The sequence below is a fragment of the Pinus tabuliformis genome, chromosome 6 (assembly GCF_031772625.1).
Source record: "Pinus tabuliformis cultivar Carrire ecotype Pingquan chromosome 6, CPIR1, whole genome shotgun sequence".
Taxonomy (NCBI): domain Eukaryota; kingdom Viridiplantae; phylum Streptophyta; class Pinopsida; order Pinales; family Pinaceae; genus Pinus; species Pinus tabuliformis.
In genome coordinates, this window is record NC_142292.1 from 501,822,759 (window position 1) to 502,399,474 (window position 576,716).

At 39.3% G+C, this 576,716-nt stretch overlaps 1 protein-coding gene across 1 annotated transcript; it reads left to right on the forward strand.

The window, feature by feature from the left end:
- Positions 1-66,149: 66,149 nt before the first annotated feature.
- LOC149259516 (Plastid-lipid associated protein PAP / fibrillin family protein) lies at positions 66,150-394,294 on the forward strand. The gene is made up of 3 exons (XM_089376013.1): positions 66,150-66,754; positions 257,132-257,197; positions 393,952-394,294. The coding sequence occupies exons 1-3, from the start codon at positions 66,246-66,248 to the stop codon at positions 394,052-394,054; spliced, it is 678 nt and encodes a 225-aa protein (XP_089232139.1). The 5' UTR covers positions 66,150-66,245; the 3' UTR covers positions 394,055-394,294.
- Positions 394,295-576,716: the final 182,422 nt, after the last annotated feature.

The window sequence follows — 576,716 nt, forward strand, 5'->3', positions numbered from 1 at the left end:
CACTTGCATGGATCCCCAGGAATATCCTATCTCGTCTGCAGCAACTGTGCAATCGATATCTTTGGAATGGGAATCAAGACAAAAAAAAAAAATCCTGGATTAGTTGGAAAAAGATTGCACTGCCAAAGAAGTGGGGTGGATGGGGTTTAAAAGATCTCCCTCTTTTTGCGCAAGCCCTCACTGCAAAAATGGGATGGACCCTGCTGACCGGTCAGAATCTATGGACCTATATTACATATCATAAATACATCTGGCCACAGAATATTATGGATTGGGTTCGACTGCCTAGCTGGCCGACGACAGGCATCTCATCAGTGTGGAAGGCACTGCTTCACTCCCTTCCACATATTAGAGACAATCTGGTGTGGAGAATTAACGATGGATCCCTGGCTCGGATTGGCATAGACCCATGGATTGGAGGTGGAGGAAGACATCTGCTTTCTAGAGACCTCATACAGTATCTCCACTCTCATGAGATCAGGGTTATTTCACACATTGCAGATCCACAAAACACAGGTATTTTTTCACAAGCATGGAAATCTGCTCGTCTTCTTGATCTACCCCCTCGTTGGCATCAGGAATGGCAGGATTACATATCAGCGCTTACTGAATCTCACATCAGGATAAAAGAGGGTCCAGACGAACTAATATGGTGTCAGGCGGAGAATGGCATATACTCTCCAAAGTCTGGATATATTTCCTTGATCCAACACAAAAGACCTGAACAGGTTTCAAGCTGGTGGAGAAACATTTGGAAACTCACAGCACCGCCGCGCATCAGATTATTCTTCTGGTGTATTCTCAGAGATAAAGTACCCACGGGGGATCACCTCCTTCACAGATCTTTTTTTGGCCCAACCTGGTGTATATTATGCAAATGTGCATCTGAATCGACCGAGCACCTTTTCCTGCATTGCATCACCATTCACTCTCTTTGGCAAGATTTATCCTCCTCTATTCGATTTACTGGGCAGTGGGCAGGCATCAACCTTGGCAGTGCTTGGGACGACTGGTCTAATAGACATAAGGGATCAAAATTACAGTCCCTTCCTTTGATTGTCAGTTGGTATATCTGGCTGGCCCGTAATCGTTACATATTTGATAACAGACCAGCGAACTGGCCTCACATCGTGGCGGGAATAATCTCTGCATATAACGAACTGCCTGACCCTCCGCCACCCAGAGAACGCAGAACACATGCCCCTCCAAACATTGACAAAAGCACTCCTTGGGCTTTCTTTGATGGCACTGCAAATCAGCGGGGCTGTGGGGGAGGTTTCATTCTATACATCAGTGAACAACATTTCTTCAAGGTCAAGATGGGATTAGGAGTGGGAACAAATAATTTTGCGGAACTCATTACCCTCCGTCATTTACTTCATTTCTCTCTGGGGCACCATTGCATCAATTTAAATATTTTTGGGGACTCAAAGATCATCATAGACTGGTTCAATGGCATTACTGCATGTCACATTCACACACTCAATAATATATTGAATGAAGTTAATATATTCAAGGCTGAATTTAACAATATCTCTTGCAAACATATCTACAGGGAGCATAACTGCAGTGTTGACCAACTATCCAAGGAGGCCTCGGCATTACCTAGAGGAGAGTGGTTGATACAAGAGAAAAGGGGGACAAATGAATACCACTATTTTCATCGACCATATATAGACCAGCATTACCAGAGGGACATCAGTCCCTGATCTTTAGCTGTTTTTTGTCAATACTGTAAAAACATCAAAATTTTTGCAATGTACATAGGCTTATATATACAGTTTTATTTTCTGAATGGGCCCTGCATGGTTTTTATACATGCCTATATAGCCATAAAAAAGATAATCACAACTGATATTATGACAGACCGCACTGCGTGGTGTATCTGGACAACTAATAGTACTAAATTTTGTGTCAGTCCGTGGTGACTTAGTTACAGCATATGCAACAGCATCTACAATATGTAATTTTTCTATAAATTAATGAAAAATTACGGATTTTTCCAGTGGAAAAAATAACAAGTATAAATACTCATGAAATATAAGGGGAAAAGAGCTCTTATTAACATATGAAAAATCCAACCAAGTTAGGCACTTCCACGTACCACCTGACCATAGATTCGGTTGAACCAAATATTTCTTTCAACCAACCACCCCCATTCCATATTCGAAGCATGAATGTGGAATCTCATGGGATAAACCAATGCATAAACAACCAACGGAATTTCGATATTAAACCACCTCCACCCTCACACTATTTTTATCTCACCTAAACCAGTCCCGAGATCACAAAAACAAACCAAGCTTGTATGCTTCAATATTCCTTCACCATCCCTTGAGGAATTTTCCTGTCTCCACCCACCTATTGAGGGCTTCCTAGAGAAAACCATCTCAACCCCCAAACCTTGAGATTTTCCTAATACCACCTCACCTAGATCCAAAACCTTTCGGCAATCCAAATCTCAACCAAGAATGGATCCCATCACACCATGGCTATCTGGAAATGGCAAGGCCAAGCTGAAACCACTATCAAAACCCAGTAAAACCCATGCCACTGACAACATATGAACAAAATACACACATGCATATACCATGCATGCCATAAAAAGCTAGGAAATCATACATGCAAGTTGTTACCTACAAGCATTCCCGTTGAATCTGCTTGATCCAACTCTTCCTTGATTGACTCTTGTTTTTCCTTGTCCTTCATTTTCCTTCCTTTACTTTCTTTCTTGCTTTCTCCTCTTGATGCTCTTCTCTATCTGGGAGTAATTCCAAAGCCATACTTACAAAAGGTTGTGAACTGATCCTTAGAATCCTTTTTATTAATGAGGTCTCTATTTTTTGTATTTTCCTCTATTTTCCTTCAATTTCCTCCTCACATGCAACCTATGACCTTTCATCTCCCTTTTCTCCTATTTTCCTTTATTTTCATAAATAAGTGCTAATAAATGCCTCTTTGCCTTTCCAAATCCTTTTCCAGTGCCTTTGCCAATTTCCCCCTAGCCATAATAAACCAAATGAACACCTGCTAGGATGTTTTGCCCAACATTCAACTTAGAATACATGTCCCATGACCTTGGTCTTATTTTTTCCTTTATTAACTTTATTACATGGGATTTTAACCAAGGTTGTTAGATACCCCTCCCCCTTAAGGGAATACCATCCTCAGTGTTCTATGACACCTATAACTAATAAATCATTGAAAATAAAACATACTACCCATGGAGCTTTATAACCCAGCTCGTTGCAGTATTTATAATGACCACTACTGAAAACATGACAATCATATCGTTTACTGGAGCTTTATGACAGAACTCATTACAATATTTACAATAACAACCACGTATACTTATGCACATTTTATTCAACTAGCAAATAATCATACTATTTATGGAGCCTTATAAATCCATCTCGATACAATATTTATAATAATATACACATATATACATATGCACATTTGCTTTAACCAGCAAACAAAAGGATACGATGTCTTCATATGTAATAAGGGAGTCCAGAGACTCACACCTCCACCCTTGAAGTAATACCAGGATTCACCTCCTTCCCAGGAAGTCTAGAATCCACTGCCAAGTCAATGTTTGCATCCAATCTCTAGTGTTACAATCCTTACGCTACAAGTTCCCTCAGTGAACATTGACCAACTCATTGTTCCAGGGCACACTCCCAATGTGCATCTGATTTCATCTAGCAATGGTAATGAACAAAACAAATCCATCCCTCGCCCTTCCCTTCTCTGCTACACAGTCAACCAGGAAATTCGATAACACCCTTCCGTGCAGTCCCTCACCTTCAAAGTCCCCGGCATTCCCTTTTTCGGGTGATCCATCCCTTGGCAAGGATTCCTCGCATCGAAAGGTCCAAAAACCAAGGCATATCCTTGCCTCAAGACCATCATACCGGTCATAGCATGCTCATGGATGGACATTTTTGGGTACTAGTGTCCTGCAATGGCCTTGCTCCCGAAGTGTTTTACTAGCATACTACTGCCTATTCCAATTCCTTTGTCATTGATAATTCTTGTAGTCAATTACAACCACCCACACTAGGCATTTTCAACCACCCAAACCAAGCATTTTCATGTTGCCGTATACCAAGCACATAATTTCCATTAGATTCAAAATAATTCAAATACATTCAAATTATACCTCATTGGAGGCTTGTCAATAAGGTACACTTGAAATTTCTTTTACTTCATGTCACAACAAGTCAAACTAGTTGTTTGATTGAATCATCATGTATAAACATATCACATCTGGTTAGCTCAAAATGCAACCATCATAAATCAAAATCATAAATAGCATGTAACCATCACAAACCAAAATCATAGATCACATGTACAATTAAACTAAAATAAAATACTTATCTTTCAAATGGTTATTTGCTTCTTCCTTTGTTCTTTATCCTTTCTGTGCACACACTTAATCAGTTGCCAAGCCTGGAAAGCACCTTGTGCCTTCTCTTCTCTTGAAGCAACAAGGGAATCCATAGACTAAACCACCTCCTCCCTTAATATCAGCAACAAGGGTATCCAAAGACTAAATAGCCTCATCCCTCAATATAAACAAGGGCATCCAGAGACTTAACCACCTCAACCCTTAATAGCAACAAGGGTATCCCAAGACTAAACCGCCTCATTCCTCAATACCAACAAGAGAATCTAGAGACTTAACTGCCTCAACCCTCAATAGCAACAAGGGTATTCTAAGACTAAACCACCTCAACCCTCAATAGCAACAAGGGTATCCTGAGACTAAGTTGCCTCAACCCTCAATATCAACAATAAGGGCCCATACAGTCTTGTACTTGTCTGTCCCATCACATTGTACAACACATGCACATACACAGTGTACAACAAAAAACATACACCTGCACCCAGTGTCCAACGCAACACATACACCTACACCCAAAGTACAACACAACACATACACATGCACCCGATGTGCAACATGACATATACCTACACCCAGTGTACAACACAACACATACACCTACATCCGGTGTACAACGCGACACATACACCTACACCTGGTGTACAACACAACCCATACACCTACACCCGGTGTAAAACACAACACATACACGTACACACCATACAATACAACGAATACACATGTCGCGACACAATTACTACACAATACCTGTAACACAGTACCATATATACACAACACAACTTATACGATGTGTACACAATACCACATGTACACAACACCACTTGCACAGTGTGTACACAGCGCCACATGTACACAACATCACCTACATAATGTGTACACAACACCACCTGTACAATGTGTACACAACACCACATACACAACATCTACACAACACCACATGCATGACATGTACACAACACCAGCTGCACATAGCACCACATGTACAACATGTACACAACACTACATGCACATAACACCACATGTACAATCATGCACACATCACCATATGTACATAGCACCACATGTACAACATGCACACAACACAATATGTACATAGAAATGCATATAAAACATGTACATAGCACCACATATACACAACACCGCATATACAACATGTACATAGCACCATATATACACAACACCGCATATCCAACATGTGCACAACACCATATGTACACAACACCGCATGTCCAACATGTGCACAACCCCATATGTACATAACACTGCATATACAACATGTGCATCGTACCACATGTACGCAACACCATAGGTACAACATGTACACAATAGTAGTATTGCACATCCTACGACCACACTATCCTTACCAAGCAACCTTACCTCTAGTGTCTTTCCACTATCCATGCTTGTCCCAACATGCCGCAAATTACACTGCTTTCATTCAGCTGATGTATCACTCAGCATAGCCTCATAGATCTGTTAGGGTTACTCTTCCCACTTGATTCCTCATTAAACCTGGAAACAATCATGATCTCTGATGACCCTGTCAGACAACGTAAAACATACATACATGTATACATATATAAACATCGATAATAATCATGATAACAACATAATAACCAAATACCATAAGGTCAAGGTTAAGAGAACTCCCTTTATCTGTGCAAAACATGAACAACATTGAGAACAACAGTTCCCAACATAACTAAGGCACCTGAAGCCTCAAGTCCATTTACTTTACCTTTCTTTTGTAGCGGCTACAACCACCCTCAAAAATTTTGCTCATGCTTCGTTTTGGAGCCTCCCTTCTAAATCTCAGTGGCTCATCTTACACTGATCCAGATAATCGTGCTCTGACTGAGCCTCATCCTTTGCATAATGGCTTGTGTTTGCTTACTTGGTTTACTCTCTAACCCACAAGTCAACCTCTTGACTTGGTTTCCACCCAGTTACAGGCTTGCCTTAGAGAACTGTGCAATCCTTGAGGGCAACCAACCTTGCTCTCGGGAATTGTGCAGTCCAAGCTGATAGTGAACCTTTATCTCCAAAATTGCGTAGAGCTAGTTGACAGCCAGCCTTCAACTAGGAAATTGCATAGAGCATGAGAGGCATCCCAGAGCCACTCAACCCAGAAATTGTGCAGAATCCTTTTGCTCAGAAACTACTCAGTGCATGAGCCAGTGAGTTGCCCATTCCTTCCCAGAACTGTGCAATCTCTCTGGGAAATGCATGGCAGCTTTTCCCGAAAAAGAAAAAAATCAAAAACGAAAAAGAATCCCTAGAAAATAGGGATCTATTTTTAGCAATCTGAAGGATCCACTTGAGTTATTTTAGAAACTATCGTCAACTGTTACTTTTTTCGTTGATTTTTGGCCTTCACATCACAAACCCTAAATTGACCAAATCTATTTAATCAATGTTACCAGAGCTCATTTTCACATTCGATCCTGGATCTTTGGCATTCCTGAGGAGATCAAGGAACCTTCGGTGCGATTGTCGTCGCTTTTCCGGGTAAGTTTCATTTTTCTAGCCTTTTGCCACTTTTTATGTCACTTTTGCTTGTTTAGCTTGTGAGAGTGTTGTTTCACTTGTTTTGTTGAATGACTACTAGAGTTTTAACTTGTTTTAGCTTGTATAAGTTTTGTTTTAAGTTTTTCATTTCCTTTCCCAAGGGTTGCATGCATTTTTGCAGTAAGGGTAGGTGTAGCGGCGACTCTCTCCACATTCTTCGTTTTCTTTCATATTCATTGATTCCTGAACTTGTTTCACTTGCATGCATCATCACTTAGTCAGATTTGCACTCACCATTACACCATCCTTCATATCTTCTCGATTTCACACTCCCCTTGGGCAGATCTAGGCTTCCCTTGCCCGTATCTCGCTCTCACGTACATGCACTGTGCATTCTGGGAGCTCAAGGCCTCTGCCTTGGCTTCTGAAACTACGTAGAGGATGCCCTGGCCTAGCTCCAACTGCACACTGCGCAATTCTAGGAGCTAGTCTCCTAGTCCTAGCCATTGAGAGTGCTCAATGTACAGTCTCTCCTCGCATGTTCCTAGATGAAATATGCATTGTGTAGTTCCATTCAAAAATCCCCCCCCCCACCACTGACTGTTGGGACTACACAGTGCGCAGTTCCAGCAGGAACCCAGTCACCTCTGTGAACCAGGATTGCACAATCTCTCCCAACATTAGCCCGATTTGTTTCTTGATCTTGTCTTGAAGTGCTTTTGGTTTTAAGATAACATTTTCATGCCATGAGTGTCCTCTCTATCTCCAGGTACAACAATTTTTGAGCATCTCTCTAGCAATTACAGTTAACATGGCCTCCAAGAGAGATGCATCAAAGGAAACTATCGAGAGTAGTACTGGGGAAGCAGTTGAGTAGATGTCAGTTAATCTACCATTTTATGCAGACACTCAATTGTTCATTGAGAAGGGCACAAAGTTGACATGGAAGCAAATCAAGGATACTTTTGCAGAGGACTTCAAGGAAGACTTAGAGGATTAGCAGGTTTATATCAGTATCCAGTGGTCAGGCTTATACAAGGTTGCATGCAGGTACCCCGCCTTCCCATGTGCAAACATTATCAACTAGATTGTCTCACACACAGATCTAGAGACTATGACATTGAGCAGTGCCAGCGGGATAGAGCTTTCCACCTTTAGGGCGGAGAAATTTCATCAAATGTATCATTTACCTCAGTCAGCGAGGCACATGGACACACTTTTCTATGCCACCCACAACCAAGTGAACATGAGAGATATAGTCAAGCGCTGGGTGAAAGAGTCGTCAAAGTTTAGACAAACACCCAATCATGTTTACAAGACAAAGTATCTCAGGAAGGCCTACCAGTTCTTGATCATCTTTGCATGTCGAATATATGGTCAAGAGAGCATAGAGACCTTTCTTGAAGGTTGGGTAGTTGTATTGGACCAATTGGTGAGTGATGGAAGGCCATTCAATTGGTCAGACTTGTTGTCTCATCAGTTGAAAATCCATGTGACTAATGCTCAGAATCCGCCCAAGGATGAGCAAGTGATATTCTACATGTCTGCATACTTACTAGATGCAATCTATGCCCAACAACAGTTTCCTGGCATGAGCTAGACATGGACACCGAAAGAGACTGTCATCAATATTTATTGCAATTTTCTTTCCAATTATAGCTACCGAGGAGTAATGGCAAGGTTGAATGACCATTTCATCATCTCATCATATAAGCTTATCTTTGAGCAGAATCCACCTTGCATGTCCCAAGAAGTGATGGTGGTGATACTTAACATTGTAGATTGGTATGCCTAACCCGGTGGCACCTTCATCAGAGTGTTTGGTGGAGAGAAGCCTTTGCATGTTCTACCAAGGTATGCCACAGACAATTTGGTCATGCAAGAGGTCTCATACCACCTCTCCACAGGGTTATCAATAATACTGCACAGGAAGAAGAAAGCACTATGGCCTGCTCTTCCTTGGCGGATCGGGTTATATGAGATTAAGAGCTTGAAAGATGTAGATGTTGAAGCCAAGGAGATATTGAAGTTTGAGTTTGTCACCAAAGACTTGAACTCATATGATCCCCACTGTATTTGCAAGAACCACTGTGTGAAGGTGTACTATCCATGGATCCCAGGACATTTCAATGGACAAGGAGGACCCTTGGAGGTATTGTTACAATGAATCCAAGCTCCACGACTCGATCAGTATAGACACATCTTGGAAGGCTACTCTACAGGTGGAAAAAATGCAAGAAGCAACAACAAAAACAACAATCCAACGCAAGACAAGGGTAAGAGGAAGATTTTCGAGAACTCAGAGGCAGAGCAAAGCTACAAGATGAGAGCAGATCTTATCATTGAGAAAGCAGCTTTTGCGGTGGAGGGAAAGAGGGAGTAGCAGATAAAGAGAGAAGAGCAAAAGAAGAAAGAAAATAAAAGGCTACAGGAAGTAGAATTAAATTTGCAGGAAACGAAGAAGAATTTGAAGGAAGAGAAAGATTTGAGAAGGAGAGAAAGGGAGGAGAAGCAAAAACAAGTGGAAGAAGAAAGGCAAGGCGCGATGACAGAGCAAACAATGCCCATATAGGTTGAGGAGTCGAAACATCCGGTAGCTGAAGAAGAGGGTGAATAGATGTAGGATCGGGAGCTTGCTCAACAGATTGAACAACTAATTGAAGTGACGAACATGGATTTGGGGTAGGAGCCACAGAATGAAGACACTGACCTTATGCCGAGAGCACCTGAGGTCACCTCTCATTCTCCACCACCTCTAGTGTCAGAACTAGTCTCGAGCGAGCAAGGAGAGGTTGTTCTCCTTGATGATGATCTGGTTATGGATGTGTACAATCTTTCATTTGACGAGTTGTAGAAGAAGATTGTACAGGCATGAAGGAAGCACTTTTCGGATGATCACGCGTCACCTGCATTCATGAAGGAAAGGGTGATAGTGCCAGATGTCAGAAAGCATCTAACTACCCTTGTCGATGCCACCTTGGCCTATGCAAGAGCCACAAGCTCAAATGTTAACTTCTTGTTAGCTGAGAATGAACAAATGGAAAAGAACCTGCAGGCATTCAAGCAAGAGGCAAAACAACTCAAAGAGAAGAGCGCAGTTTCCATAATGGCAGAAATGGGGAAAGCGATACTTGTTGAAGTATCAACACTTAAGACCACCATGTTGAAGCTCTATGACGGATTTGTGACCATGCATAAAGCAATTGTCCATGTGCATGGCTTGAAGCAGCGGAGCAAAGAGTTTGTTCAAACTCTCAAGAACATACATGCTGCCATCGCCCATGTGAAAGAGTAGACAATGTGGTACAAAGGGGCCCCGCTTCACTTGCCAAATATGATGAAGCCTCAAGAATAGCTGGAGAAAGCAAAGGCATGGATGTTGATCTAGAAATATGAGAAGCTCGCCCCATTCATCAGTAGCATACAGGCCTCATATGCACGGTTGTACAAGAGTTTGGATGTCATGGTGAGAACGCACAAGATCTCGTCAATCGGTTCCCTCACTGAAGCTAAACACAAGAACCAAGTCCAACTAGAGATCGACAGGTACATGGAGTAGCTAAGGCAAGAGGCCACCAGGGATGACTTGGAGCTGAGCACACAAAACATGCAGAAGTACATTGGTGGTCTCGTCATGGTCAACACCATGTTGCACATGCTTCAAGATGAGTTGGATACAGGTTCCAAGACCATATACCCAGATGCTATGGAGGTAAGAGTCTTCTATTAGAAAGAAACCATCAAGCAATTTGGGGACATCATCACATAGTACCAAGCTTGGCATGAGTATGTGATTGAGAAGCACCAAGTGGAGGTTGTTGAATTGGTATTTCCTCAAACTTCAAAGTCATAGTGTTTTGTCTTGTTAGGATGTATCTAGCCTATTTTTTATCACATGGGTACATGTGGAAAATGTAATATTCTTCGTAAATATGTTGTAAGTGAAATTCCAAGTGTCATTAGTGGAATGTGAAAGGTCATCATGTTATGTAATGAGTTATTTTTAAAGAAGTTGAAGAGTCATGAGGGTAGTCAAAGAGTCACAAAGGGGAATGTCAAGGGTCACCCCACCCTTTGTTATAAATAGAACCTCATAACTCATAGAACTCACTTTTGGGAGACAAGCTTTTGGCTAGGCTTAGGCTTAGAAAAGGCTTGAGAGTATTATGACGAGCCTTGGCTTCTCCACAATGTAGAGAAAGTATATTTCTTTGGAGGAGAAGGTGTTCTTGACTGTAATGTTCCACTATTGGGGCTAGTGGTCGTCAATGGTGTATGTATGGATGAAACTTTCACTTATAATAATAATAACAGAGCCAACACACTTTCATGCATATGTTGTTATTGTAGTTGGACTATTCTGGTTGCTTTAGAAATATATGTTGTTTAACTTACACATTTTCTTATGAACTACTTTGTATGCAATTGTATGAATCTTGTTGAATGTGTGTTGTTGGATTAACCCATCACTTTAATTTGTGGACTATTCCACATTTTAGCCTATGATGTCATTTCGCTCGTGTGTTCCTTTCAAGATGTGTACTATTACAGGCTTCTAAGGGGCACACTTCCTTTTCCCCTCCATGTGTTAGAACCCCCATGCATCACACTTGATTTGTTGCAAGGTCACACACTTGCTTCAACCCAAAGTTATCATACTTATCTCTGTGCACTACCGTGGTCAAGGAATTACATTACCACCCATTGTTGGGACTCCTACTCCAAATGGTCTAAGGTCTAGTTGGGACTTCTTATCGAGGAGATCCCCTAAATGTTGGTGGATCCAGGACCGTCAACACTTTCTCATGATTGTCCTACCACTGTCCATTTACTCTAATGGACCCAATCAATCCAACCAGTCATCATAATCTCGCTTCTAGTTGCCCTTTACTTATGCACCAAGCTTCATCCGGGTTTTACATTACCTGCTAGGTTTCATTTAACTCCCCTCAAGCTCCATTAACTTTCCTCTTTCCCCAACCAATTCCCAAGACTCAAAACATAAAAGGAAAAAATGAGAAGCAAACAAGAATAAACCATGAAAAACCAACAACACGACACCACAAACAAAGTGGCATGATCATGCACCAGACATACACAAAATTGAAAATCAGACACAAACAAATCATAAAAGACTGAAAGCACATAACTCCCAACAAACACCATGAATCAATCCCCATGGGTTCCCAATGCTTCCAAGGGAAAGCTCAACCCAAGACTTCTTCAATATTTCATCGCAGTGTTTTTTTCCATGCAATCCCTTGCATCATACTGCCATAAACACATAATTGTCAGTGTGTAAATAAATATAACAATATACGAGTTACCTTACCTTTTTGTGCTAAGCACATTGACTTATAGTTGAACACATCCATGTCACCTCTCAAGGCACTCCAATTCCCTTGACGGATTCAGCTATAACTAGAAACTAGCTAATATACCTATCAAATACATGTTCACGAATATAACACATATCCACATAATGTCAAATGAAATCAGGGTTAAGAAGACTTCATGTATTGATGCAAAGCATTCATTCATTTGGAATTGTGGTTTCCAAACATAAGCAAAGGAATTCTCAACCAATTCCTTTCCTTTACCTTACTATAATTGAATCTTATTATGTGCTATCACATCGCCCAACTGTTAGTTAAATAAACAAATCAAGTGTTAGCTTGTCAGGCTAATACCAAGCATGTTACCTTGCAACTATTCACACATGTCAGTCACATGTTCCAAAGATCAAGACATAATGTATATTAATTTGAAATCAACCTTTACCAAGATTGATAGTCATGCCATAATCAACTCACAGTCATTAATCATAATACTACAACTAGCACCGACTTACACTCAAGTGCATATCAGTTATATGAGCATATAATGTGTTAATACAACCATCTTAAAAAAAGATAATTTCTTCATGATATCTCATAGATACATACTCATATCATGTAATTAATAAATCATTTAGACAACCTATAAACATACCATGCTAGATAAACCAAATAGACGACATAACCAAACTCATACCTCAATGTATCTCAGGGGAGGCTATCACATCTGCACAAGTCAGTCAAGATTAGCATGACACAATATCACAAGTATATCGACTCATACCTAAATATCATAACCATAACCATCTGCACAGGCCAATCCAGGTGAGGATGATACATATACATCAATATCTTGAATGAAATGACCATAATCATCGTGTGTATAACCGCAATGCATATAGCAACAAGTTAACTACCATACCTGACTATCTGATGCATGTGCATATGACTGCACTAATTAGCTAACACCTATCATGCATGTAACCACAACAACAATAGAATGATCGGCATGTCCATAGCCATAATGTATATAACAACCATTAACCAACATATATGCATGCCAAACATACAATAACGGTATGCCGATCTTCTCTTACCCTGTGCTCTATTGTTGCAACCTTGCTTTGATTATTTGCATATCCTGCTCCATCTCATCCCACACATCAGCATCATATCATACCAATAGCATCATGATGACATAAATTTCATACGATGACCACCATGATGCATGTCTAACCTACTATGCATGCATAACCATATATATGACAATGCATTTATAACCACATGCATGTAACCCATCTAGTTTAAGGGTTGAACCATGCTCTGATGCCACTTTGTGGTATCAGATATTACCAAAAAAGAACGGAAACCCACTCTAATACCACTCTGTAACATCCTCCTCCCACATTTAACCAAGTTAACCGACCTACCAGGGTAAACAAGTGATGAAGACTTACTATGATATGATTCAACCTCCTAGATCACCTTAAGGAAGTGGAATCAACCAAACCAAAACATTACTGACCTTCCTCAGTTGCTGCAGGAACCCCAAGGGCTAAACCACCCTTCCAGGTGGCCAGACCCTGAGTTAAACCTCTATTTTTGTGTCCTGGACTCCTAGACGCTGGAACAACACTACTGGAATTTGATTGTAACCCTTCATTCACATGCACAAGCCTGTAAGGGAGAGACTGCAATCTTTTTCACACAGTTCTATGCTAGCGACCGTGAGATATGAGGCACTTTTTCAGGGCTAGTCTCCAAACCACTACCCAAAACTTAATGAAACTCTCAGGAATGATAAATGACACAGGGCCAAGGCCTTCTATACAAAACTTAGTCAAGAACCTGACCTAACAAGGCCTAGCCATGATAGTCATTCCGTCAAACACATCATGAATAGATAATGTACAAGTCATAAATACAGTTCAACATAGGGAGCTCATACTTATCTGAGAATCATCAAGAAGGTCTAATGTTCTATCATAATATATGCATTATCATCTATTAGTTCATGCATTCATTAACCATTCATTTACTAATCAAAACATGATGAGAGCCATAACTAAAGTCTGTCATAAAACCATGCTTATAACTAGCATATAACCAGAATAATAACAATGATAGAACAACTATCAAAGCCACATAATAACAAGTATAAATACTCATGAAATACAAGGGGAAAAGAGATATTACTAACATATGTAAAATATAATCAAGTCAAGGACTTCCACGTACCACCTGACCATAGATTGGGCTGAATGAAATCTTTCTTTCAGCCAATCAACCCCATGTGATATTCCAAGCATGAATGTGGGATCTCATGGGATAAAGAAATGCATAAACAACCGAATCTAGAGGTTAAACCACCTCCACCCTCACACTACCGTGATCTCATTTAAACTAGTCCTAGATCACAAAACCAAACCGAGCTTGGATGTCTCAATATTCCTTCACCATCCCTTGATGAATTTTTTTGTCTCCACCCATCTGTTGAGGGCTTCTCGGAAAAAAACCATCTCCTCCCCCAACCCTTGGGATTTCCTGAGGTCACCTCACCCAGATCCAAAAACTTCTGGCAATCGAATGCTTAACCAAGAATGAATCTCATCACACCATGGCTATCTAGAAATGGCAAGGCAAGGCTGAAACCACTGTCAAAACCTAGCAAAACCCATGCCACTAACAACATATGAACCAAATACATACATGCATATACCATGCATGAAAAAACCAACTAGGAAATCATACATGCAACCTGTTATCTGCAAGCATTCCCACTGAAGCTTCTTGATCCAAGTCTTGCTTACTTGATCCTTGCTTTTCCTTGTCCTTCCATTACCTTCCTTTACTTGCTTGCTTGCTTTCTCTTCTTGATTATATTTTCTCTCTGAGAGTAATTCCAAAGCCACACTGACAAAATGCTGTGAACTAATCCTCAGAAGCCTTTTTATTAATGAGGCTTCTATTTTCTTCATTTTCCACTATTTTCCTTCAATTTCCTCCTCACAAGCAACTTGTGACCTTTCATCTCCCTTTTCTCCTATTTTCCTTTATTTTCATAAATAAATGTTAATAACTGCCTCTTTGCCTTTCCAAAGCATTTTCCAATGTTTTTGCCAATTTCCCCTTAGCCATAATAAACCAAATGAACACCCGCTAGGATGTTTTGCCCAACACCTAGCTTGGAATATGTGCCTTGGTCTTATTTTTGTCTTTATTAACTTTATTGCATAAATTTTTAACAAAGATCGTTACAAAGTTATGAGAAGATGAAAAACATTGTAAAGATAACTAAATGTAATGTTATCAATTATAGACAAGGATTAAAGCACAGTACAAACATTACCATTTCATTTTTCTTTAGAACAATTACTCTCTCTAGAAAAATTTTAAGGCTAAAGCAAGCGAATCAATCAAATGAAAAACAAGAATAATTTATGAAAATATTAAACATCATAAGAACAAACCAAGTCATTTATTAATATATCATGAAACCTCAAAAATGAAATATCAATATGCAAATCCCATATCATACCAAGCAAACTATATCAATTAGCATGAAACATTGGAATTCAACCAAAACAAAACTTTAATAGACCACAAGTCAAAACAAAAAAGCATTTATAAATCTCCACTTAGAAATTCTTTTATTCAATAATTGAACGAGTTGGAATGTAACGACCATTCACTATGGATTAATACTCTTAGAGTAAACTAACATTATTTTTACATTTAATGTGGACTAATACTCTTAGAGTAAACTAACATTATTTTTTCATTTGTTCAGGAAAATATATGGAAGAAGGAGATATAAGATCAATATGTTCTAAATTTGCAGTTAAAATCAAAAAATGAATGCACAATGTTGAAGTGTAGGATTTTATATATTTATCACATCCAACAGAAGAATTATTAAGTCAATTTCTAGTCTCAAACCAAAATTGCAATTTAAGGAAGTTTTCTTACATCAAGATGCTTGTTTTCTAACTCAAGAAGTATTAAAAAGCGATCGTAGAAACAAAACATCCTTGCTACAAAAGCTTATTAAAACAAGAAGGGCTGCATCGCAGCAAGTCCCTGCCGTCAAGAAAACACATCCATACGTGTAACATTCCGTCATGTGACTGTGTATGTGAATCAAATCAGTGACCTGCAAAAAAATCAGTAAGTCATAGCAGTGACCTGCAAAAAAATCAGTCAGTCATAGCAGTGACTTAGAACAATATGTAGCTAGCAAAAGTCTTTTTATCTGTTTTGTGTAAAGTAAAACATTCAAGTTCTTCGTTTTTTTCACTGTTAATCTGCAATCAATCAGATTAGCCTTTATTTGTTTGAAATCCCACAAAACTGTAAGAGCCAAATTGGTAATGTTTTGCAAGAAACGATGCTAAGAAACAAAAGTTTAGATCATAAGATAAAAGCATGCCCCATTTGGAACGCAAACAAGCTCTGAAACAGATAACTATTCATGGAGCTAAGATTGTATATTTCAGGGTAAAGAGAAATATGAGAAGAAATAAGCCAAAAAAGGTAGGCGCCACCCTCTTAACTAGTATTGGAGTTCTAAATACTCTTTTCTGGAAAGCATTGAGTTTAATAGCATCGTCTAGAATTCAGAAACACATGGGCAGGCGATGACAAGCACAGAGATCCCAAATTGCAAAGCAAGGACTTTATTGAGCAAGCCATAAAAATCCAAGAGTAGTTGTAACATCTTTCTGATGCACCAAGCATTGAGTACTTTATCATGCACGTAAAGTAATACAGATTTTATAAGCTTTCAGAAATCATAAAGCTGAGAAGTTCTGAATACAATATACATTGCCACAGAATTCATAAAGCCCAGCTATTCTGAATACAATATACAATGACACAAAAATCATAAAGTTGAGATGTTCTCAATACAATATACAATGCCAAAGCTTGTTTCTGTTGACATTGCTAAGTGACTAGCATGGATCTCTTCGAGTATTGTTGATAATTCAGACTCAAAACTTAGCCCTAGACTGCAAGTAGGGAGAATCCCATTGAAAAGCTTGCAAAATGAAAGTTAGATTTCTAAAACCTTGACATTATTCAGAGGAGGGATAATACTGTTTTCTTCATTATGACATTATTTGGAATTTCCTCCCAGAATTAGCTGTGGCTCTACATAAATATATCCCTACCCCTTTTTATTAAGAGGCATAGAATTCAACCAATTCCTCCAAACATTTGCTCTTAATGGCTTCTGGATCTGCATTTTTCAGCATCCACAACAAATGCTCAAAAAGAACGACCTCACAGGAAATTGTTTCCCCACTAAGGTCAGCTCCACATGAACCCTCATGAGATTTCTCAATGAGCACCTTCAGCAATGGATGATTGAGATGATTTTCACTTACAACATAGCGTCTCCTGGACTTACCAACGTACACTGTTCTATGCCCTGTAGGCACCTCGAAATTTTGCTCTGTTCTATGCCCTGCAGGCACCTCGAAATTTTGCTCATCTTGGTCTCCAAAATCGCAGAAATCGTCTGTATGGTTGGAGCTGCCAAGCTTTCAATTTTGCCACGATTAGTCATGTTTAAAAATAGATTTGCTAATACACAGTTCACTCCAGAAAACTATCTACTTTGAGATTAGCTAATACACAGTTCACTCCAGAAAACTATCAACGCCTCAATGAAATTAGTTAATACACCCAGTTCACCCGATTAGCTAATATATACAGTTCACTCCAGACTTATATCTAATGCAAGCAGACAGTAGGATTCAGATTTATGCAAATACTAGCGTTGGCGAACTCACCAGGGTTGCTTACCAACGGCTTGTGCTTTTCTATTACAGGGACTGAGCGATTGCACCATTTGTGCTAAACTTACCAGCTTTGCTTCCCAAGAAATTTTGTTTACGAACAATTAAGCTATGAGAATTTCCACAAACAGCAATTTCTGCTACAACCATTTTTATGATTTCGCATGGTCGTGAGAATTTCTATGAACAAAAATTTCCGTTACTAACATTTTTTATGATTTCGCGGGCCATAAAGAGGGTTGGATTTTCAGTTACCAAAATTTCGGTGAGAACTGCACACACATTACAAGAGTACGAAGAAGCAATCTCGGTTGGCTCTTCAATATCATCTTAACTGTAAAAATACAAGAAAACCCCAATCAATAAACAAGAAAACCCCAAAGGCTTTCTAATAAGCTGTCACTTAAAGATGAAAATGAAAAGTGACTCTTACTGAGAGGAAGAATTGCAACATAGATGAAAGCTGCCAAATCTTTAAAACTGGCTTCCTTAGCTGCCTCTTCAACTGCTCTCTGCATTACAAATCAACCTCAAAAACCTTCAATATTAGAGGAAAACCCTGATTGATGTTCTGAAAAAATTAAATGGAATTGAAAAGATTCCAGTAAGAATGAAAAATACCCACCCTAAATGAATAAACCAAATTGGGAAACCCCTGCTACTTCTAGGCCAACTGGGTCAAGATCAACTGAGTCCATTGGGTATGAATCGAATCAGCAACCACTTGCTAAATAGGTTATGGATATCGATATAATAATAAAGGGTGTTGGACGAAGTGCTGGTGCGCGCTATGATTCTTCAACCGCCTCTGTATATGCGTAGACTCGGTCAAATGCTACTGCTTAAAGCCTGTTTTCTAATCATGCTGTGAAATCCTGATTAGCTGGGGCTTGGATATCTAAGAATGTCAAGCACAAAAACAATGAGGGAAGATGGTAGTGCATACAGAATTCTCAAATTCCAAATCGATTTTCTTGCATCAGCGGTATCTTTTCTTGGGGCAACAACACTTGAAGGGATTGAAGCATTTTGATTCCCTTCAAACCTTCATCTTGAATCATCACCAGAGCCATTGACAAGTACAATTAAGCACAGACACATCAGAGCCACCAGAAGCCCATTCAAGCCCAACAGATAAAAGCGTTCAATTTGTAAACGCTGACCTCGATTCCTGGTTTTGCAGAAATATGTATTCCAAAAAGAAAGAAGAGAACAATACTGGACGTGGTAATAAACAGGCTAGTAATAAAAAGAAAAAATGAATAATTAAAAGTTATATAAAAAAATAAAATAATATGACAATTAGAATATATAAATATATAAAAGTCGCTGCAGCTGGACTGCTGGACTTCATGCTACCGCATGAATACCAAGTGTCACCTTACATGCGCCCTAAGATCTAAGCTCACTTAAACCATCATGTAAACCATCTTTCAAACCATCTTTCAGATTCATTTAATCGACTCATCTGCGCCATGATCGATCTGCCTCGTCGCTTGCTCACCATTTTCTCTTATTATTACTGTGCATCCGTTCATCTAAATCCCAATGGCACAATTCCCATCTGCTGATATATCTTCCTCTTCTTCCTGTTCTGGGTTCATCCAAATCCCAATGGAAAATCCCAATGGCACAATTCCAAGGTGTAAGCAATCTGGCTCTCAAATTTGAAGATTTCACAATTGAAGAAATTGCCCACAATGAGATGACGATGAAATTGATTTTTATTTCTTATTCTGAGCGAATTGATTTCCTCGACAGAGAGATTTAGACCCTGGCTTAGTGGTTGTGATAGAGTGTCACCGTGCAAAGAGTGGAGGCTCAAGCCTAAGCAGGTGTACATAATGCTTTCAAAGAACATCAGCGAGATCCGGGACAACAAATTCTATGCCTTCAGAGAAGAGCAGAGAGATCCAAGACTCTCTAATGGCAACCGTTTAAGATTAAACATCCTATTGACATGAGGTAAGATTGATATTGACAACTTGACATTTGACCGCATAAAATATGGTGTTATTGTGCAGGGATTTATTAACTACATGAAGATCTTATCGTCAAAGAGAAGGGATTTCTTAACTACATGAAGATCTTGCTGTCAAAGAGGATGACTCTAACAATCCTCCATGATATTAGTGTCATCATCAAGCCTTCTAGGTAAGTTTTTCATATGCCCTTTATTCCTAGACAGCTCAGTCGTTTCAGAGACAATCTCCATTCTCATGAAACGTCATTGAACCGTTCAGAATGGCACTTCTTCTTGGTCCACCTGGTGCTGGAAAAACTACATTGCTAACAACTCTAGCTGGGAATCCTGATCGTGATCTCACAGTAAGTTTAGGATCTATTCTAGTAAAATAATATTGTAAGAAATGCCATCCAAGTTATAAATATATGGCTTAAGAAATTCAACATTGTTTCTTACTCTCAAATGTGCCCAATTTTTTCGCTGTCTATATTTTAGCACATCAACATTTAACAAGTTTTCATATGTGACTCTACTTCTTACAGAAAAATTATATATTTTTCCTTTTACAGGTCACTGGAGCTGTAACCTACAATGGGCACTCCCTCAAAGAACATCTACTTATATTAGCCAGCATGACATGCACCTCGGTGAAATGACAGTAAGGGAAACATTGGATTTCTCAGCGCGTTGTCAAGATACGGTGAGTGCTTTATTTTTTTTCCCAAAGTTACAGCGTTTTCCCATTGAATATTGAACTCATGTTTAATTCAAGTTAAACGAAATGCAAAATACCTGATAGAAATCCTTGAAGAGACTGTTTTCGGACTGGAAATCGCAGATGCTATAGATGGCGTCCCCTCAGAGATTTTCCATCCAGAAAATAAGGGAAGCTTGCCCAAGATTAATGGAAAGGAGCAGAGGGAGGACTCAGCAGAACTCAGGCCGAGCAGTTGGAGGACTTCAACAGAACTCAGGCCGAGCAGTTGGCTCAGAATATTGATCGTTTTGTAGGAATTGGAAGCTCAGACAGATCCTGGAGGCTCATCAGGTGATGCAGATCCTGTGAACCTGGAAATGTGGAGCAACAGTAACATGCAACAACACCACAATAGACACAATAGCAACACACAGTAGCAACAGGTGGCAACTTCAGAGAATAAGCAGCAACATGTGGCAACAGGTGGCAAGAGAGCAAGAAAGCCCATTAGTCACAGCAAGAAGGATGTACTGGAATAAGGATGTACCCGGGAGCTAGCTAGCATTTTATACTGGGAGACTAATGTTAGCATTAGTCTAACAGGTCCAAAAAAATGAACAACAAATGAATAACACAAAGCCAAGATAATATATGCTTTCCGCCTCTGGCCTCTTCCCGAGGCCAAATAAGATAGTAAATGACTATTTATCCAAAAACTTTAATTATACTAAATAACTTTCATTATACTTGATCAAATGGCAGTAGCAAACAGCTCGCAACCAGCTCAATTAATTTTAACTTTATTCATTCTGTGCCTGGCCATTGCCAGATGGCAGGGACTAATAAAAATTAAAAATTTAGAATAATTTATTAAACTAAGAATCAAATGCGATTAAGATGATCATAAATCATATAACAATATCGTGCAAGCTTCTTTGAGGAACATATATATGATATTTTTCTTATTAATAAAACCCAAAGTCTATGACGAGGAATCTCAAAAAAATATGAAACCTTGTTATTTTAATTCAAAAGGTATTCATTCAAGCAACCAAGAAATATGATTCTTCATTAAATAGGATGCGTCAATTTTGCATCTTTGTCAAACAACCATTCTTAAAAGAATTGAACACCAAAATATGATTTAAATGGATTTCAGAGCTAATGAAGATGGGACATAAATAGTGAAAACGTATCATATTCCAAACTGAGAAAAGGTAACCCCACCTTCGAATCATAGTAGCATTTATGGAAAACATATTCCCTTATTAAAAGAAATGTAAATAAGTAAAATGAAAAATGAAACTAAAATATAAAAATAAAAATAAAATCAACAAATAAATAAATTCGACTAAACTATTATTCCTAGGTTAGATTGGTTTAATGAATATTAAGTATAATGTTAACATCATCGAAGTAGCTTTAATTTTATAAGCAGGAAAATATCAAAAATTAAAATTTGAGAATGAAACGCTTCATAATCAAAGATTGAAAGAACCAATATTAATTTTCTATTTGCAAAAAACATATTATGATTTCTTATATGTCATGTAAATTTTTTCAAATAGGATTTTTCTGATCAAATTTCAATTAGAACATAGAAAATCGGAAGTCATTAAAAATTTAGAATCACGTTTTGCATAAAAAGTTTTTATTTACGAAACATTATCAGTTTTTTATTTATTAAGTAATATGGATACTTTTTTGGACAATTTGTTACAACATATTTACTCAAATATATTTGAAAATCTGAAATGTACACTATGAGCATTAATTTATCCTTATATTTTTGGATTTTTTGTTGTGCTTATGCTTGCATTTTTATATAATATATAATAGATAACAACAAAACAAAACTCACAAATCACAATGAACAAGATATAATCTTGGAAACCCTTATGGGCAAACACCCAACTAGGAAGTGAGGTTGCTCTACTCTCTCTTTATGTGAATGGAAATGGATGCAAGTACAAATGATTGAGACTTATGGCATGTAGATTACTACACTGCACCAACCCTATTTGGTTTCTCTCTCTATCCCCTCTCATCTACTCTACTCATTTATGGAACAAAATGTACTCGAATCGAATGGAACCCCTCTTCCTCCTAGTGGCTTGATTATAACAAAGCCTAATAGCCTACTAGTGGTTAAGTTTGAATCTCTCACCTCTTAAATAAAGTTACAATATCAACTATTATAAAGTCTTCTTCATCATGATCACGTGGTTAGCCCCTTTTCCATAATAATGGGGTCTGATGTGGCACCCTCTCAAATCATGGTGGTCAAAATAGGAAGGTTTACTTCTGGGTGGCATAAATTTTGCATATGGACTCCATTTGAGGTTTTTCTTATGTTATTGGAAATGTATCAAAGTGTATAATAGTGCTAGCAAGTGCAATGCTTAGGTGTCAATTTTTACCCCCAAAAATAATGTTTAATGCCTCAATCTACTTCCAAAAGGTTTTAAACGCTAATTTGCCAAACTGGGACCCACTGGTAAAAGGGGTCCTATGAGCCAATTCCTCTCATTTTTCCACTTTGAAAGCATCAAGATTTTTGAACAATAATATAATAATATAATTGGAATCATTCCTCTTCATTTTGGGAGTATTTTTGTTTCAAAACTATTTTATTTAATGAGGTGAAGAAAGTTTTGCTTTAATTTCTCCCTAAAGTATCATTTACCCTTGCTTGGAACTTGTCCTTTCAACCCAATTTTCCAAAGGTCGCTACCCTTGTATTACAATTCTATACCTCTTATGCAAAACTTATCCTCTATCAACTTTGCTTGAGCATCTGGTGTCAAATACCTTATAGAAGATATGACTTATTCCTCTTTCTGATTCAAAATGGAAGGCTCATAGAGTTTTATATTCTCTATATTCACCATTGAGTAAAAGCACATGTATGGGGGTAGATTGAGTCTATAGGCATTATCTCCCACCTTTTCCAGTATCTCAAAAGGATCATATCGCAAATCCTTGATTTTATTACCAGGACCCTGTAGTCTCTCCTTGTTCAATTGTAGCCATATTCTCTATCCCACTCTGAATGAATTCTTTGTTATGTGTTGATCATTCATGACCTTGTATTATTCCTTTCAATTCTGCAATGACTCATCTACTTGTAGATGGATTTTCCATATCTTCTCAATAATAATAAAATTCCCTTAATACATCCCTTCTAAGACTCTCTCTCACTCCTCCTTGTTATCCATGTGCAATATCTGAAGGTGAAGGTGGAAAATATCCAGAACAAGTTTCAAATGGGGACTTTCCAATAGAAGTGTGGACTACTTTGTTATAAGAGTGTTGTATAAATATCATGTTTCCATCCCAAGTCTTTGGATGCTTCTGATTGTAACCCCATAAAAGTTGCACCAAAGTCTTATTGACTACTTTTGTTTGCCCATATGATTATGGATGGAATATTGTCGACCTATTCAAGTTCATGCCCATGTTCTCCCAAAACGTAGTACAAAATGCACTAAGAAACCTCGTGTCCCTATTAATAATGATGCTCCTTGGCATCTCAAAGTGCACCTAGACCTATACAAAGAACAACTTCACTACTTCTTACCCATTTATGGTCTTTCGACAAGGCATTAGAACACACATATCGCTAAATCTATCAACTACCATAAACAAATAGCTATGTCCCTTCTTGGTTGTTGGTAAACCCCCTATAAATTCCATGGAAATGCATTCCCAAGGATAAGTGGATATAGGTAAGAGATGGTATATACCATGTTTCTAGTTACAAGGCTTGCTAGTACAAAAAATCATGCATCTTCTTATGAACCTAGCTAGTTATTCTTACATCTTGGGCTAGTACACATACCTCTACAATTTGGTCATTCTCTTACCTAAACCAAAATCCTTGCAAGCTTGGAGGTGTGAGACTTTCTGATCAGTTGTATTTGCTCACCTTTAGGTACATATAATTTATCCATCCCATAGAGTTACTAATTTCGAAGATCGTAGTCAATTGTGTTGTCAACACTATGCATGTGAATCTATCTTTGCAACAATTGAAACACTCCATTTAAGTCCTCATCCTTTGTATATGCCTCTTTGTATGTATCATAAGTGAAAGGCTCCATGCCTATCAAAGTTCCTGAAGCTTTGATCTTTGATGAGGGTGCCTTGAAAGCATTGAGAAATCTAGGGGAAACCAAAAGATGATTTATCTTACTTTGATAACTACTTGTGATCAGTATTTTTACTTAACTTGATTAGATTCTTCTTTCACTTGATTATTATTAGTGTTATTTATCATCAAACAAATACCAAACAATGAAGATCAATGAGACAAGGAGAGATGAAATGTAGGTTGTCAGCCAAGGCCAAAACCTCTCCACTTAAGAGGAAAACCCACAATAATTATTCTATTCTTATCAAATCTTCAAATGATGAATTCCAAGACTTAAGACTCTTGAAAAATACCCCTAGAAGACCAAATCAACCTTCCTTCTTGATGAGCTTTCCTTACACAACTTACAACAACAAACTTTGACCTTTTAGCAACAACTTTGAACCAACAACTTCAACCCCGACAACATTTCCAGCAACTTCAAACCCCAACAAATTTCCAACAACATTGACTTCCAACAACTTTCCAGTAATTTTGTTGTCTAACAGCTTTCCATCAACTTCAAATTTTGTTGCACTTGAGAGAGAGAGAGAGAGAGAGAGCGCCAAAAACTTCAACTCTAGCTTCGTTCTTTAACTTCACTTGCCTTAGGACTTCTTCCTTTTATGGTCAAACTCTTTTTATTGATTATTCATATGTGTTGAATGTGTGCTTCAAATGAGGCTGAATGCCTCTTATATATAGGCTTTCCAGGGGGTGCAAATTGCCTCCATGAGGTGGACTTGATCTTTCATGTAGGCTGACTTGTTGCAGCTCATTGACAAGGTCTTGGAGGGTCTTTTATGACTCAAATATTTTTTTTTACACAATCTTACATGTATGACAATGACTCTTTTGAATTCATAATTCTATGACAAGCCTAGAAGCACTCAATGTGTGTTTGACCTAAAAATAAATTTACCTTGAGCATGAAAAACATGCATCAAGAATGAAAATAATAAATTCATTTTTCTCTTTTCATCAAATATATAAAATCATGATCACAATAGACATTATGAATACCAAACCTAGTTACATATTTCAACACTCCCTCTTAACTAAGAGGGTATTCATAATCCATACATGGTACTTGGACATTCTCAAACTGAAGAATTCTCATAAGAAGAGTCAGATTTGTAAGCCATGTTATAAGTTATTTTCTTACCTTATATCAGTGCATCTCATCATACCAAATTGCATTGTCACATAGAAAGGTCTTGAATAACAACTCTATCTCTCCACAAGCTCAAAGCACAATGGTGGTGAGACAATAACTAATAGACAACATCATCATTGTCTCTAAAGGCATGTACATACCCCACCTAGATGTTCAAAGGTATGTCCTTCTAGGACAATTCTTGTCTTGTAATAAAACATCCTCAAGGAATTTCCTCTTTGAGTACTCTTACCTATTGGATGCCCTACCACATCCTCAAAGAGTATCAGAAACCAGATTCTTACCTAATCCAACATTATTTCTTCACAACATGAAGACAAGAATGATGTTTCTATATCTCCCTCTCAACTAAGGAGGATTTACTCATTCCTATAAAAGGAATATACCCATGCTCCCTCTTACCTAGGGACTTGTTTCCTGTTAACACCCAGGTTGTTCCCTATGACTCCCAAGGGAATACGGCCGGGGTAACCACTAACCAATCTTTGGATCACGGCTTCTAGCCAAACTGTGATCAGAGAGGGCTCTCTCTTTATAATTTGTCTCTGTTATGATGGTGTTTTAGGCTAGCTATTGTGCTCAGGTTTTGGTTTATGTTTTTTGGTTGAAGGATTTCCTTTAGGTCTTATGATATAGTGTTTAGATAGTATAATACCATTGGGCAATGGAGTCTGGAGTTGTGAAATGATCTGATACGCTGGATAGGTGGTGTTCAAACAGCAGGGCCTATTGTGTATTTAGACAGACAAAATTTGAATCCAATGGTGATGTATGTCAACCAACAGAAAGCAATTAAGGATTTTCTATTAAGTTGGTGGGATGAAAGTGAGCGCACTGCACAGGAGCAAAAGTCGAATTCCTGAGACAAAGGCCACTGTGAAAGATGTATTCTGTAAGTGCAGCAATTAAGAATTACACTTATCTAGATTACAACTGAAGAAAACATTCATAAACAACACAGATTGAACTCAGGGTACTCAGTGAATAAATCCTGAAAGCTATTCTTTTTCCTTGTTGCTTAGTATTGAAACTAGATAACGTATATGGATTTTAACAAAACAACTGATTAACAGAGAGAGATACAGATACTTATTGTATGATGAAATACACAGGGATCCAGTAGTTATCAACAGACACCAGAACGCATCCAACACCTCAGAAATCCGAGAAATTCCATTGCTTTGCTCTATTAACTTCTGAAAAGAATTACAGCATAAGAACTTCTTCAGAAGAAATCAACAACAACCTTCATCTCTAGTGCGAGGGCTCTATAAATACAAAACATTTTTACAAAATATCAAGGCGTTGAGTCATCTGAGAAATAACTCCTTCACCAACTTTGTCATTACAGCGGAGTAAAAATTAATGCTTCCTTTAATACAACATAAATGCTTTTGCATTTGTCAGAAGATATTTTAGCTTTGGGAATCCAACGAGTCGGTTGGAGCGATCCGCATCAATGCTGAAGAAGGCGTTGTGGAGCTGTTCCGCTGTCTTTCTCGGCTTGGACACCTGTAGCTTTCCCTTTTCTGTGCTGGCTATGGGCTCTGCTGAGTTGGCTCAGCTTTCGTCTTAAATGCCTGCTGACCGAAATAAACTGTCCTGTGCATGACAATTCAGTTTTTTCTGTAACCGAAATTTAGTGGATGGCCTGTTGTTCATAAAATCATTTGAATTGCCTTGACCCACCAGTCTTGTGGAGGCAATTGATGCCTGAGAATGGCCTCCATTGTTTCCTCTGCCTCTGTATATTTGAAAAAATTTGGGGCCACATCAAACAAGTGATTAATTTCATTCATTATAAAAAATAGATTTTCTATCTTACTATAGAAATCCTGCCCTGTAATAGGTCCTATGTCTTCTGAAGTGCTGGCCTTCTCATTGATCTGTGCTGAGGCAAAAACATTTACTCTTTTAGCGTACTGTTCATGGGTGAATAATTTCCCTCCGCTGTTCAGTAAGCTAGGGAGTCCTCTGTTCTGCAATACCTGAAATCTCTCCATGAACCTGTTTACCTCAGTGTGCATATCCTGAGTTCTTCTGTCCAGTGTTTGCACCAAATTTCTCAAAGTAAGCACCCTCTTGATCATTTGAATAGTCTCAGTTCTGTTTGTGATTCCAATGGTAGCTAACTGAGAGCTTGTCCTATTATTGAGTACATTGATCATTCTGGTGGCCACTTCAGGCATATTGCTCAATGCCGCTCTTGCTCTATGGACCTCCTTTTGTGTTTTTGGGATGAGCTCTAATTGCTCATGGATTGTCTCAATGTATTGCCATTGATTTGTAACAGATTGGCCAATATTGGCCCATATCATTGCTCTGACTTCAGATACAATCTTATCCAATCTGAGCTACTTTTCCAGCTCTTTGATCCTATCATTAAGGGCCTTGATCTCCCTGCCCTTTTCTGCCACTTCTCTTTTTGATTTATCATATTTATCATCGATCTTGGCCAGCTTTTCCCTGGTCTCATGCAGCTCGGTCATTTGAGCTTCCAGGATTTGTATCTCATTCCTCAGTTTCTGCATGTCTAGGCTATGTGCCTGTTCTGTACTTGTAGGTGCTACTGAAGTGGATGTAGCTGTTTGCTCAGTTTGTTGAGGTGGAGGCACAGTGGTAGGAGCAGTGTTCTCAAGATTGATGACCGGGGGAGGCTGAGAGGTCTGGCCCTCTTCCCTTTGCTTTAGTGCTGCTTGCAGTGCCACCTGTGCGGCCTCAGACTCTCCTAATTTCTCTTGTGTCTGCAGGAGCTGCTTATATATAGATATTAGTAGATCTGTGGCATCCTTTTCCATCCTTTGTTGGGCTACCTCATCTGTTTGGGGGTGAATGGTAGCTGGGAGTTTGACTTTCTTCCTTAATGCAGCCATGTCAGCATCCCTTAGTTTCAAGATCTCCTGTATCCCTTTGATGTCCTTAGGGTTATGCCCAATTTCCACAATGATGTCCTCTAGGGATCTTATCCTGTTGTCTTTGGCCTGAGATGAAGCCCTCTCCAATTCTAGTTGGGAGGCTGTAGCATTGAGGCTGCTTGTTAATTTGTAATTCTCCAACGTTTTGTCTGCCAAGGAGGCGTACACCATTTCACCAGTTTGCTTGTGCAGCTCAATTTTATCCATTGGGTGGATGTCCTTGGCCAGGACATCTAGATTAGTCCTGAGATAATCTGCAGTAGATTGTGGCTGGAGTGCGGTGGGTATGAAGTGACTCATAGTCAACTTGCCTTCGTCCACATCAAAGGCAGCCATTAATCTTTGTTGGTTGGAGGGAGCCATTTTCAACAAATGGTTATATAATTTGACTTTCATGGGTTCACTCCTTCTTTTGATGTCTATAAACTGCTGTTTGATGCCTACCTCTCCTTCCCTCTGCTGGCTGGAGGAAGTGACCTCCCCTCCCATGGTTCTGTCTTGTTCTTGGTGGAAGGAACTCACCGAGGCTTCCCTGCTGGGTGGGCCCATACCCATTGCTTGTCTAATTGCTGCATCATCCTCTGAGAAGTCATTTAACCTCTGTCTCTTCTCCTCTTGGTTGATGGATGAAGTCATGGGTGTTTCTCTGTCCCTTTTTCTACTTAGGTCCTCCTTCTGTGGAGTTTGAAGGACCGAGGCATCAGTAATGTTTTCAGGCCTTGAGTGTTCTACATTTTGGGCCTGCTGCTCAGTGGTAGTTGGGGTATCTACCACTCTTTCTTGGTGTAAGGGCTGCTGTGTTTCAGGTTGCCCTTCTCCTTGCTGCTGTTGCTGTTTTTGTTGTTGCTGCTGCTGCTGCTCTGCCTGTTCTTTCTCTTGCTGCTCTGGCTCTATCTCCATCACCTTTTCTTTTCCCTTCTCTGATATATTTCCAGCAACTCTCGTGGCTTGCTGTTGGGCGGTTGAAGAGGATGCTGCTGCTCCAATTTGTATGCTTGGTAGTGAGCTGACCTGTGAATAAAACTCAAGGTCAGCCATTTTCTTTATGTTTCTTTGAGCTCTTTGATTAAGCTCTTCTTGAGTAACAGCTTCCTCTAAAGTCCCTCTCCTCCATTTACTTTGATTGGCATGTTTTTCTATGTGAGGAAGGCTGCAATGATCATAAGCAGACAACTTGTATTTAAGCCTCCTCATGGTAATGAAGTTGTTAGGGTCATAAGGTTTCCATAGGAAGCTGTATTTGAGACCAAGGCCCCCAAGTATTCTATCTGCTTCCTTCCACCCTTCCTCCCTTTCGTTATAGAGGAAATGGCCAAGTTGACTTTTGACCTTTAGCTGTGCCTTCTTACCTTTGCCTGAAAAGTGGAACATATCCACAAAGCCAAACTGCCTGAAGTATTCTAAGGCAAATAGTCTCATAGGCACAAACCTGGGTAGTCTAAATGGGGGCAACTCACACCCATATATTCTAATAACGGTGTGGTGTTGGTAGAAGTACCAATCCCCAATGCTGTATGCTTTTGATAAATGCAGGAGTCTTTGCATCTCATCTGTCAATCTGGGAGGAGGTGAGCCCAAAAGTAGAGTCATGGCTGGATGAATGAAGTGATCAATGAACTCACAGTAGGTGTATGGAGAATAGAAATTGAGGTGGAAAGCAGATGTCCAATACACCACCGATCTCAAATTTCCCTGTGCATCTTCTCTTTTCATTGGGAAGGAGAACTTCTCATGCTGGAAGTATAAAAGCAAATGATATATGTAAGAAGTATATTTAAATACCCTATCTCTTGATAGGTTCATCAACTGCTCATGCATCTTGTCTGAGATGTATGTGGCATAGTCATAGCAGACTGGTTTTCTTCCTGGAGAAAACATGAGCATTATGTGCATAACTGTTTCATCCACATACTCCACTGAATCATATCCCAGGATGGGACTGATCATGTCAACAAGGTCCAGGCCCAATTGGTTGAGGTAGACATAGTTGATGGGAGGGACTTGCACAGTGTCAGCTTTGATGAATAACTGGTTAAGTTTTGTAATCTGGGCCTCTGTCATTCTGGCTCCCTCCATAATCAAATCAGCTAGTGATAGGGGGACCAACTTCTTATCTGTTTTGAACTGCAGCATCTCCCTGATGGCTTCAGGGGTAATGAAAAACAAAATTGCGCCTGAAGAATCAAGCACTGCCCTCTGGGATGCATCATAATACTCAGCACACAAGTGGATGAGTTCTGGGAATTGGTTGACCTGTGGTAGCTTGAAGATTGGGAGAGAGGAATCCCAAATTCCCAAGATGTCTGTCCCATTCTGATGTTGGACTTTGATTTCATTTAGTATTTGGAGATGAAACCTGCTCCTGCTTAGCATTTCTTCTGATATCTTATAGTCTAAGTCAGCTAATGCTTTCCAGTCCAATGCTCTGTGAGGGGCATTCAGAGGGGCTACATTGAGGGCTATAGGAGCCACAGGGGGATCCATAGTTTTTCTTAGGATTCTGGTTCTCTTTGAAGACTGCTGTTGCTATGCAGAGTAACACCGACAAAGTTTCTTTACAGAGAATGATGGTTTTATGAGTGAAGGGTGAAGGTGAAAGGCTGCAGCAGTTGAAATACTGCCTTTGAGTGATTAGGTAGGTGGCAGAAATGCTCAGAGTATGCTTTTTGTGGTGGATTTGTTTCCTGCAGGTGAAGGGTTCACGATTGCGTGAACCAGCGACAGTTTTCTTTCAAATTACCCACAGTGGTTTGACAGAAGTGTAGTGACGGCTCTGGTTCAGTCTAAATGTCAATTCAGTGGCATTTAACGGTGAATTTCGGGTCTTAAGGTCTGTTACTTATTGATACGCGAAATGCAGTGAAAATGGAGTTTCAGAGCTCAAATGAGGAATACCTGTAGAGTTGGACTGGTTAGAGCTTGCTGGCGCTGAAGAGATGAACGTTCTGGCGGTCAGGAAACACTTTTCCGCGGCTGGTGCAGGTTTGGTCGTAATTATGCATGCAGGATAAACGACGATGAATGCGCTCAAAATGGCAAAAAACACGAATTTTCGGCCAAAATAGACTTTTTGGTGATTTTGGCGCGAATTCGTGCTGACGTCATTATGACGTCATGAGTGGGGTCGGGGCCGGATGACGTCAGCAGGACGTCATCGGGCCAGGTGGCGGGGTCTGGTTGGTCCACTGGGGCAGTGAGATGGCAGGGCAGGTGGACCAATGGCTGGGCAAGGGAATGACAAGACGGCGTACCTGGGTGACGGAGCGATGACGGGTTGCTGAGGTCACATAGGCGGGAACGGCAAAACCAGAAACCGCGGCGGTTTGATATCGCACCGCCTACGGTACGATGGCGGTTTGCAGCAGTAGTACCTCCGACGGATTGTGGAGCCGACGCGTGGATACAGCGTGACGTAACCTTTATACGGCCGTCGGGAGGTAACCTTCGGGCATCGGATGAGCTCCGACGCTATGGTGGCCGTCAGATCTGGAGGAGCCAAATCGGACGGTGATCGGAATACTGATGTGACAGGGAGATAGCGTACTTAATTTTCAGACGTCGGAAGGACTCCGATGCGATCAGGGCCGTTGGAACGGGAGGTATTTGATCGGACGGTTGTCGGGACAAGTAAAGTGACAACCAAGTACGGGGAAGGGGAGGATTAAAATAATGTTTTTTCTGGGAATTTGCGCGATGGCGGAGACTGTGTAAAAGTGGGTTTTCACGTTTTGTTTGAAAATAGCTCCGCCCTTTAGACTTAGCATAAAGATAACATGTCGGTTTTTCATGATTTTTGGCCATTTGAAGCGGGTGATGGTAGAAATTAGGCTTTTTAGGGGTTTTTATGTGCAAAAAGGGGTCAAAATGAAGGAATTAGCTCATGAAGGGGTAGAGGTACTTGGCCTAGGTTCATCAACATGACCAGGTGTCATTCGATCCCTGACTCAAGACTTATTGGCTATAATACCAAGGGGTGGGTATTTATATAATGCTTGGGGTTTATACACCATGGTGTTAGTAGTAATAGGGGAAAAGGTAATATAGGGGATTTACATAGTAGAATTAGAGTTAATATGGATGAGGGGGTAAGTGGAGGGGAAACCATTTAAGTTTATGTGAAACAAACTTGGTTTTGAGAGTAGATCAAAATGAAAAGATTTTTAGACAAGAAATGTGGCTTCTAAAGATTAAGAACCACCATGAAACCTTAGTCTTTTCCATGAATCTTAGCTGATGGGGGAATGTTAGAAATGAAATTGGAGGGGAATGAGGGAAATTAGTCATGGTCCTTGCTGCAACTTGATGAATATGCACACCTTGTCACTAGATAGACTCTGCCTTGGTAATCATAGTCACCATGCCTGCAATGGTGAAGGTAGCCTTTTCTGCAACCACCACTACCTACCCAACTATTTTGCCTAGCATTTTTTATTTCTTCTTGGAGGGTGCACTTGAACTTGCAGACCCTTACTTGCCTTTTCTTTTCTTTGGCTTTTTCTTTGTTATTTCTATCTACTTCTACCCTTATTTCCTCCAAGGTCCCAGATTAAGCTGTTGGGAGCCTTTTCTTCTCTACCTGAACTGCTTGTCTGCCAAGATTAAACAGTTTGGACAGACTCCTTTCTCTATTCTATAACTGAAAATTGAAAACATGGCATGATCCAGATTAAACCGTTGAATCATCCATCAAAATTGAACCAAGGTGATCAACATTGAAACACTTTACACACCTTTTGTTGTCTAGGAAATATGGGATCTTTGTGACATCAAAGCAGAGCATATTTGGACTTTCCCTTGTCAATCATGAAATATGAAACCTATTGGTATAGGTATCTAACATTTCCAACAACAACTATATGTTTTTTGGTGAAGATCATGGTATTAACAGTTACTTGTAGGGCTCCTTTTTCTGCATCATGCCATGGACTTCATCTTCTTCATCGTTACTTTATCATAGGGCATCAACCATCTTCTCCATCACTTTCCCTTCAACAAACCATATTATTGAACCAATAGTCATGTCATCCTTCTCTTTATCGAAAAGTGATTTTCTAGTCCACATCTGGCTTTTATTCATACAACTACCTCTTCCAAGTCATGTTTCTTTTAAATCTCATGAGTACTAGTTGTAGGTGACTTCTAAGCCTTGTTACAACCCAACTAGATGCTTTCTCAAAAATAAAAAAATCGATCATCAAATCATTACCTTTTTAGGATGGCCTTTCATCATGGCATCAACTTCTTACAACATCAACATCTTGCACATGTATGAACCCATCTCCAATATATTCATTACCAATATTTTTGTTTTGCAGTATCCATGTCAAGGTATTCGTACCTTCTTCCTCCATGGAGATGTCATAGCTAATTCTTCTAGTTATCGGATGTTGATTAATTATCTTATCTTGCATGACTATAATTGCATCTTTCACGAACTCTTCTTCCTTTCTTCACATATTTCTTCCCCAAGAACTTCTATACATAGTCCCTTCATTATAGGAACCATAATTTTCAACCACCTCATCTTCCATATGAGGTCATATTATGTTGATTTCACCTTTATCAATATGTAGAATACTTCAAGGCACATTGCCTACATGCCTTTATGCATCATTCTAATGGAAGAGATCCTTCTCCTTTGATCATTCTCATGAGATAGATAATTCAACCATGTTATCTACAACTATATGATGTCATGACTTTATCTATCAAATATATACATACCTCTTCCTCATTTTGGTCATTTAGACTTCCTTCTATCAACTTCCTTTCCTTGCTTGAAGATCAAAGTACTTCAACCAACTTGATATGTTGCACTCCTTTGTCACCATACCATAATAATCCTAAAAAATGGATCCCACACAAGGTGGAATGTAGAAAATCATCAAGACACTTGCTTCTTCCAAGTAGAGGTGAACCTTCTTATAAGGATTCTAGTGGAGGATCTCGATGATCCTCATTCTGCAAATGCTCCTTTCTAATAATGATGATGTATGATGACCTTTATTTATCTTCTATTTTTCTAGATGAATTTCCTGCAACCATATATACTTTCACTAGATTGTCCTTATATGTTTTCAATGGAGATGCCATTTCTATCATGATGACTGTTATAACCATGTAGACTTTCTACTTCAACTATCCTTCCATTCTTCTATGATGATGTCATCTATATCTTGCTATAATGCATCCTATAATACATGTGATTCTTTATATTATTTTCTATAACTGAAAAGAACTAAGTGAAGGAGATTATCTCAGACATAGTAGGGATCTTTCACTTCCTCCTTTGATTTCTTCTTTTCCGATTCTTCCACTTCTTCGGTAACACGGGCTTCAATTTTTTTTCTTTTATCTTCTTGTTTTCCAGTTTTAGTTTGGGAAAATTCCTTTGAAAGTTCCCATATTCATTACACTCATAGCATTGTATCTTTGACATATAATATTTGTCTTTTTCCAAGGACCAAACTTTCCTTTCTCCTAGCCATGGCAACATATGCTTGAACTTGTTCATTTGATCCAACATCACCCTTTGCCTTCAACCTAGTTTTTTTAATCTTACATAATGACCAAAGTTCACTTAATGGAGTGGCTTTCTTCTTTCCATAGTCACTCAATACAAAGTTTTCCCATTTATCGGGTAGTGCATTGAGCATAATGATGGTCATTTCTTTATCGGGCATTATTTCTCCTAATTCTTGTAGTTGATCTCTTATTTGTGACACCCTCATAAGGTATGAGGCTATCCATTCTTCCTTTGATACATTCATTTTGTATAAATTGGTTCTAAATGATGCGACTTCTCCTGCAGTGCTTACATAAAACAATTCTACCAACTTCTCATAGATATCCTTTGATCTCCCCAACTTTACTACATAAGGGATGAGAGGATCCTTGATTGATTCTATGAAGATTCTTTGAGCCCTTATTTTCCCTTTAATATACTTCAATAATTCTTGAGCTTTCTCTTGATATGGTTTGGAGATTCAACCATTTACATATTCAATAACTTCATTCTCTATGAGGATCAAATCTATCATCTTTTTCCATGCAAGGAAATTTGATGACCCAACTAGTTTGTTGCTTTCGTTGCAAAATGAAGACATTTTTATAGTAGATTTAGACAAAATATAAAATACTTACTTGTCAATTGAAGATGCTTCTAGATGATGATATCTTCAAATTGATGCCTTCTTGATGATGTTGTTTCCTTGATGATCTTCTTCAAAGATGTTTGAGATGTGATGTTTTCTTCAATGGGAGATAACCTTAATTTATTTGATGATGATGGAAATGCTTCTTGCTCCCTTTGGATGTAGAAATGTAGAATATGGAGACTTCAAGATGCTTCAAATATGTAGTCCTCCTTTCTTTGAGTGGAGGTAGGGACCTTGAGGTCTTCTTCTCCTAGTGATGATGTGATTCTTGAGATAAGTACTTATCCGTGGTGCTTCTTAGCCCTCCTTAATGATTTCCTCGTGCTCTACCCTTATGTATCCTTCTTCAATGATGTGATCTTCAAGCTGCCTCTTCTTTACTTGTCATCTTAGCTCGGATACCATGTTGAGAAATCTAGGGGCAACTAAATAGATGATTTCTCTTACTTTGATAACTGCTTGTAATGTATTTTTACTTAACTTGATTATTATTAGTGTTCTCTATCATCAAACAACTACCAAATAATGAAGATCAATGAGACAAGGAGACACAAAATGTAGGATGTCAACCAGGGCCAAAACCTCTCCTCTTCAGAGGAAAACCCACAATAATTATTCCATTCTTATAGAATATTCAAATGACGAATTCTAAGACCTAAGATCCTAGACAAATACCCCTCCAAGACCAATTCAAGATTCCTTCTTGACGAGGTTTCCTTACACAACTTACAACAACAAAAATTGACCTTTCAGTAACAATTTCGACCCCAACAACTTCTAACCCTAACAATTTTCAGCAACTTCAACTTCCAAAAACTTTCCAGTAATTTTGTCCTCCAACAACTTTCTAGTAACTTCAAATTTAGTTGCACTTAAGAGAGAGAAAGAGACCCAAAAACTTTGACTCTAGCTTCCTTCTTGAGCTTCGCTTTCCCTAAGACTTCTTCCTTTTAAGATCAAACTTTTTTTCTTTCTTCTTCATATGTTTTTGATGTGTTTTTCAAATGAGGTTGAATGTCTCTTATATATAGGCTTTTCATGGGTATGAATTGCCTCAATGAGGCCCAATTGGTCTTTCATGTAGGCTGACTTGTTGCAGGCCGTTGACAAGGTCTTGGAGGGTCTTTTATAACACAAATACATTTCTTTTACATAATATAAGATGCCCAAAAGGGGTCTTACATGCATGGAAATGACTCTTTTGACTTCATAATTCTATGACAAGCCTAAAAACACTCAATGAGTTCTTTACCTACAAATAAATTTACCTTGAGAATGAAACCCATGCATAAAGAATGAAATAATAAATTCCTTTTTCTCTTTTCATCAAATACATAAAATCGTGATTACAATAAGCATTATGAAGATCGAACCTAGTTACATATTTCAATAGAAATCATGTCGACCAACTTATTTGTGTTTTCCTTCTTGTACTTGATCACTAAATGAAACTACTACAAAAACCCCATCTTTGTTTTTATAGTTTACTCTGAGCTTATAGGTACTGTAGTGGTCGGTTATTTGTGTGGGTTATTGTCTCCTTTCCCATAAGATAATGTTTCCACTTCTTCACAGCCTACACTAGAACATTGAGCTCATTGTCGTAGGTAGGGTAGTTAAGAACTACCCATGAAATACTTCAAAATAATATCACACATGCCTTCCTCCATGCATTAAGATTGCTCCCATAGAATATCCACTGACATATGTCTTCACTTTGAAGCATTGTTGCAAGTTCGGTAATGCAAGAACTAATTCTTGACTAAGCTTGTTTTCTAACTCCTCAAAGGCCCTTTATCGGCCCTTCCCCCATTACAAACTCTTGCACTCGCTGTTATGGCGTGGAGTGGTGCTGCCACTACTAAAGATGAGGCTATGAATTTTCTTAGGTATTGTTCTAACCCAGTGAAACTCCTGAAATTAGAAAAAATTCTAGGCACCAACCACTTTATGATGGCATACATTTTGGCAGGATATAGCTTCAATGCTCCCCCACTTATCACATATCCAAAATACACCAAGGATTGTTGTGCAAACTCATATTTTTTGAGATTTTCTAGTAATTGGTGTTTCTTTAATGTCTGTAGCACCTGCATCGAATATGAGATGTGCTCCTCCCGTGTAGCACTATTTACCAATATATTATCCAAATAAACAATAACAAATGTGTCTATAAAAGGGTTCAATATATCATTCATTAACCTCATGAACTTATCTAGTGCATTGCATAGGCCAAACGAGATAACTAACCACTCATACAAACCTTGTATGCTTTTGAAGGTGGTCTTCCAGGTTTCCTCTTGTTTGACTTGAACTTGGTGATACCTTGACTTTAAGTCTAGCTTGGTGAAATATTTGGGTTTTTGCAACTAATACAATGGATCATTTATCTTTGGTAGGGGGTACTTGTTCTTGAGCACAATTTTTTTTATCACCTTGTAATTAATACGCATCCGCCAAGTCTCATCCTTCTTTGGAACAATGATGATGATTGATCACATGGTGAGGTACTTGGTTGAATGACACCATGTTCTACTACTGCAATTGCTTCTTCACCTCATTTACCTCTATAATGGAATGCCTGTACAACCCAATGTTTTGCAATGGAGAGTCTGGCAATATCTAGATCTCATGCTCCAATTCCCTCTTAGGTGGTTGCCCTTTAGGCTCATGGAACACACCCCTGTATGCCTATGACAACTCTTCTAGTTGTTGATTATGTTCCTTAGTGCACCCTGCCAAGGATGACTTAACTCTCATGGACCCTTTTACAGACTAATTTTCTCTTAGAAACAACAAGACATACTTCTTGCTATAACTAATCAACTTTTTGGCTTTATTGACACTTACCAAAGAGATCTTTGACTTGCCCCTGTGTGCATTGATGATGAAGGATTTTTGTCCTTAATGAGGTGGTATTGGTTGTATCTCTACAAGAAGATCACATCTTGTATGTACATATAGGGACTCCCAAACAAAACTCCATATACATTAAGTGGAACCACATCCAACTCTACTTTATTAATAAAATAAACACTAATACAAATTTGATCCTGCATTATTTTTTTACCCTTATCTTTGCCTCTTTGTTGACAAAACCCAATGGATATGGGCTAGGATGGCCATGAGTCTCCAACCCTAGTTTCTTGACCAGATTTGTTACTATGAGATTCACTTGTGATCCTAAGTCGAATAGAGCATCAATTTTTGTCTTCTTGACCTACATCATTATATGGAAGAGTCTAGTCATTTCCTTGTATTCCTATTGGTGAAGGATATTCAAATTCACCCCATTCTGCACTCATGTATAGAAAATATTCTCATCCATGTCTAAGTTGCTTTCCACCTAGTTACTCGAATTAGTGGCCATGCGATTTTTCTTCTTAGAATATATATATATATATATATATATATATATATATATATATATATATATATATATATATATATATATATATTTATATATTTATATATATATATATTTTTTTTTCTTTAGGTTGGTCTCAAGATGAAACTTACAACGCTTCTCCTTTGTATAACCATCAATGTTATAGTGGTTTTAGTGGTTGATAGGATCTTTGTATTGGTGTGTTGTGGTTGTTGTATTTTTCTTTTGCCCCATATCATTTCATCTTCCCCTTCTACTTTGATCCACTTGATACCTTTCTTTAGGGCTATATTCTCTAGGTACTATGCCTATACACAACCCTCTTCCATTATTTTCGATTTGAACATTATCACATGCTTCCACAGATGGTTGTGTATAAGACAACCCAAAAAATTAAGGAGTATGTCTTAGTTCTTTGGTGAAACTCCCAACATTATTTACATCTTTCTAAATTCCATGGTGCACTCCTATATACTTTTCTCCTATCTCTGCCTAAAATAATGCCACTGGATCCACTGGTCCTCGATATACCCAATAGGGTGGTACAGGGACTTTAAGAGAGTTTTGAAATCCTCCCACTTAGCCACTGTAGGATCTCCCTCTAGTCTCAAGGTTTCCATGCGACTTTCACACTAGGAGATGGCATGGCCCTCTAATTTCATATGTGCAAAATAATTTTTCTGTTCTTCCTCTATGTTGTGAACACTAAAATAAACCTCTAACTATTGCAACCTATGATTTAACTTCAAAGCATCAATCTCACCTTGATATGGCTTGATGTCAATGTTTTCTTCCATCTTGAACAAGGACTATGAGTGGTTCACGACACTCAAATTGGGTTGTTCCTATTCAAGTTACTTTTTAGGCTCCCTCTTTAGTTCTTCTCGATACCTAATACCCCTTCTAATCTAACCTCTACATTATAACCTCCATCTTCTCTAAATGGTCCATGCTTATTAGTTAGGGATTCCATGAGGAGGCTCACACTATGGTTTATATATGCAACTTGTCCTTCCACCTATGCAAATATCTCCTCTACAAAATCTTGGGGTTACTAATAAATTCATTGACCATGGTTGGGGTTTTATGACTTTCAACTTAATCGATATGGAACCCTACAACTCCCCACAATATACCCAAAGAAATGTACTCTAATACCAATATGATCTGTAAAATTTTGTGGATATTCCATTGGACAATTCATCACAATATATCTACTAAAATATATTTGAAAATCTAAAACTTACACTATGAGGGTTGATTTCTCCTTAGATTTATGGATTTGTTAATTATTGTGTTATGCCCATGCATGAAATAGATAAAATATGGGAAATAGGGAGCATAAAAATAAAACTCACAAACCATAATGAACATAAGATGTGATCTCGGAAATCCTCAGGGAGAAAATCATACAGGAACGTGGGACATCTCTTCTCTCTCTTTCTCTAAATGAAAATGGATGAAATTTAACCTATGAGTTAACCTATGTTTATGTTCAATTATTTTCCCAACTACTTTGCTTTTATGAGACAGGTTGTTTCGATTTGTAATTTATTTTGTAGTTCTTAATTAACTAGTGTTAGCATGTCCTCTACTTTCTTCTCTTTCAAATAAAAAATTATGAGGTTCAAGATTCTTTTGTTACCCTCTTGGTCTAACTCTATAAACTTATTCTTTTCCTATTCAACAGGTTTGATATCTAATTTACCTTCTAAGTTATTTACAACCAAGTTGTTATTTAGTTTCTTTTTTCTAGTTAATTAATCTTGTTTCTTTGGTTAAGATTTTCTAGATAGTTGACCTCTTCTTCTTTAATTGAAGGTGTCTTTTCTTTGCTTTGCTTTTCTTATTATTATGATATAATCTCTATTTTGTGCAACTTATTCTCCAACCCTATTATTCATTGTCTATTTGAATATTATCTTCAAAAGATCCATATTCATTGCTAAGAATTATCTTAAGCTCTATTTGAAGTTTAGTTTCTCTTTCATTTATGCATTTTTCTAGTGATTTTATATATTTGAAAGGTTATATAGGGTTACATTTCTAGGTCCCACCTTGAGAGGCTTTGGTAAATGTGGTGAATTACTTATATTGGAATGAAGAAACAAAGGTGAAATAAATTACAATGAAGACTAAAATGTAGAAAATGAACATAACCATTAAGGTACATAGTAATATGACATAAGTTAAAATGGTCAACTGTAATCAATCATTGTCAAACCTAATCAAATATGGTAAATCATGTCCAACCATGGTCATCCATGATCCCACATTGTCAACCATAGTCAACCATATATGATCAATCATTATGAAACATGGTCAATCATCATCTGTCATGGTCAACTATTGTTAAACGACAACCCTTATCCCGATTGCAAATTCACTTAACATACTTACATGGTTGTTTGGACCCACCTTTCCATCTCCATTTATAGAGATGGATGATGATATTCATTATCAGAATTGTTTATCTCAGAAAACTTTTGCAACGAGAAACTTGTGTTACATCTGACATCTGTCATTGACTTCGCATCGTCTAGCAGAGAGCTCAAGGCATGGAATTAAATTCAAGGTACACGATTACAACACCCTGCAGATGCCACCCTGTGCAATGGAATAAATGCACAATGAAATGGTTAACGCATTGTAATTACTTAAAAAGTTATTTATCATATACGACTTAAAAAGTTATTTATCATATACGATTAAGTTGTTAGCTCATTCACCACATTGAGGGCAAGGCAAGTCAATTAATTTGTTTTTAATTATTAAAATTTTTGTTGAAATTTAAATAACCATTAATATTGAATATTGATTTATGGAAAAGTGGTATTTAAAAATAAAATTATAAATATTAGTATTACTTACCAATGTAATTGTAATTAAGATCTAATTATTATTAATATTATAAAAATTATATTTATATATATATATATATATATATATATATATATATATATATATATATATATAATTTTATTTAAATTTATTAAATAATATTATTTTGAATATTATTTTTTATAAAATTTATATTTTCTTTTCTTAATTTTCTCTAAGTTAGTGTTGCAAGACATTTTACATTTAGGGAAATGTGTCCTTTTATAATAAAAATAAAAATAAAATATTTTCTAAATAAAAAGTAGTGTCAACCATAATGAAAAACAAAAATAAATATATTTATTTGGTTAGTGGTTAGTTTTAATTAAACACATTACAAAATATAAATAATCTCACTCTCTCTGTGCTTGCTTACTCTCTGTGCTTGTTCAGTTTTTGTTGATATTACAACTCAGAAGATGTGGTAAGAATATTTCACTCTCTCTCAACTATAATTAAAATATTCCGATGTTCATGTGAAATACTATAATTTTATATCAACTTACAAAAAAATGATAAAAATAATTAAAAGTGAAAAAAATATAATATAAATAAAAATGAAATATTTTCTAAATAAAAAAACAATGTCAACTATAATTAAAAACAAAAATGAATGTACCTGTTTGGTTACCTTAAATTACATTGCAACTTAGAAGATGTAAAAATGTTTCACTCTCACACTCAACTATAAATAAAATATTTAGATGTTAATGTGAAATAACAAAATTTATATCAATTTTAAAAAATAAACTAATTATAAGTATAGAAAATAAATATATTTTTCAAGTGTGGAAGATGTATAATTTTTATACTTGTTAAAAATATTTTAATATAAGATTTAGATAAACTATTTAAATATCCACACACACACACATATACACCAATTATTTCTTAACAAAAAAAATCTTAATAAAAATAATAAAAGGGAAGTGTGCAATTCTTTCAATTCTTAATATAAAATTAATATGTTTCATTTAAAAAATATTAATAAAAAATTAGATTATAAATAAAATATTTCAATCATTTTTTTTATTATTTCAAAAATGTGATATACTTAAGATATATATTTAGATTTATGATCATAATGTAATAAATAAGTATTATGTAACAATGGTCATATGACAATTATTATGTAATTATGTCTTCTTGTAGCTTTTTCAGTTAAAAAATGCTTATTATATGCCTTCTATTAAGCTTTTATCCTTAAATTTGAATGAGTTCTTAGATTTTCAAAAGTTTATCCACATAAAATTTGAGGAACCTTAAATTTGATTTGAGGAGGTTGCTCAAAATTAGTTCTATACAACCTACCTTCATTAGTTTAACAAGGCTATTTAAAATAGATTTTGTGCCACCTCCTATTCTTAAATATGGAGAGGGTTCCTAGATTTCCAAGAGTTTATCCACATCAAATTTGAGGAACTTTAAATTATAGTAAACCTCTTTTGATTTGAGGAGGTTGCTCAAAATTGATTGAATACAACCTCCTTTAATTTAAGATGGTTGTTGTCAAGTAATTTAATTGCTTAAATTCCGTTACATTCAATTGCCAATCATAAATTTATAGACACCAACATTGTATGTGAAAAACTAGTACATAAATGATTCTCAGCCTGTTTATGAACTTCTACAATATGATGCTCTAAGACATGCAGTGGCAATAAAATTCTATCAGAATGAAAATTAAAGGGCTACAAAAGTTTTTTGGATCATTAAGCTTATGTTTTCAAGAGAACTTTGTGAACTCTAATCATAGTCCTTTGTTTAGCATCAGAGGCATTAAATGGTTCTATGATTCCTTAAGAATCACTTTCGTTCTTCAACCTTCAATGCCTAACTTCTGTAGGGGGCATCCACACTTTACACTCAAAAGATAAAATTCAATCAGGAAGAAAGTAAAATGCTACAAGTTTGTTGGATCACTAGGATTATGTTTACAAGAGCATTTTATGAGCTTTGATCACAATATTTTGTTTTTCATTAAAGGCATCAAATAGTTTTTCAATTCCTTAAAAATCACTTTCGTTCTTCAATCTTCAGTGCCTAACCTTTGTAGGGAATCCACACTTTTGCAATAAAGGATATATGAAATTTTCAAGAACTAAATTGACATTGATTTAAAATATTAATCTATAGAATAAAAATAAAAATAAAAATATATCTAATTAACTAATCTAACTAAGAAATAAATGAATTTGCAACACAAACCAGGTAAGGGGGGCTACCTACTAACTTGCACTACAAAGGAAAACTATAGTATAAGTACTTTGCTTGAAATAAAACTTAGAATAACATCATTTATATTAAAAGAGGAATACACAAGTTCACATTACAATTATAAAGAAAATCTGCATATAATCAACATGGATCACATATACTTTTTCATCAAACTACGATATACACCAACATATGGCCTTCAGATTGGACCATTTGAACAACTTTGCAATACACAGATATAATGTTTTCTTGATCAATCCTTTAATATTACAAGCATGGACCTTCAACCTTTACTTTCTATAAATGTTATATAATATAAGGGAGGGTGTATTGAACCATGAATAACTATAACACCCCTATGTCTTACTTTTTCATACATGACTATTTTTAAACTTTCAAATTATTGTTGGACTCAATGGCTATGGAATCTAGAATTGAAACTATGTGAGGATGTAATTATATATTATTTTATTTATTTAATAAATAAGTTGTTTGGGATATTTAGGAAAGAGCACTAGAGTTTTATACGACTTCTTTCCAGCTTATGAAAAGCTATTGGTGGTTAGGCCCACATGATGGGTCTTTCCTAAAAGTCTCCTAAAAATCCCTAGGAGAAAATAATTAAAAATATTAACATAATGGGAGAGAGAGATTATATTAATCACTTAGTTGGAGATAAATATTAAGTGGGGTGGAATAAAGAATTGCGGGAGAGAAAGACGTACTTTAAAGAAAAATAAAATAATCCTTTTTGAAAAAAAAATAAAACAAAAAGACCTAGGCAAAAGGTTGGCAGACTTTAAAGTAGGACGCTGCTAAAAAAAAATCTAGGAAGAAATCTATAAAATAAATCACACATGAACCAAAGAGGTTGTTGATTCCTGAAGGAAAGAAGGTCATAGTTCGGGGGGAACTATTGTAGACAGTTCATGGTCGGGTGGAATGTGCTCAACTCCTGAATATTTTCCAAGTAGTGATTATGGTTAGACAATTTATGTTCCTATGTTAATGTGAAATTTGACTAGTTAATGACATGTATGGATAGAATATAAAATATTTTATATATTTCCACACTCTACTAAAATTATTTCAATATTTCAATAATTAAATTTGCATGCATAATTCAACTGTTTATGAGTTTATTATTTTTCTCGAGCATGGATAGAAGAATGAAAGTAGCATTATTATTGATGAGAAATTGTGATGAATGAATATATGCATGTTGGATCTGATTGAGAATTAGATATGAGTTAGAATAGAAGAAAATATGTCTACTAGTGTTTAGGATAGGTATTTAAGTTTTACATGCAGGATTAAGTATGTTGTTATAAGTTAATACTGTCGAGACTGTGATTGAGCTCTGGAGCAGCCATGAAACCCTAGCTACGCCTCGGCGCCTTTGTGCCCTTGCTGCTCTACGGCCCATGGCTTTGGGCCCTCTGCCCTCCTTCTCTGCGTTCCTTTTTGAGTTTCTGCGGTTCAGAGCGCACATCTTCTGCTGAGAGGGACGATTAAGCCGGGCTCGCCCTCATGGAGGTCCCGAGCTCGCCCCAGGCAGGCCCGCCTTCATCTGCCGAAGCTTTCTCTCGGCTCTTGGCCGGCTTGCCGCAAAAGAAGAAAAGCGAAGCATCCAAGTTTGTCAAGAGGCTGGAAGACATTCCTAAAATCTCCCTGCCGCCAGAGACCCCGATTCAAGTCGCCCTCTCCTTAGCTGAGCGGGCTCTCGTTGGCTAGTTCACCAGTCTATGGCCTTCTCCTAAGACCACTAAGTCCTGGGTAAACAGGAACTGGGCTCCCCTGATCAAGGGCAGCGTCACCTCTTACTTCTTAGGATGAGGGTTTTTCCTCTTCGAATTCACCTCAAAGGATGACAAGGATCTGATCTTTCAGAATGGCCCCTATTTCATGGGCCCCCAGGGCTTGTACCTCAACATATGGATGTCGGATTTCGACCTTGCAGTCGATGTCCCCTCGGCTGTTCCTGTATGGGTCAGACTTCCTAATCTCCCAGTCCATTGCTGGAACTGGGACTCGCTGAAACACATCAGAAATGCCCTTGGGAAATTCATTGATAGGGCAAACAACAAAGATCAATATGACTGTGCTCGTATCTGCGTAGAAGTAGATCTAGAGGTGGGTCTCCCGGAAGCCATCAAAATCAAAGTAGGAAACTGGACCCATTTGCAAAAGCTAGACTATGAGCAGCTGCCTTTCAAATGTCGAAAATGCCATGTCTACGACCACTTCACTAGAGGTTGCCCAACCAATGTGGAATCAGATAAGGGTAAAGAAGAAGGTTGGAATCAGGTCAAGCACACCAAGAAAACCCAAAAGTAGGTTGGTCCAAACGGAAGAGGTCCTCAGGCCCCCCCTCCACAACTTCCCCCCAGAATGGATCAAGAAAATAAATTCGCCCCTCTAAGCTCGCAAATAGAGGAAACTCAGGAACCAGAAAATCAAAAATCAACCCCACCCTCTAAAGGTACCCCCAAAGGTTTTGGAAATGGAGTTGAGCAAGCTGGAAGTGGTGTTCCAACAATAGATATGGCAATGGCTGAGAGCTCCAAAGGAAACATTGCCGAAGCAGAGGAAGAGGAGCATGAATCAGAGTGTTCGGAGGAAGAAGGGGAAATAGGAGAATCCCAAGCTTTGATAAGGAGATCCACAAGAGGCCGCAAATCAGATCGGGAAAAAAGAGAGCAGGAAACTTTCAAGGATAAACTTCAAGGCAGCCAACCAACCCTTGAGAAGCTACTAGCATCAAAAGTAAAGATGGCGAGAAACCAGCCCCAAGGCTCCAAGGGAGCCAACCAGAAATATAAATGATGAAGATAGTCTCCTGGAACTATAGAGGTATGGGGAGCAGAATCAAAGAAGAAGCCATTAGAAGTTTAATAAGAACAGAAACTCCTGACATACTTCTCATCCAGGAGACCAAACTGGAAGACTCTGTCTTCCTTCAGGCAAGCAAGAAACTCTGGAACAAATGTGAGGCGAAAGCTATCTCAGCCCGAGGGGCTTCTAGAGGGCTGGGCACTCTTTGGAACGCTAGCAAATTCTCATTTGTCTCTGAGACCCTCAATACTCACCGGCTTCTCTTAAAATTGCAGCACTTAGACTCAAAAGATATTATCAGTCTCTTCAACGTGTACATCCCCGTGAATGCTGTGGAAAAAAAGGCCTGCTAGGACTCCATAAGAACCCAAGCAGATCTAGTTAATCTTGAGAATATCATCATAGCAGGAGATCTCAATCTCACTCTCTTATCAGCAGACAAGAGAGGAGGCAACATTGTTTGAGATCCGGCTAGGGAATGGGTAGAGGACCTTATGCAGGACTAGGACCTGCTGGACATCAAGCTAATCTCTGGTAAGTTCACTTGGACTAATAAAAGAATTGGTCCTAGCCACATTGCTGATAGATTGGATAGATTCTTAATTCAAAGCTCTTTTCTTCTGCTTGGATTAGAGGCTAGAGTTCATATCCTCCCATGTAGCACTTTGGATCATAAACCCATCAAGCTGGAACTGGTGTTTCAACTTGACCTAGGTCCAATTCCCTTCAGATTTAGTCTGCTCTAGGCTAAGGAATCGAACTTCATGCATTTAGTTAAGGGCATCTGGATGCAACCAGTCAAAGGCTCCCCCTTTTTTGTCTGGGAGGAGAAGCTCAAAAGAGTGAAAAGGGCTTTAAAAAGCTAGGCTAAATCTCTGCCCAATCCAGAAAATGAAAGAAAAAATCTTCAACGCAGACTGGAAAATCACCACCTCCAAGCTGAAACAGCTGACATAACTAAAGAGTTTCTAGACAAAGAAGCCCAGCTACAGCAAAACTACCACAAGGCTTGTCTAGCAAAAGAATAATATTGGAGACTTAAGTCACGCAGTCTTTGGCTTAAAGTAAGGGACATGAACTCTTCCTTCTTCCATAAACAAGCCCAGGCAAGGAAATGTACCAATTTCATTTCCAAAATCAAAGATGGCACTATTACTCATAAAGATTATGCAAGCATAAAAAAAGCAGCCTCCCTTCATTTTAAAAGCCTGTATAGTGAAGATAATAATCTGGACCAAAGCTCTGATATGATTGACGTGGTTCCCTCCTTGATTACAGTTGAAATGAACCACCTTTTTAAAGCTAAAGTCACTAAGAATGAAGTCAAGGATGCCCTCTTCGCCATGGACCCAGACAAAGTCCCTGGACCGAATGGATTTACAGCCAGATTCCTCCAATCTTGCTGGCAGATTGTGGAAAAAGATCTATACAAAATGGTTATTAAGTCTCGAGCTTACCAGAAAATCGGAGGCAGCACAAATTCTGCTTTTCTTGCTTTCATCCCCAAAGAGAAAGGAGCCAACACATTCAACAGGTTTCGTCCGATATTGTTATGTAATATTGGTTACAAACTGATTACTAAAGTCATTGCTAATAGACTTAAGCTCATCCTCCCCAAAGTCATTTCGGAAAACCAAGGAGGATTCATTCAAGGGAGACAGATAGTGGACAACTACATGCTGGTTCAAGAGGCAATCCACTCAAGTATGAGTTGCAAGGAAAAAGGTATGGTTGTCAAGCTTGATTTAGCAAATGCTTTTGATAGAGTCAAGCATAGTTTTCTATTGAAAGTCTTACACAAACTTGGATTTGGGGAGAAGTTTATAAATTGGATTCAGGCCTGCATTTTGGAGCCTTGGATCGCCCCATTAGTAAACAGCAGAGCTGCTGACTTTTTCAAAGCCACGAGAGGGCTCAGGTAGGGGTGCCCTCTTTCACCCCTTCTTTTTGTTCTTCAAGCCTCTGTCCTCAGCTTCTATTTAGACAAAAAAATGATGGACCAGGAAATTGCTGGGCTTTGTATAGCAAGAGGTGTTAAAAACATCAATCATGCCCTCTTTGCGGATGACACTTTGTTATTGGGAGCTACCTCTGTGCTTATAGCCTCCAGATTTAAAGGTGTCCTGGATGAGTTTTGTTTGATTTCGGGAAGCAGTTTAAACAATGGCAAATGTCATATCTATTGCTGGAACACCACTTCCAGCATGCTCAATTCCATTTCTAGAACCTTTGGTTTCGCAGCCTCCTCAAACTGGACTTCCTTCAAGTATCTGGGCCTTCCTGTATTTCTTAAAAGAGCCTTCAGCAGAGATTGGCTTCCCCAACTGGAGAAATTCAAGAACAAGCTGCTTGCCTGGGGCTTTTCCTGGCTCAACATAGCTGGTAAGTCTGTTCTTATTAAATCAGTCCTTAACAGTCTTCCCTTATTTCAGTTTTCTGTTCTTCTTGCTCCCTCTGGGATTCTCAGAAAAATGGAGGAGATCATTCGGAAATTTTTTTGGAAAGGGGGCAAGCAAAATGAGAAAAAGATTCCGCTAGTCAGCTGGGATTCCATCTCCAAACCGCTCTTGGAAGGAGGCTTGAATTTCAAAAACCTTGAATTTCAAAATATCGCCATGGGAGCTAAGCTCATTTGGAGAATTATTGCTCCTAACCCTGGCTGGGCTCATCTAGCTCTTTGGAAAAAATACTTTAAGGGCAAGCGCTCCCGCTGTCTAGACCATCCTCAGCCGCTCCTGAATACACCCTTCCAGAAGCTCTGTTCAAAAGCCTGTCTGCTTATAAATACTCATGCCTACTGGGTCCCCGACAATGGAAAAAGGATCAACCTTTGGACAGACAGAATTATGAACAATGAGCCGCTGGGAGACTGTCCCTCTCTCCAAGTGTTGCGCAGTTGGATGAACGATGCTGGAATGCATTCCCTGTGGGATATCTCAGCCTGGCAGGATTCACGCTGGGCTGGCTGGAAATTGGAAATGCCCCTAGATTTGTCTATAAAACGCGAGGAACTGCTCTCCAAGCTTCACGGATTGGCTCCATTGCGGATGCGAAGCAGGGATTCTAAAGGTTTGGGTGTGTAGGCTAGTGGTTATTCTGTTGCTCAGGGATACGCCAAGCTGTGCGAGCGCCCCCATGTGGCCACGAATCCAGAGCCATGGAAAGGGATATGGCATTACCCCTCTCTGCCAAAAATCGACTTCTTCAGTTGGCTGTTATGCCATTCCAAAATCTTAACTGACGATAATCTGCAAAAGCGTGGCTTCCACGACCCTTCAAGGTGCAGAATTTGTAAGGTAAATCAGGAAAGTGTCTCACATTTGATGCTAGAATGCTCCTTTACTTTGCAGATCTGGTCCGCGCTGCTGGAAACTTTGAGTTCCAACTTCGAGTTGCCTTCCTCCACTGCTGATTTTTTTGTCAAATGGCTGCAAAGGTATCCTGGCCCTCCTCCAAAAAACAAAATTATTAGAGCTGCTTGGATTATTCTCCCTAAAATTACCTGCTGGCAGATCTGGCTTAAGCAAAACAAGAGGATTTTCAGAAACTGCAAGCAGGATGTCAAGCTAATGAAAATTAAAATTAAATGCCAGTTAAAAGAGTGCCTGAGAGACCACAAAGATGATCTAAATCTCACCCAGCAAGATAAAAATTGGGGATCTTCTCTCGACTTACAGTTCCAAAAATTGGTAAAGAGTATCTCCCTCCCAAAAGCTTGGCAAATAAGGGCTACAGCAAAAGAGCTCCAGGGATGGATTGCAAAACATCAGAGGCACTCTCTTTTTTTTGATGGGGCTGCTAAGGGAAATCCTGGAAGAGCTGGTGCTGGAGGAGTTATATTAAACCCAATTGGTTTTAGGATTCACAGTTTCACCTGGGGTTTGGGCATCGCTTCCAGCATCCAAGCAGAGGCTTTGGCTCTTTTTCAAGGACTCAAGATTCTGAAAGTGCTGAACATCAGGGAGGTTAACGTTATTGGAGACTCACAGGTTATCATTAACACTATGGTGACTCATTCTAAGCCAATGGACCTAAGGCTAGCAAGGCTGATTCACAGAATTGCAGACCTTGGTGACTCTTTCCAGAATTTAAATTTCTATCATGTGTTGAGAGCCAATAATAAGGAGGCGGACACTGAAGCTAACAAAGCAGCCCTTCTTACAGCTGGTGCTCTGCTTAGAGGCGGACAGGAAATATGGGAACCAATTCCTTAATTTAGAACATTGTCATGTTTTATTGCTTTCTGTTAAATCAGTTTGTTTGTACCCACAAGCTTGGGAAAATCTCTGAAATTGACCACATAGTTGCAGCTAAGAAGAGATGTGAGCTAAACATAATTGTCACGGTCTTGCAAGACTATTCGGCATTTATCGTTTTAGACTCACCTTTTGTAATCCGCTCTTTGGCATTAAGGCCAAGTTTCTAATATATCCACTACCCCTTTCTATTAAAAAAAAAGTATGTTGTTATAAGTTATAGTCATTAAGATATAAATTTAAGATGCTTGTGGTGAATATAAATTTGATGAAGAAAAGCGTTCTTAGTAAGATTAGAAAATTGAAGTTAGAATTGACATGAGAATAGGAGAAATTGATATACATAGGACTGGAAATTATGGTTTGGCATTTTCTTACACCTCATCGGAACCGTACTAAAATATAGATAATCTAAAATTACTGTGTGTGAGTTAAATATAAGGCTGCAGGACCATGAATAGTGTCTTATGTGGAAAAAGAAACCAGATAACGATTGAAACTTCTATATTATATTTAGGTCTACTATAATATTAATTGCTATGAAAACATATTACCAGCGAGCAAGGACAAAGATTGTATCTCTATAATAATGGTAGTATTAAACCCTAATGATATACCTAATTCATGTGGTCCTAGAAACCATATATGTATGAAAATGAATGTAATTATATTAGTTTAGATAAAGAAACATATACTACTTATGTTATCCCTAATTAGTAATGAAATGTGAAGTATGTTGTTAGTCTAACTATCAAGGAAGTATAATACTTTGCATGATCACTATTAATTAATGTTTGTATATAGGTAAGTGATTGCATGCCATCCCTTGTATTAAAGGTGATTGTTTACCAATATATAGAAACATGGAATGTGATGTTCTTATGGTTGTTATACTTTAAGAGTAAATTTAAATAATAGTGTAACCTAAGCAGTTAGAGACACTAAACAACGAGCTTAAAGGAAAATTTACAAATTGTAGATACATAAGTAGTATTTTAAATAAAACTCATGAGGTGCATGGAATGAATTATAAAGTCTACATTATGAGGTAATCATGTATATTATACTATTATTAAATGGATAAAGCTTACATACAAATGGAGAGTAATATAAATCACGAAACAAAAGCAAATAGGATAATCAACTTCATAAAGATATCAATGTAAATTAGAGGAATTTTTAACACATGTTGATTATATCAATATTGTAGAATATTTATTGGTAAGAGCCATACGATGGATCGAAACTGACATTTCAGAGGTTAGTACAAGGAACCTTATATATGTTTATGTATATACATCAACCTTCGAAGTGAAATAACTATATCAATAAAGTCTTATTAACCTGAGAATAATTACATACATGCATTTGATTCTTACATAAGCAACTCATAAAAGAACTCAATAGCTTCCTAAGTCAAACACCCTGAGAGCGAAACTTTCACATATTTTAGCATAGAAAAATGAAAAGTTAGTGATGGTATATTGTGTATTAATAAAAAAATTAATTACAATTGTCAACCATTATAGTTGCAATATGGTCATACATATGGACAAAGAATTGACATGTCCATAGCCATGAGATAGTATTGATCTCTAGTGGAATTGTGAAATAAGACAAATAAGAAAATCCAACGAAATTTTGATGTGGTTAATGAAACCTTGATGAGCACATGTGCTCAATGTCCCTATGTTTGCACACAAAACAGGAAGATCGCTAATAAATCCAACCTGTGGTACCATGGAACAAAGAAGTTAATTAATGGAAACCAAATTGAGCTTTGAATCCAAGGTGAACTCCACACATAAGTATAAACCCACCTACAAACACAAGCCATAAGAGGATTACCATAATGTCAGAAAAAAAGGAAAGCATGGACCTATAGTCATAAAAGTAATGGGTAAAAGAAAAATAAAAAGAAAATCTTTTACTTAAATAAGGGTGTGCCTCTTGCATCCTTGGAGCTATAAACCAAATCATATCTGACTTGGCTAGTGAGGATATAACTATAACTCTTGAGTGAGTACTAATAGGGTACGAGAGTAGTTTACCCCAATTCTTTGTTGAACGTAGTGCCAGAGGAAGCTCAACGTCCATTCTAGCTAAGAGTGGTAGAAAGTGATAACCAAACTTAAGGGTTTAACCTTGGGGGAGAAGAAATTAAAAGAGTCACAATATGTAAATCAAAAAATTATAAAACAACCAAAGAAATTCCATGCAAGGATAAAAGGAACTCGAGGTACTTGGGCATAGTGTTTTAAGGCCCAAGGGTTCAACAAACCCAACAACGTCGAGTCATAGGTATGGAATACCCTAGCAAAAAGGGAAAAAAAACAGTCGACAGATAATTGAAGCCCAAGTTAGTTAGTAAAAACGCCTCAAGAAAATAAAGTTGCATTGAACCAATATGCATAAAGAAAGTGTTAAAATTTTACTTTGTAAAAGAAAAAAAACCCCTTATTCAACTGCAACCGGGGATACCTTTGTTCTTGTTATTGCATCGTCATGGAATAGTTGGACGGATGTAACCAAATGCATTACTCCCTTATTGAAAAAAAATCCAAAATTGACATAAATGGTTCCGGTTCACTAGAAACAAAAATAAAGGTAATTAGAACTACCTCTTGTAGTTGTGAAATGACTGAGATAGAGGGTGAAATTTTATCCAACAATGCATGTTTAGTCACTAAATTTGGAAAGTGCACTCTCACTAAGGAATAAAGGTCCACTTTCTTTCTTTTGTGTGGTGTGCATGTTAAGTGAAGTGAGTTTGGCTAAGTCAAAGAAAAGTTAGTGTTTTTTTCTATATTTAGAAAGGCAACATGACAAATTCTAAAAGATAAGAAAGTGACGCTTACAAAACTTTGACCTAGGAGGAAAAGAAACACTTAGATACATTGAAAGGATAATCAACACTTACGAAAACATGAACAGATTACAAGACGACACAAGAAAGCTAAGAGCGACCACTCATGAAAACATAAGTAAGCTCCAAAATTGAATGAGACAAAAATTTTGGAGTGTCGTTGTCACATCGACAACACCATCCCATGGCCATCAGCTTATATTGGGGGGAATATCCAATAATATTTCACCATCTTTCTTCTAACCAAAGTATAAGAGAGTCTTCTTTTACTAATTTTCTAATAATCTTGTTGGTCAAACTCTTTCATCCCACGGTGGTTTGAGAATTCACCAATGCCTAATTTCAATATGAAGCTCATGAGAATTAGTTATAATCTTGGAAATGTTCATTTTCATCTTAACACTAGTCAAGATAGAGAGATAATTTTGGTTTTCCAGATTGGGGTTGATCACCTCCTTATAATATTTCACTTTCCTTTTTTCCCTCCAACTCTTTATTTTCCCACAATTTCTCTTTAAATTTGGAAGCAATATTATTTTTGATATTATCTGAATTCTGCAAGATGATCTCCTCTTTATTCCCCAATGGTCTAGCCAAGACTGGTCATCCTTATGCCACCCTCACTTCAGTTGAAGGGGGAGGTTTTGGCTAAAGTTAAAAGCAATTTTAGGAAACCTCGCTGCATCCATATTGTATAACTTCTTCTTATACATAAGATACCTAGTGATTAAATAAAATATTGAAACAAAATTATTTAAAGAGGAAAAGAAATTATTTATAAGGTGAACTAATACCTTTTTATTGATCTCTTGTGATACCTTTTCACTTGGTAATGTTCTTTTAAGATTTTCCATATTATGATTTATATTTTTTCATGATACATTTGGTAAAGTATAATTGGTAATGTTTTTGTGTTTTATTTTTCATTTAACTAATAATATTTTTTAATGATATTTAACTTTATTTCTATTTTTATTTAATTGGTAATGTCTTTATATGATATTTGTTAAGATATAATTTAGTGTAGTGGTTTTAACAAAATTTTAAAATTAGAGAATTGCATGTTCCACAATTTGGAAGAATGATTAAAATGAATTCAAATATTCTATAACAAGTTCAAAAAAGTAAGACATGTAATAAGTTAATATGTAAGAAGTTAATGTTTTCATATGAAATTTTTGGGAAACACTTTTACATTAATATTTATTGTGATTTATATTTTTGTATAAATATTAATTTTACTTTTGTGGACTAAGTTATGAGGAGGATAATTTGGTTAATATTGATAAATGTGTATAACCATTCAAAAAACAAAAGTAAATTGAAATGATATGACTTCATGAATATGAGTAACTTTATGTGTGTATAAAAGTTTATTATTACATTTTAGACACAATGAGTTTATATAGTTAATTAAGCGAGGATAAAGGAATTTCGAACCTTATTTAGTGCTACAAGGGAAATGGAATATAGATACGACCCATAAATAGTTATAATGTGTGGGAAAATAAATTGTTATGAAACCAGCTTACAAAAAGATAGAAAATATAGATCAACGCCTTAGAATTCAGCGTCTTCAAGGGGGAAACCTCCTTTACATTACATAAATGAACAATTCTTCGATGATACAAATGAAAAGACCTCCTTTCTATATATAGGAGTCTAAGGGGTCATAACATTATCAGAGCCGACATAACAATAATAATGTAAGGGCACAATAATAACAATAGTGGGCTTCTATGTGGCACAATAGTAACAATATGGGCACTACATGGGTACATCAATATAATAAGTGGGTTGTACTAATAAAAATAAGGGGTTACACTAGTAGTATAGGGACCTAACATGCCCCTCTCTTTCAAAAAGCATTGTCCTCAACGCTTGAGTAGTTCTTGATGCTTCTGTATAAAATTCTTGTCCTCCCATGTGGAATCTTCAACAGGTAAGTTCTTCCACTTGATGAGATACTCTAAAATTGATCGATTTCGTAGTTGTCGGGTTCTTGTTTCTGTGACTGCTCCAGGTTCCAATATGATTTTTCCTTCCTCTTCAATTTCTGGAAATATTGTTTGAATTGGGATCTTTTGCAACTTTTGAATAAGTGGCCATACTTCTTCATCCTTCTTCCATTCATCCCTTGCTTCGTTTATCCAATCTGGTTGGATAATAGAAATAGCACAAAACAATGCTTCCACATCCTCATCTTTGAAGAGTCTTCCCATTCGGTAAGGTCTCCATTTTTTAAGTGCATTTAGTATTGCCAACATTTCCTTCTCATAAATAGCTTGCTTGAGATGTAGCAATAAAAATACCCAATCACCTACATAAAAACAATTTTCACTACGATGTTGATCTACCTGTTGTTTCATTTGATTTTTCACTGAAGTGGCGTTATCCTTTAAAAGTTGGAGAACTTGTTGTTGATGCTCGATGTGATCTTTCTCTGCTTGAACCATTTTCTTCTTGATATGTTCTTCTATCTCTAGAGTTTGAGGAGTGGTAATTTCTTCCAATCCTTTACAAGATATGGTCGGATTCATTTCTTGATGCTCGATGTGATCTTTCACTTCTTGAACATTTTTCTTCTTGATATGTCCTTCTATCTTGATAGTTTGAGGAGTGGTAATTTCAACCAATGAATTACAAGATATGGTTGGCTTCATTTCTTCTTTCTCGATGTGATCTTTCACTTCTTGCACCTTTTTCTTCTTGATATGTCCTTCTATCTTGAGAGTTTGAGGAGTGGTAATTCTTGCCAATGCTTTACAAGATATGGTCTGATTCATTTCTTCTTTCTCTGAGGTGGGGTCCTGGCGTATATCCTCTTCTTTTGATGTTTCTTGATCCTTTTCTTCCTCCTCTTCATAATCTATGTAAAATAATTTCTTCTCAGAACACTTATGACCTTTAGTGCATTTGCTATCACAATTGTAACAAAGCCCTTTTTCTCTCTTTTCTTCCAATTGTTGTGGTGTAACCCTTGTAGGTTGTGGAAGGCTGGGAGAAACAACACTTCCATCTTTATAGTTGTGAGGGGTATGCTTCCTGGTTTCCATAATTTTTCTTTCCACTATGTCACAAAGCCCTTTTACTCCTTCCAATTGTTGTGGTGTTGCTCTAAAGAAGGTGTTGCTCTTTGTATCCTCATAATGTGCTATCATTTCCTCTGTGAAAATTGACCAAGTAACAAGTTGTTTACGAGAAAAAAGCCCTTCATACCATAAAAATTGATCCGGTTCTAAATATGAAGATGCAATGCATACCTTTTGTAACAGTGGTACACCATGTAGATCAAAATATTGCTCCATCTGAAGTATCCAATTTACTGGATCCTTGCCATCAAACTTCCTCATCTTGCTTTTTCTTGATTTTAGGAGCTCGATCTTGAAACGACTGTAACTCTATACTTTCGGCTCTTTAAGTTCTGAAATTGTGATCTGTAGTAGCCCTCTGCTTCCTCTTTCCAATGCCACTAGTCAGATCCAAATTGGATTCTCCAAGGAAAAGTTATGCAAAATCTCCCACAGTGACCTAATTATAGACTAGTTCAGTAGAGCGAACTTGTACGACGTGCCACGAGTTACTGTTTCGACCTTTGGCACTAAAAAATATATACAAGAAACTACAGTCCATCCTCTTTCCGTACCTTCTTACGAAATTTCAATCTGATGCTCAGAGAGGAAGTTATGATGATTTTCCATAGGTCACTTGTTTGGAATGTAATTCAGGAGTCTGCAAAAAGACTAACTTCCTCAGATCATATCTCCGCAAATATAGCGCGAAAAGCTCTGAAATTTGGACCTGAGATTCAGCGCAATTTATTCTAAAATGGGTTTTTTTTTTAGCTTCTGAAACATCGCAGAAAACAAGTTATAGCAAAAATGCCACGATGACCTGTTTGGAGCAGCGAAACCCTAGAATCCAAAGCTCTGATACCAAATGTTATGAAACCAACTTACAAAAAGATAGAAAATATAGATCAACGCCTTAGAATTCAGCCTCTTCGAGGGGGCAACCTCCTTTACATTACATAAATGAACAATTCTTCGATGATACAAATGAAAAGACCTCCTTTCTATATATAGGAGTCTAAGGGGTCATAACATAATCAGAGCCGACATAACAATAATAATGTAAGGGCACAATAATAACAATAGTGGGCTTCTATGTGGCACAATAGTAATAATATGGGCACTACATGGGTACATCAATATAATAAGTGGGTTGTACTAATAAAAATAAGGGGTTACACTTGTAGTATAGGGGCCTAACATAAATTTTAGTAATTATTTTATGTATTATTTGTCTTTTATAATTATCCTTATAATAGAATCTTCTCATATGATTAATGAGAGTAACAGCCTCACAATCATGGTAATATTAATAACTATATTCTAACAATCATTTCCTTATATTAAAATATTATTTATTTAATCAAATCTATATGTTATATTATAACGGTTAATTTTTTTCTCTCCATCTATTTAACTTGATGCCAAGATCCGGTTCTTCATCTTGTCTTGATGATGAACCACACTAGATGGTTCGAAACAAATCAACAAAACTCTGATGATGTGATTTTTACCGAAAATTTTCTTACTTTTCATGATCATGGCATAGTTTGAAAATGCAATTCCAATTGATATGAATGATGGGTTCAAATATAAAATGAATTCAAGATGGTTGTTGAGCCTAACTGGATTTTCTTGCTTTGAGGATGTTGCATTTTGAAGATGGTAAGAATGGAGATAAAAGCCTAAACATGGACATTAAGAAAAGAATATCAAAGATGAAGTAACATACAATCACATAATATGTTAAACTGATCGATGTAACATGTGGTAGTAAAAAGACGCTAGTCATTCTGGCAAGATGTGGAGATTATCAATAAATTATCGTGGATATTCCTTTAGAACAATTCATCATAATAGATCTCATAAATATTGATTTTTTTACTATGAATATTAATTCTTTGTAGATCTCATATTGTTATTTATTGTTTGTATGTTTAAGTATAAATTAGTCGAAATGCAAGCAATATAGAGTGAAAAGAAATACACACACTAACCAAAATAAGCACAAATTTTCCCTTGGGAAACCCTTATGGGTGAAACCTAGCTAGAAGGTGAGGTTGCTTTGATCTCTATTCTCTAGTATGGAAAAATGTGTAGATACAAAGAAAGAGGTACTCTTTATAGAGTTACCTAAGACCTATAGCTTATAAAGTTGCTACAAAATCTTAAGCCCTTTTTTTTCTCTCTAATATCCCAATCCCAATTGCTTTGCTTAAATATGGAAGATAATATAATAACATGAAATGTAACTCCTACTCCTCCTAGTGGCCTAGTATTTAACATAACCCAATAGCTAACTATATGAAATGTTTGACTCCCTCAACCCTCAACTAGAGTTACGATTTTGGAACTTCTAGTGTCTTTTTGAAATTTTGCACATGGCTAGCCCCATATGCATGAGTAATGAGGATTAACGCGACATTGACTTGTACCATGGTGGTCAGTATGGTAGATCAACTTACGAGAGGCATAAATTTTGCATACAAACTTTGAGTACCATATGATCTTGCACAAACAGAATTTTTTTACCCCAAAAAAATCGTTTAATGCCTCAAAATGGCTCTGGAAGAATTCATACCCAAATTTTCCAAATTGGGACCCACTGATAAAAAAGACCGTACAAGTTGATTCATTTAATTCTTCCACTCTGAAAGCATTGAGATGATTAAGAACAATATAATAATTCAATCTAAAACAAGAGAAATTATAAATGACAAATAGTATCACAATTCCCTAAATTACATATGAATGAAGTCAAAATTGGAAGAAGCTTACTCCTCAAAGAATACAAATTCTATGAGATGATAGAAAAATAAGTATAAAGAAATGGGGGTTTTAAGAAATGAATGATGATAACCTATTGCAGTTCTCATAACCATGGCCAATCTACAATTATGTGATGAACATAAAAGAGTAATATATAGATACATAAAGTTAAATATGTGGAAGTTTCTCAAACAAGTGTAAGAAATCAACCAGAACATGATGGAGGCTTTTGTAATTAGGGAATAGTCATGATGAAATAACTTAGCACTCTATTGGTATATTGTAAATAAGCATGTGGCAAGTGGTTGTGGAATCACATATGTGTGGAAATGACTTCATATGTGGTAAAAGAAAGAAACTATGTAGACTAATGAGAAAACACCTAGCATGAAGTGTATGAAGCAATGTTGTGAGAAATTCTAAAATGAGACCTTGAGAAGGATTATGCATAATTGACAAAACTAGTGAGAATAAACTAAGGGAACTTGCACAAGAATGATGACCCCAGAAGTGGAAATGGGGCTATCATGAGGAACACATGCCCACAAGAATGTGTGCTTGTTCTTAGGAATTCACACGTGTTCCTAGTTGTCTAGGCTTTGTAAGGCCCAAGCTACCAACTAGGACCCCAACGAGGCTACCTTCTTAGCATGGATCAAAAGTGTGTGTGCATTATTAGGAAATATAATTATGAAATTTGAAAACCTTAGTTTTATGCACTATGAAAACCCTAGCTTTGTGGAATTTGAAAACCCTAGCAACGTGGAAAGTGGAAACTCTAACTTAGTGAGTTTAAATCTGAGTCCATAATTAGACAATGTGAGTAAACACACCATATTGACCATGCACCACAAGTTGGCATTTTTGTCAATGTATATTGAAGTGAAATTTGAAGACCTTAGTTTTGTGAAATTTGAAAACACTAAGAAAGGCTTGCTTTAAAGAAAAAGAAAATAATCCTTTTCGAAAAAAACTCAAACAAAAATACCTAAGAAAAATGCTGACAAGGTAATTTAAATATGAAATGTGATGAGGCGGTTTGTTTGAGTTTCAAATTTAAATTCAAAATCTAAAAGTTGCAGTATACCACCTCTCATTTGTCTCAGAGACTATTTCAAAAACAATTTGTTTAGTTTGAATTGATGCAAGGAAATGGAAGAAAGTGGAGTTGGGACATAAGCAAGAGGCTCCATAATGGAAATTTCATTGTAGTATATGTTCTGTGCCTTTTTATCACTGTTGGAAGAAGTCTTGAAATAATATCTTGAACATTCTATGGTCTCTGCATTTTCTACTCATGATCTTCTCTAACAACAATTTTACATGGGGTATTTCAGACAATGAGTCTTTCATTGGAAGTTTGGACTAATCTTTGTGTACTCTCCAGTTATCAAGCAACCTCAAGTTTGGATAACTAATTATGGAATCTAATTACCTATTTTCTCATTCTTTTCCAAGTTCCAGCAAATAAGTGTATTCAAATGTTCCACATTGCAATTAGTAGGTCGATTGTTGAGTTACTACTTCCAAAAAGCATCCATTTGAAGTAAATTTAGCCAACTTGCAGAACTATAATGATGAAATTTTCTAATGAAGAAAGGCAAATGTTTGCAGCACAATTGCACATGAAGCAAATGAAATCTTTGTGTACACAACTAGAATCTCCATTGTCGCCACACCACTGGTGATATAGACAGATGCTTCGTCAATTCCTTTGAGACACAATTATTTGATAAGGGAAAGAATGTGTGTACCAAAGAGACCCTCAGTGAGGAACCAACATGGAAATCCAAAGTAGACGAAATCTACATCCTATCATATGGGTCATTAGTATAATATAATCTATGGAATCCATCTCCATGACTAGGGCCCCACACATAGAGAAATATAGAATAGTAGGTAAAAACCAAAAGGAAAATCTTATATCCTTATTAAGTACTTAATTGATAAGTTATCTTTATTTTGTAAGACATTTATTAAATTATTTAAATTTATATGTTTTTTTCTTTCTTTCTTAATTAGTTTACCTCTAATCATATATTTTCAACAAGAAAGTATGATGGTATCTAAGTTTTATACTATTTTGAATTACTATAAAATTTCTTACAAATTTGAAACCCATCAATTAAAACAATTATAGTTCACAATCTTTTCTTTTTAAATAATATGGTAGACATGATTTAAATACTTCACTATTTTAAATACCAATCAGGTTGAAGAGTTTGTAATTACCAAACAAGAGCTTTACATTCCATCACCACATAGAACCTTGCAATACAATAATATATTAACAATTTTTTTTTTTGTTCTTTTGAATTTATGTCTTCTTTCTTAAATCAAACTAACAAAAATAATTTGAGTATTATAGAATGGCTTGGCATATTACAATTAAAAATCCATAAATATTTTATCCTCCTTTAATAGTTGAACTATTTTTCCATTTATCTTTTTTATTGAAAAACCTTGTCTAAAATATTCTTAGGACTACGTATGATACAAATCTTATAACTAAGCACATTGGGAGTCTAAACAAATTTAACTAAGCATATTCTTATGACTACATATAATGGAATATGATCCTTAAAAAACAATTTAATTTCAAACGAAAATTTCAAAATAATATATTTGACAACATATTCTTTGTCTCATTAATATATAGGAAAACTATCCGATACAAATTAACACTGATTTCAAATAAGCAATAAATAAATTATTTGATATAGGAAATATTCCATCTTGTTTTCATCCATTTCATTATTAAAAAGAACTCTTGTTTTATTTAGGCACCCAAAAGTCTTACAATTTTCATAAAAGAGAGAACTTTTGCATTTGGGAATCCTCTAACTTCAAGCCTTTACGACTATTATTAAAAGTTAAGTTAGTTTTGGTAGTCAATGAATAATTTTTTTAATGCCCATTTAATTTGTCAAAAATATTACTTTGAAGTTCTGGAATCAAGGAGGTTAGGTTCTTACTCACATGAGGTCAATTTTGATCGAAATCACTACAAAATCTAGCATATTAAAGTAGTCTTTCTTGAAGAAAATAATTAACATAGGATTTAAACAACAATTTCAAAAAAATGTTGCCAACCCATTTATATCCAAGGATTTGTAGAAATTTAAAATATAATTAAAATTGTTTTTATACTCGAGATGTGGGTAGCTGTTTTTATTATCAAAATTTTTCTTTCAACAACTGAATAGAGAAAGTCCTACAACCAACATAAGAATATGATGTGAATAGAATCATATAGTGTCAAGTTGATCTTGAGAGTGATTTAGTAAATTTTCAATGGATTGTGAATAATTTACACATTTGTACTGGGCTCGAGAATTTATCAATGTCCTGCTTGTATTCAGGACTAGCTCTTGTTTTTAGGATTAGAGTAGTCAACTAGCCTAATTGGAAACTTATTGGGAAACCAACATGGACTTATTTTTAATATCGTCACACACAAAGCAGTTTATCTCAAACAACAACTTCAAACTCAGAAATTCGATAGCACTTCCTTGATTGATAGTTAATAAAATGATACAATGATACAAATGATATGTAAATGCATCCAGAGTACATCTTTTCCTACCAAGACGTTTGCTGGACTTGCACATCATGAAAGCTTTATATTTGAAATTGAATCGAGCAACCTTAATTTGGTACTCGGTTGGAATTAGTTGAATCGACCCTGAGAATATTTTCTCTAGTCCACTACATCGACCTCACCAAGGTGATCTTCCGGGATATAGTAATTCATTACAGGATTCGACATCCAAAACCTCTTTTAATAACTGTGTCAACGACTTGTTTTGGTTCTGCTCGAATTAATCCTCTACTTTCTACCTTCAACGCTACTGCTGTGTATCCTTGCCTGCAAAGTAACATCACATAATCAAGTAAATTAGTATTTTATTCCCAATATAAACTTTGATTTTAAAAGTGTTGAGATCATAATATGGTATTGGAGGGGATTTTAGTGGCATTGTGAAGGGAGCTTACATAGCTTGAATGCCTACATTTGATTCCAAATCATATCCACACCCCCAACTCGAGAAAGAGCACCCGCAACTGCAACCTTCAGATGGAGAAGAGATCTCACCATGAGGAGCCTCTTGCTTATGTCCATTATGGAGTTGCCTTGGATGTTGTTGCAGTGGGGGACGGTGTCGACGCGGGTGCGCGAGAGGCTCAAAATGAAGTAGAGAGCCATCTATTCCCTATTCAACAACCTGTTGCAGAAATTCCACGCGTAATTTTTCAATTTGAAATCCCAAGCAGGAAAGCATTTGAATTTTGAAATCCTTTGGTGCGGAGTAGCATTGAATGCATTTAAGTTCATGTCTTATCTACCACTTGTATCCGTTGTATTTGCTTCTGGGAGTCAGCTGTCGAGGTGCCGAAAATCAGGAGAGTCGTGGAGTGGTCAGAATATTGAAAGTATTAACGGAATTGGCAATTGAGTCGGATGGGACCCGCTGACCACGTCAATGAGCTTGAGCAATATGCAATCGAGATAAGCTCGACATTGTTTAACATTGTCAATCATGATTAACCATAATCAACCATGGTCAAACCTTAGTCATAAATAGTAAAGTATGGTTAACCATAGTTACCCACGATTAACTATATTCAATAAAGGTTAACCATGGCTAACCAAAATCAACCATGACCAACCAAAGTTAGCCATAACGAACTATAATCAAACATAATCAACCATGGTAAAACCACAGTCAAGCATGGTCAAACCTATTCAAATGCAGTCAAACATGATCAGCCATAAGTAACCATGTTCAACAAAAGTCAAACATAGTCAACCATAGTAAAAATATTAGATCAAATTCAATCATTTTCAAACATAATAATCAAACCATATACAACCAAAGTCAATTATGGTCAACCATAATCAAACTGTGGTTAGCCATGGTCAAACATGGTTGGTAAACCATGGACACCATAGTAAACCAAAGTGAATGATGTCAACCAAAATTAACTATAATAAATTATGGTCAACCACAGTCAATGCAAAGTCAACAACAGTTGACAATTGTCAACCATGATCAACCATTGTCAACAATGGCTAACTAGTCAACTATAATCAGACATGGTTAGTCATAGTCAAACATAGTTAACACTAGTCAAACAAAATCAATAATGATTAATCATAGTAAAAGATAGTAAACCATAGTCAAATATAATATATACTTTAATGTTATTGATATTGATATTTTAATTTAAAAAAGTATTGGAAAGACAAATTTGAGTTATGAAATCTATATAAATTGAATATTGATAATATTTTTCATAACTCTAAATCTATTTATACATTCAAATATACATTTTAATCCATTTATACACTCAAAAATATATTTTAAATAAAAAATAACAATTTCACAAAATAAATTCATTTTATACACTCTCAAATATATTTTAAATAAGAAAAAACATTCTCACACAAAAAATAATATCAATAAGTTCTAAAAAAATAAAAAATAAATTAAGAGTCTACTCTGTTTTATTTATATATATATATTTAATTGTACATTATAATTATGTAATTATATTAATATAAAATACACTTATATAAATTATTATATAAATTATTTTTTCCATATAGTCATGTTTAACGAGCCCCCAAATCAAGATGAATCCATATCTTTCAAGCATATGTAGTAGATTTGCTAAAGCGTACGAACGCATAATAGAAAATGGAAGTAAAGATTATTCGGAGGCTCGGTGTTTTTTTTTTCACTTTTCTGTTGAGAAAGGACCACGTGACATTTGTAAACAATATCCAGCAAATCCAGAAGGAACCATAATCACATAATGTAATTCTAACGGTGATAAAAAACACATAATTCATTCATTTATGGAAACGATGGCATTGGCTATGGCTGTTACAATCGATGCTTCATTTGGACATAGCAGAATCCCAAGTGGGATTCTTCATGCCAATGGGAAGAAGAAGTCGAGACTAAAGTGCGCAGCGCGAACGACTAGCAGCGAAGCGCTTCTTGCGAGGGACGATTTGCTGAATTTGATTGCCGACGAGGAACGTGGCCTGAAAACGCAGGGTAACTCATCAAAATGCTCTCAAATAACCAGGGCAATCGATGCTCTCGCTGTGTTTGGAGAGGACTCCGTTACTACGGATGCTTCATCTTTATCTGCTACTTGGAGAATGCTATGGACTACAGAGAAAGAACAGCTGTTCATTGTAGAGAAAGCCCATGTTTTTGGCACCAAAGTTGGAGACATTCTGCAGGCCATAGACGTTGAGAAGGGCAGCTTAAACAATGTAATTACATTCCCTCCCTCCGGAGCATTCGTTGTTTCCTCAACCATCCAAGTTGCTTCACCGAAGCGGATCAATTTCAGGTCAGCATTTATCAATGGTTCCTTCAATTTTTTTGGGAGTCGGGAAGTTGAGGAATTGCGGACTGTCAAAAGTTGTAATTTGGGTAAACAAAAAAACCAAAAAAAACTTGTAAAAAATATATGAATTTTTGATGATGGAAATAGATTCAGCATCATTAAACGTCTAAAAAACACTTTAAAAATTTAAAATTTAACTATAATTTGGATTTACAAAAAATTTTGCCAATTTTTTTTAATTTTAATTTTTTAGATTTGTTAAATGCTCGACTGACACAAACTCATCTAAACCTGGGTCATCCAACAAGAGATTGCAAAGTTCGAGGTTACATAATATTTAATACGTTGAGATGCATGTTTGAAGGTCTCTGCCGATGTCATGTTGCATTGAATTTAGATGGTGTGCATTCAGTGCATTGAATAAAGATATTATCACAGACCCTATCTAAACCCAGGTATCATATCCATTCAAGGTACATAGACTCAGATTTAGGTGGGTCGTGCTGGTGTTTATATTCAATGCACCATCTAAATTCAATGTATGAATCTAAATTCAATATATGAATCCAGATATGAAATTCCACTTCAAGGTACATATTAGAGCCAGGTTTAAGTCTATCCTACTATCCGTATTCAATGCATCCAATGCACCATCTAAATGCAATACGCAGTAAGATGGACACTAACAATGCACCATCTACTTTCAATACACAGTAAGATGGACACAAACACATAAAAACTTGATGGATCGCTCCTACCAGGCCTGAAATTTTCAGTTCTAGTATTTCCATTTTACAGTATGTTATAGAGTTGAAAAAATAAAACCGTCGTTCTTGACATATCGTCCATTTGTGAAACCGTAGAACTGACATCCATATTTATGAGAGAACCCCATTTTAATTAGATTTTAGTTCCGGGCTTGCTTTGGTATTTTGTACTGGAATTTTATACTTATATGTATCGTTTTCTGCACAAACATAAGAAAATAGGTTTGTATCATTCATAGCGAGGGGCCAGAGTATGGTGTTACTGTGACATACATGTGATAAATTGTACTGGACATTTGATTAAATCAGGCAGTGTGTGGGATAGTGGCAGACGGATCCGTTAATCATCTATATCTTTTTATCAGATTTTTAAATAGGAACCAAAGAGTATTCCTCCTCTTCTGACAAAGAGCCGGGGATCCTTTTGTAACTACTATTTTTTTAGCCTTTTTATCCCTCCTTTTATTATCATATTCTTAGCATCCAGGTTTCCATTCTGTTATTGCATTCTTAGCTTCTGAGTTGATAATTGGAAAAATGAAGAGTACCATCTTAGATTGAGGAGAAAGGGTGAAGCCAAATTTCAACCCTGACCTCTGTAACAACCACACCCACACCTCAGTCACCTTGAGGAGATGGGGTCATAACATTTTTTCCTTTATCCCTCAACTCAAATCTCATTTCTAAGGCCACCATCATCTTCTGTTTGTTGAGAGCTTCTTGACAATATACTTTTTCTCAAATTCCATGTTACAAGGACAAGTTATGGCCCTCCAAAACTGAGTTCCTTCTCTCTTTTGCCATTTCAGCACAAGACAGCTTAGAATGCCCATGTGGCATTTGTATTGTGCCATGTCAGCATCCCCGTTGGAGATTTATCTTTTCTTGCATCACTGATGTGACAATTGGCCATTGGCGCAATCCTATGACATTGCGCCAAACTTCATGTAAATCATTGATTCGACTAGGAGCCATTGGCGCAATCCTTTGACATTGCGTCAACCTTCAAGTGAATCATTGATACAACCATGAGTGATTAGCTCAAAACATCAAAGCATTCTCATGCCAAACCACTAATATACCTTTCTTAGAAGTACCAATGGCCTGCCAAGTGTCTAGTGGACATCACCATGGTGGTCTAGCCATGTGGCTATGCCACATCACTATCATATTGCCATGTCATTTTCATTTGTATGGGCAAATGGACTTTGCAACATCCTTGTCTGTACGACCACGTGTGATCTGGGGTGTACAAGGAATGAAATAAAATGCAAGAAAGTAAATGGAACACACATAGAGAAATATACCAAAGATTACAAGAATATGGTGGAAACCAAACTTTTATTAATAAATGAAATAACAAAATGCTGCAGAACACAAACTAGCTAGAATGGTGGTAGCTATCTCTCAATAGAGAGAGATGGCGGCTATGTACATTTCTAAAATCTATTACAGTGAGGGCGAAAGACCCTTTTTAGCATAAAACAACAATGAGAAAACCCGAAACATCCAAGAACCTAACCCTAGGAGATGAAATGCCAAAAGGTTTGTAGCCCCAATGGGGTTAGTTGGTACATCAACTCTCGGGGTCATAGCTTTTGCATATGATCTCCGTTTGGGGCGCTCGATAGCCCATCAGAAATGTCTAGCTGACAAATACACATATGGGGATGCTTGGAGTTGTACATTCACAAGATATGCACAATCAACCTATTGACCATTTTTGTTTGTCCATCTGATCGGGGATGAGAGGCAGTCGATTGGGTCAACTTGGTATCCATGAGAGACCACTGGCTGGACCAAAAGGTGTTGAGGAAACTATTGTCCCTATCTGAGATAATGGTCTGAGGTAGCCCAAAATGAACCCAAACACACGCAAAGAAGAATTTAGCAGCTTCAACTGTAATACTCTTCTTGCATGGTGCCAAAATGGCCATTTTGGAGAACTGATCAATAACCACAAGCACACAATCATTACCATGTTTGGTGAATGGCAAACTTGACATGTAATCCATGGAGATTGACTCCTAGGGCTTGTTTGGGGTAGGTAGAGGAGCACAACCCTTGCGTCTTGATGGTTGGTTTAGAAGTGACACATGTAGTGCAGTCAGAGTCATTGTTGTTTAACTGTGGCCACCCAAAGGTTTTATGCACACAAGAGTTAAGAACCATGGTTAGCGCCACAATTGGGGTTCGATTGAGACATTCTATGGCATGATTGGTGCTACCCATATTGTATTTGATGTTCAAATGGAATTGTTGCAGGTATGTGGAACATTTTTGATGGCGATCATTCTGTAACTTTCCTTGTGTTTTCATAAATTGTAGAGGTCTGTGATCAATGTGGATGATTGTCTCCTTCCCCATAATATAATGCTTCCATTGTCAACAGACTCAAGAAGCTACAAAACTCTATTAGAGTTATCGGGGTTGTCCAATCTCAAATGAATTGGATCTTGGCTGGGTTGTTGAATGTGTTTTCATTGATGTCAAGTTCAGGGGGAGATTGTTGAGTGTGTTAGCAGGTTGCTAAGTTTATGTTGTCATTGATGTCCTTGATGTTATTATTGCTCTAAATGTTGGTTGTCTAGTTTGATTACTAAGTAGCTTGATTAGCCTATCTTTGTAGGCATTTTGTCTATAGGTGCTTAGTCCAATTGAGTCTGAAAGATGTTTGGTTAGCTACTTGTTCAAAGACCTTTCCAATGGTATATGGCACTTTGCCTAACTTGCAAGGAATAAGGAGAAAAATAAGTTTGAAGTAACTTACGTCAAGAAAGGTTCTAGCATGCTCATGGTTCTAAACCAGTGTGTGTGTGGATTGCGGGCCCTATTACCGCTCAAACTAGCAGGGGGCATAAAAGGGACTCCTAAAGGGCAATTGCTACATCAAAGGGCAACGATGGAGGCTTAGCCCACTGTCACCTCAGCTAAGACTCCCTACTCTTTATGGATTTTCACCGATGGGAGGAGACCCAGTATATAGAAGGTCGCTTGTGAAGGATGAATCAACCAATGGATGTGAAGTAACCTTTATAATCTTTTTCTTAGAAAGGGTTTAAGAATAGATCTTTCTTGCTTGTTAAGCAAGGTACATGTTGAAGTTTCTACGTTTGCTTAGTTAGAAACCCTCTATGCACTTTATCTGATTTATTCCAACTTACTTGTTATTTTACTTAACAAGTTATTTTCAATTGTAAATACTGAAAATAAACACTAGTGCATGCTCAACATATTACAGATCAACAACTAAAGGGAATAGAAACAATCACACCATATGACACCATTATTTTTGGACCAATGTCCCCGGAAAAACCCAATGTGGGAAAATTGGTGCAGCTATCTGAGGGTTTTCTTATTAAGCAATATCAGAGTACAATCTGGGTGCCGAAACTGGCCTACCCAACAGAGAATTTCCTTGGCAGTAATACCTCTCAGTTTCTGACAAATCTCCTAGTTGAAACCCTGGATAATCCTTCCAGCAGCTACTCAACACCAATCTGCCCCAGAAAACCTAACATCAGGCTCTCTCTGGATTGTGTCAGCCCCTCTCTGCCAAGCGCTGGCCCTGCGTCAACCCGAATGGGTCTGCGTCAGCCCTCTAGTCCTCTACGTCAGCAACGCTGACCTCTTTGAGGCTTTGCGTAGCTCCCGGCTGCCTCTACGTGGCCCTGCGTGAGCCTTGGCTAACTTTGCGTCACTCTCCCCGACGATTGCACTACTCTCCCAACACTGTCTCTTCCTCTCTGTATTCAATGCCCCTCAGCTGCAACTCTCGATCACTAATTATATCTCTCTTAGCAAACCCTGCTCTAGAGAATAGAATGACTGATCACTCTGGTGTGTTCTCCAAGTGACCCTCAAGCCTCCTCTTATACTTTTTTCGTTGACAAATCAACGACCGAGATTAAGTCCCTAATCAACGGCTAAGATTTATCTAGCTTAATCCATGACTTTTGGACCATTCTAACACAGTTTTATATTAATTCACATTAATATTTTAATTTCCCTAAGTTTAGACTGGGACTCCATTAAAAATATTAATTATTTTAATATCTCCCAAACTGTTTAGAATCTGCGAAAACCCTTTTTGAGTATTGGAGATCTCATGTGCCGTAGCCTCTCCACCAATTTTCATGGCTATAGGACATCTGATGCTACCCCAAATCAACACTCCCTCTTAGCGAGGACTGTGCTCTAGTAATACTCCTCACTGAGCATCACTTTGATCATCCAGCATCGGTCCCTGTGCTGATGTTAGGCCTATTGCTCAACATCCTCTGCACTGCTGCATCCTGTACTGCTACCCATGGCCCTGCCACTGCCACTGCTGCATCTGTACTGCAACTCCCTCTGCATCTGTGCTGCTTCCCATGGCCCTGCCACTGCCACTGCTGCATCTGCACTGCAACCCCTCTCATCATGCTGCCCATAGCACTACCACTGCTAATTGTTGCACTGCAATTTAGTTACTGAGAAGTAAGTAACTTATCTCCCAACTCTGACACCTCCGTCAGGCTAGAAACACTCCTGATGTTGAAGCTCCCTCTGTCACTGACAAGTGCTGCCTCTCTGACCTCTGCGCTACTGCAACAACTCCATGCATCTCGCACCGTTTCACACCTCTTTGTGCCATCCTGCACTGGTGCAACACTCTCGTGCCTCTCGCACTGTTGCAGCCTGCTAGCCTCGCGCTGTCCTGCAAATCTTGCACTGTAGCTCCCTTTGTTGCTCCATCTGCATCCGTCTCTACTGACATCGCTAGAAATGCTACTCCTCTTCGGGGCTCCCGTAGCAAGGTCTAATCCAAGAGGGTGGGTACCTCGAGGATCCTGCCCCTCATCACTTGTAGTCCCCCTGACTACAGCTTGATGTCTCCCCACTTCCTCTAAAGTGGCACATGAGCACTCATGGCACAATCATCGTCTGTCTCCACTTCCTTCTCTGCCCTTGCTAGCGCTGCCTTAGTCTTGGAAGACTCTCCCTTACTCTTCTTCCTTGGACACTAGGTTGCATAATGACTCAGCTCCCCACAGTGGAAGCACTTGATCTTGGAGAGATCTTTCTTCTTCCGCTTTTCCTGCTTTCCCTCAGATGCTAGGGCAACATCTTCCTCCTCCTACTTGACTTTGATCCCCTTGTTGCTGCTACCCGTCTTTGATTGCCGGCTGATCTCTTCCTGGCGAAGAGCCGCCCACATTGCGTCCCAAGGTGGGAGAGTCCCTCTGCCCAGTATACTCAGGACAAATACCTCCCAGTTTTCTGAGACAGCATTCAGGGCTGTCCCCACCATCAATTCCTGATCTGGCGTGGCTTCTATAGTAGTCAAATGATCTCGGATCTCATTCAGTCCTCGAGGAAGGTGTCAATCGGTTCTCCCTTCTTCATCTATACGACCTCAACTGATTCTCAAGTAGCATTCTTCTTTGCACAAAAGTATGCTGGTATAATTTCTTGAGAGCCTTCCACATCTCATATGCCGTTTCCTTCTCGGCAATGTGTGGTACTACATGATCCTTGACTTCGTCAAGGATGATGCTCTTGGCCCTCGCCATTGCCTCCTCGTACTTGTCGTTATCATTGGGGTCAACTGGGATAGCTATTACCTTCAAGGCGAAGTTCTTGACACGATTTCTGTCAAGTACGGATAAGATTTTGGGCTTCCAGACTGCGAAGTTCGATGCTCTGTCTAGTCTATCCTGGTCTCTTACTCTGTGTAGTGCCATGATGCTCCTCTACTTCCCTCCTGGAACTTCTCTGTTCGACTCCTCTGAGTCTCTACTTCCCGTCTGGAAGTTCTCTTCTGGACTCCCTCTGAGTCCCGATTTCCCTCCTGGAAATCCTTCTGTTGCTGTCGAGATGCCCTCTACTCTGATCATCTTGTGCAACCGCACCACTGATCCGGGTTCCTCGGCTAGAAACCCTCGGTAGTAGCTCCTCTTGGCCTTGCTTTGTCAGGTACTGTTCTGACTATAGTACCTCACCAGCTCCACTCTGCAATATTCCCATAGCCTTCTAAACCCCAGCAACCTGAAGGTGAGAGCTCCTAGGCTCTGCGCAATCCCGACACCAGCAACCTGGCCTCCTCAGCCAACTGCGTTAGCCCTCCCAGCTACTGCGTGGCTCTGCGTGAGGCTCCCTTTGCCTTCCTTAGCCTCTGTGCTGCCTCTTCCCGGCTCACCCTTGATGATGCAGGCACTGCGTCACCCTTCCCTTGTTGCTGCTCTGCTAGAAACAACTTCTGTCACCTCGGGACAACTGTTTTCTGTTGCTATTGCTCCACTTGGCTGATGTCCTTAGTCCTCCTGTGATCTGCAATCACGCTCCGATACCATGTTGAAGTTTCTATGTTTACTTAGTTAGAAACCCTCCATGCACTTTATTTGATTTATTCCTACCTACTTGTTATTTTACTTAACAAGTTATTTACAATGTAAATACTGAAAATAAACACTAGTGCATGCTCAACATATTACAGATCAACAACTAAAGGAAACAGAAACAATCACACCATATGACACCATTATTTTTGGACCAATGTCCCCGGAAAAACCCAATGTGGGAAAACCGGTGCAGCTATTTGAGGGTTTTATTATTAAGCAATATCAGAGTACAATCTGGGTGCCGAAATTGGCCTATCCAACAGAGAATTTCCTTGGCAGTGATACCTCTCAGTTTCTGACAAATCTTCTAGCTGAAACCCAGGATAATCCTTCCGGTAGCTACTTAGCACCAATCTGCCCCAGAAACCCCAGCGTCAGCCTCTCTCTGGACTATGTCAGCCCCTCTCTGCCCAGCGCTGGCCCTGTGTCACCCTGGATGGGTCTGCGTCAGCCTTAGGAGGCCCTGCGTCAGCCCTTTGGCCCTCTGCGTCAGCAACGCTGGCCTCTTTGAGGCTTTGCGCAGCTCCCGGCTGCCTCTGTGTGGCCCTGCGTGAGCCCTGGCTGGCTCTGCGTCACTCTCCTCGGCTACTGCGCTGCTCTCCCGACACTATCTCTGCCTCTCTGTCTCTCTGTACTCAATGCCCCTCAGCTGCAACTCCCGATCACTAATTCTATTTCTCTTAGCAAACCCCGCTCTAGAGAAAAGAATGACTGATCACTCTAGTGTGTTCTTTAAGCGAACCTCAAGCCTCTTCTTATACTTTTTTCGTTGACAAATCAACGACCGAGATTAAGTCCCTAATCAATGACTAAGATTAGATCTGGCTTGATCCATGACTTTTGGACCATTTTCGTGGCTAGAGCACATTTGATGCTACCCCAAATCAATAGTAAAAGATCTCTAGGATAAGGAGGTGAGTATTTGAGGGTCAAGTTTAGAGGAATATGCCTTATGAAGGAGTTTCCCAATCTTGAAATCCTTATTGAATTTGACTTCTCGAATGGTCCTTGAAGATTTGACTTTTCAAAGGTGTGGGACCACACGGGACTAAGTGGACCTAGCCTAGGTTAAGGGGGAAGAATCTAGCAACCAATGATGTTCTTAACCCAGACAAGGAAGGGGAAAGGATCAAAGCAATAATTTCCACTTAAAGGTGTCAAATTGATCCTATGAGGCACTAGCCTTGGGAACACTAGGGAAAAGTTTGATCTCAGAGCTAGGGCTTGGGTTATCTCACAACTCCATCGTCGGAATGGCTTCAAAATTGGAGGAGGCCTTGAGGACACACTAGCGCAGGAGAGGCTAGGAGATCGAACTTTTTCTTGGGCTATTTTGTCGGGAAAATGATGCCCTAGGTGACCCAACTTGGCTAGACCTAGAAGAGAGAGGGAAAGGTGAAGAAAAGTATTCTTTGAGTGATCACCTATTGGAGGACCAGTGCCTTAATCCCTTGGGGAGAATGGAGTCTAGGAGAATGATGAGAAAGGAACTTGTATTTCAGTCAAGGAGGCCTTAAGGACTTCTTCGCTTAGCTTTTAGGGCAAGAGAAGAGACCTCAAAGATTTTATACTTCGCTTGGCAAAAGAGATGGCTTATCAAGATAAATTCCCTGGTGGAATTATCCCTAGGAGATTTCATTCACATACATGGCCCAAACATTGAGAGATGCTATATAGAAACAATAATTCCACAAATTTGCAATTATGCAATGCAACAATTAGCCATATTATAGCAAAAAATCCCATTCAATGCATATGAGAAAAGTAAAACAAGAATAGCATTAAAGTTTGTACTTACATGTAATAGAACATATCCAACCATCCACAATTTGACAATAAAGAATCTCCAAGCTAAAAATACTCCAATTCAAACATCAAAATTCATCCATGGTCCAATTCTTCATCCAAGAAAAATCATGAAATTCTCTAAAGAGAAGAGAGATCCAATCCAAAGTGATGTTGAGAAAATGAACTCATCTTACTTGTATTTATACACTAATGAAGAGTTCGAATTAGTCTCTTAGGCTACATAAGCCCTAAAAATAAAATAATGTGCTAATAATCTAACTTTTGGTGACAAGCCCACCAAACTAGCTCACATATGAAATAATAAGTCTCTTAAGAGGTCAAATGATAAATAATACATAGGGCCCTCCAAAAGGCTTGATGAGGTCCATAGGTGCCATAATTAAGAATAGGACCCTCAAAAGTGATGGACAAGGGGTTGGCCCTTTGTTCTCCAAACAATAAATCTGTGGTTCTCCCTGAGAGTGTGGGGGCACAATAATAACCTCATGAGTCTTCAAATCAGTCAAAGATGCCTGTAGATCATTTGTAAGGGCTTTGATGATGGTGTAGGTGATGCCACATCATCCTATAAGTCCTGGGTCAGCTGCGAAGTGCATGGTGCATATGTGGGGCTGACTGGGCAAAGGTGAACCAGGTGCATCTTTCTCGTCCAATAGGTGAATCTTGAGCAATCTCTGAACATCCTCAGGGATCCATGGAGTGTTGTCTACTATTGTGGAGGCCCATGGCTCTCAACGCACACCCTACATGTGCCAATGTAGCCCTCTGGAGGGTTAGGACCCCGTATAGGGAGACCAAACCCAAGATGGAGACCATTTGCAATCCCACATAAGATTCAATGCGTCCCCTAGCCTTCCAGTACAACAAGTCATCAAATAAATCGAGTAAAAGAGCTTACAAACCATGGACGATAGGTGGGGACTTCATAATGACTTGCCCTTCCATAATGGGCTTCGGGATGTGTTAATGTCTCCAAACTCCAAATGGGGTTAACCAATTATCCTATTAGGTAGTTTCTACTTCTAAAGGGGGTAATGTGTCCAAGGTACATCCTTTAACATGTGGTGGTATGTGATAAAAAGGTGAATGGAGTAGGGATGAGAAGGGGCAGCCCTGGGCCACATGCGGGGGTACAAGGGTAGCTAATAAAAAGGAAGCCGACACTTGGGCATATAATGTATAGGAGGGAGCAATCGTGGTACATGAGGTGCCTCGACCTTGATTTTTCCACCCTTATTTATATGCCTTTTGCTTTTTATGATTTTTCTTTAGTTAACTGCTCGGGGCTCAAGGGGTAAGAGCATGATGTGTGAGATGTAGCAGTGGATACCCCCTTTTAAGGTAGGGTGGTTCATTGCCCACCAAGGGTTGGGACAATCATGGGTTCCTATATGATGAAGGAGGCTCATAGAACCTGTAGGAACCAGGGTGATGACCATGATGATGGAGTAGAGCTCATGTATTGGGTTTTGCCCATGTGCTAAATGTGTTTGTCTCGACCATCTTTTGCATTTTGTGGTACATTTTCCTGTTGAATGTGGCCAATTATGCTTTTACCTTTCTTTTTAGCTGCATCAACCTCCGAGGCATCATTCTAGGCCTAACCTAAGGTGTGGGCAAGGGGAAGGGGAGAGCTAACCCTATGTGGACCCAGTGGAGGAATGTGGACCTAGGTGGGAGAAATGATGAATGGGGTAATAATGAGTGGAAATGGGGTAATATATGCAGATGAGGGAGCGGGACCACGCAACCAAAATCAGGGTTTCCCGTGAAATACCATCCCTAAAGCCAAATGGTCAGTAAAAGAGATCCCACGGGACTAGAATCCAAGGTTAACATCCAAAAGGGGTTTAAGGGACAAGATCACAGACCTAGCCCACTCTTTTTGTCGAATCCCCCCATTAATCCATGCCCAGAAGTGTCCATGATAAGCAAACTACAATACTCAATTACCAAATGACAAGGCATACCTTTAGGTTCGGGAGGCCCACCTTCAAACATACGATCATGGCAGATGGGTGAGGGACCACATGGCTGGCTCAGGTGGCGGAGAAATGGCACAATGAGCTAGTTTGTGGCTGCAAGGGGCTGCTAGCTGCCGGCTGAGAACCATCTTGGGAAAAAAATTCGCCTAGGGATATCACCCACAAAATGGTGGGTAATAGGCCCCTCACTAGATCAGAGTCATTGCCGGCCAAATGGAGAAAGCCGAAATGGGCGATAAAAGGAAGAGGTCGTGAGAGATGAAGGTTGGTAAGCTAGGCCCTAAGTCACAGCCCCAAGTCATAGTGGGCCAACTGACAAGTGCTCGAGAACTAAGAGCTCAAGAGCGATTTTACTATTGGTTGAAACTACTGAGAAGGCTGAGCACTGAGGAGGTAAGGCGGCCGGTCATTGTCCTTGGTCACAAAGGGCCACAAGCTAGAGCCTGCGGGTTGAAAGCCCACGGGCCATCGACCTTTCTTCACAAGGCAATCAAACTAGCCTGAACACCCCAACAACCCAAGACCCGAGGCCCGAGACACATGCAGGACGACAACATGATTAACATGGATGCCAGTTGGCTGACACAGTGGAGTATACATGGAAAATAAATGATGTGGAATCATGTGGGGGTGACACATATCCGGTGAATTTAACACTTTTGATGGGCCAAATACACTGTTGGTGAGAGACATGTGGTAGGCACATGTGAGCAAGTGGACACGTGGCAAGTTCTTATTGGCAGCAATAAATGAGGTGTCAGACGCGATGGCAAGTGATGTGACAGTGGATCCCACCTCGAGGCACCAAACCATTGAAATTTTAGAATGTAGTTATCATTCGAAGGTGTTAGCAATACTTAGGATCTGAGAAGCTTTAGACCATATTCACAACTCCTGGTTGCGAAGGGCTTGGTAGTAAGTGCCCATGGGTCTCCAAGTGGATCGAAAATGCCTGTAGACCATCTGTAAGGGCTAGGATAGTGATGTAAGCCCTCCCTCTGCAGTGGGGGACATCCTCTAGATCCTGGAACATCTACCAAGTGTATGGTGCAAGTGTGGAGACGAATGAGCATGGTGAACCAGGTGCATCATCCTCATCCAAAAGGTGGAACACAAGCAATCAATAATCGGTGTTGGGGATCCACGAAATAATCTTTGCTATGGTGGAGGCCCATGGCTCTCAATGCTCACCCTACAAGTGCTAATGTGGCCCTCTGGAGGGCTAGGACCCCGTATAGGGAGACCAAGCCCCAAATGAATACCCACCTATAATCCTGCATAAGATCCAATGCGTCCCCTTGCCCTCCAATACAACAAATAATTAGTATAACCAAGTGAAAGTGCTTACAAATCATGGGATCAATGGGGCATTTCATGGTGGCATGCTCTTCCATAGTGGGCTTTGGCATGTACAAGTGTCTCCAAGCTCAATAGGGGGTTAACCAAGGACCCTATTAGGTGGTTTCAACCTCTAAAGGGGGGACATGTCCATGGTACATCCCTCAAGTGGTAGGTGGCAAGTGATATAATAACAGAATGGAGTGGGGATCAAGGGAATCATCTAGACCACATGTCAAGGAGCAAGGGTAGCTATAATAGGGAAGCCCATACCTGGGTATATGAGTGTAGGAGGGAGAAAATCGTGGTACATGAGTTACCTCGACCTTTGTTTTTCCACCCTTCTTCATATGCCTTTTGCCTTTGATTGATTTTTCTTCATAACTGCTTGGAGTTCCAGGGGATGGAGAGCATGATGTGTAATATGTAGCAATGGATACCCCCTTGAGGTGGGGTAGTTCATCGCCCACAAGGGTTGGGATAGTCGTGAGTTCCTTAATGATGGAGGGGGCTCATCTAGGGCCCATAGGAACCAGGGTGATGGCGATGGATAAGGGATAGAGTGAGATGTTTGGCTTTTGCCCATGTGCTAAATTTGTGTGTCCCGACCATCTTTTGCATTTTGTGGTACGTTTCCTATTGAGAGTGGCCAAATTATGCTTTTTATTTTCTTTTTAGCTGCATCAACCTCCGAGGCATCGTTCCAGGCCCGACCCAAGGTGTGGCCAAGGGGATGGGGGGGTTAACCCTGTGTGGACCCAGTGGACACATGTGGACCAAGATGGGAAAAGAGATGAATGGGGCTAAAATGAGTGGAAGGGGAGTAATGTAGGTGGTATTGGGAAGCGGGACCACGCAACCAAATTGGGATTCCCCATGTGGTGCTATCCCTAGAGCTAATGGCCAGTAAAGTAGATCCCACGGGACTAGGATATAAGGGTAACCACGAAATTGAGTAGTGGAGACAAGAATACAAACCTAACCCACTCTTTTCACCAAATCCCCCCACCAATCCATGCCCAAAAGTGCCCATGAAAAGTAAACAAGATTACTCAACCAAACCAATGAAAAGTCATACCTTTGGGGTTGGGAGGTCCACCTTCAAACATACATTCATAACAGATGGGCGAGGGACCACATGGCTAGCTTAGGTGGTAGAGAAAATGGCACATCGAGCTATCTTGGGGTTGCAAGGGGCTGCCGGCTGCCGACTAAGGACCATCTAGGAGTTTTTTTTCCTCCTATGCATGTTACCCACAGGTGGTGGGTAACACGGACAACAGGTCCTTACGTCCTGTTGAGAACTCGTAGTTCTAGTGCCTTTGTTGGGTTATGGAGTCTTCTTAAGACCGGCTCCTTTCCCTTCCTTGTAACTTTTATTGAAAACTGGAAAAATTACAATATTCAAAGGAAAATTCTTGGAAATGAAAATCTTGAAGCAAAATCATTTATTTTTCTTTTTTTGTTTCTCTATTATTTTTAATTAATTAAGCTATTTTTTAATTGAGAAGTGCTTAAGTGAGGAATTTCTTTAGGAACTTGCCATTGATAGGATTCCCAAGGAAATCTCTATTGAGGGTCTCAAGCTGATAAATGTTGTTGTCTTGAACTCCTTGCACTTGAAATGGACCAATCCAGAGGTTGTCGAATTTCCCATGTTTTCCTTTGTCAGCTCGGATTAAGTCCCATTTCAACACCCAATCTCCATTTGTAGATCTTGTCCCTTTGCTATTTTGTCAAAAACAACTTTCATTTTCTGTTGATAAGCTTCGGTCTTGCTTAGGGATTCATATCTTTGTTGTTAAACCTCTATCAATTGATAGATCCTTTTTTGCACGGGATTAGTGTCTAGTTCCTCTTCTTGTAGTAGTTTCATCACTGGTAAGGTGAGATTCATGGGAAAAATGACATCTATACCATACACCGGTTGATAAGGAGAAGCGACGATAGCTCTCTTAGTGTTGATTTTGTCTGCCCAAAGTTCGTATCTGAGGTTGGCAACCCAAATACTTTTATTTCTATCTAACATCCTTTTGATTATTCTTGCAAGATTCTTATTGGAGGATTTTGCTAGTCCATTTCCTTGAGGGTTGTAAGTTGTGACATGTACCAATTCTATGCTGTAATCTCGATGGAATTGTATCGTCTTGGAGTATTTGAAAGCTTGGGAATTATTTGTGACCAACCTCCTAGGACACCCGAATCTCGAAAGAATGCAGTCTTCGAGGATTGTGATAATCACTTTCTCATTATCCTTCCGAGTCGGAATGGCTTCCACCCACTTAGAGAAATAATCAGTGGTCGTGAGGATATACTTGGGTTGACCAATTGAGTTAGGGTGTTTCTCTCTAATGAAGTCTAACCCCCACCGTTGAAATGGGTCTTGAACTTTAATAGGCTTTGTTACCCACCAAAGTGGGTGACCCCATAGGAGAATTTTTCTCCTAGACATCTTTTCAGCCGACAGCCCTTGACAGCCACCAAAGTAGCCAATGTGTTGTGCCATTTGATCTCCGCTCCTTGAACCAGTCATATGTTCCCTCACCCATCTGTCAAGAGCATATGTTTGAAGGTGGGCAATCCAAATCCTAAAGGTATGTTTTTTATTGTGCAATCGGGTGCTTATGCTTGTTTTCCCTCGGGCATATTTGGCATGAATTATTGGGTGACTTGGAAGGAGGAAGGGTTTTGACTGTAGTTTTTTTCCCTCACTTTAAATGGGGGGTTAATCCTCAATCCTAGTCCCATTGGATCTCCTTTTTGGCCTATGGCTTTACGAAGGGCACTACTTGGGAAACCCTGATTTTGGTAGCACGATCCCATTTTCCCATTTCACATTTTTCACTCGTCTCCGCACATTACAAGCCCTATTTTATCATATTCCCTCTCTGGGTCCACAGGGCATTGGTATGCCCCCTCCCCTTGTCCACATGTCTGGATCGGGCCTGGAATTGTTGCCCAGGAGGTTGATGCAGCTAAAAGAACATTGAAAGCATATCATGGCCACAAGCAAGAAACAGAAGAAAAGAATATCATAAAATGCAAAAGATGGTCGGGACATTTAATATTAGTGTTGTACCCTCCATTTTGTTTCTCTTGAGATTCATATAAAAAAGGGGTTGAAGTGCATAGCATATAAGAGTTTGGAGCCTTTTTTTAGAGCAACATATGTGCTCAGAGATTATATCAGACCTATTCAATCAGAAGCTACTTTGGATAAACTTTCCAACGATATAAAGAAGTCTGAAATTGGCTTCTTGAATCAAAAGATAGGGACAATCAAAGTTGGGCCTATGAAATTCAAAACCTCGGAAAACCCTGCGAACCCGGAATCCCACAATTCACTGCAAAAACTATTATAAAAGATCTGAAGACCAGAATACCAGGGATCTGTTAACTGTCGGAGCCGGGGCCGTCTACTGACAGAACCCCATAATGGAGATTGGAAGCCTAGATCCCGTGACCCTGGAACCCCTGTAACTTTAGTTAAATCAAATTTTGAGGCCATCGAGGTTGAATCATTCACCAAAAGAATTGCTCGTGCAACAAAGGACTGGGGACCTTTCTCTCCCCCCCCGACCAGATAGGTGACAACACATAATTGGGCCAAGGTGATGTCAACAACCACCCACTGAGAGGTGGACATGTGGCAGCCAACTTTGAACTTTTCAGGTATCCAAAGGACCCAGATATGGATGACACATCGATCAATCACAGGGTGACACGTTGATTGGTTGATGTCAGCATGACGTCATCCCGGAGGTTTACTCCAGAAGGTCAGAAGACCCACTACAGTGTCTTATTGCACTTTAAAAGGAGTTGGGTTTCTGGGGACCAGGTCACCAAAGCATCGAGGTAGACGGGTTCTAGTGCAACGGTAAATTGTGCTATTCTCAGTGTGGAGTCGCCAAGTGGCAGTGGGCCTTCCACATTTCTCAAATACACATGATTAAGGAGTGAGCACATGTGGAAAGGATCACCGCCGATCTAAATGTAGTTTCACTCCAGGGGAGTTTCGACGGATAAATAAGCAAGGCGATTAAGCCAGTGCTTGCCCCCGAAAATTTAGAGTCAATAAAGAAACAATTGCAAATCAACGATTGAGATTGATTCTGGGGGGCTAAGCCTTACCTCTAATTCTTCCTAGGAACCCCACCGAGAACGATAAAACTAGCCCTCCACCTAGCAGGCCAGTGCAGTGACCACATTTTCCACTAGGACCGCTATCAAGCGAGTGTGGCAAGCGAGCATCAAATTAAATTGGTATATCATCCTCCTCTATTTTCCTTTGCCCAATCCAAATCTTCCACATGTTCCTCCCTCGTGCCATCTCCTAAATTCTCCCACCTAGTAAATTCCCGTGATTGGCCATTGTACCCCGCGCCCCAACCATTGTACTATAAATTGCTTATTTAAACCCATTCTATATCAAGCCCTTCCATTTGTTTACAAGCTACCTCAGATCAATTGCTCACCATAGTGAAATCCTCTGTGCACTCACAACATTCTATTCTTCTAGCTCACCAAGCTTAACCACCCTCATCAAGAATATATGAAGAAAGCTAATGGGAAGTCGAAGACGCCTGTGCAACAACCCACCGACCCTTTTAGAGAAACTATAGATGAAAATTTTCCCGAGATGAGACTATTCTCAGACACAAATCAAGCCTCATTCCCCACCTGAGTTGGCGATACTCCTCAATCTTCAGAAATCATGGCAGAGATGGATAATTGAGCATGGGTCCACTTTGAAAGATCAAGCGAGCCGACATTGAGGATCTCTTTTGATTTGAAATCATATCATATGATTGCCATTTTGGCAATTTTGTATATTTTTTATTTTCAAGAAAGAATCAAGTTGTTATGTAATGATCAAAACAATTAGGCATTCGGCACGCTGGCACAACTGATTAGTTTAGACAACTGTCGCATTAGAAGATATTTTGTAGCTATTTTTGTTATGACTCTCCCTATAAGAGAGAGCAGGAACTCATTTGTAAGGGTTCGATTTTCATGCTAAGACGCTGCAATATTCCGTAAGTTTTTGCAAGTTCTGATAGTTAATGACATGTATGCTGTTTTGAAAGACTAATGAAGAGGCTTTTGGTGATTCCAAGCATTGATATGTGAAGTATGTGTTCTTGTTTATGTTTATCATTTTTCATATGTGTTTCTTTCTTCTTATAAATCATGTAATTGTAGATGTTGGAATTAATCTTTTATGTCAGATTTATCTATGTCATGTTATGGCAAACGATACCTGTAAATGTGAGATTGAAAGCCTTAAAATTCGCTTTGTGGTTTCTAATTTCATCTTCTTTGTCTACATATTATTTTGCTGAAATTTAATGCACAAGATTCTACTTCTAGCCCTTTGCACCAAATTTCTTTCTCTATCTCTTCCCTCACCTATACTACAACTGCTAAAGAAGCTTCAATATTTGTGTGCAGACCACCATATTTGAACTTTACTTCTTAGGAACAATATGTTGCCAATGTGTGTAATGTGTATGGTTTCTGTGTACGATAATTGTACCAGCTTCAAATCCTTTATATTCTTAACTCTGGAGCTAAAGTGATTCATCCACAAGAGACCCTTCTCCTCAATCTGGGGGTTGTCTCTGGGAGCAACAACATCTTTTGGCACCATTGCTGGGCAACGCATTAGAATATATTTCCCTAGGTATGATTTTTGAACATTCCTTTTGTATGGTGAACAAAGGAAGTGTGGGTTGAGGTCTCTCACCAAGCAAATCCCTCAGACAATAATCCTTGCTTTTAGGAGGCCTCATACCTGCTTAGATACCTCGCAGCAAAAAACTCCTCTTGTCTTTGACCCAAAAATAACCGTCTCCAAAAGAATTTGGAGGTAAAGAACCCCAATAAATCCATATCCTATTGTGCTTACCTTAGAGGCCTTGACTTCTAGCTCTCGGAAAGCTGAGATAAGGTATATTGAAACTTCATCCAGAGTCTTAGAGTTTTCAGAAGAACGTTTTCCTCCACCTAGTTCTTACTTCTTGAGACCTAAGTCTGAAGAAACCTCTATTAGCTCTGATCCTTTTGCACATCATACCTTCCCAGAAGTTGAAGAAGTCAAAGATATTCTCATTACTACTTCGTCTCAAATCTCCACTACTTCCTCGCACCAAATCTTATCCAGTGCGGCTCACCCAACTTCTCAACCACGCCCCGCGACAAATCTTTTTCAACCTCTGTTGCAAAATATGGTTGTCCCTCTTTTTTTACTTAACAAATATGCCCTACTAAATCTACAACAACTTGTGAATGGAATGACCCAAGACTATCTTAAGCTCCTGCCCAAATTCACTGGGAAGATGATATGACAACCCAAAAACACATTGAAGTCTTCTGTGCATTTGCTAAAAACTTGAACGTAGAGCACTTGGATATAGTCCTAAGATTATTTGTGCAATCCTTAGATAGGGAAGTTAGAAAATGATTTAAGACCTTACCAAATAACTCAATCAACACTTGGGAGGAATTCGAGAACATTTTTATGCAAAAATGGGGAGAAAAGAAAAACCATGGGTATTTCCTGGCTGAGTTTAATGCAATAAATAAAAGACACAATGAGGATGTCACAAAGTTCATAAAAAGATTTAATAAGCTATATAACAACTTGCATGCTGAGATTAAACCTCCACAGGCAGTAGCTAATGTGGTGTTTACTAGAGCTTTTGACTCAGATTTCAGATTTATTGTTAGAGAAAGGAAATTACTGGACTAGATCCAAGCCAATGCTCTGGAGGTCGAAGCGAATTTTGCACTTGCAGGTAAGTGGAAAGCAAAGGGAGAACATGGCAATAGGAGAAGGGGAAAAGGATAAGCCAACTCCTCAGGACAAACAAGGGATTCCCAAGAGTAGAAGCTAGATGAAATGAATAAGTTGATCAGGAACCTTTCAAACAAACTAGTGAAGCTAGAGTTGGAGAACAAGAATCCTCCTCGACAGATCCAACAAGGTCCAAACAGAAACTTCAATCTCCAAAACAGGATACCTCCTTTGCAATTATTGCAAAGAGAAAGAAAGGACCAACAAGACCAAATACAACCTCCCTTGTATTTAGAAGATGACCCTGAAGAAAATATTGAAGATGCTATTGAAGTTTAGGAGAACCAGTTCTCTACTCTCTTAGAAGAAGAAGATGGAATAGAAGCACAAGAAGGAGAGGAGGATGATCATAACATCTCTTTGGATGAACAAGAAATATATGCTTATTGTAAGCAGTTTGTTGATTTCATGCAAGCCTAGTTGCATAGGAAGTATGATTTGAGATCCAGAAAAAGATCTTGGACACATGATCAAAGTGAGGGAACTATCCAACCTTCGCCCCCAAAACCAACTGATAAAGGGAAGAAACCTATCAACCTTGATCCACCAACCAAAGGAGAAACCTTCCATCCTATCAATTCCAAGTCTGAATTTGCCATTGCAGACCAACTACCCATTCAAACAAAGCCCATATATCAAGAAAAAAAGAACTCATTGAGCCACTGAAGGTCGATAGGAATCCTTCTGTTTTCAGTCTACAAAAGGAGTTAGAGAAGGTCAAGATATCCATTCCCTTGACTGAATTATTGAAGCAGCCTAGTTATAAAAATCAAGTCTTTGAGTTCATGGATGTATCTCATATTTATTCATCACAAGACAATCTAAATCTATAGGAAGAAAGACCTGTAGTCATGTTTGGCCCCCATGTGGAGGAGAAAGACCCTTCCACTCCTCCATTCTATGTTACCTTAGTGGTCCATGATTTATTGTTGCATAATTGCATGCTTGATTCAGGAGCCTCTCATAATCTTATGCCTTTATTTGTTATGGAACAATTGGGCCTGCAAATAACAAAACCCTATAAGGATTTGTATTCCTTTGATTCCAAAAGAGTCAAATGCCTTGGGATGATCAAGGATCTGGTAGTCAATTTGGCCCAGATTCCTATAAAGAGCTTGGTGATGGATATTGTGGTTGTAAACATTCTCACAAGATTTGGTATGATCCTTTCCTGATCCTGGGGAATGAAGCTTGGAGGGTGTATCAAACTAGGCCTTACATATGCTACTATTCCAATATTCGGTGGAGAAGAGCATATGCTGTACAAAGAATCTAGGCTTGTAAAAATCGTCACCAGAGCAGATAATTCAAACAATTCTCCAGTATATGGCCAAGAAAAAGACCTTTCATGCTTTCTATTAGAAATAGATGATCAAATTTTGGAGGATACCTAAGTAGAAAGTCCCTCACAGGCAAATCAGCAGCAAGTAAAAGTTGACTGCATGTGGAATTTGTTCTTTGATGGAGCCTACTCCAAGGAAGGAAATGGAGCGGGAGTATTGCTGAAATCCCCTGATGGTAACCTCATTCGTATTTCATATAAATTGGAATTTGATGCTACAAATAACATTGCTGAATATGAGGCAATGGTACTGGGCATACAAGTTGCTATAGATTTGAAGATTGCATGTTTGACAATTTTTGGAGATTTTGAACGATTATGAATCAGATTAAAAATTAGTGCCAAACCAAGCATCCAAGGCTAAAACCTTAAAGAATTGAGGTGTGGGATCTAGTTGAAAATTTCTTCCTGGCATTTAATATCCGTTTTTTGCCTAGGGAGCATAACAGGGTGATAGATTCCTTGGAAACAACAGCCAACACTTTTAAACCCCCACAAAATCCCCTATTGAGGTATGAAGCGGAAGCTAGGCACAGACCCTCGGTGCCTGACAATGTAAAATACTAGCAAGTATTTGAAGATGAAGATCAAATTAAAAGGTTTATGGACGTGATCGGGGAGTTTTCTAATGCTGTAATAGACTAGGAGTGTCAAGATATTGAGCAAATTGAAGTAGTTGAACAACAAGGTCATTGGGAAGAATCTGTGGTTGGGCAGAAGATTCTACAGTTAAAGGGAAACATAATCTCAAAGGGCTGGTTGCATTGGAAAGGTTGCTTGATGTTAATGATGTAGCTGTCAAACTAGCCAACAAGGAATTCAAAAAAGATACTGACGACTGTAATATTGGCACTGAACAACAACCAAAATTTATTAAGTTGGCCATGTGAAAATTCCTAGATCTAACAATCTCTGGAATCCTACTGCAACCAGCTGAATCTACTTCCCCTAGATTGTAAACTACATTAAAACTTATTTCAGATTTTTTCTTGAAATATTGAAGTAAATTACTGAAGCAGCCTACACCAAATTAAATATGATTCTGAAACATAGAAACTGAGCAAGGAAATACAAACACATAGGACACCGTTATTTGTGGACAAAAGTCCCCAAAAAAACCTAATGCAGGAAAACCAGTGAAACAACTCTGAGGGTTTTATATTCTTAAGCAGTAGTTCTGAATACAACTCTGGATGCCCTTCTGGCAATCCAGTGACAGAGAAAAAGACACTGGCAGAAAACTTAGTGAGATTACCTCACTCCGCCTAGCAAATTCGACTGATCCGACAGCTGAACTGACTGTCCCCGACTACAACTGTGCTGCCCCTTTGTAGTAAATGCGTGGGCCTGCGTGGAGCTCTCTGAGGCTCTGTGTCAGCTCTGCGCTGGGTCTTCTTGCCTCTTGGAGCTCTAGTGTCAACCCTTCCCAGCTGATTCGATAGCTCCCTGGCAATTTCGAACTTGTGCTGGAAGACAATTCTGCCTTTGTGCTGGCCCTTCTAGCTCTACGTAAAGAACTGCATGGGCCCTCCTGGCCCAACGTCAGTCCTTCCTGGGTCTGTGTTGCCTCCACTGGTGCTTCTCTGCCTCTCTGCTGAGTATTTGGGGTTCCGGAGAAGATCCTCCAACCTCAACTATCTTTGCCCCTCAATTGCAAGAAATCTCCTCAATCAAATTTCCTCCTGAGAACTTCTCACTTCAGAAAATCGATTTCTTGATCTCTCTTGGTGTATCTTCCAAATGACCCTCAAGCCCCTTTTTATATCTTCCTGTTGGACAACCAACGACCTAGATGAACTCCTAACCAAAGGCTCAGATCGTATTGACTTGATCTCTGTCTTTTTTAGAAGATTCACCCACAATTAGATTAATACCCCTTAATATTTTAATTTTCCTAAGTTTAGACTTAGGAATCCCATTAAAAATATTAATTATTTTAATATAATCGTCTTTGGGTGGAACTTCCTAAAACGGTTTTTGGGTTCTTTGGAATGCATGTGCCCAAGCTTCCCTACAAAATTTGAGCATGTGCCCAAGCTTCCCTCTTAGTGAGGAATGTGCTCTAGCAATATACTATTGCTGCATACTGCTCTGACTCTGAAGCATCATCCTTTGCACTGCTGATGTCTGACATGTTGTCCACCAACTACTGCATTGCTGCTGTAACTATACTACTGCCTTTGACACTTCCACTGCCAATGCTACATCTGTACTACAACTCCCTTTCAAATGCTGCATCTGCTATGCTACTAGCATTGCCATTGCTAACACTGCATCCATACTCCAACTCAGTTGCTGAGAGAAGCAACTGAAAAACATCCAAAATTACTGAACTAACTGTGTTCAGCATGATACCACGTGAATGTTGGAACTGACTGCTGCTAGTTTATGCGCTGGCCCTCTAAATCTATTGTGCTGCTGCTAACCTCTGCTCTGTGCCATCTGCACTGCTGCCAACTCTGCTTTGTGTTGTTAAGTTCTGGTGCTCATACCCACTGCAATTGTCTCCTTAACATTCATCAGCACCATATGGCACTAGTCTATTCGGCTACTGCAAAATTGGGCTTGTTAGGATATTCCGACACATAGGATATAGTTAAGTTCAACTTGGTCTAGTGTAGAGTTAGGTATAGAGTTAGGTAAAGTGTGTTTCTTTACCGTTGTACATTTTGTAACTTACAATCCGACGGTCACGATATGTAGTGATCCGACGGTTCATTCTCTCCTCGGTATTACCGACACTTGATCCGTGGCTTGACACCCGATTGGTCCATGAGTTCTATTTAAAGCGCATGGAGGGTCATTGTTCGGGTAATCCGTGCATGAGAGAAGCTTATGTAAATTTTCATTCTTTGATTAATAAATTGCCTGTAGTACCCACGTTGGGACAGGCCGTGGACTGTTTCCCTCATTGAGGGTTTTAACCACGTCAAAAATACTGGTGTATTGATCTGTGATCTGGTTGTGAGCGGTGTCCTTTTGGTATTCTTTCTGAGGAACTTACCCTGTAAATTCTTACATGGTATCAGAGCTATTTGAGGGCCGCGTCCGTTGGTGATCCAAATCTGAAGCCGGTAGAACTGCATGCGGCTGTCGTTTCCTAGATCTGCTGTTTCTGACTGCTTTCGGGCCGAGAGGACTGCTCTGTTGCGTTCGAAGCATCTGTTCCAGTGAGGAACCCCTTTCGTTTCACGCGAAAAGGTTTCCGGTAGCCCTAGCTGCGTCATTTTTCAGATCGGGAGGTATACAGTGTTTTTTTGCAGTTTACTGTTATTTTCTCTCTGCTTATTTCGGTTTCGGTTTATTTAGCCTTTTTTTTTAACCGGATCTATACCTTTCATTTCTGCGTATGCTCTTTGCCCTGCGACTCTGTGCGATCTGGGCAAATCAGAAACAGAAAGGAAGGATTTTTCTCATGCGTATGCTCTTTTCCCTGCACCTTAGTGTGATCTCGGAAAATCAGAAACATTGAGAAAAATATTTAGTTTTTCGGCTAAAGCTAACTTTGAGATTTTTTTTTTTAAATTTTTAGTTTTTTGGCTAAAGCTAACTTCGAGCCGCAAGGTTCGTTTTTCTTTGCATATTCGTGTTGGGTTTTGTGTTTTGTGTTTTGTAGGGAAAAAGAGCTTTCTCAAGGCAAGCACGCAAACCAAGGCCCCCCCCCCTCTCTCTCTCTCTCTCTCTCAAATTTTTTTTATAGATCAATTGGTTCAAAGCTATTTTAAGAGAGTAGAGGTCTTGGGTTCAAGTCTCCATTTTGTGGGGGCGGATTTTTTTCATTCCCGCACATTCGCGCACTTTGCCGGCAACGTCAACAATTTTTTTTCAAAAAGCCATAACTTCTTCATCCGGAAGCCTTTTTCAGAGCCGTTTTTTTTAAACCGCCTATTTTTTCGAGATCTATCCATTGGAACACTTACTTTCAGCATCTTCAGCTTCAGTTTTTAAAAAAAATGGAAAGTCCATGCCAAGTCATTCTTGACAGCACTAACTACTTCCAATGGGTAGCCTACATGGAAGATTTACTTAGAAGTAAAGGTCTCTTCAGAATAGCCACAGACCAAGAGAAGAAACCAAAAGATGAAGACAAGGCTGCAAAATGGGAAAATAGACAAGATCAAGCACGTGGTTTGATAGGGATGTCTATTTCTCCTGATCTTAGATTCCACATTGCAGAACTTGAGACTCCTCATGAAGCATTAGAAAAACTCGCTAAAGTTTTTGGGATTAAAAATGAAATTAGAGCCCATCAACTTGAAAATGAGTTGCTTACTTTGGATCCTAATAATTTTTCTTGCATTGAAGATTTCTTGTCCAAATTCAAGACCCTTAGATATCTCTTGGAAGGTGTTAAAGTTAAGAAAGAAGATGGTAACCTTATTTATTCCATCCTTACTAAGTTGGGACCAGCCTACTCTGTATTTGTTTCCACTTTCCATTCTACAAGGGAAGCTTTCATTTGTCAAGGAAAAGACTACAAGGCCCCTTCCTTTGACTCCTTTTGTGATTCCTTAATAAGAGAACAAGAAAAACTCTTACACCTTGGTCTTCTTAATCTTGGAAACTCTTCCACGAAAGCGTTAGCCGCCCAGCAGCAACCAAATTCAAAGAATCCTAAGAAGTCATATCCTCAAAAGAATGGTCCTAAACCAACTCAGCCTCAAAATGAAAGATCATTTCAGCAAAATGATAAGACCAATAAAAACAAATGGAAGAAGACTGATAGACATTGTAACTTTTGTAATCGAGATGGCCACTTAGAATCTAAATGCTTTAAGAAGATGGAAGCCTTGGAAGCCGCAATGAAGAAACATAACATCCATGTGGAGCCTACTTCAACTTCAACTTCCGGAATGGCACTTTCTGCATGTCGTTGTCAATCATCTCAGTCTGGTTATGCATTAAATGTATCTTCTTCTTCTTCTCATTCTCATGAGTGGCTCATTGATTCTGGAGCCTCTTATCACATGGCCAAAAACCAAGCCATGTTTTCTTCTTTAAATGATTGTAACACCAAAAATATATATGTTGGTGATGATAGATCTCTTAATGTTGTAGGGACTGGAACTGTTCATCTAGACAATGGTCAGTTTAATGATGTATTATGTGTTCCAACCTTATCCTGCAACCTTCTATCTGTCTATCAGATAACTCATTCAGGTGAAGGTAAAATTGTTGAATTTTCACCTCATGATGTTGTAATCAAGGATCTAAAAGATCCTAAACAGATTCTAGCTACTGGTCTTGCTGATGATTCCACAAGGTTGTATAAGTTTCACAACTTTGGGTCATCAAATCTTCCCTCAGTATTTGTTGCTCATAATGATGAAGTGAGCAAACTTTGGCATGAGCGATTTGGTCACTTAAACTATCGCTCCCTTCAGCATCTATGTAAAGAAAATATGGTGACAGGTCTTCCTATGGTATCTTGCAGAGATGGTGTTTGTTCCGGATGTGTACTCGGAAAACATCATCGGGACAGTTTTGACAAACGTGCCTCTTGGCACGCCTCAGCCCCTTTACAGCTTGTGCACAGTGATTTATGTGGTCCTCTTCCTGTTGCTTCATTCTCTGGCTGCAAGTACTTCTTAACTTTCATTGATGATTTCTCCAGACGCACTTGGGTATACTTCTTAAAACTCAAGAGCGAAGTATTTAACACATTTTTGGCCTTCAAAGCCTTTGTTGAAAAACAATCTGGACATCAAATTCTTAAGCTAAGAACTGATAATGGTGGAGAATATGTTAAAAACACATTCATCAACTTTTGCACCGAAAATGGAATTCAAATGCAACATACTGTTCCATACACTCCACAACAAAATGGTGTAGCTGAAAGGAAAAATCGCACCTTAAAGGAAATGGCTAATTGTATGCTGCAATCTAAAGGACTCAGTCTTAGTTTTTGGGCCGAAGCAATTAATTGTGCAAATTATATAATCAATCGCACTCCTACTAAGGTTCTAGAGAATATCACTCCAGAAGAAGCTTGGAGTTCCATTAAACCAGATGTAAGTCACTTTCGTGTGTTTGGAAGTGAAGCATGGGCCCATATTCCAGATGAAAAGCATAAAGCTTTAGAACCTAAGAGTGAGAAATGTACTTTTGTTGGATATTCTGAAGATGTAAAAGGTTATAGACTTATTCCATTTAAGTCCAAAAATGTTATCATTAGAAGAGATGTAAAATTTGATGAAAATAAATCGGCCTGCGAGCCTAGTCCGGCGGATGTGCCACCTCTTCCTATCTCTTCTACTTTTGAAAACATTTCTTCTTCAGATGATGAAAGCGAGGATGATAATCCTCCCCCACCTTCTCAGGATCCTCAACTTCCAAGATGGGTCCGTGCTACTCGGGATGCAGCAGGTGATCTTGCCGGTGATCCTACAGATCAGCGACGTACACGTTCTCAGTTTGAAAGAGCCTCTTCTTTACTGGCTCAAGCTCCAGTAAATCATGATCCTGACACTTTTGCAGAAGCTTCAGGCCATCCACATTGGGAAGCAGCTATGAATGAAGAATATCATTCATTGATGACAAATGATACATGGGATCTTGTTCCTCTACCAAAGGGACGCAAACTTGTTAGATGTAAATGGGTTTACAGAACCAAGTATGGACCAGATGGGAAAGTTGATAAACATAAAGCTCGTCTCGTTGCTAAGGGCTTTTCACAGGTTGAAGGCATTGACTACACTGAAACCTTCTCCCCTGTTGCCAAAATGAACTCTATCCGCCTTGTTCTTTCCCTTGCTGCCTCTTTAAAATGGGAAGTCCATCAGATGGATGTTAAATCTGCCTTCTTGCATGGGGACTTGCAGGAAGAAATCTATATGGAACAACCCATTGGCTTCATACAAACAGACTCCAGCCTTGTTTGTCGACTTAAGAAATCCCTTTATGGCCTCAAGCAAGCTCCTCGGGCTTGGTATGCCAAAATGGATAGCTTTCTTTTAGAATCTGGCTTTTCTAGGTGTCATTCTGACAATACTGTCTACACCAAGAAAGTGGGCAACTCTCTTATCATCCTTGTTCTTTATGTTGATGATCTTATTCTTACTGGTAGTGATCCCAACCTTATAAACCATGTGAAGTCCAGCCTTAAAAAGAAATTTGAAATGACAGACTTAGGACACTTACACTATTTTCTCGGTCTTCAAGTCTTGCAATCCAAGGAGGGTATTTTCCTTTCCCAGTCCAAGTATGCTTGTGATATTCTTCGTCATTTTCACATGGAAGACTGTAAGCCAGCCCCTTCTCCCTTTCAGTCTGGAGTCAAACTTTCAGTCTCTTGTACTTCTCCTGAAGTTGATGCTACCTTATACCGTCAACTTGTAGGAAAACTCTTGTATTTAACCCATACTCGTCCTGATCTTTCCTTTGCTGTTGGCCTTGTTGCTCGTTTTATGCAAAACCCCCGTGAAAGTCATTGGAAAGCAGCTAAAAGAATACTTCGTTATGTTCGAGGTACAGTACAGTTTGGGATTCATTACAGTGCCAAAGCAGCTCCTCTGTTAGTTGGTTTCACTGATTCTGATTGGGCTGGTGACCCTGATGATCGGAAGTCTACTGCCGGTTATGTCTTCACTCTTGGTTCAGGACCTATTACATGGGCTTGTAAGAAACAGGCTGCCATTTCTCTTTCGTCAGCAGAAGCAGAGTATCGTGGTGCCGTGGAAGCTAGTAAGGAAGCCTTGTGGCTTCGTCAGATCCTATCAGAGTTTGGCTTTGAGCAGCAGCATCCAACCACACTTTGGTGTGATAATCAAAGTGCCATTCAGCTATGCAAAGATCCAGTCCAGCATCAGCGCAGCAAACACATTGAACTACACATGCACTTCATCAGAAAGCTCATTCATGACCATGTTCTTGAAGTGCAATATTGTCCAACAGATGATCAGGTTGCAGACATCTTCACAAAGGCTCTCACAGAGGCGAAGTTCACTAAACTTCGATATATGCTTGGAGTTCAGGAAGTTGTCACTAAGGGGGGATAGGCTCTAGTGCCTCCTTCCTTCTCCTATTGTGTCATATTTGTAAATCCTTCAATCCTATCCCAAGTTGTTCTTAAGGGGGGATGTTAGGATATTCCGACACATAGGATATAGTTAAGTTCAACTTGGTCTAGTGTAGAGTTAGGTATAGAGTTAGGTAAAGTGTGTTTCTTTACCGTTGTACATTTTGTAACTTACAATCCGACGGTCACGATATGTAGTGATCCGACGGTTCATTCTCTCCTCGGTATTACCGACACTTGATCCGTGGCTTGACACCCGATTGGTCCATGAGTTCTATTTAAAGCGCATGGAGGGTCATTGTTCGGGTAATCCGTGCATGAGAGAAGCTTATGTAAATTTTCATTCTTTGATTAATAAATTGCCTGTAGTACCCACGTTGGGACAGGCCGTGGACTGTTTCCCTCTTTGAGGGTTTTAACCACGTCAAAAATACTGGTGTATTGATCTGTGATCTGGTTGTGAGCGGTGTCCTTTTGGTATTCTTTCTGAGGAACTTACCCTGTAAATTCTTACAGGGCTCCCATAGCAAGGTATTGATCCAAGAGGTGGACTTCTCAAGGATCCTCCCCAACGTAGTTCTTTCGAACTACAACTCCAAATCAGCCCACCTCCCTCCTAGAGGTATCTTGGCTGTCATGGCGAACTCTTCCCGTTCGATCTTTGTGGCTACAACCTTAGGATTGTGCTTCTCATCCTTGCCCTTTTTCTTCAAAGGACACTGGGATGCATAGTGGCCCATCTTTCCACATCTGAAACACTTCACCTTGGAGACATCCTTCTTTCGTCTCTGTTGCCCCTGCTGTCCCTTCGATGTAATGGCTGCATTCTCCTCCTCCTCCTTGGGCTTTGATCCACTGTTGCTGCTACTTCCGTCAAGTTTGACCTTGACCAGGTCTCTCCTCAGCTCCTCTTGTTTTAGAGCTGCCCACATCTCATCCCAATTTGGCAATGCTGATCTGCCCAGGATACTTTGGACAAAGACTTGCCACTCATCTGAGACAAAATTGAGGGCTAGTCTAACTAACTCTAAATCCTGAGATGTATGCCCTGCAATAGATAACTCATCACGGGTTTCCTTAAGCTTCGTGAGGAATGGATCCACACGCTCCCACTTCTGCATCTGAGCAGATCTCAGATTCTGCTCGAAGTACATCGTTCGCTGCTCGGAAGATCCCTGATATAGTGTTGCCAAGGCATCCCACATCTCCTTAGCAGTTCCTCTGCTAGCGATGTGACACACCACGTGATCCTTGACTCCATCCAAGATCATCCTCTTGGCCTTCACCATTTATGATCTGTACTTCTTCAGTGGATCTGCATCTGCAGGGACAACCACCACGCTATCGACATAAGTCTTGAGGGCATGCTCATCTAGAAGGAAAGACATTATGGCCTTCCAGATGACGTAGTTGGATGCTTCATCCAACCTATCCCGATCCCTCAAGTCACTGATTGCCATCTCCTCCGAAAACTGTCGAACAATTCCCTCTTTCTCCCTACTGCGTAGCTTCTAGGCTGGCTTACGTACTCCCTGATGGAGTTGGTAAGTCGGCTGCTCCTCTGCTGCCCAACAAATGAGAAATATTGATTTCCTCGGTAAGAAACCACTGAGGAAGTGTTCCCTCACTATGTGATTTGCTTCCTTCTTCTGATGGTTTTTCTGCCCAACACTCAGCTTGCAGAAAACTGCGTCCCTTTAGCTTTGCGCTGAGGCTCTGCGTGGCTCCCTTTGCCTTGGCAAATTCTCGATCTGGCAGTCTTACCTCTCTGTCGACTCATTCAAAGAGACAACCTTGAAAATATAGCCCTCCTAATCCCTCAGGGGATTCGAACTGCTGCTTGCTGCAGAAAGTTGGCCCTTGCTTCAGTGCTAGATCTTCTCTTCCTGTTTCACATCAAATGCTCTAATACCATGTGAAAATTCCTAGATCTAACAATCTCTGGAATCCTACTGCAACCAACTAAATCAACTTCACCTAGATCGTAAATTACATTACAAACTATTTTCATATTTCTTCTTGAAATATTGAAGTAAATTATTGAAGCAGCGTACACCAAATTAAATATGATTCTGAAACATAGAAACTGAGCAAGGAAATACAAACACATAAGACACCGTTATTTTTGGACAAAAGTCCCCAGAAAAACCCAATGCGGGAAAACCGGTGCAACGGCTTTGAGGGTTTTATATTATTAAGCAGTAGTTCTGAATACAAATCTGGATGCTCTTCTAGCAATCCAGTTACAGAGAAAAAGACACTGGCAAAAAACTTAGTGAGATTACCTCACTCCACTTGGCAAATCCTGCTGATCCGGCCGCTGAACTGACTATCCCTGGCTACAATTGCACTGACGGTTTGCAGTCACTGTGTGGGCTTGCGTGGAGCTCTCTGAGGCTCTGTGTCAGCTCTGCGCTGGGTCTCCTTGCCTCCTGGAGCTCTGACGTCAACCCTTCCTGGCTGATATGGCAATTGAACTGACTATCCCCAGCTATAGCTGCGCTGCCCCTTTGCAGTAACTGAGTGGGCCTGTGTGGAGCTCTCTAAGGCTCTGTGTCAGCGCTACGATGGGTCTCCTTGCCTCCTGGAGCTTTGACCTCAACCCTTCCGGGTTGATCCGACAGCTGAACTGACTATCCCCGGCTACAACTGCGCTGCCCCTTCGCAGTAACTGCGTGGAGCTCTCTGAGGCTCTGCGTCATCTTTATGCTAGGTCTCCTTGCCTCCTGGAGCTCTGACGTCAACCCTTCCCGGCCAATCTGACAGCTCCTTGGCAATTTCGGACTTGTGCTGGAAGACAAATCTGCCTCTGCGCTGGCACTTCTGGCTCTGCATCAAGCACTGTGTGGGCCCGCCTGGCCCAGCGTCAGTGCTTCCTGGGTCTGCGCTTCCTCCACTGGTGCTTCTCTGCCTCTCTACTAAGTATTCGGGATTCCAGAGAAGATCCTCCAACCCCAACTATTCTTGCCCCTCAACTGCAAGAAATCTCCTCAATCGAATTTCCTCCTTAGAACTTCTCACTTCAAAAAATCGATTTCTTGATCTTTCTTGGTGTATCTTCCAAATGGCCCTCAAGCCCCTTCTTATATCTTCTTGTTGGACAACCAATGGCCTAGATTAACTCCTAATCAAAGGCTCAGATCATATTGACTTGATCTCCATCTTTTTCTAGAAGATTCATCCACAATTAGATTAATACCCATTAACATTTTAATTTTCCTAAGTTTAGACTTCGGAACCCCATTAAAAATATTAATTATTTTAATATAATCGTCTTTAGGTGGAATTGCCCAAAATGGTTTCTGGGTTCTTTGGAATGCATGTGCCCAAGCCTCCTTGCAAAATTTGAGGCCTAGAGCACATCCGATGCTACCCCAAACCAACAGGCCAAGGAAATTCTAGGGAGATACAAGCAAAAATACCTTGACCTTTTTAGAAAATATGTTGATATTTTCGCCTGGTATTATGATGATTTAAAAACTTATGATATCAATATTATTCAACACAAGATCCCTCTAAAGTCTGAAATTAAATCCCACAAGCAGAAGTTGAGGTAGATTAATCCCCTGTTTCTCCCCTTGATTGAGAAGGAACTCAGGAAAATGCTCCAGGCCAAAATCATTGTACCCTTGAGATATTCAGACTACGTGGCTAATCTGGTCCCTGTCAGAAAGAAGAATGGAGAGATCAGATTGTGTGTGGATTTTAGAAATCTGAACAAGGCCTCCCTAAAGGATAACTATCCACTGCCTAAGATGGATTATATTTTGCAAAAAGTAGTAGGATCATCAAGACTCTCCATGATTGATGGTTTCTCTGGGTTCAACCAAATCGTTGTGCATCCTGAAGATCAGAAGAAGACAACTTTCACCACACCATGGGGAACATTCATGTATGCACGAATGCCTTTCAGTCTCATGAATGTTGGAGCTACTTTTCAAAGGGCGATGGATATAACATTTGTTGGTGAGAAGGATAAATTTGTGGTGATTTACTTAGATGACATAACTGTGTTCTCAAAGTTTGATGAAGAACATTTGCAGCATCTACAACACACCTTTAAGAAATGAAGGAAGTATGGTTTATCCTTGAATCTAAAGAAGTCACAATTTTCTCTTACAGAAGGCAAGCTCTTGGGACATATAGTCTCAAGGGAGGGAGTGAGAATTGACCTTAAAAGGGTGGAAGCAATTAGTACCATCCCCTTGACAAGAAACAAAAAGGAGATGTAAGTTTTCTTAAGGAGGATAAACTTCTTGAGGAGGTTTGTGCCGAGTTACGCTGAGATTGTTAATTAGATCACATATATGCTGAGAAAAGACAGAGAGGTCAAATGGACCCTAGAGGCAAGGGAATCTTTCACCAGAATTAAGAAAGCCTTTGGAGAGGCTCCGGTCTTGGTTAGCCCTGACTATCAGAATCCGGTCTTGGTTAGCCCTGATTATCAGAAGCCATTGCTGATTTTTTCTTTTGCGTCCACCAACACTGTTGTAGTTGTGCTACCGCAAAAGAATGAAGAATAGAAAGAACAACCAGTGGCATTTTTCAGCCAAGTACTAAAGGATGCAGAGTTGAAGTATGATATCTTGGAAAAATAGGCCTATGCTCTGGTTAAGGTCGTGAAAGCCTTCAGGACCTATGTTCTACAGTCGAAAATAATTGCCTATGTTCCTACGACAGTTGTGAAGGACATTCTCACGCAAGGAGACAACAAAGGAAAAGGGGCAAGTGGATAGCTAAAATTCAAGAGTTTGACATGGATATCAAGCCAACTAAGCTAATAAAGGGGTAGGATTTATCCAAGATCCTATCGGAGGCAAACTGCAAAGCCATGGGAAAAAATTGGTTGGCTGAGACTTCAGTACCAAATGCAGTAAGTGAGGAGAACCAGTCTGATAAGCAAGATAACGGAATAACTTATAAATACCTCTGTTCAGATTGGTACACAAATATTTTCCACTATCTATTGTTTCTTAGCTACCCAACAAGTTTTGATAAATCAAAATATAGGGCTTTGAGAATGAAAGACCAGAAGTATGTAATCACATATGGTCAACTGTATTGGAAGGATCCTGGTGGTATATTGTTGTTGTGCTTAACTGAAGATGAAATTGTTGAGACCATTAATGAATACCATGGTTGTGCTTGTGGAGGCCATTATAGTTGGAAGGTTACAACTCATAAAATCCTGAAGGCTAGTTTCTACTGGCCTACCTTGTTTTCTGATGTCTACAAGCCGGTGAGAGTTTGCAGGGAATGTCAAATGTTTGCTGATAATAAAAAGTTGGTCCATTGCCTCTGATTCCAGTTTTTGTGGAAGAACCTTTTAGGAAATGGGGATTGGATTTTATAGGAGAGATTCACCCACCTTCTAGTGGGCAACATAAATGGATTTTGGAAGCGATTGACTACTTTACAAAATGGGTAGAGGCCATTCCTACTCGAACTGCAACTGATTCGGTGGTCATGAAGTTTCTTGAAGAAAATATTTTTGCCAGGTTTGGATGTCCGAAGAAGATAGTGACTGATAATGCCCATGTGTTTAAGTTTGCAAGACTCATTGATTTCTGCCAAAAGTATAATGCCATACTTGATCACTCTACCATCTATTATCCACAGGGAAATGGGTTGGCCGAGTCATCAAACAAGACATTGGTGAGAATTTTAAAGAAAACCATTGCAGAAAACAAGAAAAACTGGGACTCCCAGCTTAAATTTTCTCTTTGGGCAAACAGAGTCACAACAAAGAGATCCACTGGAAAATCACCATTTGAATTAGTGTATGGTACTGCTGCATTGTTCCCTAGTCAATTGGCTATGCCAGTGGCTAAGTTAATTTAGGATGCAGAGGAGGAGCCAAATCCATTAACTAGGAGGATAAACTAGTTGGTTGAATTGCAGGAGAACAGAGAGCAGGTAGCTCAGAATTTGCTCAAATACTAGGATAAGATGAAGGCCCTGTTTGATAGAAAGGCCAAAGACAAAGATATCCAGCCGGGGGACCTTGTGCTCAGGTGTGGTGTTAGAAGGGAAGACAAGGGCAAGCATGGAAAATTTGATCCCTTGTGGTTTGAGCCATTCAGTACCTAAAGCCAAAGGTAACAATACATTTACCCTGGAGAACTTAGATGGAGAAGTGTCTGCACTGCCTGTTAATGGCCAGTACCTCAAGCACTACTTTCAGCACTAAAGCCAGGTACACATTGGCATTGTAAATATCGGAGTGTTTGTTTCATTTTCAGTTTTGTATTTATATTTTTGACTCCATGCCCAACAAAAGGCTACTAGTCTGCAGGTTCTCAATGCCTTGCAAGCCAAGACACTATCCCCAGTTGGAGCCAATGTTGTACACTCCTTTTTGTTTCTCTTGAGGTTCATATAACTAAGGGGTTGAAGTGCATAGCATATCAGAATTTGGAGCCTTTTTCAGAGCAGCATATGCGCTCAAAGATTATATCGAACCTATTCAATCAGAAACTGCTTTGGATAAAATTTCCAATGATATAAAGAAGTTTGAAATTGGCCTCCTAAATCAAAAGATAGGGACAAGCAAAGTTGGGCCCATGAAAGCCAAAACCACAGAAAACGCCGTGACCCTGAAATTCCGCAATTCATTGGAAAAACTATTGCAAAAGCTCCGGGGACCAGAAGACCATGGATTCGTTAATTGTTGGAGCCGGGGCTGTCTACTGAAGGAACCTCATAACAGAGATTGGAAGCCTATATCCCACGACCCGGCAACCCCCGTAACTTTAGTTAAATCAAATTTTGAGGCTGCTGGGGTTGAATCATTCACCAAAAGAATTGCACGTGCAACAAAGGACCGGGGACCTTTCTCACACACCCCCCCCACCCCCCCCCTTCCAACAAGATAGGTGACAGCATGTAATTTGGCGAAGGTAATGTCAACAACCACCAACTGGGAGGTGGACACGTGGCAACCAACTTTGAAGTTTTCAGGTACGTAAAGAACCAAGATATGGATGACACATGGATCAATCACAGGGTGACACATGGATTGGTTGATGTCGGCATGACGTCATCCTGGAGGTTTACCTTGGAAGGTTAGATGCCCCGCGACAGTGTCTTATTGCATTTTAAAAGGACCTGGGTTTCTGGGGACCAGGTCACCAGAGCATCAGGGCAGACGGGTACCAACTCAATAGTAAATAGTTCCATTCTCAATGTGGAGGAGTTGCCAAGTGGCAGTGGGTCATCCACATTTCTCAAATACACACGATTAAGGAGTGAGCACCTGTGGAAAGGATCACTGCCCGTCTAAATGTAGTGTCACCCTAGAGGAGTTTTGATGGATAAATAAGCAAGGTAGTTAAGCCAGTGCTTGCCCTCATAAAGTTAGAGTCAATAAAGCAACATTCGCAAATCAACGGTTGAGATTGATTCCGGAGGGTTGAGCCTTACCTCCAATTCTGCCCAGGCACTCTGTCGGGAATGATAAAACTGGCCTGCCACCTAGCAGGCTAGCGTAGCGACCACATCCACCACTGGGACCGCTATCAAGCAAGCGCAAGATTAGATTGGTATATCATCCTCCTCTATTGTCTTTTGCCCAATCCAACTCCACCATGTGTCCCCCCCTTGCGCCATCTCCTCAATTCTCATGCCTAGTAAATTCCCACGAACTAGCCATTGCACCTTGCGCCACAACCATTGTACTATAAATTGCCTATTTAAACCCAGTCTATGTCAAGCCCTTCCATTTGTTTACAGGCTACCTCTGATCAATTGCTCACCAGAGTGAAATCCTCTGTGCACGCACAACGTTCTATTCTTCCAACTCACCAAGAAAGCCTTAACCACCCTCATCAAGAAGATATGAAGAAAGATAAGGGGAAGTCGAAGACGCCTGTGCAACAACCCGTTGACCCTTTTAGAGAAACTATAGATGAAAAGTTGCCCGAGATGGGACTATTCTCAGACACAAATCAAGCCTCATTCCCCACCCGAGTTGGCGATACTCCTCAATCTTCAGAAATCATGGCAGAGATGGATAGTTGAGCATGGCTCCACTTTGAAGGATCAAGCGAGCCGACATTGAGGATCTATTTTGATTTGAAATCATATCATATCATTGCCATTTTGGTAATTTTGTATATATTTTATATTCAAGAAAGAATCAAGTTGTTATGTAATGATTAGCACAGTTAGGCATTTGGCACGTTGGCATAGCTGATTAGTTTAGACAACTGTCGCATTAGAATATATTTTGTAACTATTTTTGTTAGGACTCTCCCTATAGGAGAGAGCAAGAACTCATTTGTAAAGGTTCGATTTTCATGCTAAAAGGCTGCAATATTCTGCAAGTTTTTGCAAGTTTTGATAGTTAATGACATGTATGCTGTTCTGAAAGGCTAATGAAGAGGCTTTTGGTGATTCCAAGCATTGATATGTGAAGTATGTGTTCTTGTTTATGTTTATCATTTTTCATATGTGTTTCTTTCTTCTTAGAAATTGTGTAATTGTAGTTGCTAGAATTCAATCTTATATGTCAGATTTATCTATGTCATGTTATAGAAGACAGTTGTAAATGTGAGATTGAAAGCATTAAAATGTGCTGCATGGTTTCTAATATCATCTCCTTCATTTACATACTATTATGCTGAAATTTAGTGCACAGGATTCTACTTCTAGCCCTTTGCACTAGTTATCTTTCTCTATCTCTTCCCTCACCTATACCACAACTGCTAAAGAAGCTTCACTATTTGTGTGCAGGCCACCATGGCTGAACTTTACTTACTAGGAACAATATGTTGTCAATGTGTGTAATGTGTATGGTCTCTGTGTGTGCTTTTCTCTTTCCACTCGACGTGGATTTTGCTACTGCAATTGCTGCAAAACCCTCTGTGTCCAACCAAGGAATCGACTCAGCGAAATACTGATTTGCGTCACCGGAACTGCTAACTGGTTTTTCTACTACCTGCTGGAACTGCTTCTAGGCTCTGCAATTTTTTCCTTCCACCTGCACTGGAAAAATCGAACCCTCTGCCCAGTAGTTCGAACTGCTAAGCCAGTTTCTGCGCAAATCCTAGAAACTCGTCCTGCTGCTCCCTCTGAACAATGAGTTTTTGCCTTCGCTTCTAAGCTTCTCTGCTGATCACTCACGCTCTAATACATGTGAACTTTTCAACTTCTATTGTAGTAACTGGAAATTATTCTCCTAATTGTTAATTAATTTAACAATTTATTTTCCCACACAAAAAGCGAATAATTCCCTACTACAATTTTTGCCAAATTAAATTTTGCAGGGGATAAACTTGAAACTGATAAATACTCTAGCATACACATATAAAAATTAACACGGTTGTTTTTGGACAAATGTCCCATGAAAAACCCAACTTGGGAAAACTAGTGCAACAACTGAGGGTTTTTATTATTATATAGCAATGAATTTATTTGAATACAATCTAGATGCCGAAAACTGGCAATCCTGTAGAGAAAATACTAGCAAAAATGTAGGGAGGAATTTTCCTCACCCCACAAGCAAATCCGAGCTCTGACTGTAGCTCCAAGTGAGCTGTCCAAACTGCTTCTGCACATGCTTGCATCACTCTAGCACAGTCCCTTCTGCGCTTAGCCTGAATCAGCTGCTCCTCAAGCCGTCTAGTCTGCTGATGATTGGGAAAATGTCTCTCTTGGCCTTTGGAACGTCTTTCCGGCCTATGGAACTGAAACTTGACTTCTCCCCAGGAGAATCAAATTGCCTCTTAGAGGCTTTTGTGCAGCCCCTGTGTCAGCCTAATTGTGGTTCTTCTGCCTCTTTGCAATGTACTTCGTTGGATCTGAAAAACTTCCTCTAGCCTCACTGCCCTTGCCCCTCACTGCCTCTGCTTCCCTACTAAAGCTCGAACTCTTCCAACACTGTTGGCTCTCTTGAAAATCGAACTCTCCAAGGAAATCAAACTCTCTGTGGTTCTCACAAGTGTGTTCTCCATTCACCCATTGAATTCTTCTTATAATCCTCTGTTGGACCTCCAACGACCAAGATTACAACTTAATCAAGGGGCCAAATTAATTCCCTATCGTTCCGTGTGAGTTTTTAGATTATTCACACCTTATCTCAATTAATTCTGATTAATTAACTCCTTTTCCTAAGTTTAGACTTAGGAAACAGTTAAAAATAGGCTAATAATCTAATTGAGATACTTCTAGGTGGAATTTCCGAAAACAATTTTTGGGTTATGGAGAACCCCTGTGTTTTAGCCTCTCAAAGTTTCGAGACTAGAACACCTCCAATGCTATGGAAACTAACATGTGATATACAGTGGTTTCTTGTGCCTAAATGGTAATCTTGACATAAGTAATACATTAAGAACATCTAAATGGGGATCTTGGGTATTTGAAATTGCTAGCCTTACTTCATTGTGATAAATTGCTCCAATTTGTTCTTGTGTACAATTGTTGATCATAAGAGGAATTAACTAACACATTAACAAGTTCTAATAAGCTCTTGCTAATTGTGTTTCATTGAATTTGTCTCTATTGTTTCATTTGGATATTTCATAAATGCCATAAGTACTTCATTTACTTGCTCTTGTTATCTCGTGTTGAATATCATTTGGATCTCAAGTTGATTTCTTGTTGAAGTACTTAATTCACTTAATTATCTCGTTGAAGCAATCACTCACATCTTGCATTTTCATTCTAAGTTAGAAGTGCATTTATAAAACATACCTCCAAGCATAAGCTTGGTTGTAAGAAGATAGGACCACCTTCTCCAAACAATTTGAGGACTTTAGACCCTCATTCACAGTTAACATAGGTGACCTTGTAGTTCTCTTGCGGGCAATCCCTTGTAGGAATGGAGGCACCTAGGTGGTTAGAACCCCACGGGAGGTATTGTTAATGAGGCCATAGCCTCCTTCCTTTGGGCTTCTCTCTACAACTTGCATTCGAGACTAGTTCCAAAAGAATTGAGGAGAAGGAATCACTTAGATTAGGCATATAATTAAAAGTAACCAAGAGCTTGCATCTCACATAGTTTTAGGTCCTACACTTCATATAGGATAGAACTTGCATATTGCAACAACTGTTCATTCGGTAACTTGGAAATTTAATCCTAATTGTGCAAGTAATTAATCTCCTAAGGCACTGGTCTCTAACTTAAAATCTTAAGGAATCTAATCAAAGTGTGCTTGATAATCATACTTGCCTCTTAATTCCATCGAAGTTGCTAGGCCATTCAATTGTGTCTCCTTCAAGTTGTTCTTCATCTTATCCATAGGGACTACCTCCCTTAGTTTGAAATTAGGAGACAACTTAAATGGAGAAGGTAGGGATCAGAGTGACAACCCCTACCTTGAGTGTTGTCGCAATCTAGTGTATAATTTGAGCGACAACAAACCCAATGGAAAAATGTTGACCCAGATGGGGAAAATGTGAAAAGGGTTTGTAATGAGCAGAGGGGAATGAGATATATGGTATCGGAAAGCGGGGACACACAACCAAAATCAAGGTTTCCAATGTAGTGCCACTCCTAAAGCTAGTAGCCAATAAAGATCCCACGTGACTAGGATACAATATTAACCCCCAAATTGAGGTAAGGGAACAAGAGTACAGTCAAAGCCCGTTCTTTCTGTTGAATCCCCCCACTAATCCATGCCCAAATGTGCCCAAGAAAAGCAAGCATAAACACCCAATTACATAATGAAAAATCATACCTTCGAGGTTGGATGACCCACCTTCAAGTTCAAACTACGATTATAACAAATGATCAAGGGCACGCAATGACTAGCTCAGGTGGCAGAGAATAGTAGCACGTCGAGCTATCAGGTGGATGCAAGGGGTTGTTGGTTGTCGGCTGAAGACAAATCTTGGAGAAAATTTCTCCTATAGGGGTCAGCCACTGGTGGTGGGTAATAGGATGGTCAGGTTCATCTTTTACCTTCTTCTTGCCTCCCTTTTCTTTCTCAATACCAATGTTATCATCTCCAGTTTCAATCCTTCATTGTTTTCCTGCAGCAGTTAGGTTTCCTTCTATCTTAACTGCATCAAATTGCATGTCTACCAAGGTTCTAGGTCTTCTCTCTCTCATCATGACAAAGAAATCATGGTCAAAGGTAGCGACATAATTCACCATAGCAGCAGTAGGAGTAGGTTTTATCTCGTTTGGGATTTTGTTATAGAGCTTGTTGAATTTTTTAGTGAACTCTTCTATGTTCTTAAACGGTTTCTTTTTAATTGCTGAAAATTCAGTGAGGTAGTATTGGAAATCCTTCTTCTCTCCTCATTGGGTTTGGAATGTCCTCTCTAAGTCATCCCATGGGTACTGAGAATTGGTGGGAAGAGTACGAAACCATTTTCGTACATTTCCTTCCAGGGTTTTCATGAAGAGTCTCATAAACATGTCCTCATCCTCCACCATAAAGTTGTCGGTAAAGTATTGGAAAGCGCTGATATGTTATTCGGTAGTTCTTCTCTTTTCATCACTAAATCTAGGAAAAAGTTTCAGATAGTTCTAAGGCATGTCATGCAAGACTTGAGGCAATTCCAAGGGCACATATCGAGCTGCTACCCAGGGCAATCACTGGTTAGGTTGGTTTTGCTGATTGCGAGGTTGCCCTTGCCCAACCATGATGTGCTATAGAATGATATCTCTAGCGGCACATGATATTGGGGTTCTAGTTTTCCCTATTGCTTCCAGAGTTACGCAAGGTGTGGATGATAGTGGAGTTTTCGAAGTACAAAGGATGAGTAAACCGGGATGTTTGTGTATTGGTTGCGAGGAGGGTATGTTAGTCTGGATACCCTTTGAATGACTGAGTTGAGAGATCACAGTTGGACAAACTTGGGATGTAGAATTGGTTGCGCGATCCTTCGAGGGTCTAGCTTGTAGAGTTCCATTTCGTTGTTTATAAATGTACAAAAAATACTTAGGATTAAAGACTGGAAGTGTGAGGTTTGGGTCCGGGTTACTCCAGGTATGCCTCCTCGAAGAAGCTAGAATGTGAATCTGAAAATTATGAATTATGTGTTGAAGAGATAAAAAGAATTATAATGAATATGTACAATGGGGTAACTAGGTTTGCAAGCTATCATCGTTGTGGTGTAGTGGTGAGCATACGACAGTAAGGTAATTGACAAACAATGGATGATACAAATAGTGGAGTCGCCAGGTGGAACACACAACTGATAAATTCAGATTCTGTCCACCTACAAGATCTTATAAAGTTGTCATTTCTCCCAGGGAAGATATTCAAATCATCCTTGGCAATGGTGCCACGAGATATTAGGGCTGCAGAGTCGCACTATGTTGTATTATAGTGCAGAGCATGGGAACATCTAAATCTGATTTTAATTCTTTCTTGTTAGTTTTTTTTCTACTGAAAAATATGCACGTGAGAATGCCAAAGATTCATTTAAATTCTGCTAAGTACGTTTCTGTGTATTCCTAAGTTTAAGTGTTCATGTTCTTGGTCTTTTGTATAGGGTTTCAACAAGAACATAAAAGATAACAGCTGTCAGCAAATTAAATCAGGTCTTGTTTCTGTTTGTATAAATTTGTTTATGACGAAATGACTATGTGAAATTTATTCATAATTTTGCTGTTGTTTTTCTATGCGTTTTTAGATATGAGTTTTCATGCACTTTAATTCTTTCACAAAGTTTTGACAAGAAAATAAAAAGTACAAAGAGCAGATTTCAGCCATCCAACAAAGATTTTCAATTTCTATTTAAACTTTCAGTTTCTTCTGAGAATTCAGGTAAGGGAAAATATCAATGGTTCATAAGGGTTTTGCTGGGCATAATTTCTACTTGTTTTAAGGTTAGAGCATCCATGTGCCTTGGGTTTGACATAAGAGACGTAAGGGTTTAATGGGAAAAGAAAGACAAAGCACATATTTCAGCAAACTAAAATGAGCAATTAAAAATTCAACCGTAAGAAACACAGTAATTTGAGTTTATGCATTTTCATTCCAACCCAAGTAAAGTTTACCAAAATAATAAAGATACTCTTCACAATCTTGATAAATTCTACAGAAATTAAAGAAAATTTAATTTAGGACAATTCCTCTTGAAATGCCCATATTCATTACATTCATAACACTGAATCTTAAACATGTCAATTTTCTTTTGAAATTTCTTCCAAGGCTTGAATTTTCCAAACATTCCTTTCTTCCTCGTCATAGCTGCAAATGCTTGTGTTTGCTCATTTGATCCAACGCCATTCTTTGCTTTTAATCTTTTTTCTTCAATATTACATAATGCCCATAGATCACTGAATGGTGTAGCTTCCTTCTTTCCATAGATGCTTGATACAAAGTTGCCCCATTCATCTGGTAGTGCATTGAGTACACAAGTGGTCATCTCTGGATCTGACATTGTTTCTCCTAGCTCTTGTAGTCAATCTCTAATTTGAGATATCTTCATGAGATATGAAGCTATCCCTTCTTCTTTTGATACTTTCATCTTGTATAATTCAGTTCTTAAAGATATTATTTACCCAGCTGTACTTACAGAGTACAACTCTACCAACTTGTCATAGATCTCTTTTGATGTCTTCAATTTTGCTACAAAGGGAATGAGAGAATCCTTGATAGATTCAATGAGGATTCTTTGAGCCCTTATTTCTCCTTTCATATATTTTGACAATGCTTGAGATTGTTCTTGAGGAGGCTTTGTGATGGAGCCCTTGAAATACTCAAAAACTTCATTTTCTATGAGAATCAAATCTATTCTCTTCTTCCATGTAAGGTAGTTTGATGTACCAACAAGTTTATTGTTCTCCTTGCAGAATTAGTCATTTGATTTTTAGGATGAAACATAGATATAAAGTACTTACCTGACAAATGAAGATGCCTCCTTGTTGATGATGTCTTCCACTAGAGTGTGAGATTTAGAATAAGGTAGGGATGATCTACCTTCTTCAAAATGGTTGTTCCTTTTCTTCAAGATGAGAGAGAGATGTTTTTCTTCCTTCACAAGTGCTTGAGGTGTGATCTTTTCTTCAATATGAGGGAGATCACTTTGATTCTTTTGATGACGATAAAGAATGTGGAGGCTTCCCAAAATACTTCAAATGTGTAGAGTCCTTCTTTCTTTGAGATGGGGGTGGGGTCCTTGAGGTCTTCTTTTCTTCTTCCAAGAGTTCTTCTTTCAAGATGATAGGGTCTTTGCGATGTGATGACTAGATCTCCTTGATGTTCTTCTTTTTATATTCGGTCCTTATGATCTTTAAACTGCTTTTCCTTGTCACCTTAGCTCTGATACCATGTTGAGAAATCTAGGGCAGCTAGATTAGGGTGGTTTCTTTTTTTTTGATAACTGCTTGTGATATTCTTTACTTAAAGTTGTAGTATTTATAATTAGATTCTTCTTCTTCTCTTGATTATTATAGTGTTCTTATCATCAAACAACTACCAAAACATGAAGATCAATAGAACAAATGGACACAAGATATAGGCTGCTAGCCAGGGCCAAAACCTCTCCTAGAGAGGAAAACCGACAAGAAATTCTTCTCTTCTTATGGAATTTTCAAATGATGAATTCCAAGACACTTAGACACAGGACCAAGACCCCTCCAAGACCAAGTCAACATTTCTTTAGATGATCTTCTTTTCCACAAAATTCAACCAGTCAAACAACTCCAAACTTCAGATTCGGTCTCTATTTCAACATTTTGGCTACTACTTTAGGTCTGTAACTTCTCGGCCCTTATGTAGCAGCTGCAACTTCAAATGTGTGGGTGATAGAGGCTAAATTAGGCCTCCTCTCTTCTTTGCTTGGATTGATCTTCTCTCCTTAGGTATTCAGCCTTAAAACTTGATCTTCTAGCAACATAATTTAGACTTCTTGATGGAGAACTTCAATGTGATCTTGTAACTGCAGAAACCCTAGCTACAACTCGCACGAGTGAGAGAAATTGACCCAAAAAATTCAGATTTGTTGTCTTCTAGCCTTTTTCTTGATCTTTGCTTGCTTGTATACTTCTTGTGATAGAACTTGCTTGGATGGACTCCTTCAAATGAGGCCGAATGTACTTATATATAGCTTTACATGAGGCTCGAATTTCCCTTAATGAGGTCGACTTCTTCTCTGTAGGCCGACTTGATCTTCGAGGGGTACTATGACATATTTTGGCTCTAAATAAATTCTTTTGACTTGATACAAGATGCCCAATGGGGTCTATTGCATATAATGATGACTCTTTTGACTTCTTGACTCTATGACTAACCTTAGAAGCACACAATAGGTGCTTAGACCTAAAACAAATTGACCTAGAGCATGAAACCCATGCTAATAAAACAATAATAATAATTTTTCTTTCTCTTTTACATCAAATACATAAAATCAAGAATACATAAGATATTATGAAGATCGGACCTAGTTACATATTTCAACATAGACTATGATGAGATCTTTGCACCAGTTTCCTGTTATACAACCATTTGATCCATTGTGGCTCTAGTTGCAAGCCAAGGATGGCCCCTTCACCAAATGGATGTGAAGATTGCTTTTTTGCATGGCTTCCTCAAGGAAAAAGTATTTGTGGAGCAACCACAAGGCTTTGAACTACATGATCAGAAAACCCATGTGTGTAGACTGAAGAAAACCCTCTATGGTTTGAAGCAAGCTCCAAGAGCTTGGTATGCTCGCATTGGTAGCTTATTAATGAAGCTTGGTTTTACTAGAAATAATGTTGATCCAAATCTTTACTGTAAGACAGTCCAAGGTATGCCTTTGATTTTAGTATTATATGTTGATGATTTATTTCTGACTGGTAGTGAACCTCTTATTCTCCAGTGTAAGAGGGAGTTAGCTTCCAAATTTGAAATGAAAGATCTTCACTTAATGCACTACTTTCTGGCTCTTGAAGTATGGTAGAAACCTGGTGAGATTTTCCTTTCTCAAGGAAAATATGTTGTCAATCTACTTGAAAGATTTGGTATGACAAAATCTAAATCAATGAATACTCCAATGGAGATGAACTTCAAGACGCTATGTGGTGAAGCCGCAGGTCTTGATTTAGGAAATCCTTCCGAGTATTGTCAATTGATTAGGATACTGATGTTCTTAGTGAACACTAGACCGGACATATGTTTTGCGGTCAATACTCTGAGCCAATATATGATTAAACCATCTCATGCCCATTGGATCGCTGCAAAACATGTGCTGAGATACTTGCATGGGACCATCAATCTGGGATTGAAATATACTATCGCTGATGTAAGACTACATGGATATTTAGATGCTGATTGGGTCGGTAACTCTATTGATAGAAAAAACACATCTGGGTGCTACTTCAATTTAGGATCTGCAATGATATCTTGGATAATAGAAAGCAAAAATCTATAGCCCTCAGCATGGTTGAAGCTGAGTACATTGCTGCTAGCATGGTTCGCTGTTAGGAAGTATGGTTGAGGAAGCTCTTTGGAGAGTTGTTTGAGCACATTCTGGACACAACAATAATTTACTGCGACAATAAGAGTGGGATTCGACTTGCAGAAATCTCGTCTTCCATGAAAAGTCCAAGCATATTGAGATCAAATATCACTATATCCTGGATATGGTGCAGAAAGGAGCAGTAATACTCCATCATATAACGATTGATGACTAGATCGCCGATATTCTTACCAAGCCTTTGCCAAAAAGAAAGTTCTTAGTTTTCAGAGAGTAGCTTGGATTGATGGATGTGACCCTTCCTAGAGAGGGTGGTCATGGATTATGAGCCTTGGATGTGCAAGATCCTTGACATGTGTTGACAAGTGGATCCCCCCAAGTAGTGATGAGCCTTGGATGTGCGATATTATTGTCATGTTTTGACAAGTGGACCCCCCCAAGCAGTGATGAGCCTTGGATGTGCGAGATCCTTGTCATGTGTTGACAAGTGGATCCCCCCAAGCAGAGATATGACTTGGTTGTGCGAGATCCTTGACAAGTGGGTTATCCCCCCAAGCAGAGATGAGACTTGGTTGTGTGAGATCTTTGTCAAGTGGGTTATCCCCCCAAGCAGAGATGAGACTTGGTTGTGCAAGATCCTTGTTGGTAATCCCCCCAAGTGAATATAGGGTGATGGATGAATCTCCCCTATGATGATTCTTCTTCATTAGATTGTAACATCATTGTTCCAAAGCAGAGATCCATGTGTCAGATAGAAATTCCTCCCTAGCTGAGAGGGAGTGTTGAAAATTGGCAGCTAAGGGATGAATTTCCTTGAATAAAATTTCATTTTTGACTATTCTAGAGTGACTTTCTAAAAATAGAAAGTCATGTCTATCATTGCAACCATGACTTTCCAAAATTAGTAAGTCACCTTGTTTCAATTGGTAATCATATATATATGATGAAAAATCACTTAACTTATCCTTTATCAATCTCAATTGTTTAATTTTTAATTTAATCATCAATATATATATTTAATATTATTATTATCCTTATGATACTATAATATTATTATTAAAATGAAATTCCATGTCACCTTCTCCTACTTGGCACTCAATCATGCCACTTCACATCTCTCTCTCCTTGATGGCAAACCGTGTGAAAATTTTGACTATTGCAGCAATTGGAAATGATTCTTCTAACTATAAATTTAATTATGAAGTCTATTTACTACGACCAACAACGAATAAAATCACAATTGCAATTTTCACCATAAAAACATTGCGGAAAATAAAATGTTGGAAACTAAGAAATATGCTAGCACACACACATAAAAATGACACAATTATTTTTAGACAATTGTCCCCGGAAAATCCCAATGTGGGAAAACCGGTGCAACGCATGAGGGTTTTTATTATTATGTAGCAGTGAAAAACACTGAGTACAATATTTGGATGCCCAGCTGGCTATCCAATTAGCAAAATCTAACAAAAATATTTAGAGATAAAATCTCTCTCTCCACCTGCAATCCCGACACTTGGCCCTCTTAGAAAATTGGTCATCCAACCCCAACACAGGCACTTTTGTGCCAATGCTGCGCAGATCCTCAGATGTTTGGCTCTGTTATTCCATTAATCAAGTTGACCTGCTTGTCTCTGCTGCTGGAAGTGACTCTTTGGACCTCTGGAAGTCTTTCCCGGCCTTTGGAAGATGAATCAACTCCCTCTTCGGCTAAATCGAACTGCTCTGCTGAAGCTTCTGCGCAGGCCCTGTTACCCACCACCTGTGGGTAATGTATATAGGAGAAATTTTTTCTCCTAGATGGTCCTCAGCCGACAGCTAGCAGCCCCTTGCAGCCACCAGATAGTTGGATATGCCATTATCTCTGCCACTTGAGCCAACCATGTGGTATCTTGCCCACTTGTTATGATCGTATGTTTGAAGGTGGGCCTCCCAACCCCGAAGGTATGACTTTTTATTGATATATTTGAGTAATTTTCCTTACTTGTCATGTGCACTTTTAGGCATGGATTGGTGGGGGGATTTGGTGGAAAGAGTGGGCTAGGTTTGTATTCTTGTCTCCTGTTGTAGCTCCTAGAGACAACCCCCGGGTTGAGGGAAGGGTCAGTGCCTAGGACATCTTAGTCTCTCTTGAGAGATAACTCGATGCAGCTCAAGAGATGAATAAAAGTGATTTAGGTGGTTGGTTCAATTCCCTTTCACAGAGACAGATTGAATATACACATGAACTATGTATCATTCCAAAGAATAAATGCTTTAGGACTGGTGGCCGACACACAGAGAATGCAGCTTAAACTTTGTCATTGCAGTGAAGATGGGAAGAGGGAAAGTGAGGAGGGAATTCAGTGCAGAGGGCTGGATAAACACATAATCCTAAGCAACAAATCCCAACAGAATTATGAAAGAATAAGAAGATGAAAGTGCAGAAATTGTGGAGCGCATTTTAAGGTTTCTAGCTCGATATTTCATGGGTACATTTTGTTACAGCATAACATAGTAAATCTCTTATTTCACAGGTACTGTATGCTACAAAATAACATAGTAAATCTATAATCTCACAGGTACTATTTTCTACCATATAACATAAGTAAATCCATGATTTGAGTGAATCCAACAACTTCTATTTACACAATTTCAGAGGAAAAGAAACACATATGAAATGACGTACAAAGGAGAACACATACTGCATACCCCTAATGATTGGAATCACTAGACTTCTTCATTAATCTCCTAGAGTGAATTACATACCACAAACCAAAATAGGCGAAAATATGTAAAAAAATCAGAGTCATGAAACAAGAAATTTGAACCAGAATTGGAACCTCCTTCTCTGTAAACAGAACTCGAAAAATCTATAGAGACAGAATTCGGACCCCCAAAATACAGAATTTGGGAGCCTTTAAAATGAGTTTATTCCCCTATTTATAAGGAGAGGGTGAGCTTGAAACAATAGTTACAAAATATCTCAACGATGCTTCAGCTGTTTGACCGACTAACTATCTTGGCATGCGGAGGTTCTGTTGCCCAAATGATTACAACATATTTGATTCTTTCTTTAAAATGCAGAAATTACAAAATAACAAAAATGGGAAAAATGAATGATGGTCACCGCAAAATATTTCCATGCCATTTCCTGTGATTGTCTTTGACCAGGCCATGTCTCTACCATGGTGTTCCTCCGTAGTTACCTGACCGGTATGCCCGTCATTTTCCCCCTTAACTACTATAATTCCACACTTTATGGAGTCGAAAGCGATCTGCTATGTTGGCCTTAACAATGCTCAATAATCATCGCTGTCGACTCATCCACTTGCATAGACTCTAGGCTATACCATCGGAACCCAACACATCTCGTAATTTCTTATAAAAGATCGTTACAATAACACAGAGTTCCGATCGCCCTTAGCTTCTTTTCCATTGGCCTTCTTCCTATTTAACCCATGGGAGTGGGTGTCGTGACCTGAGGCTCAATGCTTGGGTGCTAAAGCCTTTGGGCTCCTGTTGGGGGCCTATCTTCCTTTGTAATTCGTGCTTCACCTTTGGTTCTGTGGATGGTCATGACAAAACGCCACCACATATCGGAAACCCTCTTTATCGTAATTTTTCCAAATTCGAACTTACACATGGGATACGATATCCGCATCCCCGATATGGCCTATAGCGCTTAGGTGTTGAATCTTCCCTTGGCTCTAGGTTCTATGGATCTCTCACGACCATATGCTAGTCTATATCGGAAGCCCTCTTCATCAGAATTTTTTCTGAAAGAGTTCCGATGCTTTCAAATTTCGATATTCCTTCTTAGCACTTAGGTGCTCCGACCAACCCTGTGCCCCTGGTCCTTTTAGGTATTTGTGACCAAGTGCTAGTGAATATCAAAGCACCTCTAATCAGAAGTTTTTCAAAAGAAATAAAAAGAGTTTCGATGGCCTCTTCCTACAAAATACAGACCTCTGAAGTAATGTCAGGCAGATGTCCTCATCTCCACGTGGCACCTCCTGGGTGGTGACACGTGTCACCCAGATATGTCCTTTTGGGCCCTCCAAAACGTTAAAAATGCTTGCCATGTGTCCTTGTCCCTCCACGACATGCTGACGTAATCTATCCTGTCACTTCTCAAGACCAACTATTTACTGCCACGTGTCCAGTTTTGAGGAGAGAGAAAGGGTCCTTAGGGTCTTTGGTTTTGCGCTGGTTTCCTTTGTACTTTCGTGACCAAGAGCCAATCTGTGTCGGAAGCCCTCTTCATCGGAAGTTTTCAAAAAAGGAATTAACATTGGAGTTACGATAACCTCCGCTTCCGATGGGCTCAAAGCTCTTGGTGTTCAGTCCCTAGCTTTGTGCCCGTGGTTCTCTTGAATTTTCATGATCAACTACCAGCATATATTGAAGCCCTCTTCATTGGAACTTTTTCCTAAAGAGTTCTAATGCTTTCAACCTCTGATATTCCTTCTTAGCACTTAGGGGCTCTGCCCAACTCTGCGCCCTTGGTCCTTTTAGGTCTTTGTGACCAAGTTCCAAAAAATACCGAAGCCCCTCTCATTGGAAACTTTTAGAAAAGAGATTTAAAAGGGTTTTGATGCCACCGACCTCCAATAAAACGTCCTCCGATATGCCTTCCTTCCAGTCTTCCCGATATTAGGCTCTGATGTGATCGGGTCCCGAATTTCAGCACTCCTCTTTAAATCTGGGCTTTCCTTTTGGCTTTGAAACTTAGGCTTTTGGTTTTGGCCTCCTCCTTGTGCTTTCGGCCTCTGATATTTGTTCTCCTCTTTGGCCTTTTTGCACTTCGGCTCCCCTTTTTGGCCAACATTTGACATCATTTGACACAATTCGGAAAAAGGTGTAGTAGGTGACAACATGTCCACTGCCCTATTTCGTGGTTAGCCTTGTACCCTAGTCCCGTGGGATATCCTTTACTTGCCATTAGATTTAGGGTTGGCACTATATGGGAAACCCCAATTTTGGTTGTGTAGTCCCGCTTCCTAACACCATATACATCACTCATTTCCACTCATTTCAACCCCATTCATCTCTTTTCCAATCCGAGTCCACATGTGTCGACCGTGTCCACATAGGGTCAGCCTCTCCCTCCCCTTGTCCCCACCTTGGGTTGGGCCTGGAATGATGCCCCAGAGGTTGACACAGCTAAAAAGAAAAAAAAAAAAGCATAATTTGGCCACTCTCAACAGGAAATGTACCACAAAATGAAAAAGATGGTAAGGACATACAAATTTAGCATGTGGGCAAAAGCCAAACATGAGCTCTACCCCTTATCCATGGCCATAACCTTGGTTTCTATGGGCCCTAGATGAGCCCTCTCCGTCATTAAGGAACCCGTGATTGTCCCAACCCCTGGTGGGCGAGGAATCGCCCCACATCAAAGGGGTATCCACTTGCTATATATTACACATCATGCTCTCATCCCTAGGAGACCTGAGAAATTATGAAGAGAAATCAATCAAAGGAAAAATGCATATGAAGAAGGGTGAAAAAAATGGGCAGGGTAACTCATGTACCATGATTTTCTCCCTCCTGTACTCATATACCCAAGGGTGGGATTCCCTTATTATAGCTACCCTTGTACCTTAACATGTGGTCTCGATGATTCCCCTAATTCCCACTCCATTCCATTACTTTATCATTTGCCACCTACCACTTGAGGGATGTACCATGGACGTGTCACCCCCTTTAAAGGATGAAACCACCTAATAGGATACTTGGTTAACCCCCTTATTGAGCTTGGAGACACTTATACATGCCAAAGCCTATAAGGGCATGCCACCATGAAGTGTCCCATTGATTCCATGACTTGTAAGCTCTTTTACTTGATTATTCTAATGATTTGTTGTATTGGAGGGCAAGGGGATGCATTGGATCTTATGAAAGATTGCAGGTGGGTCTCCATTTGGGGCTTGGTCTCCCTATACGAGGTCCTAGTCCTCTAGAGGGCCACATTGACACTTGTAGGGTGAGCGTTGAAAGCCATGGCCCTCCACCATAGCAGAGGTTAATTCATGGATCCCCAACACTGATCATTGATTTCTCGTGTTCCACCTTGTTGGATGAGGATGATGTGTCTGGTTCACTAAGCCTAGTTGACTTCACACTTGTTCTATACGCTTGGCAGACGTTCCAGGGTCTAGAGGATGTCTCCCGTTGCACAGGGAGGGCTTATGTCGTCATCCTAACCCTTATAGATGGTTTACAGACATTTTCGATCCACCTGGAGACCCATGAGGATGTCCTTGTGCCCCCACCCCCACTTGTGAGCAACACAATTTCTTTCTTGGAAAACAAGGGGCCAAACCTGTTAGTTTTTTGGTAGCATCGTATGTGCTGTAGCAATGAAAATTGGTGGAGAGGCTAAGGCACATGAGTTCTAAAGAACCCATAAAGCATTTGGTCAAATTCCACCCGGATTGTGTTTTATTAAAATAATTAATATTTTTAATGGGGTTCCTAAGTCTAAACTTAGGAAAATTAAAGTATTAATGGGTATTAATCAAAATATGGGTGAGAATGTTCTAGAGAGAGGATCAAGTCAAGTTTTTAATCTTAGTTGTTGATTAGAGACTTAATCTCGACCGTTGAAGTCTCAACGAGAAAAGTATAAGGAGGCTTGGGATTCATTCAGAAAAACACCGAGAGAACTAATTGATCTAGAGTTCGAAATTTCTGGGGTTAGGAAGCTGAGAAATTCGAATTAAGTGATCATTCTGCAGCAGAGGGGCAAGGATAGTTCCGGAGTACTGGGCAGAGAGGCGGAGAGCCACCAGTGGATGCAGTGCAACACTTAGAGGGACTGATGTTGGCCTAGTCTAGGCCCACGCATGCTTGACGCAAAGCCAGAAGGGCCAGCGCATAAGGGAAGTTGCCTTCACGCAGAAATACAGAACCGTTGGGGAGCTGCCAAAATAGGCGGGAGAGGTTGATGTAGAAGCTCCAAGAGGCAGAAGAGACAGCGCAGGGCTAACGCAGGGCCTATGTAGGGCCAGCGCAGAGATAGCCAGGGGTTTGCCAGTTCTACTGCCGGATCAGCCAGAAACTACCGGGTGAAGTGAGGTAATCTCACTCAGTTTTCCGCTATTATATTTTTCTCTGTAACTGGATTGCCGAGAGGGCATCCAACATTTTATTCAGAACTACTGCTTAATAATATAAAACCCTCAGAGCTGTTGCACCGGTTTTCTCGCATTGGGTTTTTTCGGGGACTATTTTGTCCAAAAATAAGTGTGTCCTATGTATCTTGTTCTTTTCTTAGATTTTTGTTTCATGTAATCAAATTAAATTGGTGTAGGCTGCAGAAGTAATTTACCTCAGTATTTTTTAGAAAGTAACTTGATAATGTATATTAAAATAAAGTAGGAGAAGTAAATTCAGTTTTGCTCCAGTAGGGATTCCTTGAGTATAGGAATTTTCGCATGGTATCAGAGCATTGATTTTGAAACAAGAAGAGCAGATCTAGTGCTGAGCAGAGAGGCCAATATATGCATTTGGTAGCAATTCGAATCTCCTTGAAGGGATTGTGCAGTCCTTGCCGGGTAAGCAGAGATTCCTAGGAAATCTCTCTCTAAGAGAGTTGATAAAGAGGTACGGTTTCTGGTTCGTGAGCTTGCAGAGGTAGAGGGAGAGACGCAAAGCCTCAACATAGTGCTTGAAGGGAGCAATTTCTGCTGGGGTAGAAATTTGTCAGAAAAGAGAAAAGACACATAGAAGGGGAATTTCCTCAAAGGACTTTTTTCGCCAAAAGTTCGTTTTTTCACTTGTCGGGCAACAAACCAATGCTGCACAGTGACTAGAGGAGTCAATTCGACACTTTGGGTGAGATGGCATCACATGGGCTTAGAGATCAGGATAGGTTGGAAGGAGCTTCGAACTATGTCATATTGAAGACCAGAATCTTAGCTGTTCTGGAGGAGTATGATCTCGAAGCTTAAGTCAAGAGTGTTGTGGTTATTCCCGTGGACAATGATCAGAAGAAGAGGTACATACTTGATGGAGTTCGAGATCATGTGGTCTCACACTTGTAGGGCAAACATACAATCCGAGAAATGTGGGAAGCTTTGTCTTCGCTGTATGAAGGTTCTTCTGAATAGCGGTAGATGTACTTAGAACAAAAGTTGCAGCGGACATTGATGCAAAAGGGAGAAGGGGTTAACTCCTATCTTCAACGTCTTCAAGTCACTAGAGACCAGCTCGCTGTAGTGGGGTCTACTCCTCAGTCTACCACGATGGTAAGGATGACCCTGAATGGAGTCTCGGATGAATGGAAAGTCTTCGTCTAAAGTATATTGGGTAGGAAAAGACTACCTTCATGGGAGGAGATGTGGGCAGCCCTTCAACAGGGAGAATTAAGGAGGGATCTAGTTAAGGTCAAACTCAATGGAAGCAGGGGGAGTGGCATGAATACCAAGGAGGAAGAGGAGAACGTAGCTCTAGCATCAGAGGGACAACAGGAGCAGAAGCGGAAGAAGGACATTTCAAAGGTGAAATGTTTCAGATGTGGCGAGATGGGCCACTATGCATCCCAGCGTCCTTTGAAGCGAAAGGATAAGGATGAGAAACATGATCCTAAGGCTGCTCCAACAAAAATTGATGAATATGAGTTTGCCATGAGTGCCCACACATCTCTAGGAGGGAAATAGGGCAATATAGAACTGTAGTTAGGAGGACTACATGTGGGCAGGATCCTTGAGGAACCCACCCCTTGGATCAATTCCTTGCTACGGGAGCTCGAGATTCAGAAGTAGCGAGATGGACTTAGTGTTAGATGATGCAATGGGTTGGTTGGAGAGACAAATGCAGTAGCCTGAGACCAGAGACTGATCAGCGCAGAGCAAGGTTGGCAGCAGTGCAGATGGCACAATGCAGAAGTCAGCAACAACACAAAAGATTCAGAGGGTCAGAGACTAGTAGTAGTCAGATTCCAACATTCACATGGTATTATGTTGAACACAGTTAGTTCAGTAATTTTGGGTGTTTTTCAGTTGCTTCTCTCAACAACTGAGTTGCAGTACGAATGCAGTGTTAGCAATGGTAGTGCTAGCAGCATAGCAGATGCAACATTTGAGAGGGAGTTGTAGTACAAATGCAGCAGTGGCAGTGGCAGTGTCATGGGCAGCAGTACAGTAGCAACAATAGCACAATGTTGATGGAAACAACAGTGTGGAAAGGAGATGCTTCAGAGACAGAGCAGCATGCAGTTGGACATTGTTTCTAGAGCACATTCCTCGCTAAGAGGAAGTGTTAGTTTTTGGTAGCATCGAATGTTCTCTAGCCATGAAAATTGGTGGAGAGGCTAAGGCACGTGAGTTCTAAAGAACTCAAAAACCGTTTGGTGAAATCCACCCGGATTGTATTTTATTAAAATAATTAATATTTTTAATAGGGTTCCTAAGTCTAAACTTAGGAAAATTAAAGTATTAATGGGTATTAATCAAAGTATGGGTCAAAATGTTCTAGAAAGCAAATCAAGTCAAGTTTTTGATCTTATTCGTTGATTAGAGACTTAATCTCGGCTGTAGAAGTCCCAACGAGAAAAGTATAAGAAGGAGGCTTGGGGTTCATTTAGAAAAACACTGAGAGAACGAATTGATCTAGAGTTCGAAATTTCTGGGGCTAGGAAGCCGAGAAATTCGAATTAAGTGATCATTCTGCAGCAGAGGGGTAGGGATAGTTCGCAAATATTGAGCAGAGAGGCAGGGAGCCACAGTGGAGGCAGCGCAACACCTAGAGGAACTGACGTTGGCGCAGTTTGGGCTGACGCAGAGCCATAAGGGCCAGCGCAGAAGGGAAGCTGCCTTTACGCAGAAATCGAAACTGTCGGGGAGCTGCCAGAATAGCGGGGAGAGGTTGACGCAAAAGCTCCAAGATGCAGAAGAGACAGCGCAGGGTTGACGCAGGGCCTATGCAGGGCCAACACAGAGATAGCCAGGGGTTTGCCAGTTCTACTACCGGATCAGCTGGAAACTGTTGGGTGAAGTGAGGTAATCTCACTCAGTTTTCCGCCATTATATTTTTCTCTGTAACTGGATTGCCAGGAGGGCATCCAACATTGTATTCAGAACTACTGCTTAATAATATAAAACCCTCAGAGCTGCTGCATTGGTTTTCCCACATTGGGTTTTTCCGGGGACTATTTTGTCCAAAAATAATGGTGTCCTATGTATCTTGTTCTTTGCTCAGTTTCTTGTTTCATGTAATCAAATTAAATTGGTGTAGGTTGCAGAAGTAATTTATCTCAGTATTTTTCAGAAAGTAACTTGATAATGTATATTAAAATGAAGTAGAAGTAAATTCAATTTTGCTGCAGCAGGGGTTCCTTTGTTAGAGAATCTAGGGCAAAGTAGTGTAAAGTGATTCTCCGTTGCTTGATAACAATTTGTGATGTACTTTTACAATTTATCTTCTTCTTCTTATTAGTGTGTGTGTTTCATCAAACTGCTACCAAAACAAAATAACAAGAACACAAAGTTTGGCTCTCTGCCAAGGACAAACCCTCTCCACTCTTGAGAGGGAAACCCTTTGTAAGATTTCTCTTATTGAAGCTTCTTATTTGAACAACTGCCAAACCCTAGACCCTTGACTATAGGATCCTCCAAGCACAAGTCAAATCCTTCCTCTTTCTGCACTATAGCTTCCGGCACATGGACCTCTGTCGTTCGACACTTTTGTTCCTCAGTGTGTTGTCCTTTTCTGCTGCTTGTCTAAGTTAGGAAACCCTAGAATATTAGGGCTTCTCTACTTCGCTATAAGGAGGACCTTCTTCGCTTTCCTTGGAGACCTTGTAGACCTTGTTATACATTCAAGTGAGGTCTCTCAATATGTTGCCTTTATCTGTTGTCAAGTCTGCAACAGTCTACTTCTGAAATCTTCGCACATGTGGACAAAAACCCTAGAACAATCCTCCTTTCTTCACTTTCTTTTCCTTGCTTCTTCGCTGGATGGGGGAGGCCTTGTAGGCCTAATTATGTAATATTCCTAATTAGCCACGACTAATTGGAATATTCGATTTTGCTCAATTTTGCCTTCTATAGTTATTTATAAATAAAAAGTGAGGAAAGGGGGGACATAACTCACTTTATGAATAAAGTCACTCCCTAGTAGCACAACGTTGTAACTTAAGAGGGGAGCCAAGGGGGCCACGTAAAGAAGGGGCCCACATAGACACATGGAGGGACTGCGCAGATGGAGAAGGAGCACGTGGCAAGGGGAAGGCTAAGTTGGAGGAGGTGGGCCTTAGGGTTGAGAAAGGCCAACTCTATAAAGGAGAGAGGAGCCTCCTCATTTTGGATCATTCGATTATGTTGCATTTGATCCAGTCACTTGACTTAGAGCACACTGGTTGTTTAGCCTGTCTGCAGCATTGTTTAGTGCATCGAGTGTCTCCGTTCGGAGATCTCACCCTTAGCCTCGGGGGACTTTGAGTGCCTGCTCGGGCAAGGTAGTTTCAACAGTATTTTGCAGGAGGAGTAATTTTCGGAGCTGAGGAAGAGCTGAGTATTTTGATGACTGCGCAGTCTTGAGAGGGAGGATGCAGTTCATTTTGGCAGGAGTTCTGGATTGGGGTTTAGAGGAGGATTTTAGCTTGGAGATTGAGCAAGGGATCAGCCCTTGCATATTGGAGGATTTTGGTAGAGTTTTGGGCGGAGTTCTGGAGGATTCTCTTTAGGGGCAACGCAGAGCCTGGAGGAATTGCGTAGATCCCGAAGGGGGTGATTTCCGGGGGTCAGCTATTCTGGAAAAACTTTCTGGGTTTATTGAGCAGAGGCTGATTCCAAAGTTTCAACATTTTCTGAGGTGGGGAGTAGCCCCAAATCCTCATTTGATTCCAGTAGTAGCAGTAGCACAACAGTTCTCCGACAGCTTGGACGTAGTTTAGAGAGAGGCCATTTCCTTACCATTCTGATTGTATTTATTCACTTGCCTTGTGCAAGTGGAGGTGCTACCTGTCTGATCACCTCTTGTACTCTTTCTATTACTCAGTATAATAAAATGGCTTAGCCTCTCTCTGCATTTCTCGAGTATCTGCTTATATTTCATGTGTACATCATTATTTGTTGCACTACTGTTATTTTTGTTCTATCTCTTTGAGCACCCCGACTACTACATTGCTTGTGTTTGAGGGATATCTCTAATAAAGGATATTATAGTGGTATCAGAGCATAGACCTGGCTCAGCCCGTGGAGCTAGCCTTTAGCTAGCAGTCTATGAAATTGAGGGAAAAGCCCTACATCTGTTACAGAGGTAGAAAATATAGAGATAGGGAGTGTAGGTTGGAGAACACCTACGGAGAGGGACACTGTGTTCGGGTGGTGGACACAGAACAAGAGGAGCCTGTGGTGGACGCAGAACAGGAGGAGCCTGTGGTGGATGCAAAGCAGGAGGATCTGATGGCAGATGATGGCGGGAAGAAATTTGCGGATATGCTCCTCAAATCAGTGCAGGATCTGTCAAGGCAGATCGAGGTGATGGGGTAGAGATTCACAGCAGTGGAGGCTAGACAGCGTGAGAGCCCACGGATTTTCCAGGTTGGTGAGGGATCGGGTGCATCTCACCATTTTCCAGAGTAGGGTGCCACTCAACGTGATACTACTCAGCAGGTGGCCTCACATGCCCCTACACTCTCTACCATGCCCACCTTCTTCGGAGCAGACACGGGGGTTGGAGCCCAGTAGGAGGCAGAGCTCGGCCATATGGGCGATTATTTGCAGAGTACCAGGCCTATGGGCAGGAATTCAGGGATGTGCTCTCATTCAGAGACTTTGTTCAGCTCTAGCGGGATAGTAGACCCCGTGACCATCACAGAGGACACCAGCATTATCGTGATGGAGACACCCACTGCACAGCGAGTAGATTTCACTTGCCTATGTTTGATGGCTCATCAAACAGTTCGGCAAAGTCTTGGGTGGAGAAGTTGGACATCTATTTCCAGCTTAACCAGATGTCGGAGACAGAGGCCATCAAGGTGGCAACATTACATTTGGATGGTGAGGCCCAGGACTGGTGGTTCCATGGGATGGTTACACTCGGACACTCCACAGTGACGACATATGCCAAGTTCACCAGGAGATTGATAGAGAGGTTTGACCGAGGGGATCCGAAACAGCATTTTGTTGCACTAACAAGGCTCAAGCAGACTGGGAACCCAGAGACCTACATTGTAGATTTCTTGAGGGTTTCAGTGATGGTGCCAGATCTATCCGTGGCACGGAGGATCTACATGTATGTTGAGGGGTTAGCAGAGCCACTTCGGGGTGGTTCCATGGGATGGTTACACTCGGACACTCCACAGTGACGACATATGCCAAGTTCACCAGGAGATTGATAGAGAGGTTTGACCGGGGGGATCCGGAACAACATTTTGTTGAGCTGACGAGGCTCAAGCAGACCGGGAACCCAGAGACCTACATTGCAGATTTCTTGAGGGTTTCAGTGACGGTGCCAGATCTATCCGCGGCATGGAGGATCTACATGTATGTTGAGGGGTTAGCAAAGCCACTTCGGGGTCTAGTTAGATCCACTAGGCCAGCCACACTCCAGGATGCTATTAGCAGGACTCGGGACTTACAGGATGCCTTACCCAGGACCTAGACACCTTACCCCCAGAGACAGGGTTTCTAGCCTAAGGGGAAGGATGTGAGGATTCCGCCTCCAAAGGGGAATCCAGGACGAGTACAGGTTGATGATGATGCCAGGAGGGAGCTGAAGAAGAAGCGGTTGTGCTTTACTTGTCAGGAGCCGTGGGCACCAGGACATAGATGTGCTGCTGGCAAAGCACATTTTATTGAGGTCTTCTTCGAGAGCAGCGGAGAAAAGGATGAGGAGGATGACGTGGAGGCAGGAGATAGTCATACCGCGCAAGGTCCTCTGCCACCTCCACCACCAGCGGCAGGTGGTGTAGCTTTTGCACCTACTGAAGGGGCCCTTGCAGTATTGCGAGGAGCTCCCTAGTATTTGACGCTGCGCGTACGGGGGACAGTACGTGGCACGCGAGTATCGGTTTTGGTTGACAACGGGGCAACCCACAACTTCATCGATGCACAGATGGTTGAGCGGAGAGGTATATAGACAATGAGCTTCAATGGATTTTCAGTTTTGGTCCTAGGAGATCAGACCATGGTGTGTGCTCGTTATGTTCCAGAGTTATCAGTGACGATGGGCATCTACACACTGACCGACCACTTTTTCGTGGTCGATATCCCGGACACCAACATGATACTGGGTGTTCAATGGCTTATCACTCTAGGGAAGGTCACGACAGATTGGAAGACCTTAGAGATGGAGTGGGATGATGAGGAGACAAGGAGGCATGAGAAGATACAGGGACAGCACACATATCCGACTCAGACTGTTTCGGCTCATCAGATGGAGGCAAGTCTTCCGGAAGGGAGACGTAGAGTGGGCAGTGGAGTTGCGTGCGTCAGAGGCAGGGACTACAGGGCAGGCAGTGCACCCACAGATACAGTCCATCCTTGACCGGTATGCCACAGTGTTTGGGGAGATTCCGCCGGGACAGCCACCGGATCGGGGGTTTGAGCACACCATTGAGCTTGAGCAGGGCATACAGGCAGTGATTACTACCCTCTATAGGCATCCTAAGGCTTATCAGAATGAGATCGAGCGGGCCATCCAGGAGTTGCTGGCTCTTGGGCACATTCGGCCGAGCACGAGTCCTTTTGCTTCTTCCGTGGTGTTGGTGAAGAAGAAGGACGACACATTGAGGATGTGCATTGACTATAGGGCCCTGAACAAGAAGACCTTGAAGAATAGGTACCCCATACCCAGGATCGATGAGTTGATGGATGAGTTGAGAGGAGCATGGTTCTTCTCAAAGATTGATTTGAGATCTGGGTACCATCAGATTCGCGTGAGGGAGCAGGACATTCCCAAGACTGCCTTCAGGTGTCACTATGGGCACTTTGAGTTTTTGGTGATGCCCTTCGGGCTAACCAATGCCCCAGCTACATTTCAGTCCTGCATGAACCATATCTTCTGCAGTCACTTAAGGAAGTTTGTGTTGGTGTTCTTTGATGATATTCTCATTTACAACAGGACTTGGGAGGAGCATCTCCAGCACATTGAGACAATGTTACGCATCTTGGAGGAGTAGCAGTTCTCTGCCATGCTCTCCAAGTGTGAGTTTGGGCTGACAGAGATGTTGTACTTGGGACACATCATAGGGGTGGACGGAGTGAGAGTCCACGAGGAGAAGATCAGGGCCATCAGAGATTGGCCGGAGTCAAGGAACGTGACAGAACTTCGGGGATTCATTGGCATATGTACTTACTAAAGGAAGTTCGTCAAAGGTTTCTTGCAGCTTGCTGCACCCCTGACAGATCTGACGAGGAGGGGGGCATTCAGTTGGTCAGATACAGCGCAGCGAGCCTTTGACAGGCTCAAGGAGGTTATGAGCAGCTGCCCAGTGCTTGCATTGCCGGATTTTTTGCAGCCATTTGTTTTGGAGTGTGATGCGTTGGGAGAGGGGATTGGTGCAGTGTTGATGCAGGGAGGTCACCCTATAGCCTTTGAGAGCCGGAAGCTCCTTCCACACGAGAGGTTGTATCCTATATACGACAAGGAGATGCTGGCCATCATGCATGCATTGGCCAAATTCCGGCAGTATTTAGTAGGTAACAGGTTCAGGGTGAGGATTGATCACAACAACCTCAGGTTCTTTTTGGAGCAGAAACAACTACAGGAGAGGCAGCAGAAGTGGATCAGTAAGATCCAAGCATATGACTTTGACATTGAGTATGTTAAGGGTAAGAACAACGTGGTAGCAGATGCCCTTCCACGTAGACCAGCCACGTTGTCTCTTATGAGCTTGGACACAGACTGGAGGGCTCGACTCTTAGTAGAGTACTCCAAGGACAAGTTTTCATGTGAGGTTCTGGATGGGCAGGTGGCAGATGACAGGTACAGGGTGATCGATGAGATCATTTACTATAGGGACCGGATCTTCTTGACTGAGGGATCTTAGCTCAAGAAGAAGATACTTCAGGCATCACATGATTCACCATTGGCCGGCCATCAGGGGTTTACCAAAACCTATAGGGCCATTAGAGAGAGGTTCTCATGGAAGGGCCTCAAGGAGGACGTACTCCAGCATATCTGGGAGTGCGATATTTGTCAGAGGAACAAGGGGGAGATGAGCCATCCTGCAGGATTATTGCAGCCTCTTCCCATTCCGGAGGGGAAATAGGAGAGTATTTCGATGGACTTCATCACAGGGTTGCCCATGGTGCAGGGCAAGGATTGTATCTTTGTTGTCGTTGATCGACTGACAAAGTATGCACACTTTTTCGCCATATCCGCACACTACACAGTAGCATAGGTGGTCGAGCTGTTCTTCAGAGAGGTTTTCAGGCTACATGGTCTTCCTAAGACCATCATCAGTGATAGGGACAGCCATTTCATGGGCGGATTTTGGCAGGAGCTTTTCCGGTTGGTGGGGACGGAATTGACACTGAGTACTAGTTATCACCCACAGACGGATGGGCAGACAGAGATAGTTAACAAGTGGCTGGAGGGCTACTTGCATAACTATGTCAGTGGGCAGCAGCGAGCATCGCTGAAGTGGCTGCATCTGGGGGAGTACTGCTACAACACTACACATCACATGTCCATTGGTATGTCACCATTCTATGCTTTGTATGGATATCATCCTTTATCTTTTGCTGACGTGATGTTTGGTGCTAGCAAGGCTCCGAGAGCCAAGATTTGGATCCAGGAGAGTCAGGATATCCTCCGAGCTCTCAAGGATAATATGGCTACAACGTAGAACTAGCAGAACCTGTATGCTGACAGGGGTTGGGTGGAGAGACAGTTTGAGGTAGGGGACTTGGTCTACCTATGATTACAGCCATACCGACAATCGTCACTGAAGCAGAAGGGAGCTGATAAGCTCAAGCCCTGCTTTTATGGGCCAAACAGGGTGATACGCAGGATTGGACAGGTTGCATATGAATTGGAACTGCCCCAAGGCAGCAAGATTCATAACGTTTTCCATGTGTCATGCCTAAAGAAGGCATTGGGGCAGTAGGTGACAGTGACAGATGAGCTACCACCCACGGATGATGAGGAGCATTTGGTGTTGTAGCGAGAGGCTATTATTGATATTAGGGAGAGACAGCTACGGAGCAAGACTGTCCAGGAATTCTTGGTGAGGTGGAAGAATTTACCGAATGAGGATGCCACTTGGGTGAGTGAGAATATTTTGCAGCGTCCATCACTTCAGTTGCTTGAGGACAAGCAACATTTTGCCGGGGGAGACTGTAATATTCCTAATTAGCCACGGCTAATTGGAATATTCAATTTTGCTCAATTTTGCCTTCTATAGTTATTTATAAATAAAAAGTGAGGAAAGGGGGGACATAACTCACTTTATGAATAAAGTCACTCCCTAGTAGCACAACGTTGTAACTTAAGAGGGGAGCCAAGGGGGCCCAAGGACCACGTAAAGAAGGGGCCCACGTAGACACATGGAGGGACTGCGCAGATGGAGAAGGAGCACGTGGCAAGGGGAAGGCTACGTTGGAGGAGGTGGGCCTTAGGGTTGAGAAAGGCCAACGCTATAAAGGAGAGAGGAGCCTCCTCATTTTGGATCATTCGATTATGTTGCATTTGAGCTAGTCACTTGACTTAGAGCACGCTGGCTGTTTAGCCTGTCTGCAGCACTGTTTAGTGCATCGAGTGTCTCCGTTCGGAGATCTCACCCTTAGCCCCGGGGGACTTTGAGTGCCTGCTTGGGCAAGGTAGTTTCAGCAGTATTTTGCAGGAGGAGCAATTTCCGGAGTTGAGGAAGAGCTGAGTATTTTGATGACTGCGCAGTCTTGAGAGGGAGGACGTAGTACATTTTGGCAGGAGTTCCGGATTGGGGTTTAGAGGAGGATTTTAGCTTGGAGATTGAGCAAGGGATTAGCCCTTGCATATTGGAGGATTTTGGCAGAGTTTCGGGCGGAGTTCTGGAGGATTCTCTTCAGGGGCAGTGCAGAGCCTGGAGGAATTGCATAGATCCCCAAGGGGGTGATTTCCGGGGGTCAGCTATTCTGGAAAAGCTTTCTGGGCTTTTCTGGGTTTATTGAGCAGAGGCTGATTCCAGAGTTTCAACATTTTCTGAGGTGGGGAGTAGCCCCAAATCCTCATTTGATTCCAGTAGTAGCAACAGCACAACAGTTCTCCGACAGCTTGGACGCAGTTTAGAGAGAGACCATTTCCTTACCATTCTGAGTGTATTTCTTCACTTGCTTTGTGCAAGTCGAGGTGCTACCTGTCTAATCACCTCTTGTACTCTTTCTATTACTCAGTATAATAAAATGGCTTAGCATTTCTCTCTGCATTTCTTGAGTATTTGCTTATATTTCATGTGTACATCATTATTTGTTGCACTACTATTATTTTTGTTCTATCTCTTTGAGCACCCTGGCTACTACATTGCTTGTGTTTGAGGGATATCTCTGATAAGGGATATTACAAATTACTAGCCCAAACCATGAAAAATATGCTACTGCACTTTCACTGCTGATCTGGCTGCAGACTGTCCTTATTCCTTCGCACGTGTGACTGTTTTCTGCCCTAGAAAACAGTCCTGCAACTTCGTTGTCCTTCCTCCTTTCTTCGCTGTCCTTGTAACCCTTTTCCTGCCTTGTCTTCATCCCTTTTTAGTCTTCTATTGTATGCGGATTTCAGAGTGAGATTGTGTGTTATCTTTTGGAGTGGACAACCTCTATAAATAGAGGATTGTCCCTCCAATTAAGCCGACTTGACTGGCTCCCTTTAGGCCGACTTACAGTTTGCATTATAATTCAACTTTTACCCATCGTATTGTTGCTTGGAGACCACGTTGATGCTAGGAGAGGATTTGACCATGCTTGGAGGTGTTCCCTTGACCTTGTATGATGTTATACATGATGTAACATGCCCTCAAAGGGTCTTCTCATAATTACATTTTGACTTTGACTCTTTAGAAGCACTTCAAAATGTGCTTGACCTATTTTCAATGAGCAAGAAACTCATTGACAATTAATACAAAAATAATTTCTCTTTTCTTGAATAAGTATGAATATCAAAATTACATTTATGAAGACCTAGCCTAGTTACATTTCCTTCAACTTCCTTGAGTATAGGAATTTTCACAAACCCCTTGTCCACTATGTTAGAAGTCCATTTTCACATCATGGCACCCCTTGGACTTCATTAGGCCTTTTCAAAGGCCTAATGACTCATTATGTTGATCACTCTGCCCTCTTGAGAGACTCATCTTTATGTTATTGACCTATTTGGTGGGCTTGTCACCAAAAGTATTGTTATTATGCACATTATTTTATTTTAGGGGCATTAGTCCAAATTAGGCCATTCAAATTTATTAGAGATTGTATAAATAGATGAGAGGTGATTCACTCTCTCACCATCACTTGGATTGAGTTATTAGCTCTTGTGATATTTTCGCTATTCCTTTTGGAGGACGAGTTTGGATGATATGGATGAATTTTGATGTTTGGATCTATCTCTCTTGTCTTAGAGCTTCATTATTGGCATAATATGATGATTGGATATACTCTTTTGTACATGTAAGTGCTCTTTTCATGCTTATTCTCGTTATTTACTTTGTTACATGAATGTTGCTGGGATTTTCGCTATATACGTTTGAAATTTGCTGCTTTCTTATACGAATGGGTGGAAATTTTGATCTTTTATAGCATTGCATCATGTCATGAGCCATGTATGAATGGGTGAATGTTCCTAAAGATCATTTATGTTAAATACATCTCGATAGGTCATCAATTATTGCAAATCGAAGTATAAATTCCTTGAAGTCGCTGCTCTCATGTCATAATGCCATGCGAAGTTGCTTGAAGGCCTCCTTGATTGGGTGAATTCTTTCCAAACAATAAATTCTTTCTGACTCCATCTCTCCCAAAGGATAAGGCACTAATCCTTCAATAGGTGGTCATTTTCAAAGCTTATTTCTCTCACCTCTCCTTAACTTTCTAGGCCTAGCCTCCATAGGTCATCTAGGGCATCAAATATCTCACGTTCTAGCCATCAAAAGACTTTGATCTCTTGCCCATTACTGTGCTGGGGTTTCCTTTAGAGGCCCTCCAAATTTCACAAAATTCCAACGGTGGGAGCTCGAGATATTGGAAGCCCTAACTCAAGGATTATTTCTCGCCCTAGGTTTCCCTTGGCTATTGACTTCATTTGGATCATTGCACTTTATTCCAAGAATATTTGTCCATTGTGTTGGAAAATAAAAAAGGTAGTAAAGATTTTCTCGATCTTGATAATTACTTGTGATGTTACTTATTATTACGATTCTTTATATCTTCTTTCTTTAGTTCATCAAGTAATTACACAAAGTAGCAACACATAAAACAATGAACACAAGATGTAGGCACATGCTAGGGCAAAACCCCCTTCGAGGGGAAAACCTAGTCAAAGTAATTCTTCCTTTCAATAGTATTCTTTGAGACTCTTCATCCTAGACCTTGACCTGACCTTCCCTCCACACCAACTCAGCCTCCAGAAGATTGATCTCTTTCCAGCAACTTTGACTATGCAATAACTTGCAGCAGCTCACGGTTTTCGACTGCAATCCAACTTGGGAGACTTTGTTTTCCCAATCCAGAATACGAAACAAAGAGAGACCACCACCAAAATTTCAATTTTCCTTGACTCCTTAGACTCCCCCAATCTCGCATTCACTTTGACTTCCCAACAACAGACTTTCCCAGCCTCCTACTTTGCACTTTTGCTCGAAAAACAGAATCTCGCACTTCTGCCCGGAAGAGAGAGAATGATAAATGATGCTCCAAATGAATTCGTAGTCCTTCCTTTTATAGGCTTCTTGTGGGGTCGAATGGGTCCTTAGGCCGATGATCTTGTCTTAGGCCGACATGGTGTGGAGGTTACATAATTCATATTTGACTCAATACTTAACCGATTTACATCATTCAAAAGCCCAAGAAGGGTCTGTTTAAATGTACAATAATTCTATAGACCCAGAGTAAATCCTAGAAGTCCTCAATGGGGACTTTGACCTAAAACATGGTGACCCAAGCATGAAACCCATGCTTTGACAAGTCACAACAACAATAATAAAAATTCTTTTCTTTATTCTTTTGACAAGTATATTACATAATGACTTAAGTAGATTATTGAAGACCGAACATAATTACTTTTTCCAACACTCCCTCTTAACTAGGGAGGTATTCATAATGTACATATGCAATGGAAGATCTCAAACTATACGAACCATGAAGAAATTTTAGGCACCGCAATGCCATGGACTAGATTCTTTACTAGGGCAATCTATCCAACTAGTCACTCAACAATTTAGGCACCGTAATGCCATGGACTAGATTCTTGACTAGGGCAATCTATCCAACCAGTCACTCAACAATTTAGGCACCACAATGCCGTGGACTAGATTCCTGACCAGGAAATTCTATTCAGGTGGGACTAAGGTGGACTCAAGCATTTAGCCCCTCTAGGTACCATTAGGCTTACTTGCTAACCACCAACCCAAAATCCAGGTCCATGTCAAAGCTCAATGACCAATGCCACCTTTCCAACTTCGGGGACACAGACATCAACACAAAGTGTCAGCCAGATGTCTCCCTAGGCAATGCTTCACTCGCAAAGCCTCAACACCCCTTGATCCAGTAGATCAAGAATAACCAACCTCTCCCAATCAAACTGATTGGTAACCATGTTATCGGGAAATCTAGTGTCTATGCAGAGCTGCTAGTCCCACTAAGACGGTTAGCTATCTTAGAAACAAACAGATTAAAATTACTTTCGCTTTCCTTTATGAGAAGTAGATGGGAGAAGATCAAAGAATACCGACCTCAATCCTTCGCTCGGTTCTTTGCTTGTTCCTTTCCCTCACCGATCGGTCTTTGCCGCTTCTCCCTTGACCACTCCGCTCCAAAGAGTACCTGTAAAGTCAAAGCAACATAATACCTTCAAAGTGCAGAGATATACAATCATAAGCAATATAGGCCTAGATATATATTGACCACACAAATGCATATACTGTCAGACATACAAGAATGTGGAGGAAAACAAGAATAGCTTTATTGATATAAAGATTAGAAGAGAGGATTACAACCCATTGATCTGACCCAGCGTCATCCTCTCAGCATGAAAGCCCTTCTTCACCTCATGAAAAGCTTAGATCACCCAACACTATGATGTTCCACCAGGAAACCAACAACACTTCCTTACAAGATTCAAAATTTCAGCCTTTGGATCTCCGGGATGAGGGATCCATATATAGATGATTGCAGGGAGGTGAGTCAGCTTCTGGGATTTTGATTATTGTCTTCTCTCTGATAGTTCTTGATTCCACTTGGAGATTGATGGTCTCTTACTCATCCCTAGGCGAATTCAGAAAGGCAAGTGTCACAAGAGAAGTTTCTGGAAGATTCCATGATCATCCACCTCGCAAACTGTCTCTGCCATTTGTCTATTCTCGCCCATCGCACCCTACAGAAGGGCTTTCCAGTATGCATCGCACTTTTTACACTGGGCAGGTGAGATGCATCGCACCCTTAGCACTAAGCAACCTGTATGGTCCAGTTTTGACCAGTTCTGAGTAGTTTCCTATGGAGAACTTCTGGGAGATGATGTAATCAGCTGACCTTGTTCCTTTAGGGCATGAAACAACACTTTTAGGGACTCAGGAGCCCTTGGTTTATGGACATATATGATTGGGGTTGCAGTGCCCAAAAATGTCTATAACAGTTGCCCCCTAAAGCATGAGGTCGTTAATATTTTGATGTCGGGTGAAATGCTTTATCATGAGGATCCGAGGTTTTTCGAACTGGAAGGCAACCTGTAATAAGATACAATACAATACATTATCTTCATAATATTTTCATGATCTAGCTGAGGCGGGCATTCCCATGCTCAGCTTTATAAATTCATTTTCATGTACATAGGACAGACAACTGTCTGTGTGGCAGACTGATGATTTTGATAGAGCCATCATCCTTTGATTCGGATGATCATCTATGCAGCAATGATGTACATTTGATGTCTTTATTTTCCTGAATATATTGCAGCCCGGATGGATGAAACTAGATCCGGGGTCTTCAAACTCGTCCAATCTTTGCCCGAAGTACAAGTCGATCCATGTGAAAAATGTTCTGGAGTCGAACATGGAAAGACATCGCCTGATTACCAGCCAATGATGTAAGCTGTTAACAGGCGCGAGAGGAATCACTGATAATGATGATGACCCTCAAGGTACGACAGTACAATTCGCGTGGTGTGAAAATGGGACTTGGCGTCAAACACCACGCAAAATCTCTCGGTCAAAGGCCATTGATGTAAACCTGTCGCCGAAAGTGAGAAACTTGCCATTGAGGCATGCAAGCTTCAAAGTACTGAAAGGGTTGTTCCTAGGTCGACTTCTTGGATAATGAGTTGATGTCGACAAGAAGTGACCCGTCGTAGGAGGGCCTTAATGAATCCCACATCTATGACACGGAACGGAGCAAATGATTTTTTTGGAGGTGAAAACGATCTGATGATACAGGGTTCAGGGTGGCGGTCATGAAAGAATGAAGCGTAAAGGTATTGCAGTGGATGAGACACAAGATGGGTTGGTGAATTCTCTGATCGACTTCTCTTGAACATATCGGCGACACTTGGAATGGATTGGTAGCGTTAACCCCAAAGATGGATGGTACGATGGACCAATGGTAATATGACCAGTGAACGGAATAACCCAACCCGACTCAGACATGGAGTGAAAGTGTCATGTTCAAGAGCGACTTTGCTACCAATAAAGTTTCTTCAAGTTTTCTTCCCAATTTTTCCTCAGTCATTGCTGACCAGTACCTCTTTATTTTTATCAAGCTTGAGGAGGATAACATATGCTTGTTCTATAATTTGCCCTTTGAGCAAACCCGTCGCTATGTTTTAACGAGCCTAGCGACAGTGAAACTCGTTCTTGTCTATATGGACAAGTTTGTCGCTATTGGTTTTAACGAGTTTAACGACAAAGATAACTCGGTCCTTTTCAATTTTAGAGAGTCTGAAAGGGACGTAAATGAAACTCCAATAATCCTTTTTCGTTATATAATTCCTTAAGTCCGAAAAAGTATAAAATAATACGAAAGGGATGAATTTTCGATAATTTTAACGAGCCGAATAAAACAAGCGCTCGATCTTTTTGTGTAATAATCCCTCAGGTCCAAAAAGATTAAAATCTAAAGGAGGGATAGCACTCCTGGTAGCTTTAACGAGCTGGAGAGGCCAACTGCTCAGCAATCTTTTCATATTTTACGAGTCAGACGAAAAGAGCTTAAAGGAGACTCGTTTTTTGAGGAACGAGTGATAATTTCGGGTAGCAGCTGATTCCAGGTAAGGTTTGGAATTTTCCAATCACGGCAGTGTCACAAGGATGGCTAACAGGATCACTCTTCGCAGTTGTTCCTCAAAAAGGGTAAACAATCAAATGGAGGCGTATGATCGGCTAAAACAGAGTGGAGGTGATGATGAGAACACGACCAAGGCTCAAAAGCTGATGATAATGCATTCACAATGGTTATTTACCGGAAATTGGTTCATTTTTTAATGAGCTTAAACTCTGGGGGAAACATTTGCTCATTGCTTAGGTTTAATTTTTAACGAGCTTGAACTTCACATAAAAACTGCTCGTGCCAGTCATATAATAAGGACATCTCATCGATAGATTCCATTTTTATGGAGCTTGCACCTTTCAAAGCTTTGCTCCGTTGCCTCTCGTATGCAAGCTAGGAATGACCAACTACACTCCTCTACTTAACTACCAAGATCACTACCAAGGTTAGGTAGGAAAATTTTTCCTTTACTTTGCCGGTGCCATTTGGCCCCTGCGAAGACGAATGGTCGATTTGACCACTCACCCGACTTAGGCAGTTGAAGTCAGCGGAACCATAGAGTTAGCGTTATGCTGGTCGCTTCTCACTCGCGCACAAGAGGTTTGCATGCCCCCAGGTATAGCGAAGTAGAGTTTCCAGGTTACCCTTCAATTTGTAGACAAAACATTTGTTCTATCGGGAAAGGCCTACCTTTTAACGGAGGTATCTTATTCCAGTCTAACTCCCTCTTCCTATACGGACGGGCGTCAGACCAGTCATATATCCTTCACGGAAACCTACCCTATACCTGAAGTTTCCCTGCCGAAGCAGACCAGGGTGCATGCCCCCTGGGTTTCAGTCATGTCCCCCGAATTACTCGCGTTCTTCGGGTGGACGGACTAGAGATTGATGAGACATTCCTTGCATGAAAAGACCATTTAGGGATGGCGTTTGACTATTTGCTATGTGTGAGCCGGGGAACGAAAGCTGGTCTATGAGCTGGACCATTCTTCCTTCATGCAGAAAACACATTACTCGAAAGAGTGAGGAGACAATGGCTCCCATGCAATAAATATAGTCACGCCCAAGGAGTAGATTGTAATCTAAAGGCCCTTGGACTACCATTACGTTCATATACACGGTTTTCCTTCTCAAAGTTATAGGCACATTTGGAAGGATCCCTAATGGTCGACTGGTTCCTTTGTCGAAGCCTGTCAGATTTCTCATCTCAGGCATAAGCGATGGCGAACCAAGTGCTTTCCAAGCAGTCGAGGAAAGGATACTCACAGAAGCCCCTTCATCTATGATAGTACTGACCATGACCATTCTGTAAGCTTGTACAATGATTCAGAATGGTACATTAGACGGTAGACGGGGTCTGCCTAGTAGATTCCAATCGAAGGAAACCACTAGGTTGCTTGGAGGTGGGACCGAATAGACGGCCGGATATGACTCTGACGAACTTCCTTCCTGTGGTAAAGGAACGGGTAGATTGCCCCCATGTTCATTGGAGTCTGTGTTTACGAAAAGAATTTGAACGGTGTCGTTCTCATTCTCTTCGGTGATTGTATCATCTGAAGATGGACCTTCCAAAGACAAGATCGGGTCAACTGCCGCCTCAACCTTTTGACTTTCGTCTGGTATGGATTCAGCGGGTTTATCTTCAATGATAGATGCTTCGACCGACCACAATGGCGTGTCAGTCGAATTTTCAACTAGTGATGGACTCGGCAAGAGTTTCTTGTATCCAGGAGGAAACCGTAGCAGTGAAGAAGGACGGTTATCCAAGACTCTTTTAGCTTCGTCTAGGAAGGGACAGCGGTGGACGACGTGATCGCCTTCACACAGTTTACAAGGGAATTTACATTTCGTTTTCTGTCCAAATGCTTCGCTTTCACTAGTTGATGGTGTACTTTCAACATGATCTTCAGAGGTTGATGACACCGGATTGTGCAAACGAGGAGACCAGTCTCTTAAGATCCGAGGGATGCAAGGACAATCTCGATGATAGTGGTCTCCTTTGCAAATGACGCATGGAGATTTAGGCTTGGACGGTGCAGTGTGTGGATTTTCACTAGACGATGCCCGGTTACCCCTTTTCGCCTTTGGCTCCTTCTTCTTCTCTTTCTTCTCCTTCCCCTTCTTCTCCTTCTTAGTTACTTGATTTTTAGCTTTATCAGCTTCATCAAGCGAAGAGGAAGGAGGAGAGAGAGAATCGGACGAAGTAGAAGGTTGGGGGGTAACTTTAGTATCATCTAGTTGCTGACTTGATTGTTCAAGAACCACGGTGTTCTGAATGACGGAGGTCGAGAAGAGCTATATTGGCAAGCCAATCGTCAATCATGGAAGCGACAATGTGGCCATATGAGGTGCACCAACATCTCTCCAAGAGGAGAAAGGACTAGGATTTCCTCCAAGGGGGAATCCTTGGTTGGTGGACTCCATTTTCCTCAACCTAAGACCAACGCGGGAATAGTGATATTGTTCCGATTAAAATAAATTTTAGACGCTTTGACACAACTTGTTTTTTCAATTTTTAAGAGTCGAGAAAAAACAAAAGATGACTCTAGTCGCCTTCGATTTTTAATGAGCCTGAAGTGATAAGTGCTCAGATGGACCTTTTCCTTTAAGGAGTCTGAAAAGGAACGAAAGAGACTACTCTGGAAATCTAGACGGAGGGATTACCAAATCAATTGCAAAACTGCAGAATACTTTTTACGGTACGGTAGTCAATCTTCTCGAATGTTGTGTTCAGTGCATTGCGATCAATAGGGCAGCTGACACGGCTTCCTATGGATAAAGGATATAGCCTATTGTGGTCTCCCAATATATACTCGACGGTACATGGGAGCACAAGTCCGTACTGGCACTTGTCGTCTCAAAGAGGAGGAATCACCCAACCAACAATGAAAGCGATAGTTACCAGGCTTTACGACGCCGGAATACGTCTCTAGCCTAGATTTCTAGATGTTGTGCGTTAGGTTCCAAAGAGTTTTTATGTTCATTGAATTTATTTTATAGTTGATCTTTCTTAAGAAATTTGCCTTTCAGGTTCACCGCGTGATGTAGATATACAATTCCTAAAATGCAATCTAAGATGATAAACAATCGTTTAATCTTCTTTTTGCAATGAAAATCCTAGCTACTAAGGAAAGAGAGATGATATTCTTTCAACATAGAGCAGAGAGCACACACTAGATGCACTGTCCTAAATCAAACCAACAAGCAGTCTAAATGCAAATGCACATGCATTAAATGCAAATGCACATGCATGTATTTGTTTCAGGCTTCTTAATGTGTAAATGACAAGAAGAATGCTAAGTACAAATCTGAATTATCTTTTCAAAGCGACAGTACTAACAAATTTCTCTTCAAAAATGAAAGGAAGATAATGACGACACTTTGCGACTTTGAATTGAAAACTGCTTTCGACACTTGAAAAACTACTAATTCAAATCAAATACAAGAGTAACTGTATAATCGACCATCAAGAACAATAGAATTCTTTTCTTTGACTGAAAATGACACTTGCGACACTTCCAAATCAAAAGACGACAGTTTGATTATGTTACTTTTTGTAAAAGAGAACTGTAAATGGCGCACAATACATAAAAACATTCACAATTCTTTGTACTATGGAGGCGGAATCATGCAAAGGAAGGGAGTTTCCACAGTGGTATACTGATCATAGACAGCAAAACTCCTGAATAAAGCTGAAGAGAGTGAACACAGAAACCAAAATTTGAGAGCAGAAGAGGTCTTATCTGATCAGCGCACCTGCAATAGGGAAAGTGCGATGCAGCGCACCTACTGCACACGAGAAGTGCGATGCATCCAGATTCCCAAGAGGAGAAAGTGCGATGATCCAGGGACGAGACTTCACCTTGGTTCTTGGTCACAGTTTGCAGCTTAGTTCAGGGATTTAGGCCAAGCTAATGATAGTCAGTAAATAAAAATCATAGGGGCTGATCTAATGAGGTTACTGGAGCCACCACTAGGGCAATTAGGATGTTTGCAAATCGATTGTTCAGTTTATAAACAAAACCCAGAGATAGACTGAAGCAGCGTTGATCTACTTTGCACTTGCATAGCAAATGCAATTCGAAGGCTAGCTGGCTTAACTTCAGGATTCGTCTGTAAGTTTATAAAGCAAACAAGTATAGACAAGCAAACAAGCTATTCGCTCCCCAGCGGAGTCGCCATTTTGTTATCGGGAAATCTAGTGTCTATGCAGAGCTGCTAGTCCCACTAAGACGGGTAGCTATCTTAGAAACAAACAGATTAAAGTTACTTTCGCTTTCCTTTATGAGAAGTAGATAGGAGAAGATCAAAGAATACCGACCTCAATCCTTCGCTCGGTTCTTTTCTTGTTCCTTCTCCTCACCGACCGGTCTTTGTCGCTTCTCCCTTGACCACTCCGCTCCAAAGAGTACCTGTAAAGTCAAAGCAGCATAATACCTTCAAAGTGCAGAGATCTACAATCATAAGCAATATAGGACTAGATATATATTGACCACACAAATGCATATACTATCAGACATACAAGAATGTGGAGGAAAACGAGAATAGCTTTATTGATATAAAGATTAGAAGAGAGGATTACAACCCATTGATCTGACCCAGCGTCATCCTCCCAGCATGAAAGCCCTTCTTCACCTCATGAAAAGCTTAGATCACCCAACACTATGATGTTCCACCAGGAAACCAACAACACTTCCTTACAAGATTCAAAATTCCAGCCTCTGGATCTCTGGGATGAGGGATCCATATATAGATGATTGCAGGGAGGTGAGTCAGCTTCTGGGATTTTGATTAGTGTCTTCTCTCTGATAGTTCTTGATTCCACTTGGAGATTGATGGTCTCTTACTCATCCCTGGGCGAATTCAGAGAGGCAAGTGTCACAAGAGAAGTTTCTGGAAGATTCCATGATCATCCACCTCGCAAACTGTCTCTGCCATTTGTCCATTCTCGCCCATTGCACCCTACAGAAGGGCTTTCCAGTATGCATCGCACTTTTTACACTGGGCAGGTGAGATGCATCGCACCCTTAGCACTGAGCAACCTATATGGTCCAGTTTTGACCAGTTCTGAGCAGTTTCCTATGGAGAACTTCTGGGAGATGATGTAATCAGCTGACCTTGTTCCTTTAGGGCATGAAACAACACTTTTAGGGACTCAGGAGCCCTTGGTTTATGGACATATATGATTGGGGTAGTAGTGCCCAAAAATGTCTATAACAAACCAACATGCTTTCCTTCGAGAGATTCATCTGTACAAACACAACCCCAATCAATAACATACTTTCATATGTACATAATCAAATACAAACCTTTGGGGTCTTGCAAACAACAAATGTTGCTTCTCATCTTTTCATAGTAGGACTATCAACCGAATCTTTGACAGAATATTCCTTGATCATATGTTTTCCTTCCTATTTCAGATGCAACGACATAGTCTTCAGTCAGATCTTGCTTTTCTTCTCTCAGCAACACTTCAAAATGCATTCTCCAATTTCCTTTTCCTGCTTATGGCCTTCACTTAGACTTATGATTGTTAGTCCTGGTCTATTGCATGATGCATGAAGCAGAGAACCATATTTGACACTTCCTCTCAACTAGGAAGCACTTCTTTATCCGGACTCCCCCCTTAATCTTAGGGAGATTTCTTCTATTCATGCTTCCTCTGGGAGATCAACTTTTTCTTTTCAACATCAGAAAATATTTCATGGCTTCCAACTATCTCACCAGAGTTATCATCATCCCCATCATGCTCATCACATCTTCACCAAGTTGAAGATTGTGTACCAACACAACTTGCTTGTCACATCGACCATATTCACCAAATTGAAGATTGTGTACCTGCACAACTTAAATAGCAAGTACAACCAAAACTATAGAAGCATGATGTTAGCCATATCAGAATCACGAAAGCATTTCAACTTTATTCATATTAGATACCCAAACTTAAATACAAACAAGAGACATATACTCTTCAACATCTTGCTAGGGACTTTATACACCCTAGACTCCATAAGATCATTCATTTCATCTAGGGTTTCAATATGTCTTCCAAAGGTATGACATACTTTACTGCAACATATAGCAAACCCTAGAAACCATTCACATAAATATGGATCTACAAATCATTTAACAACCTTCCAAAATATATGTGTCAGACTTCTCAGTAGGGATTCATATAAATCCTAGATTTCATAAAATCAATCAAAGTCAATCACAACTTAGTCATTGCTATGAAATCAGCTCACAAAAAGATTAAAAAGATAGATCAACGCCTTAGAATTCAGCCTCTTTGAGGGGGAAACCTCCTTTACATTACACAAATGAACAATTCTTGGATGATTCAAATGACAAAACCTCCTTTCTATATATAGAAGTCTAAGGGGTCACAATATAACCAAGCCAACCTAACAATAATAATATAAAGGCACAAAAATAACAATAATGGGATTCTATGGGGCACAATAATAACAATATGGGAACAATAGGGGCACAACGATAACAATAAGGGATATAACGACAATAGTAATGGGGGAATCACTAGTATTATAGGGACCTAACATGCCCCTCTCCTTAAAAAAAGTGTTGTACTCAATGCTTGAGTAGCTTTGGATGCTTCTGTATAAAATTCTCATCCTCCCATGTGGAATATTCAACGGGTAAGTTATTCCACTTGATGAGATGCTCTGAAATTCATCGATTTCGTAGCTATCGAGTTCTTGTTTCTTTGACTGCTTCAGGTTCCAATATGATTTTTCCTTCCTCATCAAGTTCTGGCAATATTGTTTGAACTGGAAGCTTGTCATCTATAACCTTCTTGAAGCATGAAACATGGAGAACTAGGTGCATTCGGGAAGCTGCAGGGAGCTCCAATTTGTATGCCATAGTATCTATCTTTTACAACACCTTGTACGGACCATAATACTTTGGTGATAATTTATTATCCTTCTTAGCTTGCTTGAGGGACATTTGTTTATATGGTTGTAGCCATAGGAATACCCAATCACCTACATCAAAACTTCTTTCATTGCGATGTTGATCTGCCTGCTGTTTCATTTTATTTTGCGCCAAGGTGAGGTTATCCTTTAAGAATTGGAGAACTTGTTGCTGATGCTCAATGTGATCTTCCACTGCTTGAACCTTAGAATTTTCTCTTAAATATGATGTGATGGATGGTGGATGATATCCATAAAGTGCCATAAATGGGGTCATTTTTGTTGTAGTATGGAAGGAAGTGTTATACCACCATTCAGCCAGAGACAACCATTTGACCCATTGTGTCTGTTTATTAGATACAAAGCAATGAATATATCCTTCCAAACATTTGTTTACTATCTCAGTTTGCCCATCAGATTGAGGATGATAAGATGAGCTACGAGCTAACTGAGTACCAAGACAAGAAAATAATTTTGTCCAAAAATTTCTTGTGAAAATGGGATCTCTGTCGCTTACAATAATCTTTGGGTTTCCATGTAGCTTTTGAATTGTTTCCATAAATGCAGTAGAAACTGTACTCGCTTTAAATGGATGAGATAATGCACAAAAGTGTGCATACTTGGTAAGTCTGTCAACTACCACCATGATAACACTCTTTCCTTTGGACTTGGGTAAACCTGTGATAAAATCCATTGAAATCTCCTCCCAACGTCGGCTTGGAATGGATAAAGGTTGTAATAGTCCTGGGGTCTTAATTGTTTCTTTGACTGCTTCAAGTTCCAATATGATTTTTCCTTCCTCATCAAGTTCTGGCAATATTGTTTGAACTGGAAGCTTGTCACCTATAACCTTCTTTAAGCATGAAACATGGAAAACTGGGTGCACTCGGGAAGCTGCAGGAAGCTCCAATTTGTATGCCATAGTACCTATCTTTTGCAACACCTTGTATGGACCATAATACTTTGGTGATAATTTATTATTCTTCTTAGCTTGCTTGAGGGACATTTGTTTATATGGTTGTAGCCATAGGAATACCCTATCACCTACATCAAAACTTCTTTCACTACGGTGTTGATCTGCCTGTTGTTTCATTCTATTCTGTGCCAAGGTGAGGTTATCCTTTAAGAGTTGGAGAACTTGTTGCTGATGCTCAATGTGATCTTCCACTGCTTGAACCTTAGAATTTTCTCTTAAATATGATGTGATGGATGGTGGATGATATCCATTAAGTGCCATAAATGGGGTCATTTTTGTTGCAATATGGAAGGAAGTGTTATACCACCATTCAGCCAAAGGCAACCATTTGACCCATTGTGTCTGTTTATTAGATACAAAGCAACGAAGATATCCTTCCAAACATTTGTTTACTATCTCAGTTTGCCCATCAAATTGAGGATGATAAGATGAGCTATGAGCTAACTGAGTACCAAGACAAGAAAATAATTTTGTCCAAAAATTTGCAGTGAAAATGGGATCGCTGTTGCTTACAATAATCTTTGGGTTTCCATGTAGCTTTTGAATTGTTTCCATAAATGCAGTAGAAACTGTACTCGCTTTAAATGGATGAGATAATGCACAAAGTGTGCATACTTGGTAAGTCTGTCAACTACCACCATGATAACACTCTTTCCTTCGGACTTGGGTAAACCTGTGATAAAATCCATTGAAACCTCCTCCCAACGTTGGCTTGGAATGGATAAAGGTTGTAATAGTCCTGGGGTCATAATTGTTTCAACTTTATTTTGTTTGCAAACCAAACATTCTGCCACGAACTTTTGAATATCCGATTTAGGGCCATCCCAAAAAAAAATCCTTCTTAACCTCGTGGTAGGTTTTTAGAAATCCTGAGTGCCCTCCTAAGGGAGAGGTGTGCAATTCCCTAAGAATCTTTTGTTTGAGTTGGGAATTCTTACATAGGTATAACTGATCATTGTACCATAACGAATCATTTTTCCAGCTAAATGTATCATATGTATTGGGATCTTGTTGTATCTTTTGAATGAGTGCCCACATTTTCTCGTCATTCTTCCATTCATCCCTTGCTTCGTTTATCCAATCTGGTTGGATAATAGAAATGGCGCAAAGAAATGCTTCCACATCTTCATCCTTTCTTAAGAGTGCATCTGCCACAACATTTTGCTTCCCTCTTTTGTAGATGATTTCAAAGTCATAACCCAACATCTTTGTGACCCATTTTTGCTGCTCTTCTGCAGATAATGTTTGTTCTAAAAAGTATTTAAGACTATCATGATCTGTTTTTACCTTGAAGTGTCTTCCCATTAGGTAGGGTCGCAATTTCTTAAGTGCATGTAGTATTGCCAACATTTCCTTCTCATAAATAGCTTTGTGTAAATACTTTCCTTTGATTGGACGGCTTTCGAAAGCAATGGGTCTTTTTTTTTGCATTAAAACAACACCAATTCCATTTCCTGAGGCATCACATTCCACAATAAAGGTTTTTGTGAAGTCCGATGTAGCTAAGACTGGTGCTTGGCACATTGCCTCTTTAAGATGTTCAAAGGCCTTCGTTGCTTCTCGAGTCCATGAAAATGCATCTTTCTTCAATAATGCTATTAGAGGTGCTGCTATTCTCCCATAATTCTTAACAAACTTGCGATAATACCCTGTCAACCCGAGAAATCCTCGTAGATGCGTTATGGATGTGGGGATTTTCCATTCCTTAATGGTTTTAACTTTGCTAGGGTCTACCTTAACACCTTCATGAGAGACAATATGACCCAGATATTCTACCTTTTGTACTCCAAAGAAACATTTGGAGATTTTTGCATATAATTGTTTCTCCTCCAATAGTTTGAGCACCATGTCAACATGTTGGACATGATCCTTCCAACACTCGTAGATTAGTATATCATCAAAAAAAACTAACACAAATTTTCTAAGGAAGGGTTTGAAAATGGAATTCATCAAACCTTGAAATGTAGAAGGTGCATTAGTAAGGCCAAAAGGCATGACCAAAAATTCATAATGACCCTCATGAGTTCTAAATGCTGTTTTTGGAATGTCTTCAGTCTTCATTCTGATTTGATGATATCTTGAACGAAGATCCAACTCGGTGAAGTAAATTGATCTATGCAATTCAACCAATAATTCATCAATGACAGGAATGGGAAATATATCTTTAATAGTGAGCTTGTTGAACTCCCTATAATCTAGACACATGCGCCATGATCCATCCTTCTTGTGAACCAATACTATTGGAGCAGAGAAAGAACTTTGACTAGGTTGAATTACACCAGCCTCTAGCATTTCTGCAACCATACGTTCAATTTCACTCTTTTGGACATAGGGATATCTGTAAGGCTTGATGTTTGGAGGAACACTTCTTGGAATCAAATTAATAGCATGATCATGATCACGAATAGGTGGGAGGCCTTTGGGAGTCTCAAATACCTTGGAATGATTGTCTAAGACTTTTTGGAGATCTGGAGAAATGGATGATTCCGATGTGGGAACCTCTAGTGAACATAATTGTGCAATTATGCCTCGTTGTTCTTTCTCTAGAAGCTTTTTCATTCCGTTAGAGTTGATTATCTTTCCTGGTTTCCCTGCGATACCCCTTAATTCAACTTCCTTTCCTTTTGAAGAAAATTTCATGAAAAGTTCTTGAAAATTAAAAGCTATTGTACCCAAGGATTGTAGCCAGTGGACTCCTAGTACGACATCAACACCACCCATTGGAATGGAAAGCATTGGGCTATTCAATGCATATTCCCCCATGGATAGCTTGATATTATGGCACTTTCCTGAGCAATTTATGGTTCCTCCACTTGCAACCATCACTTGACACTGGTGTTGGATATAGGAAGCAATTCAATTCCTTGGCTATCTTATAATGAATAAAATTATGGGTACTTCCCGAATCAATCAAAACTATTACCTTTTTCTTCTTGATATGCCCTTCTATCTTGATGGTTTGAGGAGTGGTAATTCCAGCCAATGCATTACAAGATATGGTCGGATTCATTTATTCTTTTTCTAGGTTTTGTTCCTGGTGTATATTCTCTTCTTTTGACATTTCTTGTTCCTTTTCTTCCTCCTCTTCACAATCTATGTAAAATAATTTCTTTTCGGCACACTTATGACCTTTAATGTATTTGCTATCACAACTGTAACAAAGCCCTTTTGCTCTTTTTTCTTCCAATTGTTGTGGTGTCAAACTTGTAGGTTGTGGATGGCTAGGGGAAACAACACTTCCATCTTTATGATTGTGAGTGGTAGGCTTTTTTGTTGCCATAATTTTGCTTTCCATTTTTCTTGCCAACTTGAATGCCTTCTCTAATGAATCTGGTTCCCAAAGGCGAACCATATTTTGGAGGTTATTTTTTAAAGTCCCTATGAACACATCAATCCTATGCTCCTCTGGAATATCTTTTACCCTTATATTCAATTTTTGGAAGTCCTCAATGTGCTCCATCATTGAACCCTTTTGTTTGAGATTTATCAATTGGCTAAAAAAAGTGTTGCTTTCTGTATCCTCATAATGTGCTATCATTTCATCCGTAAAAATAGCCCAAGTGACAATTTGTTTACGAGAGCAAAGGCATCGATACCATACAAACTGATTTGGTTCCAAATATAAAGTTGCAATGCGTACCTTTTGTGTGTTTTGCACATTATGGAGATTGAAAAATTGCTCCATCTGTAGTATCCATGTTCTGGGATCCTTGCCATCAAACTTTCTCATATCGATCTTTGGAACATGGTGGTTCTTCGATCCAACGTTAGAGTCTATGAAATCACGATTAACATTTATTTTGTTCTCATCATGAGTTTCCTTTACTACCCTTTTGCCATTAGTAAGCATTTCTTGTAGAAACTTTGTCAAATCTGTCTTCAAATTTGTCTTCAAATCTTCCATGCCTTTCTTTAAATCATCCATTTTAACTTCCATGCCATCCATCTTAGCTTCTATGTCATTCATCTTAGCTTCTACACCTTTCTTTAAACCATCCATCTTAGCTTCCATGCCTTTCTTTAAACCATCCATCTTAGCTTCCACGCCATACATCTTAGCTTCTATGTCTTTCTTTAAACCATCCATCTTAGCTTTTGTTACTTTTTGTGCGAGTGAAATTTGTTGCACTTGGTCTCGTAATTTTGATATATCATGTTGCATTTCTTCCTGTTTTTCATGAGTCATGCTAGAGCTTTCAGGTTGCTTACTAGGTGTTTCCATTTTCTTTCTTCGGGGCATCAATTACCGATAATAATGCTTCACTATGCCCTTTGAATTCCTTCAAACTAATTTTTCAAACCAAGTTTATGCAAAAATCTAAAAAAAACTACAGACCTTTTTTCACTTTGTAGGAGCTCGATATTGAATTTGATGTATCTTTATAATTTTGGATCTCCAAGGTCTGAAATTTCTTCTTGCGGTAACCCTATGAGTAATCTTTCTAACCGTGCAAGCCTGATCAAGATTGGATTCTCCAATGAAAGGTTATGCCAAATCTCCCACGATGACCTGAGTATGGACTGATTCAGTAGAGCGAACTTGTACGATGTGCCGCGGGTCACTATTTCAACCTTAGGTTCTAAAAATGATACCCAAACAACTACAATTTGTCCTCTTTCTGTAACTTCTTACGAAAATTCAATCTGATGCTCAGAGCGAAAGTTATGACGATTTTTCCAAGGTGACCTGTTTGGAATGTAATTCGGGGGTCTGCAAAAACCCTAACTTCCTCATATTATATTTTCGAAAATATAGCGAAACAGGATCTGAAATTTGGAGCCAAGGTTTAGACTGATTTCTTCTCAAATGGGTTTTCTTTTAGCTTCAGAAACTGCATAGCGAAAATTCCACGATGACCTGTTTTAGATGAAATTTTGGAGCTTGCAAAAACTCTAAATTCCTTAGATCATATCTCCGAACATATAGTGAGACAAGATCTGAAATTTGGACCCGAGGTTCAGCGAGATTTTGTCTCAAATGGGTTTTTTTTTAGCTTTTTAGATGTCGTAGAAAAAAATTTATAGCGAAAATTCTACGATGACTTGTTTGGAGCAGCGAAACCCTAGAATCCAAAGCTCTGATACCAAATGTTATGAAACCAGCTCACAAAAAGATAGAAATATAGATCAACGCCTTAGAATTCAGCGTCTTCAAGGGGAGACCTCCTTTACATTACACAAATGAACAATTCTTGGATGATTCAAATGACAAAACCTCCTTTATATATATAGGAGTCTAAGGGGTCACAATATAACCAAGCCGACCTAACAATAATAATATAAAGGCACAAAAATAACAATAGTGGGTTCTATGGGGCACAATAATAACAATATGGGGACAATAGGGGCACAACGATAACAATAAGGGATATAATGACAATAGTAATGGGGGAATCACTAGTATTATAGGGACCTAACAGTCATCAACCTGACCAGCTTCCTCTAGGGTTAGTTCCAAGCCCCTAGAATTTCAATCCACCATCAATAAGTCATTAACATGACCAACTACTACTAAGGTTAATTGCAAACCCTAGATTTCCATTTTCACAATTTCAACAATCTTATACAAATCTCAAATCATCATATTCCATAGATTTTACTTTGACTAAGGTTTAATTCCAAAACTTAGATTTCAACAATCATTACATGCATAAATCTTAGATTGTTATATTTCGCACTAGACAATGTCACTACTAGGGTTTAACTATAACACCCTAAATTTTCAAACATCAACATCCTAGAATTTCAGACAAGGACTTCATTAAATCCTAAGACTCATGACCGTCAATGACTAGGTTAACACACATATCTAGGAATTCATAACCATACATAAGCATATCATATGTCCAATAACATTAATACCTCTGACCTAGACCAAGCTAGGGATTCAACCAAAAGGACATATCTCTATTCATCATCATGAAACATACATTTCATATCATGTGTTAGTCAAACCCAACTTTACAAAAATATAAAATAAGAGTTAGACACATAATCATTTTGATTACACTAGAGTTTGATCAGACAACACACACATACCAAATAAATCAATTCTAAGACAATATAGGGGCCTTGCTCACACATTCCACCAAACCCTAATCAGCTAGGGTTCCAATGTAGAACACACATTCCACCAAACCCCAAGGAGCTAGGGTCCCAATGTAGAACACATAGCAAACCCTATATTACCAAAACTTCAAAGGTTATGAGATTTTAGATCTTTATCATTTCATCCTATCAAGTTAGGATTTCCCGATCATACCAAAATCCCAAACATGAAATCATCAATAGAGACTAGCATTTCACAATATCACGAATCAACTTAGGGTTTCAAATATTCACAATAGCATACACTTTGGTTAGGGTTTTTCCAGAACCTGTCTAGGGTTCTACCAAATCAGATAAGAGTGGGGTGGGTAGATTTATCAAGAGATGAATCACCCAAACAAGAATCACTAGGATTCAATACTGCTAGTCATAACAAGGTTAGTAGTAGATCATTAAATGAATAATCCTTTTAATCAATGAATTCAAAGTATACCTTTGTTTCTTGACTAACTTTGTCCTAAGAGATCCTCCTTCTTGCAGATGTTTTCCCTAATCAAGACAACAGACGGAGAAAGGTGATTAGTACTTTAATATAGTCGAAACTAAATGAGTACATGAACCCAAAACTGAAAAGACATGAGATACTTATCTTTAAGAGTTGTTGGGAGCTCCCTCCAAAACTTGAGGGAAACCTACAAACTTAAAGCAATACAAAAATGTCTTTTCCAAAGATATGTTAAAAACCTCTAAATTATAAAACATATAAAACAAGTTATGTAAAGCAAATGACTTAATAATGTAAGTCCCTAATGTCGGACTCTTCAGGCTTGGATTTCTTTGAGTCTCCTTCTTAAACAAAGTTGGCTTGATCTCTTCCTCTCTTCTTATTCCTGGGATTCTCGGGATAGTCACTCTTGTAGTGACCTTTCTTATGACATTGATAGCACTCTATCTGAGACATGTCAACTTTCTTCCTTCGTCACTTTGATCTCTTTACTTTATCATGAGCAAAATAAGCATTTGATACTTCTTCGAGATTGGCAACCATAGAGATCCTTAATTCTTCTTGACTACATGTGGTCCACAATTCTTCAAAGGTGGGAGCTACTCTCCAACTGTTGAGACCTGAAGCAAATGCACTCCAAGTGGGTGGCAATCCTAATATAGTTGTGATCATCGATTATTTGTCCGGAATGATCTCATCGATGGCCAGAAGATCATCCCTGAGTCTAGCTATTTTCACAAAGAAGGTTGCCACAATATCTTCCTTTGTCATATTTGTATTCCTTAGCTCATTCTTTAAACTTGCTACTTGACCAATGTTCTTAATAGTGAACAACTTCGACAAGGCTTCGTACATCTCCTGAGCATGATCGATGTTAGCTATGAATGGGACAAGATTGTCATTTATCCCTTCTACCATCAGAGTCATATCCACCAATTATAGATCCCTGCATTTTGCTTTGTCGGCATTACTGGCTTCTTCGGTAGGCTTCTTTACATTTCTTTTTACTAGATCTAATACCTTGTTCTTCTCGAGGATTAGGTCAATCCTTTTCTTCCAGAATCTGAAGTTAGATGCTCCTTCAAGCTTGTTCTCACCCTTGATAGAGTTAGACATCTTCCTTGAATATGATAGATTCCTTCCCTGAGATAGTGCCTTTGAATGGATTTGCCTTTTTCTTCTTTGTCACCAAAGCTCTGATACCATGTTGGAAAATCAGAAAGGCAATAAAGATTTTCTCGATCTTGATAATTACTTGTGATGTTACTTATTATTACGATTATTTACATCTTCTCTCTTTAGTTCATCAAGAAATTACACAAAACAGCAACACATAAAACAGTGAACACAAGATGTAGGCACATGCTAGGGCAAAACCCCTTTCCAGGGGAAAACGCAGTCAAAGTAATTATTCCTTTCAATATTATTATTTGAGACTCTTCACCCTAGACCTTGACCGGACCTTCCCTCCACACCAAGTCAGTCTCCAGAAGATTGATCTCTTTCCAACAACTTCGACTGTGCAACAACTTGCGGCAGCTCACGGTTTTCGGTAGCAGTCCAACTTGGGAGACTTTGTTCTCCCAATCTAGAACACGAAACATAGAGAGACCACCACGAAAATTTCGATTTGGCTTGACTCCTTAGACTCCCCTAAACTTGCATTCACTTCGGCTTCCTGGTAGCAAACTTTCCCAGCCTCCTACTTCACATTTCTACGCAACAAATAGATTTTCGCACTTCTACCCAGAGGAGAGAGAATGAGAAGTGATGCTCCAAATGAATTCGTAGTCCTTCCTTTTATAGGCTTCTTGTGGGGTTGACTGGGTCCTGTTATCACCTGCTGCCTACACCTACCTACAACTTAGTGAGAAAAACCTTCAACCCCACAAGGTGTGGTTGGTGGCAGGGAACTCAGAGAAGGCGCTGTCACACTAATCCCAACTCTCTTCGTCTAAGCTATCTATTGATTTGGGGTAGCATAGGATGTGCTCTACCCATGAAAATTGGTGGAGAGGCTAAAGCACATGAGATCTCCAAGACCCAAAAATGGTTTGGGCAGATTTTATCCGGTTAAGGAGATATTAAAATAATTAATATTTTTAATGGAGTTCCTAAGTCTAAACTTAGGAAAAATAAAATATTAATGGGTATTAATATAAAACTGGGTTTGAAGGTTCTAAATGACATGGATCAAGACAAATCTAATCTTAGCCGTTGATTAGAGATGTAATCTCGGCCTATTGAAGGACCAACAAGAAAAATATAAGAGGAGGCTTGAGGGTCAGTTGGAGAATACACCGGAGTGATCAGTCATTTGATTTTCTAGAGCGGGGTTTGCTAAGAGAAATCGAATCAGTGATCAGAGTTGTAGTGAGGGGCAGTGAGTACGAGGCAGAGAGGCAGAGATAGTGCCGGAAGACAAGTGTAGAAGTAGAGAGGCAGACGCAGAGCCAGAGGGAGCCACACAGAGGCTACCAAGGACTGCACAGAGCCCAGAATGGCCTACGTCATCCACGTAGAGGTTGTAGGAGTGACGTAGAGAGCCAGAGAGGCTGTGCAGAGCCTCAGAAGGTTGACGCAGAGGGTTTCAGGCTGACGTAGAGGCCAAGAGGGCTAACGCTGAGCTTCAGATTGTGTTGGAGAGGGTTTCGTGGGGCAGACTTTTTGAATATTTGCTTCCGAATAGAGAGGTATTACTGCCGGGTTATTTTTCTCTGTCGGGTGAGCCAGTTTGGCACCCAGTTGTACTAAAGGAAAAACTGCATAATAATAAAACCCTCAGAACTACTGCACAGGTTTTCTCAAGTTGGGTTTTTCTGGGGACGATTGTTCAAAAATAACAGTGTCACTTGTGTGTTTGTCTATTTCTTTCAGTTGTTGATCTGTAGATGGTTGAGACCGTATTGTGTTTATTTCAATGTTTATATGGATAAATAACTTGTTAGTAATTAAACAAGTAGGCGAAATAAACCAGAGAATACAGATAAAATTTCTAACGGGTAATAGTTAGAAATTTCAACATGGTATCAGAGCACTGTAGATCGCAGGAGAGTTGAAGGCACTAATTGAATTGGAGAATTTGCAGCAGAAACAACGGTCTCGAGTGACAGAAGCTGTTTCAAGGCAGAAAGCAGCAGAGAAGGGTTGACACAGAGGGATTGCGTCATCAGTTCAAGCCAGAGAGAGGTCAGCGCAGAGGCTAAGGAGGGCAGAAGAGGCTCACAAAGAGCCACACAGAGACCAGGAGGGTTGACGCAGTTGGCTAGTGGAGCAATTTAGCCAGTGCTGGGATTGCACAGAGCTTAGAGGCTCAGTCCTTCAGTTGCTGGGACATAGGAAGCTGTGGGCAGATTGCGGGGAGTGAAGCTGGTGGGGTACTGTTACGTCCGAGACAGAACAATACCTAACGGGGAAAAACCAAGGTAGAGGGAGTCGCTACCTAGGCGGATTTCTAGCCAAGAAATCTAGATCAGTGTTGCAGGTGCATAGGAGATTAGAGAGGTGCGATTTGATGGTTGGCAGGCGAACTTCGAGAAGGTAAGTAGAGACTCAGAAGGAGTTGAAGAGAGAACTTCTAGAGGGAAGTAGAGACTCGGAGGAGTCGAGAAGAAGAGCAGAGAGATGGCCATGAATGGACTGAGGGATCAGGACAGGCTATATGGGGCGTCCAACTTTGTCATCTAGAAGGTTAGGATCCTGTCCGTTCTAGATAGACATCGCATCAAGGCCTTCACCTTGAGAACCATGGCTATCCCAGTTGACAATGAAAAGTATGAGGATGCGATGGCCAAGGTGAAATGTATAATCCTTGATGGGGTCAAGGATCATGTGGTCCAACATATTTCCGAGAAGGAGACAACAAAGGAAATGTGGGACACCTTGAAGATATTGTATCAGCACACTTCCATGCAAAGGAAGATGTTACTAGAGAATCAGCTTCAGTCTTACTAGATGGAGAAGGGGGAGCAGAGAGCACTTCCTCGGCAGGTTGAAGGAGATCTGGGACCAACTAACTTCCATAGGGGCCATGCCGGATCAGGAGTTGATGGTGAAGACCTCTCTAAATGCAGTCTCCGAGGAGTGGGTGACATTCATCCGAAGTATTCTGGGCAGAGAGAATCTTCCAGATTGGGAAGAATTGTGGGCGGCTCTTCGCCAAGAAGAGATCAGACGGCTGAACAAAACGGGAAGTAGTAGTAAATGTTGAAATTTGGTACCGGAGGACAGGTGGTTCCCTTAGGCTTTGATCTTTGGCCTAGGGAAAAGTGTCCAAAAGAATTTAATTTTTCTCCTAAAGTGACTTTATAATTTTATAAAGTTAAATCTAATTTAAAAGTGACTTTAAGTGATAAAGTTACTAAGTCTAATTTTAAAGTGACTTTTATAAAGTCAATGAAAAATTAGAAAGGAAAAGTGACTTTGGAAATAAATGACTAAGTGGGTCTTTATTAAAGTGGGGTGAATTAAAAAATAAAAAGTGAGATTTAAATGAGCATTTAATCTCAGCCATTGATCTAAATCTATTTCAGCCATTGGATTTAGAGATCACCCAAAAGTCACTTGCGTCACCCAAAAGTCATTTGGAGTTATATTAAGGGAGGAAAAGGAGGAAAAGATCACATTCGATTCAATTCTTTCATGAGCAGATTGGGAGAAGGAGAGCAAGAGAGCAAGAGAGATTTCTGAGCAGGGAGGAGAAGGAGACAACAGCTTGGCACACATTCCAAGGCAGCAGTTGAGTAGATTTGTACAGCTGATTCAGCACACAGTGAAAGGCAGATTTTGGCACGATTTTCGAGGAGAGGTTTGCACAAAAATCGAGGAGCAGTTTGCTGGTTTTTCTGCATGCAAAACGAGGGCCATACAGCAGCATTTAATGCTGAAAGTGGGCACGAAAATCGAGGAGACCGTACAACATTTATTGCTGTCCTGTTTGCTGTAATTTCCAGTTTGCTGTGAAGCATGGAAAAAGAGATAAGTTGTAAATTTGCTTGCTGATTTTTTGCTGAAAATTTCTCACTGTAAAAGGCAATTTTCAAAAATAAAAAAGAGCTCTCAAACTGGTTTTCCCCAAGAGTTGTAGAGGGTTTTTTCAGGGTCACATTGACCAAAAATCTCAGTGTTTAAATGTGTTTTAATGGCTGTTTATTACTGCTGATTTTTATTTCTGCAATTTCCAGCATTCTGTAAAATTTCCAGAATTTGTGTTTTCAGCAAATTTATTTTTTCAGCTTGTTAAATGTATGGTTATGGGAAAGGGCATTTAACTATATGGGAGAAATAAGGAGAAACTGAAAACCGGGGTGGGAAAACAGAAATTTCTACATGGTATCAGAGCTTGAGTGCTGAAGGGCAGTTTGGGACAGCAAAAGGAAAAATTACAGTTGCTGATTTTTCACTCAGAAAATTCCAGCACGCTGATTTTTTCATAAACAACAGTTTTATCTTTACTACAGCAGTGCTATTTTTCAGTTTTAGGACAGCAGGATGTCATTGGGATTGAGGGTGGAGGATAGGCTGGATGGGCATATAAATTACAGCGTTTGGAAGGAGAGAATGCAGAGTATCTTTGAGGAGGCAGAAGTCTGGGATATCATGGTGCATACCACACAGAACCCTGTTGTTGTGCCCACTGATGCTACTCAGTTGACAGCTTATAATAAAAAGAACAACAAGGGTAAGAGGCTGATTCTAGACAGAATCAAAGACCATTGCATTCCTCATGTGAGAGGAAAGAGCAATGCCCCTGAGATGTGGACAGCATTGTCCAATCTCTACCAGAGTACCAATGAGAACCGGAAGATGGTCCTGAAGGAGAAGCTGAAGAACATTAAGATGGGTAATGATAGTGTAGCTGGATATCTCACAAAGATTACTAATGTGAGAGATGAGTTGGCAGCGATTGGAGAGGCCATTCCACCCACTGAGTTGGTGCGGATTGCAGTGAATGGCCTCCCCCGTTCATGGTTGAACTTTGCTGATGGGGTTTGTGCACGTGAGACCCTTTCCACATGGGAGAGGTTTTGGGATGATTGCATTCAAACAGAGATCAGGAAAGGTCAGCTTGGGGCAGCCAAGCCAGTTGAGCAGGATGAGGATGTAGCACTGGTGGCAGGAGGCAAGAAAGGCAAAGGGAAGAAGCAGGCTTCCACAAGCAGTGGTGGGGGCAAAGACAAAGGTAAAGGTAAACTGGGGAACACACGGAAGGACTATTCCAAGGTGAAGTGTTGGAATTGTCAAAAGATGGGACACTATGCAGTTGTGTGTCTGGAGAAGAAGAAGAAGAAGGGGAAGAACCAGGACGTGGCAACTTCAGCAGAGATTGAGGACTTTGCTGGTCGTTTTGATAGAGAGTTTGCGTTCACTACGTGTGAGTCCTCTAGTGCAGGATCACCTGCCACACAGGTTCAGAGGGAGCTTGCTTTTCCCTCGATTAGCGGAGCATCTTCAGGTATCTGGTATGTGGACAGTGGGGCTTCACGTCATATGACAGGAGTCCGTGAGTACTTCTCAGAGCTTTCAGAGAGTGGCACTGATATTGAGGTAGTACTCAGTGATGATAGAGTTGTTAGAGCAGTCGGGGTGGGGACAGTGACATTTCAGAGGGAGTCCAAACCTCCCTTGAAGGTGTCAGAGGTTCTTTATGTGCCAGGGATGAGGAAGAACCTCATATCCGTCTCAGCTTTGGAGGACAGAGGATATGAGGTACTGTTCAGGGAGGACAGGTGTTGATGTATCCCAGGGGCACTCCAGCTGATTCAGCTAGAGTGATAGGTTTACACCATGCAAAGGTGTACAAGTTTGCATTCCAGCCCCTTTTGGCATTGAGCAGTAGTACCGACAGCAGAGCTAGCAGTTCTGAGCTGTGTGAGATTTGGCACCGCAGGATGGGACATATGTATCATGGAGCCTTAAGGACATTGCGGGAGATCACTACAGGTGTGCCAGATTTCAGTACTGATCACCTTGATACTTGCAGAGGTTGTATGATGGGCAAATTTGCCAAATCCCCTTTTCCTAGCAGTGACAGCAGAGCGACGGGGATACTTGATTTGATTCATTCCGATGTGAGCAGTCGGATGTCTCATGTTTCCTTGAGTGGATATGAGTACTATGTTTTATTCATTGATGATCACTCCAGGAGGACCTGGATTTATTTTTTGAAGACCAAGAGTGAGGTCTTCAAGCGGTTTTAGGAGTTCAGAGCTCTTGTGGAGACTCAGACAGGTCGAAAGATCAAGTCCTTGAGGTCGGACAATGGAGGATAGTACACCCTTGGAGAGTTTGTTGACTATTGTGCGGAGGCAGGCATTAGGAGGGAGTTCACTGTTCCTTACAACCCCCAGCAGAACGGGGTTGCGGAGAGGAAGAACAGATCCATTATAGGGGCTGCCAAAGCCATGTTACATGATCAGGGGTTGCCATTGTTCTTGTGGGCAGAGGCCTGCAACACAGCTGTTTACTTGCAGAACAGTAGTCCGCATCGTGCCTTGGGGCACATGACTCCGGAGGAGGCTTTCTCCAGGAAGAACCCTGATATTGGTCATCTTCATATCTTTGGATGCATTACATACTCCTATATACCCAAGGAGAAGAGGACCAAAACTAGAGCCCACCGCAGAGAAGGGTATCTTTGTGGGCTACAGTGAGACCTCAAAGGCCTTTCGGATTTACATTCCTGCACAGAGGAGAGTTGTTGTCAGATGGGATGTGAAGTTCGAGGAGGACAGGGCCTTTAGGAGGTCACGGGAGTTAGAGTATCTGGATCAGCCAGACCCTCAGCAGCAGTTGAGTCAGTCGCAGGGATCCAGTGGGCAGGGATCAGTAGGATCCGGAGGTACATCTATGAGGATGTCAGGTCCGTCAGTGAGCAGTGGCTCGCCGAGCCAGAGGGGTGGTGCTCCGGGCAGCATGCAGAGCAGTTCACAGAGCAATTCACTAGGGAGTCCATTGATGGACAGTTCACACGGTACCTCAGCTTTTACAGGTTCAGGTGCAGGCAGGAGGACAGCAGATAGACAGTCAGGAGTTCAGGCTACTGATGGTGATGAGGAGGAGGAGTTTCATTCTCCTATGGGAGAAGCATGCTCAGGGAAGAGAAAGCCCAAGTGGCTTCAGGACACCTTGAGAGATGCCACATCTGTTGCTGAGCCGAAGAAGCCGGTCAGAGAGAGTAGACCACCTGAGAGGTTTTGTAGCTATATGGCGATGGTTACCAGCATCCTTGACTCTGAGCCTTCTAGCTATGAGGAGGCAACTAGCCAACAGGTCTGGAGAGAGGCCATGCAGGAGGAGTATTCTTCTATCATGAAGAATGATGTTTGGGAGGTGGTGCCGAGGCCTGAGGGCAAATCCGTGGTTACTTCCAGATGGCTTTACAAGGTAAAGCATGCTGCAGATGGCAGCATTGAGAAATTCAAAGCGAGGTTTGTGGCTAGAGGGTTCTCCTAGGTAGAGGGAGTTGATTATGAGGAGACCTTCGCTCCCGTGGCTCGATATACTTCGATCCGCTCCATTATATCGATAGCAGCAGAGATGGGTTGGAAGATCCACCAGATGGATGTGAAGACCGCATTTCTCAATGGATTCATACAGGAGGAGGTGTACATTGAGCAGCCACAGGGCTTTGAGGTGCATGGGAAGGAGTCCCATGTGTGCAGACTGAAGAAGGCCCTTTATGGCCTGAAGCAAGCTCCCAGAGCTTGGTACTCCAGGATTGATACATATTTGCAGGGGATGGGTTTCACAAAGAGTGAGGCAGATCCGAACCTTTACTTTATTGTGATTGGTGAGGAGCCTCTCATTCTGGTGCTGTATGTGGATGACTTGATCATTACAGGTGCAGAGAGACTCATAGAGCACTGCAAGAAAGATCTTGCGACGGAGTTTGAGATGAAGGACATCGGCTTGATGCATTACTTTTTGGGTTTGGAGGTGTGGCAAGAGGAGGGGCATTTCTTCCTGGGGCAGGGGAAGTATATTGTGGACATCCTTAGCAGATTCCACATGGAGGATTGTAGACCCATGTCGACATCGATGATCACCAATTGGAAGAAGCTTCATGCTTCGGATTCCGAGTTGGTGGATCCCACATTGTACAGGCAGCTGATTGGTTCCTTGATGTATTTGGTCAACACTAGACCAGATATCTGTTTTGCAGTCAACACGATGAGTCAGTTTATGTGTGAGCCTAGGAAGGTTCACTGGGTGGCTGCAAAACACATTTTGCAATACTTGCAGGGGACAGTGGATTATGGTCTGGACTACAGGCAGGGAGATGGAGTGAGATTGGCAGGATACACTGATTCTGATTGGGCAGGTTGTGCTTCTGATAAGAAGAGCACTTCAGGGGGCTGTTTTGGGTTGGGTTCAGCAGTAGTGTCATGGTTCAGCCGGAAGCAGCAGTCAGTAGCACTGAGTTCAGCGGAAGCAGAGTATATGGCAGCCAGTCTAGCTAGTTGTGAGGCTATCTGGCTTCGCAAGATGTTGTTTGGCTTATTTGGTCAGCCGTTGAGACCTTCAGTGATTTACTGTGATAATCAGAGTTGCATTAAACTCACGGAGAATCCAGTATTTCATGACAGGTCAAAGCATATCGGGATCAGATATCATTTCATCAGAGACTATGTTCAGAAGGGAGTTGTGAAGCTTGAGTATATTTCCACTGATGAGCAGGTTGCAGATATCCTTACCAAAGCCTTACCACGGGGCAAGCATGTCTACTTCAGAGACAAGATGGGTGTGGTGAGGAACACCTTCCTTGGTAAGAGGGATTGTTGAAATTTGGTACCGGAGGACAGGTGGTTCCCTTAGGCTTTGATCTTTGGCCTAGGGAAAAGTGTCCAAAAGAATTTAATTTTTCTCCTAAAGTGACTTTATAATTTTATAAAGTTAAATCTAATTTAAAAGTGACTTTAAGTGATAAAGTTACTAAGTCTAATTTTAAAGTGACTTTTATAAAGTCAATGAAAAATTAGAAAGGAAAAGTGACTTTGGAAATAAATGACTAAGTGGGTCTTTATTAAAGTGGGGTAAATTAAAAAATAAAAAGTGAGATTTAAATGAGCATTTAATCTCAGCCATTGATCTAAATCTATTTCAGCCATTGGATTTAGAGATCACCCAAAAGTCACTTGGGTCACCCAAAAGTCACTTGGAGTTATATTAAGGGAGGAAAAGGAGGAAAAGATCACATTCGATTCAATTCTTTCATGAGCAGATTGGGAGAAGGAGAGCAAGAGAGCAAGAGAGATTTCTGAGCAGGGAGGAGAAGGAGACAGCAGCTTGGCACACATTCCAAGGCAGCAGTTGAGCAGATTTGTACAGCTGATTCAGCACACAGTGAAAGACAGATTTTGGCACGATTTTCGAGGAGAGGTTTGCACAAAAATCGAGGAGCAGTTTGCTAGTTTTTCTGCACGCAAAACGAGGGCCATACAGCAGCATTTAATGCTGAAAGTGGGCACGAAAATTGAGGAGACTGTACAGCATTTATTGCTGTCCTGTTTGCTGTAATTTCCAGTTTGCTGTGAAGCATGGGAAAAGAGATAAGTTGTAAATTTTCTTGCTGATTTTTTGCTGAAAATTTCTCACTGTAAAAGGCAATTTTCAGAAATAAAGAAGAGTTCTCAAACTGGTTTTCCCCAAGAGTTGTAGGGGGTTTTTCCAGGGTCACATTGACCAAAAATCTCAGTGTTTAAATGTGTTTTAATGGCTGTTTATTACTGCTGATTTTTATTTCTGCAATTTCCAGCATTCTGTAAAATTTCCAGAATTTGTGTTTTCAGCAAATTTATTTTTTCAGCTTGTTAAATGTATGGTTATGAGAAAGGGCATTTAACTATATGGGAGAAATAAGGAGAAACTGAAAACCGGGGTGGGAAAACAGAAATTTCTATAGTAAAGGAGCTCGGGTCAAGATAGAGGAGGAAGAGGATGCAGCTTTGGCATCTGCCGGGAAGCAGGAGAAGAGGAAGAAAAAGGACCTCTCCAAGATAAAGTGCTTCAACTATGGGGAACTGGGTCATTATGCGAACCAGTGTCTGAGAAAGAAGAATAAGGGAGAGGCGTCTGACTCTAAGGCAACGACAACGAAGGTGAGAAAGGAGGTAGAGGAGGATGACGATTGTGCCATGAGTGTTCATCTACCTCTAGAGAAAAGGTGGGGAGACATCGAGTTGTAGTCAGGAAGACTACAGGCGATGAGGGGCAGGATCCTTTAGGTACCCAAACTCTTGGATCATACCTGGCTACGGGAGCCCTGAAGTGACAGTATCAGGATGGCAGATATCGATTGAAACAGATGCGGATGAAGTGGTAGAGAGTGCTAGAGTGCAGTAGTCCCAGGTGGCACAGAGAGGTTTGCAACGGTGCGAGAGGCACAGAGTTGTTGCAGCAACACAGAGGCAGTAGAGGGTGCACAGGATAGCGGTAGAGAGAGCTTCAGCATCAGGAGTGTTTCTAGCCTAACAAGGATGTTAGTAGTTGGGTGGATCAGTTATTTACTTCTTAGTAACTGAGTTGCAGTGCAGTAGCAGTAGCAGTAGCACGATGTAGCATGATGAGAGAGAATTGCAGTGCAGATGCAGTGTTGGGAGAAAGGACTAGCAACAGCACAGATGCAGAGGGAGCTGCCGTATGGATGTAGCAATGGCAGTGGCAGAGCCATGGGCAGCAGTACAGGATGCAACAGTGCAGAAGATGTTGGGCAGGGAGGCCTAGCATCAACACAGGTACCGGTGCCATATAATCAGGGTGATGCTCAGTGTGGAGTATTACTAGAGCACAGTCCTCGCTAAGAGGGAGTGTTGATTTGGGATAGCATCGAATGTGATCTAGCCATGAAAATTGGTGGAGAGGCTAACGCACATGAGATCTCCAAGGCCCAGAAATGGTTTGCGTTGATTCTACCCGGTTAAGGAGATATTAAAATAATTAATATTTTTAATGGAGTTCGTAAGCCTAAACTTAGGAAAAATAAAATATTAATGGGTATTAATATAAAACTAGGTTAGAAGGTTCTGAATGACATGGATCAAGCCAAACCTAATCTTAGCCGTTGATTAGAGATGTAATCTCAGCCGTTGAAGGACCAACAAGAAAAGTATAAGAGGAAGCTTGAGGATCAGTTGGAGAATACACTAGAGTGATCAGACATTCGATTTTCTAGAGCGGGGTTTGCTAAGAGAAATCGAATCAGTGATTAGAGTTGCAGCGAGGGGAAGTGAGTATGAGGCAGTGAGGCAGAGATAGCGCTGGAAGATCAACACAGAAGCAGAGAGGCAGACGCAGAGCCAGAGAGAGCCACGCAGAGGCTAGCAGGGACTGTGCAGAGGCCAGAAGGGCTTGTGTCATCCACACAGAGGCTGTAGGAGTGACGCAAAGAGCTAGATGGCAGAGAGGCTGCGCAGAGCCTCAGAAGGCTGACGCAGAGGGTTTCAGGCTGACACAGAGGCCAGGAGGGCTGACGTTGAGCTTCAGATTGTGCTGGAGAGGGTTTCGTGGGGCAGACTTTCTGAATATCTGCTTCCGAATAGAGAGGTATTACTGTCGGGTTATTTTTCTCTGTCGGGTGAGCCAGTTTGGCACCCAGTTGTACTCAAGGAAAAACTGCATAATAATAAAACCCTCAAAACTGTTGCACCGGTTTTCCCAAGTTGGGTTTTTTCGGGGACGATTGTCCAAAAATAACGGTGTCACTTGTGTGTTTGTCTATTTCTTTCAACTGTTGATCTGTAGATGGTTGAGACTGTATTGTGTTTATTTCAGTGTTTATATGGATAAATAACTTGTTAGTAATTAAACAAGTAGGTGAAATAAACCAGAGAATACAGGTAAAATTTCTAACGGGTAATACTTATAAATTTCAACACTATCTCCTAGGTTAGCTAAGGGGGGTGGTCCCTAATGAAAAGTTAAGTTAAAAGATGTGAGTTTCTAGGAGAGTGTTATAGTGAAAACGGATTACTTTCAAGGATTTATGAGAAAATACGATGTGAGCAATTTGAAATAACAACGCCAATGGCAAAAACCATAAAACCAGTGCCTTATAAGGAATTTGCTCAACAATTTAAAGATATATTTGCTCAAAGTAAAATGCAATGCTCTCAAAAGAGAAAACAAAGTAACCCTGAAATGTAAACAAAAATTGTTAGCACAAGATATGTAAGATACAAAATGCTTTTGAGATAATCAACTTTATAAATCAAAACATGTGAAACATATCTTGCCAAAACCCAAAAATTAGTAATTAACTTGGAAATGTAAAAGAAAAGAAGTGCTAAACCAAGACATCAATACTCAATTAGACTTGAAGCATGAAAATAAAACACTTGTTTGAAAGGATTACAATACTTGCTTTTGGAATAGACTTTGCATATGAAAACTGAAACCATCAAGAGACAAGTAAAGTAAATGTAATGGAAAGTGCTCTTGTTTAATTTTATTAATTATCTCTATAACAAGATTACAATCTAACTGTTCAATCCTCGGACCTCACCTTCGCCCAAAGATATGGATCTCACAGTGAGGTGTCAATAGTGGAGTAGAGGGTCCCTAAGATGTCTACTTCAACCAACTTATGTTGGAGGTAAAATTTTAATGAGACTTGTGATGAAGAAAAGGGTAACTAGGTTCGGTATTTGTCAATGTAATTTTGATCTTTGTACTTGTCAAGAAAAATAATTATTATTTTTATAAATTATATGAATGAGTTTCTTGCTCATTCTATAGGTCTAAGAAAGTCAAAGAGTCAAAATTATATTGAAGATTTCTTCTTGAGCATTTATGTAATGAACATGAGTCAACCTAGTGTCAAGTAACCCTCCAAGACAAGCATCATCCTTCAAAGAAGAAGCCTGCAAGCAAAACAATGAAGAGAACATCATGTTGGCCTCAAAAATATATATATATATATATATATATATATATATATCTATATATATATATATATATATATATATCTATATATATATATATATACATATATATATATATATATATCTATATATATATATATATATATATATACATATATATATATATAACTATCATGTCGGCTCAATAAACAGACACAACGTTTCACACTGTATGTCGGCTCATTTATGGAGACGTGACCACTATAAATACCCAGCTGGGGTATCTGCAAAACACAGAAGAAAATTCGTACACCTCTGAAATTTCGTATGGTGCAGGAAGCTTTGAAATTTCGGATTTCGGATAAGTGCAGGAAGTACAAAAGGTACAGGATCTCGGATGTCTCAGGGATGATTGCAGTAAGGAATCTCGGATACCTGCAACGATTTGAAGGACTCTTACAATAGGTATTTCGGAAGTCAATCCACCATATTCTCGGCCTCCTTACAGTCTCATAGTCATCACCATAACAACATATCAATGAATGGAAGGGTCCTAAAGTAGCACTCTTTGTCTCAACCTACTCTCTAGGTGTCACTATAGTCTTGGCATACTTACCAGTGATCTCATTCCAGCATTCTAGACACAGTCAAGATCAAGGTGAAGTAGCAATGATGGTCTCGGTCATGATCACTATCTCGGAGCAGCTCACATGCAAGTATAAAAGACCTCGTTGATATGGTGATGAAACAATGATCTAGGTGGAAGTACAAGCAATGGTGCAACTACAAGAACCTCTGTGGTACTATGATGATGATCTCAGTGAAGCAACAATAATGATGATGATGATCTCTACAGCTTGGTCTTGGAGTGGCCTAGGAGGTAAAGGGTCAAGGTCTTGGTATTTGTCAATTGGAATCTCTATAAGAAGAATTGTGTGTGGGTTTTCCTTTCCAAGAGGGAGAGGTTTTGGCCTTGGCAGAAAGCCAACATCTTGTGTTCTTGTGTCTTTGTTTTGGTAGCAGTTTGATGAAGAAAACACACACACTAATAATAAGAAGAAGATCAAGCTAAGATAAATTGTAAAATCACTTCACAAATTGTTACCATGCTAGGAAGAATCACTCTAACTCTAACTGCCCTAGATTCTTCAACAACTTGGGGCCTTCCTATACTAAAACGCCTAGATGAAATGCATGTAAATTTTTTCCCCAAAAGAGAGATTGATTTGCAATGCTTGAAAATGAAATAGTGTTCAACATAAGTTGCAATTATAACTTCAATTGGAGGAATAAAATTAGCTTACAAGTGTTGCATGTGTCTCATCAATGAATTAAAATGATACAAGTAATTTGCTTGAAAGTAAATTTTGTTTCAAATAGACTATGACTATAAATTACTCCAATATTCAAGATGACAATGTAGCATAAAGATGAAGCATGTATTCTAGTGATCATGAAACAATTTACCAAGGTAAATGGAAATAAATCAAAGTTTGTTAAGAATATAAAACGCTTGCATGTGAAGGATGAATTGCCCAAAGTAAAGTGTAAGTGAATGAAGTGTGAAAATTTAAACCATACAAATGTCAATCCACCCAAGAGAAGCCTCCCTCTAAATGGGGAGATAGGATACCATGGGAGAAATCCCAAGATCCCACCAAAAAAGTAGATCTTTTATTAATATTACAATGAGAAGAGGGCCCTTCAAAGTCCTCAACTAAACTTCAAGGAGAGTCTCCACAATAATTTCTTGAAACTTGGACACTAGACCTCCTTTCTTGAGAAAATAATGACAAGATTTCACAAACTTATGAAAGGGAAACAAGGTGAAAGTTTCCTCTAAATGCCCACAACATAGAGAGGAAAATGGGCAGCCCTCTAGTGAACTCGACTTGGCCAAAATAAGCCTCAAAAGGGCTCACAACATCCTTGGAAATCGAACCCCCAACATTTGCCAAAGGTCCTGCAAACACTTGTTAGATGTTGCGGGAGGTTGCTCTTCAAAATTTGCCACACGAGTTAGCAAAAAATCCAAACAATGACTGCAAAATAAGTTAAGTATTAGTGATAAAGTCAACAAGATAATATGTATATGTACAATTATAATTTACAAAAGGCTAAGCTAAAGAGTAAGAGTAAACTCTCGTCTTTGCTTAGCTATCTTCAAGCTCTTAGATAGCAAATGAAAGAAATGAAGTACAATGATTTTTTAAAAGAGATTTAAATTTACAAGTGCTCGGCTTGTGTACAAGCTATGTGTCAAAACCCATGCAAAACCACTTTGTAAGATAAGACTATGAAGGCTCAAAGAAAAAATGAGAGCTCCTTTAAGAATGTATCAAGAGTACGCTGGTCTCTCTAAAGACTTCCCCTCATGCTTGATTCTGTGATCCCAACAAGATTTTCCCTCTACAAAACTTCAATCAAGAACTCCATATAGATTTAAGAATAAACAATGATAAGAAACTCTAGAGATTTATTTAAAACCTACTAGAGCATTCTATACCTAGAGCATAATCAAATGTCAATGCAAGATAGCTCTACATTGACAAATTTACAAGAGCATATGGAAGAAAATTAGATCAAAGCATGAGTAAAAGGAATTATACCAATGATCAACAATTCATCACATTCGAAAAAAAGGAACACTTCATTAATGAAACCCCAAAGTCTTTATTGATATTTTTGAAAGTGTACAAGGCATCAGCGCTTCCACAAGCACAATAGCTAGTAACAATATGATACAAATGAGAGCTCAAGGCTTTATTATATAGAACTATTGGAAGCAATCCCAATGTAGAAGTGATTAAACAAGTGGCATGAGGTGACAATCCCAAAGAGAAATTCGAATTTGTTGAATGGAGCTCCAATGCCAAGTCTAAAAATGGAATTCTAGCAAGTGGACATCATTTTCTTCTTCCCTTATGTGTCAAATTCGAATTTTATGATGGAATAACAAGTGTATATGGGTGGTAACCCATGTTGGGACAATTTCCCACAAAAATCTCCACCAAATATTCTCTCAAATCCTCCCAAATGTGCATTAACTTCACAAATTCGAATTTCCAAGTAAACAGCGTTCTCATTTAATGCCAGAAATTTGATTTTATTTGAGCACATGTCCTTTCCTTGATTTTAGGAGTCCACATCACCTTGGGACTTCACTTTAACTCCCTCATAATTTTCCACCTCATTTCCACAACATTTAGCATGTGTGGATATTTATTTTTCTCCATTTATTTAATTTGTGGCTTAATTAATTGCCAGATTTCCCACTAAACTTAGGAAAAGTGGGTTTTGAGGGTTCAAAACACTTTTTTAACCCCTCAAAGCGTGTCATAGTAGAAATTTGAGGGTGAGAGGTGAAAATTTCATTACTCATACCCCATACAACTTCTCTAGACATCACTTATTGCATTACAAATACAATTTTATTGGCAATTTCCGTAGTGCGAAAAATCTAAAAATTTAAAAAATGACTACCTAGACCTAACCAAATTCCATGATTTTTTTTGTGTGATCTAGTATGGTAATATAAATCGACTTTAGACACTAAGATGTGTTAAGGGCTCAACCTTCAAACCGTTACCCCGGCTTTGGGGTAAAAAGTGAGTGAAAAAACCCATAATATACGCCTCTCAAAAAGAAGGATAATTAACTAGATAAAAAAAAAACTCCAAAGTGTACTCGTTTTCTGATCGAGTTGTAACATCCTAGGCCTATTATAGACTCAAAACTCATCATTATTATTATCACTTATTACAATTCCCCGCAGGGTGTGGAATTTTGGTACAAGAAAGATGATGAGAAAATAGAAGTAGAGTTAAAAAACTCTGTTGAATGATGATATTTGATGGTACAAGTGTCCTATAGATCATCCTTGGGCATGGAGTCTTCATATAATCATCATGTGCCACTTCAATGGTCAACAGGTCCTTAAGCCGACTTGATCTTCTCTTAGGCCGACATGGTGTGGAGGTTACATAATTCATATTTGACTCAATACTTAACCGATATACATGATTCAAAAGCTCAAGAAGGGTCTCTTTAAGTGTACAATAATTCTATAGACCTATAATAAATCCTAAAAGTCCTCAATGGGGACTTTGACCTAAAATATGGTGATCCAAGCATAAAACCCATGCTTTAATAAGTCACAATAATAATAATAAAATTTATTTTCTTTATTCTTTTGACAAGTACATTACATAATGATTCAAGTACATTATTGAAGACCGAACATAGTTACTTTTCCAACACATTGATCCTCTTCTCTTCCACAATTAGGTCAAGCTTGTCCTTAAGTGATCAATCCCACTTCCTTGACCTAATTCTGGGTCCACTTGGTCTCGTGTTATCCGGCAACCTAACAGTTTCAATTCCACAAAGATCGTACAAAGACCAATTCTCCATAAGGATTTTTAGGCCTAGGAATCATCCTTACAAGATATATTCCCAAACACTAGCCTTGAGAATTCTTTTATCCCTTCCTAGAGAGCCTATCACCTTGTTTCCTGAGCAAGCAAACCATACAATTGAGTCGCTCATGTGAATAGGCCTTAGAAGTCACTCCTTATCTTCTCATTGAATTACTCATCTAGTGATTCCCCTTTATACCAGGTCTCCTCCCATCAGTGAAAGTTCGTAAAGAGCAGGGAGCCTTAGCTGAGCTGACAGTGGGCTATTGCTCCATTGTTTCCCTTGACTTAGTAGTTGCCCTTTAGGATCCCCTCCTGGGATCCCTGCTAGTTTGAGCAGTTGTTAGCTACCTATACCAATAGGTTTCATATTTCATGACTGGCAAAGAAAGTTCCAAATATGCTCTGCTTTGATGATGCAAAGATCCCATATTTTCAAGGAAAGACAACATGTGTATATAACTTGATGTTGACTCAATTTTGATGGATGGTCCAACAGCCTAATCTGGATCATGCCATGTTTCAATTTTCTGTTATAGATTAGAGAAAAAAGTCTGTCCAGACAGTTCAATCCTGGCAGACAAAGTAGTTAGGTAGAGAAAGAAGGTTCCCAACTGTTTAATCTGGGACCTTGGAAGCAATAAGGGTAGCCTTAGATAGAAAATCAAAAGAAAAGCCAAAGGAAAAGAAAAGGCACCTAAGGGTTTGCAAGTCCAAGTGCACCCTCCTTGAAGTAACAAAAAATGCTAGGAAATAGGCAGGGTAGGCAGTGGAAGGTCGCAGAAAGCTAAATCCAAGGACATCACTTGGAGTAAATCAAAGTGGCCATCAGCAGGAAAGGCAAGAGCAGTGGCCTAAGTGGCACAATGTTAAATCATCACTAACCTCCCTCATCCCCTTCAAAGTTTCTAACTAACCTCCCATGAGCACTGCAGGATCTGCCTGATCAGTCCTCCTTATACTCTTCATCTGTACAAATTTATTGTCATAGATGACTTCTTTCTTTGAAAATAAGCCACATTTCTTGTCTAATATTCTTTTCATTTTGATCTACTCCCTAAGCTAAGTTGCTTTCATATAAACTTAGTGCTATCACTCCTCATTCATTTCTTCCATTCATACTAACCCTTAACTTCTTATTATCTAAATCCCTTATGTTTCCTTTCCCCCTACTATTATAACACCATGGTGTATAAATCCCAAGCAATGTATAGATATCCTCCCTTTTAGCACTATAGCTAAATAAGTTTGTCTAAGGGAGACATTAGTCCACCAGGGACTATGATCAACCCTGTCATGGGATTGCTCTAACCTCTGGTTAGAGTAATAACCTCACCCTAAGCCCTCACCTCCCCTCTTTTCAAAAGTTTCATCGAAAAACCCTTTCCCTCTGCTTAAACCCTTTTAAGCTCTTTTCCCCCACAGATTAACCCGAAAACCCACAAAAAACCCAAAAACCCAAAGTCCCGCGCCCAAATATTAAATCGAATATTTAAAATGGTCGGGCGGGGCCCAACCGAAAGCTGCACGACAGATGGCAGTACCCGCCAACCGTTGATCGTCCGCCGCCCCCGATCCAACGGTGGGCGGTCAATCTAAGATCCCGACCTGCCTCCCTTTAACGTCCGGGGAATGGCGGTATTGGGGGCCGTACCCAGGACGCGTGGCATGCGCTGGGGTTGTTCGGAGCCCCCCTCCCCGATATCGCCTATCACCAAAGGTGGTCGGGGAGACCACTTGCCGCCTCCTCGATACCACCCCTCCCACACGTCGGCGCCCACGTCACCATGATGTCATGCCACTCCGCCTGCCCCCGCGCCCCGTGCCTCTCCACGTAGCCCTGCCATCGCATTCGCCCGCCACCGTGTCCAGCCACGCTGGCCTCCAGCTCAGCGTCCACGTCACCCTCAGTACCCGGGCCCGCCATGACGTCATGCTGACGTCATTGGCGGAAAAAGCACCAATAACCCTTTTTCCAAATTTTCCGTTAAAAACGCCCGAACTAGCCGTTTGTTGTCATTTTCGCGCGAAGAAGACGCAGCCGTTGTCAACCCGTTCACCGCGAAATTACCTCCCAGCCTTCAAATTCGAAGTTGCGGCCGCTATAACTTGGCAATCCAGCTGCAGCGAGCTCCTCCGTTTCGGCCCGAAAGCGTTCTGTGCGTTTTTCCAGGTACCCTTCAAACGACCGCACTCAGCAGGAGAAGGGACCTCGGCCACAACAACTGCACCAACCACACGGGCACCTTCTACAGCAGCACCAGGTACGGACAAAGGGAAAGGAATAATGGGTGCTGAAGAAGAAACAGTGAAAGAAAAGCCTGCCCCTTCAAGTGATCAGCAACAAGGGCAGCAACAAGAGCAGCAACCAGGGCAGCAGCAAGAGCAGACTCCCCCTCCCCAAACTGAGCTACCAGCAGCTCCAATTTTGCAGACCCCAGCACATGAGGAGAGGGGTATGAAAAGAGATAGAGAAGAGTCCACTCCTGCTAGTGGATCCTCCCAACAACCGGGGACCAAAAGGCAAAGGCTTGACTCCCCAGAGGTAGAAGACATCACTGAAGAAATCCTTAACAGTTCAAGGAAAGACAGGGAGGGCAGCCAACATACAGGTACAAGCTCCTTTCAGCAGGAGCAAGGATTACAACTTGGTTTGGAGGTGTCCTCCTCCTCTCAGCAGAGCAAGAAGCCCAAAAGTACTAAGGCTTCTTTCAAGCAAATAAAGGCACAGAATGACTTGCTGAGGGTGGAAGTCTATAAACAATTTCTAAATGCAACACCAGCCCAGAAAGAAAGGCTAATGTCTGTATATGACATTCAAGAGGAGAAAATGATCCTCAGTGATTTCAAACCTACAGTGCCCCATCCAAAATCAGCTGCAGATTATGTGAAGACAAGGGTGGAGGTCAAGGCCAAGGACATCCATCCCATGGACCAAATTGAACTCCACAAGCAAACTGGAGAGATGGTTTATGCAACCTTGGTGGATAGGGCAACCATGGCCCATGAACTAAAAGAGTCACTGAAAAATACCAACATTCAGTTGGATTTTGAAAGAATGTCCTCCCTAGCCAAAGATAATAGAATAAAATCACTTGAGGACATCATTATCGACCTAGGACATGATCCTAGCGATCCAAAGGGTGTAAAGGCCCTTATGAAGAAAAAGGAGGATGACCTCAATGCATTAAAGAAGAGGTTGAAGCTGTTGCCCACAGAACACCCTCAAACAACAGAGTTACAAAAGGAAAAGCAGGTCGATGAGCAACTGGACCTCATAATGCAGCTAAACCAGAAGGTCCTCGATTTGGAGAAAGAGCTTGAAGGGGCATTACAAGATAAACAGGGAGAGTCTACATCCCAAGCTCCTCCAACTACTTCAACCACCGCAACAACTACAGAGGCAGCAGTGGCTCCCACAACAGATGCAGCAGCAACAACAACAGCTCTAGATTCCAGCACAAGCGTGGAGGAATTGACTAAGGCCATCAAAGAAATGGAGCTCCAGGCAAATGAAATAAGACAGGCCAAGGAAAAATTGGCAGAACTGGATGCCAAATATGATAAATCAAAAATGACTGTGGCAGAACAAGGCAGAGAAATAAAGGCCCTAAAAGAAAAGATAAAGGCTTTAGAGAAAGAGCTAAATCTAGAAAGTGCCATGGCTGAAATAAAAAGAATTCTATGGGCCAAAATTGGCCAATCCATCACTAAACAATGGAGGTCAATTAAAACTATACATGAGCAAATGGATTTAATTGGCCAAGCACAGACAGAGATTCAGAGGGCCAAAACAGTGCTGGGAGACAGACCTGAGCAGGCCACTAGGATGATAGATTTTTTGAACAGGCAAGAAAAAGAGGAACTGGCAGCCATCGGCATTGTCAACAGAACAGAGGCCGTCCTCACAGCTAAAAAGGTGATAACTCTCAGAAATTATGTACAAACTGTGGAGAGAAAATGCTATGAAATTCAGGCTGAGGTGGACGAGTATAAACTCAAAATGGGAGCACTGCAAGCAAAGGGACTGCCCAGCCTACTAAGCGGTGCAGGAAGACTGATCTCCCGAGACCAATTTACCAACAGGATGGCAACTTATATTGAAAATCAAATCACTGCATCTGCTAGTACTTCTGAGGAAACAGGGCCTCCAACAGGACAGAGCCTATACAACAAACTTGAAGGTCTGTTTTTTATTGAAAATGAGGTAAATCACCTTTTTGAAATTCCTCCAAATTTTTACAGATATATAGAGGCCGATGAAACTTTAATAAAGATTCGAAGACATCAAATGCCTAAGGAAGATTGGTGGCAGGCAATGCTTCAAATTTTGCCACGTTAGCCTCTGTTGCTCGGTCACTGCCAGCTCCAACTCACTAGAAGACAAACAGCAAAATAAAGTCAGCCTTTAAGACAGCTAAAAGGTGACTCAGCACATGGACAACGACAGCTAGCCCAAAGGATAAGAAAATACGCAAATTTTGGACAGCGTATCCTCAGCCGACTCCGACAGCCACCAAGTCAACAGTTTCTGACTATTTTGGACAGCTAAAGAAATGAAGAGTTATTACAGCATTAACTTTCCCAGCTACAATTCTCCAGGAGTTGGCATAACATTAATGAGCCATTAACTCACTTCCTTGATATTTTCTTATGTAAATTTTGTATATATACCTCCCCTAATAACGTATGAGGGGTTGGTGATTTCACTCTGAGGCAAATGTATTGTATACTTTCAGATTTACTAATGCAGAGGGCTGATATAGCTCAGTGATTTCCTGAAACGTTGATGTCTTGCTGATGACCATGCGTGCTGTTGCAGAATTCTTGTGCTGTCTGATGGAACAATAAGTTTTCTCAATCTCTGTTTTGTCTTCTTATGTTTATTAAACCATACTCATGTTTCACTGAACTAGCAGTAGAGAAAAAGAATAGTGCAGGATATGTTTGGTTACACCTTGTGCTCAATTTTTACTGCTGTAAATGTTTTTCTTCAGAATTAACCATGGACATGAATTCTTAATTGCTCATGTTTCCATTAATTCTATAAATATGAATGTTATCTAGAAATTCTTCACTGCTTCTATATACTATTCTCACTGTCTCTCCATACCAGTTCGTTGGAAGATTCTTAATTGCCTTTCATAAGCTGGATACATCACACTTAAACACAATTTCAAAGCGCTGTTTCTCAGACACTTATCTAGCTCTGTAGCACCACTACTGTATCAACACAGCACACCCAACAACTAAAGGACCACTGACTCCATGCCCAATCGCTTAGAACACTCTAGTGAGCACAAATATATCTTGATTGAAATCATCATCCAACAAAGTCCAAAAACAAACCTTGAGCATCATAGCTAGCTTGAAACTTTCACAAAACAGAGACAAACCTTAAAGAGAGAGCCCTCTCTGATTACAGTTGGGCTAGAAACTGTAATCCAAAGATTGGTTAGTGGTTACCTCGGCCGTATTCCCTTGGGAGTCAAAGGGAACAACCTGGGTGTTAACATAAATGGCGACTCAACTGGGGAAAGCATATTTTTCAACTGTTGTCCATCCATAGACAGTGGTTCTAAAAGCTTGAGCAGTCCCTTGAAACAGTTCTAAAAATATCCTAAAAATACAAGAAAGAAGTTCAGAAGCTGGCTCCTAAAAGGAAAACAAGGCACACCAGGTCAAATCCTGACCCAAATCCTCCTCCTGTTTTCAATAACCCTAATTTGATCCATAAAACTCATAAAATCCAAGAGGAATGGGAGCAGTCTCCTGAATCCAGCCCTGAGACAGTTCAGCATAGTTTTATCCCCACCCCTGCTAAGCCTACTATTCACCTCCAAACCACTCATTCATCCCCCTCTTCATCATCCACTTCACAAAATATATTGGCAACACCTAACACACAAACTGCCATTGTCGTTCCTGTTGTTCCAGTTGTCCCACTTATCCTACCAAATATGGCAAATCGTTATGCACCCCTCCAGCTGCCTAACAATCCTGGGGCCATGCCTCAGGATTACCAGGGTAAAATAACTTATTTTGATGGAACCAGTACATACACTGCCTTACAACATACTAAGAAAATGCAAGACTACTTTGAAAACTATGAGATAGATGATGATGATGTAAGGATGAAAATCTTTGTACAAAGTCTCACAGGTGAAGTAAGAACATGGTTCAGGGCGCTGGCTGCAAATTCTATAGCTAATTCGGGAGCCCTTTACCAATCCTTCCTAAACAGATGGGAAAAGAAAAAGGACCCTCTGCACATTCTATCTAAATATGACACCATAAAGAGGGGTCCACAAGAAACTGTTTCGGACTATTGCACTAGATTCAATTCTGTCTACAGTGCCATTCCTCAAAATCTTAGACTACCACCTGACCTAGCATTAATTAAGTTCCCGGATGGATTTGATGCTGATATGGCATATCAATTGAGAGAAAGAGCCCCTGCTACTTTGGCAGACATGCAAGACATAGCAGTAAGTGTAGAAGCAAACTTGATTGCCAAAAGAAATAGGGCACAAACTGAAAGAAGAACTACATTTAAAGAAGAACCCTCAGCATTTGAGCAGAAGTTAGATGCAATTATCAAAGGTATGGATAGACTTGGGGACAGAGTGGAAACCATAGAAAGAAAGTCATCATGGGAAGGGCAAACAAGCAATGTGAGAAACCAAAATTTTAGAAAAACTCAAAATCCCAATGGTGGAAGGACTGATCCTGACCAACATATCAGACCCCCTTTCCAAGAGAATTATGCGGAGGCTTCTACATCAAGTGAACCCAATGAAGACCCTCACATTAATCTAATGGGTTTGGATGGTGAAAATCAAGTCTTTTTAACACAGAAAGATCATGAAGATGATGACATCAAGCAATTCCAAACCAGATCAGGTGAGTCATTTGATTTCAAACAGGGATATGATACAGCTGTTTATGAAGTTCACAAGCAATATAAATTGAGGAGTAGAACAATAAATGTGACACAGCCTGACAAAACAAAGGATATCCCACAGCCTAACAAAGCTATTGTCACAGAACCAAGTGACAAAACTGGTCCAATTACAGATGAGGTAATGGTTGAGGAAATAATTGAAACATCTCCCTCAAATCAACAACCAGTAGATACAACATCCTTTCAACATTACCCAGCCAACATTTCTCAAAAGACAAGTAAAAAGGATAAGCCTCAAGATCAAAAAGAGAATCAGGAGGAAGGCATCAAGGATTCCATTGAAAAGGAAAGGGCTATTAACCAAAATACCAAGACCCAATCTGAAAAACCTTTTGACTTAGAAGCTGAAATTGGAAAATTAAAGATAGCCATTCCTCTTTCAGAGTTGGCCAAACACAACATCTATAAACAACAAATCAAGAAATCCCTTCAACTCAATCACAACAAGGATGATGTTAATGTGTTGGATGATACTCCTGAACTACTTTTCGGCCCAGAGGTTGATGGAAAGACAGCAGTTACAGGAATCTTACCTTTTTATGTCAGTCTGCATGTTCATGATAAGGTATTACACAATGCAATGTTTGACTCAGGTGCTTCTCACAACCTGATGCCCAAATCAGTCATGGAAAGATTAAATCTGGATATTACAAGACCGTATAAGGACCTATTTTCATTTGACTCCAGCCAAGTTAAGTGTTTAGGCCTGATAAAAGATCTCTGTGTGTCACTTGTCCAATACCCCAATAAGACAATCCTGATGGATGTTGTAGTTGCTGATATCCCACCCAAGTATGGAATGCTGTTATCTAGATCATGGGGGGCTAAACTCCAAGGTTCCCTGCAGTTAGACATGTCATATGCCACTATCTCTGTCTTTGGGCAACCAAAGAGACTGTACAGAGAAACACTCATGAAGTACATGGTCAGCAGTGAGGAAAAACCCCAAAATTTTCCCATATATGCTGTCCATTCTGATATAGATTCATATATTCTCTTCAATGATAATTCAGGTCCTACAAATGATGATGAATCCAAGACACTCAAACGAGATCAGGACATTAGTGAACAAGCTGCTGCTCTAGAAATCAAGCTGATTCAATCAAGTGATGAGACTGCCCCAAAAGACAAACTAAATGAAAAACTAGAACTTCAACTCACAATTCCATGTTACAGAGAAGCTATTAAGCCTCCCCTAAACCAAGAGATCTTATGGTTTCTTGAATTTGATGGGTCAGTCAACAAATTAGGGGCAGGAGCAGGAGTTTGGATACATAATGAACTAAATAGTCATGCAGAAGGCCGAGCTTATAGACTAAATTTCAGATGTACCAATAACATGGCAGAATATGAAGCCCTTTTACTAGGCCTCAAACTAGTAAAATCCTTACAAGCCACAAAGGTTTCAATCATGGGAGATTCAGACTTGATTATCCAACAAGTAAAGGGGAATTTTGTCACTAATGACAAAAGATTGAGATCTTATAGGTCTGCTGCTGCTGAAATACTAAACTCCTTCACTGAATTTCAAATCACCAAAATCTCTAGAACCCATAACCTTCATGCTCATAGTTTGGCCACATTTGCAAGCACCTGCAAGCTACCCTTTGAACCCAGCCATCGCTTTACAGCCGAGATAAAACACAGACCTTTTGTCCCAAACAATGTCAAAGACTGGCAAGTATTTGAAGATGATACACAAATAAATATTTTCTTGACCTTACAACAAGAATTTGCAGGACTAAACATTGACACTGAGGGAGCAAGTCAATCACAAATACTAAATGAACAAAACCACAAGGCAATATCACCCAAAACAGCTAACCAAATCCTACATCCAACAATTTTTAACAAAGACAACATACAAGAAATCCAACAAATCAGTTGTGAAGAAATAGCTGGCACAGAGGCTGAAATCATAGAGCTGAAAGACAATTTTCTTCCAACAGGCTTAACTCCATTAGAGGACATTTTTGACTCAAATGATATCCCCAGAAAACCAAAAATGCAGCCCCTTAATGCTGCCATTGAGGAATGCAACATTGGAACTATAGAGAAGCCCAAAATAATAAAATTGTCTGCATCCTTACCTCCTGATCAAAAACCTAAATACATTGACCTCTTTAAAGAGTTTCAGGATGTCTTTGCATGGGGTTATGAGGATTTAAAATCCTATGACACCTCTGTTATCCAGCATACTATCCCTCTCAAGCCTAATCAAAAGCCATTCAAGCAGAAATTGAGAAGGATCAATCCCATGCTTCTCCCTTCAATTGAAAAAGAGCTGCAAAAAATGTTTAAAGCTGGCATCATAGCACCAATCAGGTTTTCAGACTGGATCTCAAATTTGGTGCCTACAAGAAAGAAAACTGGTGAGATAAGACTTTGTGTTGATCTTAGAAATCTAAACCAAGTATCCCTCAAAGACAATTATCCCTTACCTAAGATGGATCACATTCTCCAAAGAGTGGTAGGGGCTTCAAGGATCTCATTACTTGATGGATTTTCAGGCTTCAATCAAATCCTAGTGCACCCTGATGATCAAGACAAAACTGCATTCACAACCCCATGGGGAACTTTCAAGTATGTAAAAATGCCTTTTGGATTGAAAAATGCAGGGGCGACATTTCAAAGAGCAATGGATATTGCTTTCGCCAAAGAGATCCATGACTTTCTTGTCATTTATTTGGATGACCTCACACCTTTCTCAAAATCTGACCAAGAACACTTGAAGCACTTAAGACAAATCTTCTTAACATGTAGGAAATATGGAATATCCTTGAATCCCAAGAAATCTCTATTTGGTTTGGAAGAAGGTAAGCTGTTAGGACATATCATTTCAAAGGATGGCATAAGAATTGACCCAGATAGGATACAAGCTATCTTACAAATGCCCCACCCAAGAAACATCAAAGAATTGCAAGCTTTCTTAGGGAAGATCAATTTCTTAAGAAGGTTTATCCCAAACTTAGCAGAATTGATCAGATTACTGAATAACATGCTAAAGAAGGATTCAAAAGTGAAATGGACAGTTGAAGCCAATCAAGCCTTTGAAGGTATAAAATTGGCCCTTACCCAAACCCCAGTCTTAACAAATCCTCAATTTGATAGAGAATTCATCATTTTCTCTTTTGCCTCACAGCATACCATTGCTGCTGTTTTATTACAGAAAGATGACCAAGGAAATGAGAAACCCATTGCTTTCTTTAGTAGAGCTCTTAGAGATGCACCTCTGAAATATCAGATCATGGAGAAACAAGCTTATGCTTTGGTCAAGGCCATTAAAGACTTCAGGATTTATATCATTTATTCCCATGTTATAGCTTATGTGCCAAGTCCCATTGTGAAAGACATACTCACTCAAGAAAACTTAGAGGGCAGAAGAGGAAAATGGATTGCCAACATCTTGGAATTTGATATTGAGATAAAACCTACAAAACTGATAAAAGGGCAAGGTTTGGCCAAATTAATGACCGAGGCAAACTTCCAAGCCTTAGACATAAACCAGCTGGACAATGAACCGGAGCTGGCGACTCTAAAGATCAATGTAGCCTTTGAACAATCACCATGGTATTCTGATATCTGTTATGTGTTACAAAACCTGTGTGCTCCACCAGGATTGTCCAGAACTAAATGTAGGTTCCTAAAAATGAAAGCGTCAAGATTTTGTGTTATGGATGGTAATTTGCTTTGGAAAAACCATGAGGATATATTGTTAAACTGCCTAATTGAGAATGAGACTAACAATGTCACCAAAGAATTTCATGCAGGTGACTGTGGTGGACACTTGTATTGGAAGTCCACTGTGGATAAGATACTGAGGGCTGGTTACTATTGGCCCACTGTTTTCTCTGATGTCAAGAAATTTACCACTTCATGTCATAAATGCCAAGTGTTTGAGGGAAAGAGAAAGTTACTACCACTTCCTTTGAGGCCTATTGCAACAGAGAGACCTTTTCAACAATGGGGCTTGGATTTCATTGGGGAAATTCATCCCTCATCTTCAGGCCAACATAGATGGATTCTAACAGCTACAGACTACTTTACTAAATGGATTGACGCTGTTCCATGCAGACAAGCAAATGATTCCGCTATCATTCAGTTCCTTGAGACCAATATTCTTTCTAGATTTGGTTGTCCTGATAAGATAATAACAGACAATGCGGCTGCCTTCAGATCTAAGAAGATGGTGAATTTCTGCCACAAATTTCACATTACTTTGGGCCACTCTACTGCATACTATCCCCAAGGAAATGGCCTTGCTGAATCATCAAATAAAAGCCTTGTGAACATCATAAAGAAGGTGTTGGAAGAAAATAAGAAGAATTGGCATAAGAAGCTAGTCAATGCCTTATGGGCAGATAGACTAACAACCAAGAGATCAATTGGGGTCAGCCCATATGAGTTAGTCTATGGATTAGAAGCCAAATTCCCTTCATCACTAGGGGTTCCTGTTATGAAACTACTTCAAGAAAGCCAAGCCGAGCCCAATGACATGCAAAGAAGGATCAATCAAATAATATGCTTGCAGCAAACTAGAGACCAAGTTTACAGTAGAGTTCAAGTTTTACAAGAAAAGTTAAAGAAAGCTTTTGATAGAAGGACTAAGGCAGAAGGTTTCAACATTGGAGACAAAGTCCTCAAGTGGGATTCAAGAAGAGAAAATAAGGGAAAACATGGAAAATTTGATTCCCTTTGGAGAGGACCATTTGCTGTTCAAGCAGTACAAGGAAACAATACTTATTTCCTTAAAAGTCTTGATGAAGCTGATTTGGACGAAGGTCCTGTGAATGGCAGGATGTTAAAGCACTATTTTGACTACCATCCATGAGTGCAGCCTAAGTTTCCCTTGTACATATTCAGGTGTATATATTACTTTCGGTTAACATGTAAAAATGCAGTTTCTCAAGTTTTATAAGTTATCAGCAAAAGGCAAATAAGTTCAGAGATTTACCAAGATGGGAAGAGAACAGTTTTGGGATTTCAAAGAGGAATACTCCAAGTTTGATACAAGAAGTCAAGAGCCAAGGCATTCTGACCTGCTGTTCTTGGTCTTTCAAATGGAAAACCATCCCCATGTGGAGCCACTGTTAGCTACCTATACCAATAGGTTTCATATTTCATGATTGGCAAAGAAAGTTCCAAATATGCTCTGCTTTGATGATGCAAAGATCCCATATTTTCAAGGAAAGACAACATGTGTATATAACTTGATGTTGACTCAATTTTGATGGATGGTCCAACAGCCTAATCTGGATCATGCCATGTTTCAATTTTCTGTTATAGATTAGAGAAACAAGTCTGTCCAGACAGTTCAATCCTGACAGACAAAGTAGTTAGGTAGAGAAAGAAGGTTCCCAACTGTTTAATCTGGGACCTTGGAAGCAATAAGGGTAGCCTTAGATAGAAAATCAAAAGAAAAGCCAAAGGAAAAGAAAAGGCACCTAAGGGTTTGCAAGTCCAAGTGCACCCTCCTTGAAGTAACAAAAAATGCTAGGAAATAGGCAGGGTAGGCAGTGGAAGGTTGCAGAAAGCTAAATCCAAGGACATCACTTGGAGTAAATCAAAGTGGCCATCAGCAGGAAAGGCAAGAGCAGTGGCCTAAGTGGCACAGTGTTAAATCATCACTAACCTCCCTCATCCCCTTCAAAGTTTCTAACTAACCTCCCATGAGCACTGCAGGATCTGCCTGATCAGTCCTCCTTATACTCTTCATCTGTACAAATTTATTGTCATAGATGACTTCTTTCTTTGAAAAGAAGCCACATTTCTTGTCTAATATTCTTTTCATTTTGATCTACTCCCTAAGCTAAGTTGCTTTCATATAAACTTAGTGCTATCACTCCTCATTCATTTCTTCCATTCATACTAACCCTTAACTTCTTATTATCTAAATCCCTTATGTTTCCTTTCCCCCTACTATTATAACACCATGGTGTATAAATCCCAAGCAATGTATAGATATCCTCCCTTTTAGCACTATAGCTAAATAAGTTTGTCTAAGGGAGACATTAGTCCACCAGGGACTATGGTCAACCCTGTCATGGGATTGCTCTAACCTCTGGTTAGAGTAATAACCTCACCCTAAGCCCTCACCTCCCCTCTTTTCAAAAGTTTCATCAAAAAACCCCTTTCCCTCTGCTTAAACCCTTTTAAGCTCTTTTCCCCCACAGATTAACCCGAAAACCCACAAAAAACCCAAAAACCCAAAGTCCCGCGCCCAAATATTAAATCGAATATTTAAATGGTCGGGCGGGGCCCAACCCAAAGCTGCGCGACAGACGGCAGTACCCGCCAGCCGTTGATCGTCCGCCGCCCCCGATCCAACGGTGGGCGGTCAATCTAAGATCCCGACCTGCCTCCCTTTAACGTCCGGGGAATGGCGGTATTGGGGGCCATACCCAGGACGCGTGGCATGCGCTGGGGTTGTTCGGAGCCCCCCTCCCCGATACCGCCTATCACCAAAGGTGGTGCGGGGAGACCGCTTGCCGCCTCCCCGATACCACCCCTCCCACACGTCGGCGCCCACGTCACCATGATGTCATGCCACTCCGCCCGCCCCCGCGCCCCGTGCCTCTCCACGTAGCCCTGCCACCGCATCCGCCCGCCACCGTGTCCAGCCACGCTGGCCTCCAGCTCAGCGTCCACGTCACCCTCAGTACCCGGGTCCGCCATGACGTCATGCTGACGTCATTGGCAGAAAAAGCGCCAATAACCCTTTTTCCAAATTTGCCGTTAAAAACGCCCGAACTAGCCGTTTGTTGTCATTTTCGCGCGAAGAAGACACAGCTGTTGTCAACCCGTTCACCGCGAAATTACCTCCCAGCCTTCAAATTCGAAGTTGTGGCCGCTATAACTTGGCAATGCAGCTGCAGCGAGCTCCCCCGTTTCGGCCCGAAAGCGTTCTGTGCGTTTTTCCAGGTACCCTTCAAACGACCGCACTCAGCAGGAGAAGGGACCTCGGCCACAACAACTGCACCAACCACACGGGCACCTTCTACAGCAGCACCAGGTACGGACAAAGGGAAAGGAATAATGGGTGCTGAAGAAGAAACAGTGAAAGAAAAGCCTGCCCCTTCAAGTGATCAGCAACAAGGGCAGCAACAAGAGTAGCAACCAGGGCAGCAGCAAGAGCAGACTCCCCCTCCCCAAACTGAGCTACCAGCAGCTCCAATTTTGCAGACCCCAGCACATGAGGAGAGGGGTATGAAAAGAGATAGAGAAGAGTCCACTCCTGCTAGTGGATCCTCCCAACAACCGGGGACCAAAAGGCAAAGGCTTGACTCCCCAGAGGTAGAAGACATCACTGAAGAAATCCTTGACAGTTCAAGGAAAGACAGGGAGGGCAGCCAACATACAGGTACAAGCTCCTTTCAGCAGGAGCAAGGATTACAACTTGGTTTGGAGGTGTCCTCCTCCTCTCAGCAGAGCAAGAAGCCCAAAAGTACTAAGGCTTCTTTCAAGCAAATAAAGGCACAGAATGACTTGCTGAGGGTGGAAGTCTATAAACAATTTCTAAATGCAACACCAGCCCAGAAAGAAAGGCTAATGTCTGTATATGACATTCAAGAGGAGAAAATGATCCTCAGTCATTTCAAACCTACAGTGCCCCATCCAAAATCAGCTGCAGATTATGTGAAGACAAGGGTGGAGGTCAGGGCCAAGGACATCCATCCCATGGACCAAATTGAACTCCACAAGCAAACTGGAGAGATGGTTTATGCAACCTTGGTGGACAGGGCAACCATGGCCCATGAACTAAAAGAGTCACTGAAAAATACCAACATTCAGTTGGATTTTGAAAGAATGTCCTCCCTAGCCAAAGATAACAGAATAAAATCACTTGAGGACATCATTATCGACCTAGGACATGATCCTAGCGATCCAAAGGGTGTAAAGGCCCTTATGAAGAAAAAGGAGGATGACCTCAATGCATTAAAGAAGAGGTTGAAGCTGCTGCCCACAGAACACCCTCAAACAGCAGGGTTACAAAAGGAAAAGCAGGTCGATGAGCAACTGGACCTCATAATGCAGCTAAACCAGAAGGTCCTCGATTTGGAGAAAGAGCTTGAAGGGGCATTACAAGATAAACAGGGAGAGTCTACATCCCAAGCTCCTCCAACTACTTCAACCACCGCAACAACTACAGAGGCAGTAGTGGCTCCCACAACAGATGCAGCAGCAACAACAACAACTCCAGATTCCAGCACAAGCGTGGAGGAATTGACTAAGGCCATCAAAGAAATGGAGCTCCAGGCAAATGAAATAAGACAGGCCAAGGAAAAATTGGCAGAACTGGATGCCAAATATGATAAATCAAAAATGACTGTGGCAGAACAAGGCAGAGAAATAAAGGCCCTAAAAGAAAAGATAAAGGCCTTAGAGAAAGAGCTAAATCTAGAAAGTGCCATGGCTGAAATAAAAAGAATTCTATGGGCCAAAATTGGCCAATCCATCACTAAACAATGGAGGTCAATTAAAACTATACATGAGCAAATGGATTTAATTGGCCAAGCACAGACAGAGATTCAGAGGGCCAAAACAGTGCTGGGAGACAGACCTGAGCAGGCCAATAGAATGATAGATTTTTTGAACAGGCAAGAAAAAGAGGAACTGGCAGCCATCGGCATTGTCAACAGAACAGAGGCCGTCCTCACAGCTAAAAAGGTGCTAACTCTCAGAAATTATGTACAAACTGTGGAGAGAAAATGCTATGAAATTCAGGCTGAGGTGGACGAGTATAAACTCAAAATGGGAGCACTGCAAGCAAAGGGACTGCCCAGCCTACTAAGCGGTGCAGGAAGACTGATCTCCCGAGACCAATTTACCAACAGGATGGCAACTTATATTGAAAATCAAATCACTGCATCTGCTAGTACTTCTGAGGAAACAGGGCCTCCAACAGGACAGAGCCTATACAACAAACTTGAAGGTCTGTTTTTTATTGAAAATGAGGTAAATCACCTTTTTGAAATTCCTCCAAATTTTTACAAATATATAGAGGTCGATGAAACTTTAATAAAGATTCGAAGACATCAAATGCCTAAGGAAGATTGGTGGCAGGCAATGCTTCAAATTTTGCCACGTTAGCCTCTGTTGCTCGGTCACTACCAGCTCCAACTCACTAGAAGACAAACAGCAAAATAAAGTCAGCATTTAAGACAGCTAAAAGGTGACTCAGCACATGGACAACGACAGCTAGCCCAAAGGATAAGAAAATACGCAAATTTTGGACAGCGTATCCTCAGCCGACTCCAACAGCCACCAAGTCAACAGTTTCTGACTATTTTGGACAGCTAAAGCAATGAAGAGTTATTACAGCATTAACTTTCTCAGCTACAATGCTCCAGGAGTTGGCATAACATTAATGAGCCATTAACTCACTTCCTTGATATTTTCTTATGTAAATTTTGTATATATACCTCCCCTAATAACGTATGAGGGGTTGGTGATTTCACTCTGAGGCAAATGTTTTGTATACTTTCAGATTTACTAATGCAGAGGGCTGATATAGCTCAGTGATTTCCTGAAACGTTGATGTCTTGCTGATGCCATGCGTGCTGTTGCAGAATTCTTGTGCTGTCTGATGGAACAATTAGTTTTCTCAATCTCTGTTTTGTCTTCTTATGTTTATTAAACCATACTCATGTTTCACTGAACTAGCAGTAGAGAAAAAGAATAGTGCAGGATATGTTTGGTTACACCTTGTGCTCAATTTTTACCGCTGTAAATGTTTTTCTTCAAAATTAACCATGGACATGAATTCTTAAGTGCTCATGTTTCCATTAATTCTATAAATATGAATGTTATCTAGAAATTCTTCACTGCTTCTATATACTATTCTCACTGTCTCTCCATACCAGTTCGTTGGAAGATTCTTAATTGCCTTTCATAAGCTGGATACATCACACTTAAACACAATTTCAAAGCGCTGTTTCTCAGACACTTATCTAGCTCTGTAGCACCACTACTGTATCAACACAGCACACCCAACAACTAAAGGACCACTGACTCCATGCCCAATGGCTTAGAACACTCTAGTGAGCACAAATATATCTTGACTGAAATCATCATCCAACAAAGTCCAAAAACAAACCTTGAGCATCATAGCTAGCCTGAAACTTTCACAAAACAGAGACAAACCTTAAAGAGAGAGCCCTCTCTGATTACAGTTGGGCTAGAAACTGTAATCCAAAGATTGGTTAGTGGTTACCCCGGCCGTATTCCCTTGGGAATCAAAGGGAACAACCTGGGTGATAACAGTAGTAACATTTTAGCGCCGTTGCTGGGGAGGAAGAAGGTTTTCCTCCCTAAGTGAATCATTTAGGAATTGATGCATAGATAACTCTTCAAATATTCCTCTGACGACTCCATTCATTGTCAAGACCCCTAGTTTGCTCGAAGGTGATCACATTTCTCCTATAACTAGGGCCTCTACAAGAAGGGGAGAACGAACTCAATCACCTGTTGGAACGACTCTTCTCCCTAAATTTGAAAAGGTCGGTGACCCCACCCCAAAGATGGTAAATGACTCTAGCATTGATCAAAACCAAGACTAGCCTAAAATGATTAAGAGTGAAAGGCGGTTGGTTTGTGTCTTTGGCCCCTTGAACCTGCGCGATGACCCTAGACCTTTACCCGAGAAATACAATAATTGGTTGTCCAAGTTCAAGGGTGATACTAACATAAGTGCCCGGGTCATATCGAAGAATTCTACCAGAACATTTTTCCTAGGATGATATTCGATGACGATAAGATCCTGATGATTTTTTCTTTGTCCCTTGAACGACAAGCGAGAGAATGGTACCTATGTCTTCCCCAGGATGCATTGATAGTTTTGACCAACTTGAGGTTATGTTCATTAAAAGATGGTCATGTGATGCACAAGGAACCTTCAACATGGAGAAGTTCTATCAAATAAGTAGGGGAAGGGAAAAAAATGAGAGAATTCATCCTAAAATTTGATGGGGTAGTTAGGGATATCCTGACCATTTGAGGCCCCCTGATGCTAACATACTAGATAAATTTATCAAAGCTGTGGGTGGCCACCAATGTGGAAAAAGTCGAAGTCGGGATTAATTCGGCAAGGGTCCAAAAGTTGAAAAACTCGGCAAAGTCGGGAGTTTTTCGAAAAAGTCGGCAAAATTAAAAAAACACAAAATTATTCATTTTTTTTAATTTTTTTTAACATCTAGAGTATCCACAACATCAAATAAATGCATTTCCACATAAACATGTAAAGAAAGCTAATATATAATATGTATATGAAGTCTAGTGCTACATCACATATCAAAATAGTGAATCAACTCCTGAATCTTGAGTCCTGTCTGAGTCTCAACTCTCAAGAGTCAAAATATCAACAAAAAATATAATAAATGTACATCATGAGTCATCTAAAAGTCATCAAGTAATCACTAATAGTAATCAGTCACTGAGATCCTCTTCCCCTTTTACGGGAATAGGGAATGGCTTTGCCTTTTCCTCTAGAGGAAGAAGACCCTGCCCCTGGGGATACAAAATGAAATGGACTCAATCGTCCTCTAGAAGCCGATGGAAGAGGTGGCCTCTGTGCTACGCTGCCGCTGCTGCTGCCCACCCTAGATGGTGTCACCTCCTCCTCAGCATCCTCATCCAGCTCTGCTACTGCCTCCTGACCCTGATGTTGCTCCTCCTCCTCCTCCTCTATCTCTGGTTCTCCCTCCTCTGCAACTGCTACATCCTCTAGATCCACACCTAACCAATCCGGGATCGTGTCCAAGATCGGCTTCTCAGTCTCGACTCTCCATGCAGCGGTGGTATCAATATTGTCCAATGAGATGGCTTCCACATCAGTAGGTTTCTGAAGCTGTCTCACCTACAATCGAAGATTGTAGTAGACATAGACCATGTCATTGAGGCGTTGGGACTCCAATCTGTATTAGGGTCATAGATTGTAAATTAGTACTTAGAAAATTTAAACATTAAAATTAATCAAACGAATTCAAAAAATTTAATTTGAAATCTTTTTAGTTTTTACCTGTTGCGCTTTTTGGAGTGTATTTTGTCAAATACACTCCAATTGCGCTCACACCCAGAGGAATTGCATGTTTGGCTGAGCACTCGAATGGCAAGCTTTTGGAGATGGGGTACTCTGGCACCATAGCTTGTCCACCAAGCATCTACAAGTTAAAAGAAAAATGAGAAACATAAAAAAAAACATTGAAATTCTAAACTTGAAAGTTTGAAACAAACTGAAGCTTACCTGGCATTTTGGTCGTCCTATTCTTAATAGCCATGTTAAAACCAAATGTGCCACCTCCCATCCTATAGACCTCCATTTCTTTAGAAATCTCCTCACGTTCTTGCTCAGATGACACCATTCTCTCGACACAAGTGAAGAATCCATCCATCACCTCGGCATCAAATCTGAAACCACAAGCATAAGAAAATGCAGGGTTGAGTTAGACACCTGCAACATGAATGGGGCGATGGAGGGTATTGTTCCATCGTTGATCAATCACTCTCCATATGACCTGTTGTTTCTCTAACCCCTCGTCTCCCTTATCTGCATAATAATTACGGATGGCTTCTTTGGCCCTATCCATGGCCTCATACAAGTAGCCCATTGCGGGCTTGTCTCCATCAACCAACCGAAGAACCTTTACCAAAGGTTTTGAAATGGCACACACCTTCTCTACTCCTGCCCAAAAGCTCTGATCATATGAAACTAGTCTGCATATGCCCTCTCCCTCCGGTTTGCGGCTAATAGATAAAGAACGTCAATCCGTTGAGAGAAACATGCTCTTCACCTCCCACATAGAATTCAACAGAGACTGAAGAGATATGAAAGTAGTGGCAAATCGTGTAATGGCAGGCCGCACCAACTCTGTTGTTGGTGAATTTTCTCATCAAGCTAAGCACAGATGAATGATTATAAATAAATTTTGTTATGCTCTTGGATGATTCAACAATATCCCTCACAGTAGGAATTTTACCTATATCCCCCAACATCAAGTCAATGCAATGAGCAGCACAAGGTGTCCAAAACAAGTTAGGATACCTCTCCATAAGCATCTTGCCAGCTGCAACATAATTTGCAGCGTTGTCTGTTATGACTTGGACAACATTGCTTGGGCCTACTTCCTGAATGAAGAGGTCCAACAACTCACATAATAAACGTGCATCTTTAATGTGTGCAGATGCATCAACAGATTTCATAAACATAGTCCCCTTGGGACAACTAACCAAGAAGTTAAGAAGGGTCCTACCCTTCTGGTCAGTCCAACCATCTGACATGACTGTGCATCCAGTGTGCTCCCATGATGCCCTAAACTCTGCCAATCTAGCAGTGCACTCAGTCTTTTCATCTTGAAGAAGAGGCCCTCTCAACTCTGCAAAGGTGGGGGCTTTGTACCCCGGGCCAACGACAGCAACAACATCAAACATAGGCTGGTAGAATGGGTTTGTCTTGGCAATGTTGAAGGGAACATCACTCCATAGAAGACACCTACTGACCAACTTGTCAGCTTCTGCCTTTTCCTTTTTTTTCATTGATGATTTGATCCCAGGTTGTGAACCAGCTGTTGTTCTAGGAACAAAAAAAGATGAGATAGAAGGATGAGTACCCATGGGTGAGGAAGGTGATGCTGCTGTAGAAGCACTGCCACTCTCATGTCCCCCCACTCTTGAGCCCCCTACAAGTTGTTTTGTTATTGCTGCCCTGGTGTCTTTTCCTTCCTCTTTATCCATCAATGATTGAATGGCCCGTCGGATGATTTCTGGAGTTGCTTTTTTGCAAAGTTCAATATTTTGCCCCGGAATTTGCCCCAAATGGAATTTTAATCTGTTGATGCCTCCTGACATATGCTTGCCACACAACTTGCAAGTCAAATACATTCTATTGACCGCCCCAGTTTCGGGTATAACATCAGGCTCACCAAACTCCCACATAGAATCCAAAATCCTTGGCATTTTGTTTTAAACCTGGGCACAAAAAAAATTGAAACAAATTCAAATCAGCAAAATATAATTAGTAATTTGTATTGCACTCAGAATTTAGAAACAAATTAGTAAATTTAAAATTTAAATTACAAATTTACAGTGATTTTAATTTTTAATTTTTTAAATTTTTAGACCCACCGAACAGTGAACACTTAAGCCATATATATTTAATATTTATTATTATATGTTAACAGCTATACTGTTTTTAACTTTTTATTACAGATACAGGGACAGACATGGATACGGTAGCTTTTTAGAAGATTTTGAATAGGATATGAGTCATATGACTGGGCTTGGAAATATATAAAAATAAATAATATTTATTATTTATAACAGTATATGTGAAACTGTGAGTGCAATGATTATTTTTATGATAATTAGTAATTACCAATTCACTGATATTATTATTATCTCAATGAATGCGTTTTAACTTTTAAGTTCAATGTTGCCAAGTTAATAATATAATATACATGTATATTAGGAATATAACACGGACACCCCATGGAATCACCATCGCTGATGCATTAACAGTGAACACTCATGAAATTGACCGATAAACTTCTCTTGGGAGTTCAATATTTTTGACTCGTATCCAAATAATGGAACCCAAAACTTCAAAAGACAGCACATCAATTTCTATGATTACTGGAACCACAAAACAACGCAATAATTTTAACTTTTAAAGGTCATAATATTCGCTGTAAAAGGCATTATTGGAACTTGGAAGTATGTATCGGTAATAAACATATGGTATAATAAAAATTGTTCAGATTTCTTTAGAAATCTCAATTCTCCTCACGTTATAAGTTATAACTTAATTAATTAAATGTTTCTTCCACGATTCAAGTTTCCGCTGCTCACAATGCGCATAGCGGCTAGCCATATGTAATATTAAATATATATTAATCATAAATTATAATGATAGTACTGTTTACAGGGTACGTAACTTTTAAGTTTTAACTTTTAACAGCTGAGGCCCTACAGGTAACGGATTTTCACTTATAAATCTGAACTTTGAAGACTGGTCACTGAACTTTGAAGTATGAGCAATGAGCATACCTTGAGGCTTGCGGCAAATGCAAACTGAACTTGAAAGTTTGAAACCCTTGATTCTCCACGAGTCCACAGCACGGAACAACCAAAACAGACAGTGAGAAATGAAAACGAACCGAAATGAACGATTTCCGGGTTTTTAACTTTTTATCCACGCGTTCAAACTGCAAGGCGATTTTTTCAATCGACTCCCGATAAAATCGGGATTAATTCGATAATATCGCGATTTTTTCGTTTATGAAAAAATCGCCAAAAAATCGGCCGATATAATCGTTTAGCCCAAAATATCGCATTTTGAGGAATAAATCTCGATTTTTTCGGGACTTTTTCCACACTGGTGGCCACCTAACCTATGCATTTAGGGATAAGAAACCCAAAACATTGGCCGAGGCCAAAGAGATAGCCATAGAAGTTGAACAAAACCTATGAATCTCCAAGATAGATGTAGAGGAACACCCCAGGGCTAAGGTCGAAGTCGAAAAGGGAAAATCTAAAGATCAACACGAAGAAACCCTTTTGGTACTTCTCAAAAAAATGGAAAAGCTTAGCGAAAAGATGAATTCATGTGGTAGGCTCTGCATGGACAAGCTCACTGCCTTGGAAAGGGCCCAAAAATCAAGCTATATCCCAAAAGGAAAGCCTTTCCCTAGGAAGCAAAATGAGAAGGATAAACCAAGCTCATCTCAAGTCCCCAACACTTTGGCTCCAACAAATGTTGTGGAGCAAGATTTATCCTTCGAAGATGAACAAAATTATGAGGATGAGAGTGATGATGAAGAAGTCAATGAGAAAGCTAATCATGTAGAATCCAAAGGCTTCAACATTTTGCTAAGGGGTTCGTATACTCATCCTCCCATTAGTGAGGTTACTATCAAAGAGGAAAAGAAAGAGTCAATCCTTAACACTGATAATAGTGGAATATTCAATGGGGTCCAATATTCACGAAAAGACAACAACAAAGACCCTACAACCTCCAAATAAACCAACAAAAAAGACTCTCTTCCCAAGTAGGTCCCTCATGAAGGACATCTCCTTAAACTTTAGAGATCCTCCTAAAAAGGATCCTCTGAGGAAAGTCAATCCCAATAAGAGAGAGACCATCAAAAGGGATAAAGGTAAAGAGGTTGGACTTGATATCGATATGGACACTACCATAGGGAAGATGACGATACAAGTTCCATTAAAGGAGATTGTAAAGCTTCCCCAACAAGAATGGCAAGTCAAGAAATCCCTGGGCTTTGAAGAGGAAGAGTTACCTGAAGCATTGCAAAATATCCACCTTCCTGATCTAAACCCAGGGCATGAGCCATTCATGCTTACCTTAGCCATAAATGACCTTCTCTTACATAATTGCATGTTAGACTCAGGGGCTTCCGCAAACATCATGCCATTAAAAGTCATGGAGCAATTGGGTCTTAGCATCACTCGAAGGTATAAAAGTGTGTGTGGTTTTAACTCCAAACCCGTGGAAGTAGAGGGCCTGATAAAGGATCTTAAGGTTTCTTTGGCTATGAACCTCGATATATCATTACTAACAGATATTGTGGTCATAGATATCCCTGATGTTTGGGGAATGTTGTTATCAAGGAAGTGGGGAGCCACTGTCAGAGGTCATCTTCAAATGGACTTGTCATATGCCACTATTCCACAATCTGACGGGACTCCATTCATTCTTTATAGAGAACTTGCCTACCCCACTCATGTGGTCAAGCCAGGATCGACTCCTTATTTATTACAAGACACGTGAGATTGAGAAACCTCCTCCTATTCTCCCTTCACAAGAAGTCCGTATTCTCATGCACAAAGCAAGCAAAAAATGGAAGCCTAAAAGAGAATACAAGGTTGCGGATGTGGTCTTGGTAGATAAAAATCCAATACCTGTCAAGATTCACGGGAAAGTCGGGGAAGATTACTACTATTGCCAAAGTTAACGACGAATTTTGGTCACAACTAGTCAAGCTGAGTCGTATCACCCCTTTCCTTGACACTTGACATTGTATTATATGCATGTTAGGGTAGGATGCATTGCATGCTCATTTCCTCATTAGAACTAACATCATGTGATATTTTCATGATAGATTAGTTGCATTTAGATTAAAATTGCATTTTTACTTTCTTGTTGATTTTTATGGCCTAATACTAAGCATGGGTGATCATAAGACACCACAAAAACATGTTTCCCCGTGTGCTTGGTCTTTGATATGTGCAGGTAACAGGTCTACGGTACCAAGAGATTATTGGTGTTCTCATGACTTCTCGTTCGAGTAGCTTCATGCACCCTTCCGAGAGCTCATGTCCCAGTTGGAGCCAGATGTTACCCACCAACTGTGGGTAGTGTATATAGGAATTTTTTTTTCTCCTAGATAGTCCTCAACCGGTAGCCAACAGCTCCTTGCAGCCACCAGATAGCTTGATGTGCCATTATCTCCACCACCTGAGCCAGTGATGTGGTCCCTTGTCCACTTGTTATGATTGTATGTTTGAAGGTGGGCCTCCCGACCTAGAATGTATGACTTTTCATTGGTATAGTTGAGTATTTTTTCTTACTTGTCATGGGCAATTTTAGGAATGGATTGGTGGGGGGATTTGGTGGAAATAGTGGGCTAGGTTTGTATTCTTGTCTCCACTACCCGATTTTGTGGTTAGCCTTGTACCCTAGTCCCATGGGATCTCCTTTACTAACCATTGGCTTTAGGGTTCGCACTAGATGGGAAACCCCAATTTTGGTTGTGTGGTCCTGCTTCCCGACACCACATATATCCCTCTCTTCCACTCATTTCAGCCGCATTCATCTCTTTTCCCATCCTGGTCCACATGTTTCCACTGGATCCACATAGGGTCAGCCTCCCCCTCCCCTTGTCCACACCTTGGATCGGGCCTGGAACGATGCCCGGAGGTTGATGCAACTAAAAAGAAAAGAAAAAAAATAATCTGGCCACTCTCAACAGGAAATGTACCACAAAATGCAAAAGATGGTCATGACATGCAAATTTAGCACGTGGGCAAAAGCCAAACATGAGCTTTACCCCTTATCCATGGCCATCACCCTGGTTCCTATGGGCCTTAAATGATTCCCCTACATTATTAAGGAACCCGTGATTGTACCAACCCCTAGTGGGTGAGGAACCGCCCCACGTCAAGGGGTTATCGACTGCTATATATTACACATCATGCTCTCATCCCTTGGAGCCCTGAGAAATTATGAAGAAAAATCAATGAAAGGAAAAAGGCATATGAAGAAGGGTGGAAAAACAAAGGTCGGAGTAACTCATGTACCACGATTTGCTCCCTCCTACACTCATATACCAAGGTGTGGGCTTCCCTTATTATAGCTAACCTTGTACCATAACATGTGGTCTGGATGATTCCCCTGATTCCCACTCCGTTCCATTACTTTATCATTTTCCACCTACTACTTGAGGGATGTACCATGGACATGTCACCCCCTTTAAAGAATGAAACCACCTAATAGGATCGTTGGTTAACCCCCTTAATTGAACTTGGAGACACTTGTACATGCCAAAACCTGTTATGGAAGGGCATGCCACCATGAAGTGACCCATTGATTCCATGACTAATAAGCTCCTTTACTTGATTATTCTAATGATTTTTTGTATTGGAGGGCAAGGGGGCGCATTGGATCTTATGTAGGATTGCAAGTGATTCTCCATTTAGGGCTTGGTCTCCCTATACGGGGTCCTAGCCCTCAAGAGGGACACATTGGCACTTGTAGGGCGAGCGTTGAGAGCCATGAGCATCCACCATAGCAGGGGTTACTTCATGGATCTCCAACGCTGATAATTGATTGCTCGTGTTCCGCCTTGTTGGATGAGGATGATGCACTTGGTTCATTATGCCCAGTTGGCTTCACACTTGCACCATACATTTAGCAGGCGTTCTAGGGTGTAGAGGATGTCTCTTGCTGCAGAGGGAGGGCTTATGTCGTCATCCTAGCCCTTACAGATGGTCTACGTGCATTTTTGATCCACTTGGAGACCCATGAGGATGTCCTTTTGCCCCACTCCTACTTGAGAGCACCACAGGTTCTTGCTTGGAAAATAAGGGGCCAACCCCTTGTCCACTATGTTGGGAGTCCATTTTCACATCATGGCACCCCTTGGACTTCATTAGGCCTCTTCAAAGGCCCAACAACTCATTATGTTGATCATTATGCCCTCTTGAGAGGCTTATTTTTTTATTTATTGAGCTATTTGGTGGGCTTGTCATCAAAAGTATTGCTATTATGCACACTATTTTATTTTAGGGGCATTAGTAGTCCACATTAGCCATTTGAATTCATTAGGGATTGTATAAAGAGATGAGAGGTGATTCATTCTCTCATCACTTGGATTGGGTTATTAGCTCTTGTGATATTTTCGCTATTCCTTTTGGAGGATGAGTTTGGATGATATGGATGAATTTTGATGTTTGGATCTATCTCTTGTCTTCGAGCTTCATTATTGGCATAATATGATGATTGAATATACTCTTTTGTACATGTAAATGCTCTTTTCATGCTTATTCTTGTTATTTACTTTGTCACATGAATGTTGTTGGGATTTTTGCCATGTGAGTTTAAAATTTGTTGCTTTCTTATACGAATGGGTGGAAATTTGGATCTTTTATAGCATTGCATCATGTAATGGGCCATGTATGAATGGGTGAATGTTCCTAGAGATAATTTATGCTAAATACATCTCAATAAGTCATCAATTATTGCAAATCAAAGTATAAAGTCCTTGAAGTAGCTGCTCTCATGCCCTAATGCCATGCAAAGTTGCTTGAAGGCCTCCTTGATTGGGTGAATTCTTTCAAAACAATAAATTCTCCTTGACTCCATCTCTACCAAAGGAAAAGGCACTAACCTTTCCATGGGTGGTCATTTTCAAAGTTTATTTCTCTCACCTTTCCTTCTCTTTCTAGGCCTAGCCTCCATAGATCATCTAGGGAATCAAATATCTCATGTTCTAGCCATCAAAAGACTTCGATCTCTTACCCATTACAATGTTGGGGTTTCCTCTACAGGCCCTCCAAACTACACGAAATTCCGACAGTGGGATCTCGAGATATTGGAAGCTCTAGCTCAAGGATCGTTTCTTGCCCTAGGTTTCCCTTAGCTAGTGACCTCATTTGGATCATTGCACTTTATTCCAAGAATATTTGTCCATTGATCATTTTCTCTTCCACAATTAGGTCAATCCCCTCCTTAAGTGATCAATCCCACTTCCTTGACCTAATTCTAGGTCCACTTGGTCTCATGTGGTCCCGCAACCTAACAATTCCAATTCCACAAAGATCATACAAAGACCAATTCTCCATAAGGATTTCTAGGCCTAGGAATCATCCTTACAAGATATGTTCCCAAACCCTAGCCTTGAGAATCCTTTTAGCACTTCTTAGAGAGCCTATCCCCTTGCTTCATGAGCAAGCAAACCATACAATTGAGTCTATCTTGTGAATAGGCCTTAGGAATCACTCCTTATCCTCTCATTGACTTACTCATCTAGTGATTCCCTTTTATAGCAGGTTTTCTCCCATTGATGAAAGTCCGTAAAGAGTAGGGAGCCTTAATTGAGGTGACAGTGGGCTATCGCTCTATTGTTGCCCTTGACCTAGTAGTTTCCCTTTAGGATCCCCTCCTAGGATCCCTGATAGTTTGAGCGGTAACAGGCCTTGCGCAACTTCAGTGTGGAATACCTCTGTTGCTTGCTATTGCCTCTCTGGAATTGGAAAACTTCCTTCAGACTCACTTTATTTGCCCCTCTGTGTCTTTGCGTCCCCTGTTTGGCTCGAACTCTTCCAGTTGAATGCTGCTCTCTATAAAATCAAACTAGCAAGGGAAACTCGCTCACCTAGTGTGTATTCTCCATCTATCCCATCGACCTCCTCTTATAATCTCTAGTTGAGACTTCAACGACCAAGATTAAAACTTAATCGATGGATGAGATCATTTCCAAGTTGATCCATCTGAGTTTCTAGAGAATTCTCACATTTCTCAATTAATTACTATTAATTAACCAGTTTTCCTAAGTTAAACTTGGGAAAAATTTAAATGATAGTCAATTAATTTAATTGAGCTATCTCTAGGTGGAATTTCCTGAAACAATTTATGGGTTTTGGTGAACTCATGTGTTTTAGCCTCTCCACAAAGTTTGAGACTAGAACACTATTTGATGCTACAAAAACTAACAAATCAAACTCTCTCTCATTCAATGATACATTACTTTCTCTTCCCTTCTCTCTTTAATGCTTTTACACACCTCTTACTCTCTCTTACACACTTTAATGACTCATCATAAAAAGATTCTTACACTTTTTTAATGCATATGTTACACTTCTCCATAATGGTTCGAATTACTAACGCATGCGTACTCCCTCTTGATGGCATAAGTTGGCATGCATACCTGAGTTATTAATGCAAGCATACCTCCTTTATGGCATAAGTTACAGTCATATTTTGGCATATGTAACTCCTCCTCAAGGCATGGGAGTTACTCCTTCATGAATTCAACCTCCTTTCTCTTCCTATATTTTTGTGCCTCTCATCTTCTCTATTACTCACTTGTGCATTGTGAAAGCAGAGTACGAACTTGAGAAAGAGAGAGTTAGAGAGACTAGAGAAGAATTGTGTGTGAGAGAGAGAGAGAGTCTTGAAGAGCAAGAGCAGATTTTGATGAGCCAAAGTAATTCAGTGTTTGCATCAGCTACAACTATCAAAGATCTTCTTCAGATTTGGATGAACTTCTTCTTTCTTTCATTGTATTCTGTATCTCTACTAAACATTTGATTTCTAATAGAAGAAGAATCTGGTTGAGTTTTCCCCTTGTGGGTTTTGTCCTGGTAATTGGACTTAAATTCTCTGTGTCTCCTTGTGTTCTTGGCTATATTCTATTTTGCTTATGGTTTATATGGTGTATGTTCTATCTACAATTGCTTAACTAATATCGTAAATGAAAGAAGTTTTGGAATAAGTAATTGTTGTAGTATAGAACTTCATAATTTCAACATGGTATCAGAGGTTTGATGAAGACATACTCAAGAAGACAAATGCCATTTGCAGTGCTCTTTCTGCTGAAATATCTCTTGCTGTACACTCCATTTGCAACTCATTTTCTGCTAAAATATCTGTTGTTGTCCACTCCATTTGCATCTCTCTTTCTGTTGAAATATCTCTTGTTGTTCCTTCTACTTGCTGCTCATTTTCTGCGGAAATATTTCTTTTCTTTTGCTGCTTAAATATCTCATTTACTGTTGAAATATCTCTTGTTGTCCCTTTCTATTTGTTGCTGAAATTTTTGAGCAGATCAAAATGTCTTCCTCTTACTTTAAGAATGAATAGAAGCTTGTTGATGCTTCAAACTTCTTCCCTTGGAAAGTTAGATTGGATCTAACTCTTGAGGAACATGATGTTCTGGAGTATGTTGAAGGAGAAATAGTAGAATCAACTGAAAACCCCAATGCTACTATCAAGGACAAATACAAGAAAGAAGAAGTCAAGGATAAAACCAGTGTTCCACGGGGACGCGTCCCCAAGGGTTGAGTGCACGCACCCCTCGCACCCCACGCACTCAAGACAGGGAGTCTACTGGGGGTGCATTTCCCCATGCACCCTTTTTGGGGAGTCTTGGGGAGACGCAAAGGGGTGCGTTTCCCTAGTGTGGGGGATGAGACTCCCCAAAAGGGGTGCGTCTAGGCGTTCCCCACTCAAAGCTTTAGTATCTAATATATAGTATATAGTGATATACTAGTATGTATTTAGATTCTAGAATGATGAATGATGAATTTAATTTTAAAATCAATGTAGATTGTAGAATGATGAATGATGAATGATATGAATCAATGTTTTTGAATATTTCATTATTGATTTTTTTTATTGAATCTCATGGTATAGATGAATAATGAGTATGTCATATGAATGATGTATGTATCAAAATGAATGATGAGGATGGATCAATGTATGTCATTATTTAATTCAATTATGAATTTAAATTATATGCGTGGATCAAATTTCAATGTATTGGCATCCATATTACTATTAGTCTATTTAATATTTATGCTTTCATTATTGAACAATGAATATGAACTTGAATTATATATATATATATATATATATATATATATATATATAATTTAAAATTATATACCCCGACGTTCCCCTGCTCCCCTGAAATTTCCCTAAAATTTAAGGGTACTCCCACACATCCCCCCTGTGCATCTCCCTGCATTGGAGTCTTGGTGGAACATTGGATAAAACGATTATCCTTGGCTCTCTTGGACACCACCTCATCACTTATGTCTCCAATTTGAAGAAATCCAAAGAAATGTATGACAAGCTAATTGGAATGTACGAAGTCAACAACTTGAGTCAAATTCTTGCTCTGAAGAATCAGCTCAAGGATGTTAAGATGAACAGAGGAGAAACCATTCAAGCATACTTCACGAGGATGTCAAAAATCAAAGATCAGATGTCAACTTCTTGTGAAGTTGTTTTTGATAAAGAGTTGTTGCTGATTACGCTTGGAGGTCTTCCTTCTTCTTGGGAAACTTTTATTACTACCATCAATAATAATGACAAGTTTCCTATATTTTATGAGCTCTTGGGAAAATGCAGTCAAGAATAATCCAAAATGATTTTCAGAGGAAGAATTTTGAAGCATGAGGAGGGAGAACCTACTGACGAAAAGAAGAGGCCATCACTATTCGAAGAAAGCTGCTCCCATCAATTCCTCCAAATGGAGCAAAGACTTATCAAAAGTCAAATGCTACAACTGCCATAAGAATGGCCACTATGCCTGTGATTGTCCAGAAAATAGAAGAGCACCAAGATCCAACTTCAACAATCACTCCATCAAATCTGATTATAGAAGAAGAAGAGAAACTCTTCATTCTTGTAAAGAGAGTTTTTGTCCTTCAAGGAACCCAAGGTATGATAACCATGCAACTGAAACACAGTCATAATACTTTCTTGTTTCTTCTCTTTCTAGTTCCTCCCCTACAGATTCTTGTGACAACTAGTTGGTTGATAATGATGACTGAAGGCACTTTATTGGCTATAAAAAAGTGCTCTCTAATTTGGTTGAGAGGGAGACTGATTTGAAAATCATTCTTAGAGACAGCTCTACATATCTTATAAGGGGATCTAGTTCTGTTTCTTTGCATCTGGATTATGGTAAAACCTTATTTCTTCAAGAAGTTTTATATGTACCTGGTCTGAAAAAGAATCTTGTGTCTATTTCTTCTTTAAAAGATAAATGAAAGAAGGTTGCTTTTATTAATGGTAAAGTTCTCACTTCGCTGATGAGATATAGCATTAGAGATACCTTCACTCTAGGATCAAGATGTGAAGGTTTGTATAAAGTCAATGGAAGACCTATTCATGTATTGATCCATGACAACAATCATCAAAGTGAACTTTGACACCGAAGGTTCGTTCATTTTCACTATAAAGCATTACCTCATGTGAGAAACATGGTTTTGGGAATGTTGAAGATTAGATCTGATCATGATGGAGTGTGTCTTGGGTGCGCTAGTGGGAAGCAAGTGAAGGGACCATTCCCGTCGAGCAAAAGCAGAACCAGTCAGGTATTGCATCTTGTACATTCTAATTTATGTGGACCAATGCTTATAACTTCTCTTGGCAGTTACTTATATTATATAATCTTTCTAGATGATTTTTCTTGCAAGACATGGATTTATTTTTTGAAAAATAAAAGTCAAGAATTTAACATGTTTAAAGATTACAAAGATCTAGTAGAAAAACAAATTGGAAAGCAAATCAAAATCTTCAGATCTGACAATGGAGGAGAGTTCACTTCCAATGATTTCATTGACTTTTGCAAAGAAGCTAGAATCAGAAAAGAGACCATCGTTCCATATATCCCTGAACAAAATGGTGTGGCCGAGAGAAATAATAGAACTATCATGGAAGCAGTGAAAGCTATGTTACATGATTAGAAACTGCCAAAGTTTCTATGGGGAGGAGTTGCGAACAGAGTTGTCCACGTTCAAAATAGATCTCCTCACCGTGCTCTAAACAAGAAGACTCTTGAAGAAGTATTCACTAGTGAAAAGCCCAAAGTTGGGCACCTGGGGATCTTTGGCTACCTTGTCTACTTGTGTGTCCTAAAAGTGAAGAGGAACAAGCTGGAAGCTTCAGGTAAGAAAGATACATTTGTTGGTTATTGTAAGAATTCTAAAGCTTACAAAATATATGTACTAGGACAAAGAAATATAGAGTTTTGCAGAAATGTAACATTTGATAAAGATGTAGCTCTTGGAAAGGCAAAAGACACTCCTCTTCCTCTTGCTAATGTTGATAGTCAAGATGATGCTTTTGAGATACAAGAAAATCTTGAGCCTGAAACTGATCCCGCTGATGAACCTATGGATCCCTTGGATCCTTTGGATTCTCCTCCGTGTGATACTCCTGCTAAAAGGAGACCTTTATGGCTTTGCGACACCTTTCAAGATGTTGATAAACATGTTGCTCCTAGAGGAACCTTCAGAAAAAGCAAGAAACCATGCCGGTTCCAAGGATATGTTGTAGCCATGAGCAACACATGCAAGCTTAACCATGCACTTTTGAAGAAACTGTGAATGCTCAAGTGTGGAAAGATGCAATGGCTAACGAAAATGAGTCCATCATTCATAATGATGTATGGGAAGTGGTTCCAAGACCCCACGGTAAACCTGTTGTGTCTTCTAAATGGTTGTATAAAATTAAACGTGGCGTTGATAGCAGTATTGCAAAATATAAAGCTAGATTTGTGGCTAGAGTTTTCTCTCAGAAAGAGGAAATAGACTATGATGAGATCTTTGCACCGGTTTCCCTTTATACAACCATTTGATCCATTGTGGATCTAGCTACAAGCCAATGATGGTCTCTTCACTAAATGGATGTGAACGCTTTTTTGCATCTCAAGGAAGAAGTATTTGTGGAGAAACCAAGGTATGCCTTTGATCTTAGTATTATATGTTGATGATTTATTTTTGACTGGCAGTGAACCTCTTATTGTCCAGTGCACGAGGGAGTTAGTTTCCGAATTTGAAATTAAAGATCTTCACTTAATGCACTACTTTCTTCTTGAAGTATGGTAGGAACTTGGTGAGATTTTCCTTTCGCAAGGAAAATATGTTGCCAATTTGCTTGAAAGATTTGGTATGACAAAATGTAAATCCATGAATACTCCAATGGAGATGAACTTCAAGAAGCTATGTGGTGAAGTTGCAGGTCTTGATTTGGCAAATCCTTCTGAGTATCGTCAACTGATTGGGGCACTGATGTTCTTAGTGAACACTAGACCAGACATATGTTTTGCAGTCAATACTCTGAGCCAATATATGATTAAACCATCTCATGCACACTGGATTGCTGCAAAGCATGTGCTGAGATACCTGCATGGGACCATCAATCTGGGATTGAAATATACTGCTGATGATATAAGACTACATGGATACTCAGATGTTGATTGGGCTGGTAACTCTACTGGTAGAAAAAACCAGTGTTGATAATATCATCGAGATATCGGCGATATTCGGAAATATTGCGATATTTTCGGCGAGCCGAAATATCGCCGACAAAATATCGCGATATTTTAGGCTTTTGAAAATATCGCGCGATTTCCGAAATATCGCCGATATTTCGGAAAATATCGCGCGACGATGGAAAAAATCGCCCGGTGACAGGCAAAACTTTCCGCGCGGCCTATAAAAATCCGTTTTTGGTTTTTTTCATGTCATTTTATTTTTCTGATCGCTGGAGAAGGAATGTGGTTGCTGCCAAGGAGGGTTTGAACGTTCCATAGCCATTATTGCCAATTTGCCACCAACAACGAAGATTTCTCTAAGCTGCAAGTGCCAAGAACAGTGAGACAATCTCATTCTTCCCTACAATCATTTTGCTTGATTTTTGTTTTCCATTTCAAAATGCAAGGGTTTTCAATTTATCATCATATTGTGTAGGAGAGGGATGCACTGAAACTCTTTGCAAAAAATAGTGATTCATAGTGATTAATTTTATAGATTCATTAATAAGTGCTGGCATACGTAGTGATGAAGAATCTCCACCCCAAAACTCTACTTTGTCAGTCAGATTGGGCTGCACATTCAACTGATATGGTGCTTGCAAAACACTAAGTTTCTCAATCCCATGTTTTGTTTTCTTGCTTGCAACTAGTGGCCGGTGCTCAATATCAAGCATATCTTCTATACAAGCACAATAAATTTATAAAATTTCACATAAAACTTGCAAGCACAGGAAAGTTGATGGGGCTTCCTATCAATTGAGAATCTGAGATGACTTTAGCATCATACCATGCCTGCTAAAGAGGAGTCACATGAACATTATTTTGAGTATAAGATAGCAAATCATTAAGCAAGAAAGTGGAATCTGTTGCCAAATAATACTGCACTGCTATTTGTAACTTTTAACTTTTAAGTTTGCCTCCTTATCCCTCTCTCTTCCTCACTGTTTCACTTGCAGCTTCGAGAAACATTGTTTACAACTTTACAGTGGTATAATACATCTAAACAGTGGCCAGAAAACTAATTAACAGTCACCATAATATATTGAGAAATCATTTGCATTCATTTGTTAGTCAGTGAGTCACTGTTTAGCATTTTTTCATAAATTTTTAGGATTGACATGCTAGTTTCAGCGTTTAATATGAATGATTTGGATCTCTGGTAATAAGTTAACAGTGGTAAAATTTGGCTTCTAAAGTCTATAAATTAATGAAAAAATAAATCTAATTCATAAGGAACCTTGTCTGAAAGACTGGTGTCATACAAGTGAATTTTGGAAGACTGTTTGTTGAATACCGAGGTCTGATAATGCACCTACAACAGTGGTATAATTACGTAACAGTGATATAATAAGTAATATACAGTCACCTCATTCCCTTGGCATATCATTTGCATTGTTAGGCTTTTTCATTGCTTGGCATGTTTCGTTAAAGTGGCAATTATTGCATGATACAAGCTCACTACCCTCTTAAGTCTGCTCTTTTTTTCATGCCCCTTGCAAAATTGCAAATTTGCAAATAATGTAGCAAAAAAAGTTAAAACTGTTTTGTAAAATGATGTGGTTATTTGTAATTTTGTATTACTTATTAAGTTACTAATTCCAATTTTTTTTTGGTGCCTAGGTTTCCTTTTGAGTTAGCCCACTACAAAATACAAATATGCCAAAAACCTTGGACCCATTTTGGGAGTATAAGAGCCCTGATGGTGGGACAAATCGTGCATATCTTACATGCAAATTGTGTGGGACCAAGATGACAGGTGGGATTACATGACCGAAATACCATCTTGCTAGACTTAGTGGACATGATGTTGGGGTTTGTACAGTTTCTAGTCCGGAGCTTATACAAAAAGCTCTTGAGGCAATTGATGAAAAGGACAAAAAGAAGGAAGAGGCGGAAAGAAACAACGCTGAACGTGCAGGTAGATCTTTCGGGATATCTTCTCTTGATTTTGGTGTTGAGGGTAGTGGGCCTAGTGGCCCTAGTGGGAGGGGCTCCACAACTGGCACACCATCACATACTACTGCTAGTGTGACTGTGAGGTCATCATTTTTTGTTCCACGAACAGGAGCTGGAGCACAACCTGGCATAAAATTGCTTGTTAAAAAGAAGGAGAAGCAAGAAGCAGATAGTCATGGGGAGGTGTATTTTCTGGAGCGACTTACCTCTCAGCATCACCAAAACCAATCCATTTTGGCAGCCAATGTGTGATGCTATTGCTGTTGTGGGCCCAGGGTACAAAAGTGCCACATATGAGGAGTTGCGGGGGCCAATTCTTCAAGCAAAAAAACTAGACATCAACTCTAGATTGGCGGAGTTGAAAAAGACATGGGAAGTTACTGGATGCACAGTGATGTCTGATGGTTGGACAGATAGGAAGGGTAGGACCCTTCTAAATTTCTTGGTACATTGTCCTAAAGGTACCATGTTTATTAAATCGTTGGATGCATCAGAACATATCAAAGATGCAGCAACGATATGTGAGTTGTTAAATGGGTTCATTCGAGAGATTGGTGTGCAGAATGTGGTGCAAGTCATAACAGACAATGCAGCTAATTATGTGTCTGCCGGCAGAATGCTTATGGAGAGGCATCCCACATTGTTCTGGACTCCATGTGCAGCGCATTGTCTCGATTTGTTGCTTGAGGATATGGGGAAACTCTCCTTCATCAAGGAGGCGGTTGATATGGCTAGGAGCATCCCCAAGTTTATTTATAACCATGCTTTTGTTCTTAGCCTTATGAGGAGGTTCACTAGAAAAAAGGAGTTGCGGCGTCCTGCCATCACACGTTTTGCCACAACCTTTATTACTCTTCAGTCTTTGCTTCGATGTCAGTTGGAGTTGAAGCAAATGTTTGTGTCTCATGATTGGCGTAATTGTAGATACAACAGGAGACCTGATGGGAAAGCCATTGCAAAAATGGTGTACTCTGAGACATTTTGGCATGGAGTAGAAGAAGCATGTGTAGTTAGCGAACCTATAGTAAAGGTTCTTAGATTGGTGGATGGAGAGAAGCCTGCAATGCCTTATTTGTATGAGGGCATGGATAGGGCCAAGGAGGCCATTTGTTCCTATTATGCAGACAAGGGTTCTGCTGGCCTTGATAGGCAGATGATGTTATGGGATGTGATCGATAGTCGGTGGACAGGGATGCTTCATCGACCTATTCATGCAGCAGCACTCTTCCTCAACCCCGCATTTTCATACAAATGCAACTTTGATTTTGATGGCGAGGTGATGGAAGGGCTCCATTCCTGTATTCAGAGGATGGTACCTGATCCTGAGCTTCGTAGAAAAATCAATCGCGAGATACAGTCTTATTGGGATTGTGTTGGCCTATTTGGCTTTGATGATGCTATTAGGGAAAGGACCCTCTTCATGCCACGTAAGTGACAAGTCATCACTTATTAGAAATTAGAATTTTCAATTTAGAATTTCCTTCCTTATAAATTTATAATTCTATTTTTTTAAAATTCAATTATGTAACTTTTATTTGAAAGCTTAATTATGTTTTAAGTTTTTGAATTTTTTATTTCATTATTTTGTTGTAGATATCTGGTCGCAAAGCTATGGTGCAAGGGCACCAAATTTGCAAAAATTGGCCATACGAATCTTGAGTCAAAGATGTAGCTCTTTAGGGTGTGAGCGAAATTGGAGTGTATTTGAGAAAATACACGCCAAAAAGCGCAACAGGTATAACTTTGAGCTTAAGCCTTCAGTTGAGCAATTACATTTATTGTAATTTTTAATTTTTAATTTATGACCTTCAAGTGTCAAGAGTCAAGACTCATTACTTTTTTTGACACTCTTACAGGTTGGAGTTTGCACGCCTCAACGATTTGGTGTATGTGCATTACAACATCCGACTTCGAGTGAGGCAAATAGAATCACCAATGGATCCAGATGCCATTTCCTTAGACAATATTGATGTATTGTCTCCGTGGAGGGTGGAGTCTGAGGAGCCCATATTGGAGGAGTCACCTTCATGGTTAGAGCCAGTGGCAGATGATCCATTAGAGCAGGGGCAGCAAGAGGAGGACTCAGAGTCAGAGGAGCAGCAACACTTAGAGGAGGAGGAGGAGGAGGAGGAGGAGGACACTGCGGGAGCATCAACATCAACACCATCTGCTATAGATATAGGAGAGCATAGCCCCATACCTAGGACTCATTATTTGACATTAGGTGCAGAGGCAGGGTTAGGGCCTTCTACTACTAGGGGCAGGCCTGGCAAACAACCTATCATGTTTTCCCGTAAAAGGGGGAGAGGGCAGTGATTTCAGATAGATAGCTGCTAGTTTTATTTGTTATGCTACATATAACTCATGATGATGAGATACTTTTATATATGTGATGTTATTTTGTATTGGTTCTCCACATTGGAGTCCTTGAATGGACAATTATCAGGGATCAGCAGGATTTGGTATCGCCTTTGATATATCATTTCTATTTGACATCATATATATCAGTGTTTTCTTCATATTTATGTGCCAATGTGTTTATTTCATGTTGTTATTGCTTTATATGTTTAAAAATCTGAAAAAAATGAATATATTATGCATTTTTTATGCTTGCCGATATTTGCCGATATGTTCGCCGATATTGCCGATAAGATATTTTCTGGAACCTCGCCGATATTTTCCCGATACCAAGATTATCAACACTGGAAAAAACACATCTGGGTGCCGCTTCAACTTAGGATCTTCCATGATATCTTGGATGAGCAGAAAGAAAAACTTTGTAGCCCTCAGCATAACTGAAGTCGAGTACATTGCTGCTAGCATGGCTAGTTGTGAGGCAGTATGGCTGAGCAAGCTCTTGGAGAGCTATTTGAGCATGTTTTGGAAACAACAATAATTTACTGCGACAATAAGAGTGGGATTCGACTTGCAGAAAATGCCATGTTCCATGACAAGTCCAAGAATATTGAGATGAAATATCACTATATCCAGAATATGGTGCAGAGAGGAGTAGTAAGATTCCATCATATAGCAACTGATGACTAGATCTCTGACATTCTTACCAAGCCTTTGTCGAAAGTAAAGTTCTTGGGTTTCAGAGAGCAACTTGGATTGATGAATGTGACCATTCCTAGAGAGGGTGTTCATGGTTGATGAGCCTTGGATGTGCGAGATCAATGTCATGTGTTGACAAGTGGATCCCCCTAAGCAGTGATGATCCTTGGATGTGCGAGATCCTTGTCATGTGTTGACAAGTGGATCCCGCCAAGAAGTGATGAGCCTTGGATGTGCTAGATCCTTGACATGTGTTGACAAGTGGATCCCCCCAAGAAGTTGTTGATTTCTGTAGCATTGGATGTGCTCTTGCCTCAAAATTTTGCAGAGAGGCTAAGACACATGCATTCTCCAATACCCAGAAATCGTTTGGGAAAATTCCACCTAGAGATGGTTTAATTAAAATATTTAACTTTTTTAAATGGTTCCCTAAGTCTAAACTTAGAAAATCTGGATAATTAAAGTGTAGTAATTAAATCAGGGGTGAATCTTCTAGAAGAAAACGAGGATCAACTCCTAGTTAATTTTAGCCCTTGATTATGTTTTAACCTTGGCCATTGGAGTTCGATGTGGTTGGAGAAGTACACTTGAGAAGTTCGATTTTGCTAGAGAATCGATTTCCTAAGTAGCAACTGTGAGTTGCCGAAAGTGATTCAGTAAAGTCGAAGCAGTGAGAGAGGGGCAAGGATAGTAGACCAAAGGAAGTTTTCCAGATCCGGGGAGTGCAAGGCAGAGAAGAGAGAGAGAGGTTCAGAGAAGTAGCGCAGTGCCATGTAGAGGCATCACAGAGCTTCAAAGGGTGTCGGCGATTCAACTGGGAAGTCGAATTCCAGAGCCAAAAGTCGAGGTGTGAGACTGGAGGGTCAGAGAAGCGAAGTTCTAGACAACAAGAGATTTCGAGGTGGAGGTGTTGTAGACCCCAGAGAGAATGACGCAGATCTGTGTAGGTTGATGCAAAGGCTGCGCAGAGGCAGCATGGGGCCAGTCATCTAGAGCCTGGATCAGATTCAGATCGCCAGACAGTGTGAGATTTTTCTCACTATCTCCTTGTTAGTGTTTCCTTGTATCTGATGGCGAATTTGGGCATCCAACGATTTGTACTCAGATTACTACTGCATAATAATAAAACCCTCAGCTGCTGCACCGATTTTCCCACATTGGGTTTTTCCGGGGACATTGTCCAAAAACAATTGTGTTGATGTGTGTGTTTATTTCTCTCCAGTGCAGTATTTAGCTTCCACAGTATTTTATTATGTGTAGGCTGTAGTGTATGTATTTCAATATTTGCTGTAGAAAACTGCAAGTAACTTGTGCAAGTAAGTTAACAAGCAAGTGAAATATTATCAGTTTGCTACAATAAGATTTGGGGTCATCGAATTTTCACATGGTATTAGAGGACCGATTGTGAGCAGAGGAGCTCAGTTGCAGAAAGAAAGAGGGAGTTCGAAATTACAGCAGAGGCAACGATTCGAAACCCCTGAGGCAACGCAATCCTTGGGCCAAGAGGTCGAATTTTTGAGGAGAAGTCGATTTCTTTGAGGGAGTTGACAGAGAAAATCGATCTCTAGATTGAAGCTTTCAAGAGGCAGAAGGGAGCAACATATTTTTCGTTGCAGAGCAGATCTTCAACTAGGACAGTTATTTTGCAACAGTTGCTGGCAGAATAGCATCGATGGGAGAGAAGAGCACATACTGAGGGAATTGCTTCCTCAAAGAACTTCTAGGCAAGAAGTTCGAATTTTCCAAGCAAAGTAGTGGAAGTTGTGTGCGGAATTTCTCACTCCAGAAGGGAGTGTGAATGGCTAGGCATCAACTGCGCAGAGGAGAAGAGGGAGCAATTCGATGTTATTTTTAGGGAGATGGGATCAGCGAGGTTGAGAGATCAAGATCGGTTGGACAGAGCCTCCAACTATGTGATCTAAAAGGCTAGGATTTCCAGCCTTCTAGATGAGCATGATCTCAAATCTTATGTCAATATTGTGGTAGCTGTGCCCGCCGATGTAGATCCTCTTAAGTAGTAAAAGGTTGAGATGGCGAAGACTAAGAGGATCATTCTCGACGGGGTTTGAGATCCTGTAGTATCCCATATAGTCGACAAGGATATTGCCTGACAAATGTGGGAACCCTTAGCTACGCTATACGAAGGATCTTCCGAGCAGCGGAAGATGTACTTAGAAGAGAAGTTGAGATGCACGAGGATGCAGAAGGGGGAGCATATAGACCCCTTCCTTAAGAGGCTTCAGGAAGTCCGGGATCAACTGGCTTTAGTAGGGTCAGTGCCCCAGCCTACAAAGTTTGTATGATTAGCATTGAATAACGTTTCTGAAGATTGGCAAGTTTTCGTCCGGAGCATCCTAGGTAGAGAAAACCTGCCAGATTAGGAATGTGTGTGGGATGATCTGTAGCAGGAGGATATGAGGCGTGATCTGGTGAAGACCACCATCAGTGGCAGTAGCAGCAGTGGGGCGAATGCAGTGAAGGAAGAGAAGGACGTGGCCCTTGCATCAAAGGGGCAACAGGGGCATCGCATAATGAAGAAGGATGTTTCAAAGATCGAGTGCTTCGGGTGTGGTGAGATGGGCCACTACAACACTCAGTGTCCTCTCAGAAATAAGGATAAGGAGGAGAAGCAGGATCGGCAAGCTGCATCCGCAGCAATCAACAGGTTGTCCTCCAGACTGGAGGAAGAGTTTTCCATGGTTATTGAGATGCCTCCAGGGATGAGGTGGGGTGATCTAGAGTTGTAGCCTCAGAGAGCTACAGGATGGGTAGGATCCTTGAGGAGTCCACCTCTTGGATCAAGACCTTGCTGCGGGAGCCCAAAGTTAGCAGTAGCAGGATGGATGAGTGTCAGTTGGTGCAGTTAGGTACCAGAGTGACAGATGCAGTAGCTAATAGCGGTCAGATTCTGAGCAGTGCAGAGCAGAGTTGGCAGTAGTGCAGTTGGCACAGAGTAGATTCAGCAACAACGTAGACGCTTCAATGACAGCGCAGAGGCTAGCAATAGTCAGAACTCGGATGATGGATGCATCATACTGAACACAGTTGGTTCAGTGTTTTGGATGTTTTTCCATTGAAGATGTTGCAAATTGCAGCAACAACAGATCGAGAGAGGGTTGCAGTGCAGATGCAGTATTGGAAGCAGTTCAGCAAGGCCGGCAGCAGCACAGGTGCAGCTCATATCAGAGTTGCGCAGTGGTTGATGGGAAGTAGAGTCAGACATCAACATCGCAGTAGGAGACGGTGCAGAAATAGAGTGATGCTTCAGTGGGTTGCAGCACTAGAGCATATTCCTCACTAAGAGGGAGTGTTGATTTCTGTAGCATCGGATGTGCTATTGCCTGGAGATTTTGTAGAGAGGATATGACACATGCATTCTACAATACCTAGAAATCATTTGGGAAAATTTCACCTAGAGATGGTTTAATTAAAATAATAAACTTTTTTAAGTGGTTCCCTAAGTCTAAACTTAGGAAATCTAGTTAATTAAAGGGTATTAATTAAATCAGGTGTGAATCTTCTAGAAGAAGACAAGGATCAACTCCTAGTTAATCTTAACCCTTGATTATGTTTTAATCTTGGCGTGGAGCTTCAACGAGAGATTATAAGGAGTTCGATGTGGTTGGAGAAGTACACTTGAGCAATTCGATTTTGCTAGAGAATCGATTTCCTAAGTAGCATTGTGAGTTGCCAGAAGTGATTCAGTAAAGTCGAAGCAATGAGAGAGGGGCAGGGATAATAGACTGGAGGAAGTTTTCCAGATCCAGGGAGTGCAAGGCAGAGAATACAGAGAGACGTTCAAAGAAGCAGCGCAGAGCTTCAGAGGGAGTCCAAGATTCAGCTGGGAAGTCAAAGTCCAGAGCCAGAAGCTGGGGTGTGAGACCGGAGGGCTATAGGAGCAAAGTTCCAAAGAACAGGAGCTTCTGGGAAGGAGGTGTCGCAGGCCCCAGAGAGTTTGATGCAAGTCTGTGTAGGTTGATGCAGAGGCTACACAGAGCTAGCGTGGTGCCAATCATCGAATGCCTGGATCAGATTTGGATCGTCAGACAATGTGAGATTTTTCTCACTATCTCCTTGTTAGTTTTTCTCTATATCGGATAGCCAGTTTGGGCATCCAACGATTTGTACTTAGATTAGTACTGCATAATAATAAAACCCTTAGTTGTTGCATCGATTTTCCCACATTAGGTTTTTCCAGGGACATTGTCCAAAAACAAGTGTGTTTATTTCTCTCCATTGCAGTATTTAGCTTCCGCAGTATTTTATTTTGTGTAGGATGTAGTGTATGTATATTTCAGTATTTGCCGTAGAAAACTGCAAATAACTTGTCCAAGTAATTTAACAAGTAGGTGAAATATTATACGTTTGTTGTAGTAGGATTTCACATGGTATTAGAGGACAGATTGTGAGCAAAAGAGCTTAGTTGCAGAAACTAAAAGGGAGTTCAAAATTATTGCAGAGGCAACAATTTGAAACCCCTGAGGAAACACAGTCCTTGGGCCAAGAGGTCGAATTTTTGAGGAGAAGTCGATTTATCTGAGTGAGTTGACAGAGAAAGTCAATCTCCAGATCGAAGCTTTCCAGAGGCAGAAGGGAGCAAGGTATTTTTCCTTGCAAAGTAGATTTTCAGCTGGGACACAATTATTTTGCAGTAGTTGCTAGCAAAATAGCGTCGATGGGAGAGGAGCACATATTGAGGGAATTTCTTCCTCAGAGAACTTCTAGCCAAGAAGTTCAAATTTTCCACGCAGAGCAGCAAATGTTGTGTGCAGAATTTCTCACTCCATAAGGGAATGTGAATAGTTGGGAGTTAGCTGCACAGAGGAGAAGAGGAAGTAGTTCGACATTATTTTTGGGGAGATGGCATCAACTGGGTTGAGAGATCAAGATCGGTTGGATGGAGCCTCCTACTATGTGATCTGGAAGGCTAGGATCTCCTGCCTTGTAGATGAGCATGATCTTAAAGCTTATGTCAATAGTGTGGTAGTTGTGCCCGCCGATGCAGATCCGCTTGTTGACCCCTACTGGTCAACATCCCATGCAGTGCACCCTGTCTTTTCTTGACAAAAAGAAGCAGCACGTGATCAGCATGTCCGTGCCATCCTACCATCATCAGCAGCTTGATCTTTTTGATTGTAAACCCAGTCTGCATGTGTTAATTGTAAATAATCTTAGCAGACATGAAGTCATGTATGTAATTTGCCTAGGTGGACCTAACTTTCTGATGATAATCTACGTCCCGGAAGGTTTTTTGTCTCACCGATCCATGGATCGGCAGAGTTTTCCTTCAAACCTGACCCCAAAGCCGGGATTGATTTTGTCATTAGAACTTTAGGAGAAGCCTAGTGTGTTGATCTGCTAGATTATCGTTGTGTCGCAGAGCTGGGTGTTTTGTGAGGGTCTGTATTAAATGGGTTTGTCCCTTAAGATGTAATTTTGTAAAAGTCATGATGTAACGTGTCCTGAGGGTCGAGAAATGTTTTAAATCCCCTCATGAGTCCTAAGTCCTAGGTCCTAGGTGATGATTCCGAAGGTTTAGTTCAGTGATCCATTTTAAAATGAATTAAAAAATTAAAAAATGAATAAAAATAATAAAATAATGAAAAATAATAAAAATTAAAAAAAAAAAAAATCAAGCAAAAACCCTAACTAATAAAATAATAATATTTTAAGTGAATAAATCGACGGATGAGATCAAGAGATGTCTTGATCCTCATCAACGGTCGAGATCATTTCCACATGGATCACTCGAACTAGCCGTTAGGATCATTCCCTTTTTATAGGGTCTTAGGGGGTCATTTCAGATCATCTGATCTGTGAGTCTGTACTGAAAGCTCTCTTGTAATCTGATTTCTGATTAATAAAGAAGACTTTGGGGTTCAAACTGGCTGGTGTTACTCTCTGGGATTGCTGTGAGATCTTTAATTTTCTGCATATTCAGTTTTCAGCCATTAATCATAGCTTGTTTTTTTTTGAGTAGTGTGAGCACAGGTATCTTGTTCACCTGCTAGGGTTTGAGGGCTGCTAGGGTTTCTGAAATAATGGCAGGTATCTCCATTATTTCCTGAGACCTAGCAGCTTTCTCTCTCTCTTTGCTGATGGTTGCTTGAGATGTGCAGGAAAGCATTTTTGAGGGAAATTTTGTGGGCGTTCGGGGAAGTTCTCGGCTGAACCAGCCAACTCCCGCAAGCACTTTCTGTGCAGAGCCCAGCTGATTGTTCCCTGGGTTAATCATTAAGGGTTTATTTTCTGTTTTACATGGAGAGATTTTCTTTATGATTCACAGTGAAGTTCAAATTTTCTGATATTCTGAAAGCATTACTGCAATTATTGTTAAATCTGGCTGTGTAGGGGCCAAAATCTGTACATTAATTAGCTGTTCTAGGGTTTCAAGTTTATTTTTTGGCAGTCTTCATTAGGGTTTCTTCTGAAGATGCGATTAGGGTAATTTTTTGAAGGGCTTTACTCTGAAAATTTGCATATATCTGCCGAGAATTTGTTGTCTGGCTTTCAGGGTTATTGTACTGCTGCCCTGAGAATAAATGTTTTTTGGGAGCTGGCAATAGCAGGAATTGTTTTGTCACCGAGTAAAAGGGACCAGCGCTAGATAGTGGAGCTCCCATCCGCCAATACTCGAAGCTGCCAAGTGTGTTAAGGGGAAAACATATCCATTTCTGCGGCTACCTGTCAAACAAGAGGAAATATATACAATTATATCGCTGAAGCAAACGAGGAATTCCAGCGCAGTGGTTTCCAGGAAACCCAATTCGACATTTAAATGGCCATCTGCGTAACTATTTCATGACGTGGATCCGGCAGCATCGGTTTTCAATCAGTTCACTGGGAAAGGAAGTCCTAAATGGCATCTTGATGTGTCATCACCATCGACTGAGGCAAGGTTTCAGTTCATCGCATGAGCAAATCGCTTCATTTACTAGCGTGTCGGCTGGCAGTGTGAGAACCGTTCCATTCATAAATGCTCGGCTCTCTGCGGATTTTTTCAACCTGGAAGTCTCGCTTCTATGCACATCGCTCCTCACGCGGCACCTGCAAACATAAAACGCAGCTAATCGACCATATACACACCGCTGCCTCAGTTTATTGAATCCGTCATTGATCAATCACTCACGCGCAGAAATAGGGGGTCCAGATCCTCGTCCAGCCAAGGAAGAAACGTATTCTTTGAGGTCAGTCCTCCCTCACAGGCCCACGCGGGATTTTCAGTTTCACGCAGACGGAAAAAGGGTAAATCGATAATGCATTTGCAGGTTTTAAATTTTGACGTAAGTTTTATGGGATTTAATGTGTTAGCGTAGGTTAGCATAGGTTATATTTTTGATTTAATTTTTAGTTTTGTACGCTTAGGTTTAGATTTAGTTTTAAGTTACCTTAGTCTTTGTTAGATTTGTTTTAATTTTATATCATGAAAACAAAAAAAAATGAAATACGATTTTCCTTTTTTATTTTTAACGTAGAGTTATCATAGATTTTGATTTAGTATAGTTTAGTTTAGATTTAAAATTTCATTTTTTTTAAAGCTTTAGTTTTATTTTAAATAGTTCTAGCTTTTAGGATTTTAAGAAAGGGGCTTTTTATTAAATCTTGTTTAATTTAGTTTAGTTTTAGTTTTAACTTTAGGTTTGGTTTATTTTTTTTGGGATTTAGTTTAAAAATAAAAAAAAAAATTAAAAAAAATATATAATAAAAAGAATTTTTTTTAGGATTTTATTTTTCTGATTTATTTTAGTCCTTTTTAGTTCTTTTATTATAGGATTTATTTTGTTTAGATTGTAAATTAGTTTTAAATTTTTCCTTTTTTAGATTTCTAAAAAAAAAAAAAAAAAAAAAAAAAATTGAAAAAAAAAAAAAATTTCGTGCAAAATTATTTTTGCCAGTCTCAGTGGTTTTCATGTATATCTTTCATACTGGGATCTAAGTTTTTTTTTTAAGCCGAGATGCGAAATTGATATCTGGTTAATGGTTTATAATTCTCGTGGTATTTTAAGGCATTTATCTTTTAAAATTTTTCAGTTGCTGGATATTGTTTTGGTCATTCTAAGAGCATTGTGATTTCGCTGATGATAGATGATTGCTGTTCATGGTCCATATCTTTTTTACATCATTTAACAAGTAATTGTTTTAACCACAATCTCTTGAGGCACTGGTCTGCTAAATTAAACAAATCAATCAAGTGCTTTTTCATATCGTATCTCGTGTCTCCCAACCAACTGGTCGACAGTTGGTCTCATCATCTCACAGGGTCTACCCCCCTTAGCCGCGGGAGACAGGCTCAAACGGAGGGATCGGGGATCAGAGTGACAGCCCCCGGTCCGAGCGTTGTCGTGTCAATCCGCGCGACAACATTTTTGGCGCCGTTGCCGGGGATAGAGTTTTTTCTGTCCTGGGTGTTTCAACGACAATCATTCATCTTCTCATCTTCTCATCTCTCATTTGAGCTGGCAGATTCAAATAATTTGGGCATCTTTTCATCACATATCAGCAGCATCTCTTCGGTTTTGTTTCTTGTTTGGGTGGCGACTCCATTTTTCTCATTTTTTCCCAGACAAGAAGCTTTCCTCATATCTGCTTGTGGTTACTTTTGGATCCTAGAATCAGATTTATTGTTCAAGTGGCGACTCCACTTCTTTCATCTTTTGATTTTCTTGAGCAAAGAGCTAGTTCTATCATCCATCTGATCCCTTATTGTTCATCATGGACTATTCATTTAAACCATGTCGTTTTACTCACCGTCTCCATGATCTTCCGGAGGAGGCCATTCCTGAATTACCTATTTTTTCAGATGGTGATCCAATCGCTGCTAATAGGCATCTAGACTTGTTTATTCGCATCATGGTCATATATTGCAGATCCCCTCAGTTTAGTCATGGTGATATCAAAATGCGTCTATTTGTCCTTTCTTTAAAAGATGATGCTTTGAATTGGTTTAACAATTTTCCTAAGCATTCTTTTACTTCTTTAAATGACATTGTAAGTGCTTTTGAAGATAGATATTGTTATCCAAACAGCTTGCCTTCTGCCCTTAAAATTGTGCAACAGAATAAAAATAATTTGATAAGAGGTCCAGCTGAAAGATCCCAAGACGATTCATCATGTCAGAATGTGTCATCCACCGGAAATATTGCAGTTCATAATAGTGAAAAATCAGGGACAAATGACAATGAAAAAGAAGAGCAAAAGCAAATTATACAAGATCTAATGATGCTGGTAAGAAACATGGAAAGAAATCAAACTAGTCTTGTCAATGATGTTAAAGCTTTAGGCACCCACCTCGAAAAACGTAATAGGGAGTTGGAGGTCACGCAAAATCAGCATGCTAAGGAAATTGAGGCCATGAAAATTAAGTATGAAACAGAAATTAGAAGCATGCAAAGCAAGATGTCAGTCTTAGAGGAAAATATGGTGACCATGAAAGCTGATTATGATAAGGAAATTGACTCTATGACATTCAATCATAACAATCAGTTGGCTGACATGCAAGCGAAACATAAAGAAGAAATAAATTTCATGCAACATTGCTTGATGGACATAGAGGAAAAGAATGATAAAGTGATAAAACACATGCAAGAACACCATGCCATACAAATCAGTGCTATAAGGGATGAATGCTCTAGTCAGATGGATGCCATTAGAATACAAGTTCAAAAGATTCAACAATGGTCAGATAATAAGAGAAACCAGGAGCCTTCTCATTTGCCGCAACAAGTTCCATCTTACTATGAGGAGGTCATTAAGTGGATAATTGAAGGTGATCCAGATAAGCTTAAAAACGATAAAAATCAGATGCAAGACACAAAAAGACTTAGCATGCATAACTTACACACTTCATCTGATAGTTTCGAAACAGAAAGTTTCAGGTCATCAATAATTCATCCTGCCAGAAAGAAGAAGCGCAAGAGGAAGAAGATTAGACGAAGATTTGATGCATCAGACGGCCGTGAGCAGCTTGATTTTCGGATAGGAAGGAGTCCTACCATATGCAAAATTGGACATGGCACATCCGACAAGCAGCCGACAGATTTGCCTGAAAGCAGGCAAATGCTCAGTATGCACTATATTGAAAACATCTGATGCCTTAGGGCATCCTTTGTATCGTATTTCTAACCCTACTCCTTGTTTTTTCCGCATCTTCGTTTCTGTTTTAGATAGTTAATAAATGAAGAGCTTTTTTATTGTGCTTAACGTATATGCTGATTTTTGGATGGACGCTACTTATTTTTGTGTTGTATGGATGCAGATTCTGGATTCTCACATTCCTGCGAGCAGCAACGTGTCCCCAAGTAGAGCCAGATGTTGACCCCTACTGGTCAACATCCCATGCAGTGCACCCTGTCTTTTCTTGACAAAAAGAAGCAGCACGTGATCAGCATGTCCGTGCCATCCTGCCATCATCAGCAGCTTGATCTTTTTGATTGTAAACCCAGTCTGCATGTGTTAATTGTAAATAATCTTAGCAGACATGAAGTCATGTATGTAATTTGCCTAGGTGGACCTAACTTTCTGATGATAATCTACGTCCCGGAAGGTTTTTTGTCTCACCGATCCACGGATCGGCAGAGTTTTCCTTCAAACCTGACCCCAAAGCCGGGATTGATTTTGTCATTAGAACTTTAGGAGAAGCCTAGTGTGTTGATCTGCTAGATTATCGTTGTGTCGCAGAGCTGGGTGTTTTGTGAGGGTCTGTATTAAATGGGTTTGTCCCTTAAGATGTAATTTTGTAAAAGTCATGATGTAACGTGTCCTGAGGGTCGAGAAATGTTTTAAATCCCCTCATGAGTCCTAAGTCCTAGGTCCTAGGTGATGTTTCCGAAGGTTTAGTTCAGTGATCCATTTTAAAATGAATTAAAAAATTAAAAAATGAATAAAAATAATAAAATAATGAAAAATAATAAAAATTAAAAAAAAAAAAAAAATCAAGCAAAAACCCTAACTAATAAAATAATAATATTTTAAGTGAATAAATCGACGGATGAGATCAAGAGATGTCTTGATCCTCATCAACGGTCGAGATCATTTCCACATGGATCACTCGAACTAGCCGTTAGGATCATTCCCTTTTTATAGGGTCTTAGGGGGTCATTTCAGATCATCTGATCTGTGAGTCTGTACTGAAAGCTCTCTTGTAATCTGATTTCTGATTAATAAAGAAGACTTTGGGGTTCAAACTGGCTGGTGTTACTCTCTGGGATTGCTGTGAGATCTTTAATTTTCTGCATATTCAGTTTTCAGCCATTAATCATAGCTTGTTTTTTTTTGAGTAGTGTGAGCACAGGTATCTTGTTCACCTGCTAGGGTTTGAGGGCTGCTAGGGTTTCTGAAATAATGGCAGGTATCTCCATTATTTCCTGAGACCTAGCAGCTTTCTCTCTCTCTTTGCTGATGGTTGCTTGAGATGTGCAGGAAAGCATTTTTGAGGGAAATTTTGTGGGCGTTCGGGGAAGTTCTCGGCTGAACCAGCCAACTCCCGCAAGCACTTTCTGTGCAGAGCCCAGCTGATTGTTCCCTGGGTTAATCATTAAGGGTTTATTTTCTGTTTTACATGGAGAGATTTTCTTTATGATTCACAGTGAAGTTCAAATTTTCTGATATTCTGAAAGCATTACTGCAATTATTGTTAAATCTGGCTGTGTAGGGGCCAAAATCTGTACATTAATTAGCTGTTCTAGGGTTTCAAGTTTATTTTTTGGCAGTCTTCATTAGGGTTTCTTCTGAAGATGCGATTAGGGTAATTTTTTGAAGGGCTTTACTCTGAAAATTTGCATATATCTGCCGAGAATTTGTTGTCTGGCTTTCAGGGTTATTGTACTGCTGCCCTGAGAATAAATGTTTTTGGGAGCTGGCAATAGCAGGAATTGTTTTGTCACCGAGTAAAAGGGACCAGCGCTAGATAGTGGAGCTCCCATCCGCCAATACTCGAAGCTGCCAAGTGTGTTAAGGGGAAAACATATCCATTTCTGCGGCTACCTGTCAGACAAAAGGAAATATATACAATTATATCGCTGAAGCAAACGAGGAATTCCAGCGCAGTGGTTTCCAGGAAACCCAATTCGACATTTAAATGGCCATCTGCGTAACTATTTCATGACGTGGATCCGGCAGCATCGGTTTTCAATCAGTTCACTGGGAAAGGAAGTCCTAAATGGCATCTTGATGTGTCATCACCATCGACTGAGGCAAGGTTTCAGTTCATCGCATGAGCAAATCGCTTCATTTACTAGTGTGTCGGCTGGCAGTGTGAGAACCGCTCCATTCATAAACGCTCAGCTCTCTGCGGATTTTTCAACCTGGAAGCGTTCCTGCAAATCTCGCTTCTATGCACATCGCTCCTCACGCGGCACCTGCAAACATAAAACGCAGATAATCGACCATATACACACCGCTGCCTCAGTTTATTGAATCCGTCATTGATCAATCACGCACGCGCAGAAATAGGGGGTCCAGATCCTCGTCCAGCCAAGGAAGAAACGTATTCTTTGAGGTCAGTCCTCCCTCACAGGCCCACGCGGGATTTTCAGTTTCACGCAGACGGAAAAAGGGTAAATCGATAATGCATTTGCAGGTTTTAAATTTTGACGTAAGTTTTATGGGATTTAATGTGTTAGCGTAGGTTAGCATAGGTTATATTTTTGATTTAATTTTTAGTTTTGTACGCTTAGGTTTAGATTTAGTTTTAAGTTACCTTAGTCTTTGTTAGATTTGTTTTAATTTTATATCATGAAAACAAAAAAAAATGAAATACGATTTTCCTTTTTTATTTTTAACGTAGAGTTATCATAGATTTTGATTTAGTATAGTTTAGTTTAGATTTAAAATTTCATTTTTTTTAAAGCTTTAGTTTTATTTTAAATAGTTCTAGCTTTTAGGATTTTAAGAAAGGGGCTTTTTATTAAATCTTGTTTAATTTAGTTTAGTTTTAGTTTTAACTTTAGGTTTGGTTTATTTTTTTTGGGATTTAGTTTAAAAATAAAAAAAAAAATTAAAAAAAATATATAATAAAAAGAATTTTTTTTAGGATTTTATTTTTCTGATTTATTTTAGTCCTTTTTAGTTCTTTTATTATAGGATTTATTTTGTTTAGATTGTAAATTAGTTTTAAATTTTTCCTTTTTTAGATTTCTAAAAAAAAAAAAAAAAAAAAAAAAAAAATTGAAAAAAAAAAAAAATTTCGTGCAAAATTATTTTTGCCAGTCTCAGTGGTTTTCATGTATATCTTTCATACTGGGATCTAAGTTTTTTTTTTAAGCCGAGATGCGAAATTGATATCTGGTTAATGGTTTATAATTCTCGTGGTATTTTAAGGCATTTATCTTTTAAAATTTTTCAGTTGCTGGATATTGTTTTGGTCATTCTAAGAGCATTGTGATTTCGCTGATGATAGATGATTGCTGTTCATGGTCCATATCTTTTTTACATCATTTAACAAGTAATTGTTTTAACCACAATCTCTTGAGGCACTGGTCTGCTAAATTAAACAAATCAATCAAGTGCTTTTTCATATCGTATCTCGTGTCTCCCAACCAACTGGTCGACAGTTGGTCTCATCATCTCACAGGGTCTACCCCCCTTAGCCGCGGGAGACAGGCTCAAACGGAGGGATCGGGGATCAGAGTGACAGCCCCCGGTCCGAGCGTTGTCGTGTCAATCCGCGCGACAACACCGCTCAAGTAGTACAAGGCTGAGATGGAGAAGACTAAGAGGATCATTCTCGATGGGGTTTGAGATCATGTAGTATCCCATATAGTCGGCAAGGATACTGCTCGACAAATGTGGGAAGCCTTAGCTACGCTATACGAAGGATCTTCCGAGCAGCGGAAGATGTACTTAGAAGAGAAGTTGAGATGCATGACGATGCAGAAAGGGGAGCGTATAAACCCCTTCCTTAAGAGGCTTCAGGAAGTTCGGAATCAACTGACTTCAGTAGGGTCAGGGCCCCAACCTATAGAGTTTGTACAATTAGCGTTGAATAGCATTTCTAAAGATTGGCAAGTTTTCGTCCAAAGCATCCTGGGCAGAGAAAACCTGCCAGACTGGGAATGTGTGTGAGCTGATCTGCAGTAGGTGGAGATGAGGTGTGATCTGGTGAAGGCCACCATCAGTGGTAGTAATAGCGGTGGGGTGAAAGCAGTGAACGAAGAGGAGGACGTGGCCCTTAAATCAATGGGGCAGCGGGAGCCGCGTAGAAGGAAGAAGGATGTTTCAAAGAACAAGTGCTTCAGGTGTGGTGAGATGGGCCACTATAGTGCTTAGTGTCCTCTCGGAAAGAAGGACAAGGAGGAGAAGCAGGATCAACAAGCTACATCCGCAAAAATCGACACGCTGTCCTCTAGGTTGGAGGAAGAGTTTGCCATGGTTGTTGAGATGCCTCTAGGGGTGAGGTGGGGTGATCTAGAGTTGTAGCTTTAGATAGCTACATGATGGAAAGGAACCTTGAGAAGTCCACCTCTTGGATCAAGACCTTGCTACAAGAGCCCAGAGTTAGCAGTAGCAGGATGGACCAGTCTCAGTTGGTGCAGTCAAGTGCCAGAGTGACAGATGGAGTAGCTAGTAGCGGTCGGATTCTGAGCAGAGTTGGCAGTGGTGCAGTTGGCACAGAGCAGAGTTAGCAGCAGCATAGAGGCTTCAGTGACAACGTAGAGTCTAGCAGCAGCGTAGAGGCTTTAGTGACAACGTAGAGTCTAGCAGCAGTCAGAACTCGGACGACTGATGCATCATACTGAACACAGTTGGTTCATTATTTTAGATGTTTTTCCATTGCAAATGTTGCAGATTGCAATAGCAGCAGATGAAGAGAGGGTTGCAGTGCAGATGCAGTATTGGCAACAGTTCAGCAGGGCTAAGAGCAGCACAGATGCAACTCATATAAGAGTTGCATAGTGGTTGATGGGCAGTAGAGCCAGACATCAGGAATGCAACAGGAGATGGTGTAGAAACAGAGTGATGCTTCAATGGGTTGTAGCACTAGAGTACATTCCTCGCTAAGAGGGAGTGTTGATTTCTGTAGCATTGGATGTGCTCTTGCCTCGAGATTTTGTAGAGAGGCTAAGACACATGCATTCTCCAATACCCAGAAATCGTTTGGGAAAATTTCACCTAGAGATGGTTTAATTAAAATAATTAACTTTTTTAAATGGTTTCCTAAGTCTAAACTTAGGAAATCTGGTTAATTAAAGGGTATTAATTAAATCTGGTGTGAATCTTCTAGAAGAAGATGAGGATCAACTCCCAGTTAATCTTAGCCCTTGATTATGTTTTAATCTTGGCCGTTGGAGCTCCAACAAGAGATTATAAGAAGGATTTTGATGTGGTTGGAGAAGTACACTTGAGCAGTTCGATTTTGCTAGAGAATCAATTTCCTAAGTAGCAACTGTGAGTTGTCGGAAGTGATTCAGTAAAGTCGAAGCAGTGAGAGAGGGGCAGAGTTAGTAGACTGGAGGAAGTTTTTCAAATCCGGGGAGTGCAAGGCAGAGAAGACAGAGAGAGGTTCAAAGAAGCAGCGCAGTGCCAGGTAGAGGCAACGCAGAGCTTCAAAGGTTTCTGAGATTCAGCTGGGAAGTTGATTTCCAGAGCCAGAAGCCGGGGTGTGAGACCGGAGGCCAGGGGAGCGAAGTTCTAGATAATAGGAGATTCCGTGAAGGAGGTGTCGCAGGCCCCAGAGAGTTTGACGCAGATCTTTGTAGGTTGACGCAGAGGCTGCGCAGGGCCAGCATGGGGCCAGTGATCCAGAGCCTGGATCAGATTCAGATCGCCAGACAGTGTGAGATTTTTTTCACTATCTCCTTGGCAGGTTTTTCTTTGTATCAGATAGCCAGTTTGGGCATCCAATGATTTGTACTCAGATTACTACTACATAATAATAAAGCCCTCAACTGCTCTACTAGTTTTCCCACATTGGATTTTTCCGGGGACATTGTCCAAAAGCAATTGTGTTGATGTGTGTGTTTATTTCTCTCCAGTGCAGTGTTTAGCTTCCGCAGTATTTTATTTTGTGTAGGCTACAGTGTATGTATTTCAATATTTTCCATAGAAAACTACAAGTAATGTGTTCAAGTAATTTAACAAGTAGGTGAAATATTATCAGTTTGCTGCAGTAGGATTTGGGGTCACCAAATTTTCACAGAAGTGATGAGCCTTGGATGTGCTAGATCCTTGTCATGTGTTGACAAGTGAATCCCCCCAAGCAGAGATATGACTTGGTTGTGTGAGATCCTTGACAAGTGGTTTATTCCCCCAAGTAGAGATGAGACTTGGTTTTGTGAGATCCTTGTCGAGTGTGTTATCCCTCCAAGCAAAGATGAGATTTGGTTGTACGAGATCCTTGTTGGTAATCCCCCCAAGTGAATATAGGGTGATAGATGAATCTCCCCTATGATGATTTTTCTTCATTAGATTGTAACATCATTGTTCCAAAGCAAAGATCCATGCGCCAAATAGAAATTCCTCCCTAGCTGAGAGGGAGTGTTGAAAATTGGCTACTAAGGGATGAATTTCCTTGAATAAAATTTCATTTCTGACTATTCTAGAGTGACTTTCTAAAAATAGAAAGCCATGTCTATCATTGCAACCATGACTTTCCAAAATTATTAAGTCACCTTTTTTCAATTGGTAATCATATATATATGATGGAAAATCATTTAACTTATCCTTAATCAATCTCAATTGTTTAATTTTTAATTTAATGATATATATATATATATATATTTAATATTATTATTATCCTTATGAAACTATAAGATTATTATTAAAATGAAATTCCATGCCAACATCTCCTACATGGCACTCAATCATGCCACTTCACATCTCTCTCTGCTTGATGGCAAATCAAACTCTCTCTCATTCGATGATATGTTACTCTCTCTTCCTCTCTCTCTCTTTAATCCTCTTACACGCATCTTACTCTCTCTTACACACTTTAACGACTTGTCATGAGATTCCTCTTACACCTCTTTATTGCATATGTTACACTTCTCCTTAATGGCTCGAATTACTAAGGCATGCGTACTCCCTCTTGATGGCATAAGTTACTAAGGCATGCATACATGAGTTACTAATGCAAGCGTACCTCCTTTAGGGCATAAATTACACTCCTATTTAGGCATATGTAACTCCTCCTTAAGGCATGGGAGTTACTCCATGAATGCGACCTCCTTTCTCTTCCTATATATTTGTGCCTCTCATCCTCTCTATTACTCACTTGTGCATTGTGAAAGGAGAGCACGGACTTGAGAAAGAGGGTTAGAGAGACTAGAGAAGAATTGTGAGAGAGAGAAAGAGTCTTGAAGACTAAGAGCAGATTTTGTTGAGCCAAAGTAATTCAGTGTTTGCATAAGCTACAACTATCAAAGATCTTCTTCAGATTTGGGTGAACTTCTTCTTTCTCTCATTGTATTTTGTATCTCTACTGAACATTTGATTTCTAATTGTAGAAAAATCTGGTTGGGTTTTCCCCTTGTAGGGATTTCCCTAGTCATTGGACCTAAATTCTCTGTCTCCTTGTGTTCTTGGTTGTCTTCTATTTTTCTTATGGTTTATAGGGTGCATGTTCTATCTACAATTGCTTAAGTAATATTGTAGAAGAAAGAAATTTTGGAACAAGTAATTGTTGCAACGTAGAAATTTAGAATTTCAACACATTGATTCCACCTTCTCGACTAGAACATCAGGGGTTTGGTGGGACTAAGAAGTCTCACCTCTCTTCTCCTTCATGCCTTGGACTTGTGCTTCCAGTAGCACAACTGTTGATTTTGGGTAGCATCAGATGTGCTCTAGTTCCGAAATTTTGTGGAGAGGTTAGAACACATGAGATCTCCGAAATCCAGAAATCATTGGAAAAATTCCACCCGGATGAGGAGTTATTAAAATAATTAATATTTTTAATGGGTTCCTAAGTCTAAACTTGGGAAAATAAAAATATTAATGTGTATTAATAAAAATATGGGTGAGAATGTTCTAAGTGATGAGGATCAAGTCTATCTTAATCTTAGTCGTTGATTAGAGATTAGATCATGGTCGTTGATTCATCAATAGGAAAAGTATAAGAGGAGGCTTGAGGGTCAATTGAAGACACACCAAAGAGATCAAGGAGTTCGATTTTTCTGGGGTGATGTTTGCTGAGAAAATCAAACTAGTGATCTAAGTTGCAGTGAGGGGCAATTCGGCAAGGGAACTTTAGTTCGAGGCCGAAGAATACATAGCAAAGAGGTAGAGTAGCACCGGGAGAGACAGTGCAGTCCCAGAGAGGGTGATGCAGAGGCTGTAGGGGCTGACGCAGGCCCTTAGAAGCAGCGCTGGGGAGATTCTGTGGGGCAGAGAGGAGCAGTTCGGCAAATCGAATTTCTGAGCAAGGGAGGCTCAATGTGGGGGTGACGCAGCTCCTAGAGGAGGTGACACAGTTCCAGCACAGAGCTTGGAGCAGCCATCGCTGCCCAACACTGGGAACAACTGGGTCATCTGTGGGGTTTGATCATCTAGTTGTTGAATTTGTCGGAATATCTGTCTCTGAATATCGGTACTTCTGCCAAGATTTTCCTCTGTTGGGTGAGCCATATCTGGCACCCTAATTGTATTCGAGAATCTGCTTAATAATACAAATCCTCTATATGTTTTCCCGAATTGGGTTTTTCCAAGGACGATTGTCCAAAAATAACGGTGTCCCTTGTGTGATTGTCTCAGTGTATTTCAGTTCATGATCTGTATGTATGTTGTATTCGAGAATCCGCTTAATAATACAAACCCTCTATATGATGCACCGGTTTTCCCGAATTGGGTTTTTCCAAGGACGATTGTCCAAAAATAACGGTGTCCCTTGTGTGATTGTCTCAGTGTATTTCAATTCATGATCTGTATGTATTTGTAGGTTGCAATAGTGTTTTACATCGATATTTATGTAATTAAATAACATGCTAATGCAAAGAACAAGTAGGAGATGTTAAACCAGTAATTGTAGTAGGGGTTTCTAATGTGTACATTAAAAAATTCTCACATGGTATCAAAACAATTGCAGATCATAGGCGACTGAAGACACCAAATTGAGAGAATTTGCAGTAGAAAAGCAGTTGTCCGGAGTGACAGCATTGTTCTAGAGCCAAAGACGCAGAAGGAGGAGTGACGCAGTGCAGAGAAAATGACGCAGAGGCTCACGCAGTGCCTGCGTCAGCACTCTGAGCCAGGTGGAGGTGACGCAGTAGTTGGGAGGAGCCCACGCAGTAGCTGCGTTAGCTGTCAAGGCCAACACAAAGGCAGAGGGGGGCAGATCAGGCTCACACAGAGCCACGTCATCTTTCTGAGCTAGGAAGGATTGATGCAGTTGGACAGGAGGAGTTGATCTAGCCCACGCAGTGGTTGCGCAGATCCTGAAGGGCTTAGATTCTTCAAGTTGTCAGTGCTAAGGACGCTGAGCAGATTTTCGGTTTGAGGAGCTGGTGGGACACTATTTCTGTTGGTGCAGAACAGTGTCTAAGGAGACTGAACCAAGGTAGAGGGAATCACTGCCTTGACAAATTTCTAGCCAAGAAATCTAGATTTGGGTTGCAACAGCAAAGGAGGATTGGAGAGGAGCAATTCGACAGTTGGCTGGAGGATTTCCGAGAGGGAAATCAAGACTCAGAGGGAGTCTAGAGAGGAGTTGTTCCTTAGAGGGTTTCTTGCGCCCAAGGAATCCAGATCCAAGTCTTGCTAGATTGACAACAGGAGAGGGAGAAGAGAACCAATTCTATTTTTGAGCAGAGATGGCAATGAATGGGTTGAGGGATCATGACAGATTGGATGGAGCTTCCAATTTTGTCATCTAGAAGGCCAGGATCCTAGCAATCCTAGATAAACATCGCATCAAGGACTATGCCTTGAAGGTGGTTGTTGTTCCGGTTGACACTGATGCGACACAGAAGTACGAGGAGGCCTAGGTGAAGGCCAAGTGCATGATCCTAGACGGGGTCAAAGATCATGTAGTACCACACATTGCTGAGAAGGATACAATAAGAGAGATGTGGGAGACCTTGACCACCTTGTACCAGGGCTCTTCCGTGCAATGGAAGATGCTATTAGAAAATCAGTTGAGACAATAGCAGATGCTGAAAGGAGAGGAGATAGATCCCTTCCTTCTCAAGTTGCAAGGGATTCACAACCAGCTGACTTCCGTGGGGTCTACTCCAGATCTAGAGTTCATGGTCAGGACTACATTGAATGCAGTCATCGAGGACTGGGAGATATTTGTCCAAAGTATCTTGGACAGAGTGACTCTCCCCAGTTGGGAGGAGTGTGGGCAACTCTTCGACAATAAGAGCTTAGAAGGTTGACCAAGGCAGGAAGTAGTGGCAAGGGAGCTCGTATCAAGAAGGAGGAGGAGGAGGATGTAGCTCTCGCATCAGTGGGACAATAGGGGCAGCAGAAGAGGAAGAAGGACATCACCAAGGTTAGATGCTTCAACTATGGGGAGCTAGGATATTATGCCACTCAGTGCCCCAGGAAGAAAGTCAAGGGGGAGGCTTCTGACTCAAAAGCTTCTCCAGCGAAGGCAGACAAGGATGTCGAGGATGACGATTGTGTCATGAGTTTTCATGCACCTCTGGTGAAGGGGTGGGGCGATATGGAGTTGTAGTTTAGAGGACTACATGAGGGGCATGATCCTTGAGGTGCCCAAACTCTCGGATCACATACGGCTACGGGAGCCCTTAACGATAGTAGCAAAATGACGGGTGTCGGTTCGTGCGAGGTGTGATGGAGCAACAATGGCAGAGTTAGAGTGCCAAAGTTTGAGGCAGCGCAGTGGATGTTGTAGCAGTGTGAGAGGCATAGAGCAGGTTGCAACAACACAGTAGCAGAAGAGTCTCAACACCTATTAGCAGCAGAGGTAGCTTCAGAATCACGAGGCATCCATACTGACCGAATGTCAGTTTTTGGGTGAAATTTCAGTTGCTTACTTCTCAGCAATTGAGTTGCAATGCAACAGTTAGCAGTGGAAATGCTATGGGCAACATGATGCAGCATATTGAGAGGGAGATGTAGTACAGATGTAGCAGTGGCAGTGGCAGAGCCATGGGCAACAGTATAGGAAGCAACAGTGCAGTAGATGAAGCGCAGCAGGCCAAGCATCAGTAGCACAGAGGACTGATCTAGTGGATCATTGTAGTACTTCTGTTGAGAAGTGTTACTGGAGCACATTCCTCGCTAAGAGGGAGTGTTGATTTTGGGTAGCATCGGATGTGCTCTAGCTCTGAAATTTTCTGGAGGGGCTAGAACACATGAGATATCCAAAACCCAGAAATTTTTTGGAGAAATTCCACCCGGATGAGGAGTTATTGAAATAATTAATATTTTTAATGGGTTCCTAAATCTAAACTTAGGGAAATGAAAATATTAATGTGTATTAATAAAAATATGTCTGAGAAGGTTCTAAGTGACGAGGATCAATCCTGTTTTAATCTTAGCTATTGATTAGAGATTAGATCACGACCGTTGATTCATCAACAGGAAAAGTATAAGAAGAGGCTTGAGGGTCAGTTGGAGACACACTGAAGAGATCAAAGAGTTCGATTTTCCTGGATCGAGGTTTGCTGAGAAAATCGAACTAGTGATCTGAGTTGCAGTGAGGGGCAGTTCGGCAAGGGAACTTCAGTCCGAGGCCGAAGAATACATAGCAGAGAGGCAAAGCAGCACCGGGAGAGACAGCGCAGTCCCAGAGAGGGTGACGTAGAGGCCATAGGGGCTGATGCAAGTGACGCAGAAGCCGTAGGGGTCGACGTAGGCCCTTAGAGGCAACGCTGGGTAGATTCTGTGGGGCAGAGAGGAAGCAATTCAGCAAATCGACTTTCTGAGCAATGGAGGCTCACTGTGGGGGTGACGCAGCTCCTAGAGGAGGTGACGCAGTTCCAGCGCAGAGCTTGGAGCAGCCATCGCTGCCCAACACTTGGAATAGTCAGGTCATCTATGGGGTTTGATCATCCAGTTGCTAAATTTGCTGAAATATCTGTCTCCGGATAGAGGTTCATCCTGCCAGGATTTTCGTCTGTTGGGTGAGCCATATCTGGCACCCTAGTTGTATTCAAGAATCTTCTTAATCATACAAACCCTCTATATGTTGCACTAGTTTTCTCGAATTGGGTTTTTCCGGGGACGATTGTCCAAAAATAACGATGTCCCTTGTGTGATTGTCTCAGTGTATTTCAATTCATGATCTGTATGTATGTGTAGGCTGTGTTGTCGCGCGGATTGACACGACAACGCTCAGACCGGGGGCTGTCACTCTGATCCCCGGTCTCTCCGTTTAAGCCTGTCTCCCACGGCTAAGGGGGGTAGAACCTGAGGAAAGATGAAGGCCAACTGCCAAACAGTTGGGCCGGGAGACGAGATGCACTAAAATGGTTTTATTTGATTTGATAGACTAGTGCCTAAATGATTACTTTCTAGGTGATATAAGAGCATGAATCATAAACAGCAATCACCTATCATCAAATGATCAGAACAATGCTTTAAATATCCAGTAAAAACCACAAAGTTCCTCGCATAACGATATCTGGCAAACTAAGAGAAATAAATTGCTTTGAATAACAGAGAAACCAGATACTTATTTCGTGTTCAGATCTCAGCGTGAAAGATATGCAGTGATAAGCAACAGAAGGTGGTAAAAGTAATTCTCCACAAAAAGGAAATTTTTTATGCTTTTCAATTTTTTTTTTTTTTTTTTTTTTTAAAACAAAATCTAAAAAGAAAATCTAAGAGAATAAATCTAAAACTAAACTATTTTTTTTTTTTTTTTAAATGAAACTAAATCTAAAATTTAGCAATTATATAAAAAAAAACTAAAATAAAAGTTAAACCAAAACTATGCCAAAACTTTTTTTTTTTTTTATTTAAAATACAAAATTTTAAAAAAAATGTAAACTAAACTATAGCTGTGACTATACTAAAACAAATTAGAATTTAGCTAAGATCTAATTAAAAGGAAATGTAAATTAAAATCTAACCTACGTTTAATCCCTTTTTTGTTTTTTGCATGAAGACTCAAAAAAAAATAAACCCTAACTATATGCTATCTCAACCACGCATAGCAAAACAAAATTATGAAAACGACTGCCGTAAGACTCAGACGCAAAAAACGCCAAACGATTTTTGTGAAAGGGATTCTTCAAAGGGGCGCAAACACAGGTATCAATGAAAGTCTGAGAAAGCCGCGCAGCCAGCGGACACTAGAGGAAAGACAGCGTAACCATGCGTTAACGCCAAAGGAAGGTCAGATACGCCAATAAAAAAAAAAACTGTGCGGCTCACGTAAAAAACGGAAATCCGGGCTGGAGAAAACACGGGTGAGTCTGAGGTTGCAGGGCGATGCAAAGATCAAACGCAGGCAGCAAAAAAAATGATACGCAGAGCCTCTCAGGTGCCAGAGGATACGCTCTAATTCGGATTTCAAATTTGCAGAACCGTGCCAAAGAAAAACTGAGCCGCTGAGTTTATGTGCTACACGATATAGTTTTTTGAGTTACGCTTTGCCATATGCCATTCTGAATACAGAGCTTAAGTCAGAAAGAGAGACGGTGAGGTGAGCTAATGATTAACGCTGGCATTCAAATTTTAAAATCGTGAAACGGTTTTCAAGCATAAGGCAAGATGAACACGTACCTTGCCTCAGTCGATGGTGATGCAGGTTCGATAGACGGCTTGCAACCACGCTTAGATTTGCCCTGGAGCAGATACATGCGATTTTCAAGCCGCACGCCCCTGCCTTTGGATTTTCAGAGTCTTATATGCAGAAAAGACAGATCTAATAGAAGCTGAGATTGCAAACAAACCACAATGACACTAGGCGTAAAACATAAACGTTGCTTCTGAGGCGTAAATAAGATAAAATTTGAAATACTTATGTGCTGGATCCGCTGGCTTTACAAGCTCGGACACCCAATGGAGGCGACAGAAACAATTTAAAGAATACCTGGAGATGATGATACGCAGAAATTACCTGGTGACTGAAGATTGAACTGCAAACCTCACCTGAGAACAGATATCCTGCGTCTTTTAAACGTTTGCAAATTTCAAATCAGACTGCTTGATTTCTATTCTAGAACAGCGTTTCTTCCGAAGCTTAGTTAAAACCCTTTAAATGGACTGTGTTCTTTTCAGTGCACAGTTTGTGGAATTCAATCCCTCAACAGCCAGCTCAGCAGATGGGCAGATAATCAACACAGTACAAGATGAAAACCCTTTTCTCGATTTTGTCTTAGTAATCCCGCAGGAAAAGAGCACTGGCAGATATACACAAAATTTTTGCAGTAAACCCTTGAAAATTTACCTAAAGTCACAAAAATTTATGGCTCTGGTATAGCCAGATTTGACAATAATTGCAGAAATGTTTTCAATATATCAGAAATTTGAACTTTACTGTGAACAGAAAGAAAATTTTCTCATGTAAAACAGAAAATGAACTTTAAAAAAAAATTAACCCAGGGCACAATCAGCTGGGCTCTGCACAGAAAAGCCTGTGGGAGTCGGCTGGTTCAGCCCAGAACTTCCCCAAACGCCCACAAATATCCTTTACTTAAAGATTTCCTGCACACCTCAAGCAAACATCAGTAAAGAGGGCAAGAAATGCTGCTAGATTTCAAGAAATAATGGAGATACCTGCCATTATTCCATAAAACCCTACAACATTCTAACCCTAGCACGTGAGCAAGATACTTGTACTCACAATACTCTGAAAACCAGCTACTTTTTACCGCTGAAAACTGAAATATGCAGAAAAAGCAAACATCTCACAGCAATTCCAGAGAGTAACACCAGCCAGTTTTGAACCCCAAAGTCTTTTTATTAACCAGAAAATCAGATTACAAGAGAGCTTTTTCAGTACAGACTCACAGATCAGATAAACCTGTAAAATGACCCCCTAAGACCCTATATAAAGGAAATGATCCCAACGGCTAGTTTTGGGTGATCCATGCTGAAGCGATCTCGACCGTCGATGAGGGTTAAGGCATCCCTTAATCTCATCCGTCGATTTTATTATTAAAAAGATATTTGCATGCATTCACAAAAATATTATTATTTTATTGCTTAGGGTTTTTGCTTTATGTTTTTTTATTTTATTTTTTATTTTATTTTTTTTATTTTTTTATTTATTTTACAATGGATCATCAAACTAAGCCGTTGGAAACATCACCTAGGACATAGGACCTAGGACTCATGAGGGGATTTACAACATTTTCAACCCTCAAGACACATTTCATCATGATTTTTTTACAATTTACATCTCAAAGGGATGAACCCACTTTAATACAGACCCTCATAGAACACCCAGTTCTGCGACACAACTATAATCTAGCAGATTAACATATAAGACTCTCCTAAAGTTCTGATGATGAAATCCATCCCGGCTTTGGGGTCAGGTTTGAAGGAAAACTCTGCCGATCGTAAATCGGTGAGACGAAAAACCTCCCGGGACGCAGATCATCATTAGAAAGTTAGGTCCACCTAGGCAACTTTACACACGACTCTGATCTGCTTAGATTATTTACAACTCATACATGCAGACTGGGTTTACAACAAAAATGATCAAGCTGTTGATGATTGTAGGCTGGGACGGACACATCGCTCAGGAGCTACCCTTCTCCGCCAACAGAAAGGAGGTGCACTGCATGGGCAGTTGACCGGTAGTGGTCAACATCTGGCTCCACTTGGGGACACGTTGCTGCACTGGTAGGAATGTGAGAATCCAGAATCTGCATCCATACAACACACAAATGAAAATAAGTTGCGTCCATTCCAAAATCATCATATACATTAAGTACAGGAAAGATAAAAGCTCTTCATTTATTGACTAACTAATAACATGAAAAGTAAATCTAATCCAAAAAACAGAAATGAAATGCTGAAAAGACAAGGAGTAGGGATAGAAATACAATACAAAAGATGCCCCATGGCATCAGATATCATCTCTGAAGAGCAGCTTGAGCATTTGGCCGTTCACTGGTAGGTCAAGTGGTTCGCCATCCAATCTGCTCAAGTAGAATGAGTTTGGCCCAGCTATATCTCTAATGATGTATGGTCCCAGCCACAAGCTGTCAAACTTCTTATGCTTTCCTGGTTTTTCATTTTTGCGATCCCAAAGTAAAACCATATCTCCAACCTGCAAAGATCTAGATCTAGAGCATTTATCAAAGCTTTTCTTAATATTAGATTGATTTTTACATATAGTTTCAAAAGCTGTCCGACGAGTCTCATCTAATTCCACAATCTGATCTATCCTATTCTGAACAACATCTTTATCAGTGGAAAAATTTTGGAGAAGCTGATAGGCTGGCAATTTTAGGTGCACAGGTAAGGTAACATCCAAGCCATAAACCAATTCAAAGGGAGATTTACCAGTAGATTTCTTCTTAGTAATTCTGTCTGCCCACAAAGCATACTTGATTTTTCTGTTCCAAGACTTCTTGTTATCCCCTATTATTTTCTTGATAATGATTATGAGATTTTTATTACTTGATTCAGCCAAACCATTACCCTGAGGATAGTAGTTCGACGAATGAGATAAGACAATGCCATATTTGAAGCAAAAAGATGTAAACTCTGAAGAACTAAAAGCCTTGGCATTGTCCGTAGTGATCTTAGCGGGGACACCAAATCTAGTAATGATATTATTCTCAATGAAATCCATAATCACCTTTTCAGTGGCATTCTTAGCAGGAATGGCTTCGACCCATTTAGTGAAATAATCAGTAGCAGTCAAAATCCAAGAGTAGCCATTGCTAGAATTTTCATGAAACTTCCCTATGAAGTCTAGACCCCAATGCTGAAAAGGAGCCTCTACAATAACAGGTTGTAGAGGAAGGGCAGCAAGCTTCTGTTTCCCAGTGAACAGTTGACAAGCTTGACACGTTCTAACAAACTTGTGCACATCAGAAAAAATCGAAGGCCAATAATAGCCAGCTCTCAGGATTTTGTGGGCGGTAGTTCTAGCGGCATAATGACCACCACAAAATCCTGAATGAAATTCGGAGATTAATCTTTTGGACTCAACATCGTCAACACACCTAAGCACTATGCCCTCTGGATTTCTCCATCCAAGGCCATCCTTCATAAGGCAGTACTTAGTAGCTTTTAGTCTAAGAGCCCTTCTTAATTCTGGTGAAGATAGATCGTCAAGGCAGAACAAACCAAGAGTCTTTTCATTACTTTCAGCTAACATTTGAGCTAAACCTTGGCCTTTGATCAGCTTAGTGGGTCTAATCTCTAAATCATACTCTTGTATCTTAGTAACCCACCTAGCACGAGTCCCTAAGCAATCAGTTTGAGTTAATATGTCCTTAACAACCGAATGTGGGACGAAAGAGATGATCTTAGAATAACCCACATAAGTTTTAAAATGCTTAAGAGACTTGACCAGGGCATAAGCCTGCTTTTCCATGGTATTGTACTTCAATTCGGAGTTTTGAAGTGCTCTACTCATGAAAGCGATTGGCTGCTCATGACCATCTTTATTCTTTTGAAGCAAGACACCGACAATGGTATCCTCAGAAGCGAAAGAAAAAATCATGAAATCTTTGGAGTAATCAGCACTAACAAGGACAGGAGCTTTCGCGATAGCAGACTTGATTTCTTGGAAAGCCCTTTTGCCCTCTTCCTGCCAGACAAATTTCACATCTTTCTTCAGAAGACTTTGAATGGGCTTAGCTATTTCCGCATAATTCGGGATAAATCTTCTAATAAAATTTATCTTTCCAAGGAAAGACTGAAGGGACTTGAGGTTATGCGGGAGAGGAATCTTTTGAATTGCTTCAACTCGTTCAGGATCGACCTTGACTCCTTCCTTAGAAATGATATGACCCAGAAGTTTCCCTTCAGTTACCCCAAAGACAGATTTAGCCGGATTCAAAGAAATTCCATATTCTCTGCATCTATCGAAAACTTTCCTGAGATGATCTATATGGCTGATACCATCTTTAGAGAAAACAGTGAGATCGTCTTGGTAAATTTCGATGATTTTCCCGATTAACCCTTTGAAGGCATAATCCATGGCCCTCTGGAAAGTAGCCCCAACATTTGTTAACCCAAATGGCATTCTGATGTATTCAAAAGTGCCCCATGGTGTTGTGAATGTGGTCTTGTGTCGATCTTCCTTTTTAACCCAAACTTGATTATACCCAGAAAAACCGTCTAGCAATGACATCATCCCAGACCCAGTTACTCTTTGCAACAAAGTTTCCATTTTTGGCAAAGGGTAATTATCCTTTTTGCACACTAGATTAAGGTTTCTAAAATCGACACAAAGTCTTATCGTACCATTCTTTTTCCTGACAATCACTAAATTCGAACACCATGTCGAATGCCTAGTTTGAGCGATGATCCCTGCTGCAAGCATTTTCGTAAGCTCTTTCTGGACCAGGGGGGCTAACTTAGGATTAATCTGCCTAAGCTTCTGCCGGAAGGGTCTAGCATTTTCGTCCTTTAATGGAATAGTATGCTCCATAATATCCTCCCTATAGCCCTTCAATTCATCATAGGAAAAAGCTAAAACATCTCGATATTCGCGAAGTAAATCGGTTAACTTTTTCCTTTCCTCCAAACTAGTACCTTTACCGATTTTAACTATCTTCAGATTTTCAGAAGTGCCAATGTTGACTTCAAGGTACTCACCTGGGTCCATCTTGTTTTCTTCTCTCAGCTTCGTGGCATCATGCCGATCAAAATGTTGCTCTAAGGCAACCACATTTCTGGGAGTGGGATTTATGATATGTCTATGATCTAAAGAACCGTCCTCGCCAGAAAGTATCCGGAAATCCTCAAACTCATCCAAATGATTGAGAAAACGAACGACTTGTTTTTCATCATTAAAAACTTGCCAATGCTCTGAGTTGTCTGGAACAGATGGTCTGAATATTACTTCCATTTTAATTTTATCGTTAATTAACTCGTCAGACAACTGGAAAGTGGTAGCAGCTACGGCAAGTTCATCTGCCGAACTATTTAGCTCTCTAGGAATTGCTTCAAGGTTAAGGGCATCGAAGTGCTCCATAGTATCCCACACAGCGTTTCGATAGTTTCTTAATCTCTGATTTCTACATGTGAATTTGTTCTTAAGCTGCATGATAACCAGATCGGAATCACCCTTTATGCTAAGCAACTTAATCTTCAAGGCTTTGGCCAATTCAAGGCCCAACAATATGGCTTCATACTCAGCGACATTGTTGGTTGCTTCAAATTCTAGACGATAGGCAAACTTGAATACGTGACCAAGGGGAGACTTAAGCACAATTCCAGCACCCTTACCATGACTAGAGAACGCACCATCGAAATACATATACCAGACTTCATCTTTAAGACTTTTGACCTTTTCGTCGGGAGGAGTTATGAAGTTAGACAGGATAGCATAGTTCCCGATGTCAGATTGCTCTCTAATTATTTCGTTATGAGGCTTTTTAGGATTTTCAACATGAAATTTCCTCTCAGGCTCTCTATTTAGTCTAACGAAACCGTCACCGCTAGGAGAAGGAATCATAGCATATGACCAATTCATCTGAATGCTTCCCCCTAGATCAGAGGCCCACTTCCTAGATAACAGCATACCCCAAGCATCAGGTACATCAACAACAACAATATCCATAACAACCATGATGTCTGGGTAAACCGAAAGATGAACTTGCAAATCCTTGATTAAACCATGTACTTCGATTTTCTTAGAATCCATGGCACATATATTATAGTAGGGTCTGGAAACTCTTAAGTTAAGCTGTTCCATAACCCTTTTAGTCATAACACAAGCAGATGCACCTGAATCCAACATGCAGTTATTCAATTTATACCCATTGACTAACAAGGTGATAAAGAAGGGTTGATGATCCTTGTTATCAGCATCTACGCTTTGCAGGTAAATAGGAGCATCCTGATAGTCAACCTCACGAATCTTCTGTTGAGAAGCATTGACTTGAGGACCCTGAATTGCTTTTAGTAACTTGTCTCTTTGGGAAGGGATCTTAGCAATCTCAGATACGGGAACCCAGATTTTAGCATTATTAAACCAACTCCCCAAATCGACATCTATTCCAGAGTTTATACCAGGGTTTAAAGTTCGAGAAGGAATTTGATTCCCGCTCTGATCTTTATCCCTTCTCTCGTATGTTAAACCCTTATCTCTAGCAATTTCCAGAATTTTCTCAGGAGAGGGTTTCTCACCATACAACCTAGCCAAAATGTCATCTTCGTCTTCAAGGTTATTTATATTAAAAGCAGATTGAGGATTCCCAACATCATAGCTCCTTTCCTTAACATCTATCCAATCATTCATAGGCAAGGGAAACTTCCCCCCTACTACGTTTATTTGCTCACCTGTCCCAAACATTCCATTGTCTAGGAGTCTTCTGATGGTGGGACAGGATGACTCTTCGTGAAAAGCATCGCAAGCACGACAGTAAGGAGGAGCATTATCAACCAGATTAGTAAGCGGATTAGGAGGCCTCTGCTCACTGGATTGACCCTTTCTTTGCCAGTTACTATTTCTGTTATTATTATTTCGTGGTTGAAAATTTTGCGATTGCGCTCGTTCCATTTGAATCAACCTATTCTGCAAAGTGTTTATCTCCTTGTTATGATTAATTTCCATGGTTTCAATTTTCTGAAGCAATTTGAGAACAAGCTCATTTTCTGGCTCCTGGGCTGCTTTTCCCTTAGGTTCCTTTAGTTTCGTAGCAGCCCTATCAAAGCCTGGGATTTCAGACTTCCCAGAAGCTGCCTTGTCCTTTTCAAGTTCTACAGCTAAGGCTTGGCAATCTCGATAATCAGTAAGTTTAGCACGCCTTAACTCATAAGATGGTTCAGGACCAAAGGCATCGATATAAAAATCTTGGAGAGTTTTATCTGAAGGTTTATAGTCTTGAGGTAATTCTCTAATAATACCATTAAACCTTCTATTAAATTCTTCAACAGTTTCGTCTTCTCTCTTTTTCATCAGAGTAAGAGCTCTTACAAGATGTCTTCCCTCTCTTTTATCTCCAAATTTTTCTCTAAATGAATTAATGAGTGATTGTAGAGAGTCAAAAGAATTAGGAGGTTTTTCTGTATACCAGTCATGAGCATCACCTCCTAGAGTCAAGATAAAAAGGGTCATCCTGACATCTTCATGATCAAAATCAGGAGATCTAGCATACTTAGCCATCCATATGTTGAAATCTCGCAAATGGGAATTAACAGTAATGGCATTATCTCCATGAAAGCTGGGCAATTTGTCTATCCCAACAGATGGAATATCATTGGGGGCTCCAGGAATGTTAGAAAAATCACAAGGGGCAAACAGACTCATGGTGTTGCGCCTAACTTGACCTTTAAAGAGCAAATGAATATCGGAGAGGGCTTCTTGTCCAAGATTTCCAAGAAGTGTACGAGAAGCGAGTTTGTGTGATCGCACCCTATAAACCTTTTCAGGGTCAGGAGTAGGATTGCACAGACTGCTTGGATGTCTTCTAGTGTACACTCTTGCAGATAATATAGGAAGTGGAGTCGCCACTTGAACAAGAAGTTAAGCACAGAAAAGCTTGAGAAACAAGGACCAAGGACAGAAAAACTCTATCCCCGGCAACGGCGCCAAAAAATGTTGTCGCGCGGATTGACACGACAACGCTCAGACCGGGGGCTGTCACTCTGATCCCCGGTCTCTCCGTTTAAGCCTGTCTCCCACGGCTAAGGGGGGTAGACCCTGAGGAAAGATGAAGGCCAACTGCCAAACAGTTGGGTCGGGAGACGAGATGCACTAAAATGGTTTTATTTGATTTGATAGACCAGTGCCTAAATGATTACTTTCTAGGTGATATAAGAGCATGAATCATAAACAGCAATCACCTATCATCAAATGATCAGAACAATGCTTTAAATATCCAGTAAAAACCACAAAGTTCCTCGCATAACGATATCTGGCAAACTAAGAGAAATAAATTGCTTTGAATAACAGAGAAACCAGATACTTATTTCGTGTTCAGATCTCAGCGTGAAAGATATGCAGTGATAAGCAACAGAAGGTGGTAAAAGTAATTCTCCACAAAAAGGAAATTTTTTATGCTTTTCAAATTTTTTTTTTTTTTTTTTTTTAAAACAAAATCTAAAAAGAAAATCTAAGAGAATAAATCTAAAACTAAACTATTTTTTTTTTTTTTTAAATGAAACTAGATCTAAAATTTAGCAATTATATAAAAAAAAAACTAAAAAGAGAATTAAACCAAAACTATACCAAAACTTTTTTCTTTTTTTGATTCATTTAAAATACAAAATTTTAAAAAAGAAAAAGTAAACTAAACTATAGCTGTGACTATACTAAAACAAATTAGAATTTAGCTAAAATCTAATTAAAAGGAAATGTAAATTAAAATCTAACCTACGTTTAATCCCTTTTTTGTTTTTGCATGAGACTCTAAAAAAAATAAACCCTAACTATATGCTATCTCAACCACGCATAGCAAACCAAAATTATGAAAACGACTGCCGTAAGACTCAGACTCAAAAAAAACGCCAAACGATTTTTGTGAAAGGGATTCTTCAAAGGGGCGCAAACACAGGTATCAATGAAGTCTGAGAAAGCCGAGCAGCATAGCGGACACTAGAGGAAAGACAGCGTAACCCTGCGTTAACGCCAAAGGAGGGACAGATATGCCAATAAAAAAAAAAACTGTGCGGCTCACGTAAAAAACGGAAATCCGGGCTGGAGAAAACACGGGTGAGTCTGAGGTTGCAGGGCGATGCAAAGATCAAACGCAGGCAGCAAAAAAAAATGATACGCAGAGCCTCTCAGGTGCCAGAGGATACGCTCTAATTCGGATTTCAAATTTGCAGAACTGTGCCAAAGAAAAACTGAGCCGCTGAGTTTATGTGCTACACGATATAGTTTTTTGAGTTACGCTTTGCCATATGCCATTCTGAATACAGAGCTTAAGTCAGAAAGAGAGACGGTGAGGTGAGCTAATGATTAACGCTGGCATTCAAATTTTAAAATCGTGAAACGGTTTTCAAGCATAAGGCAAGATGAACACGTACCTTGCCTCAGTCGATGGTGATGCAGGTTCGATAGACGGCTTGCAACCACGCTTAGATTTGCCCTGGAGCAGATACATGCGATTTTCAAGCCGCACGCCCCTGCCTTTGGATTTCAGAGTCTTATATGCAGAAAAGACAGATCTAATAGAAGCTGAGATTGCAAACAAACCACAGTGACACTAGGCGTAGAATATAAACGTTGCTTCTGAGGCGTAAATAAGATAAAATTTGAAATACTTATGTGCTGGATCCGCTGGCTTTACAAGCTCGGACACCCAATGGAGGCGACAGAAACAATTTAAAGAATACCTGGAAATGATGATACGCAGAAATTACCTGGTTACTGAAGATTGAACTGCCAACCTCACCTGAGAACAGATATCCTGTGTCTTTTAAATGTTTGCAAATTTCATTTCAAATCAGACTGCTTGATTTCTATTCTGGAACAGCGTTTCTTCCGAAGCTTAGTTAAAACCCTTTAAATGGACTGTGTTCTTTTCAGTGCACAGTTTGTGGAATTCAATCCCTCAACAGCCAGCCCAGCAGATGGGCAGATAATCAACACAGTACAAGATGAAAACCCTTTTCTCGATTTTGTCTTAGTAATCCTGCAGGAAAAGAGCACTGGCAGATATACACAAAATTTTTGCAGTAAACCCTTGAAAATTTACCTAAAGTCACAAAAATTTACGGCTCTGGTATAGCCAGATTTGACAATAATTGCAGAAATGTTTTCAATATATCAGAAATTTGAACTTTACTGTGAACAGAAAGAAAATTTTCTCATGTAAAACAGAAAATGAACTTTAAAAAAAAATTAACCCAGGGCACAATCAGCTGGGCTCTGCACAGAAAAGCCTGTGGGAGTCGGCTGGTTCAGCCCAGAACTTCCCCAAACGCCCACAAATATCCTTTACTTAAAGATTTCCTGCACACCTCAAGCAAACATCAGTAAAGAGGGCAAGAAATGCTGCTAGATTTCAAGAAATAATGGAGATACCTGCCATTATTCCAGAAAATCCTACAACATTCTAACCCTAGCATGTGAGCAAGATACCTGTACTCACAATACTCTGAAAACCAGCTACTTTTTACTGCTGAAAACTGAAATATGCAGAAAAAGCAAACATCTCACAGCAATTCCAGAGAGTAACACCAGCCAGTTTTGAACCCCAAAGTCTTTTTATTAACCAGAAAATCAGATTACAAGAGAGCTTTTTCAGTACAGACTCACAGATCAGATAAACCTGTAAAATGACCCCCTAAGACCCTATATAAAGGAAATGATCCCAACGGCTAGTTTTGGGTGATCCATGCTGAAGCGATCTCGACCGTCGATGAGGGTTAAGACATCTCTTAATCTCATCCGTCGATTTTATTATTAAAAAAAGATATTTGCATGCATTCACAAAAATATTATTATTTTATTGCTTAGGGTTTTTGCTTTATGTTTTTTTATTTTATTTTTTTATTATTTTTTTTAATTTTTTATTTATTTTACAATGGATCATCAAACTAAGCCGTTGGAAACATCACCTAGGACATAGGACCTAGGACTCATGAGGGGATTTACAACATTTTCAACCCTCAAGACACATTTCATCATGATTTTTTTACAATTTACATCTCAAAGGGATGAACCCACTTTAATACAGACCCTCATAGAACACCCAGTTCTGCGACACAACTATAATCTAGCAGATTAACATATAAGACTCTCCTAAAGTTCTGATGATGAAATCCATCCCGGCTTTGGGGTCAGGTTTGAAGGAAAACTCTGCCGATCGTAAATCGGTGAGACGAAAAACCTCCCGGGACGCAGATCATCATTAGAAAGTTAGGTCCACCTAGGCAACTTTACACACATGACTCTGATCTGCTTAGATTATTTACAACTCATACATGCAGACTGGGTTTACAACAAAAATGATCAAGCTGTTGATGACTGTAGGCTGGGATGGACACATCGCTCAGGAGCTACCCTTCTCCGCCAACAGAAAGGAGGTGCACTGCATGGGCAGTTGACCGGTAGTGGTCAACAGGCTGCAATAGTGTTTTACATCGATATTTCTGTAATTAAATAACTTGTTAATGCAAAGAACAAGTAGAAGATGTTAAACCAGTAATTGCAGTAGGGGTCTCTGATGTGCAGATTCAGATATTCTCATAACAACTTGGTCTTTAAATTCTTTGTTCTTCATCAACTCATCATAGAGCTTCTACTTTAGCTCATGGCTCTCTTTCTCCACCATTGCCAACTCATCTGTTTGCACGGGATGTGCATCTGGGATCTTGAGTTGCTTTTTTATGGAGGCCATCTCCCTATCCTTGTCCGTCAATGCAATTCTGTATTGCTTAAAGTCACGAGGATATGTATCTAGGTGAGTGATTCTATCCTCCAAGGTTTTTATCTTCATCTCCTGGTTTCTACATACCATCTTTTCATATTTCAATTGGTTTCTAGCCTTGGTGTACAAATCTTGTAATTTCCTAGTTGTAGCATTAGTTCTGTGCATTTATCTATGCACCATATGAATCACCTACATATTTAGTTCCATGATATCTATATATGGAATGTGATATGCTAGCAAGGACAGTTGATGAACTTCATAATCTAACATGGATATGGCTATCTCTACCTTGGACTATAACACCGCCAACTTGAAAATTCCCCTTCCATTTTCTAGTGTACTCTTAAGTTGCATGGGGGGAAGTGGTTGATTTTCTGCTATTCTTATGTCTCTCTTTATTTCTTTGGTTGCCTGCTTAGTATGAAAATTCCTAATCCTCAAGGAATCCCTACTGCAGCAAATCTGAATATACTTCACCTACTTGATTTTTAATATACATTATCAAGTTGTTTTATGAATAACACTGAAGCAAATTACTTCTACAACCTACACTACTTTAAATTTGATTACTTGAAACAGAAAACTGAGCAAAGAACAAGATACATAGGACACAATTATTTTTGGACAAAATAGTCCTCGCAAAAACCTAATGCGGGAAACCCGTTGCAGCAGCGCTGGGGGTTTTCTATTATTAAGCAGTAATTTTGAATACAATGCTGGTTGCCCTCTTGGCAAACTAATGACAGAGAAAATACAATGGCGGAAAAACTGAGTGAGATTTACCTTACTTCACCCGGCAGGTTCTGGCTCATCCGGCAGTAAAACTAGCGAACCCCGGCTACCTCTGCGTTGGCCCTGCATCAGCTCTGCGCTCTCTTCTGTCCACTGCGTCAACCTTCTCGATTGTTTGGGCAGTTCCGACTTTCTGCGTGAAGGGCAACTTCTGCTTCTGCTCTGGCCCTTCTGGCTCTGCGTGGGCCCAGATTGGCCCAGTGTCAGTCCTCCTGGCTGCTGTGCTGCCTCCGCTAGATTCTCTCTGCCCCTCTGTTAGTACTCCCGAACTATCCCTGCCCCTCTGCTACAACTGATCACTCAGTTCGAATTCTCAGCCTCCTAGCCCTAGAAATTGAACTCCAGATCAATTTGTTCTCTCTGTGTGTTTTTCTAAATGAACTCCAAGCCTCCTTCTTATAATTTTTTTGTTGAGACTTCAATGACCGAGATTAAGTCTCTAATCAACGGCTAAGATTAAAACTTGACTTGATCTGCCTTCTAGATCATTCTCACCCATATTTTGATTAATACCCATTAATATTTTAATTTTCCTAAGTTTAGACTTAAGGACCCCATTAAAAATATTAATTATTTTAATAAAATACAATGCAGGTGGAATTTCACCAAACGGTTTCTGGGTTCTTTAGAACTCATGTGCCTTAGTCTCTCCACCAATTTTCATGGCTAGAGCACATCCGATGCTACCGAAAACTAACACTCCCTCTTAGCGAGGAAAGTGCTCTAGCAACAATGTCCAACTGCATGCTGCTCTATTTTTGAAGCACCTCCTTTTTGCATTGGTGTTGCCACCAACATTGTGCTGCTGCTGCTACTATACTTCTACCCATGACAATGCCACTGCCACTGCTACATTTGTACTACAACTCCCTCTGCATCTGCTGCTAACATTGCCATTGCTAGCTCTGCACTGCGTCATTTTCCAATTGCTACTGCTCAGCAATGGAAAATCATACGAAATTTCTGAACTTACTTTGTTCAACATAATACCATGAATGTTGGAATTTGACTGCTACTAGTCTCTGACCCTTTGAATCTTCTGCGCTACTGCTGACTTCTGCATTGTGCCATCTGCACTGCTGCAAACCTTGCTTTGTGCTAATTAGCTCCTGGTCTCGGGCTACTGCATCTATCTCTCCAAACAATCCACTGCATCATCTGACACTAAGTCCATCTTGCTATTGCTGAATCTTTAGCTCTCGTAGCAAGGAATTGATCCAAGAGGTAGACTCCTCAAGGATCTTGCCCATATGTAGTCCTCCCGACTACAGCTCAATATCACCCCATTTCCCTCTTGGAGATGCGTGGGCACTCATGGCAAACTCCTCTTCGTCAATCTTTGCTGGAGTAGCCTTAGGATCATGTTTCTCATCCTTATCCTTTTGCTTTAAAGGACTTTGGGATGCAAAGTGGCCCAACTCGCCGCATCTGAAACATTTCACCTTCGAAATGCCCTTCTTCCGCTTCTGCTTCTGCTGTCCATTTGATGTTAGAGCTACGTTCTCCTCCTTCTTCTTTGTCTTCGTGCCACTCCCATTGTTGCCATTGAGGTTGACCTTAACCAGGTCCCTCCTTAATTCTTCCTGTTGAAGAGATGCCCACATCTCCTCTCATGAAGGTAGTCTTTCCCTGACTAATATACTTTGGACGAAGACTTGCCATTCATTCGAGACTCCATTCAGGGCCGTCCTTACCATCGCAGTAGACTGAGGAGTAGAGCCCACTGCAGAAAGCTGGTCTCTGGTGTCCTGAAGACGTTGAAGATAGGAGTTGACCCCTTCTCCCTTCTGCATCAATTTCTGCTGCAATTTTTGTTCTAGGCACATCTTCCGCTGTTCGGAAGAACCTTCATACAGTGAAGACAAAGTTTCCCACATTTCTCGGGTTGTATCTTTTCCCTGCAAGTGTGATACCACATGATCTCAAACTCCATCGAGTATGAACCTCTTCACCTTCCCCTGCTCGACCTTGTACTTCTTCCTTTTATCATTGTTAGCAGGAACAACCACAACACTCTTGATGTAGGCTTCGAGATTGTACTCCTCCAAAACAGCTAAGATTCTAGTCTTCCATATGACATAGTTGGAAGCTTCTTCCAACCTGTCCTGATCTTTGATCCCATGCGATGCCATCTTACCCAAACTGTCGAACTGACTCTTGTAGTCACTGCTCAGCACTGTTGCCCGGCAAGTGAGAAATTCAAACTTTTGGCGAGAAAAGTTCTCTGAGGAGAAAATTCCCCTTCTGTGTGTCTTCGCTCTTTTCCGACGGATTTCTTCCCCAGCAGAAACTACGCCTTTCAAGCACTGTGCTGAGGCTCTGCGTCACTCCCTCTGCTTTTGCACACTCACGAACTAGAAATCGTACCTTTCTGTCAGTCTCTCAGAGAGATTTCCTCAGAATCTCTGCTTCCAGGCAAAGACTGCGCAATCCCTTCAAGGGGATTCGAATCGCTGCCAAATGCAGCTATTGGCCTCTCCGCTTAGCGCTGGATCTACTCTTCCTGTTTCAAAATCAATGCTCTGATACCATGTGAAAATTCCTAATCCTCAAGGAACCCCTACTGTGGAAAATTTGAATCTACTTCACCTACTTGATTTTTAATATACATTATCATGTTGTCTTTTGAATAACATTGAAGCAAATTACTTCTGCAGCCTACACCAATTTAAATTTGATTATATGAAACAAAAAACTGAGCAAAGAGCAAGATACATAGGACAATTATTTTTTGACAGAATAGTCCCCACAAAACCCCAATGCGGGAAAACCGATGCAGTAGCTTTGAAGGTTTTCTATTATTAAGCAGTGATTCTGAATACAATGCTGGTTCCCCTCCCAGCAAACCAGTGATAGAGAAAATACAATGGCGGAAAAATTGAGTGAGTTTTACCTCACTTCACCCGGCAGATTTCCGTTGATCCAGCAGCAAAACTGGCTAACCCCGACTACCTATGCGCTGGCCCTACGTCAGCCTTACAGGCTCTGCATTAGCGTTGTGCTGTCTCTTCTGCCCACTGAATCAACCTTCCCGGCTATTCCGGCAGTTCCCCAATAGTTTCGGATTTCTGCGTGGAGGGCAACTTTTGTTTCTGCGCTTGCCCTTCTGGCTCTGCGTCAGGCCTACGTAGGCCTAGATTGGCCCAGCGTCAGTCCTCCTGCCTGCTGTGCTACCTCCACTAGCTTCTCTCTGCCTCTCTGTCAGTACTCTCGAACTATCCCTGCCCTTTTGTTGCAACTGATCACTCAGTTCGAATTCCCAGCTTCCTAGCCCCAGAAATTGAACTCCAAATCAATTTGTTATCTCCATGTGTTTTTCTAAATGAACGCCAAGCCTCCTTCTTATACTTTTCTCGTTGAGACTTCAACAACTGAGATTAAGTCTCTAATTAATGGCTAAGATTAAAAATTGACTTGATCCGCCTTCTAGATCATTCTCACCCATATTTTGATTAATACCCATTAATATTTTAATTTTCCTAAGTTTAGACTTAGGGACCCCATTAAAAATATAAATTATTTTAATAAAATACAATCTAGGTGGAATTTCACCAAACGTTTTCTGGGTTCTTTAGAACTCATGTGCCTTAGCCTCTCCACCAATTTTCATGGCTAGAGCCAGTGTTTTTAAAACCAGCCGTCCTAACCGGTAACCGGTCAAACCAGCCAGTCAACAAGGCCACCGGTCCGAACCAGTTGAAAAACCTGGTCAGCAAGTTCATTTCGCCTGTTTTGAGCCCTAACTGGCCGGTTTAGGACGCAACCGGCTGGTTTGTGGTCGAACTGTCCAGTTCCATCCTAAACCGGCCGGTTAACTGCCACGGCCGCGGAGGACCCACATAGCGACTTTAGGGTCTGTGTACTTGATGCCACTTTCATCAGTAGAATGTCTTTTGGTATATATTATCTAGTAGCGTTCAGATTGCAGTTTTGATAGAAGATTTCAGTTCTTTGTTTTTATTTCAGTTCTCTGTTTTTTTGAGTAGGTAGATTAGAAATTAGACTAGGACAGTTACTGTGTGCTGAAGAATTTTAACTTAACTGTGGTGTGAAGGCCTTTTTTTTAATTAAATCTTACTGCAGACTGATATGATATCTGAATATTTGGCAGATCAATTTACAGCATTATTGGCCTTAAAACCGTTTTGATTGACAAAGTGGGTGTATATGTGAGAATGTAACTGTGGAATTTGGATTTATGCAAGAATCTATTCCTTGCACAAAATCTATGCATACCTTTAGTATGAGATGCTCATTTTGGAAACATTTGCAAGGTTTAAATACTTAAATACAGAGGTCTTGTGACATATGACTTCTTAAATCCTTTATGCTCATCAAAATTTCAAATATGCAAATATACAAAGGGAAGACAAACTCTCGGGATGGTCTCTGTCCCTTCTGAAAAACTAGAATCTGCAAGGGATGGAGCCACTCGTGTATGCAAATAAAATAACTAAGAATCCCTATCAAATAACTTTCTCTATAATTGACCAGAAATCTGAATTTCTTTTCTACCACAATAACAACAATTGTAGAAAAAGTTATGGTCATCTTGCCAAAATCTGTTTGATAGGTATATATCAGCTATGGCCCAATTTGTGATAGATGTATGCTTGTCAATAGTTTATAGTGTTAAAATATATAAAACATATGAACTGCAAAGTCATTTGTTTGATAAGCTTAATCTATGAATAATGAAGTGCTTTTAGGAGAAGCCCGGTGATTTAAAAATTCTAGAAGCGTTAGGAGCTTTTGTATTCAGTAGTACAGAATAGCAGGAGCAAATCTCAAAATATACATATAATAGTAACATGCAATGTGTACTTGCATAATGGTCATCAAAACTTTGTACTACTACCTGATATGCAATACTGTTATGATTGAATATAACGGTGTGGATAGAAAACTCAACTTTTGTGGCTTGCTTAGTTATGGATATGAAAAATATATTTTACTTGCAATACTTGGATTTATTTGTGTGAAGTTTCAACATGACTTGCCATTTCTTTTTCTTTGGTTTACGCTGATCTCTGTTCTAGGACTAGTTTCTAATTTTCAGTACAAAACCTAAAATCTATTTGGCAAATTCTTTGAACTTAAACCAACATATATCAGTTCAACGGTCCATTAGGTCCACTTCTATTGTTATTGGTGCCATTGCTACTAAGGTTGCAGATCACGCTGAGGCATCCTCAGACTCTGAACTAGATGATGTTTATGTAGCTCCTGATGTTGATCCTGTGTTTAATAGTGGTTATGAACTTGATGATTGATCATGTGTACACTCATCACTGTAGACTTGTAGTAGGCCAATGGCCTCATAGCTTGCAACATTTTTTTTGGACTTTATAGGCCATTTAGAGCCTCATTGCTTATGTATTTTACTATTTTGTTGGTGATATGTATTGCACTTGGTGCCATTTTGATATATTCACCTTTACATGGTATATAAATGAGCAAACTTTGCATATTTTGTCTCTATTGGCTTGGAATCATGGTTTTAAATCTTAAAAATAGTTTTGTTTCATTAAAAATTAATTATTTAATGTATTTTTCTAAAATGGATCGTTTAGACCTAACTAGTCCCGGTTTGACCGGTTCCAGTCAGTAACACGGTTCATTAGGTGGACCGGTCTGGTCATCGGTTCTGGTTTTTAAAACATTGGCTAGAGCACATCCGATGCTACCAAAAACTAACACTTAGCGATCTCTTGAAATTGCTCCACCACTGACACCTATCTAGGCTTCGAAACATTGCTTGACTTTGTAGCCTCGGATGTTGACATGGCAGAGGGCACATATTCCATAGTAAAAGCATGCTTCGATGGGGTTGTCAATTGATTGTTGTACTGTGACTTTGTCTCATCCTCCTCCTCCTCCTCATCATCATCTCTTTTCACTTCTTCTACCCTGGCTTTCTTGGAGCTAGGTTCCTCCCTTTGACCAACATCCATGGGTTTTGAAGTGACTCTCTTCTTCCCTGAGAGGTGGGAAGTGCTCGACTCAACTGGAGTGAAATTGCTTTGACTTCTTCCCAAGTAGACTTATTGGCACAATCTTCTACTGTGGGATTTGGGTCATACTTATGATTTTCCCTGTCCTTATCCTTTCTCATCTCATAAATGATATTATGAGGGTCGTACTTCCATACTCCTGCTTGTGGGAAATCAAAACTCTGCAATATCTTCTCCACAAGATCTAAGGCATTCATTGAATTGACCACAAATGGTCCTACCTCATGAGGGACGTGGAAAGTTACAACTGCCTTCTTGGAAGTAAAATGTACATTGTCGCTGCTAAACCTCTATCTAATGTACTCCAATGCAAATATGAGGGGAGTCAAGAATGTTGGTAGCTGGTAATGTTTGCCTTCGAATCCATAAACCCTAATAACAATATATTCTTTGAAAAGGTACCATTCTCCTGTTCTAGTATCAGGAGTGAACTGTAACTTCTCCTTGAGGAACTGAGGAGCTCTGGGTAATGGTTCACCATGTAACAAGGTATAAACAATTGACATAAAAAACGACACCGAATTGAAGAAAACTAGTTTTCTTCTGGTTTTCTAACCATGGGCAACCACTCATATACAAGCAATAAGGCATTATGTTCATCCACCATCTTGGGTTTTAGGTTTTCTAGGTGAGAACATTGTTGGTGAATAAATAGGTGGACTAGGTAAGCTTGGTAATGGAAAGATATCCCTTCTGCAAATTCTTTCATTTGGGAATGGATCTCATTGGACAAAAAATTATGGAAAATCGAACTTTGTGCAGGCCTTGGAGGCCGGGTGACACAAGGAGACTAAGAAACCTAAAATTTCTTCAGTTACATAAACATCAATATTGAGATTGAAAACTTGGTAAACCATAGAAAAAGATAACTTGGGCATAGAATCAAAGACTGTGATGGGATAAGGAGGACGACCGGAAGGGGCAACTACCCCCTCTTTGACATATCCACTGACGATCTGCTACATTATTTTTGGATAGAGAACAGTCCATTTCTCCTTAAGTATCTCTTTATCTAGCTTTTGCATGCCTGTCCTATCTGGGAATGAGAGCATGTTTGCAATTACTTCTGGTGTTTTTTTATCACTGCCCTGTTTGCTTGAGAGAAGACAATAACTCTTTGATCTAGCAAGTATCGGCTGACACACAAGGACACAATGTCTAGAAAATGATACACTTGTGGGACTATTGCTGTAACGACCTATTTATAAAAGTAATATTAAATAAATTTTAGTAAATAAATTATATTAATCAATTAATAAAATTATAAAAATAAACTAATGATAAAGTATTTTAATATAAGTCTAACCTTTATACTAAAATCAAAAAAAGGAAAGTTAATCAAAAATCAATAAATGTATATGACATGACATGGGAAGGGTGTCACAAGGAAATGAAGCGGTGGGTGCTGGAGGAAGGACGACCACCGCCAAGAAATAGTTTATAAACCAGAAAGAAGAGTTTGGGAAGGGGGAATCGGAAAGAAGAAGGAAGAACGAAGGGGATACTGAGGAAGTAAACTTGAGTTACCTACAGAAGGAGAGCTGGTTGTTCTGAGGTTTCTGGGCACGGGGAAACAGTCTGCTTCAACTGAGAAGCTTACTGGACTGAGTAGCGAGGTTCTGCTCAGTTTGGCTGGGTGGTTTCGGTCTTTTGGTAAACGGGAGCAAACTAGAGGAGTTCTGAAACATTTTCATCCGCAACAGACCAAGTAAGTACCTATCATTGAATCAAGCAATTAGTCATATGAATTTTTGCATAAATTTAGAACATAAATTTTCTTAAAGTTTCATACTTTGCTTAGAATAAATAGCTCTATAAAAACTCCTTACAATATTTACAGTTCAGTAAATCTTTGTAGTTTCAGAAATGATTCTTTACATCAGCTCAGTCTTTACAATTGCTAGGACCAAGCTTGATGTAGCTAAATTGTTGTGGTCCCCTATGATATCACTGGTACTTTGTACCAAATGAATAGCTTTCTTCATGTCATAGGTAGTTATCAGTGGATCCTGAACATTTGCATGACTATCATAGAAGTCAAGTGTTAGTTTTGGTAGCATTAGATGTGTTCTAGCCACGAACATTTGCGGAGAGGCTAGAATACATAAGATCTCCAAAATCCATAAATTGTTTCTGGAAATTCCGCATAGAAATGACTTAATTAGATTATTAACCAGTTTTTAAATATTTCCTAAGTCTAAACTTAGGGAATATGGTTAATTAATCAGTATTAATTAAGTCAAGACGAGAATCATCTAAAAACTCACACGAATTGATCCAGAGATGATCCTAGCCATTGATTAAGTTTTAATCTTGGTCGTTCGTGCTCCAACAAAGGATTATAAGAGGAGGTTGATGTGGTGATGGAGGAAACACTTAAGCAATTTGATTTCTTGGCAGATCAATTTCTAGAGCAGCAACAGTCAGTTGTCGGAGAGAGCCAAAGATTGAAGCAGTGAGTGAGGGGCAGAGACAGTGAGGCTAGAGGAAGCATTCCAGATCCAGCGAGTGCATTTGCAGAGAGGTAGAAGAGCCACAGAGAAGCTGACGCAGGGGCAACATAACAGCTTCTAGAGGCAAGATTGATTTGTTGAGAGAGAGAAACGTCTTCAGTTCTAGAGGCCGAGAAGGAGTCCCAGAGTGCTGGACAAGCATCTTTCTAGCCAGCAGAAGGCAAAATGACTTCATCAGATACCAGTCAGAGCCTAGACGTTCAACAAGCTGCACAGAGTAGCGTAGAGGGTCAGAGGGCCGAGTTTCTGAAGGCAAATTGTGTTGGGAGATTGCCTGTGGGGTGAGGAAAATTCCTCACTAGATTTTTGTCAGTATTTTTCTCTATAGCATTGCTAGATTTCGGCGTCCAGTTGTACTCAGAATTTCTCACTACTGCATAATAATAAAAACCTCAGCTGCTACACCGGTTTTCCCAAGTTGGGTTTTTTCGTGGACTTTTGTCCAAAAATAATTGTGTTAATTTCATGTGTGTGCCAACATTTCTCAGTTGTAGTGACTGGTGTTCAGTATGATGCATCTCACTGCTGGAGTCTGATTGCTACTAGTCTCTACATTGACCCTTTGAAGCTTATGTGCTGCTGCTGACCTCTGCTCTGTGCCATCTACACTGCTACCAACTCTGCTTTGCGTTGCTCCTACACTCCTACTAGCCACTGCAACTGTCACTCCTACACTCCTCTGCATCAATTTGCTCGATCCATCCTGCTACCTCTGTTCTGGGCTCCCGTAGCAAAGAATTGATCCGAGAGGTGGGCTCCTCAAAGATCCTGCTCATCTGTAGCTCTTTCGAATTGCAGCTCTAAATAAGCCCACCTATCTCCTGGAGGTATCTCAGCTGTCATGGCAAACTCATCCTCCTTGATCTTCGTGGCTGCAACCTTTGGATCATGCTTCTCATCTTTGTCCTTCTTCTTGAGAGGACACTGTGTTGCGTAGTGACCGAGTTCACCACACTTGAAGCATTTGGTCTTCGAAACGTCCTTCCGCCTCCATTGCTCCTACTGCCCCTTGGATGCGAGGGCTGCATTCTCATCCTCCTTGGGCTTCGACCCACTGGTGCTGCTTCCATCAAGTTTACACTTGACCAAGTCTCTCCTCAGCTCCTCTTGCTTAAGAGATGCCCACATTTCATCCCATTTTGGCAAAGTCGCCCTGCCCAGGATGCTCTGGACAAAGACTTGCCACTCCTAAGATACTAAATTTAGGGCCAGTCTTACCATCTCGGAACCTTGAGGTGTTGACCTGGAATCCCTACTGCAGCAAACTGATCTTACTTCTCCTACTTGTTAATCCATACAAGTTATTTACTGTGTTCTACGATAAATATCGAAGTAAATACAACTGCAACATTCACTATTTAAAAGAATATGCCGAAACAAGAAACTGAATAGGAAAAAAATACAACACAATGACACAGTTATTTTTGGACAAATGTCCCCGGAAAAACCCAATGCGGAAAAACCGGTGCAACAGCTCTGAGGGTTTTATTATTATGCAGTAGTAATTTTGAGTACAATTCGTTGGAAGCCCAACTAGTTATCTGATACAGAGAGAAACTAGACAAAACAAATAGTGAGATGATCTCACTCGGTCACTGGAAGAATCTGACCCTGATCTCGCTGGAAGGAGGCTCTGTGTCCCTTCTGCATCAGCCTCTGCGCAGATCTGCATCAACCCTATGTAGTCTCTGCGTCACCTCAGCTGGGGATTGCGCTCCTCTTCCTTTGGATCCTCTGTTGCCCAAAAACTTTGATTTCCAACCTCCCGGTCTCACACCTTGGCTTCTGAGTTCTGAAACTCGATTTCCTCAGCAGGAATTCGATCTTCGTCTAGGCTCTGCGTTGCCACTGCGTTAGCTTTGCGTGGGCCAGCGTTAACCTTTCTTTGGATGTCGTTCTTCTCTCTCTGCCTTGTACTCTCTGGCCCAAGAAACCTTCCCTCTTTCGGATACTATCTCTGCCCCTCACTACAAAAGCTCACTTCGAATTTCTCACCAGCAGCTGCTTTGCTTTAGAAATTCAATCTTCTGAACTCTTTTTGTGTGTCCTCTAAGTGCCCATCAAGCCTTATCTTATAATCCTCTCGTTGTTCCATCAACGACCCAGATTAGATTCTAATCAATGGCTAGGATCATATTGACTTGATCTCTGCCTTCTTCTACAAGTTTCACCCACAGTTTATATTAATACCCTTTAACTATTTTAATTTCCTAAGTTTAGACTTATGGTCCCATTAAAAATAATTAATTATTTTAATAAAATTGTCTCTGGGTGGAATTTCCCAAAACTATTTCTGGGTATTGGAGAATGCATGTGTCTAAGCCTCCCTGCAAATTTTGAGACTTAGACCACATCCGATGCTACCAGAAATCAACAAGGAGGTTGTCGTGGAAGGGTTGACGTGTGGATAGGTTAACTTGGCAGGTAGGCGAACTTGATAAAGTTGGGTGGCAATTTGGCACGCATAGGGTGCTCGCATGGAACGCTGTGTGACACCCTTCGTGCCCCTCCCAAACTTGCATTTGGAAATTTTTGAATGGTGCGGGGGGTGCAAGAGGGCACCACATGGCCCTCTTCACACCCCTCGGCCGTGTTAACGTCCAAGCATGTTGGTGGTGCAGGAGGTTGTGGGCCGTTATATCAATGACGCGCCCATCGTCTAATCTATGCGCCATGCAACTTGCCCCGTGTCAGCGCTCCGACACCCGTGGTTGCTGTGCACCTGCGTTATTTTGCCATGCCGACATTCGTCGCCAATGCCCATGCACCTACACTGTCGGGCAGGGCTTTTGCCTAAGCCAGCTTGTCTCCTTTACAATCTTTATGAGCCTTTTACTAAAAGTTTGCCTTTGAGGCCTTTTGGACTTGGATTCTCGAGCAATATTTCCGGAGTGGGCTTGTTGATGCTAACACATCCCCTCGATGATTTCCTAACCCATTGCTTGTCATGCTCGCCTAGCACGCATCAATTCATGCCCCCTGCTTACTCAGCTAAGTTCCTAAGCTCCATTGCCTGTCTCTGGCATGCATAATTCATATCTAGAGATCCCCAAACACACCAACATTGATCCAAATCACGATTGGCACCTTTCTAGATGTATTTGGGAACCCAAAACACAGAGTAATCATTCAAGGCACCCCCACAGATCTTCCACTCAGGATGGCAACAATTTTACTTGTGAATTTGCTGCTCCAGGCACTCGCGTGCCTCTGGTTTTTGTGCATTTGGCCAAATTCCTCTGTGAACGATTGGTTCACACATTGTTCCGTTTGTTGGTCTCTAGCCCATTCTAGAAATTTTCGTAGTAAATGCAGTCTACTGTTTTATAGTTCCGCATTTACCTCATTCTTCCAGGCAATCCATGAATCAGTTTCAAAATCCAAGGAATGTACTTAACCCATTCCTTTCATTGAATTCTAAAGCAATGTTTCAGTTATGACACCAACTTTCACATTTATGAGGGTGACTATTCCAACTACCTGGGGATTCACAATCAATGGGTTCTTGGGCAAGAGGGAAGAGGCTCATAGTTGAATTCAAATTCATGGAAAGGTTTTGGCAAGACAATTCCCCTCATTATTTCCCCACTCGTGGTATCATAGTCCGTATCAGTGCTCATATGTTCATAGTCAGTTTTGTCAGTATATTCATTAATTAACCATATATATATTGTTCCTAGATTCATCCATCCAGTCCATATTTGTTACAATAGAGACACATCCATGTTGACACGGGCAATACAATACCATTAACATAATTAATTATGAATTAACCCAGGGGTCAAGATGGGTATGTTACAACCTCTGTTTTCACCAGGGCTGTAGAATGCACTTCAGGTCTTTGACTCACTGCAATAAGAACATTACCTTATAAATCTAATCAGACTATGGCACTCCACTTCTATAGGAAGGTGGTGGTAGAAAATTTGGACTTCTATCTTTGGGAATCAGATAAATTAATGGGTTGTCAATGTACATTTTCCTTTTTTAACACACGTGAGTGAATAATCACCATCCATGGAGTTTGCGGCTTTGAAGAGAAAAATGTTGGCTGTAATACACCCCCTGATGCCAAGGAGGGAAACATCTTAAATAGATTCAATCAATGGAATTGCTTCAGAATTTTTCATCTTTAATTATGTTTTCTAATAACATCAATATTTATTGACTGTTTCCATGTATTTGGTTTGCAGGTTCACAAGTGCAGTTCTTCGAGGCTCAAATTGGAAGATTCCCCTACCTCCGTTTGGTCAAGGCTGGTGAGTTTCTTTGACATGACTTGTTTTATCATATCAATATAAGCATTTCTAATAGGAATTCCCCTTTTGTCAAAGAAATTGGAGTTTTTCATAGGACAGGTTGTCAATATAATTCAACTACACCTTATAAATGAAACAAGACAAGAATAAACAGTAGTTAATTGCAGATTTTCTCTTTGATTTTAAAGCACTGAAAGCAAGGACATCGTATAATACACTAATGAAATCTTTACTTTATTTGTCAATATGATAAGACGGCTTATTTCTGTGAATGCATTCTCCACAAATGTTGAATCCTATCATGAATCTATGAAAATGGAGCTGATGTAGTCATGGATGCAGTTCATAGATTGTATTTTACCTATTAGATCAAACCCATCGTTTCCAACCATGCAAGTTTTCACAAAATATGCAAACGAAACCAGAATTGTAATAGTTTATAACAAGATTCTTGGTGCACAATTCCCTTCGGGGAAACTTGGGATGGGAACAAGGTCTCTTTTAGTATCATGGGAAATTCACTCATTGGAGAAAGATCAAGGGAGCTTGGGAGCAATAGATATACACACCCAAATATGGTGCTTGTAGCTAAATGAATTGTTAGGTGTCTTCGGGTTAATGGTTATTGGCCAAATGCACCTTATTCATATAATTTAGCACTACAGCCCATGCGTCGGAATTTAAAGGGAGTTGCAATGTTTCAGACATAGTGTACAATTCTTCAGGTTTTCTATTCATGGATCATGGTGTGTACCTAACCAGTGTGAAAATTTCTAATCTGAAATTCTACTACAGCAACTAATTTATTTCACCTACTTATTCTTCACAATAAGTTATTTACGAAATCTCTTTAGCAAATATTAAAATAAAGTCTACTGCAGTTATCGCATAATTACACAGAGAAAATACATGCACAAGAACCAATCACATCAACACAATTGTTTTTGGACAATTGTCTCCGAAAAAACCCAATGCGGGAAAACGGTGCAGCAGATGAGGGTTTTATTAATCTTCAGCAACAATCGCTTTTACAAGGAATGATTTTACAGATAAACTGAAAGAAAACACTTGAGAGTTTCCTTTGGAACCTGTCTGACACTTTGGAGACCCTTCTCCCATTCCTGTGTCACCTCTGCGTCACTCTGCGTGGCTCAGCGTGGCTCTGTGTCCCTCTGCATCAACCTGCGTGAGGGCTACGTCTCTCCTCTGGACTGCGTATCACTCTGTGTTGTCTCTCAATATCCCTACGTCACCTCCTCCTCAATCACTGACTGCTGCTGATGCCCTCCTCTTCCTCCACCCTGCAACTCTCCGTTTCCTCTGGAACCTGTCTGACACTTTGGAGACCCTTCTCCCATTCCTGTGTCACCTCTGCGTCACTCTGCGTGGCTCAGCGTGGCTCTGAGTGGCTCTGTGTCCCTCTGCATCAACCTGCGTGAGGGCTACGTCTCTCCTCTGGACTGCGTATCACTCTGTGTTGTCTCTCAATATCCCTACGTCACCTCCTCTTCAATCACTGACTGCTGCTGATGCCCTCCTCTTCCTCCACCCTGCAACTCTCCCTCTGAAATCGATCTCCTTCTCTTGAGAATCGATTTTCCTTGAGATACTGAGTATCTACTAGTGTGTCTCCAAATGATCTTCAAGTCTTCTCTTGTACTTTTCTGATCGAGTTTCAGTCTTTAATCAACGACTAAGATTAAAACAGACTTGATCCTCGTCTCTTAGAAGCTTCTCACCCTTATCTTTATTAATACCCAATAATATTTTTATTTTCCTAAGTTTAGACTTAGGAACCCATTAAAAATATTAATTATTTTAATAACTCCTCATCCAGGTGGAATTTCTCAAAACGATTTATGGGTTTTGGAGATCTCATGTGCCTTAGCCTCTCCTTCCAATTTCAAGGCTAGAGCACATCCGATGCTACCAAAAATCAACACTCCCTCTTACCGAGGAATGTGCTCTAGTAATGACTCACCATGGAAGCATCACACTGATGTTCCGCATTGGTCCTCCGTGTTGATGCTTGGCCTATTGCCCTACATCCGCTGCATTGCTGTTTCTTGTATTGCTGCCCACGACACTGCCACTTCCACTGCTACATTTGTACTGCAGCTCCCTCTCAACATCCTGCATCATGCTGCCCATAGCACTGCCACTTCTAACCACTGCACTGCAACTCCCGACAATTATCCATTTCTGCTACTGAAATGGGTTCTTCACCATCCCCATCTTCTCCTTGAAATAAACAAACTTCATTCTTCTTAGAGCCTTGGTGAGGATGTCTGCCACCCGTTCTCCTGTAGGAGTGTATCTCAACTGTACTGCTCCTTGTTGGACACAGTCTCTGACAAAGTGACACCTAATATCAATGTGCTTCGGCCGATCATGAAATACTGGATTCTCAGAGAGATTGATGCAATTCTGATTACCACACATGATCTTGGTCGCTTCCATCCTTCTCCTGAATAGATTCACAAGCAATTTCCTAAGCCATATGGCTTCACACGAAACTGTGCTAGTTGCCATATATTCTGCTTCAGCCGAGCTCAGAGCCACAAATTTCTATTTCCTACTACACCAGGAGGTCATTCCTGATCCAATGTTGAAACAATACCCAATTGTACTTTTCCGATCTACTGAACTTCTAGCCAATTTGCATCAGTGAACCCACTCAGCCTAATGTCATTGCCTTGGGTGTACAATAGTCCGTGCTCGACTGGTCCTTGTATATACTTGGGAACATGTTTGGCTGCTGCCCAGTGCGCCCTCTTGGGTTCCACCATGAACTGACTAAGGGTGTTGACAGCGTAACAAATGTTTGGCCTAGTATTGACCAAATACATCAGGGACCCTATAAGCTGCCTGTACAAGGTAGGATCCGCGTCTTTATCTTCTGATGCATCAATCTTCTTCTAGTTGGTGATCATTGGAGTAGCCACAGGTCTACAGTCATGCATCTTGAATCTCTTAAAGATCTCTGTAGAATATCTCCCTTGTCCATGGAAGATCTCACCCTTTTGCTGCCAAACTTCCAACCCCAGGAAATAATGCATCTGACCCAAATCCTTCATGTCGAATTCTGTGGCTAGGTTCTTCTTGTAGTCTTTGATGAGCTTGGATGATCCTGTCAAGACAAGATCATTCACATATAACACTCATTCTTTACGACAAGATAGTAGAGATTAGGGTCTACGTCACTCTTAACGAACTCTATCTTCTGCAAGTAACCATCAATTCGACCATACCATGCTATAGGTGCCTATTTAAGCCCATACAAGGCTTTCTTTAATTTGCATACATGAGATTTCTTCTCATGTGTCTCAAAACCCTCTGGTTGTTCAATATATACTTCCTCTTCTATTAGCCCTTTCAAGAAGGTCGTCTTGAGATCCATCTGGTGAATCTCCCACCCCATCTGTACTGCAAGAGATATCACGAATCACGATTCTAATAGAAGTATACCTGGCTACTGGGGCGAAGGTTTCTTCATAGTCTATCCTTTCCTTCTGAGCATACCCCTTAGCCACAAACCTGGCTTTGTATTTTTCCACACTGCCATTTGCAACATATTTGACTTTGTAGATCCATCTCGAACCTACCACTGACCTGTCCTGAGGCTTAGGTACCACTTCCCAGACATCATTGACCATTATAGAACTATTTTCCTCCACCATAGCATCTACCCATACTTGATGCTGAACGGCCTCCTGAAAACTAGAAGGTTCCCCAACCTGAGCTACTAGGGCATGGTATCTGTCTAGCTGTCTTCGCTCCCTTTTTTCATTCTTGAGTGCACCAATGAAGTCCTCTACATCCTGTAGGATCTGTCGAAGTTCTTGGCTCGTTATTCCATTGGTAGTAGGTACATCTATCAACTCTTGCTCTTCTTGAGATTCCTCTTGTTTTGAATTTCTGGTACTAGATTCTGCTGGTCGAAGTGGTTGGACCAACAGATCGTCTTTTGACTGCTCCTCGAAAGGCATTTCTCGGGATTTCCTAAAAGCTCTGTCCTCCATGAACTTTACATCCCGCCGAACTACTACCTTCCTACTCCCTGGAAGATAGACTATATGTCTTAGCATTCTCGCTATATCCCAAAAGATATCCTTTCTCAGCAGTTTGATCTAATTTCTTTCTCTTTTCTTTGGGTACACGATGTTGTCGCATAGATTGTCACGACAACACTCAGACCGGGGTTGTCACTCTGATCCCCGATCTCTCCGTTTAAGCCTGTCTCCCGCGGCGAAGGGGGGTAGATCCTATGGGATGTTGAAGACCAACTATGGACCAGTTGGGTTGGGAGACACGAAGAAACAAGCACTAAATTGATTTTGTTAAGTTTAATAGACCAGTGCCTTATGGAGTTAATGATTAAATGATTAGATGTTGCAGAAATATGAACCATGTAAAACAAACATTTATCATTAAATAACCCAAGCAATGCAAGATATCCAGTGAATTCACAATGCTTTAACGATGATCCAGCAATTAAACTTAAAGAAAAATTAAATGCTTTAAATGATCATAAAATTTAGATGCTGAATCAGATACCACTTTCACATAGCTAACTTCAAGATAAACATTAAGTGCGTTTAACTATAGAGAAATGGAACACAGAGACACCAAAAATGAAATTTTCAATTTTTTTGTAAAGCTTTTTTCAAAATATTTTTTAATTTTTATATAAATAAAACTAAAGTAAATGAAATTTAGAACTGAATCCTAAAAGAAATTTTTTATTTTTTATTATTATTTTTTTAAATTCTAAAATTAACAGATCAGAACATAAGAACTAAAATCTAAATAAGGCTAAAATCTATTCTAAACTAAAAAGAAACCTTTTTATTTTTTAAACTATTTATGATTTTTTATATTTTATATTTTTTTATGATTTTTATATTTATTTATTTAAATGAAAAACAAAATAACTGAGAACCTAAATCTAAATCTAAAATAAGGATTTATTAAATCTAAAATCAAAATTAAGATCTATATAAAAAAAAAAAAACTCTTTTTAATATTTTATTATTATTATTATTTTTTTTAATGAAATAAAAATAAACTTTAAAGAAAATCTAATTCAAAACTCAAACCCTAAGCAAAACAAATCAAAGTTAAAAACTAAAAATAGCACATTTATTTTTATTTATTTATTTATTATTTTTTTTACTTTTCATTGATTTTTTGATTTACTAACAAATAAAACTAAAGCAAAACTAAATTCTAAATAAACTAAACGCAACTAAACTAAATAAATATATACAATTTAAAAAAAAAGAAAGAAATCAAAAAACTAAGGGCTACACTAGAATTATAACTCGAATGAAACTTAAATCTAAATCAAACCTATAATCTAGACTGACCAAGCGTATCACCTAATCCAAACTTTCAATTCTAAAATTATTCCTAAGCCTAAAAAAAAGTAAATCGAAATGATTGATGCTTTACGCTAAACTATCAAATGAAATGAGAAACCTACGCGTGTTTTTGTTTGTTGTTCATAATGCAGGTTCGCGGATAGGCAAGGAGGGCGACCAGGCAGCTCGTGTGGAGAGGGATCCGTAGATGCAGGGATTTGATGACGTTGGAGAACAGCGAAAGATAAATGATCTGGCCGCAAGTGGAAAACGCATGAAGCAGATAAGGAGCGGACAGACGCAGGCAGAGGGGGGCTGCGTGGATTGAAACTCCCTTTGCTGCAGCTGTCGTGAGTCACTTTCTCCCCATCCACGAGGGTTGCTCGCTCTTTCCCTACACCGTCTCGCAGCCAGATCCGCGTGATAATGGATTGATGCGTGAGGGTTTGGATAAGCCGTATAGAGATGGGAGAGCAACTTGCAGCGTATAGCTGGAAATGAGTTGTGTGTGGGACGCCTGAGGAAAAGGTAGCACAATGTATGGCAGTGCAGATGGAGGATAATGCAGGCACAGCGTGGTGATGGCTGTGTAGAGGTGAGAACATGGGTTTTAAAGAGCAGATGGCGTATGGATTTCTGGCAGTGTGAAAATGGAAGTGACAACGACCATAGAAATAACGTGGGGCAGCGGATTGATAGTCTGCGTGGAGAGAAATGGTGATGAAAACGGAGGAGAGAGCTCAGAGATGGTAGAGGGTATGGCAGCAGCAAAAGCTGTGATCCCTTAAAAAAAATTTCAAAATTTTTCTGCAACAGTAAAACCCCAGGCAACAGTGAAAAATGCAGTTTGCAAGCCTGCAGTCCAGAAACTTGATCAAAATTTTAAATCTTTCCTGCTCCAAATTGCCTGATCGAAACCCTAAAAAAGAGTCTCAAAGCCTGTACCTGCAACCTGCAATGACAAGGAACAGAAAACCCAAAAATAATATGTGCAGAAAACAAAAATGAAACCCTAAAACCCAGCTAAGAATTTACAGTATTTACAGATTTTCGACTCTTTATCAGCCAGATTTGTCAATAATCCACAGTAATATTTTCAGAATATAAGTTTAATGTGAGATACTTCAGAAAACCCTGCATGCATTCATAAAAAAAATTTCAGATGATAAGCTCGGAATTAAAACTAGCTGGGCTCTTTCAGGAAATGCAATCCGAGAGTTGGCTGGTTCAGCCGAGAACTTCCCCTAACGCCCGGTAAACTCAAAACTAAGATTTCCTGCACAGCTTAGAATCAACCATTAACATAGAGAGAAAAAACGATTGTGAAATCCAGATCAAATGGAGATACCTGCCATTATATTTCAGGATCTAAACTATTATTCAAACTGTTAGGATATTCCGACACATAGGAAATAGTTAAGTACAACTTGGTCTAGTATAGAGTTAGGTAAAGTGTGTTTCTTTACTATGTACATTTTGTAACTTACAATCCGACGGTCACGATATGTAGTGATCCGACGGTACATTCTCTTCTCGGTATTACCGACACTTGATCCGTGGCTTAACACCCGATTGGTCCATGATCTCTATTTAAAGAGCATGGAGGGTCATTTGTAGGGTAATCCGTCTATGAGAGAAGCATATGTAAATTTTCATTCTTTTATTAATAAATTGCCTGAAGTGGCCGCGTTGGCTCAGGCCGTGGACTGTTTCCCTCTTTGAGGGTTTTAACCATGTCAAAATACTGGTGTATTGATCTGTGATCTGTTTGTGAGCGGTGTCCTTTGGTGTTCTGTCTGAGGAACTTACCCTATAAATTCCTACACAAACCCTAGAGATTAGACAAGATACCTGTGCCTGAATCAATCTTCATTTTTGAAAATATTTAGTTTCCGGCTAACGCTAACTTCGAGTTGCAAGGTTCGTTTTTTTTGTATGTCCGTGTTGGGTTTTGTGTTTTTTGTTTTGTAGGGAAAAAGAGCTTTCTCAAAGCAAGCACGCAACCCAAAGCATCAACCCCCCTCTCTCTCTCTCAAACTTTTTGTATAGCTCACTTGGTGCAAAGATAATTTATGAGAGTAGAGGTCTTGGGTTCAAGTCTCCATTTTGTGGGGGCGGATTTTTCATTTCCGCACATTCCCGCACTTTGTCGGCGACTTCATCAAATTTTCTTCAAAAAGCCATAACTTCTTCATCCGGAAGCCGTTTTCAAAACTGTTTTTTTTGAAACAGCCTAATTTTTCGAGATCTTTCCATTGAAACACTTAGTTTCAGCATCTATAGCTTCAGTTTTTTTTAAAAATGGAAAGTCCATGCCAAGTTATTCTTGACAGCACCAACTACTTCCAATGGTGGTCCTACATTGTGGATTTACTTAGAAGTAAAGGTCTTTACAGAATAGCCACAGGCCAAGAGACCAAACCAAAAGATGAAGACAAGGCAGCTAAATGGGAAAATAGGCAAGACCAAGCACGTGGGTTGATAGGGATGTCTATTTCTCCAGATCTTAGATTCCATATTGCAGAACTTGATACTCCTGATGAAGCACTGCAACAGATTACTAAAGTCTTTGGAATTAAAAATGAACTTAAAGCCCATCAACTTGAAAATGAATTGCTTACATTGGACCCCAATAATTTTTCTTGCATTGAAGATTTTTTGTCCAAGTTCAAGACCCTTAGACTTCTCTTGGAAGGTGTTAAGGTTAAGAAAGAAGATAGTAGCCTTATCTATTCCATTCTTACTAAGTTGGGACCAGCCTATTCTGTGTTTGTTTCCACCTTCCATTCTACAAGAGAAGCCTTCATTTCTCAAGGACAAACCTACAAGTCCCCTTCCTTTGATTCCTTTTGTGATTCTTTAATAAGAGAACAAGAAAAACTCTTACACCTTGGTCTTCTTCATCTTGGAAACTCTTCTAAGAAAGCGTTAGTCGCCCAGCAGCAACCAAATCCAAAGAATCCTAAGAAGTTGTATCCTAAAAAGAATGGTCCTAAACCAAACAAGGGTCCTAAGCAATTTCAGCCTCAAAATGAAAAATCATTTCAACAAAATGATAAGACAAATAAAAACAAAGGGAAGAACACTGATAGACATTGCAACTTTTGTAATCGAGATGGCCACTTAGAATCCAAATGCTTTAATAAGATGGAAGCCTTGGAAGCAGCAATGAAGAAGCATAACATCCATTTGGAGCACTCTTCAACTTCAACTTCATCTTCAGGAATGGCACTTTCTACATGTGGTTGTCAAGCATCTCGGTCTGGCTATGCACTAAATGTATCTTCTTCTTCTCATTCTCATGAGTGGCTCATTGATTCTGGAGCTTCTTATCACATGGCCAAAAACAAAGCCATGTTTTCTTCTTTAAATGATTGTAACAACAAAAATATATATGTTGGTGATGATAGATCTCTTAGTGTTGTAGGGACTGGAACTGTTCATCTAGACAATGGTCAGTTTAATGATGTATTATGTGTTCCAACTTTATCTTGCAACCTTCTATCTGTATATCAGATAACCCATTCGGGTGAAGGTAAAATCGTTGAATTTTCACCTCACGATGTTGTAATTAAGGACCTAAGAGATCCTAGACAGATTTTAGCTACTGGCATTGCTGATGATTCTACAAGGTTGTATAAGTTTCACAACTTTGGGTCATCAAATCTTCCCTCAGTATTTGTTGCTCATAATGATGAAGTGAGCAAACTTTGGCATGAGCGATTTGGTCACTTAAACTATCGCTCTCTTCAGAATCTATGTAAAGAAAATATGGTGACAGGTCTTCCAATGGTATCTTGCAGAGATGGTGCTTGTTCCGGATATGTACTCGAAAAACATCATCGGGACAGTTTTGAAAAACGTGCCTCTTGGCACGCCTCAGCCCCTTTACAGCTCGTGCATAGTGATTTATGTGGTCCACTTCCAGTTGCTTCATTCTCTGGCTACAAGGATTTCTTAACTTTCATTGATGATTTCTCCAGACGCACTTGTGTATACTTCTTAAAACTCAAGAGTGAAGTATTTAACATGTTCTTGGTCTTTAAGGCCTTTGTTGAAAAACAATCTGGACATCAAATTCTTAAGCTAAGATCTGATAATGGCGGAGAATATGTTAAAAACACATTCATCAACTTTTGCACTGAGAATGGAATTCAAATGCAACATACTGTTCCATATACTCCACAACAAAATGGTGTAGCTGAAAGGAAGAATCGCACCTTAAAGGAAATGGCTAATTGTATGCTTCAATCTAAAGGACTTAGTCTTAATTATTGGGCAGAAGCAATTAACTGTGCAAATTACATAATAAATCGCACTCCTACTAAGGTTTTAAAGAATATCACTCCAGAAGAAGCATGGAGCTCAATCAAACCAGATGTAAGTCACTTTCGTGTTTTTGGAAGTGAAGCATGGGCCCATATTCCAGATGAGAAACATAAAGCTTTAGAACCTAAGAGTGAAAAATGTATTTTTGTTGGATATTCTGAAGATGTCAAAGGATATAGACTTATTCCACTTAAGTCCGAAAATTTTATCATTAGAAAAGATGTAAAGTTTGCTGAAAATATATCGGCCTGCGAGCCTAGTTCGGCGGATGTGCCACCTCTCCCTATCTCTTCTACTTTTGAAAATATTTCTTCTTCAGATGATGAAAGCGAGGATGAAAATCCTCCCCCACCTTCTCAGGATCCTCCTTCAGCTCCTCAGCTTCCAAAATGGGTCCGTGCTACTCAGGATGCAGTAGGTGATCTTGCCGGTGATCCTATAGATCAGCGACGTACACGTTCTCAGTTCGAGAGAGCCTCTTCTTTACTGGCTCAAGCTTCAGTGAATTATGATCCTGACACCTTTGCAGAAGCTTCAGGCCATCCAGATTGGGAAGCAGCTATGAATGAAGAATATCATTCATTATTGGCAAATGATACATGGGATCTTGTTCCTCTACCAAAGGGACAAAAACTTGTTAGATGCAATTGGATTTACAGAACCAAGTATGGACCAGATGGGAAAGTTGATAAACACAAAGCTCGTCTTGTTGCTAAGGGTTTTTCACAAGTTGAAGGCATTGACTATACTGAAACCTTCTCCCCTGTTGCCAAAATGAACTCTATTCGCCTTGTTCTTTCCCTTGCTGCCTCTTTCAAATGGGAAGTCCATCAGATGGATGTTAAATCCGCCTTCTTGCATGGGGGCTTGCATGAAGAAATCTATATGGAACAACCTATTGGCTTTATACAAACAGACTCCAGCCTTGTATGTCGGCTTAAGAAATCCCTTTATGGTCTCAAGCAAGCTCCTCGAGCTTGGTATGCCAAAATGGATAACTTTCTTTTAGAATCTGGCTTCTCTAGGGGTCATTCTGACAATACTGTCTACACCAAGAAAGTGGGCAAGTCTCTTATCATTCTTGTTCTTTATGTTGATGATCTTATCCTGACTGGTAGTGATCCCAACCTTATAAACCATGTGAAGTCTAGCCTTAAAAGGAAGTTTGAAATGACAGACTTAGGACACTTACATTATTTTCTCGGTCTTCAAGTCTTGCAATCCAAGGAAGGTATTTCCCTTTCTCAGTCCAAATATGCCTGTGATATTCTACACCATTTTCACATGGAAGACTGTAACCCAGCCCCTTCTCCCTTTCAGTCTGGAGTCAAACTTTCAGTCACTTGTACTTCTCCTGAAGTTGATGCTACCTTATACCGTCAACTTGTAGGAAAACTTTTGTATCTAACCCATACTCGTCCTGACCTTTCCTTTGCCGTTGGCCTTGTTGCTCGGTTTATGCAAAACCCACATGAAAGTCATTGGAAAGCAGCTAAAAGAATACTTCGTTATGTTCGAGGTACAATTCAGTTTGGGATTCATTACAGTGCCGAAGCAGCTCCTCTATTGGTTGGTTTCATTGATTCCGATTGGGCTGGTGACCCTGATGATCGGAGGTCTACTGTAGGTTATGTGTTCACTCTTGGTTCAGGACCTATTACATGGGCTTGCAAGAAACAAGGTGCCATTTCTTCAGCAGAAGCAGAGTATCGTGGTGCCGTAGAAGCTAGTAAGGAAGCCTTGTGGCTTCGTCAGATCCTGTCAGAGTTTGGCTTTCAGCAGCAGCATCCGACTACACTTTGGTGTGATAATCAAAGTGCCATTCAGCTATGCAAAGATCTAGTCCAACATCAGCGCAGCAAACACATTGAACTGCACATGCACTTCATCAGAAAGCTCATTCACAACCATGTTCTTGAAGTGCAATATTTTTCAACAGATGATCAAGTTGCAGACATCCTTACAAAGGCTCTCACAGAGGCGAAGTTCACTAAACTTCGATTTATGGTTGGAGTTCAGGAAGTTGTCACTAAGGGGGGATAGGCTCTAATGCCTCCTTCCTTCTCCTATTGTGTCATATTTGTAAATCCTTCAATCCTATCCCAAGTTGTTCTTAAGGGGGGATGTTAGGATATTCCGACACATAGGAAATAGTTAAGTACAACTTGGTCTAGTATAGAGTTAGGTATAGAGTTAGGTAAAGTGTGTTTCTTTACTATGTACATTTTGTAACTTACAATCCGACGGTCACGATATGTAGTGATCCGACGGTTCATTCTCTCCTCGGTATTACCGACACTTGATTCGTGGCTTAACACCCGATTGGTCCATGATCTCTATTTAAAGAGCATGGAGGGTCATTTGTAGGGTAATCCGTCTATGAGAGAAGCATATGTAAATTTTCATTCTTTTATTAATAAATTGCCTGAAGTGGCCGTGTTGGCTCAGGCCGTGGACTGTTTCCCTCTTTGAGGGTTTTAACCACGTCAAAATACTGGTGTATTGATCTGTGATCTGTTTGTGAGCGCTGTCCTTTGGTGTTCTGTCTGAGGAACTTACCCTGTAAATTCCTACACAAACCCTAGAGATTAGACAAGATACCTGTGCCTGAATCAATCTTCATCAAGCTAAAATCAATAGCTGAAAATAAAATTATGCAGAAACATAAAACATCTAACAGCATTTCGAGAAGAGTAACACCAGCAAGATTTTTAACCCCAAAGTCTTTCTTTATTGCACAAAAAATGACTACAAGAGAGCTTTCTTTAGCACCAAACTTTCAGATCCAATCTGATCTCAAATGACCCCTAGCACCCTATTTAAAGGAAAAATTCCCAACGGCTAGTTCGAGTGATCCATGTCAAAACGATCTCGACTGTCGATGAGGATCGAGATATCTCTTAATCTCATCCGTCGAATTTTTAATGCATTAAAAAATTGAAATTCTGCATTTATTTACTCAAAAATATTATTTTATTATTTTTAAGTTTTTATTTTATTATTATTATTATTATTTATTTATTTATTTTATTTATTTATTTTTATTATTTTTTTTAATTTTTTTATATTTTATATATATATATATATTCCTTTTTAAACTTTTTTATCTTTTCAATTTTTCAATTTTTAATTTTTAATTTATTTTTAAATGGATTCTCAAACTTAGCTTTTGGAAAAATCACCTAGGACCTAGGACTCAGGACTTATGAGGGGATTAAAACATTTTCTAACCCTCAAGACACTGTTAGGATATTCCGACACATAGGAAATAGTTAAGTACAACTTGGTCTAGTGTAGAGTTAGGTATAGAGTTAGGTAAAGTGTGTTTCTTTACCGTTGTACATTTTGTAACTTACAATCCGACGGTCACGATATGTAGTGATCCGACGGTTCATTCTCTCCTCGGTATTACCGACACTTGATCCGTGGCTTGACACCCGATTGGTTCATGAATTCTATTTAAAGCGCATGGAGGGTCATTTGTAGGGTAATCTGTGCATGAGAGAAGCTTATGTAAATTTTCATTCTTTGATTAATAAATTGCCTGAAGTGGCCGTGTTGGCTCAGGCCGTGGACTGTTTCCCTCTTTGAGGGTTTTAACCACGTCAAAAATACTGGTGTATTGATCTGTGATCTGGTTGTGAGCGGTGTCCTTTTGGTGTTCTTTCTGAGGAACTTACCCTGTAAATTTCTACATGGTATCGGAGCTGGACACAACTAGAAGTGGACCACATAAATCACTATGCACAAGCTGTAAAGGGGCGGAGGCGTGCCAAGAGGCACGTTTTTCAAAACTGTCCCGATGATGTTTTCCGAGTACACATTCGAAACAAACACATTGAACTGCACATGCACTTCATCAGAAAGCTCATTCACGACCATGTTCTTGAAGTGCAATATTGTTCAACAGATGATCAAGTTGCAGACATCTTCACAAAGGCTCTCACAGAGGCGAAGTTCACTAAACTTCGATTTATGGTTGGAGTTCAGGAAGTTGTCACTAAGGGGGGATAGGCTCTAGTGCCTCCTTCCTTCTCCTATTGTGTCATATTTGTAAATCCTTCAATCCTATCCCAAGTTGTTCTTAAGGGGGGATGTTAGGATATTCCGACACATAGGAAATAGTTAAGTACAACTTGGTCTAGTGTAGAGTTAGGTATAGAGTTAGGTAAAGTGTGTTTCTTTACCGTTGTACATTTTGTAACTTACAATCCGACGGTCACGATATGTAGTGATCCGACGGTTCATTCTCTCCTCGGTATTACCGACACTTGATCCGTGGCTTGACACCCGATTGGTCCATGAATTCTATTTAAAGCGCATGGAGGGTCATTTGTAGGGTAATCCGTGCATGAGAGAAGCTTATGTAAATTTTCATTCTTTGATTAATAAATTGCCTGAAGTGGCCGCGTTGGCTCAGGCCGTGGACTGTTTCCCTCTTTGAGGGTTTTAACCATGTCAAAAATACTGGTGTATTGATCTGTGATCTGGTTGTGAGCGGTGTCCTTTTGGTGTTCTTTCTGAGGAACTTACCCTGTAAATTCCTACAGACACTTTACATCATGACTTTTAGAATTTTACATCTAAAGGGGGAAAACCCATTTGACATAGACCCTCATAGACTACCCAGTTCTGCGACACAACTATAATCTAGCAGATCAACATACTAGGATTCTCCTAAGATTCTAATGACAAAGTCCATTCCGGCTTTGGGGTTAGGCTGAAGGAAAACTCTGCTGATCATGGATCGATGAGACAAAAAACCTTCCGGAACGTAGATTATCACTAGAAAATTAGGTCCACCTAGGCAATTTACATACATGACTCAACTCTGCTAAGATTATTTACAATTCACACATGCAGACTGGGTTTACAACATAAATTGATCAAGTCGACGATGACTGTCGAATGGCACGGACACGTCAATTAAGCGCTATCCCTTTTGCGAAAAAAAGGGGGGTGTACTGCTATGGGAAGTTGACACGTAGTGGTCAACACACGACAATATGCTAAACTTCCGAATATCTTGAACTAACTGTCTTCAGGGGTCTTCCCGGCGAAGACCCTTTCCGGAGTGATTTTGCCCAGTGCCTGGTATGGAGTCCTATTCTGGACATACACTGTCGTGTTGCATGCTTCTACCCACTAGAATTTGGGCATATCCTGATCATACAACATTGCGCTAGCTGCTTCCACAATAGTCTTGTTTTTCTTTTTTGCTACTCCATTCTGCTCCCGATTGTAGGGAGCTGTCCACTCTCTTCTGATGCCTTCCTTAGCACAAAAATCAGTGAAGTCCTTGTCAACATACTCTCCACCATTGTTTGAGTGCAACACTTTTATCTTCTTTCTTGTCAGATTCTCCACTAGAGCCTTAACCTCTTTGAATCGACCAAAAACCTCATCCCTGGTTTTCAGAAATTAGATCCAAGTCTTTCTGGAATGGTCATCGATGAAGGTGACGAAGTATTCGAAACCACTAAGAGATTTTGTGGACATCGATCCGTAGATGTCTGAGTATATCAATCCTAGAACACTCTTAGCTCTATTTTTGCTTCTGGAAAACACTGCTTTGGCATACTTACCCAGAGCGCACCCTCTGCGTACATCATCTTGTTTGGTACTTAGTTCTGGAACTCCTGATACTGTTTTCCTGAGAATTCTTAGAGCCCCATGGTGCAAGTGTCCCATCCTCTTGTGCCATAGTTCATTCAAAGCTTCGTCTCCATTGCTGCCTATTAGTGCCATTGGTGATTCTAGTTGTAATCTATATAGCTTGTTACTTCTGATTCCAATCCGGGCCTTCCTTTTCCAACTCGGGTGTTTGATATACTTTCTCCTTAATGAAGAAAACGTCATAGCCTTTGTTTTGAAGTTGAGATACGGAGAGTAAGTTCATCCCCAATCCTGGCACATGCAACACAATGGTTGCTCGACGCTGTTCTCCTGCTTCAGTTTGAAAGACTACAGTACCTCTTCCTACTGGGGTATGCTTTGCCTTATTTCCCATGGTGATTTGAAAATTTATTCTTTCTTCCTTATAATTTGAAAAACATTCTTGAATTTTTGTCATATGCCAGGAAGCTCCACTGTCTATATACCAAACCTCATACGAGGAAAAGCTTGCTAGGTAAGCGACTTCTTCTTCCAATCTGGAAGCTAACATAGAAAAGTTGTGATCCATATCCCTTGTGCCATCTTCTGGAAATCTAAGTGAGTCCCTTTGAGTTGATACCTCTGCATCATGCTCTTGACCCATAGTCGATTTTTCTCTCCTGTTGCCAGATCTTTGCTATGATACCATGTGAAAATTTCTAATCTGAAATTCTACTGCAGCAACTGATTTATTTCACCTACTTATTCTTCACAATAAGTTATTTACGAAATCTCTTCAACAAATATTAAAATAAATTCTACTGCAGTTATCACATAATTACACAGAGAAAATACATGCACAAGAACCAATCACATCAACATAATTGTTTTTGGACAATTGTCCCCGGAAAAACCAAATGTGGGAAAACGGTGCAGCAGATGAGGGTTTTATTAATCTTCAGCAACAATCGCTTTTACAAGGAATGATTTTACAAAGAAACTGAAAGAAAAAAATTTAGACTTTCCTTTGGAACCTATCTGACACTTTGGAGACCCTTCTTCCACTCCTGTGTCACCTCTGCATCACTCTGCGTGGCTCAACGTGGCTCTGAGTGGCTCTATGTCCCTCTACGTTAGCCTACGTGAGGGCTACGTCTCTCCTATGGACTGTGTCTCACTCTACACTGCCTCTCAATGTCCTTGTGTCACCTCCTCCTCAGTCACTGACTGCAACTGATGCCCTCCTCCTCCTCCACCCTGCAACTCTCCCTTTGAAATCGATCTCCTTCTCTTGAGAATCGATTTTCCTTGAGACACTGAGTATCTGCCGGTGTGTCTCCAAATGATCCTCAAGTGTTCTCTTATACTTTTCTGACCGAGATTAAGTCTTTAATCAATGGCTAAGATTAAAACAGACTTGATCTTTGTCTCTTAGAAGTTTTTCACCCTTATCTTTATTAATACCCATTAATATTTTTATTTTCCTAAGTTTAGACTTAAGAACCCATTAAAAATATTAAATATTTTAATAACTCCTCATCCGGGTGGAATTTCTCAAAAATGATTTCTGGGTCTTGGAGATCTCATGTGCCTTAGCCTCTCTTTCAAATTTCAAGGCTAGAGCACATCTGATGCTATCAAAAATCAACAACCAGAAAACCTTTGCTAGGCTTCAAACTCTATGTACATGAAATATTTTGTATATAAGCTTATGATTTTGAATTAATATTCCAGTCCCATGTCTTTGTAGTATAATATTTCATTATCTGTAAAGGCCTTTTCTATGTAGTAAGGACCATGCCACTTTTATTAGTAAATTAAGCTTCAAATCAGGATTTTTGCATGTTGTATGGCTTTTACCTTGCAATTTATCAAAAATGATTCTTATTCATCTTTTATCAAAGTGATTTGCCTAAGGGCACCCTCAAGTGTTACACTTTCTCTTGTTCATGGGATTGCCTCTTTCTAGCACACGTGTTATTTCTCTCTTTAGGGTTGTGCCCTTCTTGGTTGATTTCTATTCAAAAATTGGGTGTCCCTAGCGCTGGTTTAATTTCACTTTATTGCAAAATTAGCATTTGTGTTGCTTCCCTTCAATTCTGGCACTATCTCTGGTGAATTTCAACACAGTTCAGAACAATCTTGGGTCTTCTATTTATTTATTAATGGGCAAGTTGTAAGCAATCATGTCATTTTGGGTTACATCGAACAACGTTCTTGTCTTGTCTGATAGTTGAGAATAAGAAATTTATTAGGGTTGATGGATTGCATCACTTGTTACACTAATTTGATTACACTGATTGGTCATGATTGTGTCAGTTAAGGTTGGTAGGTAGGTGTCAAATAAGTTCAATCATTTTCTGATTGAACAATATTGTAGGTTTTAGGTCGTTTTTCTGTTCATGTTTTGTGTTTTGTTATCTCTGGTCTATAATTAAAATTATCATAGATGGTTTGTGCATGAGTTACGTCAGGGTCATGATGAATGCTTTCAGATATGGCTGAGTGCAGTTTGAGTCTGGGTCGTTTGCCAAGTTACAGAATTGCAAGCCTTAATCATTGTTGCAGTTGGAGCTTATAGAGTTCTCAACATCCACAGAGGAATACTGTCCCCAAGTTGGAGCTACTGTTAACCCGTGTCTGCAACACCCACATCTACATCCTATGCAATACAAGTTTTAAGTCCTGGTTATTTAGGTTCATAATGTATCTTGAAATCTTCCTAGAAAATTATCATGCTAAATAACTTGCAGAACTCCAACATTGAAATAATGGTCTTATTCTGTTTCAAGGCAAGAGATCTCTACTAATGAGTAGCAAAGAAGATTTCTCTAAAGATTATGAAGTTGAAGGGCATAAAATTTAAATATTTTCAGGATGCCTTCATTGAAAAAGGGGATAATTCATGGTGATTTGAAGCTTGGGCTTGTAGCCTTGTCTTCTTTGACAAGTGGGGTGGATATGGGACACCTGCTGCAAAAGCTGTTTTGTGACTTGTGAAATGGAGTTCCATATTTCACTTGAAGTGTTTCATCTGACTGTTAAAGCTCAGGATACTTCAGCTTAGGTGTGCCTAGACAAAGAAAATGGTTGAAGTTGCAACATTTACTATATACCTAGAAACTATTCTTATATATTTGGCTCATGTTCTTGGACTGAAATTTTTATCTATTGCAGTAACTGGGAATTATTCTTCTAACTGTAAATTTAATTATGCAGTTTATTTGCTACGACAAACAATGAATAAAATTGCAACTGCAATTTTCACCATAAAATACTGTGGAAAATAAAATAGTGAAAATTGAGAAATTCTAGCACACACAAGAATTTTGACACAATTATTTTTGGACAATTGTCCCCGGAAAAACCCAACTTGGGAAAACTGGTGCACCAAATGAGGGTTTTTTATTATTATTCTTCAACAACAATTCTGAGTACATTAATTTAGATGCCCAACTGGCAATCTAATTTGAGGAAATGCTGGCAAAATTATTGTGAGAATTTTCTCTCACCCCACAGCTAATTTTTGCCTCCGAAATGACCTCCCTAGCCTTTGCGTTGAGCCTCCTGAGTCACGCTCTATGCAAAGCTTACGCTGACCTTGTGAGAATTTTGGCCTTCCTTCCTTTGCCCCTTCCGAGGACTAGAAACCTTCCTCCCGCAATGCTGCTACCCTACTCTTCCACCTGCGACTCACCCTCTGACTCTATCTTTTTTGTTGAGTTACTGCTACTGTGAAAATCGAACTACCTAGGCAACTCAGTGTCTGCACTAGTGTTGGATGTGGAGCATGATTGTTCAGAGGTCTTTGTTTTAGCCGGATGTATACCCCAGGAAGTTTGTGCACCCCTCCACGTGGGGGGGTGCGGGGCAAGCCCCCCCCCCCTGCAAGGGTCCGGGGGGGTCGATCCCCCCCGGCTGGGGGGTCCGGGGGCTAGCAGTCCCATGGCGGGGATAGATGTAAACTTGCCTTGTAAAAGTATAGTAATTTCTAGTCAATCTGGGCCGTTCATTAGGCAGATGATCTGACAGTAGAACTTATGTTTAGTTTAGGGTTTTTTGCCCTAAAAGGCAACCCCTCTCTTTGTATGAGGGCATTGTATTTGAGGTTGTGTAATAGATGTGTATTCTTTGAGCGATAAGCAGAGAGGTGAGACTGTGAGCGAAAACAGAGGATATTACAGCGGATCTGTTGTAAGTTGTGTCTCTTCATTTTGCTGAATAATAGAAAGGAAGGACTGGCTGTTCGGGGTGGATGTAGCCCAAACTGGGTGAACCACATATATCTGTGTCTCTCTTGTTTTATGCGTTTTCCGTGTTTATATTTCTGCAATATTTTGTGTTCCATTGCTCCGTATTATATAATTTTCTAACAATTGGTATCAGAGCCGAAGGTCTATTTGGCTAATAAAATTGCAGGAAAGAAGGGTTCCTTGTTTGAGTGGGAGCAATGGCAGAAGATGGTAAGTTTAGGGTCGATAAATTTAACGGCCAAAACTTCTCGCTGTGGAAGATGCAGATGGAAGATTATTTGTATCAGAAAGATCTATACCTACCATTGGGCAGAAAAACAAAGATGCTGACGGGTATGACAGATGAAGAATGGAACCTTCTCGATAGAAAGACATTCGGAACAGTACGGTTGTGCCTCACAGCGTCGGCCACCTTCAACATTTCGAAGGAAACAACGACAGAGGGTTTGATTAAGGCGTCGGAGAAACTATATGAAAAACCCTCGGCCTCAAACAAGGTATTTCTTATGAAATGGTTATTTAATATGTAGATGTCGGAAGGTGGATCTGTTGCAGACCATTTAAATGATTTTAATACTGTTACAAGTCAGCTATGTTCTGTAGGGGTAAAATTTGATGATAAAGTTAGAGCTCTGTTATTCTTGTGCTCATTACCAGAAAGTTGGAATGGTTCAGTAATGGCCATTAGTAACTCTGTTTCTGGATCTAGTACTTTAAAGTTTGATGATGTTGTCAGTGCTATCCTTAGCGAGAAAATGCGACGGAAAAGCTCCGGTGAGACATCGGGTAATGCTTTGAGTGCAGAGTCTAGGGGAAGAAAAATGGAAAGAGGAAAGAGCTCAGGATATCGCAGTAAATCAAGGAAAGGCAGATCCAAGTCTAGATCGGGGATAGTGTGCTGGAAATGTGGAAAGAAAGGACACCTAAAGAAAGACTGTAGATCTCAGAAGGGAAAAGAAGGAGATGAATAGCAAGAAAACAATCATGAAGCAAATGTGACAGGTGAGGTGTTACAAAATGCTTTGATTCTTTCTTTCGAAAATATTACTGATTCCTGGGTGGTAGATTCAGGGGCCTCATTCCATGCCACACCTGATAAGAAATACTTTCATGACTATGTTCAAGGAGATTTTGGACAAGTTCGTTTGGGTGATGATAAACCTTGTAAAATTGTTGGAATGGGTAAGGTTCTTGTAAAACAGCAGAATGGAAACCAATGGCTACTAAAGGAGGTAAGGCATGTTCCAGATCTAAAGAAAAATCTGATTTCAACAAGGCAGTTAGGCGGTGAAGGTTGTCTGACAACTTTCACAGATATAGCTTGGAAGGTCACCAAAGGAGCTCTGGTAATAGCAAAAGGCGAAAAGGTTGGTACATTGTATTTATGCAATGGTATTTCTAACTCTGTTAATGCTGTAACTTCCAAAGGAGCAGATGCAGCATTATGGCATCATAGGCTCGAACACATGAGTGAAAAGGGGATGAAGATTCTTCACTCAAGGAATTTGTTGCCGGGTTTGAAGAATGTTGATTTGGACTTCTGTGAGAATTGCATTTATGGAAAACAGAAGAGAGTCAGATTTCTCAGAGTTGGGAAGGAAAAGAAAAGCGAAAAATTAGAGCTTGTGCATACAGATGTATGGGGACCTGCTCAGGTATCATCTCTCGGTGGCTCTCGTTATTATGTTACTTTTATTGATGATGCAACTAGAAAAACTTGGATTTATTGTATTAAGAATAAATCTGTTGTATTTGATACTTTCAAGAAATGGAAAGCTTTGGTTGAAATTGAGACAGGAAAGAAATTGAAGTGTCTTAGATCAGACAATGGAGGTGAATATTGCAGCAAAGAGTTTGATAGGTACTGTTCAGAGCATGGAATTCGCAGAGAGAAGACAGTTCCAAGAACACCACAAGAAAATGGTGTGTCAGAAAGGATGAACAAAACAATCATGGAGCGTGCAAGGTGCATGAGATTGCATGCAGGATTGCCTTTACAGTTTTGGTAAGATGCTGTAGATATTGTTGTTTATCTAATAAACAGAGGGCCTTCAAGTTCCTTGGATGGTGGTGTTCCAGAGGAAGCATGGATAGGTAAAAAGGTAAACTAATTCTTTTTAAAGCCTTTTGGTTGTGAGGCCTTTGTCCATATTGATAAAGAAAATAGAACAAAGCTTGAGGCAAAGTCAAAAAAATGTACCTTTATTGGAGATAGTGTTAATGATTTTGGTTATCACTTATATGATTACGAAAATCACAAAATCATTAGGAGCAGAGATATAATATTCAATGAAAAGGTCTTCTATAAGAATCAGTTGCAAGAAAAGAAACAGGAAAAAGAAAACAAAGAATACGCAGTTCTTGACGAAATCACTGAAAAAGTAAAGGTGCCTAAAAATAATAATAATCAACAACCACAACAACAGCAACCACCACAATAGCAATAGGCACCACAAACACCTGAAAGTGGTGTTAGAAGATCTACCAGGATAAGTAGACCCCCTGAACGATACTCTCCTTCATTATATTATTTATTGTTCACTGATTCTGGTGAACCCGAATGTTATGAAGAAACAATGCAGGTTGAAAGCAGGAAGAAGTGGGAGGTAGCCATGGAAGAAGAGATGGACTCCTTAATGCATAACCAAACTTGGGACTTAGTCAGGTTGCCTGCAGGAAAAACTACATTGAAGAATAAATGGGTTTACAGGCTGAAGGAAGAAGATGGAGGAAAACAAAGGTACAAAGCTAGACTTGTGGTGAAGGGGTTTGCACAGAAGAAAGGTATTGATTTTGATGAAATATTTTCTCCTGTTGTTAAAATGACTTCAATCAGAGCTATTTTAAGTCTAGTAGCAGTTGAAGATTTGCATCTTGAGCAGTTAGATGTAAAGACAGCCTTTCTCCATGGGGATTTGGGGGAAGAGATATATATGCAGCAGCCACAAGGATATGAAGTGAAAGGAAAGGAGAAACTAGTGTGCAGGTTGAAGAAGAGCTTGTATGGCTTAAAACAGGCTCCAAGGCAGTGGTATCTAAAATTTGACAAGTTTATGTCTGAACAAGGTTATACTAGATGTCACTCTAATCATTGTGTTTATCTGAAAAAGCAAAATGATGGCAGCTATATTATATTGTTATTATATGTAGATGACATGCTTGTTGCAGGGTCTAACATGTAGGAAACAAATGTGCTCAAAAGAAAATTGGCAAATTCATTTGCAATGAAGGATTTGGGAGCTGCAAAACAAATCCTTGGTATGAGAATAACTAGAGACAGGAAAAATCGTAAATTAACATTGTCTCAGAATGAGTACATACAAAAGGTGTTGAAAAGATTTAATATGCACAATGCAAAACCAGTTAGTACACCTTTCACTAGCCATTTCAAACTTAGTAAGGAAATGTGCCCAAAGTCCCAAGAAGACATGGATTATATGTCTAAAGTTCCATATGCATCAGCAGTTGGAAACTTAATGTATGCAATGGTCTGCACAAGGCTTGATATTGCACATGCAGTGGGAGTTGTAAGCAGGTACATGAACAATCCAAGAAAGGAACATTGGATGGCAGTGAAATGGATTCTCAAATATTTGAAAGGTACCACAAATCAAGCATTATGCTTTGGTGGTTCAAACATTTCTCTACAGGGATATGCTTATTCAGATATGGCAGGTGACAGAGATAACAGGAGGAGCACTACAGGATATGTATTTACTGTAGATGGAACAATTGTCAATTGGGTTTCAAAAATCCAAAGTGTTGTTGCACTTTCAACAACAGAAGCAGAGCATGTTGCTGCTATTAAGGATAGTAAAGAAATGATTTGGTTACAAAGGTTTATGGGTGAATTGGGTAAGGAGCATGATATGGACACCTTATACGGTGATAGCCAAAGTGACATTCATCTTGCAAAGAACTCAGCATTTCATTCCAGGACTAAACACATACAGCTCAAGTACCATTTCATACGATCAGTGTTGGAAGATGGAGAGTTGAAGTTGGAAAAGATACACACTAGCCAAAATCCTGCAGATATGCTAACAAAAGTTGTAACCAGGGAGAAACTGAAAACATGCTCAGTTTCAATTGGTCTTCAAGGATGACGATGAAGATGAGAAACAGCCAGGTCCAAAGAGGAGTCATTGTCCAGCAAATGAAGCAACGATGGAGTTGCTACAATCATTCTCCAAGTGGGAGATTGTTGGATGTGGAGCATGATTGTTCAGAGCAATGTGGAAAAAGTCGAAGTCGGGATTAATTCGGCAAGGGTCCAAAAGTTGAAAAACTCGGCAAAGTCGGGAGTTTTTCGAAAAAGTCGGCAAAATTAAAAAAACACAAACTTATTCATTTTTTTAATTTTTTTTTAACATCTAGAGTATCCACAACATCAAATAAATGCATTTCCACATAAACATGTAAAGAAAGCTAATATATAATATGTATATGAAGTCTAGTGCTACATCACATATCAAAATAGTGAATCAACTCCTAAATTTTGAGTCCTGTCTGAGTCTCAACTCTCAAGAGTCAATATATCAAAAAAAAATATAATAAATGTACATCATGAGTCATCTAAAAGTCATCAAGTAATCACTAATCAGTCATTGAGATCCTCTTCCCCTTTTACGGGAATAGGGAATGGCTTTGCCTTTTCCTCTAGAGGAAGAAGACCCTGCCCCTGGGGATACAAAATGAAATGGACTCAATCGTCCTCTAGAAGCCGATGGAAGAGGTGGCCTCTGTGCTATGCTGCTGCTGCTGCTCCCCACCCTAGATGGTGTCACCTCCTCCTCAGCGTCCTCATCCAGCTCTGCTACTGCCTCCTGACCCTGATGTTGCTTCGCCTCCTCCTCCTCTATCTCTGGCTCTCCCTCCTCTGCAACTGCTACATCCTCTAGATCCACACCTAACCAATCCGGGATCGTGTCCAAGATCGGCCTCTCAGTCTCGACTCTCCATGAAGCGGTGGTATCAATATTGTCCAATGAGATGGCTTCCACATCAGTAGGTTTCTGACGCTGTCTCACCCACAATCGAAGATTGTAGTAGACGTAGACCATGTCATTGAGGCGTTAGGACTCCAATCTGTATTAGGGTCATAGATTGTAAATTAGTACTTAGAAAATTTAAATATTAAAATTAATCAAACGAATTCAAAAAAATTAATTTGAAATCTTTTTCGTTTTTACCTGTTGCGCTTTTTGGAGTGTATTTTGTCAAATACACTCCAGTTGCGCTCACACCCAGAGGAACTGCATGTTTGGCTGAGCACTCGAATGGCAAGCTTTTGGAGATGGGGTACTCTGGCACCATGGCTTGTCCACCAAGCATCTACAAGTTAAAAGAAAAATGAGAAACATAAAAAAAAAACATTGAAATTCAAAACTTGAAAGTTTGAAACAAACTGAAGCTTACCTGGCATTTTGGTCGTCCTATTCTTAATAGCCATGTTAAAACCAAATGTGCCAACTCCCATCCTATAGACCTCCATTTCTTTAGAAATCTCCTCACGTTCTTGCTCAGATGACACCATCCTCTCGACACAAGTGAAGAATCCATCCATCACCTCGACATCAAATCTGAAACCACAAGCATAAGAAAATGCAGGGTTGAGGTAGACACCTACAACATGAATGGGGTGACGGAGGGTATTGTTCCATCGCTGATCAATCACTCTCCATATGACCTGTTGTTCCTCTAATCCCTCGTCTCCCTTATCTGCATAATAAGCACGAATGGCTTCTTTGGCCCTATCCATGGCCTCATACAAGTAGCCCATTGCGGGCTTGTCTCAATCAACCAACCGAAGAACCTTTACCAAAGGTTCTGAAATGGCACACACCTCCTCTACTCCTGCCCAAAAGCTTTGATCATATGAAACTAGTCTGCATATGCCCTCTCCCTCCAGTTTGCGGCTAATAGATAAAGAATGCCAATCCACTGAGAGAAACATGCTCTTCACCTCCCACATAGAATTCAACAAAGACTGAAGAGATATGAAAGTAGTGGCAAATCGTGTAATGGTAGGCCGCACCAACTCTTTGTTGTTGGTGAATTTTCTCATCAAGCTAAGCACAGATGAATGATTATATATAAATTTTGTTATGCTCTTGGATGATTCAACAATATCCCTCACAGTAGGAATCTTACCTATATCCTCCAACATCAAGTCAATGCAATGAGCAGCACAAGGTGTCCAAAACAAGTTAGGATACCTCTCCATAAGCATCTTGCCAGCTGCAACATAATTTGCAGCGTTGTCCGTTATGACTTGGACAACATTGCTTGGGCCTACTTCCTGAATGAAGAGGTCCAACAACTCACATAATGTACGTGCATCTTTAATGTGTGCAGATGCATCAACAGATTTCATAAACATTGTCCCCTTGGGACAACTAACCAAGAAGTTAAGAAGGGTCCTACCCTTCTGGTCAGTCCAACGGACAATAATCTTTGGGTTTCCATGTAGCTTTTGAATTGTTTCCATAAATGCAGTAGAAACTGTATTGGCTTTCAATGGATGTGATAATGCACAAAAGTGTGCATACTTGGTAAGTCTGTCAACTACCACCATGATGACACTCTTTCCCTCAGACTTGGGTAAACCTGTGATAAAATCCATTGAAACCTCCTCTCAACATTGGCTTGGAATGGATAAAGGTTGTAATAGACCCGGGGTCTTAAATTGTTTCAACTTTATTTTGTTGGCAAACCAAACATTCTGCCACAAACTTTTGAATATCTGATTTAAGGCCATCCCAAAAAATTTCCTTCTTAACCCTGTGGTAAGTTTTTAAAAATCCTGAGTGCCCTCCTAAGGGAGAAGTGTGCAATTCCATAAGAATCTTTTGTTTGAGTTGCGAATTCTTACAGAGGTATAAGCGATCTTTGTACCATAACGAATCATTTTGCCAGCTAAATGTATCAGATGTACTGGAATCTTGTTGTAACTTTCGAATAAGTGCCCACACTTCTGCATCATTCTTCCACTCCTCCCTTGCTTCATTTATCCAATCTGGTTGGATAATAGAAATGGCGCACAACATCGCTTCCACATCCTCATCCTTTCATGAGAGTGCATCTGCTACCACATTTTGCTTCCCTTTTTTGTAGACGATTTCAAAGTCATAACCCAACATCTTTGTGACCCACTTTTGTTGCTCTTCAGAGGATAATCTTTGTTCTAAAAAGTATTTAAGGCTATCATGATCTGTTTTTACCTTGAAGTGTCTTCCCATTAGGTAGGGTTGCCATTTCTTAAGTGCATGTAGTATTGCCAACATTTCCTTCTCATAAATAGCTTTGTGTAAAAACTTTCCCTTGATTGGACGACTTTCAAAAGCAATGGGTCTTTCATCTTGCATTAAAACAACACCAATTCCATTTCCTGAAGCATCACATTCCACAATAAAGGTTTTTGTGAAGTCCGGTGCTTGGCACATTGCCTTTTTAAGATGTTCGAAGGCCTTTGTTGCTTCTGGAGTCCACGAAAATGCATCTTTCTTCAATAATGTTGTTAGAGGTGCTGCTATTCTCCCATAATTCTTAACAAACTTGCGATAATACCCTGTCAACCTGAGAAATCCTCGCAGATGCTTTATGGATGTGGGGATTTTCCATTCCTTAATGGCTTTAATTTTGCTAGGGTCTACCTTAACTCCTTCATGAGATACAATATGACCTAGATATTCCACCTCTTGTACTCCAAAGAAACATTGGATCTTTTTGCATATAATTGTTTCTCCTTCAATAGTTGTAGCACCCTGTCAACATGTTCAACATGATCCTTCCAAGACTTGCTGTAGATTAGTATATCATCAAAAAATACTAACACAAATTTTCTAAGGAAGGGTTTGAAAATGGAATTCATCAAACCTTGAAATGTAGAAGGTGCATTGGTAAGGCCAAAAGGCATGACCAAAAATTCATAATGACCCTCATGAGTTCTAAATGCTATTTTTGGAATGTCTTCAGTCTTCATTCTGATTTGATGATATCCTGAACGAAGATCCAACTTGGTGAAGTAAATTGATCCATGCAATTCATCCAATAATTCATCAATGACAAGAATGGGAAACTTATCTTTAATAGTGAGCTTGTTGAGCTCCCTATAATTCGGACACATCCGCCATGATCCAACCTTCTTGTGCACCAATACTACTGGAGCAGAGAAAGAACTTTGACTAGGTTGAATTATACCAGGCTCTAGCATTTCTGCAACCATACGTTCAATTTCACAATTTTGGGCATAGGGATATCTGTACGGCCTGATGTTTGGAGGAACACTTCCTAGAATCAGATGAATAGCATGATCATGATCACGAATAGGTGGGAGACCTTTGGGAGTCTCAAATACCTTGGAATGATTGTCCAAGACTTTTTGGAGATCTGGAGAAATAGATGATTCTGATGTGGAAACATCTAGTGAACATAATTGTGCAATTACACCTCTTTGTTCCTTATTTAGAAGCTTTGTCATACTGTTAGAGCTGATTATATTTCCCGGTTTCCCTGCAATACCCCTTAATTCAACTTCCTTTCCTTTCGCAGAAAATTTCATGAAAAGTTCTTGAAAATTAAAAGCTATTGTACCCAAGGATTGTAGCCATTAGACTCCTAGTACAACATCAGCACCTCCCATTGGAATGGAAAGCATTGGGCTAGTCAATACATATTCTCCCATGGATAGCTTGATATTATGGCACTTTCCAAAGCAATTTATCGTTCCTCCATTTGCAATCATCACTTGACACTCTGGTGCTGGATATAGGAAGCAATATTCCTTTGCTACCTTACAATGAATAAAATTATGGGTACTTCCTGAATCAATCAACACTATTACCTTTTTCTTCTTGATTTGTCCTTCTATCTTGATGGTTTGAGGAGTGGTAATTCCAGCCAATGCATTACAAGATATGGTCGGATTCATTTCTTCTTTATCTAGGCTTTGTTCCTGGAGTATATCCTCTTCCTTTGACCTTTCTTGCTCCCTTTCTTCTTCCTCTTCACAATCTATGTAGAATAATTTCTTCTTAGCACGCTTATGACCTTTAGTGTATTTGCTATCACAACTATAACAAAGCCCTTTTGCTATTTTTTCTTCCAATTGTTGTGGTGTCAACCTTATAGGTTGTGGAAGGCTAGGGGTAACAACACTTCCATCTTTATAGTTGTGACTGGTATGCTCCCTGGTTGCCATAATTTTGCTTTCCATTTTTCTTGCTAACCTGAATGCCTTCTCTAATGAATCAGGTTCCCAAAGGCGAACATCATGTTGGATATTATCCTTTAAAGTCCCTATGAACACATCAATCCTATGCTCCTCTGGAATATTTTGTACTCTTATGTTCAATTTTTGGAACTCCTCAATGTGCTCCATTATTGAACCTTTTTGTTTGAGACTTATCAATTGGCTAAAAAAGGTGTTGCCTTTTGTATCCTCATAATGTGCTGTCAATTCTTCCGTAAAAATTGCCCAAGTGATAATTTGTTTACGAGAACAAAGCCATTGATACCATAGAAACTGATTTGGTTCCAAATATAAAGTTGCAATACATACCTTTTGTGTGTTTTGCACATTATTGAGATCAAAAAATTGCTCCATCTGTAATATCCATGTTGCGGGATCCTTGCCATCAAACTTCCTCATATCAATTTTTGGAATATGGTGGGTCTTCGATCCAGCATTAAAGTCTATGGAATCATGATTAACATTTCTTTTGTTCTCATCATGAGTTTCCTTTATTACCCTTTCACCATTAGTGATCATTTCTTGTAGCAACTTATTCATATTTATCTTCAATTCTTCCATGTCTGTCTTCAAATCTATCTTCAAATCGTCCATCTTAGCTACCACGTCATTCATCTTAGCTTCTACGCCTTTCTTTAAACAATCCATCTTAGCTTCTACGCCTTTCTTTAAACCATCCATCTTAGCTTCTACATCTTTCTTTAAACCATCCATCTTAGATTCAGTTCCTTTTTGTGCAAGTGACACTAGTTGTACTTGGTCTCGTAATTTTGATATATCATGTTGCATTTCTTCCTCTTCTTCAGGAGTCATGCTAGAGCTTTCAGGTTGCCTACTAGGTGTTTTCATTTTCTTTCCTCAGGGCATCAATTACCAATAATAATGCTTTACTATGCCCTTTGAATTCCTTCAAACTAATTTTTCAAACCAAGCTTATGCAAAAATTTAAAAAAAACTACACACCTTTTTTCACTTTGTAGGAGCCTGATATTGAATCTGATGTATCTCTGTAATTTCGGATCATCCAATTATGAAATTGTGATCTGTAGTAGCCCTCTGCGTCCTCTTTCCAATGCCACCAGTCTGATCCAAATTGGATTCTCCAAGAAAGAGTTATGCACAATCTCCCATAGTGACCTGATTATAGACTAGTTCAGTAGAGTGAACTTGTACGACGTGCCACGAGTCACTGTTTCGACTTTTGGCTCTGAAAAATATATACAAGAAACTACAGTCCGTCCTCTTTCTATACCTTCTTACGAAATTTCAATCCAATGTTCAGAAAGAAAGTTATGACGATTTTCCCCAGGTCACCTGTTTGGAATGTAATTCAGGAGTTTGCAAAAAGACCAACTTCCTCAGATCATATCTCCACAAATATAGCGCGAAAAGCTCTGAAATTCGGACTCGAGATTCAGTGCGATTTCTTCTCAAATGGGTTTTTTTTTTTAGCTTCTGAAACGTCGTAGAAAAAAAGTTATAGCGAAAATTCCACGATAACATGTTTGGAGTAGCGAAACCTTAGAATCCAAAGCTCTGATACCAAATGTTATGAAACCAGCTCAAGAAAAAGATAGAAAATATAGATCAACGCCTTAGAATTCAGCCTCTTCGAGGGGGAAACCTCCTTTACATTACATAAATGAGCAATTCTTGGATGATTCAAATGACAAAACCTCCTTTGTATATATAGGAGTCTAAGGAGTCACAATATAACCCAACCGACTTAACAATAATAATATAAAGCCACAAAAATAACAATAGAGGGATTCTATGGGGCACAGTAATAAAAATATGGGGACAATAGGGGCACAACAATATTAATAAGGGATACAACTACAATAGTAATGGGGTAATCACTAGTATTATAGGGTCCTATCAGGCACCCAGAGCATAGTATTCCAGGAATAAGGAATACTTGATGAGCTTGGGCTTCACCAAGAGTGTTGCAGATCTTGACCTTTACTTCATAATTGTTAATGGTGGTCCTTTGATCTTGATGTTGTATGTGGATAATTTGTTCCTTGTTGGGACAAAGAGGCTCATTGTTGGGTGCAAGAGGGAGTTAGTCTCTGAGTTCGAGATGAAGGATCTTGGCTTGATGCACTATTTCTTGGGATTGGAGGTGTGGCAGAGACTTGATGAGATCTTCCTTGGACAAGGGAAGTACATTGTTCAGATTTTGAGGAGATTCGGTATGATGGAATGCAAGTTCATGGCTACATGTATGGTGACCAATTTGAAGAATCTGAGTGATTTTGCTTCAGATTCAGATTTGCTAGATCCCAAGATGTACAGATAGTTGATTGGATCCTTGATGTACCTAGTTAACACCAGACCCGATATCTTTTTTTGTAGTGAACACCTTGAGCTAGTATATGGTTGAGCTGAGGCAGGTAAATTGTGTTGAGGAACCGATGTGGCACAATTGGATATGGTTTGAGATATGTCTCAGGAGGTGAAGTGAGGCTACAGGGATTTACTGATTCAAATTGGGTCGGGAGTGCAAAGGACAAAAAGAGAACCTCGAGGTGCTACTTCAACCTGGGACCGCCTATGATACCCTAGTTTAGCAGGAATTAGATTATCGCACTCAATACAATAGAGGCAGGTTATATGATAGCCAGTTCCACAAGTCAAGACGCAGTGTGGCTTCAAAAGCTACTTGCAAGGATATTTGATCAGGTGGAGGTCAAATATCACTTCATCTGAGACATGGTGCAGAAGGGAACAATGAAGCTTCAGTACATATCCACAAACGAGTAGATTGTGGACATTCTCACCAAGCCTTTGTCTAGAGCGAAGTTTGTATAATTTAGAGAGTAGATTTGCGTGATGCATAATGTCTTCCTCATTGAGAGGGAATGTTGATGTCTTTGTAGAATTGGGAGGACTAAGTAACCATGTTGATTTGGTTGGGTCATGCTGATTTGACCAGGGGAGATGAATACATTCACTTGAGGAGCCATGCTTATTTGACTGTGCCATGCTAATTTGGCCAAGGGTGAATGGCCCAAGGGTAGACCTTCTCCTAAGAAGCCATGTTGATTTGGCTGGGTCATGCTGATTTCACTAGGGGAGTTGGATACATTTACCTAAGAAGCCATGTTGATTCGGTTGGGCCATGTTGATTTGGCCAGGGGTACATGGCCTAGGTTGCTCACATTGCTTGCTCCAGGATGGAGCGATTTATATCTTTGGACGTGCATGTGAGGGGACACTACATCAAAATAGCAAGCTCATGAAATTTTCTTGTGGAAGGAGAAATCTCAGGTAAGGGGAACTATGTTCGTAGCTAAATAGAATACCTCCCTCGCTAAGAGGGAGTGTTGATTTTTGTGTAGCATTGGGATTTATTCTTGCTTTGCTAAAGGGCCTCTAAGTTGGACTGGAAAATTTATGTAAAATTGAATTTTTGAAAAGTCACATCGGCCCAAGAAAGTCAAGTCAGCCTGCCCAGTGAGGGGACGTGTCCCTTGGGGTATCACGACTCACGCCCATTTCGACAAGTATAAATAGAGGATGTGATGTCTCATTTTTCTCCACCAACGAAGGGCAATTCTTTCTATCATTCTTATCTCTCTTAGATAGCTGCAAGTGTGAGAAGAAGGGTGAGTTTTTGACTAGCAAGTTTGATTTTTGTCTTTCGATCGAGTTGATCAAGTTTAACTAAGCGTTTGTTGTTTTTCCACGATATTGGAGTCTAGGATATAATCTTAAATCACTGACGCTACCAATCCAAGTATAACAACAAGTCTACTTTGCCACAACAGAAGATAAACAACAGTAAATCTACTAGTGCACAAAATATACACAACTTTTTACAGAATATGTACAATTACCCAACTTCGTTATATTAATAAAACTAATAATACAATAGTCTAGGGATCCCTTACCAAGGACAATGGCCCTCAAATATCCACAAGTACAAGAATACAAGATACAAGATACATTGAAGATCTAGCTGCTGTAGTCTAAAATCACAGTTGCTTTATCGTATCCTGTACATTGTGGGTGCACCTACCTCTATCAATGCACCAAGTCCATCTGGCTAATGAATAGCAGCGATCCAATCTGCCCTCTAGCCGATCATAAGTCCATCTGTCATCAACACATAGGGTATTCACGCTCAATAGCTGCTCCTTCGTCCTTGAAGGCAACACTACTTCGAGAATTTTGCCCACTGCTACTTCTAAGCTCTTTTGGGACTTGTCTTCCCAATATAGTCTTCCCTACGCTGCTCAAATAAAGGCTAACATAGGGCAGGAGGGTTGCCACGTATCATCATCGAATGTCATTTCTCTAATAATGAACACGGGTTGTCAACAATTGCTCTTCCTGGCTGGCCAAACCTTGAGCTCCAACAAACTGCCTCTCTTAGAAGCTAAGTGTCCTTCCCTGCACTGCACTTAGGGCTCACACTTAGGAACTTTCACGCTGCCCTCCAACAGTCCTCAAATGCCCAATACCACTCAAAACAAACCATCCATCCAATCTGGTCCAAAACTAGACCCAAAACCTAGCAATAATGGAGAAATGACATACCTCATAAACTAATGTTCATGGACTGAAGTCTGGTCACTGGTTAGGGCATACCTGTAGCCCACATCAGCCCTTTATCTATGACCAAAAGAACCACAAAACATTGTGGCCATCTTCCTTCTCCAAGTCTGGTAACTCGCTGCCCTAACTGACTACTCCAACACCTAGTTTTAAGCTTGTTTGGGTGTTTGGCTAAACAACCACTACAAGACTATGACCTAGTCACCATAGGTCTGTCACCCTCTGGTCATGCTCAAGGAAGAAATACCATGTCAAAACAAGCCTATAACAACTCTCTCTCTACTCGGGCTTCCTACAGATTGATATGCGCTTCAAACAGTCACAAGAAAAGCCCTAACATCTCCTCTCTCCTTCGTTGAAGATGCTACTAACCTGCAGCCTCAACAGAGATGTAATTCTCCTATGCGAGTTGCCTTTGTGTTGCATAAAGATAATGCTAAATGCCTCCATCTCACCTAGTATTTATATCATATACAAGGGCTCCATCAAAACGTCCAAGAGGGCTTGACAACCTATCATAAGGCCTCTAATAAGCCATCCGACCTTAACTCTTCTTGCACAAGCCCAACAGTGATAAAAAAAATTAATATCTCATGTTAGACAACTCAGATTTCGATGGTTTTCGCTGCCCCTTTCTCCTCTAAGGGTCCTTTAACACCTCCATGTGTCAAATCATCGAAATGCCTCGTGGTTCCACATCACTAGCTTGGGTGCAAAGGCCACACCTTGAGTTCCAAGCCCACAAAGTTCTTTTGTAGCGCTCCAACCTCCAACCTCGAACCCTAGGGCTTGGAGTACCTCCCAAGCTAACAATTCTCAACAATCCCTCTTAGCAAGGGAGGTACTTCCAAGACTAGGAAGTAGCTCAACATCATCACTGTCACTGCTCGTAACACTCCCCCAAATCTTGGCACCCAAAACTGTAGCAATCCCTATAGCATGGACTACGCCTCTCTTGTAAGTCTCACTGTCACTGGAAGCATCATGCTTCTTCTTCTTTTCTTGAAATGTCTTCCATTCTCTCCATGATGCCTTCTTTGTAGATGTAGAAGCACCCTTTCTCTCCACTGACCACGCGCTCTTCTTGGGCTGCAAAGTCTCCTTCTGAATCTGCAAGCCCCCTCTAGAACTTGACTCTCTCCGAGCCTCTAGAACTTGGACCTTCTTCTCTGGAACCTGTACCTGCTCGTCTAAAGCCCGCACTTGCTTCTCTGGAACCTGTACCGTATTCTCGTTCTTCTTTTCATGATCTATAGGCTTGCTTGTTGGCCTATATAGACCATGCTCTCTAACTCCAATCACGACACTTGTGGAGCTATAGCCTTTGGGCGTGAGTCTTGCCTTCCCATCCTGGAGCAAGACCTAAAACCCCTTTTGCTCGATCACTGAGACAAAAATTACGCTATATTTGAGTCCTGATACAAATAGTACGTCCTGAACTTGCATCATCTGTCCTAAATCCATCCTGAATGACACGACCCCTAATCCTATGATCTCTTTTTTACTCTTGTCGCCCAACACCATGTGCAACTTTGAGTCCCACTTAGCTAGAGTCTCGAATACATCCTATGACCCTGTCATATGCTTCGACGCTCCATTGTCCACATACCATGCAACCTCGTTGATGGTACCCTGCGAGAAATGAGAGATCAAGGCAAAGTCCTCCTTCTCCAACCTCCTGGAGAGATCATCTATCTCGACAGAAGTGGTGACACTTGCGACCTGCTTCCCTTTCTTCTTCTCGTCATCTCCCTTTTTCTTCATCAAACATCTCGTTGAAAAATGACCCATCTCGCCACAGTTGAAACACTTGATCTTACTCAAGTCCTTCTGCTTACCCTTCATTCGCACTGCAAGTGCCACATCATCATCTAAAACCCTATTCTTCAGATGAAAATCCTCATCTCGCAACTCTTCCTGAATGAAGTCGTCCCATAGCCTTTTCCAGTCTAACAACTTATCCCTGGCAATGATTCCCTTGATGAATGGACTCCTCTCTGAGTAAACCCTTTCAAGCCTATCCTTACCATCTCAAGATTTGAAATAGTCACACCGACGACGGCAAGATCATCTTTGACTCGAGACAACCTCGTCAGATACGAAGTCACCCATTCACCTTGTATCATCTTGGTGGACTTCAACCTATCCTCTAATACGAACACCCAGTTCTTGTTCTTATTTTGGAACATATTCTAAAGAGCTACCCACATCTCATGTGCATTGTTCTTCCCGAACAAATGAGGTATTAAGGAGTCCTTCACATCATCTAGGATGATCAACTTCGCCTTTGTATCCAACTATTCATACACTTCCAACTCCTTAGGGTCAGTTGGCTTCTTGATTGCTTTCTCGACGAATTCCTAGATCCTGTTGACCTGCAAGACCAACTTGATCCTTTCCTTCCATGGGTTGTAGTTGGACAACCCTTCCAACATGTCCCCATATTGGAGATCAACCTGCAACTTCGACATTGTAGTGAGCCCTTCACCTACAATATGATTAACTCCCTCTTAAGCTGTACTTCGTTGTGCACACTCTAATTCATTGGCCCTTCAAAGTACCTCTGATACCATGTTGTTTTTCCACAATACTGGAGTCTAGGATAAAATCTTAAATCACTAATGCTACCAATCCAAGTATCACAACAAGTCTACTTTCCAAAATTGGAATATAAACAATAGTAAATCTACTAGTGAACAAAATATACACAACTTTTTACAAAATATGTACAATAACCCAACTTTGTTATATTAATCAAAATGATAATACAACAGTCTAGGGCTCCCATACCAGGGATAATGGCCCTCAAATATCCACTAGTACAAGAATACAAGATACAAGATACATTGACAATCTAGCTAATGTAGTCAACAATCACATCTGCTTTGTCGTATCCTATACACTGCGAGTCCTTCGCTTCCCTTTTGCAATACCTGCCTCTATCAATGCACCAATTCCATCTAGCCACTGAATCTCAGCTATCCAATTTTCCCTCTAGCTAACCATAAGTCCATCTATCATCAACACATAGGGTCTTCATGCTCACTAGTTGCTCCTTCGTCCTTCAAGGCAACAACACTTTGAGACTTCTTTCCACTGCTGCTCCTCAACTCTTTTGGGACTTGTCTTCCCACTATAGTCTTCCTGCGTTGCTCCAATGAATACTAACATAGGGCAGAAGGGTTGCCACATATCATCGTTGAATGTCGCTTCTCCAATAATGAACACGTATTGTCAACATCTGCTCTTCCTGGCTAGTCAAACCTTGAGCTCCAACAGACTGCCTCTCCTAGCAGCCCAGTGTCCTTCCCTGCACTGCACTTAGGTCTCACACTTGGACATTTTCACGCTGTCCTCCAACAATCCTCAAATGCTCAATACCACTCAAAAGAAACCATCCATCCAATCTGGTCCAAAACTATACCCAACACCTAGCAACAACGGAGAAATGACATACCTCATAAATCGTTCATGGACTGAAGTCTAGTCACTGGTTAGGGCATACCTATAGCAAACATCAGCCCTTTATCTGTGACCAAAACCACCACAAAACACTGTTGCCTTCTCCCTTCTCTAAGTCTGGTAACTCGCTGCCCTAACTGACTACTCCAACGCCCTGTTTTAGGCTTGTTTGTCCCTCCAAACAACCACTACAGGACTATGTCCTAGTCACCATAGGTCTATCACCCTCTCGACCTGCTCAAGGAAGAAATACCATGCCAAAACAAGCCCAGAACAACTCTCTCTCCACTCGGCCTTCTATTAGGTCCCTATAATTCTAGTGTGATCCCTTATTGTTATTAGTACAACCCCCTTATTATATTGTTATGACCATGTAGTCCCCATATTGTTATTATTGTGCCCCACAAAAGCCCACTATTGCTATTATTGTGCCCCACAAAAGCCCACTATTGTTATTATTGTGCCATTACATTATTATTGTTATGTTGGCTCTGATTATATTATGACCCCTTAGACTCCTATATATAGAAAGGAGGTCTTGTCATTTGTATCATCAAAGAATTGTTCATTTGTGTAATGTAAAGGAGGTTGCCCGCTGAATTCTAAGGCGTTGATCTATCTTTTCTATCTTTTCGTGAGCTGGTTTCATAACATTTGGTATCAGAGCTTTGGATTCTAGGGTTTCACTGGTCCAAACAGGTCATCGTGGCATTTTCGCTATAATTTGTTTTCTACGATGTTTTAGAAGCGAAAACAAAAACCCATTTGAGAGCAAATCTTGATGAACCTCGGGTCCAAATTTCATATCTTGTCTCGCTATACTTTCGGAGATATGATCTGAGGAAGTTAGGGTTTTGCGAGCTCCAAAATTTCATCTAAAATAGGTCATTGTGGAATTTTCGCTATAACTCTTTCGCTATGAAGTTTCAGAAGCTAAACAAAAAACCCATTTGAGAAGAAATCGGTTTGAATCTCGGCTCCAAATTTCAGATCCTGTCTCGCTATATTTTTGGAGATATAATCCGAGGAAGTTAGGGTTTTTGCAGACCCTCGAATTACATGCCAAACAGGTGACCTTGGGAAAATCGTCATAACTTTCTCCTTGAGCATCAGATTGAAATTTCGTAAGAAGTTACAGAAAGACGACGGATTGTAGTTTTCGTTTTATATTTTTCAGATCCGAAGGTTAAAACAGTGACACGTGGCAATTCATAGAAGTTTGCTCTTCTGAAAAGGTATATAATCAGGTCATCTTGGGAGATTGTGCATAACTCTTTCTTGGAGAATCCAATTTCGATCAGACTGGTGGAATTGGAAAGAGGACACAGAGGGCTACTGTAGGGCGCGATTTCAGAACTAGAAAATCCAAAATTACAGAGTTACAATCGTTTCAAGATCGAGCTCCTAAAATCAAGAAAAGGCAATATGAGGAAGTTTGATGGCAAGGATTTGGTAAATTGGATACTACAGATGGAGCAATATTTTGATCTACATGAGGTGCAATTGTTACAAAAGGTACGTATTGCATCTTCATATTTAGAACCAAATCATTTTTTATGGTATAAAGGGTTGTGTTCTCGTAAAGCACTTGTCACTTGGTCAATTTTCACGGAAGAAATGATAGCACATTATGAGGATACAAAGAGTAACACCTTTAGCCAATTGATAAATCTCAAACAAAAGGGTTCAATGGCAGAGCACATTGAGGGTTTCAAAAAATTGAATATAAGGGTAAATGATATTCTAGAGAAGAAAAGGATTGATGTCTTCATAGGGACTTTAAAGGATAACATTCAACATGAGGTTCTTCTTTGAGAACCTGATTCATTGGAGAAGGCATTCAGGTTGGCAAAAAAATTTGAAAGCAAAATTATGGAAACAAGGAATCCTACCACTCACAACTATATATACGGAAGTGTTTTTTCTTCTAGCCTTCCACAACCTACAAGGTTTACACGACAAGAATTGGAAGAAAAAAGAGAAAAATGGCTTTGTTACATTTGTGAAAGCAAATACACTAAAGGTCATAAGTGTGCTAAGAAGAAATTATTTTACATAGATTGTGAAGAGGAGGAAGAAAAGCATCAAGAAACATCAAAAGAAGAGGATATACACCAGGAACCAACCCCAGAGAAAGAAGAAATGAATCCGAACATATCTTGTAAAGCATTGGAAAGAATTACCACTTCTCAAACTCTCAAGATAGAAGGACATATCAAGAAGAAAAAGGTTGAAGAAGTGAAAGATTATATTGACAAAGAAGAAATGAATCTGACCATATCTTGTAATGCATTGGCTGAAATTACCACTCCTCAAACTATCAAGATGGAAGGACATATCAAGAAGAAAAAGGTTCAAGAAGTGAAAGATCACATCGAGAAAGAAGAAATGAATCCGACCATATCTTGTAATGCATTGTCTGGAATTACCACTCAAACTATCAATATAGAAGGACATATCAAGAAGAAAAATGTTCAAGAAGTGAAAGATCACATCGAGCATCAAGAAATGAATCTAACCATATCTTGTAATGCATTGGAAGAAATTACCACTCCTCTAACTATCAAGATAGAAGGACATATCAAAAAGAAAAAGGTAATAGTGTTGATTGATTTGAGCAGTACCCATAATTTTATTCATTGTAAGATAGCCAAGGAATTGAATTGCTTCCTATATCCAACGCTAGAGTGTCAAGTGATGGTTGCAAGTGGAGGAACCATAAATTGCTTTGGAAAGTGGCATAATATCAAGCTATCCATGGGAGAATATGTATTGAATAGCCCAATGCTTTCCATTCCAATGGGTGGTGTTGATTTTTTACTAGGAGTCCAATGGCTACAACCTTTGGGTACGATAGTTTTTAATTTTCAAGAACTTTTCTTGAAATTTTTTTGGGAAGGAAAGGAAGTTGAATTGAGGGGTATTGAAGGGAAACTGGGAAAGATAATCAACTCTAATTGCATGACAAAGCTTCTAAATAAAGAACAGCGGGGCGTAATTGCACAATTATGTTCACTAGAGGATCCCACATCGAAATCATGTATTTCTCAAGATCTTCAAAACGTTTTGGACAATCATTCCAAGGAATTTGACACTCCCAAAGGCCTCCCACCTATTCGTGATCATGATCATGCTATTCATTTGATTCCTCCAAACATCAAGCCTTACAAATATCCATATGCCCAAAGGAGTGGGAACTCATTCAAAAGTTGCAGAAGATCCCAGTTCAAATAGTATTGCGAGAACTTGAAAAGGAAGGAAAAATCGTATTGGAACCTGAAGCAGACACAAAATCGAGAAATCGACAGCTACGAAATAGATCAATTTCAGAGTATCTCATCAAGTGGAAGAACTTACCCGCTAAAGATTCCACATGGGAGACAAGAATTTATACAGAAGCATCAATAACTACTCAAGCGTTGAGGACAACGCTTTTTGAAGGAGAGGGGCATGTTAGGTCCCTATAATACTAGTGTAATCTCTTATTGTTATTAGTACAACCCCCTTATTATATTGTTATGACCATGTAGTCCCCATATTGTTATTATTGTGCCCCATAGAAGCCCACTATTGTAATTATTGTTATGTCGGCTCTGATTATATTATGACCCCTTAGACTCCTATATATAGAAAGGAGGTCTTGTCATTTGTATTATCCAAGAATTGTTCATTTGTGTAATGTAAAGGAGGTTGCCCCCTCGAAGAGGCTGAATTCTAAGGCGTTGATCTATCTTTTCTATCTTTTTGTGAGCTAGTTTCATAACACCTTCCTACAGATTGACACACCCTTCAAATAGTCACAAGAAAAGCCCTAACGTCTCCTCTCTCCTTCACTGAAGATGCTACTAACCTGCGGCCTCAACAGAGATGTAATTCTCCCATGCGAGCTGCCTTTATGTTGCACAAGGATCATGCTAAATGCCTCCATCTCACATTGTATTTATATCATATACAAGGGCTCCACAAAACGTCCAAGAGGATTTGACAACCTGTCATAAGGCCTCTAATAATCCAACCGACCTTAACTCTTCCTGCACAAGCCCAATAGTGACAAAGAAAAATTAATATCTCATGTTAGACAACCCAGATTTCGATGATTTTGATTGCCCCTTTCTCCTCTAGGGGTCGTCTAACACCTCCATCTGTTAAATCATCGAAATGCCTCATGGTTCCACTCCCACTAGCTTGGGTGAAAAACCCCCACCTTGGGTTCCAAGCCCACAAAGTGATTTTGTGGCACTCCAATCTCCAAGGCCGCAGTTGACTGCAGGGCTGTAGTTGACCGTAGATATTGACTACAGTTTGACTGAAATTCATATTGTAGTTGAATGAGACTTTGATTGTAGTTTGACCAGTTTGACTGTAGAGTTCAAAAGTGATTTATGACAGAGTTGGCCAGGGTTGACTAGTATGAATTTAACCAGTTTGACTGATAATTGACTTATATTTCTAGACATTGATGATTTGTAAAACTTGTTGAAGAATAATTTCTCCTAAGAAATGTTGTTTTCTTTTTTGCCAAGGTTGGGTTTCACAGGGTAAAATTTGTTGTCTCTATTATGCATGGTTGTCTTTCTATGATCTTTACTATTTCCACAGCATTTTCTTTTGAGATTTTTTGAAGTGTAATTGTTCAATGATAGTAATGGCATGATTAGTAGTTGGAAATCATTAGAAAGTAATTATCTGACAGAAAATCATATTCTACTGTACAACTTGTAAAATTTCAACATCGACACTCCTCTTGGTACTCTTTTGCACTCCACTTGCAAAATTGTGCTCACTCAAACTCCCAGTTGCACCCTTTTCTGATTTCTTGAGTTTGTGAATCTTCCACTCGCCAAATCTGCATTATTACTCATGCAAATTATTTGGAAAATCTCTCTCTGAATATCTCGTGTTTTCATCCTCTCCTTTAGGCTTCTTTTATATTTCTCTATAGGCCAAACCCCTAATCTCCAATGTGATTGAGGGATAGGATTAAATCCTAGCTTTCTTTGATCAATCGTGGAGATAATATCTAAGTCACTTAAATAATTAATTATTTATCCTTAGAAAAACATTACCTTAAAGTCTACATTAATCAAATAATTAATCAATGTACTTTTCTTAAGTTAAAACTTAGGAAAGAGACAATATTAGTTGCTCCTCTCGAACAACCACCTAAAGAGGACTTCTTCTCCTGCATGCAAGACACCAACCTATGCAGAAGACCTTCTGAGGCTACAAAAATCAACACTTCCTCCTAGCAAGGAAGGAATTCTCTACCACCCCTAGCTTGTCCATGTAGAAAACAAACTCCCCCTTCATTAGGGGCTTGGTGAGTGTTGCCTCAAAATCTATCAAGTCTTGTGAGGGTAACTCACAATACAAGCGCTGACCCTCACAATACAAGAGCTAGACCAAGGGAAAACAATATGAGGTGTGGCCCACTATCACCACAACGACTACCTCCTGCTCTTTTGTGGACTTTCACCACTAGGGAGGCTTCCCTATGTTAGGTCACCTAAAGGATTTATCAAGTGCAAGGGTCAAGGTGACAAGATAGGCTTAAGGAAGGATATCTCTACCTAAGAATAGGGCCCAACTACCACAAAATGCAATGCACATCCTCCAATAGGCCTAATTAGGGCACAACGTGACCTAGGGCTTGAGAAATAACAACGTAAACAAGATTGCCTGAGGTCACAAGGCTAAGAATTGGCTTCCAACAAATGTATTCCCTCACTTTATGGACAAGAAGCCTTCAGTAAGACCCAAGTTGAAGCCTTGGGCAAACTAGGGCTTTTTTAGGGAAAAATATACCTAGGGCATGGGACATTTTCCTTAAAATAAATAAATTAGCCACAAGATTGACTTGATTTTGAGGCAAATACCTCACCTCCACGTGTTGAATCCCTCTATCAAGCAACGCCTTCAACCCTTATTGAGGAAGATGCCCTATCCCTAGCTAGCAACATTCCTTAAGAGGTCGAAAATGAGGTTAAGAAGGAGAAAATATAATTTTCAGGATGATCAACCATGCAACAAAGGCCAATCCCTTAATCTTGGGTGATGGAGTCTAGGGGATGGTTAAAGATTTGTAAACCTTGGCAAAAGAGTAAGGGAACAAGAAACCCTAGCTATCGTTTTTGTGAGGGAGCAAAGTCAATGGAGAAAGCTAGTTTAAAGGTTCACCTATGGGATTGTCATTCACATTCTATAAGTGGGTAATGCATGCAATACTATCATCAAGAGTCCATAGAATAATTTCCAACCATAAATTTGCACATAGAAACCCTAGATAATCAACCATTCCATACAATAGCCACAAATAATAAAGATTTATCAAATACAAGGAACAATTACAAAATAGAATACATGAACAAGTCCTTTATTGCTTCAAAATGACATCTCCAAAGCCAAGAAATAACTCCATTAGCAAAAATCCACCATAGATCACATCTCCACAAGATACAAGAGCACAATTCAGCTAGGCCGAGTTTCTCTAAGAGGGCCGAAAATGTCACAAGTGATGACGAACAAACGAAATGTGCCTGTTCTCTACTTATATGAGGATCAATACAAGTAATTATGTCTATGAAGCCCCTGAAAACAAGTTTAATTGCTAAATGACCTTGGGTTACAAGCCAACCCATTAGCTAACATCACAATAAACGTAATATTCCCACATGTGTGAGTTTTAGCCTCCAAAAAGCTGATGTTTTCTGTCATAAGTGCTCCAAATCAATGTTACCAGACTCGGAATCGGCAATAAATCGGCGAGGCAAAAGAGCGAAGAGTTTTAATCGGATCGGGAAAAAATCGGCAAATTCATTAAATAAAAATATACACATATATTGAATTAAAAGAACCATTTTTCATTAATATTGGGTAAAGGTATGTCCAAACAATGCATAATATCAATAGATGTCCAAAATATCATGAATAAATAAGTATCTCATATATGTTATGAGTCCACACATGATCCAAAGCACTGAGTCTTGAGTCCTTAGAAGCATATGCTTCTAAAAGTTTACAAAAAAGTTAAAAACTGCATACTAATCAGAAAAAAATCAGCAACTAAGAGTCTAAGACTCTTAAGAGTGAGAACTAGAAGTGATTCCTTCCACTCCTTCGCTTGCTTGACTCTCAAAGTTCTCCAAGTCATGAAGGCTGAAAAGAGGAGGCTCATCTAATTGAACCCATTCTGCCGCATTTGTAGCTTGCAAATCTAACTCTTCAAGGTCGATTGGTGAATGATCCATACTTGTCATTATCATGAGACATTGAAATGTGAATTAAAATTTCACTTTGAGGTTTGAACTTTAAACTTTTAAAGTACGAACTAGATTATGAAACCTTCAAATTCAAGCTCTCGAATCTCACCTTGTATTTGTTTGTTGCGAAGTCGTAGATTGTAATGGACAAATACAAGGTCATTCAAGCGTTTTGGTGTCAATCGGTTGCGCTTCTTAGAATGTATTTTCTCAAACATGCTCCAGTTGCGTTCACAACCTGAAGCACTGCATGCTTGGTTTAAGATTCGAATGGCAAATCTCTTCAAATCTGGCGTATCACTACCAAAGTTTTGCCACCAAAGACCTAGCAAGTGGTAAGGGTTTGTGAGTAGAAGACTAGAAGTACCAAATTAGTAAATAGTAAAAACTTAAAAAGAAAAGAAAATTTAATAAAACATTTAACATACAAAATAAAGTTTAAACAAATTTAATGAATTGATGAAGCCTTCAAGCTGGGTACCTGGCAACATCTTTGACCTTTGTCTTATAGCACTGGTATAGGCAAACAATTTAGATGGTGTCCTATAATCTTGTAGTTGGGAAAAGACACGACTTTGTTGTTCTGGATCAGGGAAGCACCTTTCCAAGCATGTCATAAGTCCTCTGCCAACCTCCCCATCCTCATTAAATTTGCTCTTATCATAAAAATATTGTGGGTTTAAGAAGTACCCAACAGCATGTAAGGGGGAATGCAATTGCCTATCCCAACGTGCATCTATAATGTACCAAAGAGGCATATACTTTGTCTCATCATCCCCATATCTTCTTTTGATGGCCTCCTTTGCGAGATCCATCGCCTCATAAATGTAACCCATAGCGGGTTTGTCACCATCAACCATCCTGAAAGTTCAAGCATTCAAATTTAAAGAAATATGAAACATTGTAAATAAAAAGAAGCTTGAAATGAAATTTAAAAAATGAAAAAGTTAAAAGACTAAAAGTACCTGAGAACTCTAACAAGGGACTCCGTCATAGCAATAATCTCTTCAACATCTTTCCAGAAGCCATCATTAAACACAAGTGCAGCAATTTCGATGCCTTCAGGGGTCTTGGAATGTTTAGATCCCATCCACTCAGGTCCCAAGAACATCCTCTTCAGATTTATCTTTTGCTCAACCACAGATTGCAAAGATATGAAATTTGTTGCAAATCTTGTCACTGTAGGTCGAACAATTTCTTTACCTTCAGTGTATATTCTCATAGTGTTTAGGACAATAGTGTGGTTGTATAGGTATTTGGTTATGGATTTTGCCTTCTCCACAACCTCATGTATCCAATGAAGCTTACCAATGTCCTCAAGCATTAAATCTATGCAATGGGCAGCACAAGAGGTCCAAAAAATAGTGGGGTGCCTCATCTCAAAAAGTCTACCAGCAGCCATATAATTCGTTGCATTATCGGTGACAATTTGTACAACATTTTCTTCTCCCACTTCTTGAACGACTTCCTCCATCATTTCACAGATAAGTTGGGCAGTCTTAACCTTATCTGAAGCATCCACTGACTTGAGAAACATTGTGCCTGCGGGACAAGATACAAGGAAATTTATTAAAGTTCTATTCCTCTGATCTGTCCATCCATCACTCATGATGGTGCACCCTGTTTCTACCCATGATGAACGAAACTCAGCTAGCACAAGCATGACATCTTCAACACTCTCTAACAACATATCTGTCCTAAGGCTCTCTGATGTAGGGGCTTTGAACCCTGGACCTGCAGCAGCAATTGCATCAATCATAGCTTGCCAATAAGGACTTCTGGCACAGTGGAAAGGTATGTCAGAATAGTACCAAAAGTTAGCAATGGCCTTCCTTGCCTGACTATGGATATTTTTTTTCCAACCAGTGCCATCCAAGGTAGGTTGGGAACTGGGTTTTGTGCGGGGAGCAAAAAAGGTGTTTATGTTTCCACCTCCAGTGTTGAAGGAAGGAGTTGAAGGACTGGCATGGCTTTGAGTTTGACTTGGCCTTGGAGGCATGTGTGGAAAACTTGGGAACGACATTGAGGATTCAACAGATTGAGGTGACATGGGGCTAGTGGCAGAAAAAGTATCAACTCCAACATTTCCTATTTCAGCATTTTGCTTTGCTTTCTTGGCATTATGCTGCTCTAACATATCAAGGGCCAAGGCTGCTTGGTATTGGACATTCTCGTCAACGTTGCCGCAAATACCTATATCATGGCCAGGTATTTTTGCAAGGTGGAACTTGAATCTATAAATGCCTCCACTGCATTCCTTTTTGCAAAATTTACAAAGGAGCAAGGATTTTCCGGGAATCTTGTCACAATAAGCCCAAGCAAAGTCCCGCTCTCTCGGCATTGTTGTTGCTTTGAACTTGTGTTTAATTTGTGGCTTCTGTTAAGATTTGGAGTCTGGCTTCTATTTAATTTGTGGCTCCTGTGAAAGACAACAAAAAATCAAATTTAAAAATTATCCAAAAATTTAAAATATGCTAGAAATTTAAAAATATGCTATCAACACTATGTCTGAATTTCATGGCATTGCTTGAAACGAAAATGGAAACAAGCGCTGATAAAGATAATCTTTGTTACAAAATCTGTGTTGAGAAGGATCAAAAGATTCAAGGTGCAAATCTCAGCTGTATGTGTGTATATAGCGGGTAGGAGTGTTAACCAAAATAACAAACATCTCGTCCCAACCTGGGCATTATAGAGTTACAGCAACAACCTTCGTGTGTGACAGCAACAATGATTTAATCATCCACAAGCATTATAAGGCCTTCTGCTGAAGGATAGATCCCTCTTAACCAAGGATTTATCATGCATTGTGAAGGATCAAAATATTCAAGGTGAAAATCTGATTTATATATAGAGTGGGTAGAAGTATTATGTAAAGCAATGCACTTCTTCCACCAGCCGGGCTTTAGAGATCAGCAACAACAATTGTTCAATAATCCACGAACTTCACAAGGCCTTCAAAAGAAGCATGTGTGCATTCAGACATGTAAAGCATGACGAGATGGATTGATCTGCTCTCCAAAGATATTGTTATAGGTATAATATCGAATTTGAAGGCTTTTTAGTGGCCGCTGTAGATGTCCTTTTTCATGTGATAGCTGGTGAAAGGAAAAATGGTGTTCATCAATTCAAAAACTGTAGATATATTCATCAACATTGGATTATGTGAAGGTCACTAGAGCTGGCCCTTAAAATATAGATAGGAGTAAATGATAGAAGCATTCTCTATTTCTTTGAATCACATGAAGGTTATGAGAGAGCTGGCTGCTAAGATCATCATGAGGAAATGATTCTCTGTTGGTGAAATTTAAGTATATATGCGGATATGTCCAGTGAACATTGTTCATAATCGTGATATGGCTCTTTCTTTTGAACAATGGATGATGCAATATGTTAATTTCTTATTTTCAGCTTGTTGAACAAAACTGTAAATTTGGATACCTGTAGAGTTGGAGGCGAGGGAGTAGAATATTTGAGACTTCGAGGCTTTGCGCCTGCGGCGGGGTGTCGACTGTCGACGACTCGACTGTGCGGGTTCAACAGCAACTTTATCAACAATGCAGCTTTAGCTTCGAGGCTCTGCGCCTGCGGCGGGGTGTCGACTGTCGACGACTCGACTGTGCGGGTTCAACTGCAACAGCGACTTTCTGGACGGTTACCGGTAGACACGGAACTTGGAAGTATGGACGCGGGTGTATGGAGTCTGGACGCGGGAGAATGGACGCCGGCAGCCATAAATCACACAAACAGAAACCGGAACCCGATAACACCATAAATCACACAAACAGAAACCGGAACTCAATAAAATTTTTGCCGGGACTCCGGAAAAAAACGCAGATCGGAATAATCGGAAGACGCGCGAGTCAAAATCGCGTTGACCACGAGTCAAACGCGGTCAACGCGATTTGACTCGGGAAGATTCTAATCTGCTCGTTTGGTGGCCGATCCGACTGAGAATCGCGATTAATCGGGAAAATCGCCGATTCCTGTTTCACTGCTCCAAATGCCATGCCCAAGGGTGATGAGGTGTCCAAGAAGGTGTAGATGCATGTAAGGTCCAAGATTTGAGGGTTGGCCCTTAAATTCACCTCAATGTCTCCTATTGGGTCCCAAGATCCAGCTGGGGTGCCATAAAGTGGTCTCCATGGGTCCCCATCTATAAAAAAGTCCCTCCTTCTTGTGAAAATTCCTAATCCTCAAGGAACCCCTACTGCAGCAAACCTAAATCTACTTCACCTACTTGATTTTTAATATACATTATCAAATTGTTTTCTGAATAACACTGAAGCAAATTACTTCTCAGCCTACACTACTTTAAACTTGATTATATGAAACAGAAAACTGAGCAAAGAACAAGATACATAGGACACAGTTATTTTTGGACAAAATAGTCCCCGGTAAAACCTAGTGCGGGAAAACTGGTGCAGCAACTCTGAGGGTTTTCTATTATTAAGCAGTAATTCTGAATACAAATGCTGGATGCCCTCCCGGCAATCCAGTGACAGAGAAAATCCAATGGTGGAAAAACTGAGTGTGTTTTATCTCACTTCACCCAGCAGATTCTGGCTGATCCGGTAGCAAAATTGGCTAACCTCGACTACCTTTGCGCTGTCCCTGCGTAGGCCCTGTGTCAACCTTACAGGCTTTGCGTCATTTCTGGGCTGTCTCTTCTGCCCATTGCGTCAACCTTCCCGGCTATTCCGGTAGTTTCGGATTTTTGCGTGGAAGGTAGCTTTTGCTTTTACGCTGGACCTTCTGGCTCTGCGTTAGTCTTGCGCAGGCCCAGATTGACCCAATGTCAATCCTCCTGGCTACTGCACGGCCTCCACTAGCTTCTCTGTCAGTACTCCTGAACTATCCTTGCCCCTCTGCTGCAGAATGATCCCTCAGTTTGAAATATTAGCTTCCTAGCCCCATAAATCGAAGTCCAGATCAATTTGTTCTCTTCGTGTGTGTTTCTAAATGAACCCCAAGCCTCCTTATACTTTTCTCGTTGGAACTTCAACGATCGAGATTAAGTCTCTAATCAACGGCTAAGATTAAAACTTGACTTGATCCGCCTTGTAGATCACTCTCACCCATATTTTGATTAATACCCATTAATATTTTAATTTTCCTAAGTTTAGACTTAGGGACCCCATTAAAAATATTAATTATTTTAATAAAATACAATTCGGGTGGAATTTCACCAAACGGTTTTTGGGTTCTTTAGAACTCATGTGCCTTAGCCTCTCCACCAATTTTCATGGCTAGAGCACATCTGATGCTACCAAAAACTAGCACTTCTCTCCATCGTTAGGGCTTCCTCTAGTACAATAAACCCTCCCTAGTCTCTCAGTGGGAGACCATCATCATCTGGGCTTTGAATCATCTCCTGCCCATCAAGTTGGGGCATGTTGGGTCCAGTGGTGTCATCTTGAAGAATCCTCAAATTTGGGTCAAAGCTGACCACCATCCTAGGTCCTAGAGGCACTCTGGAAAATGTGTAATCTGCTAGTGCTTCTTAGTGTTGAAAAATGTAACTAGGTTTGGTCTTCATAATGACGTGTAATTGTGATTTTATGTAATTGATGAAAAAAATAAAAATAAAACTATTATTGTAATGCTTGTCTCATGGGTTTCATGAGCAAGGAATTTTATTTTTAGTTTGACTCCCATTGTGAGTCCTTAGGATTGGTCATAAAGTCAAATTGAGTCAATGCCATGTATGAAGGACCCTTCTTGGGCATATTATATTTGTATATGTGTCAATTAATATGTTAAGTAGCCCTCCAAGACCAAGCATAAGCATTAACCTCAAGTCAGCGTCAAAGTGGAATTAATTGTCTCCTCCAACACTCACATCGGCTCACCTACATGTCAGGTTGGCTAATTACCTTGGGCAACAACTATAAATAGGAGTGCTCGACATCATTTCAAAGGCAGATTTTTGCATATCACAATTTGAAGTGCGAGGGTCATCAAGAGAGCCGAGTTACCAGCGAGGAAGGAAGAAAGAGCAGCGAAGAAGTTTGTGTTGATTTGTGGGCCATCTTACCTCCACACACACGAAATTCTAGACCTGTATATTGTAGCAGTGAAGGCCGAGGAAAGGTGAAAGTATATTGCAGTAGTGAAGGCCGAGGAAAGGTGAAAGTCTATGGAAGCAGTAAAGGCCGAGAAGAGGAGAAGTCTATTGCAGCAGTGAAGGCCGAAGTCTGTTGCAGCAGTGGTGCAGTCCTCCTAGGGAGCTGAAGTGGAAGAAGGCTGAAAGTCTAAAGCAAGCCAAGGTTGAAGAAGAAGTCGAGAAGGAGGAAGGAGCTTGACAAAGGAGCTTTGTTTCTTGGTCTTGGAGAGGCAAATAGGTCAAGGGTCTTGGTCTTGGTATTCGTCAATTGGAATCTCTATAAGAAGAAGAATTTGTTCGGGTTTTCCTCTCAAAGAGTGAGAGATTTTGGCCTTGGCTAATAACCTATATTTTGTGTCTCTTGTCTCTTTATGGTTTATGCATTGGTAGTTGTTTGATGAAGAGGAACACTAATAACCTAAGTAAAAGAAGATCCTAATCTAAAGAAGTAAAAAGCACTCACAAGCAGTTACTAATAGAAGAGAAATCACATAATTACTATGCTTTATATTTCTCAACAGTTAGGAGGCTCCAGACTCTCATCGTTGCATTTTTTTTAGCCAGTGTACTCCTCTGAATGGCTTGGGTACTTATGGAGTGGGTGCCCAAAACTTGGGTTTCTGAACCACCTGATAAGAGAAACATGGATTCTAGTGAAAGCAATCAGTCATTAAGGACTAAGATTAATAGTGCATCTAAGTGAACCAAACTTGAGTGTTAAGGGCAATCCAATACTTCAAACAAGGACCCCTTTCCAACATCAGGACCAAGATCTCGCAAAGGTGTTTTCTCCCTTGGTAGGGGTGGCTAAAGGTTAACCCTCTCAGGTGTTTCCAACCCTTAAATGGAAACAATAGTTACCTAGTCCACCCTTCAATTGATAGGCGTTAGTGAATAATAATGTGGTAATGGAGGGGAGAATGCTTCATGGCCACATTCTCCCCCTCCCCTTGTCCACATGTCTAGGTCAAGCTTGTAATGATGCCCTGAATTTTGATGTTGTTAAAGAAAAAATATAAAAGCATATCATGGCTACATACAAAAGGAAATAATACCACAAAATGCAAAAGATAGTTCGGACAATAAAATTTAGCACGTGGGCAAAAGCCAGACATGAGCCCTACCCCTTATCATTATGGCCATCACCCTAGTTCCTAGGGCCCCTTATGACTACCCCCTACATCATTAAGGAGCCCATGCATGTCCCAACCTCTGGTAGACAATGAACTGCCCCACCTTAAGGGGGTAATCACTACTAAATCATACATAGTATGCTCTCATCCCTTGGAGCCCCGAGCAATAAAATAATATAAAAATAAATAAAAGGCAAAAGGCAAAGGAAGAAGGGTGAAAAAAAAAGGTTGAGGTAACTCATGCACCACGATTTCTCCCTCCTATCTTCATACACCCAAATATGTGGGCATCCCTCATCATTACCACCCTTGAGCCCATGGCATTTGGCTTTGAGACCCCTGTGCCCCAAACCACCTCATCATTGTCCACGTGACACCTACCACTTGAAGGATGTACCTTGGACATGTCTTTCTCTTTAGGGGCTGGAAAAACCTAATAGGGTTATTTATTAGACACTCCTACGATCTACTTAGGGAGGTAAGACCATTTTATGGTCAAAGCCCAAATTTGGAAGAGAAACCCAATATGAAGTCTCATTTGTGCCCTTGACTAACGACCTTGATTCATTTAGATCCACTAATGAATTATTGTACCTGAAGGTGAGGAGACGCATTGGATCTTATGTGTAATTGGGAGGTGGTTTCATCATGGGTTGGGAAAATTAACTAGGGCCCAAGCCCACTAGAGGATCATATTGACAATTGTAGGAGATGCGTTGAGAGCCATGGGACTTCGTCATGTGATATAGCATTGTCTCATCTTATGGGCGCCCTCAGCACCTTTGGTAGCTTGTTCATTGCCCCACATTATATGTGAGATGATGCACTTGTACCAGCAGTGCCCCCAACCGGCTTAGCAATATATACAGGGTTTGGCAGTTGATCCAAGGCCTAGAGGAGGTTTGTCTCATTCTTGAGACATGGGAGGGAAAGCACCATCTTTCGTGCCCTCAGTTGGAGAAATTTACATGCTTTTTTTCACCAAGAGACCTATGAGACCATTACTTGTGCCCAGAGCCACTTTGGAGCACCACATGATCATTTACTTAGAGATTAAGGGGCCAACCCCTTGTCCATCATTCATGGACCCCTCTCCTTCACTATGGCACCTTAAGGACTCAATTCGGCCTTCCAATGGCCCTTCTACACCATGATTTCATCATTTCGGCTCACTTATGGATCACTTCTTCATCACTTTATCAGCTATTTGGTGGGATTCTCACCAAGGACTTGTTATTTACACATTATTTTATTATTGTTGGGGCTATTAGGCTAATTCGAATTAGATTAGAGGATCATATAAATAAAGATGGGCTCTCATTTGTGAGAGATCATCCGCACTTCTTGGATCTATTCTCTTGTATAAATTCCACACTTCTTCTTGGATGGCTATTGGAGATTTCTTGATGCATTTTGTTATATTTGGGAGCTAAAATTTTCATTCTTTCTTGGAGCCACTTCTTGAGGTATGATTGGATATATCTCTTGTTATCTTGTAAATACTATTTGTTGAAAATTTTTCTTGGTATAATGTCTAATGTGTGGAATTATTGCAACTAGATATATCTTTCATGCCCTAATTCTTTGAATATCATTATAAAGATTTGTTGGATTGTAAATTGCACATGTTACTCATTGCATAATAAGTAGATCATTGTTTCTAGTGGATTGAAATTTATTTTCTTCCATGAAAGTCCATAGATCTTGGGTGGGTAAATGTTAAACACTGGTTGCTAGGGCATCACTTTTTAGCCTCCTTGAAGACAATTTTTGAAAAATTTCGAATCATGATAGACTCCATAGCCCAACGATTAGGCATTGGTCCAAGTAAAATTGGTGGTCACCTTCTCCTTACCTTTCTTTTTCTCTCTCCAAATTTTTTTGGCCCCTTTCCTAGATGGCCAACTAGGGCTCCTTGCAAAATTCTCTAGAGGAGGAGTTTTGCAAAACTAATTGGATAGAAACCTGTGCTGGTGTCTCCTCTAGAGGCTCACAAAGTTTGGTGGAATTCTCACAGTCAGTTTTCAAGAAAAACTAAGCTCTAGTTGCATCTTTTGGAAGCCCATCTTGAACGTCTTGGATAGAGTGGTCTTTTAAGGGTCATAGCATTCAAAGAAATCATCATTCTTGACCCTTTCCCTATCCTATCTTGGCCTAGTGAGCACATTGGAGGAGCTCCTCCCATTATCATTCATAAACACTAGGTCTTGTATAGGTTCCTCCTAGGTCACTCTCTAGTGAAGCGAAAGCCCTTTTCAAGTTTAAAACCACCTTTTAAAGGTTCTAGAGAGACCCTATATCACATTGAAAGCCTAGACCTTAGGCATATGCATCATCATTGGATATCTCTAACCCTAGGTCTTGACCTTCCTCCGAGGTCTTTCTTGGAGAGCCTTTGGCTTCCTTTGAATCATTGATCCCTAATTGAGTCTCTCTTTGAATGGGGCTTGGAAATCACATCATACCTTATCATTGATCCCATCATTGCAAGTGATTCTCTCCATACTGGGACTCCTCCAATCGGTGAAAGTCCGTGAAGAGCAGGGGACACTAACTGAGGTGATAGTGGTTCTTTGTATAATTGTTGTCATTTGGTCTAGTAGTTGTCCCTTAGGTTCCCCTCTTAGGACACCTGCTAGATTGTGTGGCAATAGGATCCATCAAATCTGCCTCTTAACAGTCCCTTTGATGCTCCAAGGATCACTGTACATGAGGTCTTTCAAATCTACTCATTATCCATCTCCTTGCTGCTCCAAAGTGACATAATTTATGGCTTCTATCCACTAAATACTTGCCCATGAGAAACATTATTCACAACTTCGTTTGTGAGCATAACTTAGCCGCCTTCATACATTGTCTTTGTTGACCACTACGTGTCAACAACCCATAGCAGTACACCACTTTTTTTTGCAAAAGGGATAGCGCCTGATCGATGTGTCCATCTCGTCCAGCTATCATCATTAGCTTGATAATCATGTTATAATGTAGACCCATTCTGCATGTATATGATGTAAATAATATCAGCAGATCCGTGTCATGTATGTAATTGCCTAGGTAAACCTACTTTTTTCGTAACAACCTACATTCTGGGAGGTTTTTTGTCTCACCGATCCATTCTCGGATGGTTGGCAGAGTTTTCTTTCAGTGTTACCCCAGAGCCGAAATGTATTTTTTCACTGGGATCTTAGGCGAGTCCTAGTGTTATAGATCGAGTCTATGTAAAAGTAATTTGGGAATAATTCTAACTATTTGGTTAGGTTATTTTATTACAAATTGCTTGGTCTGCTGGATTATATTTGTGTTGCAAAAATGGGTAGTTTGTGAGGGTCTATTTCAGATGGGTTTTCCCCCTTATGATGTAAAAGATATGAAAATTATGATGTAAAGTGTTTTGAGGGTTGGAAAAATAATTTATCCCCTCATAGGTTAATTAATTAAATTTTCTGGCAAAAAATTAACTAAAATCCTAAGTCAAAAATTTAATTAATTCTAGGTCCTAGGTAAATTTAAATTTTCCAAAGCGAAATTCATTGGTCCTTAAAATTAAAATTTTAAAAGGTCTTGGGACTAAGGTAAATTATTATTTTGTTAAATTTTAAGCCTTTAGTCCCTGGGGGTTAAGTCAAAATCAAATTTTTATGGAAATTAACTCAAATTTTTTATTTTTGAGTTAATTAAAATGTATTTAGTTGAAAAATTCGAATTTCCTCAAGAATTTAATATTTCGACGGATGAGATTAAAAGAAATTTTAATTCTCATCGACGGTCGGGATTGCTTTGATAAGGATCACTCGAACTAGTCGTTGGAAGATTTATCAAATAGGAGGTCATTTGTCGGTTGATCCATCCAATCTTTGAGTTGTGTGTTAAGTGAAAAGCTCTCTTGTAATATTTTTATGAACAATAAAGAAAGACTTTGGGGTTAATTTTTGCTGGTGTTACTCTTCATGAAAACACTGTAAGATGTGTCATTTTCATGCATAGATTTCTTTTTAGCCATTGATGATAGCTTTCTGAAGAGATTTGAATATCTTGCTAGTCGCTGGGGTTTAAGTGATAATCTAAATTTTGAATGTAATAGCAGGTATCTCTATTTATCTGGAATTTTATTATCATTTTCTCACTCTATTTTAATGGTTGGATTGAGTTTTGCAGGAAAGTCTTGATTTTTAGATCATTGGGCATTTGGGGAAGTTTTCAGTTGGACCAGTCAACTCCCGATTCATATTTTCTGAAGAGCCCAACTTGATTTGATCCCAGGCTTATCATAAGATTTTTTATTGGTGATGCATGAAGGGTTTTGGGCTAAGCACCTCCTTTGAAATCTAAAAAAATAATTTTTTATGTGCTAAATTGATAAATCTGGTTGTTAAGAGCCTTAGATTATCAGATCTAGGAGCGGAGTTGGACTCACACTCTCCATATCTGATAGATCTGCCATTCCTGTGCATAGAGTTGTAAAGTTTTTGGGTTTTCTGACTTGGGTTCCTGGGGTTTTATTTATTTTTTGTATATCTGGGTTTTGGGTGTTTTTGTTTTCAGGTACGGGTTGCAGATCTGAAGGTGAAGTTTGATTTGAAGCCAAATCTAGGCCCTGGAGGGTAAGATCTGGCCTCAAAACCAGCTTTTGTGGGGTTATTATTTTGCAGTCCAAGGGTTTAAATTTTTTTTTTATCTGGAGACTATTTTACAGGGGTTTCAATTAATAAATCTTGAGCAAAAGTATAACATTTTAATTTGTGAATTTTTCTCTAGTTCTTTGGCTACCTGTCTGTTGCCTGGGGTTTTCGTTTTCTTTGTTGCAGTAAAATTTCGAAATTTTTGGGTAAATCTGCTTAAAACCCTTGTTGTCATCGCTACCTGCAAATCTACTGTCCACGTCCTTCGAAATCCTTGCATACACAGCCTTATCCTTCCTTGATCTGCATCTCTCTCACCCGCTAGCATTTCCCTCTCCTACGCTACCCATTGCCTCCTATTTCTTCACTCCTCACACTGTTCATTTCTACCACATCCTCCTCGCTGGCTCAAACTACAAAACAGTCCTCCTTTCGCTCCCATTCCTCTCGTCCAGCTCCATTCGACTGTCCGTGTTGAATATTCTAAGTCTACTTAGTTAGAAACCCTCCATGCACTTTATCTGATTTATTCCTACCTACTTGTTATGTTACTTAACAAGTTATTTACAATGTAAATACTGAGAATAAACACTAGTGCATGCTCAACATATTACAGATCAACAACTAAGGGAAACAGAAACAATCACACCATATGACACCATTATTTTTGGACCAATGTCCCCGGAAAACCCAATGTGGGAAAACTGGTGCAGCTATCTTAGGGTTTTCTTATTAAGCAATATTAGAGTACAATCTGGGTGCCGAAACTGGCCTACCCAACAAAGAATTTCCGTGGCAGTAATACCTCTCAGTTTGAGACAAATCTTCTAGCTGAAACCCCGAATAATCCTTCCGATGGCTCCTCAGCACCAATCTGCCCCAAAAACCCTAGCGTTAGCCTCTCTCTGTACTGCGTTAGCCCCTCTTTGCCCAGTGGTGGCCCTATGTCACCCCGGATGGGTCTGCGTCAGCCTTAGGAGGCCCTGCGTCAGCTCTCTGGCCCTCTGCGACAGCAACGCTGGCCTCTTTGAGGCTCTGCGCAGCTCTCGGTTGCCTCTGCATGGCCCTGCATGAGCCCTGGCTGGCTCTGCATCACTCTCCCCGCCTACTGCGCTACTCTCCGAGCACTATCTTTGCCTCTCTGTCTCTCTGTACTCAATGCCCCTCAGCTGCAACTCCCGATCACTAATTCTATCTCTCTTAGCAAACCCTGCTCTAGAGAATAGAATGACTAATCACTCTGGTGTCTTCTCCAAGTGACCTGCAAGCCTCCTCTTATACTTTTCTTGTTGACATATCAACGGCCGAGATTAAGTCCCTAATCAACGGCTAAGATTAGATCTGGCTTGATCCATGTCTTTTGGACCATTCTAATAGAGTTTCATATTAATCCACATTAATATTTTATTTTCCCTAAGTTTAGACTTAGGGACTCCATTAAAAATATTAATAATTTTAATATCTCTTGAACTGTTTAAAATCTGCCCAAACCCTTTCAGGGTATTGAAGATCTCATGTGCCCCAACCTCTCCACCAAATTTCGTGGCTAGAGCACATCCGATGCTACCCCAAATCAACACTCCCTCTTAGCGAGGACTGTGCTCTAGTAATACTCCTCACTGAGCATCACTCTGATCATCCGGCATCGGTCCCTGTGCTAATGTTAGGCCTGCTACCCACAATCCTCTGCATTTCTATATCCTGTACTGCAGCCCATGGTTCTGCCACTACCACTGCTGCATTTGTACGACAGCTCCCTCTGCATCCGTGTTGTTGCTAGTTCTTTCTCTCAACACTGCATCCACACTGCACCTCCTTTCATCATGCTGCATTGTGCTGCCCACTGCTGCACTGCAACTCAGTTACTGAGAAGTAAGTAACTGATCTCCCAATCTGACCTCTCTGTTAGGCTAGAGACACCCACTGTTGATGAAGCTCCTTCTGCCACTGACAAGTGCTCCCTCTTTGACCTCTGTGTTGCTGCAACAACTCCCTGCATCTCGCACTGTTGCACACCTCTCAGTGCCATCCTTGTTAAGTTTAGGTATGTTCTATGCTAAAGCAATTTATTTAAATTTTCACAGTTAGCAATCACATCAACATTAAGATAAACTGCAGATAGAACATAAATATAAATAACAGAAGACAAGCCAAGACAAGAGGACACAAGATGTGGCGCGAGCCAGGGACAAACCCCACAATGTGTGGGGAAACCCTTTGATCAAATCTTCATTTATCTTCAAAGTTCAGCAAAGAAAGAGAGAGAGAGTATATTTACAGTAGAAGTCAACACATTGACTTATCTAGATCTAGCATAGATCCTTTTGAATAATGATGAGATCAGTTGAAGACATTCTGCTTCAACTGGTTCTCAAGGTGACTCCTTCACCTATCATCATGCTGCTTTGGTCCTCTAGTTGCACCACTGCATACTGCACCATGCTGTAGTAATTATGATTATCATCATGCTGTCCATGTCCATGATCTTATCCATCATTATGCTGCTCAAACTAATATGCATCATCATCATGTTGCTGCCTTTGTTCCATGTATCGTTGTGCTGCCCATGCACATATCATCATGCTGTATCCAAATATCACTGAGCTGTTCTCAACATCATGGATCTGCATCCATCTGATGTATACTCAATGACTCTTATGCTGCTCTCATCATACAGCATTACATTGCTACCCCAAATATGCTGAGAATGACAGATCCGGTCTTCTCATTGTAATATACTCCTATGCTGAGTTAGTACTGTTGTAGGGTTTCATAGATCTTCTTTGTCACAGGAATACGTTGATTACATGTGCCAAGAATTTCCTCACCGAATCCTTATCTCATCATAGAGTCATAGCAAGACAGTAATACTTGATGCCCTTAGACAAGTTCTGTTGTCTTCTTCCAGCAGCTTCAAGCTTTGACTGCGGATCGATGTCTGTGGTCTCATTACAACAATTCTCCTTCTATGAAATATTAGAACCACCCAAATATTTTTATGTGTGAGATTTATGCTTTTATGGCTGCGTGAACAGATCTTCTAGATAGCGTATGAGAGCTCTCGTGACTGCATTTATAATTGTTCCATTGACTGCATGTTATGACCCTTGACTACATTCACAACATGACTGCGTGTTCTGGGCAGCGTATAACCTGTGTATATATTTACAGCGGAACCTATGTATAACATGATTGTTCTGGGTAGCGTATAACCTGTGTATAACATGACTGTTCTGGGCAGCGTATACTTGCGTATATATTTACAGCGGAATATGCGTATAACATGACTGTTCTGGGCAGCGTATAACCTGTGTATAACATGACTGTTCTAGGCAGCGTATACCTGCATATATATTTACAGCGGAACCTGCGTATAACATGACTGTTCTGGGCAGCGTATAACCTGTGTATAACATGACTGTTCTGGGCAGCAATACCTGCGTATATATTTACAACGGAATACGCGTATAACATGACTGTTCTGGGCAGCGTATAACCTGTGTATAACATGACTGTTCTAGGCAGTGTATACCTGCATATATATTTACAGCGGAATATCCTCATGATGAACAGCGTGAAATTTCTCTTCATGAACTGTATATAGATATTTATGATTAGCGTATAAGGTGACTCCATTACAACATGTATATATCTCTATAGCTGTGAATATATGTTGCCATTTCTACATTGAAGGAGTCTCCATTGACTGCGTAGATTAGGGCCTGCGTGCCTCGTATTAGGTCTCTGTCTGCTGCTCATCCTCATATGCCTGCGGCTTCCTGCGGTTAGGGCATCACCCTTGGGCCAACGTATCTTTTGGTTCTCTCCTTCCAAAAACCCAGACGTGGAGAGGAGATCACCTTAAGGATACATGTCCAAATGACTTCAAATCCTCACCAATTTATACTAAAACGTGGAATGATGAATAGGCACATCTATTGGGCTTTTGAGCCTACTCAAGTTGCTGGTCGGCTAGATGATAATTCCATAATCTAAATAAATTCATATCTCCATAAGTACTTATCGGAATCGGATGATCTTTGGATCAATCCTACACCTCTCGACGAGAGGGATCCAATAAAAATATCAACTGCCATAAATAAGTTGACCCACATGGAGTTTGGCCCTAATTGCCAATTTAACACCCCCTCTCAACTAGGGAGAACTCCATCCGGTGATCCATAAGTCTGACTGAACTATCTCTGCCATCAGTGCCCTGCACTGCTCTGCCCAACTCTGCTCAGCTCTGCTGTCTCTGCTTTGCTCAGCTTTGCTGGCTCTACTCAGCCCTGCTAGCTTTGCTCTGCTTTGCTCAGCTCTGCTTAGCTTTGCTGAACTATGAAGAAGAAGAATTGATCGAGAATGTCTCATACCATTCTCCACTGACCCGAAGTCAGTCTCAGAGTGCGTACCACTGGTCCCAGACCAGTCTCAACCGACCCAAAGTCAGCATCATAGTGGGTACCACTCCTACCACTGGTCCCAGACCAGTATTGCAGGCTCAGAGAGTGTACCACTGGTCCCAGACCAGTCTCAACTGACCCGAAGTCAGCGTCATAGCATGTACCACTCTCACTGGTCCCAGACCAGTCCTGCACTGACACGAAGTCAGTCTCAGAGTATGTACCACTGGTCCCAAACCAGTCTCAACCGACCCGAAGTCAGCGTCATAGTATGGTACAACTCCTACCACTGGTCCCAAACCAGTATCGCAGGCTCAGAGAGTGTACTACTGGTCCCAGACCAGTCTCAACCGACCCAAAGTCAGCGTCATAGTATGTACCACTCTCACTGGTCCCAGATTAGTCCTGCACTGACACGAAGTCAGTCTCAGAGTATGTACCACTGGTCCCAGACCAGTCTCAACTGACCCGAAGTCAGCGTCATAGTATGGTACAACTCCTACCACTGGTCCACGACCAGTATCATTGATCCCAGATCAATGGAGGTCATCCTAGCGTAGGGAGTACGGTAGATACAACGATGCGTCCATCGGTACTACTATGGTCCCTAACTTCATTTCCTTGCTCATTGATCAGATGAGAGGTACTTCCCATGAGTCCCAGACTGCATGGGTAGGATGCCTCGACAGGAGAACTAATCAATCCTGTCCTCACAAGAGAACACATCAATCCTGCTACAATTGCCATGGAGAACACATCAATCTAGGCCTCACAGGAGAACACATCAATCCTGCTACAATCGCCATGGAGAACACATCAATCCAGGCTTCACAGGAGAACACATCAATCCAGGCCTCACAGGAGAACACATCAATCCAGGCCTCAGGAGAATTAATCATCCTGCTACACAGGAGAGCGAATCATCCTGTCCCACAAGAGAGCAAATCATCTTGTCCATAGGAGAGCAAATCATCCTGTCCACAGGAGAGCGAATCATCCTATCCCAGTGTGCACCACCAGGGGAGGGTGAGTCACCCTGTGGTCGTATGTTCCTCCAGTAAGAACTGCAAGCCCCCAGAGCTCCCAGAGCTCAATGTATGCAACATGCAGGACCCTTGTACAAGGGTCTCTTGACGACTCTAAGTCGTTCAGGAAAATCACAGATTTGATCTTTACCGCGGGGCTTTAGCAACCTGTACATCATCTCAGTGCGATGGAGCCTCCTTTCTCATCGACTTTCCATATCCCAGATAAGGCAGTATCTGATGTCTGTTTGCTGGAGCAATTGTTGAATACGGGATTCCTCAATAATCGAATCCCACCTCTGGTTGTCATAGAGAAAAACAGCTCACTTAAGAGCTTCCGCAACCATGCAGCTTCATACGATATCATACTCGTAGCCATGTATTCGGTCTTGGCAGTGCTTATAGCGACCGACTTTTGCTTCCTGCATCGAAGCAGAATCCAAAGAGAACCAACACTGAAAAGTGCTCTAGTGATCCTCCACACTGCCTGCCCATTCAGCATTCGAATAATAATGCAATTTCATCTTTCCGGCAGTGTATCTCAATCCATGAGAGATTGTGCCCTGAAGATATCTCAGAAGATTCTTGGCACCAATCCAGTGAGGCTCAACCAAATATGAGCTCACCATGCTAACTGCAAAACATATGTCCGGACGGAGGTTCACCAAGAACATCAATGCGAATGAGTTTATGAAACTCAGAGGCATTCCCAAATCTGGTCCGACATCACTACCATATAACTTACGATCCTCGAGGTAGTCACAGGCTTGCAGTTTATCATTCCACATCTGGAATCCAACTCCCTTTGTCTTCTACAAATGAGAGGGTCCGCACCTGTCAGACATAGGTGCCGGTATTAGAGGTCTATCATCCTCAACCTCTGGGTAATGGTTTGGATCAGTTTCACTCTTAGTGAATCTCAGCTTCATTTGACAGCTATCAATCCTACGCCCGGGGTGCTTTGCTTCAAGCCATAGAGGGTTTTCTTCCACCTGCATACGTGAGATTCCTAATCATCAATCTCAAACCCCTTGGGTTGTTCCACACCCGTGGACCTGCTACATGAGGGGAATGGTCCCCTTGTAAGATTTTCCTTCAGTACATCTCAGACATGTACTTTCATGCTCTTTTTGAATTCAGGCATCCTTGTCACCATCTGACTCACAGATCTTCAATGCTATGTGTCAATGGACATGGTCCCCAGTGGACATCCTGCAACTTGATACAACCTTGAACTCAAAACATCTTTGAAAAAATCTATTTTCAAACACGTACCTTTCCATCGATGAGTGCCACCCTGAAACCTTTGACTTCCATTTCCGAGATGGACACCAGGTTCTTCTTGCGATCAGGTACATAAAAGAGATTCTGGGGTTCCTTGCTTTCTTTGAAGAGTCGACCATTTCCTTGATGACCTGCATTATCAGTAATTCCTTTGATCATTGAAGATGTGCCTGGAAGGATTGTTATCTTCATCAAGAGATGTGTCTCTGCCATTTAGACACTCCTTCGCATAACGGCTAAACTTATTGCAACCAAGGCATCCGCCTTTCCTTCCACCCTTAGATCCGAACTTTCCAATGATATTTAGACGGTTCATCAGAAACTTTCGTTGCGCCATTCTGATAACATTCTCTGCTTCGACTTCACCCTGGGTGACTTATGACGAACCCATTGATCCTTCTGCCTTGTCCCGATTGTCTTTGGTGATTGCTCCTTCACTCTTGCTTGGACATTGTCTTCACCTCAGCTCCGATACCATGTTAAGTTTAGGTATGTTCTATGCTAAAGCAATTTATTTAAATTTTCACAGTTAGCAATCACATCAGCATTAAGATAAATTGCAGATAGAACATAAATATAAATCACAGAAGACAAGCCAAGACAAGAGGACACAAGATGTGGTGTGAGCCAGGGACAAACCCCACAATGTGTGGGGAAACCCTTTGATCAAATCTTCATTTATCTTCAAAGTTCAGCAGAGAAAGAGAGAGAGAGAGAGTATATTTACAGCAGAAGTCAACACTTTGACTTATCTAGATCTAGCATAGATCCTTTTGTATAATGATGAGATCAGTTGAAGACATTCTGCTTCAACTGATTCTCAAGGTGACTCCACCTATCATCGTGCTGCTTTGGTCCGCTAGTTGCACCACTGGATACTGCACCATGCTGCAGTAATTATGATTATCATCATGCTGCCCATGTCCATGATCTTATCCATCATCATGCTGCTCAAACTAATGTGCATCATCATCATGCTGCTGCCTTTGCTCCATGTATCGTTGTGCTTCCCATGCACATATCATCATGCTGTATCCAAATATCACTAAGTTGTTCTCAACATCATGGATCTGCACCCATCTGATGTATACTCAATGACTCTTATGCTGCTCTCATCATACAGCATTACATTGCTACCCCAAATATGCTGAGAATGACAGATCCGGTCTTCTCATTGTAATATACTCCTATGTTGAGTTAGTACTGTTGTAGGGTTTCATAGATCTTCTTTGTCACAGGAATACGTTGATTACATGTGCCAAGAATTTCCTCACCGAATCCTTATCTCATCATAGAGTCATAGCAAGACAGTAATACTTGATGCCCTTAGACAAGTTCTATTGTCTTCTTCCAGCAGCGTCAAGCTTTCACTGTAGATCGATGTCTGCGGTCTCATTACAACAATTCCCCTTCTGTGAAATCTCAGAACCAATCGAATATTTTTATGCGTGAGATTTATGCTTTTATGGCTGCGTGAACAGATCTTCCGGACAGCGTATGAGAGCTCCCATGACTGCATCTATAATTGTTCCATTGACTGCATGTTATGACCCTTGACTACGTTCACAACATGACTGCGTGTTCTGGGCAGCGTATAACCTTTGACTGCGTTCACAACATGACTGTTCTGGGCAGCGTATAACCTGCGTATGTATTTACAGCGGAACCTGCGTATAACATGACTGTTTTGGGCAGCGTATAACCTGCGTATAACATGACTGTTCTAGGCAGCGTATACCTGCGTATATATTTATAGCGGAATATGCATATAACATAACTGTTCTAGGCAACGTATAACCTGTGTATAACATGACTTTTCTAGGCAGCGTATACCTGCATATATATTTACAGCGGAATCTACATATAACATGACTGTTCTGGGCAGCGTATAACATGCGTATAACATGACTGTTCTGGGCAGCGTATACCTACGTATATATTTACAGCGGAATATGCGTATAACATGATTGTTCTGGGCAGCGTATAACCTGCGTATAACATGACTGTTCTAGGCAGCATATACCTGCGTATATATTTATAGCAGAATATCCTCATGATGAACAGCGTGAAATTTCTCTTCATGAACTGTATATAGATATTTATGATTAGCGTATAATGTGACTCCATTAAGCCAGTGTTTTCAAAACCGTTTTTAAAAGTCGGTTACCGGTCTAACTGGCCGGTTAGCAAGGCCGCCGTTCTAAACCGGCCAAAAAACCCGGTTGGAAAGGCCATTTCGCCATTTTTTTGCCCTAACCAGTGAAAATCGGCTGGTTTAGGACAGAACCGGCCAGTTTGTATCAAACCGGCCGGTTCTGTCCTAAACCGGCCGGTTTTAGGCACGCCCACCGTAAAGTTAAAAAAGCATATTTTTTACTGTGTTTTAGGGGTTTTGGGGGGAAACTAAGGGTGTTTCAACCCTAACAATGTTGGAAATTAATGGTAATGTTAAATTCTTAAAGTAAAAGGTCACTTTTACTTAAATTTTTAACATTACCATGAAATGATTCAGGATGTTTGAGAGTGGTTTCGACCTCATTGGATTTCATATGGAGAAACTAGAATTTTAGATTTCACTCAAAATTCAGCAGACTTAATGGTTTTCAGGATTTCATGGTTTGGGGGTAAACAATAAATGCAATCGGAGCTCCAAATGATCGGCAAAACTCCTGATCTAGATCCCATTGTGTGGACGATATTGATCCAACATCAGAATGGGTGGAGGAGACTGAAGAACCTGTGTTTGAGGCTGATTTTGATATCGACATGGCTTTAGCAGGGGATGAAGCAGATTATGTGGTGGCATCAGAACCAAGATCAGTGGTGGCATCAAGGAAAGGCAAAGAACCAATGGAAGGCAGTAATCATGCAGGTCGACAAACTCGTGCTTCCATTAGGTCCACTTCTATTGTCATTGGTGGCATTGATACTGAGGTTGCAGATCAGGCTGAGGCATCCTCAGACTCTGAACCAAATGATGTCTATGTAGCTCCTGATGATGATCCTGTGTCTAGTAGTGGTGATGAACTTGATGATTGATCATGTGTACACCGTAGACTTGTAGTAGGCCAATGGCCTCATAGCTTGCAGCATTGTTTTTGGACTTTATAGGCCATTTAGAGCCTCATTTCTTATGTATTTTGCTATTTTGTCGATGATATGTATTGCACTCGGTGCCATTTTGATATATTCACCTTTACATGGTATATAAATGAGCAAACTTTGCATATTTTGTCTCTGTTGGCTTGGAATCATTGTTTTATATCTTAAAAATAGTTTTGTTTCATTAAAAATTAATTATTTAATGTATTTTTTTAAAACCGGTTCGTTTAGACCAAACCAGTCCTGGTTAGACCGGTTCATTAGGTGGACCGGTCCGGTCACCGGTTCCGGTTTTAAAAACATTGATTACAGCATGTATATATCTCTATAAATGTGAATATATGTTGCCATTGCTACGTTGAAGGAGTCTCCACTGACTGCGTAGATTAGGGCCTGCGTGCCTCGTATTAGGTCTCTGTCTGCTGCTCATCCTCATATGCCTGCGGTTTCCTGCGGTTAGGGCATCACCCTTGGGCTAGCGTATCTTTTGGTTCTCTCCTTCCAAAAACCCAGACGTGGAGAGGAGATCACCTCAAGAATACATGTCCAAATGACTTCAAATCCTCACCAATGTTACCAGACTCGGAATCGGCAATAAATCGGCGAGGCAAAAGAGCGAAGAGTTTTAATCGGATTGGGAAAAAATCGGCAAATTCATTAAATAAAAATATACACATATATTGAATTAAAAAAACCATTTTTCATTAATATTGGGTAAAGGTATGTCCAAACAATGCATAATATCAATAGATGTCCAAAATATCATGAATAAATAAGTATCTCATATATGTTATGAGTCCACACATGATCCAAAGCACTGAGTCTTGAGTCCTTAGAAGCATATGCTTCTAAAAGTTTACAAAAAAGTTAAAAACTGCATACTAATCAGAAAAAAATCAGCAACTAAGAGTCTAAGACTCTTAAGAGTGAGAACTAGAAGCGATTCCTTCCACTCCTTCGCTTGCTTGACTCTCAAAGTTCTCCAAGTCATGAAGGCTGAAAAGAGGAGGCTCATCTAATTGAACCCATTCTGCCGCATTTGTAGCTTGCAAATCTAACTCTTCAAGGTCGATTGGTGAATGATCCATACCTGTCATTATCATGAGACATTGAAATGTGAATTAAAATTTCACTTTGAAGTTTGAACTTTAAACTTTTAAAGTACGAACTAGATTATGAAACCTTCAAATTCAAGCTCTCGAATCTCACCTTGTATTTGTTTGTTGCGAAGTCGTAGATTGTAATGGACAAATACAAGGTCATTCAAGCGTTTTTGTGTCAATCGGTTGCGCTTCTTAGAATGTATTTTCTCAAACATGCTCCAGTTGCGTTCACAACCTGAAGCACTGCATGCTTGGTTTAAGATTCGAATGGCAAATCTCTTCAAATCTGGCGTATCACTACCAAAGTTTTGCCACCAAAGACCTAGCAAGTGGTAAGGGTTTGTGAGTAGAAGACTAGAAGTACCAAATTAGTAAATAGTAAAAACTTAAAAAGAAAAGAAAATTTAATAAAACATTTAACATACAAAATAAAGTTTAAACAAATTTAATGAATTGATGAAGCCTTCAAGCTGGGTACCTGGCAACATCTTTGACCTTTGTCTTATAGCACTGGCATAGGCAAACAATTTAGATGGTGTCCTATAATCTTGTAGTTGGGAAAAGACACGACTTTGTTGTTCTGGATCAGGGAAGCACCTTTCCAAGCATGTCATAAGTCCTCTGCCAACCTCCCCATCCTCATTAAATTTGCTCTTATCATAAAAATATTGTGGGTTTAAGAAGTACCCAGCAGCATGTAAGGGGGAATGCAATTGCCTATCCCAACGTGCATCTATAATGTCCCAAAGAGGCATATACTTTGTCTCATCATCCCCATATCTTCTTTTGATGGCCTCCTTTGCGAGATCCATCACCTCATAAATGTAACCCATAGCGGGTTTGTCACCATCAACCATCCTGAAAGTTCAAGCATTCAAATTTAAAGAAATATGAAACATTGTAAATAAAAAGAAGCTTGAAATGAAATTTAAAAAATGAAAAAGTTAAAAGACTAAAAGTACCTGAGAACTCTAACAAGGGACTCCGTCACAGCAATAATCTCTTCAGCATCTTTCCAGAAGCCATCATTAAACACAAGTGCAGCAATTTCGATGCCTTCAGGGGTCTTGGAATGTTTAGATCCCATCCACTCAGGTCCCAAGAACATCCTCTTCAGATTTATCTTTTGCTCAACCATAGATTGCAAAGATATGAAATTTGTTGCAAATCTAGTCACTGCAGGTCGAACAATTTCTTTACCTTCAGTGTATATTCTCATAGTGTTTAGGACAATAGTGTGGTTGTATAGGTATTTGGTTATGGATTTTGCCTTCTCCACAACCTCATGTATCCAATGAAGCTTACCAATGTCCTCAAGCATTAAATCTATGCAATGGGTAGCACAAGAAGTCCAAAAAATAGTGGGGTGCCTCATCTCAAAAAGTCTACCAGCAACCATATAATTCGCTGCATTATCGGTGACAATTTGTACAACATTTTCTTCTCCCACTTCTTGAACGACTTCCTCCATCATTTCACAGATAAGTTGGGCAGTCTTAACCTTATCTGAAGCATCCACTGACTTGAGAAACATTGTGCCTGCGGGACAAGATACAAGGAAATTTATTAAAGTTCTATTCCTCTGATCTGTCCATCCATCACTCATGATGGTGCACCCTGTTTCTACCCATGATGAACGAAACTCAGCTAGCACAAGCATGACATCTTCAACACTCTCTAACAACATATCTGTCCTAAGGCTCTCTGATGTAGGGGCTTTGAACCCTGGACCTGCAGCAGCAATTGCATCAATCATAGCTTGCCAATAAGGACTTCTGGCACAGTGGAAAGGTATGTCAGAATAGTACCAAAAGTTAGCAATGGCCTTCCTTGCCTGACTATGGATATTTTTTTTCCAACTAGTGCCATCCAAGGTAGGTTGGGAACCGGGTTTTGCGCGGGGAGCAAAAAAGGTGTTTATGTTTCCACCTCCAGTGTTGAAGGAAGGAGTTGAAGGACTGGCATGGCTTTGAGTTTGACTTGGCCTTGGAGGCATGTGTGGAAAACTTGGGAACGGCATTGAGGATTCAACAGATTGAGGTGACATGGGGCTAGTGGCAGAAAAAGTATCAACTCCAACATTTCCTATTTCAGCATTTTGCTTTGCTTTCTTGGCATTATGCTGCTCTAACATATCAAGGGCCAAGGTTGCTTGGTATTGGACATTCTCGTCAACGTTGCCGCAAATACCTATATCATGGCCAGGTATTTTTGCAAGGTGGAACTTGAATCTATAAATGCCTCCACTGCATTCCTTTTTGCAAAATTTACAAAGGAGCAAGGATTTTCCGGGAATCTTGTCACAATAAGCCCAAGCAAAGTCCCGCTCTCTCGGCATTGTTGTTGCTTTGAACTTGTGTTTAATTTGTGGCTTCTGTTAAGATTTGGAGTCTAGCTTCTATTTAATTTGTGGCTCCTGTGAAAGACAACAAAAAATCAAATTTAAAAATTATCCAAAAATTTAAAATATGCTAGAAATTTAAAAATATGCTATCAACACTATGTCTGAATTTCATGGCATTGCTTGAAACGAAAATGGAAACAAGGGCTGATAAAGATAATCTTTGTTACAAAATCTGTGTTGAGAAGGATCAAAAGATTCAAGGTGCAAATCTCAGCTGCATGTGTGTATATAGCGGGTAGGAGTGTTAACCAAAATAACAAACATCTCGTCCCAACCTGGGCATTATAGAGTTACAGCAACAACCTTCGTGTGTAACAGCAACAATGATTTAATCATCCACAAGCATTATAAGGCCTTCTGCTGAAGGATAGATCCCTCTTAACCAAGGATTTATCATGCATTGTGAAGGATCAAAATATTCAAGGTGAAAATCTGATTTATATATAGAGTGGGTAGAAGTATTATGTAAAGCAATGCACATCTTCCACCAGCCGGGCTTTAGAGATCAGCAGCAACAATTGTTCAATAATCCACGAACTTCACAAGGCCTTCAAAAGAAGCATGTGTGCATTGAGACATGTAAAGCATGACGAGATGGATTGATCTGCTCTCCAAAGATATTGTTATAGGTATAATATCGAATTTGAAGGCTTTTTAGTGGCGGCTGTAGATGTCCTTTTTCATGTGATAGCTGGTGAAAGGAAAAATGGTGTTCATCAATTCAAAAACTGTAGATATATTCATCAACATTGGATTATGTGAAGGTCACTAGAGCTGGCCCTTAAAATATAGATAGGAGTAAATGATAGAAGCATTCTCTATTTCTTTGAATCACGTGAAGGTTATGAGAGAGCTGGCTGCTAAGATCATCATGAGGAAATGATTCTCTATTGGTGAAATTTAAGTATATATGCGGATATGTCCAGTGAACATTGTTCATAATCGTGATTCGTGATATGGCTCTTTCTTGTTGAACAAAACTGTAAATTTCGATACCTGTAGAGTTGGAGGCGAGGGAGTAGAATATTTGAGACTTCGAGGCTCTGCGCCTGCGGCGAGGTGTCGACTGTCGACGACTCGACTGTGCGGGTTCAACAACAACTTTATCAACAATGTAGCTTCAGCTTCGAGGCTCTGCGCCTGCGGCGGGGTGTCGACTGTCGACGACTCGACTGTGCGGGTTCAACTGCAACAGCAACTTTCTGGACGGTTACCGGTAGACACGGAACTTGGAAGTATGGACGCGGGTGTATGGAGTCTGGACGCGGGAGAATGGACGCCGGCAGCCATAAATCACACAAACAGAAACCGGAACCCGATAACACCATAAATCACACAAACAGAAACCGGAACCCGATAAAAATTTTGGCGGGACTCGGGAAAAAAACGCAGATCGGAATAATCGGAAGACGCGCGAGTCAAAATCGCGTTGACCACAAGTCAAACGCGGTCAATGCGATTTGACTCGGGAAGATTCTAATCTGCTCGTTTGGTGGCCGATCCGACTGAGAATCGCGATTAATCGGGAAAATCGCCGATTCCTGTTTCACTGATCCTCACCAATTTATACTAAAACGTGGATGATGAATAGACACATCTATTGGGCTTTTGAGCCTACTTAAGTTGCTGGTCGACTAGATGATAATTCCATAATCTAAATAAATTCATATCTCCATAAGTACTTATCGAAATCGGATGATCTTTGGATCAATCCTACACATCTCGACGAGAGGGATCCAATAAAAATATCAGCTGCCATAAATAAGTTGACCCACATGGAGTTTGGCCCTAGTTGCCAATTTAACAATCCTGCACTGTTGCAACACTCTTGTGCCTCTCGCAGTGTTGTAGCCTGCTAGCCTTGCGCTGTTCTGGGAATCCTTCACTGTAGCTCTCTCTGCCGCTTCATCTGCATCCATCTCTACCCACATTAGCCAATCCTGCTACTCCTCTTTGGGGCTCCCGTAGCAAGGTCTAATCCAAGAGGCTGGGTACCTTGAGGATCCTGCCCCTCATCGCCTGTAGTCTGCCTAACTACAGCTCGATGTCTCCCCACTTCCGCTCAAGTGGTGCATGTGCACTCATGGCACAGTCATCGTCTGTCAAAACTTCCTTCTCTGCCCTTGTTGGCGCTGCCTTCGTCTCGGAAGACTCTCCCTTACTCTTCTTCCTTGGACACTGGGCCGCATAATGACCCATCTCCCCACAGTGGAAGCACTTGATCTTGAAGAGATCCTTATTCTTCCGCTTTTCCTGCTTTCCCTCAGATGCTAGGGCAACATCTTCCTCCTCCTGCTTGACTTTGATCCCCTTGCTACTGCTACCCGTCTTCGACTGTCGTCTAATCTCTTCCTGACCTAGAGACGCCCGCATCTCATCCCAAGGTGGAAGTGTCCCTCTACCCAGTATACTCTGGACAAATACCTCCCAGTGTTTTGAGACTGCATTCAGGGCCGTCCTCACCATCAACTCCTGATCCGGCGTGGCTTCTATAGCAGTCAACTGATCTCGGATCTCGTTTAGTCCTCCGAGGAAGGTGTCGATCGATTCCCCCTTCTTCATCTAATATGACCTCAACTAATTCTCAAGTAACATTCCTCTCTACACAGAAGTATGCTGGTACAATTTCTTGAGGGCCTCCCACATCTCATATGCCATTTCCTTCTCGCCAATGTGTGGTACTGCATGGTCTTTGACCCCGTCAAGGATGATGCTCTTGGCCCTCGCCATTGCCTCCTCGTACTTGTCGTTATCATTGGGGTCGACTGGGATAGCTATAACCTTTAAAGCGAAGTTCTTAACACGATTTTTGTCAAGTACGGATAAGATTCTGGCCTTCCAGACTGCGAAGTTTGATGCTCCGTCTAGTCTATCCTGGTCTCTTACTCCATGTAGTGCCATGATGCTCTTCTACTTTCCTCCTGCAAGTTCTCTGTTCGAGTTCTCCGAGTCTCTATTTCCCATCTAGAAGTTCTCTTCTGGACTCTCTCTAAGTCCCGATTTCCCTCCTAGAAATCCTTTTTCCGCTGTCGAGATTCCCCCTACTCTGATCCTCTTGTGCAACCGCACCACTCATCTGGGTTCCTCGACTAGAAACCCTCGGTAGCAACTCCCTCCTCTTGGGCTTGCTCTGTCAGATACTGTTCTGACTAGAGTACCTCACCAGCTCCACTCTGCAATATTCCCACAGCCTTCTAAACCCCAACAACCTGAGGTGAGAGCTCCTAGGCTCTGCGCAATCCTGGCACCAGCAACCCGGCCTCCTTAGCCTACTGCGTCATCCCTCCAGCTTTTGTGTGGCTCTGCGTGAGGCTCCCTTTGACTTCCTTAGCCTTTGCGCTGCCTCTCCCCTGCTCACCCTTGATGACGCAGGCACTGCGTCACCCTTCCCTTGTTGCTCGTCTGCTAGAAACAACTTCTGTCACCTCGGGACAACTGTTTTTTGCTGCTATTGCTCCGCTCAGCTGATGTCCTTAGCCCTCTTGTGATTTGCAATCACCCTCTGATACCATGTTGAAGTTTCTAAGTCTACTTAGTTAGAATCCCTCCACGCACTTTATCTGATTTATTCCTACCTACTTGTTATGTTACTTAACAAGTTATTTACAATGTAAGTACTGAGAATAAACACTAGTGCATGCTCAACATATTACAAATCAACAATTAAAGGAAACAGAAACAATCACACCATATGACACCATTATTTTTGGACCAATGTCCCCGGAAAAACCCAATGTGGGAAAACCGATGCAGCTATCTGAGGGTTTTCTTATTAAGCAATATCAGAGTACAATCTGGGTGCCGAAATTGACTTACCCAATAGAGAATTTCCTTGGCAGTAATACCTCTCAGTTTGAGACAAATCTCTTGGCTGAAACCCCGGATAATCCTTCTGGTAGCTCCTTAGCACCAATCTGCCCCAGAAACCCTAGCGTCAGCCTCTCTCTGGACTGCGTCAGCCCCTCTTTGCCCAGCGCTGGCCCTGCATCACCCCGGATGGGTCTGTGTCAGCCTTAGGAGGCCTTGCGTCAGCCCTCTGGCCCTCTGCGTCAGCAACGCTGGCCTCTTTGAGGCTCTGCGCAGCTCCCGGTTGCCTCTGTGTGGCCCTATGTGAGCCCTGGCTGGCTCTGCGTCACTCTCCCCAGCTATTGCGCTACTCTCTCGGCACTATCTCTGCCTCTCTGTCTCTCTGTACTCAATGCCCCTCAGCTGCAACTCCCGATCACTAATTCTATCTCTCTTAGAAAACTCCGCTTTAGAGAATAGAATGATTGATCACTTTGATGTCTTCTCCAACTGATCTTCAAGCCTCCTCTTATACTTTTCCTGTTGACATATCAACAGCCGAGATTAAGTCCCTAATCAATGGATAAGATTAGATCTGGCTTGATCCATGTCTTTTGGACCATTCTAACACAGTTTCATATTAATGCACATTAATATTTTATTTTCCCTAAGTTTAGACTTAGGGACTCCATTAAAAATATTAATTATTTTAATATCTCTTGAACTGTTTAGAATCTGCTCAAACCCTTTCTGGGTATTGGAGATCTCATATGCCCCAACCTCTCCACCAAATTTCGTGGCTAGAGCACATCCGATGCTACCCCACATCAACAGTCCGCACTTCCCTTCTCCTCTTTGTTGCCATTAATCGTGTGCTCTCCATCGTCGACTTGCAGTTGCTACTCCTTCGCTTTCATCCACGCAGCTCCATCCCCCTCTTCCCTACACTACTCATCGATCTGCCCTCATTGCTTGTTGCCAAAGCTCCTCTACCCTCGAACTCCATACATTGCCGCTGCCCTTCTTCTTCAGCCTGCACCAAACAAAACAATTCGATTTCTTACTTTTACTTTGTTTTCTTTTATTTTCATATAGGTTAGGTTTTCGTTTTTTTTATATAATTCGATTTTATTTTTTGTGTTTGATTCCCGCATTTAATTTTGGTTTGCCTTTTTTATTTTATTTCTGTTTTAGCTTTTTTTTTTCAAATAGAAACTCAAAAAATAAAAAAATAAAATTGATTTTAATTTGTGACTTTGATATTTTTCTTTTATTTTGAATTTCATTTTTGTTTTTTCCTCTTTTTCGTTTTGATATTTTTCTTATGACATTTTGATTTTGTTTGAAATAAAAATGAAAAATAAAAATTTAATTTTTTTCTCCATTTCTAGTTTTTATTTGTGACTTTAATATTAAAGAATTAAATCAAAAGAGAACTTTGTGCTCTCACGTTAAATTTTTTTATGTCGCCTTTGGCCCATTAAAAATTTAATTCATTAAGCCTTTTGATTTTTTTTTATATACTTTTGTCACATTTTAAAAACCCAATAATTTGCCACATTAAATTTTTTCATAAAACTTGGCACATTAAAATTTGCCTAAGGAATAATTAATTTTTTTATCTAAAGTTCCTTCTTGGGTTTTTATATGTGTTGAGATGTTTTTTGGACTTAAAATTTAAAGGGAAATTTTTGTGGTATTAAAACATTTTTATTTCTCTATAGTTAAACACTCTTAAATTTTTTATATCTAAAGGTTAACTATAGGAAAGTGGTAAATTTTCCTAGATTTGGGTCACCAAGCATAATCATTTAAATTCTAGGATTGGAATCGATTAGCATTTAAATTTCATGGTGTTTTAAAGTAGTTGGATCTCTAGAAATTTAACTGCTAGAATATCTTGCATCTATTGAAATTGATCATCATTGCTTGAATTATTTGATGTGTGTTGCATGTTAGATATATTGCAAGTATTTTCAAGTAATTGTTAAAGTGCTTTGTCGTGGAATTATAATAGATCGCATATCTTTGTTTCCTAAGCTGAGTATATTTTGAGCATCTATTGACATTGATATTAAATTGCAAAGAAGTTTTTTTTGTTCTCTTTGAGCTATAATTGTATTAAGAAGATTTGAAATAAGCTTGTGGTTTATTTGAAATATTTTCAGGAGTTTATTTTTAAGTCTTCATCCAGTAAAGCAAACATTTAATTTTGGTGATTGAGGGCTTTTGCGACAAAAGTGTTTATGATCCTCGAGTCTAACTTCATCCCATCATCTAGTGCATTCACATATAGGTTAGCTTTGCATAGATAAAATTTACTTCCAAGCATAAGCTTGATCGATAGAGAGATAGGTATCCATCAATCTTTGCTTGAGAAGCCTGCTTTTAATAATACTTAAAACGGTGACCTTGCAATCGTCAGAGCCACAACTCTTTGCAGCGCCGAAGGCACCGGGCATGTTAGATGTTCAGGAGAGGTATCGTTAATCACACCTTAGTGTGCTTCGCCTTATCTTCTCTTTGCCATTTACTACGAAATCAGGCTCAACACAGAAAGGATCGAAGGATTCACATTTAAGTAGGCATTTAAGTAAAATTAACTAAGATTCTTGCATCTCACATTAGTTTTAAGATCTGCATTTCATATAAGATAGTCATTCATCTAAGCAGCAGTTGCTAATCGATTACTTGGTCTTAATTTCCCTAGCAATATCGTTGACTCCATAAGGCATTGTTGACACCTAATCCTTGAGATTGGGTGAATTTATGTAAATAGATAAATAGGAAATATGAACAGTCATCGGGAGACGAACTGAACAGTCTCTCCCTCATGTATATAATGAAGACCTACCTGATGGAATAGATGAGTCGAATCATTTTTGCCTTATGGAGTTACTGCCTGGCCTGACATGGTATCAGAGCCAGCTCCTTTTTAGCTCTTATGTCCCTTGTAACTCCCTTGTCTGCTCTCCATATAGCTGAGCTGCTCCTCCATATAATTAGCTGCCCCCTCCACTGTCGCTGCCAGGTCTAAACGCTGCTTTACCAGCGCTGTCGTGACTGTCCATAAACGTTTCACAAAAAAAAAGCGCTGTCCACACTGTCCATACTGCCCCACTGTCCAGCGCTGTCCATGCTGTCCTGACATGGTTTCATAAACGTTTCATAAAAGAAGCGTTGTGCGTTAAATTTTTTTTTGAAGGGCCTACGATTCTACTCTCCGGCGATTTTGTTTCTCCATTTGCCTTGCTGTGGCGGTCTGCACTGATTCACATCGAGCATTTCAAAACCCATTTAGACCACAACCTTTCATTGCCTCTCAGTCCTATCTCCCAGTTGCCTCATCAATTCCGATTTTTGACAGCTCCATGCTGTAGAGAAAGTGTTGTTTTCTGTTGGGTATCTGTTAAATTTAGAATTTTGGAATAAAACCGCGCATTCAAAGCTGAGTTCTGTGAAAAGACCAGATCAATTGAGGCGCAGGAATGGAGCCGGTGAGCCGGTGAAAACATATGAAGCTCGGCCCCTCGCGTGACCGCCAAGGGCATTCGATCAGCGGCGACGATGTCGACATTGAAGAAACCGGCCATTGAAAGTGGCCTTCTGCCATGGTGGTGAGCTAAGGTGTAGATTCCGTGCGAACGGGAGCACAACAATCTGTCCAACGGAGCTTGCTGGATCCAACAACGACAACAGAGGCATAAGTTTTCGGAAGGTTGGGAGCATTGGTTCCTGATACGGGACGTCCAGAAGACTGTGGGAATTTTATAACAAAGCTCATCACCTCGTCCTCAGCAGAAAAGGAGGCAATGGTTCGAATGCTTCCAACAGCATCGTGGGCATCAGAGTGGCGCAGCTGGTGCGGTGAGCCATTGACTATTTGAATAATGTTGCATTGAACTATTGTTTTTCCATATAAAATAATTCAAGTTCTCGCCAGCGTGGACGACTCTGTGACGTGGGCGCATTTTTTTGTTAAAAGTTTTGTGGCGTGGGAGGAGGTCAGGCGTGAAAATCTAAGGAATTGGTAAAAAAAAGAAGAAGGAAAAAACAGTATATATATTTATGTGCCATGGTGTTTCGTTTTATTGTAATTGAGAATTTGTATAAACTTCTAATACCATGCTCCACTGGCACACTGGCTTTGAAAATTAAGGCCTATGGTTTGTTCTAGTTGAATCATTTTGTAAAGATCTCGGAGCAACTCCTTTTGTAGTATTGTGCTTCTTGAAGTTCTAATAAATATTGCATCTATTTTGCTATCAAAAAAAAAAAAAATTACCACCAGAAGTACAATTTTACAGTATATTAGCAAAAGTATTTTTCTATCAGCAGAAGTAATTTTTTTTTACAGAATGCATTCAATCATATCCATGGTGGGAATAGTTCTCACTGGCAAGGAGAACTATCCTGAATGGTCCTGGATGATAAAACACACCCTCATTTTCAATGAGTTGTGGAAAGGAGTGTGTGTCGGAGACGGAGACAATGAACCAATACAGCCTACCTCAGACAAAGAGCTCGTCATTTGGGAAAACAAGAATAGCAAAGCTTATGCATTAATCGCAGCATTTGTAAATGAAGAGGTGAGCCGCCATATTCGTTATATTTAACTGCCTTTGAAGCCTTACAAAAGCTGAAAGAACTCTATGACTCACATTCTGCACTTGAAGTTGTTCAACTCATGGCTTAACTCTTCACTCTTGAATTGCAAAATAATGATCCTCTTGCTCTTGCATTTGAAGTAAAGTCTATAATGCATGATATCAAATCCACTAAGGTTGAATTGGATATTCCTCTTATTGTTTTTCTCAAGGCACTTTATCCTACTTACTCCAATTATCTTGAGTCATTGCAAGCAAATGGAAATCTCAAAGATATAACCTTTGACTCTCTTGTGAAAAACTTTGCTGAAAGAGAGAAAGCTTTTGGAAAGAAGACAACCCCTGAATCTTCTGAAGAGGCTACGTGCCTTGCTCAAAAAGAAAAGCATCCTACTCAAGATTCTTCAAGAGGAAGAGGTGGTCGAAGAGGAAGAGGAAGATATTTCAGAGGCAGGGGGGACAACATTCTCAAGGAGAAAAGGCAGATTTGCACTGCATTCACTGCAAAAGAAATGGATCACATGATGCCTCTACATGCAAGCTACCATGGGACAAAATTGAGCAGAAAAGAAACAAACAGAAAGGTAAAACTGATGATACTGTTAATGAAGATCAAGGAGTGCTGGACCATGTAAGAGGCAATATTGTTGAGCCTTCATCAAATGCATCTGCTGCTGCCTGGAACAAATGGAAAAATGGAGAAGTCAAAACAAAGAAGATCATCCGGGACTCTATCGACAAGCGCTTGGTGGCCTACATCTCTGAACTGGACACCTCCAAGGAAATCTACGATAGACTGGTGAGTTTATTTAAAGTTAATGATGCAAATCAAGTTTTGTTTCTTAGAAATAAGCTGAGGGAAATCAAGAAGGGTAAAGATGAAAGTATGCAAGCATACTTCTTAAGAATCACCGAGATCAAGAACGATCTCCTATCTATTGGGGAAACTATTACTGACAGAGAAATGGCACTCACAACTCTTGGAGGATTGCCATTTGAATGGTATGTGTTCAGGACTACTCTTTTGAACTATAATGTAATTCCTGGTTTCGAGGAATTAATGGCTAGATGCATTCAAGAAGAAACAAGGGAAGAAGTGCAAGAAATGCCCATGCCTAAAGGTCCTCCTGCTGCCTTTTCTTCTCATGCAAAGAAAAGAAATAATTCCGGGACTAAATCAAAAGGAAAGGCTGGACCTAAGGCTAGAAGAAAATGACGATGTTACATTTGCAATAAAGCAAGTCACTATGTATGAGATCATGAGCATCATGATGAATGAGATCATGGACATAAAGGGCAACATGAGATCATGGACATATAGGATAGTATGATGATGATGCACACTAGTTTGAGCAGCATTATGATGGATAAAATCATGGACATGGGCAGCATGATGATAATCATGATTAGAGAAGCATGGTACAGTATGCAGTGGTGCAACTCAAAATCCCTCTGATGGCAATCTAAGGAATGACAAATTCAACAGCAAAGGTAAGAGGAGAGCTGGGAATCAAGGAAGAGGACAAGCATTCAAGAAGGCTAGAAATTCTAGGATGTATTAATTGCACCTGACCTCAAAAGGAACCTAGTGTCCATCTTGGCAATGGAAGATAGAGGCTACAAGGTAACCTTCAGCAATGGCAAGGTATGTATATGGAAAAATAATGTTAAAGATGCCTTTACTCTTGGGTTTAGTGTTGATTCATTATATCAGGTCAATGGAAGTCTGCTAGGTGTCATGTCTTGTGACACAACTCTTCAATCCAAACTTTGGCATCAGAGGTTTTCTCACCTTCATTACAAAGTTCTACCCGATGTAGGACAGATGGTGACAGGGATGCCAGAATTCTGAGTAGAGAAAGAAGGTGTATGCCCAGGATGTGCCAAAGGAAAGCTCAAAAGGGGACCATTCCCCTCAAGCCAAAGCAAGACCTCCGATATATTACAATTGGTTTACTCAGGCATACCTAAGGTTGGCATTAAGAGGGAGACTACTACACCACATACTCCTGAGCAGAATGGTGTGGTGGGAAGGAAGAACCACATGATGATGGAAGCTGTCCGGGCCATGCTACATGATCAAAGACTTCCAAAGTTTCTATGGGCTGAACCTACAATCACTGCCGTATATGTACAAAATCGATGCCCTCATCAAGCATTGGGTTCCTAAACTCCTGAAGAAATGTTCACCACAGGTCAAAGGGAAGTCGTGATTAGTCATGATGTCACCTTTGACAAAGATATGGCTCTCAGCAAGGTGGACAATCTGCTGACTTTGAGTAGCTCTCAAGAAGCCGACACCAGGGAACCGAAAGAAAAGGATGATGAATCAATGCCTGATGTAGAAGAACCCATGGATCCGATTGATCCTCATCCACATGAGCCTTCCTCTTCTAGGAAGAGGCCTTCATGGCTTAGGGGGATACTTGATGATGCTGAAGGACATGCTGCACCCTGAGGAACCTTCCGTCAAAGTAAGAAACTTAACAGGTATCAGGGATACCTGACCATCATGAGCACGATCATACAAAATGAGCCTTCATCATTCTCAGATGTCGTCAAGCATTAACTATGGAAGGGTGCTATGACCATAGAATATGAGTCTATTATGGAGAATGATGTCTAGGAAGTAGTTCCCAGACCCAGGACAAGACAATTGTTACTTCAAAATGGCTTTACAAGATAAAGCATGCAGCAAATGGAAGTATGGAAAAGTATAAGGTTCATTTTGTTGCTCGTGGTTTATCCCAGAAGGGAGGTATAGACTATGATATTTGCACTTGTTGCCAGATATACGACCATCCGCTTGATCATAGCCCTTGTGGCTTCACAAGGATGGAACCTACATCAGATGGATGTTAAGACCGCGTTCTTACATGGTTCTATCAAAGAAGAGGTCTATGTGGAGCAACCTGAAGGATTTGAGATTTATGATTGAAAATCTCATGTATGCAAGTTGAAGAAGGCTCTCTATGGGCTAAAGCAAGCACCCCGAGCATGGTATGAGAGGATCGATAGCTACTTGATGAAGTTGGGATTCACTAGGAGTGAAGCTGATCCTAACCTTTACTTTAAGGTTGAAGATGACAAGCCTCTCATACTGGTGTTGTATGTGGATGACCTCTTTCTAACAAGTGCAAACCCTCTCATTCACAAATGTAAGAGGGAGATGGCTTCTGAATTTGAAATGAAGGACCAAGAACTTGAAGTGTGGCAGAAGCCAAGGGAAATTTTCCTATCTCAAGGAAAATATGTGGTAAATATATTGGAAAGATTCGGTATGATGGACTGCAAGCCTGTGACTACCTCGAGGATCTTAACTTTTAGAAGTTATATGGTAGTGATGTCGGACTAGACTTGGGAAATGCCTCTGAGTTCCAAAAACTCATTCGCATTGATGTTCTTGGTGAACCTCCGTCTGAACATATGTTTTGCAGTTAGCATTGTGAGCTCATATTTGGTTGAGTCTCACTGGATTGATGCCAGGAATCTTCTGAGATGTCTTCAGGACACAATCTCTCATGGATTATGATACACTGTCGGAGATGTGAGACTACTTGGTTATACTGATGTTGATTGGGCAGGCAGTGTGGTGGACTGTAAGAGCACTTCCGGGTATTGTTTCACCTTGGGATCTGCTTCGATATCCTGGATGAGCGGGAAGCAAAAGTCGGTGGCTTTGAGCACCGCCGAAGCAGGATATATTGTTGCTAGCATAACCTCATGTGAGGCAGTCTGGTTGCGAAAGCTCTTCAGTGAGCTGTTTGGATTTACATTGGATACCACTGTGATTCTCTGTAACAACCAGAGGTGGGATTCGATTATTGAGGAATCCCGTATTCGTCAATTGCTCCAGCAGATAGACATCATCTGGGATATGGTAAGTCGATGAACAAGGAAGCTCCATCACATTAAGATGATGTACAAGTTGATACACCTTGTCAAAGCCCCGAGGAAAGATCTAATCTGTGATTTTCCCAAACGACTTGGAGTCGGCAAGAAACCCTTGTACAAGGGTCCTGCATGTTGCATACATTGAGCTCTGGGAGCTCTGAGGGCTTGCGGTTCCTACTGGAGCAACATATGATCACAGGGTGACTCACCCTTCCCTGGTGGTGCACACTGGAACAAGATGATTCGCTCTCTTGTGGGACAAGATGATTCGCTCTTTTGTGGAACAGGATGATTCGCTCTCCTGTGTAGCAGGATGATTAGTTCTCCTGTGAGGCCTGGATTAATGTGTTCTCCATGGCAGCCTGGATTGATGTGTTCTCCACGGCGATTGTAGCAGGATTGATGTGTTCTCCTGTGAGGACAGGATTGATTAGTTCTCCTGTCGAGGCATCCTACCCATGCAGTCTGGGACTCATGGGAAGTACCTCTCATCTGATCAATGAGCAGGGAAATGAAGTTAGGGACCATAGTAGTACCGATGGACGCATCGTTGTAACTACCGTACTCCCTATGCTAGGATGACCTCCATTGATCTGGGATCAATGATACTGGTCTGGGACCAGTGGTAGGAGTTGTACCATACTATGACGCTGACTTCGGTCGGTTGAGACTGGTCTGGGATCAGTGGTACATACTCTGAGACTGACTTTGAGTCAGTGGAGGATGATATTGGTCTGGGACCATTGGAGTTGTACTCACTATGACGCTGACTTTGGGTTGGTTGAGACTGGTCTGGGACCAGTGGTATATACTCTGAGACTGACTTTGAGTCAGTATGATACATCCTCGATCATTTCTTCTTCTTCATAATTCGGACAAAAGCAGAGTAGAACAGAACAATGCAAGAGCAAAGCAGAACAGAACAAAACAGTACAGATCAGTGCAGTGCAGAACAAGACAAAGCAGAACAGGCAAAATAGAGTAGAGCGGGGCAAGGGTCAGGCTGTACAAGGCAGTGCATTTGATGGATGAATAGTAACGACCGATAGACATATTGCAGATGAAGTTCTCCATGGTTGAGAGGGAGTGTTAAAATTGGCAACCAGGGAAAAACTTCATGTGGGTCATCTTATTCATGGCTAATAATATTTTTATTAGATTCCTCTCATCGAGAGGTGTAGGATTGATATAAAGATCATCCAATTCCGATAAGTATTCATGGAGATATGAATTTATTTTGATTATGGAATTATTATCAAGCCGACCTACAACTCATGTAGGCTCAGAAGCCCAACAGTCGCATCTATTCACCCACCAACGTTGTGTATAAATATAAGAAGACTTTTCCTCATTTGGACTCACTCATCTCATCACATCTCTCTTTCTCTACTGCGCAGATATGAGTCTCTTCTCTACTGCGCTGAAATGGGTCTCTCTCTCTCTCACACGTGAAGCCGGAAGCTGTTGAATTTGAAGCTGCAACTGCAGAAGTAAAGATTGACTTGCGTGGCCTAGAAGATCTCCTCTTTGGAACTGCGTTGTAGGTTCATCTGAACCTTCTGTTAGAGTCGGTCTTGTCACCCTCCATCAGCGATCAAAGCTCTTTGCATTTGCATAAATAGGTGTCTCATCAGTGTCAATTTTTGCATCCCATTAGGCATGCCATAACCCTGATGGAGGAGCTGGTGTCTTTGTCCCCCTCTTGGCATTGCTGGATCAGGTCATTTCAGTCCTTAGTCACTTTCAAGCTTATCTTATCTTGTCTTGAGGTCAAATTCCTAGGTCTAGGGTTTTGGTCAAAATGGTTTACAAGGTCATGTCTCTGAAGGTCAGTAAGTGCTCAGCAAGCCAAAGGGATGGTTTTAATGGTGTTTCTTCGCAAATTTCTCTTTTGTACAGTTAATCTTCACCTTGGATTTAAAAACTCTGTTTTTAAAGCCAAGGTCATTTTTAAATGATTTTGCAAAAAATGTAAAAATTCAAAAGTTTTCAAAGGACAGCATGTAACCCTGGCTCCCTTGCCAAGATCCCTCAGATGATATCCCTGCAAAAAGAATCGAGCAAAAGCAGTAAATGAGTCAATTTCAGGACAAAGGAAACCAAAAAGGTCAATTTTATAAAGTGTCAAAGCAAAACATTATAAAGTGGGTTTGGGCATGAAATTTATTCAAATGAAAGCTATAAAGGCCCAATCTCCCTCCATTTACCCTCATTATGCATTCAAGTCACTTGCAAGAGAGTTTGGGCGAGTGATTGAGTGAAAGTTGAGCGAATTCGGGAGTTTGACAGGCGCGCGACCCGTCAGGCCAGGCGCGCGACCCGTCAGAGGCGTGCGACCCGTCAGCGCCCTCCCTTTGAAATCACCTGCAAATTCACCCAAGGAGCTATCAAATCGCCGATTTGCTTAAGGTAGGCCCTCCAAACTCAAAGTTGGTTGCTTGTTATGTTTGAAGGACATCATGAATGTGTTTTTAAAGATCAAATTGTGCAAGAGAAAAAGCTCCATATGGCTGTATATTAAATTTGTAAAAATTTGCTAGGGTTTTATGCTGTTTCAATGGTTTTTTCCTTGTAATCATTTTTCCTCATTCCCATTTCATTTTCCTTGTATTTCCATGTAAATTTCCCTTTTAAATTGGTAAAGAAAATAAATCTTACCCCTTTTCCCTAAAAAATAAAAATCAAGCCCTAACCCTACCCCTCATAATACCCATGTAAACACATGTATTTAATGATGCATAAGCAGTGATGTTTGCAGTGTTTTTCCCTAAATTCCCTGTTGTATACATGTATTCCCATTTTCCTTTTAAAAATTGTCCCTCCCCTAACATTCCCTTCATGCTCCTTGTCCCCCTTGAAACAGCATACGAATCAACGTTTTACAAAGCAGAAACAGCAGTACATTTTGGCCACTCTGCTCCTTAAACAATGTCGGAAACCGAAACCTATGAGCAGAGTGATGACCAGGGATCAGCTTCAGAGATTGAGATACAGAGGAGGCCTCATAAGGGTGGTAAGGGTGGACATCATAGGCGAGAGGAGCCCACCTCTTTGACAGAGTTACAAGCTTGTCCTATGGCAGTCTCATGTTTCCAGTACATGTCTTGCTATGAGTTTTGTGAGAGGATCTCTCGGATTCAGCACCACAGAGAGTTGGCTCGCCTGTTTGTTTTACACTTGCATGATGGACATGTTAACCTTGCCGGGGTGGACTTCACATTGACACCTGAGGTGATTGCACAGGCTACAGGGATACCTAATGTTGGAGAGGTATGGAATAAGCGCAAGGTGCTGGACAGTGTTCATTTTGAGCCTTTTGTTAGACCAGCACTCATGAGACACTTGACAGGAGTGTTTCCCTTCAGATTTCTCAGGAGCGAGTATGCTCCCATGATGAGGCTCATCATGCACTATTTTACCTGTGAGGGCAGATTTTCACAGGTATATTCATACCATATTCGCCTCTTGATGCATTTCACCCGAGTGAGGATGATGAACATCCCTGTTTTCTTCTATCAGAACATAGAGAAGATGGTGTCCATGATGCAGAGGAAGAGCCCGGCACAGCAGTACAGGAGCCTTTATCATTATGGTTTGATTTAGCTAGTAGTATTACATCAGTTGGCTCAGCAGGGCATCTCATGGGAGGATTTCATCTCTCGTGAGCTTTTCACAGCACCATCACCGCCACATCCTGAGGTTATTCATGAGGAGGGAGGACCATCACAGCAGCATGACATCCCTGTCACTAGACATGTCAGCTCCTCACCTTTGGTTACTTATCAGAGAGGCCAGAGGGCCTTATTTGCAGCAGCCAGGCGAGTATTATCTCCACACCAGGTGGAAGGGGTCTCGCCTTCTTCATCGGCTCAGCGAGTGTTATCTCCACATCAGGTGGAAGGGGCCTCGCTTTCTTCACCAGCACAGGTATCAGGGAGGGGGAAACAGCCCAAGATTGATGAGGGACCGTCAGGTGTTCCGGATATAGAGCTTATTGATCTTGATGTCAGTTCTCCTAGCCGAGAGGCAAAGGAGATCATTCAGCATCTCAGAGCTGAAAATGATGCCTTGCAGAGGAGATTAGAGGGGGCACAATGGACCATCACATACCTCGAGCAGTGCAACAAACAGTTGGAAGATGAGCAAGCACTTGATGAGCTGTGGAGGATTCGTAGTGACCGCATTTTGAACCGGAGAAGACCTGGTGATCCATTGCCCGCTGACCGAGAGTCCATGCTCATCCGGGTAAATGCACACTTGGAGAGGCTGTTGGCTAAGGCCAACCAAGAGAAGAAATTGCTGAGGAACATGAAGAACCATTACTGGGCAAGAATGCATGTGTGCAAGGCAAAGATGAAAATGTTCCAAAGGCAGTTGGCCAAGGCACAAAAAGGGAGAAAGAGGCCCGATCCCCTCCATATCTTGGCTGAGGCCTCACTAAAGGACCAAGGCACTAAATAGCCCAGCCACAGCACAAATCCCAAGAAATTTTGAAAATTTTGGGTCAATTTTGATTTTTCAGGCAATTTACAGGTTTTTGCTCATTAACGGGTCTCACCCCTCGCGCGACCCTACATCATGGCAACTCCATTTTGCAAAAACTCAGCATTTCTAGATTTGTCATGAGAAGTTACATATGCTCATCAATGGACTTGAGATTTTATGAAGTTTTGGGCCTCCAGAAAGTAAAAAAACAAGCAAAAAATGACTTTCTACCACATTTTTGAGTTGCAGAAAGCAGTCTTGGGAGATTGCAATTTTGGAGGGGCAAATGACCACCAAATTCAAAAATTCCAGTTGGGTTGGAAAGTAGACTCACAGACCTTTCCAACAAGCCTACTCTTGCTCAATTTGGACACCGGGAAGTGCCCCAAATATGGTCCCAAAGGCGCGCGACCCGTCAGGCAGAGGCGCGCGACCCGTCAGGCAAACTTCTCCAATTTTCAGTGTACAGCTCAGAAAAACGCAGTTTGACCTTGTTTGACTTTTTGGGGTGGATTATTAGGCTCTTTGATGTAATTATTGTACTTTTATGATACTTTTACTCTTATGTACCTCTTCTAGAAGATTCATTCATGAAAAGGGTGAAAATTAAATGAATGAATTGGTTTCCAAGTTTATAGAGGCAAGTTGTTTTGACTGCCTAGTTTGTAGTGCTTAGTTTAGAAGTGGTTGAAACAGCTCCTAGGATAGTGAGCTCGACCCATGGAGGCAGGGAAAGAGGTTAGATGATCTATATTATGTACTTTCTTGCTCATTTTCATGGTTGGACTCTTGAGGGATAAGCTATCATTATATTATTCACTGTATCTTTGCAATTTTTGGCTAAGGAAGGCCAGGGTTTTGCAGTCCTTTTTGGGATTCTTGTGGTTACATGTATTGATGGTGTGTTTCTCTATGTACCTGTAAGTGTGTTATGTGAATCATTTCCTTTCATTTCCTTTCTTTTCCTTCTGCACATTAAACAAACGAAGTGTTAAAGTAAGAATTCATGACTGTCATGCTCTGCTTTTAAGTTTGTTTAATTTCAATGTTTTCTACTGTTTAAGGAGAATTCAAAGTTATTGTTTGCTCTCCTTAGCTCCTCACCTGTCATGCCGGACCATCCACTTCAATCAAAAGCATCAATACTGTCTCCTACCTCGTCCCAAAGAACCCCCTGCAGAAACTGTGTCTAATCCCCGCACCCAAAATTGCCATCCCCTCAATTTGCCACCAAAAACCCTAAAAACCCCAAAGCAACCTTTTTGATCAGTTTACTAGCCTAAAATCAGTGTTACCCTATTGGTCATCTCACCAATTGAAGATCTTTACCGAGATAGACCGGAGAGAGCCCTCTCCAGCCCCGTAGGGCTAGCTACGAGGCTAAGTGGTTTGATGTTGCCTTGAGGTTTACCTTTCTCAGCCTGAGGTGAAATTTCAAGCGCTAACACCTCCTTTGAAAGCCGCAACTTTTGGTGGTGGAATGAAGTCAATCCGACGAACGGTTTGCAAGATATCGACTGCCCTAGTTTGAAGCCGGAAACTGCTGAAACTGAAGCTGCAACTGCAGAAGTAAAGATTGACTTGCGTGGCCTAGAAGATCTCCTCTTTGGAACTGCCCTGTAGGTTCATCTGAACCTCCTTTGAAAGCCGCAACTTTTGGTGGTGGAATGAAGTCAATCCGACAAACGGTTTGCAAGATATCGACTGCCCTAGTTTGAAGCCGGAAACTGCTGAAACTGAAGCTGCAACTGCAGAAGTAAAGATTGACTTGCGTGGCCTAGAAGATCTCCTCATCTGAACTGCGCCGTAGGTTCATTTGAACCTCCTCTGGAAGCCGAAACTTTTGGTGGTGGAATGAAGTCAATCCGGCTGTCGGTTTGTGAGATATGGTCTGCCCTAGTTTGATAATGAAGCCGCTAATGCTGATGCTACTGATCTAGGGTTTGCTACTGCTGATTTGAATCAGATTTATTGTACTATTTCTCTCTGCTGAATTATTGAAGATAAAAGAAGATTTGATCAAAGGGTTTTCCCACACATTGTGGGGTTTGTCCTTGGCTAGCCGCCACATCTTGTGTCTCTTGTCTTGGCTTGTTTTCTGTCGATCGTTTAATGATCTATCTGCACTTTACTTTATGTACATGTGATTGCTAATCAGTGGAATATAATAAGAAAAAGAAGTAAACTGTTATAAGCATAGAACATACCATAACTTAACATGGTATCGGAGCTGAGGTGAAGACAAAGCCCGAGCAAGAGCAAGAGCAATCATTGAAGAGAAGATTGGCAAGGCTATCCTAAAAGAACTATGGGGTCCTCAACACTCTTTCCTGCCGAAGAAAAGCTCTGTGAGAAAGCTGACTATCACGGATGGAAGATGTCTATCGATCTAACCCTTGAAGATCAAGGAGTGCTGGACCATGTAAGAGGCAATATTGTTGAGCCTTCATCAAATGCATCTGCTGCTGCCTGGAACAAATGGAAAAATGGAGAAGTCAAAACAAAGAAGATCATTCGGGACTCTACCGACAAGCGCTTGGTGGCCTACATCTCTGAACTGGACACCTCCAAGGAAATCTACGATAGACTGGTGAGTTTATTTAAAGTTAATGATGCAAATCAAGTTTTGTTTCTTAGAAATAAGCTGAGGGAAATCAAGAAGGGTAAAGATGAAAGTATGCAAGCATACTTCTTAAGAATCACCGAGATCAAGAACGATCTCCTATCTATTGGGGAAACTATTACTGACAGAGAAATGGCACTCACAACTCTTGGAGGATTGCCATTTGAATGGTATGTGTTCAGGACTACTCTTTTGAACTATAATGTAATTCCTAGTTTCGAGGAATTAATGGCTAGATGCATTCAAGAAGAAACAAGGGAAGAAGTGCAAGAAATGCCCATGCCTAAAGGTCCTCCTGCTGCCTTTTCTTCTCATGCAAAGAAAAGAAATAATTCCGGGACTAAATCAAAAGGAAAGGCTGGACCTAAGTCTAGAAGAAAATGACGATGTTACATTTGCAATAAAGCAAGTCACTATGTATGAGATCATGAGCATCATGATGAATGAGATCATGGACATAAAGGGCAACATGAGATCATGGACATATAGGATAGTATGATGATGATGCACACTAGTTTGAGCAGCATTATGATGGATAAAATCATGGACATGGGCAGCATGATGATAATCATGATTAGAGAAGCATGGTACAGTATGCAGTGGTGCAACTCGAAATCCCTCTGATGGCAATCTAAGGAATGACAAATTCAACAGCAAAGGTAAGAGGAGAGCTGGGAATCAAGGAAGAGGACAAGCATTCAAGAAGGCTAGAAATTCTAGGATGTATTAAATGCACCTGACCTCAAAAGGAACCTAGTGTCCATCTTGGCAATGGAAGATAGAGGCTACAAGGTAACCTTCAGCAATGGCAAGGTATGTATATGGAAAAATAATGTTAAAGATGCCTTTACTCTTGGGTTTAGTGTTGATTCATTATATCAGGTCAATGGAAGTCTGCTAGGTGTCATGTCTTGTGACACAACTCTTCAATCCAAACTTTGGCATCAGAGGTTTTCTCACCTTCATTACAAAGTTCTACCCGATGTAGGACAGATGGTGACAGGGATGCCAGAATTCTGAGTAGAGAAAGAAGGTGTATGCCCAGGATGTGCCAAAGGAAAGCTCAAAAGGGGACCATTCCCCTCAAGCCAAAGCAAGACCTTCGATATATTACAATTGGTTTACTCAGGCATACCTAAGGTTGGCATTAAGAGGGAGACTACTACACCACATACTCCTGAGCAGAATGGTGTGGTGGGAAGGAAGAACCACATGATGATGGAAGCTGTCCGGGCCATGCTACATGATCAAAGACTTCCAAAGTTTCTATGGGCTGAACCTGCAATCACTGCCGTATATGTACAAAATCGATGCCCTCATCAAGCATTGGGTTCCTAAACTCCTGAAGAAATGTTCACCACAGGTCAAAGGGAAGTCGTGATTAGTCATGATGTCACCTTTGACAAAGATATGGCTCTCAGCAAGGTGGACAATCTGCTGACTTTGAGTAGCTCTCAAGAAGCCGACACCAGGGAACCGAAAGAAAAGGATGATGAATCAATGCCTGATGTAGAAGAACCCATGGATCCGATTGATCCTCATCCACATGAGCCTTCCTCTTCTAGGAAGAGGCCTTCATGGCTTAGGGGGATACTTGATGATGCTAAAGGACATGCTGCACCCTGAGGAACCTTCCGTCAAAGTAAGAAACTTAACAGGTATCAGGGATACCTGACCATCATGAGCACGATCATACAACATGAGCCTTCATCATTCTCAGATGTCGTCAAGCATTAACTATGGAAGGGTGCTATGACCATAGAATATGAGTCTATTATGGAGAATGATGTCTAGGAAGTAGTTCCCAGACCGAGGACAAGACAATTGTTACTTCAAAATGGCTTTACAAGATAAAGCATGCAGCAAATGGAAGTATGGAAAAGTATAAGGTTCATTTTGTTGCTCGTGGTTTATCCCAGAAGGGAGGTATAGACTATGATATTTGCACTTGTTGCCAGATATACGACCATCCGCTTGATCATAGCCCTTGTGGCTTCACAAGGATGGAACCTACATCAGATGGATGTTAAGACCGCGTTCTTACATGGTTCTATCAAAGAAGAGGTCTATGTGGAGCAACCTGAAGGATTTGAGATTTATGATTGAAAATATCATGTATGCAGGTTGAAGAAGGCTCTCTATGGGCTGAAGCAAGCACCCCGAGCATGGTATGAGAGGATCGATAGCTACTTGATGAAGCTGGGATTCACTAGGAGTGAAGCTGATCTCAACCTTTACTTTAAGGTTGAAGATGACAAGCCTCTCATACTGGTGTTGTATGTGGATGACCTCTTTCTAACAGGTGCAAACCCTCTCATTCACAAATGTAAGAGGGAGATGGCTTCTGAATCTGAAATGAAGGACCAAGAACTTGAGTGTGGCAGAAGCCAAGGGAAATTTTCCTATCTCAAGGAAAATATGTGGTAAATATATTGGAAATATTCGGTATGATGGACTGCAAGCCTGTGACTACCTCGAGGATCTTAACTTTTAGAAGTTATATGGTAGTGATGTCGAACTAGACTTGGGAAATGCCTCTGAGTTCCAAAAACTCATTCGCATTGATGTTCTTGGTGAACCTCCGTCCGAACATATGTTTTGCAGTTAGCATTGTGAGCTCATATTTGGTTGAGCCTCACTGGATTGATGCCAGGAATCTTCTGAGATGTCCTCAGGGCACAATCTCTCATGGATTAAGATACACTGCCGGAGATGTGAGGCTACTTGGTTATACTGATGTTGATTGGGCAGGCAGTGTGGTGGACTGTAAGAGCACTTCCGGGTACTGTTTCACCTTGGGATCTGCTTTGATATCCTGGATGAGCAGGAAGCAAAAGTCGGTGGCTTTGAGCACCGCCGAAGCAGGATATATTGTTGCTAGCATAACCTCATGTGAGGCAGTCTGGTTGCGAAAGCTCTTCAGTGAGCTGTTTGGATTTACATTGGATACCACTGTGATTCTCTGTAACAACCAGAGGTGGGATTCGATTATTGAGGAATCCCGTATTCGTCAATTGCTCCAGCAGATAGACATCATCTGGGAAATGGTAAGTCGATGAGCAAGGAAGCTCCATCACATTAAGATGATGTACAGGTTGATACACCTTGTCAAAGCCCCGAGGAAAGATCTAATCTGTGATTTTCCCAAACGACTTGGAGTCGGCAAGAAACCCTTGTACAAGGGTCCTGCATGTTGCATACATTGAGCTTTGGGAGCTCTGAGGGCTTGCGGTTCCTACTAGAGCAACATATGACAACAGGGTGACTCACCCTCCCCTGGTGGTGCACACTGGAACAAGATGATTCGCTCTCTTGTGGGACAAGATGATTCGCTCTCTTGTGGAACAGGATGATTCGCTATCCTGTGTAGCAGGATGATTAGTTCTCCTGTGAGGCCTGGATTGATGTGTTCTCCTGTGAGGACAGGATTGATTAGTTCTCTTGTCGAGGCATCCTACCCATGCAGTCTGGGACTCATGGGAAGTACCTCTCATCTGATCAATGAGCAGGGAAATGAAGTTAGGGACCATAGTAGTACCGATGGACGCATCGTTGTAACTATCGTACTCCCTACGCTAGGATGACCTCCATTGATCTGGGATCAATGATACTGGTCTGGGACCAGTGGTAGGAGTTGTACCATACTATGACACTGACTTCGGTCGGTTGAGACTGGTCTGGGATCAGTGGTACATACTCTGAGACTGACTTTGAGTCAGTGGAGGATGATATTGCTCTGGGACCATTAGAGTTGTACTCACTATGACGCTGACTTTGGGTTGGTTGAGACTGGTCTGGGACCAGTGGTACATACTCTGAGACTGACTTTGAGTCAGTATGATACATCCTCGATCATTTCTTCTTCTTCATAATTCGGACAAAAGCAGAGTAGAACAGAACAATGCAAGAGCAAAGCAGAACAGAACAAAACAGTACAGATCAGTGCAGGGCAGAACAAGACAAAGCAGAACACGCAAAATAGAGCAGAGCAGGGCAAGGGTCAGGCTGTACAAGGCAGTGCATTTGATGGATGAATAGTAACGACCGATAGACAGATTGCAGATGAAGTTCTCCATGGTTGAGAGGGAGTGTTAAAATTGGCAACCAGGGAAAAACTTCATGTGGGTCATCTTATTCATGGCTAATAATATTTTTATTAGATTCCTCTCGTCGAGAGGTGTAGGATTGATATAAAGATCATCCAATTCTGATAAGTATTCATGGAGATATGAATTTATTTTGATTATGGAATTATTATCAAGTCGACCTACAACTCATGTAGGCTCAGAAGCCCAACAGTCGCATCTATTCACCCACCAACGTTGTGTATAAATATAAGAGGACTTTTCCTCATTTGGACTCACTCATCTCATCACATCTCTCTCTCTACTGCGCAGATATGAGTCTCTTCTCTACTGCGCTGAAATGGGTCTCTATCTCTCTCACACATGTGAAGCCGGAAGCTGTTGAATTTGAAGCTGCAACTGCAGAAGTAAAGATTGACTTGCGTGGCCTAGAAGATCTCCTCTTTGGAACTGCGCTGTAGGTTCATCTGAACCTCCTTTGAAAGCGGCAACTTTTTGTGGTGGAATGAAGTCAATCCGACGAACGGTTTGCAAGATATCGACTGCCCTAGTTTGAAGCCGGAAACTGCTGAAACTGAAGCTGCAACTACAGAAGTAAAGATTGACTTGCGTGGCCTAGAAGATCTCCTCTTTGGAACTGCGCTGTAGGTTCATCTGAACCTCCTTTGAAAGCCGCAACTTTTGGTGGTGGAATGAAGTCAATCCGACAAACGGTTTGCAAGATATCAACTACCCTAGTTTGAAGCCGGAAACTGCTGAAACTGAAGCTGCAACTGCAGAAGTAAAGATTGACTTGCGTGGCCTAGAATATCTCCTCATCTGAACTGCGCCGTAGGTTCATCTGAACCTCCTCTGGAAGCCGAAACTTTTGGTGGTGGAATGAAGTCAATCCGACTGTTGGTTTGAGAGATATGGTCTGCCCTAGTTTGATAATGAAGCCGCTAATGCTGATGCTACTGATCTAGGGTTTGCTACTGCTGATATGAATCAGATTTATTGTACTATTTCTCTCTGCTGAATTATTGAAGATAAAAGAAGATTTGATCAAAGGGTTTCCCCACACATTGTGGGGTTTGTCCTTGGCTAGCCGCCACATCTTGTGTCTCTTGTCTTGGCTTGTTTTCTGTAGATCGTTTAATGATCTATCTGCACTTTACTTTATGTACATGTGATTGCTAATCGGTGGAATATAATATGAAAAAGAAGTAAACTGTTATAAGCATAGAACATACCATAACTTAACAGATACAGACAAAGGTAAAGCACTTGAATCCGTTCACTATGTTGTGGCACAATGTAACATTGGAGTAAATGAAGATTTATTTAATGCTTCACTTGCTTCTTGGAAAAATGATTGGTTGCTTGATTCAGGAGCAACCTGCCACATGACTCATAGAAAAGATTTTTTTGAAGATTTCACTGACAACGTTGATGGAGCAGTATACTTTGCAGATCAATAAAAAATCAAGCCATTAGGGCTTGGCATAATCATGCTTAAACTGCCTGGTCTTCCAGACTTTCTTCTACATCATGTTCTATATCTCCCACAGCTCAAGAGAAACTTGTTGTCCTTGGTCCACATCCGCCAGCAAGGTCACTCCATTCATATGTTTGATGGCAAGCTTGAGGTAAGAAAGGCATCTGACCACTCACTTGTCATGAGGGGAATAGAAGAAGAAAGGCTTATCAAGCTGCAAGGAACCTCGACTCATGCACAACATTTCTCATACAATTCTCATCATGAAGAAGGTACACTTCCATCAAGTTTATTATGGCATGCTAGATTTGGACATTTGAACTATGACAGTCTCTGCTTGTTGAAGAAAAATGGTGTTGCTGGTTTGCCTACAATTCCTATGAAACTTAAGCAATGTGATGCTTGCATTCTAGGAAAGCATAACAAACAGTCTTTTCATGATTCACATTCAAGAGCACATAGAAAACTTGAACTCATTCATTCAGATTTATGTGGTCCAATGCCTGTTCCTTCTGCAAATGGAAATAAATATATCATGACATTTATTGATGACTACACCAGAATGTGTTGGATTTATTTATTGAAGAACAAATCTGATGCTTTTCAAACATTTAAGAATTTTCATAAATGGATTGAAAATGATGCACAATCTCATATTGGGTCTATTCGCACTGATAATGGAAAAGAATACACATCAAATGAATTTGAAAACTATCTTCGCCAACATGGGATCAAACATCAAACAACTGTTCCTTATAATCCCCAACAGAATGGTGTAGCTGAAAGAATGAATAAGATAATCTTAAATATGGTACGATCCATGCTCTTCTTCAAAAATGTAAAGATAATGTTTTGGGCTGATGCTGTTCTATGTGCTGCATATATAAAGAATAGATGTCCATCTAATGATATAAGAAACAAGACTCCATATGAAATGTGGTATGGACATGTTCCTTCAGTAAAGCATCTCAGGGTCTTTGGTTCCACCTATTATGCCTTGATACCAAAGGTACATAGAAACAAACTTGGTGCTAGAAGTCGTAAGTGTATCTTTCTGGGATATTCAAACACCTCCAAAGCATACCGCCTCTATGATGAAGTAAATGAGAAGTTTGTTGTATCTAAAGATGTAATTTTCCTTGAATCATCTAAAACTGACAATGTTGTTGAGTGGCAACTTGATCGCTTGGATAGATTCACAAAAGCAAAATCATTTCAAGAATTTGATAATCAGATTCCACATCTTGAAGGGGGGTTCCTATACTAGATCAACATGTGGAATCTTCTTCTGAAGAACACTCTCCCCCGCATGAAACTCCAACAACGGATGATGCTTTAAGTGATGTAATTGATAGAATTGGGAGACTCAATCTTGATTCAGTCCCAACTCAATCAACAGAGCAGCCTGGACCATCTGAGAAAGGTCCCCCAAAGTGGCTGACAAAGACACTTGAAAGTGTTCATCCTGATGAAGTTGGAAAGACAGGAACCAGAAATTCAAACCGGCAAAATGGAGGTGATGTAGATGACTCTAATTCACCTGTTGATATGGATGTTTCTTATGATTGTGAATTGAACTTGTCTACAGATTTTGAACCAACTTCCTTCAAAGAAGCTGCTTCTCATGATGAATGGAAAGAAGTGATGCAAAAGGAGTATGATGTCCTCATAAAGAACGACACTTGGAAGCTGGTTGATTCTCCATTAGGAACCAAACCAATTGGCTGCAAGTGGGTCTACAAGAACAAGTATAACGCTGATGGTTCACTTGACAAGTACAAAGCTAGGCTTGTGGAAAAAGGTTTTGCACAGAAGGAAGGGGTCGATTATGAGGAGACTTTTGCCCCCACAACAAAATGGGCTACCATCTGGACACTCTTTGCACTAGCAGCGCAAAACGGTTGGAAAGTCCATCAAATGGATGTAAAAACTGCTTTCTTGAATGGAGATCTAAAAGAGAATGTTTTTATGTCCCAGCCTGAAGGATTTGCTGTGAAAGGACATGAACATAAAGTATGCAAACTTGTGAAGTCCTTGTATGGCCTCAAACAAGCACCGCAAGCCTGGTATGAAAAACTAACTGAGCATCTTCTGAAACTCAATTTCAAACATTTTGATCTTGATGATGCAACTTTATTTGTCAAGAAAGTTGGCAAAACAGTTGTATATCTTGTGGTATATGTAGATGATCTTTTGATGACAGGGAACAATGAAAGCTACATTGCATCCATAAAGAAAGAATTGGGGAAAAGTTTTGAAATGACTGATTTGGGCTATGTTCACTACTATCTTGGCATTGAAGTAACCCAACATCCAAAGTCCATATTTCTTTCTCAAAAGAAATACATTGGAGATCTGTTGAATAGGTTTGGCATGACAGAGTGCAATCCTCTTACTACTCCAATGGAACAAAACTTAAAGCTCACATCTATTGAAGGAAAATAATTTGAGGATGCAACAAAGTATAGACAGCTTGTAGGAAGTCTCAATTACCTAACTACTACCAGACCAGACATTTCGTTTGCTATTGGAATCCTCTCTAGGTTTATGCAAAAGCCTTGTGAGGGACATTGGTCTGCTGCAAAAAGAGTTCTAAGGTACTTGAAGGGAACTCAAGACTTTGGAATCAAGTATACACAGGTGGACGACTTCAGTTTGATTGGATACTCTGATTCAGACTTCGATGGAGACATAGAAACTGGGGTATCAACTTCAAGATATGCTATGAGTCTTGGATCAGGAGCTGTCTCCTGGAGATCACGCAAACAATCAGTTCCAGCAGATTCCACAACAGAAGCAGAATACGTGGCAGCAACTGAAGCAACAAAAGAAATTGTGTGGCTCAGGAAACTTCTTGAAGATTTGCAGGTAAAACAAGTACAATCAACTCCACTCATGATTGACAATACCTCTGCAATAAAGTTGGCCAAGAACCCAAAGTTCTATGATCAAACGAAGAACATCAATACTAAATATCATCTAATTCGACATCATGTTGAGGCCAAAACAACCCATCTCCGTCATTGTTCCACAAATGAGAAAATTGCAGACATCTTCACCAAAGCGCTTGGAAGAGAAAAGCTTGAACAATTCAGAATGATGCTTGGACTCACCAACATCCCTTCAGATTAAGGGGGGGAATGTTGACACCTAATCCTTGAGATTGGGTGATTATGTAAATAGATAAATAGGAAATATGAACAGTCATCGGGAGACGAACTGAACAGTCTCTCCCTCATGTATATAATGAAGACCTACCTGATGGAATAGATGAGTCGAATCATTTTTGCCTTATGGAGTTACTGCCTGGCCTGACAGGCATTGGTATTAATCGTTTAAAATCTAATCAAATTCTATAAGTCTTGCTAAATCTTAATCAAGTACTTGATTGCTTCATTATGTTTCCTGAACTGGTTGGTTCCCAAGTAGTTTTTCTTCATTACATTTTTTCCATAGGGTCTACCCCCCTTAGCTTGCTGTAGGGAGACAACTTAAACGGAGAGATTGGGGATCAGGGTGACAGTGCCCGATCTGAACCGTTGTCGTGGTGCCTAGACATTCTGTGCGACAACATTTTTTGGCGTCGTTGTCGGGGATAGAGTTTTTCTGTCCTTGGTTTCTTCGACATTCATCTCATTTCTTTTTTCTCATCCTTTCGTCTCTTGCCAGGATAAGTTCCTTGTCCTTGGTTCCTTACTTTCAGGTTATTTCAAGTTATATTTTTGTCTGAGTGGCAACTCCACTTCCTCTTCTACAAGAGTGTATACTATAAGACATCTAAGCAGTTTGGTTAATCCTTCTCCTAATCCTAAAAGGGCTCTTAGAGTACAATTACACAAACTCTCTTCTCGTACCCTTCTTGTTATTATCGGACAAGAAGATCTCTCTGATATCCATTTTCTTTTTACTAACCTGGTCAAGCACGACATCATGGACATATTCGCCCCTTGTAACTTTGCTAACATTCAAGGTTATCCCAATGATATTCCAAAACATGGGATGGATAAATTGCCTTCCTTTTAGGGCAATAATGCAGTGAGTGTTAACGCTCATCTGAAAGATTTTAGTTCTTCGCTGGGTAAGTATGTGAGGTCTGCTAATTATAATCATGAAGATGTAAAAATGACCCTTTTTGTTCTTATCTTGGAGGGTGATGCTTTAGATTGGTTTACGGAGAAGCCTCATGATTCTTTTGATTCTTCGCAATCGATTATTAATGCCTTTAAGGAAAAGTATGGAGATAAAAGAGAAGAAAGGCATCTCGTAAAAGCTATCAGTATCATTAAAAAGAGAAAATGAGAATGCAGAAGAATTTAACAAGACGTTCAATGATATTATTAAGGAACTACCTCAAGATTATAAACCTTCTGATAAATCTCTTTCGGACTTCTATATTGATGCCTTTAGCCCTGATCCCTCTTATGAGTTAAGACACACTAAACTTCCTGATTATAGGGATTGTCAAGCTTTAGCAGTAGAGCTTGAAAAAGATAAGAAGGCATCTGGGAAGTCTGCAATCCTAGGTTTTGATAGGGCTTCAACGAAATTGAAAGAACCTAAAGGGAAAGAGGTTAAAGAATTTGATGACGACCCTATTCAGAAATTACTGCAAAAAATTGAAAGCATGGAGCTTAACCAAGCAAAATTAATCTCTAACCATGCTAAGGAGATAACTACTTTGCAGAACAGGTTGGTTCAAATGGAAAGAGCTCATACGCAGAATTTCCAGCCTAGAAATAATAATAATAATCGAAATAATAATTGGCAGAAGAACAGTCAATCTAGTGAGCAGAGACCACCTAATCTACTTGAATCTACTAATTTGGTCGATGATGCCTGACCTTATTGTTGGGCTTGTGATGCTCTTCATGAGGAGGCTACTTGCCCCACGGTTAGAAGGATTTTGGATAATGGAATGTTTGGGGCAAGTAATCAAATAAATGTAGTGGGTAAGGAGTTTTCTTTGTTTATGGAAGACTGGATGGAAGTTAAAGAAAACAGTCGAGATGCTATGGCTTCCACATTAGCTTTTAGTATAAATAATTTTGAGCATGAAAATGATATGATGGTTGAATTATTTGGTGAAAAGACTTCTCCATGGAAATTCCTAAAGATAAGGGTTTAAATTATCAAAGAAGGGATAAAGATCAAAGTGGGAATCAAATTCCCCCTTGAATTTTTAACCCGGGTTCAAACTCTAGATTAGATATCGATTTGGGAAGTTGGTTTAATAATGCAAAAATCTGGGTTCCTATTGCCGAGATTGTGAAGATTTCTTCCCAAAGGGCTAAGTTACTAAAAGCCATTGAAGCTCCTCAAGTGAATGTTTTTCAATAGAAGGCACCTGAAGCTGATTATCAGGATGCTCCTATATATTTGCAAAGTTTGGATTCAGATAACAAGGATCATCAGCGTTTCTTTATTACTTTGATGGTTAATGGATATAAATTGAATAATTGTATGTTGGATTCTGGTGCATCAGCTTGTGTCATGACCAAGAGGGTCATGGAACAACTTAATTTAAGAGTTTCTAGGCCTTACTACAATATATGTGCCATGGATTCTAAGAAGATTGAAGTTCATGGGTTAATCAAGGATTTACAAGTTCATTTATCAGTTTACCCTGACATTATGATTTTTATGGACATTGTTGTTGTTGATGTGCCTGATACTTGGGGTATGATTCTATCTGGAAAGTGAGCCTCTGATCTAGGAGGAAGTATTCAAATGAATTGGTCATCTGCTACAATTTCTTCTCCTAGAGGTGATGGGTTTGTAAGACTTAATAGAAAGCCTGAGAGAAGATTCCATGTTGAAGATCCTAAGAGACCTCATAATGAGATAATTAAAGAACAATCTGACATTGGGAATTATGTTATTCTGTCTAATTCCATAGTTCTTCTCGATGATAAGGTTGATAAAAAGATTGGGGATCTCAAGGATAAAGTTTGGTACATGTATTTTGATGGTGCATCGTCTAGGCATGGTAAAGGTGCAGGAATAGTATTAAAATCTCCCCTTGGTCATATTTTCAAGTTTGCCTATCGATTGGAATTTGAAGCAACCAACAACGTTGTTGAATATGAAGCTTTGTTGTTGGGTCTTGAGTTGGCAAAGGCTTTAAGGGTTAAGTTGCTTTGCATCAAGGGGAATTCCGACTTGGTTGTCATGCAAATTAAAAATAAATTTACATGTAAAAATCAAAGGTTAATGAATTATCGAAATGTTGTATGGGATACTATGGAATACTTTGATGTCCTTGACCTTCAAGCTATCCCATGAGAGCAGAATAGTTCGGCAGATAAGCTTGTCATAACTGTTTCTACTTTGCAGTTATCTGATGGATTGATTAAGGATAAGATAAAAATGGAAGTTATATTTAGGCCTTCTATTCCAAATAACTTGGAGCATTGGCAAGTTTTTGATGACGAGAAACAAGTGATTCGTTTTCTTGATAATTTGGATGAGTTTGAAAATTTTAGGATAGATTCTAAGGAGGATGGATCTAATGATCATGAAGATATTATAAATCCTACTCCTAAGAATGTGGTTTCTTTAGAACAACACTTTAATCGGCATGATGCCACAAAGATGAAAGAGGAAAATAAAATGGATCCAAGCAAATTCATCGAGGTAAACATTGGTACCTTTAGGGATCACAAGATTATCAAAATTGGTAAGAGTACTAATGATGAAGAAAGGAAAAAGTTAACCAATTTACTTCGTGAATATCGGGATGTTTTAGCATTTTCTTATGATGAATTAAAAGGTTATAGGGGAGATGTCATGGAGCACACTATCCCCTTGAAAGATGAAAATGCTAAACCCTTTCGTCAAAATCTTAGGCAAATAAATCCTAAGTTAGCCCCTTTGGTTCAAAAGGAGCTGTCAAAGATGCTTGCAACAGGAATTATTGCTCAAACGAGGCATTCAACATGGTGTTCCAACCTGGTGATTGTTAGAAAAAAATGGTACAATTAGACTTTGTGTCGATTTTCAAAACCTTAATCTAGCATGTAAGAAAGATAATTACCCTTTGCCAAACATGGAGACTATGTTGCAAAGAGTAACTGGTTCTGGAATGATGTCATTGCTAGATGGTTTTTCTGGATATAATCAGGTATGGGTTAAGAAAGAGGATTGTCACAAAACTACATTCACCACACCATGGGGTACTTTTGAATATATTATAATGCCGTTTGGATTAACCAATGTTGGGGCTACGTTTCAAAGGTCTATGGATTATGCCTTCAAGGGTTTAATTGGGAAGATTATCAAAATTTATCAGGATGATCTAACTGTTTTTTCAAAGGATGGTATTAGTCATATAGGTCATATTAGGCAAGTTTTTGATAAATGTAGAGAGTATGGGATTTCCTTAATTCTGGCTAAGTCTGTTTTTGGAGTAATTGAAGGGAAATTACTTGGTCACATCATTTCTAAAGAGGGAATCAAGATTGATCATGAAAGAGTTGAGGCAATCCAAAAGATTCCTCTCCCCCATAATCTTAAATCCCTTCAGTCTTTTATTGGAAAAACGAATTTTCTTAGAAGATTTATTCCAAATTATACATAAGTAGCTAAGCCTATTCAAAGTCTTCTGAAAAAGGATGTGAATTTTTTACGGAAAGAAAATGGCAAAAAGGCTTTTCAGGAGATCAAAGGTGCTATTGCAAAAGCTCCTGTCTTAGTTAGTCTTGATTACTTGAAGGATTTCATGATTTTCTCTTTCGCTTTTGAAGATACCATTGTTGGTGTCTTATTGCAGAAAAATAAGGATGGTCACGAGCAACCTATTGCTTTCATGAGTAGAGCACTTCAAAATTCTGAATTAAATTACAATACCATGGAAAAACAAGCTCATGCCTTAGTCAAATCTCTTAAACATTTCAGAACTTATGTGGGTTATTCCAAAATCATTGCTTTTGTCCCACATTCTACTGTTAAAGATATATTAACTCAAATTGATTGTTTAGGGACTCGTGCTAGGTGGGTTACTAAAATACAAGAATATGATTTAGAGATTAGACCCACCAAGTTAGTCAAAGGCCAAGGCTCGTCGCAAATAATGACCGAAGGTAATGAGAAAGCTCTTGGTTTGATTTGTCTTAACGATTCATCTTCACCTGAGCTGCAAAGATTAGGAGAGCATGAGTGGTACAAGGACATTGTTTATTACTTGTTAAATCTTACATGTCCTAACCATTTAGTCGCTCATAAGAGAAGGACTCTTAGATTAAAAGCCACTAAGTATTGCCTCATGAAGGATGGCATTGGATGGAGAAATCCCGAGGGCATAGTACTTAGGTGTGTTGATGAAATTAATTCCAAGAAGTTAATTTCTGAGTTTCATTCGGGATTTTGTGGTGGTCACTACACTGTTAGAACTACTGCCCACAAAATTCTGAGAACTGGTTATTATTGGCCTTCGATTTTTTCTGATGTGCATAAGTTTGTTAGAAGTTGTCAAGCTTGCCAACTATTCAGTGGGAAACAGAAGCTTGCTGCTCTGCCCTTACAACCTGTGGTTGTGGAAGCACCTTTTTAGCATTGGGGTCTGGACTTCATTGGGAAGTTTCATGAAAATTATAGCAATGGCTACTCATGGATTTTGACTGCTACGGATTATTTCACTAAATGGGTCGAAGCCATCCCTACTAAGAATGCCACTGAAAAGGTCATTATGGATTTCAGTGAAAATAATATCATTACTGGATTCTCAGATGGTTGGCAGAGTTTTCTTTCAGTCTTACCCCAGAGTCGGAATGTATTTTGTCATTGGGATCTTAGGCAGAGTTTTCTTTCAGTCTTACCCCAGAGTCGGAATGTATTTTGTCATTGGGATCTTAGGCGAGTCCTAGTGTTATAGATGGAGTCTGTAAAAGTAATTTCGCAATAATCCTAACTATTTGGTTAGGTTATTTTATTACAAATTGCTTGGTCTGCTGGATTATATTTGTGTCGCAAAAATGGGTAGTTTGTGAGTGTCTATTTCATATGGGTTTTCCCCTTTATGATGTAAGAGATATGAAAATTATGATGTAAAGTGTCTTGAGGGTTGGAAAAATAATTTATCCCCTCATAAGTTAATTAATTAAATTTTCTAGCAAAAAATTAATTAAAATCCTAAGTTAGAAATTTAATTAATTCTAGGTTCTAGGGAAATTTAAATTTTCCAAAAGCAAAATTTGTTAGTTCTTAAAATTAAAATTTTAAAAGTCAAAGTCAAATTTTTGAGGAAATTAACTCAAATAAATGTATTTAATTGAAAAATTCGAATTTCCTCAAGAATTTAATATTTCGACAGATGAGATTAAAAGAAATTTTAATTCTCATCGACGGTCGAGATTGCTTTGATAAGAATCACTCGAACTAGTCATTTGAAGATTTATCTTTAAATAGGAGGTTATTTGTCAGTTGATCCATCCGATCTTTGAGTCGTGTGCTAAGTGAAAAGCTCTCTTGTAATCTTTTTATGAACAATAAAGAAAGACTTTGGGGTTAATTTTTGCTGGTGTTACTCTTCATGGAAATACTGTAAGATGTGTCATTTTCATGCATAGATTTCTTTTTAGCCATTGATGATAGCTTTCTGAAGAGTGATTTGAGTACAAGTATCTTGCTCAATCGCTGGGGTTTAAGTGATAATCTAAATTTTGAATGTAATAGCAGGTATCTCTATTTATCTGGAATTTTATTATCATTTTCTCGCTCTATTTTAATGGTTGGATTGAGTTTTGCAGGAAAGTCTTGATTTTTAGATCATCGGGCGTTCGAGGAAGTTTTCAGTTGGACCAGCAAATTTTCGATTCGTATTTTCTGAAGAGCCCAGCTTGATTTGATCCCGGGCTTATCATAAGATTTTATATTGGTGATGCATGAAGGGTTTTGAGCTAAGCACCTCCTTTGAAATCTAAAAAAATAATTTTTTATTTGCCAAATTGATAAATCTCACTGTTAAGAGCCTTAGATTATCAGATTTGGGAGTAGAGTTGGACTCACACTCTCCAAATTTGATAGATCTGCCATTCCTGTGCATAGATCTGTAAAGTTTTTGGGTTTTCTGACTTGGGTTCCTGGGGTTTTATTTATTTTTTATATATCTGGGTTCTGGGTGTTTTTGTTTTCATGTACAGGTTGCAGATCTGAAGGTGAAGTTTGTGTTGAAGCCAGATCTAGGCCCTAGAGGGTAAGATTTGACCTCAAAACCAACTTTTGTGGGGTTATTATTTTGCATTCCAAGGGTTTTTTTTTTTTTTTTTTGTTAATCTGGAGACTATTTTACAGGGGTTTCAATTAATAAATCTTGAGCAGAAGTATAACATTTTAATATGTGAAGTTTTATCCAGTTCTTTGGCTACCTATCTGTTGCTTGGGGTTTTCGTTTTCTTTGTTGCAGGAAAATTTCGAAATTTTTGGGCAAATCTGCTTAAAACCCTTGTTGTCATCGCTGCCTGCAAATCTGTTGTCCACGTCCTTCGAAAACCCTTGCATATGCAACCTTATCCTTCCTCGATCCTGCAGCTTCCTCACCCGCTAGCGGATCCCTTTCCTACGCTGCCCATAGCCTCCTATTTCTTCACTCCTCACGGTGTCCATTTCTGCTCATCCTCCTCACTGGCTCATATTGCAAAACAATCCTCCTTTCACTCCCATTCCTCTTGTCCAACTCCATTCGACTGTTCGCACTTCCCTTCTCCTCTTCGCTGCCATTAATCGTGTGCTCTCCATCGTCGACCTGCAGTTGCTACTCCTTCGTTTTCATCTGCGGAGCTCCATCCCCCTCTTCCCTATGCTACTCATCGATCTGCCCTTGCTGCTCGTTGCCAAAGCTCCTCTACCCTCGAACTCCATACATTGTCGCCGCCCTTCTTCTTCGACCTGCACCAAACAAAACAATCCAATTTCTTACCTTTACTTTGTTTTCTTTTATTTTCATTTAGGTTAGGTGTTTGTTTTTTTTATATAATTCGATTTTATTTTTTGTGTTTGATTCCCGCATTTAATTTTGGTTTGCCTTTTTTATTTTATTTCTATTTTAACTTTTTTTTTTTTCAAATAGAAACTCAAGAAATAAGAAAATATAATTGATTTTAATTTGTGACTAATATTTTTCTTTTATTTCGAATTTCATTTTTGTTTTTTCCTTCTTCTTTTTTTCGTTTTGATATTTGTTTTATGACATTCTGATTTTGTTTAAAATAAAAACGAAAAATAAAAATTTAATTTTTTTTTTCCATTTCTAGTTTTTATTTGTGACTTTAATATTTCTAAAGAAGTAAATCAAAAGAGAACTTTGTGCTCTCACGTTAAATTTTTCATGTGGCCTTTGGCCCATTAAAAATTTAATTCATTAAGCTTTTTGATATTTTTTTTATATACTTTTGTCACATTTAAAAAAATCAATAATTTGCCACCTTATTTTTTTCATAAAACTTGGCACATTAGAATTTGCCTAAGGAATAATTAAAATTTTGATCTAAAGTTCCTTCTTGGGTTTTTATATGTGTTAAGGTGTTTTTTGGACTTTAAAATTTAAAGGGAAAAATTTGTGGTATTAAAACATTTTTATTTCTCTATAGTTAAATGCTATTAAATTTTTTATATCTAAAGGTTAACTATAGGAAAGTGGTAAATTTTCCTAGATTTGGGTCACTAAGCATAATCATTTAAATTCTAGGATTGGAATCAATTAGCATTTAAATTTCATGGTGTTTAAAAGTAGTTGGATTTCTAGAAATTTAACTACTAGAATATCTTGCATCTATTGAAATTGATCATCATTGCTTGAATTATTTGATGTGTGTTGCATGTTAGATATATTGCGAATATTTTCAAGTAATTGTTAAAGTGCTCTATCGTGGAATTATAATAAATCACATATCTTTGTTTCCTAAGATGAGTATATTTTGAGCATCTGTTGACATTGATATTAAATTGAAAAGAAGATTTTTTTGTTCTCTTTGAGCTATAATTGTATCAAGAAGATTTGAAATAAGCTTGTGGTTTAATTGTAATATTTTCAAGAGTTTATTTGTAAGTCTTCATCGAGTGAAGCAAACATTTAATTTTGGTGATTAAGGGTTTTTGCGACACAAGTGTTTATGATCCTCGAGTCTAACTTCATCCCATCATCTAGTGCATTCGCATATAAGTTAGCTTTGCATAGATAAAATTTACTTCCAAGCATAATCTTGATCGATAGAGAGATAGGTATCCATCAATCTTTGCTTGAGAAGCTCGCTTTTAATAGTACTTAAAACGGTGACCTTGCAATCGTCAGAGCCACAGCTCTCTGCAACGCCGGAGGCACCATGTATGTTAGATTTTCAGGAGAGGTATTGTTAATCACACCTTAGTGTGCTTCGCCTTATCTTCTCTTTGCCAATTACTATGAAATCAAGCTCAACACAGAAAGGATCAAAGGATTCACATTTAAGTAGGCATTTAACTAAAATTAACCAAGATTTTTGCATCTCACATTAATTTTAAGATCTGCATTTCATATAAGATCGTCATTCATCTAAGCAGCAGTTGCTAATCGATTACTTGGTCTTAATTTCCCTAGCAAGATTGTTGACTCCATAAGGCATAGGTATTAATCGTTAAAAATCTAATCAAATCCTATAAGTCTTGCTAAATCTTAATCAAATACTTGATCGCTTCACTGTGTTTCCCGAATTGGTTGGTTCCCAACTAGTTCTTCTTCATTCCATTTTTCCATAGGGTCTACCCCCCTTAGTCTGCTATAGGGAGACAACTTAAACGGAGATATTGGAGATCAGGGTGACAGCCCTTGATCTAAACTGTTGTTGTGGTGCCTAGACATTTTGTGTGACAACAATCTTATCTGCTCCAGGGTCACTGTCGTAAGGCCTTCCAGATCTACCCACTTTTCAACTTTCTAGCTACTCCAAAATGTTGATCCTAGGGCCTCCAAGACTGCCATCTTAACTGGCACAGTCCTACTCCTTGTTGACAATACTAGGGCTTCCAAGATTGTTGCTCAAACACTCCTATTAACTACCCTTTCAAACCATTACTTCACTCTATGACAACTCTTGCCCATCTGCCATATCTTTCACTACTGTCCAAACTTGGAGATGCACTTCAACCCTTCCCATACTTCTGAAATCAACTGCTTATCATAGGGATTTGTGGCCCTAAATACTGTCACAAGGCAGGCTTCTTGTCACCCTTCTTTAGGTCACAGCCTCCTCAAATCAACACAAAATTCACCTCGGATTGTCTCACTCTTTTGAACATACCTTTTATAGCAGATTTGGGTTCACTATACATACTTGAAGCAACCCTAAATAGGGAAAGTGATCTTCTCTCCTAAACCATTTAGGAACAACTCCTCCATCACCTAGCAAATGTCACTTAGAAAGGCCAATCCCTTACTCTTCAAGACGCCATTTCTTGTAGTCTTAAAAGTCACTATTATGGGTACAAATTTTGACCCTTTGTTAAGGCGCCTATGCCAACCATAGGTCTGCCCTAATATGGCCTGTATATACCTCCAAACAACTGCTCAAACCTCATTCTTTAGGCTTCTCAACTTGCTCAAGGTTATGCGGCTTTCTTCTTGCAATAGTCTAGGCCTTACGGTCCTCCAATACATACCTCATAGGGGTCTCGGCCCTCTTCTTAAGACCAGAAAAACTGCGGCCTGATTCATAGATATTTGTCTTGCATTCTTGTGCCCAGAACCTCATCCAATCACACACCCAACAATGCCTCCTACTTAGCCAAACTAGATCATAGGAGAGAAAAACCAACCTTGTCCTTCTCCATACTTTTGGCGTGGCTCCTTAGGTCCAGAGCCTCATAGATTGCCTCCTTTCACTTGAACAAATTCTCTTGTGAAGGTGATCAAATGTGCTTGAGGTCTCTTCTACTATAGTTTCCTATGAGGGTGAACATTAGCCCTCAAGGGGTCTCTTCAAGCCTAGGCCGACTTGACCTTTTGGTCAAAACCCCAACTAATCAAGAAAATCGATCCTCCTTCATTTGATCAAGACACTCATTGGTTGCCTTAGGTAACGCTTAGTCCATTAATGTTTCCCACATGCAAACAATGACTAAACTAATATCTTCTTGACTTGATTTCACACCCACACCTTGGGTGCAAAAGCCCATTTCTTGGGTACTTTGCCCACAAAGCCCTTTTGTAGTCAAACTTCTCACAAAACCAACACCCAAGGTTGTGGGGTACCTCCCAAGCTACAAAAATCAATAATTTTTTTAGTTTGTTCCATATTTACTTGGAGAATTTTTACTAGTGTTTTTTTGTCAAAGGAGGTCGAATTTCCAGAGCAAGTAGCCAGTTTATCCAGTGTGAGTTGTTGAAGTCACGGATGGAATTACTAGAAAGCAGTGCGAATTGACTTAAGTGGTGTGAGTGACTTTAGCGAGTTGCTGGAGGCAGTGCACATTTCCAGAAGGCAGCGCGAGCTGCCTAAGGCAGTGTGTGTGGCTAGTTTGAGGCAATGCGAATTTCCAAAGGTGGGCCAAGTTGCTTCCAGTGGGTCGATTAGCTTCCAAAAGTTTGATTTGACTTGCAGAGGGAGACCGTGAGGTTTTCTAGATACTTTTGTTAGCTGGTAGAAGAGATAATTATTTTTATTCTTTCTTGAGGACTTTAGCAATAGGTTCAGCAGGTTTGAGGGATCAAGATAGGTTGGATGGAGCATCTAACTTTGGTGTCTGGAGAATCCGATGCCTTCTTATTTTAAAAAAGCATGGGTTGAAGGAGTTGTCTATGATACAGTGTTGTACCAATAGATCCTATCATTGTTGAATGAGTACCAGAAAGATGATGACAAGGCTAGGTGTATTATTCTAGATGGGGTCAAGGACCACATAGTTCCACATTTAGCAGAAGAAGATATGGCCAAGAAGATGTGGGATGCCATCAACAAACTTTTCTACAATAAAAATATGAATTGGAAAATGATCCTAAGAGAGAAGCTCAAAAGCACTAGATAAAATAAGGGAGAGAACATTGTCATTTATCTCGCCCATATCAGGACAGTCAGAGATGAGCTAGAAGCCATTGGAGAGAAGGTCGAGGACGAAGAGCTTGTGAGAACAACCCTGAATGGGTTTTAGAAGTAGTGGGATGTTTTCGTGCAAGTGGTTAGTGGAAGATCTAATTTTCCTACTTGGGAACACTTGTGGAACAACTTCACATAGGAGGAGCTTCGACTGAGCCTTGTGAAATGAAACAATGGTACTAGCAGCAGTTCTGAACAAAGGAAGATGACAATGATAATGTTTCTTTTGTGAGCAAGGGCAAAGCAATGAAGGGATCTAGTAAAGGGTCCAACTCCAAGGAGGAAAAGAAGAAGGACATGTCAAAGATCAAGTGCTATGGTTGTCACAAGTTTGGCCATTACCGCAACAATTTCTCACACAAGAAGAAAGGTGACAAGAAGGGCGAGAAGTAGACAATGGGAATCACAAATGAGATTTCTAGACGAATAGAGGATGAGTTTGCATTCGTCACTTGCAGTAGGAATCTGAGAGAGTTGTGGCATAGTGGAATGGGCCATGAGGTGACAAGTGTTCTAGATGTGAGCACGGAGCACGATGGTGTAGAACATAGAACACCTTCCTCGCTAAGAGGGAGTGTTGGTTGATGTAGCTTGGATGTGTTCTAGCCTTAGGTGGTGTCAATAAGGCTAGGAAAACAAGAGCGGAAAATATCTCCAAGCCCAAGTTATTCTTTTGAATGGAAATGTCTTAATTAAATTAATTAATTAGTTTAATTGTTTTTCTATGTTTTAACTTTTAGGGAAATAGATTAATTAATTAGTAATAATTTAGACATGGTCGATTTTCCTCTAGAGACTTCTAGTAAAGTTTCTAAGTGATCTTAGCCATCGATTAGATCATTTCAGATTTAGATCTTGGTTGTTGATTTCTCAACAAGAGATTATAAAGGAGATCGATGGGCAGTCTTGGAGATCATTCATTGTAGTGAAGAGGGTGCAGTGATAGCGTGGGGTTTGACGCCAGTGAGGCTTTCATCAATAGTTGAAGCATTGAATATTTTCAGAGTTTTCTTTCATCAGTATTCTTCTAGTTTCCAAGATCCAGAGGAGGAATTCTCCCAAAGTTATTCTACAGACAAAGAGGTCATACGAGACGGACCGGAGAGGTCGTACAAGTTACTAGTTTAGCATATTGATATAGCTAGTTGCAGAGTGAATTGCAGGAATTTGCAGTGCGAATTGCAAGAAAGGCAATGTTAGGTTGTAGAGGGAGGCAATGAGCAGAATTTGTTGATGATTAATAAAACTCTTAGATTTGAAGAATAGGTTTTCCCTTGGGGGTTTTTCCAAGGACATTTTGTCCAAAAATAATTGTTTCCATTTTGTGATTGTTTTTCTATCAGAGTTTCTGCATTTTATTTTTTTGTGAATATTGCAATCATGTTTTTATTCATTATTTGCAATTTAATAATTTCACTCAAACTTAAATACATTGGATAATTACCAGTTGATTGCAATAAGAAATATTTTTATCACTTTTTCACAGAGGATATTCTTTAATTCCATGGATTCCAAGAGACTCTTATAGATGGGCATCAAACTCCTCTTGAGCACTCATGACCCCTTTCTTGATGGGCTGAACATTGCGAGGATGAAACATATAAAATAGGCCCTTCCATTCATTGCGACAATACACATGATTTGGTGCACATGGGGGTGCCTCATGTTGATCAAAGTTCTCATCACTATTTAGGGATTCTATGATATTCTCTTCAGATTCACATGTAATTCCCCAATCGTCATTCCAAAATTCCTTCATAGATTCATTATTTGCTTGACTATTTGAGGGACAATAATTTTTTACATTGGAGTCGCCATGGTGAATTAAAATGCCTTTGAAAGATGCTCACTTCACCCTACAAGCATGGAAACTTTGAATCTCATTGAAGAACTAAGGCTTTGTTCTTCCAATGGAGTTGCTAGATGAGGATCTATCTTTTTGCTTGAGATTTCCTGTTTAAAGGAGCAAAGTTAAAGCTCCAAATTACAGGGAGGAAAACTCACTTCATCCTCGACAATGATGCCAAAAATGTGGCCGCAAAATCTAGTAGGCCTTGTAGAGGGATACCTTACAAGGCAAGAACTAGACCAAGTAACAACAATAGGGTAGTAGTTCACTGTTACTGCTACTCATTATGGATTTTCACTAATGGGAGGAGTCTCAGTATATAGGTCACCTAAAAGATATTCTAGGTTTATTGGTATAACGTGACAGAAAGGGCTTGTAAGGGATGACATGACTTAGGAACAAGGTTCAAGCAATGGAGATGTGATTTGCATCCCTTGAAGAAGCCAAACTAGGGCACACTAGACTCGGGGTTTGAGTAATAGTGTGGAAAATGGGACGTCACAAGGTCAAGGTGTAAAGAAAAGGTTCCCAACGATGAGTATTAGCGCAGCAAAGGAACATGAAAACTTCAAGAAGCCCTCAAGTTGAAGCTCTAATCAAACTAGGTTTTCTTCCTAGGGAAAATAAACAAGGGCAAGAGAAATTATGGAGGAAAATGGAAAGATTAGCCACCAAGAGGAATGATTTTGAGGCAACCACTACAACCCTTGATGTTGAATCCCTTCAAGGAAAAAAATTCCCCTTCCAAGTAAATTCTCACTAAGCCCTAATTGGGCCGCTTGGCCTTATAAGAGTCGAATTAGGGAAGACAGAGAGAAGTAGAACTTATGGATAAAATTTGACTTGATCACCAACAAGACATGGCTAGTGCCTAGTCCTAGGGTTGATGGAGTCAATGGATTCTTAAAAATGGCTAAAACATGCATAGGAGTAAGGATGCCTTGATGCCCTAGCCACAAAACACTAAGTATTACCTTTGTGAGGGATCAAAATTCACTTGGGAGAGCTAATATAAGATTCACCAAGGGGATTACCATTCACATATCATACAATGAGTAATGCATGCAATAATGAGACCTAACTTCCGTACAATTTATCTTTAATAACAATAGTGCAATAGATAACCCTAAATCATCAATTTATTCCATACAATAGACACAGAATCAGAAATTTTCAATAATAAAGCACTTACAAGACAATGTGCATGAAACATCCAATTATTGATCCAAGGCAACTTCTCCAAAGATGAGAATATAACTCCAATACATAAAATGCTCCATAGATCACATCTCTCAAAAGGTACAAGAAGACCGAAATTCTCCAAGAGAGGCTGAATTGTCACAAGTGATAATGATGAACAACAATGATCCTCTCCTCTATTTATATGAGGAGGATGAGTTCTAATTATTAGCCTACAAGCCCCTAATAACAAGTAAAATTACAAAAATGCCTTGGGTTACAAGCCAACCCACTAGCTTTAGACATAAATGCTAAGAAAAGTCCACACGTGTGAGCGGTGAGGCCTCTAGGGATGACGTTATCCATAAAATGAGCTCCAAATGCCAAGTGTTGATGCTATAAGTTGCCGAATGTTGTGAAAATTTCACCACTGAAATCCCATTGCAGCAACTGGGACTAATTCTTCTAATTGTTAGTTAATTAACAATTTATTTGCTCACACAAACAATGAATAATTCTCTACTGCAATTTTTACCAAATTAAATTCTGCGGAAGATAAACTGGAAACTGAGAAATATACTAGTGAACACACATAAAAGTGATACAATTATTTTTAGACAAATGTCCCCTGAAAAATCCAACTTGGGAAAATTGGTGTAGCAGTTGAGGGTTTTTATTATTAATCATCTGTACAATTCTGAGTACAATCGATGGATGCCCAATTGGAAATCCAATCAGCAAAATGAACTAGCCGAAATATCTATGAGGAAAATACCTCAACACCATGCTGGATCCTACTCCAACAACTAACCAAACTGGCCAGTCGTTTTGCCTTTACATAGTGCTTGCACATACCCCAACTCGCTAAGCCTGAAACTGTAAGAAAAATGACATCCTGGCTAACTCTGCCTCTGGGAGAAATTCACTTGGTCTCCTGGAGACTTTTCGGAGAAACCACTGAATTTCTCTTCCCTTCAGCAAAATCGGTCTCCCTCTGAAGCTATTTGCGCTACCTCTGCGCAACCTCTCTGGGAAATACGACCCTTCTGTTGTTGACTCTTCGGATTTGGAAAAATCTTCCTCTGAACTCACTATCCCTGCCCCTCTTTGTCTCTGCTTCCTTCTCCAACTCAAACGCTTCTGGCAAACTACTACTGCTCTCTAGAAAATAAAACTCTCCAAGGAAATTGATCTCTCGTGTGTATATTCTCCATCTACCCTTTGACTTCTTATAATATTTTTTTGGGACTCCAACGAGCAAGATTAAATCTTAATTGATAGCTAAGATTATTTCCGTCAATCCATGTGAGTTTCTAGATGATTCGCACCTTATCTCAATTAATTCTGATTAATTAACCCCTTTTCCTAAGTTTAGACTTAGGAAATATTTAAAAATAGGCTAATAATCTAATTGAGACACTTCTAGGTGGAATTTCCAGAAACAATTTCTGGGTTATGGAGAACTCCTATGTTTTAGCCTCTCCACAAATTTTTGAGACTAGAACACCTCCGATGCTACAAAAACTAACACTCCCTCTTAGCGAGGAAGGTGTTCTAGTGCTGCACTATTGCTACAACACCCTGTCTTTGTATCACCCTCTGTTGTTAAAAAGTGTGACTAGGTTCTGTCTTCATAATGACATATGTAATTGTAATTTTGTGTAATTGATGAAAACAAGAAAAATAAAATTATTGTCTCATGGGTTTCATGAGCAAGGAATTTTATTTTAGTGATGGCTCCCATTGTGAGCCTTAAGGATTTGTCATTTAGTCATAAAAGTCAATTTGAGTCTATGTCATGTATGAAGGACCCTTCTTGTGCATGTTACATTTTGTATGAGTCATTATATAAGTATAAAAGCCCTCCAAGACAAGCACAAGGCATCTCCCTTCAAGTTGGCTTCAAGAAAGATAATAATACCTCTCTAAATGACACGTCGACCCAACTTGTAGTCATGTCAGCTTATTATGATGGCAAACAACTATAAATAGGGCAGTTCGGATTCCATTTCAGAGCAAAATTTCAGAGAAGTAATTCGGTCAAGGTCTGAAGTTTGCAAGTAATGCAAAGGTGATCAAGAAGGAAGCCTAAACATCAGCGAAGGGAGAAGGAAGTAGAGCGAAGTTCTAAGCTTCAGTTTTTGGGTCTGTTTTAGGGTGGTCTTGTTGTCACACATGCAAAGAAAGAGGAGATCATCTGCTGCAGTAAGGCCGAGATCCAAGGTAACCAGATTGAGATAAGTTCAAGTCTTAAGGAAGGCCGAGTCAAGCTAGAAGGAGACTCCATCACAAGCAAAGTAAATCAAGGCATAAGAAAAGGTCTTATGTACAAGTTAGGATTTTTGAATTAGGATTGCAGACCTAATTCTAGGAGGTTGAAGGTTTGAAGCAGAAGGAGGTCAAAGTGGAAGAGGAGCCGAGACAAAGGAAGGAATACAAGGTTGACTATCATCAAAGGAACTTGTGTCTTGGTCTTGGAGTGGCAAATAAGTCAAGGGTTTTGGTCTTGGTATTTGTCAATTGGAATCTCTATAAGAATAAGAATTTGTTTGGGTTTTCCTCTCAAGAGTGAGAGGTTTTGGCCGTGGCTGGTAGCCTACATTATGTGTCCCTTGTATCTTTATGATTTATGCATTGATAACTATTTGATGAAGAAGAACACTAATAATCTAAGTAAAAAAGTGTCATAATCTAAGAAGTAAAAAGCACTCAGAAGCATCTACTAATAGAAGAGAAATCACTTAATCCCATTGCCCTAGATTTCTCAACATGGTATCAGAGCTAAGGTGACTAAGTCAAGGAAGGGCATATTATCAAGGGACACTCAAGGATCAAATCTCGAGGAAGGCATCAAAGAAAAGATCATCTTTAAGACAAGATCTTCAAAGGAAGCATTATAACCCTAGATTGAAGAAGTCTACAAGGAAGTCTTGGAATCATCATCAAGAAAAGAAGGCCAAGTTGAAGAGATATTCAAATCAAGGTCCTTACCATTGAAGAAGATCATCCAAGAAGCATTAAGACATCTTCATCAACCATCATCAAAGGGATCAAGTTGAATATTTTATCTTCACTTGACAAGTAAGTATCGTTTCTTTCATAATCCAATCTCGCAAAAAATGACTTCATTTTGCAAGGAGAGGTTGGTTGGATCATCGAACTTCCTTGCATGGAAAAGGAGGATAGATATAGTCCTTGAAGAAAATGAAGTTATTGATCATGTCAATGGAAAGGTCTTCAAACCATCCAAAAGACAAGCACTATCTAAATACATGGAAAGGGATCTAAGGGCTCAAGAGATTCTTATGGAATCTGTCAAAGATCCCCTCATTCTCTATATAGTAGAGTTGGAGACATCTAAAGAGATATATGATAAACTGGTAGAACTATTCTTTGAAAGTTCCATAAGAGAGATCATATCACTTAGATTTGATCTACACAAATTGAAGATATCAAAGGATGAATGGATATCCTGGTGTCTCTCAAAAGCATCTCAAATAAGATCTCAACTTCAAGATCTCGGATAAAGAAATGATCTCCATTGTTCTAAATTGTTATATACCTAGGGAGGATAATACGGGGTATAAAGGGAGGTACCCAAGGGAATAATTAATAATGGGATGGGCCATAGTAATAAATGAGGTGGTTAACCCGTATCATGTAAGAGACCACAAGTAGTTAGTAATAATGTAATGGGCCCATGGTATTAGATAGATGGTAAATGTTATATACCTAGGGGGGATAATATGGGGTACAAAGGGAGGTACCCAAGGGAATAATGTAATAATGGGATGGGCCATAGTAATAAATAAGGTGGTTAACCCGTATTATGTAAGGGACCACAAGTAGTGAGTAATAATGTAATGGGCCCATGGTATTAGATAGATGGTATTGAGGGAACCATGGTAATGATCCATGGTATTGTATGTATGAGGCCTATATAGAGGCTAGAGACTCCACATTGAGAGATGTGAAGGAATATTGTATGAACAGGCATATGGTTTGTGGAGTGTTCTCCTTCCTTAAAAAGTAAATGTATGGTGTTGCCCTACCTTAAGGGTTTGATATCAATAAAGAATCATTTCTATCTACATTCAGACCTTGTTATTCTTTGGTTTATTTATATTATCATATATTTCTGGGTTAGATCTATAACAAGTGGTATCAGAGCACTTTCTTGGGCAAAAGTGGAGATTTTTTTTTTTTTAATTTTTTGCTGGAACTTTCTGGGGTGGCGAGTTTGCAGGTCAGATCTGTACGTTTGGGCAAAATCTAATTGCAGATCTGGATTCTTTGTGAAAAAATACCCGATTTCAAAAAAAAATCGGCTGAATCGGAGTCCGGATGAAAGATATATCGCTGATCTAAAAATCAATGGTGTTGCAGACAATTTTTCGGGGCAGCGAGTTTGCGGCGCAGATATGGACGTCCTAGTGCAAGATCTGTAGAATCTAATTGCAGATTTGGATTCTTTGTGAAAAGATACCCGATTTAAAAAGAAAAAATCAGTGGAATTGGAGTCCGGATGAGAGAGATATCGCTGATTTAAAATCAGCAATTTTTTGTGACGGCGGAACAGTTGAAGCGTGGATCGGCAATTCCAGTGTCTGTGTCGAGATTTCTATCACATGGACAGATGCAGAATGGTTGTTCCATTTCCGAAAACAGGTCATATTAGGGATTCTAAGCAATATTGACGGAATTGTGGCCATTTCGAATTTTCGCCAAGCGATTTGTTTTCAAAAACCCTCCTCATGGCTTATAACAGTAAGTTTTTTACAAGAAAAAATAATGGGTCTTCTATTGAAAATTTTATAGCACATCTTAAGTTTGACTTCCCAGGGTGTTGGAAGGACAAAACAGGGTATTATTTGAAAGATGAGGCTGCTATATGGTGGAAATCACTTGACAGTGAGATTCTGAAGTTATGTCGTGTTGACGAAATTGAAGAACTACTTTTGGACAAATGGTTTCATACTAGAAAGGAGGAAACCAAACAACCTAGCAAAGATTTTATTGGTACAGGAAAGAAGGAAACCAAGAAACCTAAAGGGTTATTTTCTGCTAGTATCTCCTTATTACAGGTTCATGGATTGATTCAAAAGGAGAAGATCGTTGTGTCTATAAATCCTAGTTGCAAGCATAATTTTATCAATGTTAATTTGGCAAAAAAATTGCAAGTTCCAGCCAAACACATTGAAAACACACAGGTTGATGATGAGGATGTTCAATTTTATAAGGATTTGAAGCTTTCTATGGATAAGTATGTGTTGCATGGTGATTTTTATACTTCAGATATGGATAACATGGATGTTGTTTTGGGATACCCTTGGATGGAATCAGTGGGTACTATCAATATTAATGTGCAGAAGAAATTCCTGAAACTCTGGTATAAAAAGAAGAAAATTACATTACAGGATATTTCCATTAATAAACAGATAGAGTCCAAGGAGGCTGAAGTAGAAGATGTTCCAAGGACTGACATATCAGATGATGAGCCTTTGATGATCGACAATCAAACACAAACAGAGGCTGAAGCAGAAAAGGTTACAGGTGCTGATACATCAGATGAGGGCTCAGTGGTTGAAGTAATATTGGAAGATAAGACACCACAGCAGGCACCACAACATGCACCAGATAACAGTCAGGCTCCAGTAAGGGGTGAATTAAAAAAAAAGACACTGTGGGTTAAAACTTCAACATATCATCACCCACATCACCCCGCAAGACAACAACCAACAAGATGGCAACCAATTAGCCACAAGGACAACAACCCCCACATGACAGATAGAGAGGAGCGAAGATCCACCTACTACACATCAACACAGAAGAGCTGCCATGGTCAACTTCCATCTCAAGCGAGCGAGGCACCAGCGAGATCGAGGGTTCACCTTTCTCTTGGATGGCTAGATGCACGTGCATGGTACCAGTGGACTACTTTTTTGAGTAGATCTTATTATTTGTGTTCTTTCCATGTTTCGGGGACGAAACATGCTGAGGGGGGTGGAATGTTATATACCTAGGGGGGATAATATGGGGTACAAAGCGAGGTACCCAAGGGAATAATGTAATAATGGGATGGGCCATAGTAATAAATAAGGTGGTTAACCCGTATCATGTAAAGGACCACAAGTAGTTAGTAATAATGTAATGGGCCCATGGTATTAGATAGATGGTATTGAGGGAACCATGGTATTGTATGTATGAGGCCTATATAGAGGCTAGAGACTTTACATTGAAGGAATATTGTATGAACAGGGATATGGCCTGTGGAGTGTTCTCCTTTCTTAAGGAGTGAATGTATGGTGTTGCCCTACCTTAAGAGTTTGATATCAATAAAGAATCATTTCTATCTATATTCAGATCTTGTTATTCTTGGGTTTATTTATATTATCATATATTTCTAGGTTAAATCTATAACATAAATGCACTAATTGATGAACAACGTAACCTCGTATCAAATACCTATGAGGACAAGAAATCTATCCCATTCAACAACTTGTGGTCTCTCTGCAAGATAAAAGAAGACAGGTAGAGGGAAAAAAGTGTTGAAGAATCAAATGAGAAGATTCAAACATTTGCTGGAAGGAAAGGGAAATTTGGAAAATTTGGTCCTCAGAAAGGAAAGAAGAACATAGCTAAGATTCAATGCCATGGATGTAAATGATATGGGAAGTACAGGAAAGATTGTCCCAAGTTAAAGAAGGGCGATAACAAGAGAGATAGAGAAGAAGCTCATATCACCGAAGAAGTGGAGGAAGTTGAAAAGAAGAAGTCCAAGAAAGAGGAAGTAAGAGATCTCCACTATTGAGATAGTCTTCCTCACATAAGTTCTTTTCAAGTTCCTAAGTCTTCTGTTGTAAGATATGGCTATCATGATTCACTAAATGGGATGCATCAAGGCATCATAGAAACATTGAAAGCAAGAACTCGGGACATCATCATAGAGAAGCATGAAAGATGAAATCAAGGATAAGCTCTTGGGAATCTCATTGAGAACATAAGTGGCAAGGTCATTGTTGGAAAAATTATATGTATTCTAATTCCAACATTTAATTATCAATCCAAGGTTCGTAAGCTTTGAGACACAAGCACAGGTAATGCAGGATCAGAGCATCTAGCCTAAACTAGCATCTTAGAAATTCTGGAATGTGGTACTGAATGGAGTACATAATTTCTGTTCCTAAATCAGTTTACTGCTTAGTACAAAATTAGGTACAGATCCTCTGTTTCCAGTTTGATTTATCTAATGATGAACATGAATAAATCTAATTAAATCTTTCTACGAAATCAAGCAAATAACAACTATCTATCAAATGATTGTTGCACTATGATTCAAGCAAATCTTCACACAGGAAATCGAATAACTATACTGCAAATAACATGCAATTCTCTAAATGTTAACACACAGCCTATACTAAAGAATAACACTTTGTCTCTAATCGGTTCTGTATATTCAAACAAAGCATAAGCTACAAGAGTCTCATGCCATTGATATACAAATTCATAAGCAATGAACCCTTCCATTCAAAACAAGAAATTCAAATTAATACATGAACATTTGTCTCTTCAAAAATTCGTTTCAAATCTAAACTTCCCCTTTTCCAACATTCATGATTTTGAAAGTGTAATCACAGAGTTAATCATGTACATAGTATGTTCATAACAATGATCCACGGCTTGCAAAGACTCAGCAACAATACACATGTTATGTTTAACTCAGATCTACGAAAAACATTAAAAGAAACTTAAGTATGAAATTAAGTGCAGAGATTCTTAAAGTCACTAATGAAAGCAAGTGAGAATTCAATTAACAAAAATAAACTACTTTGCTCAATCTTCCTTCACAAAACTATCCCCAGGGTCACACCATAAATTAGAAAGCAAATACAAAATCTACAATGAATAAGTGAATGCAAAAATAAATTGCAGAATGTAAAAATAAATTGACAAAACAAATTGAATTTACTTCAAACCATTTGTATTTATAAATGCAAGAAAGGAAATAAAATGCACACTTACATAACTATATTAACTCTGCAAACATGATGGGTTCAGGGGGCCCTTCCTATCCATGTGTTGCAAATCTAAGCTCAAACTCATGAAATGGACACCAAAGCTTACAACAACTTCATTATCCTTTATTTATTCAGCCAAAACAGAGTATAATATACAACAGCCACTAAATTTTGTAGTTGTGCTCCTCTTCCCCTACGTAACTCTCTCCAATACTCAGTGATTGCAATATATATTATATATTACAATTTGAGATCCTGAACTCAAGGATCTGATCTTAGCTATATGCCAACAATATTAAAGAAATATATCTCAAATGATTTTTCTGGAATTTGGTTGCGACAAATTTGTCTTGGGGAATCTCATGACCCATTCATAGCTTGATTGAGATCCGGGCTTTATAATTGCAGCTCCACATATAAACAAAATAAGTCTTCAAACCAAATCCTCCATGTGGCTGGTATGAAATAGTCTAAATCATCAAACCCAGAATTCCAGTACTTAACTCGAATTATGTAAAACCCAGAATTCCAGTACTTAATTTTGTACTGTAATATTCCCTTGACCATAACTTCGTGATGATGAATTTTGGCAAACAGTTTCTGGGTTACCTGAATGAGGGTACTTTGAACAAAACCCATGTCTCGGAATCCTGAGATTCTTCTTCATTTGATCACAAATTGAGATTTTAATCTATAGGAATTTAGCCATTCAGTACTTAACCTGTAGCAACTAGCTTAATTGGCTTATGAAGAATTTCGACAATGGATCCCTGTAGTAAATAAACTTGGCAAAACCATCATTAGAAAATCATGGCAAAGTCATCTCTAATCATTGAAAAGTCAAGAAACTAATGATAATCAACCATAAAGTGTAAGATGTGTATCGGCGGCAAATTGAGACATTATGTATGAAATGAGTTAGAAGTATAGGAATATAGGTTATGAATAGTGGTATTATATGGTGGAAAAGTGGGCATATTTGACGCCCAACAGTTATCTAGTTCAAGGTTCATCATACATATGTCAAAAGGAAACATTTGTTGATGGGATACTTTAGATCCTCAAGATTCTCTGATGGAATCTTCATTCAAAAGGTTCATCAATCATGAGGGGAAGCAAGTATTTCATCAAGAATTTCAAACTTGTGGAATTCATGGGATGATGGTATGATGACATAAAAGTGAAGTAGATCAAGGGATTGAAGCTCTTTCAATCAAGGAAGCTGCTGCAGGAATTCTAGATGACCCAAAGGAAAAATGAGGTATGTATGCTTACATTTGATATTGTGAAAGTCATGTCATATGGTTGTAGATATCATGAACCAATGCTCTATCTTAAGAGCATGATCAAAGAAAGGATCTCCTCCCTCAAAGGGATGCAGTAATGCATGGGTCACACATTCACTAGATGAAATCAACATAATATGTCCTCATATGAAGTATGAGGTGGTTGACTACAATTGAGGAACTCTGATTGGAAGCTCCTGGGAATGAAATGTGTGAAGAAAGGAAGGAAGAGATCGTGGAATATGCAACCATGGTAAAGGAAATCAACATCCGAAAGACCAAGAAGATTTGACTAGGATATCTCCATGGAAGATATGAAGACTTTGATGGAGTCTAAAAAAGAAAGAGACCCTTGAAAATATATATCTTTGGGAGATGTGTCGATATGTATGCAGGATGTTGATGCAAACTAGAAGATGTCATGATGAAATACCATCACAAAGGTAATGTTGATTTTAATGTTCATTCCTTTATTTTTGAACAAATATATGGATGGGTTTATGCAGGGCTGCCAAGGGAAGATCTATGGATGTCTTCCACCACCGATGCACATGTAGTAGGATGAAAGATCCTTAAGTAAACATGGCATGAAGAAAGCAGCATGGCATGAAGGAAGGCCAAATATGGACTGATGGATCACTTTCCAATGATGACATGGTTGACTCATGGATAAAAGTGATGGATGGTCGGTGCCCTATGTAGAAGTCTCAAACATGAAAACTCCTAGATAACGAAAAGAAGTTCATGACATCGTGAAGTGGAGTTCTTCAAGCAGCTAGTTGTCCCATCGTCTCCACCTGAGGAGTTGTTGTAGGTACCTAATTAAGAGGGAGCCTAGAAACAAGTTTCTTACTTGGAAGAAACTTGGAAATTCGTAAGCCAAGAGGGAGCTTAGGTACATTCCTTTCATAGGAATGAGTACATTCCTTTATTGGAATAGATCTGTCCTCCCTAATTAAGAGGGAGAGATAGACACATCATTCTTGTCTTCACTTGGGAAGACAGAAAGGAGGATTGGGTAAAAATCTAGCATCCTATACTCTTTCAGGATGAGTTAAGGAATCTAAGATAAGAGTAGCCGTAGAGGACCAATATTCTTTGAGGACGGGAATCCAAGATAAGAATAGTCCTGGTGGAACACACCCTGAGAACCTGGGTGGGGTATGTTTGGAGAGAGACAATGATGAGGGTGTCTATAGATCATTGGTCTCGCCAACATTGTGCTCAGGTATCGTGGAGAGATAGAGTTGTTAGTGAAGGCTTTGCTATGTGACAATTTTGGTTGATATGATGATAAACAGATGGGTTACCAACCTGACTCTTCTTATGACAAATTTTTCAGATTGAAAATGACCAAGTACCATTATGAATACCTCCATAGTTAAGAGGGAGTGTTGAAAAGTGTAACTAGGTTCAGTCTTCATAATGACATGTGTAATTGTAATTTTATGTAATTGATGAAAAGAAGAAAAATAAAATTATTGTAATGCTTGTCTCATGGGTTTCATGAGCAAGGAATTTTATTTTAGTGATGGCTCCCATTGTGAGCCTTTAGGATTTGTCATCTAGTCATAAAAGTCAATTTGAGTCTATGTCATGTATGAAGGACCCTTCTTGGGCATGTTACATTTTGTATGAGTCATTAGATAAGTATGAAAGCCCTCCAAGACAAGCACAAGGCATCTCCCTTCAAGTCAACTTCAAGAAAGATAATAATACCTCTCCAAATGACACGTCAACCCAACTTGCAGTCATGTTTTCTTATTATGATGACAAACAACTATAAATAGAGTAGTTTAGATTCCATTTTAGAGCATAATTTCAGAGAAGTAATTTGGTCAAGGTCTGAAGTTTGCCAGTAATGCGAAAGTGATCAAGAAGGAAGCCTAAACATCAGCGAAGGGAGAAGGAAGTAGAGCGAAGTTCTAAGCTTTAGTTTTTGGGTCTGTTTTAGGGTGATCTTATTGTCACACGTGCAAAGAAAGATGAGATCATCTGCTACAGTGAAGCTGAGATCCAAGGTACCCAGATTGAGATAAGTTCAAGTCTTAAGGAAGGCCGAGTCAAGCTAGAAGAAGACTCCATCACAAGCAAAGTAAATCAAGGCATAAGAAAATGTCTTATGCACAAGTTAGGATTTCTAAATTGGGATTGCAGACCTAATTCTAGGAGGCTGAAGGTTTGAAGCAGAAGGAAGTCAAAGTGGAAGAGGAGCCCAGACAAAAGGAGTACAAGGTTGAATATCATCAAAGGAACTTATGCCTTGGTCTTGGAGTGGAAAATAAGTCAAGGGTCTTGGTCTTGGTATTTGTCAATTGGAATCTATACAAAGAAGAATTTGTTCGGGTTTTCCTCTCAAGAGTGAGAGGTTTTGGCTGTGGATGATAGCCTACATTCTGTGTCTCTTGTCTCTTTATGATTTATGCATTGGTAATTGTTTGATGAAGAAGAACACTAATAATCTAAGTAAAAGAAGATCCTAATCTAAGAAGTAAAAAGAAATCACAAGTAGCTACTAATAGAAGAGAAATCACTTAATCCCGCTGCCCTAAATTTCTCAACATCTGTCACGTTGCTGATGTCTGGTTACTTCCCACCAACCACTGCGCAACTTTGATGGTGCATCTGTGCTGCTACTAACACTGCCATACTATTGCCAACTCTGCATCTGCATTGCAACTCCCTCTCATCTATTGTAGTTTCAACTGAAACTACTGTAACTGAGAAGCATCCAAAATACTGAATCAACTGTGTCTATGATGCATCTACCTCTTGAGTCTTGACTGCTACTAGCCCTTACTCTATCTACTAAGGAATCTACGCTACTGTTGACTCTGCAGTGAGCCACCTTCTTTGTCGTCAACACTGCATTGCGTTCCTCGGCACTTGATTGCCACTACTCTGCAACTGTCACTCTGGAATCTGACTGCATCAACTCACACTGATCCATCCTACTGCTGAATACTGTGGGCCCCTATAGCAAAGGTGATGGTCCCATTGCAACAATCTGGAACTGATCTAACTTATCTCCTTGTTGCAATTGCGCTGGACCATGCCCATCTGGCACACCGGAGTCTCATACTCCTCCTCCTAGATCTAGTGCCCAACCATTAGGGGAATTTTGAGGTCTAAAATGGATCTCCTAAGGAAATTATAAAATAATAGTGGAAATAATAAAATAAGACTACATTACATCATCAAATTTTAGAGGGAAAAAGGAAAAAACTATTTTACAACTCGTATTTTCAACTTATCTCCCTATGGGTTTACTCAAATTTCAAGCGGAAACACTCATTGGATGCAAAATTTCATTCCTCATCCAAGGAGTACCCATGTCGCATACTTTCGATGGACCTTGCTACGTGAAAAATAAGAAATACATGCAAAAACTATTTCTCATTTTTCGTGTAGCAGGGTCCATTGAAAGTATGCAACATGGGTACTTCTTGGATGATGAATTAAATTTTGCATCCAACGAGTACTCCCACTCGAAATTTGAGTAAACTCTTAGGGAGATAAGTTGAAAATACGAGTTGAAAAAGTAGTTTTATTATTTTATTATTTTTTAATCTTTTTACTTTTTTACTCCAAAAATAGTGAATCATCCCCCATGGTTAACATCATCATATTGAATCCTATTGGTTCTTATAAAGTTTATTTTGGTTGTACATTTTTCGTAGGAGGCCCATTTTAGACCTCAAAATTCCCCTAATGTATCTCCCTTCAAGCCTCGTCCCTGGTTGGGACCCTTCACTTTGCAATTGGCATTGGATAACTCATACTTCCTCCGAAACCTATCTCTGGTAACTGGAAGTCGATTTGTTGCCTAGATCTTCATTCTAGCTAACTCGCACGACCTCCGTTGGAAATCTCATATGGCCATCTTTGCAAAGCTGCAAAATCTGCGAAACTCAAAAACTGGAAAAAATAAATTAGAATCTCCTCTTGTTTTCCTGCTCAACTACTTGTTCTAAAACTCACACTCTCTCTTGGAATGCGTAGAACTGCTCTGTCTACCTCGCCCTTCCTTTAGTTTCTTTCTGGGACTATTCACTCAGCCTTTCTAAATGTCCTTCTCCAGAAAACTGGCACACGAACTCTAACCCCAACAACTCAAACTGGTTGCTTCTAGCAAATTCGCATTGCCTTTTGCAATTGGAAAATTATGGATCTCCTCTAGAAAATTGGAACTAGAAACCCTTTAGGAAAATCTGGGAATTCCTCCCTCTGTGTGTGCACTTTTCTCTTCCACCCTGCACTGGTTCTGCTCTAGCAACTCCTGCAAAACCCTTCTACGCCCAAACAAGGAATCTACCCAACGAAAATACTGGACTGTTGCTTGCTCTACTTGTTGGAATCACTAGATCTGGCAAGCTGAAATTTTCTGCCAACTTGCACTGAAAAATCAATCTGCCCAGCACTTCGAACTGCCTGGCTTAGGCTCTGCGTAGCCCTAAAAAAAATCGTCCTGTTGCTCCCTTTGAACAACGAATTCTTCTATCTTTGATTCTGTGCTTTCTCTTCTGACCAATCATGCTCTGATACTATGTGAAAATTTCACCACTGAAATCCTATTGCAACATCTAGGATTATTTCTTCTAATTGTTAGTTAATTAACAATTTATTTGCTCAAACAAATAATGAATAATTCTCTACTGCAATTTTCACCAAATTAAATTGTGGAAGATAAATTGGAAATTGAGAAATATGCCAGCACACACACATAAAAGTGACACAATTATGTTTAGACAAATGTCACCGGAAAAAACCAACTTGAGAAAACCGTTGCAGCAGCTGAGGGTTTTTATTATTAAGCAGTAGTGAAATTATGAGTACAATCTATGGATGCTCAACTGGCGATCCAATCAACAAAATAAACTGGTCGAAATATCTGTGAGGAAAATACCTCCACACCATGCCTGATCTTGCTCTAACAACTGACCAAACAGGTCAGTCGTTCTGCCTCTGGGTGAGCCTCTGCACAGTGCTTGCGCAGACCCCAACTCGCTAAGCCTAGAACTGTAAGAAAAATGACATCCTAGCTGACTCTGCCTCTGGAAGAAATTTGCTTGGCCTCCTGGAGAATTTCCATACCAGCAACAAATGAATTTCTCTTCCCTTTAGCAAAATCGATCTCCCTCTGAAGCTATCTGCGTTGCTTCTATGCAGCCTCTTTGGGAAATACTACCCTTCTGTTGCTGACACTCCGGATCTAGAAAAATCTTCCTTCGGGCTCACTGTCCCTGCCCCTCTTTGTCTCTACTTCCTTCTTTGGCTCGAACTCTTCCGGCAACTGTCGCTGCTCTCTGGAAAATCGAACTCTTCTGACCACTGTTGCTGCTCTTTGGAAAATCGAACTCTCAAAGGAAATCTATCTCTTGTGTGTATATTCTCCATCTACCCATCAATTTCTTCTTATAATCTTTTGTTGGGACTCCAACGACCAAGATTAAGTCTTAATCGATGGCTAAGATTATTTCTCTGTCGATCTGTGTTAGTCTCTAGATGATTCACACCTTATCTCAATTAATTTTGATTAATTAACCCCTTTTCCTAAGTTTAGACTTAGGAAATATCTAAAAATAGGCTAATAATCTAATTGAGACACTTCTAAGTGGAATTTCCAAAAAAGATTTATGGGTTATGGAGAGCTCTTGTGTTTTAGCCTTTCACAAAGTTTCAAGACTAAAACACCTCTAATGCTACAAAAACTAATAAATGTAATGTAGTAGCATCCTAAAATCATGATTTGAGGGTTTTCCCTCAAATCAACCTCAATATCTCTCTTTGGTCCCAAAATCCAATTGGGGCACCATAGAGAGGTCTCCATGGGTCTCCAACTGCTCATGATGTCCATCTCTGCTCCAGCATTGAGGGATTTCCAAGTGCTACTAGCCCACCCAAGTCTTTGAAGGTGAGACCATCCTTATCTAGGCCCTGTATCAGTTGCCATCCCTCATATGGTGGTAAGGCTGGCCTAGGGGCATGTTGGGTCTAGGTGTATCATCCTGAAGAATCATCAAATGTTGTGCAAATTGGCAGATTGTCCTGGGTGTAGGAGATGCCTAGGGTCATGTGAGATATGCTACTGCCACTTGGAGGCCCAAGGCTCTCAACACTCCAGCTGTGAGTGCCAATATACTTCTCTGGTGGTCTAAGTGCCTATGGGTAAGGTGCCGAGGACATGGGCTACTGAACCACATGACAATCACAACATAATGTCTAGTGAAAGCAACCCGTCATTGTAGGAATTTACAGGGTAAGTTCCTCAGAAAGAACACCAAAAGGACACTGCTCACAACCAGATCACAGATCAATACACCAGTATTTTTGACGTGGTTAAAACCCTCAAAGAGGGAAACAGTCCACGGCCTGAGCCAACGCGGCCACTTCAGGCAATTTATTAATCAAAGAATGAAAATTTACATAAGCTTCTCTCATGCACGGATTACCTACAAATGACTCTCCATGCGCTTTAAATAGAATTCATGGACCAATCGGGTGTCAAGCCACGAATCAAGTGTCGGTAATACCGAGGAGAGAATGAACCGTCGGATCACTACATATTGTGACCGTCGGATTGTAAGTTACAAAATGTACAACGGTAAAGAAACACACTTTACCTAACTCTATACTAGACCAAGTTGTACTTAACTATTTCCTATGTGTCGGAATATCCTAACATCCCCCCTTAAGAACAACTTGGGATAGGATTGAAGGATTTACAAATATGACACAATAGGAGAAGGAAGGAGGCACTAGAGCCTATCCCCCCTTAGTGACAACTTCCTGAACTCCAACCATAAATCGAAGTTTAGTGAACTTCGCCTCTGTGAGAGCCTTTGTGAAGATGTCTGCAACTTGATCATCTGTTGAACAATATTGCACTTCAAGAACATGGTCGTGAATGAGCTTTCTGATGAAGTGCATGTGCAGTTCAATGTGTTTGCTGCGCTGATGTTGAACTGGATCTTTGCATAGCTGAATGGCACTTTGATTATCACACCAAAGTGTAGTCGGATGCTGCCGCTGAAAGCCAAATTCTGACAGGATCTGACGAAGCCACAAGGCTTCCTTACTAGCTTCTACAGCACCACGATACTCTGCTTCTGCTAATGAAAGAGAAATGGCACCCTGTTTCTTGCAAGCCCATGTAATAGGTCCTGAACCAAGAGTGAAGACATAACCGGCAGTAGACTTCCAATCATCAGGGACAATAATCATTATTACATCTAAGTGAACTAAGCTTGATGTAATGGGCTATTCAACACTTCAAAGAAGGATTCCCTTCCAAAATCAGGGTCTTGAGCTCATAATGGTGTTTCTTCCCTAGGTAGGAGTGGCTAAAGGGAAACCCTATTAGGTGTTTCTAGCCCCCAAGGGGAAGTGACATTTCCTCAGTCCACCCTTTGTTGATAGGTGTTGGTGAATAATAATAATGGTACGGAGGGGAGAAGACTTCATGGTCAAGTTCCATGGTTAAAGGGACTAGCATGATGGGGACCCACATATTGTGTATAGATGTGAGGAGGGAGCAATCGTGGATGCATGAGTTACCAACTTGACCTTTGTTTTTTCACTCTTATTGTGCCCCTATTACCTTTGCCTTATTTTTTCTTTGTATCACTACTCAAGGTCAAGGGTTAGAGCTTGCTTTGAATGATATTATAGTTTTATTACCCCTTAAGGATGAGTCATTTCATTGCTCATTGGGGTTGGGACATGCAAGGGTTCGTTTTTATTATGTAATGCAACAACATGTGCTCAGGAAGCGAGTGATGGCCATCTTGAGTGAGGTAGAGCACATGCTAGGCTTTTGCCCACGTGCTAATTTGTATGCCCTAGCCATCTTTTGCATTTTGATATTCTTTATTCTGATTTTGTTTTGTGGCCATGATATGCTCTTTCTTTTTCTTTTATCTACATCAACCTCCCAAGGCAAAGTTTTGGGCCCTACGCAAGTATGAGGATGTATGGGTGCCAAATCCCAAACAACCACTGGTCTGTTGAACCCAAAGAATGGATGTCAGCTAAAGGTTTGTAATGTGTGATGGTAAGTGGTAAGTATGGCATAAATATAGATGGAACTACGCTATCTCAATCAGGACTTCCCAAGTAGTGTCCCTCCTATACCCATTGGGCCATTAGGGGAGGTCCCACTAGACTAGAATCGAAGATTAACCCCCCATTTTAGGTGAGAGAACAAGACCACAGTCAAAACTTCTCCTTCTTCCATGTCACCCCATAATCCACATCAAATGCTCAAGTACAATCAAGCATAAGCACCCGATTACAAAATGAATAATCGAAAGCCCACTTTCATCCATGTGCTCATGTCGGGTGAATGAGAAGCATATCACTGGTGCAAGTGGTGGAGATATAATGATATATCATCAGCAAGTGGTGGGTGTCAGGGGTTGTTGGCAATGTGGCTGGACGACGGGTTGTTGAGAATAGGGGAAAAGTTTTCTCCTATAGGGTTACCCTTTTTGGCAGGTAACATGGTGCAATTCCACTAAAGAACAGGAGGAAGATTGCTCAAATGACAGTGGAAATCTCCCTCATTATTGCAACATGGTCTGGCTTTTGCATTGTGAGGCCTCTCAGAAGGCTTGCTAGATTTTGAGGCAACAATACCCAGGGAAAACTGATCAATTGTAATTTGGACAACCTAACCTAGTGGGACATAAAGTGAGGCTCATAATATTCACGAAGGTAGCTAGCCTTGGGACTTATTCCTGTGACCTCTTACTTGTAATTCACAATACTCAACCACTTGAACTAACCCATTGGGATTTTTGAGCCTCTTACACTAATTCATGGTGATATTCGTGGGCCTATGGCTACATCTTCTATTGGGGAAGATAAGTACTTTCTCATATTAATCAATGATTTTTCCTACTTTCTCTGGGTATATGCCAATAAATCTAACGGTGAGGTGTTTGGAAAGTTTTGGGAATTCAAATCTCTTATGGAAAATCAAAGAAACAAGAAGATCAAATGTTTGAAGACTGATGGTGGAGGTGAATATATTAACATTTCCTTCCAGTCATTTCTCATATCTCAAGACATCTCTTGGTAGAGAATTGTTCCTTATAGTCCACATCCAAATGGAGTAGAAAAAATAATGATAGGGCTATCATGCAAATGGCTTGTTGCATGCTTCACTCCAAGAAAATGAAGCTTTCATTTTGGGAAGTCAGAGTTGTTTGTGCATCTCGTTGCCTCAGAATCTAGCAAGCCTTATGAAGGGAAAACTCACAAGGAAAAAACTAGACCAAGGGACAACAATGAGGCGTATCCCACTATTGCCAGAACCACTACCTCATACTCTTTTGTGGACTTTCATCACTAGGGAGGCTTCCCTTTAGCATGTCACCTATGAGAGATATGCTAATACAAGGGATAAGATGCCAAGATAGGCTTGTAGAGGACAAATTTTTCTTAAGGACAAGGCTCAACAAGCAAGATAAGGCAATTCACTATGAAATTTCCACGATTGCAATAAACTGGAATTTAATCTTCTATCTACTAGAGATTATTTCTTTTCTGTAATTTAATTTACGGAAAATAACAATTAAATCACTATTGCAATCTTGACAAATAAAAATATGTTGTGGAAGATAGAAATGAGAAATGAGAAAATATACACACACATAAAGATTATGACATCATTATATTTGGACAATTGTCCCTGGAAATACCCCAAAGAGAAAACCAATGCATTAGATGAGGGTTTTATTATTATGCAATAATTTGAGAGAATTATTACAACTAGTTGCTCAACTAGCAAACCTCTGGCATTATACTAGCAAAATATGTTGGAGACACTTTGTCTCCCTCTACAATCACATTGGCCTCTCTCCAGCCACTTGCACCTCCTCTAGGCAATTCAGACCTATGCACAAAATACACACTAGTGGCTCTGAATAATTTTGCACAACCCCTGGAACCCTTCTAGGTGAGCCATACTACCTCCCTTTGCCTTTGGAAATTAATTGCTCTGCCTCGGGGATACTAATTCCACCTTCAACAATTAAAACAAACATCTTTCGACAACTTGCATTGGGTTTTCTAGCTAACTCGCATTGCACTAATCAACCTCCTTTGCAAATAATTCAACCTCCTCTTTTCTTGCTTCCTAAACACTGGAAGACTGAGGAAACTCACCTCTAGATCTCTGCTCCCAAATCTCTGTTGCTCCCTCTCTTTGATGCTCTTCCCTGGCTCGAACTGTACCCTCACTGAATACCATGAACTGGGGAATTTGAACTTCCTTGCACACTAACTGTAAATGGTGTCTTCTCTTCAATCCCTTCGACCTGCTCTTATAATCTCTTGCTGGAGCATCAATGGCCAAGATTTAATCATGATCGATGGCTCAGACATCTTAGACTCCTTCAAATAACTTTTTTGGAAGTCTCTAGAGCAAAATCGATTTTTTCAATTAATACCCACTAATTAATTGATTTTCTTAAGTTAGACTTAGGAACTTTTTAATTATTGATCAATTAATTTAATTGAGAGGTTTCTAAGTGTTTTCTCTCGAAACCTTTACCGGGTTTTGGAGATCTAGTGTTCCTTAGCCTCTCTGATACCTTAGAGACTAGAACACTTGTCCGCTGCTACCCTATCCATAAAAAAACTAACATTCACATCCTCTAATGCAGCCTATATAAGGCACAAATGGTTTAGGGCTTGATGAATAGCAAGCCTGATGGATTAACCTAAGATCGCAAGGCCAAGAAAAGACTTCCACACAATGAATGCTAGTAACTAATGGAATAGGAAGCCTTCAACAATCCCCAAGTTGAAGCCTAGGGAAAACTAGGGCTTTTTTAGGGAAAGGTCTACCTAGGGAAAAATAATTTAGCCTTGAAATGGATGAATTAGCCACTAAAAGGGGTTGATTTTTAGGCAACCAACACTACTTCTAATGTTGAATTCTTCCACAAGCCAAAGAATTTAACCCTAGTTGAATTTGTGCCCTATCCCTAGCTAGCGATCCTTGAGGGGCCGAAAATCAGTTAGAGAAAGAACATCAGATTTGAGGTGATTTTTTTGAAGGTGATCAACAAAGTGACAAGGCCAATGCCTAGTCCTTGGGATGATGGAGTCTATGGGATTGTAAAATATGCTAAATCTTGGCAAGGAGTAAGGGAATGATGAAACCCTAGGTCTCAAAACCCTAGCTATTACTTTTGTGAGGGAGCAAAATCAATTGGGAGAGCTAGTTTAAAGATTCACCAATGGGATTGCCATTCACATTCTACTAGTGAGTAATGCATACAATGCTATCATCTAGATTCCATTCAATGATTTTCAACAATAACTAGCACAATAGAAACCCTAGATAATTAACCATTCCATACATTAGACACAATAATAAAATTTATCAAATCCAAGGCACACTTACAAGATAGAATGCATGTACAAGCCTTTATTGCTCCAAAGTAACATGTCGAAGACCAAACAAAGAACTGCAATTAGAAAAGTACACCATAGAGTCACATCTCCACAAGAAAACAAGAAGGCCAAAATTCTCCAAGAGGGCCGAAATATTCACAAGTGATGATGATCCAATACAATGAGCCTATCCTCTATTTATATGAGGATTAGGACTAACAATTAGCCTACAAAAGCCTCTAAAACAAGTTTGACACTAAGATGTACTGGGTTACAAGCCAACCCACTAGCGTTATGATAATATGCCCTAATTAGCCCACACATGTGAGTTGTAAGGTCGATCATGAAGACATCATCAACAATAAATGCTCAAAGTGCCATGTCCCTTTTATTGCCCCTTCGCTGCTGCCCTTGATTGAGCCATGACTATTGTAAAAATATATAAAAGATGTAAACAAAATGACATGCACACTGCTGTAGCAAAACTAGAAAAACATTGGAAGAGAAATTCGCATACCCGTTGCTTGAATCACATCCAAAACATGTCTATCTCTTTTGTTGGGCTCTCCCACAATCCCACAGCTCCAAAACCATAAATGCAAGTGCGGAAAATGGCCCAAATCAGGTTTTATCAAGCGTGCGGGTCCCTTTTTGCTGGACATGTGTTCGAAAATTGGGATTCAATGCGGGAGCGAATCAGATTCTCGTGGGAAATGAACCCTGATTTCTAGACACGTGTCCCTTGAGAATCATGTCTGATTCGCTCAATTCATGACACGTGGGGGGGGGGAGGGGGGGAGCGAATCTGGTTACTTAGGCTTGCACTAGTTACTCTTAAAATAGGTTAAGGCCTATACCAGAGGGTGTTATCTCCAGTTTTGTTAATTCAATAAAGGTTTTTTTCAATCCATTTGTGTGCTATCATGAAGAATCTCATCCACCTTCGGTCCTTGTTACTCAAATTGTTAACTCTTTTTAGGACAAATCTGATGCAATTGGGTTTCTTGCTGATCTATTGAGCACTATCAAAAGGTACCTTCACCACCATGGGCCATTACTTAGTGTTTTGATGTCCTTTCCAAACTACATAATTTCTCACCTAAATCTCTCTAGAGGTCAGTTTTAGCCTTTAATGATCTCGTTGGCTTAATGGAGCAATGTGGAGTTCAAAGGGTCTCATCTAGCTCTCTGCTCGACATTAATGGGGAAAGTAAATTTTTTAATCTTGTATAGTAGCAATTTCTCTCTGTGGCCCCTTGTGCAGCTCAAGGGGGGTTGTTGGAGTTCATTAGAGAAATTTTGAGGTCTAAAATGGGCCTCCTAAGGAATATTAGAAAATAATAGTGGAAATAATAAAATAAGAATAGATTACATCATCAAATTTTAGAGGGAGAAAAGAAAAAACAAATTTTCCAACTTATCACTCTGCGGTTTTAATCAAATTTCGAGCAGGAGAACTCGTTAGATGCGGAATTTAATTCTTCATCCGAGGAGTACCCGTGTTGCATACTTTCAATGACCCTTGCTACATGAAAAATGAGAAATACATGAAAAAATGTGATTGCAATCATGTTTTTATTTTTTATATTTTAATCTTTTTACTTTTTTACTCCAAAAATGGTGAATCATCCCCCATGGTTGACATCATCATCTTGAATCCTATTAGTTCTTATAGAGTTGATTTTGGTTGTACATTTTTGTTTTGAGGCCCATTTTAGACCTCAAAAATTCTCCAATGATTGGTGTAGTTTTTACATGTGGCCACAATCCATTTATATGTGTCGATATGTTCTTTTAATTATGCTTAAGGTTATATTTTATTTTATTTATTGTGTAATAGGTTTACGGTTAACACTTTCATAGTGAAACTTCACATGTTGGCTGAGTAACCCTCTTGGGGTGTGTGCCCTCTTTTTGTGGGCCCCTAACCTCCTCTTGAAGGGACTCCTCCCCCACTTTAAGGGATGTCTAGGTTAAATATACAGCCCAAGCTCTCATTTGTATCATCACATATTGTGATCTTAAATGCCAAGGTGTTATAAGCCTAAGGGCACTTAATTTTGGTGTTTTTCTCATGTGATTGACATTTCTTTTTGGGTGCACTTGTGTATTTCTGTTTTCAGCACTTGTACTTGGCTTTTGCACTCTCTCTCTAGTTCACTAGCCCTATCTCTATCTAGCACACTTGTGAGGAAGCTATTTCAGAATTTGGGTAAGACTTGGTTCCATTGATTCTTTTACTGACCCTTGTAAATCTCAACGTTTTTTTTATTTTAGGTTTATATTTAAAATTTTCAAGATCGATTTTTAATGTGGCAAAAATTTGGACTGAGGGCACTGGCTTCCTCAATTATTTTGCTATCCCACACGACCATATTAAATTGTCTGCAAGAATCCATCTGATAGTTGGGAGGTACTGAGACATTGATTTCCATAGTTGAATTCATCCAATAGGACTATTTGGTGCATACTCAGACCAAAAGACCAACACTGTACCAGGAAGCCATACTGTCGTCTAACAACATTTGCCAAGTGGACCTTTTCCACTATCTATGATGAAGGATACCAACCAAGGAGCCACTCCATACATTGGCCCTGTTTTCCTGTCGTCATGGGTGGTATGTCTAACATGACTTTTCCAGCAGCTGTTCATTAAATATCAAAGCCAAAAGCTAGTGCTTTTCATTTATTTTAGAAAGGCAGTCTGGTCTGAGCGCCGTATGAAGGTTCTATTGATAAGAGATCGTCTTCCATCCCCTGGACGCACATTCCAAGACCTAACCTTCAGAATCATGGGCACAGCTTATCAACTCTGTGCTTGAGGACTACAAAGTTATTGCTTGTCGTACTGATTTTGTGATGGTAATATTTGAATACGAGACCATAGTATTCGTATTCATAGTTATTGCTGGGTTGTTTGACTACCCACGTGGATACTCTTTTGAAGAGTGTTTTTCTTGTATCCACTCCAGTATCAGTTCCAGCTTCAGTTTTACTACCTTCATTCTGTACTAGTATCCACACTGTACCTGCTTGCCAATTCTCATTTTTATCTGCTGCCTTTAATTGAAGTTCTTTGTTCAGTTTGGCCAACCATTCTCCCGACCTTTCTCTTTGATTAATCCCTATTTCTCTTCATCCGACCTTTTTCTTTAAACTTGCTTTCTTTTCCCCTTATCCGTCTTAATGTCTATGATGTTGTAAATGTTCGCAATCTCAAACTGTATGAACTGCCACTTCCTGAAAAAGTACTTCTAGTCCATCCAATGGTGAAAGGTTTCTGCTAATTCCAAAGTTTTTATATAGTTATTAGTTTTCCCTTTGATGACAAGTATCACATTCCCTGGGCATAGCCTCTTCATTTTGTTAATAGCATCGCTATTACCTTTACTTGTTCAGATTTCATTTTGCAATCAAATTTTTGTATGATCATTCTGAATAGCTACTGCTTTGCAGATTGCATAAATATCAACTTGATAAGGAGGGCACTCGGGATTACAACTTTAGTGACTTTATTTAATATATCTATACATACTTCATTTACTGCTTGCATAATTGATTTTCTCGGAATCATACTTCATGATTGAAATCACAAGATAGCAGCATGCAGAGATAATTCTTATAGTACTAATAAAGCTGATATCAAAAAAGAACGCAAATGAATTTCAAATTATAGATCTTACAGTTTCACTTTCTCTTGGGTTTAATCTCTACTTTTGATGACATCCATTACATTTTCTACAGGTTTGAATCACTATATTTAGATGAAAAAATTCGCATTGCAAAAGATATTCGAGGGGATTATCTGGTTGTTGATCGGGCATCATATACCTGGGAAGATCAATGACTGCGAAGGCTTCATCTATATTACACCATTGTATAACAACATAGTTTATTTGCTTCACCGATCTTGAAAATATAAACATGCCTTCATTTCATAGAGGCTAGCTTGTACATTGATCGTCTAGTTTTAATTAATAATTTTTGTTTTCATATTTTCACATAAATTTGTTGTCGAGGTTTTCTTTGTTGAGGTATGGACTGAAAAGGAAGAGGTTTTAATATGCATATATTTGCATTCATATTTTGTGATATTTTTAATTTGTTAGGGTTGTTTTAGTTTTTTAATTTGTTGTAATTATTTTAATTTAACTTTATATATTAATATTAGTATGTATTTATATTAACTTTAAATTTATTAAAAAATATATTAATATTCAGATTTCATAAATTTTAAAAGATTTTAAGTTAAAATGAATTTATAATAAAATGTTTATTTTAATATTTCTTGTATTATTTTTTCTAAATATTTATATTTATAACCAAAATATATATATATATATATATATATATATATATTTAATACCATATTATGTCAATTTATATCTATATGATGTCATTTTTTGGAAAAAGAACATTACTCCTATCTCTCTTGAGTTACACATACCCACATACCTTTATATTAAGTTATAAAAATACACCACACTTCTTTCAATACAATGACTTAGTTTTGCATACAATGTTATCAAATTCATTAGTTTTGCGTACAATGTTAAGAAATTCATTACTTGTTTTTAAGTGCCAAAGTGATATTTGTCATAACTATAAGCGAGTGGCAAAGTGATATTTGTTATAGAGAATTAGGTGAACCATTTTTAATATTTGTACATGTCTCCATGTTGCGGGCAATGTAAATCCGGACCAAAATGTCTTAAAAAAACGTTATTTGTAAATCATATGAAATCACTTAGAATTATTAGTGATTGTACTTCTACCCAGTTTTTCTTGTCAAGCTTATAATGTAAGAGAATTCAATCCCGGGGGCTGCTATTCCAAATCTGGTGCATAGCATCTTATTGATCATTTTGGATTTTACTAGTCAGTTTAAAAGTTTTACAAAATGTTAGTGAATAATATTCTAGCTAGGTATTTGTTTTTGAAACTTTATTTCATGCATCACTGATTATGCATAACTGATTATGAGAGCAAGAGAGTACTAATAATGGTCTCGCCTGCTGTCATGACAGATTGGGCACTTAGAGACATTTATGCTGGAAATAGTATTAAATATTTCTCAACCCTATAAACATAAACATGCAAAATCTAACTAGGGCAGGACAACAAAATCCTACACCATTCACCAAACATCTTGAGCTTTCCATAAATAGTAGAGCATTTATTCTTGCTTGGGAGGTCAACAATAGCAAAGGGCTTGATCTAGCATCCACTAGTAACATGCTTGGATCCACTGTAGACTGCTTATGTCTAAGGAGGCACGAACATGTCCAGAACATCACCTCAACCTATTACTCTTCTTAGTACCAGAGCATTTATTGAACAAGCCTGATTAATCCTAAACTTTCTTTTTTTTCCTTTTTCCTTTTTTTCTTTTCAACAAAGTTTGCAGTTGATTTGCGGAAGAGACTCTTAGAAAGTTGAGTCAACTGATCATTAATTTGAATAATAAGAAAATTGAATTGCAAAATAAAAAAACAAAAAAGCTAATAATCTCATAGACTATATCTAATCTCATGAAAATTAAAATTTCATTTTATTTTTCAACAAAATTCACACTTTAAATCCTATACAAATTACTTTAACTCTTATCCAAGTTAATTGGTAAAGATAAAAAAATATCTTGTAGCATGAAAATCAATGGAATCAAAATAACTGACACGTTGTCTACTAGTGTTCAACAACGAGGTGTATTTATGAACTACGAAATACATTTGAGCTCAGAATACATGCCTATCTATCCTCACGTACCCCACTTCTTTCCTTTTGCTTTTATAAACAAACTATTTAAGCATATGCTCTGATCATGCATTCTTTTTAATTCATGGGTTGTAGTGATTTAACGGTGAATCTGGGAATGATTTTATGTTGTACGATTTTGAATATATATATATATATTCTGTTTATTTATATTAGGTGGGTTTAATAGTTAAGAGTATGTGTTTTTTTCTAAGAGGTTACAGGTTCAAAATTAGAGGGGATAAAGTATGTATGTCTTTATAGACTTAGCAATTAAATCGCTGCCCAAGAGTGGGTCTAATACACCAATTCGGTGTCTGGCTTGGCTAAGACCTTAAAAATGGATAATAATGTAATAATAATGTAGTGCACTTCTCTTTCTATATAATTGATTAATTAATTTATTTGAAATAATATTTAGTATAGTCAAGTATCATAAATATTAATTATATATTTGAAATTTTTTAAAGTTTTATTTTCTACTAGTTGTGAAGAGATTTATTTTTAAAATATTCTTTCAATTAATTTTTAATTGCTCAAAGAGATTCTCTCCAACCCAATGTATTAGAGATGTTGTAATGTAATGTCCAGTAAACATTTTGACCGAGTAAAATAAAATAAAAATAAAAATGATCATATGTTAAAATAAAAATAACTACAAAATAAAACAATAAAAGTAAAATAAAAAATTCTACTTTTATTATTATTATTTTTATTAAATTTTGTTGGGGAGTTATGTTAAACTTGACTTGGTCAAGTTAATTGGGTTTTTTTCAGCTCCAGGTTTATGAGAACCCATGGTAATGACCAATGATATTAATGTGGAATATAACACATTTAAAGGGGGAAATTAAATGGGCCTCAATCCATCTTAACTCAGGATCTACCAAGTTAGGAGAGGGATCAAATCTCTTTTCGCTTTAAAAGTGGTTTGCATCTCAATGTTGGAAATACTGAGAGGGGGGTGAATCAGTGTTTCTTTTCAGTTGTTATTTTTACCAGTTAAATTATTTATATTTAGAACACAAAATGAGCCATAGGAATAAATGCTTTTATTAATATAATCTTTACAATAAATCAAGTACAATATATATAAGGCTCCAATATGTTGCCAAGCACCAACTTGGTCATTTGTGAGGCTCCAACCTTTAGGGCTCCAATCCTATCTTCTCAAGGCACCAACCTTGTGTTTAGGAGCACCAACTCCAAGGACACCAATCCTTCCAATTCTGAGGCACCAACCTCAAAGGCTCCGACCCTATATTTGCTTTGTCAAGAAATGTTTTGATTGTATTACACTATTGTCAAAATCTTCTTCACTGTGTTCTGTCAATCTACAACTTCATTGCTACATCAATGACAACCTGTCTTCATATGAAGGAGTCTTCACAGTTCTTCATATTTCCCACACAAAGTCTACAAAGTTACCTTATGATGATTTCAAATAGCCATCATGATCTCCAATAATCTCTCCAAGATCTGTGTTTTTGTAACTGTTTCGGGAGTGACTGCTTCTTATTGTCGTGATATCTTACTTCCAAGAAACAAACTCACAATCACTTCAATGCTGGTGCTGTCTACTACTCCCTTCAAACAATGACAGATGAAACTTTATTTCCTTTCACAGAACTGTTCTTGAAAATTGCGTTATGTACTTCTTCCATCAATAAATTTATCACAGGCCTAAGCCTTTTTAAAGATTAACCCAATCAAAAAAATGTTTTTACCTTCGTCTTCCGCTAGCCCTTCGGCTTCCTCTGTGCTCACTCGACCTTCGACTTTCTTTCTATTGTTCGCTCGACCTTTGGCTTCCTTTCTTATGCTAATTCACGTTCACGAGTTGTGAACTGTCCTTCTTCTCCACATGGAGGTCCCACATGCCACGTCATCACCTTTAATCCTGCAATTGCAATTTCATAAAAAATCGGAGGTTTTATAAGTGTGCACATGCTCTGTCTTCTGATGGAGCAAATGCGATATTCAATGAACTGTTTTTAATAAATCCGTCGGGTCCATAGCCTTATCGCAATCGACGGTTTGTGGGACTTCGACTGGCACATGGCTTAAAAATGGCCTTAACCCCAGCAGTTGACCGTGATCTAAGGGTTGACTATGAGATCAACAGCTAGGATTGAGTGCAGGACTTCAGCCATGATCAAGGAAGTCCGTACTTTCCTACCCCTGCTCTTCCGATAGCTATTGCTCCTGTGACTTCTCTTCACTCTTCCGCTCTTCTGATAGTTTTCTTCTTTACTCCTCTGTTATCATTGTTGCTCTTTGTTCTTTCGATAACACTTACCCTTGGGCATATGCGATAACCTGCTTCTCTTTCTCCGATGACTTTTTTCTTTGATGGCTTTCGATAAACTCTTCATCTTACTCTTTGGCTTCTTGCTCATGTTGCTTTAATGGATCTATTGAGTCATTTGTTGTTCAATTGTTAATCAATTGCCCTCCTGCGTAATTTGTTGTTCAATTGTTGTTCAATTGACCTTTTGCGTCATTTGTTGTTCAATTGACCTCCTGTTGTTCAATCCACTTGGGTCCTCCATCTCATCATATCATCATATATCAAACTTTCATCACTTATGCGCATTATGATCAATGGGCATCAATGGGCAATCATGTATCAAAAAATTTGCCATTACAAACACTGCTATATTGACATCAATGACAACCTAGATTAACAATCTCCCCCTTTGTCATTGATGGCAATATTCTTCTTCTCTCCCCCTTTGACATCAATGGCAAAGGAGTGCACAAGGACTCCCCCTGTCATGCAACATTTTTATGAATCAACTTAATGTGATGCTAGAGAAATAACCCCCATCTTTTGGTGAAGATATTCAAATGCTTCTCGAGGAAGAGGTTTTGTGAAAATATCAACGATCTACTCTTTAGTATTGATATATTCGAAGATGATGTTTTGTTCAGCTACTTGTTCACAAAGGAAATGATACTTGATTGGTATATGTTTGGTCTTTGAGTGCATCACTGGATTTTTGCTGAGACTGATAGCACTTGTGTTATCACAATAGATGGTGATTGGTTGATTTGTACCTATGTTGACATCTTTCAGAGCTTCCTTCATCCATAATATTTGAGTACAACAATCTGCAACAGCTATATACTCGGCTTCAGCTGTAGATAGTGATATGGATGTTTGTTTTTTGTTGAGCCAAGATACTAGACAATCTCCCAGGAAGAATGCATTTCCACTAGTACTTTTTCGATCATCGACACTTCCGACCCAATCAACATCGGTGTATGCAGTCACAGTAAGAGTTGAGCTCTTAGGGTACCAAAGACCGAAATCAGGAGTTCCTTTCAAGTATCTGAGAATTCTTTTTACAGCCAACAAATGGGATTGTTTAGGAGCTGATTGAAATCTTCCCACCATTCCTACTGCTTGCATAATGTCAGGTCTCGTAGCAGTTAAGTATAGGAGGGCTCCAATTATTGACCTATAATGAGTTGCATCTACTGGAGAAGAGTTGCCATCTTTGCTTAATTTGCAATATGTGGTCATAGGCATGCTCATGGGTGCACAATCTTCCATTCCGTATCTTTTAAGCATGTCTTTAAGATATTTTGCTTGAGATATGAACATGCTTGCCGTGGTTTGAGATACTTGTAGTCCAAGGAAGTAATATAACTCTCCTATCATCGACATCTTGAACTCTTTTGACATATTTTGAGCAAACTCATGGCTCATCTCATCATTATTACTAGCAAAAATCAGATCATCAAAATAGACAAGAGTGACTAGTAACTTATCCTCATCCATCTTTATGTAGTGATTACTTCCTGCAACCCCCTTCTTGAAGCCTTGTTGTTGTAGATAGTGATCCAATCTTGCATACCAAGCTCTAGGAGCTTGTTTCAACCCATATAATGTTTTTTTCAACTTACAAACAAAGTCTTTTCCTTCTGCTATATTAAACCCTTCTGGTTGCCCCATGTAAACTTCTTCCTTAAGTTCCCCATTCAGAAATGTTGATTTTATGTCCATTTGATAGATTTTAAATCCTTTTGAGCAAGAAAATGCCAAGTATATCCTTATAGCTTCCACACGAGATATTGGTGCAAAGGTTTCTTCAAAGTCGATTCCTTCAATTTGTGAATAACCTTTACAAACAAGCCTTGCCTTATTTTTGATGATTTGTCTATCTTCATTCATTTTGTTTTTTAACACTCACTTGGTTCCAATTATATTTTTATCCTTTGGACGAGGTACCAACTCCCATGTCTCATTCTTCTCGATTTGAGACATTTCTTCTTCCATGGCTTTTACCCAATGATGATCCTTGCTTGAGTAAATGTGTTTGGTTCTATCATAGATAGGAGAGCAACATCATTTTTCTTTGGTGTACTTGTCATCCTTCTTCGGGTTTGTATACCTTCATCTATATTGCTAATAATCTGTTCTTCTGGGTGATGTTTTTGGAGAAACTTCATCTTTGAAGGGGTTTGAGATGGTTCTTTTTCCTTGTGTTTTTCTTGATCTTTTTCCTCTTTTTTAGGTTCTTCTTCAATGAGAGGGTCAACTTCATGATCTTCAATTTCTTTTTCTGGAAGGTCTTCATCAATCTTCACATCAATGCTTTCCACTATTTTCCATATTCGATTATTGTAGCACTTATAGGCTTTGCTCCTTGTAGAATATCCAAGGAATATCCCTTCGTCAACCCGAGAATCAAATTTTCTTGGTGAGCCATCATTGATTTTTGTGAAGCACTTGCTTCCAAAAATATTGGAGTATTTTACTGAAGTAGATCTTCCTTTCCACAATTCATGAGGAGTCTTCTCATTGTTTGGTCTTAGTTGAGTTCGATTCAAGGTATAAACAGTTGTCCCGACTGCTTCTCTCCAGAATTTTGGCTACACGTCAGCTGCTATTAACATTGTTCTTTCCATTTCTTGAACTGTTCGGTTTCTTTTTTCAACTACCCCATTTTTCTTAAGTGTTTTGGCAACAGAGAGTTCTCTTTCGATTCCATGTACTTTACAGAATTCATCAAATTCTTTTGATGTGAATTCTCCCCCTCTATCCGTTCTAAGACATTTAATCTTAGAATCCTTTTCATTTTCTACAAGAGCTTTAAGATTCTTAAAACACTCAAATGCTTCAGATTTATATTTTATTAAATATACCCACATCATTTTAGTATAGTCATCAACAAATAAAGCAAAGTACCTTTCTCCTTGGAGTGTCGGAGTTCTAGTTGGTCCACATAAATCAGCATGGATGATCTCCAAAGGTTTTGATGTAGAAAACTCCTTGGTCTTGTGGCTAGTTCTAGTTTGCTTTCCATGTTGACATGGACAACATACTCCTTGATTTGGCTCGAATAACTTTGGGATGTCTCGTACTGCATTAATCTTGCTGATATTGATCAAGTTATCAAAACTTGTATGTCCAAGTCACTTGTGCCACAACCAACTTTCATCTGTTTGACTTAAGTAACATTTATCATTGTTCAGATTGTAGACGTTATCTGATGTTCTAACTCCTTTCGCCACAAGTTCCCCTGAGGAAGAGTTTCTTATTTCACAATCTTTAGTGCTAAAGACAACATTATTTCCTTGATCACAGATTTGGCTAACACTCAGGAGATTGTGTTTGAGCCCGTTTATTAGCAAAGAATTTTGAGCCTTTCCTTTTCCATTAATAAGGGTAACAGTTCCTTTTCCAGTAATTTTGGCAAATCCACTTCCAAAGGATACATTTCCTTCCTTTTTGTTCAGTGAGACAAACTTCCTTTTGTCCCCTGTGGTATGTCTGGAGCACCCACTATCCACAAACCAATGATTTTCATCACTGTGAGCACATAGAGCTAGGCTACATTTATCCATGTTGGGATTCTCATTTTTCGCTTTTCTTCTTTTGAGGGGACAATTTTGTTCATTATGTCCATTATCATTACATAATGAGCAAATTGGATCAAATTTGGCCAAGGGATCAAAAGACTTGTAGGCCTTGATTTGTCCTTGCCCTTTTGAGGCCATATGGTTTGTTTGTTTGATCCTTCAATTTTGGCGTTTCATTCTTATGGGCCATGCAATGTTTAGCTTGATGACCAAAATTTTTACAATAAAAACAATGCCCAAAAAAGATAGTTTTGTACCTGTTGTAATAGCCATGATTTGAATCAAAATTCTTCCTTGGAGTTACTCTCTCTTCATTCTTTGGATTTGAGATGGGCCTTTGATGAAATAATCTTTCTTCTTTTGGGTTGCTGGAAAGTATGTCGGCATAGCTTTTCGCATTATTCTTAGTACTTGATGATTCTCCTTTAAAACCTATCCCAAATTTGTCATGTTGAGGTTTTTGATTATTTAGGATAATGTCAAGTATTTGAGAGCTTTCCCAACCCTTTTTGACTTGCTCCAATTCCTTCCTCAGAGATACTATTTCGGCTTCACATTCTTCACAAATTTCTTCTTTTTCTTTTAGCTTATTTTTCAAGAGGTCTTCCTTTCTTTTTGTTTCCTCGTTTTCTACCTTGAGAGAGATGATTTTATTTCGTAATTTCTCATTTTCTTCAATGGCACTCATTAACAATTCATCTACATTTCCTTCTAGACCTGAATCATCATCATTTGTGAATGCCATGAATAATACTTCTTGGCTTCCAGCATGGTCATTTTCTTCATCTGATTCATCATTACCTCCTTTGCGGTGAGGGAACTGATTAGTTGATTTCTTTTTGATGACTACAAATTCACCTTCATCAGACTCATCTTGCTTAGAGAAGAAATTCTTCTTATTGAACCCTTTCTTTTTGTATACCATCCTTTTAGAATTTTCCTCACCATCACTATCATGCTTAAGAGGACATTTTGCAGCATAATGACCTATTCTTCCACATTTGAAACAAATAAGAGGGTACTTACCTTTTAGCTTAGATCCTTTCTTTAGTCTTCGTACAAATTGCACCAATTCGGATTCAACATCAGAGTCATCACTACTGGTATTCCATTCTTTCCCATTTTTTGATTTTGAGGCCTTGAATGCTGCATCTTTGGAACTTGGGCTTCCTTTTCTCATCTCATAAGCAATGAGGATTCCATGAAGTTCATCCATCTTGAGAGTATCTAGGTCCTTCATTTCTTCTATAGCACTTACTTTGGAGTCAAATCTGTCTGGGAGAGATCTTAAGACCTTTTGAACAATAGTGTTTTCTTCAATGTTTTCTTCCAATCCTTTAAAAGAGTTGACCACTTCAGCTACTCGGAGAAAGTATGATGCAATATCTTCTTCATAATCTATTTTCAGACTTTCAAATTGCCTTCTATGAGTTTGAAGCTTTGCCTTCTTAACTTTGGAGTCCCCATCGTATAAGCTAACTAGCTTATCCCATACTTCTTTGGCCGAGTCACAATTCATGACTTTTGTAAATTCAAAATCAGTGATTCCACTAGTGATGGAATTTAAGGCTTTTGCATTTGCAATGTAAGCTTTCCTTTCGTCTTGATCTGTTGGAAGAGTGGAAGGAGTTGTGTACTCATTTAAAACCAAATGCCAAACTTCAAGTCCAAGGGACATTAAGTAGTAGGACATTCTTTTTTTCCAAAAACCAAAATTTGTGCCATTGAATAGAGGAGGTCTTCTTGACACTTCTTGATTTCTCATTGTGACTAAGAATCCTTCTTCTAGCTGTTAGGCTAATATGAAGAACCTCGCTCTGATACCAATTTTTGGAAATACTGAGAGGGGGGGTGAACCAGTGTTTCTTTTCAATTGTTATTTTTACCAGTTAAATTATTTATATTTAGAACACAAAATGAGCAATAGGTATAAATGCTTTTATTAATATAATCTTTACAATAAATTAGGTACAATATATATAAGGCTCCAATCTGTCGCCAAGCACCAACTTGGTCATTTGTGAGGCTCCAACCTCTAGGGCTCCAACCCTATATTCTCAAGGCACCAACCTTCTGTTTAGGAGCACCAACTCCAAGGACACCAATCCTTCCAATTCTGAGGCACCAACCTCATGGGCTTCGACCCTATAGTTTTTCTTTGTCAAGAAATGTTTTGATTGTATTACACTGCTCTCAAAATCTTCTTCACTGTGTTCTGTCAATCTACAGCTTCACTGCTACATCAATGACAACCTGTCTTCATATGAAGGAGTCTTCACAATTCTTCATATTGCCCACATAAAGTCTGCAAAGTTACCTTATGATGATTTCAAATAGCCATCATGATCTCCAATAATGTCTCCAAGATCTGTGTTGCGGTAACTGTTTCGGGAGTGACTGCTTCTTATTGTCGCGATATCTTACTTCCAAGAAACAAACTCACAATCACTTCAATGCTAGTGTTGTCTACTGCTCCCTTCAAACGATGACAGATGAAACTTTATTTCCTTTCACAGAACTGTTCTTCAAAATTGTGTTCTGTACTTCTTCCATCAATAAATTTATCACAGGTCTGAGCCTTTTTAAAGATTAACCCAATCAACAAAATGTTTTTACCTTCGTCTTCCGTTGGCCCTTCGGCTTCCTCTGCGCTCACTCGACCTTCGACTTTCTTTCTACCGTTCGCTCAACCTTTGGCTTCCTTTCTTATGCTAATTCACATTCACAAGTTGTGAACTGTCCTTCTTCTCCACATGGAGGTTTTACATGCCATGTCATCACCTTTAATCCTGCAATGTCAATTTCATAAAAAATCAGAGGTTTTACAAGTGTGCACATGCTCTGTCTTCCGATGGAGCAGATGCGATATTCAACGAACTGTTTTTAATAAATTCGTTCAGTCCACAGCCTTATCACAATCGACGGTTTGCGAGACTTCGATTGGCACATGGATTAAAAATGGCCTTAACCCCAGTAGTTGACCGTGATCTAAGGGTTGACTATGAGATCGATGGCTAGGATTTAGTGTAGGACTTCAGCCACGATCAAGGAAGTCTGTACTTTCCTATCCCCGCTCTTTCGATAGCTGTTGCTCCTGTGACTTCTCTTCACTCTTCCGCTCTTCCGATAGTTTTCTTTCCCGTGACTTCTCTTCACTCTTCCACTCTTCCGATAGTTTTCTTCTTTACTCCTCTATTATCGTTGTTGCTCTTTGTTCTTTCGATAACACTTACCCTTAGGCATATGTGATAACCTGCTTCTCTTGCTCCGATGACTTGCTTCTTTGATGGCTTTCGATAAACTCTTCATCTTACTCTTTGGCTTCTTGCTCATGTTGTTTTATTGGATCTACTGTGTCATTTGTTGTTCAATTGTTGATCAATTAACCTCCAGCGTCATTTGTTGTTCAATTGACCTCTTGCATCATTCGTTGTTCAATTGACCTCCTGTTGTTCAATCCACTTGGGTCCTCCATCTCATCATATCATCATATATCAAACTTTCATCACTTATGAGCATTATGATCAATGGGCATCAATGGGCAATCATGTATCAAAGAATTTGTCATCACAAACACTGCTATATTGACATCAATGACAACCTAGATTAACACTCAAAATATTTGATTCCTTTTGGGGCTTGGTAGATCTAGAGTTAAGATTAATCTAGGTTGTTACTTATACCAATTATATGTATATCATTGCTTATATTTCTCTTTAAAATTTACGAAATTAATTATATTTAAAACTAGCATGCTTTTATTATTCATGTAAACTATTTGTTTGTTTAAATGTTACAAAATACTCTTCATATATGTCTTGTTTTTCAAGTTATATTTCATTGCTCTAAAGTTAACTAGACCATTAAATTTTGAAAAAAGAACTATTAAAATTCTTTTTATTTTGAAGGGCGATGTGATGTAAACATATTAAAAAAAAACTATTAATTTACAAATTTCTTTAAAAAAAAATAAAAACATCACATTAAAGTGTTGCATGGTGTGGTAGGTGACACGTTTAAAGAGGGTTCCTTCTCTTGAGAAGCATTCACACCATAAAGTGTAGCATGTTTCGTTTTTTTTAAATAAGCATTCACATCATAGAGTGTAGCATTTTTTTTTTGTCAAAAGAAGCATTCATACCATGAGTGTAGCATGTTTATTTTTTTCAAAAGAAGCATTCACACCATGGGTGTAGCATGTTCCTTTTTTCTCAAAAGAAGCATTCACACCATCGAGCATAGCATTTTTTTTTAAAGAATCATTCGCACCATCAAGTGTAGCATGTTCTTGTTTTTTTCAAAAAAGTATTAGTATAGTGTTATCACATTTTTAGTCTATAATTTTTAATGCACTGACAACGGGAGTGTCAGTGCAAATTTGTAATAAACGGGGTTAAAGCGCTTAGCGTTATTGTGATTTTGAAAAATTAAAAAATGTGCTAACATTCAGGACATCAGCGCCAAAAGGAGAAATTCAAATTTTTTTTTTTTGGTCTTATGTCCAAATTGCGCTGAGAGAGCACACGTCAGCTGATGAAAAATCATTATCAAACACGAGCTAATGAATCAAATGGTGAGATCACATGATGCACTGCTGGATTCCGCCGCCAAGAGGTAATGTGGGTTAAAAATCATGATTGCGTGTTAAGATTTTTTAAATTAGTTGTTAGTTCATTATAGTTATCCACTGCTTGACACACCTTGGAGTAATTTACCTCATATGGTAAGACCCATATAACCCATGATTGAGCTGTTAGATTTCCTATGCTAAATGAGGACAAGTTGTTAAATTGTCCCTTGAAACCAAGGATTGAATCGAAATCTTGTTTCCTGTGCCTTTTCTTGATGGTGGAAGGAGTAGAAAATTGAACAGGAATGAGCCTAAGGCACCTGACCTGCTCGATATTTATCCAAAAATTCAGCAGCAGTTTTCGGGAAGCAAGTTGGCAACAATTTTTCAATCGTTGTGCAGGTTGCCATGATGAAGTTGCTAGAGTGTTTTTTGAAGGTTTTGATGGTCAACAAGTGATTGTTGGGGGAATTACATTTCAGGTCATAGAGGAGTTAATAGTTGAAGTCACAGGTTTGCCTGCAAGCAGAGAAAGAGCTTCCAGGATTCATATTTTGGCTGGCATTGATGTACCCTTTTTTTAAAGATGAATTTAAGGAGATGAATTAGCATTTAGGGGTTCAGAGGTCCTGGTTAAAGGACGAGTGACAATGTCTCCTATGGATTACTCAATCATACTTCACTTACGAAGGATGCTATAATCGTTTCAATCTTTATCATTGTCAGTTTTTGGCTCATATAGCAGGTCAATTGAGAATCACTACTCCTTATTTTCTGTTGGAAATCTTGACACATATGTCTACTAGAGTTAGAGAAAGAACATATGCATCCTCCCACTTTATATATCATAAGGGTTTGATAAAATTGTTAATTGAAAGCCAATTAAGAAGAGCTGGAAGGACTTGGGAACACTTTTTGTTTTGGGGAGGGTTTGAACTTCAACCTGCAAAACCAAAAAGGGGTAGGAAGAAGGGTAGTAAAAATAAAGCTAAAAAGCCACAAAAACTTGAATAGGGGACCTCATCTGTACAGACAAGGAGCCAGCAAAAGGTGGACACAGTTCCCCCTTTGGTTCATGAATTACCTAGGGTCTACACTACGAGAAGTGACAGGCCAAGAAAAATAAAGGATGTTCCTCCTCTCACTGCCCCCCTACCTGCAGAAAAAGAAGTTAGTAAGCAAAGATAGAAAGCTAAGGGAAAAAGGATTGAGCCCGAAGCAAAACAGACACTAGTAGATAAGGAACTCACCTTAGCAAAGATGTTTAAGGGTGGAAAAAGACCCCACATCAGGCCATGAAATAAACTGAAATTGAATGTAAAATTCAAACAAAATGCCAGGTTAGTAAAGGAGGTCATAGATGTAGATAAAACTCCTCAAAAGGACCTAATCATAAATCAAGAGAAGACCACAAGCTCAAAGAGACCAAAGAAAACCAAAGATTCAAAGAAAGGGGTCACTGTCGAGGTTTAGAGGAGTATGAGACAGAGGAGGTTGCTAGAGGTAGCTAGCACACTTAGCTAGTTGATTTTTGACCACACAATTGATTTCCCACTGTCAAAGTGAAATTTTAATCCACAGGCTGATAACCCGTCTATCAGCGTTTCGCGCCGTTAAAAGTGGAAGAGTGCTGACATTTTCATTATCGGCGAACTATTGGCAATCGATTCTATAAAAGTGCTCATGATCAACTTGCCCGCGATACTGTTTATATTTCAGCTTTAAAAAGGTAACAACAAAATTGTCAGCGTTATTAGATTAGGAAGCCTGAAGGGAGGAGTTGCGCAACAAAAAATATTTTTGGAAGGATGACGAGGCACGAGCTCCAAGAAATTGGGCAGAGGATCAATCATTGGTTTTTGACCCAATTTTATAGCCATTTTTATAGCACGTTGTTATGTTTAGTTACAGATAGGTTTGAAGAAATGTATTATGTACATGTATTTGACATATGCACTTTTATTTTTAGAAGATTGTAATTAAGTAGATGTTAGAAACTTGTTATAAGTTGTAGTCTTTTCTATAAAGATAAGATCTGTAGAATGAATAAGGGTTGGAATATTTTGAAAGAAATCCTTTTTATGTACTGTGCGTGTATGTAATCAGCTAATATTACAACAGTTTATGTGAGAAGTTTGCAGAAATTCTTGTGTTTGCAATTCCCTGTTTGTTTCTAAGTTTCATATCTTCTTCAATATTTGAATACCAAGATGTTGAATTGGAATTCATATATCTATGCTCCAAATTATTTTATTCAAATATTTATTACTTGTTTTTCACCTAAAGGTCACACTAATTTCTTTACTATTATCTGATTTCCCAAAATTGTCAAAGGAGTTGTTACTATCTTGTTTTTGTGATATTTACTCACTGAACTTGTGGTTTATATAAAACTGATTGGGTTAAAGTCCATGCCCAATGGTGAAGTTTTCCTACAGACCAACCAACCTTAGTTTATTTCTCAATTAATCTCGATATAGAACATATTACAAAGCTTCTACCGCTATGACCTTGGGTAGCTAAGTTTAGGGAGAGAGCCCTCTCTAGGTTGAAGGGCCAGCTTTCAACCTCAAAGAAGTTTGAGGTTACCTTAGAGCTTTTCCCCACAGTCAGGGTTTTCTTGAAGTGATAACATGTAGTATGTCCATTTTTTTTTTCAAAAGAAACATTTACACTAAACATGTTCTTTTTTTTAAGAAACATTTATACCATTAAGTGTTAACTCTTGGAGGCTCTTTGGAGACATTTCCCATAAATATATCCAAGCCTCGAAGGTTGCATTGATTATTTTAATTAAGATGGTATATAAGGAGTGTTGGAATATGCAACTACTACTTAGTTTATTGGTCATTATTAGTAGAGTTCTAGGCTCTATGTGAAAGAGTATATTCTGATTCGTTAAATTAAGATTTTGTTTAAATTCTCTCCAACTAATTAGCCCCCTAATTTAAAATGTGATTGAGTTTACTTGAAACTAAATTAATTGAAACTAAATTGATATTTATAACATTATTATTAGATTAATATAAAACACTCAATACATAATTTATTGTGTGTTGTATCCAAAGCAAAAATAAGCTCGACTGCCTAGCCGGAGGACTCAGTAACATATGGAGATTAGATGTTTATTATGACTGTTAAATAAATTTATTTGTGCATCATTTTACAAAATCCATAACGAGAAGAAGTGAGTGATACTGTAAGTGCGGGAGCTGTTAGCGCTCATCAATCCGCCATAAGAGAAAAAGACCACAAATGGATGGGCAGTTCATTCTTCAGAATCGAGTTAGCGAAATTTGGTAGAGTCCCGCGCTTCTGGAGCCTCTGAGTGGAAGCTTGATTGGCTCATCAAATTGTTGGTTGTGTAGCTATATTTCCTTATGAAGATTTGCACAATTGATGTTGTTGAAAGTGATTTTCAAGTTCGTGCCTCGTAAAAACGAAGTCTCACATGTGAGAGTGGTCATGTTGAATCATTCGATTTAACTATTCGAGCTGGAGGAGAAAGAGTTTGTAGTGGAAGAAATACTGCAACCATTATTTGTACGTCTTGCTACCCCGAGGGAAGAAAATTGCTAATTGGTGTAGAGTTATATAGTGAAAGGAGCTGCCAGAGAATTGGTGCAGTCATATAGTAAAAGTAGGCAACCCTTATCCCAATTGCAGATTCTCTTGACTTGCATATGCGGCTTTGCGGGCCCACTTCTCTCATCGTCTCTGCCACTGTTTATACAGACGGAGTTTACAATGACGTCTTTGTCACGACAATCGTTTATTGTCGGAAAATATTCATAGCCGAAAACCTGTGCGCGTGTTAAATATTTGTCCATTGTCCTCGAGCCGTGTAGTACAGAGCTTGAGTCATGGAATTAGCTGGTTACAATGCCTCGGTGGGAACTGTGCCTGGTTACGAAGCTACCGAACATCTATAATAACATATGATGATAGGTATACGTTATTGGATATTAATGTGTATATAGATATACCATTATAAATAAATGTTGCATAGTTTACAGAAATAATACCGTTCATTCTCTCCTCTCTTCTTCTCCTCTTTTTCAAAATCAATTTTAAATATTAATGTGTATATAGATATACTATTATAAATAAATGTTACATAATATTATTCATTCTCTCCTCTCCTCTCCTCTCCTCCTCCTTTTCAAAATCAATTTTAAATATTAATATGTATATAGATATACTATTATAAATAAATGTTGCATAGCTTACAGAACTAATACCATTCATTCTCTCTTCTCCTCCTCTTCAAAACCAATTTTATAAAGGGATTGTAAAAAGGGTTTTTTTGGTTATCCTCTTCTTTTACCATTCAATTATTTAATTTTTATGGACAGTTTAGAATGATTTACTACTCACGCATCTTATTTGTGTCTATAGGAAATCCAACCACCTGTCTACAACACTCTCTCATGTTTACAACCACCTGTCTACAACACTCTCTCATGTTTACAATTCACTTACTTGTAAGTCGTCTACGAATTATTGTGAAACAATTTTAGGATTAGTTTTGTTCAAGTACTTTTAATTATTAAATGATTTGAATTTTTTTAATAATTACCTTAATTTTTTCCTAGTCTTTGAATGTAACACTAGGATCCTTTTTAATAACTATTATTTCATTTATCTATGTTTTCAGTATAAAATAATTTATGTTTTGGAATCTATTGAGTTGATTGTTTGTTATATAGATATATTTTTTTAATTAGTTTTTATTTCTCATTTTATCATGTTGATTTATAACTTTTTAATTTTATCTTACCTCTATTTTTAGATTTTTAGTTAATTTAATTTCAAATACCAATTCTAAGATCAATTTTAAACTGGATATTTGAAAATGTAAATTATACTAAAAGTAAATTTTCCAAGGATGTAAGATTTCAGTTACTCATTTTTTTTACATATAGAGAATGTGATATGGATTTTTAAAGATTGGAGAAATTTTGATTGAAAAAATACATGTAGTGTTCAGAAAATTTTAGGATTTCAAATTTATTTTAAGTAATTTTTATTTCATTTATTTTTCTTTAAAGGAAATTGTTATTGTTTGAATTTCTTGATAAAAATTACATTTTTTTTATTTCCAATTATGAACTAACAAATGACATGATTGGTTCAAAATTTAACAAAATTGTAATCAACTTAAATAAGGGTTAGTAGAATCATTGAGTATTCTAGCCAATGATATTTTTAAGAGAAAATGGACTCTAACTAAAACACCAAGGTTTTGGATTAGTATATCAAGATATTGGAAGCCCAACTTAACAAACACTAAGCCTATTGTTGAGAACAAAAATGTACCATGGAATCTTTAGGATATAGGGTTGGGAAAAAGAGAGATACTTATATAAATATAATACTCAATGCAAGATGAAACACATAAATGTTGGAAACTAGGTTACAAGATGTGGAAGAAAAATATCAACTTTTAATGATATTATAAAATTAGGGGATAGGCATTTCAAGATAAATATTTTGTAAATTATCTACAATTATTAGGAATATGAAAGGAAACTCATTGAAATAAACAAGTATAGAATGAGACTTACGAGGAAAATAGAAATTTCTAAATTATTCTGTGTGGCATTTCCCAATGATATGGGAAATCCCACTCATGATATGAGTTTGTATAGATTAAATGTTAAATTGAATATTTATTAAGCAAATGAGAACCTTAAATAGATTTACAAGAGCAAAGCTACCTCCAAAAAATAGGGAGAGAAAGAATCTATTGATCTAACAATTTAAGGTTTGTAAACAAAATAAGGAATTGATTGAGAAAATATCTCAACCATTCCCAATAAAAAACCCCAACTAGCGCTTGATATTAGATAACCATAAGAGGTTCAACAAATGAATCCAAAATGATAATATCCTAATAATAATAATTGGAGATGACAATACATATGTAAATCATAGGGATTAGAATCCCTATCATTTCTCCTAACTATAGGAGTATTGATCTCAAATGCTATTAAGGGAGATAGAAAATTTGTTGTTATAGACAATGCTTCTAATGATGATAAGAAATAAAGTGATGTATGCTTGATTCAATTGGTTATTCAAAGAAATGGAACCTAAATCCATATATGATTAGATGAATTCTCAAAAGTAATGAAACAAACTACTAAAATGCCACATAAAGTGATGTGATCCAAATGGAAACACTTCTCAAGTAGAAAATACTCCAACAAAAGTTTAGCATGGAGGAATTGAGTCCCTAAGTACTTATAAAAAGAGGACATGGAAACACCAAAGGTATTATAGCATGCTTGTGAGAATGCATAATGAAAAGGGAAAAATCATATTCAAGGTTGTGTTCCAAAGAATCCCAAAATGTTGGTCATTGACACCAAATGTGGACATCTTCCAATATGAATGGATTGCGGATTCTTAAAATTAAGTGAAAATGTTCCTTCCTTCAATTGTAAGATTCTAATATGAAACAATGTACTAGTCACATACCAACTAACCTCTAGGCCAAACACTAGTACCCCATAGATTGACTAGGAATCTATTCAGAGCCTAACATCAATTTGACTATAAAGAATAAATAATTGGCCATCCTATGGACATATTTCCATCTACTAAGACACCTAAGTACCAAACCATAGTGTTCACTAGTTCGCTAGGAGGATAGTTTAGATATGGGATGTATCCAAGTCAATCTTGCATTCTTTATTAACCTACCAATAAAGACCTATAGCACAATAGTATTTCATCAAGGAACAATTAGGGGAGGAAAACCATATAGCTATGTTTTACTACCTGTTAGAAAAAACCTTGGAAGTTTGACTTAGAAATTACTATTACATAGTATTGCCACATAGGGCTACAAAATATCAACAAAAGTGCTATGGGAAGTGACAAATAAAAAATTTGTTCTGCCATCAATTTTCATGAGAATCTTTGAAATTGGTCATCTATTGTATCTTAAATATGGCATAAATTTAAGCTGAATTGCATCAATTTAGCACGGATTTTAAGAAATTTAGGTTACATACTATCATTTGGGCACCAATGTTGATGAATTTTAGCTAATTGTTGGTAATTGGGCATAAATATTGAGAAATTGAATGATTAAATTGCCAAGTTGTAAAGTTAGTAATTCATACATAAGTTGTAAGGTTATCAAAGGCTATACAAAGGTTGAGTTGAACTATATGGCCACAGGTTGAGATTGAATTTGATTATACAACCATGATAACTTATTTGGATGAATTGAATGTTATATGATTACAAATTGGATAGATTAGATGTTGTATAGCTTTAATTTTGCCAAGGAAGTTAAATTGATACACTATAAAATCATGAATCAACTAGAAAAAAACAAATCATACACTGTATTGTGATGAATCAAGAAGAAAAATATTACCTTCTATGACCATGAATCAATTAGGAAAAGTAAAATTGTATGTTATATGGTTAAATTAAAATTTCCTACATTGCACAAATATTATACAACCATGTTTTTTTTCTTATATGGCTTTTAATTGAACTTGTAAATATGAAAGTTTTCTAGCTATGGTTGTGGTTTTGTTAGTTAAAGAAAATATCAAACTTGTATGGCACCCCTATGATAATTTCCTTATAAATTAAGCACAATTATGATGTATATGGAGGATATATGATAAAATCCATTTATGTGAAAATTATATGTGTACAATAGTTGGATTGATCTCAAGTTAGTTGATATGGTAAATATAAGAGCTCAAACCTAGATTTGATATAAGAAAATGAATCCAAACATACATTGGATCTATGTTAAAAAAAGACAAAAATTGGAAAAGAAAGGAACCCAAATCCAAGGCTATATCAGAAGAGCCATGGTACTAATGATGTGGGATTTCCTATGACCTGGAAAATTTGAGTCATAAGCCAGGTTTATACACATGATATGTCAATGGAAAATCTAGCTAACTTGTTATTAACTAAATGTAGAAAAGGTTATCAAGAATTCCAATGGCCTGTGGTTCCTCTCTTAGGATAGCATGTCGAAATAGAAACCAATATCGGGTTGACTCAATGTAGTGTTGAATGGTGTTTTCATTGATGCCAACATCGATGCTTGAACGCTCTTAATATTTGTCTGGATTGCATTATTTGAAGCTCCAATGATCAAGAAGCCCTGAAATACCTATAAGCCCCACATTTATTGATGGCATTGAGGATGAAGATCAGTGGGTTTGCTCCTAAGACCAATATCACTAGATGCTCCTTGTTGTGTTGATTCCAATGGTATATGACATGCCTCATAGTTCATCTTGGATAGAGAGTTATCATAGATCAAAGTTAAGGCCCCCATATTGTGGTCATATTCCCCAACAAAAAAGTGATGTGGCAACTCCTCATTTCATAGTTATTTAACTCATGGGAATAGAAGGATTTCATGAGTTATTATTGAATTATTATTATTGAAGGATCTTCATGAATTATTATTAAATCAATTTCTCTTTAATATTATTGAAGGAAATTATTGAATTATCATTGAATCTTTTTCTTTCTAACTCCTTATCGCCCTACAATTTCTCCTTAAATTTTGATGTAGTAATACTTTTAATAATTTGGGTGGTTAGTAGAAATGTGGTTGTCCTCCCAACATAGTTCAATTTGTAGTATGATATCAAAGCTCATAATGACCCTTTTTTTTATATAATAAGTAGTATATATATATATATATATATATATATATATACTTACCTGAAAAAATATAATTATTAATAAATATTATCTATTTACAATATATTTCATTAATTAGGTACTATGATTAGCTTTATTTGTAAATTTAGATATTTTAATATAATATTGCAATTATGATGTACTAATTCTTATCCAAAATAAAATATCTTCTAAATTTTATAATACTTCCTCCTTTTAGTAATTTTGTAAACTATTATAATGGATAAAACCAAACTAAGTTAACATTCTAATAAAAATGTTTCTAGCGAGATAAAGATAATTCACAATTTTTTTGGATAAAATTTTCTAACTTAATTTAACAATGAATAAAAATACAATCTATATATACATAAACTCATCAATTCTAGCATTCATTTTCAATTATAATTTTCCCATTCAACTTATAATATGATGATATATTATATGAGTTTGTTAATAAATAATTTATTACTAGATATCATGTATGTGTGTGTGTGTGTGTGTTTAATTATAATGTATATTCTATACAAATATAACTCAATGTTGTTGCAACCACAGTAGTGTCAGAGAAAAAAATTGTGAAGCTTCCATGACTCGCTAGTTCATAATTTTCTTTAAAACCCAATACATTAAACGAGTAAGTTATCCTATTCCACTAGGAAAGACGATATTATGGTATTCCCACCATGTCACTATTATGATATTTCCAAGCCAAAGATAATCAAGCTTTTATAGTATCTTGGGAAATGTCAATTAAAATGAAGTTACCGGCATTTAAAGCAAATATGTTCTTAAATATCTTTATTTTTAACAAATCCTTTGATGATATATAAAATTGCTAAATTTGGAATTTAAATAATACTAATTTACTTCTAATTTAATAAAAATAATTGATATTATCAAATATCATGATAAAAAAAAGTACACCTATGATGAAATTTAAATATTTATTGCCTTAATTTTATTGGAATGAAAATCCAAAAATAATGCTAAAAAAAAAGAAAAACAAAAACAAAAAAAACAAACAAACAAGCAAAACAAACAAACAAACATACATATGAAGGAGTTAATTCAACGAACAGAACAATCAAATTAACTTTAATATAATAGAATTCTTAGAAATTTGCATTTAGAAGGTCCACCAGCGTCACACAAGCTAGCTTGGTATAAGATAATTCTCTCCTATTAGATTTAGAGTTACAAGAGAATCTCCAAGCTAGAACATCTATCTTTAATTTTGGATTATAAGTCTATAAAATTCACATGTGCACTTTCATGATACCTTGTGGGGATGGAGATTGCATGGAATATTAACTCGGGTCTCCAAATCAATCTAACCACAGAGCAAAAGAATTATTTAACCAACAAAATTACAGAGTAGGGTGTTACATTCAACAGGTGAACACTCAATATTCCATTGCCTTAATCTCTCCCATGGCAACACTGCAAAGAAATAAAAACACAAATAAAATCAATGAAATTAAAATGCTAAGAAAATTAATGATATCTTTCTGCACACACTACACTTAAAACAAGGAGTTGCAACAAGGAAAGCAAATACATATGCAATGAAAAATATCCTTACCTCTTATTTGATCATAAGCTTCTTCTATGAGAGAGTTTACCAAAAAAATGAACATGATAGATGTTGGTACATAAGTCAAACTTCTTAGTTTAGTTGTTCCACTTGAAGCTATTTTTAAAAAACATTTTAGATCCTACATTACCAACCATAGAATGAATAAATTCCTTAACATTTCTTTGCAAGTTTAGATTATACATGTTTTAAATAAATCATTTGAAACTAACCTTCACATTTGAGATATGTAATTCTCACCTTCATATGTTTGTATTTATTTCATTGTCTCATGTAGCATCTCTATCAAGCTCATTAGCAAATGTTTTTTTCCTTCTAAAACCCTGTGTTGGGGGAGGGAATTGTGCAGAGCTAGATGATGTATATGAGTGCTTACAAGTGACCATCCTCTCCAAGAAATCTATTTCACGCCCAAGTGTATATCCAAATCCATCTTGCACTTGTTGGAAAGATGGAGCAGTTGGATGGTCCAACACCAAAGTGGTTGATGTCAATGCTCTTTTTAATTCACTTGCAACATCTTCCATGCATTTTTCTAAGAAGTGGAGATTTGACTCATCACTAGGTAACTGCATAAGTGACTCAAAAATATGGTGAATATTTTGTGAGATATTTTCTCGTTTATGACTTGGATCAACATTAATGGAAGAATCCATGGAAGCATTAACATTATCATTTACCTACAAAGAAAAATCCAAATAGTCATAACAATAGTAAAAGAGTGATAACAAACATAAAATTTACGGAGTTATGAAATTATTACCATGACATCAACATCCAAGTTATCCACACTTCCAAAGTCATCATTTTCATGTATCTATAAACAAAACATTGTATCGTATTAGATAATAATGACTATTATTTATTATTATTGACCTACATATTCAATTAGAAATACTCAAATCCCCTGGTTTTGGGTTGTTGCATTCATTCTTGCTTCTATCTTTTCTTGTTCCAACCTTATTTTTTCCCTCATCATGCTAACCTTGATGACATGTTTGCAAAGATATCCATTTTTCACCCAATTACAATCACACATAGAAAAACTTGAACTTGAATGGCATACCATATATGATTTATCTATATCATGTTGGCTTTGCACCCATGCTATTGAAGAATCTGAGTGGTGAAGTGTCACATTAAAATCTGGAATAGATTGTGCCCTTAGCCATGAATAAGCTTCTATTTTCTTCACCTTATATTTTTTATGGAAACCATTTACCTTTGCACATTGATGCCACCAATAAAAAATGTGGACCACTGAACACAACTGATGCACTAACCAATCCACTCGATGATGTGAAGTTTCTCGTATTGACTTCAAAAGAACTTGTTTCAAATGTGAATGGTAGGACTCAATAGCCCCATCGTGTCCAACCTATTATGTCCAGCCATTGTGCTTGAATGTACTCAACAAAGTTGGTTTCCTCTTGGAAGTCATTTAGAAATTTGTTGGTCTCCTCAAGTGCAAAATTTTCATTTTTCTGACTGTGCATAATATCACCTAGACGCTTAAACATGGTAGTATCATCTTTCACTTTCATTACAAGATTTTTTAACCATGCCCTTCTAGCATGTCAAATGCATAAGTAGACTTCACATTGAAATATCACCCTATTGCACTATATAAATGCCATACAAAGTTATATATATATATATATATATATATATATATATATATATATTGAGTCTACAATTATGCATATAACATTGCATTTTGAGAAATGAAGAAAAAACAAACTCATAGCTCTATACCTGATTGCACCAATCTCAACAACTACATCATCTACCATGAATGCATTTAACTTCCACTCCAACATACCCATGCGAACTTTAAGAAGTAGCATCTCCATCCACTTGGAAATATCATAAGTCATAGATCTTGACATGAGAGCCCATGCCACTGGAACACCATTATGTTGGGAATCAAATGCCAATAATGTATAAAGTTGAAACTGCATAAAATTAAATAAGAAATTAGTTATATCCTTGGATTATCTTATAAATAAGAAATGATAATAAGAAAATACATAACAATATAAAATAAGAAATTAGTTATATCCTTGGATTATCTTATAAATAACAAATGATAAGAAAATATATAACAATAAAACTTACCTTAAAGGGATTTGACCCAAATGTAGAATCCATTGCTAATATACTATCATGACCATATTTTCTCATCCATTCTAGCTGTAGTATTTATTGAATGCCTAAAATGAATGGAGTGTGTCCCTCATCATCTATGGCATTGTCAAACTCTGAGTAGTAAAATACTTTATCACGATTTGTTTCTTGCCATATACGCATACTTTGAGCATCATTCTTATCAAACATGTATTGGGCATGTTTCAATCTCCTCTCTATATTTCCAATGTCGTCACAAGTAAGAAAATCGTTTCGATCAAACTCAACTCTATATGAGGTTACTTTGTCATGCACTAATTCACAATGTTTGTGATGTACACATTCAGCTAACATTCCCAACAACAAACATCTTTCTACCCATTGAAGTAGTTCATTACTAACATGGGGTGCATGGTATGCCCTTATGCCTACAAAATCATCAACCTCTTGTCCATGGCAAGGTTTACCTGTAATATCTATATGGTTCATCTCAACATAAGTGATCAAGGCACGTTCTGGTGCTTTCTTGGATATGTGAACACTAAAATGACATGTGCAACCACGTCTTAGATTCTTACGACCTAGACAACTCCCTATCCCCTTTTCAGGCACTTTTGATATATCATAAGACAATGCATCAATCTCTTGATAATCTTCTGGCCCATATGAACACCAAAACCTGCAAGAAACAACAAGATATTAACATGACAAAAATTGAATTTAAAACAAAATTATTTTAAGAAAAAATAAGTAGTAGCAAAATTCTTACATTATAAATTCCAATAAGGTGTCAACTCTATATTTTTTATTTCCAGTGTTTTCTTCTTTTGATTTTCCTACTAAAACTTTTTCGAAAGCTTGTTGGATACAACGGACTTTTTCTCTCCCCAATAACAAACTCATTATATCTATTTGATTTTATCCAAGACACATTGTTACCTCCAATCATACTCCAATCCAAATCAAAAGAATAAAATATTTATTTTTGTGGATCTTGCACTTCAAGAGATAAAAGTTGTTTCCATTTTGAACACCTCTACAAGATATATAACTCAAGTTAGTTTCTCATAAATTTGCAAAAAAGAATATATATGTGCCATTGGAAAAGTCATTGAGTTTTATACTTACAACACTAGATGGGTATCAAATGCCAATAACGTATCATGTTGATTATCATATTCAGTTAAACATCTATAATTTTCCTTTTTCCTATTTTTATTCACATATTAACATTTTTAAAATTTACATCTTGAAAATAGCTTGAAATTTAAATTTCAAAGTTAAATATCCACGGAAACCACATCTTCTGAAGTGACAGACTGTGGTTTCCATTTTTTTCCCTTTAGATGATGTGGTTTCTCTAAAATTACATGAAGAGTGTTTGTGAATTTGCAGGTCACTTTCTGGGTACACTATATTCCAATTGTTGGGTGCCAAGTTTGAATCAGAGAAGATAAAAGTTAAAAATTTAAATGGTCTTTACATGAAAGTTATTTTCATCTAAATTTACAAACAGGTGAAAACGTGATTCCCGATTATATTATAAATATTGATGTGCTTGCTTCTCCTTACAGTCATCTATTCGTTATTGTTCTCAAGTTTTAAAATAACCATGGTAATGAGGTGAACCGGATATGCTTTGGAGAGCTACTACCCCAATCTTTTAGAGAGAAAACATTGCTTCCTTTGAGACGAGTGTGGTAGAAACTACAAAACACACTTGCAACAACCCTACTATTAGTCTAGTTTCCAATTTAATAGACTATGGAAAAAAATTTTAATATCCAAATGTACTTTAAATAATAAACTCTAAATCAAACACTTTAGGATGACAAATATTTTTTTTAATTAAAACTTTAATTCATTTCAAAAAAAATCTAAACACTATCTCAAACTAATTAATTACTCATATATTATTCCCTAAAAATGATACCAATACAAATATAATAAACCAAATATCAAATAACATAATGGTGTGTCACCAAAAGACTATTTGCCCCATCAGGAAGTGATCTAACTCACTTTGACTAGGAAAACGGACCAAAATAGCAAGAATATATTAAAATGGTAATAGTAACATACTTCCATATCTCACTCAAGAATAATAACTTTTCCTTTTAAGAAAATCTATAATAAAATAGTATATAAAATCAAGATCTATTAAGATATATTAAATTACCATATAAAAGAAAATTTCTTCACTAGATATCACAATTTTCATTTACTCACAAGAAAAAAACACAAACAAATACTTCCTTTATATATGATCAAAGTTTTCATTTAGTATTAATGTGAAACTTAAATATGGAATTTCTTATCCTCTGAAATAATTATAGATGAAAAAAATGATACTAAGGCATTTTCAAGGGAAAAAAAATGAAAAATAAAATTTATGTAAGGCATTTTCAAGATCAATTTTATGACCGTTTTGCCTAGATTTTTCCCCAAAAAATTTACAATACAATTCTAAACACACAATGAATTAAATATCCTAATTTTATTCGCTATTACAATGGAAAAGATTGGAATTGTGAAAAAAAATAACATTATTTAAAACCATTCGACAAACTACATTTCCAAGTCAACTCATCGTTAGGCATTTTATTAGAGTCAATTCATTGTCTTAAATATAAAAAATAAAAAATAAACACTCCAAGGATTTGTTTTTATGGAAATTTCACTGAAAAATAAACACTCTGGCGATTTGATTTTTTATGGAAACTTCACTGGGGACTTGTTTTTACTTAAAAATAAACATTCCAATAATTTTTTTTTATGGAAACTTCCTTGGGGGCACTTGGGTGCAAAAGAGGAAAAATAGCATAATAAGAAAAATACAATATAGTGGTAGAAAGATTTGAATGCCTTAATTTTAGCCTAGTCCTTGAATGTAACACTAAGAACTTTTTTTATAATTATTATATTCCTTCTAGTTTTAGATTTTTAGTTAATCCAATTTCAAATACCAATTCTAATATTGATATTTGAAAATGAAAGCTACTCCTCATATTTGAAAATGTAAATGATACTAAAAGTATATTTTCTAAGAATGTAAGTTACCCATTTTTTTTGGACATATAGAGAAGGGGATGTGGCTTTTTTAAGATCGAAAAAATTTTGATTGAAAAAATATTTGTGGAGTGTAAAAAACTATTTAGGATTTCAAATTTATTTTAAGTAATTTTTATTTAATTTATTTTTCTTTAAAGGAAATTATTATAGTTTGAATTTCTTGTTAAAATTCACATTTTTCCTATGTGCACTTGTGAGCTAACAAATGACATGATGGGTTCAAAATTTAACAAAATTCTAATCAACTTAAATAGAGATTTGTTTTTATGGAAATTTCACTGAAAAATAAACACTCAGGGGCACTCGGGTGCAAAAGAGGAAAAATAACACAATAAGAGAAAAACAATAATATATTGGTAGAAAGATTTGAATACCGTTTAAAGGTACTTGTAGGGTGCAAAAACATGGGAATTCTGTGGAGGAAAGCATAGCCAAAAAGGAGTTGTTCATGAGGATAGATCTACTTCAACCAGTTTTCAGTGTCCTTCAACTGGATTTGAAATTGGTGAGACGAGATCTTAATTTGTGATGGGCTATGCTCCCTTGAACCAAATCAATGGTGTAAATGAGGCAACACCATGGATAAATCGATAGTATGTCCAAATGTACTCAGTTTCTAAAACTTAACAGGGAATTTCTTGCTTTATCTCAGCACTTGAATAAATCATGTTAATAACCTCCAAGCTGGGCATATTGGCACCCGAATTGAACCTGCATAATGCAATCTCTCTCTCACCTTTGTAATTTGGTGGTGGTAATTAGGAGATGAACTAACTCATTAAGCTTGGGCCATTTTCACCAATTTTTGCTACCTTTTTTTACTGAGCCTGATATTATGATATCAGGGGGAGATATGTCACTGCCTATTACGTAACAACAAACCTTGTAGGTTTATTTTGAACCCACCCTGTCACACTAATTACATATTTCTTCATGAATAGAAAATTTTGAGGGGAAAATTGATGTTTTGAATTCGTTTGGGATAGAGGGTGAGCTAAGAGCTAGAAGAGAAGGGACCGACGACCGACATTAATTCGACGACCACCGACACCTACCTAACTCATAAGTTCTAAAATGTTTCAGTCATGACATCTAGATGGTTTATAAAAGGATATCATAAGGGAGATGGAGGGACCCAATGGGCCACATAGACAGGTTTGGGCAACCTACAATCAAGATAAGGTTTGTGGTAAAAGGAGTTGTCATGTGAGTTATTTTAGCATTGTGGGGACTATGTTGTGTGCTATTGTAGAACTGATGAATGTGGAGCTACAGTTAGTCAACCTAAGCAAGTGAAAAATTTGGAGCTAAGGCATGTTGAGTTATGTGTGTTTTGTTGTAAGGAGTTGTGACTATACCACTGACTTATTGTTGTGGATCCGTGTAAGTGAGGGAAGGCGGGGACTCCCACAAAAATCATCTCTTGGTATCGAGGTGGGGACCCTCATGATACAAACATTATGGGACACATGTTCATCAAAGGAATATGATGTTGGAAAGGAGAATGGGATGTTGGTATCAAGTCGAAAAGGAAACCTGAAAAGGAGTGGCCACATTCAAGAGAGAAAGATGATCATCTAGCAAATCAGGATGGCAAGGAGGATATTTCAAATGAACCTGTTCATGTTTCTGATGGGACTCAGTCAGATGTAGATCACATGGGAAATAAACAACATTTTGAGACAGGAGTAGGTAAACTTATTTTATTTACATCTTGAGCAATGCATGATTTGCATGGATTTTGGTGGGTGAATTTAGAATTACTTTTATTACAATGCCTCTGTGAAGGTCTTTGACCAGAGAAAGCTTTATATTAGGCAACCAACTTATTGATTTCCATGGGACATTGAAGTTTATATTCATGGGAAAGAGTGCACTCCTCCAAATGCAGGAGTTGCTTGTGTAATCATACTGGATGAGTAACATGATTTTGCAAATGCAGGATCTTGTGTATTCATATTGGAATTGGGTCTGAAACATGAAAGATTTAATGTTTTGTTAAGTAACAACAGGAGCTTGTGTAATCGTATTGGATAAGAAAATGATTTGGAAATGCAAGAGCTTGTGTAATCATATTGGAATTGGATGTGAAACATGAAAGTTTTAATATTGTGTTAAGTGACAGTGTTGCAAAGCATCTTGAAGGAGATTTAAAGATGACAATTAAGGTAATTTGGTTTGTAGATTAGTAGGTAATGGCCAACTTATCAATAGCTATGACAATATGTGAACAAAATGGTGAAAATTCTTTTACGAGAATTGGAACCCAAATATTTACTTTAAAGTTATTTTCGCCAACAAATTATCACTAACAAAAACCACACTAATGGTTACGCTAATCTTATTAAGATTACTCTATTTTCACAATAGGGGTTTACTAAATTATTATTTAGATTTTCAAAAAATATTTTTTTTTTAAGATTTCAAATAAAATCTAATTAGTGTTTTTCATTTCTAATTTATCAAGTTGGACTCAATAATAAAATATATATAAATATTTATTTTGCATCCAAAAGCTTGGTAAAGCCCATGTCACATAAATGTTTTTCCCAAAAATAAAGGATGATGCCTTGAGTTTTAAGGACATATGTTGGCACCAATCTTCTTAAAATATATTTATATTTAATTTTTGATTTGACATTTAGGTTCAGGAAAGTAGTACCTATGGAACATTGTGTAATATACTCGTGATATCTATTTTTTTATGGTTTTAATATCCACACGAACAAAGTCTTTGAAACATTTTATTTAAGAGTTTGTTAATTTTATTTAAAGGATTATATTATTATTTTCCAAGTTTTTTTTACGTAATTTTTATTTTTATTTATTTTGTTATTATTAAATTTAAAATTATCTTTATTTTTTTTCTAAAATTTATTTATTTATTTATTCATTTTATGGTTCTTATAATATAAATTTCTATTTTTATATCTGCCGGAGAGAAGTTATATTGTTTTTTATTTTGACCAAAATTATTGGCTTTCAATTAATTTTGAAATTTTTAAACGGATTCTATGAAATTTATTAAAGTTTTGAAAAAAATAGATATTGAATTGAATATTTTGAAAATTAAAAATTAATTTTGATTTTTTAAAATGTAAATTGGTTTTTCCTAATTGATTGATGACTATTTTTATGTGGTTTTAAATTGAATTGTTAGATATAAAAATTATATTAAAAAATAAAAAATATAAAAAAAATCATATTTGCCAAGTGTCTGTTGTAGTGGCTACAACGACCCTCCAAAAATTTGCCTTAGCTTGTTTTGGAGCCTCCCTACCAACCTTACACAACACTTTGTCTTGCTTCATAAAGTACTCAAGCTTCAGTGTTTTCTTCGCACAAGGGCAACCTGTCGATCACAGTTGATCCATTGTCCATTCCCCTCACAAGCTGCTCACCCGGACTTGGTCCAACTGCAGGCTGAGCAACTTCCCCTTGAAAATTGCGCATTTCTGGAGGGCAACCAGCTTTACCTCCAGGAATTGTGCAATCCTCTCTGACAATCTGTTGTGCTCCAAGATTGTGCAATCTTGCCAGCTAACCCTCCCAGCAAGATTTGCGCAAATTTTCCCAACGGTAGGATGTTCAGCCCAGGATTTGCGCAAATCTAGGCAGCAGTCAGTTGCTCTGCCCAAAAATTGCGTAAACCTCCTGGGCAGTCAGCCCAGCTCCCAGCCAAGAATGCGCATTTTTCCCAAGCAATTGAGCACTTTCATGCATGGACAGTCTGATTGAACAGTTCCACCTGGGACCGAGGAAACTTGACTTGCATGCATGCATGACTTGGTCTTCTTGGAATAGCAAGAGACAACATTCTAAAGGCATCCCATGATTCAGGGAGCTATGTTTAATAGTCGGGGGTTACATGCAAAGCTGTTTTAGAAGTTTCCCTCCAAGTGTCGCTTTTTCCTATATTTGTGGCATGCACGTCTTGAGACCAGACTTATTTATTCGACTCATCAGAGCTCATTCATTCACATCGATATTGAAGCTCTGACATCCCACAACACATACAGGACTCTTCAACACATCCGGCTCAGCTATTCACAAGTAAGTGGCCTCAACTTGTCTTTTTTCAACATTTCTGTCGTTTTTTGTGTATTCGCTTATGTGAGTGTTGTTTGCTTGATTTCTTTGAACACCTATTGTCGTTTACATGTATTCTAGTTTGTCCTAGCTCTGTTTCAGTTTTCGTTGCTATCTCACTGTTGTCGCATGCATTAAACTGTTTTGCACGAACATTCGCCCAATCGACGAATTTCCTCACCCACATGCATGTTGATCTGTCTGTTGAATCTTTTATTCATGTTTTGCATGCACTGTCAATCACTTCTACTATCACTTAGCGTCACCATGCATTTTACTATCTTGGTTGCTTTCAGTTGCCCGTTGGCGAGTTCGACCAACCTTGGCCTGGGCTCTAGCTTCACCAAGGTTGCATTGCGCAATATGGGGAAGGAAGGCTCACCTTCCTCCCCAAAAATGTGCATTTTTTCCCAACACTAGCCTCCAGGATTGTTTTGCACATTTCTGGAGGACAATGGCTCATTGGTCCAATAAATTGCGCAAATCTCTCCCTGGGCTAGCAGTCCTTCCCAATTGGAATTGCGCATTGCGCAATCCCAGCAGCCAGTCCTGCCTCCCAAACAGCCCAGACTTTCTTTTGCACAGTTCTGGTAGCTAGTCACTCAGCCTCCCAGTAAAATTTACGCAATCTTGCTCATCAGTTCCCCAGGTATGTCTTGTTTCCTTCCCCATATTTGCTTTGTTTTCACTAACATATTTCTTGCCATGCATGCTGCTTGTTTCCAGGTCTTTCAAGTGTTCATCTGTCTCAATGGATTTCAAGAGAACATGATCTCAGGACATTGTTGGTATTGCAACTGGAGTAGCAGTTGAGCAGGTGTCTTCTGGTTTTCCGATCTACAAAGATACGAAGTCGTATCTAGACAAGGACATCAAACTGAAGTGGCAAGAGGTGAATGAAAAATTCGCAGGCACTTTTGGGGAAGACCTCGAAGACCGTCAGGTGTATGTGAATATTCATAAGTCCGACTTGTACTGGATTGCATGCAGATACCTTGCGTTCCCATGCGTGGACATGATTCATTGGATCATCTCTCACACTAACCCCGAGACGATGACCTTGAGCAATGTCATTGGGAAGAAGCTTGCAACCTTTTGGGCACGAGATTATGATGAGATGTATTAGATGTCGGAGCCCATGACTGTCATGACCCATCCATTCGTCTTGCCCAACTGCAAATCTCACTCCAGAGACATTTTGAAGAATTGGGTAAAGGATCTAGTTCACTTCAGGATGATACCCAACCAGATCTACAAGACAAAGATATTGAGGAAGGCATACCAATACTTGGTCATATTCACATGTCGACTAAGTGGCCAAGCATGTACTGAAAGCTTTCCTCAAAGTTGGGTGATCGCATTGGACCAACTGGCTAGAGAAGGAAGACCATGCAACTGGTCCAACATACTGGCTCACCAACTGAAGGAACAAGTCGCGAAGGCTCGACAATCACTCGAGGGTATGTGTAGAGATTTATATGTCCACTTACATTCTAGATGCAGTGTGTGCCCGACATGAGTTCCTGGGTTTGGAGTGGGCATGGTCACCGGTGGAGACTGTTGTGAACACGTATTTCAAGCTATTTTCTGAATGCAACTTCAGAGGAGTGATCATACGGATGTCCGACCATTTTGTCAACCCAGTGTACAGGTTGATATTCGAACAGGATCCGCCCAGCATGTTAGAGGAAGCGATGAAGGCATTACTAAGCATTGTAGATTGGTATGCCTCACCATCCGACGTGTTCATTCGAGTGCTCAGTGCGGAGAAGTCTCTGCATGTTATGTCAAAGTTTGCCTTGGACGTGATTGTCATGCAGGAAGTAGCGTACCACATCTTGGCAAGATTGACAGCTAGATTGCAACAGAAGAAGAAGGCACCTTAGCCCACTCTTCCGTTGTGGATTGGGTTATATGAGATCGGGAATATCAAGCAAGTGGATGTCGAAGCATAATAGATGAGGAAGTATCCTTTCGACCTCCAAATCTTCAACCTATATGACCCACATTTCATTGTGAAGGATCACTGTGTGAGAGTTCAGTTCAACTAGATCCATGGGGCATGTCATTGGGCCAAGGAGGACTCATGGAGGTACTGCTACAATTTCTCCAGACCCAATGAATAGGTCGGCTTCGCCGTAGAGTGGTTAGCAAAGCAGCATCACGGAGAGCACCAACAGTAGCAACAGTAGTAGCAACAACAAAGGCAGTAGAGCCGAGCATATCTGTGTGCGTCAAAGGGAAGAGGAAGATTGTCGACCACATGGAGGAGGAGCAAAGATGCAAGTTTCAAGCAGATCCACTTGTAGAACAAGCAACTATGGTTATTCAGGCGAAGAGGCAACAGCACGACAAGCAAATCGCTTGAAGGTAGAGGGATAAGAAGAGAATGTAAGAAGTAGAGAAGGAGTTTCATGAGTTGAGGGAGCAACTCCGAAAAGAACAAGAGTTGTTCCAACAGGAGAAGGAAGCACAACAGCAGCAGATTCGGCAGGGGTTGCATCACGTACAGATAGACAAAGCAACGCTCGTACAAGTAGTTGATTCATATAAACAACTGGCATCAGGCGAACAAGGTGAACCATCGCAGGGGCGAGACTTTTCTCATGAGATAGAACAAGCGCTTGAATAGTTGGATGCAGACATGGAGCAGCAGGAGTTGGAATAGGACACCGACCTCATGCCTCACCACAAAGAGGTCGACTCACCCACTTCATTGCATCCTAATGATGAGCAAGTCTCGAATTACCAAGGAGGCACTGAGATCCTTGGTGGTCAATCGGAAGCAGAGATGCACAACATCTCCTTTGACGAATCTCATCACAGAGTTGTGCAGTCTCAGAGAGTACCAACTCCAGAGGACCAAACATCCCCTGCACAAGTTGAAGAACAAGTGATCATGACTGATGTGCACAAGCATCCAACTGCTTTGGCCGATGCAACTAGAGTGTATGTCAAAGCCACTAGCTCAAGTGTTCGTTTCCTCATAGCTGAGAATGAGCGAATGGCGAAGGAACTACAGGTGGCCAAGCAAGGAGGAGACTTGGTGACAATGTTCACTCGAGTTGAATTGAAGAAGGCAATACTAGATGAAGTATTGTCCCTTGATATAGTTATGCGAGCATTGTACTCCAAGTTTGGTACCGTGCACCAAGTAGTCGTCCATCTCCACAGGTGGCAATAGTGATGTGCGAGAAGAGACGCATCTTGAAGAACATACATGCTGTTGTTGATAACATGCAAGCATGGATGATGAAGTATAAGGGAGCCCCGCTTCACTTGCCAAAGATGATGAAGGCCAATGTGGTCGAGTTGCAAGCACGTATCCAAAGTTAGATCCAGAACTATGAAGACCTACCGCAACTCATCACTAGCATACAGGCTTCCCATGCACGAGTATTCAAGAGCATGGATGTTATAGTGCACACCCACACAATCCCATCACTTGGGACTCTCACCCAGGAGAAGACAAAGAAGCAGGTCCGACAAGAGCTTGACTCGTACTTCGATGAGTTGATGCGCACCGCCACTATCCCAGACTTGCCTATCAGTGCAGACATCATGCGTAAGTACATTGCTAGTCCGGCCACATTGAAGACAATGATGCACATGCTCTCAGACGAGTTGGACAGGGGAGCTCGAGCAGTGTACCCAGATGCTATGGAGGCAAGGTTCAAGTTTCAGATGGATGTCACAGCAGAACACACAGACACTATCAAGGACTACCAATCTTGGCATCAATATGTCATTGTTGATCAGCATTAGGATGTCGAGCAGTTGGACTTCTATGGCTGTCTAAGTCCGAATGATGTCTAATTTGGATTGTTCAAGCTATTGTTCACATGGGTACATGTGTATTGTAATGTTGAGTCATTTCAAATGTAAGTCAAGTCTCAATAGTGGATGTAACAATCATAAAGTAGGTGAAGAGTCATGAGGGTAGTTGAATGGTCACAAAGGGGAATGTCAAGAGTCACCCCACCCTTTGTTATAAATAGTCCCTCATAACTCATTGTATAGGCTTTTGTTCAGCCAAGATTCTACTAAGACTATCTTGAAGAAGGCTTAGACAATATTGTAATGTGCCTTGGCTTCTCCACTGCACGAAGCTAGTACATCTCTTTGGAGGAGCAGGCGGATTTGGCTGTAACATTCCATTGTTGGGGCTAGTAGGTTTACATGGATGTATTGTATGATTGTGACTTACACTTATTTATATAATAAGAGGCAATACATTTTCATGCATATGTTGTTATTGTAGTTGGACTGCTCTAATTGCCTTAATGATATATGTTGTTTAACTTATGTACTTGTGTATCAACTGATTCACATGCAATTATATGAATCTTGTTGTTAATGTGTTGATATGTTTTTAATGTTGTCACCGTCCATGTTGACTGCTCTGTCAGACATCAAACATATCTTTCACATGAACCTTGCAATAACAACCGTCACACTCATCTCGGACTGATCCGTGAGTGTTGTACGTGTTATCTTACCTTGTATGGTGTGACTGCCGCATCCGAGTGGACTGCTCCACCAGAAGTTGTGCATGTCCTTTTGTGTTTTGTGTTCCTAGTCGAGTTGGGACTAATCCTTTTCAACTTGGAATTTACCTTCACCTCCTTCCCCCTTCGAAGTGTTAGAGCCTCTCGTACACCTTCCTTGACTCACTGCATCAGTCACACCCTTGCTACTGATAGAGTTATCTTACTTGCCTCTGTGCAACATCACAGTCAAGGCATTACCTTATGACCCACAATTGGGACTCCTACACCAAACGGTCTGAGGTCTAATTGGGACTTCTTACCGAGGAGATCCCCTTGACATGTTGGAGGGTCCAACACCGTCAACAGTGTCATAATACAATGGACCCATACCATGGCTTATCAATGCCACATGCCCAAAAACCATAACTCATTTCAAAATCAAAATATTTTGTAAATGCTTTATTTTAATTTAATTTTATAAAAAATTTTAAATTAAAACTTAATACTTACACTACAACAAGATTCTTAGCCTCAAGGGTTAGCTCAATTGGTTGAGTTTTTGTCATTAAAGCACTTTGCTAATAGGAGGTCATGGGGTAAATTCTCCTCGACGCTCTTAGGGTTAAGCTTTGTTAATGATCCGATGAGAAGTGATACCTTCAAGTGGATCGGCCTGAATAGTTTATGTGGACGTAGCGGTCATTGACCTTCGGTGTCTGTGAACCACACATTAAAAATACAACAAGATTCTTAACCATAGATATTTGTCCCCATTTTACCATTGATATTATTAACTTGTAAATAGAATTTGTTACAATACAATGAGCCCATACCATGGCTTACCAATACCAATTTCCCAAAAACCATATCTCATTTTAAAATCAAAATATTTATAAATATTTTATTTAAATATACTTTTATAATATTTTTATATTCATTAAATTGTTGACTAGAGAGATACACGTCTCTTGCCAGTTTATTATATGAGCGATTAAGTTTTTTTTTAAATTTAAAATAGAATTAGGTGTGTATACACTTAAATCCAAAATAAAGTTTGATAAATAAATATAAATATATATATATATATATATATATATATATATATAAACTCTTAATATAGTTATATTTTTCTTAGCTTCTTTTTATTTGCATTGTTTACTAGAATAAAATAACAACCTCTATTAGTTGATTACCTTTTTCATTTTCAAATATACATGCCCATGCTTGTTATATTTGTTGACAGGTATAGTTCATCTCTTGCCTTTACCAAAAATTATGGTTTTGGAAAACAACTCTCCACTTTCAAATATGATAATTTTTCATTCACATTTTCTTGGTATTTCAAGAAACAATTAAATATAGCACATGCAAATTGTGTATATAATATTCGACAATGGTTTATTGTATCAATAGAAGCCACATGTGTGTTATAATCTAGGGTGGGTTAGATGTGTTACAAAAGTTTGATTGAGTGTTAACATTAATATATGTTGTGCTAATGAAAATAAAAAATTATAGTGTTTATAAGAAATAATAATATTACATTAAATACAACACAGTATAAGTGATACGACATCAGACATCTCTAGGCACATTCCGATGGGTATTATCTTCTGCTGGTTCACCATTCACAGTTGAATAGGAGACCATTGCAGCGTAGGCCTCCCCATGCGCTCCCATGTCTGCTTCGGCAGAACATTCGCGTCTGATCCTAAATCCATAATTACTTGGTCCATCTCATATTCTCCAATCTGCGCGGTTAGCCTCATTTCTCTCCCTATCCTAGTCTTGTGTTTTCCAATCTTCCAGACTACGCGCGGTTCTCTTGGCACGGTCCCAACGCATCTGTTAATGAGTTCCTGCAATCCTTTTATAGCCTTACTATCGCGCAGTAGCTTCATGCATGTTTCCAGGAACGTCATAAGCATAGATGGGTCCATTTCCAGCTCCGGTCTATCTTTGCTTTCTGAAGTGGAGGCATCAGCGAAGCTCTTCTTAGCTTCCATGAAGGTTTCCTTAGTGTGCTCCAAATCAAACTCTACTTCTTTCGTCGGAGCCTTGCAAACCCAAGTACTATCTTCGAGCTGTTTGCCTTTATCATCCCCTGTCGTGATTCCACTTCGGAGCACAATGTTCACATTTGGATCTTCCTCATGCGGCTCAGACCATCTGTAGGTTCTGAGTTGGGGGAGGCGGTAGCGCTGCCTTGTCGCATATCCTAGATATTAGCGTAGGGCAATCTTCTGTCTCATGATCAAACAAGGTACAATACAGACATGATGGACGAGTTGGGTTCGTACAATCACGGGCATAATGTCTTGGCCCTCCGCAATTATAGCATATCAACTGTTCACGACCTAGGTCCTCCACCTTGGCCTCATCCGCGCCCCTAAAATCTAGTTCACGCCACTTCTGCATTCTGGTCTAGGGGTCGCGTTTCGACCTGAACTCTATAGGTGGGAGTTCTATCCATCATCAACGCATAGCTTCTACAAGTGCGCTCATCATGTCCAATCGATCTACAAAAATTATAGAACAACTGTTGCGAATTCTGCGTGTAATTATGTAACAAATGGCAGTTGTCTGTAGCATGCTTTCCTCCTATTTGACAAATTGCACACTACAAAGTAGGTGCCGTGCTAAGTCCTGCTTACGCTTTTGGCCTTAACGACATTCGTCCTCCTCCCGCAAGGTAATTCGTGAACACGGGGAAGTGGTCCTTATCATGACCTTGACCCTTGCATTTTACGCACCACACCTCTTCGCGTACTTCTGGTCGGGTTGTCCTGTCCTGTTTCAAACTCTGCATCTCAAGGCATAAGTTTTTCAACTGTGCGTGGATCTACTGAACTCCCAAGTTAGGATCCTGCATTGAGGTTTCATGCAGCCTCATCGCAATCTCTAAGGCCTCTGCCTGAGTCGTTAACCTCTGTTGCGATAGCGCGTTCCTCAAATGCGGTGTTAGCGATGCTACAAACCATTCGCAGTGTTGTCCATCCGTCAAAGTCATATTAGCTTCGTGAATCATACACTTTAATCTCTGATCTAGCTCCCAAGGAGTCTCGCCTGGTAGCATTATGATCTCTTTGAATCCAATGATCGACTGCGCTTCTGACTTCGGCCTGCTAAATTCTCTATTTAGCGCAATTTGGATATCCGCGATTCCTGCATTCGGATTGTCATTAGAATGCTTAATATACCAGGTCAGCGTGCAATCCTGCAGAGCACTGACCAGCGTCGCTTTCTTTATATTATCATCTATAACTCCCTGTGCTTCCCATATGGCTCTTATCACAAACCAAAACTGGTCTGGATCTTCATTTCCTACTCCCTTGAACACAGGCAACTTTATCGTGCTTGCCATACTGACTTGTGGTGGTGGCAAAAGTGGTATGGGCGAAGATGGAGGTGAAGGCGGTGAAACTGGTGGCAGTGTGGGTGGGGGTGGTATGCATGGAATCCTTTGCCTTATCAAATGGATCGCACTTTGCAGCGATACCTTCGCGAGCTCTTCCTCATCCCCTCGCGGAGGTGAAATCAAAGGGCTATTCCCTGGTCCCTTACTTCCTTCATTTCTGTAGGTTTTTCCACTTCACGTGGCTTCGAACATCAAGGTAATTGCATAACCCTCTTTTCACACAATAGTATTTTCATCCAAGTATTCAGAGACTTTATATACTTACCTCATAGTCCTTTGAGAAAGCGTCACTCCGCTTTGCTATAGTTGGCTAAAGTATCTACGCGAACTCAGTAATGAATCCTCCTATAATCTGATCGAGCCAGTGATCAACAACGCGCGTGATCTTATCCTTCAATGCTTCCAATCTACGCACCAACTCTGGGGTCCACACAACAGGATTGTTGAGTTTCCACCTTTCTTCGCTATCTGCTAGCTTTGTGATCCACTCGTACAGCTCAGTAGGGAAAGATGCGAAAAAGATTTTGTGGATATCTGTGTACAGGTAGCAGTCTAACCACTCTTCTTTTTTCAGTTGCGGGTTCCTGTTCTCCTGTGTCATGAACTCGTGAATTCTTCTGTCCAACCAACCTTCAATTTCCTTCTTAGTTGGATTCCAATGATACGACATGAGACATCTCTATGTAGATTCCGATCCCGACAACGGAACCATTTGTTGGCTTAAGGGGGCCTAACCCAAGTTCAGAGTTAATTAGCCAAACAAATCCCTACACTACTGTCCCTTTCGGCAACAGCCTGCGGAGCGCGGACTGAGGTCTCACTCGAAGCAGTATGGGGGGATGCTAGAACCAAGTTTCCGCACCCTTGAGATGTCTGAGGGGTCGATTTAGTCCAACTGTGGATACCTTCACATAGGTCACTTCGGGCACTATCTTGACCTGCGAGGCCTTCGCGATCTATTATAATCGTCTTCGTGTAGCCCTAGCCAGGGGCTAAGGTGATTTCACGCTGCCCCAGCAGCGATCTGCGCTACTTCCCCCAAGTTACACCACGTATCTTACTTATCTTCTTATAACAGTTAGTTATCTTCGCATAAACAAATACTTTATCTTATATTCACTTTATCAACACGTTCATATAAGTTTGTGCATCATATAAACAATAGAAAAGAAATTTATATCCGGCACATTCAATGCACAAAACAGGAAAAAGATACACATAAATGATGTAAAACTTCTCTTTATTACTTCTACAACAGTTACAGACTCGACTCGCCCTGCACACTCACCTGTAGGGGTCTGTGCACTTAGCTACGGACTACTAGGCCTCTATGCACTCAGTTGCAGAGCCTTCTCCTACTCTACGACCCAAAGACTCGACTCTACACTTAGATAGGACTCAGTTCTTCATGATTCATTCATGACTATCATTCGATTATTTACAACTTAGAGCCTCACTCTATTTATACAATCCCATGGTCTGCGGACCATGGGTAGATTTCTAAAGCCAACATTACATTACAAAAATGAGGGCGGACAACCCTATGACTCATTTACAATCTTCGCGCTCCGCGCCCACAAAACGCGGAGTCTTTACATTGGATTTGGTCAAAGTCTGGGCTTTAAGCCCCAAAACTTCCCTTGGGGGGTCCCCCACCCAACAAAAGTGCATCTTATTTCTCTCTATGCCTAATAAATCCAAAATAGAGAGCTCTTTTGATTGGCTAGGTCTACCCTTCTTTGGTGTGGCGCTCTAGTTTTCTCGGCGGCTCTCTCAACCTGCTGCTGAGGGAATTCCGCTATGCCTTCTGCTAAAGTCCCTCTACGTTTTCTATCTCTCCTTTTGCCTGGGCTCTCCTTTCTCTAGTCTGGGCCATGATGGCAGAGCCGGCCGAGGCAGAGCCTCTATTAGAGGATATCATTGTGTTCAATGTCTTGGTTGCACCGACTCCAAAGTTTCAGAAGCAGAGTGCATCTAAGTTTGTGAAAAAAACTGAGGAGATCCCCAAGATTGAGATAAGTGCCCCTTAGGCCCGCTCTCGGGCCTTACAACTCGCAAACAAGGGGCTTATAGGCCAGTTCATGGGCCTATGGCCGTCTCCTCGAACGGTTAAATCTTGGATCAGGAAGAACTGGAAACCTCTCATCAAAGGAGAGGTGATTTTCTCTTTCTATGGAAAAGGATTCTATAATTTTTATTTCGAGAACAGGCTGGACTGAGATTTAGTGTTTAGGAGTGAACCATACTTCATGGGGGCCCAAGGGTTGTATTTGGATCGTTGGAGCCCAAGTTTTAATCCTGAATGTGATGTGCCTTCCTCAGTTCTAGTCTAGGTGAAGCTTCCATACCTCCCCCTTCACTGTTGGAATGATTCTACTTTCAGGCTCATTGGGAACTCCCTGGGCAAGTATATCGACTGTTCATAACTGAAGGATTGCATTTTCTCTTGTGCTAGGATTTGTGTGGAGGTCAACTTAGAGAAAGGTATCCTGACAGTAGTCAATCTATGTATGGATAGCTGGACACATATGCAAGAAGTGGACTATGATCAACTTTCATTTAAATGCAAGCTCTGCCATGAATATGGTCACTTCGTTAAAAGTTTCCCAAAAAGCTAGGATAGCTTGGAAAAGAAACTAGGTGAATCAAATGAACAATGGAAGCAAGTAAAAAGAAGATAGGGAACCCAGAGGTAGAGCAATTGGATCGCCCCAAGCCAAAATGTGGCCTTCAAGGACATTGATCCAAGTGGGAGTGCCCTCCCACCCCCTCGAACCAACCATGGGAGGGTGGTTCTTGGCTAGAAGTGGAAAATCGTTTCACAATTCTGGCTATTGCTCCTGTGGTTGAAAGCCCTTCCACCCCCCCTCAAAAATAAAAATGAAATAAGTTCTAGTCCGGAAACAACTAGTAGTAGACAGGCAATTTTATCTTCGGACTAATATAAGGAACAACATGGTAGGGGCTGGCCCGATGGGTAACCGGGTGCCTACGACTTCACCGAACAAGGAGCACGGTTAGGGTTTCTCTGTTTGCAACTGAATACGCATGATCACCTACTGATTTTGTGTTGTCGTCCTCACTGTTACGGTTGTTTGCATTTCGTTTTCGCTGTCACCTATTCCCTTTGTTATCGCTGGGTTTGCTACAGGATGTCGGATATGGAGCTCGAGGAGGTGGACTATTCCACCAACCCTAACCCCTATGCTACTATCTGGTCAAGCCCTAACCCTATGTTGGATTCTACACCCGTTGGATTACATGGTCCGTCTTGTTCGCACATCTCTATTACTCCCCCCTCCATTTCTTTCCCCGATCCATCCACATCCGGCCTCCCTTTCACCACTCTCTCCATTGACTCCCTGGATCTTGACTGCCCTCCCCTCTCATCAAAAACCCTCCACCTTCTTACCTCTTGCATGCTGCCATCACCCCCTTTCGATCCATCGCCATTTGGGAATTTGGTCCACCCGACATCTTATGAGCTTCCCTCCTTTGCAGGATTCGATTCGGCGACCGGACACGCCTCGCCTTTGTTCACTCCTCTTACCCCTCCTACTGCGGCACTGAGCTCCTCATCCTCCCCCTCCGGCTGTTTTGAAACCCCGATCATCAAAGTTCGACACTCCTCTCAGCAGTCTCAACAGGAGAACCAAGGCTCTTATGATCCCTTGCAGAATTGTCCGACTGCACCACACACCGGGAAACGAAAGCTCAAGTGTGTGAAGGTCATGAGCAAGGATTTGACCCTAAAATTTGGGGAAGGGGTAAACATGGGGGAAGTGGTAGACATGGCGGGCAGGGTTCTTGTTGGAAGAGTTCGTGGCTACACCTATTCTACTGAGAGACTCAGACTCTGGGTCAAAGAGATTTGGGGGAACATCTTCAAGGAACTCCCAAAGGTGCAAACGTTGGCTCAAGGATGGTTCGCGCTCTATTTTCAGCAGGAGGAATACAAAAATTGGGCACTTACCAGATATTGGCATATAGAGATGGCTCTAATCATGCTAAAGTGTTGGAGTCCTCTTTTTGATCTAGAGCGGGAATAAATTGGAGCCGTACCACTTTGGGTCAAGTTGTCTACTCTTCGCCTACACTTTTGATCTGAATATATATTCATTCGCATAGGCAATGAACTCAGCACCTATCTGCACTATGACAAATCATACATTAGCTCTAGAAAATGGTCATTGGATCGTATGCTAGTTTACTTGGATACTGGAGAAGGGTTGGAGGAAAAAATCACTCTGCAGTGGAATAATTTCTCTAGGATTCAAATCTTGGACTATGAAGGAGTTCCATTCAGATGTTGTAGGTGCCATAAGGTTGGGCACCTCTACAAGGAATGTCCATTGGTTTGTAAGACTGTCTCTCCAACCAAAGAAGCAAAGGAAGTAGTGGCAAGGGCACCCACATCTGCTCCTAACTAGACTCAAGCAAATGCTCCTCAGTCAAATATGGGAGTATCGACTCAAGTGACATCCTTGAGTACTCCCGTCCTCCTTCCCCACCAATGACAATATCAAGGGTTGCAACTACGGTTGCTCGATCATCAGGTATTCCTCCTCTCTCAAGCTCTGTTACTGTTTCTTCTTATTTATGCTCTGCACAACATTTTCACTTTGCATCTGCATCTATACCAGATTATTTCCCTGTCGCCATACCTTGTTCCCTGGACTCTCATTTTTCGATTAACTCAATTCCACCTACTATCTCGGGTTTGGATCGCTCACCCCCCTCATTTTGATCCTTTAAACATCTCCGGACACTCTCACCCTTATAACCTCCATCCCCACTCTTCTCATCCACCTAAGACCTTTGTGAACTTCAGGCTGGGCCTAGTCTCCCCTCCTTTCTCTTCCAAATCCTCCAGGGGGTGAAAATCTCATATGTCTAGGGAAATACAACAAGTTGGGGTGGAAGTAGCATATGGCAGACAATCTATTCTCGATTAGGTACTTAGAGCATAGTCTACCCTCCCACAATCTCCCCCATGAAGTGGCTCTCCTTTAACTGCAGAGGTCTGGCTAGCCCTCCCAAAAATCTATCCCTGGAACGCTTATTTGAATCTGAGTCGGTTGATATTATATTTCTGCAAGAAACACTTGGGTTGGCTGATCAAATTATTCCTGTGCTTCAATCATTGAAACCAGGCTAGATTTTCTAGTCCCTTGATGTCATGGGGTGTTCAGGTGGGCTGGCCCTAGGTATTAATCCTCGCACTATACACCTCAAGGCCTCCTGGGGTGGGGATGGCTTCATCGATTTTTTCTTCGAATTTAGGCATGGATCTCAAGATTGTCAATATATATGGTCCTTGTCATAATAGAGAGGATTTTTGGAATCATCTCCTAAATCTTTCCATTATCAACTCTGATAATACCATTTTGGGAGGAGACTTGAACTTCTACATTCGCTATGGGGAATCATGGGGAAGTAATGCATAGGTGGATCCCTTATCTAAATTTATGGAGTAGCTCCTTGAACATCATCACTTGATAGATATCCCTATGGTAAAACCTTAGTCCACTTGCCGCAATTAAAGAATTGGGGAGCTTTCTCTAGTTAGGTGCTTGGATTGTTTCCTCATTAAGGATCCACTGGTGAGAGGACTATCTATTTACAGACAATGGGTTGGTTCTAGAGGTATATCAGACAATTCCCCCATCTACATGAAGGATCCCTCATATATTCACCTGGTTAACAATTACTGGCTTTCTCATCCACCATCCTCGGGGAGAACCATTGCGGAGGGTTTCTGTGACAACCTACTTGAAATCAAGTGATTATCTATTAATTGGGCCAAGGACAAAAGAGACCAGGATGAACTGACCCTCAGGACTATTGAGCATACTCTGGCCAATCTTTTGGATGAATAGGGACGGGGATTCACATCTGTGGAGGCAAAGTCCCACCTTATCGACTTGGAGGCACAACGATCCAAGATTCTAAAAGAGAGGGAAGAAACCTGGCGCCTCTGGAGTTGGGCTATTTGGTTACAAGCCGGTGATGAGAATACAAAGTTCTTCCACAACTATGCAAAGGGAAGGAAAGTCAACAACACTATCTGGCACATGCCTAAGGAGGACGGTAGTCTTGCAACTTCATTTAATCAGCTGGCTCATCTGGGAAACTCACACTTCCAAAAACTTTTTAAGGCTCCCCCTGGTGCCACTCTTGCTGATATTGTTTGGATAGCGGGACATTTCCCTCAGTTTGTTGACCCGAATGAGGCTGAGGAGCTCACCTCCCCTGTTACAATGGGTGAATTGGAAAGTACTTTAAAATGGTTCAAAAAAGACAAGAGTCTAGGGCCTGATGGATGGACTATTGAGTTTTATCTTTCCTTTCATGAAACTATTGGTCAGGATCTTCTAAAGGTGGTGGAGGAATGCAGGACATCTAGGCATTTGTATGAGGCTATAAATTCCACTTTCATTGCCCTTATCCCCAAATTTGACTCCCCTTCATCATTCAATGACTTCATACCCATATCTCTTTGTAATTGTCTTTAAAATATCATTACCAAGATCATAGCCAACCGCCTCAAACCTATCCTCTCCAGTCACATCTCCCCTGAACAATTTGCTTTCCTACATAATAGACAAATCCATGAGGCTATTGGCTCTACACAGGAAGCCCTACATTCCATGAAATCTAAAAAACTCAAGGGTGCCATTCTCAAAATTGATCTCGCTAAAGCTTTTGACCGGGTCAGCTGGCTCTATATTAAAATGATCCTCACCCACCTGGGATTTCCTCCTCCCTTCATTGATTGGGTTATGTGCTGCATCACCTCGGCCTCCTTCAGTGTCCTGATAAATGGCTCTGCATCATACTTTTTTCATGCTGAACGTGGACTTAGACAAGGTTGTCCACTCTCCCCTCTCCTCTTTCTGATTGTTATGGAAGGCCTCAGTAGGCTCATTGCTTCTGCCAAGCAAGATGGGTGATTACAGGGACTCAAAATATCTGATCAGTGTATACTCACTCATCTACTCTTCGTAGATGATGTGCTCATCTTCCTTAATGGAGGTTTACGGGATACTTCCACCTTTTTCAATATACTTCTACTCTTCACTAAGGCCACAGGTATGGAAGCAAACCATTTGAAATCCACTATTACTCTATCAGAATGTACTCCACATGAGGCACGGGTTGCACTGCAAAAATTTCCTTTTCAGAGCCATCACCTGGAGGATGGGCTCAAATATCTGGGCTTCTGGATCAAGCCACATTGCTACAAGATTGCTGATTGGATTTGGCTTGTGGTCAAGATCGAAAAACGCTTACTCAATTGGAACCATAGATTCCTCTCCAGGGTGGGTTGATTAGTGCTTATTAAATCGGTCTTGGAGGCTACACCTATTTACTAGATGTCTCTGGCTTGGATTCCTAAAGGAATCCTATCTCGGATACAAAGGATATGTTGCAGATTCCTTTGGAATGGCTATAAGGAGGGTAAACCTTTTGCCTGGGTGGGATGGAAACATATTTCTATACCAAAGAAATGGGGTGGTTGGGGTCTGAAGGACTTATCCTCCTTCGCACAAGCACTTGCTGCTAAGATGGGCTGGATTATCCTCACCTCTCATAGTCTCTGGATAGATGTTATCTATTATAAATATATCTGGCCTCATCAGCTTATGGATTGGATACGTTTGCCCACTTGGCAGCGATCTGGGATATCCATGGTCTGGTGAGCGATCCTACACACTATGCCTACTATCAGAAATGGACTAGCATGGAGAATCAACGAAGGCTCATCCGTTCGCATTGGCTTAGACCCCTGGTCGGGCTGTGGGAATATGTTTCGATTACCTCCGGACCTTATTCATTTTCTCAATAACAGGAACATTAATGTAATTTCTCATGTTGCTGATCTAGAGAATAGCTCTATCTTTACTCAAGCATGGTTATCAGCGGAGCAATTAGGCATCCCCATGCATTGGCAGCATGACTGGGAAGGTTATATCACTGCTCTGACTAAATCTCACATCCGTATAAAAGAGGGGGTTGATGAACTCATATGGACCCCTGTAGAACATGGCACATACTCCCCGAAGGTGGGCTATCCCATTATTCACATTGCGCACAGACCGCTTGTTCTCTTGGACTGGTGGGGAAAGATATGGAAGCTCAAAGCGCCTCCGAGAACGAAGCTCTTCATGTGGAATGTTATTCGAAACAAGACACCTACTGGACACAACTTAATGCATCGATCATTCTTCGGCCCTACCTGGTGCGTGCTCTGTCAGCAGGCAGAGGAAACAAATGACCACCTATTCCTATCTTTCCCGACGGTAAATCATATTTGGAATCAAGTCCTTGATTCTCTATCTCTAACTATCATATGGCATGGACAAAATGTAACAGTTGCTTGGGATCTTTGGCGAGTTGCAAACCAGAATACAAAAGTACACTGTCTACCCCTACTTATTTGCTGGTCTATTTGGTTGACAAGGAATGGGATCATTTTCAGAGACAAAATGGCTCGATGGTCGTCCACCATTGCAAAAATCATTGCTGCATATCATGAAATACCTGAAGATGATCATACACCTATGGGTCGTGTTGTCTTACCTGAAACCATTGATCGTTCTATTCCCTGGGCCTTTTTTGATGGCGCAACACAAGCACAAGGATGTGGTGGGGGAATCTTACTTCATATAACTGAAAACCACCATTTCAAAATACAAATGGGGTTAGGATTGGGAACAAACAATTTTGCAGAACTGATCTCCCTCAGACATCTTCTACACTTTGCACTGGCACATGCATGCAATCATATTCAGATTTTCGGTGACTCAAAAATCATCATCAATTGGTTCAATAACATTTCTACATGTCATGTGCACTCTCTCAGGAACATACTGGATGAAATCATGATCTTAAAAGCACAATTTAATTCTGTTTCATGTCATCATATTTACAGGGAACATAACTCAGCTGCTAACCAACTTTCCAAGGAGGCCACGACACATCCTAGAGGCCTATGGTTAATACAGGAGAAGCTTGGAGATGATCAATACCAGTACTATCATCGGCCCTATATTGATAGGGCATATCAGAGGGCAGTCAGGCCCTAAATTATCTTGCAATTTTCAGCAGTGTTTATAACAGCTACTTGTTGATGTATTGTATATATTTTTTCTTGCTTTTGGACTTATCAGTATACCCTGCGTGGTAAATTATGTATAGAAATAAATATTTTTGCATGGCTACGACCATCAGTTTTTTTATATTTACTTGAAGGCTATGGCCAACAGACTGCATATGCCATAGGCATCTACTACATGTAATTTTTCAAATTAATGAAAAGTTATGATTTTTCCTCGCGGAAAAAAAACTAGCAGTACAGAAGAATCATCAGAATAAGATGAGGACGAAGAATGTTTTTTATCATCAAAGAAAGGACCGGGAGCAACAATTCCTCAAAGCTCAGCAAATGAAAATTCAGAAGGTACAAAGGCCAAGGACATATAAAGGAAGGCCAGAAGATAGGTAGGAAGACAAACAAAGAAATAAGGTGGGAAAAAACAGAATAAGATAAAGAGTTGGGATTCCAACACATAATACCTTGCCAGCTAGCTGGATTGGGGAATAAAGGATGGAAAAAATGAAGTAATATGGGCTTGGACAAGGGGGCGACATCCACAAAAATGTGATTCATGAATATAATATCCTGGAATTGTAGGGGACTGGGATCCGTGAAAATAATATTAGAAGTGAAATCCCTAATCCAGAAGGAAAGACTAGTAGTTAGTCTCTCACAGTTGACTAATTTGGATGAGCTTATCCCGCACTCACTCCACAACATAATTTGGGGTAGCAGTAATATGGAAGTAGTTAGTTTGAGAGGAACATATGGAGGATTATGCACGATGTGGAACCCTGTGAAACTTCAATTGGTAAGCTCCTTAAAAACTATTCATTGGTTAGAAACTTATTTCAACATTATAGCAATAAAAAAAACCTTCACAGTGATCAATGTTTATATGCCTGCACACTTTTGAGAAAAACAAGAATGCTAGATATCTTTGATGGGGTTAAAAGGTTTAGATTTCAATCAAAAGTTTATTCTGGGAGGATATTCTAATACCACAATGGGAAGACATGAAAAATGGGGGGGCTCAATTGTGAGAGATGCATTCCAGAAGAATATGGAGGACCTCATCCTAAACCTGAATCTATTTGATGTCAAGCCTAAAAAATTTATCTTCACCTGGAACAATAAAAGATCTTTCCCAGGCCACATTTCCGCTAGGTTGGACCATTTTCTTGCCTCAGACAACCTTTTAGTTTTGAACTTCTGCCTAAAGTCCTCTATTTTTTTGTGGTGGGGCTCAGACCATCGTTTGATCAACCTCCTGATTTCCCCATCCCTTGACCTAGGCCCAATCCCCTTTTGGTTCTCCCCTCTCTGGTTTGACTCCCTAGGGTTCTTGGGTTTGGTCTCCCTCTCATAGTCGGGTTGGGTCGAGGGAAACCCAGTCACTATTTGGGAATCAAAAATTAAAAGGTTGAAAGGAGATATCAAAAAATGGCTAAAGGAAAACAAATCTGAAAGACAATATAACATAAAGGAAATAGAAGAAAATCTAGCCTCAATTCAAGGACAAATGGAAACCTCTAAGGTAAGCTCATAAGACTTCCAAATAGAAGCTAAGACCTTCAAGGCCCTCCATTCTAACCTCAGAAGGGAAGAAGAGTACTGGAGATTAAAATCAAGAAACAATTGGTTGCATGTTGGGGATAGGAACACAAAGTTCTTCCACAAACAGGCTAAGTTCAAAGAAACTAAAAACAACATAGCTTAGATAAATTATGGAGGACAAACCATAAATAATTTTGAAGAAATAAAAAGAGAAGTGGTGGCGCATTTTGGAAACCTCTATAGGGAGGACCTTCTAAGGGATGTTGAGAATGAGGAATACTTCCTGGATGGTATCCCTACAATGGTCATGAAGGACATGAATAAATCTCTGGTCTCGGTTCCCTCAGTTGAGGAGATAAGGGGGGTCATCTTTTCCTTCCCCCTGATAAGGCCCCTGGCCCAGATGGGTTCTCGGCCTACTTCTATCAAAAATTTTGGGAAGTAATTAAGAAAGATCTTTGTAGAATGGTGGGATACTCCTTTAAGAGACTCATAATGGGAGGGGGAATAAATAATTCCTTCCTCGCCTTGATCCCCAAAGAGTCAAATCCTTCCTCCTTTTCCAGATTCCACCCTATATCCCTCTGCAATGTTTCTTATAAAATATTCTCGAAGTTGTTGGCCTCGTGGCTCAAACCTCTTTTGTCTCTTCTGATATCAACCAACTAGGGGGATTTTGTTCCAGGGAGGAAAATATTTGACAATATCATTCTGATACAAGAGGTCATTGACTCGAGCTACTGATAAGGTGATCAAGGTATGATAATAAAGTTAGACATGGAAAATGCATTCGAAAGAGTCAGCAAAAACTTACTATTGAAATTTCTAAGGAAAATTGGGTTGGATGAAACATTTATTAGGTGGACGGCCATGTGTATTTCTTCTCCTTGGTTCGCTCCGTTAGTTAATAGTCAAGTGGCAGGCTTCTTCAAAGCCTCTAGGGGGTTGCTCCAAGGTTTTCCCCTTCCCCCTTTCTTTATATCATGATGGTAGAAGCGTTGAGTAGAAAATTGGAACATGATAGAGATTCTCTCCTCTTTCCAGGGATCAGATACAAAGATGGAATCAGAAGTATTAACCATGAACAGTTTGCAGATGACACAATTTTGATGCAAGTTGCCTTTGTTGTTATTTCTCAACGATTCAAAGGGAATATTGATCGGTTCCTTAGTGCTTCAGGAGGGGCCATCAATGACAACAAAATTTATATATACAACTGGAACATCTCTCCCTAGCAAGCATAAATAATTGAAGAAATCTTGGGGTTCAAATCAGTGAGGGACTGGAAAGATTTTAATTATCTAGGGGTTACTATCTTCCTAAGATGAGCAGTTCCCTATGCCATGAAAAAATTATTTGACAAAGTCAAAACTAAAATCATGAATTGGGGTGAAATATGGCTCAACCATGTGGGAAGGGAAACCCTTGTGAAGTCTGTGATGTCTGCGATACCTTTGTATCAGTGCTCTACCCTGCAAGCTCCCAAGTTTTTCTTGCAGCAATTAGGGATATATATTAGAAAATTTCTATGGGAGGGAGGAAAGAAAGAAACCAAAAAATACCATTTGGTAATTGAAAAATAGTTAAAGCACCGAAGTAGCGTGACAGGCTAGGAATAAAGGACCCAGGGATGATGAATATGGTGATGGGGACCAAGCTCTTTTGGATCATGACCACAAAGCCATATCAAGGGTGGACACAGGTGATTAGAGAAAAGTATATAAAACAACAGAATCATATAGAAGTGAGAATGGAGCCAGCTCAGGGTTCTCTAATCTGGAAACTGATGAGCTCCTCATCAGTCATCATTGCGAAATTTATGTAAAATTTTGGGGAAAGGAGATACTATTAGAATTTTTTTGGATTCGATTATGGGGCACAAACCTCTGGGCTTGGACCATTTCCTCGATGCTCTCCATATATACCTGGGGCAGATCGGGGTTGTTTATTTAGACCAAATCTTGGATTGGGATCTCCAAGGTCTGTGGAAGGGGTGGAAGTTTGATAACGTCCCGAATGATCTACTTTCATTAAAAGAGAACTTGTTCAAAAATTTAAGAGGTTGCACCCCCATAGCATATTTTGTCAGGGACAAGTGGGGATGGAAAAATGCCAACTTCACAGTTAAAGAGGGATACGCTCACCTGCTTTTCAATGCTCAATTCCCTCCAAAATCCTCCATTTGGAATCGAATTTGGAAATCAAATGCTATTCCAAAGGTAAATTCTTCTTGCTTGTTGTTAGCCCATAAAAAAATTCTCACAACAAAGAACCTTAAAAAATGAGGCCACATCGAGCCTTCCAAATGTCCTCTTTGTGAAAATTCTAAAGAGTTTATCCCCCATCTCTTTCTCCATTGTCAGGTGGCAGAGGAAGTTTGGTCGGTGGTTCTTGGTTCGCTTCTTCTTATAACAAAATGGCCTACCGATCTCCTTCAATTCTTCAACTCTTGGCCCAAATTCTATTCGAGCTCCCTTCAAGCCAAAAACAACTTCAAAGAGATATGGACTACTCTACCCAAGTATGTTTACTGGAAAATCTGGCTAACAAGGAATAAAGCAATCTTTAAAATGTCCCCTGTAACTTCCAATACCACAACTCTGAAATCCCTCTCATCTTGTATGTAACTACACTGTCTGAAAATTGATCCCTCTGGACCAAGCTAAAATAAGTTGGATCGCTCCCTTGGGCATGTCCCCCATCTCCCCAACTTTCTGCAAAATTCTCTCCTCCGTGTCCTCCTTGGCTCCTCAAATTGTCTTCAGATGGGTTGGTGGATTGGATCATATCATCGAAAAAATGGACTCTCCAATTTGATGGAGCATCAAAAGTAAATCCTGAGGTGACAGGAGGGGGAGGGATTCTCATAAATCCTGAAGGAATCATAGAAGATAGATATGCTTGGGGCTTGGGAATGAAGACCAATAATCAAGCAGAAGCCCTAGGGTTGTTCCTAGGGCTTTCACTAGCCCAAAAAAAGGGCATCAAGGATATGCAAATTCTAGTGAATTCTATGCTGATTATAAATCATATGAATTTCAACTCATCTTCTCAAAACATCAATCTAAACCAGATCATCAAGAGATCCCAAGGCATGATCCCTCTCTTCGATCAAGTTAAATTTTTCCATATTCTAAGAGGTAACAATAAGGATGTCAACCATCAAGCCAATCGGCCTATCAGATGAATGAGGGAAGTAGCAAAGTGAATGGCATTGTGGGTTCGGTCATCATTCCCTAATAGCAATTATGAATCTTAATCTATTGACAACCAAACGTGCTTCTGGAAGGATCAAGAATTTTAATAATAGAGACTTGTCAGAACTTTACTGCCCCACCTCTCCCAGATTGTCTCTTGTTCTCCCTTACTCCCCCTTCTTCCCTTCTGCCTCTCCTCCAGTCCCATCCCCCTCTTCCTCCCTCCTTTCCACCTCAGCCTCCATCCCTCACATCCCCCCCGCACTGGCCATCTAGGCTACCACCTCCCTGCTCCCCCCCCTTCCATTTTATCCTCATCCCTGTCCCATCGACATTCATTTCCCTGGTCGTCCTCCAGACTAGTGGCTCTCAAGAAGAATGGCACCTGAAGTAGCGTGGTTGTTGTCCTCTGGTTCGTACAATACTTAGACATTGGAGAAGTCTCGGTGTGACATCTTGGGTTTCTGCTCCTCATATCAGTGGCAGTAACCGAAAAAACCGAGTATAAACCAAGCCAAATAAGGGGAGTGTGAGGAGCATTTAATCCTTCTGGTTTGGGGCAGTCAATTCGCACATGGGACACTGGTGAGGGATAAGTTGATGGACGTTTCATTGAGCAGAGGTATTAAGGTCAAGCATTGGGATTTCAACAAAATGAGTACCTCGCATCATCTCTGCATTAGTATTCGGACCATCATCCTCTTTATAAGGAGTAGTAATGGTAAGATCTATCGTCTCATCAACTAGTTTTCTTCTATCCTGGAGGAGTTCTTAACGGTCTAGTGGCAGAGTCTGGTGATTTTGGCTTGCCGATGTATTGACAGAGTCAATGTTATTCGCATGGTGGTGGTATATATCACGGTGGTTTCAGAGGGCCACTGTGTGAAGAATTTGGGTGTTTAAGAGTGTGGAAACATATGCATCTCTTACAAGAAAGCATCTGTGAAATTTCTTTTCTTGGTCAGTGGTGCTTCTCAGTTAGAAATTGCAGTTTTTCATAAGAGTATCTGGTCCATTTCCAGGTCAGGTATTCTCTTTCTTTTCATGGAAAGCTGTCTGGTACTCCCATTCATTGTCATCATGGACGTGGTGAGCATTCCTGAGGAGAAGGGATCTATGTCAGGTCCTTGGGGTTGTCGCCAGCCTCGGACAGGCCACATGGTTGGGCGCAAAGCTTTGGATCGAGTGAGGCATCTTCAAGCTTGCGGCCAATGTGACAAAGAACATGAGGAAGTCAAGGAAGGGTTGGAAATTATGCAGAAGTGTATCCATAGGCACCAGAAGGAGACTGTGGCAATGCAGGAGCAACAACTTGAGAAAGACGAGTGAATTCGTCAGTTGGAAGATGAAGTTTACGCTCTGCGTCTGTAAATTGAACAACTCCAACTTAAGCTGAGTGAGAAATGTTTGAAGGCAGAGGAAGAAAATATTGGAATAGATCTTAACAGCCTTGTGCCAATGGAGGAGTAACCAATTCCTTCTACCCCTTTTTGCCAATTTTTGATGTCAAATTATACAAGTAAATATTTGTTGAACTAGTTCTGCAGGATTTATAGCTATAGGCAAGATTCGGGGGAGAATTTTGTAATTTTAGGCAAGAAAAATATGCGTTGGGTAGAACAAAAAGTATATTTAGAGGCCCTTTGGTGGCTCTTTGACACTATTTTATAACTTTCTTTGGCTTTGGAAGTGTACGAGCGTGGGTTAATATATATCTCCTACTTTTTTCGGTTTAAAAAAAAAATCCAAAATTAAAATAGATTTACATTGATTAAATCATCTTAAATATTTGGAAACAAGGTCATATACTTTTGATGTATGATTTAGTATAGACTTGAGTTTGCAATGTAACCAAATGTAGAATTTTGAGTTTAAGAATAAGAAAACCATTAAGTTCACTTGTTTAACTATAAATCTAACTTTTCTACCAAAATTATCAGTAATATTATGGCTCTTGTCTATAAATTTTATTAAAAATAGAAGAGGCAATGCGTTAATAATTTGTTACTTGTAAGTGAGACTATGCTTGTGAAATTGTGAGAAAAAACATTTATCAAAAGAGAGAAGTTACATGCAATATTAAACCTCTTTTAAATAAAGTGAGCATAAATATAATGAATGTAATTTAGATATTTCAATGGGATAAGATAAAATGTCTAGTTATGCCAAAGGAATATATTTAAAAAGGGATTTTGTTCAAAAGTTGTCATCCACCCAAAAAATGGACATCCTAAACCACAAGGTCCATTCTCATCATTTCGCAACAACTTTTCACCACCCGACATGTCCTTGATTGACTCATGTGACATGTTCCTCATGCCATCTAAGAAGATATGGTTCTATTGGTCCTTAACCAACTCCTATGACTTGTTCCCCATTCCATCTAAGAAGATCCAAGCTAATATTTTCTACCCAAAAACAATCATCCTAAACCATTGGGTTTGTTCTCATCCTTTCCTAACAATTTTCCTCCACCCCATATGTATTAGACTTACTCATGTCCCCTATTCCATGTGCTATCTAAGAAGATTGCATCCAATATTTCCATTTCAAACTCCTCTGACATTTTCCCCATCATTAGGGAATTTTGAGGTCTAAAATGGGTCTCTTAAGGAAATTAATATAATAATAGTTAAAATAATAAAATAAGAGATGAATTTTTAAAGGAAAAGAAAGAAACTACTTTTTTCTAAATGAATTTTTGGCTTATTTCCTTGTAGGTTTACTGAAATGTCAAGTTTTGTCTTCCATTAGATGCAAAATTTAATTTTGCAACTGAGTACACACTCTACATACTTTTGAGTAGACCCAAACTGATAAAAAAAAACAACAACAACATGAAAATGATGTGTTTCTTTTTTGTGCAGATCTACTCAAAAGTATACATTGAGTACTCATTAGATGTGGAATTTAACTCCAAATCTAGTGGGTTACTACACTTGACATTTAAGTAAACCTACAAGGAGATAAGCTAAAAATACAGTTAAAAAATTTGTTTTTTTTTCCATAAATATTTACACCTTGAAATGACATCATATTGAATACTATTGGGTCTTTTAAAGTAGATTTTATCAATACATTTTTTGTTCTAAGACCCATTTCCAACTTCAAAATTTCCCATTGGTCATCTAAAAAGTTTTGATCTAATATTTTTTGTTTAAAATCATATCAGTTCTGGTCAAATTTCATTATTGTCTCGAATTTGTATGAAGGACCTCCAAATTAGATATAAATTAAGGCCCATGTGACCATGTTTTAGCACATTTAACCTCTCTCTTTGCATTTGATGACATCTTTTTGAGCTATAATGTGTTCATTAGGAAGGTTTAGAGATAATGGCATATTGTGTGTCTAATATTATTTATTTTTGCATAATATTGAGAAAGTATTGATTAAATTCTGAATGAGATAACGAAAAAATTAAGATTTCATTACAAAAAAAATTAGAAAGAGAAATGAAAACACAAATACATAAATGCACTTAACAAAAAATCTTAGGGAAGAAGAAGACATTAGAAAATTTAAAGTGTCAAAAATCAACCCTCTAAAAAAAAGGGGTTGACATTACATCAACACTTTTCAAAATCAGCATGAAAATCAATAACATCTAAAAAAAATGTTCATACTTGATACATAAGAAAATTTAAAGTGCCAAAAATATGCTAAAAAAAAAAGGTGTTCCCTAGATCACCACTTTTCAAAATCGGGGATTTTTTGCTACCTCAAAAAAACGGGTACTAGGTAATTTTCCCATTAGATCGGTAACTATGTTTTTTCTCCCTGCTATAGGATATACCAAGATTGGATAATAAATGAACAAGATATTATGAAATTATTGAATATATTATGATGATCTAGTGATTGAGAAAATCTAGGAATATGCTCCCTATCATTTAATGAAGATTCGTACTGCTTGGAATCAAATCCATTTTTTGAGGGGCTTTAGAGGGGAAAGTTGTCTCCTTTCAAGGAGGATGCTTCCACATCAATTTGTATAAGTAGCAATTCGAATTTTCCAATAGGGCCATGTATTTATTAGTCTTCTTGTGAAGAAAACTTATTATTTAGCAGTTCTACTTTCATTTCCAGTAGGGATATATATTTGGATTGATTCAAACAATGAAGTTTTGTGTCATTTTTAGTGTATAAAGTTTGGTTTCCTTCATAGGACTTTGAGTATCATTGAGATTGGCCATCCCACGAGCCTTGGAGACATATTGTACAATTTCTTTATCTTCTTTGAATGTTTTGTTTACTTGCATCTCTTATTCTTGTTTTTCTTATTTTTGCATTTAGTATTCATGATTTATTTGTTGTAGGTTAGATTGGTTAAATGATTGAAGTAGGTTGTTTTTAGATATTTTACACATGTACAAGAATTGATGCATCCTTAGAAAAACTTTAAAAATTGATATTCATCATTGAACTACCTGGATTGGTTTACTAGTTCACAACCATGAAATTTCTGGAAGTATCTTGTAGTAAAATAGTAGTAATTTTCTGCTACATTTTAGCACATGTTAAGGAGATTCTTTCGAGTTGATTCCACTTGTATTGAAGCTTAAAAACATCAAAATTAATAACAAAAATTTACCCCACAACATTTTCATTTTATTATTCTAGGCATTTGGGTACTTAGACCAACTTACTAGTTCATTGTTGTGAAATTTCTGGTTCTTAGTACTAATTTTATGCTGAATTTTAGCTTGTGTTAAGGAAGCTCTTTTAAGTTGATTCCACTTATATTGAGTCCTAATAAAATTATAATTAATAACAAAATTTAACCCATAGTATTTGTAGTTGATCATGTTAGGCATTTGGTAGTTTAACTAGCTCATTGATTCTAGAATTTTTGGTTTCTAAAGTAGTAAATTTCTACTAATTTTTAGCACATATTAATAAGGTTATTTTTGAGTGGTTTCACTTGGATTAGAGTCCTAGGACATCCTAATTAATAAAAAAAATTACCTCATATCATTTGAATTTTATTTTCTTGGTCATTTGGTGAAGATCATTCGGAGGAAAAACTAGCTAGAAAACTTGTAACAATCCTGTAGCAGTTTGTTTTTGAGATCTTCCTTGCACAATTTCACTCCAAATTCATGGTAGAAGTATATTTATAGTCTATGAATACTCTGACACCAATTTGGTGGAGATGCGGCTTGGTTAAGTCATCATTTAGCTCTTGCGTCGTTTGCTTCTTGAATGTTTATTTCTGCAATTAGTCTAGATTTCATTTCCGCAATTTACTTTAAGCAAAATGTGATTTCCTTCATGCAAGAGTAATTTAGTACTCTTGTTTCCTACAAAATAGAATATATTTTCTTAGTTTTCATTGTTCTTTACATTTTTGTAAATAGAATAGATTTCCTTTATGTCATTTACTTTCCAACAAAAGTATAATAGATTTTCTCATTGTTATTTACCTTTTGCAACTTAGAATTGGTGGCTTACCTAGATCTTTGCTCATTTGAAATTGTTTTCATTATATTCTTTAAATTGAATCAAAAGGAATTAGACTATGAAGAGGAAGGTTTTTTTTGCACATACAGTGTTGACCCCTCTTAATTTTGTACAAACCCCGAGTTGATAATTTAAGTTGGTAGCCTTGAGAGTTGCAACATTCTTGTTGCAATACTGGGGATCATCACTTTTTGGTGCCTTTGTCAGAGAGGGTGTCAAAGAAAACACTCTCTTGTTCTTGGAATGATTCCTTTTTTCTTTTCTGCAATCATATTCACTACAAAAAAAAATACAAAAATGCATTAGGCATCTTGCATTTCATTAGCATACTCATTTGAAAAATTATGATATAAAAATAAAAATAAAATACTTCTCCAACATAAAAACCCCCCCATTTGACCATGTTGTGCAGTAAGAACCACATCACCATCCACTTTTACATGTAGAAGAAGAAAAAGTGACAAAGAAGGTAGAATAAATGGAAGGAGATGATGAAATGAGGAAGATCATCTTGGATTTCCCATTCAAGACATTGATATCATTGTTCATATGAAGAACATCCCTCCATATTTCCTTCCCAACTTACATGGTATGAGGTTAGAGGATTCAGAAACCTTTCTCTTTGAATTTGAGATACTTTGTATATCTTGTGGTTATTTATTAAATGCTCAAAAATTGAGATTGTTTCTGGCAACATTGAAGGACAGGGCACTTAAATGGTTCATGAGTTTGGGGACTAATTCAATAAGATCATGGAATGATATGAAAAGAATATTTCTAGAAAAACATAGAGATCGTGATCTTAAAGAGGAAATCTTTAGAATGACTAAAAAAGAAGATGAGAGCCTTGATGATCTAATAGAGAGATTAATATATAATGTTAAGAGGGAAAAATTACATCATTTAGGATTTGACACACTAAAAACCATCTTATTTAGAACAATTAGAGATGAGTGGATTGATATCCTTGATCTAATGAGTAGAGGTGATGTACATTGTATACCAATTATCATTTGAAGAAATTTGTGAAATATGAAAGCACATATTAAGAGGAAGGGCAAGAGTAAGTAAACCAACATCGAGATTAGTAAGTCAAGTTGAACTTGGTAATTTTATAGAGAACTTTAAAACCAAAATTCTTAGCAATGTAAGTGAACAAGTAGATATGTTAAGAATGCAAAATGGTAAAAAAGAAGACGTTGAAATTTTTGTTATTTGTGAAAATTCACATTCCACTAAAGATTTCCTATCATTACTAGGGTTGAAGGAAGCTTACCAGTGGGATAATGGAACAAATCAATTACCAAAGAATCTATGTTATGTAGCTCCAAGAATATAATGGAAACCTAGTCAACCCGATATGATCCAAAATCATAATTCACAATTTCAAGGTTATGCACAAGAATCTCAAAGTAATTGGAGCACACTCTTTCCTTAGCAACCTTGTCCATCTCAACCCCAAAACAATCTTGACAACAAGGTTGGAAAGTGCCTCATGGGAGAAATCCACAATATCCTCAATCTTTTCCTCAATATCCTCCATACCCAACTCCATGCTATCCATACCTTCCACCTTCACCTTCACCACAACCTCAACTGTTAGAAAATTATTAATATTACAAAGAAACGAAACACATTAAATATATTGCAGAAATACAAACACAGAAAACGCATAAAACAAGAGAGACACAAATATATGTGGTTCACCCAGTTTGGGATGCATCCACGGAGAAACAGCCAGTCCTTCCTTTTATATTATCCAACAAACTGAAAAGATACAACCTACAGCAGATCCGCTGTAATTCCCTCTTTGCTCTCAATCTCCTCTCTCTTCCTCTCTCAGAGTACTGGTCTACATAGACACAATACAATTCCCTCATATATAGTGAGGGGTTTCCTTCTAGGGAAAAAAACCCTAAATTAAACATAACTTCTACCATCAAATCTCCGCCTAATGAATGGCCCAGGTTGACTATGAAATTACAACATTTTGCAAGGAAATTTTACATCTATTTTTAGCTTTGGGAGCGCTGCCCCTTGGATCCCCCTTGCAGCGAATATTTTACGGGCGGCGTTGTCGCTTCATTATGAACTCGGGTCCAATGCGGCGATACCTTTGAATACAGAAGATAATCAGGCTCCACACCCAACATCAACCACATCCATCTCAAAGATCCAATCCCACTTAACTACTTTTACAACCATTTCCGAACCCAAACAATAAAGTAACTCAGTCCACTTACAATGTTGAGGTACAAAACTTCCAAACAATTTCTCTTGATCTAAATGGTATTCATCTTAGATCAAGAATATTATTGCGAAAAGGAGATTCTTCAGATGTAATTGAAGAAAAACATCAAGAAGAAGAATATTTTGAAGAATCATGTACTACATTTGATGGAGAGCAGCCATTGGAGCCTGAGATTGAAGAATTTATACTATGCTTCTCATCGGATCCTTTATGTGCTCAAGGGACTAATAAAAAAATAACAAAATATTCGAATGGCATGTAAGAAGAAGGCATACAAAATGATCCAGATGAGAAAGTGAACCAAGGGAATGACAACTATATTGAAATTTGGTTCTTGATAATCACTAAGTAGGAACAACACTCACTTCAATAATGTTTGGCATTATCAAATTCAAAGAAGTTGGTCTCTCATATTCAGGTACATGTCAACACATATATTTTGAGTCTACACATGAGTTTATCTGTCATCTTGTTATGCACATGGCTCCTTTGGAGGTGTTCCTATACTTGAAAAATATCTTCTTTTTTCAAGTATAGTAGGGTAGAAGAATAAAAAAACGAGAAAAAGAAAATAAGAGGAAAAAGATAAAAATCCAGGTGAAACCCTCCTTTGAGGCGCCTAAGATTGGCTCATTGATTGAAAACCTCCATGAGGTGGTTAGTGGGTTCGAAAGAAGAAAAAATAAAAAAGAAAAAAAAAATGAAATAAGATCCTAGTTGAAAACCGCCTCTGAGGTGCCTAGGCAGATCTACTGTTTGAAAACCTCATTGAGGCAGCCAATAGGCCTAGAAGAGAGAAAATGATGAGAAAAAAGAGAAAAGAATGAAAAATGAAAAAATGAAAAATTCCTTTTCTCTAGGTATCTCTCTCTAATATATGCAGGGTTTTTCCAACTTGCATAAGCATCAAGAAGTTGATCAGGAAAGCAAACATCTAGTTAAGGGTAGTCAACATTGAGTTTTCCACCTTTTGTACCAAGATGCTGCAACATGGCTAAGACAAATTCCATACATCTCTTTTCATGCTCACAAGGCATCCCCATGCCATTTCCCAACATTCCTAAGCCTTTCTTACTCATTTTCCTCATTGTCCTAAAGTGCTACAGGAAAGTTTTGTGCTGCTACAGGATTGTTAAAATACACAGGGAAAAATTGTTTTGACTATATCTCAAAAATCGTGCATCCATTGGCCAATTTGTTTTATGGGGAGATGCATAAGGAGGATGGCAACATGCTTAAGAAATTTTAGCAAATTCCAATGCATATTTTTTGAGAAATTAACTTCCATCACTTATAACCAATTTTCATTTTTTTCAAGATTCATGCATCTATTGGCCAAGATTTTTTATGGGGAGATACATAAGGATGATGGAAACATGTTCAATTTTTTTTAGGTGAATCTAATCTAATTTTTTAGAGATATTGATTAAACAAGTTTGCTACAGGATTTTCCTATATTGTTATTATATACTTATTTATGCAAGAAAAGGAGGAAATTTGTGTTTTTTCCTCTCAGGAATGAGGGAGAAGATCCACAATGGTCTTATCAACCACTGACCATCTCAGTTGGCCTTTTCTCCATTTCCATTTCCCTCTTTGTTCATCAAAAACCACTCCATTTAACCTTTATCCACCTTTCCTGCCACCACTATGTTCTCTGACACCCATCATTAGTCTTTACATGAATTATCAATTTTTTTCTAAGTGATGTTGGTGGGAATCAAAATTATTAGCAGGGTTTGTGTCACTTCTACAGAAAGACACAGTCTTGTAGCAGATTGCACATCCCTTGTCAGACCACAGCCAGAGCTCCAAATTTGGAAATCAATCACCCTAGGCATCTAAGGATTACAACCCTGATACTTGAGAACATATAAGACCTCTTGTTGAGTGCTACAAGATCATCATCAGTGAAGAAGAAGCATGCATGCAGAAGATCAAACACAGTGATTTTTGTAGCAGTAAAGCCTTGAAGCAGAATACCATAGATACAACACTCCAAAGTGTATTTGGTCACCTAGCCAAAAAAAACACCTAATTCCAAGAGTACATACATAAAATACAAAGGACTCGCATCATCGAAGTTTCAACCAATAGAAGGCATAAAAAATTCTTATATTTTTCAAGAAATTGTAGGAAGCTAGGGAGACAAAGCAATGACCTCACAGAAGATGCTCAGAAACAACCTCACCCATGTCCATATCTACTATGCAACCATTAAAGGATCAAGACATCAACAAGTAATCACCAAGTAAACATAGATATGCACTATCCTTTACCTCTCCTCTTTAGCGTACTATGGTTAAATAATTGTTGCCAATGCACGAGAGGGAAGGTTTTGTAAGTTCAGAGTGGCTTAGAATTCTTGACCACCCTCAAACAATGAGCTGAAGTTATCTTTCTCTCTCATCACATGTGGAGAAAATACAAAGTCAAAATGGGTTATGAGTACGAGGGTGGGCCATTGGGCCTATGATAGAAATTCGAAGGTGGTAGGTGGGGGCTAGCTAATACAATGCACTGAGCCCACCATCAAGCCAAAAAAGGGAATACAGCAGGCATGAGGTTCATTTATATAAGGAGTTTCATTCCAAAAATAGTAAAGGGGGCCACTACCATCATTGGAAGTTGAGCAGGCTACACCAAGAATCTCATAGGCTTCCATAGAGAAACTATAGGACCATAGACCAATTGCTATAGGAGTAAGACTGAGTGCTATAGGAGACAGAGTAGGTGCTACAAGAGATAGTATGTCTGCTACAAGATTGTCCTGAGAGGCAAAAAGGGGCCCTATCTTGGGCATTATTGGACACAAAACCCTATAATTTCAAAAGAGTCTACAAGGAAGGGATAAGTACTTGATCCTCATCACCTCTTGCAAGCAAAAAGTTTGTGAATTCTTGCAAAAATCCTTCATTGCATATCCTATAAAAGATCCTTGAAAACAAAAGAAATTAAAGTGTGAAGTTTTTCTCTTGTGAAGTTGAGCATTATAATAGAAAGATGAACTTGTCTTAAGATTGGCATGCAATTTTTTTCTCCCACCAAACCACCAATAACTTAAGCAGGCTAGAGCCTCATGTGGCACATAAAAAAAATTGTATTTTAAGTTGAGTCCTGCCAGTAGCATTGGAGTACAGGTTACCTGAGTTATTGCTTTAATAGACCATTATAGAGGGGCTATAAGACCTAGAAAGAATTGTTATAAGATCATAATAGATTGCTACAAGATCAGAACAGACAAATACAAGATTGAGACAATTTGCTACAAGATAAGACAGTGTGCTACAGGATCATTCCCAAGAGCCACAGGAAAGTCCAGAAGGATGTAAAAGAGCCTAATTTTGAGCAATTCCATCCACTAAACCCTATATTTGAATAGGAGTATCCAAGATAAGGGTAAGTGTGCATTTTTCTCTACCATCTATCGACAAGAAACCTGTGACACCTCTCATCCCCTCAACAGTGCATCCTGTAGCAAAATTATGATAACAGTTTTGGAATAAAAAAATTGAATGTGAATGTTTCTTTTGAGTTAAGCATGATAAGAAAGGAAATGGAATTGTTTTTTAGTCAAGTCTGAAGTTTTTCTTCCTCTAACCAATGTGAATAATTTTATCTTTTACCCCTGTTATGAAACCTTAACCACTCAGAAAATCTCTAAAATTGGTAGTAGATAGGGAGTATTGTTTTACTAAACTTCGGAAAATCACAGTGATAATCATGGGCGGGTGGATTTAATTGTATAGAGTCCATAGAATCATTAAGGATGATAATTATCATATGTGTTATGGAGAATGTTCAAAAACTTGTATCATGGGAAAACTTTGTGGCCATGGATAAGGAGGTTTTTCTTAAGACACAAGCACAAGCCTAATTAGAACCTCAAGAAAAGGATGGATATGTAGAAGAAGAAAGTAGAGAAGAAAAAGAAGAGGCTAGTGAAGAAGAGGAAGATGCTAGAGCGGGAGAATATGTGCCAATATTTCTTTTTAGGTAGCTTAGGATGTTAAGGAGGCCACCAGGGCCATGAATGAGGTACAGTTAAGTGACTAGCTTACTCAGACGATGAGAAACACTTTCAGTAGGGAGTATGATGGACCTCCAAATTAGATACAAATTAAGGCCCATCTGACCATCCTTCATAACATTTAACTTTTCTCTTTGCATTTGATGACGTATTTTTATGTAGACTCTGATTATATTGTGACCCCTTATACTCCTATATATACCAAGGAGCTCTTGTCATTTGTATCATCCAAGAATTGTTTATTTTGTGATGTAAAAGGAGGTTTCCCCCTCGAAGAGGCTTATTTTGAAATTGCTGATCTATTTCTTCTTCTATTTTGTGATTTGGTTACATAACATTTGGTATCAAAGCTTTGGATTCTAGGGTTTCACTGTTTCAAACATGCTATATTGGAAGTTTCACTATAACTTCTTTTCTATGAGGCTTCAGATGCTGAAATTTATACCATGTGGAGAAGAAATCTTGGTGAACTTCATGTAAAAAATTCAGATCTTGGTTCACTACATTTTCTGAGATATGATCTGAATAAGTTAAGGTTTTTGCATGCTCCAGAATTTAGTCTCAAACAGATGATCTAGGGAAAATCATCATAACTTCATCTTCAATCATCATATTTGAATTTTGTAAAACTTTAATGAAAGCGCACAAACTGTAGTTTTTCGTGTATCAATTTTAGGGCCAAAGACTGAAAATGACACATGGAATCCCTTACAAGTTCAATCTACTGAACCAGTCCATAATTAGGTCATTGTGGGAGATTTGGCATAAATTTATATTGAAGAACCAAATCTTGGTCTGACTTGTGGAATTGGGAAGAGGAATTAGAGGGATACCATAGGACAAAATTTCATACCTTGGGAGGTTGAAATGACAAAGATATAATAGTTTCAAGATCGAGCTCCTAAAAGCAAGAAAAAGGGGTGTATATTTATTTTGTATAAATTTTGTTTGAAAAATCAATTTGAATTAATTCAAAGGGAATAATGCAGCATATATATCATTGTTTGATTCCAAAATTCCTCGAAACACAAATATGGATACACCTAGTAAGCAACTAGAAAGCTCTACTATGACGCATGAAGAAGAGGAAGAAATGCAACATGATATATCAAAATTATGAGACCAAATGCAACAAATTTCGTTTTCGCAAAGAGTAACAAAAAATGAACTATAAACTAAATGGATAGTTTAAAAAACAGACATGGGAATTTTTAAAGTAGACATGGACATGATGAATGTCAAGTTCAAAGGGTTAACAAAGTTGTTACAAGAAAGGATTTGTTAGGTACCTATAATACTAGTGTATTCCCTTATTATTATTGTCATTGTAGCCCTTTATTGTTATTCTTGTGCCCATGTTGTCCCCATACTCTTATTATTGTGCCCCGTAGAATCCCACTATTGTTATTGTTGTGCCCTTACATTATTATTGTTATGTAGGCTCTGATTATATATTGTCCCCTTAGACTCCTATATATAGAAAGGATCTTGTCATTTGTATCATTGAAGAATTTTAAATTTGTGTAATGTAAAGGAGGTTTCCCCCTCGAAGAGGCTACTTTTGAAGCCGTTGATCTATCTCTTTCTTCTTTTTTGTGAGTTGGTTGCATAACATTTGGTATCAGAGCTTTGGATTTTAGGGTTTCGCTGCTTCAAACAGGTCATCATGGAATTTGCACTATAACATTTTTATACGAAGTTTCAGAAGCTGAAATTAAAACCCATTTGCGTCGAAATTGTGATGAATCTCGTGACCAAATTTCAGATCTTGTCTTGCTATATTTTCGGATATACGAATTGAGGAAGTTAGGATTTTGGCAGGCTCCCGAATTCGATCTCAAACAGGTCACATTGGGAAAATCATCATAACTTTCACTTTGAGCATTGGATTCGAATTTCATAAAAAAGTAACAGAAAGAGGACAGACAATAGTTTGTTGGGTATCATTTTCAGAGCTGAAGGTCGAAACAATGACACATGGCATGGCGTGCAAGTTCGCTCTATTGAACTAGTATATAATTAGGTCATTGCGGGATATTGTGCATAACTCTTTCTTGGAGAATCCAATTGTGATAAGACTTATGGGGTTGGAAATAGGACTCAGAGGGATATTACAGACCAAAGTTTCAGAACTTGGAGATTCGAAATTACATAGTTACAGGTGTTTCAAGATCGAGTTCATACAAAGCCAAAAAAAAGGTGTAGTTTGTTTTAAAATTTGCATAAGTTTTGTTTGAGAAAGTAGTTTGAAGTGATTCAAAGGGCATTGTGAAACATAATTATAATTCATTGATGACCCAAAGAAATAAAATGGAAACACCTAGTAAGAAACCTAAAATATCTACTATGACACATGAAGAAGAGGAAGAAATGCAACATGATATATCAAAATTACGAGACCAAGTGCAACAAATTTCGCTCTCACAAAAAGTAATTGAAGCCAAGATGGATGGTTTAAAGAGTGGCATGGAAGCTAAGAAGGATGGTATAGAAACAAAACTTAAAGGCAACATGGAAGATTTGAAGATAGATTTAACAAAGTTGCTACAAGAAAAGATTACTAATGGCGAAAGGGTAGTAAAGGAAACTCATGACGAGAACAAAATAAATGTTAGTCATGATTTCATAGACTCTAACATTGGATTGAAGACCCACCATGTTCCAAAGATCGATATGAGGAAGTTTGATAGAAAGGATCCCATAACATGGATGCTACAAATGGAGCAATATTTCAATCTCCATAATGTGCAAAACACACAAAAGTTACGAATTGCAACTTTATATTTGGAACCCAATCAGTTTGTATGGTATTGATGGATTTCTCTCGTAAGAAAATTGCCACTTGGGAATTTTTTACAAAAGAAATGATAACATATTATGAGAATACAAAAAGCAATACTTTTTTATCCAATTGATAAAACTCAAACAAAAGGGTTCAACGGTGGAGCACATTGAGGACTTCCAAAAATTGAATATAAGGGTAAAAGATATTCCAAAGGAGCATGTGATTGATGTGTTCATAGGGACTTTAAAGGATAACATCCAACATGAGGTTTGCCTTTGGGAACCTGATTCATTGGAGAAGGCATTCAGGTTGGCAAGAAAAAATGAAAGCAAAATTATGGTAACAAGGAAACCTACCACTCACAACTATAAAGATGGAAGCGTTGTTTCCCCTAGCCTTCCACAACCAACAAGGTTGACACCACAACAATTGGAAGAAAAAAGAGAAAAAGGGATTTGTTACAGTTGTGATAGCAAATACACTAAAGGTCATAAGTGTGCTGAGAAGAAATTATTTTACATAGATGGTGAAGAGGAGGAAGAAAAGGAACAAGAAACATCAAAAGAAGAGGATACGCACTAGGAAAAAACCCTAGAGAAAGGAGAAATGAACCAGACCATATCTTGTAATGCATTGGCCGGAATTACCACTCCTCAAACTATCAAGATAGAAGGACACATCAAGAAGAAAAATGTAATAGTGTTGATTGATTAAGGTAGTACCCATAATTTATTCATTGTACGATAGCCAAGGAATTGAATTGCTTCCTATATCCAACACGAGAGTTTCAAGTGATGGTTGCAAATGGAGGAACCATAAATTGCTCTAGAAAGTGCCATAATATCAAGTTATCCATGGAATAATATGTGTTGAATAGTCCAATTCTTTCCATTCCAATGGGTGGTGTTGATGTTGTACTATGAGTTAATTATTTGGGTACGATAGCTTTTAATTTTCAAGAACTTTTCTTGAATTTTTTTCAGAAGGAAAGGAAGTTGAATTAAGGCGTATCGCAAGGAAACCAGGAAAGATAATCAACTCTAATGGGATGACAAATCTTCTAAAGAAAGAATAATGATGTGTAATTACACAATTATGTTCGCTAAAGGTCCCACATCGAAATCATTTATTTCTCCAGATCTCCAAAAAGTCTTGGACAATCATTCCAAGGTATTTGAGATTCCAAAAGGCCTCCCACCTATTTGTGATCATGATCATGCTATTCATTTGATTCCAGGAAGTGTTCCTCCAAACATCAGGCCTTATAGATATCCCTATGCCCAAAAGAGTCAAATTGAATGTATGGTTGCAGAAATGCTAGACATTGGTATAATTCAACCTAGTCAAAGTTCTCTCTCTGATCCAGTAGTATTGGTGCACAAGAAGGATGGATCATGGCACACGTGTCCAGATTATAGGGAGATCAACAAGCTCACTATTAAAGATAAATTTCCCATTCCTGTCATTGATGAATTATTGGATGAATTACATGGAGAAATTTACTTCACCAAGTTGGACCTTCGTTCAGGATATCATCAAATCAAAATGAAGACTGAAGACATTTCGAAAACAACATTTAGAACTCATGAGGGTCATTATGAATTTTTGGTCATGCCTTTTGGCCTTACCAATGCACCTTCTACATTTCAAGGTTTGATGAACTCCATTTTCAAACCCCTCCTTAGAAAATTTGTGTTAGTATTTTTTGATGATATACTAATCTACAACAAGTCTTGGAAGCATCATGTTCAACATGTTGACAGAGTGCTCAAACTATTGGAGGAGAAACAATTATATGCAAAAACCTCCAAATGTTTCTTTGGAGTACAAGAGGTGGAATATTTGGGTCATATTGTATCTCATGGAGTTGTTAAGGTAGACCCTAGCAAAATTAAAGTCATTAAGGAATGGAAAATCCCCACATCCATAAAGCATCTGTGAGGATTTCTTGGGTTGACAGGGTATTATCGCAAGTTTGTTAAGAATTATGGGAGAATAGAAACACCTCTAACAACATTACTGAAGAAAGATGCATTTTCTTGGACTCCAAAAGCAACGAAGGCATTTGAACATCTTAAAGAGGCAATGTGCCAAGCACCAGTCTTAGCTACGTCAGACTTCACAAATTTTTTTATTGTGGAATGTGATGCCTCAAGAAATGGAATTGGTGTTGTTTTAATGTAAGAAGAAAGACCCATTTCTTTCAAAAGTTGTCCAATCAAAGGAAAGTATTTACACAAAGCTATTTATGAGAAGGAAATGTTGGCAATACTACATGCACTTAAGAAATGGTGACCTTACCTAATGGGAAGACACTTCAAGGTAAAAATAGATCATGATAGTCTTAAATACTTTTTAGAACAAATATTATGTTCAGAAGAGCAGCAAAAATGGGTCACAAATATGTTGGGTTATGACTTTGAAATCATCTACAAAAAAGGGAAGCAAAATGTTGTTGCAGATGCACTATCAAGAAAGGATGAGGATGTGGAAGCATTGCTTTGTGCCATTTCTATTATCCAACCAGATTGGATAAATGAAGCAAGGGATGAATGGAAGAATGACGAAGAAGTGTGGGAACTCATTCAAAAGTTGCAGCAAGATCCTATTACATCTGATACATTTAGCTGCAAAAATGATTTGTTATGGTACAAATATCGCTTATACCTCTGTAAGAATTCCCAACTCAAACAAAAGATTCTTCTGGAATTGCACACCTCTCCCTTTGGAGGGCATTCAGGATTTTTTAAAAATTACCACAGGGTTAAGAAGGAATTTTTCTGGGATGGCCTTAAATCTTATATTCAAAATTTTGTGGCGGAATGTTTGGTTTTCCAACAAAACAAAGTTGAGACAATTAAGACCCCGGGTCTATTACGACCTTTATCCATTCCAAGTCAACGTTGGGAGGAGGTTTCAATGCATTTTATCACAGGTTTACCCAAGTCCGAAGGAATGAGTGTCATCATGGTGGTAGTTGATATACTTACCAAGTATGCACACTTTTGTACATTATCTCATCCATTTAAAGCCAGTACAGTTGCTACTGGATTTATGGAAACAATTCAAAAGCTACATGGAAACCCAAATATTATTGAAAGCAACAAAGATCCTATTTTCACTAGAAATTTTTGGACAAAATTATTTTCTTTTCTGGGTACTCAGTTAACTCATCTTATCATCCTCAATCTGATGGCAAAACTGAGGTAGTGAACAAATGTTTGGAAGGATATCTTCGTTGCTTTGTATCTGATAAACAGACACAATGGATTAAATGGTTACCTTTGGCTGGATGGTGGTATAACACTTCCTTCCATACTGCAGCAAAAATGACCTCATTTATGAAACTTTATGGATATCATCCACTATCCATCACATCATATTTAAGAGAAAATTCTAAGGTTCAAGCAGTCGAAGATCACATTGAGCATCAACAAAAAGTTCACCAACTGTTAAAGGATAATCTCACTTTAGCACATAATACAATGAAACAAGAGGCAGATCAACATCGCAACAAAAGAAGTTTTGATGTAGGTGACTAGGTATTTCTATGACTACAACCATATAAACAAATGTCCCTCAAGCAAGCTAAGAAGGATAATAAATTATCACCAAAGTATTATAGTTCATACAAGGTGTTGCAAAAGATTGGTACTATGGCATACAAAATTGAACTTGCTGCATCTTCCGAGTGCACCCAGTTTTCCATGTTTCATGCTAAAAGAAGGTTATAGGTGACAAGCTCCGAGTTCAAACAATATTACCAGAACTTGATGAGGAAGGAAAAATCATATTGGAACCTGAAGCAGTCACAGAAACAAGAACTCGATAGCTACGAAATCGATCAATTTCAAAGTATCTCAACAAGTGGAAGAACTTACCCGCTGAAGATTCCACATGGGAGGATGAGAATTTTATACAGAAGCATCCACAACTACTCAAGCGTTGAGGACAACACTTTTTTGAAGGATAGGGGCATGTTAGGTCCCTATAATACTAATGTATTCCCTTATTATTATTGTCATTGCAGCCCCTTATTGTTATTGTTGTGCCCATGTTGTCCCCATATTGTTATTATTGTTCCCCATAGAAGCCCACTATTGTTATTGTTGTGCCCTTATATTATTATTGTTATGTCGGCTCTGATTATATTATGACCCCTTAGACTCCTATATATCGAAAGGAGGTCTTGTCATTTGTATCATTGAATAATTGTTCATTTGTGTAATGTAAAGGAGGTTGCCCCCTTGAAGAGGCTACTTTTGAAGTCGTTGATCTATCTCTTTCTTCTATTTTGTGAGCTGGTTGCATAACAGGTTTCCAAATGGTGACAAGGTATTCCACGAAAATCATGATGGGGATAAAAGGAATATGAATTATGATTTTAGAGACTCCAATGTTGGATTTAAGACCCATCATATTCCAAAGATATATATGAGGAAGTTTGATGGCAATGATCCGGTAACATGGATACTAAATATGGAGCAATTCTTTGATCTACATGATGTGACACACACACAAAAGGTGTACATTACGTATTTATATTTAGAACAAAATCAGTTTGTGTCGTATCGATGACTTTGTTCTCGTAAATCAATTTTCACTTGGACAATTTTTGTGGAAGAAGTGGTAGCATATTATGAGGATATAAATATAAATACCTTCTTTAGCCAATTAATAAATCTAAAACAAAAGAGTACAATCACAAAGCACATTGAGTACTTCCAAAGATTGAATATCAAAGTAAACAATATTTCAGAGGAGTATAGGATTAATGTCTTCATTGGGAATTTAAAGGATAACATCCAACATGAGGTTTGCCTTTGCAAACCTAATTCATTGGAGATGACATTCAAGGTGGCAAGAAAAGTTGAAAGGAAAGTAACAAGGAAGTCTACCACTCACAATTATAAGATGGAAGTTTTGATGCTCCTATCCTCCCACCACCTTAAAGGTTGACACTACAACAACTAGAGGAAAAAAAGAGAAAAAGGACTTTGTTATAGTTGTGATAGCAAATACACTAAGGGTCATAAGTGTGCTGAGAAGAAATTATTTTACATAGATAGTGAAAAGGAGGAAGAAAATGAACAAGATGTTGTTTTTCCATTATCCTGGTGTCTAGGATAGAATCTTAAATCACTTATGCTACCAAACCAAGAATCAAAACGAAACTACTTTGCGCAATGAAATATAAATAACTAGTAAATCTACTAATGCACAAAATATACACAAATTATGTATAATAACCTAATCTTTGTTATATTAATCCAACTAAATAATACAACAGTCTAGGGCTCCCATACCAGGCATAACGTCCCTCAAATATACACAAGTATAAGAATACACAATACAAGATACTCTGACAATCTAGCTGATGTAGCATGCAATCACAACTTATTTTTCATATCTTGTACACCTGCGGGTCCTTTGCTTTCGTTTTGCAGCACCTGCCTCTATCAATTCTCCAAGTCCATCTAGACAATGAATCTCAGCTATCCAATATTCCCTCTAGCTAATCATAAGTCCATCTATCATCAACACATAGGGTCTTCACGCTCACTAGTTGCTCCTTCTTCCTTCAAGGCCACAACACTTGAGACTTTTTCCCACTGCTACTCCTCAACTATTTTGGGACTTGCCTTCCCAATATAGTCTTCTTGTGTTGCTCTAATGAACACTAACATATGGCAGGATGAATTCCACCTCTCATCATCAAATTTCGCTTCTCCAATAATGAACACAGGCTACAAAAAAATGCTCCTTTTGGTTGGCCAAACCTTGAGCTCCTTCAACTACCGCTCCTAGCAACCACCTTCGTCCATCAAAGTGCTACACTGTGATCCTCTTGGTCCACTCTCACACTTCCCTCCAACAATCAATGAGTGTACAATACCAAAAACATCCACTAGAATCCAATCTCAACACAAACACATCAAACCATACCTCACAACTGCACTGGAAAAATCCATGTGACTCTCGCGATTGTTACGGGAAAACATGCATGACTCTCACGGTTATTCTGGGAAAACCCACGTGACTCTCATGACTTTTCAGAACAATCTTGCATGGCCCTTGCACCTGTCTTGAACTCAAGCAGCCCGAACCCAAAAACAAACTTCAATACTCCATGTCTAGTTGGGGCTTCCTCATTTTAAATTTTACACTACTCTATGTTGTTTCAATCAACAATATTTCAACAATAATTAATCTTTCTAATCATCAAGAGTAATTGAAGATAGAATAGTAAATGCAGTGACAAAGGAAACAATCAACACATCAATAAGAGACACCATATTTTTGGTCAATGACCAGGGAAAAACCCACTATGGGGAAAACCCTTTGAAATTCTTCTTATTATTATATTGTCAAAAAATGTTTAGCAGAGAGTACAATGAGCCTAATACAAAATAATCCAGCAAAATTAACCCAATAAAATTTAGAAATATGTTCCCAGCATCAATATATATCGTAGACAACGTCTCTTGTCTTTGATCAACTTCGGTCAGCTGCGTCAACTGTCAATTTTTTTCCCTAGTTTCCAGTGGCATGGAGGAAGAGACATGCTTGTGATTGAGAGATTTTATTCACTAGATTGGGCTTGTAAGCCTTCGACTACAATCAAAATTTCCTTTTTCAAGTCTGCAACTGTGACCCAAAACCCTAGAAACACATGCAAGCTTCAGACCTTGTAATCTTGGACCTGTGCGAACCAATTTCCTCGACCTCGCCTTAGACCTGTGTGAATTGAAGAAGAGAAGAAGAAGATGCTTGGTGATGTTCAAATGAGATTGAGGTCACTTGTATTTATAGGCTTCGAAGGGTGACCAATTTCTTGTTAGGCCCAACCTGTCCAAATGTGCATATGTGAGCTTTTCTTCATAAGTTCACTTTCCCTTATCCGATTTGAGTGCTTCAATAGTCAAAATTGGTCCTCTCAAAAAGAGTAATTTGGTCCCATAGTTGGAATTTGTCACTAAGCTGCCAAAATTAACACTCCCTCTTAGCTAGGGAGAAATTCCAAATGCATCATGTCATGTGTATCTTGTTGTCATATCACGTCCCATCTCTTCTCAACTCTATCTCCAGAAACATTCTTGAATCTAAAGAAGAAGAATCAGGAAGCATTAGTTTCCACCCTATATAACGTCAAAGAGCACATATCAATCCAAAAATAATATCAGGGAGCCCATCTCAACCTAAAACCACATCTAGGAGCACATCTCAACCTGAAATCTCATGGGGGAGCTAACCATCTACAACCCCATATAGAGAAACAAGTGATATTGGGGAGCACATATCAACTCATCCTATTTCCCACTAATATTCCCAACAATTACCCTCAAGAGTCATGTGGTAGAACACCTGCATCATAATAAACTTGGGTTGTACAACCCCAAGTACACTCTTAACCCGTTGGCCAGACAAGGATTGGTAAACCCAACAAGCCTAGCTTGTGGGTATGATGCCATCTTGGGTATACTCTACAAATACCAAGATAGGGGAAAAAAATCTCTAACCCTATGGGTAAAAGACAAGGGAGCAACATCTACGACCCTATTGTCTAGATATCCCTCAACCCGAGGAGTCATCCATCTCAATTCCTCACCCTGGGAGCTTAGATAGGGGGGAAGAGTCAGCGCATTGTTCTCAATCAATGATGTCGCTTATCAAGAGGGGTCACATCCATTAGTCCAAGTTTCTCTCTGAATACCAAGAACTTCCCTTTTGACAAATACTTGGTAAGAATATCTGCAATCTGCTCATTTGTCGATATATGATGGAGTCGAATGACTCCTCTCTACACCATCTCTCAAATGTAATAATATTGAATATCTATGTGCTTGGAGTTGTCATGAAATACAAGGTTCTCTGCCAGACAATTCCCACTCTTGTGTTGATTTGGGGTAGCATCGGATGTGATCTAGCCATGAAAATTGGTGGAGAGGCTAAAGAACATGATATCTCCAAGACCCAAAATGGTTTGGGTAGATTCTACCCGGTTAAGGATATATTAAAAAATTAATATTTTTAATGGAGTTTCTAAGTCTAAACTTAGCAAAAATAAAATATTAATGGATATTAATATAAAATTGGGTTAGAAGGTTCTAAAGGACATGGATCAAGCCAAATCTAATCTTAGCCATTGATTAGAGATGTAATCTCGGTCGTTGAAGGACCAACAAGAAAAGTATAAGAGGAGGCTTGAGGTTGAGTTGGAGAACACACTAGAGTGATCAGTCATTCGATTTTATAGAGCGAGGTTTGCTAAGATAAATCGAATCAGTGATCAGTTTGTAGCAAGGGGCAATGAGTACGAGGCAGAGAGACAGAGATAGTGTCGGAAGATCTTCGCAAAGGCAGAGAGGAAGACACAGAGCCAGAGGGAGCCACGCAGAGGCTAGCAGGGACTGCACAGAGGCTAGAAGGGCCTGCATCATCCACGTAGATGCTACAGGAGTGACGCAAAAGACCAAAGAGGTTGCGCAAAGCCTCAGAAAGCTGACATGGAGGGTTTTAGGCTGACGCAGAGGCCAGGAGGGCTAACGCTGAGCTTCAAATTGTGCTAGAGAGGGTTTCGTGGGGCAGACTTTCCAAATATATGCTTCCAAATATAGAGGTATTACTATCAGATTATTTTCTCTTTCGAGTGAGCTAGTTTGCCAACAAGTTGTACTCAGAAAGACTGCATAATAATATAACCCTCAAAATTGCTGCACTGGTTTTCCCAAGATGGGTTTTTCCAGGGATGATTGTCCAAAAATAACGGTGTCACTTGTGTGTTTGTCTATTTCTTTCAGTTGTTGATCTGTATATGGTTGAGATTGTATTGTGTTTATTTCAGTGTTTACATGGTTAAATAGCTTGTTAGTAATTAAACAAGTAGGCGAAATAAACCAGAGAATACATATAAAATTTCTAACAGGTAATACTTATAAATTTCAACACGGTATCAAAGTGTTGCAGATCATAGGAGAGCTGAAGGCGCAAACTGAATCAGAGCATTTGTAGTAGAAACAGTTGTCCTGAGTGACAAAAGTTGTTCCTAGCAGAAAGTAGCAGAGAAGGGTTGACACAGAGAGACTGCGTCATTAGTTCGAGCCAGAGAGAGGCCAGCGCAACGGTTGAGGAGGGAAGAAGGGGCTCACGAAAGGCCATGCAAAGACCAGGAGGGTTGACACAGTTGGTTAGCATAGCAATCCAACCAAAGCCAGGATTGCGCAGAGCCTAGAGGCTCAGTCCTTGAGTTGTTGGGGCATAGGAAGATGTGGGAAGATTGTGGGGAGTGAAGCTGGTGGGGTGTTGTTGTTGTCGAGACAGAACAGTACCCAATGGGGCAAAACCAAGGTAGAGGGTGTCACTACCTAGGAGTATTTCCAGCCAAGGAATCCAGATCAGTGTTGCAGAAGCATAGGAGATCAAAGAGGTGTGATTCTTCGGTTGGAAGGAGGATTTCTAGGAGGGAATCGAGACTCAAAGGGAGTCTAGCAGAGAACTTCTAGGCGGAAGTTGAGACTCAGAGGGAGTCAAAGAGAGAACTTCCAGAGGGAAGTAGAGAATTGGAGGAGTGAAAAAGAAGAGCAGAGAGATGGTCATGAATGGACTGAGGGATCAGGACAAGCTGGATGAGGCATCCAACTTTGTCATCTCGAAGGCCAGGATCTTGTCCGTTCTAGATAGACATCGCAGCAAGGCCTTCACCTTGAGAACCGTGGTTATCCCAGTTGACCCAGCTGAAAATGAAAGGTGTGAAGATGTGATGGCCAAGGTGAAATGCATAATCCTTGATGGGGTCAAGGATCATGTGGTCTAGCATATTGCCGAGAAGGAGATGGTAAAGGAAATGTGGGATACCTTGAAGACATTGAATCAACACACTTCCATGCAAAGGAAGATGTTACTGGAGAATCAGTTATGGTCATACCAGATGCAGAAGGGGGAGAATATAGATCACTTCCTCATCATGTTGAAGGAGATCCAGGACCAACTGGCTTCCATAGGGGCCACGCCAGATCAAGAGTTGATGGTGAGGACCACTCTAAACGCAGTCTCCAAGGAGTGGGAGACATTTTTCCAGAGTATTCTGGGTAGAGCAAATCTTCTAGATTGGGAAGAATTGTGGGCGAATCTTTGCCAAGAATAGATTAGACGACTGACCAAGACAGGAAGTAGCAGCAAAGGAGCCCGGGTCAAGACAAAGGAGGAAGAGGATGCAGCTCTGGAATCTGCAGGGAAGCAAGAGAAGAGGAAGAAAAAGGACCTCTCCAAGATAAAGTGCTTTAACTGTGGCGAACTCGGTCATTATGTGAACGAGTGTCCAAGGAAGAAGATTAAGGGAGAGGTGTCTGACTCCAAGGCAATGCCAACGGACACGGAAAAGGAGGTAGAGGAAGATGACGATTGTGCCATGAGTGCTCATGTACCTATAGAGAAGAGGTAGGGAGACATCGAGCTGTAGTTAGGAAGACTACAGGCGATGAGGGGTAGGATCCTTGAGGTGCCCAAACTCTTGGATTATACCTGGCTATGGGATCCCCGAAGTGAGAGTAGGAGGATGGTAGATGTCGGTAGAAATGGACATGGATGAAGCGGCAAAGAGTGCTAGAAGTGCAGAAGTCCCTTGCAGCACAGAGAGGTTGCAGCAGTGTAGGATGGCACAGAGAGGTATGCAGCGGTGCGAGAGGCATAGAGTTGTTGTAGCAGTGTAGAGGCAGTAGAGGGAGCACGAGATAGTAGCAGAGAGAGCTTCAGCATCGGGAGTGTTTCTAGCCTGACAGGGATGTTAGTAGTTGGGTGGATCAGTTACTTACTTCTCAGTAACTGAGTTGTAGATCAATAGAAATAATCAGCAGCACGATGAAGCATGATGAGAGGGGGTTGTAGTGCAGATGTAGTGTTGGGAGAAAGGAATAGCAATAACACAGATGAAGAGGGAGATGTTGTATAGATGTAGAAGTGGTAGTGGCAGAGCCATGGCCAACAATACAGGATGCAACAGTGCAGAGGATGTTGGGTGGGGAGGCCTAGCATCAACATAGGTACCAGTGCCATATAATTAGGGTGATGCTCAATGTGGAGTATTACTAGAGTACAGTCCTTGCTAAGAGGGAGTGTTTATTTTGGGTAGCATCAGATGTGATATAGCCATGAAAATTTGTGGAGAGGCTAAAGCTCATGAGATCTCCAAGACCCAGAAATGGTTTGGGCAAATTCTACCCGGTTAAGGAGATATTAAAATAATTAATATTTTTAATGGAGTTCCTAAGTCTAAACTTAGGAAAAATAAAATATTAATGGGTATTAATATAAAATTGGGTTAGAAGGTTCTAAAGGACATGGATCAAGCCAAATCTAATATTAGCCATTGATTAGAGATGTAATATCGGCCATTGAAGGACCAACATGAAAAGTATAAGAGGAGGCTTGAGGGTCAATTGGAGAACACACCAGAGTGATCAGTCATTCAATTTTCTAGAGCGAGGTTCGCTAAGAGAAATCAAATCAGTGATCAGTTTGCAGCGAGGGGCAGTGAGTATGAGGCAGATAGGTAGAGATAGTGCCAGAAGACCAGAGCAGAGGTAGAGATAGTGTTGGAAGACTAGAGCGGAGGCAGAGAGGCAGACGCATAGCTAGAGGGAGCCACACAGATGCTAGCAGGGACTGTGCAGAGTCCAGAAGGGCATGCGTCATCCATGCAGAGGTTCGAAGAGTGATGCAGAAGACCAAATAGGCTACTTAGAGCCTCAGAAGGTTGACACAAAGGGTTTCAGGCTGACACAGAGGCCAGGAGCACTGACACTGAGCTTTAGATTATGCTGGAGAGGGTTTCGTGGGGCAGACTTTCCGAATATCTACTTCCGAATAGAGAGGTATTACTGCCATATTATTTTCTCTATCGGGTGAGCCAGTTTGGCACCTAGTTGTACTCAGAAAGACTGCATAATAATATAACCCTCAAAATTGTTGCACCGGTTTTCCCAAGTTGGGTTTTTCCGGGGACGATTATCCAAAAATAATAGTGTCACTTGTGTGTTTGTATATTTCTTTCAGTTGTTGATATGTACATGGTTGAGACTGTATTGTGTTTATTTCAGTGTTTACATGGTTAAATAAATTGTTAGTAATTAAACAAGTAGGCAAAATAAACCAGAGAATACAAATAAAATCTCTAACAGGTAATACTTAGAAATTTCAACATCTTGTTGTTGCCATATATCATTGTAGTGTCTAGGACCTGCTCAAATAGATCTCCAAAGAGATTCCTCAACCAAACTGCTTTGCAGCTAGCCATGTTAGTGGCAATATAATTTGCCTCGGTAGTATTCAGTCCTACAGACTTCTGCTTCCTGCTCATCCAATATATCATGGAAAATCTAAGGCTAAAAAACATCCATACGTACTCTTCCCATCGATAACATTTCCTGCCCAATTAGCATTGGTATATCCATGAAGTCGAACATATCTGGTAGAATATCTCAAACCAAGGGTGATCGTCCCATGCAAATATCTCAGAATGTGTTTGGCAGCAATCCAATGAGCATGGAGAGGTTCGGTCATGAATTGACTCAATGTGTTCACTGCATAACATATGTCTGGACGAATTTTCACTAAGAACATTAGAGCCCCAATCAATTGTCTATACTTGGATGAATTCACCAAATCGAGTCCTGGATCTTCTCCACATAACTTCTTGAAATTCATTTCCATCAGTGTCAGCAAGGATTTGCATTTTGTCATTCCAAATCTCTCCAACAACTTCACGACATAATTTCCTTGTGAAAGGTAAATCTCACTAGGACTTTTCCACATCTCAAGGCCTAGAAAGTAGTTCATGATTCCAAGGTCCTTCATCTCAAATTCAGAGGCTAGCTCCCTCTTACACTCGATCATCAGGGGCTCACTACATGTCAAGAATAAATCGTCAACATATAAAACCAAAATAAATGATATATCTTGGACTACCTTGAAGTAGAGGTTTGGATTGACATTTCTTCTTGTGAATCCTAACTTCACTAGATAACTAATTATGTAGGTGTACCATGCTCTGGGGGCTTTCTTCAAACAATACATGTCTTCTTAAACCTGCAAACATGTGTCTTTCAATCTTCTACTTCAAATCCTTGTGGCTGCTCAACGCACACTTCTTCCTATAAGATGCCATGGAGGAATGAAGTCTTCATGTCCATCTAATGAAGAGTCCATCCTTGACTTGAGGTAAGGCAAATAATCGAATGAACGGTTGTATATCGAGCCACAAGTGCAAATATATCGTCATAATATTCTCCCTCTTTTTGGGAGAATCCTCAGGCCACAAACCTTGCTTTATATTTCTCAATACTACCATCAACTCCATGATTGATCTTGAATAACCACTTTGAAGTCACCACATACTTCCCCTTTAGTCTCAGCACAACATCCCATACATCATTCTTCATAATTGATTTATATTCTTCAGCCATAGCATCCTTCCATTCTTGTTCTTTCATGACTTCTTCAAAGGTGGGAGGTTCGGCTTGAATCATAGTGCTCATAGCTGTAACATATCCTTGGTACCTGCATGGATTCTTACTTTCTCTTAATGATCTTTGAATGAGAACATGTCTCTTGTCATCCTGTAATATGTCACAAAAGCAAAGTGGTATCTTCTTGGTGGGAGGATCACATGGAGGAGGATTTAAGGGGTCCATGGGCTCCATGTGATCATCAACAATATCTCACTCAGATTTAGGTACGGAAGGACCATCTAGAATATCCATATCATCATTCTTCTTCTCACGATAAGGAGTCAGAGGAAGGCCCCTTTCTTTCCTAAGGGTATCATCTTCATCAAAAATTACATCCCTACTAATTTCAACCTTCCTTTGACCAGGAATATATATTCTAAATGCTTTAGAATTTCCACAATATCCAATGAACGCACCTTTTCTTCTTGTGGCTTCCAACTTGTTTCTTTTGTCCTTCAGCACATGATAATATACGGGGAAGCCAAAGATACAGAGATGGTCAACATCAGGCTTGACACTTGTGAACACTTTTTCAGGGATCTTGTTGTCCAATACTTGATGAGGTACCTTGTTTTGAACATATACGATAATATTAGTTGCTTCTCCCCAAAGAAACTTTGACAACTTTTGGTCATGGAGCATGGCATGTGCGGATTCTATAATAGACCTATTCTTTCTTTCATCTACTCCATTTTGTTTATGTGTATAGGGCACAATCGTCTCTTTCTTCATACCTTCCTTCTTACAAAAATCAATGAACTCCTTTGATATGTACTCTCCACCATTGTTAGACATTAATATCTTGATTTTCTTCCTTGTTTGATTTTTTACCAAAGCTTTGAACTACTTGAACATTTTGAAGGCTTAATCCTCGTGCTTCAAATAATATATCCATGTATTCCTTGAGAGATCATCAATGAAGGTTATGTAATAAATATGGCTACCAATAGAATGCATGGGAATCAGGCCACATATATCGGAATAAATGAGATGGAGGATGTCATTTTCCTTGTTCTCACTAGAGGAGAATGGTCCCTTTGTCTTATTTCCACTAGCACAACCTAGACATACTCCATCATGTTGGTCTTGAACATCAAGAATACCAGAGACCAATTTCTTCAATTTTGGAAGAGCATCATAATGTAGATGGGACAATCCTCGGTGCCATAGTTCACTTAGCTGATTTGTATCATGGACCAATGTTAGAAGAGGTATTTCAGTAACCCTGTAGAGTCCTTTAAATATTGATCCCAATGCAAACGCATCTCTCATAGGTGATCCAATAAGACAAGTAAGAACCCTTCCCCTAATGAAGGCGACCCTCATCCCTTTGTCTTCTAAAGCATATATTAAAACCAAATTCTTCTTTAATCATGGTACATACATCACATCATGGAGCACAACAGATTCCCCAGACTCCAAATGAAATTTGATGGACCCATAACCTTTCACGAAATGAGTGGAGTTGTCTCCAAGAATACTTTTCCATTACGGGAGAGGTCTAAAATGGGCCTCCTAAGAAAATTATAAAATAATATTGGAAATAATAAAATTATATTAGATTACATCATCAAATTTTAGAGGGAAAAGGAAAAAAATATTTCTTCAACTTGTATTTTCAACTTATCTCCCTATGGGTTTACTCAAATTTCGAGTGGAGACACTCATTAGGTGCAGAATTTGATTCATCATCGAAGGAGTACCCATATTGCATACTTTCGATGGACCTTTCTACGCGAAAAATGAGAAATACATTAAAAACGTGATTACAATTACATTTTTTCCTATATTTCTCATTTTCGTGTAGAATGGTCCATCAAAATTATGCAACATGGGTACTCCTTGGATGAGGAATTAAATTTTGCATCCAACGAGTATGCCTGCTCGAAATTTGAGTAAAACCTGAGGGAGATAAGTTGAAAATACGAGTTAAAAAAGTAGTTTTATTATTTTATTATTTTTTAATCTTTTTACTTTTTTACTCCAAAAATGGTGAATCATCCCCCATGGTTGACATCATCATCTTGAATCCTATTGATTCTTATAAAGTTTATTTTGGTTGTACATTTTTCTTAGCAGCCCCATTTTAGACCTCAAAATTCCCCTAATGAAATTTGACTCCCTCTCTACCAACTTAGAGAGAATTTATTTATACCTAGAGAAATGATGAGTGGCCCCACTATCAACCAACCAACTATCCCACAAATATGGAGGATAAGAACTAGTAAGAGCAAAAATAAGAATATATTCAGATTGTTTTCCAACATTACTTTCATACCTAGAGTATCTTGACTTCTTTTGAGGACGACGATATTCTTCATGGTCACTTGCAGTATCTCTTCTTCTTCTTTCATCTCTTCCATTGTGATCATTCCTTCGGTCATATCTTCTTCTTCAATCATTAAACTTGTTGTTGTTGCTTCTAGTGTTGTAGCATGGACCATTGTTCTTCTCAGGGAAATCTCAAGTATAATGACCCTTCTTGTGACAATTGTAGCATTCAATGTGAGATGATGTTCTATCATTCCTTCTCTTGGCATCTAGAGGTAGAGGCTTTCTTGAATTTGATGGACCTCCTTTTCCTTTCTTCTTCTTGTTTTGAGTGACGAATGTAATAATATATCCCTCTTCGTGCTTTTGAATCCTTCCTCTTGATATCATCCTTGATTCTTCTTAAGTGAGCTTTCCAGCAATATCATGAAATGACACGAAGACATTGTTGTTGCTTGTGGTAGTGATGAAGCTTTCCCAAATGGGAGGGAGACCTCTAAGAGTTATGATCACCAATTCCCTGTTAGCAACAATTTCCCAACTCTTTACAATTGATCTCTAAGACGAGATATCCTCATAATGTAGGATATCGCAGACTCTCCCTTGTTCATATTTGTGTCTTTGAGTTGATCTTTCAAGGAGATTATTTCATTAAAATTGTTGACTTCATACATGCCAACTATCTTATCATACATGTCCTTAGACTTCCTCAAATTTTCAACATATGCAAGTAAATTATCTTGTAAACCATCAGCTATAATTTTCTTTTCTTTTAACTCACCTTTCTTGTACTTGTTTTTGAAAGAAAAAGAAACATTCTCCGAAGGCTCAGGTACTTTTCCTTGAATGTATTCCAAAACATCATTGTTATTGGCTATGATATTCAACTTGATCTTCCATGCAACAAAGTTAGATGAGTCACCCAACTTCCCATGTTCCTTGAAGAAAGAGGAATACATCTTGACTTTGATTAGATAGGCTCCTTCAACTTTCTAAAGATGATTTCTTCAATGTTTGACTCCTTTTGGGATTGTCCTTCACCTTAGCTCTGATACCATGTTAATTTTTACATTGTTGTATGTTGTTTCAATTACTTTAGCCCAATTCAATTCTTCAATCAATAGTATTTCTACAATAATTAATATTGCCAATCATCAATAGTAATTGAAGATAGAACAATAAATGCAGTGACAAAGGAGACAATCAACACATCAATAAGAGACGCCATATTTTTGTTCAATGACCAAGGAAAAACACATTATGGGGAAAACCCTTTGAAATTCTTCTTCTTATTAGATTGTCAAAAAGTGTTCAAAAAAGAGTAAAATGAGCCCAATACAAAATAATATAGCAAAATTAACTCAATAATATTCAGAAATATGTTCCCAGCATCAATATATATCATAGAGAGCTTTTCTTGTCTTCAGTTAATTGCGGTCAGCTGCAGTTAAGTCTTAATTTTTTCCCCTAATCTTCAGTCGCATGGATGAAGAGACATGCTTGCAACTTAGAGATTTCATTCGCTACCTTGAGCATGTAATCCTGTGACTACAGTCAAAAATTTCCTTTGACAAGCTTGCGACTGTGACCCAAAATCCTATAAATACACGCGAGCTTCAGACTCTATAATCTCGGACTTGTGTGAACCAATTTCCTCGACCTCGCCTTAGACCTGTGAAAACTAATAAATGAAGAAGAGAAAAAGAATATTCTTGGTGATTTCCAAATGAGCTTGAGGTCACTTGTATTTATAGGATTCCAAGGGTGACCAATTTCTTGTTAGGGTCAACCTGTCCAAATGTGCATATGTCGGATTTTCTTCATAACTTCACTTTCCCTTATCCTATTTGAGTGCTTCAATAGTCAAAATTGGTCCTCTCAAAAAGAGAAATCTAGTCCCATTGTTGGAACTTGTCACTGAGCTTCCAAAAGTAACACCTCAGATGTGATCTCTATGAGAAAGATGCACTTTGGATGTGTGAAATTCCTCCCAACTCACCTTATATTTATACAAAACATAAGGGATTCATGTGGTTTTCTTCAACATGTCTTTTGTCTCTCTAATACACCAAGATGAATTTCTCTAGGTGCCACAAAACCCACCAACAACTTCAAAAATTAATATCTCATGATAGACAACTCAGATTTGAGTGATTTTCATTGCTCCTAGTGCTTTCGGGGTCCTCTATCATTTCAAATCATCACATGTCCAAAACTCCTCACATATTTACACCCAAAATCTTGAGTGAAAATCCCACATCTCGGGTTCTAAGCCCACAAATCCCTTTTTGTGGCACTCCAACCTCCAAACCCTAAACCCTATGGTTTGGAGTACCTCCCAAGTTACCAAAAATCAACACTTCCTCTTAGCAAGGGAGGTACTTCCAAGACTAGGAAGTAGATCGTCATATTACTATCAATGCTTGCAACACTCCCCCAACTCCTGGCACCCACAACTGCAACACTCCTTGAAGCATGGACTATGCCTCTCTCAGAAGTGTCACTATTACTGGAAGCCTCTTGCTTCTTCTTCTTCTTATGTATCGTTTTCCAATCCCTCCATGATTCTTTCTTGCCAGATGTAGAAGCACCCTTTCTCCCCACTGACGACATGCTTTTATTGGGTCGTAAAGTCTCCCTTTGAATCTGCAAGCTCCCTCTATAAATTGACCCCCTCTGGGCCTTTAGAACCTAGATCTTCATCTCTAGAACCTATACCTACTCCTCTAAAGCCTTCATCTGAACCTGCTTCTTTGGAACCTGTACCTGGTCCTCCTTCTTATTCTTCTCATGATCCATAGGCTTACCTGTTAGCCTGTATATACCATGCTCTCTAACTCCAATCACCACACCTGGGGAGCTAGAGCCTCTAGACCTGAGTCTCACCTTCCCACTCTCGAACAAGACCTTAAACCCCTTTTACTCAATCCTTGAGACAAACATCACACTATATCTGAGTCCTGGTACAAATAATACATCTTGGAATCACATCGCTTGTCCTGACTCCATCCTGAATTGCACGACCCCTAATCCTCTAATCTCCTTTTGAATCTTATTACCCAACACCATGTGAAACTTCGAGTCCCACTCAACTAGAGTCTCGAACACATCCTATGACCCAGTCATATGCTTCGATGCACCATTATCCATATGTCATACAACCTCGTCAATGGTACCTTGTGAGAAATGAGAGATCAAGGAAAATTCCTCCTTCACCAACCTCCTGGAGAGATCATCTATCTCGAAAGAAGTGGAAACCCCGATGACCTATTTCCCTTTATTCTTCTCATCATATCTTCTCTTCTTCTTCATCGGACATCTTGTCAAAAAATGATCCATATCACCACAGTCGAAACACTTGAATTTACTAAAGTCCTTCTTATGCTCGCCCTTCATTCATGATGTAAGTTCCACGTCATCATCTAAAGCCTTCTTCTTTGGATGAAGATCCTCATCTTGCAACTCTTCCTAAATGAAGTCATCCCACAACCTATCCTAGTCTGGAAACAATCCCCTTGATGAAGGGATTCCATTCCGTGGTGAACCCTTTCAAAGCAATCCTCACCATATCTGAATCTGAAATAGTCACACTGATGGCTGCAAGCTCATCTCGAACCTGAGGCAACCTCATCAGATATGAAGTCACTCCTTCACCCTGCATCATCTTGGTGGACTTTAACTTATCTTCCAATACCAATACCCAGTTCTCATTCTTATTCTAAAACAAATTCTGAAGAGCCATCCACATTTCATGTGCAGTGTTGTTCCCAGATGAATGAGGTATTAGGAGGTCCTTCACGCCATCTAAGATGATAAATCTTACCTTCGTATCCAATTCCTCGTACACTTCCAACTCCTTAGGGTTGGTCGGCTTCTTGATGTCTTTTACGACGAATTTCCAGATCCTGTTGACTTGCAAGATTAACTTGATCCTTTCCTTCCATGGACTATAGTTGGACAACCCTTCCAAGATGTTCTTGTACCATAGACCAACCTGCAACTTCAATATTGTAGTGAGCCCTTCACCTACAATGTGACAAACTCCTTCTTAAGTTGTAAATAATTGTGAACACTCTGATTCACTGTCTGTTCAAAGTAGCTTAGACACCCTATGATACCATGTTATTTTTCCATGATCCTGGTGTCTTGGATAGAATCTTAAATCATTGATGCTACCAAACCAAGAATCACAATGAAGTTACTTTGCACAATGGAATATAAACAACAATAAATCTACTAATGCACAAAATATACACAAATATGTACAATAACCAAATATTCATTATATTAATCCAACTAAATAATACAACAGTCTAGGGCTCTCGTACCAGGGATAATGGCCCTCAAATATCCACAAGTATAAGAATACAAAATACAAGATACTCTAACAATCTAGATGATGTAGCATGCAATCACCACTTGTTTGTCATATCTTGTACACCTGCAGGCTTCTTACTTCTGTTTTGTAGCACCTACCTCTATCAATGCTCCAAGTCCATCTAGCCACTAAAGCTTAGCCATCCAATCTTCCCTCTGGCTAATCATAAGTCCATCTATCATCAACATATAGGGTCTTCACGCTCACTAGCTACTCCTTCGTCCTTCAAGGCCACAACACTTGAGACTTCTTCCCAATGTCGCTCCTCAACTCTTTTGGGACATAACTTTCCACTATAGTGTTCATGTGTTGTTCCAATGAAGACTAACATAAGGTAGGAGGGTTTCCACCTATCATCATCGAATTTTGTTTCTCCAACAATGAACACGGGCTACAACAAATTGCTCTACTTGGCTAGCAAAACCTTGATCCTTTAACTTCCACTCCTAGTAGCCACATTTGTCCATCAAGGCGCTGCACTGGGCTCCTCTTGGTCCACTCTCAAGCTTCCCTCCAATAGTCCACAAGTGTCTAATAACAAAACCATCCACTAGCATCCAATCTCGACACAAACACATCAAATCATCCTGCGCCTATACTGGAAAAATTGTGTGACTCTGGCAGTTTTTATGGGAAAACCCACTTGACTCTCGCAGTTGTTCTAGGAAAACACACGCGACTTTCATGACTATTTAGAACAATCTCACGTGGCCCTCATACCTTTCTTGAACTCATGCAGCCCAAACCTAAAAATAAACTTCAATGCTCCACATCTAGTTGCGGCTTCCTCAGATGTGATCTCTATGAGAAAGATGCACTTTGGATGTCTAAAATGCCTCCCAACTCACCTTATATTTGTACAAAACATAAGGGCTTCATGTGGTGTGCTCCAACATGTCTTGTGGCTCTCTAATACACCAAGTTGACCTGCTCTAGGTGCAACAAAACCCACCAACAACTTCAAAAATTAATATCTCATGATTGACAACGCAGACTTGAGTGATTTATGTTGCTCCTGGATTCTCTTGGGGTCCTCTATCATCTCAAATCATCACATGTCCAAAAGTCCTCACGGATTTACACCCTTGGGGTGCAAAGCCCACATCTTTGGTTCCAAGCCCACAAAGCCCTTTTGTGGCGCTCCAACCTCCAAACCCTAAGGCTTGGAGTACCTCCCAAGCTACCAAAAATCAACATAAGAAGCATCAAAAGAAGAGGATATACAACAGGAATCAACCTTAGAGAAAGAATAAATGATTCTAACCATATCTTGTAATGCATTGGCATGAATTACCACTCCTCAAACTCTAAAGATAGAAGGACAAGAAAAAAATGTAATAGTGTTGATCGATTCTGGTAGTACCCATAATTTTATTCATTGCAAGGTAGCCAAGGAATTGAATTGCTTTCTATATCCAACACTAAAGTGTTAAGTGATTGTTGCAAATGGAAGAACTATAAATTGTTCAGGGAAGAGTCATAATATCAATCTAACCATGGGGGAATATGTATTGAATAGTCCAATGCATTCCATTCCAATGGGTGGTGTTGATGTTGTATTATGAGTCCAATGGTTACAATCTTTGAGGTCGATAGATTTTAATTTTCAAGATATTTTCTTTAAATATTCCTTGGGAAGGAATGTAAATTGAATTAAAGGGCATCGAAGGGAAACTGGGGAAGATAATCAACTCTAATGGCATGACAAAGCTTTTGAAGAAATAATATTGAGACATAATTGCACAATTATGCTCACTAGATGTTCAAACATCAAAATAATTTGTTTCTCTAGATCCAAAGAATTTTGGAAAGTCATTCCAAAGTATTTGAGACTCCCAAAGGCCTCCCACCCATTCGTCATCATGATCATGCTATTCACTTGATTCCAGAAATTGTTCCTCCAAACATCAAACCTTATAGATATCCCTATGCCCAAAAGAGTTATATTAAATGTATGGTTGTAGAAATGCTAGAGGCAGGTATAATTCAACCTAGCCAAAGTTCTTTCTCTGCTCCAGTAATATTGGTACACAAGAAGGATGGATCATGGCGTATGTGTTTGTATTATAGGGAGCTCAACAAACTCATTATTAAAGATAAATTTCTCATTCCTGTCATTGATGAATTGTGCGATGAATTGCATGGAGTAATTTACTTCACCAAGATGGATCTTCGTTCCATTAGAGTAAATTTCAGCGTAAAAGTGTCCTAAAGAAAAATAATAAAATAATAAAATAAGAATTATGAATTTTGGAGGGAAAAGCAGAAAACTACTTTTTTTCGATGTATTTCTGGATTATCTCCTTATAGGTTTACTAAAATTTCAAGTGTAGGAACTTGTTGGATGCATAATTAAATTTTGCATCTGATAAGTACCCATTATGCATATTTTTTATAAGACCCACGTTGATAAAAATTGAAGATACATTAAAAAGACAAGGTCTTTGGTTCAAGTCTAAGATAGCCCAGTTGCAACATGGAAAATCGTAGGAAGAAAAAGCAAAAGCATCTTATTTTTTTCTTGTATGCTCCACTTTGTCCAGGTATGGGGGATATAACTCAATTCCAAAAGTGTAGCTCTACCAACTATGATATATCCCCTGTACCCAGACCAAGTAGAGCATACATGAAAAAATAATATGCATTTGCTTTTTCTTCCGACGATTTTCCCTGGCACTCCTGAGCTATTCTAACTTGAACCAGAGACCTCACCCGTGAAGTAAATTCTTGCACTTCAACACACTTTTTTAATGTATCTTCAATTTTTATCAATGTGAATCTTCTCAAAAGTATGCATAATGGGTACTCATTGGATGGAAAATTTAATTTTGCATCTAATGAGTGCTTACATTTGAAATTTGAATAAACCTATAAGGATATAAACAAAAAATACAATTAAAAAAAGTAGTTTTTTTTTTTTATTTTCCCTCCAAAATACTTACATGTACCTCTTTTTAAATTTAAAGAATTTTGATTGGTTTACATATTATGTATGTGAAAATTTCATGGGCACTTTTAGGCTGAAATTTCCTCTAATGAAGATAGAAGACATTCCAAAAAAACAATTCATAACTCATGAAGGTCATTATAAATTTTTGGTCCTCCCTTTTGGCCTTACAAATTCACCTTCTGCATTTCAAGGTCATTTTATGTCCCTATAATATTAGTGTCGATCCCTTATGGTTATTATTAGTGTAACCCCTTTATTTTTATTGTTGTGTCAATGTAGCCCCCATATTGTTATTGTTGTGTCCCATAAAATCCCACTATTGTTATTGTTGTGCACTTACATTATTTTTGTTATGTAGGCTCTAATTATATTGTGACCTCTTAGACTCCTATGTATGCTAAGGAGGCCTTGTCATTTGTATTATCCAAGAATTGTTCATTTATGTGATGTAAAAGGAGGTTTACCCAAAAAACAGACTTATTTTGAAGTCGTTGATCTATTTCTCCTTCTATTTTTTGATGTGGCTACATAACACATTGATTGAGAAGATCTAGGAATATGGTCCTTGTCATTTAATGAAGATTCGCACTGTTGGTAATCAAGTCCACTTTTGTAGGGATTTTGGAGGGGAAAGTTGTCTCCTTTCAAGGAGGATGCTTCCCCATCAATTTGTATAAGTACCAATTAAAATTTTCCCCTAGAGACATGTATTTATTAGTCTTCTTTTGAAGAAAACTTTTTATTTAGCAGTTCTACTTTCATTTCCAACAGGGATGTACTTGGATTCATTCAAATAATGAATTTTGGTGTCATTTTTAGCTTCTAAAGCTTGGTATACTTCATAAGACTCTGATGGTATCATTTGGCTTAGCCATCCCATGAGCCTTAGAGCCTTAATGTACAATTCCATTATCTTCTTTGAATGATTTGTTCACTAGCGCCTCTTATTCTTGCTTTTCCTACTTTTGCATTTAGTATTCATGCTTTATTTGTTGTAAGTTAGATTGGTTAAATGATTGAATTAATTTGTTTTGCAGTCATTTATATAGGTATAATCATGATTAATTCTTACAATAACTTTGAAAAGTCATATTTATCATTAAGTTGCTTGGATTGGTTTACTAGTTCACAATCTTGGAATTTTTAGAAGTATCTTGTAGCAAAATAGTTGTAATTTTCTGCTAAATTTTAGCACATGTTAATGAGTTTATTTTGAGTTGATTCCACTTGTATTGAAGCTTAAAAACATCCAAATTAATAATAAAATTTACTCCATGGAATTTTCACTTGATTAGCCTAGGCATTTGGGTACTTAGATCAACTTACTAGTTCATTTCTCTAAAATGTCTGGTTTTTAGTAGTAATTTTCTACTGAATTTTAGCACATGTTAACGAACCTCTTTCGAGTTGATTCCACTTGTATTGAGTCCTAAAAACATTCTAATTAATAAAAAAAATCATCCCATAGAATTTGCACTTGATCAGGTTAGGCATTTGGTATGTTAACTAGCTCATTAATTCTGAATTTTTTTGTTTTTAGAGTAGTAATATTTTGCTAATTTTTAGCACATGTTAATAAGGGCATTTTTGAGTGGTTGCACCTAGATTGGAGTCCTAGTAAATCTTAATTAATAACAAATATCACCCCATATCATTTGAATTTGATTTGCTTGGTCATTCGATGAAGATAACTCAAAGGACAAACTAGCTAACAATCTTGTAGCGGTTTTTTTCGAGAACTTCCTTGCCCAGATTCACTCCAAATTGATGCTAGAAGTATATTTATAGCCTATAAATGATCTGAGACTACTTTCGTTGAACTGAGCCTTGGTTAGGTTGCCATTTAGCTTTTACATTGCTTGTTTCTTGAATGTTGATTTTTACAGTTAGTTTAGATTTCTTTTCTGCAATTTACTTTAAGCAAAGTGTGATTTCCTTCTTGCAAGAGTAATTTAGGACTCTCATTTCTTGCTAAATAAAATAGATTTCCTTGGTTGTCATTGTGCTTTATATTTTTGCAAATAGAACATATTTCCTTTATGTCATTTACTTTCCAACAAAACTAGAATAAATTTATTCATTGTTATTTGCTTTTTGCAACTTAGGATTGAAAGTTTACCTAGATCTTTACTCATTTGAAATTGTTTTAATTGTCTTCTTTCACTTGCATCGAAGGGAGACAAACTAGGAAGAGGAAGGTGTCTGTTGCACATACAATGTTGGCTCCTCTTAAGTTTGTAAGAACCCTGGGTTGATAATTTAAGTTGGTAACCTTGAGAGTTGCAACATTCTTGTTGCAATACTAGGGTTTATCAAAGTATACATAAGCCTTGTATAGTTTCCATCACTCACCAAAAATTTGATAAGGTAGTGAGATCCATATTTTCTCGAATGTATCACTACCACTATGAGTGCATCTCCATATTGGTATGTGATAGTCTTGCTTGTGAAAAATTCTAACACGAAATTCTATTGCAGTAACTGATTTATTTCTCCTACTTATTTTCCACAATAAGTTATTTACAAAACCCTTCAGTAAATGTCAAAAATAAATTTTAATGTAGTTGTCACATAATAGCATAGAGAAAATAACAGTGATATACAAACACAAGAATCAATCACATCAACACAGTTAATTTTGGACAATAGTCCCCTAGAAAACCCAATGCTAGAAAACCGGTGCAACAAATGAGGGTTTATTTATTATTCTTTAGCAACAACCTCTTTACAAGGAAAGATTTTATAGAATATAGAGACACCTCTGAGAGAAACACTTGATACAATTTTCCTCCTTGCTCTTGATAAGTTTTGACACCCCGGAGACCCTTCAGCCTTCACTGCGTCACCTCTGCATCACTTTTGCATGAGGTCTGCATGAGGACTGAGTCCCTTGCGACGTTGTCTCTCTGATCTTTCCTCTACGCTATCCCTCTGAAGCTCTATGTCACCTCCTCCTTAGTCTATGAATAATGATGATACCCTCCTCTTCCTTCACCTTGCAACTCTCCCTCTGAAATCAAACTCCTTCTCCTTGATAATCGATTTCCCTCAAGTTACTGAGTATTTGCCCGGTGTGTCTCCAAATGACTCTCAAGTCTTCTCTTATACTTTTCCTGTTGATGAATCAACAGCCGAGATTAAGTCCCTAATCAACAGCTAAGATTAAATTAGACTTGATCCTTGTCTCTTAGAAGCTTCTCACCCATACTCTCATTAATACTCATTAATATTTTTATTTTCCTAAGTTTAGACTTAGGAACCCCATTAAAAATATTAATTATTTTAATAAAATATAATCTAGGTGGAATTTCTCCAAACGATTTATGGGTCTTGGAGATCTCATGTGTTCTAGCCCCTCCACAAAATTTCAGAGCTAGAGAACGTCCGATGCTACCCAAAATCAACATTGCTAACTCTCATTGAGATAGATTCATGTTGGGCTTGGCCATGTTATTCCTTCTAAGCTAGCATGGGAGAGGATGGTGTTCCTTTTATTTGTGACAAATATGGTTGATCCACCCTATTGATGTGTAATCTAGGCAATGTTTTTACAAGCGAAGAAGAAATAAATATGTTATATGCTCATTTTCAAAGTTCCTTACCCCATGGGCAACTACAATAATTCATTGTGCATTTTATATCAAGGTTAGGTACAAACGATCTCCTTCCCACCTTCCTTTCATCAATCTTAACAATCCAAAATTTCATATATACTACTTAGCTTTGTCATACATTTCAGTTGAAGGCCTCTAAGGGCTATAATACCTCTCTATTGGTCTTTATTATAGGAGGAATACTCTATTCATAACCAAACAACTTAAGAAAATGATTAATAGATAAGATTGGCAACTATTGTTGTGTTTATAAATGATAGTTGGTCTAGGGGTAGCTCCAATAGCTTTTCAAAAGTTGCATACCCTCCAACTCCTCCCTTGAAAGAGAACATTGACACATAGGATTTGCTTGATGCAATAACTAACAAAGTTGTAATTTGCACCTCATAAACATATATCTCTTTGATGGGATAGACAAATCTTCTATAAGACATACTTACAAATTTGAGAACTACGAGAACCATTTAACATCTTTGTACATGACCATGTTGTTGCCAATGTTTTACATTGACTAAAATTCCTAAAAAAACATTATTTGTAAATAATATTATTAAAATCAAAATATCTTAGAATCATTAGTAACTTTACTTCTAATCACTTCTTTTTTTCAAGCTTATGATGTACAAGAATTGCAAGTGACAAAGGTTGCTTTGCCAATATGGTCCATGGCATCTTATTAATACTTTTTGGATTCCACAAACATTAAATTTCATGGTTGTACACATCATAAAATAATATTCCATATTGGTATTTCCTTTCAAATCTTCATTTCTTGTATCACTAGTTATGTCACCATTTTCCAAACAATGTCATCGAATTGAAAAAGGAAAGCATGCTTCACTACAGCATGAAATGAAAAAACAATGGACTCCATGTCATGCTTCTTTTAGAAGAGCAAGAGAGTACTAATAGTGGTCTCAGTTGTTGTGATGACAAATTGGGTGATTAGACATTTGTTCTAGAAATAAAAATAAATATTTATCAACCTTATAAGTGTAATAATACAAAATCTAACTATGGCCTGGGTGACAAAACCATACATTCACCAAAATTTCTAAGCTTTGCATACACAATAGAGTATTTATTCTTGCTTGGTTGGTCGATAATAGTAAAGAGCTCGATCTTGGTCCATTGATGACCAGCTTGGATCCATGGTAAACCTTCATGTCTATAGGAGGCACAAACATGTCAAGAACATGACCTATCACTTTTCCTACCGTCTGAGCATCTATTGAACAAGCCATGCTATTGGATTAATCCTAGTTTTTCCTGGTTACCTTTCTTCTTTTCAACAAGATACACACTTGAATTTATTCAAGTTAATTGACTAAGGTAGTGGAGATGTTTTATGGAATGAAAATAAATGGCATCAATGGTCGACACGTTGCCTACCATTGTGAAACAAGGAGGTGAATTTATGAAATGCCAAGTATATTGGAACTTCAAAGAATATGTGTCCATCTATCCACACCTATCCCTACTTCTTTCTTTTTATTTTGATAAATAAACTATATGACTATATATCGCTTTGACAAACAAACTATCTAAAGATATATTGTGAGCATGCATTTTTTTAATTCCTTGAATGTAGTGCATCCACAAAGTAATTCTAGATTGTTTGTATGATTTGAACATCAATGCCTAAAATAATTTCATGTTGTGTACTTTTAAATTTATAATATATATATTTTTATTTGATGTCACACTTACATACCAAGAAAATGATTCCATGTTGTGTACTTTTGAAAAATATATATAATTAATTTATTTGATATAATATATACCATAATAAAATATTATAAATAATAATTATTGAATTGAAAATATATATATATATATATATATATATATATATATATATATATATATATTAATTATTAAATAGTGTGGTGTGGAAAAATATTTTTTAGACGAATAAGCCCAGTTTCTTTCAATTTCCTTTCCTACATAGACCTATCACATATCTATTATTATTATTAAAGTTGTGTGTTTTTTTAATTTACAAAAATTTATATATATATTTTAGAATTTAATATATTTTGTTTATATATATATATATATATATATATATATATATATATATATATATAATTATAATTATAATTATAATTTATTTTTGTCTTATTTTACTATAAAATGTATGAGATTTAATTAAAAATTTCTAATATAATATTAAAAAATAAATTATTTTTAATATATTTTATATAACTTTTGATTTTCAAGCTTTGTTTCACCACTTTAAAATTAATCACATAGCGAAATTTAAAAAATAATTATTATTTTTTATTATATTATATTTTAATTTTTAAATATAATAATATTTTAAAATTATTATTATTATTATTTATTTTTAAGGTCACATTCAAGTCAGACACCAAATTTGTGTATAAGACTTTTTTGTTTGTGGGACAAGGGATCCCTTTACGACACCGAATTGGTGTATGAGACTTTTTTGTTTGTGGGACAAGGGATCCCTTTCCGACACCAAATTGGTGTATAAGACCTTTTTATTTGTGAGACAAGGGACCCACTTCCAAAACTAATCAACTATTAAGTTTACTAAGGCATACATACTCTACCCCTCTAGTTTGACCTCTTAGGAGGAAACACATGCTCTTAACCATTAAGCCCCTCAAATTGTATACTAACATACAACTTAATCTCCTTAAAAAAACATTCACGCTATCCAATATTACTTGATCTAGGCCTTTAGAACCATTTCCAAAAATGTATAAGTCTTGAAAGTTTCATTGACCTTTCTATTAGGGTATACTACTAGGGTAGTGAAGTCCAAACGTTTAGCTTGAGGGTCTTTGGCCCAATAAATTATCATTACCAAGTGTCGTGACATCAATGGTTAATTTATTGAATTGAATTAAATATTTTAATTTAAAAATATATTAATATTTGTAATTATAATTTGTAGGTTTAGTAAAACTATTATAAAATTGTAAAATAAAAAGGAAAAAAATAAGATAAAATAAAATAATTTTTTTTATAAAAAATATATTAAATGTTTTATTAGTTCCAAAACTCAAATATAATATTTTTACATGAAATTATTTAAATTATTCTCGGAGTATCTACAGTAGAAACCATATTTCTGTCAACATTTCAAATCCCAACAGAGATCCATCATCATGACCAATCTGAATGATGATAGAAGAAGAGCTTTGTGAAAGGATAAATAATTAAAGAAATATTTTTATTGAAAGTCAACTAATAACTTTATTTTAATTTTAATTTTTTATTTTTATTTTTCATTTTTATTATTAATAATTAATATTCTAAATAGTAAATAAATTATTACTATTATTAGTATTAGTATTTATAATTTATGATTATCATAATTAAATTATTCTTATCTATAGATTTTATTTTTATTTTTAAATAATACTAGTTTTAATTTATTTTTTTTTACCATTAATAATAATAGTTATTAATTTATTAAGAATAATCTCTATTTAATTTTTAATTTTTTTATTTTTTTTAAGAATTGAATTTAATTGATAATAATTTTTATCATAATTAAATTATTCTTATTTATAGATTTAATTGTTAAATAATACTAGTTTAAATTTTTTATTTAGTTTTTAATTATGAAAATAATTCATAATAATAATTATTAATTTATTTTATTTTATTTTAATTTTATTATATTTTTATATTATAATAAAATAACATAAATAGATTTTATTACTATTATTATAAGTAATAATAGTATTCAATATTGAATACTATTATTAATAAATTATTAATATATGAATAATATTCAGTATTAATTATTAATAAATTAATAATAATTATTCATAACAATAATTATTAATTTATTAAGAATAATAATTATTTTATTCTATTTTATTTTATTTTATTTTATTTTTATTATATTTTTATATTATAATAAAATAAGATAAGTAAATTTTATTCTTAGTTAGAAACTGATTATTATTATGATTGATTTGTTAATATTATTATTACTATTATTATAAGTATAAATAAAATAACCCTAAATTTTAATGATAATAATTATTATAAAACCTAATCCTAATATCTATTTTAATTCAAAAAAAAAAAGAAAAATGAAAAAAAAACCTACCTCATTACCTGGGAAGTTTTTGGAGGTTCTAACCTTTTGATTAAGGGGAGCCAACTACCATTGATCTTGATACCATTGTCCCGATTGAGATTCTGGGGGTGTTTTATAATCTCAAGAGCCTCCCTGATCTTCCTTCTTTGATGCTTCTCTTCCCTTGCGATGATTGAGGCGTTTTCCAAACAAACCTGATGTTTTATTTTTGAGGAATGCTCTGCAAGTGCTAAAGTATGAGATCTTCCATTCTTGATATCAGCGCCATGCTCTTTCAGTCTTTTCTGCAAAGAACGACCTGTTTCACCAATGTAACTTTTGCCACAGGAACAGTCAATTTTGTAAACTCCCTTGAGCTGTTGTCTATCAATATCATCTTTGACAGACCTCATACCCTGCTTAATTGTTCCAGGTGCTGAGAACTGAGTGACTATGTCTTTCCTTCTTAGGATTTTGGCAATCTTATCTATTACTCCTTGGATATATGGTAGGAAAACTCTACCACATTGGTTAAGGTCTTGGGCCTTAGGTATTTTAGATAACACCCCCCTTTCTGCTCTCTCTGAGGCTATCTTAATTTCCTTATCTTTGTAGCCTATACTCTTAAACATCGAAGATAAATGTTCCTTCTCTTCCCTAATATGTTCATAGTCAGAGATTCGAAAGGCCCTAATGGCAAGAGTGTTAAGCACACCGAACTTTTGGGATGGATGGTGGTAGGAGTCAGCGTGGAGGTAGCTTTCTGTGTGAGTGGATTTCCTAAAGACCTTATGTCCTAAAGAGCCATCCATTTTTCTAATGATAAGAACGTCCAAGAATGGGATGCTATTGTTTTCCTCCAGCTCCATAGTAAATTTTATTTCGGGAGAAATAGAGTTCAGATGTGTGAAAAACTTGTTAAGTTCTTCCCTACCGTGGGTCCATTTTAGGTTGGTATCATCCACGAATCGTTTCCACCAAGCTGGCTTCAAAGGGTATGATTCAAGGGCCTTCTTTTCAAAGTATTCCATGTATAAGTTGGCCACAATTGGCGAGAGGGGAGATCCCATTGCCACCCCAGATGTCTGCTCATAGTATCCTCCTTGGAATGTGAAAACGGTTGATCGTAAGAAAATCTCAGCAAGTTTTGCAGTTTCTGGGTCAACAGCTTCCTTTATAACCTAAATAGCTTCATCAAGAGGAATTTTGGTGAATAATGAAACCACGTCAAAACTTACCAAGATGTCATCATGGTTTACCCTTTCATTTTTGATAAGTTTCACAAAATCATGAGAGTCCTTGATAAAAGAATCAGTATTCCCAACTAGAGGTCTAAGGATTTTGGAAACATACTTTGCGAGTTCATAGGTTGGGGAGCCAATAGTATTAACTATTGGTCTAAGAGGAACCCCTTTCTTATGGATCTTGGGTAACCCATAGATTCTTGGGATGGTTTCGCAGGAAGGAGTTAATTTCTTTTTTAATCTTTCTTCAAGGTTGGAGTCTAAAATTGCCTTCTTGACCTCCCTCATAATCTTAGGAATTGGATTAGTGCTAAGCTTCTTATAACTGCCACAATTGAGGTGTTCATTCATTTTACAAATGTAGTCTTCTTTATCTAGGATTACAGCTGCCCCTCCCTTGTCTGCTTTAAGAACCACAATTTTGTCATTATCTCGTAGGGACCTAAAGGCAGTTTGCTCTACCTTACTTAAATTACTCTTGGGAATTCTAGCCTTCCTCATTATGAGAGCAAATTCTTGTCTCAATGCCTCCTTATCCTCTATAGAGAGGTTATTTATTCCATCTTCTATGCTAGAAATGATATCTTCAACACGTATGCTCTTAGGAGCAACTGCAAACCCTAGTCCTTTATTGAGCACACTAATAATTTCACGGCTTAGTTCTTGGGAGGACAAATTAACTACCTTTCTTTTGGGAAAAATTCCTGGGGATAAGTTAAAGCCTAAGATATTGTTTCCAATGGCCTGTCCTTCGCCTGGGTTGGAATCATGTTTAGTTAGTTTATCATTGCTATATTCAGTAGTTATGAATTCCTTAGTTTTTATTCCTCCCTCAACTACCACGGGATTCCCAAAACTCATGGTAATTGATGCGCTTAATTCTTTTGAGGTGCTAGGGGTAGCTTCATTAGATCGATCCTGCTCATAGTCAGAATTGTTCAAATTGCTGTCATGAGAGCCAGCGTTCTCTAATTTCTCAGATGTGATTTCTACTGGGATGTTAGCGCTCATGTTTTCAGTTTTTCTGGATTCGCAGGAGCTGAGAGCTGAATTGGGTCTGCTTCTTTCTACGCCTCCCATTATGTTGTTGTTTTGGATTTTAACTGCTTTATTTTGCCCACGTAGCATTCTTCTATGCTTTGACATATTGTTGCTGCTGCCCATTATGTTAGCGCCAACCGCTACATGTGATTTATATGTGCTTTCATCTTCAGTTCCGTCGTCCGTGTTTTTTAGGTTAATGCTGGGTCCGATGGTGTCCACACTCTCCATGTTTTCCCAACTGTTGCTGCTTTTAATGTCAATGTTATTATTACCTATCTGTTCATCAGTTTTTCTTATGAGATTTCTTATCCTACGCTCGCCTTCGATGGGACTACTTGCCTTTTCATTTATGTTTGTTGAACCAACGTTTATTAAAGTGGAACATTTTTCTTTTTTATTTGCTGTTTATCTACTTGACCTCCCTCATAATCTTAGGAATTGGATTAGTGCTAAGCTTTTTATAACTACCGCAATTGAGGTGTTCATTCATTTTACAAATGTAGTCTTCTTTATCTAGGATTATCGTTGCCTCTCCCTTGTCTGCTTTAAGAACCACAATTTTGTCATTATCTCGTAGGGACCTAAAAGCAGTTTGCTCTACCTTACTTAAATTACTCTTGGGAATTCTAGCCTTCCTCATTATGATAGAAAATTCTTGTCTCAATGCCTCCTTATCCTCTATAGAGAGGTTATTTATTCCATCATCTATGCTACAAATGATATCTTTAACAGGTATGCTCTTAGGAGCAACTGCAAACCCTAGTCCTTTATTGAGCACACTAATAATTTCAGGGCTTAGTTCTTGGGAGAACAAATTAACTACCTTTCTTTTGGGAAGAATTCCTGGGGATAAGCTGGAGCCTAAGATATTGTTTCCAATGGCCTGTCCTTCGCCTGGGTTGGAATCATGTTTAGTTAGTTTATCAGCGCTATATTCAGTAGTTATGAATTCCTTGGTTTTTCTTCCTCCCTTAACTACCACGAGATTCCCAAAACTCATGGTGATTGATGCGCTTAATTCTTCTGAGGTGATGGGGACAACTTCATTAGATCGATCCTGCTCAGAATTAGAATTGTTCAAACTGCTGTTAGGAGAGCCAACGTTCTCTAATTTCTCAGATGTGCTTTCTACCGAGATGTTGGGGCTCATGTTTTCAGTTTTTCTGGATTCGCATGAGCTGAGAGCTTAATTGGGTCTGCTTCTTTCTACGCCTCCCATTATGTTATTGTTTTGGATGTTAACTGCTTTATTCTGCCCACGTAGCATTCTTCTGTGCTTCGACATATTGTTGCTGCTGCCCATTATGTCAACGCCAACCGCTACATGTGATTTATATGTGCTTTCATCTTCAGTTCCGTGTTTTTTCGGTTAATGCTGGGTTTGATGGTGTCCACGCTCTCCATGTTTTCTCAAATGTTGCTGCTTTTAATGTCAATGTTATTATTACTGTCTGTTGTCTGTTCATTAGTATTTCTTATGAGATTTCTTATCCTACGCTCGCCTTCAATGGGACTACTTGCCTTTTCATTTATGTTTGTTGAACCAGCGTTTATTAAAATGGAACATTTTTCTTTTTTATTTTTTATTTACTGTTTATCTACTTGACCTCCCTCATAATCTTAGGAATTGGATTAGTGCTAAGCTTTTTATAACTGCCACAATTGAGGTGTTCATTCATTTTACAAATGTAGTCTTCTTTATCTAGGATTACAGCTGCCCCTCCCTTGTTTGCTTTAAGAACCACAATTTTATTATTATCTCTTAGGGATCTAAAGGCAGTTTTCTCTACCGTACTTAAATTACTCTTGGGAATTCTAGCCTTCCTCATTATGAGAGCAAATTCTTGTCTCAATGCCTCCTTATCCTCTATAGAGAGGTTATTTATTCCATCTTCTGTGCCACAAATGATATCTTCAATAGGTATGCTCTTAGGAGCAACTGCAAACCCTAGTCCTTTATTGAGCACACTAATAATTTCAGGGCTTAGTTCTTGGGAGGACAAATTTACTACCTTTCTTTTGGGAAGAATTCTTGGGGATAAGCTAGAGCCTAAGAAATTGTTTCCAATGGCCTGTCCTTCGCCTGGGTTGGAATCATGTTTAGTTAGTTTATCAGCGCTATATTCAATAGTTATGAATTCCTTAGTTTTTCTTCCTCCCTCAACTACCACGGGACTCCCAAAACTCATGGTGATTGATGCGCTTAATTCTTCTAAGGTGAAGGGGATAGCTTCATTAGATCGATCCTGCTCAGAATCAGAATTGTTCAAATTGTTGTCAGGAGAGCCAGCGTTCTCTAATTTCTCAGATGTGATTTCTACTGGGATGTTAGCGCTCATGTTTTCAGTTTTTCTGGATTCGCAGGAGCTGAGAGCTGAATTGGGTCTGCTTCTTTCTACGCCTCCCATTATGTTGTTGTTTTGGATGTTAACTGCTTTATTTTGCCCACGTAGCATTCTTCTATGCTTTGACATATTGTTGCTGCTGCCCATTATGTCAGCGCCAACGGCTACATGTGATTTATATGTGCTTTCATCTTCAGTTCCGTTGTCCGTGTTTTTTAGGTTAATGCTGGGTCCGATGGTGTCCACACTCTCCATGTTTTCCCAACTGTTGCTGCTTTTAATGTTAATGTTATTATTACCTATCTGTTCATCAGTTTTTCTTATGAGATTTCTTATCCTACGCTCGCCTTCAATGGGACTACTTGCCTTTTCATTTATGTTTGTTGAACCAACGTTTATTAAAGTGGAACATTTTTCTTTTTTATTTGCTGTTTATCTACTTGACCTCCCTCATAATCTTAGGAATTGGATTAGTGCTAAGCTTTTTATAACTACCGCAATTGAGGTGTTCATTCATTTTACAAATGTAGTCTTCTTTATCTAGGATTATCGTTGCCTCTCCCTTGTCTGCTTTAAGAACCACAATTTTGTCATTATCTCGTAGGGACCTAAAGGCAGTTTGCTCTACCTTACTTAAATTACTCTTGGGAATTCTAGCCTTCCTCATTATGATAGAAAATTCTTGTCTCAATGCCTCCTTATCCTCTATAGAGAGGTTATTTATTCCATCATCTATGCTACAAATGATATCTTTAACAGGTATGCTCTTAGGAGCAACTGCAAACCCTAGTCCTTTATTGAGCACACTAATAATTTCAGGGCTTAGTTCTTGGGAGAACAAATTAACTACCTTTCTTTTGGGAAGAATTCCTGGGGATAAGCTGGAGCCTAAGATATTGTTTCCAATGGCCTGTCCTTCGCCTGGGTTGGAATCATGTTTAGTTAGTTTATCAGCGCTATATTCAGTAGTTATGAATTCCTTGGTTTTTCTTCCTCCCTTAACTACCACGAGATTCCCAAAACTCATGGTGATTGATGCGCTTAATTCTTCTGAGGTGATGGGGACAGCTTCATTAGATCGATCCTGCTCAGAATTAGAATTGTTCAAACTGCTGTTAGGAGAGCCAACGTTCTCTAATTTCTCAGATGTGCTTTCTACCGAGATGTTGGGGCTCATGTTTTTAGTTTTTCTGGATTCGCATGAGCTGAGAGCTTAATTGGGTCTGCTTCTTTCTACGCCTCCCATTATGTTGTTGTTTTGGATGTTAACTGCTTTATTCTGCCCACGTAGCATTCTTCTGTGCTTCGACATATTGTTGCTGCTGCCCATTATGTCAACGCCAACCGCTACATGTGATTTATATGTGCTTTCATCTTCAGTTCCGTTGTCCGTGTTTTTTCGGTTAATGCTGGGTTTGATGGTGTCCACGCTCTCCATGTTTTATCAAATGTTGCTGCTTTTAATGTCAATGTTATTATTACCTGTCTGTTGTCTGTTCATTAGTATTTCTTATGAGATTTCTTATCCTACGCTGGCCTTCAATGGGACTACTTGCCTTTTCATTTATGTTTGTTGAACCAGCATTTATTAAAATGGAACATTTTTATTTTTTATTTTTTATTTACTGTTTATCTACTTGACCTCCCTCATAATCTTAGGAATTGGATTAGTGCTAAGCTTTTTATAACTGCCACAATTGAGGTGTTCATTCATTTTACAAATGTAGTCTTCTTTATCTAGGATTACAGTTGCCCCTCCCTTGTTTGCTTTAAGAACCACAATTTTATTATTATCTCGTAGGGACCTAAAGGCAGTTTTCTCTACCTTACTTAAATTACTCTTGGGAATTCTAGCCTTCCTCATTATGAGAGCAAATTCTTGTCTCAATGCCTCTTTATCCTCTATAGAGAGGTTATTTATTCCATCTTCTGTGCCACAAATGATATCTTCAATAGGTATGCTCTTAGGAGCAACTGCAAACCCTAGTCCTTTATTGAGCACACTAATAATTTCAGGGCTTAGTTCTTGGGAGGACAAATTTACTACCTTTCTTTTGGGAAGAATTCCTAGGGATAAGCTAGAGCCTAAGAAATTGTTTCCAATGGCCTGTCCTTCGCCTGGGTTGGAATCATGTTTAGTTAGTTTATCAGCGCTATATTCAGTAGTTATGAATTCCTTAGTTTTTCTTCCTCCCTCAACTACCACGAGACTCCCAAAACTCATGGTGATTGATGCGCTTAATTCTTCTAAGGTGAAGGGGATAGCTTCATTAGATCGATCCTGCTCAGAATCAGAATTGTTCAAACTGTTGTCAGGAGAGCCAGCGTTCTCTAATTTCTGAGATGTGCTTTCTACCAGGATGTTAGCGCTCATGTTTTTAGTTTTTTTGGATTCGCAAAAGCTGAGAGCTGAATTGGGTCTGCTTCTTTCTACGCCTCCCATTATGTTGTTGTTTTGGATGTTAACTGCTTTATTCTGCCCACGTAGCATTCATTTGTGCTTCGACATATTGTTGCTGCTGCCCATTATGTCAGCGTTAACCGCTACATGTGATTTATATGTGCTTTCATCTTCAGTTCTGTTGTCCGTGTTTTTTAGGTTAATGCTGGGTCCGATGGTGTCCACACTCTCCATGTTTTCCCAACTGTTGCTGCTTTTAATGTCAATGTTATTATTACCTATCTATTCATTAGTTTTTCTTATGAGATTTCTTATCCTGCGCTCGCCTTCGATGGGACTACTTGCCTTTTCATTTATGTTTGTTGAACCAACGTTTATTAAACTGGAACGTTTTTCTTTTTTATTTACTATTTATCTATTGTGGATACTCCGAGACTAAGCTCAAAAGAAATGAACCATAGATGCCTAAAATCCATAATTATTTAAATTAATTTGTTATTAAACAGAGAAGTATTAAGAAGTGATGTGAAAATTGTAAAATCAACCAAACATTTCTCTTTAGTTTACATCTTCATTATTTAAATTTAGTGATAAAACATTTATTGAGATTGAACTTTTAATTTTGGAAATTATTATTTATAATGAAAAAGGCATTTAACACTTTGAAATATATTTATCAATTCAACTTAAATAATAATAATAATAATATTTGTAAGATAAAATAAATTTTGTTATTAAATATATTAATTTGTTTTAATTTTGAATCTTAAATGATTTTTTTTGTTTTTTTGTCAAATGAAAATCCCATTTTCTTCTAGATGGGTGAGAAGGGACGTGTTGAGGGTGCAATTACCTCACTTAACAAGTAATGTTGATGTGCCACCTTGCAAACCAGAATGGAGAGAAGTAGTAAATTCTTCAGAGTATAGAGGAGCATTCTTTGTGGTAGTTAGTGCAATTACCTCATTTAACAAGTAATGTTGATGTGCCACCTTGCCAACCATAATGGAGAGAAGTAGTAAATTCTTCACAGTATAGAGGAGCATTCTTTGTGGTAGTTATAACTCCTCAGTGGGTTGTATATGAGATTTGTTGTTCACATGAATTCTTGACTAAATGGTGATGAATTCAACGTTTTTCTCATCCTATGGCATGTATTGCCATCATCCTTTCCCTTGACTTTAAGAATGTTGTACGGGTTGCATTCTAAGCTTATTTTTCCTTTGTTGTGTTTGTTTTAGTTATCTCTTTTCACAACTTAGTGGGTGTGGTTTCTCTATGCTTTCAACCTATTCCTTCAATTAATTTAGAGTCTAAATCCCCTCTCGTGGAGTTTGTATTCAAATTGTTTCCTTGTGCATAACGATGGTTATGAAAAGAGCTTGTTGCTAGCATGGTCATGGAGGTTGACAAGGTTAAGGTAGCTCTAGAGCCTACTTGTTGGTGGAGATCTTTGCCAAATTATACAAGGAACACATTCCAATGGAGATCTAGGATGAGCTTTAGTAATTTAAAGAGGTTATTGATGTGGATAGGAATTGTCTGTCACTCGCAATCATAAGGGATTGGGTGCCTCACACAAGGCATACTTGGGGCAAGCATAATCAATACCTTCTCAATGTAGATTTATGCTGGAGGACAAAGATGGGCAAGCATAATCAATACCTTCTCACTGTAGATTTATGCTAGAGGACGAAGATGTTGATAGGTCATGTTTTGATGGATTGAAATGATGTCAGTGAAGATATCTTGCTAGTGCTCAACCAGGTGGTGCTCCACTGAAGGAAATGGGTGCACATCCCAAATGGATTGAAGCCAATGTTGCTTCTGGCCTAGATTCTAGTGGTTGTAGCCTCTAGAATATCATTTCCATCAAGTGGATATCTCCACTTCCACTTAGTTTTTCTTATGAATTTTAATACTTTGTTTTGTTCTACTAGATCTTATGAGGTCGGCTTGTTCTTATTAATTTATATCTTTTTGGTAGTTACTTCTATGCATTAGTCTATATTCTTTTTTGTCAATCTAAATTCTCTCTAATAATAATTGGCTTCATAGTTTCTTTTTAGAATGATGCCTTGTTGTTTTGTATATGGTTTTCCATGTGTAGGCCAAGGACATATAAGGTGCTTGGATGTATATAATATTTGGTTGTTAATTGAAAAATTAGCTTTAAAAAAAAAAAATCTCACATTGAACTCGCAAAAATAACAATATTAAAATAGTGTATCCTAACTAATAGACAAATTGAATTTTTTCCACTACATTTTGACAAAATCTGGTAGAGATTTGTAAGAATCATAAGCTTAAGCTATGCATTTTTTCTACTTCATTTTGACAAAATCTGGTAGAGGTTTGTAAGAATCATAAGTTTAAGCTATTTAATTTACAAACTTCAAGTGCACCAAGAGTTTTTTTTGGTGCTGAAACCATTTATAGAATCAAACACACATTTTAAATATCAAGAAATCAAAATCTCACCCAAAATTGTATCCTTGTTAAAAATAATTTTTTGTTTAATAGTTAGACATTTTCTATTAAAATAAGCAAATGAAAATAAAATTTTTAAAAAATCATTTGCTATAATTCTTAATTTTCTAAATTTACTATATATATTTATTATAAATTTATAATTAAATTTCAAAAAAAATAAATGAGAAAGCAAGAATTTTTTATGTCAAAATTATTTAATTAATTAAAAAATATTTTTTTAAGTTATAATTATAGTGTGAATTATAATTTTATTTGCTATTTTGAAGCGATGTAGATTTATTGGAACCATAAATTTAATACAATAAGTTTAGCTCAAAATACTCAATTACCTTCGATGATCTTACAAGTTCATAACATCAATCTCAAATCAGTGAAATAATAAAACTTATGGGCTTACAAGTTAATAACATGAATGTCAAATCAGTGAAATAATAAAACTTATGTGCTTACAAGTTAATAACATGAATCTCAAATAATAAAACTTTGAAATTAAGGTAATGTGATATGATGGGGCAATTAACCTCAGCAATATTTATGGAAACTAGGATTTATCTATTATTCTCATCAAGCCGCCACCTTTTAAATGATGTTCATTATAAAAATATGTTAGCAATAGATCAATTGTATACAAATTTACAAGTTAATTAATTTATTTTTCAATTATTATTATCAGGTTACTCAGATAACTAATCTCACGACTTAATGTAAATTTGATACATAAATAAACTTAGATTCTATCAGCTGCAATAATCTCACGCCTAATGTAAATTTGATACATAAATAAACTTAGATTCCATTGGCTGCAATAATGGTCCAGCTGCAGTTGTAAACACAACATAAACTTTTCACCTTGCTCTATTGTGACGGATGGAATCTAAATCTTATAAATAGATTTAGATAGACTTGTTTTCATAAATAGACTTAAGAGTCCACCCCTGTCACAATTATGCAAGTTGAGAAGTTTATGTTGTGTTTACAACCGCAGCTGGACCATTATATCAACTACAACGCAACAATAAACTGGTGAGATGCACCACAACGTGAGTACAATAAGTATAAACAGAAATAATTTTGTTAACAATTTGTTGGAAGCATGTATTAATACACGCTTCTCAATCCTGAGAATATATTTTACCCAAACATAACCAATGCCAACTTATTTTGGAAGCTTTACCATTTCAACAAATGTTTATATATCTAAAAAAAGAAGAGTAACCAAATTTGTGTCTCGAGGTATAAACACGAGGTCATTATGTTAACAATTTGTTGGAAGCATTCAACAATACATGCTTCTGAATCCTGATATTATAATGTCACCCAAACATAACCCATGCAAACTTAGTTTGGACGCGTTTGCCATCTCAATAAATGTTTAACTATACGACAAGAGAAGAATCACCAACTTTGTTTCTCGAAGTATCAACTCAAGATCATCATGTTAACAATTTGTTGAAAGCATTCAAGAATACATACTGAATCCTGATGTTACAATGTTAAACAAAAACAATGCCAACTTAGTCTGGAAGCGTTCATCATCTTAATAAATGTTTAACTAGACGAGAAGAGAAGACTCACCAACTTTGTAAGAAGTGTCATGACTTCTTTATCACACTGCCAAATGGATGAAGTGAAAAGATAAACCTGTCATCCTTGTATGTATCCATAAGCATTTTCACTTGCCATCATAACCTTAATTATAAGGCATCACAAGCATTCATGAAAACATGACTTCTCTTTGAATTAGTCGTCAGCGAATCCCCATATAATGCCTCAAAATCAATGCAGATTTCAAGCTCACGGAGTTGAGTTTTACAACTAACTTTTACCAATTTAAATACTAACAAGAATCCAGAAAATAAAAATCCAAAATGCTGTGGAAAATTCACTCCATAAATCAATTTATATAACTAAACTCCAAAAGCTACAAATTGCGCGCCCAATCAATTCTATGGTTTTGTAATTAGTTCACAAGAAAATATTGCACAATTTATGGGGAACTTTGTCCCTGCAAATTATTATTTTTTCATTAATTTGAGTGATCAAGTGATATGCATTTTTGGTATTGGATTATGTTCTAAAATTGTTTTTTGCTTGCTAAGAGTTTTTTGACCCAAAGAAATAAGTTATCAACTCAAGAACTAAAAACATCCCGTAAAAGTGAAAATCTAAGTAAAAGCATCCCGTAAAAGTGAAAATCTAGCTTCTTATAGACCACCAAAACTGTTAGGACTAACTCTTACTTGTGTTTCCATTAAAAAAAAATGGAATAACTGAGTTTAACGGAATTCTTATAATTGCTTATAATTATATGAGAGGCTAGAGGTACACCACATGTAATATAAGGGGATGAAATAATTTAAAGAAGGGTACGACATACTTTAAAGAAATTCCTTTTGGCATATTGTTCCTTATGTTTTTTGCTTCTTATTTTTCATTTCTATTTGTATATTGCTTATAATTATATAAGAGGCTAGATGTACACCACATGTAATATAAGGGGATGACATAATTTAAAGAAGGGGACGACATACTTTAAAGAAATTCCTTTTGGCTTATTGTTCTTGTGTTTCTTGCTTCTTATTTTTCCTTGTGTTTCTTGCTTCTTATTTTTCATGTCTATTTGTATGTGTGTATGTTTTATGCGGTTAAAGCTAACAATTAGTATCAATGGTATCTAGTATTGGTGAGAGTTAGATGGTTGTGAACCTGTGAAGAGCTTGGTGCATGTTTGCTGTAAAAGGAGAATGAAACATGTAATTCAGTTTAAGGAAGAAGCATGACTACTTTCAGAATATTTGGATCTTGCATTCCACCTTCGTAGTGAAGAAATTATAATGGAGAAATAGTGTTGTAGAATAATAATAAAAAAACAATTTTTAATTTAATCCAACCAATTTTTTTTTATTAATCTTCAGCTAAAAAATAAATGTGGAATACGGGCAGGGTGATAAGAAAAATGTAGCAAATGAGTGGGTTTCAGAATTGAGCATCGGACAACACTGGGCAGTTGTTGGTTCAAATCAGTAGCAAGGAGAAGCTTCGTTCCTTGTGATGACAGCCTTGAATATGGTTGGAATGGGAGACGAGAAAGTCGTCTTCGCGAGACCATGATCGAGAACGAGAAAAGCACAGAGAGGATTTGGCCAAAGAACAATCGTAGCCTGTGTTCTTGGGTGAGCCTAAAATACGGAGAATAAGTTACTGCCAAAAGAGTCGCTGCAGAGAACAACTCACCCCAAAAATGATTAAAACATGAGATGAGAAAGTTTGACTGCAGTAAAAACAAATATGAAGGAAGAATGGTAGATCGTTGTCTGCTAGAGACCCTCAACGGAGATGATGAGGACGCAGCTACAAGGTAGAAATGGTTGGAAAACAAATCAAGAAATATATTTATTTTCTAATATTCTGAATTGGTTTTCTATCAAAGCATATAAAAGATGTTGGGTTTGTTGGAAAAATCGACCTTTTATGGTAAACTTAAAAATTTGAAGAGAGTTTAAAATAGTGAAAATTGAAAATGAAATAGAAGAAACATGTTATTGGCTGTGAGTGGGTAGAACCAGGAGTGTTTGGTAAAATTAGTTTGACATATGAAAAATAACTAATTATTGATGTAGCACTTATGTTTAGTTGCTGATGTCTTATGGAATAAAGAATGGTGGTGTTTTTTGGAATGGAAAAGATGACCCAATGAAAAAAGTCGAGCGTTTTTCACATAAAGTGGTCATTATTTTCTTTCCATCTTCACATAAGAGTACATGATCTACTTCTACTTTGAAATTATTTAAGCTTGTAGTTAAATGTGATAGACCTGCATCATGCATGAGATAAGAATATACAAAAGTTCAGATTATTCACTTCAAATGGAGGAAGAAATCATTTGAAGACTGAAGAGTTAAAGACAAGAGGTTAGGTTAGTATGGTCATGAGATGTAAATGAACATATGTGATTATCATGGAGTAATGGTCACATTGTGAGTTAGAGAAAACATTTTGCATGCTTGTTGTACCTTTTTTGAAATGATGTAATAAGGTGTGTTGTAAAGAGGTGCAAATGTTCAATTGTATCCCGATACTGTTCAAACTAGCAGGGTCTTAAAAGGGGATCTTTGAAGAGTTACTAGTAGGCTAAGGGCAACAATGGAGCGATAGCCCACTATCACCTCAACTAAGGCTCCATGATGCAGGAGCATCCGGTGGAGGGTATCATGGCTGGGGTATTTGGTCTCAGCTAAGAAGGACAGGTTCACATTAATCATTTAGCTTTCGTTTCCATTTGTTAGTTAAACAGCGTTTAGGGACTTGCATTTTTAACTTATTAGTCAAATGGCATTTAGGAACATTATGGTTAGTTGAAGGCTATTATAGCCACCTTTTGTTTCTTTTATTTTATTTAACGGTTGTCTTTCGTAAAATTCCAACAGAGTAAGAAAAAAACGAATAGTTATCATAACCATATAACTACATATGTAGCTGCGAGCAGTTATGAGAAACTGTCTCAAAATAGTTCAAAAGAAAATATACCACAATTGTAACAGATTCGATTACATGAGATAGAATAGAAGAAAAAAAGAAATTTTTTTTTCAAAACCTCTGAATCCATTTGCAGCTAGCTATTACTCTCTTTCCATTAAATTACTGTGTGCATTGAGAGACTAGAATAGTGCATTTTTCTTTCCAAAACATTTATTTCTTAACAATCATCTAGCAACAGAGTATCTCGACGACAGTTCTAGCAACAATCATAGACATCCTAATAACAGAGAGCGAATTCACAGTTCCAGCCAGTAACAAGTATCAAGCATATGAAGAGCAGACAAATGACATGGAGAAACCCTCGACAGATCAACCGTCTCAACATTTAAAGAAACTGCATTGCATGCACAGGTAACTCATAGCCATATGAAAATTTTCTTTCTTTTCCAAATAATAGTCTTACACGAAAATAAGTTACAAAATATCAAAACAACAATTGTCAAGATGGGACGAGTCTTATTATAGACAACCGACAACAGGCCCAGGGTTTGAATACCCAGAAAGACTCTATGACTGTTGCAACAAAATAAATTATACAGAAGGTGAAGTCGAAGATAACCCAATAGCAAATGAGGAGCCGAGGCTCTCAGAACCTAAGCAAACTGCCAGATAACCAGGATGTTGGAACCGTAACAAAAACAAAATGAGACATATATCAGAAACGAGGAGCGACCCTACCGGGTTCATCAGGCAGCAATAGGGGCGAAAGCAAGTGTCTAGAGCCACCACCCACCTGTAGACATAGCCAACAGGGAGGCGTTAGAGGTCTGACTACTCAAAATTGAACCAAAGGAGCGTGCAACAGCAAAGAAGAGGGTTCGAAGGCTTACCAGAGAAGTGGACGGCCCTAGGGGGAAGAACCCATAACTAGGTCACAGCCACAAGAGAGAGTCCCTGCTCACAAGAAACGACTGCCCTTAGTAAAGACGAAAACTATGAAAAGGAAATCAAGCAAGGACAGAGGGCTTACCTTGCCCAGTGACGAGCAGAGTCGAGGACCCGATCCCTTGTGACTGCAACCTGCAAAATATATAAACAGAGCAACCAGTTAACCAGAGAAACGACTATGCGAGCCAATAAACAATTAAACAGTGAAAGCACACAGAGAAAACTGAGATAACAGGACGAAGGAAACCCTCCACGATAATCGACGAAACAACTAGCATAACACCCAGGAGAAATCCAATAGTTAGCAGCTAAGGAGTTGTCGACAGAGATACCAGACTTCCAAGCAAAAGGGCCCGTGGCCAAGTGCAGGTTGGGCACCATTACAACAACCACAGCGAGCACAAAGTAACATTGATAAACCCTCACAGTGAACAACAAAACCACAATGTCAAAATGCCAAGGTGAACGAGGGTTTGGGGTATAAGCCAAGCGCGGGAGAGCGGAGTTCGAGGCTGGGACAGGTGTCCCTCACACCAACCACCGTACTCACTAATTGAATGTGCAATCAAAACCAAAATATCTATGTTTATTTTATTCTTAAATTAATCATACCATTAATTATTGATTAGCTGCGAGGTTAAGAGGGCTGGTCCCATCATATTGTGGTATCAGAGCAGGATTGAGTTTTTCATAAGAAATGGAAGTTGGAAGACAAGGTCATGGGAGAGGTATTCGAAGAGTAGCAGAGGAAGGATTATGGGAAGAGATTAGGATCCTGAATGCCCGTTTGGCGGCAGTAGAAGCAGGAAGGAGAAGGGATCCGGAGGTAGGAGATGATAGTGAAGAAGAAGCTGTAGTTACGACAGATGGATTGGATGAGGAAGGACCTGAAATCAGGTTATTGAGGTCAGTCTTGTTGGCTAGCAGTAAGCCAAAGCCTGAGATTCCGAATTACGATGGCAGTTTGTCCACAGAAGTGTTGTTGGACTGGATTAGCGAGTTGGACAAATATTTTGAATGTGAGGAGGTCAGCGAAGATAGGAGAGTTAAATTCGCTACTACCAAGCTGAAAGGACACACGGCCTTATGGTGGGACAGTGTCCAAGCAGAGAGAAGAAGGATGAATAAATTACCAATTAGAAAGTGGCCTAGAATGGTCGCCAAGATGAAGGGTAGATTTTTGCCCAAAGATTACCAGATTGCTCTGCATCAATAGGTACAAAATTTGAAGTAGAGAGGAATGATGGTGAAAGAATATACTGAAGAATTCTACCGGGTGAATTTGAACGCTGGTTACACGGAAGGCACCCTGGAAAAGACAACAAGGTTTGTGAATGGCCTAAGGCTGGAGATATTGGACGAGATAAGTATTCTTTCTTCGAGGAACATAGAAGAAGCATACCAGAGTGCCTTAAAGGCAGAAGAGAAGATCACAAGAAAGAAGAATGCCAGGAGAGGACGAGGAATTGGCAGAGGGAAAGGACAATCCTTTGGCAGAGGAAGAGCTGCCAACAACAGTGAAGAGGGTGGCAGTTCCAAGACTTCAAGGACAGTAGAAAAAGAAGGCAGCACTAGAGGAGGAAGGCCATATCAGAGAGGAAGGGGAAATGGTAGAGGCAAAGGAGCTGCCTACTAGTGCTACAAGTGCCACAAGTGGGGGCACAAATCCTTTGAGTGTCCTGAAGGAGAATAGGCTGGCCAAAGAGGAGTGTATGTTGCACAGCCCGAGGAAGCAGAGGCACCACCCCAGGAGGTAGAGAATGTGCCGGAGACAGGGGAGGCCTTAATTTTGAATAAAGTACTGCTAAAGCCAGCAAAGGAGATAGCTGACCAAACCCAAAGAAAGGCATTATTTTGGATAGTTTGTAAGTCACACGAAAAATGCTGCAAGATGATTATCGACAGTGGGAGCACGGATAATCTAGTTGCCACAGAGATGGTGGAGAAGTTGGGTTTGAAACGGTTGAAGCACCCCACTCCCTATAAGGTGTCGTGGTTGCAAAAAGGCCATCAACTGTTGGTTGATGAACAGTGTGAAGTTGAGTTCCATATTGGTAGATACAAGGACAAGGTTATTTGTGATATTATGCCTATGGACGTATGTCACATACTGCTAGGAAGACCATGGCAGTATGACAGAAAGGTAGTTCATGATGGAAAGACAAACTGTTACAAGTTTGTTAAGGATTGGATTAAATACACACGTGTACCCATCAAGGAGGAAGAAGCAACAGAAACTAGTGGAACCAAAGCATTGTTGGTAGGAGGAAAGGAATTTTTGAAACAGATCGAAGACAACGAGATAAAATATGTTGTTGTAAGGAGGCCAAGAGCAATGTTGTTACACACCGAAATTGCATATTTGCCTGAAGAAATTTAGAACATGTTGCAGGAGTTCAGTGACATTGTAGTGGACGATTTCCGGATAAATTGCCTCCTAAGAGAAGTATCAGTCATCACATAGACTTTATACCTAGAGCTAGTCTACCAAACAAGGCATCGTATCGAATGAGTCCTAAGGACAATGAGGAGATTAGGAAACAGGTACAGGAATTGTTGGATAAGGGGTTGATAAGGGAGAGTTTAAGTCCCTGTGTAGTTCCAACAGTTTTAGCTCCCAAGAAAGGAGGAGAGTGGCGAATGTGCACAGATTCGAGAGCCATCAATAAGATTACCATTAGGTACAGGTTCCCATTGCCATGGATGGATGACATGATGGACTGTTTGAGCAGGGCAGCATATTTCTCGAAAATCAATCTGAAGAGTGGATACCACCAGATCCGAATCAGAGAAGGGGACGAATGGAAGACAGCTTTCAAAACCAATGAAGGTCTGTATGAGTGGCTAGTGATGCCATTCAGGTTAAGCAATGCCCCTAGTACCTTTATGCACTTGATGAATGAGATGTTAAAAGAATTCATTGGAAAGTTTGTGATTGTATATCTTGATGATATACTGATTTTCAGTAAAACTAGAGAAGAACATTTTCGACACGTTCAAAGTGTGCTGGAGAAGTTACAACAAAACAAGTTGCTGATAAATATGAAAAAATGTTCTTTTCTTCAGAGGGAATTAGTTTATTTGGGTTTTGTGATTGCAGAAAATGAGCTGAAAATGGACCCAGAGAAAATTGCAACTATCATTAGCTGGCCATCCCTAAAGAGTCTGTTTGAGGTATGTAGTTTTCATGGGTTGGCAAGTTTTTACCGTAAGTTTATAAGGAATTTTAGTGAGATCTGTGCACCTATGTTCGACACTATTAAAAAGGCAAGTCAGCCTTTCCGTTGGACTGAGGCAACAGAGAAAACCTTCCAAATGTTGAAGAAGAAGATCACTAAAAGACCAATCCTGAGATTGCCAGATTTTAACAAGCTTTTCCAGGTCCGTTGTGATGCCAGTGGTATAGCCATTGGGGCCATACTCAGCCAGGAAGACAAACCTGTTGCTTATTTCAGTGAAAAATTGAACAAAAGCAGGCAGAAGTACTCGTCCTACGACAAGGAGTTTTATGCTGTCATCCAAGCATTGAAGCATTGGTAATGAATTTGTTTTGTTTTTTGATAATTCTGCATTGCAGTACGTTATGCAGCAACATAAGCTAAATCACAAGCATGCAAAGTGGGTTGAGTACTTGCAGAGTTTCACATTTGTCTTGAAGCATATCAGTGGACAGGCCAACAAGGTAGCAGATGCGTTGAGCAAGAGAGCTTTGCTCTTGTAAGAGAGCACGATACAAGTACTGTTTTCGAACACCTAACAGACTTGTATCAGATAGATGCGGATTTCGAGGATGCTTATGAAGCCTGCGAAAACCCTTTGTTGAGGAATAATAGTCCATGGCTGGACTATAACCTACAGGAGAAGCTGTTGTTTAAAGGAGGACAACTATGCATTCCCGACTGTTCAATGAGGGAGAACATCATCTGGGAGAAGCACAACGGAGGTCTAGCCGGACATTTCGGCATTGATAAGACCTTAGATCAGCTCAGCCACTTTTATTACTGGCCGAAGATGCGAAGGGATGTGTAGCGATTTGTAACCAGGTGTAAAGTGTGTCAGTTGGCGAAAGGATACAGTTGGAATACAGGACTCTACACACCGCTGCCTATTCCGAGTAGACCGTGGGGCTATGTCAGCTTGGACTTTGTCTTGGGTCTACCAAGAACGCAGTGAGGTTATGATTCTGTGATGGTGATAGTAGACCAGTTCTCAAAAATGGCACATTTCATCCCTTGTAAGAAAACCAATGATGCCACTCACGCAGTGCACTTGTTTTTCACAGAGATAGTCAGGCTGCACAGAGTCCATTGTTTTCGACAGGGACGTGAAATTTACAAACACTTCTGGCGCACCTTGTGGAAGAAGTTGGACACACAGTTGAATTTCAACTCCGCTTATCACCCACAGACCTATGGACAAACGGAGGTGGTAAACAGGAGCTTGGGAAACTTGCTATGAAGCTTGATTGGAGAAAATTCATGGATGTGGGATCGTGTACTTGCCCAGGCGGAGTTCGCTTACAACGATTCACCAAATCGCAACACGAGATATAGTCCTTTTCAGATCTTGTATGGCATGCATCCTTGCGGAGCGCATGAGTTACGGGATCTAGGATAGTTGGAAAGACGGAGTGCTAATGGGGAAGATTTCGCCAAAGCAATGAATGACCTACACGAGCAGGTAAAGTCGAAATTGTAGGACAGCAGTCAAAAGTATAAGCAGCAGGCAGATCTGAAACGGCGAGAGGTACAATTTAATGTGGGGGATGAAGTCCTCGCACATTTGCATAGAGAACGGTTCCCTAAGGGTGAATACAACAAACTGAAGTATAAAAAGATTGGCCCTTGCAAAATTCTGCGAAAATTCTCTGCCAATGCTTATGAATTACAGCTGCCTCCAGGGATAGGCATATCACCCATTTTCAATGTGGCAGACTTGTTTCCATACACTGCCAGTCCTGAAGACGACAGTTCGGCACGGCCAAAACAGGACACCCAGGAAGGAAGTAACACATGGATGAGGCAAATGCCTTCAGCTCAGCCCCTTGAGATCGAGAGAATCCTCGATACTCAGGTGGCCAGGCGGACTCGAAGGAAAGAGTACCTACAGTATCTTGTCAAGTGGAAGAACCGTCCCATCGAGGACAGTTCCTGGCTTGACGTAGGACAAATACAGCGTGCAGGGTATTCAGTCGAGGAGCTCATGGACCGGAGCCATGAATTTTTATTACCCCGGGAGCCTGATGCAGGAGCATCCAGCTGAGGGTATCATGGCTGGGGTATTTGGTCTCAGCTAAGAAGGACAAGTTCACATTAATCATTTAGTTTTCATTTCCATTTGTTAGTTAAACAACATTTAGGGACTTGCATTTTTAACTTATTAGTCAAATGGAATTTAGGAACATTATGGTTAGTTGAAGGTTGTTACAGCCACCTTTTGTTTCTTTTATTTTATTTAACAGTTGTCTTTCGTAAAATTCCAACAGAGTAAGAAAAAAAAGAACAGTTATCATAACCATGTAACTACATATGTAACTGCCAGCAGTTGTGAGAAACTGTCTCAAAATAGTTCAAAAGAAAATATACCACAATTGTAACAGATTCGATTACATGAGATAGAATAGAAGAAAAAAAGAAATTTTCTGTTCAAAACATCTGAATCCATTTGCAGCTAGCTATTACTCTCTTTCCATTAAATTACTGTGTGCATTGACAGACCAGAATAGTGCATTTTTCTTTCCAAAACATTTATTTCTTAACAGTCATCTAGCAACAGAGTGTCTCGAGGACAGTTCTAGCAGCAGTCGTAGGCATCCTAATAAGAGAGAGCGAATTCACAGTTCCAACTAGTAACAAGTATCAAGCATACGAAGAGACCACAAAAGACATAAAAAAACCCTCGACAGATCAACAGTCTCAACATTAAAATAACCGCATTGCATGCACAGGTAACACATAGCCATATGAAAATTTTCTTTCTTTTCCAAATAATAGTCTTGCACAAAAATAAGTTACAAAATATAAGAATAAGAACTGTCAAGATGGGACGAGTCTTATTATATACAACCGACAAAAGGCCTAGGGTTTGAATACCCAGAAAGACTCTATGACTATTGCAACAAAATAAATTATACAGAAGGGTGAAGCCGAAGATAACCCAACAACAAACGAGGCGCCGAGGCTCTCAGAACTTAAGCAAACTACCAGACACCCAGGATGCTAGAACCATAACAAAAACAAAATGAGACATATATCAGTAACAAGGAGCGACCCTACCGGGTTCACCAGGCAGTAACAGGTGCGGAAGCAAGCGTCCAGAGCCACCACCCACCTGTAGACATAGCCAACAGGGAGGCGTTAGAGGTTTGACTACTCGAAATCGAACCAAAGGAGTGTGCAAGAGCAAAGAAGAGGGTTTAAAGGCTTACCAGAGAAGTGGATGGCGCCGGGGGGAAGAACCCATAACCAAGTCACAGCCACAAGAGGGAGTCCCTGCTCACAAGGAGTGACTGCCCTTAGTAAAGACGAAAACTGCGAGAAGGAAATAAAGCAAGGACAGAGGGCTTACCTTGCCCAGTGACGAGCAGAGCCGAGGACCCGGTCCCTTGTGACCGCAACCTGCAAAATATACAAACAGAGCAACCAGTTAACCAGAGAAATGACTAAGCGAGCCAATAAACAATTAAACAACAAAAGCACACAGAGAAAACCGAGATAACAGGATGAAGGAAACCCTCCACGATAATCGACGAAACAACTAGCATAACGCCCAGGAGAAATCCAACAGTCAGCAGCTAAGGAGTTGTCGACGGAGATACCAGACTTCCAGGCAGAAGGGCCCGTGGCCAAGTGCAGGTCGGGCACCATTACAACAACCACAGCAAGCACAAAGTAACAGTGATAAACCCTCACAGCGAACAACAGAACCACAATGTCAAAATGCCAAGGTGAACGAGGGTTTGGGGTGTAAGCCAAGCGCGGGAGAGCGGAGTTCGAGGTCGGGACAGGTGTCCCTCACACCAACCACCGTACTCACTAATTGAATGTGCAATCAAAACCAAAATATTTATGTTTATTTTATTCTTAAATTAATCATACCATTAATTATTGATTAGCTGCGAGGTTAAGAGGGCTGGTCCCATCAATCCCTACTCTTTAAGGATTTTCACCGATGGGAGGAGACTTATTATTATAAGGATCACGAAATTGATGGACCAGTGATAGGGTGAGGGGCGATCCTGGAAGCCTATTCACAAGAGAGACTCAAATAAGCAACTTGTTTGCCTTGGAAGACAAAATCGAAGGCTCTCTAGGAAGGGCTTGGGGAAAATTTCTAGCGTTAGGTTTTGAGTATGTGTCTTATAAAGGAGATCCCTAAGTCCTAGAATTCTTGTAGAAACTTGGGTTCTAAATGATCTTTGAAGAATTAACTTTGATAGTGCATGGGACCACACAGGACCAACTGCACCTGAGGTTTGGTCAAGGGGATAAGATTTAGCAATCAATGATATGTTTGACCTAATTATGGAGGGGAAAGGGATCAAGGAATGAATTTTCAATAAAATGCAATGCAAGGATCCCGGTGAGGTTTCTAAGGGAAACCAAGGGCAAGAATTGGTTTTCGAGCTAGGGCTTGCGATATCTCAAGATCCCAACGTCAGAATCTCATGAAATTTTGAGGGCCCCTTGAGGACACGCCAGTGCAATTGTTGACAAAAAATTGAAGTATTTGGAGGATGGCTAGATTATGAGATAATTTATTCCCTAGGTGACATAGAGGACTAGACCTAGAGAAGAGGAAAGGGGAGAAGGAAAATAGGTTGAAGGTGATCACCTTTGGGTAGACAAGTGCCTAATCCTCTGGGGAGATTGGATTTAGGTAGAATTATGAATATGGACTTTTCAATTTTATAGGTCAAGGAGGCGTCAAAGACGACTTTGCTTGGCACTAGGGCAGCAACAAAAACAACTTCAAAGACTTTATACTTCGTGTTGCAAGGTAAATGGCTTGTCAAGATGAATTTCATAAATGAAACATCCCTAGGAACATTCGTTCATTATACATGGCCCATACATGAAGCATTCACTATCCAGAAACAAAATTTCCACAACTTTGCATAAGAGATATAGCAAATAAGCCCCAGTATAGCGAAATCCCAGCAACAATGTATGTGGAAAAATTAAGAAAGAAGAAATAACATTAAAATGTACCTACATGTATAAGAATATATCCAACCATCCAAAAACTTGCCATCAAGAGGCTCCAAGACATGAAAATTATCCAAACATCAAAATTCATTCGATGCTCCAAAAAATCATCCTCCGAGAAGGATAGCGAAAATATCTAAAGAGATACTAATTCCAAATCCAAGTGATGGTGCTAAAATGAATTCACATCACTTGTATTTATACACTTTTAATTAGTTCGATTTAGCTAATTAGTCCTACATTAGCCCCTAAAATAAGTTAATGTGCAAAATAACTAACTTTTGGTGACAAGCCCACCAAACTAGCTTATAAACAAAAGAACAAGCATCTCAAGAAGTCGAATGATCAATAATACATGTCGTTGGGCATTCTAAGAGACCTGATGAAGTCCAAATGTGCCATTAAAAGAGGATTGGTGTCCTCGCTTGTTCCTAATAAAATGCTTATTATTTATTTTCTGATTATAATTGTAAAGAATCTTAACTGGTAAATATAACAATTGAAAAAAAATATTGATTCACCTCCCTCTCAATATTTCCAACAATTGGAATCGAAGCTAGCTTCTTCATAATCAGTGTAACAACTGGAAGAAGGATTCTTAAGTCACAATGAAGAATCAGGATTAAGAAAAAATCCCCCAATTTGATGGAACAAATTATGGCTTTTGGAAGTGTAGGATGACATTCTATTTAATGTTTCTTGAATGGAAGGAAGGTTTATGTAGCAAATGCCAAAGCACTAAATTCCATAACAAGTGGAATTTCTTATTCAGAATTTATAAAAATTATGAACTGTGATTCTGCCAAGGAAATGTGGGACAAGCTTATTGCTATCTATGATAGATACTCCAAGGTCAAAAAGGAAAAACTCTAAACTCATAAGAAGACAATTTGAGAGTCTTAAGATGGATGATGAAGAAGATATTGCAACCTTTTTCCTCCGAGTGGATGAAGTTGTCAACTCACTCAAGGGTCTAGGTGAAAACATTGAAGAAAGCATAGTTGTCCAAAAAGTTTTGAGATCACTTCCATAACAAAGTAAGTGCCATAGAAGAAATAAAGGACTTGGATAATCTAAAGATGGACGAACTTCATGGGATTCTCATTGCATATGAAATGAGAAAAGGAATCCCAAATTCCAAGGAAGTTGCATTCAAGGCTTCAAAATCATCGAAGAAAGGGAAAAATTGTAATTATAACATTGATGATTCTGATATTGAAACAGAACTAGCACAATTCGCAAGGAAACTAAGGAAAGTGTCCAAGCTCAAAGGTAAGTATCCTCTCATTTGTTTTAAGTGTGCAAGAATAGGACATTATGTTTCAAAATGTCCTCATAAACATGATAGTGATGATGAAGACGAATATAAAAAAAGGATGTTAAAGGAAAAAGGGTCAAATAAGAATAATTTCTTCTCCAAACAAGATGACTTCAATGAAGAAGAATTCTTGATTACAAAGAAAAAATCAACTAAAAATACCTTTCTACTCAAAAGGGATAATGATGAGTCTGATGAAGAAGATGACTATGTTGGAAGCAGTGAAGTGTTGTTCATGGCATTTACAAATGATGATGATTCCGAAAAAGAAGATGAAGGAAATGTGGATGAATTACTAATGAGTGCTATTGAAGAAAATGAGAAATTAAGGAAGAAGGTCATTTCTCTCAAAATAGAAAAGGAAGAAGAAAAAAGGAAGGAAGAATTTTTGAACAACAAACTAAAAGAAAGAGAAGAAATATGCGAAAAATGTGAAGTTGAATTTGTCTCTGTAAAGAAAGAGTTGAATCAGGTTAATAAGAGTTGGCAAAGCTCTCAAACTCTTGATAACATCCTTAATTCTTAAAGACCTCAACATGATAAGACTGGAATTGGTTTCGAAGGAGAATCATCAAGTTCAAATAAGAATGCCAATGAAATAATCCAAAGAAGTTATGTTGACATCCTTTGCAATCATCCAAAAGAGGAGAAGCCAATCCACCAAGAACAAAGGTCCATCTACAACAAACCAAGGAATGAAGAAAAGCTATCTCCAAGGAAGAATATTACATCAAGTCAAGGCTATTCTAACATGTATCAAACTATCTTTCTTGGTTGTTGTTTCCATTGTAAAAACTTTGGTCATCAAGCTAAGCATTGCAAGGCTTATAAGGATAATAACTCAAGATATAGGACTAATTATCAAAGCAAGCCATGTAGCTCAAAAGAACAAGGTCAAATCACGACCTACAATTCATTTGATCCTTTGGCTAAGTATGATAGAATGTTCAAAGTGCAATGCTTTTGGTCATGATGCACAAAATTCTCCATATAATTCAAAAAGGGAAGAATTGAAAAAGGAGGAACCCACTACAAATAAATGTGGTCTACTTTTATGTGCACAAAGTGATGAAAATCAATGGTTTGTGGATAGTGGATGTTCAAGACACATGACAGGTGAACAAAAGAAGTTTATCTCATTAAACAAAAAGGATGGAAATGTATCCTTTGGAAGTGGATCTGCTAAAATTGTTGGAAAAGGGGCAGTTGCTCTTGTTAATGGAAAGGGAAAAGCACAAAATGCATTGCTAGTGGAAGGGCTCAAACACAATCTTCTAAGCATTAGCCAAATTTGTGACCAAGGACATAATGTTATCTTCAGTACTAAAGATTTTGAGATAAGAAAATCCTCATCATGAAAACTTGTGGGAAAAGGAGTAAGAACATAGGATAACGTATACATTTTGAGTAAGATTCAAGAAGAAAAATGCTATATGAGTCGAACAGATGAAATTTGGTTATGGCACAAACAATTGGGACATCTAAACTTTGACAACTTGGTTAATATTAGCAAAACAAGTGCAGTAAGGAACATTCCAAAAATTGTAAATCTGGAACAGGTTGTGTGTGGTCCCTGTCAACATGGAAAGAAAACTAGAACTTACTTCAAGACTAAGGAGTTCTCAACATCAAAACCTTTGGAGATCATACATGCAGATTTATGTGGACCAACCAAAACTCCAGCCCTACAAGGAGAAAGGTACTTTGCTCTATTTGTAGATGACTATACTAGAATGATGTTGGTATTCTTTGCAAAATTCAAATACGAAGCTTTTGAATGTTTTAAGAATTTCAAAGCTCTTGTAGAAAATGAAAAATAATAAAAAATCAAGTATCTTAGAACATATAGAGGAGGAGAATTCACTTCAAAGGAATTCGATGATTTTTGTAAAATACATGGAATCAAAAGAGAACTCTCTGTAGCTAGAACTCCTAAACAAAATGGAGTTGTAGAAAGAAGAAACAAAATTGTACAAGAAATGGCAAGAACGATGTTACTAGCAGTTGCTTTGCAGGTCAAGTTTTCGAGGGAAGCGGTCGGGACAACAATATATACCTTGAATAGAGCTCAACTAAGACGAAATAATGACACGTCTCCATATGAATTATGGAAAGGATGACATGCTTCAGTGAAATATTTTAGAATTTTTGGAAGCAAATTCTTTATGAAGATCAATGATGACTCACCAGGCAAGTTTGATTCTCGTGTTGATGAAGGAATATTTCTTGGATATTCTACAAGGAGCAAAGCATACAAATGCTACAATAATCGACTACGAAAGGTAGTAGAAAGCATTGATGTAAAGATTGATGAAATACTTCTAAAAAAGGGAATTGAAGTCCATGGAGAAGATTCTATTTTTGAAGAATTCGAAGAAGAGTCAACAAAGGAAGAAAAGGATCAAGAAAGTTAAAAGGAACCATCTCAAACTCCATCAAAGGGAAAATTTCTCCAAAAACACCATCTATAAGAACAAATTATTGGCAATGTAGATGATGGAATACAAATCTGAAGAAGGATGACAAATACACCAAGAAAAGATGATGTTTCCTTACTATCCATGGTAGAACCAGAAAACTTTGCTCAAGCTAGTAAGGACCCTCATTGGGTGGAAGCTATGGAAGAAGAAATGTTTCAAATTGAAAAGAATGAAACATGGGAACTTGTACCTCGTCCAAAAGATAAAAATATAATTGGAACCAAGTGGGTGTTCAAAAAAAAAATGAATGAAGATGGACAAATCATCATAAATAAGGCAAGGCTTGTTTGTAAAGGATATTCACAAATTGAAGGAATTGACTTTGAAGAAACATTTACCTCAGTAGCGCGTTTGGAAGCTATAAGAATGTTTTTGGCATTTGCTTGTTCAAAAGGATTCAAAGTTTATCAAATGGATGTGAAATCAACATTTCTAAATGGTGATCTAAAGGAAGAAGTTTACATGGAGCAACCAAAAGGGTTTGATCTAGTAGAAGTAAAATACTTTGTATGTAAGTTGAAAAAAGCATTATATGGATTAAAACAAGATCCTAGAGCTTGGTACGCTAGATTGGATCATTATCTACAATAACAAGGCTTCAAAATGGAGGTGGCAGGAAGTAATCTCTACACGAATATGGACAAAGATAAATTACTAATCACTCTTGTATATGTTGATGATCTGAGTTTTGCCAGCAACAATGATGAGATGAGTCATGAATTTGCTCAAAATATGTCTAAAGTGTTTGAAATGTCTATGATTTGTGAACTATCTTCTCTAGTCTACAAGTAACTCAAACTAAAACAAGTATGTTCATATCCCAAGAAAAATATCTTAAAGACATGCTCAAGAGATATGGGATGGAAGAATGTGCTCCTATGAGCACACCAATGACTACAAATTGCAGATTAAGCAAAAATGATGAATCCCCTTCGTTGGATGCAACTCTTTACAGGTCAATAATTGGAGCTCTTCTATAATTAACTGCTTCACGACCCAATATTATGCAAGAAATAGAAATGGTGGCAAGATTTCAATAATCTCCAAAGGAATCTCATTTGTTGGTTGTAAAAAGAATTCTCAGATATTTGAAAGGTACTCCTAAATTTGGCCTATAGTATCCCAAAAGAACAACTCTCACTATGACAACTTACACAGATGCTGATTGGGTTGGAAGCATAGACGATCGAAAAAGTACTAACGGAAATGCATTCTTTATGGGACATTGTCTTGTATATTGGCTCAGCAAAAAAAAAAAAAAAATCTATATCTCTCTCCACAAAGGAAGCCGAATATATAGATGTTGCAGATTGTTGTACACAAATATTGTGGATGAAAGGAAAAATTGAAAGATGTCAACATAGAGACCAATCAACCAATCATTATCTATTGACAACACCAGCGCTATCAGTCTTTCAAAGAATCCAGTAATGCACTCAAAGACGAAACATATTCCAATAAAATACCACTTTCTTCGAGAACAAGTTGCAGAATAGAATATTAGATTGGAATATGTCAATACAAAAGAACAAATTGCAGATATATTCACAAAACCCCTACCACGAGAGGCATTTGAATATCTTCACCAAAATATGGGGGTCATTGCTCTTTCATCTCATTAAGACAACACATCGACAAGGGTAAAATCACCTTGATAGAGGGAGTACTTGGACACATCGATGTCAAAGGGGGAGAAAATACTAGAAGAAGAGATAATATTTCCATCAATGACAAAGGTGGAGGCTGTTGGTCAATAATTGTCATTGATGTAAATATGAGCCCTATGAATATACCCTAACCCATATCCTAATCCCTAATGAAGATATCCTAATCCCAATGATTTTATGCACTACAAATTGCTACAACCCCAAGATCTGCAATAAAATTCTAAGAGTTGTCATAAAAGAAATATTTTTCTTTGACACTAGACATATCATCTTGAAACAAGTCCTACACCAACTTGTAGAGAACTTTCACCTCTTTATAATAAGTATTCACACATCTTCTAATTCCTTGTCATTATGAATGTTGATTTGTGTAGCTTGGGAGGTACTCCAGGCCCTAGGGTTCGGGGTTTGGAGGACAAACACCCACAAGAGTATCTTGTGGGCTTGGAACCCAAGTATGGGGTTTTGGCACCCATCATGTTTTGGGGCAAAACCATGATGGATTCATAGCATGTGATAGATGAGGATGATAGTGCTCGGAAAGACAATTCCAACACATTGAAAATCGACTGAATCCGAGTTGTCGTTAGAGAGATGTGAATTTTTTAAGTTGACATAATAAATATTGGATTTTCAAGTAGGTCGACTGGAAGAAAATTCCAAGTAGACGTGTCTTTTCATGTGAACTCGTTGGAGGTAGTAAAACCTATATATTGAGGATGAGTTGGATCATTTAAGGCATCCATTTTTGTGAAATACATCTCTAAGTATCCTCTGAAATTTTCGGTGAAGCAAGAGAAGAAAAGGACAGCGTGGAGATGCCCTAGGAGCAGTGTGGAAGATTTCAGGTGGTTGTAGGTACAGTGTGGAAGTTTTAGGGCTGCTTGGGTGTGAATTTTGGTGTTGTTCTTGGGTGTTCTTACAGGGTAGAAAGGCTGAGATTGTTGGGGGTGTTTGCAGATCTGTTTGGGGGCAGAAAAGAGGTGAGAAGTGATTGTTTTGGAGGGTTGTTAGGGTGCCACAGAAACTGAGGTAGGCCGCAGGCCTAGCCTCTCCAAAACAGGCCAGCGTTGGGGTGTTAAGGGCTGCCATTTGCCCAGAACAACAACCCACAAGGAGGCCATCTCACCTTGCCTAGGCCGCAGCAAAAAGGAGGTTGTTAGGGTGAATTTTGAAGGGTTGTTGCAACATGCACTTGCCCTAACCAGAGACAGCAGAACAACAGTATGCAAGCAAATTTGGAGCAGCGTTTGGAGGTGTATTGGGTCAAGAAGTGACCAGTTTGGATCAGATAATAGTGCAGCCTGTTGGAGCCAATTGGAGGACATTCTGAGGTGGTGTAATATCTTCCTAGGTGCAGATCCGGCAGTGACGATATTGGGTGTCATAGAGCTGGTTGGAGGGCAGCGTGTTGGCTACCCAAAGTAGCCCTAGACGAGCTATCTTGAAGGACGAAGAGCAACTGAAGGTTGGGTGAAAGACGGTGCTAAAGTGCAACACTTTGATGGACTAAAGTTGTTTCTAGCCTGGCAGATTGGAGCTCGGGAATTAGGCCTACCTAGAGAGAAGTTGATGAGCCCATGTTCATTGTAGCAAACGTGACTTGCAGCAATGATAAGAGGCAGCCCTCTTGGAATCTCAATGTGTAGAGGCCTTGATGGACTAAGGCACTACTAGGGAGCAGTATGGGTGCGACGGACCGACATGACAATATACGACATAGAAGTGTTTCAGCCAAGTTTGTCATTGTATCTTGTAACCATAGATTTTCATATTTATCAGATTTGGATTAATATAACGAAGATTGGTGATTGTACATTATTGTACAATTTTGTTTAAAATTGTATATATCGTGCGTATATGATTTACTGCTTTATATTTCCATTGTGCAAAGTAGTTTATGGTTGAGATTCTTGGTTTGGTAGCGTCAGTGATTTTAAGACTCTAACCTAGACCCAAGGTTGTGGAAATTCAACAAGGAAGATATTAATTTTTGAAATCAAAATATATTTTAAAGTCTACTAGCTGACATTATCCTATGCAACAAGTCGACTTCATGGTCAAGGGATGTGTCCCTTCATTTGAAAGTCAATATTCATATAAATACAAGTTCGTACTGTTCATTTTTCATCATCAATTCGGTGCAGAGATCACAGAGACATAGCATAGTTCACAACTCGTGAAATTAGAAGCACCGAGGAGGGTTTTGATGGAATATTTGCTTGGGATGAAATCTGAATTGATCAACTACTCCCTCAGACTAGTAGTTGTCTCGGACCTATGATAAGAAGTGTTCTTGGATCATTTGCTGGAGAACAAAGATATAACCTACCATATATACAACTCGGACTGTGGAGTTAAGGATCAAAACCTTAGACTTGTTTGGGTTTCCAGATTGCAGTCTCGGATAAGCTACAAGAATTTTTTGTGGTGAACATCTATCAAATCTCGAACTTGTACCCTCAGAACAGTGCCTCAGACCTCTTCACATCTGTGACAAAGGGATGTGCCCTCGGATTTTTGACATAAAACTATAACTCTTAGACATTTGACAAATCATTTGCTGGAGGAATAAAAATATACCATAGAGTTTGGACTTGTTGTCTCTGATTGCAATCCTATTTCAAACCTGTGGTCAAATACACTAGTGCAGATCCCAGAATTGTTACACCTTGACCTTGGATTGAAGGCATGAAAGCTAGGACTACAACTTGTGGACAAGTTACTACAACAAACTATTAAGGCATAGACTTGACCACCTTTATAGCTCAGACTTGATCACCAATCTTGCCCAGACTTGTAGCGTGAACCTAACATTAATGTGGAGAACTCGGACCTCTATTTTTTATTGTAGACCGGTTACTTTTCCTTGGAGTTCATATAGAACAATGGAGCATTGATGAAGGCTTGGTCAAGGTTGACACAAAGAGGTTCAGTTATATTTCCTTGGAGGCTCAAGCAGTTAAGGCCTAAAGCCTTAAGATCAAACCTATGATCATTTTGAATCCAGTCACTTGTGGAAGGATAGTAGCTCCGCTTTGAAGAATTGAACAGTCCAACGTTTGGAGCCTTGGACAGTAACATACTTGGAAGCATTTGGAAACCTTAGATAGAGAAGTATTTGGAGTTTTTGGACAAGTGAAGCTTTCGACAGTGAAGAGTACTAAGTGGACAAATTGATGTACGTCACTTATTCATTCTATTTATTACAAAATAGAAGGGTTGGAGCCTCTAAAACAAGGTTGGAACCTTGAGAAAAATAGGGTTGGAGCCTCAAAAAGCCCAAGTTGGAGCTTGGCAATAGGTTGGAGCTTGGTAGATTGAAGGGTTGGAGCCCTCAACATCATTGTACTCAAACTTTTTGTAAAAAGATGATTGGTGTCCTCACTTGTTCCTAATAAAATTCTTATTATTTATTTTCTGATTATAGTTGGGAAGAATCTTAACTGGTATATATAACAATTGAAAATAAATATTGATTCACCCCCCTCTCAGTATTTCCAACAGGAATCCCAAAATTAATGGACAAGGAGTTGGCCACTTGTTCTCCAAATAATAAACTTGTGGTGCTCCCAATGGGTGTGAGGGCACACAAGTAACCTTATGGGTCTCCAAGTAGATCGAAAATGCTTGTAGACCATCTGTAAGGGCTCAGATGATGGTGTAATTGGTGCCACATCAGCATACAAGTCCTGGGTCAACTTCCAAGTGCATGGTACAACTGTGGGGTGGGTTGGGCATGGTGAACCAAGTGCATCTTCATCGTCTGATAGGTGAATCTTATGCAACCTCTAAACATCTCTGGGGCTCCATGGAGTGTTTTCTACTACTGTGGAGGGCCATGGCTCTCTACACACACCCCACATGTGCCAATGTAGCCCTCTGGAGGTTTAGGACCCTGTATAAGGAGACAAAACCCAAAATGGAGACCATCTGTAATCCTGCATAAGATTTAATGCGTCCCCTAGCCTTCTAGTACTAGTCATCAAAGGAAATTGAGTTAAAGAGCTTACAAACCATGGACAACAGGGGGGCACTTCATAATGGCATGTGCTAATGTCTCCAGGATCCAAATATGGTTAACCAAGTATCCTATTAGGTGGTTTATTCTCTTAAAGGGGATAATATGTCCAAGGTATATCATTCAAAGGGTGGTGGCATGTGATGACGAGATGAATAGAGTAGGGAATGAAAGGGTCGGCCCTAGGCCACACACTGGGGTACAAGGGTAGCTAATTAAAGGGAAGCCCGCACTTGGGTATATAATGTATAAGAGGGAGAAATCATGGTGCATAAGGTGCCCTGACCTTGATGTTTCCACCCTTCTTTATATGCCTTTTTCCTTTTATGATTTTTCTTTGATTAACTGCTCAAGGCTCAAGGGATAAGAGCATGATGTGGAAGGTATAACAATGGATACAGCTTTAAGGTATGGCGGTTCATTCCCACCAGGGGTTGAGACAATCATGGGTTCCTTAATGAAAAGGGAGGCTCATCTAGAACCTATAGGAACCAAGGTGACGACCATGATGTTGGGGTAGAACTCATGCCTTGGCTTTTGCCCACGTGCTAAATGTGTTTGTCTTGGCCATCTTTTGCATTTTGTAGTACATTTTCTTGTTGAATGTGGTCAATTATGCTTTTACTTTTCTTTTCAATTGCATGAACCTTCGGGGCATCGTTCCAGGCCCGACTCAAGGTGTGGGAATGGGTAAGGGGAAGGTTAACCCTATGTGTAACCAATGGAGGAATATGGACCCAGGAGGAAGGAATGATGAATGGGGTTATAATGAGTGGAAGGTGAGTGATATATGTGGATGACAGGGCAGGACCACGCAACCAAAATCAGAGTTTCCCATGAAGTACCATCTCTAAAGCCAAAAGTGTTGATTTTTGGTAGCATCGGATGTGCTCTAGCCATGAAAATTAGTGGAGAGGCTAAAGCACATGAGATTTCCAAGACCAGAAATGGTTTGGACAAATTGTACCTGGTTTGGGAGATACTAAAATAATCAATATTTTTAATGGAATTCCTAAGTTTAAACTTAGGAAAAATAAAATATTAATGGGTATTAAATAAAACTGAGTTAGAAAGTTCCAAAAGTCATGGATCAAGCCAAATCTAATCTTAGCCGTTGATTAGAGAGTTGTTGAAGGACCAATGAGAAAAGTATAAGAAGAGGCTTGAGGGTCAGTTGGAGAATACACCAGAGTGATCAGTCATTCGATTTGCTAGAGCGGGGTTGCTAAGAAAAGTCGGATCAGTGATCATCAGCGAGGAGCAGTGAGTATTGGGCAGAGAGGCAAAGACAGTGCCAAGAGACCAGTGCAGAGGCGAGAGGGACTACGTCGTCCATGCAGAGGCTACAGGAGTGATGCAGAGGGTCCCAGAGGCTACACAATGCCTCAAAGGGCTGACACAAAGAGGTTTGAGGTTGACGCAGGGTAGCAGGAGGTTGACACAGAGGCCAGAAGGGCCAGCGCAAAGCTTCAGAGACGCTAGAGAGGGTTTCGTGGGACAAGTTTTCTGAATAGAGAGCTATTGCTGCCGTGTATTTTTTCTCTGTAAGGTGAGGCGGTTAGGCACCCAGTTGTACTGAAGGAAATACTGCATAATAATATACCCTCAGAATAGCTACACAGGTTTTCCCGCATTGGGTTTTTCTGGGAACATTTGTCCAATATCAACGGTGTCACTTGTGTGTTTGTTTTCTTTCAGCTATTGATCTGTAGATGTTGTCACTGTATTGTTTTTATTTCGGTATTTAAATGTGTTAAATAACTTGTTCGAATTTAAACAAGCAGAAGAAATAAACCAGCAGAATACAGATTAATTTTCTAACGGATACACTTAGAAAATTCAAGACAAAGGTCAGTAAAATAGATCCCACTGCACTAGGGTCCAAGGTTAACATCCAAAAGAGGTATAGGGGACAAGAGCTCAGACCTAGTCCACTCTTTCCGCCAAATGCCCCCAATAATCCATGCCCAAAAGTTTCCATGACAAGTAAACTACAATACTCAATGACCAAATGACAAGCCATACCTTTAGGTTTGGGAGGCCCACCTTCAAACATACAATCATGATAGATGGGTGAGGGATCACATGGTTGGCTCAGGTGGCGGAGAAGTGGCACAATGAACTAGTTGGTGGCTATAAGGGGGCTACTGGCTGTCGCTGAGGACCATCTTCTAGAAAAAAAAATCTAGGGAAGTACAAGTGACTGGATGTTTGGGCTCCAGACTGAAAGGAAGAAGGGGTTGTCTTACAGTCTTCCATGTGAAAGTGGCGTAGAAGATCATAGGCATACATGGACTGGGAAAGGGAAATGCCTTCCTTGGATTGCAAGACTTGAAGACCAAGAAAATAATGCAAGTGTCCTAAGTCTGTCATTTCAAACTTCGTTTTAAGGCTGGACTTCATGTGGTTTATAAGATTCGGATCATTACCAGTAAGGATAAGATCATCAACATAAATAACAAGGATGATAAGAGACTTACCCACTTTCTTGGTGTAGACATTATTGTCAGAATGACACCTAGAAAAGCCAGTATCTAAAAGAAAGCTATCCATTTTGGCATACCAAGCCCGCGGGGCTTGCTTGAGACCATAAAGGGATTTCTTAATCCGACATACAAGGTTGGAGTCTGTTTGTATAAAGCTAGTAGGTTGTTCCATATAGATTTCTTCATGCAAGTCCCCATGCAAGAAGGCAGATTTAACATCCATCTGATGGACTTCCCATTTGAAAGAGGTAGCAAGGGAAAGAACAAGGTCGATAGAGTTCATTTTGGCAACAGGGGAGAAAGTTTCAGTATATTCAATGCCTTCAACTTGTGAGAAAATATTAGCAACAAGACGAGCTTTAAGCTTATCAACTTTTCCATCTAGTCCATACTTGGTTCTGTAAACCCATTTGCATCTAACAAGTTTTTGTCCCTTTGGAAGAGGAACAAGATCCCATGTATCATTTGCCAATAATGAACGATATTCTTCATTCATAGCTACGTCCCAATCTAGATGGCCTGAAGCTTCTACAAAGGTGTCAGGATCATAATTCCCTAAAGCTTGAGCCAATAAAGAAGAGGCTCTATCGAACTAAGAACGAGTACATCATTGATTTGTAGAATCACCTGCAAGCACCTGCTACATTTCGAGTAGCATGGACCCATTTTGGAAGTTGAGGAGCTAAAGGAGGATCCTGAGAAGGTGGGGGAGGATTGTCATTCTCGCTGTCATCATCTGAAGAAGAAATATTTTCAGAAGTAGAAGGGAGGTGGCACATCCGTCGAACTAGGATCGTATGCCGATATATTTTCAGCAAACTTTACATCTCTTCTAATGATAACATTTTTGGACTTAAGTGGAATAAGTCTATATCCTTTGACATCTTCAAAATATCCAACAAAAATACATTTTTCACTCTTAGGTTCTAAAGCTTTATGTTTCTCATCCGGAATATGGGCCCATGCTTCACTTCCAAAAACACGAAAGTGATTTACATCTGGTTTAATTGAGCTCCATGCTTCTTCTGGAGTGATATTCTTTAAAACCTTAGTAGGAGTGTGATTTACTATGCAATTTGCACAGTTAATTGCTTCTGCCCAAAAATTAAGACTAAGTCCTTTAGATTGAAGCATACAATTAGCCATTTCCTTTAAGGTGTGATTCTTCCTTTCAGCTACACCATTTTGTTGTGGAGTATATGGAACAATATGTTGCATTTGAATTGCATTCTTAGTGCAAAAGTTGATGAATTTTTTGTTAACGTATTCTCCGCCATTATCAGATCTTAGCTTAAGAATTTGATTTCCAGATTGTTTTTCAATAAAAGCCTTAAAGGCCATGAACATGTTAAATACATCACTCTTGAGTTTTAAGAAGTATACCCAAGTGCATCTGGAGAAATCATCAATGAAAGTTAAGAAATACTTGTAGCCAGAGAATGAAACAACTAGAAGTGGACCAATAATCACTATGCACAAGCTGTAAAGGGGCTGAGGCGTGCCAAGAGGCACGTTTTTTAGAACTATCCCAATGATGTTTTCTGAGTACACATCTGGAACAAACACCATCTCTGCAAGATACAATAGGAAGACCTGTCACCATATTTTCTTTACATAGATTTTGTAGGGAGCGATAGTTTAAGTGACCAAATCGCTCATGCCAAAGTTTGCTCACTTCATCATTATGAGCAACAAATACCAAGGGAAGAGTTGATGACCCAAAGTTGTTAAACTTATACAACCTTGTAGAATCATCAGCAATGCCAATAGCTAAAATCTGTTTAGGATCTCTTAGGTCCTTAATTACAACATTGTGAGGTGAAAATTCAACGGTTTTACCTTCACCTAAATGAGTTATCTAATATACAGATAGAAGTTCGCAGGATAAGGTTGGAACACATAATACATCATTAAATTGACCATTGTCTAGATGAACAGTTCAAGTCCCTACAACACTAAGAGATCTATCATCACCAACATATATATTTTTGGTGTTACAATCATTTAAAGGAGAAAACATGGCTTTGTTTTTGGCCATGTGATAAGAAGCTCCGGAATCAATGAGCCACTCATGAGAATGAGAAGAACAAGACACATTTAGTGCATAACTAGACCGAGATGGTTGACAACCACATGCAGAAAGTGTTATTCCTGAAAATGAAGTTGAAGTTGAAGAGTGCTCCAAATGGATGTTATGCTTCTTCATTACTGCTTCCAAGGCTTCCATCTTCTTAAAGCATTTGGATTCTAAGTGGCCATCTAGATTACAAAAGTGGCAATGTCTATCAATCTTCTTCCCTTTGTTTCTATTTGCCTTATCATTTTGTTGAAATGATTTTTCATTTTGAGACTGAAATTGTTTAGGACCCTTGTTTGGTTTAGGACCATTCTTTTTAGGATACTGCTTCTTAGGATTCTTTGAATTTGGTTGTTGTTGGGTGGCCAAGGCTTTCTTAGAAGAGTTTCCAAGATTAAGAAGACCAAGATGTAAGAGTTTTTCTTGTTCTCTTATTAAAGAATCACAAAAGGCATCAAAAAAGGGGGACTTGTAGTCTTGTCCTTGAGAAATAAAGGCTTCTTTAATAGAATGGAAGGTGAAAACAAATATAGAGTAGGCTGATCCCAACTTAGTAAGAATGGAATAGATAAGGCTACCATCTTCTTTCTTAACCTTAACACCTTCCAAGAGAAATATAAGGGTCTTGAACTTGGACAAAAAATCTTCAATGGAAGAAAAATTATTGGGTTCCAACGTAAGCAACTCATTTTCAAGTTGATGGGCTCTAATTTCATTTTTAATTCCAAAAACTTTAGTGAGTTGTTTCATTGCTTCATTAGGGGTATCAAGTTCTGCAATATGGAATCTAAGGTTTGGAGAAATAGACATCCCTATCAACCCACGTGCTTGATCTTGCCTATTTTCCCATTTGGCTGCTTTATCTTCATCTTTAGGTTTAGTTTCTTGACCTGAGGCTATTCTGTAAAGACCTTTACTTCTAAGTAAATCCACAATGTAGGACCACCATTGGAAGTAGTTGGTGTTGTCAAGAATATCTTGGCATGGACTTTCTATTTTAACAAAAACTGAAGCTTTAGATGTTGAAACTAAGTGTTCCAATGGAAAGATTTCGAAAAAGTAAGCTGATTAAAAAAAAAAGGCTCTGAAAACAGCTTCTGGATGAAGAAGTTATGGCTTTGTGAAAAAATGTTGTTAAAGATACTGACGAAGTGCGTGAATGTGCGGAAGTGAATTATAATGTTATATTTTAGAAAAAAAATCCCCCTCCGTTCCAAACTTAATCTAAATAACTCAATTTAAAAAAAGATTTTATGTGACCCGCTTTTATAAATAAGTGAAAGTCACTTTTACAATGGTACTTTATGAGCTACTCACTAAATTGTAACTTAAACAAAAGATAAAGAGACTTTAGAATTATAAGTGACTTACTTTTTATAATGGGTGAGAACACTTTTACATAAAGTAACTTCAAAACCTAAGTTACATGCGCTTTTCGAAAAAGTAACTCAACAAAAGAAAAGACTTGAACCCAAGACCTCTATTCTCATAAAGTAACTTTGGACCAAGTGAGCTAGTTTAAAAGGTTAGTAATTTTTGGAAAAGATGAAGGGTTTCTTTTTTTTTTAGTCACTGAAACTTTGGGGTGCGTGCTTACTTGAAAAAGCTCTTTTTGCCTACAAAACAAAAAATCACACAACCCAACACAAACATGCAAAGAAAACCAAACCTTATGTCTTGAAGTTAGCTTTCACCAAAAACTATATATTTTTCTCAATGTTTTTGATTTTCTGAGATCACACTAAGGCGTGGCGGAAAAGAGCATACGCATGAGAAAAAATCTTCTTTTCTGTTTCTGATTTACCCAGATCGCACAGAGTCACGGGGCAAAGAGCATACGCAAAAATGAAAGCTATAGATCTGGTTATAAAAAACAGAGAGCTAAATAAACCGAAATAAATAGAGAGATGAATAACTAAAACTGCAAATAAACATTGTATACCTCCAGATCTTAAAAATGACGTAGCTAGGGCTACCAGAAACCTTTTCGTGTGAAACGAAAGGGGTTCCTCACTGGAACAGATGCTCCTAACACAATAGAGCAGTCCTCTCAACCCTAAAGCCATCAGAAACAGTAGATCTAAGAAACAACAGTCGGATGTAATTGTACCGGCTTCGGATTTGGATCACCAACGGATGCGGCCCTCAAATGGCTCTGATACCATGTAGGAATTTACAGAGTAAGTTACTCAGATAGAACACCAAAGGACACCACTCACAAATAGATCAGAGATTAATACACCAGTATTCTTGACGTGGTTAAAATCCTCAGAGAGGGAAACAATCCATAGCCTGAGCCAACGCGGCCACTTCAGACAATTTATTAATAAAAGAAAGAAAATTTACATAAGCTTCTCTCATGAACAGTCACGCTACAAATGACCCTCCATGCTCTTTAAATAGAGATCATGGACCAATCGGGTGTTAAGCCACGGATCAAGTGTCGGTAATACCGAGGAGAAAATGAACTGTTGGATCACTTCATGTCTAGAACATATCGTGACCGTCGGATTGTAAGTTACAAAAGTACATAGTAAAGAAACATACTTTACCTAACTCTACACTAAACCAAGTTATACTTAACTTTTTCCTATGTGTCGAAATATCCTAACATAACAGTCTTACTTAATTTGAATTTAATGTACCTAGGTCAATGTTAATGTAAGCATGATGAGATATGCATTCTCCCAAATTCTATTATGTTGAAACGTTTGTGGTACTCTTAAAACCACTTTGTAAAAAGCTCATTGTAAAGTAAGATTTGTGGTCAAAACCACTAATGGTTGTGGTCAACAAAAACTACACAATGTAAAGAGTTGATAGTGGTACGTAGAAACTACTTGTAATGGTTTAGGGTAAGCCTATGCAAAAACCCATGATGATGATTAGGGAGAGTGAAATTGTTTGTCTTCACAGGTAAATAAAGATAGAATAATGAGCATAACATATCACAAGTATTTGTTAAGGGGGATTATGTTGGATAACTCCTATTTGTGATTCGATAAATCGAATTAGTTAGAGATGACTTATTAGGATGTACGGTTATGTGGTTGGTTAAAACAGAGTAATTGATTTTAACTAAACTCTTATGATTGCCTATATATAAGAGGCATGATGTGTGAAAACTTCTTTGAAAAACAACAATTGGAATTTATTCTTCTAACTTATTAATTAAGTAGTTTATTTTCTTATGACATAACGAATAAATCACACTACACTTTCTTCAACATAAAAATACTAAGGAAAATATAAATAGAACTGAGAAAATAGAGCACTCACACAATAAAATTGGCACTATTATTTTTAGAAAAATGTCCCCGGAAAAACCCAATGTGGGAAAATCGGTGTAGTAGATGAGGGTTTTATTATTATTCTTCAACAACAAAAATTCTGAGTACAAATCTAGATGCCATATTGACAATCCTCTCTAAAGAAATATGATACAGGCCCAATTATGAGCCTACTTAAAGTCCTGATTTCAAAACCCACAATGCCCAAATTTATCTGAAAAGGTGCTTCCTTCAACCCTATTTCAATCACCTTACGAGATAATAATCCCTTTTATAAATAATATAGTGGTAGGATTTAAATAAACCATGGGAGGAGCTGAAAGGGTTACACATATTAATCCCTTTCTAATTCCCAAACCGTTGATGCACCCCATTAACATATGTCCTTACTATGAAATTATTACTCGGCCCCCTACCTTTCCATTTGTAGTTATGAATTTACCAAAAGAATGGCCCATTCGAATTTAATACACCCGCAACCAGAATTTAAATATATAATAATGGATGGAGCTCACCTTTGTTGTAGCCCGTAATCGCTTATAATGTCACGACCTCTTCCCAACTCCTTTTTCTTCTGCCACTTCCTTGGAACCTCGCCTTATAAGAAAGTGCTTAAAAGGCCTGGGCCAATCGAGAAAGGGTTTTGAAGGTCTCTGACCCTTTCACAGTAGCCCAGCTTGATGGACAAATGAATTATAAAAACCTATGGCTTAAAACCTCTAGGTGGGCCCCACTAATCCACTTGGCTTGTTCTTATTGCCTTCTCATGCTTGACATGGCCCAAATGCCACAAGTCCAGTTCTTCTCGTTGTGTTTTCCTCTTATCCTTTCGGGCTAAAGCCTTCAACCCAACGCCCATCAGTTTCTTGATCCTTATCAAATGTGCGCAAGCCTTTTCCACTAGAATAAAGTCAATATTTACTCATGGCCCCACTCGTGCTTCATGTGATCCCAGTTGTTCTTGATTGGTTGGATCCGTTATACGTAAGCTTGAGGTCCACTCAGCCCGACTCAATGTATAAACGAAATTTGTAGGATCGTTGGGTATAAAACCTCCATCCCAGCTCTTATCAAATGACAACTTTCTCCTGACAGAACTCAAGTTCTATTACCTGACATTGTTAACTAACGAACTCCTATTGAACTAAAGAAACTAAGTCTTGCACGACCGCCTGTAAACTTTGTCACAACCTTCTATCTTCAAGCTTCCCTTATGCTTGTAATCAATTCTCGGTACTCTAAAAAGGCTCTTGCGACCTCTGGTTAATGGATCGTTGATACTTTGTTGATCAACGGTTAACGTCTAACTCTCCTGAGCTTATTCTTCCACCACGTTTTCGTTGCGACTTTGATTCTTCTTTTGTTCAATTCCTCTACATTCTTTAATGCACCCTCTTTCTTCTAATGCTGTGTGTTCCTCTTGATCTCGGCTACTATATTTTGATCCATTTCCTTACTGTTGCACACTTCTAATACCGGAATTGGTCCACTTTCCTTGGTCTATTGTGCTTCCACTACGCAAATCTCTTATGAGCTTGATTACGCTTACAACACACCAGTATACATAAATACTTTACAATGGCCCTCTTGGCTTGATTTACATTAAAACCCCTCTTGGCCTCGTGGCCCTTATTCAGCCCTCAATTCCTCTCAAATTTTCTTTTACAAACCACACCATCCTTTATTCATTTACATTGTTAAATACAAGGGATTTTGAACTAATTCAGTTCATATCCGCAAAATTCCCACCTAAACCTCTAATGTAGAATTCTTAAATCCACAAATCCTTCAAGGAAGCCAACTACCCTCAAATCTCTCCAACTTGCTTAAATATTCTCGAGATCTATCCTGAAGAATAGATCTAGTTACAATTGCTTTCCTTATTACATATTCTTCTAGAAATCCTTGAAAACATAGGAAAATATAAATAATTAATCAATTACATTTAATTACAGAACCAACTCCCTTGGTAAAGAAATGACCCCTAGTCTAGTCAAAATACAATTTTGACTTGGAAGTAAAATGATCCTGCATCAAACTCCCAAGGTTGAAAATAATCATGGTTTCTTGACAATGTGCTTCCGTATGCTGAAGAAAAATCCTCCTGGGTCCCAAACTTTTGTTTACAGCTGATCTTCCTCCTTCTTGTGTTATTTCTATCTTACTACTTTCAAATCTCCAGGTCTCCATACTTTATTTTTGTTTCCCTTTTGCTTTGTTGATACATACTTCTTCAGTCAACTGCAATTCTTTGTTGGTTGTCCTCCTCCTTTTGGTGTACCTTCTTCTAGATGTCTTCCTCATCAGCATCCACATTTCCTTTATCACCTCATCAATCTCCAATTTTGGCTGAACTCCATTGTTGTCATTGTTCTTAGGTTGTTGCATATCCTCTTCTTCCACAAGAGTTATAAAACAATGTTTAAATTATAGCTTGCACATCCCTTTATTAGTCTATTGTCCACATTTTGCAGTTTTCTCCTCATCACTTCTAAACATTATTTCCTCTTCCTCTAACTCTACTTTTGTAGTTTGAATCTGCAGTTTTTGGCTCTCCATCCTCTTCTCCAAGAAGTTTAATTCCTCTTATAATTTGAAATTACTTTGAATTGTATCCATATCCTCCATTCTTAGGTCTGATTTCACTTCTTTCAGCCACTCTTTCAAAAGTTTAACCTCATCTTCACTTGTATTTTCTTCCACATGCGTGAGACTTTTAGTTGAAATCTCCTCGAGCATATCTTCCTGAAATATTTCTTCTTCTTCAATTGTTGCTTCATCCTCTGAGGTTGCTCCATATTCTACACTTGCATCATATTCCTGAAATGATGTTGCTTCATCCTCCTCTAGATCAAAAATAAAGGATAGTACTCCCTTGATTTCCTATGGCATATCAACTTCCTTGTTAACTTTTACTTCTTCAAAATTATTAAGCACATGCTCACAAACTTTTTCCATTTCACCCATTTCCTCGAGAAATTTCATTCCTTCACTAGCCTGCATAAATACATCAGGCAAATACTGATCACCACGTGCCAAACTTGCAAACACACACAAAATTTCAAATTCAAAAAACTAAGTATATTCTTCCTTCAAGGCTTCAGTTGCCTCTTCTTCCTTCTGCAGTTTGTCTATAAATTCTTCCTCAACATCTCAGGCTTCTTCTACACCAAAGAACACACTTCTTTCCAACTCATTTGCTCTAAGTTCCTCCTTCAGCCTTTCATACTTCCTATGTCTCACACTCTGTCTGTAAAGAAGGCCACTTTACTTTCTTCCTCTGCAATGTCCAACCATAACACGGTTTCCTTTTGCTTTCCCACTCTGCAAACTACTACTTAAGCTGATTAAAATCTTCTCTTAACTCAACCAATTCCTTTTCTCTCTTTTCCTCACTCATCTTCCTCTCCTTTATGCCAACTTCTCTGGCATGCTCTTCTCTTTCATTGTGACTTCCTCTTAGACCCTCTACATGACTATCAATAGCCATTTTTTCCTTCCTCCCTCGTGAACTCTCCTCATGTTGAAACATGTAACTAGGTTCGGTCTTCATAAAATGTATTTGTCAAAAGGATTTTTTATTATCATTACAATGACTTATTGAAGCATGGGTTTCATGCTTGGGTCATCATTTTATTAGTTGAAGTCCCCATCGTGGACTCCTAAGAATAATAAAGATTCATTAGAGTCATTGTATATTTTATGAGTCCCTTCTTGGCCTTTCGAACGATGTAAAAAGAATTATTTTTGAGTCAAAAATGAATTATGTAACCTCCACACCAAGTCGGCATCAAGAAGATCAAGTCGGCCTCAAGGAAGGAAATTTGACCTCATTGGAAGGTTATATATAGAAGGAAATTCGACTTCATTTAGCCATCTCATCTCTCTCTCATATAGTTCGATATCTGGAAGTTGGGAAAAAGTGTGAAGTTGAATGAAGAGTCTAAAAGGAGTGTGAGTTTGTCAAGGAGGAAGGGAAGAAGAAAATCAAAGGTTTGGTGTCTCTCTCTTGTGTGGGCTAGTTTAGGAGATCGAAATATCCTTGTCAAAGTCAAAGCTGTTGTTGATACCGAATGCTGCCAAGTCGAAGCTGCTACCGATGCCAGAAGATGCAAAGTCTAAGCTGCTGCTGATGCCATAAGTTACAAAGTCGAAGCTGCTGTTGATGCCGGAAGCTGCTAAGTCAAAGCTGTTGCTGATGTCAGAAGTTTCCAAACTGAAGTTGCTAGGGTCGAAGTACTGCTACTAGGTTGAAGGTTGGATCGAAGGAGGAGAGGTTGTCTTGGTGTGGAGGAGGTATTTTTCTAGGTTGAAGAGTTTCAAGGAAAAATATTGAAGGAAGATATTTTCACTGGGTTTTCCCCTAGATAGGTGTTTTGCCCTGGCAGAGTGCCTACATCTTGTGTCTTGTGTTTTTGTGATCTTCATGCACACATAGTTTGGTAATTGCTTGATGAAAGATAATATAAAAACTAACTAAAATAAGCCAATATAATTCACAAGTAATTATCAAGAAAGAGAAATATAATCCTAATCCTACTAGAATTGATTCAGAGAAAAGGTCAAAGAAGATTGAAGATCACTTCGTTGGCCTGAAGGAAAATGGTTACTCCCTCTATGATAAGAATGGGATTCAATACTACAAGAATTTGTATCAAAAAGATCTTCCACTACTTATTCAACAAAGTCAAAAGTCAAGGGCTCTTGGCTGAACTTATAGTGGAATTAGGAGACAACAAAAGATATACTATTAGAGGACTCGGATCAACATCATTAAAGCTAGAGAATGGAGCTTGTTAGTTTTTGTAGCATCGGATGTGTTTTAGCTACGAAATTTTGTGGAGAGCCTAAAATACAAGAGATCTCCATAACCTTGAAATCATTTTGGAAATTCCACCTAGAAATGACTTAATTAAATTATTAGTTGGTTTTTAAATATTTCCTAAGTCTAAACTTAGGGAATATGACTAATTAATCAGAACTAATTAAGTTAAGGTGTGAATGTTCTAGAAACTCACACAGATTGACTTCAAGTTAATCCTCGCCATTGATTAAGATCTAATCTTGGTCGTTGAAGTCTCAACAAAGGATTATAAGAAGAAGTCGGTGGGCACTTGGAGAAGACACTTGAGTAGTTCGATTTCATGAGAAGATCAATTTCCAGAGTAGAAGCAGTCAGTTGTTGGAGAGAGAGCTAGTGAGATGAAAGTAGTGAGAGAGGGGAAGAGACAGTGAAGTCGGAGGAAGATTTCCAAATCTAGTGAGTGCATTTGCAGAGAGGTAGAAGAGCCACAAAGAAGATGATGCTAGGGAAGCGCAGAAGCCTCTAGAATTAGTTTCGATTCTGCTGGGGAAAGACAAGTTTCAATGCCAAAGTTGGATAGAGGTTCAGGAACCTAGGAGAGACATTTTCCCAGATAGCAGCAGACCAAACGGCTTGAGGAGAATTTGGTTCAAACTGAGTGCAAAAGGGACTGCGCTAGTGTGACGCAATAGCTACAGAGAGCCAGTTTGGACAGCGCACCTGTAGTTGAGGTCAAAGCCCGGATTTGCCTGTGGAGTGAGGAAATTTCCTCACTAGATTTTTTGCCATTATTTATTTGTAGAATTGCCAGTTTCGGCATCCAGTTGTACTCAAATTATTTCACTGTTGCTTAATAATAAAACCCTCAACTGCTGCACTAGTTTCCCAAGTTGGGTTTTTCCGGGGACATTTGTCCAAAAATAATTGTGTTATTTTATGTGTGTGTGCTAGCAATTCTTCCAGCGTTTATTCTTCCACAGTTTTATATGTGTAGGTTGTAGTGTGATTTATTTAGTATTTGTTGTAGCAAACAGTAAATAAGTCGTTAAATTAAATTAACAATTAGGAGAATAATTTCCAGTTATTGCAATAGGATTCCGGTTTGGAATTTTCACATGGTATCAGAGCGTAGTTGATCAACAGGAGATAAGATAAGATAAGATAAGGTAATTATATTTATGTCCAACTAATGACCACAAAGTAGGTTAAAGGGACTATTGAGTACACTGATGTATATACAAAGTGGGAGAACCAAACGGTCTCCTATAAAAGATACAATGCATGAAGTAAATCAACATCTAGCTCTAGCGGAGAAGATCCAGGACCTAATAGGTCTGAGGATCAGACCCATCTCTCCTAACATCTGAGGTTGAATGAATAACGCTGAAGAAACTCAATAATGTCTATTGGCCCGATGAAGAGCTGATGGCAAGTGCAGACTGTCCACTAAATCGTGTCCTGGGGGGGTTCACACGCTGCTGAATGCTAGAGGACCTAGTCTGTCTCCCAGGAACGGATTTGAGACAGAACTGTTGATGAGATCTCGTGTAGCAAGGTGAGGTCCCATGGATCCTCACTGATCTGGAGTCTGGATACGTACTGTTATCAATTGATTTCTTGGTGCCCCCGTTTGAAGGTAGTACCTTGAAAAATGTCGTGATTCTCTGTGTGGGGTCTGGTCTTGTGGGAGGTTGAAGAATATGTGCTTGGAACCTAAGAGCCTGCTGCATATATAGGGCCAAATATCTCTGATCGAGATCTGCAGAGCTCAAAGGTGAAGAGAGAAGGAGTTTCGCTATTTTGTGTGGGCAGCAAATCGAAATTCCTAAGGGTAGCGCAGTCACTTTGCCAAGAGGCAGAGTTACTTGAGGAGATTCAATTTTTCTAAGTGGGGCAGAAAAATTTGATCTCTCCAGATTGAGTGACTCCGAAGTCAGAGGGAACGACTTAGTATTTGCAGATCTCTAGCTAGATGCAGTGGTTTTGCAGCAGTTTGCTAGAGTAGAGCCAGCGTCGGGTGGAAGGAAGAAGACCACACACTAAGGGAAAATTTTCCTCAGGGAACTTCTAGTCTCAAGAAGTTTGATTTCCCTTGCAGATCAACAATCGTTGTGTGCAGAGTTTCTCACTCCAGAAGGGAGTGTGAATAGATGAGCAGCAGCTGAGTAGAAGGGAAGAGGATATTTTCGACATTGTTTGAGATGGCCACTGTTAGACTTCAAGATCATGACAGGTTGGATGGTGCTTCCAACTATATCATCTAGAAGGCAAGGATGTCCTTCCTTCTAGATGAATATGCCTTGAAGCCATTCATAGATGGAGTGGTAGCTATCCCCATAGATGCAGATCAGCTGAAGGGTACAAACAAGAGATGGCATGGGCGAAGAGGTTGATCCTTGATGGTGTTCAGGATCACATTGTTTCACACATAGCTGGCAAAGGGACTATCAAAGAGATGAGGGAGAGTCTCACCACGTTGTACCAGGGCACTTCCGAGCAGCGGAAGATGTACTTAGAGGAGAAGCTGAGATGCACCAGGATGTAGATGGGGGAAGGAATAGACCCCTTCCTCACTAGGATTCAGGAGATCCGGGATCAGCTTGTAGTTGTTGGGGCAACGCCTCAACCCACAGAGCTAGTGCAAATGGTACTCAACAGTTTCTCAGAGGAGTAGCAGGTGTTCATCCAAAGTATCTTCGGCAAAGACACCTTGCCAAGGTGGGACAAGATGTGGGATGATTTGCAACAGGAGTAGTTGAGACGAGCTCTAGTAAAGAGGTCCATTAGTGGCAGCGGTAGTGGATCGAAGCAAGTGAAGGAGGAGGAGAATGTGGCCCTCGCATTGAAGGGTCCCAGTAAGGGACATGGGGAGAAATGAAAGAAGAAGGACCTATCAATGGTCAAGTGCTTCAAATGTGGTGAGCTTGGTCACTACAACACCCAATGTCCTCTCAAGAAGAAAGACAAAGAGGAGAATCAGGACCAGCAGGAAACATCCACAAAGATTGATAGGCTTTCCTCCAGGCTGGAGGAAGACTTTGCCATGTTTGCTGACATACCCCCAGGAGAGAAATGGGGTGATTTGGTGTTATAGCCCCATAGTGCTATAGATGGGTAAGATGCTTGAGGGGGTCCAGCTCTTGAATCAGTACCTTGCTATAGGAGCCAGTAATATTCAGTAGTAGGATGGATCAATGACAATGGATGCAGTCAGATGCCAGAGTCACAGATGCAGAGTCTAGTTATAGTGACATGCTGGGGAGCATAGTGCAGAGTTCGTAGCAGTGGAGGTCGAACAGTGAAGAATCAGTAGCAACGCAGATGCCTCATTGACATCATAGATACTAGCAGCATTCAGAGACACGGAGGCAGATGCATCATATTGATCACAATTGATTCAGTATTTAGGATGCTTCTCAGTTACAATTGTTGCAATTGTAGCAACAACAGATGAGAGGGAGTTGCAGAGCAAATGTAGTGTTGGCAACAATACAACAAGGTCAACAACAACATAGACATAGCAGATATCAGAGTTGTGCAGTAGTCGGTGGGCAACAATAGCCAGACATCAGCAGTGGCAACAACAACCAGACATCAACAGTGTGACAGGAGATGATGCAAAGACAGTGTGATGTCACAGATGTGCAGTAGAGCACTAAAACACATTCCTCACTAAGAGGGAGTGTTAGTTTTTGTAGCATTGGATGTATTCTAGACATGAAATTTTGTGGAGAGGCTAGAATACAAGAGATCTATAGTTTCCCAGAGATCCTTTCTGGAAATTCTGTTTAGAAATGACTTAATTAGATTATTAGTTAGTTTTTAAATATTTCCTAAGTCTAAACTTTAGGGAATATGACTAATTAATTAGAATTAATTAAGGTGTGAATATTTTAGAAACGCACACAAATCGACTTCAAGTTAATCCTAGCCATCAATTAAGATCAAATCTTGTTTGTTAAAGTCTCAACAAGGGATTATAAAAACAAGTCAATGGGCACTTTGAGAAGACACTTGAGCAATTTAATTTCATGAGCAGATCGATTTCTAGAGTAGCAACATTCAGTTGCTGGAGAGAGAGCTAGTGAGATCCAAGCAGTGATAGAGGGGCAGAGACAGTGAATCTGAAGGAATATTTCCAGATCCGGTGAGTGCATTTGCAGAGAGGCAGAAGAGCCACAAAGAGGTTCACGCTGGGTAGTGCAGAAGCCTCTAGAGGAAGTTTCGATTCTGCTGGGGAAAGACAGGTTTTAGTGCCAGAAGCTGGACAGTGGTTTTGGAGGCCAAGAGAGACATTTTCCCAAATAGCAGCGGACCAGACGACTTGAGGAGAAGCTAGTTCGAACTAAGTGCAAAAGGGACTACGCTGGTGTGACACAGTCACTGCACAAAGCCAGTTTGGAAGGCTCACCTAGAGCTGAGGTCAGAGCCCAAATTTTCCTGTGGAGCAAGGAAATTTCCTCACTAGATTTTTGCCAGTGTTTCATTGTAGGATTGCCAGTTTTGGCATCCAGTTGTACTCATATTATTTCACTGTTGCTTAATAATAAAACCCTTGGTTGTTGCACCAGTTTTCCCAAGTTGGGTTTTCCTGGGACATTTGTCCAAAAATAACTATGTTGTTGAGAATGCAACAAGATGATGGAGCTTAGTGGAAAGAAGTCGCCTTCACTAAGTGGGCCCGCAGGCTATTTTTGGCGCAAAGTCTATTTTTAGACATATGGATCATGGTCTATGAGTTGCAAGATGCTATTTGTGGATGATTGGTCATGTTGGTAAAAATAGATGGACTTCTATTTTTAGACATATGGGCGGTTTCTATTTTTAGATTGCCAGGCTAAAAATAGAACAGTCAAATATTATTAGCTCATAATAATATTTGGACTATAAACATTATCTTATCCTCTTGGAGCACTTTAGTTTGAGCTACAGATGTGGCACATGCAGTTGTCAGAAGGAAATACGCTTTTCTTATGGGTCAGTTGAGCTCTTGCATGCAGGAATTCAGTTAGAACTCATGTGGTTGAGTTTGGTGGAGTTGATTGTGGAGTTAATGGAGTTGTGTTCAGTTTGACTTGGTTGAAATAGTTGTATTTTAGTCTAACTAAAGAATACACTAGTGATGAGTTGTGTGAATTAATTATTAATTAATTCACTAATTATTAACTCATAAAGCAACTAAAGAATACATCAGTTAACTCAGTGCATGTACAGTTCAGTGGAGACAGGTGTTAGAGGTTGAGATTGCTATCAGTTGTGACTATAGTTGTGCATGAGATTTGCACATGCATGGATGGAGATTTCCAATGAGGCTTGCGTAGTATAACCAAGGGAATTCGAATTCACATAGTGATTGATTCTCATGCAGGATTGCGCAGTGGAGGCAGGCAAACAGTGGAGGAGATTTGAGGCATCAGATCTGAGCTAGTTTGTGTGTAACAAGTGGAGATAGTACTGAGTACTTGTGAGGAGTATTGTACTATGTATTGTTACATGTTCTCTATCATTATAATATACAGATAGTGTGGGGTTTTCAGCTGTATGCTTTCCTCGGGTTACATACTGTGTTAATGTGCACATGCGATTGATGTTTCATTGTTTTTAATGCTGCTAAATTGATGATCAACGTAGAGGAGGTTATGTATTATGCATGTATTCCACAATAGTGTATAATTGGGATAATCTCTGTGAATAAGTGTCATATTATTCAAAATTTCTACATGGTATCAGAGCAGTTGATCATCAGATCTATTATTCAGAAAGTGTTTACATTTTATTTCTTCAGGGAGAGTCTATAATCGGGCCAGGTAGCCTCTGGATTCATCCTTCCTTTGGAAGGTGAGATATCTGGTAAAAGCCCATACAGTCAATCTCTGTACGAGAAATACCTTGTTCTCACGAATTCTAGATCGGAGGCGATTGAGTTTTGAGCTAGTGGAATTCGAATTTGCAGCAGTGTTTTCTTGGTGTCAACGTTGCAATGTCTTTCAACGGATTGCGATTGGAGTATGCTCTTGAGGGTAGCTCGAATTATATTGCATGGAAAGACAGGATGGAGGCGATGTTAGATGACAATGGGCTGAAGGAGTTCATAAAGGCTGAGGTCCGAAGCCTACTGATACTGCGCAAGTTGATGCTTGGCAAAAGAAGACAACAAAGTGTCGAAGGATTCTGTTGAAGGGCGTGAAGGATCACATTGTGTCCAGCCTGCATGGAAAGGCTTCTCCATACTTGATGTGGAAAGCATTGACAGATCTATTCCAAAGCAAGAGTGACTAGAGGAAGTTGGTGCTCAAGGATAAACTCAGAAACATTAAGTGCGAGAAGGGAGACAGTATGCCCAAGTATCTCACGAAGTTCACTCAGTGCAGGGATGAGCTGGGAAGTGTGGGGGTGACTGTCGATGATGAGGACTTGGTGAGCTTGGCTCTCCTTGGTCTTCCGAATAGTTGGCATTCCTATCAGGACTCTGTCAATGGTCGGGAGAAATTTCCAGGATGGGAGAGACTATGGTCAGATCTTGTGCAAGAGGAGATCAAGCGGAATACCAGGGACGGATCTTCATCAAAGGCAACTGATGAAGAAAATTGCGCTTTGGCTGCCAAAGCAAAGAAGGGGAAGAACAAGAAAGCTTCTCATTCCAGTGCGAAAGGCAAGAAGCGGGACATGTCCAAGGTGAAGTGCTTTCAATGTCACCAGCATGGACACTATGCCATAAATTGTCCGCAGAAGAAGAAAAATAAGCAAGCTGCTAGATCTGCAGCAGGAGAGGCCTTAGCCTCGCAGTTTGAGCTTGATTTTTGTTGATCGCATGCTTGGTATCAAGTGTGATGGGATCGGTATGGTTCTTGGACAGTGGTGCGTATTTTCACATGACAGGAGATCGAGATTTGTTTTCTGATCTAGAGGAGAAAGATCTTGGAGTGCACATCGAGATGGGCGATGATGGTAGATACAGTGCGACCGGTATCGGTACCATTTCCTTTGAGAGGGATTCTGGTAAACCCTTCGTATTGAAGGAAGTGATGCATGTTCCAGGATTGAAGAAGAATCTTATCTCTGTGGCGATGTTAGAAGACAAGGGATATGATGTTGTTTTCAGCGAGGGAAAGGCTTTCCTGCGTAGTAAGACAACTAGAGAAACCCATAAGATAGGGGTTCGAGTCAGGAACCTTTATCAGTTTCATGTAGATGACTGCACAACAATGGCATGCAAAGCAGAAGGATTGGTGAGCCGAGATGATGGCGAGCTGTGGCACAGAGATTGGGTCACCTTCACCATGGAGCCTTGAAGATACTGCAGCAGATTACTACAGGGCTTCCTAAAGGCACTCTTGCGCGGTCAGATCAGTGCAAGGGGTGTACTTTGGGAAAATTTGTGAAAGCGACCTTTCACGAGAAGGATAGTCGCGCCACGACGATCCTTGAGAGAATTCACATAGACGTGTGTGGACCTTTCTCAGTAGCTTCGACATCAAAACACAGGTATTATGTGATCTTTGTTGATGATTTCTCTTGAAAGTGCTGGATCTTCTTCATGCAGAGGAAGAGCGAGACATACTCAAAGTTCTGTGAGTTCAAAGAATTGGTCGAGAAGGAGCCGGGGAAGAAGGTGAAGGCTCTTAGGAGCGACAATGGTGGTGAATTCATCTCTGGCGAGTTCAAGGACTTCTGCATCGTAGAAGGGATTCGAAGAGAGCTCATAGCTCCCCATAACCCACATCAGAACGGGGTTGCTGAGCGGAAGAACAGAACGATCGTGGGTGTTGCACGGGCGATGTTGCATGATCAGAGCCTACCCCTTCACTTGTGGGCGGAAGCATGCAATACTGCAGTATATGTGCAGAACCGTTGTCCTCACAGGATATCTGAAATGAGTACACCCGAGGAGGCTTATTCTGGTAAGAGGCCTGATATTTCTCATTTGAGGATTTTTGGTTTTAATGTTTACATGCATGTGACAAAGGATGCTAGGAAGAAGCTGGAGCTGACAGCAGAGGTTGGGATATTTGTGGGGTACACTGATACGCCCCACAACTATCGTGTGTATTTGCTAGACAGTGGCAAGACTATTGTGCGACGGGATATAAAATTTCAGGAGGAGAAAGCCATGAAGTGTTCGCTTGAGGGGAGCCACACTTGCATGCAAATGAGGAGCTATTAGTTCCTAAGGATGAGCTTCAGGACGTGGATCAGCCACAGGACGAAGTTCATGGAGTGGAAGAAACCACTCATGCAGCACCAACCATCAGAGGGTGAAAGCGCTTGATAGAAGCTGAGTGACTGGCTCAAGATGCAGAGAAGGTTGTAGGACCACCTACAGGTCAACATAGACAGAGACAGTGACCTGATCGGTACACTGGATACATGGCTCTTGTGAGCAAATGTGTTGTGACTAAGCCATCCTCCTTTGAGGAAGTTGTGGAGGATCCTGCATGGGTAGATGCCATGGTGGAAGAGTATGATTCGATTGTCAAAAATAGTGCATGGGAGATTGTTCCAAGACCGGAAGGGAAGTCAGTGGTGGGTTCGAGATGGATCTACAAAGTTAAGCAAGTAGCTGATGGGAGTGTGGAGAAGTACAAAGCAAGATTTGTTGCCTGAGGCTTTTCACAGATAGAGAGGATCGATTATGAGGAGACCTTTGCATCTGTCGCAAGGTATTCTTCCATACGGACGATTCTTTCTCTCTCAGCGCAGATGGGGTGGCACATTCATCAGATGGATGTGAAGACTGCGTTCCTCAACAGAGTCATTGAGGAGGAGGTGTACATAGAGCAGCCCGAAGGTTTCGAGATCTTCAGCAGCGAGTCGCATGTGTGCAGGCTCAAGAGAGCGTTGTATGGGTTGAAACAAGCACCACGTGCTTGGTACACACGAATAGACAGTTATTTCACAAGACTTGGATTCTCCAAGAGTGAGGCGGATCCTAACCTATACCAGATTGTGATGGAGGGTAAGTTGCTTATCATTGTACTTTATGTAGATGATTTGATTCTAACAAGTGATGAGCTGTTGATACTTTCATGCAAGGATGATCTTGCTAAGGAGTTTGAGATGAAGGACTTGGGCCTCCTTCATTATTTCCTGGGATTGGAAATTTAGCAGCGCAGTGATGGACTATTTGTTTCTCAGGGTAAGTATGCTTGGGAGATACTGAAGAAGTTCAACATGCATGGCTGCAAGCCTGTTGATACTCCTCTTCCTGGAGGTTGGAGGAAGGAGGATGCTACTTCAGCAGAAGTAGTGGATGCCACTGTTTATCGACAGTTGGTAGGGTCGCTCATGTATCTGGTCAATACACGACCCGATATATGCTATGCTGTTAACCAGCTTTCACAAGCTATGGTTAAGCCAACCAAGCTCTTCTGGAAGGCAGGCAAGCATGTATTGTGTTATCTCAGAGGCACATCGGGATATGGATTGTGGTACAGACAGGAGGATGAAGTGAAGCTATGTGGCTTCACGGATGTAGATTGGGCAGGGAGCCCAACGGACAGAATGAGCACATCTGGAGGGGTCTTCAGTATCGGGTCAACAACAGTTTCTTGGTACAGCAGGAAGCAGAGATCCGTGGCACTCAGTTCAGCAGAGGCCGAGTATATGGCAGCAAGTTTGGCTGCATGCGAGGCTATATGGATGAGGAAGATCCTGGTTGAGTTGTTCGGTTCATGCTTGGAGCCTACAGTGATTTATTGTGATAACCAGAGTTGCATTAAAATCTCGGCTAATCCAGTATTTCATGATAGATCTAAGCACATTGACATCAGGTACCATCATATCAGAGATTGTGTGCAGTGGAGAATCATGTTACTTTCATACATCCCAACGGAGGATCAGAATGCTGATATCTTGACGAAGGCGCTCACCAGGAGCAAGTTTGAATACCACCGAGGTAGGATAGGAGTTGCTGATAATCCATATCTTGTTGAGAGGGAGTGTTGAGAATGCAACAAGATGATGGAGCTTAGTGGAAAGAAGTCGCCTTCATTAAGTGGGCCTGCAGGCTATTTTTGGCGTAAAGTCTATTTTTAGACATATGGATCATGGTCTATGAGTTGCAGGATGCTATTTGTGGATGATTGGTCATGTTGGTAAAAATAGATGGATTTCTATTTTTAGACATATGGGCGGTTTCTATTTTTAGACTGCCAGGCTAAAAATAGAACAGTCGAATATTATTAGCTCATAATAATATTTGGACTATAAACATTATCTTATCCTCTTGGAGCACTTCAGTTTGAGCTACAGATGTGGCACATGCAGCTGTCAGAAGGAAATACGTTTTTCTTGTGGGTCAGTTGAGCTATTGCATGCAGGACTTCAGTTAGAACTCATGTGGTTGAGTTTGGTGGAGTTGATTGTGGAGTTAATGGAGTTGTGTTCAGTTTGAATTGGTTGAACTAGTTGTATTTTAGTCTAACTAAATAATACACTAGTAATGAGTTGTGTGAATTAATTATTAATTAATTCACTAATTATTAACTCATAAAGCAACTAAAGAATACATCAGTTAACTCAATGCATGTACAGTTCAGTGGAGACAGATGTTAGAGATTGAGATTGCTATCAGTTGTGACTATAGTTGTGCATGAGATTTGCACATGCATGGATGGAGATTTCCAATGAGGCTTGCGTAGTATAACCAAGGGAATTTGAATTCACATTGTGATTGATTCTCATGCAGGATTGCGCAGTGGAGGCAAGCAAACAGTGGAGGAGATTTGAGGCATCAGATCTGAGCTAGTTTGTGTGTAACAGGTGGAGATAGTACTGAGTACTTGTGAGGAGTGTTGTACTATGTATTGTTACATGTTCTCTATCATTATAATATATAGATAGTGTGGGGTTTTCAGCTATATGCTTTCCCCGGGTTACATACTGTGTTAATGTGCGCATGCGATTGATGTTTCATTGTTTTTAATGCTGCTAAATTGATGATCAACTTAGAGGAGGTTATGTATTATGCATGTATTCCGCAATAGTGTATAATTAGGATAATCTTTGTGAATAAGTGTCATATTATTCAAAATTTCTACATATGTTATTTTTTTGTGTGTGCTAGTATTTCTTCTAGCGCTTATTCTTCCGGAATTTTATTTGTGTAGGTTGCAGTGTGATTTATTCAGTATTTGTTGTAGCAAACAGTAAATAAATTGTTAAATTAAATTAACAATTAGGAGAATAATTTCCAATTGCTGCAATAGGATTCTGGTTTAGAATTTTCACATGGTATTAAGCGCAGTTGATTAGTCGGAGAGCTCATAGGTGAAGAGAGAAGGAGTTTCGTTGTTCAGTGTGGGTAGCAGATCGAAATTCCCAGGGGCAGCGCAGTCACTTTGCCAAGAGGCCAAGTTACTTGAGGAGATTCAATTTTTCTGAGTGAGGGGCAGAAAAATTTGATCTCTCCAGATTGAGTGATTCCAGAGGCAGAGAGAGCAGCTTAGTATTTTTGTGGAGCAGATCTCTAGCTAGATGTAGTGGTTTTGCAGTAGTGTGCTAGAGTAGAGCCAACGTCGGGTGGAAGGAAGAGGAGCACACACTAAGGGAAAATTTTCCTCAAGGAACTTCTAGTCTCAAGAAGTTTGATTTCCCTTGCAGATTAGCAATTGTTGTGTGTAGAGTTTCTCACTCTGGAAGGGAGTGTTAATATCTGAGCAGCAATTGAAAGGAGGGGAAGAGGATATTTTCAACATTGTTTGAGATGGCCATTGCTGGACTTCGAGATCAGGACAGGTTGGATGGTGCTTCCATCTATGACATCTGGAAGGCAAGGATGTCCTTCCTTCTAGATGAATGTGGCCTGAAGTCGTTCATAGATTAGTGGTAGCTATCCCCACAGATGCAGATCAGCTGAAGGAGTACAAAAAGAAGATAGCACGGGTGAAGAGGTTGATCCTTGATGGTGTTTGAGATCACATTGTTTCACACATAGCTAGCAAAGGGACTGCCAGAGAGATGTGGGAGACGCTCACCACGTTGTACCAAGGTACTTCCAAGTAGCGAAATATGTACTTAGAGGAGAAGCTGAGATGTAGCAGGATGCAGAAGGGGGAAGGCATAGACCCCTTCCTCACCGGGATTCAGGAGATTTGGGATCAGCTTGCAGTGGTTGGGGAAGCATTTAAACCCATGGAGCTAGTGCGATTGGAACTCAACAGTGTCTCAGAGGAGTGGCATGTGTTTGTCCAAAGTATCTTGGGCAGAGATACCTTTCCAAGGTGGGACAGGATGTGGGTAGCAATAGTGGATCGAAGCAGGTGAAAGAGGAGGAGAATGTGGCCCTCGCATCGAAGGGTCCTAGTCAGGGACTGGGGGACCAACGAAAGAAGAAGAAGGCCCTGTCAAAGGTCAAGTGCTTCAGATGTGTTGAGCTTTGTCACTACAACACCCAGTGTCCTCTCAGGAAGAAGGATAAAGAGGAGAAGCAAGACCAGCAAGCAACATCAGCGAAGATTGACAGGGTTTCCTCCATGGTAGAGGAAGACTTCGCCATGTTTGTTGACATACCCCTAGGAATGAAATGGGGTGATTTGGTAATGTAGCCCTAGAGTGCTACAGATGGGCATGATTCTTGAGGAGGTCCACCTCTTGAATTAGTAGCTTGCTATGGGAGCCTGCATATTCAGTAGTAGGATGGATTAGTGACAGTAAATGTAGTCAAATGGCAGAGTGACAAATGCATAGTCCAATTGTAGTCAAATGTTGGGGAGCACAGTGCAGAGTTGGCAGCAGTGCAGGTGGCACAGTGTAGAGTCAGCAACAGTGCAAATGCCTCAGTGACAGCGCAGATACTAGCAGTAGTTAGAGACTTAAGAGTCAGATGCATCATACTGATCATTGTTGATTTAGTATTTAGGATGCTTCTCATTTGCAATTGTTGCAGTTGTAGCAACAACAAATGAGAGGGAGTTGCAATGCAGATGTAGTGTTGGAAGTAGTATAATAGGATCAGTAGTAGCATAGATGCAACAGATATTAGAGTTGCACAATAGTTGGTGGGAAAATATAGCCAGACATCAGCAGCGCAACAAGAGATGATGCAGAGACAGGGTGTTGCACAGGATGTGTATTAGAGCACTAAAACACATTCCTTGCTAAGAGAGAAAGTTAGTTTTTGTAGCATCGGATATGTTCTAGCCACAAAATTTTGTGGAGAGGCTAGAATACAGGAGATTTGCAAAACCCAAAAATTGTTTCTGGAAATTCTGCCTAGAAATGACTTAATTAGATTATTAGTCAGTTTTTAAATATTTCCTAAGTCTAAACTTAGGGAATATGACTAATTAATCAGAATTAATTAAGTTAAGGTTTGAATGTTCTAGAAACTCACACGGATTGACTTCAACTTAATCCTAGCCATCAATTAAGATCTAATCTTGGTTGTTGAAGTCTCAACAAAGGATTATAAGAAGAATTCGATGGGCACTTGGAGAAGACACTTGAGTAGTTTGATTTCATGAGCAAATCGATTTCCAAAGTAGTAGCAGTCAGTTGCTAGAGACAGAGCCAGTGAGATCAAAATAGTGAGAGAGAGGTAGAGATAGTGAAGCAAGAGGAAGATTTCCAGATTCGGTGAGTGCATTTGCAGAGTGGCAGAAGAGCCATAGAGAGGTTGACACTGGGGCAGCACAGAAGCCTCTATAGGCAGTTTCGATTCTGCTAGGGAAATATGTGTTTGTTGATTTTGGGTAGCATCGGATGTGCTCTAGCCTTGAAAATTGGTGGAGAGGCTAAGGCACATGAGATCTCCAAGACCGAAATTTTTTTTGAATAAATTCCACCTGAATGAGGAGTTATGAAAATAATTAATATTTTTAATGGGTTTCTACGCCTAAACTTAGGAAAATAAAAATATTAATGTGTATTAATATAAAATGGGTGAGAAAGCTCTAAGCGATGAGGATCAAGCCAGTTCTAATCTTAGTCATTGATTAGGGACTTATTCTCGGTCGTTGATTCGTTAACAGGAAAAGTATAAGAGGAGGCTTGAGGGTCAATTGGAGACACACCAAGAGAGATCAATCAGTTCGATTTTTTGGGGCGAGGTTTGCTGAGGAAATCAAGCACGTGATTAGTTGCAGTGAGGGAAAGTTTGGCAAGAGGCCGAAGAATACATAGTAGATAGGTAATGAAGTGTCGGGAGAGACAGCGCAGGCCCTAGAAGGGCTAACGTAGAGGCTGTAGGAGTTGACGCCGAGGGTCATAGAGGCTGACGCAAAAGTCGTAGAGGGCTTCAGAGGCAACGCTAGGAAGATTATGTGGGGCAGACTGGGAGTAGATCAGCAGATTCTGAGCTGGGATACGGTGATGTAGCTCATTGAGGAGTGATGCAGTTCCTAAGCAATGCTTGGAGTAGCTTTCATTGTCCAGCATAAGGAACAATCAGAGTCGCGTGGGGTTTGATCATTCGCTTGCTGATTTGCCAAAATATCTGTCTCCGGATACAGGTACTACTGCAGAGGAAATTCTCTGTTGCGTGAACCATTTTTGGCACCCTAGTTGTATTCACGAATTTTCTTAATAATACAAACCCTCTATATGCTGCACCGGTTTTCCTGAATTGGGTTTTTTTGGGGACTATTGTCCAAAGATAACGGTGTCCCTTGTGTTATTGTTTATGTTTACTTCAATGCATGATTTATATATCTTTGAAGGCTGCAATAGTGTTTACTTCGATGTTTATGCAATTAAATAACATGTTAATGTAAAGAACAAGTAGGATATTGTAAACCAATAATTGCGGTAGGGGTTTTTGATGTGTTAGATTCAGGAATTTTCACATGGTATCAGAGCGATTGCAGATCAGAGGCGAATGAAGACACCAGCCGAGAAAATATGATAAATTGCAACAGAGAAGCAGCTGTCTCGAGAGACAACATTGTTCCAGAGCTGAAGAGGCAAGAGGAGTGACACAATGAAGAGATTGTGACGTAGAGGCTCACATTGTGCATGCATCAACATTCTGAGTCAGGAGAGGAAGACGCAGTAGCTGGGAGGAGCCACATTGTGCCTGCATCAGCATTCTGAGCCAGGAGAGGAAGATGCAATAGCTGGGAGGAGCCCACGCAGTATTTGCGTTAGCCATTAGGGTCAAATCAGAGGCAGAGGAGGGCAGATCAAGCTCACGCACAGCCATGTCATCTTTCTGAGCCAGGAAGGGTTGACGTAGTTGGCTGAGAGGAGAAAATTGAGCCCACATAGAGATTGCGCAAAGCCTAAAGGGCTTAGATTCTTTCAGTTACCAGGGCTAAGGGAGCTGTGTAGATTTTGATTTGTGGAGTTGGTGGGATGCTATGTCTATCAGTGCAAAACAGTGTCTGAGGAGACTGAACCAAGGTAGAGGGAAGCACTCCTCGAAAGATTTCTAACCAAGAAATCTAGATCTGAGTTGCAGCAGCAAAGGAGGATTGGAGAGGAGTGATTCGACAGTTGGCCGGAGGATTTCCGAGAGGGAAATCAGGACTCAGAGGGAGTCTAGAGAAGAAGAATAGAGATGGCAGTGAATAGATTGAGGGATCAAGACAGAATGGACGAGGCTTCCAATTTTGTCATCTGGAAGGCCAAGATCTTGGAAATCCTGGATAAACATTGCATCAAGGACTATGCCTTGAAAACAGTAGTTGTCCTAGTTGACCCTAATGCAAATGAGAAGTATGAGGAGGCCGAGGCAAAGGAAAAATGCATGATCCTAGACGGGGTCAAGGATCATGTCATACCACATATTGTTGAGAAGAACATAGCAAGGGAAATGTGGCAGACGCTGACCACCTTATACCAAGGCTCTTCTGTGTAGTGAAAGATGTTATTGGAGAATCAGCGGATGTCATATTAGATGCAGAAAGGAGAGGAGATAGATTCATTCGTTCTTAGGTTGCAAGGAATTTGCGACCAACTTACTTCCGTGGGGTCTACACCGAATCCAGAGTTCATGGTCAGGACTGCCCTGAATGCAGTCTCAAGGAGTGGGAGACATTTGTCCAAAGAATTTTGGGTAGAGCGACTCTCCCCAGTTGGGAGGAGATGTCGAAATATCTTCGATAGGAAGAGCTCAGGAGATTGACCAAGGCAGGGAGTAGCGGTAAGGGAGTTTGAATCAAGAAAGAGGAGGAGGATACAACTCTCACATCGGCGGGACAGCAGGGAGTACAGAAGAGGAAGAAGAAAGACATCTCCAAGGTCAAGTGCTTCAACAGTGGGGAGCTGGAACATTATGCCTCTCAGTGCCCTAGGAGGAAAGGCAAGGGAGAAGCTTCTGACTCAAAGGTTGCTCCAGCAAAGGCGGAGACAGATTTCGAGACTGATGACAATTGTGCCATGAGTGCTCGTGCACCTCTAGAGAAGAGGTGGGGAGACATAGAACTGTAGTTAAGGGGACTACAGAACTAAGGGGTAGGATCCTTAAGGTGCCCAAAATCTTGGATCACATCCGGCTACAGGAGCCCTTATAGACAGTAGCATGATGACAGGTGTCGAGTGGAGCAAGGTGTGATGGAGCAGCAAGGCAGTGCTAGACCATAGAAGTCTGTAACAACGCAGTGGAGGTTGCAGTAGTATGAGAGGCACAGAAGAGGTTGCAGCAGCGCAGTGGCAGTAGAGGGAGCACAGGATAGTAGCAGAGGTAGCAGCATCACGAGGCTTCCAAACTAACCAGGATGTCACTGTTTGGATGAAGACAGTTACTTGCTCCTCAGTAAATGAGTTGTAGTGCAGCAGTTAGTAGTGGCAGTGCTATGGGAAGCATGTTGAGAGGGAGCTGCAGTACAGATGTAGCAGTGGCAGTGCTATGGGAAGCATGTTGAGAGGGAGCTGTAGTACAGATGTAGCAGTGGCAGTGGCAATGTCATGGGTAGGAGTACAGGAAGCAACAATGCGGTGGATGTGGTGCAGCAGGCCAAGCATCATCACAAAGGACCGATGCGGAGGATTAGTGTGATGCTTCTATGGTGAAGCATTGCTAGAGCACATTCCTCGCTAAGAGGGAGTGTTGATTTTGGGTAGCATCGAATCCGATCTAGTGTTGAAAATTGGTGGAGAGGCTAAGGCACAGGAGATCTCTAAGACCAAGAAATCATTTAGAGAAATTCCACCCAGATGAGGAGTTATTAAAATAATTAATATTTTTAATGGGTTCCTAAGTCTAAACTTAGGAAAATAAAAATATTAAAGTGTATTAATATAAAATGGGTGAGAAAGTTCTAAGTGACGAGGAACAAGCTAGTTCTAATCTTAGCCATTGATTAGAGACTTAATCTTGGTCATTGATTCGTTAATAGGAAAAGTATAAGATGAGGCTTGAGGGTCAGATGGAAACTCACCAAGAGAGATAAGTCAGTTCGATTTTATGGGGTGAGGTTTGCTGAGGAAATTGAGCAAGTGATCAGTTGCAGTGAGGGGTAGTGCGGCAGGAGGCCGAAGAAGACATAGCAGAGAGGCAGTAAAGTGCCGGGAGAGACAGCGCAGGCCCCAGAAGGGCTGACGTAGAGGTCGTAGGAGCTGACGCAGAGAAAGAAAAGGGGCGTAGAGGCTGACAAAGAAGCCGTAGGGGCTGACGCAGAAGTCGTAGAGGGCTTCAGAGGCAGCGATTAGGAGATTTTGTGGGGCAGACTGGGAGAATATCAACAAATTCTGAGCCGAGATAGGGTGACGCAGTTCCTGAGTAGTGCTTGGAGCATCTTTCATTGTCCCGTATAAGGAACAGTCAGAGTCGCTATGGGGTTTGATCATCTGATTGCTGATTTTCTGGAATATTGTCTCCAGATAGAGGTACTACTACCGAGGAAATTCTTTGTTGAGTGAGCCATTTCTAGCACTCTAGTTGTATTCACGAATCTGCTTAATAATACAAACCCTCTATATGCTGCACTGGTTTTCGCGAATTGGGTTTTTCCAGGGATGATTGTCCAAAAATAATGGTGTCCCTTGTGTTATTGTTTATGTTTACTTTAGTGCGTGATCTGTATATCTGTGAAGGCTGCAATAGTGTTTACTTCGATGTTTATGCAATTAAATAGCATGTTAATGTAAAGAGCAAGTAGGAGATTGTAAACCAGTAATTGCAGTAGGGGTTTCTGATGTGTTAGATTTAGGTATTTTCACAGAATTTTAGTGCCAGAAGCTAGATAGAGGTTCAGTACGCAAGGAGAGAAATTTTCCCAGGAAGCAACAGACCAGATGACTTGAGGAGAAGCTCATTCGAACTGAGTGCAAAAGGGATTGTGCTAGTGTGATGTATTAGCTGCTCATAGCAAGTTTGGACGGATCACCTAGAGCTGAGGTCAGAGCCTGGATTTTCTTGTGGAGTGAGGAAATTTCCTCACTAGATTTTTTCCAGTGTTTTTTTGTAGGATTGCCTATTTTGGCATCTAGTTGTACTCAGATTATTTCACTGCTACTTAATAATAAAACCCTCAGTCGTTGCATCGGTTTTCCCAAGTTGGGTTTTTCTGGGAACATTTGTCCAAAACTAACTGTGTTATTTTATGTGTGTGACAGCATTTCTTCTAGCATTTATTCTTCCGGAGTTTTATGTGTATTCTGTAGTGTGATTTATTCAGTATTTTTTGTAGAAAACAGTAAATAAATTATTAAATTAAATTAACAATTAGGAGAATAATTTTTAGTTGCTGCAATAGGATTCCGGTTTGGAATTTTCACATGGTATCAGAGCGTAGTTGATCAACTGAAGAGCTCAAAGGTGAAGAGAGGAGTTTCGTTATTCAGTGTGGGCAATAGATTGAAATTCCCAAGGGAAGCGCATTTACTTTGCCAAGAGGTCAAGTTACTTGAGGAGATTCAATTTTTCTAAGTGGGGCAAAGAAATTCAATCTCTCCAGATCGAGTGATTCCAAAGATAGAGGGAGCAGCTTAGTATTCTCGTGGAGCAGATCTCTAGCTGGATGAAGTGGTTTTGCAGCAATTTGCTAGAGCGGAGCCAACATCGGGTTGAAGGAAGAAGAGCACACATTGAGGGAAAATTTTCCTCAGGGAACTTCTAGTCTCAAGAAGTTTGGTTTCCCTTGCAGATCAACAGTCATTGTGTGTAGAGTTTCTCACTCCAGAAGGGAGTGTGAATAGCTTAGCAGCAGCTGAGATGAAGGGAAGAGGATATTTTCAACATTGTTTGAGATGGCCAGTACTGGACTTCGAGATCGTGACAGATTAGATGGTGCTTCCAACTATGTCATCTGGAAGGCAAGGATGTCCTTCCTTATGGATGAATAAGGACTAAATCGATTCATAAATGCAGTGGTATCTATCCCTACGTATGCAGATCAGATGAATGAGTACAGAAAGGAGATGGTGTAGGCGAAGAGGTTGATCCTTGATGGTGTTCGAGATCACATTGTTTCACACATAGCTGGCAAAGGGACTGCTAGAGAGATGTGGGAGACTCTCACCACACTGTACCAGGGCACTTCCAAGAAGTGGAAGATGTACTTAGAGGAGAAGTTGAGATGCACCAAGATGTAGAAGGGGGAAGGCATAAACCCCTTCCTCACCAGGATTCAGGATATCCAGGATCAGCGTGTAGTTGTTGGGTCGGTGCCTCAACCCATGGAGCTAGTGTGATTGGCACTCAATAGTGTTTCAAAGGAGTGGCAGGTGTTCATCCAAAGTATCTTGTGAAGAGACACCTTGCCAAGGTGAGACAGGATGTGGGTCGATTTGCAACACGAGGAGTTGAGACGAGCTTTAGTAAAGAGCTGCATCAGTGGTAGTAGTAGTGAATCAAAGCAGGTGAAGGAGGAGGAGAATGTGGCCCTCGCATCGAAGGGTCCCAGTTAGGGACAGGTGGAGCAACGAAAGAAGAAGGAATTATCAAAGGTCAAGTGCTTCATATGTGGTGAGCCTGGTCACTACAACACCCAGTGTCCTCTAAGGAGGAAGGACAAAGAGGAGAAGTAGGGAACATCAACAGAGATTGACAGGCTTTCCTCCAGGCTGGAGGAAGACTTCGCCATCTTTGGTGACATACCCCCAGGAGTGAAATGGGGTGATTTGGTGTTGTAGCCCCAGAGTGCTACCGATGGGCAGGATTATTGAGGAGGTCCACCTCTTGAATCAATACCTTGCTACGAGAGCCCACAGTATTCAGTAGTAGGATGGATCAATGATAGTAGATCCAGTCAGATGCCAGAGTGACAGATGCAGAGTCTAGTTGTAATGAGATGCTGGGGAGCAAAGTGCAGAGTTGGCAAAAGTGCAGGTGGCACTATGCAGAGTCAGTAACAGCACAGATATTACCAGAAGTCTGAGACTCTAGAGAAAGATGCATCATACGAATGATAGTTGATTCAGTATTTATGATGCTTCTCAGTTGCAGTTGTTGCAGCTGCAGAAACAACATATGAGAGGGAGTTGCAAGGCAAATGTAGTGTTGGCAGTAGTATAGCAGGGTCAACAGCAGCACAGATGCTGCAGATATTAGAGTTGCACAATAGTTGGTGGCAATAGCAGCCAGACATTAGCAGTGTGATAGAAGATGATGCAGAGGCAGGATGTTGTCACAGGATGTGCAGTAGAGCACTAGAACACATTCCTCGCTATGAGGGAGTGTTAGATTTTGTAGCATGGGATTTGTTCTAGCCACGAAATTTGTGGGGAGGCTAGAATACAGTAAATCTCCAAAACCTAGAAATCGTTTCTGGAAATTCCGCCTAGAAATGACTTAATTAGATTATTAGTCAGTGTTTAAATATTTCCTAAGTCTAAACTTAGGGAATATGACTAATTAATCAGAATTAATTAAGTTAAGGTGTGAATGTTCTAGAAACCCACATAAATCGACTTCAAGTTAATCCTAGCCATCGATTAAGATCTAATCTTGGTCATTGAAGTCTCAACAGAGGATTATAAAAAGAAGTTGATGGGCACTTGGAGAAGACACTTGAGTAGTTTGATTTCATGAGCAGGTCGATTTCCAAAGCAACAGTAGTCAATTGCCGGAGAGAGAGCCAGTGAGATCGAAGCAGTGAGAGAGGGGCAGAGATAGTGAAGCCAAAGGAATATTTCCAGATCCAGTGAGTGCATTTGCAGAGAGGAATAAGAGCCACAGAGATGCTGATGCTGGGGTAGCGCAAAAGCCTCTAGAGGCAATTTCGATTCTACTGGGGAAAGACGAGTTTCAGTGCTAGAATCTAGACACAGGTTTCGGAGGTCAGGAGATACATTTTCCCACACAGCAGCAGACCAGATGACTTAAGGAGAAGTTGGTTCGAACTGAGTACAAAAGGGACTGTGCTTGTGTGACACAATAGTTGTGCAAAGCCAGTTTGGAAAGTTCACCTGATGCTGAGGTCAGATCCCTGAATTTCTTGTGGAGTGAGGCAATTTCCTCACTAGATTTTTTCCAGTATTTCTCTGTAGGATTGCCAGTTTCAGCATCCAGTTGTACTCATATTATTTCACTATTGCTTAATAATAAAGCCTTCAGTTGTTGCATCGGTTTTCCCATGTAGGCTTTTTCTGGGAACATTTGTCCAAAAATAACTGTGTTATTTTATGTGTGTGTGCTAGCATTTCTTCCAACGTTTATTCTTCCGCAGTTTTATTTGTGTATTTTGCAGTGTGATTTATTCAGTATTTGTTGTAGCAAACAATAAATAAAATGTTAAATTAAATTTAAAAATTAGGAGAATAATTTCCAGTTGTTGCAATAGGATTTTGGTTTGAAATTTTCATAGAGCTAAGGTGAAGAAGGAAGAAAAAGATAGTTTAAGAATCTATTGAAAGGAATCTAAGGACCTCTAGAAGTTGATTAAAGGATCATAAAAGGAAACATTATAAGGAAAGAAGCTTACTATCTTCAAGGACAATGTCTAACACAATAAAGAGAGAGAACAAATTAGAAGGAGCATCCAATTACAATGCTTGGAGGAAGAGGATAGATCTTATCCCCAAAAAGAATAAAGTCTTGGATCTAGTAAAAGGAAAAGTGAAGAAGTTTACAAAGAAATCAAGAAGTCTAAAAGACCAAGAAAGAAGGGACATGGATCAAGCAAACTTTGCCAATGAAGTTTCACCAAAGAAGAACATGATGGAAGGACCTGAAGTCAAAGACCTATTTGCCAGGAACTCATCGGGACTTTATTCCTTGCATATCCTTCTACTATCCCTCAAACTTGGAAGGAGCCCTCACCAGCTTCCAAAGATAAGTATCTTACTCCTTGTATTGTCTTTTATATTTGGTTCCCTTACTCATCTAAGTTTGTTTATATTAGATACTAATCACATGTCTAGTCATATTTTTGTTTAGAAAATACTTGCTAAATACTTAAGGAACATGGAAGAAGGCTTCACAAGACAAAGCATTGGAATCAATGTTGCATGAAGCGGGAGCGAAGCGGAAGCGTTTTTTGGAAGCGGAAGCGCGGAAGCGTCATTTTCCAAAAATCTAGGAAGCGAAGCGTCCGCGGAAGCGTCTGCTATATATATATATTTTTATATTTTTTTGCATTTATACTCAAAACAAACATCCCAAATAGCAAATTAATTGTAGTAGACATGAAAACATGCATATTTTTGCATAAATCAAGATAGATATGGCATCCATGATTCCATTGTAGTTACGAGTATGTACAACAATCATCTATATTCTAGCTATTACAAACATACATCAAATTTTTAAGCATATTATAAAACATAAAACATTTAAGCATATTATAAAACATAAAACATAGAGCATATTATGATTTATCTAGCAAGTGAGCAACTGCCAACATTTGTCATGTCCAAAATTCAAATAATAATGTTTACAAAATATGTCACTTGGTCACCGCCAAGACAAAAAAGGTTCAAAATTCAAAATTCACAAGCCTACAAGTCTAATGAGTAATCTATGACAAAAAGTAGTAGACTGTGAATATATCTACTAATCTCTCCTCCTTCCACCACGAACAGAACGTGTCGGCGGGCAGGGGCCTCCACGTGGTGGCAATGAAGAAGATGGTGCCGGTGGAAGTTGTGGAAGTGGCACTGAAACTGATGAAGAAGAACCCCCTGCTGTTGGTGTTGAACCATGGAACCTAGGAACCAAGGGACCAGATGGGGGTGGGGGTGGCATATCAACACGATCATCATCATCCTATAATCGCTCAAAAAATTCATGCAAAAAAAAAAACACTAGTTAACAAAAAAATTAAAAACATGAATTAGAGAAATGCTTTATAAGGAAAAATTGGAAAATTCATACCACAATGAATGGACATACCTTGATAAGAGCATCCTCTAATTGCTCTAATCGCAACACTCCATCCTCCAAATTGGGCTCCTCTGGATTCTTGTCCCAAATCAACATGTCTTTATTAGACTTTGCATCTTCACAGTAATGGGACAACAATCGCAAGTTGTAATGAACATAAACCAAGCTCTCTGCCCGGTCTAAACTCAACCTGTTCCTTTTAACACTGTGGATGAAAGAATAAGAGCTCCAACACCTCTCTGCAGAAGAAGTGTTTACCACCTGTGACAGCACCCGCAATGCCAAAGGCTGTAGAAGTGGAGTACCCCCTCCATGCATGTTCCACCACTCGAGAGAAGAAAAAGTCTCTCGATCTTTAATTGCATGCATGCTCCCAAATGGACCAATGTTAAGCGTATAGTTGCTCACCTGTCTCTGTACCAATGCAGCGTCCTCCTCATCAGGGATTAATTTACTCAATGCAGCCATATATTTTTGGTGAACCTCTTGATCTTGGTGTGGTTTTCTCCTGCTTCCCCCCCCAAGTGCTGGTGTTGAAAGCCATGATGGATGATAGTATTTAGGTGTCAAAACATATGCTAATGCATGCAATGGAACATTTAGCATTTCCCATTGGTTTTGCACCTCTACACGAATATAATTGTACAAGGTGGTATCTCTAGGCTCAACAATGTCTTTAATCTGCCCCAACATGCTATCCATTTGCTCATACACCTCCCCAATTACTGGTCGATCTGAATCTGCAAACTTGATCATGTAATAAATTGGTTTGGTGAATTGCAAAACATATTTAACCTGTGATCAAAAGTAACTGTCAAGAATAGTGTCCTTGACTTCATTAGCACCATCTTTGTCAGTGTTAATTTCATCCCATGTTTCAGCACACACCAAATTAGTTAAAGCTTGTCTCACCTTCACTAGCCGCCTAAAGGTGAGGTAATAACTAGCAAATCTTGTCTTTGCAATTTTAAGCAACTGCAACTTGGAGTAAGTGCCATAGAAGTAGTTTACCCTTGTATGCCCTGTGATGAATTTAGTGAGCTGCTTCCCTCTCCTGTAAAGCTCAGTAATCCACCCACATTCTTTGTGCTTCACAATATCATGCATCAAAAGGTTCAATGTGTGAACCAGGCACCCAGACCAAAAGATGTGTGGATGAGTACGCTCAATAATTTTTCCTGCTGCCTTACAATTTGCTGCATTATCTGTGATCACTTGAACCACATTATTCGGACCAACATCTTTGATTGATTTAAATAGGAGATCTGCAATGTTTTGTGCAGATGCAGTGATGGAGGAGGAGTCATGACATGTAATAAATACTGCACCACTAGAAGAAACACCAAGAACATTTATCAAATGTTGGTTTCTAATATTTGTCCACCCATCTGATACAATGGATACCCCAGAATCTACCCACTCATTTGTAAAACGTGTCAAAGCTCTTTGAACCTTAGCTTTTTCTCTTTCTAATAACATTGTTCTAGCTTTCTCATAGTTTGGGGCCTTGTATCCTTTTGGGGCTTCATTGATGGCCTTTACCATTTCATGCCAATAGGGAGAGCGAAGCACATTGAATGGTACACCGCAAGCACAAAGAAAACGGACTATCTTTCCATCCACATCATTCCTCCCAGCAACATTAAGGAAATCCCCTATTGTTCTTCTACCTCCAGAGCTTGCAGAAGTACCATGAGGAGATGAGCAACTACCAAATTTAGAGGTTGCACTTGATTTAGAATGAGTTTTTTGTTTCTTGTTTTTTTGTTGTGCAGCCATCTCTATTTGGATCTATTTTCTTCTTTCTTCAGTTGAAATGTTTGGGCAAATTTGTACCCCGACAGAACCCTTTTTTTCATCACTGTCCAGCACCCCACAAAGATGCCTCCTCAGACGGGTATATGAACCACAATATGGTTTTCCTCCATGACAACCATGAGGGCACACAAATTTGTAAGATCCACCATCCTTTCCCCCATCAAGTTTGGTCACATAGTTCCACAAGGGTGTTGATGTAGCTTTCCCATCTTGTGTTTCAGTGTCCCCTTCAGGTTCATCCCCTTCCTCTTCAAACCCTTCTTCCTCATCATACATTGGGTCACTCCTATTAGGACCATCACCACTGTCCTCTTCTGTTTCTTCCCTTGTATTCCTCACCTTTGCCATCATTAAAACCAAGAGTGGAATGATACATAGAAGCCAAAAGAACACCATCTTGGAATATGGATATAGGTGGTGGACAACCTGTAAATAAAGGAGCAAGTAGAAACAATGGGAAAGAGTAGGAGAGGGAGGAGAAAAATACAAAAAAATTGTCAAAAAAACAAGGGAGTTTGGGGTTTGAACTTACCTCTTTAGCTCTTGTAGATGAAGTCCTCCAAGCTCTTGCTCCAAGCTCCTCCTCCTTCTCCTAGCTCCTCCTTCTTCACTCCTCCAAGCTCTCCTCTCTTCTCCTCTCCTTTCCTCTCTTCTCTTCTCCTCTCCTCTCTTCTCTTCTCCAACTCTCATAAACTCAAAGTGAGAAAATGAGGAATGAATGGGGGCTTTATTCTTTTCATTCCTCACCTTAACCTCACTCTAACCTTACTCTAACCCACCCCCTTAATGTTGAGTGAACATAACTTAAAATTTTTTTTTAAAAAAGAGTGTTTTTTTTCCCTTGGGCGCGCCCCTTTTCGCCGAAGCGTACGGAAGCGTGCGTGAAGCGGCTGCTTCCTGCTCCGAATCGCCGCGCTTCGGAGGCCCGAAGCACCGTACGAAGCGTGCTTCGGAGGCATGGAAGCGGCACTTCGAAAATTCCAGGAAGCGTCTTAAAATGCCGAAGCGCCGCTTCCGAATTCGGAAGCGCCGCTTCCGATGAAGCTTCCTAGGCGCTTGCGTACGGGACGCGCTTCGGAGCTTCGATCCGGGGGGGGCGCTTCGTGCAACACTGATTGGAATTACATGGTTTAAAAAAAAAAACAAAGGTATGTCTTAAACTATAATTTTTTGCTCTCTTCATACTTATTCTTGATAAACTATTACTAACATCATTGTGTCTAGCCTTCCTGAATCTTAAATATTCTTGATTGGGTCATTCATCATTAGATAAATCTACCCTCCTCATATCTTTGATTACTCTTGTGAAACACTAGAAAGGTTCTTTATGAAAAACCCTAACTTAAGAGTATGTCAATGATAATGTGTGGAATGCTAATCTACTTAGGGTTATTGTTGAAGTCAAAACAAAATGTCTAATACTTTGATAATGTCATGTTTGGGGTTTTGGTATCAGTATGGAAACCCTAACCTGTTAGGGTTGAATGGTAATGTTCGAAATCCCGAACCTATGAAGTATTGGTAATTTAGGGTTTTCTATGTTTTGTGTTGAAACCCTAGATCATTAGGGTTTGGTAGGGTGTATAAGCAAGACCCTTATGATGTCCTAGAAATGAAATCCTTGGCATGTGTGTGTTTGTTCAATCAAACCCTAGTCTGATCAAGTTTGTTATATGTCTAACTCTTATTGATATTTGTGTAGTTGGGTTTGACTAACACATGTTATGATATGCTTGTGCATGATGATGAAATCCTAGATGTATGAGTTGACCTAATTATTGATGGTCATGAGTCCTAGGGTTTGGAATGAAGCCCTAGTTGAAGTTTGATTCTCTACGATGATAGTATTTGTGAATTCTAGGGTTTTGTAATCAAACCTTAGCAGAAGTCCAAATCTCTGATATATGATGACTATGTGATAATTTGAGATTTTTGTAAGATTGTTGAAGTCTAAAGTTTTAGTTATGATTGATGTTTGATTGTTTGAGAAAATCTAGGGCTTGCATCAAACCCTAGTGGAAGCTAGTCATGTTGTTGATTAAGCTATGATTGGTTTCGTTTGTTTAAAACTCTTGAATGAAATCTAGGGTTTGTATGAAATCCTAGTAGGAAGTATAACATATGAATTTTGAAATTTGTTAGATACATCGTAGATCTATATTGTTGAAATGTTTCTAGGGTTTGTAATATGATATAGTAAGGTATGTCATACCTCTGAAGAAACATTGAAACCTTAGACGTAGTGAAAGTTGTATTGAAATGCTTAAGGTCTTGATGAAGTAGTCTAGGGTTTATGACAAAACCCTAGTAAGAAGTTGAAGAGTATGTGTCTCTTGTTTGAAATTAAGTTTAGGCATCCAATATATAAAGTTGATATGCTTCCGTGATTTTGATATAATTAATTTCATGCTTCTATAGATTTGGTTGCACATGCTATCTAAAGTTGTGCACGTACATGATCTTCAAGATGGTAAAGATGTTCGTAAAGAAAAGTCGATGTGATAAGCATGATGTGAATAATGATGGTAATAACTCTGATAAGAAGGATGGAATCCATGAAAGATTCTCTGATGTCATAAAAAAGAAGTAGAACTCCCTAAATTAAGAGGGAGACAAGATGAAATCTCCCTAGATTAAGAGGGAGCTTGAATGTAAGAAGTCTCCCTAGGTTAAGAGGGAGCTTGAATGAGAGAAATCTCCCTAGATTGAGAGGGAGCACGGATGAAAGAAATCTCCCTAGATTGAGAGGGAGTTCATATCATAGTCATAATGGACACCTTGATAGAAGAAATTGGAGAATGTATTTTGAAGGGCTATTGAAAAGCTGGATCAATTTGTGGAATATGTTGTTGAATGAGAAGTAAGAAAGGACGTTGTATGATTGGGCAATCTTCTGTCAAGATTCATTGGGAAAGCTCTAAGTTCTACTGTGGAAAGTTGAGAAGCAACATCAGGACCTCGGAGGTTTGTATTTATGTACATTTGAAAGTTTGTTACTGATTGGGGTTGTGTTTGTACAGGTAAATCTCTTGGAAGTTGATATCATATTTTTACATGCTTAGAGTTGTCGATTTGATTGATTGGGTGAGATTTGTTGCTGATCTATTTCATCGGGGAGGATTTGTTACTGATTGTGATAAACTAGAATTAAGGCTTGTGAGTAAGACATTTCCTAGAAGGAAATATGGCCGGAACTTTGTGTTGATGTCTAGTTCCCGAAGTAGGGAGAGTGGCCTTGGTCATGTTTCTTTGACCTCGGATACGCACCTAGAGCCTTGGGTTGATGTTTGGTAAGTAAGCCTAATGGTACCTAAAGAGGTTGAAAGCTTTATTCCATCTTAGTCCCACTTGGATAGATTCCCATGGTCAAGAATCTAGTATGTGGCATTGCGGTGCCTAAACTGTTGAGAGACCTTAGATAGATTTCCCTAGTCAGGAATCTAGTCTGTGGCATTGCAGTGCCTAACTTGTTGAGATACCTTGGATAGATTTCCCTGGTCAGGAATCTAGTCCATGGCATTGCGGTGCCTAAACTCTTCATAGTTCATATAGTTTGAGATCTTCTGTATGAATACCTCCCTAGCAAAGAGGGAGTGGTGAAAAATGTAACTAGGTTCGGTCTTCATAAAATGTATTTGTTAAAAGAAATTCTTATTATTGTTACAATGACTTATTAAAGCATGAGTTTCATGCTTGGGTCATCATTTTATTAGTTAAAGTCCCCAATGTGGACTCCTAGGATTAATTAAGAGTCATTAGTGTCATTGTATATTTTATGAGACCCTTCTTGGGCTTTCAAACAATGTAAAAAGAAATACTTTTGAGTCAAAAATGAATTGTGTAACCTCCACACCAAGTCGGCCTCAAGAAGATCAAGTCAGCCTCAAGGAAGGAAATTCGACCTTATTGGAAGATTGTATATACAAGGCAGTTCGAATTCATTTGGGCATCTCATCTCTCTCTCATATAGTTCGATATCTAGAAGTTGGAGGACGGAAGCTAGGAAAAAGTACGAAGTTGAAGGAAGAGTCTAAAAGGAGTGTGAGTTTGGTCAAGGAGGAAGGGAAGACGAAAATTGAAGTTTTGGTGTCTCTTTCTATCTCTCATTTCGGCTAGTTTAGGAGATCAAAGTCTCCTTGTCAAAGTCGAATTTGCTGCCAATGCTGGAAGTTGCCAAGTCAAGGCTGCTCCTAATGCCATAAGTTGCCAAGTCGAAGCTGTTGCTGATGTTGGAAGTTGCCAAACTGAAGTTGTTAGGGTCAAAGTACTGCTACTAGGTCGAAGGTTGGATCGAAGAAGGAGAGGTTGGCTTGGTGTGGAGGAGTTATTTGTCTAGGTTGAAGAGTCTCAAGGAAAACTATTGAAGGAAGAGATTTTGACTAGGCTTTCCCCTAGATAGGGGTCTTGCCCTAGAAGAGTGCCTACATCTTGTGTCTTGTGTTTTTGTGATCTTCATGCACACATAATTTGGTAATTTCTTGATGAAAGACAATATAAAAAATAAGTAAAAGAAGCCAACATAATTCACAAGTAATTATCAAGAAAGAGAAATCTAATCCTAATCCTACTAGCATTGATTTCTCAACACCTTGTCCACCTGTGAATTGCAAGAAACATATCTTCTTGTGTAACAAGTTTGTTGATTTCTACCGATACCAAGTTCTCATCTTAGTGCTTTCTTTCTTCTTCTAGACAGTTCTACCCACACTCACTGTGGAACTGTCTTTAGCAACTTCTACCCAACCTCTTCTTATTGGATGTTGACCCTCTTTTTTGGTTCCCTGCAGTAGAACTGCTTCTTCTTCTTCTGGAGCACATTTTCTCCTCAACTTCCAAAGTTGTTTGGCTTATGCATCTTCATTGACTCACTCCTCTTGAGAACTCTACTTTCCTCATCTCAACAATCTCACTTTCTTCTATTGGGTTCTGTCATAATCCTTGCTTGAATTATTTGGTTACTTCCCCTTTCTTGTTATGGTTTTGCTGCTATGATGGTTGCATCTTCTTTAATACTACTACTACTTGTTGTATAGTTATCACTTCCTACAAACACAACTCCTTATGACAAAAATTATCATCAAATTATCAATTTATTAAGATTTGTACCAAGATATTCTATCCCCTCTTGGTTCATTTTTCTAAGCTAATTCTCCTTCAAACACTTCTAATAGCACTTATGTTCACACTCTTCAATCAATTAGCTTTAAGATCACTTCATATTTCTGCAATCATCTTCAATTTATTAAATCCTCTATTGGGTCTGCCTTTACTGTTGCAGCTTTTCAATTTCTAGTTTACAAACAAAACTTCCTATTCTGGAACCTTAAAAGAACTTCAATGTTCTTCCTTCAAAGTCGTTCCTTCAACCAAATCTTCAAAAACAATTACCTTAATCCTGGTAGTTTGCAGCTTCTCTGATCTTCCCAAGGGCGGTCATCCTTTCATTTTCTTTTGTCTGCCAAGTCCTTAATCTTAGACCGTTGCCGCATTATCTTTGTCTTTCCTTTTAGACCTGCACTTTTGATCTTCATAATCCTCCATTGATTTGTCTTCATCACTATCATGCTTCAATATTCTTTCAACTCTTATAACATTCCCACAATTTCTTCAAACACTATCCTATGATCATCAATCCTCATCTTTCATACAAATTAAAAACAAAAGCATTTTACCTTGTGGGACTTCTTTAATCCTTCTATTGACCACTACGTGTCAACAACCCATAGCAGTACACCCCCTTTTTTCGCAAAAGGGATAGCGCTTGATCAACATGTCCGTGTCGTTCGACTAATCATCATCAGCCTGATCATGTTATATTGTAAACCCAATCTGCATGTGTAAATTGTAAATAATTTAAGCAGATCTGTGTCATGTATGTAATTGCCTAGGTAAGCCTGATTTTCTAGCAATGATCTACATTCCGAAAGGTTTTTTGTCTCACCGATCTATGATCGCCAGAGTTTTCCTTCAGCCTTACCCCAAAGCCGGAATGGATTTTGTCATTAGGATCTTAGGGGGATCCTAGTGTGTTAAATCGAGTCTATGTAAAAGTGATTTGGGAATAATCCTAACTATTTGGTTAGGTTATTTTATTACAAAGTGCTTGATCTGCTAGATTATGTTTGTGTTGCAGAACTGGGTAGTCTATGAGGGTCTATGTCAAATGGGTTTTCCCCCTTGAGATGTAAAAATGTAAAAATCATGATGTAAAATGTCTTGAGGGTTAGAAAAATAATTTATCCTCTCGTAAGTCCTAAGTCCTAGGTAATTTTAAATTTTCCAAAGGCTAAATTCGAGGGTCCTAAAAAAAAAAAAAAAATCTTAACTTGTCCAGGGACTAAAGTTAGTTGATTATTTTTTTTAAATTTCATATTAGGTCCTTGGGGTTAAGTCAAAGTCAAAGTTTTGAGGAAATAAATGCAAAATTTTACTTTTTTAATATATTAAAATGCATTTAATTTAAAAATGTGAAATTTCCTCAATATTTAAAATTTCGATGGATGAGATTAAAAGAAATTTTGATCCTCATTGACGGTCGAGATCACTTTGACAAGCATCACTCGAACTAGCTATTGGGAAATTTATCTTTAAATAGGGGGTCAATTGTCAATTGAGATCATTCGATCTTGGATTCGTGTGCTAAGTGAAAGCTCTCTTGTAATCATTTTTCATGTGCAATAAAGAAAGACTTTGGGGTTAATTTCTGCTGGTGTTACTCTTCGTGGAAATGTCGTAAGATGTTTTATTTTCATACATAGGTTTAAATTTTAACCATTGATGATAGCCTTATGAAGAGTGATTTTAAACACAGGTATCTTGTTTGGTCACTAGGGTTTGAATAGTAGTTTAAATTCTATATATAATGGCAGGTATCTCCATTAGATCTGAATTTTATGGTATTTTTTTCTCTTTATCTTAATGGTTGAATTAAGTTGTGCAAGAAAATCTTGATTTTGAGATCATCGAGCGTTTGGGGAAGTTTTCAGTTGGACTAGCCAACTCCCGAATAGCTTTTCTGAAGAGCCCAGCTGGTTTTGATCCCAGGCTTATCATTAGAACTTTCGTTGTGGATGCATGAAGGGTTTTCTGAAGCACCTCATTTTAAATCATAAATTTTAAAAATGTGTGTGCCATAATGACAAATCTGGCTATTTAGAGCTTTCAGCTTGTAATTCCTATAATTATTTAGCTAGGGTTTTTAAGGTTTCATCATTGTATATTTTGTTTCTGGGAGTTTTCTTTTTTTGCCATTTGCAGGTTGCAGATCTGAAGGGGAGATTTTGCGTGAACCTAGATCTAGGCCCTGGAGGGTAAGATCTGCCCTTAGAACTAGCTTTTGCAAGGGTATTGTTTCTACGATCCAAAGATTTTAAAATATTTTAAATTTGAAAGCAGTTTCACAGGCGTTTCAATTTCTCTGAAAAATTTTGAAATTTTTTAGGGCTGGAATCCTCACTCGCTCCTTACTCTGCATGCACAACCTCTTTTCCGTATCCACGCAGCTGCCATAACCCACAACGGCTGCCATAACTTGCCATGGCTCCATTCCAGCTCCACACTGCTTCAAAACCTGCAAAACAAACCCTCATGCAACTTGCCTCGCCCTCCTATCGACCTGCACACACCGAACAATAATAAAATTTGACTTTGGCATACGTATGAGTAGGGTTATTATAGGTATGTAGTTTTTTTTTTATGCGTTGTTTTAGCTTTGGGTAGGGTGCATATTTTTTTAAAATTAGATTTAAGTTAAGATTCATCAAAAACTTAAAAAAAAAAAATTCACGTTAGTCCTCCGTTTTTATTTTCAATTTCATTTAGTCTAAGGTTTTAGATAGATTTTAAATTTTTAGTTAGGTTTTATACATAATTCTCTTAGGTTTATGAATTTAGTTTTGATAAATAAATCATTTACAATCTATAAAAAATAAAAAATAAAAAAATAAAAGTTCAATTTTTGGTTTCATTTATTTTTTTTAACTTTGATAAAAATTATAAAATTAAAAATCTAAAAAATTCCTAAAAAAATAAAAAAATCGATTTAGATTTTTTTAGTCTTGCTTAACCAAGGAAAAGTTAAGTGTCAAGTTTAAATTTTCTCCTTGGTGTTTTATTTTTTGCTAAGGCTAAAGATTTTAAAGGGACCTTTGTGGTATTAATATTTGTCATTTTTCTATAGTTAAATGTGCTTAAATTTCTTTATTTGAGGATTAACTATTTAAAAGTGTCAAATAGTTCTAGGACCTGAACTGGTTAGCTTTAAAGAATTTCATGGTTGATCAAGATATTTGCATCTCTCGAATTTTAATTGCTGAAGCATTGTGCATATGTTGAATATCTTTCATCTATCTATCGTCATTACTTGGAATTTTTAATGTTCATTATATGCTAGCCATTTTGGGAAAAAATTTCAAGCAATTGTTAAAGATTTTTTTTTATATTTCTATTTCCTAAGCAGTAGTAGAAAACCAATTACTTGGTTTTCATTTCATCTAGCAAGATAATTAACTCCGTAAGGCACTGGTATTAATCATTTTTAATCAAATTATAAATTTTGCTAAGCCTTAATCAAGTATTTGATTGCCTCACTGTGTCTACCAAACCCGTTGATTCCCAGCTGGTTCTCCTTATCCTATAGGGTCTACCCCCCTTAGCCTGCTATAGGGAGGTGGCTTAAACTGAGAGATCGGGGATCAAGGTGACAGCCCCTGATCTGAGCGTTGTTCCGGTGCCTAGACACTCTGTGCGACAACATTTTTTGGCGTCGTTGCCGAGGATAGAGTTTTTCTGTCCTTGGTTTCTTTGACATTCATCTCATTTCTTTCCTCTCATCCCTTTTGCCTCTCACCAGAATAAGTTCCTTGTCCTTGGCTCCTTGCTTTCTGGTTATTCCGTGTTAGACTTTTTGTCCGGGTGGCGACTCCACTTCATCTACCTTCCGCAAGGGTGTATACTAGAAGACATCCAAGTAGTTTGGTTAATCCTACTCCTGATCCTGAAAGGGCTCTCAGAGTACGATTACACAAACTCTCTTCTCGTACACTTCTTGTTAATCTCGGACAAGAAGCCCTCTCTGATATCCGCTTTCTTTTTACTGGCCCGCTCAAGCACGACATCATGGACATATTTTCCCCTTGTGATTTTTCTAACATTCAAGGTTATCCCAATGATATTCCAAAGCATGGGATGGATAAATTGCCTATCTTTCAGGGAAATAATGCAATTAGTGCTAACTCGCATCTGAAATCTTTTAGTTCATGGCTGCGTAAATATGCAAGGGCTGCTAATTTTAATTATGAAGACGTAAAAATGACCCTTTTTGTTCTTACTTTGGAGGGGGATGCTTTAGATTGGTTTACGGAAAAGCCTCAACATTCATTTGACTCTTTGCAATCAATTGTTAATGCCTTTAAGGAAAAGTATGGAGATAAGAGAGAAGGAAGGCATCTCATAAAAGCTATCAGTATCATTAAAAAGAGAGAGAATGAGACCGGAATATTATTAAGGAATTACCTCAAGATTATAAACCTACCAACAAATCTCTTCGAAACTTTTATATTGATGCCTTTAGCCCTAAGCCCTCTTACGAGCTAAGACGTGCTAAACTTCCTGATTATAGGAATTGTCAAGCTTTAGCAGTAGAGCTTGAAAAGGATAAGGCAGCATCTGGGAAGTCTGAAATCCCAGGTCTTGATAGGCATTCAACGAAATTGAAAGAACCTAAAGGAAAAGAGGTTCAAGAGCCTGATAACGACCTTGTTCAGAAATTGCTACAAAATATTGAAAGCATGGAGATTAACCAAGCGAAATTAACCTCTAACCATGCTAAGGAAATGGCTACTTTGCAGAATAGGTTGGTCCAAATGGAAAGAAATCAAACACAAAATTTCCAACCTTGAAATAATAATAATAATTAGCAAAAGAAGGGTCAATCTAGTGAGCAGAGACCTCCTAATCCGCTTGAACATACTAATTTGGTCGATGACACTCCACCTTACTATTGGGCTTGTGATGCTCTTCATGAGTTGGCAACTTTCCCCATAGTTAGAAGAATTGTGGATAATGGAATGTTTGGGACAGTTAATCAAATAAATTGTGTGGGTAAAGAGTTTTCTTTGTCTATGGAAGACTGGATGGAAGTTAAGGAAAATAGTCGAGATGTTATGCCCTCCACGTTAGCTTTTAGTATAACTAATTTCGAGAATAAAGATGATATCATGGTTAAATTATATGGTGAAAAACCTTCTCCAGAGCAAATCATGGAAATTGCTAAATATAAGGGTTTGACTTATCAAAGAAGGAATAAAGATCAAAGCGAGAATCAGATTCCCCCTCGAATTTTTAACCCTGGTTCGATCTCTGGATTAGATGTCGATTTGGGAAGTTGGTTTAATAATGCAAAAATCTGGGTTCCTGTCTCTGAGATTGTGAAAATGCCTTCCCAAAGGGCTAAGTTACTAAAAGCTATTGAAGGTCTCCAAGTAAATGTTTTTCAACCGAAAGCCCTAGAGGTTGATTATCAGGATGCTCCTATATATTTGCAAAGTTTATATTCAGATAACAAGGATCATCAGCCTTTCTTTATTACTTTGAAGGTCAATGGGTATAAATTGAATAATTGCATGTTGGATTCTAGTGCATCAGCTTGTGTCATGACCAAGGTGGTCATGGAACAACTTAATTTAAGAGTTTCTAGGCATTACTACAATATATGTGCCATGGATTCTAAGAGGATTGAGGTTCACGGTCTAATCAAGGATTTACAAGTTCATTTATCAGTGTACCCTGACATTATGATTGTTATGAACATAGTTGTTGTTGATGTGCCCGATGCTTGGGGTATGCTCTTATCTAGAAAATGGGCCTCTGATCTAGGAGGGAGTATTCAAATGAATTGGTCATATGCTATGGTTCCTTCTCCTAGAGGTGATGGATTCGTAAGACTTAATAGAGAGCCCGATAGAAAATTCCATGTTGAAGACCCTAAGAGACTTCATAATGAGATAATTAAAGAACAATCTGACATTGGGAATTATGCTATCATGTCTAATTTCATAGTTCTTCCCGATGATAAGGTTGATAAAAAGATTAGGGATCTCAAGGATAAAGTTTGGTACATGTATTTTGATGGTGCATCATCTAGGCATGGTAAAGGTGCAAGAATAGTATTAAAATCTCCCCTTGGTCATATTTTCAAGTTTGCCTATCGATTGGAATTCGAAGCAACCAACAACGCCGTCGAGTATGAAGCTTTGTTGTTGGGTCTTGAGTTGGCAAAGGCTTTAAGAATTAAGTTGCTTAGCATCAAGGGGGATTCTAACTTAATTATCATGCAAATTCAAAATAAATTTACATGCAAAAATCAAAGGTTAAAGAACTATCAAAATGTTGTATGAGATACTATGGAATACTTTGATGCCCTTGACCTTGAGGCAATCCCAAGAGAGCATAATAGTTTGGTGGATGAGCTTGCTTGTAGCTGCTTCTACTTTGCAGTTATCTGATGGGTTGATTAAGGATAAGATAAAAATGGAAGTTATATTTAGGCCTTCTGTTCCAAACAACTCAGAGCATTGGCAAGTTTTTGATGACAAGAAACAGGTGGTTCGTTTTCTTGATAATTTAGATGAGTTTGAAAATTTTCTGATAGATTTTGAGGATGGATTTGATGATCATGAGGATATCATAAATCCTACTCCTAGGAATGTGGTTTCTTTAGGGCAACACTTTGATCGGCATGATGCCACAAAGTTGAGAGAGGAAAATAAAATGGATCTAGGTGAATACATCGAGGTAAACATTGGTACTTCTAGGGATCCAAAGATTGTTAAAATTGGTAAGGGTACTAATGTTGAAGAAAGAAAAAAGTTAACCAATTTACTTCATGAATATCGGGATGTTTTAGCATTTTCTTATGATGAATTGAAAGGTTATATGGAAGATATCATGGAACACACTATCCCCTTGAAAGATGAAAATGCTAAACCTTTTCGTCAAAAGCTTAAGCAGATAAATCCTAAGTTAGCCTCTCTGGTTCAAAAGGAGCTTTCAAAGATGCTTGCAGTAGGAATTATTGCTCAAATGAGGCATTCAACATGGTGTTCCAACCTAGTGATTGTTAGGAAAAAGAATGGTACAATAAGACTTTGTGTTGATTTTCGAAATCTTAATCTAGCATGTAAGAAAGATAACTACCCTTTTCCAAACATGGAGACTATGTTGCAAAGAGTAACTTATTCTAGAATGATGTCATTGCTAGATGGTTTTTCTAGGTATAATCAAGTATGGGTTAAAAAAGAGGATCGTCACAAAACTACATTCACCACACCATGGGGTACTTTCGAATATATTAGAATGCCATTTGGATTAACCAATGCTGGGGCTACGTTTCAAAGGGCTATGGATTATGCCTTCAAAGGTTTAATTGGGAAATTTATTGAAATCTATCAGGATGATCTTACTGTTTTTTCTAAGGATGGTATTAGTCATACAAGTCATCTTCGGCAAGTTTTTGATAGATGTAGAGAGTATGGGATTTCTTTAAATCCGGCTAAGTCTGTTTTTGGAGTAACTGAAGGGAAATTACTTGGTCACATCATTTCTAAAGATGAAATCAAGATTGATCCTAAAAGTGTTGAGGCAATCCAAAAGATTCCTCTTCCCCATACTCTTAAATCCCTTCAGTATTTCCTTGGAAAATCAAATTTTCTTAGAAGATTTATTCCAAATTACATGGAAGTAGCTAAGCCTATCCAAAGTATTCTGAAGAAAGATGTAAAATTTGTTTGGAAAGAAGATGGCAAAAGGGCTTTTCAGAAAATCAAAGGCGCTATTGCAAGAGCCCCTGTTTTAGTTAGTCCCGATTACTCTAAGGATTTCATGATTTTCTCTTTCGCTTCTGAAGATACCATTGATGGTGTATTATTATAGAAAAACAAGGATGGTCATGAGCAACCTATTGCTTTCATGAGTAGAGCGCTTCAAAATGTTGAATTAAAGTACAATACGATGGAAAAGCAAGCCTATGCCTTAGTCAAATCTCTTAAGCATTTCAAAACTTATGTGGGTTATTCCAAAATCATTGCTTTTGTCCCTCATTCTGCTGTTAAGGATATATTAACTCAAACTGATTACTTAGGGACTCATGCTAGGTGGGTTACTAAAATACAAGAATATGACTTAGAGATTAGACCCAACAAGTTAGTCAAAGGCCACGGCTTGGCTCAAATTATGACCAAAGGTAATGAAAAAGCTCTTGGTTTGATTTGCTTAACGATCTATCTTCACCTGAGCTACAGAGATTGAGAGAGCATGAGTGGTACAAGGACATTATTTATTACTTGATAACTCTTA

Coding starts and splice junctions, on each gene's coding strand:
- LOC149259516 (XM_089376013.1), top strand. CDS start 66,246: ATGGAAACGATGGCATTGGCTATGGCTGTTACAATCGATGCTTCATTT. Junction 66,755..257,131: donor CCGAAGCGGATCAATTTCAG/GTCAGCATTTAT, acceptor TTTGGTTTGCAG/GTTCACAAGTGCAGTTCTTC. Junction 257,198..393,951: donor CCTCCGTTTGGTCAAGGCTG/GTGAGTTTCTTT, acceptor CATTTTCTACAG/GTTTGAATCACTATATTTAG.